This window comes from Cupressus sempervirens, chromosome 10 (assembly GCF_028749045.1).
Source record: "Cupressus sempervirens isolate cs-2001-9-10 chromosome 10, ASM2874904v1, whole genome shotgun sequence".
Lineage (NCBI taxonomy): Eukaryota > Viridiplantae > Streptophyta > Pinopsida > Cupressales > Cupressaceae > Cupressus > Cupressus sempervirens.
In genome coordinates, this window is record NC_143127.1 from 362231078 (window position 1) to 362758338 (window position 527261).

At 35.4% G+C, this 527261-nt stretch overlaps 1 protein-coding gene, 1 long non-coding RNA gene and 1 pseudogene across 5 annotated transcripts; 2 read left to right on the forward strand and 1 right to left on the reverse strand.

Moving 5' to 3' along the window:
- The first annotated feature begins 19786 nt into the window (after positions 1-19786).
- LOC149534155 (small ribosomal subunit protein uS14 pseudogene) lies at positions 19787-21180 on the forward strand (annotated as a pseudogene). Of its 2 annotated transcripts, none has more exons than XR_016356848.1 (2): positions 19787-19929; positions 20766-21180. The product of XR_016356848.1 is annotated as a small ribosomal subunit protein uS14 pseudogene, transcript variant X2 (transcript). The 2 variants fall into 2 exon arrangements; XR_016356847.1 differs by having other exon boundaries at positions 19791-19929; positions 20762-21180.
- A 6009-nt stretch (positions 21181-27189) lies between these two features.
- Positions 27190-28546, forward strand: LOC149534156 (uncharacterized). The gene is made up of 2 exons (XR_016356849.1): positions 27190-27841; positions 27990-28546. It is a non-coding gene; the product is annotated as an uncharacterized LOC149534156 (long non-coding RNA).
- A 126443-nt stretch (positions 28547-154989) lies between these two features.
- On the reverse strand, positions 154990-484666 carry SCD1 (stomatal cytokinesis defective / SCD1 protein (SCD1)). 2 transcript variants are annotated; one of them, XM_089807297.1, is made up of 31 exons: positions 484261-484666; positions 483521-483614; positions 477496-477697; positions 474192-474333; positions 473902-474002; positions 456079-456142; positions 455783-455896; positions 433293-433513; positions 387145-387199; positions 386956-387039; positions 386331-386526; positions 385784-385913; positions 385451-385517; positions 385299-385343; positions 384811-384886; positions 384547-384620; positions 384417-384467; positions 366063-366220; positions 334187-334234; positions 305335-305392; positions 305114-305197; positions 259831-260086; positions 259446-259657; positions 243668-243732; positions 239379-239502; positions 213938-214119; positions 213756-213827; positions 213451-213611; positions 213286-213327; positions 169741-169949; positions 154990-155390 (listed from the first exon to the last, which is right to left on the reverse strand). In XM_089807297.1, exons 1-31 carry the CDS (start codon positions 484441-484443, stop codon positions 155295-155297), a joined length of 3666 nt encoding a protein of 1221 aa, XP_089663423.1. In that variant the 5' UTR covers positions 484444-484666; the 3' UTR covers positions 154990-155294. The 2 variants fall into 2 exon arrangements, with proteins under 2 accessions (XP_089663423.1, XP_089663424.1); XM_089807298.1 differs by lacking the exon at positions 169741-169949 and having other exon boundaries at positions 155170-155390.
- Between the last annotated feature and the right edge of the window lie 42595 nt (positions 484667-527261).

The window sequence follows — 527261 nt, forward strand, 5'->3', positions numbered from 1 at the left end:
GTATGCAATTATTCCTCTAAAAAAAATCAATGTGGAAGTACACTTTTCTTGTCATGACAACCATAGTCCAAATCTAAATCATTCTATGAAAGTTGAATTGTTTCATACTAGATACTTCTGAATAAATGAGAACTTCATTGATGACTGTTTAATATTGTGGTGGCAATGTGAAGAGGAAAGGTGAAAAAAGCATAAAGATAACATGGAGACATGACCAAAAAACAAGAGGAGTATCAATGTTTGTATTTGCTACTTCTTTTTTCTATTAGCATTTTTTTTTGTGAATATTTCATCAAAGAATTCTAATGATGCAACATGTTATGTGTATTTTAGTCTAGTATCATAATATATCTTTGTTTAATATGTGATAGTAGAAGAGATAAGAAGTACAAGTTTTTGTACTACCTACATGTCTTCAGGTTACATTTATCATTGTGAAATAGTGTATGCAATTATTCCTCTATAAAATATTAATGTGTACACTTTTCTTGTCATGACAACCATAGTCCAAATCTAAATCATTGTATGAAAGTTGAATTTTTCCATACTAGATACTTCTAAATAAATGAGACTAAATATTGCAATGTATAGTATAGTTTCTTACGGCAAGTGTGATTTTAAAGAATAGAAAATTCAAAGTAAACAATCCAAGATAACTAAAAATAGTATATTGAAAAGATGCATTTTGTCATGTAGGAAAGAAATATCTGCATGTAGAAAAGAAACATTGCACAAGTATACAAGTGACAAGAAAACCAAGGTGGTACTAGTCCTTCCTAAAACATAAAATGATACAAAATGAAATAGAAATTATAGACCTAGAGCATTACAAGCCAACAGGTCAAGATAGAACTTGCAGTATTGACATTGTACTAGAGAATGAAGGACTATGCAGAGTAGCAACATTCAAGCACAACATAGGAGACTGCTTATTTGGCTCCTTGGAATTCCTACTAAATTATAGATATAAATCACTTGAGCTAAGAAAAGAAACCATTGATTACTTTTTACAATGCAAACAAGAAGGTGAATCAGAAGCATTGCATTCATATAGTAGAAAACTTCATCCACAAACTCTATACGAACTGCACCGAGTACATGATTCAGAAACATATTTGCATAGAATGCGACTTTCTACAAAGCAAAACATACACAATGGAGAATTCAAACTATGGGGAGATATATTCTACATTCATTGGTTATTCAAGTGGTTAAAAATACAAATAAGCATTTGGTCAACGACAACAAGAAGAAATCCTACTGCTGGTCACTTTGAACCACTACTAAGATTACAGTCAGAAAGAGTCATTCATCGAGCACATATGCAATACAACAAACTGAAGAGATTTATAAAAGAGCATAATGCACAACACATTGTAGAAGCTGCAAACAAAAATAATATAGGACATGACAAGGTGCACATTAAAAATATCAAACTAGAAAGCCCAAATAAAAAGCATGTACTTCGACTATGTCACTTCAAGAGATTTATCAGAGATTCTCCGAGTAATATTATAAAAAATACAACAAATGCACTTCGATTATGTCATCTTAATAAATTTATTAGAGATACACAAAATAATACAATAAATGATGCAAATCAGAGCAAGAACACTCAAAATAAGTCAACATGCACATCTAGAATCCAAAAAACAAAAAAAAGAGGTAGGACAATGTCGTCTACTAAAAAACAAAAATTGGATTGTCACCAATAGAGATATTTGAAACAACAATCTAGGATACACCAAAACACACATGCTCAATTTGTCAACTATTGTGTTTCATGAAAGACATTAGACCAATGAAAAAAAAAGAAAAGAACAACTATTATACTCTGACGCAAATAAAATATGAAGCACCGAATAATTTCATCTGCCAAAGATGCTTGTTTGAATTGAAACATTTCAAGCTCCCAACATATCATACACCAAAAAAATTAGAATTAATGAACCAATACAAGATGTGTAAATCCTTTCACAACTAGAAGAATGACTAGTGTCAGTGAGAATTGCATTTGCTCCAATACGAGAACCGGGATACCAAAGATCACAAATGGGACTGATAGGTTCTATTATCAATGTTCCCGTGAACATGAACATCATAAAAAATGCACTACCACAAGAAACCAAGAGTACAATAACTATTGTTATTACTCTCAAAAGTCACCTAGAATACAAAAATGCATTTCAAATAGGAATGGTGTGACCAAATGTAGTGATGCAAGCACTCTCAAAACTCACAAGTACACCACTATACACAATGGAAAATGTTAAAATAAAAGATGATTAGAAAGAAGCTCTTGAGATTAATGTTGATAATGAAAGGACATATGCAAGTTCCAAAGATGAAACATCATCTTCATTCAATGAAAATGCAACACATTCAGACGATGACAAAGAACATAATGAGCCTTCAAAAACCTTGGTACATGGATTCACCAAATCTAGATCCATACATAAAATGCAAGACAAGATAATTGACATCACACTTGCACAAGAGCACCACCCAATTGGAATATTCAAAGACAAATATGTTGAGGAAATGAATTTTCCCACATTATTCTTTGGAAAACCATGTGATGAAGACATTATTTAAAGATTTTTTTTATCAAAAGATTGCACGATGGGAACTCCTGCAATCAAAAAGGTACTTTGCATACCACATGACAAATATCTTCTTCAAGACTATCAAGATATTGGTACAACAAGTACTCTCCACAATGTGGAGAAGAATATGAAAGTGACAATTGAAAGGTTGCAAATTGCAAGCGAAAGATGTTAAGCAAAAACTCAACTTGGAAAGAATTCTCAAATTAGACATTGGATAAGTTGACTTCAAAAGAATAAGAATATCTCTAGACTATGTACACCAACTTAAGAAGAATATTTTCACAATGATACACCAACTAGGGCCTCCAACTTTTTTAGTTACTTTTACTAATGCAGAACAAAATTGAGATCCACTATTAAGTGCACTCGAACAATTGCACAATGTGCATCAGCCAAAAATTGAACAACAATAAGAGTATGAAACAAAGGTGACAAATTCAATCTAATAAAGAAAGACCCAGCAACTTGTGCACGATACTGTAGGCAAATAATAGATGTAATGAAGAAATTAATTTTAATTGATGAATCATTCTTTGGAAATATTGTAGATTACTTCTCAGTAACTGAATTCTAGAATCAAGGAAATGAACATGACCATTTCCTACTTTGGGTAAAAAATGCACCAATAAATGGAACATATAGCAATACATCCATCACAGACTTTATTGACAAGTACATTACTTGTACAACTAAACATATAGTTACTAGTCTTCATACAATTCACAAGCATCACCACACAAAGTGATGTAGAAGAGTAAGAAAGATTTCATGCAGATACAATTTTCCTTTTCCACCCCTCCAAAGGACAATAATACTTGAACCGTTGTCAGAGAAGAATGAAGCAGTAAGTTCAAAAGCAACAAGTATCTTTGCAAAATTAGAAAAGGCAAACTATGACATGTCATACACATTTTAAATGTTCTTAGATGAAGTTGGAACCAGTGAAGAAGAATATATCTTGGCTCTAAGATCAACTCTACAATGATCAATGCTCTTCTTGCGACAAAAGCCATCAAAAATTTGGAACAATAGCTTTGCAAAGAGAATTCCACAACTATGGAGAGCCAATACTAATACACAATTTGTACTAAATGCATATGTTGCAACAATGTATTGTAGCTCATACATGACAAAAGTGGACAAAAAAATGACAAATACATTTAAAAGAATGCACAATGACCACCAACAAGATAGTATCGATGCAATACAAATGATAACAAAGCTAGGAAATGCACTACGAAATTTACAACAAATGTCATCACAACAAGCAACACACATAGTTCTATCACTACCACTAAATCATAGCTCAAGAAAGTGCATATTCATAGACACAAGAGATGATCACAATCGTACATTTATACTAAAAAGCAATAAAGTATTACTTAAAGAACCTAATGAGTCAAAAAATGTCCTCTCTAAATCCTTAGTGGACTACTATTTAACTCGACCTCTAATCCTTCGCAGCATATGCCTTGCACAATTTGTCTCCAAGTATAGCAAAAAGGGCACAAAATACACACAAAAAGAAAAATCAAGTATAATACAATTTATCAACTTCAACAAACACATGGACCTAGAAAACTATTGTAAAGGAACAACTAATACTCTATGTGCCATTTACAATCAATGAGAGCACATTGAAAAAAAGTTTTGCATCATGGGAACAAGCACATTTATACTATTAGCAAATAATCATAACAAATCAATCAAAGTTTAATCATAACACAGCTCCTGCATGGGGTGACATGGAAAAAGCAGTCAAGGATCTAGATAATGAAAATGATGGCATGGATAGCCAAACCCTCACAATCAACAAACACAAGTGAATTGAGCAATATGACATACAAAAAAACATCCAACACAAGGTACACAAGATACAAAGTGACATACATTATAACACATTTGAAATCAGCCACCATCCACAAATTATGGACAACAACGAGTACCACAAATTGAGGCAAATGCTAAATAGAGAACAACAAGAAATCATCAAAGATATTGTTAAAAAAAAAATTAAAAACAACAAGAACTCATTACATCTGTTCTTAACAAGCGGAGCTGGAACTGGAAAGACTTTCATTGCAAAAGTTATATACCAAGCTCTCCTTCAAATCTACAATAAGTACATCAATGATGATCCCAACAAACCAAAGGGCCTAATAACAACTTACATAGGAAAAGTAGCATGCAATGTAGGTGGAGTCATATTACATTCAACATTCCACATACCTTTTATCACATCTGACTTCTTGCCACTCAATAGTGACATACTAGATGCAAGGTCAAAGCATTATCATCAATTACATGTACTTCTCATTGATGAGATATCATTAGTTGGTGCCACATTCCTATGTTACATTGACAAACGATTGCGTGAGATAATGTAAATGCCCACTGTATACTTTGGAAACATTGATATAATTTTTTGTGGAGACTTGTACCAAGCACACCAGTACTTGACACAGCCATATTTGAAAATAAAGCAACTATGTCAAAATTGATGCCTTACAATTTCTGGATAGACAATGTTAAAGTCATTTGTTAACATGTACAATAAGGAAAAAGGATGAAAAATTCATTAATGTTCTCAAAAAAATATGAATAGGCATGCAAACAAATGAAGATTTGCACTATATCAACGAACAATGCATGAGAAAACCACCATTAGACCCAACATTGCCATTCCTTTTCTATAGAAGAATCAATGTCGATGCTCATAATACAAAAATGCTTGCAATAGTTCCTCGTGAAATGACTGTCCTCAATGCCATTGATAAACAGGATGAAAATAATAGTGCATTACGCCTATACACATGAACAATTTCACTCCCACATCAAATTCATCTCAAACCAAATATTTTGGTAGAACTATATACAAGAAACTTCAACACAAAAGATGGTCTAGTAAATGGATCAGATGGCATATTCAAAGCATACCTAAAATATAATGATTTTGACATAGTTTGGATAAGATTGAACGACAATACAATCAGACAACAACAACGCAAGAAACTCATACAATGCTATACAAAAAAAATTGAAAATGACTAGGTATCGATACTACGCATTATTTGACCTATCCAAAAGGCATAAATCAAAAATAAAATTATTGTACAAAAATAATTCCCTATACAGATAGCATGTGCAAGAACAATATACAGGTCACAAGGGCTTATAATGGAGGCAATGGTTTTTGATCCCACAGGCGTTAGACAACATGGATTAACATACACAACACTATCATGAACTAAAATAATTGACTCATTATTCCTTTTAAAACTTCTAACACCAAAAAATTTTAAAATCAAAGAGAGAATACATCTTGAAATGTCCCACCTATAATCAAGTGCAAAATGGCAATTCGAGAATGATGATACATGTTCTCATAACACACCATCCATACTATTATGCACACTAAACATGCATAGTTTAAAGCCTCACATAAATGACATAACTAATGACTATGATTTAATGTCATCTGACATCATTTGCATTCAAGAAGTACACATGCAAATCCCTAAAATAAATGATGAATTCCAACATTTCAACAACTTCAATGCCTGCCACATACATGGTATAATGACACTAGCCAACAAAACCCTAGTCATTTCAAAGATAAAGCAATACAACACAACAAATATAGTATCTATTACAATAACAACTTTGATCAAAAGCAATGAACTAAATATATGTAATCTTCATGCAAGACCTAACACACCCATTGAAGAATATGCCACTATTGTTCAACAAGTCACCGCATATGTCAAACCAATGACTAATCTATACATTGTAGGTGATTTCAATATTGATATGTCAACAAGAAATGCTAGGAAAGAAAATATTGGAAAGTATATGCAATACCACAACATGAATTACATCATAGAAAAAACACAAAATGTATACAACCCATCAATTTATCACATCTAGACAAACTCAAGTAATATTTGTTGTTACAAAGTGGAAGCATACTAGATTGATCACCTTGCTACATTCATAAGGTTTCATACTCCACTCTAGATTGTTAATACATAGACAACCAAACACAAAATTAAATAGAAGAACACATACAATAATGCAAATACATCTTACACCTAAGAGTTTTATGTATCAAAGACAATAACTCTAATTTAATAGTATATATTTCAATGTTCTACATTTTCGTGCAACACAATAATGGAAGGAAGCAAAAGAACGAGAAAGGGAACACATGTCAAGCAAAAATAAACAACAAAAAGGTACTGAGCTTTTCTCATCTCCAATAACATGAATCCCCACATGAAAAATGATCAATCAATACATGAATTTCTAGTATTTGAAGAAATGTTAAATATCAAACCACTACAATACTAGACTAACACCATAATACTTTGTGCAGGTCAAAACTAGGAAACTCCAATGTAATATCAATTAAGGACTTGAATGCAAGAAAAGCAGGAAACACTTTTGAAGGAGACATACTTGTTGTATATATAGCAACACTAGATAGAGAAAACAAAACATGAGAGGTGCTACATGCAGACTTGACAGACTTTAAAGGAGAAATGACAATAACTTTAACTGTGCTAGGGAACCTCGTATAAGAGTACAAAAACAAGATAGTTCTAGGAACATCCATTATAGTGTCAGGATTTCAAATAGGACACAAAACAATCTTTGAACATGGAGATTCAGATTGCATCTTGAAGCTCCAAGATTCAAGCACAATTGAAACTATACTGCAACTTTGCCAAGAATACAAATTCATACCAAGCACCATAATCAAACAGCTACTCACAAGCACAAGTACATGTGCCATTGGTAAAATAGGTGCATTAGTAGTTGCAGGATGATGGACAAGCTCCCAATAGTTGCAAGCTTTGGGTTTAACTATGGAGGAAACTCTGTAGTTAAGTCCGCTCAGGCTAGAGTAGTACTGGGATGGGTGACCTCCTGAGAAGGCCTGGTGCTTTACCCTTGTGAGCATCACCTAGATCCAATTAGTGCTAAGTGTTCCATTTATTCTCATGAGAGATGGATTCATGTTGAATCACTACTCATGAAACATGTATCAATGAGTTTGACTCAAAATCACACAGCTAGATCCTGATAGCAATATCACAATTTGACTTGCTGTGGAAATTATCTCCTACTTATCAATTGATGAGCTTAGAGGGCTTTCTAATGAATGGTTCATAAGGCACAACACTTGGTGAAGGTTTTGCAAATGGGGCTGCAGGCTTTGGGTTTAACCATGGAGGAAACTCTGTAGTTAAGCGCTCTTAGGTTGGAGTAGTACTAGGATGGGTGACCACTTGGGAAGTCCTAGTGCTTCACCCCTATAAGCATCACCTGGATCCAACGAGTGCTAAGTATTCCATTTATTCTCATGAGAGATGGATCCATGTTGAATTACTACTCATGAAACATGGGCCAATGATTTTGACTCAAAATCACACAGTTAGCTCCTGATAGTAATATCACAATTTGGCTTGCTATGGAAATTATCTCCTACTTATCAATTGATGAGCTTAAGGAGCTTTCTAATGAATGGTTCATAAGGCACAACACTTGGCGAAGGTTTTGCAAATGGGGTTGCAAGCTTTGGGTTTAACCATGGAGGAAACTTTGTAGTTAAGTGCGCTCAGGTTGGAGTAGTACTAGGATGGGTGACTTCCCGGGAAGTCTCAGTGCTTCGCCCCTGTGAGCATCACTTAGATCCAATGAGAGCTAAGTGTTCCATTTATTCTCATGAGAGATGAATTCATGTTGAATCACTACTCATGAAACATGGGTCAATGAGTTTGACTCAAAATCACACAGTTAGATCCTGATAGCAATATCACAACAAGGCTCCCAATATGTTGTTGACATAAAAGACAAAAACAATGATGATGACAACGTATAGGTAAAAAACACACTAAACACCCCTTCTTTCTATGCAACATGTACAATAGTCATGTTTCTATTGAGTACAGAGTTCTAAAAGTAGAAAATAAAAATCTCTTGTCAATAACTAGCTCCAAATCAACTCTGCATTCCAAGAAGAATCCATGCAAATAACAATCCAATTATAAAGAGGTGAGACTCCTGCAATGTTGTTTACAAACATTGTATGACGGAACGACATGGATAGAACATTTCACATAGGGGTTGCTACATACATATGTACACTAAAAGACAAGAGAAGATTGGATGCCTTGAATGCATTGCTACAAACAACACTACAGGTAAGCAAACTCAGATAATTCAACACTTCAACTATTAAATAATTCATATACAAGCTACATTAATATCAAAACATATCTTGCAGGTTGATGGGGTTCTCAAAGTAGCCAACTCATTCACAAATCCATTTCATGCATTTTGTTCCCAATGCAACTTAAAATTTGAGGATTATGGAATGCTAGAAGACAAAATAGCTCATTGCAATAGATGCACTCAAGAGGTTCCATATGTATATTCATTATACCCAAAGACTATCATCACAACTGAAAACAAACAAATCATCTAGTGTTCAATAGACAAGTCCATTGTTGAACAACTACTACCAAGCTTGAAAGACACAAAAGTTGAGGATTACACACAGGACAAATCAAAGTTCATCTTTATCCCTTGAGATTTCACCGTGAAAGGTCAATTTGCATTAAACTAGAACAATGTCATCAATCATGTTGTGACAAATGGAGATTGAACAATTTGTCACAACAAAAGGTAAATATGACTAGTCACAGATTAGCATTTATTGAAAATATGAAAAGCAAGTTATTATGAGACATAATTACAATATACTAACATTCACAAAATGGAATTTGCAGGTATCATGGATAGCTATAATGACATATCAAGCTATAATTAATGGTAGTTACAAAAGATACTAGTCAATATAAAGTAAGGTATGTAATCAAAGAATGTATATGCATGAGTCTCATATCCAAGTACACTCTCTGTGTCATATATGTATAATGAAATAATGTATATTCATTGATATGCTATGAGACATACTTTTGCTCTATGAAGTTGTATAACATGATTGAGTAGATGCTTTGCTAATGTAAACTATTATTGAAATACAATGAAAAATTGCACAATGTGCTTTATCCTATTGCATATCCAATGTATAAAACACTATCTAAATTGCTACTTGTCATATGCAAAAACTATACTTTGGCAGGAACTTTGATGCTTTGCATCCTTGTTGCAATTGTTTTTGGTAACAAGATATTTTTTCAATATATATTTTGCCTTTATATTTATTATTTTCCTCTTATCTTTATCTTTGTTATTTTTTCTCATATTATTTCATGTATTTCAAGTAACTATAATTTAATTATATTCACATGAATTTATATTTAAAGAATAATTTCATTATCATAAATATCTATCGGCTTATTGTTGCAAGCACAAAAGCATGCAACTACTAGTTTAGCCAATAGGCTATATGTGGGAACTTTGTTCCCATAAAATTACTTTTTTGTCTGGAAAATTGTCAACCTTTAACTAGTAAATTATTAGCCCTTGCCGTTAATAGTTTTCCGACCGATTTTCATTTCATTCCACTTTTAACTCTTGTTTTATCTATTTATTTAATTCAATTAGCTATCATCTACACTGTTAGCTATTGTTTCTTTCTTATTTATTTAACTTGATTAACTATTATCTCTATTGTTAACTATTATTTTTAAATTTATTTATTTAACTTAATTAGTTATTATTGGTTGTTTATTTTTAAAAAATAAAATTATTTTATTATAATTAAAAATTATTTATAATTTAATATATTGAGATGAGATTTTATTTAACTTATAATTTATAATTTATCTCTAATTTTAACTCTTTCTTTTTTCTTATTTGTTTAGAAACTTAATTATATTTAAGTCGACACACTAAATTTTAGTTTAGTTTTTAGTTTTTATAATTATTTTAGTTTAATTTTTACTATTCACTTTATGTTATGTTTTTAGATGATAATTTATTAGTATATGATAAATTAAATAAATAAATAATATTTATTTGATTTATTGAAAAAATAAAATAAAATAAATTTAAATTAAAAATTATTTTTACTTTGATTTATTTACATTAAATTATAGTTTAAAAAATATTAGTAAAAATCTATCAGCTGATTGTTGCAAACACAAAAACTTGGAACTGCTAATTATTTTTTATTACTTTTTTTTATTGGTAAATGACCATGGATTTATTATTATTTTTTATTGAAATTAATTAATGCCGATAGGCATTCTACAATGGCAAAATGGGTGGAGTGGGATGGTGTGAGCACGTTAATGTTAACTTTTATTCTTCTAGGTTAAATTTGACAACCATCTACATGTCAAAAGTTTAAATCTTATTATAAATAGAATATATTCTTAAAATTAATCTAATAAATACCACACAAGAGAATTTTTTTAATTATAATATTTGAAGATATAAATCATCCATTTTTTTAGAAATTAAAGTTAAAAGCTTAAGTTAGTAAAAATCTAAATAAATAGAGATAAAAGAAATATAAATAATTTTAGATGTAGTAAAATAAATTATAATTATTTTTTAGTGGATATCTATCAACATTTCTTTAGATAGATTTATTTAAGATATCTATACTAGTTATTATTACATATTAAGTGATGGTAGATTCGAACCTAAAGACCTCTGACATGAGGGACTCACAAGTTACCATTGTGTTGTACGCTTTTGCCTATTACATTTATTTTTTATAATAGTAATTTCATACTAATTTTAATACATTTGTGAAAAAAAAAATGTTTCTCACAAATTTAACAAGAATAACAAATTTGATGGCTTAAAAAATTGATATGTTTGTTCATTCACTAATTTATTACATTTATTTTTTATAATAGTAATTTCATACTAATTTTAATACATTTGTGAAAAAAAAAATGTTTCTCACAAATTTAACAAGAATAACAAATTTGATGGCTTAAAAAATTGATATGTTTGTTCATTCACTAATTTAAATAGATTTAAAGGTGTGTTTTCTTTTTCCTTTTGATATTTGAATTACAAAATTTATAAATGTTATAATATTATCAAATTTATAAATATAAAAAAATTGATTATTTTTAAAATCAAATTTAATATTAGGCAAGAGCCTACAACACAATAGTAACTTGTGAGCCTCTCATGTGGGAGGTCTTGGGTTTGAATTTGCTTAACACATAAAAATAATTAATTACAATAAATAACAATAATTAATCTAGGCTTCAACTGTTTACCAATTTAAAAAAATTTTAAAAATCAAATTTAAGAAATTATCGATTTATGTTTAAACATTATTATAATAAAATACTTTCAATAAAGATTTTTTTTGGCAAAAAGAGGGGTAAAAATTTATTAAGATAGAAAGGAATACAACAAGGAGAGCTCAACAAGGAGCTCGATCCTGAGCAACACGATCATCAAATTCTTGCACCATCTCAAAGGACAGTTGCCTCCTATCCCTAATATTCCAACCCGGATCATGACTAGATGCCCATTTGGCTAAACAATCATCAGTTCTATTCCATTCACGAGGAATATACGTGAACCTAATGAACTGAAAAGAGGAAGAGAAGAAAAGAATCTGCTTAACAACAGTGGCCAGCTGCCAACTAACATCCTCAAGCTCTTGCGAAGAAAGCATATTCACCACCACCTGGGAATCAAACTCACAGATAATCTTACTCCATCCTCGCAAGCAACACTATTCCACAGCATATAAAATAGCCTGAGCTTCCATGAGATTGTTAGTATAATCACCCTTATGAACTGAGAAGAAAAATTTAACATCCCCAGAACTACAACGAGCCACTCCGCCAATACCAGCCGGACCAGGATTCCCACGGGAAGAACCATCAGTGTTAATTTTTAGAACTCCATAGGGAGGAGGAGTTTAGTGCCCATCCCGGTTAACCCGACCCTTCCTCTGATGGTGAAGCTGCCTGGACATAGAAGGAAACCTATGAGCTGCAGCCCCATCCTGCAGATGAAAATTGAGGCGATTACAGATCGCAAGATCAACCGGATCCATACCCCCATCAAGCTCACACTTCACAAGAATAGTTTCCTGAAGAGAATGTGATATTTTCCACCAAAGATGCAAAACACCAAGCTGAACATCTTGGAATATGCGACGATTCCTCTCCAACCAGATATGCCAAAGCATGAAAGATGGGCCAACAATCCAAGCAGCATGGATAAAAGAAGACTTGGAGGGAGCAGTACCCAAGCGGGCCCAGAACTCAGGCAAAGAGGAAGCATGCCGACAAGAGCAACCCCAAGCGCGCCACCAAAGGTGCCATATCTAAGTAGAATAGGATCAATGGAAGAACAGATGGGAGACAGACTCCTCTCCATTACCACACAAAACACAATAAGAGGGGCCCTAAAATCCACGTTTACAAAGATTATCCCAGGTAAGACAACGGTTGTGAGCCACTAGCCACATGAAAAAATTGCACTTGGACCAAGAAACTTTATTCCAAACTTGCTTCCACCAAGGGACCTCAACATCCCCAAATAATTGTCTAGTTATCTCCTGATACCCAACAGAGACATGATATTTACCAGACAAGGTACCGCCCCAAGCCAAAACATCTAGACCAAGCAAAGAAGAACACTCTCTAGAGGCCAAAATTTGAGAAAGCTCCTGACGATCCATGTCTGTACCTCTAGGAGTCCAATCAGAAGAATGCTTCCATCTGTAACCAACAACAGGTCCCAATTGATAAGGAGTCTTGTAATGAGCCACTTTATCCCATCCAGCGGCAAGAAAAGAGTCACAAAGAGGCTGAAGATGAGGGTATATGGATAAAATGGAAGGGAATCCATCCCAAGCATCAGACCAAAACAAATCCTGAGAACCTCCTTTACATATCCAAAACAGACCCCTCTTTACCAACATCGCACCTATCTTCAAAGTATGCCAAACCATTGAGCCACGACCTTCAAGAGGAAGTGCAGAAACAGAGCAAGGATCAACACCATGAAAATATTTATGAGTGATAATACGAGCCCAAAGTTGATGTTGTCCAGAGCACCATCGCCAATAAAGTTTAGCAGCCAAAGCTTGACTACTCAATAGAGCAGATTGAAGACCAAGACCACCTTCCTTTTTAGGCCTACAAACAGTTGCCCGATTAACCAAGCTCCATTTAGTACTACGCAAATTACCACTCCAAAGGAATTGTCGAGAAAGAGCATCAAACTCCTTGAGAAAGTAAATAGGTGCAACATGAACCATGCTTCGATAAGTAGGAAGAGCTTGGATAACAGCTTGAAGAAGAGTAACCCGGGTAGTAGTAGAAAGCTATCTATGAGTCCAATGATTTACCTTATCCTGAAGCTTGGTAATCAAATTTTGTCAGAAGAGACGTGGCTGCCTAGAAACAGCAATAGGGATGCCAAGATAAGTCAAAGGAAGTGATCCTATTTGAAACCGTAGGATACCAACAATCATGTGCTGAATAGAATTAGGAGTGTTAAAAAAGTAAATGGAAGGTTTGTGCTCATTAACTTTCTGGCCTGAAGCTGCCAAATAAACGTCCAAAGCATGTCGAAAGGCTTCAGCTTCCTTGATCCTAGCAAGACCAACAAGAGCATAATCATCAACAAATTGAAGATGGGAAAGAGAAGGTAAGCCATTACCCCACCGCCAGCCTTGAATAGAATTCTGGGACACCTGATGCTTAATGAATCTGCCCAAGCCTTCAGCCATGATGATGAATAGATATGGGGAGAGAGGGTCACCCTGGCGGAGGCCTCTAGAAGCACCAAATAGTTGAGAAGGTTGACCATTAATAAGAACAGAAAAAGAGGTAGAAGTAACACAACTCATAATCCAACTCACCTAGTCAGAGCTAAATCCAAAAGAAAGAAGAATACTCCTTAGGAAGCTCCATTTAACTCTATCGTAGGCCTTAGCCATATCCAGCTTAACAAACATGGCTCTCTCCCTTGAAGTAGCCATAGAGTGAATAGCCTCAGTAGCAATAACTACCCCATCCAAAATTTGTCTGCCAGCAACAAAACCACCTTGTTCTTCTGAGATAATAATGGGAAGCCACTTTTTCAATCTCTCAGCAATCAACTTAGTAATAACTTTGTAAACCACATTACATAAGGCAATTGGTCTAAAAAACTCCAATAGATTAGCACCCTCTCTCTTAGGAATAAGAGTCAAGAATGTAGTGTTCAAAGGTCGAAGCATCTGCTTGCTAGCATAGGATTCTTTAACCACCTCCAACAAATCATGATTAATGATGTCCCAAAATTCTTGAAAGAATTCAACTGGAAAGCCATCAGGACCAGGAGCCTTCCCCTTAGGCATGCCAAAGACCACCTCCTCCAGCTCTTACAAAGAAGTAGGACGCATGAGATAATCATTCATTTCCTGAGTGATAAGGGAAGGAATACAGGACAAAACAAGATTTTCTTCATTATCAGCAGGAGGAGAGTCCTCAGAGAAGAGGGTAGAGAAGTACCAAATAGCCTCTTGGAACAAAGCTAGCAAGGAATTCAGTTGGATACCTTGAGAATTAACCAAAGAAGAGATAGTGCTCTGATTCCGACGAGATTGCACTGTTTTATGGAAAAAGGCAGTGTTACGATCCCCTTCCTGGAGCCAATCAACTCTAGCCTTTTGCTTCCAAAAAATTTCCTCTCGAAGTTCCCATTCTTCTAGAGCTCTAGAAGCAAGGGATTCAGCCTTGCCAAGATCCTCTGAGAAACCTCGATCTCTAATCTCCCTTGTGATGACATCAAGATCTTCTTGAGCAAGCCTCTTCATAAAGTGAAGGTTCCCAAAGCATTCCCTATTCCATATCTTGAGCTGCCTTTTAACATATTGAAGCCTTTTAGAAAATGAGAACATTGCAGTACCATATGCAGGAGCACCATCTTTCCACCAACAGAAAACACAATCATGAAGAGAGGAGTCTCGAAGCCACATCAACTGGAACTTGAAAGGAGGATGCTTTAGAACATAAGCCCCTATAGCGGAAAATTTGATTGGCCAATGATCTGAACCCCTCCAATCAAGGATTTCTGAAGAGATAGTAAGGGTGCCACTAACCCAGAAGCAAGAAACAAGAAATCTATCCAGACGTTCTGAGATAGCAGCAACACCAGTCCTGCGATTATTCCAGGTATAGAGACCATTAGAAGGCTTAACATCAGAGAGATGCAAAAGAGATATATGTTGCCAAAGAAGAGCAGAAGAAGGCCCTAATCTAGCCAAACCACCATGCTTCTCCTCCAGACTTAAAACTGAATTGAAGTCCCCTGCTAACACCCAAGGATGATAAGGATGACAATTTCTAACATATTGAATATGTTCCCAAAGTTCCTCCTTTCCCACAAGATCAACAGGTGCATACACATTATTAACCATGATTACCTCTCCTAAGTCTAGAGCAGAAGCTACCATAGAGAGAGCTGAGCGAGAAGACATCCAGCCAAGAGGAAAAAATTTTTGAGGATCCCAAAATATAGCTAAACCACCCGCATTGCCTGTTGCCCCAACACGCTGGCATTGGCCATGAGACCAAATACTAGAGGCATGTTGGACCATAGACTCCACAGAGAGCTTAGTCTCTTGGATACAAAAAACATCAGAGCTATGATCAACCACCAAGTTATGAATAGCCTTTTGTCTAGGGATGCTATTCAACCCCCTTACATTCCATGAGAGAATAATCATCATTGGGTAGAATTGGGAAAATGAGAATCCAAAGGTTTCACTGAACCAGACTCAATCAATATATCTCCTGTGAGTTTAATCTTCTCTTGGTCTGTTTTGCGCCCACTCTTTAGAGGAGGAGTAGAAGAAGCCCGCTTAAAGGGTGGAGACATCAACCCCAAGGGGAGAGGAGAACCCTTGCCCTTACCTGATGGTAGCACATCCTTAACCAAGTCAGCTAAAACAACATCATTATCCTCCAACACTGCAGGAGTCACTAGAGCCTCTGTCACAGGAGCTACAGGGACCTCACAGTTCTGATATACTACAACTTGGGATGCCCCACAAGCATCATTAGGAACGGATCTCTCATCTGGGCAAACTGGATCAAAAGAGATAGGAGGAGGAATACCCTCCTCTAGAACCATACTATCTAGCACCTCAAAGCGGTTAAAACCTGAATCAGATAATCTTTCTTTCAAAGGCCTCTTTTGACCACGACCCTTAGCACGAGGGCGAATAGGGGTAAATCCATCCTTATCCTACATTTGAGCCTTACCCTTACCTATAGCATCTTGCGGATTCATCCCCTTGGTAGTATTAGCCATTTGAGATTGTCCTTTCCGTGTAGTATCTACCAAACCACTAGTATTGCCAGCTGTAGAACCATCCACTCCTTTGAAACTTGAGTTACAGGGGCACTGACGCAGTAAATGACCATACTCATGACAAATCCGGCAACGGAAAGGGAGAGATTCATAATCTAACTGCTGCACCCAAGAAAAATCCCCCATACAAATTTCCAAAGAATCTGGTAATGGGTTATTCAAATTAATTTCAACACAAATTCTAGCATAAGAAATAACCTTTTTATCGAGGGATTGATGTGCGATCGCAGTCAGCTTCCCCAACAAAGCAACAATTTGTCGAAGGATGTCTTCACGCCAAAATTCCAAGGGAAGACGAGGCAAGCGAACCCAAACTGGCACTGTTGAAGGGAGATCCTCAACAACATTAAAGCCTGAATGCCAAGGTTTGACAAATAACCCCACATGGTTGTAGAAATAAGGGCCTCCTTCGAAAACACGATCTCGATCAGACATGCAAGAGAATACAACAAAAAAAAACTATTCCCCACCAACATAATCTCCATATCGCCTTCCACCTGCCATGAGCGGCGGATCCATGCCTCAAGAGCGGATAGGGAAATTTGGATTCCAAGAAATTTGCATATCAAAGCATGCTTGGTCCAATAATCAATGTCCTCCATTACAGCCGTTGGAGGAATAACTAGAACAGGGCGATCATGGCTACGCGAAAAACAACCATTAACTTTTTTTAGCTTGTAGCTCTCCCCTGAATAAAATGATTCAGATCGCATTGCATGCATAGTTGGAGAAGAACCATCTGTTCTCACCAACGGAGAAGAAATCCCAGGCCTTGCCATGCAAACAATAAAATCCCAATCCAAAATTGATTGCAGAAGATTTCCAAAAACACTGACGCAAATTATGTCCAATAGCTAGCAATCCAAATAGAACAGAAAAATAGTAAAAATCAAACACCAAGAACAGGCTAGGGGAAAAAGCCTAGCCCAGTCGGCAACCAACGCTTCTCCACATTCTCCACATTCCGAGGCAAAACCTCAGGTTAAAAGCTACCAAGTATGAATATAAAGAATTTTATTAAAAAAAATTTATCATATTTTATTTGTATAAACACACCAAAAATACTATTCAAACTTAAACTAATATTTTAATTTCAATCTATATCCAACAAAATCTTAATTTTTTAAATAAATAATTGACTTCACTAACTCAAAAAGAATGAATATGAGCTCTCCCAATAAGAAAGATGGACTATGTATATAAGTATAATAGAGAAACTAATATTCTATCTAAATAAATTTCTAGGTTTATTAAAAATCTCCATCCTTCACATCCACTAGTTGTCATTTTTATCACTGAACTCTTCCTACACTCTTTGAGCCCGAACACAAATATTTGCACTACTCAATAGTCTTGCACAAAAACACAAAATCTAAATATTGATGTCATATTCAAAATTCAAGAATGGAGAAACTCAAAAAACAGAGTTCTTCATTTTATTGGATTTGTCAAAACTCAATAAATTATTAATGATCAAACAAATTTTACTAGTTGATTGCCAAAATTTCTCATAATAAATATTTTGGTTGGATTTATTTGGTGTACCTCAGAGAGACATTGCCCATTATCACATACGGAATATGTAGCACTATCAATGGGACAATTCTTGAAATAATATTTTTCACTTTTGTCAAATACAAGGGTGGCAAGGTAAGATAATGGATTCCATTCTTGCATGTTTTTAATTCATTTCAATGTCAAATTTGTTATATCTTAACTATGAAAAATCTAGAAACTAAATTGAAAACCATTACCGTCATTGTTGCATGGTAACATGTGCCCTCTGTTGCTTGTTCTTCATCACTCCAAGTCTTCTACTATTGCCAAAAAACAATGAACAAGCATGCTAATAAAGAAAAGACAATCATAAAAGATCCTTAAAAAAATCATAGAAAATTCTCAAAAAATCTATTTTTTCCAAGATCAATAGGGATGAGGATGGAAACAAATCAAGCAAACGGTGAAAGAAAGAAGGAAAAATCTAGAGTTGTTTCATAATAAAAAATTATATTTGAGGCCCAACAATAAATTGTCAAATCGTATAAGCCTATTGGGTTAACTATCGACTTAAAAATATCTTAGTCAAAACATCTATACTTAACTATTGACTTAAAAATATCTTAGTCAAAAAAATCTATTATGAAAAATCAATATAAAATAATAAGATGAGAATTATAATTAAAAAAAAAAAAAAAAAAAAAACTAAAACTAATTAATAATTTTCCAAATAAATAGTCAAATCAATGAGTTATCACTGAATTGTTGAAAGAGAATGTGTTATAATTCAAAGTGTAACCTTCTAAATTTGTAATTATAGAAATTAAATACTATAATAATTAATAAATAAAAGATAAAAAATAGATGCATAATAAAATAATTTGTTTTCATATATGTATTATATTATATTTTACTATTATAAAATATTGTAAAGTAAAAAATTATATAACATAATTTAAGTTACTTTTTTTGAGATATAAAAATAAATATATATTTTATTTACCATGTACTATTTATAAGAAAATATTACAAATAAAATAAAATATGCATGTTATTAGACATATGGTAGTAGATAAAAATAATTCTAATGAATCTATAAATTATGATAACATATTAGAAAGTAAATACAATAAATATAATAATAATAATTTGTATAATATATAAAATTAAAAATAATTACTTACACTTCAAAATATTAAAAAACATTTACTGTGTCCGACAGAAAACAATTCACTAACAGTAATAATTATGATAAATACAATAATAATTAACACAAAAAGTAAACTCTCAGGAAAGTCGGGAAAAATAGATAGAGCACAAGAGGAGAGCGACCGATAATAAAAAGAGTTCCTACGCAAACCTAAACCTAGAATTGACTCCCAAACAACCTTATGAAACCCTAACCCTATTCTTCAAATTTATAAAACACTTTGTTCTGGGTCTGTGCGGCCCGTATTAAGAAAGGAGTTGAGCTCTCGTCTAAGCTGCAGGGTTTCAGGTAAGAATTCTTCGTTTCCTATCTAAATACTGAGTTATCTTCTGCTTAAAAGCATCTTACAGAATGTAGGCTTATGTCATATGGCGTCTACAGACTTGTTAATATTTTAAATAATAATTCCTTTGAAAGAATCCTTTAAGCTTTCTTTTGCTGTGGGAATTATTTCTTATTTTGGCTGTTAGGGTTTTAGATCTGTACACATCTACTGAATTCCAAACTCTGTAACTTTGCTTTTTCTCGACTTAGGGGTCCTCAGGATGCCAATATGTCTGCATAGCTTGTGCATGTGGTGATTGTTATGAAAAGTTAGATCTTTGCGTGCTTTTTGTTAAGTTGCGACATTAACGACATCGTTCTCATTTACATTCTGAAGCTATTATTTTTAAATTTGTTTTATCCCTTCTGCAAGACAGCTTCTTGGCTGAAGTGTTTATGCTATCGCTTCAGGCACTTTTATAAGCTTGCTATATCAATCCCAGTTACACTCACCAATGGTGACAAAATGATCTGTTGGCCCTTTATGACTGGAAACAATCCTATTTTCTTTAATTGTAAATTCAGTTAGATCTATAGGCTTCTCTTCTTTGGCATCCTACATATGTCCTTTCCGATCTACATGTTACAAAGGTCAGTAATTATTATTTTTAATATTCAACGAGGTTAACAATTAAACTTTGGCGAGAGATTGATGTACTTATAGAAGCATTATTTGGAATACTGGTTGTAAACTTCCTATTTGGTTTTTGTGAAATATAATTTACAAATGTGGCGTGCTTTTTAATTCACATTGTGTAGAATGGTTCTGTTCTGATGATTTAAGTGTTGAATATAGGTAGATCTGCGCAAGGGTGAACCTTAGGCGATTAAGTTGAGTTGAAGATGGGTCACACTGCAGTATGGAATTCCCATCCCAAGACTTATGGTTCATGCTCACGGGCCTGTCGTGTGTGTGGAAATCCACACGCCATTATCCGCAAATATGGTCTTATGTGCTGTCGTCAGTGCTTTCGCAGTTATGCGAAAGACATTGGCTTTGTTAAATATCGTTAAGATATCATGAAAAGACTTTAGCTGCTTAATATTTGTAGTAAACATGACATCATACACGGAGACGACTCAATTGAGTTTGGGGTTTTCCGAAAGTCCTCTTTTCAATTAAAATTTCTTGTTTTTAGATCTAATGATATTCATGTGTTGAACACAACTCAAAACTGTTTTTTGTAATGAGGAATATGTGCTAATTTGGAAGAAGCTTTTTTGGAATTGTTCCATGTGTTTTACACTTATAATGATCTAATTATTTAAAACTATGTCTTGTTGCTATATGAATGTTGAAATATGGTGATTTTCAAGTATATCCTTGTGAACTAGTATTGATATGCTGCTGAATAACCATTTTAGAAATTGATGCTGGTTTAGGAAACTAGTACACAAGTAGCTTGTATCATATAGTTGGTAATAGTTGGTAAGAAGCATGCATAAACATTTGTATTAAAATTGCCCGGTTGATTCTGCTGGTATTCTTGAACAAAATTGTACCATTTTTCTATGTAAATTGCTCAACAGTACTGATTTAATAATGTGAAAAATATCTAATGTAAGTGCTACTGGAAGTTTGATAATGGAAAACAGATAATTACTAGTTAATTTTTGGTGTTTTTTAGGGGAGTTATTTTTTGTGGTCCAAGCGGTTACGAGTTAATATCAGCAACCTGAAACAAATGTTATGCAATTTGAATTTATTTTGTCCTTTGTAGATGTTTATGCTTTTAAATATTCTTTTTATCTTATTCATAGAGGGTCATTTTGAACATTTGTGATTTGATTGTAGTAGGCAAAACTATTAACTGGTATGGTGATAACTAAATGCTTTTGTAGTCCATCTCTGTAAGTGTTTGTACTAGAAACATTTTACATTCCTACATCTCTTAATGCATATGATCACTTTAAATGACATTCTGAAGGTGTGGTTAATCTCAGCCTATATAATTTTGATGAGCGGGTTCTGGTCTGTCTAACATTTTTTTATCTACATCAGTTTGGTTGAGCAAAATCATGGCAAAACAGAAAATTATGAGTTGATTTTTAGTTTTTTAGGTGGTTTATTTTTCCCAAACCAAGCACTTCCTATGGTTTATGTTGTTGCTTTTAGCAACCTGAAAGCAATGGTGGTGCAATTTGAACTTACTTTGCCCTTCGTAGCTGTTTATGCTTTTAAACCTCCCTTGTTTATAGAGGTCCATTTTGGACATTTGTTGTTTAATTGTAGTAGTCGAAATGATTAACAGGTATATGGTCATAACTGAATGCTTTTGTAGTCCATCTCTGTGAGTGTTTGTAATAGGTACACTTCACATTTCTACTTTTCTTAATGCAAATGATCACATTATAAGGCATTCTGAGGGCGTGCTTAATCTCAGGCCATATAATTTAGATCAGCATTCTTTACAATCTGTCTAATATTTTTGATCTATCTTAAATCTTTGTTTGACATTCTTTCTTTTTTAATAGTGGTGATTGCCAAAGTCCAGTGATTGATAGGTCTTTGACAGTCATTTAAGTTTTTGATCTTTACCAATCATTGTTTGACCTCGCTCCCTTAAAAAAGTGGTGATTTCCAAAGTCCAATGAGTGAGTTGTTCTACATTCATAAGATTTGATCTATTATCAGTCTTTGTTTGATATCGTAGTTGTTCTACAGTCATAAGATTTTGATCTATTTTCAATCTTTGTTTGATATCATTCCCTTAATAATGGAGACTGCCAAAGTCCAATGACTGAGAGGTGTTCTACAGTTGCAAAATGTTGTAATTAATTTGTGTATATGGAAATTATGTTCTAAAAACTGATGTGCAGTTGGTTGATTAAATGTGATCTTGGTTGTAACTGGTAGTAGAGGAGTAGTCTCTATGTAGCAGCATAATTCAGTTTGTATGAAATGTTAATTTATAGTTGGTACAACTAAATTTGTCATGTGAACTATCCTGAGTTTGAACAGCTATAACCAGAAACAGAACCAAACAGGATTCTGGAGCTCAAATGAATGAGACATCGTCCTGTGGTTGAGGGTAGGTTTTAGGGTTTTCATAGCATTATTGCAATCTTTATATCTTGACATGTCTTACACTGTCGCTGAAAAGGTCATTTAATGAGTTGATTTGACACCTGATAGTGTGAAATGTAGGCTCACAATTTCTGTGGGCAGAGGTGTTTTTGTCTTTGTAAATAGAGAGGAAATTGTCTCTTTCTGGGTTTCTTCTATTACCATCTATAATATAATAATTATTTAAGGGCTTTGATGCACTGCATTTCTTAATTGCAAATGTATTTTTGTGTATTTCCCATTCGTTGAGATTTTGAAACTTTCAACCAAATGAATGAATACCTTAGGTCTTTGTTAGCATCATAGTGCCTCCAGCGTCAGGTAAGATCTTTGAATTCATGGATATTGATAACCTGTGCAAAAGTTCCCTTTTGAATGCAATTTCTCTGAGTAGGGCAGCAAGGGATTAACTACTGTTTCTTTTTTAAATTTTGAGAAGAGTGTCAAGGTATGAATCCCCACAGAGGGGCTGTCCTCTGTCATGATTTCCACCGAGAGGCTGTTCTCTATCTCATAGCATACCAGTGTTGGTGCGCTTCCCTTTGTGAATTAAAATTCTTTTCATTTAATTTTTTTAATTAATCTTGCCTTATTTTTTATTTGAAAATTTGAAGTCATAACTTTCTTGGTATGCAAAATGTGGAATGGAGATTACTGGAAATGCACATATGATTTTAATGTAATAATTATTTTTTTAGTATACTTGGACCAAATAATTTATTTATCTTAATTAACTGCAATTTTGTACTTGAAAACTTATTTTTCATGTTATTTAACAGAATAATGATATTTTCTCCAACGTTTTAGATTTACACTTTGTGCATATTTTTTATTTCAAGTGATTTCTGCATGCTCTCGAATAGTACATGTAGAACTTTTTAGAGGGTTGCATATTTAGCATGTAATTTCTTCAAACCTTATTCCACGAAATTTTTATCTATTTAGAGAGCCATCTGTTGGCCATATTTTGAAATTGGAAGTCTTATTGTACAATCCAATCACGGTTTGATATCTTTAGTGCTGCTCATATATTCTTAACATCTATAAACATTATGCTTTTACAACAATGATTGTGATTCTCTGCCTAATTTTGTCAAAGAACACCAGTTTCGGTATTTCTCTGTAACTATGTATCAATGTGACTGGAATCAAGGATAAGACCTGCAGTAAATCAAAATTATCTGTATTGTTTGAGAGATGAAATTATAGGAGATTAAGATGTATAGTAATTAACACCCTTAGAATAATAGATCCACATAAATTTAAAAAATAAGAGAACAATAGATCTCATATGACTACAATCTATATGACATAGATCCTTTGAGCACCTAGCACTCTTTACAGTAGGGTGCATTTATTCTATAAATGTGCAAAGTGGACGGTGTAGAAATGATTTATTGTCAAATTGAAACAGAGTTCTGGATGGACATTGGATCTTGAAACTAGGGACCACATGTTATTAGGTTATATTAAGAAACATTGAAGAGGGACAATACATCGTATCTGTTGTTGAAGCTAGCAATCTTTGAGTTGAAATTTTCAAAGCATTGCGTAAGCTCTAATCTGATTTAGAAGTGGATACACAAAAATTCTGCCCAATTAAAAAATAGGATTGTGTCTTGACAAGGTGAATCTAAATGCTTTTTGTTAGGTGTCCTACCAATGTATCTGTTCTTGAAGCTAGCAATTCTTATGTTGAAACTTGTAAAGTGTATTCAAGAGTTTATATGATTCATCGTTGAAGCTCTATATCTGTTTTCAACAGTAAAAGAGGCTGTGGATACACAAAAATTTCTACCCAATAGGACTGTTTCGATAAGGTCATTCTAAATACTTTTTGTTAGGCGTTCTACAATGTATCTGTTCTTGAAGCTAGCAATCCTTATGTTGAAACTTGTTAAGTGTATTCAAGAGTTCGTATGATTCATCATTGAAGCTCTATATCTGTTTTCGGTAGTAAAAGTGGTGGCAGACACAAAAAATTCTGTTTATAGTAAAGATTGGATACTGCACTTTGATAAGGTCCTTCTAAATATAACCTTTTAGAGAAATCCACAAACAAATTACTTTCTGCAGCTAGCAATCACCATTACATTTTGTCAAACAGATCATACAAAAGAGATTTAGTATTTACAGACAGACAAGATCAGAATCACGAACACAAAACATCATCATGTTTATAATTTACATCAATGTTTCAGAAGACGATCAGCAAGCCTTTTGGAGGATGGAATCTCAAAATTGAGTATCCAAAAAGTTACAATGACTAAATTCCTTTCTATTCTGCTGATGCTTGCTGTGTAAATATTCTGAAAACAAAGGCTTCAATAAATGAGCTTGTCAAGAAGATTTGCATCAATCCCATGTTTAATACAATTTAGCGTTGTATGGATGGGTTCGAGCACAAATTTGAATCACTGATACCTAATTCCATTTTTATGAAAGGTGTGCTATTTCCTCTAAAGAATAGGAAATGAGAATAAGGTTATACGAGGTTAGCAGAACCCCTTCAAATAGAGTTTATAGATGAACAAAAATTAAAAGCTAACCTCTAAACAAGAACTGGAGAATGACATCCAGCAAAGGGAGATGATGCAAATAATGCATCTTTGTTGGATATCTAGAAGGGCTATAGATTGCTCGACCTTTCCACATATATGCTCTTCATTAAGAGGAGTGTTTATTTTGATTAAATTCCCAATACATGCATCTCTAAAGCACCTCAAAGATGATGCATGCAATCATTCTGATTCTATTTTAGACTCATTTGCAACTCCACAACCAATTTCAAATTGGGCTTCTAGTGATGATTCGATCTCTCTTGGGAGTGAACAAAGAACAAGGAGCTTGGTTGGCATATTCAGCCACCTATCCGATCAAGCCAATGCATGCTTATGTGCTTTAAGAATACAATCCTCAAACTTATGCAACAGCTGTAGGAAATCCTCATTGGGAAGTAGCTATGGATGATAGTACAAATCTCTCATTGCAAATCAAACTTGGGACTTGGTCCCACTTCCAATCGCAAGCTTGTAAGGTGTAAGTGGATCTACGGAACAAAGAGATCAGTAGATGGTCAAGTGAGCAGATACAAAGGAAGGTTGGCAGCCAAAGGTTTTAATCAATAAGATGAAACTTTTGCTCCCATGGCAAAAGTGGACTCTATTTGATTGGCTCTTGCAATTGCAACAAGAAGGTGGGAGATTCATCACATGGATGTGAAAAATGCATTTCTTCAAGGAGATCTACATGGAGCAGCCACAAGGGCAGGTTCAAAATTCGTCATTGGTATGTAAATTTGAGAAGTCGCTCAATGGCCTCGAGCAGATGTGTAGAGCTCTGTATGCTAAAGGGCCTCCTCAACTTTTCTCTTGGTCTTGTAATCAGCTAGATTGAATTTGGTGTCCAAATTTCTCAATCCAATTATGCAAGGGATCTCTTGGCTCAATTTTACATGTAAGCCAACAACCACAACTTTCCTATTAGGGGTCAACCTTGAGGATGGAAAGGATACACAATTGGTTGATTGCACTCTACCACCATCTTGTGGGGAGTCTTCTCTATCTCACTCACTCTTGTCCAGATCTATAATATGGAGTGGTGTTGTTTCCAGATACATGCAAGAGCCTTGTGAGATGCATTGGAAAGCTGCCAAGTGTATACTTTGCCATGTTCAAGGAACCATCCGCTATGACATTCATTATTCAGGTAGATGTACATTGAATATCATTGGCTATACTGATTTTTATTGGGCTGGTGATAGCATTGATCACAAATCCACTTTTGGGTATGTTCTCAATTTGGGATCTGGCCCCATTGATATTCCATTGCTTTATGATCTCGAAGGCTGAATATAGAGGTGCAGTCAATGTCACCATTCAAGTTATTTGGCTGCACAACTTCTCAATTGGGCTCAGTATCCCTTTTCCTAGTCCAATTCTCATTTGGCGTGACAATCAGAGTACACCAACAGTTTGTAGAGATCCAGTACAACGACAGCGAACAAAATAACATTGAGAGCCACTTGCACTAAATTCGATATTTGATCCATGATGGTATCATAGATTTGCAGCATTGTCCCTCTTCTCACCAGATAGCCTACATCTTCATCAAGAAATTCACCGAGCATAATTTTCAATTTCTCCCACATCTTCTTGGGGTGCAAGGCACTGTAAAAATATACTTTTCTTGCTTTGTTGACATCTATTATAAGGGGTTTTTTAATTCCCACTGGGTCTTCCGTCATTCTTTCTTAGAATTTTGGGGGGCGGGGGGCTTGCTGTTTGTTAATTCCAACTTGCAAGTTAAGCTTATGTTTTGTAATTTGAGGATCACATTTCTCTTCATGCAAATCATCAGTTTGAGCAGAAAAAATTCTCTTTAGTCGTTATTGATTTGTTTTTCATTCAGTACTTGTATATTGTATTTCACACATTCTTTTTACTAAATCAATAGAATCTAAGTTTTATTTTCATTTATACCTCTTTGTTATTACTCTATTTTATCTGCAAATTTTGTTTATGTTTTTTTCCTGGTAAGGTCTGTGCAACTACAACTGCAATTTCTACAGACCTAGAATAAGGCTAATTAGGCTTGTGATTCTCGCGGAGCTTGAACTTAAGTCTGCTGAGCTATAAGTGGATTTGAATTGAAATAGGTTGGGCTACATTGGAACACATGACGATCAGCTATGTGGAGCCCTCTTTATCAGGGAGAAATAATATGTAGTCTTGGTCATTGCAAGTTTCGTGAGAATTCTATGTAAACCTTAAACATCAGATCCATCAATTCAATAGAAACATCAACGCGGTATGTAAGTTCCTTGCCTTTGAGTTGTCAGATGTAGCATTTCAACAATAATGTCTTGGTTCTGGCTATTATTTTAATATGCTTTTTTAAAACAAAACTCATCAAATTTTGGAACTACTCGAGTCTTGAACTGAGCGAATTTCTTCAGTCTTATTGAATCAGTTTCTGGATCGACAGATATTCATCAAATTCTGGAAGTTCTTAAGCTGCGACAGAGATTGTTTCAGCTCTGATGTTGATTGACAAATATTCATCAAATTGTGGAAGTGCTCGAGTCTTCAATGAGCCTTGTTGGTTTCTATATTTCAAGAGGCGTTTCCGTATTGAGTTTGTTTAAAAGTATCGACAAAGAATTTCAAACTTCTGTTTCTAATCGCAATTAAAATCCTTGGATTTAGGTAGAAGTCATGGTTGCTTTATAGTAGACAAGCAAAATGCATGCAAGATGTCTAAATATAGAACTATTGTTTGGGAGTTGAATGCAAGCAGATATATTAGATTAGAATTTATAAAAATTTGGCCTATGAGTTAAGGCTGAGGCACACATTTTTATTAGCATTGGAGATTCCGTGAGAGCGAATAATTAGGCAAAGAAAGAGGATAACGAGACTCAACTTATTTATATAATGTTTGTAACAATATTGTAATCTGCTGTACGAAATCTTTTTTTTGAGCTGGATAAATATGTACTTGTAGGTTTTGTCACACTAGAGTTTCCTGGGTGTATTTGTGTCATTTTGTTATTGGTTTCATATGTCTCCTTCCTACCAGTTTTTATTGTTATTAATTAATCTAGAGTGTTCGTTGTTACAAATAAGATAGATAAACATTATTCTAGTTTCTATTTTGGGATTATTTTTAGCAATTAATTGATAATTGAGTTATTAAAAATGTCATGGTTATGGAGCTATAAATTCTGAATACGAGGTAGATTTCAAGAAAAAAACCAGATCTCAGATTTTAATATTTTCAAGAGCTGAAAAATTCTTCAATGACCACCAATGTTGCTCCTCAAATTATTTGTAGTTAAACACTTAGATTAAATTAGTTCTCAAGGAGAACAGGTTGTAGGCCTATGCTAGGTGACATGTGTATGAGGTCAAGGAGCTTAATCCTTGATGGGGTAAGAGATTACTTGATTCTTCATATGTTGGTGAAAGACACTACCAAGGAGATGTGGGATATGCTTATGAAGCTATATTAGAATGATTATTAGAGTCACGAGATGTTCAAAGACAAATTACACAACAATAAGATGGCCAAGCATGTGTAACAATATACTTGTCCAAGTTGACTTTGGTCAAGGATGAATTGGCTGCCATTGCTGAGATAATTTTTTAAAGATGAGTTGGTGCATATAATCTTGAATGTTTTGAGGAAATAATGGGAGTGTTTTGATTAAGTAAAAACAGGTTTTAAAGGACCCGAAACTTTTTTACAAAATAAGGAGTCATAAGAGAAAGGCTTAAAGCTAGCAATAGAGTTTAAAGCACAGATAAAAATAAAACATACCTCCTAACAAAGAACAGAGAAACATAGATACAAGAGGCCAACTAGAAACAAAGCTGAAAAAAATAGCAAAAAGACAACAAAAGACCAGCACCCGAACATTTATATAGTCTTTATCAGGTCAGCAGCCTAGTCTGCCAGAATAAGCATATTCTCCGAAGTGGCCTTCACCTCTTCTAGTGCATATTCTCCATAGTGGAAATAATGGGAGTGTTGTTCAAGTGTATTGTTGCTTGATATCGCTTACCCAACTAGGCAAGACTTTGGGATGATTTTGTCTAGGAAGAGATTTGAAGCAAAAGGGTCTTCTTCCAAGAATGGGAAGAAAGATTTGAACAATGTGTTTAAATTGTTGTCATAAGCTAGATTACTATTCAAGTTAGTATTGAATAAGAAAACAAGGGCAAGTGAATGAAGTGAGTTGTGGTTGTACAATAGATGTGGATGAGTTTGCAATATGATTTATTGCCTATCTCTCAAGTTTAACTGCCAACTATGTGTGGTATATTGATGATGGGGCTTCACGCTACATGATATCAATCATAGAAGGTTTCACCGAGTTGGAGGAGTCAGTTTTCTACATAGAGCCTGAAGATCATATCAAGTACCATACATATGGTGTTAGCAAGGTCAAGTTTCAGAGGGAGTCTAACAAACCTTTATTGGTGGAGGATGTGTTATATATCCTAGGCATGACAAAGAATTTGATATCGGTCTTTATTTTGGAGGATTTGGGATTGATGCATTACTTTTGGAATTAGAGTTGTGGTAGAGAGAGATCTTTCTTGCATAAGGAAAGTATACATAAGATATCCTAAAGTGGTTCAAGATGAAGGAATGTAAGTCCATGTCCACAACACCACTGGCGCCCAACTAGAAAAAGATCCATGCTTCTATATTAGAGTTACTCGACTTGAATTTGTGTAAACAATTGATAAGCTCTCTTATGTAAACAATTGAGAGACCACATATGCTTTTTTGCACTGAACTTAGTTAGTTTATGGTAGATCCTAAGTGACTATACTAGGTGGTTACAAAACATGTTTTGAGGTATTTCTAGAATACAATTGAAAATGGGATGAGGTATATTGAATAAGATGGAGTGAATCACAATAGGCTTATTGATGTACATTGGGTAGGCAACACAATTGACAAGAAATTACACTCCAGGCTATAGTTTCTTAATATAACAAGAAACCAAAGGCAATTGCATTGAGTTCTGTAGAGGCCAAGCTAGCATGGTTGCATCTGAGGCTATCTTGCTTCGAAATCTTCTAGTAGGACTTTTTGATCAAGAGCTAGATCCAACCATCATTTACTATGATAATGAGATTTGTATCAAACGCCTCAAGAATCCAATGTATCATAACACATGATATTGAGATCAACTACCACTTCATCATAGATAGTGTGTAGAAGGGGACAATGGAGTTGCAATACATTATTTTTACAGATGGGAAGGTTGTAGACATATTGACCAAGGCTTGGATAAAGGACAAGTTTGATTCTTCAAGGATTAGTTAGGTGTTGTGCATAACACCTTCCTCATTAAGAGGGAATGTTGATTTTGGTAGCTCGAGGTGTTTACATGTTGTGTTTTTTTTCACTACAGACAAGGAAGTTCAAACTTAAATTTACTTTTTCTAGAAAATAAAAGATGCAGTTCTCTAGTTATACTCAAAACCTTGTGTAGGCACAATTGTGATTAGCATGAGTTGGAGATTTAGTGAGAGTGAGAATTTGAGTAGGGAAAGAGGGTTGTGAGGCTAGAATTATCTTTATAATTTCTGCTGCAATTTTAGAGTATGTTGTATGATTCTTCTCATGAAGTTGAATAAACCTGTACTTGCAAGTTTTAAGCACACTGAGGTTTCTCGTGTCTTTTCTTTCTTGGGTCTTTTGGTTTAGTATTAGTTGATGTTAATCAATCCAAATTATCGACTATTATAAATTAAATAGATAACCATTTTTTTCTTTCTATTCTATGAAATTTGTTGAGCAGTTAATCTATAACTAGATAGTACAAATTAACATAGCTTAGCTTAATAATATTATTATGATTCAAGTGGAGCTTAGTTATGTGAGTGTTAAAAGTTGAGTTTGGATAGAATTGAAACTAGTTAAACTAATATACAACATATCATATCTTCACGGATGAAAATTTAATGAGGATCAATATTGTGGACCTCTCAATTCATTGGAAAGATAATTTATATTAGTCCTTAAGATCATGGTTTGTTAGGTTCAAGATTCAATAAACAAAATCTTATCTTAGCTTTTTAGCTTTTTATTTCTTTCATTTATTTGAATTAACTTGCATTTGAAATGCATTGTAATGGATAATGATTTAGCTTTTAAATTTCTTTCCAAACTCAACTCTACAACCTACCACAAAAGATATCTTACTCTCTCTAAATTGGCTCGTAAACCAGATGCATGTTGTGGGTTTTGTTTTGATGTTCTTTCTCAGTTGAGTGAGTTGTTACAATGTAAATGACAAATAATGAAAATATAGAACCACACTTGGGCTATGGTTGATCAAATTAATTTTTATTATTATTGTGATGCTTGGGGCTAATGTGTTAGAATTTGTGAAAACAAATATAAATCCATAATCTATTGAAAGAGTTAGAACAAACAATATGAAATGAAATTGACATAATAATAATATGAACCAATTTCTGACGTAAATGCTTAGAGACATAATAGCATCAATATTTCTTAATGTGTTGTATGTATTTGATATATATTTGAGATATGAAATACGAAGACCTAGTCTGTTTATATAGGCATGAGCTGGGAGGAAACTTGGACAAGATTGCTACAAGTGTCTTAACTTGGAGGAAGTACAGTCTTGATGGAATCAACCACCTACCACTCGCCTACAATCTAGAAGGGTGGTATCCAAATTGGAAATAACCACATGTGACATTTTAGGAGTAGTTGGAGTCAAAATGATGACTCAACAATATCCTTCTAATAATATTATCCAAAATATATAATTCTTCCTAATTTATGAGTTCACCTAAGTAAATAGAAGAGTGAAATGGAAAAGAACCATTTACTCTAACATAATGGCCACTACACAAATGTTCATGTTTTTTCTTCTCTCTTTTATTTTTTGTTTTTGTGAAGGCCTCAATTTTTGTAAGGCTACTCCAGGGTTCCTAGAAAGAGGGGATATCAATAACCCTGTAACCTATTATTGATGTAATCAATCCATCTCAACGTGTTCTCGTGCATCCAAAACAAATCTCTTAACTTAGGATGCAATAACAAATGTTTACGAGCCCCACCTTATTGAGTAGAGTGGTGGGTGGTTTATGCAAGAAAAGAGGGTTGCATTAATTAGATCTCCCAAAATCTATGAAGTATCTCAAACACTCACTTAAGTAGAATATGAAGGATTTGATCAATACAAATCCACAAAGCCTTCGAATACCTGCATGCAAAAACCTATCACAGAAGAAAAAGACAAGAGAAGGCAAAGGGTTTTGCTCTGAAAAAAGTGCTAATGTATTTTCAGCAATGAAAGAGATGATCAAATACAAAGGAGATCAATCCTTATAAAAGGAGATCAAAACCCTAAAAAGGGTAACCTAAAAGGAAAAACTATTTATTAATTATTAAATAGAGATGCAAAAGGTGCATAAAGTAAAATCTTAAGAAGGGAGTAAAGCAAATTTAATAAATGAAATTAAATCAACGCTTTACTCTAACACCCCCCCTTAAGATGAGCAACAATGCAGCTACAAACAATGCAAAAAAAAGCAAGGAAACTACAATGCAAAGCCTAAAGCAAACTTGAGTCCCGACAACAAGGCCTGATGAGGTACCCAATAACAACTAAATCTCTATGAAACAGAGAAATAGAGAAAACCCAGTGGGAAAAACTCTACTCCAAAAAGAGATAGCAATAAAAAGAAGGAAGGAAGGACTCATCAATGAGACCCCCCAAGGACAACTTCCTTCACCCCAAGCATAGAACGCAGCTTAAGATACCGCGGGGATGCAAAAGGTTTAGTGAAGATGTCTGCAACCTGCTCAGCAGTAGGAATGTACTCCAAGCTCAAAGCACCATCCTGAATGAGATGCCTGATGAAGTGCATGTGAAGCTCAATGTGCTTGGTCCGCTGATGCTCAACAGGGTTGCATGAAATGTGTATAGCACTCTGACTATCACACCATAGAAAGGTGGGACTATCAGGAGGAGATCCAAACTCTGTCATCAACTGTTGAAGCCACAAAACCTCCTGACTAGCTAATACAACTGCCCTGTATTTTGCCTCTGTAGATGATAATGCGTGAGCATGCTGCTTTTTGCAAGACCATGTGATAGGACCAGAACCAAGACAAAAAACAAAACCAGAAGTAGACTTGCGATCATCAATGTCACCAGCCCAGTCTGAATCTGTGAAACCAACAATGTGAGGATCCCCTGATGTGTAGTGAATGCCATAACATGTTGTACCGCTAATATACCTTAAGATACGTTTGGATGCTTGCCAATGACTCTCATGAGGATTATGAGAGAATCGAGAGACAAGTCCAACTGCAAAAGAAATATCAGGACGTGTGTGTGTCAAGTACAACAAACTACCCACAAGCTGTCTATATAGAGTGGAATCCACTGTAGGAGTAGAGCAAGTGGTAGATAAAACAACACCTGACTGAAAAGGTGTGGGGGAAGGCTTGCAATCAAGCATGCCGAATCTCTGAAGCATATCATGAGCATACTTCTGCTGGAGTATGGCTATCCCATCTGAAGACTGAACAACCTGTAGGCCCAAAAAATAGTGCAGAAGGCCAAGATCTGTCATCTCAAACTGCTCTCTCAATGCTTGTTGAACATTCTGTATCATGGAGAGTGAGCTTCCTGTGATGATGAGGTCATCAACATAAAGCACAAGTATCAATAAGTCAGTCCCATGACGCTGAATGTAAACTGTAGGATCAGAATGACATCGTGTGAAGTGGGAAGCAAGCAAGAAGGAATCCATCTTCTCATACCAAGCCCTAGGGGCTTGTTTGAGACCATATAAAGACCTCTGAAGCCGACATACCAATGAAGAGTCCTGCACAAAACCATGAGGCTGCTCCATATAGATCTCCTCATGTAGGTCTCCATGCAAAAAGGCACTCTTCACATCCATCTGAAAAACTGTCCATTTCTGTGAAGCTGCTAGAGAGAGTACAAGGCGAATAGAGTTCATCTTGGCAACAGGGGCAAAGGTTTCAGAGTAATCAATACCCTCAACCTGTGTGAAACCCTTTGCAACAAGACGTGCCTTGTACCTATCAATAGAACCATCTGTAGCATACTTGGTACGGTACACCCAACGACACCGAACCAACTTTCTGCCTTTCGGAAGAGGACACAGATCCCATGTGTGGTTCTTCATCAAAGAAGAATACTCCTCAGCCATTGCCCTATCCCACTCTAAGTGTCCTGTCGCCTGTGAAAAATTCTGATGATCATCAGAAATGGCATGACTCAAAAGGCCACTACCTGCAGTCTGAGAACGAGTACGACGAACATCTGTAAGATCACCTGCCAGAGGTCCTGCTGCATCAACAGTATCACGAGCCCACTTGGGCACTCGCGAAACATCTGGTGGAGGAGGCAAAGGGGGATCAATCTCAAGATCTTCCTCAGAGGAGGCATAATCCTGTAGAGGAGTAGATGAAGTACTGGGTAGTGAAGAAGTAGCTGAAGATGGAGGATCCATAGAAGGATAACGCTCATCAAACTGAACATCTCGCCGAAACAAGACATCTCTGGAATCAGGATCAAACAACCTGTATGCTTTCACATCCTCACAGTAGCCAACAAAAATGAGTGGTCGACTCTTCTTCTCCATGGCTTTCCGCTGAGCATCTGGAATAAATGCCCAAGCCTCACTACCAAAAATGCGGAAAGTAGAAACATCAGGCTTGACATGAGTCCAAGCCTCTTCAGGAGTCATGTGTCGCAATGCCTTATGAGGCATCCGATTCTGAATATAGTTGGCACAATTGATAGCCTCAGCCCAAAATGAAGAACTCATAGCACAAGACTGTATCATACAATTGGCCATCTCCCGTAATGTCCTGTTTTTTCTCTCAGCAACCCCATTTTGCTGAGGTGTATGGGGAACAGAGAACTGATGCTGTAAACCATGCTCAGTGCAAAAATCTCTGAAAAACTGATTCACATATTCCCCCCCATTGTCAGTGCGGATACGCTTGATGAAAAGACCATACTGCTTCTCCACAAAGGTCTTAAAGATTCGAAATGAATCAAAGACATCAGACTTGTACTTCAAAAAGTACACCCATGTGCGTCTGGAGAAGTCATCAATGAAGGTGAGCACATATCGAGCACCTGAAAAAGATGGAGTGGGAAATGACATAAGATCACTATGTATCAACTCCAATGGTGCCTTAGCACGTGTGGATCGACCTACTGGAAAAGGATCTCTGTGATGTTTGCCAAGTGCACAACCGTGACACACACCGTCAGTACAAGAGATCTGAGGTAATCCAATCACTAGCTCCTTTGTACTCATCTGCTGTAAGTATCTGTAGTTGACATGGCCAAAACGCTCATGCCAAAGTTTGCTCACTGTGTCTGCATGAGCAATGAGAGAAACACCTGTAGAATCGGAGCTCTCAAAGCCATCGAACTGATATAAGTGAGAATGAAGATCAACACTCCCTGTAGCAATAACATAATCAGGATCATGGAGGTCTCGAATAACCACATCATGTGGTGAGAACTCAACTGTCTTTCCAGAGCCTGAATGACAAATCTGAAAGACAGACAAGAGGTTCGTAGAAATGGCTGGAACCAAGAGAACATCTTGTAGTGAACCACCCTCTAAAGAGATAGTTCCTGAACCTGTGACTGAAAGCTGAGAAGAATCACCAACTGCAATCTGTGTAGTAACACTCTGAGCAAGTGAGGTAACCAAATCAGGTGAGTGTGTCATGTGATGGGAAGCTCCGGAATCAAGAATCCAAGGAGCTAGAGAAGACAATGCACGTGCAGAAAGAGCATGTCCTTTCCCTGTAGGTGGAGGTGGAGGCTTTGGAGAAGCAATACTAGACTGTTGCATAGCCTCTTCTAATGCCTCAAGACGTTTCCAACACCTGGAAACTGGATGTCCATCCTTGCCACAAAAACTGCAAGGTTCACCTGTATACTTCTTAGTCTTGGAGGAAGACTCACCAGACTTAGAAGTATTACCCTTCTGAGAGGGTTTCCGAGCATCTGATTTGGGAGGAGGCTTGGAGGAACTCTCGCTGCCTGCTGAATCTGTCTTATGCTTCAGTTTCGGCTTCAACTTTCCTGTAGATGTCTGAGCTATCAAGAACTAGTCGTAGCATCCAATTGTGTGAGTTTTGACTGCTCTCTAGTCAAGCGATCACAAAAGACCTGAAAAGAAGGCATAACAAATCGATTCCCCAAAGCATCTTTGGTGGAATAGAATGTGGAAGCAAATATCTGAAAATTCCCTCGAAGCTTTGAGAGAATCAAATAGATGCACTCAGTATCAGTCTTCGTCTTTCCACAACTCTGCAACAAGGATCTCTGTTGAGTAAACTTCATCAAGAAGTCATCAATAGTAGGAAAAGAATCCGGTGCAAGTGTTGTAAGATCTGTCTCTATCTGAAGTGCTTTGAACTCATTCACTGTACCAAACAAGCCTTCAAGCTTGGTCCACATAGCCAAAGGAGTATTACACCCATCCAAATGAAACTGTAAACTATCTGATACCTGTAATGCAATCAATCCGATTGCCTCATCCATTTTGTTTCGATGTTGCATGATCTCAAAAGGCCTCTGAAGAATAGGCTGAATAGCATCTAAACATGACCACAACCCTTTTGACCGGAGAAGCCGAGTCATTGAGGTCTTCCAGGTGTGATAATTATGAGGGGTCAGAAGTTCTAGAGAAGAAGAGGTCTCGGCCATTGTTTTAGAAAGGGTTTTTTTTTTTTTGCATTTTCTGATATATTAAAATAATAACAGAAAATAATATAAAAACGCCCCCCACAATGCAATAAACCGAACCCCAACTTACAAATAGATTACGGAAATGAGATAAGAGCAAAAAAACTTCAAATACAAATCAAAAATACCTGGTACCAAATACTAGTGAAAAGACTGAGAATCTGGAAAGGGCTCAAAAAAATCTTTCCGGTGCTTTTTTCGGATCGAAAAACGGAGCTATAACGAAGAAGTTATGCCCCTCGGAAGATAGAAGTCATCAACGGACTTCAAACGCCAAAATAGATATCAATCTGAAAAAAAAATCAAAAATTCCTTCTCCATCATCTCCGTCTCGGAATCAGCTTTCCGACGCTTTTTTCGGAATTGAAAAAGACCCCCGTATGCGAGAGTTATCGCAAAAAAACTAACAGGGCCCCCATAAGCTTAAAAAATATTTATTTTAAAAAAAAAAAAATAATAAAAAAGTCACCGAGCGGCGCGCTGGCTGAGCCGCCGGCGGTGGTGACTGTCCGGAGCGGAGGAGGGCGGTGGAGGAGAAGCGCCACCTGATCGGAGGCGGGGCGGCGCTCTGGTTGAGCCGCCGGTGTTGGTGGCGACCGGAGCGCGGGCAGTGGCGACCGTCGGAAGTAAAAAATCGGTGCTCGAAAAAATCCCGCCGGTATCGTCGCTCGCCGAAAAAGTTGCCCCGCCGGCAAACGGGTCCGCGGGCCAGAAAACGGCCTGCGGCCCTTTTTTTTTTTTTTTTTTTAAAAAAAAAATGCCTCGATCTGCATGCAGAAGGCCGTACGGCCCTGCTGGGCAAAAAATTTTTGCCTCCCGGAGCAACGTTGTCCAAATTGGACAAACTTTATATGGAAACAGGGGTTTTGACACCTTCTGGATCCATCTGTGATGTCCGTTTGGCCTCAACCTGCTTCAAAAAATCAGTGACCCCCCTGTTTTCTCAAAAAATACCCAAAAATTTTCAGATCTGTTTTGTCAAACCCTCATTCTCCTTTTTCTCCAAATAACGAACAAGCTGCAGAAGATCTGGCTCTGATACCATGAAGGATTTGATCAATACAAATCCACAAAGCCTTCGAATACCTGCATGCAAAAACCTATCACAGAAGAAAAAGACAAGAGAAGGCAAAGGGTTTTGCTCTGAAAAAAGTGCTAATGTATTTTCAGCAATGAAAGAGATGATCAAATACAAAGGAGATCAATCCTTATAAAAGGAGATCAAAACCCTAAAAAGGGTAACCTAAAAGGAAAAGCTATTTAATAATTAATAATTAATTATTAAATAGAGATGCAAAAGGTGCATAAAGTAAAATCTTAAGAAGGGAGTAAAGCAAATTTAACAAATGAAATTAAATCAACGCTTTACTCTAACAGAATAATATGACAATATAGAGAATATCTAATTCTCAAAGGGTGTTAAACAATATAAATAAAAAATTCTGTTTAATGACCAACCATTTTTTATTCCAAAAGGCATAAAGACCACATTGTTGGGAACTACAATTGGAATAATTGTTAAATTGTCATTAATGTCAAATCTACTAGAGAGACCTTTACTAACAATGTAGAGTGCCATACCTGTTGATTAATGAAGAGGATTTGAAAATAAAGATAACTAGATGAACTAGTGATGTTGAGTGAAGAGGAGCATGTACGATGTAATTACAATGGGCACTTGATCAGTTAATGTTTGGCAAGATGATGTATTGTTTAATAGTGTATGAAGCATAGAAGTATTGACTTAAATATACACAAATCCTAGTGAGCAATGGTCGGTCAATGAAGGAGATGAATTAGAAGATTAAGGAACTTAAGAATAGATGTGTAAACAATATTAGCCGAGTGATAGTTATGGCCAAGTAGGATGAAGAAGAAAGTATAGTAGCTACCGAGAATAGTAAAGACCAAGTAATCTAATGGAAGCCAAGTGAGACATAACAGTAGAGATCGAGCTACACAATGATGAACAAGCAAAATAACATAGTGATGATTGAGTGTCACCAAAATTACAGTTTGTGAAAGAATCGAGTTTGAGGCCGGCATAGTTGAATTTTTTAGATTAATCAAAATGTGTGGATGATAAGGATTGATGAGTTGGTGTATTAAATGCACAAATTGAGTTTATTATGAGATTAGAGGTAAGGATTTAAAGAGAAGTTTGTAGAAATATCAAGAAAGAAGTAGAAGGACAAAAAGATGGATTGATTTGTTGAATCTGACCTAACCCTAAGATCTATGGTGATGTTTAAGTGACAAATGATCAAAGCTACCTATTGAAGGAGGCATAAGACATATTTTATAGGGTTGGTTTGTTGCTAATTGATGATTTTATGGAGAACCTGTGAATAACCGAGTAGTAGAAGAAAAATGAGAAGATTGGTGAAGTGTGATTGCTTGAAGGGTTTCCAAGAAGATCAATGATGGAGATGCTAATGAATTCTAGTCAATGAACCAACAAATGAGCCGAATGGAGATCTAATTTGCAAAGTGAGTTGTGTTTTATAGATCAAACCCATTGTTACTTTCTAACCATTGTGGCAACACAAATCCTTTAGTCAATGTTGACTTAACAATCATTTTGTAAATCCTTTAATCAAGGTGACATTCTAATGGAATGATCCAAATTCCTCTAACCAGGCCACTTCTAACAAGGTGATAAATCCTTTAATAGGGTCACATATAACAATGTGTTTTGTAACCTTTAACATGGTTGGCTCTTAACCGAGCTCACTTCAGAAGAGTGAAAAGTGGTAGCATGTTACTTGGTGGTTTTTTCCAAATTGTTTCCATGTCAAATCCTAGTGTTATATATGTGTGATGCATGCTATTTATTGTTGGTTGCCCTATATTAAACAAAGAGTTAAGTAATGAACACAATGTTAAATTGCTAATGATATGTTATATGGACCAAGTGGTCTTAAGTGTTTGAGTAAGTTGTTTGAAGTTATTAAAAGTTGAATTGGTACATCTGTACTTGAGGATAACTGATTCACCCCCCCTCTTATTTATTTTGAATATTCTAACAATTAGTATCAAAGCATAGGTGCTTGGAAGGAAAGTTTAAAGGAATTAAGACAAGGGTCAAGATGTACAAGAGAGAGGTACCTAAGTTGAACAAGGAGAACTTACCAACATGGAAATGATTGATGAAAATGCATCCATTTGGAGTTAGAGATTCTGCATTGTACTATTTGGAAAATGAATAAATTGAAGTTCCTAGATCAATGATTGTTGAGTAAATGAAGGAGAAGTTGGAGCATATGCAAATGATGATAGATTTGGCATCTTTTATGAGTTATGTCAAATTTGATGATGCGAAGAAATGTACTGCTGCAAAGTAAATGTGGGACAAGTTGGTACAAATCCATGGAGGAGACAAAAATTTGTTGAGAGTTAAAGCTGAAAGTTTGATAGGAAAATTTGATGATATGAGAATGAAAGAAGATGAAACTGTTGCACATTATTTTGGCCAAATCAAAGAGGTTGTGAATGCTATTAGAGGAGCTAGAGGCATCATATCTGACGAGACTATGATAAGTAAGGTGTTGAGGACTTTACTTCCTATCTATGTAATTAAAGTATCTGCAATTCAAGAACTGAGATGTACACCTGGTAATGATATGACCCTAGATAGTCTAATCGATAGACTCATTGCATTTGAGTTGTCAAATTTCGATAATTACTCTCTAGGTAGTGTTGAATATGCTTTCAATTCTCAACTAACCCTTGATGGATCTAAGAGAAAGAAGAAGAGAAGACATGTTGTTAGTGATAGTGAATTAGATGACAATCTTGAAGCATTATTGGCAAGAAGGCTACCAAGAGGAAAATGCAAATACAAAGGTAAACTCCCTATTATATGTTTTTGTTAGAGAAAAAAGTTAATTTAATTTCATTTATTAAATTACCTTTTCTCCTTTCTTAAGATTTCATTTTATGCACCTTTTGCATTCTCATTTAATAATTAATTAGTAATTACAAAATAACATTTATCTTTTAAGTTACCCTTTTCGAGTTTCGATCTCCTTCTATAAGGATAGATCATTTGTAAGTATCTTGTATCTTTTTCATTTCTGGGAATACAATTTGCATATTTTTAGAAAAAACCCTCGCCTCTTCTTGTCTTTTTATTCTTTGTGATAGTTTTTTACATGCAAGCATTCAAGGGCTTTGTGGATTTGTTTTTCGTATTGCTCAAATCCTTCATGGTATCAGAGCCAAATCTATTGTAGCTTGCTTGATATTTGGAGAAAAAAAGAGAACGAGGGTTTGACAGATCAGATCTAGATTTTTTTAAGTATTTCTTGTGAAAATAGGGGGTCACTAATTTTTAGAGTAGTTTGAGGCCAAACAAACTTCATGGATGGATTAATAAAGAATCAAAACCCCTATTTTCATATAGATTTTGTCAATTTTGGACAATGTTGATCCAGGAGGAAATTTTTTTATGTCCAACAGGGCCGTACAACCTTTACACACACTCCGAGGCATTATTTTGTTAAAAAATCACAAAAAAAGGTTTTTGGCCACCGTAGTTAGAAAAAACTATCAGTGATCATCGAAACCACTAGTGGTTGTGGTAACCGCTAGCTGTTATTGCTAGTGGTCACGTAGACCACTGTGGCTTAGTGACCACCAACCTCCTTCGTCACCTTCTGTGAGTGGCTCCACTGCCGTATGCTTGTGCTTCGCTTGGCTGCCACTCCACAATGCCACCGCATCATCTCTACCTACAACTCGACCTCTACCACCACTCTGCTCTGGTGGTTATGAATTTGTTTTAATTTTTATTTTTTAAAAAGATAAATTCTTTTTTATGTGCTTTCGAGGGCCCTATTAGCTTTCTCGAGATATCTTGAGCATATAGGGGTCTTTTTTCAATCCAAAAAAGTGCTAAAAAGCTGGTTCCAAAATGGAGACAGAGAATTTTTTTTGGGTTTTGATGCAGTTTGGTTGCCTATTTGGAAAGTCAAAGCTCATTTGGTTCTCTTTTCAAAAATGCTGGTTTGCCTTCCAGATTATGCTCCAAGCTCTTTCTATTATGGTTTTTGTTTTATTACACTATGGTGGATATCTTGGGTGTTTCAGGTTCAGGGATTATTTTCGTGGCATGGGATTTCTTCTTTCAGGCTGTACTATCTATTGTAACAACTCTTTTCCCTTTCTGATAATTTTTGATATCATTTGTGAGCACGTTTATGTAAACACACTGAAATAAAGTGCCACTTTTTGCATTTCAGGATCTTGCCCATCACTGTGACCTATTGTACTCGCACTGCATTATCAAGTGCTATGGGGGGATAGTTGTTTGACTTTTAGTGCCATCTTCCTTTGTCAAGTGAGTGTCCCTTCCACAACATTAGCCCCATGATGTGTCGATGACACATGCCTTTATAGGTGTCTATACCTCTTCCTCACTCTCAATGTTCTTGGTTCTTTCTTTCTTGTAGGAGTTATTGACCCACTTTCTTAATTGCCTATCACCTCAACCTTTTCAGCATTAGGGGGGTTCTTTTGTTGTTTCTCATGCTTCCTTGGTTTGATTGATCAGATCTCTAGGCTTTGATGTTTCATGCCATCTATATCTTTGAGTTTAGTTGTTTGCCTTTGTGTGCCTCTTGATTCAATGCAAATTATAGCCTTCTCTACTTGTCAGGTTCTATTTTAATGGAGTTTCTTTAGATCAACAGTTACTTTTGATAGAGCTTTATAAATTCTTCATGCTTCAATGATGTTTCTTCATGATTGCTCTTTGTTCCTATTTTCTAGAACAATCCTCTAGTTGGAGGCTTCTGTAGTCCTTCACTAGGTTTTCAGGTATCTCTTTTTGGAGTAGAGTTTTTTCCACTGGCTTTTCTCTATTTCTCCATTTCATAGAGATTTGGTTATGAGTGGGTACTTTATCAAGCCTTATTTTCGGGACCCAAGTTTTCTTTTTGCATTGCATTGTAGTTTCCTTGCTCTTTGTGCATTATTTGTAGCTACATTATTGCTCAAGGGGGGTGTTAGAGAAAAAGGTTAATTTAATTTAATTTATTAAATTACATTTTCTCCCTTCTTAAGATTTCATTTTATGCACCTTTTGCATTCTTATTTAATAATTAATTAGTAATTATTAAATAACATTTACCTTTTAGGTTACCTTTTGTACTTTTTAGGTTACCCTTTTCGGGTTTCAATCTCTTTCTACAAGGATAGATTGTTTATAAGTATCTTGTGTATCTTTTTCATTTTTGAGAATACAATTTGCATATTTTTAGATCAAACCCTTACCTCTTCTTGTCTTTTCCTTCTCTGTGATAGTTTTTTACATGTAGGTATTCAAGGGCTTTATGGATTTGTTTTGCGTATTGCTTAAATCCTTCAATTTTACATGTAACAAAGTTGGTCATTTTTCTACAAGATGTCTTGACAAAGATGAGAAGGAAGAAAGGAAAGAAAATAAATACAGAGGAACAAGAGACAACAGAGACAACTGAGGTAACAAAGAATACAAAGGAAAAGGTAAGAAATCCTATTACATTGCTGAAGAAGATGGTTTTGATAGTGATATTGATGACAATGATGAAGAAGTTGTTTACATTGCAATGAAAGATGAATCCGATGAAGATGATATACCTACATTGATTTCACACGTGAACAAGAATGACAGATGGATAATTGATAATGGTTGTTCACATCATATGATTGGTGATACAAGTAAGTTTGAAAAGTTAGAACAATATAATGGAAGTAGTTTGAAAAGTTAGAACATTATCATGTATTGTTTCTATTGGTATCTTTAATCATTGTTGTCTAGTAGTGTCAACCACTTAGTCATTTACAAGGAAGAGTCAGACGGTCATCACTGTGATTGAGCTATTCTACATAGGCCAAGACATGTACATAAGATAGTATGTACCAATAAAGTTCTATAGAAGCAGAGTAAGTGTATGGTCATAGAGTAATTTTCTATATATATCGAGCTCATCATAGACTAAACAAGTTATCAACGACCGAGTAAATTTCAAGTATATAAGCATCGAGGGATATAGTATGTGCCGAGTACAATATATGTCGAGCATCAAAAGGTTAACAAAGGGTGAGCAACAATAATGCTGAGCATTAGAAACAGTAAAGGCCGAGCAATGTAGAGTTTATACAAAAGTCAGGAATGAAAAAGAGTTTTAGGTAAAACGATTATCAGACTGACTTGTAAAGTTTATTTAAGTTTTGAAGAGGTTGTTACAAAACATTTACATGATGTGGATCAAATATCCCTATGTGTATGTTCATTGATTAGGATGAAGAGGCAAAACATGGAACCATCTAGAAGACTCTTCATGAAATCTTTAAATAGCGATGATCTTAACCTAGATCATAGATACGATAAACGAAAAGAGGGAGAAGAGTATATGTGCGAACATAAAGCATCATACTATGATGAATTGAGAAGATCAGAAGTCATTCAAGGGTTTTGTTATCATCTAATAGAGTAAGTGACCTATTCATAAGTAGTAAATGTGTAAGGGAAAGAAAAACATTATCATATCAAAAGTGAGGGTCAATTAATAAGGAGAAGACTTGAAATCAGCTTGCAAAGAAAATCAAGAGTTAGGTACCAAATCAGTTTTAATAGACTTGAATAAGGGTAAATCTCTTAACATAGTGGTCTTAACAAATCTTTGCAAATCTCCTAATAGAGTCCTTACTTAGTTGTAAGTGTCAAATCCTCTAAAAAGTTGAAACCTAATAGTTTCTTAAGTTTATAACATGATAGAATATTTATAAGATAGATCATATTTTATGATCAAACATTGTAACCTTAACTGGTTAACTTTATTACTGAAGTAGTGAAGATTTATGGGTGTCATCACCACCCTAGTTTTACCTTCACCTTGGAGGGTTTTTAGGTAAAAAATATTGTGTTATGTGCTATTACTTTCATGCATGTGATTGAACTAATTTACATGTTACAACAAGTTTACATTTATAGTTTTGCATGCACAAGTTATTGATAGATGTGGATGAATCTATTGTTCTAGATTCTGATTCACCCCCTTTCAGTATCTAGTTTACTCCTCCATAAATAAAAAAATTAATCAATGTATGAAGTATAGAGTTAAACACACACAAAGCCTAGTGAACACTAGTCAACCAATAAAGGAGCCAAAATAGAAGAGTAAGGAACTTAATAGATAGCTAAGAAAATAATATTAGCTGAGTGATAGTTATGGTTGAGAAAGATGAAGAAAAAAGTATAGTAGCTACGAATCATAGTGAAGATCAAGCCAGCTAGTGGAAGTCGAGTGAGATAGAATATCAGCGACTGAGTTGCACAGTGATGATTGAGCATAAGAATATAGTGATGACCGAGTGTCAACAAAATTATAGTTTGTGAAAGAATCATGTTTGAGGCCGACATAGTTGAATTTTTGGATTAGTCAAAATTATTGGATGATAAGGATTTATGAACAGGTGTATTAAATGCACAAATTAAGTTTTTTATGCGATCATGGGCAAGGATTTAAAGAGAAGTTTCTAGAAATGTCAAGAAAGGAGTAGGACACAAAGATGGATTGATTCATCAAATATGACCTAACCCTAAGATCTACGACAATGTTTAAGCGAAAAAAATCAAAGATACCTATTTAAGGAGGCATATGAGATGTACTTCAGGGTTGGTTCATTGTTGATTGATGATTTTATGGAGAACCTATGAAGAACAGAGTAGCAGAGGAAAAATGAGAAGATTCTAGTAAAGTGTGATTTCTTGAAGGCTTCTCAAGTAGATCAGTGATGGAGATGCTAATGAAGTCTAGTCAATGAACCAACAAATGAGTCGAATGGAGATCTAAATTTTCAAAGTGAGTTATGTTTTACAAATCAAACCTACTATAATTACTATCTAACCATTGTAGAAGTCAAAACCCTTTAATCAAGGTTGAGCTAACAATCATTTTGTAAATCCTTTAATCAAGGTGACATTATAATGGAATGATCTAAAGTCCTCTAACTAGGTCACTCCTAATAGGGTGATTAAATTCTTTTAATAGGGTCACACCTAAAAATGTGTTTTGTAACCTTTAACAAGGTTACTCTTAATTGAGCTCACTTTAGAAGAGTGAAAAGTGGTAGCATGTTACTTGGCAGTTTTTTCAAAATTGGGTTTTCACGTTAAATCTTGGTGTCATATATGTGTGAATGTTATATGTGTGATGCATACTATTTACTGTTGGTCAACATATATTGAATAGAGAGTTAAGTAATGAATATAATGTTAAATTGCTGATGTTGTGCTATATGGACTGAGTGATTTTAAGTGTTTGAATAAATTATTTGAAGTTATTAAAAGTTGAATCAGTACATCTAGACTTGAGGATAACTAATTAAACCCCCCTCTTAGTTATTCTAAATATTCTAACACGCATTTACTAAAAAATTGCCACATAAGCATAAAACATATATTGTAGAAAAGTCAAGGTCAAAGAACACATTCTATTCAACCAATATCTGCATTAACTAAATAAGAAAAACATAATTTATTCAACCTACACATCAAAAATTTAAAACAATTTAGGAAATTCAATAACTAAATGTCGACCAAAGGCTATGTTCATAATCTCATCACTTAAGTTATAATGAATATGATCAATTATAATAGGAAACCAACTTACATGTTGAGCTTCAAATTACATCATGATTACAAAAATGAGTACATTAAAATAATAAGGGATGTCAACCTGCATGTCAAACATCAAGATCATTACATATATCTAAGAGTACATGAAGGATACACAATGAAATGATATGCTATCAGACCTATGTTATCTATATGTCCCTGTCTCCTCAACCATTGGACTTGTGTCCATCCACTATCACAAGATGAGAGTGAGGTTTAGGTGCTTTTTCTTCCAAACTAAAAAATAGCTAGCTCTCTTGAAATTATTTTTGAAATAAAAATGTGCGAATCCTATTTGAGAATCCTAGCTTTCGAGAAACAATGGCTATGATAGAATATAACCAATCTAATATGTATTTGGAAAAGAAGGTTATCCAATCTCATTAGAATGATCTTTTGTTGCATTCTTTCATTAGTGTGACCCTTATTGCATGCAACACATTTTATCCATCTCTCAACCTTATAGAAGTTTGACAAGGATGACATTGGAGCTCAAGATTCTATATGTAATATTTATGCCCAAGCCAACCTATCTTTAATGTCACCTATATTTTGATGCCTGGGGGATCATGCTATGTATAGCATCATCTCTTACATCAAGAACACCCACCCCTAGCTACCATAAAACCTTAATGCTACACCCACTCTACATTTTGGTTGATTAGTGACAATGATGATCCTCTTTGTTTTCCTCCATGGCCAATTTTTTCATCCATACATAACATCCCACTCTTTCATTTGGAGCATGCAAGAAAGGCAATGGAACTGAGGGTGTTCCGAATGAAGGCTCTGTGGTCACCTTGTTGTGTGCTAGTGAGATGGGAATGCAAATTGTTTTGATCAATCATTACTGATAAGCTTTCAAGCTCATCTTCCAATACTTGTCAAGCGCTGGAGATAGACTGACGATGTCACTACTCAACCTATGATCACCTACGTTTTAGTACACCTTTATCTTTCAACTATGTTTGACTTAGACTTATGATCTTGACTGATGTTGAAATTTCTATGATTTATTTAATACTTTTAACCTAAGAATCAAGCCTTAGTGTGTGATGTTTAAGCATTCTGATTTCCATATGCCTAAATCATCTTGGATTAGTGCTTTAGATCAATGACTATTAATCTTCATAAAAGATCGACAATTTTCTTATAACACATAAACATGTAGCATATACACAAGGGATGTTTTTAATAATTTGATTCATGCTAATATATGTAGGTATGCTTTGATTCTGCTAGGAACATATGACTATCTTTTAGATTCATTTTTCAATAGTAAATGGTGAACTAGATTTGCATAGTTTGTGTGAAGATCAGAGTTAACATAGGTAGTTGTTTCATTTAGTCACGAATTTCAAACATGGTTGTGTAAACTGTAGTACATGTGAAGCCAAATATTAGATGCTCTTTTGGTCACTAGTTGTTTAGGAAAATATTGTAAATCTTTGAATACTATATATACACGCATAACGATTGACCTTCAACAAGCATTGTACATAGCACATAAACCATCATTTTTTTCTACCCATGTATATTAGTATTTTTTATTAAGCTTTGGATTTACATTACATTGGATTCTAACCAATGGGCCAACATTCACAAACTTTAAATTTGTAAATTTTCTTATGAGGTATTAGTTCATCATAATTTTCACTTCTTGTACATACATAAGGAACTTAAAAACAAAATCTTTGATATTGCAATTGCTTTATGCTTTAGAATTCTTTCTTTTTTCCCAAAGTACAGGTGCTTGTCTAATCATAGTGGTTTGAAAATGTTTTCTTGATTTGTGAGGAGTTGTTTTACTCTGAGAAATTGGTCATGTGAAAGTGAAGAACCAATAAATGCTTGCAAATATACTGTCTTGCTTTTATGATTGAAGTGTTTTCGGTTGCATGCAATTTGCTAAGGCCCCATTTGGTTGGGGAAAATGAATTTGGCTCAAAACCTTATTATCTCATAACCAGGTTTTTGGAAATCTAGTTTTGTATTTTGGGAAGATAGTTGGACCATTTGGGTGATACGAAAGATGAATATACAAATTCATAGTCTGTGTTTGGTTGCCAATTTAGAAATTGGAATTGAAACAAAATATGACTGGGAATATCCTTTTCTTGCATTTGGTTGCTCATTTTCAAATTGGACTTGGAATTTGATGTAGATTTTTTTAATCTTATTTTATTATGAAACACAAGTATTATAAACAAATACCAACTTCATCCTATATGATTTAATTGATGGAAATTCATCACACATGGATTGCATAATTTAGTTTTAAAAGACAATCCTTCTCTTATAATTATATTCTTATTAAAAAAATTCAATAACTATTATTTTATCTTATTATTATTTTCTCATTTTAAAATTATTTTATAATTAAAATGCACCACAGTTTTTGACCTATGAATGTCAAAAGAGAAAAAAGATATTCAATCGATATTTGACACATTTAATGTAGCTTCTTCAATGCACAAAACCATACAACATTGCGAGATCACAACAAGGAGTCCCTTTGCTTCAAATAGTCTTGCGATCCTGCGCAGACATGAAAATGCACCACAGTTTTTGACCTACGAATGTCAAATGAGTAGAAAGACATTCATTTGATATTTGACTCATTCAATGTATCTCCTTTGATGCACAAAACTGCACAATATCACAAGATTGCTGTCAGAAGTAATTTTTGGTCATTAGTCACCTGCTCCACAATAGATATATTCAAATAAATGATTGATGTAACTCCTAGTGAAAAACATGTACACACCATCGATCACTTTATCTCATTATTCGTAATAGTGATCTATTACATTTTTCACTTTTATCACTATAGAAACAATGATAACCCTAATGCTCATTGCCATATCCATTTTCTTATAAAAGAGATTCGTAATCAAAATTGCCTGTTGGTGTAAATAGGTATTTACTATTTACACTTTACTTAAGTTTACTTAGGTTAGTGTATTATTTTATTATTTTGCATTATGAGACACTTAGGAGTTTGCACACCTTTTTGAGTTGTCATGTTGACAACACAGAAGTAAACAACTCTAATTTAGCACATGGTGTCTACAACACTCGAGTTTGCATCATTCACTGAGTTGTCATGTAGACAACACAATTATTCGCACTCCTAATTTAGCACATGTTGTCTACAACACTGATTTTTGTGTTACACCATTGTAGGCTTATCCTCTCATCATTGCACTTACTTTCGTGCTTAATGGAGGATAACCCATATTTGGTGGACATGTGCCTAGTTGTATGACTTATCATGATGCTGATTCCGAGGCATTCTAGATGCATCTCAGAGGCCTTTATCTATAGGCACTCCTAGTGTACTTGTACATAGTATTGAATACTATACAATTATTCTGATCATACTCTGGTCTAATTTGTGCTTGTATTTTGAGTTCCTTGGTCTTGGGTGAATTCTACCCTAAGGAAGATTCTCACATGGTATTAGAGTTGAGGGAGATACTCATCACATAGCCATTGGAGACCTCGTTGCTTCATCTCTCAAAGGGACCCAATTCAAATTTGGAGCATCAACAACAATTGGGAGTGTCTAGAGTCAAAGTAGACATTGCCATTGCATCCAGAGTGACGATTCAGTGAAGATTGACTATAAATTTGCCTATTTTAGGCCATAGTCGACTGTGAGGCAATTTTTTTTTGCAAATTGAAACCCGAAGGCTCGATTTGCAAAGTTGGGTATGGTCTTTTATTGATATGTTAAATTCATTTTTTGGATCTGTTAATTCTGCAATTTTTCTCTATATTTTCAAAATTTTTTGAAATTATTTTCTACCCAGTCGGGTGTGCAGAGAAATTTTTTTGGTCCAGGTACTAAGAAATCACACCCTAGCCCTAAACTTATGCGAAATATTCCACAAGGAATATTCTACCAAAACAACTTCATACCAATTTTCGATGACAAACTGGTGGTTTTATTTCCATCGGTGGCCTTTTCCAACCAAGCACCAGTGACCATTTCTTATTTTTATTTTTGCGGCCCTTTGTTTATAAAGAGTTTCAGATTATCCCCACATTGCATGTGGGACTAAATCCACAAAACTCCGACATCGCATTCATAACATCTAGCATTGCATTCATAAAACTCGACATCACCAATAGAATTTTTCAGCATGTTTTGCAAAATTTAAGCCCGACACACATTTGAACACTAACACATGTGGCACCAAACAATGACTCCACATGTCTACCACACGTCCAAGATCTTATCCACACAGTATTCACCTAGACTCTATCAACACCACCTATACAGACCCGCAACCACATAACATGTGACACATGTCAAACAAAATATTGCCCACGTAGGAGGGCCGTAGCGACACATCACCAAACAGATGGTAGACACGTCAGCAAAATTGTACACCGAGTAAGCTGACACGTTAGCACAGACTCGTCATCTAATCACCCTACTGTACCTTGCTGTGTGGCCATCCGTACTTGTCCATATGATGTTGACATCATCCAAGGCATGTGTTTTTGCTGACATCAGCAATTTGCGAGCCTAAATTTAACAACCGTCTGATCGTCATTCTAGGGTAAATTTGAACTACTGCAATGACCATTTGATCATCAAATTTAACATAGTGTTTTCCCCTCTAGACCCCTCTTAAGATGCAGTTTTGATTTGGTAGCCCAACTTCAAATGACCATAACTCAGTCATCCAAACTCCAAATTAGGTGCAATTTTATTTTGATTTTGGGTAAAATTTCTTGAATTTTTCAATGGTGTAGCTATTTCTTGGTTTTGGTGCACGAATTTTTTAGAAAAAGTATTTTTTAGCGACTACACTGTCTATTCTTACATTTTGCAACTTCAAACGCATCGTATGGGCTCATTTGGACTCTTTTTTAGGTTCTTTTTTTTTTATAGTGTATATTTTTTCATCTACTTTTCAGATCTACAGTTAGATTGTAGTCTTGTGTGGACAAAAGTATCACTTTCAGAGATAGGTCATATTTTGCATTGTATTGCTTCATAATTGTTGTATTTTTGAGCTACATTGTAAAGGTCCAGATTTGTACTCTATACAAAGGTTGTAATCAGTAAAATCAAAAAGCCCACTTTGTCCATTTTGACAAGTGGTCTATTGTAAACACACTATATATAAAGTGCCAAAATCATTCCTTTGGGGGGGATTTTTTGATTGAGTGAAAAGGGGGGTGTGTACTATGTATTGTGTCTCCTTGATCTTGTGTTCTTGCATTATGGGTTATTTTTTAAAGTTAACTCCACATAATTATGCTACTTGGAAAGAAAACATTAAGGAACCATTGGTAGAAAAAGGTTTATTGCATTATGTAACTGGTGCAGCAAAGAAACCTCCCATTGATGTTGATGAAGCTCGAAAAGAAGTCTAGGAATCCAAAGAAGAGATGGCCCTAGGAACCTTGTTGAAAAATATCTCCGACCCTATCAAATTTCACATTAGGAAGCTTACCGATCCAATAGAGGTTTGGGCTAAACTTGAAGCTTTGTTGGGGACAATAGATGAAGACGTGGCTTACACTGTTGAGGATAAACTTCTCAAGTTGGATCCTAGAAATTTTGACACCATTAAAGACTATCTTACCCAAGTAGACATGTATAGGGCACAACTTAAGGATTGTGGTGAACCCATCAAGGATGGAAAGATGATCAACCATTAAAGACTATCTTACCCAAGTAGACATGTATAGGGCACAACTTAAGGATTGTGGTGAACCCATCAACGATGGAAAGATGATTAAACACATAATGACTCATCTTCCACCTAAATATTCTCTTTTTGTTTTTATCTTTAATGCACACAAATTAACAATGGGTAGTGCCTATGTTAAGCCTTCATTTGAGAAATGTTTAGAAAGGTTGATCTTAGAACATGACAATCTAGTGGGTATGGGAATTCTCAAGTCTTCCAAGAACAAAGCCTTGGTAGAAAATGAAGGTAATTCAAGTGGTAAAAACTCCAATAAAAAGCAGAAGAAGTGGAAGGCTAAGCCACAAGATGACACACAACAATCCTCCTCAAAACAACAATCTTCCTCAAGTCAATCTTCTTCCACTCAACAATCTTCTTCACAACAAGGAAAGTCTTCTTCCAAAAATAATCAAAAGGGGAATAATTCCAACAAAAAGGAGAAGAAAACTTGTTCCTATTGTAAGAGGAATGGTCATGATGAACATGAATGCAAGGATAAGCATATTGATGAATTGGTCAACATAATGAGGAAACACAAAATTGATGTACCAAATGCATATAAAGATAAGGGTTCATCATCCACTTCAAAGGGTAAGGGACAAGCTTTGGTTGCAAGTATAAATAATGCCAAGGAATGGGTTCTTGATTCAGGAGAAACACATCATATGGGTGCTTCAAGCGAGCAATTTTCCTCTTTCAAACCATCAAATGTACCTTACATCTATGTGCACAATAATACTCAAGTGGAAGTTGAAGGGAAAGGAAATGTTGAGTTGGAAAATGGCATCTTCAAGGATGTTCTTCATGTTCCTAACCTTAGCACCAAATTTCTCTCCATCTATCAGATAACTCACTATGGATGTGGCAAAAAAGTAAAGTTCCTCTTCGATACAATTGTGGTGAAAAATCTCCAAGATGATTCAATGATGGCGGTTGGAAAGGAAAATCATAAGATAAGACTTTATTCTTTCTCACATTTTGTGCCTAAGTCCACTTCTCTTGCCTTTTTGACATTCAAACACACAAAGTAAACTATATCATGAGAGATTTGGACATCTTAATTATCGCTACCTTCAGAAAGTCAACAACAAGGAAATGGTCATTGGTCTACCTCAAGTCAAGTATTCAGAGGGTGTATGTCCAAGTTGTGAAGCAAGCAAGCATCCCGAAGAGAAATATGACAAGGGGAAGTCTTGGAAGGCAACTGCTATTCTAGAATTTATTAGTGATGTAGCTGGCCCTTTTCCAGTACCATCCTTTGGTAAGGCCCACTACATTCTCACATTTATTGATGAATTTTCATGGTACACTTGGGTCTTTTTCCTAGCTCACAACTTCATCACATTCAAAGCTTAAGTTGAGAAAAAATCAGGGAAAGCCATCAAGATCCTATGAACAGATAATGGTAGGGAATATGTCAACTCTAGACATTAGACTTTTGCACACATGAGGGTATAGATCTTCAAAATTCAGTTGCATACACACCACAACGGAATGGTGTAGCTGAAAGAAAGAATAGAACCCTTAAGGAAATGACAACTTACATGCTTCAATACAAGTCTCTAGATCAAGTGTTTGGGCTAAAGCCATGTGTTGTGCCAAATACATCCAAAATAGAAGTCTGCATAAGGCCTTGGATGGAATAAAACCTTTTGAGGCTTGGTGTGGAAGAAAACCAAGTGTCAAACACTTCAAAGTTTTTGGTTGTCTAGCATGGGCAAGGATGCCTCCACAAAAGTGAAAGGCATTAGAACCTCAAAGAAAACCATATATATTTGTTGGATATCCTGACCATCTCAATGCATACAAACTAATGAATCTAGAGACGCATGAAATATTTTATGAGAGGAGTGTTCACTTTGAAGAAACATGTCCAAGTTTGGCTTCTTCAACTCCTCCTTCTTCCTCCTTCGTGAACAATGATCATAGTGATGAAAGTGACTCAAAAGATGAGATTCCTCCAAATTTGACTCACAAGACACCACTTTTGCAAGGTCAACAAAAAATTGAGGACATTCCTTCTTCTTCTTCCACTAAGCCTCATTGGGCACAACAAACCTTTGATGCAACAGGTTCATTGGTGGGAAATCCTTCAGACACTCAAAGGACTAGGTCACAACACAAGTCATTTCCACATGCATATATAGACATTTATTTAGATCCACAGTCATTTAAGGAAGCATTAGGGATTCTAGAATGGGACAAGGCTATGGAGGAAGAATATAACTCCTTGATGAAAAATAAAACTTGGGACTTAGTTCCCCTTCCTAAGGGAAGAAAGGTGGTTCAATGTAAGTGGATCTATCGAACCAAATTTGCAGTAGATGGAAGCGTGGATAAGTATAAGGCTAGACTAGTTGCCAAAGGTTTCTCGTAGGTTCTAGATATTGACTATATAAAGAATTTTGCACCAGTTGCCAAGGTGAACTCCATTTTCCTAACACTAGCTACTGTTACAGCTCATGGTTGGGTTGTACACCAAATGGATGTTAAATGTGCTTTTTTGAATGGTGATCTTCATAAGGAAATTTATATGGAGCCACCATAGGGGTTCCTATAGGATTCTACTATGGTTTTCAAATTGAAGAAGTCTATTTATGGTCTTAAGTAGGATCCTTGGGCTTGGTATGCCAAAATGGATTCCTTCCTCCTCTCAGTAGGTTTCACCAGGTGTCATTCTGATTTGAATGTCTACATTCTTCAGAAGGATGACTCTCACTTGATATTAGTGATTTATGTAGATGACTTGATCATTATAGGGAGCACTTCATCCATCATTGCTAGTGTCAAGACCTCTCTACAGGACATATTTTCTATGAAAGACTTAGGTTTGTTACATTATTTCATTGGCATTGAGATCACACAGTCTTCAGAAAGGATATCACTTTCACAACCCAAGTATGCTCTTGACTTGCTTTCTCGATTTCACATGAGTGACTACAAGCTTGATCCTACTCCCTTTCTATTGGGTGTCAAGTTAGAGTCTAAGTGTACCACTCCACTTGTTGATGCTACATTATACAAATAGTTAGTTGGGAGCCTTATCTACTTAACACATACACACTTTGATATTGCTTTTGTAGTTGGCATGGTTTCACGCTTTATGTAAGAACCACATGAGCTTCATCGGAAGGCTGCTAAGCACATTTTGCATTACATAAAGGGTACACATACACATGGGATACATTATGCAACAGGTACATGACTTTAGCTGATTAGATACATAGACTCAGACTATGCAGGAGACCTAGATTCTCGTAAGTCCACTCCAAGGTACATATTTTCCCTTGGTTTTGGCTCTATTTGTTGGCAAGGTAAAAAGCAAAATAATGTTTCTCTTTCTTCCACAGAGGCCGAGTATCAAGGAGCTATCAATGCAACTACAAAGGCTCTTTGGTTACAACACATCTTGGAGGAGTTTGGATTTGATCTACCTAAGCCTACTGTTATTCATTGTGACAATCAAAGTGCCATTGAGATCTCTAAGCATCCACTTGAGCATTAGCAAACTAAGCACATCAACGTTCATATGCACTACATCAAAGAGCTTATACATGAGTAGATCATTACACTATAGTATTGTCCTACAATAGAGTAGGTCATCGATATCCTCACCAAACCCTTCATTGAGGTCAAGTATACTCATTTGTGAGATCTCTTGGGGGTGCAGGATGTTGTAGAAAGGGGAGTCCCTTGACTTCTCTCTTCTTCTTCTTTTGGGAGGGATTTTTTCCTCTTCTAAGGTGTTCTTCTCTCTCATCTTCTTTATTGTACTTATCTCTCTTTTTGGAGGAAGGTTTTTCCCATGAGGTTTTTCCTCTTTCTCTGCTTTATGAGAGATTGCATTGCATCATTCTATAGCATTGATTTTGTACATGGGTACCTAACATGGCCTAGTAGTCGAGACCCATCATGCATTTGTGAGCTTAAGTGAATTTCCCTAAGTTGCACTTAAGAGGGGGTGTTGGTGTAAATAGGTATTTACTATTTACACTTTACTTAAGTTTACTTAGGTTAAAGCATTATTTTATTATTTTGCATTATTTTATTATTTATTTTTATGAGACACTTAGGAGTTTGCGCAACTTTTTGAGTTGTCATGTTGACATCACATTAGTACGCAACTCTAATTCAACACATGGTGTCTACAACACTAGAGTTTGTATCATTCATTAAGTTGTCATGTAGACAACACAATTATTGACACTCCTAATTTAGCACATGTTGTCTACAAGACTAATTTGCGTGTTACACCATTGTAGGCTTATCCTCTCATCATTGCCCTTACTTCCATGCTTAATGGAGGATAACCCATATTTGGTAGACATGTGGCTAGTTTTATGAATTATCATGATGCTGATTCTGAGGCATTCTAGATGCATCTCAGAGGCCTTTATATACTGGCACTCTTAGTGTACTTGTACAGTGTATTGAATACTATACAATTATTCTAATGATACTCTGATCTAATTTGTGCTTATTTTTTGAGGTCCTTGGTCTTGGGTGAATTTTTCCCTAAGGCAGATTCTCACATTGCCTTATCACTATAATCTATATATCACTATAATCTATAACGATCCTTGTTATAGCTAGACTACTTTTTCATCATAACACATAGCGATATATGTCTCTTCATCGCTTATCGCTATGTCATCTTTACACCAAACATGACACACAATCCTTTTGATCTATCACTATAATAAACAATGACCTATACTACGTTATCGTCATAATGCACAGTGATATACGTGTCTTCATCACTTATTGCTATGTCATGTTTACTCCAAACGTGATGCACCATCCTTTTAACCCATTGCTACAATATATAGCAACATTTACTACTTTGTCATCATAACACATAGTGATACACATGTTTTCATTGCTTATCGCTATGTTATGTTTACTCCAAATGCGACACATGATCCTTTTGACCCATCGCTATATTTATATAGTGACCTTTTGAGAGATCATACTGCCATCACCATAAGTTACGTTGATCATGTATTTTCTATCACTGATCACCACAACACAATCCTCCCCTTTTCGATCACCAAAAACACTTAACACTAAAACATATAGTGATATACTATCTTTATCGCTCATCACCAAGACGACTATATTTCATTTCTATTTTATGATAATCACTAGGTTTTATAGTGAATGTCGAATGAGAAGAAAGATATTCATTTGATATTTGAATCATTCGATGTATCTCCTTTGATGCACAAAACTGCACAACATTGTGAGATCACAACAAGGAGTCCTTTCGCTTCAAATAGTCATGCGATCTCACGTAGGCATGAAAATGCACCACATTGCAAGATCGCAACAAGGAGTCCTTTTGGTTCAAACAATCCTACGATCCTATGCAAGCACAAAAAGTTTTTGACATGCGAGTGTTGAATGAGTAGAAAGATATTCATTTAATATTTGACTCATTTGATGTATCTCCTTTGACACATTAAACTACACAACATCATGAGATTGCAACAAGGAGTCCTTTTGCTTCAAACAATCCAGTGATCCTGTGCAAGCACGAAAGTGCACCACAATTTTTGACCTGCGAATGTTGAACGAGAAGAAAGATATTCATTTGATATTTGACTCATTCAATGTAGCTCCTTCGATGCACAAAATTTCACAATGTTTTCATGCACCCAAGAATTCCTAAAACTGCACAACTGTATATGGCCAAAAATATGTCAGTTTTTTTTCAGATAAGTATTGTGATTTAAGGTATTTGTCATGCTAATATATTTTTACATGTATATAGAGAAAACCTTGATATATATTTATTTAAATAATTATTCTTTATGTATTAATATTATTTTAAACAAATAAACATTGAACATGTTCAATCATACACAAATTTGAAAGAATCTTATTTATTTTTCAAAATATAAAACAAAAAATTTGAAATTATTTGTAAAGAATAAGAGATAGACAAGTTCATAGTATCCATAAAAAAGAATATTGATTTAACATTATATTGAATTTGTTATTGACATCACATAAATTTTCACAAATACATTTTAAATAAATATAGTAAAATGTCAAAAATCTAATAAAGAATGCAAAGAACCTTGTAAAACATAGTTCCAATTTATTACTAAAATAAGATAGATAAAAATTGTGTTAAAATAATCTACAGTAGAAACATTTTTTCCCTCCAACCAAAAGAGTCACTTTAATTTTTTAAATATCCCTTTTAATTTAAAATCTTTATCATAAAAAACATCAAATAACTCTATTCATTAAAATTGAACCTTAATCATTTTGAACTCGATTAAAATGACATAAATTGGTTGAATCCATAACAAACTATAACAAATTCATCTTATAGGCTAATTTTGTTATCATTTGCATAAGTTGATTTAAATCCACACTCAATAATTTTGTTACAAGATCTTATGCTCTTTTTTTTTTGGCTTTCATAGAATTTTGTTCATTCCTTATAAGCTAAAGAGAAAAGCAATACACATAATTTTTGCCTTCACTTCTTTGAAACCTATAATAAAAGAAAAAATCTTCATAAATTCAATGAAAGATAAGATAGGTGAGATTTATTTATTTTTAAAAAGCTATCATAATATTATGTTAATAAAACATAGACAAGAAAAAGAGACAAAAACTCTTTATTTTTCAATCATCAATAACCTTTTTTCCTATAAACTCTCTAGTTTATGACCTCGTAAACTATTCATTGATCTAACATAATTGATATAGTTGTACATTTCGTTGCTATTTGTACATATAATTCAAAGTAACATATGTAGCATGAGATAGAAGACAGAAAAATAATATCCATGAACTGATGGGAAAGAATAATATCCATGATCTAAATGGTGGTGTAAAAACACACCATTAAATATGAAAACATAGGGAAATCCACACTCTACACAAGAAATATCCATGAACTAATGGGAAATAACAATATCCGTGATCTGAATGGTGGTGTGAAATCAAACTGTTAAATATAAAAATGTAGGGAAATCCATGATCTACACCCATATCCACACATTCGGTGAGCAACCCTCTCATATGCTGCTCAATCTTCCCATTAATATTTGTATTATTTGATGGTCAATCTTGCATATACAAACTAAATATGCTTGAAATTGTAAAAATTGATTTTTTTTAATGAAATGTACCAAGGAGTACCATCAAAAATATTGTCCATTTATAAACATAAATAGTAAACAATCATCAGATAACTCATTTTTTTATCAACATTTGTAGTCTTGCAATATCAACAAATCAAGATCAATAAGAAAGACATTTTTTCAATATCGATGACAATCCTGTTAGGAAACACATACATAGGAAACTAAATAGGGAAAAAAAGAGAGAGACAAGAAATGAAAAAATATCCAAGAAAATTAGGAATATACATATAACATGGGATAGAATCATGAGCTGTACAATCATATACCAAAACACATTTCTATCAGCATATGCTCTCAAGTTCTATAATTGAGCATTCATCATTTGCTACTCCTTGGTGTATTCCACATAAGTATAGTTCAACTATAGCTCTAAATAACAATGAAATGAACAACTATACCAAATTTTAATGAGGTCATAAAGTATGTATAGATCAAGTATGTATAGATCCATGCCAATCTTGGCTTTGATCTATACATAGTTCATCTACACATAATAGTTTATGACATCATAAACTATGTATTGATCAATGTTTTCATGTCATTACCTCTAATTACCTGTATATATCATAGTTAAAGCTTTGATTTATCTATACTAATAGTAATAAAATGTACAACTATATCAATAGTTTACACAGTCATAAACTATGTATAGAACAAGTATGTATGGATCCATGCAATACCATTAAACAGAGGCAACTCATCAACTGTAATTAGCTCAGATGCCAATCATGCCAATGCCAATGAAATGAACAACTAAACTATGTAATAATTTGTTTCCAGTCTGCTTACAAAAATAGTCAATATGTGCTCAACAATGAGTTCTAGTTTAGTGCTGTCAGAGATCAATGCAATACCATTAAACAAAGCCAACTCATAAACTAGAATTACTTCAAATGTCAATCATGTCAATGCCAATGAAATGAATAACTAAACTATGTATTGATTAATGCCAGTCATGCCAATGAAATGAATAACTAAACTATGGATAGATCAAGTATGTATAGATCCATGCAATACCATTAAACAAAGCCAACTCATAAACTAGAATTACTTTAGATGCAAATCATGCCAATGCCGATAGAATGAACAACTAAACTATGTAACAATTTGTTGCCAGTCTTCTTAGAAAAATAGTCAATATGTGCTCAGTATGTTTAGTGTTGTGAGAGATCAGTGCAATACCATTAAACATAGCCAACTCATAAACTAGAACTACTTCATATGCCAATCATGCCAATGCCACTAAAATGAATAATTAAGCTATGTATTGATCAATACCAATTAAATGAACAACTAAAATATGGATAGATCAAGTATGTATAAATCCATGCAATAATATTAAACAAAGCCAACTCATAAACTGGAATTACTTTAGATGTCAATCATGCCAATGCCAATGAAATGAACAACTAAATTATGTAATATTTTGTTGTTAGCCTTCTTAGCAAAATAGTCAATATGTGCTAAGTAACAAGTTCTAGTTTAGTGCTATGAGAGATCAATGCAATACCATTAAACAAAGCCAACTCATAAACTGGAATTACTTCAGATGCCAATCATGCCAATGCCAATAAAATGAACAACTAAACTGTGTATTGATCAATGCCAATCATGCCAATGAAATGAATAACTAAACTATGTAATAGTCAATGTATGAGATAAACTATGTATAGAAACAAAAAGTAAATGAAGTAACACTCAAAGTAATAGTCAATGGATAAGATCAAAGTAACAATCAAAGTAAATCAAGAAACTCTAAAAGTAGCAGTCACTAGCTTAAATAACTAAATTGCACCAAATGTCATTGAAATCTAGTCCACTCTCTCTGCTTCATCCATCATCTAGAACCCTTTGGCTCTTTCATGTTGAAGCATGTAGGTGTCATGTGATTTCAAGAAAACACCTCGATTCAGTTCAAGGATGACTTTGAGAGCTGTATACATGACACTTAAAACATTATCCTCTTCAGATTTATACATATTTACAATATGAGGCTTATCGAGGCCATGTTTGAGTTCCTTCATAGTTTCACATATCACATCCAATAATGTAGCCAGATTTGTCTTCTTCCTCTTTCCCCTCCTTGATGATAATGGTGAAGGAGTCCCTCTACCACTTACACTCGATTGATTGGAATGATATAACTCTTCATCCAAATCTGGTTGGCTGTCAAGGGGTGTACCACAATTGGTATCATCTTCATCAAGTGGGTGGAATGCATCTTTCATAGGGTGCCTTTCTTCAACATCAAGGGGCATTGTAGCTACATACCCTTCAACAATGTCATTGTTGACAACTACAACCAACTCATTGAAATATTGGAAGGGTGACCTCTTATACATTTTTGCATTTTTTAATTCTCTCCTCTATATGTAAGCATAAATAAATGGATTCAGTTGTTAGTCTTTCATTATTAAAATAAGAAGACACTATTTCTTCAACCAAAAGAGTACAAAGATCATCCTACCTTCAAAAGGTCATCCCACACAAAATCGTTAGCATCTATAGTTTGAGTTGCTTCATTCGAAGAAAACCCACTTGTATTTCTCAAGTCCTTCATTACTCTATATCCCGATTTCCATGATTTCATCTTATTCTTAAAATTATCTCATGATAGATTCAAATTCATCTCTGCATTGAATGTCCTCTCTATGGTAGTCCACACTTTTTTTTTAGAACCACCTTCACCTTTTCATCCAAGATGAACTTTTTTGAGGAGCAAGTCTATAAACTTGCATTCCATCTAATTTCTCCACATTATCTTCTTTGAAGAAGAAGAAGATATGTGGCTCGCATTGAGGGGTCCATCCATCTCGATCAAACTAATGGGAGAATCGATTTGGCTCACACTAACGGGTTCATCCATGCTCATCATGAGCTTAATATATGCCATACTCTACAATTTATATTCACAAAGTATATATTGTTGTCATTTCTTTAAACATATTACAATTTAAACTAATCATATGATTAAAATTGAAAGTTAATGCTCTTTAAATTCAAATAGAATGCAACAAGGTCTAACATCAGAAAAATAGAATTTTCAATGAATTCATCGTTCTCTTGTTAATAGTGGGCTTATAATCTTCATCATTTGGTACTCCTTTTTAATTTTTAATACATCCTAATGCAACAAGGCTAACATATTCAATAGGTATAAACATATTACAATTTAAACTAATAATAATTTTGAAATTGAAAGTTAATACTCTTTAAATTTAATTAGAATGCAACAAAGACTAACATCATAAAAAGGAAATCATCCATCATTGTATATGCATACATCACTTTAATCAAATAAAACACACTATCCCCTAAAAGTTCAATTATTCTTGAGATCTGTAATCTTCCCACATCCTACTTGCTATATCTTCTTGAAATTGTGCCCACTCATTTCTATCCTCCTAAGATAACTCATAAGTCTCAAGCACTAGTACATCTATCCTATCACAATCATCTTCCTCTTCAATAGCTACTTCTGATGGAAGGCCATCCCTTATCATAATAAAATTGTGAAGTATAGAACATGCTAAAACAATATAGGATCGTATCATGATACCATAAGACATTGCATGTCTCAAGATTGGAAAACACTACTTCAGAATACAAAATGTATGTTATACTACATATCGAAGAGATTGTTAGGATTAAACCATAGACAAAAATAACAATTACATGCAAATATAACCAACAACAAAAAATAATAGATCACATAGAAAAGAACACAAGACACCAAGATTTAATATGGTTCACCCAATCCCTGGGCTACGTCCACCAAATGGCAAGTCCAATATTTTACGATCCAATGATTACAACCTGATTACAATCTGTAATCCCTTATAGCTCAATACCATCACAAGAACCAATTTTTGCATCAGCACTATGAAAACAATCCCTAACGCTAAGCTCTTTTATACAAGTATTTTTACCGCTTTAGGGTTATAATTAATAATTTCATGTCAGCCCAAAATCTCAATAAAATAGGGCCCAATTTTTTTTGTTCCCAAATAATTTATGAAGTATGTATAGTACTTTCCTGATTAGTCACCAAAATCTAACAAAGATGAGTGTTAGTGGTTGAACAACTTATGTGCAGAGTTTATTGGGTTTTCTCTTGACCACTCTTTCAAGTGGTAGCATGTACACTGATAAGGAGCAAGAAATCCAAGTGCATTTGGATATCCAACATACACTAGAAAACATTTTCTTGCATAAATAAAGTATATTGTGAATACTTGAAACATTTAGCATACCCTTGAGTATATTAAAATGTGATTTGGCTTACCAGGGGGAACTATAAGTGGATCTTCTCTGGATAGAGCTGAAGCTAGAACATGACTATCCACAACAGAGCCTTCCCAACCAGCAAGGTAGTACTAAAACTTACAATCAAAGGAGCAAACACCCATAACATTTTTTGACATGTTCCCTCTTCTATCATGATATTTACCGTGCATGTCGACATCAAAAGTGATTGGAATATGGGTTCCATTGATAGCTCCAGTGTAATCCTATGAGATATGATACACCAATAAAATATATCCTCAAGCAATAATAAGATAAGGATAACAATCCTGATAATAAACTTGTAACAATGCACTATTTACCTTGAAGAATAGGTCAAAATGATCCTTCCCACTAATTTCAAAAGGAGTGCCCAGACCAAGTGGTATGAAGTAATCCATGTGAAGGGATATGACAACCATTAACACCTTGTGGAAGTATTGACTAACTATCTCTCCTGAGTGCCCAAAGTTATGGGCAATCTTGCAGTTCCTTAGATTGTGCCCAAGGGTGTGGAGAAACATCACTAGTTGTTCCTCTAACTTTAGGTGGATCGTATCTCTCAAGCTTCCTTTTAGCCTGAGAACACAAGCTAGATGAAAGAAGGCTTCTCTACTCATTTGAATCTGATCATCTAGCCCACTTAATTGGAATTAATAATGTCTCTACAAAAATAATTTCCTTTTCTTATTCATTTACCCATTTGACTGCCTTCTTAGGCTACCAAAATTTTGGCTACAACAAAAAAAGAGAAAAGAACTATGAGAATACTGGTGTATGTGATTTTCCTAACTATGCACTCTTGAACCTCTATACTATCCATAGGATCTATTAGTGGCCTAAATGTGGACATATTATATGCTATCAATTATGATATAAAAACTATCACCTATCAAGATACAACATGATTATTTGCCAGCCTCATTGCATTAAGAACTCAATTATTTATTCAAATACAACAAGGAGTGTACCAACTAGTGAGGATCATAAGCCCATACTAAACAGTACAACAATAACATGTCATTCTACTCCATGTAATATGTCTATAGCAATGAATGTATAATACTGATTCCATTTGTCTATATGTACACACAAACATGTATATATGAATACAAGTACACATGTATATGCATATAGAGACACATGTATATCTGTATACACACATATCACATGTATGTATGTACACAGACATGTACAAATTATAACCTAAATTTGGGTTTTTATGAATGCATTTTAATAAACTGTCAGGTCCGTTAAAACTGGTGTTCATATTTTAGAAGATGAAAAATAGAATTGTTGGAATTTGGGAATAGGCTTTCTCTCTACATTGATCTTTACATAGTTTATGACCTTATAAACTAGGTGTAGATGAACTATGCATAGATCAGAGCCAAGATTGGCATTCATATATACATACTTGATCTATACATAGTCTATGACCTCATAAAATATGTATAGTTTATGTATACATAGTTTAGTTGCTCATTTCAATGATATGATTGGCATTGATCTCATTACTAGGCACATATTGACTCTTTTGCTAAGCAGATTGGCGACAAAATGTTACAACACATATTGATTGTTTTGCTAAGCATATAGAAATAGATTTATGATAAAATAGTGTATAGGTCAACTATGTATAAATAAAAACTATGATTTCCATTGATCTATATGTAGTTGATCCATACATAGTTTATGAGTTGTCAATGTTTAATGAAATTGCATTGATCTATACATAGTTTATGACCTCATAAACTAAGTGTAGATGAAATATGTATAGATGAACTACGTATAGATTAGAGCTAACATTGGCATTGATCTATACATAGTTTACGACCTCATAAACTAGTATAGGGTCTGTAATTTGATATTAGGATCAAGTTTGAAGTCCTTCAGGGAATATCATTTTGAACTGATCTATGTCTTGAATGTAAAGAAAAATTCAATTGAATCTATGTTTCTATGGAATTATATGCATTCTTAGCCTTAGATTGAATAAAAGAGGCTTTTGGATTATGTAAAGTAAAATAGGGAACTAAAGGTACTAATAGTTAATTAATAACACCCAAGTAGGTGTGTGAAATCCACCAATTCACTATATTTTTTCTCGAACTCCAAATTGTCCCCTTTTTAGCACTTGTGTACTAATTTATGACTATTATCAAGCATGTAAAGGTATATATATGTTAGAATCTGAAAAGATTAATAACCCAGAAAACTAGTGCAAAGAGTAAATATCTAAACTATGAATGCAAATGATACAAAATCAAAATAGCATCATAGAGTTAGTCTCCAAGAGAGTAATGCAAATGCTGAAAGAAAAATAGCATTAAGAGGATGCAAAAACAAGAGATGTAAATACAAGCCAGGTAGCATGCTTATATAGGCAAGGAAGAGAGAGGAGGTGCAACACCAACCAATGAGGAGCAACCATCTATCAGACTAAAGATAGCAAAGTATCTTCCCAAGATAGCTAATGGATGCTCACATGTAGGAAGGTGACACCTCACAACCATTCACCTAACAAGACATGCTTTATTAACCTAAGCGAGATTATTAAAAGTGTAGGAAAAACCTAGCAAAATAGGAAAAAATAAAAAACTACACTAACACCCCCCATAAGCGAAGCTTAGGTGGATGTAGAAATGGGTCCCGACAATGAGGCCATGTTAGGTACCCAAGTACAATGCAAGAAGATGCAACCTCTGAAAGCAGGGAAAGAGAGAAAACCACAAGGGAAAAACCCTCCCCCAAAAAGAGGTAAGAACCTAGTGAAGAACTGAAGAAGTCTCCCGCTAGGGAAATTGTCCCCTAAAATAGGAACAAGGAGTGATCATGAAGAAGCAACATCACTGAAGCATGAAGAACTGCAAAACTCTGTCAAAATGATGATCTATAGAACCCCCATGGAAATAGAAGGCACAAACCATCAACCAAAGGAACCTCCATGGAAATAGAAGGCACGAACCATCAACCAAAGGAACCTCGATGGAAATAGAAGGCACGAACCATCAACCAAAGGAACCTCCATGGAAATAGAAGGCACGAACCATCAACCAAAGAAGCATAGAACAGAAATATAACCTCCCCTTAAGGTAGGTGAGGTGACAGGCAGCTAAAAAGATGGGCCAAAAATCTCCTACAACACAGGAGCCAAACTCATCGAGAGTGAGGTGCAAACACAAATAAAGGCATGTGTCATCGACACTGCATGAGGAATTAGAGAAAGAGAGCCTATAAGCAGAAAACAACTATCCCCCCCATGGCACTTTATATAATAGTGTGAGTACAACGAATCACAATGATGAAAAGGATCCCAAAATGCAAGAGTGGCACTTTATCTCAGTGCGTTGCATAAAGATGCTTGCAGTGAATATCAACAATGATCAGAAAAAACATAAGGCTGAAACAACAGAAGATAAAGCCCAAAATGAAGCAACTGAAGCAACAAAATCGATCTCCGGAGCTGAAACAAACAGAATATCCACCAGAATGCTAAAATGCAAAAGATAGAATAGGATGTTTCTGGAATAGAATCTGGAATAACAACTAGCATCACTAGAAAGAGCACAGAAAGAACTATCTAACGATATAAAGAATTCCAAAATTGGAGATCGGAAGCTCAAGATACGCCTCCCAGAGTGCAAAATAGAACATCCGGCTTTGACTTCCATAACAGGCAACCAAACTGAATCAAAACTCAAAAAAACCTATACCAGTATCTCTGTCTCGAAACTAGCTTTTCGGCACTTCTTTCGGATTGGAAAAATACCTCCGTATGCAAAAGTTATGGCCAAAAAACCACAAGTAGGTCCAAAACCAAATAGAAGGAGAGTGCAAGCAAGGATGATGACACACCGCTGACATCAGCATTTTAGGGGAAAAAATTTGATGGCCCGTTAGCCGTCGCAGCAAAAAAAGAAGCCACGTGGCAGTGCCACATGGATGCCACGTGGCGGGAAGATGATGTGGCACGGCCCACGTGGCAATGTGCCACGTGGCACGCCTGCCACGTGTCACGCTGGCAGTGGCGCTGACGCGGTAGAACGCTGCAGACTGTCGGAGTGGAGGCGGGCTGAGCGGAGGCAGTGGAACCAGGAGGAGCAATCGGCGAAGGAGGGCGAAAAGGTGGTGCCGGAGTGGCTTGCGGGCGGCGCCGAGCCGCAGCGGCCCAGCGGCGGCGCTGCCGGTGGCAGCGGCCGGTGAGCTGCGCGGCGATGACCGCTGGGTGGTGCGCCGGTGACCGCTGGGTGGCCGCCCGACGGAGCACCGAAAATAAATATTTTTTTTTAAAAAAAAATGCTGAGATCGTCCGTACGACCGTACGGAAGTGCCTACAACCAAAATTTTTTTGCCTCGCGGAGCTCTGTCTCCAAAAATGACAAGTTTTATATGAATCCTGACTGCAAACGGCCTTCCGGATCCAATGGTGATGTCCGTTTGGGTCCAAAGTGCTCCGATAATTTGTTGATCCCCTGATTTGAAGAAAAATTGCATTCAAATCTGTGACTGCCAACGGAGAGGGGTATGGCTGTAGCTTTGCATGCTTGATTCTGAAAAATATACAACTTGCATGCAAAATCTAAAAGATACCCAGATGGTTTTCGGGGTTGCAAACAAAACTCAAAAAGTGTTTTTTGTCAAAATTTTTCTGATTCTAAGGATCATCCAAAGATGCAAGAGAAGAGCATACTTCATTTTTCAAAAAACTACAATAAAATTTATTTGCCCCCCCCGAATCTCTCAAATAAGGAAACTAAAATCTACTCTTGCACATAGAAAAGCTCTGATACCATGTTAGAATCTAAAAAGATTAATAACCCAGAAAACTAGTGCAAAGAGTAAATATCTAAACTATGAATGCAAATGATACAAAATCAAAATAGCATCATAGAGTTAGTCTCCAAGAGAGTAATGCAAATGCTGGAAGCAAAATAGCATTAAGAGGATGCAAAAATAAGAGATTTAAATACAAGCCAGGTAGCATGCTTATATAGGCAAGGAAGAGAGAGGAGGTGGCAACACCAACCAATGAGGAGCAACCATCTATCGGACTAAAGATAGCAAAGTATCTTCCCAAGATAGCTAATGGATGCTCACATGTAGGAAGGTGACACCTCACAACCATTCACCTAATAAGACATGCTTTATTAACCTAAGCGAGATTATTAAAAGTGTAGGAAAAACCTAGCAAAATAGGAAAAAATAAAAAACTACACTAACAATATAAATTCCAAAATGCTATATATTTTCAAACTTTTAGACAATAATGGGAAGTGGAAAGATAATATTTTGTCCAGGCAGAGTGGAATGTCATAATATTTAGTCCAAACATACAAAATGCAAAGATTTGTGGGAGAAGAGAACTGTTCATGCAAAGACAAGTCCAAAGATGTCCTCATCATCCAAATCCACCTCGTTCAAAGAAGAGAGAAATAAAGATGCAGAAGAACCTTATTACCAAATGCACAACCATCATCAATGTAGAGAAACCCTATTCCAAATGCACAGTCATCATTGATGAAGAGAAATCCTATTCAACCATTGCCAGAGAACAATTCAAAGAACAATGTCGCCCAAGAAACCCTATTCCCAAATTCCTTTTTCATCTTCTAAAAACCTAACCATAGTTTTGGCAGACTGATGGTTTTATTAAAACACATTAATAAAAACCCAAATTCAGGTTATAATTTAGAATTCCACCTATTTCGTTGGAAGATGCATCTTCCAATTTTGGTAAAAAATGGAAGATGGAAGTGAAAATTGGGTTTTGAGTTTGATGAACCAAACACCCAATTTTAGCTCCAAATCCAGATTTTTGCCTTCATATCCCTATTGTGCCCCTCATCTTCCTACAACCAAATGGGGCCTAAATGTTTCTATATTAGATTGGAAAGATATTCTAGGCATTATCTTTTGGTGTTGTATATTCTTTAGAGAGAGTGTATTAAAAGCCATTTTTTCTTCTTTAGATCTTTGAAAATACAGTGATTTTTTTCAAATTTTTTGTTGTTTTCGATTATAAAACATGGATATCGTAAAGAAAAAATGTTGAAAATTTTAGATAAATTTGTTGTGTTTTTTAATTTTTTGAATTTTGGTCAAAGGTGCATTTTGTCTAGAGGATAGCTATGTCCTTATCTTTTAAAATTTATTTTATCATCGAGTGGTAAAAATAATTGGAGGGGTGCTGAAATGTGGGTCTATCCAAGAAGGGTAGCTATTAGGAAAGATACAAATTTCTTTTTTCCTTTATTGCCTATTAGATTGTTGCTTTTCATACTGGTTTTCTTGCTTGACCAAGTTGATAAAATGAATGCATATATTTGAAATTCATGGTTACATGTATTTTCTCCCTACTACATCTATTTTTAGTTTCTACTTATGCATGTGGCTGCATAGTAGATTAGTTACATGGCTGCATTGGATCCATCCGATCCAACCATCCTAAGTTGCTAGGTTTCTTAGGAAGGGTCGGGGAGTTCTTTCTGTCAAGAAGAAACCTAGGGGAGATAACCACTTTGTGGTTGGGTAGTAAAAGCGCCTAGGCCATACTTTCATCTCATGATAATGGATGGAAAATGTTTCAAGGGATTGGAGATAAAATTTCATGCAGATGGATACAGGTTTGATGACATGCTCTTTTACATATTAAATATTGAATCATGTTTTTATCCTTTTATAAGATGTACTCAAGGGCCTATGTTCATCATGCAAGACCACTTATTATGATGATCTCTCATGCTACTTATCATACATTGTAGTGTTATGACTTCTTATCTAGACAATTTGGTCAAATATTTGTATGTACCTAGATCATGCTTTTATGATGTACACATCCATGTTGCGACAATTAGTCAACATACCTTGTGTAATTGTATGATTTTAGTGACATTTGTGTACATCTTGATTTCTAACCAATGGTCAATATGTATGCTCTTATTTCTTTAAATGGAAATAATTTATTTTTGACATATGAAATATTTGAATTTGACTTTCCAAACTGACTCTTCTACTTTTTGTGAGAATTTTTCTTGTGGCTATTTAAAGGAATGCTAATCTTTATAGAAGGGAAAACAATTAGAAAATATGACCATGAAGAGCTACTATAAGCTTTGGTCTGGAAGGGAACGAATTGGTAGATCAGATGAATTTTATGAAACCATGTAACATACCTACAAGCACATATACCAGATAGCTATCATAAAAATAAAAATAAAAATAAACACATTTTGCTAACAATTAAATATAAATGTGAAAGACATCACTTTATTTCATTTTTAAAATAATGTCAAACCATTATTTCATTCTACATAAGTCCAAGTAAAAAATAGTAATATATATACACCAATGCTTTCTAATGCAACAACTGAATTGAAAAGTACATTACTTGTAATAAAGATAAGCATAAGATCAACCAAACCCACAATATACAATTATAAATATATTTATATAAATCCTACAAATTTAATAGAGTTGCACTTTCCATAGTAATAAATAAGAGTCACACTCTTTAAATTTTTTTTTCAACAATTTGTTTTAGCAATCAATACAAGAATAGAGTCCCATTTTGATTAAAGAATTGACTTTTGCCAAGTTTTCAATTTTTAGTCACTCTATGAAATTCAAGGTTTAGTTACATACACTAGATTTCTCCACTTAGCATAATTTGATCGTGTGTCTCTGAGTGTGGCATTTTTTATTCTATTATATGCTTTTATGCATAACTATCTATTTCCTCCAAAATTGGACTATTTTTAAATTTAATTGGTTATGAAAATTAAATTGCTCTCTTAAAAGGGAACATTTTTACTTATTTAAAACACAAATACATCTTATAGATTTTAGTATCATATGATTAATAAATCCACTTACATTCAAATTTGTTCTATCATTCACAACATATCAAATGACATTTTTAAAATTATGGAGTAAATAAACAATAAGTACCTTTTTATTTATTCTACTTCTTCATTTTGAATCTCCACATTGATAGAAAGTGAGAAACAAAACACTTAATATATTATAACATAGTGTTTCTAAGTGGTTAATGCAAGTTAGATTATTCGTATCCACCATCACCAAGGAGCTATCCTTTTCTATTTCACCTATACCCTTAACTTTACTGGAAACCATTTTAAAAAATCAATTTACACATAAACTATAATCAATCTGAATTAAATTATAAATTTTTTGATGAAGGGTTTAGACCTGCAAGGCAACCCAGTGAAGGCACAAGGCTTGCGAGATACCACCTAGCGAAGGCCACCACTAAAATGATTTAGGAACCTGATATGGGTCCACTTGTGCTTGAAACCTCTTTGACTTAGAACCAAGGACTGGGGGGCATCACGCCATCAAAATCACCTAGGTCATGATACTGAACTCCTCCCTTATGGTGTCAGAGCCTTGCATTCAACAAGACTTGATTCTTGGTGGCCTCTTTATGAGCCATTCAACTTCACCAATAGACCAAAGACCCATAGAAATTAAATTACATTTTAATTTTATTTAATCGTCAAATAATACATGAAAAAAATTCATATTTATTAACATGTGCATCATTAAAGTATCTTAAGCATATCATCATGTCTTAAAATCATCTGAAAGATAGGGGTTACAAAATATCATAATATGAATGTAAAAATGCTCTATATGAATGAAGGAAAAATTATTTAGAAATAAGATGTAGAAAGTGGGAAGTGAAGGGAATGGCTGTGGTTTGGAATTGATGAAAAATGCATTTAATAAAAAATGACTTCAAATTAGATGGGTCTGATATGGCTCTCTTCCATGCACCCCTATCATGAGCTATACATTGTAAGTATTCTTGATTTATGAGAGTTGACATAGAGCACCCATATTGACTAACATATAGTAAGCAGTGATCATTTGTGAGAAAAAATATTATTCCTTCACTAATTGGTGTGTACTTATTTCAAGTAAATATTCTTTTCATTGCTAGTCTTGATTATATGGTCTGTTTCTCGTTATCCACTCTTTGAACTAAATGAACCAATCCATTATAGTGCATTTTTGGCACAAGGATCATAAAAGAATCATGCAAATTGGAGAGCCTTTAATAATATGCATAGCTTGATATAATATCATTCTCTCTGGAAAAATTGAAACTAAAGACATAAGAAGAATGTGTTGGAATATTCATATAGGAATAATGCTTTTGAGAGGGGGGGGGGGGGGGGGGGGGGGTGGGGGGTGGTGAATCAGAAGTATTGTACTTTGACCATTAAAACTTTTAATTGAAAGTAGATTGCATTCATATAAACACATCAAACAATTATGAAAAACACATATATGCATCACCACTTAACACTAGAGATTTTGGTAACCTAGAAACCCTCCAAGAATAAGAAGGTAAAACTAGGGTGGGGATGATACCCACAAAAATTACTGCAGCAATAATGTTTAACCACTTCTGATGGTCTGCCCTATTAAAGGCCTACCCTGTTAAAGGCTACAACACACTTTTAAATGTGACCTTGTTAGAGGATTTACAAACACTTTACAAGAAGTGTTACCTTGTTAAAGGATTTAATCACCTATTTAAAGGATCTACAAAATAGCTGTTAAGCTAACCTATCACCATAGGGTTTCTTTTCTAACAAAATTGCTAGAGAGTATTAGGTATAATAAACCTGATAGCTTACAATCCTTCGATTGCTAAATACAGGCACTTATTCTGCTTTCTCTGATCTTGATCCTTTGTGATTTGATACTCTTCACTTTGAAAAATAGTTTTCCTTACACACCCTCATCCATCCACACATATACAATGAGATTTAGTCTTCCTTATAAAGACATTTGAAGACTTAGGGTTAGGTATGGATCTATGATCCATATTGAATCTCTGTTTCTCACTCATTCCTTTCACATTTACTATTGGTTGCATGCCTTCTCCATTTTTCTTATTGGCTGCATGTAGATTGCATAGAAAATACAAAAGATTCATTCTTATCTTTTTAATCCTTCGAGATTCATCATGTATCGGCCATGAAAATGGTTTACATCTGCATTTGTAAAGTTACGAACTCATATGTGCATTTTGTGTTGCTCAACACTTACTGATTCCTGATGCTCGACACTTATATTAAACTGGCTTACTCGACTCCTATTGTATTTCTATATTTCTTGGTATCGTCTATCACTCGACACTCAAATACCACTCAACACTTGTATCATGCTCGGCACCTAAAGTCATTCAACACTTGATCTTCACTTGGCACCTGAAGGTTGCTCGGCACCTAAAGATCACTCGGCACCTGAAGGCTTTCCTGACTCAACTCATGTTGTGGCTCGGCATACATGGTGTACTCAGCTCCAATGTAGAAAGTGGTTAAGTGTGTTGGCACTCAAGTGTCAAAAACCATTTAGAGGCTAACAGAAAGAGTGAACAAAACCAATCCCAATCCACACCTCTATATAACTTAAAACAATAAGATGGGTGATTCAAATGTACACAAATTCATGGTGGTTTACATAAATAATTTACAATGAGGGAACCAATTATCCTAATCTACACCTCTACTCTTATAATATTGCAAGATACAACTTGAGATAGCAAGAGGGATAAAATAGGGGGCTCACATGCATAAAAATCCTAATGGTCCATATAAAAATGGTTGTGTATCATAAATTGGTGACTAAGAAGAATGAAGCAACCGTGACCTAAACCAAAATCTCTCCCATAATGATGTTGTGAGTGTAATTAGGGACAAAAAAGGGATGAAATCAATGATTTTCATGTACAAAAATGTTTGATTGTTCACATTTAAAATATTACTAAATCTTCAACCATGGAAAAGATTGTCAAAATAAGTTTACAAAGAATCAATGATGCACAAATTTGAAGAATATATATCAAATAGTCAAACAACATTGAAAGTATTAGATTTATTAAAATTTTACTTGGTAGACCTAGTTTACCCCAATGAATATGCAACATTGCATCGTTAGAATATCTCAAAATTCACCCAAAGATATCTAAAATTTGAAAATAGTGTTAAAACATCATTACAATAGACTATGACTTACACTTCATCATGGGAAGTGGGGGAAAGGAAAGGGGATTAGTACTACAATATCATCTTATCTTTGTTGGTAGCTTGGTAGCTTTCATCACCATTTCTCTTCTTTGTTGTACACTTTCAATGACTTCAAGAGAAATTTAGTCTTTCTCAATTTACTATTACTAACTAAATTGTTTGATTATTGATTGCACATCTTGTTTCTACTTTATGATCTATATTGTTTATTTCAATAATTATGGTATCATTTGTATAAACATGTAATTAAACTCTTGTAAACTCAACCTGATGACCTTAAATATTCTATTTAATACCAACCAATATTATAAAAACACATAAGAAAAACTAGGACGAGTAAGAAATGTCACATAATAAATGAAATAATCAATTTACATGAATGAAAGACCAGGTATGAATAAATAGTATGTACTATATCATCTAACCCATGATAACTAATACTAGTACAAAGGTTACACCACAATTACAAAATCCATTAAAATGTCTACTTTAAAAAAAAATTGAACCAAGATTGAAGCTCAAGTTAAATTAAACATTTATTAAATGACTATATATCATAACACATGTCCAACATTAAATCTAGTATGTCACCCTCTCTCAATCATCCCTTGAAGAGGAGAAAGAACCAAATCTTAGTTAAACTAAAGTATTAGGAAAAGGATACATCTTTCTTAGAGAAGAGGATATAAGAGAATTAATCTGCAAAACTAAATTAATGAAAAATAATTTTAAAATCAGAGGAATAATTGCAAGACATTTTTTAGGCATTCAACTTAGGGTAAATACATTTTATTATAGAGTTGGTAGAATTAAAATACAATACATGCAAACACTTACTAGGGATCTACTTGGAACATTAATATACATATTAGGGGTATCCAAAAGAACATTCACCAACTAGATTTCAATCCATTACTTTTACAAGATACTCCTAACACCTATGCCATGTAATATTTTTTACAACATATTTTTTTTAATTTAAGTATCAAATTATGACTAAGGAAAACTCTTACATGAATTATAACACACCATCATGTCATTTGTAGGTGTTTTGAATGTATAAATAATTGTAAGTATATTTTTATTCCAATGAGAAGTATTTTTAAGAAGACTCTAAAGGATGCCATCTCACTAATAGCTCTTGAATAATAGGAGCATATGCAATAGACAAAAATGCTTTCAATCTTCATATAAAATAGTGCTATAATGTTTAATGCATTATTTTACCATAATATACTCATTTTATCTTCACATTCTAGCTATTAGACACTTAAAATAAGGCACTTAATGTGACATGCTCCCTTTTCCTTGTTTCTTTTTTATTCTCATTCTTAATGCAACCTTAAATTTAACATTGTACCTTTTACTATTGTAATCTAAAAAGTGGATTCATAATGCTATTTAGCGTGCTAGTTTAAAACTTTAAGTTAAAATACACCTCAATATTCAAAAATAGATGTAGGCTTTTTATTTCGTATACATTAAATTGGTTAAATAGAATATTCACAACCTTCTAACATAACACTTCAAAAATACATGACATATCACACAATCTAAAAGTCATAAGACAAGCATACCCTTCATTCTGACATTTTCACTTCTACTAAATATAATCAAACCTCATATATATTCATTGATTTCTTACATTAATTTTTTCCCCTCCAAGCTTCAACACTATTATTTCTTACCTCCAACCAGCCAGAAATAAACTTATACTCAATCTTATTCTCTTTTTTTCCAATTCTATTGGTTAAGATGTATACCATCTTTTTGAACTACTCCAATATATTAAATTACAAGCCTTGGTATAACCTATCCTCCATTATGGTTAACAACAAGCATCCTCTTAGGAAGATGCAATCATTTCTAAATTACTAAATGATGAAGATAAATTTGACTGTGATACATATTATGAGCAATTTGGATTACAACTTTGTTGTAACCATTGGCACTAATATCCAAATCCTTAATAATGACTTAGGATATCTCAAGGATACTAATACCTCTCCACTCATTAATACATTCCACATGATCTTGGTCTCCACTATATAGAATGAACATCAACAAGAACATTAACAACATTGGAAATTAATCTCACAATATTTCACATGAATATTCATCCAAGTTAACTTCATTTCCTTCCATTATGCTTCCCATCCTTCAATATGCTTAACAATTTTTTCTCCGCTCCATAATTCCTTTCAATACCTTATACTTAACTTTTTAATTCTATGCCATCTACTCATAATCCCTTATATTTCTACACTCTTTCAATGTTTCCTCATCACTTCTATAGCCACTATATTCTTTTTGTTTCCACCATGGTCCACAATTACCCTCACACCCCTTTGTTATTTTTATTTCCACTACAATTACGCTCACACTCCTTTATTACCTTCCCCAACCTTTACCTATCCGAATTCATCTCAACAATTATTTCAATTTTCTTCGTTCTACACCTCTGTTTGTTGGTTACAAACCTTCCACATAAACTCCTTTAACACTCATCTTAACCTACTTAAAAAATTTACACCTATAACCTTCTCCTTACCTAGCTCATGTTCACTATTCATAGTACCTTGAAATACATTCTATACAACACAAGTTCTCCTTAAGACCAAACTAGATATTTTCCCTTCTTTTACCTACAAATATATCATAATTGATCTTCATCATAACCCCTATCATATGAAATTATAAACAATATTTTTTCTTCTAGGTTTCAAAAGGTACAATAGAAACGATCCCATGACCCACATATCCTCATTTAATACCACCTATTTATATCTTATGTTGATAAACTTTTAGCCATATATTTCTCTAGATATTGAAAGACTATCTTTTTGATGTCTTTGTCAAACACTTTTTAGCCAATATTAGTTCTAAAGTTACTTTCTCCAATTTCACGCAAGAGGAAAATTTGGTCTAATTAAGTATGTTTCCTTTGATTTCAATCCATTTTATTTGAAATGCATAACCAACTTCCAAATAATGAGTGCCATTACATCTTCATTGAAAATATTTTATCAAAAATTAAAAATAGTCATGTTTAATAAATTTATACTATTTTTATTTGTACTTGTAGTATACAAATTGTAACCCTTTACAACTTCACATTCCTTTTTGTTCCCAGCTTCACTTCTCCCTCTTATAGGTCATTTCAAGCTTACTTTTGTCATTTTCACTACCAAACTATAGTTATGTACTCATTAGGTGACAATATCATATGTTATAGGACTACCTATTCCACACATGCCTTTATTTCAGCTATTTATGGGTAAAATATGGCTCCTAGCACCATATTTCTTCCAAAATGAGCCTGAATCCAAATGTGTCATAGTTTTAGTTCCCTTTTATTTAATGCCAATACTCAAATATGACAATTAATGTCAACTTAATTTATGTCGAATTATTTCTCTTCTTCATATCCAATCACATCAACCCCAAAAGAGAAAAATATATCATCTATGCCTAGCTCTCCCTAGGAATTGAAGTTGGGCCTAATTGGTTCCTCTCCAATGGAAATTTAGAGGGATTGAAAATAATTCCTAATTAGTAAGTTTAGATTAGCGATCACTCAATTCTAGCCCATTTCAACACTTATCTATGGGACTATAAAATAAAGCTCTTATACAATCATTATGAACTATAAGTCCTCTTATTTCTCTTTTTTAACCTTCATGTATTTCCTAGTCATCTAGTTTCTCTAAAATACCCTTCAAGAAATAACTAGGAAGTATTTCTATAATTTTTCAAATTCTAATATTTGTATTATGATTCAATTGCATATTTAATGTCTCAAAATCATTGAACCATTTTTATTAGTATTGGTTCATAATGACTTGTATTTCATGGGAATGAATGGACCACTTAACACTTAAATAGGCTAGGATCTTTCATGAGAAGAATGGTCCAATAAAAAATTTGGTAGCCTCTTATTACACTAAAACAAATATTGATGTTTCTTCTAGTTGGATTATCAATCTGGGTGTATAGTTTTAAAAGGTAAAAAATTTATTTGTCTCCTTTTTGAGATCGTTTTATCCCTTCTTAGTGTGGTTTCTTATGTTGCACTTAATTGCATGCATTATGTACATCAAGGTCCTTTTTTCTTCTTCAATCTTTGTCAAATATTTATGTTAGCTCTAATTTCTATGCATAATTTCCAGTTAATCCATTTATTTACCCACTTCACTTTTTATCTTGACCCCATTTTAGCCTTTCCACTTAATTTTCCCACTTACCTATTCATTGTTCCTCAAAATTTAAAATGCTCCTCGAACCCTTTGCCTTTCACCTAGAAATCAACACTTCTAGGTATAGGTTGGTCAACCTGGATGACCTATACCACATAGGTTTTCTTGGGGATGACTATACACTAAGGTTCTTATTTTGAAGGATTTTGGGGCCTAATGAAAATTATTTTTATTTTCCCACTTTGTGGAATCATCCTTTGCATAAATTAAATCCAAAATAATTATAAAATAAGGCCTCCTCCTCTCATTTAAACAATACAATATATACATGCATTAAATCCTTCTACAATTAAGATATTGTGCATCTAAGGAGTTCAAGCAAGAAAGCATTCATTCAACATTCATCATGTGTCAATGATTTCCTTCCTTTGATCTGTTGGTCCCAACTCTAGGTCAATATATTTGGGGGGGGGGGGGGGGGGGGGGGTGGTAAATCAATATACTTTACTAGTTATAACAATTTACTTTGAATCATACTTTACTTTAACTTTTAGGTTAGTATAGGTTATAGCTCAACTGGTTAGAGGCCAACAAAACATACCGCATGAAAACAACAACACATAACAATATTTATTTCATGGAAAGTAAGCTAGGGTAAAACCCATGGTGTGTGAGTCAATCCTCACAATTTTGCACTCTTTTGAAGTGTGCTTGGTTAATAACTTATCCCTAAAATAAGGATTACAATGAACTATAAAGTGCCACCCTATTAAGGGATTTAGATAAGAAATGTTAATATCTTTTCATACCAAGAGCAATTTGGTTAGAGGATTTGAGAAAAAAGTTAATGTGTCACCCTATTAGGGGAATTATACAAAGAACCTGCTAAGGTTCACCCTCATTGGGATTTACAACTACTAATTCAAGTAAACAAAAGGGAAATGATCTATCAATTTAGCTACTAAAATTATCTCCATGTAGATCTATGGTTGGGTCTCTTGATTAGTCTTTAACTGTGCTCTTCCTTGTCTTGACTCTGCAATCCTCATACTTTAATCACTGGAGTGCTTGGCTCTTCAGGATCTTGCACATGATGTCCTGGTGCTATTCTATCTTGGAGGCTTCTCCCAAGATCCTTCTTACAAGAACTCTTTGAAGATGACCTCTCTTGTCACTCTTCCTCTCCTCTTTGATATCCCTCTTAGCTTGGTTCTCTTTGGCTCTGTGGCTAATCACTTTGGCAATCCAACCTTTTATCTTTTCATTCTATCTTCTTTTATACTACTTTTTCATCTTCATTTAGAAGCCTCAGATTATGAATTCAAAATTTGAATTCTTACCCTACTACTAGCCTCACTTCCTATTGTAGTGGTGTTCCTTTCTTGTCAGATGTGACATGTTTTTACAAGAGTCACATGTGCCATGTGACTTCAATGGTTTTCTAAGGTTATGAAGAGTTCAAATTCAAATTCTTCTAGGTGTTCCTCGATCTCTACTCCCATCGCCATTGAATACAACATAAACTACACTCTTACCCTCTTCATGACTAGGTAATCACAAGTTTCTTGGTTCATGTTCATCAAGATGTCCAAGCTAGATCTACTTGCTAATATGTTCATTTGTTTCTACCACTTAGCTGCTTGTTGCACATGCAGATTTCACTTAGCATCCATTGTCTAAGTGGATCACCTTTGTCTTTTCCTTACTTGGGCTCCCATACCTTCTTTTCTTGTGTAAATTAGAGTTGCACATTGTAGTGCCTTACTGGTTGTGCCTTTCTACTAGTTCTATTTCCTACACAAGTGTTGCCAACAATGATAATATCTTTAATGTCCAAGTCTACTGGTCTACTTTACTAGTCATCCTTTAACACTTAGGCCAACAATCTCCACCTTTGATATTGATGGAAACACTTGGTCAATTGGATATACTTGTACTCTTCTTCCCTATTTTCAATGTCTCCCCTTGAGATAGTGCACTTTCATGCATTTTATCATCTATAGCTTTTCTCATGTCTTTCTACCTTGAAATATTTTCTTAACTTCTTCCCCTGTGACAAAAATGCCAAAGGTGACTATCTATTCATGCTTCTTGTGCTTGAATACTCCCCCTATGGAGTAGTCCCTTGTTCTCATCAATCCAATTTTAGATTTCTTGATTTCTTAAGTATGGAATAATGCCCACTTGATCAAGGATTTAGTTTAGTTTGGATAGGGGAAAGACCCCTAACCTTCCTTTCAGATACTCAAACATATCCTTTTGAAGAGGATTTGTCAAGATATCTGCTAGTTTTTCCTTGGTTGATATGTATTCCAACCTCACCTCTTTTTCTTGCACATATTTCCTCTGAAAGTGGTAGTTTATGGATATATGTTTGGGTTTTGAGTGCATAACTAGGTTTTTGGATATATTGATTGCACAATATTATCATAATTGATAACTATCAGTTCCTTAATTTTATTTTGAATTTGTTCAAGAAATTATTTGATCCAAACAACTTGAGTGCAATTCGTTGCTGCAACAACATATTCTACTTCAACTATTGACTGTGATATGCAGTTCTGCTTCTTTTTGGTCCATGCAACCAGTCTTCCTCCAAGAAAGAATGCACCACTGGTTTTTCTCTTTCTATCATCTATATTCTTTGCCCAATAAACATCAATGAAAATGTTAAGTTGGAAAGAACCTTTGCGAGGGCACCATAGGCCATATTCTTCAATAGCCTTTAGATATTTGAAGATCCTATTCAGATCTACCATGTGTGGTTCATTTTGGTTGGTCAAAAACCTAGCCACTATTTCATCTACTTGTGAAATGTCTAGTCTATTATGCACCATGTATTGCAATTTATCAATCATGGACTAGTAAAATGTCTCATTCACTTCAAGGCTTTCATCTTCTTTTGACAATTTGCAACCAGTCACCATTAGGGTACTTATTGATTTTCTTCCACCATGTCGAATGTTTTAAGTACTTCATTCACATACTTGGTCTATCTAATGAGGACTCTTTCTTTCAACTAGGGCACTTGTAGTCCAATGATTTTTTTAATCTCCCAGATCTTGGGCATCATGAACTCCATCTTATGGCTTTTGCAAAATCATCACTCAACTTATCATCTCCTCCAAAGATCATATCATCCACAAAGATTTCTATAATCAAAAGACCTGTTTCTTTTTCTTGTTTCATATACAAGTTATAGTTTTTGCTAGTTTTTGTGAACCCAATCTTTATCAAGTATGAGTCTAGTTTCTCACACCACACTCTAGGTGCATGTTTGAGTCCATACATTACTTTTCTTACTCTACATACCTAATTATTTTTGTGTTTATTTTTAAACCCCTTAGGTTGTTCTATGTAGACTTCTTCCTCCAAAATTTCATTTAAGAATGTTTACTTCACATCCATATGGTATACCTTGAAGTTGTTGTGTGCTGCAAATGCTAGGAGTATTCTAACTCCTTCTAGTATGGATACTAGAGAAAATACTTCTCCATAATCCATGCTTTCCTCTTGTGCATATCCTTTGCAAAAAAATTTAGCATAGTTTCAAACCACTTCTCCTTCTTTTTTCATCTAATTTATGAATGCCCACTTTGTTCTAATGATGTTATTGTCATTAGTTCTAACTACCAATGTCCATGTGTTTCTTCCACTATTTGATCTATTTCTTCCTCTATGGCATTTCTCAAATCTTCATACTTTAGAGCCTTGTCTATTGCTTTGGCTCTATGTGTGAGAGTAGGCATGCTACCTCTCTCACCTTTCTTCTGGTTATTACTCCTGCATCCTTGTCACCAATTATTTGATCTATTGAGTGACACATTCTTACATATATAGCCAATTCTAGTTATCCTCCATGTGCCTTATCCCCTTGTTCTTATTATCAAGATTCTTCTTCTTGAGCTGGTATAACCTCTTGCATAGGCTCCTCCTCTACCAATATTCTCTCCACATTATACTACTTAGTGTGATGTACTCAAACTTTTTGTAGTTTTGGGTTCTTTCTTACTTTCTTCCTCATTCTTTTATGATAATTCATCTACCTATAAGTTGGCATATTCCACAATATTGTTTGCCAAAGACTCAAACATCGACAAGATTTTCTCTTGGTTGAGTATCCTAAGAAGATACCATCTTTACTCTTAGGTTCAAACTTCCCTTAGTATTCATCCCTCTTGATGTAGCACTTTCTTCCAAATACCTTGAAGTAGATAATGAATGGTGTGTGACTAAACCATAGTTCATAGTGAGTCTTTTTTTGCTTTCTTTATTTGTGCCCTATTTAGGTGTACACAACCATGCTTACAAATTCTCTCAAGTAGATTTGTGCAATATTATTTTATATCATCAGTATTCTTGCACAGTCTATGATGGTTCTATTTATTCTCTCTATGACCTTGTTTTGCTTAGGTGTCTTAAGGGCTGGCATTTGTCTCCTAATTCCATGCTCCTCATAGTAACTTTAAAATTCTTGTGAAGTGAACTCAGCTCCTTAGTTTGATATCAAGCACTTCAATTCTCCACCTCTCTCTCTTTCCACTTTTTCCTTATAGACCTTGAACATAGAGGGCTTCTAACTTATCTTTTAAGTAGATAGTCCACATTATTCTAGAAAAATCATTAATAAACACATAAGGTATTTGTCTCTAGATATTCTTTTTTTCCCTCATGGGACCACACATTTCATTGGGAATCAAATCTAGTACATTTTTCTAAAAGTAAATGACTTGCTAGAGAAACTTGAGCTTGCCAACTTTCCTAGTTGAAAATCCTTACACAACATTGTCAAGTTTAGTAATGGGGGGTAGACCCCTTACATAGTTCTTCCTTCCTAATTTAAAAATACTTTCAAAATTTATATAAAAGTCTTCTATTCCATAGCCAACTATTATCATTTCTAGCTAACATACAAATTTTGTGAAAAATGTTGACGTAGAAAAGGTTACCTCTTCTTTGTTCTCCTATGACAAGTAGCTTTCCTGTCTTGTCAAATATCTTGAAACATCCTTTGTTGAATTTAAACTTATAACCTTTATCCATTAGTTGAGCCACACTCAAAAAGTCCTAATTTAATCCTTCTATTAAATATACATCTTTATAGGTAGTGGATTCATTCAAGGCTATAATACCCTTACCAATCACTATGCATGGTGAGTTATTGCCAAACTTCACCATTCCTCCATCATAAGCTTTGACCTCATGGAGTTTTCTTGCATCTCCTAACATTTTGTGGGAGAAACCACTATCTATTATCTATTTCATGTGGATATTGGTATTGGTAATTAGGGCTTTCTCTACCCTTTCTTTTGTAATTGAAACAATGGATACCTCATCCTTGTCATCTTCCCCATCATTGGTTGACTCTTCATCAGTCACACCTTCTTCAACAATGTAGCACCATTTTTTTCTTTTTCTTTTGACCAGTTCTTGCTAGAGCCTTTCCAATTATTGTTATCTCTCTAATCACTTATCTCCTTTCTGATAGGTTTAGGACATCTAGTGGCATAATGTCCTACAACTTTGTAGTTGAAGCATTTAAAAGTGAGCTTAAATTTTTACTTCCCTTTTCCTTTGGCCATTATTTTTGCAAATAGATCCTCCATCTCTTCTTTTTCTTCTTCTTCTACATATGAAATTTCTAGCCCCTTCTTGTGTCTACACATACTTGGTTCTCCTTTCTCCTGTAGTGCAATAGCTAGAGAAACAAAAGACTTGAATGTTGTCTCAACCCTTGGCAGTTGACGATTGTCAAAGTTGCTAAGTTGAAACATAGTGAACTTTCCTATTAGTAAATCAAGTGATACATCCATCTTGTCTATTGTTTGTAGCTCTTGAATGGCTAATACTCTTATGGCATATTCAGGAAATAGGGTTCTCAACATCTTTCTCATGCATTCATCTTCTAATATTACTCCACCAAATGTTCTGATGGATAACATGATATATATTACTTGCTTTCCATATGCTTAAATATATTTTCCTTCTTGCATTCCCATGGCATCAAAATTTCCTTGTAGGATTTCAACTTTATCTTCCATGACATGCTTGTTTCCTCCATGGATGACCTTCAATTTATACCACATTTCATAGGTTGTCTCTAACTCCTCCACATCTTTGTATTTAGAGTATGATAAGGTGATTTCCAGGGAATCCATTGTGGCCATGTGTATCTCCTTTTCCTTAAACTCTTCTAGAGTAAGCTAACCTTGTGGTCAACATATTTGACCTCTATGTGCATCTAGTAAGCATCTCCAAGAGTCCTTAGATGCAAACACATCTTTCTACACTATTAGCTAGAGTTTTCATTAGAAACATTTGGTAGCTCTCTTTTAAACATCGTGATCTTTTCCTTGAGCTACTAAAATATTTTCTCTTGAGGAATGGGGCTTTAATACCAATTTTTGGTTCCAACTTTAGGTCAATATACTAAGAGGGGGAGAGAGTAGGGGTGGATCAATATACTTGACTAGTTATAGCTTTTTACTTTGAATCACACTTTTCTTTAACTTTCAAGTTAGTATAGGTTATAGATCAACTAATCAAAGGCCAAGAAAAATATACCACATGAAAATAACAACACTTAACATAGTATTTATCTTGTGGAAATTGGACTAGGATAAAAAACCACAGTGCGTGAGTCAATCCTCACAAATTTGTACTCTTCTGAAATGCACATGGTCAGGAGTTTATCCCTAATAAAAGATTACAATGACACTATAAGGTGCCACCTTATTAAGGTATTTACATAAGATCTATTAAGATCTTTCCTTGTTAAGAGCTACTTGGTTAGATGAATTTAGAACACAAGTTAATGTCTCACCCTATTAGGGAGTTTATACAAAGAGCTTGCTAAGGTAAACCCTCGTCGAGATTTACTAGTTTCTAAGGCAAGTAAACAATAGGGAAATGATCTATCAATTTAGCTACTAAACTTAGCTTGACCTAGATCTCTGGTTGACTCTCTTGACTAGTTTGCAACTATACTTTGCCTTGTCTTAGCTCTGCAATCCTTAGACTTTAATCATTGTTGTACTTGGATCTTTAGGCTCTTGCATGAAACACCCTAGTTCTATTCTATCTTGTATGCATCTCCCAAGATCCTTCTTACTATATCTCTCCAAAGATGACCGCTCTTATCACTCTTCTTCTCCTCTTTGAAATTCCTCTTAGCTCAGGTCTCTCTATCTCTCTGGTTAATCACTTTGGTAATCTAACCTTTTATCCTTTCATTTAATATTATTTTATACTATCTTTTCATCTTCACTTAGAATCCTTAGATTACAAATTTGAATTCTTTCCCTATTGTTAACCTCACTTCCTGTTGTAGTGGTGCTCCACTCCTTTTAGACTGAGTGTGTTCATACAAAATTCATGGGTGTCACATGCCTTTAATGGTATTCTATGGTCAGGAAGAATCTTAATTCAAATTCAAATTCTTCTATTTGTTCCTTGATCTCTACTCCCATCACCATTAAATGTGATGTAGAATACACTCTTAACCTCTTCATGAATACCTAGTCATGGGTTTCTTTCTTGATGTTCATCATGATGTCTAGGATGGATCTTCTTGCTGATTTTTTCATTTGTTTCTACCACTTGACTATTTTCTACATATGTGGACTTCACTTAACATCCTTTGTCTAAGAGGATCACCTTTGTCTTTTACTTAGTTGGGCTCCCATATCTTCTTTGCTTGTGTAAATTAGAGTTGCACATTATAGTGCCTTACTGGTTGTGCCTTTTTACTAGTTCTATTTCCTATGTATGTGTTGCTAAAAATGACAACATCTTTAATGACTAAGTCTACTGGTCTACTTTATTGACTAGTCTTTAACACTTAGGTCAAAAAGATCTAGCTTATTTATTCATTGGAGATAAATGAGTTGGTCATCAAAGGAGGAGATCTTCATCCATTCAATTTTCCCTCTTCCTTGTATTATAAATATTGAGACAAATTGCAGGAATATTCTACTACACGAGGTTTTGTCTTACTTGATTTGTTTTTGGCTCTTGTGTTTAGTCAAGGCTATTGCATCAACATACTTAATCACGCACTAAGAATAATTATATATACATAGTATGATATAATTTTTGATATTAGAATAGATTAAGAACTGAATACACTAGGTTCATATTGAACTATTATTCATCATAAAATAATTGATCAAAAAATAATTAAGGACTATAAAATCATTACTAAGCATGACTAACAAGGTAGTTAGTCCATATGTATCACATGACAACTAATCAAAATAGTATCAAAGATATTCTGAATAACCAAAACTATAGAAAAGTTGTTCCGATAATAACAAGCTAAATAAAATTTCCAAATATCAAAGAAATACTATTGATTAAAATTCAAATCCCATCCATCATTAGAAACTAGAGATTGAAGAAAATAAACATTAGACAACTCATCATTCCATCCTGCTAGAACAAAATCACTAGCCACCTGAACCTATTCACCAATAGAAACTTTTGCAGTAGATTGTTGGGTGCTAGGAGAAATGTGTAGATCCTCCATAATTTTAATAGTATGATATAATTTTAAAACAATTCTACATGAGAATATTATTGAAAAATATTGACACAAGTATGAAAATGTGTTTCGATCATTATTTTGTCACTGACATCAAACCTACCACTAGCTGGTAAGACAATTGCTTATATGATTTGAGTACTATCATTTGTTTGATTGATGAAGAGGATTTGCTCAAATGAGGTAACAATAGAACCTAGAGGAAAGGTTGAGTTATGATATGGAAAAGGAGTACAAGGATCAACTAAGATAGTGATATTATAGTGCATTGATAATCTACTTAAGGTTGCAAAGGATGGGCACACTGATTAAGTTTAGAAGAACAAGTTAAATGAACTATGTCTACCAAGCTTAAGAAACTGCATAGTAGGTGTTGAGAAAAGTTAGTGTAAGCCAAGCAAAAAATTAGTTGGAGCTGAGAAAAGTCAATTTCAGTGTAAGCTGAGTAATACAGTATAAGCCAAGTAAAGTTTAGTTGATGTTGAGCACCAGTAAAATTTAGTTCATGCTAAGTGATTTGATAGTGGATGTCGAGAAATGTAGTATGTGCCAAGCATTAGAAGCAAGTTAATTCTAAGTGTTAGAATTATGAGAAAGATCAAGAATTCAATGAATCTGAGCTAACAAGTTTTATTTCTTGAATTTTGTGAACTGTGTGGAGGATAAGCTTGATGAGTTGGTAACACAGGATTCATGTTGAACCATTTTGAGATGAATTCAAAGAAGATTAAAGGAGAAATTTCTATAAGGGAATAAAATGAAATGATGGGTAGACTCATTGAATCCTACCTAATCTAACCGAACCCTAGTATAGATGAAGGAGGATGAATGACAAAAGATCTTAATTATCTACTTATAGAGATGGTTGGTTAGAAGAAAAGGTTTTCATGTGTGAGAACCTAGGGAAGACAAGAAGTCTAGGGTATTGCTTCATTTAGTGACCTAAGAGAAGAGACTGCATTGGTAAGAAAAGCAATAAGACTTAAGGGCATGGATGCTTGAAGGGTGAACAAGCTATTAGAGCTGAAGTGTGTGAAAGCCAAGTAGAATGGAGGACTATAAATAGAGATTTGTAATATGTAAGTGTGTTGTAAGTTGTTATCAAATCAATCCTTACTATTAGCTTATATCATTGTAGCAATCTAGGGTAAATCCTTTAGATTAAGGTTGACCTAATAGTCATTTGTAAATCCTCTAACTAGGTAACATTTTATTTGAATGATCTAAAGTCCTCTAACAAGGCTCACTCCTAATAGGGTGATTAAAATCCTTTAACCAAGTCACATTTAATAGTGTGCATTGTAACCTTTAACAGGGTTGCCCTTTCACATGACATCACTGCAGAAGAGTGAGAATGAGTAGCATGTTACTGGTGGTTTTTCACAAATTGGATTTCTATGTTAAATCATTGTGTCAAATGTGTTATTTAATTTTCTATGTTTCATGTTTACATCTATGCAAAGTTGATTTAACAGTAACCTACAAGTTTAAGTGATTGTATGACCTAATGGTTGCATGCATGATGAAAATATTTTATAGATATTGGTTCACTAAGTTGTGAAAAGTATTAATTGTACATCTAGCCCTTGGATAACTAATTCACTCCCCCTCTTAATTATTCTAAAGAATTTCAACAATTGGTATCAAAGCCATCTGCTTAAGAGGACTAGTTTGAAGGTACTAGAAGCAAAAAGATCAAGATGTCAAAAAGAGAGGTACCCAAGCTTAATAGAGATAACTTTCCTACATGGAAAAGTTTGATGAAGATACACCTAGGAGGTCTTGGAAATCATGCACAATCTACCACCACCACAAAGCATGTTGATCCTACTGGAGCCCTAACTGCCAAAGATTTGAAAAAGAAGAAAGAGCACAACCATGCAATGTTTGAGATTGCCTCCACCTTAAGTTATGCTAAGTTTGGTGATATCAAGGGTTATGACACTGTAAAGAAAATGTGGGATTCTCTACACACCATCTATGGAGGTGAAAAAAATGTTCTAGGAGCCAAATCTGAAATTCTTAGAGACAAGTTTGATGATATGAGAATGTAAGAAGATGAGAATATTGCTTAATATTGCTCTGGGGTAAAATATGTTGTTAATGCAATAAGAGGAGCTACTGGTAAGATAGATGATGAGACTATACTAAGAAAAGTTTTGAGAACATTGTTGCCTATTTATGCTATAAGAGTTTCTACAATACAAGAACTGAGATGTATACCAAGGACTAATCTGACTCTTGAAGGTTTGGTAGGTAGGCTCACTACTTTTAAGATATCTAATTTTGATAATTAAAAATCTAACAATGTTGAATCTACTTTCAAAGTCAAGCTGTAATTGAAGGAACCTAATGAGAAGAAGAAGAAAAAGGTTAAATATGTGTCCAGTGATAGTGATATAGATGAGGAAGATGTAGATCAATTTGAATCACTACAAGCGAGGAGATTTCATAGAGGTAAGGGCAAGTTCAAAGGTAAGTTACCTATCATGTGTTTCAATTGCAATGAGGTTGGTCACATTGATGCTAGATGTTTAGAGAAGAAGAATTACAGAGGTGGAGACAAATAGAGAAGTAGAAGAGATGAGGAAAACAAAGATTACAAAGACAAAGGCAAGAAGTCTTACTACATTGATGAAGAGGAAACAAAGGATGGATTTAATGATCATGATGATGAAGTGGTGTATTTTGCAATAAAGAATGAATCTGATGAGGATGAGACAATGACACTAGTGTCTTGTATGAACAAGAATGACAAATGGATTATTGAGAGTGGGTGTTCACATCACATGACTAGAGATAAAAGTAAGTTCATTACCTTGAATTATTATGATGGAAATAGTGTAAGGTTTGGTAATGATGCACCTTGTCTGATAAAAGGAAAAGGTTCTATCAAACTCACAAAAAATATTTTATGTGACAATGCTTATTATGTTGAAGGACTTAACTATAAATTGTTGAGTGTGTCACAACTAAATAATTTAGCTTGTAAGGTTAAGTTTAAAAATAATATTGCTAGGATATATGATACTGATGGAAAGCTAATTGGAAAAGGTGATCAAACTAGAGGTAATATATTCTACCTTGATATAGAGGATGTTACTTGTTTGATTGTAGAACTTGATGATGTGTCGCTATGACACAAGAGGTTATGTCATGTTAATTTTGATAACTTGGTTAGTATCAGTAACATGAGAAGAGTTAGAGGTTTGCCTAAGTTGAAAAAAATTGACAATATAATTTGCAAATAATGTTAGGCAAAATTATAAAGTCAAGTTTTAAGAGTAAGACTATACCTCTAAAGGAAAACTAGAGATTGTTCATACTAACTTGTGTAGACCAATTAAAGTGCAAAGCTACAAGGGAGATAAGTACATTATGCCATTTGTTGATGATTATTAGAATGATGATAATTATGTTTTTGAAATAGAAATATGATGCTTTCCAAATGTTTAAGTGTTACTTAGCAAGAGTTGAGAAGGAAACAGGTAAAAGTCTAAAATGTTTGAGATCTAACAGAGGAGGAGAATTTACATCAAATGAGCTTGAGATGTTTTGTAATGGCATAGGAATCAAAAGATAGACATCTGCTCCTGGAACCCCTCCACAAAATGGAATTACTGAAAGGAGGAACATGTTTGTAATGGACTACGCTAGGACACTCATGATGGAGAAAAATGTTTCTTTGAAATACTAGAGAGAAGCTACAAGTATAATTGTCTATACCTTGAACCATGTGCAAGTAAAGAAAGGTACTCATTCAAAACCTTTTGAACTATAGTATGGATACTCACCCAATGTAAAATATTTTAAGGTATTTGGAAACAAGCATTATATTCTCAAAGATTCCAGGAATGGTAAATTAGATGCAAAAAGTGAAGAAAGTATATTCCTTGGTTATTCCACAAGAAGTAAAGCTTATAAGTGTTTAAATACTAACACTAACAAAGTTCTACAAAGTGAAAATGTGAAATTTGATGAACATACAAAAGTACATGAGGCTAAACCTATGAAGGAACCAAAAGAATATAAATCAATTGTATACTTTTGTGAAGGTATGCCTACTGATGAAGATGTTGTAAATAAGGTTGTAAACCAACAACAAGTTTTAGTGACCACCAAATCACATACTATGAATGCCAAGTTGCATTCAAGAACTAAGTTAAATTCAGGTGTCAAGTTATAGAATGAATTTGAGGCACATTCTAATTCTGAGATTAGTGCATGTGAAAGAGATGTTGAACTACTTGATAGAGATGTACATATTGATTCAAAAGTTGAGAGACCAAATGAAGAAAATAGAACAAAACCAAGATTGTCTAAGTATGTCAAGAGACATCACCCCACTACAAAAATCATTGGTGATAAAGATGTGAGACCAATGAAAAGGAACAAGTTGAGAAATGATACATGTTTACTAAACATGCAAGAACCTAAAACAATGAAAGATGCCTTAGAGGATGTGGAGTGGAGTAAAGCCATGGAAGAAGAGATTGAACAAATTGAGAAAAATAAGACATGGATTCTAGTTCCTAGACCAGAAGACAAAAATGTGATTGACACCAAGTGGGTATATATAAACAAGTTAGATGAAAATGGTGAAGTCACAAGGAATAAGGAAAAATTAGTTTGTAAATGATATGCACAAGAAGAAGGAATAGACTATGGAGAAACATTCACCCCTATTGCAAGACTAGGAGTAAGAACTCTACTTGCTTACTTTGCATACAAAGGTTTCAAAGTTTATCAAATGGATGTTAAATCTATATTTCTAAATGGTATATTGGAGGAAGAGGTTTATATAGAACAATTAGAAGGATTTGTTTTTGTTGATAAAAAAAACATGGTATGTAGAATACATAAAGCTTTATATGGTTTGAAGCAAGCACCAAGAACATGGTGTGAAAGGCTTCATAATTATCTTGTGAAGATTGGATTTGGGAGGACTGATGATAATAACAATCTATACTTGAAGACAAAGAAAGGCAAAGGTATTTGATATCATATTTGGAGGTCAAAATACTTAATGTAAGGCTTTTACAAATGAGATGAAGAAAGAATTTGAGATGTCTATGTTTGGAGAGATCAAGTTCTTTTTGGGTTTGCAAGTACATCAGATGAAATATGGTATATACATCACTTAGTCAAAGTATGTAAAAGATATATTGAAAATTTTGGATTGGAGGATTCAATGCTAGTAAGCACACCTATGGTGATATGATGTAAATTTTCAAAGAATGATGATTCAATTGAGGTGAATCAAACATTATATAGGTCTATGATTAGCAAATTACAATATGTATTACACAATAGACCTGATATTACATTATCTATTGGGATAGTGGCAAGATTCTCTACTAATCCCAAGGAGAATCATTTGATGGCAGTTAAGAGAATAATGATATATTTGAAAGGAAAATAAGACTTGTTGGATACAATTGTCTAATTATGTGTTGTCTTTAATGTCACACAAATATCATAACAATTGACAGTTAGTGCTTACCAAGCTCACTTGGTCAGCAAGATAGTTTTCCTTATCTACTAAGTGTTCTTGAAGTTTACTCTGAGAAGATAGTGTCTACCGAGCTCACTTGGGCGTTGAAAAAATTCAGGCATAAAACAGTGTTAATCGAGTTCACATGGTTAACAAAGGAAAGCTGGAAAGAGTTAGTGCTAACCAAGTTCACTCGATTGCCAAAGGATTTCTGCAAGTTTACATTGTTAACTGAGCTCTTGTTAGTTAACATAGGAAATTGTCTCAGAACTAGTGTTTATTGAGCAGGGTTGACTAATGAAGGATTTTGTTGTTTTCGCATGAGAAGCATAATTATTTTAATTATTGGTTCTAGCCGACTATGGTAATAATTAGTAGTCATTCTAATTTGTGTTGAGCCAACTTGACAATCTAGAAGTTATAAATGAAAGGTCAAGTTGAGATTTCTAGGGTGTGAAAGTGTGTTGACTGAATTGAGAAGAAAAGAGAGGGAGCAAACTTAAAGGATAAGTAGATATCCTTGTTGAGAAGAAAAGTGTTATTTGATCAGGAAGGATCAAGTATGAAGCATAATAGAGATTTGTAATTAGAAATTTAGTTGCATCAAAATTAGGTGTTTTCATTGTTACTCACTAACCTTTGTAGTAGTGATCTAAAATCTCTTAATAGAGTTGGTTTAACAACTAGTTGTAAATCCTCTAACAAGGTGACAGTTCCATTGAATTGTTTTAAGACCTCTTGTAATGCTACTCCTAATAGGGTAATTAAATCCTCTAACAAGTTCACACCTAAAGGTGTGTTTTCTAACCTTTAAAAGGGTTGGCTCCTAACAGGGCTCACTTTAGAAGAGTGAAAAATACTAATTAGTTATATTGGTGGTTTTTCCCATATTGGGTTTCCACGTTAAATCTTGGTTTCTCATGTGTTCATGTTCTTTCTCTTATGCTTGCAAATTAATTACTATTAATGTTTTAAAATCTACTAAAATTAATTCACACTCTACATTTACCGAGTTACAACATTTTTTGCGAGTTTACCGAGTAACAACAACAATCAATTTTCTTAGTAAAATTTATTATTGACATCCAAGGGATCTGGGATTTATTTTAGTAGTAATTAATTTACCCCCCTTAGTTACTCCTTGTATATTTCCAACAATTGGTATCAGAGCTTTTGGTGTTTGCAGGAAAGATTTCAAGGACCTAAGACAAAGATCAAGATGTCTTACAAGAGAGAGATTCCAAAGCTAAACAAAGATAACTTTTCAGCATGGCAAGGACTCATGAGACTTCATCTGGCCACTATTAGTGATTTAGGCTTGAAATACCTAGATAAAGAATACAAAACTCCTACTAGTACATTATCTGTTGGAGATCTTGCTAAGAAAACAAACCATAACATCATGATGATTGATATTGCATCTGCTCTCAGCTATGATGAATTTGATGAGATCAAAAACTACAAGACCACTTTTGATATGTGGAACAAGCTAAAGGACATCTATGGTGGTGATGAAAATGTAAGGAGAGCCAAAGAAAAAATCCTTAGAGGATAATTTGATCAGATAAGAATGAGAGAAGATGAAAATATTGCCAAATATATGGAAAGAATTAGAGCTAGTGTTAGTGCAATCAGAGCCTTTGGAGGAGAAATAAAAGAAGAAACCGTCGTAAGTAAAGTTCTTAGAAAATTTATTCCTATCTATGCAATTAGAGTATCCACTAATCAAGAAAGGAGGTGTGATCCAAATCACAAGTTAAGTTTGGATGCCTTAGTAAGAAGATTGACAACTTTTGAGCTAGACAACTTTGAGAATTATATTCCAGCTTTCAAAATTTTTTAGTTTGCATTTGAAGCCAAACTTTCACTTAAAGAGAAAGGCAAGAAAATAAAGGACATTTAGTTAGAAAGTGAAGAGGAAACAGAGGAAAGTTTTGATAGTGATCTTGAAATTTTTGAAGCTTTACTTGCAAAGAAATATACTAGAGGAAGAGGAAAATACAAAGGTAAGGTTCCTTTAATCTACTTTTCATGTGAAGAAATTGATCATATTGCTGCCAGGTGCCCAAACAAGAAGAGTAAGGATGAGAAGAAGAGTCACAAGTACAAAAGCAAAAATTATTTCAAAAATTACAAATCACACAAGGACAAAGGTAAGAAGACTTGTTTTATGGCTAAAGATTCTGATAACAGTGAAGATAAGATAGTATACATTGTTGTAAAAAATGAATCTGATGAAGAAGAAGATAAGATGCCACTTATTTCTCATGTTAGTAAAAATGATACATGGATCATATATAGTGGATGTTAACATCATATGACTAGAGACAAAATAAAATTTGAACACTTTGAACACTATGATGGAGGTAGTGTAAGGTTTGGAAATAATGAACCCTGTTGCATAAAAGGGAAAGGCTGAATCTCATTAACCAAAGAACTTATATGTGACAATGCCTATTGGGTTGAAGGATTAAAACATAATCTACTAAGTGTGGAACAACTAATCAACATTGGATACAAGGTAGAATTCATGCATGGCAAGGCAAGATTGTTGGATGATAGAGGGAATCTGATTGGATTAGGCAAACAAACAAGAGGTAACCTATTTTATCTTGATCTTGGTGATTGCTCAAATGTATGAAATTTGGTTATGGCACAAAAGAATTTGTCATGTAAACTTTGATAATATGGTCAAGATAAGAAAATTCAAAAAAGTAAGAGGTATCCCTAGTTTGAAGAAACCAGATGTTGGCTTATGCAAAAATTGTTAGATTGGAAAAATAGGAAAGAGTAGTTTTAAGAGTAAAAACTATCAATCTAAAGATGTCTTCAAAATTGTGCATATTGACCTATGTGGACCCATTGGAATAGAAGGCTATAGTGAAGAAAAATTCTTTATTCTTTTTTTTGATGACTACTCTAGAATGATGATTGTTATGTATCTAAGAGAAAAGTCAGAAGCATTTGAAAAATTCAAATGGTATTTGGCAAGAGTAGAGAAGGAAATAGGGAAAGATTTGAAATGCTTAAGATCATATAGAGGTGGTGAATTATTCTCCAATGAATTCAATAACTTTTACATTGAAAGAGGAATAAAAAAGAAAGTATTAGCCCCTAGTACTCCCAAGCAAAATGAAATAGCTGAAAAAAGAAATAGATCCATCATGGATTGTGCAAGGACTTTGATGATTGAAAAGAATGTTACTATCAAATACTGGAAGGAAGCCATTAGCACTGCAATTCATACTTTGAACCAAATTCAGTTGAAGAAGGACTCACATACAACTCCCTATGAATTATGGTAAGGCTACAAACCCAATGTAAGTTACTTCAAAGTATTTGGCAGTAAATGTTATATCTTGAAAGAGTCTAGAAAAGGCAAGTTTGATGTGAAAGGTGATGAAGGCATATTCTTAGGATATTCTTGCAGAAGTAAGGCATATAGGTGTTTGAATTTGTTTACTCATAAAATTATAGAAAGTGCACATGTGAGAATTGATGAGTTTGTAGAAAAGACTAAAGAAGAAAGCAAAAGGGAACCAAAAGATTACAAAATATTTGTTTACTTCAAACTTGATACATTGCTAGACACATCTAACAATAAGGAGACTTCACCTCCCGAGTCTTCCTTAGCTATTGAGTTGCAAGAAGTACAAACCAAGTCATAGGGACTCGAGTCACATTTTGAAGCTATCGAGCCAATTCTTATCGAGTCTGAACTACTTGAGCCAAAAGTTGAGATTCAAAATGAAGATAGTGCAATTCATTTAGAAAGAAAAGAACCTGTATTGGCCAAGTATGTCAGAAGACATTATGCACCTAATCATATTATTGAAGATAAATTAGAAGGTACTATGACAAGAAGTAAGCTAAACATTACATGTTTACTTGCTGATTTTGAACCTAAAAGTGTTAAAGATGCATTGGAAAATGAAAGTTGGATTGAGGCTATGAATGAAGAAATAAAAAAAATAGAGAACAAAACTTGGACCCTTATTCTTAGGCCTAAAGATAAAAATGTGATTGGAACAAAATGGGTATTCATAAATAAGCTAAATGAAGATGGAAAAGTATCAAGAAACAAAGCTAGACTAGTGTGCAAATGCTATTCTCAAGAAGAAGGAATTGATTATGGTGAGACTTTTGCTCCTATTGCAAGATTAGAAGGTGTTAGGACCCTACTTGCATATGCTACTCATAGAGGATTCAAAGTATATCAGATAGATGTTAAATCTGCATTTCTCAATGGTATTCTTGATGAAGAAGTCTACATTGAACAACCAGAAGGTTTTTTTGATCCAGACAAAAGGGACATGCTCTACAAATTACACAAAGCACTGTATGGTTTGAAACAAGCTCCTAGAGCATGGCATGAAAGGTTATACAACTACCTTATATAGATTTGTTTTCAAAGAACAAATGATAACACTAGTTTGTATATCAAGGAAGGACTAGATAACAAGATTGTATTGGCAGAGATATTTGTGGATGATACTCTATTACAGGAAATGATGATCAATGCAAAGAATTTTCTAGACAAATAAACAAAGAATTGGAGATGTCCATGCTTGGTGAGATAAAATTCTTTGTTGGATTATAGATACAATAGAACAAGAATGGTATCTACATCATCTAATCCAAATATGTAAAAGAGATACTCAAGAAGTTTGGTATGGAAGATTCAAAACCAGTTGGAACCCCTATGTGTACTAGACTCAAGCTTACTAAAGATAATGATTCCAAAGAGGTAGATCAGACCTTATACAGATCAATGATTGGAAAATTATAGTATGTAATTCACACAAGACCTGACATTGCCTTAGCAATTGGAATAATGGTAAGATTCTTAGAAACACCTAGAGAAAATCACATGATGGCAATCAAAAGAATCTTGAGATATTTGGAAGGCATTAAAGACTATGGTTTATCATATAAACTTGGAAGAAAATTAGATCTAAAGGTATTCAATGATGTTGATTGGGCAGGAAATCTTGACGATAGAAAAAGTTCAAGTGGTGGAGCATTCTTTCTTGGTAAAAGGTTAGTATCTTGGACAAGCAAGAAGCAACACTGCACATCCCAATCTACAGTAGAAGTAGAATATGTTGCAACAATAGTGAATTTTCCTAACATTGTTTGGTTTAAACAATTGTTGGAAGACATGAAGGTTGAGATCAAAGAACTAGTTGTCATGTTTTGTGATAATACTGGCACAATTAACATATCAAAGAACCCAATAATGCATTCCAAAACTAAGCACATTGCTATAAAATATCATTTTCTCAGAGAACTAGTGTAGGACAAAGAAATTAGATTGGAATATGTTCATACAAAAGAATAGATTGCAGACATATTCACCAAGCCATTACCTAAGGATGCATTCTTGTATCTAAGAGGTAAGTTAGGGGTCATTCCCCTATTTGAAGCTCACTAAATGAAGTTTTAGTAATGCATCAATAGGAACCAAGTTGAAGATTAATCAGTTGATGCAACATAGTCAAGAGAATATTGCATATGAATCAGTACTCAAGATGCATTGATACTAATTTGGTACATGTTGTCTTTGGCATGTGTTGTCAAAGAGGGAGAAGATTACTGTCAAATCTTTCTGAAATTTGTTTATATCTTTCTGATGGAGAAGTATACTATCATAGAAGTTATGTAATTCCTTCATAGAGGGAGAACTACATGAAAGAAGAAGTTTTTGGTGAAAAACATAAGAGGGAGAAACTTTCTATCAGAGAAATGTTAGATTGTGGTGACTGATTAGGAAAGTATTGTACATACTTCATAAATTCTTTGGGGTTGGGAGATTATAACCCTAAAGCAGTTAAAATACTTGTATAAAAGGGCTTAGGGTTAGAGATTGTTTCATAAGGTGTGATGTGAAATTGGTTCTTGCAGCAGTATTGAGCTGTAAGGGATTACGGATTGTAATCACGTTGTAATCACTAGATCATAAAAATATTGGACTTGCTATTTGGTGGACGTAACCCAGGGATTGGGTGAACCACATTAAATCTTGGTTCCTTGTGTTCTTTTCTGTGTGATCTATTATTTTTCTGTTATTGGTTATATTTGCATGTAATTGTTATTTCTGTTTGTGGTTTAACCCTAACAAGAAAGTCTTATTCTCAAATTTCATTGTTCTATGACATGTGTTGCCATCAATGCCAAAGAGGGAGATTGTTGGATACAATTGTCTAATTATGTATTGTCTTTGATGTCACAAAAATATCATAAAATTTTTTAATTAGTGCTTACCAAGCTCACTTGGTTAGCAAGATAGTTTTCCTTGTCTGTTAAGCATTCTTGAAGTTTACTTTGCGAAGACAGTGTCTACCGAGCTCACTTAGGTGTCGAAGGAATTCAGGCAGAAAACAATGTTAACCAAGTTCACATGGTTAACAAAGGAAAGTTGGAAAAAGTTAGTGCTAACTGAGTTCACTCGATTGCCAAAGGATTTTTGCAAGTTTTTTAGTTTTAACCGAGCTTCTATTAGTTAACACAGGAAATCGTCTCAAACTAGTGTTTACCGAGCAGGGTCGGCTAATGGAGGATTTTGCTATTTTGACATGAGAAGCTTAATTATTTTAAGTATTTGTTCTAGCTGACTATGGTAATAATTAGGAGTCAGTCTAATTTGTATTGAGCCAACTTGACAATCTAGAATGTATAAATGAAAGGTCAAGTTGAGATTTCTAGGGTGTGAAAGTGTGTTAATTGAATTGAGAAGAAAAGAGAGGGAGCAAACTTGAAGGATAAGCAGATATCCTTGTGGAGCAGAAAAGTGTTATTTGATCAAGAAGGATCAAGTATGAAGTAGAATAGAAATTTGTAATCAGTAATTTAGTTATATCACAATTAGGTCATTTCATTGTTGCTCACTAACCTTTGTAGTAGTGATCTAAAATCTCTTAACATAGTTGGTTTAATAGCCATTTGTAAATCCTCTAACAAGGTGATAGTTCCATTGAATTGTTTTAAGACCTCTTGCAAGGCCACTCCTAACAGGTGATTAAATCCTCTAACAAAGTCACACCTAATAGTGTGTTTTGTAACCTTTAATAGGGTTGGCTCCTAATAGGGCTCACTTCAAAAGAGTGAAAAATAGTAACTAGTTACATTGGTGGTTTTTTCCATATTGAGTTTCCACGTTAAATCTTGGTGTCTCATGTGTTCATATTATTTCTCTCATGCTTGCAAATTAATTACTGTTAATGTTTTAAAATTTGCTAAAAGTAATTCACACTCTGCATTTACCGAGTTACAACATTTTCTATGAGTTTACAAAGTAACAACAACAATTAGTTTTCTCAGTAAAATTTATTGTTGACATCTAAGGAATTTGGGATTTATTTTAGTAGTAACTGATTCACCCCCCCTCTTAGTTACTCCTTCTATATTTCCAATAAGACTATGGTCTATACTATAAGAAAAATGAGAAATTTGAATTGAGAGTTTACACTAGTGTTGATTGGGCTAAAAATATTGATGACAAAAAGAGTACTAGTTGAGGAGCATTTGTCTTAGGCAAAAGGCTAGTTACATGAACTAGCAAGAAACAAAATTGCATCTCTTAATCTACTGATGAAGATGAATATGCTGTTGTTGTAGTAAATAGTACAAACATTGTATGGATCAAAAAACTACTCAAAGGTATGAAGGAAGAAATCACTGAATCTATGATACCTTATTATGATAATACAAGTGCTATAAATATATCAAAGAATCCCATGATGCATACAAAGACTAATCGCATTGCAATCAAGTATCATTACTTGACAGAGTTAGTTCAAGTTAAGGAGGTGAAGATAGAATATGTTAATAAAAAAGAGTAAATAACTGATATCTTCACAAAAGTATTACCTAAGGATGGTCATGAGTATCTAAGAGGTAAACTAGGGGTGATGCCCTTATCAAAGGCTATCTAAGAAGCATGAGAGGTGCCCTACATCAAACAAGTTAATTAACATATGTTACACATTGATGTAGTGGATCTTACTTTAGGAACTACCTAAAGTAATCAAAGAGCTAGAGTTGCCAATCAGTCACAAGCTAGGTGACCGAGGGAGAAACTAAAAATGTTCATATCTACATATTAAGATGACAAGTCTCTAGAATTATTGTCAAAGAGGGAGAACGATAAAGAAAGGGAGAAATAGAGAGGGAGAAATCCTATTGAAGTGTTGAAGGGAGAAATCCTGATCCTGCCAAGGAAGAAATATTGACTGCAGAGGGAGATGAAATAAAACACAGAAGGAACATGGAATACCTAGTAAGAGGGAGTTAATATCAAAGGTGATATAAGAAATGATCTAAAGGGATTCATAAGGATGAGTTGATTGATTTTTTATTGATCAGAACTTAATTTTGTAACCTATTCAGAAGATGCACTTTGCTGATAGAGGGATATATTTCAATACAAGGAATTATTATTATTTTTTGGTATTTTTTTGGTTGAACTGATTAAGTTTGGTTAGTTTGGTTCACCATCAATGCCAAAGAGGGAGATTGTTGAAAATAGATTGACACAAGTATGAAAATGTGTTTCAATCATTATGTTATCATTGATGTCAAACCTGCCACTTGCTAGTAAGACAATTGCTTATATGATTTGAGTACCATCATTTATTTGATTGATGAAGATGAGTTGATCAAATGAGGTAACAATAGAACCTAGAAGAAAGGTTGAGTTATGATATTGAAAAGGAGTACAAGGATCAGCTAAGACAATGATATTATAGTGCATTGATAATATACTTAAGGTTGCAAAGCATAGACACATTGATTAAGTTCAGAAGAACAAGTTAAACAAAGTATGCCTGCCAAGCTTAATAATCTATATAGTAGGTGCCAAGAAAAGTTAGTGTAAGCCAAGTAGAAAATCAGTTGGAGCTAAGAAAAGTCAATTTTAGTGTAAGCCAAGTGATATAGTATAAGTCAAGTAAAGTTTAGTTGATGTTGAGCACCAATAAACTTTAGTTCATGCTGAGTGATTTGGCAGTGGATGTTGAGCAATGCATTATGTGCCAAACATCAGAAGCAAGTTAATGCCAAGTGTTAGCATTATGAGAAAGATTGAGAATTTGATGAATTTGAGTTGATAAGTTTGATTTCTTGGACTGTGTGAACCATGTGGAGGATAATCTTGATGAGCTAGTAGCATAGAATTCATGGTGAACCATTTTGAGATGAATTCAAAGAAGATTAAAGGAGAAGTTTCTAGGAGGGAATGAAATGAAATGATGGGTAGATTCATTGAATCCTACCTAATCTAACCTAAACCTAAAATGAACAAAGTAGGATGAATGAAAAAATATCTTAACTCTCTATTTATAGGATGGTTGGTCAGAAGCAAAGGTTGTCATGTGCGAGAACCTAAGGAAGACACAAAGTCTGGGGTATTTCTTTATTCAATGACTTAAGAGAAGAGACTACATTGGAAAGCAAAGCAAGAAGGCTTAAGGGTATGGCTTCTTGAAGGGTGAACAAGCTATCAAAGATGAAGTGTATGAAAGTAAAGCAGAATGGAGGACTAAAAATAGAGATTTGTAATTTGCAAGTGTGTTGTAAGTTGTTATTAGATCAAGCCTTACTATTACTTTCTAGTTATTGCACCAGTCTAGGGTAAATACTTTGGATTAAGGTTGACCTAACAGTCATTTGTAAATCCTTAAAATGAGTGACATTCCAAGTGAATGATCTAAATTCCTCTAACAAGGCTCACTCCTAAAATGGTGTTGAAATCCTTTAACCAGGTCACATTTAATAGTGTTCATTGTAACCTTTACAAGGTTGACCTTTCACAAGGCATCACTTTAGAAGAGTGAGACTGAGTAGCATGTTATTGGTGGTTTTTTCCAAATTGGGTTTCCATGTTAAATCATTGTGTCATATGTCTTATTGAATCTACTATGTTTCATGTTTACATTTTTGAAAAGTTGATTTGACAACAACCTACAAGTTTAAGTGATTGTATGATCTAATGGATGCATGCATGATGAAATTTTTTTATGAATATGGGTTCACTAAGTTGTCAAAAGTTTTAATCGTACATCTAGACCTTGGATAACTAATTCACTCCCCCTCTTAGTTATTCTAAAGAATTCCAACAAATACTTCCTTTATTTCAATTTGAGGTTAATTCCTAAATAGGGGCTTGACTAAGGCAAGCCTCTCCCCCCAATAAATTCCCCCTTCTCTTATGTGGAAGTGCAGATTCATAGAGTTTCAGATATCAAATTTCATATATGAAGATATAGTATTGGTCATAGTCTTGAGATATAAGGATTCATACCTCTAAGGTACAGGTCACCCCAAGTTGACCTATACTAGTTATGTCATAGCAAGAAAACATATTCCTTGAGTTAGATCAAAGAGTTACCCATCTCAAATTTGCAGATCATAGATTGACTTATTCAAAAATTAAACTCTTCCAAGACTTTGTTACACATAAAATCACTATTCAAGTGTCTCATTTCCTATCTACTTTAAGGTGCACACATTCCTATATCTATTCCTTGCATCTACTTTGAAATATTATATTACATCTATTATTTTATCTTGATAGTTATCTTCTCTTTAGTTATTATCCTAGATCACTTACAACCTTATTTTTCATCTACATATGGGATAAACTAAGTCCTTCCTTTATTAGGATATTTTATTTAATATCCCTTTATTCTCTTGGATTATACAACTCAGATTTGGCCCAAGGATTAGATTTTAGGTCTTCCAATGTACATATAATTTGACAGTCTACCACTAATAACCATTTTATATATTAGAATAGGTGCGAAGGCTAATGTGTTGGGGACAAGTCAATAATCATGTGAATTTATTTATAGTAATAGGCATCACGTTCTTCCTCTAAAACAAAAGCTACAACCTCTACTTGTGCACAAAATTCCCATGTGAATAGTATTTGTAAGATGTGTTTCATGGGAAAGGTGTTCTAGAGGATCAAATTTTTATTGTGTAAAAGAGTGTTTTGTAGATATAAAATTTTATGGCATCTCATCACCTATTTAAAAAATTGGATATTGGATTCATTGAGGCTTGTAACTTAGGAAATATTAAGCTCTATCTTTATTTACATCAATTTTTTTCATTTCATATTTTAACTCTTAAAAGAATAGGGATTTGGTGCTTGAAGTTAAGCTATGGATGTGGAGAGAAAACTCTTTCAACCCCAATTTATAATTTCTTAAATCTCTAGACTTCTTTGGGTTTTCCTTTTGAATCTTCTGCTCTAGTTGTGAGAATATTATTATTTAGAGAAAACAAAAAAATGTATGAATTCTTTTTATAAGCTTGACTGTATCACTTTCTAAATGGGTCATTCAATGTTTGATTAATTTTTTGACTTAGATATTAATATTTTGAAGGCTCTTCATGTGAATAATTTTTTTGATGGTGGGGGACAAGTCTTAGATTTAACCACTTCATTATGAGGGTCTTTCCTTTATATGCAGATAATGCATTACCATTGACCAATTGAACTACATTATGGAAGATTTATCTCTATGATCACTTAACCATTCAATATTTTGAATCTTTTACTAATGTCTCCTCTTAACATGTTGGACCTTACACGATCGGTGCAACTTTAGCAAAACTCTCTCCCTCCATATCATTGGTTTGTATGCATGAATCCTAACCTCCTATTTCTTTGGTAATGTATATTTGAAATTCTACTAGATTTATATTTTCTTTAACCAAGTCTCAAATTACTCATTCAATATTTGTATACTCCATGTCAACATTCCTTTTCTCCTACTATATACATAGATGGACCATCTATGGAGGGATCCCCAAAAGTCTCCTTGTTATGAGAGTTCAGAGGATAATATTTCCTTAATAGATGTATAAATAAAGATTAAATTTCATCACAATTATGTCTCCCTATATCATATTAGAGTAAAGGATGTGACATTAAATAGGGTTGGGTCTAACAAGTTATCTAATTTGGATCCTTTGGTTCCTTATTATGTTTTACTAGTTGTGGTTGTACTTGGTAGTGTTGGTTGACAATTTTTCCCTCCTAGATTTGGCTTATTCCTTGACTCTTGAAATTCCCAATGTGTGGAGGAACAAAATGATTTTACCAATAGAGGGGTCAATGTATGTGTTATATCACTACCCTTTGAATTGGAAGGTATAACTCCCTTGGGTGTTAATACTTGCAATAAGCACTATCTTTAGTAGATCAGGGGTTTGGGAGTATGCTCTTGACCAAAGAGAAATAGAGGCAATATCCATAATACTTATAGACACAAGAAATCTAGGTAGGGAGAAAGATTTGGACAACCCACAACACCCATAGATATGGCTGCTACAAGCTATCTTTCAGCTCTTCTATACTACTTCTAACTTCTATTGTACCTCTACTCCTACTGATATAACTACTAGATGCAAGGAGTGCACAATGAGGACATATCATACATGAACCCAAGTGGCTCTCTAGCTAGTTAAGATAACCCAACAACAAACTTCTAGTTCACTCACTTTCAAATCCCAAAGTACAAAATGAAAAACACTACTATCTAGGGGATACAACAACAAGAAAATGGAGAAGGATTAAATAGTATGGTGATACAAATCCCACATTGTCAAATTATAAAAACTCACAGTTTACTCTTAACCCAATCAATTTTTCACTAAGACAATCCACTTTCAGCCACTAAAATGAACATGTAATTTACTATGAAATACAATGAAACTAAGGAAAAGAAATAGAATGGAATATGAGAGGCAAAACACAATTTTATTGTACTATCAACGCTATACTAATACTTAGATCAAAAAGAAATTAACAACATCACATACAATTATCTTTCAATTCTGAGGGGCATTAATCTAAAAATAAGATGAATGAAAAACATTAACAATAATTTAGGTAGACACAACTACATAGCCAATTCACACCAATTTTTTTTTGATTTTCTATTCATCTTTGAAAGTTACATTTATAGGCCCTCATAGAGATTTGGCTACTTACATTTCATCATTACATACCAGAGCATTCATGGAGGCATAGCCAAAATTAGGATTGATTGACAATAAACCATTACAAAAATATAATTATGAGGAGAATTGCCAAAAATGACTACAATAGATTGAGTGAGCGAGAGAGAGTGACACTTGTCAAAATTCAGACTAAAAAAGAATTATCAGAAGAATAAAATGCTTCTATTTATGTCAATTTTTCTTCTTCTAAGTAAACAATATGACTTTATGTGATATCAATGCATCAAGACCATTTTTATTTCTTTGATGTCTTAGATGTAGACATTGTCTACTCTAACCACCCAGTAATTATGATCTTCTATTAATTCTTCCACTGTAGTGATCTTTGACTGGAGTTTGTCAGATGCCCTCTTTAAAGTTTTGTCAATAAAAATGAGCTCTAGGATCTTAGAATCTTGAAATTTTTAAAAGCTGGTAGATTCTTGTATGTATTCCAAGATATTTTCTTTCATTTTCCCATTGTCTACAAATTTCTTATTCATAGTCACATATGGCTCAGTGTGCAAATCCTTGAGGTACACAAAGACTATTTTGATCACCTTCTTCACATCTTCATATACACTTTTCAACTCTTGCTTAGACTTTACCAAGCTATCCTTCTTTAACTCCATCAATTTCTTCTAATGAAGCAATGATTCTTTACTATTAAGTCTTCATGTTTATCACCTCTTGGATCAATGCCAATTCTTCTATTAACTTTACTTACTTTGTTTCCATCAAGAATTGTTGAATAGATATAACCTCTCTCAACTTATCCACATCCAAAATAAAATTACCCAAGTTCTCTATTAGAGGAGGACCTCAAGTCTTCAAATCCTTTATCCATATGTGACCAATTTGACCAAAATGCCTCTCATGTTGTAGCTTGATCAATGTGTTCTTATTCTCTTTAGAAGTAGGATAAAATGTTTTTGGAGTAGCACTATATGCTATTAGAATAGATAAAGGCACAAACATTTCTCTAATATAGTCATTAAGCTCCTTGTTTGAGCCCTTCAAAGTTGCCTTTATTTGTATTAGCTCCTCCAATCTATCCTCAATATTCACATTGGAGTACTTCCACACATTGATCATGGTGTCATGCAATGGATGTCCCATGTCACATGTCCTTACTTGGAAGTTTCCCAGGGTTGTCTCTTCTATTTTCCCTTCCTTATGACGTTCAATAATTTCCATCACTATGTGTCCAGTATTGGCATCAGTGGCCAAAGCTACCATTTTCTTTTTCTTTTTAGCAATATGAGATGAGGGCTATGATTACATAGCTTGGAATATAAAATTCTTAGGAGGTGCACTATCCTCCATCCTCCTCTTTTTCCTCTCAGTGATATCCTTCAACCAAGAATCAGTTGTGAGGACATTAAGCATTGTTTGGAGAGCTGAGTGGTCAACTAGCTTCATTTCCACAAGAGACATCTCTATCTTCCTTCTAGAGAAAGGAAAATTAATAGTTTTTAGTAAAATAATATGTAGGTGGATTACCTTGGTCACCATGGCCTTGTTGCTGTGGAGTAATTTGGGCTTGACTATCTCCATTCGGGTTGTCATCAGGTGGATCATCCTTAGACTAGTTACTATCCCCATCAAGATTAATTGCTAACACCATGGAAGAATTCTTGGCCAATAAGTGCTCTTTTTCCTTCTCCTTTTCTTTCTCTACCTTTGTATCACCCACTTTACCCGTGTCAAATAGAGAACCTCCTCCACAAGTAGGAGTGAGTTGTACATTCTTGTCATTTGGTGGATGATCATGAGATGATCCCATAGATGCAGAAGTGGTTGCTTCAATGGTAGAAGTGGGAACATATGCTATTTGAGCTCCTTTAGATACACATGTAAATGAACCAAAAACTCCAGGTCTCTTCGTTTAGGCTCTTATCCACTCTACCCACTTATCAATCATTTTTTTTAATTCCATCCATTAGAATCTCCATTTTTTCAATTTTTGGGCCCTCTAGTGGGGTAGACAAAATTGGTTTGCCTTTGATCTCTCTTTTATAGGTAGAGGACTACAAATGTGATCCATCATCCTCTATATCAACCACATTGACTCACTTTGTATAGTTTGACTTGCTCCACTGTGAAATGTGACCAAAACTTCTCCTAGATTTGAATTTTAGTGTAGCAATCTATCCAATGATCTTTAATATCAAGTCCATGCTTGTGGGTGGAACCAAGCTAAAGATTATCCTCTATAAAATTCACAAGGTCAAATTGTGGTCTTATGACTTCATAATCTTTCAACTTATACTTTCTCTCAAAGGAATTTAGCAAGTTCTTAGCATCAGATCTAGATGCACATGAGTAGGCTCCTATAACAAGTGGGAAAGAAATTATGATTTCTTCACAACCGAGCCCAGGGTGTTGACTTCCAACACTTCTCTACATAATTCAATTAGTCTAATCTTATCCTCTAGATACCTCAATATTCTCCATGGGAAACCATCAAATCCACCAATTCTTATGTAGGAGAACACCAAGAATTGGATGAAATAACATTTGAATTGGGTCACCATTGAAATGGCTTCAGGTAAAAATCTTCTCTCTAAACACCCTTGAAGCTCCATACACAATCTTAGAGTAAAGGCATCATTCACCTTTGCATACTCCTTATAGATCTTCTCCAATTGCAAGGAGGGGTATAAGCCATACACCTTTATGATCTCATCAAAGTCTTCAATACATGCAAGCCTGGCTAGAGATGATTTTTTCCCAAGACATATATGAGATAGGAAGACATATAAAATTTCTTAAATGTCTTAGTTTAGTCCATCCAACTAGTAAATTCATCACAGATAATTTGGGCCCAATCGATGTATTGGTCATCTGCACAAATAACTTGCACCAAGAAGAAATGGTGCTCCATGAAATTCATAACTTTTTCATGTCCTTTTAACCTTAGAAGTAGGGACAAGATATCCATAATTTCTCACTCAAGACTGGTTCCAAACAACATCTTTGGAAGCTTACTTTTTCTTCTCTTAGGTGGCTAGAACCATGTTGTTAAAATTTCTCCTAACCTCAGAGGTTTCTTCTCATCAAACATTGATGTAGATGAGCCAAAGTCAATATAATAGTATTTGGTTCTTTCTAGAATCCCAAAAGCACTTTGCATCAATCCTCTATCAAATGTGAGTAGGATAGAGTTGTCCAGCATCATACATTTTCTTTTTCTTTGGGTTATATATGCTTATGCACTCTTTGACAAGCTCTAGCACCTAGATGACCCTTAAAAAAATAACATCCTCCATAAGTCCAATCTCTTTAAGATTTAGAGTGATAGGATGCATAAGATTTGATAATGAAAAAATCCACAGATACCTAGATATCCCGCATGAAAATAACCTATTACAAGGAAGTAAAAAAGAAAGAGAGAGACAAGGGTTTTCTCAATAAACAAGAAGATTTTATTTACTTATGCAAAAATAGATTGAATAAATTTACAATCGATCAATTCTTATGAAGGAGATCAAAAATATAAAAGAGAAATCCTAAGAGGTAAAAGAGATTTAATAATTTAATAATAGTTATTAAATCCATATGCATAAGCATGAAAGAGAATCTTAAGAATATAGTAAAGATTAATTTAATCAATGTAATTAAACTAATTCTTTACTCTAACAACCCCCTTAAGATGAGCAACAATGCAACAACAAACTAAGGAAACTACATTGCTGAAATGAAAGCTTGGGTCCCAACAAAAAGGCCTGATCAAGTACCTAATCATAATCAAATCTCTATGAAATAGAGAAATAGAGAAAATCTAGTGGGAGAAACCCTACTCCAAAAATAGATAGAAAAGGATACTAAAATAAAATAAGGAATGACTCATCACTAAGACCCCACAAGGACAACTTCCTTCACCCAAAGCATAGAACACAACTGAGGATACCATGAGGATGCAAAAGGTTTAGTGAAGATGCGTACAACCTAATCAACAATAGGAATATACTCCAAGCTAAGAGAGCCATCTTGAATCAAATGCGTGATGAAGTACTTATGAGGCTCAATGTGCTTGGTCCTTTGATGCTCAATTGGGTTGTGAGAAATGTGTATAGCACTCTAATTTTCATACCAAAGAAAGGTGGAGCTATCAAGAGGAAATCCAAACTCTGTCATTAACTACCAAAGCCATAAAACCTCTTGAATAGCTAGCACAACTACCCTATACTATACCTTTGTAGATGATATTGCTTGAGCATTCTAATTCTTGCAAGACCATGTGATAGGACTAGAACCAAGACAAAAATAAATCAATATCACTAACCTAATTTGTATTTGTATAATTAACAATGTGAGGATCCCCTAATGTGTAGTGAATGCCATAACATGTAGTAACTTGTGTGTACCTAAAGATACATTTGGAAGCTTACTAAGGAATCTCATGTGGATCATGTGAAAATCTAGAGACAAGTCCAACTACAAAGAAAATATCAAGATGTGTATATGCCAGGTATAAAAACTACCCACAAGCTATTTGTATAGAGTGAAATCCACTATAGGAGTAGCGCAAGTGGTAGATTAAAAAAAACTTCACTAAAAAGGTGTGGGAGGATGCTTGAAATAAAGAATGTTGAATCTTTGAAGCATATCAAGAGCACACTTTTGATGGAGTATGGATATCCCATCCAAAGACTGAACAACTTGTAGGCCTAAAAAATAATGCAAAAGTCCAAGGTCTATAATCTCAAACTACTCTCTCAAAGCTCACTGGATACTCTGAATCATAGACGATGAGCTACCTATAATAATGAGATCATCAAAATATAATACAAGTATCAATAAATATGCTCCACGCCACTGAATGTACATAATAGGATCATAATGATATTGAGTGAACTATGAAGCAATCAAGAAGGAATCAATCTTCTCATACCAAGCCCGAGGGGCTTGTTTGAGACCATATAAAGACCTCCAAAGTTTTCACACCATAAAAGAGTCCTACACAAAACCATATGAGGCTACTCCATATATATCTCCTCATTTAGGTCTCCATGCAAAAAGACACTCTTCATGTCCATCTAAAAAATTGTTCATCCTCGTGAAGCTACAAGTGCAAGTACAAGGAAAATAGAATTAATCTTGGCAAAAGGAGAAAAGGCCTTGGCCAAGTAATCAATACCCTCAACTTGTGAAAAGCCCTTTGTAGTAAGACATGCATTGTACCAATAAATAGAACCATAAAAAAATACTTGATATGGTATACCAACCTACACCAAATCAACTTTCTTCCTTTTAGAAGAGGATAGAGATCCCAAGTATGATTCTTCATCAAAGAAGAGTAGTCCTCATCCATAGCCTTATCCCACTCTGAGTGTCCTGTCAGCTATGAAAAACTCTATGGATCATCTAAATGACATGAATCAATAGGCCAATACCAGATGTTTGAACACAAGTGTAACAAGAATTAGAAGGATTTCTTGCCATATGTCTAGCTGCATCAATAGTATCACAAGCCCATTTAGGTACTCTTTGAACATATGGTGGAGGTGGGGAAGGTGGATCATCATCTAGATCTTTCTCAAAGAATAAAAGATCCTATAGAGGAGAAGAGGAAGTACTAGGAAGTGAGGGAGAAGCTGATGATGGAGGCTCCATCTGAGTATAGCACTCATCAAACTGGACATATCATTAAAACAAGACCTCTTTAGAATCATGATCAAACAATTTGTATGCCTTCACATCCTCACAGTAGCCAACAAATATGAGTGGTCAGATCTTCCTCTCCATGTATTTCCTTTGAGCATTTGGAATAAATTCCCAAGCCTCACTCCCAAAAACTCAAAATATAGAAACATCAGGCTTGACATGACTCCAAGCCTCTTTAGGAGTCATATGTCACAATGCCTTGTGAGGCATTTGATTTTGAATATAATTGGCACAATTGACTACATTTTCCCAAAATTAGGAACTCATAGGGAAAATAATAAATTATAAAATTTTCTATCTCCCGTAATGTTATATTATTTCTCTCTACAACCTCATTCTGCTCAAGGTTATGGGGCACTGTGAACTGATGTTGTAAACCATGTTCTATGCAAAATTCTTTGAAAGACTAATTCACATATTCCCTGCTATTGTCAGCATGAATGTGCTTGATTGAAAGACCAAACTTCTCTTTTGTAAATGTCTTAAAGATTTAGAATAAATCAAAGACATCAAACTTGTACTTCAAAAAGTACACCCATGTGCATCTAGAGAAGTCATCAATGAAGGTGAGTACATATCTAGCACCTAAAAAAGATGGAGTAGGAAATGACTTAAGATCACTATGTATCAACTCCAATGGTGCCTTAGCATTAGAGGATCTACTTGTTGGAAATAGATCCCTGTGATGTTTTCCAAGAGCACAACCTCGGCAAACACTAATAGTACAAGAGATGTGTGATAGCCCAGTCACTAGCTCCTTTGTACTCATCTACTGAAGATATCTATAGTTGACATGGCCAAAATGCTCATGCCAAAGATTTCTCACTGTGTTTGCGTGAGAAATAAGAGAAATACCTATATAATTAGAGCTCTCAAAGCTATCAAACTAATATAAGTGAGACTAAAGATCAACACTCCCTATAGAAATAATCATATTAGGATCATGGAGGTCTCAAATAACCACATCATGTGGTGAGAACTCAACTATCTCACCCGATCCAAAATGACAAATGTGACAGAAATATGAAAGGTTCATATAAATGGCCAAAACCAAAAGAACATCCTATAGGGAACCACCCTCCAAAGAGATAGTGCTAGAACCTAAAACTAAAAGTTGTGTTGAATTACCAACTACAACATGTGAGTGTGTCATATGGTACAAAGAACCTAAATAAGAAATTCATTTAAGTGTAGAGGATACTGTTCATGCAGAAAGAGCATGACTTTTCCCTCTAGGAGTAGATGTAGGCTTTAGAGGAGTAATATTATGCTCCTACATAGCTTCCTGTAGAGCCTCAAAATATTTCCAACATTGAGAAATTAGATGCCCTTCCTTTCCATTAAAACTGCAAGGATTACCTATAAACTTCTTAGTCTCAAAGGAAGACTCACCACAATTAGAATTTTCAGACTTAGGAGAAGTTTTCTTAGTATCTGAGTTTGGAGGTGGTTTGGAGGAATTCTCACTACCAGTTGAATCAGTCTTAGGCTTTTGTTTCTACTTTCATTTCCCTTTGGAAGATTGGGCAACCAATGCTTGCTTTTGCGATCCTGTCAGAGAATCCAGCTATGTAAGCTTGGATTGCTTCCCAATCAAATGATTATATAACACCTCAAAAGTGGGCATGAAAAATCTAGTTCCCAAAGCATCCATGGTGGAATGGAAGGTAGAGGAGAAAATGTGAAAGTTTCCTCAAAGCTTTGATAGAATCAAGTAGATACACTTTGTGTCATTCTTAGTCTTTCCACATCCTTGTAGCAAAGATCTTTGCAATTTAAACTTTATCAAGAAGCCCTCAATGGTAGGAAAATAATATAGTACAAGAGAGTTTAACTCTTCCTAAATCTAAAGTACCTTGAACTCATTCACTATACCAAACAAGTCATTAAGCTTGGTCTATATAGCAAGAGGGGTGTTGTACCCATTGAGATAAAAGTTTACATTGTCAGATACCTATAAATCAATCAACCCCATAGCCTCATCCATCTTGTTCCTATGTTGCATGACCTTGAAAGACCTCTCTAATACTAGTTGTACTGCATCTAAACAAGACCACAACCCTTTTGACCAAAGAAGCCGAGTCATTAGGGACTTCCATGTGTGATAATTATGAGGGATCAAAAGTTCTAGACAAGAAGAGGTCTCAACCATGTTTTTTAGAAGGGGTTTTAGTTTTGAGATAATTTCAAGTTTTACTGAGATAAATTACAAAAAAACAAGAAATAAAGCATCCCCCACAATGCAAGAACCAAACCCCAACAACTAGAATGAAGTCTTACACAATGAAAGAGCAAGAAGATTCAAATGAGTACTATGTATCTTTGAATTTTTCTAATGAAAAAGAAAAAATCGTAGGTAAAAAATCTTGCAAGTACAAATATGATGCCCATAGGGGGTTTGAAGTTTTTCCATTTTAGATCTGCCAACTTAGATGTTAGTTCATCCATGATAGTTAGAGGAATAAGGTGTAGGTTTGGTAAATAACACCAAAAAAGACACCACTGTAAATGACATCAGGAAGGGCACCTAAAAAAATGACCTTTCACATACATTCACCTATAAAAAAGTGCTAATTTTTTTTGTATGCAAAAAAGAAACAAAAAACAATGTTCTGCAAATAATACTAGATCTAAAAACTACAACTCAAACCTCTTAAATAAGTTGAAAAATCCCAAATTTCTTCTGTCAAACCCTTGCTCCTCTTTTCTCTTCAAACATGAACAAGAAGCCACAAGCAAAGCTTTGATACCATGTAGGATTTGATAATGAATAAATCCACATATCCTCAGATATCTTGGATGCAAATAATCTATTATAAGGAGGTTAAAAAGGCAGAGAGAGACTAGGGTTTTCTTAATAAATAAGATTGTATTTACTTGTGCAAAAACAAAATAATTTTTTTTACAATTGATCAATCCTTATGAAGCAGATCAAAAACCTAAAAGGGAAACCTTAAGAGGTAAAAGACATTTAATAATTAAATATTAACTATTAAATGGAGATGCATAAGCATGAAAGAGAATCTTAAGAAGGTAGTAAATATTACTTTAATCAATGTAATTAAATTATTTCTTTACTCTAATAGGATGAATGGGCTGATTGGTGAATCTTCTATGCAAGTCTTTGAGATAATAAAATTTGAAAGATGTGTCTGTATAACTCTTAAGCCCACTCACTAATCCAAGCAAGTGATCAGTTCCACCAATCCTTCTAGCCATTCGCTATATAACATCACATAGAGAAAGAAAACTTGCACTGATCATGAAATTGTGTCGGTTGCAATATGTAAAAGTGAACTTACCAACAATTTGATCTTATTAAATTCTAATTTGAATGCTGGGCATTGAATTTCCTGCATCACATGAGTGAATAATGCCCCCTTAACTTAGTTTTCTCCTTTAATGGTGCAATGATCAAATTTTAATTTAATCCAATTGGTTAACAAATCCATTTCATATCAAATCCATTAACAAAAAGTCATACAATAGTTTTAGTCTCTAACCCTTGGCGCAATAGAGAATGGAATTTTTTGATTCTCAAGCTTTTGGAGAAGTGACTCTCGATGGGAGAATTTGAAAACAATGCTAATTAGCCTAATCTAGAAAGAAGCCTTACCTTTTATTTTCCATAACACTCCCTTTAGTTATTTCAAAGGAGTGTGCCTTCCAGTGCTTTCCTTAAAAAATTAAAAGCTTGACAGTTTGCTTCTATCAAAATCATGACACTTTATGTATGCTCCTAAGTGCAAAGAACTTCATTATTGATTTTCTCAAAAAAAATTATACTTGGCCATTTTTCTCTCTTGGGCATATTTAGGAAGCATAATGTTGGCATTTGTGACCAAATGTTCTATTTCATAGCTAGGCTGCTACCAAAAATTGCACTTTAACATAGCCCATTGGAGAAATAACCTTTAAGGTGTTTTTCCAAATCTAGAGGCATCTATTTTCATTCTTTCCAAAAGGGCATTATAACTAAGCACATTTACTAGGATAAGCGAGATATGAGCATTTCTAAAAGAATATTTTCTCCCACTATGAAGAGATATGTTCCAAATATGCTTTGTTAGAGAAGTGGTTTGAAAGGTGCTCCACTATTCAGAGAAGAAGCTGAAACTTAGAAACTCTAACATGACTCAGATTTAACTGAAACTTAATCATCTAAATGATTGTTTGACTTAAGGCTCTTTAAATAACTCCAAAAATCAAAATAGTCATGCACATGCCTTAAGCACTCAATATAATGTGCTTTAGAAAACTAATATCATTGGTACACCAACACACTAAATGGCCAAATTTTGACATGACAATTTATGCCTTTGAGACAATCCAAAATGGGTCTTTCATACTCAAAATGACTCAATCATTTCTAGAATTAAAAACTCCATGTCCACAACTCATATAATGGATAAATTTACACTTTTAGAAAAGTACCCTTTGGGGTACTTCATTGTTCAAAATCGTAGTTGCAAGGGTGATTTTCTGACAAGGGGAGAATCATCTCACTTTAGCTTTGAGGTGACTTCTAGATAGCTCATTTTCATTTAGAATCCCTCTAGGAACCTTAAAAATATAAAAATCCAACATCATGCTTCATGGAATGAGCTAGGTCCATGTTTTTAGAAAATAGAATATCTAGCTTTGCTGCGCATCCAAAATGAGGTTTTTTTAAAGACGTCCATCACTTTACATTTATTTACCTTAGGACACATGATGTTGTTTGAGAAAATTAATATAGACTCGCTGTGTATATATTCATCATTTCAATCACAAAAAATGGAGATAAATTCCCTTGTTGGAAAACTAGGTTCCAAGCTATTCCTCCCACGGGGGCATAGTCACTGAGCTCCATCTTTGATTCTTCATAAAATTGAGTCATTTCTTCTTTTCTAGGGTAATTTAGGGAGTCATTTGTCTTATATACATTGCTTTGAATGTCTGCACCTTGTATTCCTTTAATAGTTTGTATCTAAAGAGTGTTACTTATCCCATGTCAGAGACTCACTTCATGAGCTTTGCTTCTGGTGGAGTAGATAAATAAATGAAACTCTAAAAAGAGTGTACTTCTACACTTTTTATGATCAAATTTGAGAGTTTTGATTTCTTCTCATCAGGGTAAAATGTTCAATAACCATCCCTCCCAATCCTAGGACATCTAAGACCTTGAAGCACTTGATTTTCTTGAAACTTGCAATAGAAGGTCAAGGGAGAACTCAAAGTAGGGAATTCCCAAAATCCCACATAGGAAAGCTTAAAGATAAATGATGAGAAGAAAAAGCCACTTATTTAAACTTGGAATAAGACACTTAGACACAATTGCATTAATTTGACTCCAAACTAGAAGTTTAAAAGGGGGAGATTGAAAGTCTGACAATAGGTAGATTATACTGCCCACCCCTAGTTTACTTTTTAGTTATTATTGCCAAAATCTTTTAGGCCAATTTATGTTTATTCTTGATGATTGGTAACATTATTTTCTAGATTATTGGATATTGTTTTCATACTTGGTTGATTATATGATGAGACTACTTTAGTACTAGTTACTTCATGTATGTATGATTATATGTTGCGATGATTATTTACAATGATCCCAGTTATTTAATGATGTTAGTTGGATGGATTAATTATACATGTTTTCTATGGATACTTACACCATACTACATGTGTGTGGTGTGCGTGTATGTTTTCTTTATGTGTGACATTTTTGATGTGGTTAAGGAAGGGAGTCGTAGTCACCTGCTATTCAGGATCTACACGAAGCACCACTTTCTGCCATTGCCTATTTAGTTTAGAATAGACGTGTTTGTACATGCATGGATTTTATGCAAATTGTAGGTATTGGGTATAAACCTCCTTGAATTGCTAGGATGAGTATACTTTATTGCAGTATCTCAATGATAAGTGAGGGGAGATAAATTCTTGAGTCCAAATCCTAACGTTAAAACCAACTGTCCTAGAAATTAGGACAAGTATTTGAGATTATTACCCTTTTGAATTTGTCATATGATGTAAATTCATGATTATAACCCTTGAGTTTGATCTTGTATGTGGTATTTTATTATGAGTTTTCATATTTCATCTTGTAGATCTTTGGTGATTTTTCTATTAATTAAGTCAAATTAAAAGAATATTTAATGATTTAATTTAATAAAAAAAATTAAGATAATATTAGTATTTAATTATATTTAATTTATTGAGAAATTAATTAAATAGAAGAATTAAATTTAAAAATAAAATTATAGTTTTAATTTTAGCGCGTAATAATATTTATTTAGGAGATCATTTTTAAATAAATGCTAAATATTATTATTACTTAAGTTAATAAATATTTTATCAAAAAAAGCTTCAAAAATTAATTAAAGATAGAAAGAGAAATTAATTTAATAAAGATATTTTAAATTGCAAAAAGTGTGCATGAATATCCAAAAAGTAATAAAATATTAAAAAGATTGTGATCAACAAATTCCCTCACGTGATTGCACAATCAGTGCCCCAAATTTAGGGGAGAACTCTATATCAGAGATTGAGAGTTCATTTTGCAAGGACTAGGATTTTTGGAGAAGGAATTTTCAGAGATAAGGTTTTGAGAGAAAAGAAAATTCTCTCACAATCTTCAGGTGGTTGCATATTAGCATCAGATTTAGGTAGAGTCTTGTGTTTTATTCACATAATGAATTATGTTCTTTAAAATTCCCATCTACATCGTGTTTGTTAAATTTGTTTTCCTAATTTCATTTGTGATGAATAATTCAATCTTTCATTGTGATATTAGATTGATTAACTTAATAAAATTATAATTATTTTATTAGATAATCAATAATTATATTTTAATAATTTAATAAATAATTATTTTAGGATATTTAATTGTGATCCTTGTAATCTCATAAGTTAAGGGTAATTGTGCAATATGTTTTAACAAGAGAAATGGGTTAAGTTGTAAGGGTAAAATGTAAATCTTATCTGCTAAAAAATTTACATTGAAATGAAAACTTAAACCTTACTATTAAGTTAGACTATGTGTCTTCAAAATCAAACAAAACTATGAAGCTACACTGTTATTTGTATGTTGTCTTATGTTTTGGAGTTTGGGTTGACTAGAGCATTGACTAGTCCTAGGATGTTTACCAAAGGTTTGGGAGTTCTATTTTTGTAATATTATGATGATTCTTTGATCTTGATCTTTTAAACTCAACTATGTTAATGTGTCTAATATGCTTTATGATGAGTTTGGATCTATTGTTCATTATTGCTTTTAGTGTTCTTGCATGAAAATGAGATGATTGGTATGACCTATTTGACTTAAACTTTGAGTCTTTGATCAGTTATTAATGGATGCTTTCCAGTTGCTTGTTAAGGACTGAGGTGTTTTTTTGAGTTGTCTTTTGATGCTTTCCAGTCACTTGTATAGGGCTAAGGTGAAAACTATGATTCTTTGATTTGTACTTTTATGAGCTTAGGGTAGGTTATTTGTATGTAATGTCAAGACATGGCTTACAATGGAGACCAAAGCCCAAAGTGGCTGCCTAGATAACCTTTTGTAGGTTATTTTAATAAGTGAAAACACTACATTAAATAAGAGTAAAATGAACCTAATAAGAGTCTTTTTCTTTCATTGCCTATGCCTCAAGTGCTAGTACAGACTAGGATGGGAGTAGACAGAATGCTTGGTTGTGACCATGCATCATTAGTATACCTTGTCAGTATGAAAGGATACTAGTGTTGCATAGAGTCACTAGGGGGTTGGGGTCAAGTTAGATTGTCAGGGTAGCTCTAGAGTTGACTCATGCGATGACACTTACCTGCTTGCACTAGATTCCCTACATGTCTTTGTTTGCCTCTAGGTTTAGATGTCATTTTCTCTTCGAACCTTTGAGTTAGATTACTTTTAGGGTTTTCCTTGACCTATATATTACTTTGATTTTTGGGATTGTTATCCTATTTGGGACTTGAGACTATCTCCTTAGTGCGGTCAGTGTGGACCTTTTTAGGTTACCATAAGGTCGAGTGGTAGTGCTTTTTACTTTTACCATTGATGCCATGGCTAGAGTTCTTTGTTCTGCATTTTTTTTCATTCTATCTTTGTGTATTATGATGGATGGTTATATCTATATGATAGATGATTTTGTATCATGGTGTATCATGGATCCTAAAAGGATGATGTAATCTATTTTATAAATGTATATTCTTTCAGCCTTTCATACCCTATGACATGTGCAGTCGATGATTGTGCATTTCAATTATTGCCAAGTGGCATTCAGAATAAATGTATATTATTTAAATGGATTTGAACTTGTAGTTATTCTTTTATGTGGATGTGTTATTTATTGGACAATATTATTTAAATTTAAATATGATTCAATGCCTTGGGATCCTTAAGGAATGTAATATATTATGTGTTGCTTTTGTACGATTGTATGTTATTGCTTCCACTATTTTATAATTGTTGTTATATGTTATCTTAAAATTTTTTTTTTGATAAAATTAGTAAAATTCTAGGTTAGTTCTTTTGGATCCCTTGGCAGGGCGTTACATAGATATGTTGAAACTATCTCTATTTTTATTTGATCTTATTTTTGGGGAAGCCTTTCATGATTTTTCATTTCCCATGCCATTTATTGCCCTTTATTATAGTTTTTATGGTGCCCAAGCCCAACTTTCCTGTATTATCATTAACAGTTTCTCTTTGGACAAAAAACTACATGATGAATACCATGGATCTCTCTCTCTCTCTCTCTCTCTCTCTCTCTCTCTATATATATATATATATATATATATATATATATATATCATTAAACCTGATTGACTACACAATATTTGTGTTTAATTTCTCTTAAATAATCATTTCCTATATGATTCATATGAAACCTTAAGCATAGTCCTTGAATTATAAATGCCTAAGTTGTATCATTCATTAGATTTGAATTTATTTAAAGGAGTCAATTACATTGTTCCATATAATTGCCAATTCACATTACTTCAATATTCTCATTAAATGTCCTTGGGCAGTGTTACAAAAATCCATTCCTTATTTCTCTATTGATATACCAAATTTATCCATGGTTAAAATGTTGCGATCATCTCATAATCTATATAATAAAATATCTTTGAGCTTGTCTATTTCACTTTTGAACTACATATTTTAAACCTACATAGTTTCCATATGAGTGTCATTATACATACTTTGGAATCTATAAATCAAAACATGCCCTCCTCACCCTCTTCACCTAACCAAAAGCAATGTAAAACCTACCTCTTCTAATGACAAAAATATTTTTAGCCATTCCCATTGAAACTTCCACCACTTCCTTCCACTACAATATTTTCTCTATTTTTTTTGTTGAGCTATTGAAAGCTTCTAAATCACTACCTCATAAAAATAAATAATTATCCTAAATATGCATCCATATAGTTCTTTACTTATAATATCTTCCAAGACCAATCCCTAAATCCAGTACACTTAGAGACCTCGCAATAATTTTATATTGTTTCAAATTACCTATGAAAAAGTCAGAATCCAAACATAATAAGTTTGAGTCATTAGTTTCAAATCAGACATTAGCCCTCATTCATGTATATTCGCTACGAGTTCCCTATTCTTGTTTTAACCTTTTGAAGTTAAATCCTATTGTTTTATTTTAATTTATTCCATGTAAATACTTTTGAGAATGATTCTTATCTCAATGATGAGACATAAATTGCATCCATTTTTATTTCTTATATGTTAAGCTCTATTCCTAAACTTCAGTGGATGATGCAATGTTGTATTACTAGAAGCATGTTGACACATAATATTATGGACAAAATATATCTATATGTTCTCCCATTTTTAAATGTGTTTCCTCTATATATTATATTCCTATTATTTTGGAATAATGTGAAATTATATGCATGAATTGTTGAAAATCACACAACCTTTTGATTTCACACTACTTTATATCCTCTTTTTTAAATACTTAATTAAAAAATAATATTATCAACAAAATCTCACATTTCTATATAATCTATGATGTGTTTCCTAAGTTATATATTTTAAAAAAGGTATGATATAATCATACATCCATGCAATGTACTATCATCCTGTAAAAAAATCATAGTTCTAGTGACCATTAGAATGTCACCCTCCACCATCCACTAAATATTTCAAAATCAATGCTCATACATATAGTTGTCTTGAACAAAGCACACTCACTTACCTTTTGAAGAGGGTAGGTGATTATTTTTTCTTAAGAACTATATATATAATTCAAAAGACCTAGCAATCATAGAGGTCAAAAGACCAAAATGATCTAGTTTGACTGAGGTAAGTCCCTAAAACAACTTGTAGACACCTAAAAATGACAAGTGCCCACAACCCCCCTTTTAGTCAATTTTAGTCATTTTGAATAAATTTTGAGTATTTTTTATTTTTTTATTTATTTTTTATTGGTGTCTTGTCATTTATATTTGGTCATTTCTTCATATTTCATCTTTTGATGCATGTTTAATTAAATAGTTTTGACAATCATTTAATTAATGTCCTAACTTTGGTCCTAGAGAATTAATTATTTCAACAATTCCCCCTAAGCCCTAATGTCCCCTTTAGAATAGATAAATCTTGCTTATTTATCCTCCTTTTCTTTTATTTCACATTTGAATATAATGACATTTGAATTTTTTTTTTGAGTTTTGGAGGGAATTAGAAAATTACTCTTATTATTTGGATTTTATTATTGATTGTTAGCTCTTCTTTTCCTTATATCATTTTGTCTTCTATTGCTTGACACTATCTATTTTTTAATTGATTTCTATATATGAAACCTTCTTCTTTTGTTTTTGATGATTCATGAATATAGTGTCCAAATGTCGTTATTATGTTGAACTCCACCCTTTCTTTTTTATCACATTAATATACTTTTCATACAAAGAGAAACAATAAATTGGAGGAGAAATAAAAATGTTGAAGCATAATGAAGAGTTTGCATGATTTTTATTTTATGTTATTTTGTACAATTTTTTTCTCATAGCTTCATTGAGTGATTAAGATAGTTTTAAATATGATGTTTATTTCTTTTTATGGTTGAGATTAATAATATTTTGACACTAACGCTTTTCTTAATCTACAAAATTAACCACAAATACTTTTCATTTTCATTTTCACATGTGCATATTTCATAATGTTGTGAAAGTGTCATTATGTATTTTAACAATATTTTTTATAACTATTTTTTTAAATAGCTAGTTTTATTATTATTTTATCACCTTGACTATTTTATATTTGCCAAATTAATTTTTTTACTTTGTGCACATATGACTCCATTTTAGGCTTATTCATGCCTTTTCTTATGCATTTGAGTGGGATGACAATGTGATGCAAGTATTCTCACATGTACCGAATAAAAAGGCTCCTAGAAAGATATTTAGAGTTTTTTGAGATTTACATTTTTTATTTCTATAAGAATTAGGTTGTATTTCTTATCCTTTAAAGAGAGAATGTTTTATCAACTTTTATATTGGTACAACATTTCACATTGTAAACTTATTATTTTCTATTTAATTATTTACTTTCTTCATATAATAATAAGGATAATAAAAATATTTTAGAATAAAATACTTATTCTAATGTAGTGTGACAAATTTGTTATCAAATAAACCTTAAATTGTTTTGTAATGATGAATTTTGTATCCTACATTTTTGCTGAACTTGATGTTCATACCCATAAACCTATGTCCACATAAAATACACAACAAACTACAAAATCTTATACAAGTTTTTTTTTGTCTCACTATCTAAGTGTTTGTTTAGACTTTTATAAAATGTTTAATGATTTTACATCCTATTCTTTGCATTTAGGTAATGGAATCAAAAGAAGCATTTTCTCATTTAGCATGACTAGTGACTGATTTAAGATAACTTTGCAAATATGAATATATATTAAATCTTAAAAAATCTTCCATATTTTTCTATAAATATATTAATTTCTAGTTGTATATATTCCATTTTCTAAATAAATATTATTGTTATATTTTATTTCTTTGGCATTGCTAAAACTTTGTAGAAAATATTGGCGAATCTTTTTAACTAATAAGGAAATGCACTAAATACCATATTGAATTCTTCATTTTAATAAAATGATTTCCTATGTAAAAGTAAGAGCATGAAGGTGAAAATGATTAGACGTTTGTGGATATACTTTATCATATTTACTTACCACATTTATTTAAAAAATCAATTTAATGACCCTCGTTGAATTCCAAGAGCTAAAATATACTTGCTCATACTTTTATTAAATTATTCTATTATTGCTCCATAAGTTTCTGTGATTTTGTTTGAAATATTTTTGTCTACATCACTCTGTAATTATAAATATTTCTCTATGATTTGGACAATATGTTTTGAGTACTAAATGGCTCTATATTAAGGTTTGTACATTATTTGGATATTTAAATAGAAATATACATGGTTTAGAAGTTTGGGTTATTAGTTTCTTTGTTCTTATGGAACAAAAAATTCATCAAATCACCTCTTTAACATTGTTTTTGTTAGAAGTCTATTGAGAAAGTAGGATAGTGAGAGAGGGGGGAGAGGTTGGTGGGGGGGGGGGGGGGGGGGGGGGGGGCGCCGTGCGGAGGGGTGGTGAATCATGATCTACAAAAACTTTATAACTTCTTGAAATAAATATCACATCAAATGTATTCACCTTTAACCCATCTCATATCTAGATCATAAACCATATAATCATAATCTGTAATGTTGAAATAGATCTAAGTATGCATTATATCCACAAACATGAAAGTAAATGTAAACACATAACACACAAGATTTGGTTGCCCAAAAACTCTCCAAGGTGAAGGTGAAACTGGGGTGGGGATGACACCCACACATCTTCACTGCTGTAGCAATAAAGTGTGCATGTTAAGGCTACAATGTTTGATCACTTCTGGTGATCTACTATGTGAGGGGTCTACCTTGCTAAGAGCTTACAAGACTTATTCAGTCCATCTTGACTAAAGGATTTAAAAATTACAACTAAGTAAGAATTTTGTTAGGAGATTTCAATAGGCCTATTATGACCACTCTATTAAGAGATTAGAATGTATCTGTACCTGATCCTTCGGTTAGCACTTTGATGCTATATCACAAATCTCCTCTATACAATTCTGGTTTGATATCCTTTTAAATATACTATGTTATGTCCTTCATTGCTCTACTTGGCTACTCTGTCTAATCTCTTTGCTTCTAAAACACAATCTCCTTCACTATCACTTTGTCTCTCTTCATATCATCATTGATTTAAGGTTTATGCCCTCCTTAAATAACTAATTGATGAATCTTTTAGATCAAGATCAATGATCTAGATTCATCCCTTTTGCCACTTAGTCCTTCCATTTTTCTGATTGGCTGATCACCTAACATAGGGATCAATGATCTCTGATAAAACATTCAAGTAACTCCTTAAATTACTCCTTGATTAGCTAAACATGTGTACAAGTCAGCCAAAATGGTTTACCTTAATGTTTGTGCCATTCCAAACATAAATACCAAAACTAGTTCACTCAACACTTATATACCCTAATGCTCAATCAAAATTGATGTTCATATTGTCCCTTGAATTCTGTATGCTCAGCACATACTATGTAGCTTGACATGAAATATCTCATGTTTTCTTGACATCCATTGATTTCTGTCTTACTCGACACACGTTGTCACTTAGTTCATACTAAAGTACTCAGCAACCAAAGACCTTCTCATCTCAAATTAAAACTTGAACAAGTCTACTATACATCACTTGACCTTTACCGTATGGCTTGGTTAAAGTGATGACCAACCAAGACTACCTCAGAAATGACTAAGTGTTTGACACTTTTTTTTGCAACTCTTGCTCTCTTATCCTGATGATGAATCACATAGTGTAATTTGAAACGTTGATGGTAAAAATTTCAACACAATCTAATCTAGAAGTAATTGCCAAAAACATGGCTTAGAGATTAAAAGTCTCCCCCTTTGATATTAGTGGAAAAAATACTTTGTCATGACTTATCATTACATCCAAAATTAAAAAATAAGAACTACCCCTATGACCGTGAATCAGTCTTCATATAGACTTAACTTTATATAGCACATATACAACATTCTGTCAAAATTTTGATGTCATACCTTGCTCTGGATGTGTTCTATCTAAGTTCATTGGTTCTAACTTCAATTCATGTCCCTCTTTATTAGTACTTGACATTTCCCCCTTATTTTTGGCACTTATGTCTACTAGGGTGCTAGGGTCAGATTATATCTATCCAAAAATGGTTTATGAACCTGTAGGATTATAGATAGAGCATTGTCCCAACTAGATGCAATAGACTCCAAAACATTAATTTTTATTTCTAGCTCGACAACTAGAGCAATCAGAATATCTGCAATGGAGAGATGAGGATCTCTCTACACTAAATCTTTGGTAGTCTCTATTTCCCTTTGCATGACCTCCATATGAGGTATGAGAATTGATTGAATATAGATCAAATTCTCTCTTATGTGACCATCTTTAGCCATCAATTTAGCTAACCTCCCTTAGGTGTAAGTCAATTTTTAAAAATGAGTAGAGGCAGAACTGGTATCCTTAATGAATATCCTGATAACTTCAAGCCTACTTGAAGTTTGTCAATCAATTGTTGATTATCTTGTATAAATAATTCTACATCACATAGCTTCCTATATAAAGAGTAAACATTTTGTAAAAATCCTTCCAAATTATGTACACGAGTAGAAAGTTCAACCTATTTTATTGCTATCTCTATTGAAACTTTCTCCAAAGCTTTGGTTTCAAACTTCTTTTCAAACCATTTCATCAATTTCTCATTGGCCTCTATATTGTCACTATTGACTTTTTCAACAATATGAATTAACTAATTTATTATTGATACATCCTCCTGAATATCTTGAATATCAAAGGAATGAACAAAAATATCCTTAATTTCATGTAGTACCTACCTTTGCTAATGTTCCCTTCTCATCTCTTCTTTATTTGAATTCCTCTTCAATAGCTCATGCAAGATTTGTATTTTCTCAAAAGTAATGTTTTCAGGATCAGACTTAGGAAGCACTATCACTTAATCTAAGTGTGAAAATTTTACTGGATGACTTTGCTTTCTTCTTTAATGACTTCTTCTTAGGAGTGTTACAACTCCACAAGGTTGTAGATGTGGTCTTTCTTCACAATATTATATCCCAAGTCCACTACTATGCAGGACCAACTATTCAGTCATCTCAATCGGTGGGATTTGTGAGTATGACTTGAACTAAAAATTCAATGACAGTGTTGGTGATGCCATCAATAGACATTCCTCAACCATTCCACTTGGGCTTAGTATGTTCTTCGATAATGTTTTTAGCTTGGCATCACATGGTCTTCATCCAATCTAGGGTAAGATACCATGTGACTCAATGGATGGTCTCCTTATTAATCTTTACTAATCTATTCTCCAACCATACTTTCATAACATGAATTTCGCTCAAAACTATCTTTATCCATTCAATTTTGAAATCATGAGGAGAATTTAGGGCACATACTAACCGTTTGTTATCAATCATTTTTTTCTCATCCTTCAATGCTCCATTTTCACAAAACTTGTTGTAAGCTTTCCTCAACTCATAATCTCCAATTTCACTAATTTTGCATGTAAAACATGATATTACATCATGAATTATAAGTACCTTTGGTGGAGTCGATGATAGGGTGCCTGGGGGATCTCCCTTCAATGCAGCCTCTGTTATAGCTTGGAATTTTTGGGGTGGGCATGCTTTGTTACTCACCAATTGAACATTCTTTATCTCCTCGCCTACCTTCTTCTTCTCAATGGATGTGCTCGCTGCCAGGGCTTCACATTAGGGTTAGAAAGACAAAATTTGAGTATCTCAACAACAATAATATCTTTGATTTTTTATTGAATTACTCAATGACACATTGGTAGATCTTCACACTTCTTCACATAATTGCTGTAGTTAATCTCTTGAATTGCATGTAAGTTCTCTGATCACTTAGTAAATGAAAATGTTCTTTAAAATTTGATATATACATTCAAATGGTTGAATTAGGTTTACAATAAATGCTTCAAACTCCAATAGGTGTGATATAGCTATCTCAAACATAAAACTTTTTTCACAATTCCTTCTTGTCATCGCTTGATCATAACCACCACTCAATCTCCATTACCATTTCCATGCTTAGCTTGGTCAACATATCAACTTGGTCGGTGTAGGATCTCAAATCATAAAGTGATACTTGGTTACTATAGTCATTATTATTGATGCTTGACATCTATTACATGCATATGATTTCTTTACTTGATTATTTGCCTCAAGGTTGTCTCATTGCATCTTGATTAATGCAAATATGGACCTTAGCACATCTCATGTTGGGAACTAGTGTATGATATAACATTCAAATATATGGTTCCTTACATACCTTATTAGCCTAGTTTGAGGTAGTGTGATCACCTAATCCATTAGATTGGGTGATCTCAACTTCACTATTTTCACTGCTTCCAACTTCTACCTTCTTCCTCCAAGTTTGATTCATCTCATTCCTTGTCTTCTCTACATCAAATTTCTATTTTCCTTTTTTGTGTTCATTACTTGGTTTTGGTGCTTGAGTCTTGCAATTATTTCTTACATGTCCAATCTTGTGACAACTAAAACAAACCAGATTTCCACTCAACCAACTCTTATATTTTCCTCTAAAATGTGTCTCAATGTAATTTTCTACAACATATCCATATTCACCATTATAATGACAACTATACCATGTTTTATAATCCCAATTATGAGAATTACCTTGTTTGGATGCCTTAGGTTGTTTCTTGATTGTCCAATTAGGTTTTGCCTTGGATTTGCATTTTTGAGCTCTATGTCCATACTTTTGACAATTATAGAAATGACCTTCAAATATAGGTGCAATAGGTGTATTGCTTTCCTTTGACCTACATTCATGTGCTTGGTGTCCTTGCTTCTTGCAATTAAAACAATATCCATTGAATTTTGGGTTAGGGTTTTGCTTACCATTCTTGTTTCTGCAAGTGTTTGTTGTGTGTCCTAGCTTGCCACAATGATAATATGTAGGTATTTTCTTTGGCTTAGCATTTCTTTTCTCTCCATTCTTTGATGATTCCCCTTCTTCAGTGCATGAAGAGTTCTTGGTATATCCCAATTTAGAGGTATCACTAGGTGTTCTTCGTGATCTCATCAGTTATTCAAAGTACCTTATAGCTTCATTTTTTTTGTTCATCCTTTTAGTAAGTTCCTTTTTAGATCTTAACTCATTCCTTAGTTGATCACTTTGTGATCTCAAATTTTCAATCTCTATGTTCTTCCTCTTCAGTTATTGATTTGCAAGTAGCAGTTGATTCATTATGTCTAGCTAATTATTTGTGAGCTTCTATACATTAGATATCCTCTCATCAAGTTTGATAGCCATTTGTCTTTTGTCTTCCTCTACCATGATTCTATCTTTTTCAACTTTCTTTTTCTATTCAATTACTTCACATAGCCTTACTGATTGGATTTCATGTTCACTTTTCAATTCTCTAGCTTCTTTACTCAAAATGTTGTTCTTCTCTAGTAGGTCTGCTATGACTGCATCACTTTCAATGGAATTCCCATTATCAAGTACTCCTTCAATGTATTCTTCATTAGAGTATCATTTTGTTGGATAGCCAAGTCCCTTCTTCTCTTTAAGGATTTCTTCAACACCTCTCTTTCTATTTCAACCTATTGCAGTATGCTATGTATATCAAACTTCTAATTCACAATAATCTTTCCCAACTTATAAACCTCCATCTCCAAGATCTCAACTCTCAAGCTGTTAGACTTATTCTAAGAGAACAAAGATCTGATACCAATTGTTGGAAGTCTATGAGAAAGTAGGATATTGGGGGGGGGGGGGGGGGGGGGGGGGGGGCAGGGTGGGTGAATTAGGATCTACAAAAACTTTTAACTTCTTGAAACAAATATCACATCAAATGTATTTACCTTTAACCCATCTCATATCTAGATCATAAACCATATAATCATAAATTGTAATGCTGAAATAGATCTAAGTATGCATCATGTCTACAAAAATGAAAGTAAATGTAAAGAGATAACACACAAGATTTGGTTACCTAGAAACTCTCCAAGGTGAAGGTAAAACTGGGGTGGGGATGACACCCACAAATCTTCATTATTGCAACAATAAAGTGTGCCTATTAAGGCTACAATGTTTGATCACTTTTGGTGATCTACCCTATAAGGGTGTTCCTTGCTAAGAGCTTACAAGATTTACTCAGTCTACCTTGATTAAAGGATTTTAAAATTGCAACCAAGTAAGCACTCTATTAGGAGATTTGAATAGGCCCATTAGGCTCACTTTGTTAAGAGATTTACCTTGATTCACTTGTTAGAATGTCTTAGTACCTAATCCTTTGGTTAGCACTTTGATGCTAGATCATGGATCTCCTCTATGCAATTCTCTTTTGATCTCCTTATCAGATATACTCGATTATGTCCTTCACTTCTCTACTTGGCTACTCTATTAGATCTCTTTGCTTCTAATACACAAACATATCCTCCTTCGCTATCACTTTGTCTCTCTTTGAATCATCATTAATTTAGGGTTTGGGCCCTCCTTAAATAACCAATTGATGAACCTTCTAGATCAAAATCAATGATCTAGATTTATCCCGTTTACCACTTAGTCCTTCCATTTTTCTGATTGGTTGATCACCTAACATAGGGATCAATGATTTGACAAAGCACACAATTAGCTCCTTAAATTACTCCTTGATCATCTAAACATGTGTAGAATTCATCCAAAATAGTTTGCTTTAATGTTTGTGCCATTCCAAACATATATATCAAAAATGATTCGCTTGACACTTATATACCCTGATGCTCGGTCATAATTGATGTTCATATTGTCCCTCAACTTATGTATGCTCAAAACATACTATGTAGCTCAACATGAACTATCTCTCATTTTCTCGGTGTCCATTGACTCCTATCTTACTTGACACATGTTGTCACTTGGTCCATACTGAAGTTCTTGGCAACCAAAAACCTGCTCGACTCAAATTAAAACTTGAGAAAGTCTGTTATACATCACTCAACCTTTATTGTATGGCTTAGTTGCAGTGATGATTGACTAATACTTCCTAGGAAATGACTAAGTATTTGACACTAATTGGCAACATGGATTAGAGATCAAAAACTTTTACACAAAGTAATAGTTATAAATATGCAGCTCAAATTCCCTTCTTGGAAGAGTAATGAAATTAATCCCAAGGTTCTTTATGGCCATAGTTAGTAGCTTGGATAGCTCAATCAAAGATAAATGTAAAGGCTCACAAGGAGGCCTTTGCTGGTACATTCAAACCTAGGTGGAAAAATAAGATATTTATAACTCTTTTTTATATTTATGCACACAAATTTTAATAATGCAATTTTAATTCCATAACTAGTATGAATTCTACACTTAACCAAAATTTTCATGAAATTCAAAAGATTGGGCAACAAGAAGTTTAAGAAAACCACTTGAATTAAAACCTACTAAATATCAACGATCATAGATTCATTCGTGCAAGTTAAATTATGAACAAAATGAAAAACCCATAAAATACAAATCATAATTAGTCACAATCCATATTATATAAATATAGTCATCAATGAAAACCAACAAGATGCAAGATCTCTCAAAATTCATCAGATCGCAAAGCTTCTCATACACAAATTGAAGACAAATTCATCCTTTGGAACAAATAGAAGTAATTTACCCAATAATTCATCACAAAAATAAGATTTAATTATAATTGATACCAAAGTAACAACCTGTAGAAGCATTAAATAAAAAATGTAGTTGACTCTTTGAAATTAATGAAAATAAATTTATAAACTTTGCATAGATGATATATTTCACACCATGAATGAAAAAATAAATGAGTATTATTATATTTCCCAATGATCCAACCCTAATTACATATTTTTAAAGAGTTTTTATAAATTTTTGCATTTGTACTATAAGTTTTTACATTTGTAAATGCAAACCTATATGGGCATGAAAAAAAACTATAACTAAATTTTAACTATGGTAAACTACTCCTAAATTTATTAACATTAAGATGACATGGATTTATATCTATTATTACATCAAAAACATGCAAAAAGTGAGATAGAATCAACTATGAGTTTGTAGGAAAACCAATTGCAATTTTACTGTTTTGCACAAAAATACTCACATATGGACTTTCATTTTGTTCTTCAAGCCAAAAATGCATGCAATCAGTTGGTGAACTAATTGGTAATTTCTTGATAATAATATGACAAGACAAAACCATAACATGTATCTAACATCAACAAAAATGTGTATTTCTTAAAGAATGTAAGTTTATGCAATTTCAGGGTTGCAGGTACCTCCAAATATTACATGCTTCATTGAAATTAAAAAAATGGCTAAGTACTGGTGCTATCTTCAATTGTTATGTCAAATATTTTCATACCACCACATACACCATCAGATAGAACAATGTATATGAATGTTAGAAGTTAAACATATGCATGAAAGATGTTCAGGCTAACTTTGCAAAATGATTTGGAATCACTAAAATGTCAAAAGTATGAACCAAAGGAATTCATCAATACACCATCACATTCTCCATTGCAATCATGACACTTTAACTAAACTAAACTTAATATAAATGATGGAATTTAACAAGCAAGCACCAAGACACAGTATTCACTAAGCTTCAATGAAAAATCTATTACCTCAGTAGCTCATAGCAACAATGTCAGAAAATCCCCCCTTTACAAATGAGGAGTGAGGCTTTTATATAGGTCCTCAATTACAATAGGTGGCTTAGATGATCACAATAACCGATGGCGTAGATTGTGCCACATCAACCCTAATTAGGGTTAGGGAAAAGAAAAAGAATCTACATTAATGTAATAAGGAATCTACTACTATAGTAGATAATAAACACCCACTATGCATGCTTGCATAGAAAAAGAGTAGGGTGCAATAAATGTCCACTATGCATTTCCATTACTCAATAAATGCTCAGTCTTTCTTGAATAGATTATTCTTGATTCCATCCTCTAAATGCATAGAAGTTTGACTTGGAGAACTTAAATCTTCATCAAAGATAATTGGATGCCATGAAATCATGATGGAGGCCATGTAAGCTCAAGTCCTTTCCAATTACATCATTTTGTAACTAAGATCCAACTTTGAATAACTTTTCTGAAAATCTCCCCTCAAACATTCTCATCTTCCATGTACTTTCTTGGAAATTTATCTCCATGATATGGATTGAAATCCCTTGCTAATGATTATGTCACATTACAAATTCCTCATATTGAACTTCTTTTTCCATGTTCTTGGATTTTTGGATTTGAACTTTGATCCTTTAACTTTGAATGCTTGGGATTGAATCACTTGGTACTTGAATGTCTTTGATGTCAGGACTAGAATTTGGGACTTGAGCATCCTTCTTGAATTTCTAAAACTAGAGCTCTCTCCTCCTACAAAATAGAAATAAGAAATATAAGAATTGTGCAATAAATTCAAAATAAAACATATAGAGTTATTACTCTCTCTCTCTCTCTCTCTCTCTTCTTCAAAAAATTCTCTCTATCTCTCTCCTCACACATTTCTCTTCCAATGCTTTAAATTCTATTTGTTACACCATTTCTTAATTTTTTTAAAGAATTCCCCCTTTTTTTTTTATCATTCAATCATTTCTCCAGCCATGGGTGCACATTTGAAGAGGGTAAAATTTGAGATCTAGATGAGAATAATTTCAACACTTGGCCATTTTTTCTTCCACAAGGGATAAATTTCCATACTTAGCCATCTTTTCTTCCATGAACAAGAAATTTACAACACTTTGCCAAATTTCATACTTAACCAAATATTATCTATCCCTTGAAATTCTTTTGATGGAGAAGAAAGTTTCCAACACTTAATCATTTTCCATTTTTTGCACAAAGGAGAAATTTCAAACACTTAGCCATTTTTCTTAAATGAAGGAGTCATTTTTATCTTCCATGAAGGTAAAAAATTTTGAGACTTGGCCATTTTTTCTTCCATGGAGGAAATTTTTTCCAAGACTTAGCCATTTTTTCTTCCATGAAGGAGAAATTTCCAACACGTGGAGGGTGAAATTTGAGTTATGGAAGAGACATTTCCCAACAATTAGACATTTCTTCTTCAATGAAGGAGAAAATTTCCAACAATTAGCCATTTTTTCTTCCATGAAGGAATTCTTTTCCAACAGTTAGCCATTTTCTTTTCTAAGAAGGAGAAAATTTCCAATACTTCTAGCTATGTTTTCTTCCATGAAGGAGAAAATTTCCAATACTTAGCCATTTTTTATTCCATGAAGGAGAAAATTTCCAACACTTGCCATTTTTTATAAGATTTCTAGTTTTCTTGTTGGAGGAAATTTTGAGTGGTCATGGATTTTGTCCATGATGGAAGAATTTCACAAAACCCATCTTTCTCTAAGGCGAGTTTTTGAGTGGTGATAAATTTTGTTCATGATGGAAGAATTCCGCAACAACCATTTTTCTGTAAGGCAATATTTTTGAGTGATCATAGATTTTGTCCATGATGGAAGAATTTTGCAAAAACCATTTTTCTCCAAGGCAGGATTTTTTGAGTGGTCATGGATTTTGTCCATGATGGAAGAATTCTGCAACAACCATTTTTCCCTAAGGCTGGATTTTTTGAGTGGTCATGGATTTTGACCATGATGGAAGAATTCACAACGACCATGTTTCTCCAAGGAAGGATTTTTTGAGTGGTCATGGATTTTATCTATGATCCAAAAGAATTCTACAACAACCATTTTTCTCCAAGGTCAAATTTTTTGAGTGGTCATGGATTTTGTCCATGATGGAAGAATTCTGCAAAAACCATTTTTCTCCAAGGCAAGATTTTTTGAGTGATCATGGATTTAGTCCATGATGGAAGAATTCTATGACAACCATTTGACCTAATGTTTTCATGCCCTTCCACTTTTGGATATTTCAAGGGTGATTCCAAACTTAACCATTTTCTGATTAACTTTCTTGCTTTCTCATTCTTTTGGATACATAAACAAATACCCTTTTGGCTCTTTATAGACTAGAGCTCACTTGTTGCTAAAATAGACCTGCCAAAAAGAGACTTTCTAAAAATAGTAAGTTGTCCAAAGTCAAAATATGGTCAATTTGAGAGGTAGTGAAATATACTAAAAATAGACTTTCTAAAAATAGTACGTTTTTCCAAAGTCAAAATTAGGTCAATCTAGGAGGCAGTGAAATTTACTATAAATAGACTTACTAAAAGAAGACAAGCTAAAAACAATTTCCATTTTGGGAGCCTCATGGACAACACTTTCCAAACTTGACCCATTTTACCAATGCTCATTTGAAAGAGGGGGCCTTAGAAGACCGAGCCCAAGAATACCAAGAACTAAAGCCAAAAGGACAAGAACAAGAGAAAAAAATGGGGTCTCCATTTGCAATGGGGCAATGGCGTGAAAACCCAACAACATTTAACACCCACCCAAAGAAATGTTCTTGAACATTTCAAGAATAAAAGCTAGTATACAAAACCAAGAATATTTGACTTATTCCGCTTCAACTTGTCCAACAACTAGGAAATGCAATCAAAATGGAAGAAACCAAAAATTGGGCAAAACACCTTTATCCTCAATAACACATGTGTGTGTAAGTGTATTCATTCTCTTCTTGACAAGGACCTAGAAATCCTCTTGGATCCATTGGACTTAGCTATTTTGATATCCTTACTCCAATAACATCCTTGATAGAGCCTCACTTCCAGTTAAGCATCCATAGCCCCAGTGAAGTTATTGTTGTAGTCAAACACGAACATTGCTCTACCTTTAGTGATTATTTTTATAGATATTCGTACACCTAGAGCCAAACAATTTCATTTTTCATTTTTCATTTTCTTCATTTTCTTTCTTTTCTCCCCTTTTAAACCCTTTTTTTGGCTTATGAGTAGTGGAGCTCATAGAGGGCTTGGAAAACCATCATGGAACTAAAGTAGATTTATGATTTTCACTAATTCCAATTTCACCTTGAGAGCTCTAAAAGCACTTAGAGAAATTGAGCATGAGTAAAATGTTGTAATAGAACGACTTGGATGCCTCAGACCCAACAAATAAATTCAATCCAAATTTAGTATGCCGAATCCTTTTTGCAAGATAGGGTTATTAGGAATCCAATCTCCAATTCAAGAAACCAAATAAAGAGATATCTAGTAAATATACAAAACAAATCCACTTGGATAAATACCATAGTGTGTTGTCTAACACCCCATCTTTCTCACAAATTTGGATTCCCCTCACTAAAATAACCAAGAAGGGAACTGAACTAAAGGAGGCTAGATAACTAAAGGAAACAAAGACCAAACCATTCAAAGAAATCTAACTTCAAGTCAAATGACTTGAGGAAAATTAACTTCCTAGCTCAACAAGATAACAACTCTTCTAACCAACATAAAGGGAACCTATTCTAACCAAAACCTACTCTACCTATGTACATGAATCTCAAAGGGATGACACAAATCAAAAATATATATACACTTGATCTAACATGGTTTCTCAAGATGTTCAAGAGTAGCAAGGCTTGGGCACAACTCTTCTAACCAACATAAAGGGAACCTATTCTAACCAAAATCTACTCTACCTATGTACATGAATCTCGAAGGGATGACACAAATCAAATATATATATATACACTTGATCTAAGATGGTTTCTCAAGATGTTCAAGAGTAGCAAGGCTTGGGCAAGGGTTCTCCATTTGGAATTTTTATCCTTCTACTCCAAAAAAATATTTATTACCCTATTTTTAAACTCAGGAAAATTATCTTCCAAGACCAACAATTAAGGCAATTCATGTGGTCCATGGTTAATCCAAATGCAAGTTTTCTTTCCTAAACCTCCATAATAATAAAAATAACTATCAAAATTTTCAACTTAGAAGCAAGGAAAGAAACAAACCGACATGTCTCAAGTGATAATTAATGCTGAAATCCTTGTTCATTATTCACAGCTTTAGGAGGATGCAGTTGGTGGTGGATTCCCCCTCTGGTGGCAACAACAAACTCATGTGTGTTCAAGATAGGTGGGCAACAACAAACTAATGTGTGTTCAAGGTAGGATAACTCTTGTGATCAAGCCCTTGGAATATTCCTTTATGCAGCTTGTTTGTATATAACACAAACCATGCATCCTTGTGTGTATTCCGAAGTGCATTCTCAAAAATCAAGGATTGACAAGGTCTCCTTCAAATATCTTCCCAAGTTGTTCAAATGCAATATATAATTGTAACATCAACCAAAATTGTTTTTCATCATCCTCACCCATAGCATTGCATGCAGATTTCTCTTTAGGAACATCTTCCAATTCTCTATGTAGAATCCCATCAAGCATATCATCCTCGTGACTGAAGGGAAGATCATGCAACATCTTCATGAATTAATCATCACATTCAATATCAAGTGGTAGTTTTTTTGGTGATTGAAGTTGATGGTGAACCATGTCACTTGTAGTAGCTTGATCATCTTGAAATGCATTTGGCAATGAATCAAATTCTTTCATGATATTATTTAGCACCCCCATGAAAAGTTGCCATACCTTTGATGTTTTTGCAACCTTATTCCCTATACCTTGGCTCATTGTGAAAACTTGAAATTCCTCATTCAACCTTTCCACCTAATGACCTTCCTTTTGAAGAGCACATGAAAATTCTTGTGAGTCATCCTCAAGAATTCAACTTTGTATCATGGGGGAAAGTTCACTGAGGATCGCCTCCTCAAACATGTGGCAATTTTCTTATAGCTCTTCATTATGTTTATCTTTGTCTTCTATGTCTTCTCTTTCTTTAGTGAAATTCATTCTATTCTTAATTTTATTTTAAACAACTTCTTGTGGAGTGATGTGTGAAAATTCTTCCTCTTGATATTCATTGTCATTATACTTAATCATGCTTCCTTGATGCAATTTATTCCTCTCTTTAACCTTTAGTTCCCAACTTGAGTGATGACTACCACCTCCCTTTGATATCCAACTTGGGATTTGGAAAACATCATTACCACCCCTCACAAATATATCCTCATACAAACCCATTTGGAACTTCATCAAGTCAATGGTTTCTTGATAAGATGTACAAGTAAATTTTGAATGTGAAAGGCTGTGGACATTGCACCAAGTATTTTCTCCATATCCACTTCTTAATTTCTTATCAATATCTTCTTTGAACTCAAGGAAGTTTTCTTTTGAATTCAAAAGAACCACAGTCTCGTACAAATGTGAAATATAAATATTTCCTCATAATGCATAGTCTACCCTCAAAAGGAACACCAAATAATGCATCTCCTCATGCTTTGTGGTACTATGTATCCTACATTGTCCCGATGCTACAAGCTGAGATAAATCCCATGGATGAAATCATTTGTTCAAATCAAACCAAATTGGGAGAATATCAATCTGTCTATCCATTGAGAAATTTTTTCTCTTCTTTTTAAGTTTTCTTATTTTTCATTTTTTCATTTTTTCATTTTTCCTTTAAAGAGATCTCCTATCTCGGATATACTTCAAAGCTCACTCCTCCTGATAATTCCATGAATGCACTTTGTTCACCCCTCCCTCTAGTGCTGATTTATGTTGATGGTGTGATTCTACCTTCGATGACTTTTGTTGTTCTTAATCACTTGAGATGGTTTACAGTTCAAAGTCATGCCCTCCTTCTAGTGCTAGTCTTTGTTGATGGCACGACAATGGAGGGTTTGTGTGCCACTAATAATCTAATCTTGTAAACTTCTTCAATAATTAATTTAAATTCTTGTCATGCCCAGAATTTGGGGCAAAACACACCAATTTTTTTATTTTTTATTTTTAAATTAATCTACTAAGTTGATACAAGCTACACTGATCAGGTCCTGGGAAGATGACAAAGGTTTAAAGTGAGTTTCAAATATAAATCATTAAGATGTAGAGTTGACATCTTCCACATGATGTATGGGTTCGAACCCCTAAAGTCCTTACGATACGGGAAGACTTAGTTTTGGTTGAAAGAGTCGATTGATTAGCATCTATGTTCAATTTCCAAAAATACGACTTTCAAAATTCAAAATACATTTTTGGCTTATTCTCTCAATCTATATAGACAACTCTGAATCCATTACACATTTAGCTCCTGATATAGCCAATTTACTAATTAAATCATTCCTATTCATTTTTTCATAAATTTACAACATTCACATCTTTTTAGGACATAACCTAATTCCCTATACAAGATATCTAGTTAACCTTAATCTATAACACTCTCAAAACCCTAGCATCTTCTGTTTTCAATTTATAACTCAAATCTCACATTTTTTATTATTTCTATTTGTTAAAGTTTGTCCAAATATCTTTAGAATGTCTAACCTCAAGACATCAAATAATGATTCATCACTAAACAAAATTAAAACCATAATCATAATGACGTACATGTTTAAAATCCAAGACTCTACTAGCAAATTAAAACTAAAACTAATAGCACTAAAATGATAATGTTTAAATCTAACGATTATAAAATTATGTACACTAAAATTAAAACCTATGCACATACTAACCAATCAACTAAACATAGACTAAACTCCCCACAAAATAAAATGTTAACAACTATTCTTTCTCTAACTTTACTCTAAACTAATTATATTTATATCTACAATAAAAAATTTCTAATAATAAACATATAATTAAAAATTAAATAAAACTAAATGAGAATTCCTTAACCCAACTAATTATCTTAACTTTGAGCCTACTAACTTAACATTACATTACAAATTCTAACTTAAAATTTTACTAACACATTCAAACAAACAACATACTTTCTAAATTCTATTTTTTACCATATTCTAAAATTAAAATATAACAATAACTTTAGCTAACACATTAATAATACTAATCCTAATTTAATAAAACTAACTAAATTTTAAAAAACTTTATTTAATACTAAAATCTAAGGTTATCAAATACTAACTACAACTTGCTAAAACAAAATACTAATAATTAAAAAAAATACTAATTACACTAAATTAAACAAACTAATATTTAAACATTTAAATTAAATTATCTAACATAACAATCTAACATTTTAAAACTTTATTTGAAATATAAACTAACCAAAAGAAACAAAACTTCTAACTTAACAATCCTAACTTTATTAATAACCCACCCAAAAATTACTAACCACTAACTTAACTACAACTAACCTTAACTAACCCTCTTCTAACACCCAATCCTAAAACTAACCCAACACCCCAATCCTCCCTTTTTCAAAAACATGGCAACCCAAGCAGCCCACATGGACACATGCCCCAAAAATCTCCTCCCTTCAGGCTGACCAAAGGATGCAATATGCAAAGAAAGGATTGGGTGACCAAGGATGAAGTGAAGGCAAGGAAGGTAAGGAATAAAGTTTAAAACATTAACAAAATCTGCTCACTCTCCAATAGTCCCTTCAAACCCAAACACAAGTCATGTCACGTGTGGCAAGAATTCCCATGGGGAGACATAGGAATTTAATACCCATGTCAAAAAAAATAGATTTTAAATTAAGACACCCCCCTTTCAAATGAGAAACAAGCACATTTAATGTAAAAACAAGTCAAAAAAGTTTGCACCCATTTTTGGGAAAGAGTTAAGTTTAAAAAGTTAGTTAGGTGATTTGATTTTGCAAGGATAGCTTAGGATATATATATACTAAATCTCTTTTTTTATTAAACCACCTGATTCAAAGGTTCCGTCGAGAAAGAACCAGTAAGAAAACCTGACATTGTTGCCACTTCAACAATGAGTTTAAATACATGTTACACATGATTTCAATCCCGAGGAGAAATCTCCCAACATAACTGAAATTCATTAACCATTTTGAATTTCCTTCTTAGCCCTTAACAAGGTATCCATTACGAATTTTGCAATACATCACGATGATCATGGAGAGAACGAAAACTGATAGAGAGACGACCAAACATAACATGAAGGAAAAATCAAGCATTCACTCCCATCCCGAGTTTTCACAATAAGTTCAACATTTAACCAAACTAGAGAGAAGGTAGATTTTTCCAATAGGAGACATTAGACACAACACCAAAACAGGTGCCTTATCGGGGCTATAAACTCAAGAACTTCCCTTCTTCCATTCTTACATTCCAAAACTCATGCGTGGTTTGTGCTGACAAGTAGGGGCCCATAACACCCTACCCTCTCTCTCTCTTCTTATCCCGAGAAGAGACTCTATACTATTGGAGTCCAACTGAAGACCTTTCCTTGTACATGGCCACTTCTACCCTATCCGAGGTTGAGTAATGCTAATACACCTATACAATCCCTTTGAAAAATTCAAAACAAAACACACAAGAAATACATTTAAGAAAACCTATTTCAATCCCTCCCAACATACTCAACACACACACAAACAAACATAAGCAATAAAACTGAAACATGAAACTCAACATGAACAAAAGGAGGTGAAGTAGGAATACCTTCAAAATTTGGGTTATGGTAAATATACAAATTTGAGATGAGCTTGCTTCCCTCTCCTTCTCCTTCAATTCTGAATTCCCCTCTAAATCTAAAGGTTGGGTGAACAACTCAAAACCCTCTCAAAATTGCCTCTAAATAAGATCCTAAACTCAACCACCTCTAAGATGTAATAACTCCCCCACTTTCCCAAAAGTTCTAGAGGCTTCTAACTCAACTATACCTAAGGCTAACCTCAAGGTGGAGTTAAAGTCATTCAACTCATGATGAAAACTATCAATTTTCGCAATAAAGAAAAAATGAGGTTTTTGAGTGACCATGAAAGTCAACAAAAGGGGCTAGGGGGGTGGAAATTGCCCCCAACCCATACCCATACCCCTTGGGTACTTAGATTTCATGATTTTAGGCCTTAAGGGTTAATTAAGGACCTATCAAAAGTTAGGAATTTATAGGACTTTCTAACAACCTTCAAAAAGTAGATTACTCACTAATCTTGATTAGGGTATTTAACCTCGATTACCAACTGATTAGCAAAAAGGTCACTAACCTAGTCCGACTTAGATCTTTAGGTTACTCAGTTAATCCTAACTATCATGTTGGAATGCATATAGAATTCATGAGTGTCAAGTGACACTATAAAATCACTGTTACAAACATTAACATTTACTGATTACAAAAAGATACATTCATCCAATCCATGATACAAATAAAATACAAACAACGACGTTTGTGCCATTTGTTAGACTCAACCCTAGTTTCCACAATTGATATATAGGGCTCAGTTTCGTTTCTCTGTTTAGATTCTCGCAACTAATAAATATCCCGCACACTCATTGCACACATCAGTAGCTCAAGATAATCACATACATATATTCAAAACCTATCTGGATAGTTACATAAATCAGAACATGAATCTTTCATATAATCAACTATTTAATTCATTTCTACTCCCATTTAATCATTAGTAATCACAAAATCAATATAACATAACTTATTCATTAATTCAGATTAAAATACTAGAATAATCATCATTAGGCATGTCTATACCTAAAATCATAAACATCACCATTTAAGGAATACTGAACTATCTGAAACATAAAACTTAATCATCGAGGTATCAAAATCAACACCCTTATCATTAGGTGAAAATGCCTCGTATCATCGTTAGTGAACTTTTAATGTTTAAATAGTCGAGATAATGTAGTTTGTTCTCAAATCAATGAATATTTAAAACATGAATGTATTAGGATCTCAGTTCTTATTAGGACATCTAAACCATAAAACATTATTTCAAATCCATTCTAATCTCCTACAACAATTTTTTAATAGAGAGATACATATTTAATAAGTACAGGTGAGGAGGGACCTCACAATTCTTTCCTCCTTGCACCAGTTTCTGTTGATGTACGATTTATGACCCATCAATTAGTAGAACAAAATACTGAGATATCCTATCCTCTCTTGAACAAAGTCTTGTGTATGCTAAGTATGCAAGAAGATCATACAATGACTCCAAGGTTATTTCAATGTCAAGTCTATGCCAATTTTTGTTGATGTGAGATTTATGACCCATCAAATAGTATAACAAAATACCAAGATATCCTATCCTTTCTTGAACAAAGTCTTGTGTATGCTAAGTATGCAAGAAGATCATACGATGACTCCAAGGTTCTTTCAACGTCAAGTCTTCGCCAATTTCTATTGATGCGCAATTTATGACCCATCAAATAGTAGAACAAAATACTGAGATATCCTATCCTCTCTTGAACAAAGTCTCGTGTATGCTAAGTATGCAAGAAGATCATACAATGACTCCAAGGTTCTTTCAACGTCAAGTCTTGATTGTGGATAAGCTCAATGGTTGATGTTGGGGTAATATTTACTACGTAGTCCATAAGGGCCAAGAGCATCAACCAAGACTATATTCATCTCTTCGAGCAATCAATGACTCGTTAAGATGACTAATTTCTTTAATCATTAATATTTCCATATAACTTTAATTGAAGATTATAGGAAGATTTAGAACATTAATGGAGTTGACTACCTTAACACATATTTAATGGTCAAATTTGAGGAAGCATTATCATTGATAAAAAATTATGTTAAATATATACATATATAATATTCTTGAGAATACCATAATACTTCAATAATAAGGGGATCAAACAATATTAATTATAGTGAGTAGAGAGCATTTAAGGTAATTTCTTGAGATCCAGAAGAAAACCATAGAGAGGACTCTACATCACCATTATGCTGCTATCTAGGCCACCAATCACCACAATTCCTCATATTGTCTCTATGTTGTGCACAATACTAATGCCTAAGAAAACGTATCTATTATACTTTTGAAGGTGTGCCCACTCCTCACTAGTTGAGATAGCATCTTGAAACTCAACGCCTCAAGCGAGCCTATTAGTGGTGGCTATTCTCTAGGTAGAAAATAAGGTTGCATGGGCCTATATATTTGTTCATGTATTTCTCCTACCATGTAGAGCAGAGTCAAATGCATTGTCCAATAAAGATGGAGTTTTACTAACCCCCATGACTTTGTAACTGACATTACCCTACCCTACCTTTCACACTTGTCACACCCATCTCTAAGGTGATTCAAATCCAACCTATCCAATGTTCCATGAATGTTTTCTAATGCCTCTATGATCAATGGCTGAGTATTAGGAAGAATTCTCACCCACTCATGCCCATCAAGTTCATCTAGAAAATTTTGTCCATCCCATAGGCAAAAACTCTTCTTGTCATCACAAATGTCACCATTAACTACACCTATTGTTGAGATCATTGCTCTAATACCATTGAAAGATCTCCTCCAAGGCCTGATCTAATTCTTTTGATATTTTTTTCCCTTTTGGTTTTATTTGAAAAGGTTTTGTTAGAATTTTCAACACCAAGCGATTGTTTGGAGTTTAACCATGAAACATATGCAAGGTAACAATCCTTTTGGATCTGAAATGCAAAAATGCTAAGTTACTGGTTTGGGTTTGGATTCGATATGAAGTTTGAAGTTGAAGAATTGGCTCACAAGTTCACCAAAAAATTGGAAAGGGTTTGGGTTCATTAGTACAAGCACATGCACACACGCACGCGCACACGCACACACACACACACATGATGGTATGATCACTATGATCACAAGTTTATGGTGTTTATATGAAGCATGAGTTAACATTGTAGCATAGTAGCATAAACACATTTAAACAAAAAAAAACACCATAAACTTGTGATCATAGTGATCATACCATCATATAGTGCAATCATCTTCCACATCAAATATTGAAAACATTAAAAATATCAAGTTCAAGTATCATTGTTTCATGTTCATTGTTCAACGAATGGAATACAAATCTATTAATATTTTAAGTTCTTCAATCTTCTTCTTCTTCTTCTTCTTCACATTCATCTTCATCATCATCATCATCAACAACATCATCATCATCTTCTTGTTCTTCTTCTTTTTCTTCTTCTATATTAGTTGAGATAAGGCCAATGGGATCACCAACAAAAGAAACAATGGTACAGGGTTCAAAGTCATCAAAATCATCCACTATAAGCCAAGCAGTGGAAGCATCCAAGTCCACAATCTCTACACCTATAGCCCACTTATTTGTCTCCACTTCTTTGTAATCTTTACTTTTGTGCGAAAGAAGGCACAAGTAATGCACAAATACCAGGTTCTTTGCTTCTTTTTTATTGTGATTCACCAAGTGGATGAAAGAATAGGTGCTCTAATTTCTTTTTGATGTAGAAGAACTAACAATCTATGAAGACAACACCCGATAAGAAATTAAAAAAGAGTTAATTCAATCTTATAAAAAATCTAAAATTACTTTCTAGTCATGATTCTTTTGAAGATAAAGTAAGCTATTTTTTATAAATACAACTTACTTGTGATATAACTTTGATTGCAAGGGGCTACAATGTTTGAAATCTTTGGTCGTGGAGGTACCACCAACTATGAGCATCCTTCTTGAACCGATGATGAAGAGCATCGTTACTTGCATTCACAAACTCTATGAACTCATCCTTAATTACATCTCTCATATCATCATTAGGAAATAGTCTTTTAAATGTTGCTTGGTACTCGTTGAACACTTCCATATCTCTATATGGTGGCAACCCTTGGTAGACTACAATATTGAGAGCTATAGTATTTGGCTGTCAAGGCATAGGAAAAAAAATGTAGTGGAGCGGTCATTTTGTTCCATCTTTTAACAATAATTGCTTGCATTTTCTTGAAGGTCTCTTGTGGATCTTGCTCCTCCTCATTTGTAATTTACTTGATCTTATCAAGCATTATATCTATGCCAGCATAGATCTCTCCAAGGCAAGGCCTTTCCATGTCAGTGTACCTAAGCATGTTCATAATGAGCTTGGTGATCTTAAGGAGATATTCCACACATTCCCACCATGAGTTAGCCAATACCCTACCCTTTATTTTTGTTTTCCCTATCAGTGTTCTTTTGCTTTCATACACCTAAATTGTGGTTGATTACCATACCTTGAAGTGCATCTTTCACTTGCATAAATCATCTCAAGATGATTATATGTGATGCAAAATGGGTCTCAACAACATGTTGCATAAAATAGAGCAAAAAACCAACTATTAAATACATATTTTAGAATAGCACATACATTGTACAAGCCAATGTGAAAAATCAGAAATTGTCAAATATTAAAAATTAAATTACTAACTTGAGTTCAAGTTCATTTACCTTTAGTAGCTCCAATTTCAAGTGGTTTCTTGTTAAGGTTTTCTAGATCTGCTGCGAATGTAATAGTAGTGCCATAATGTTTGGTATGTGTTTTCCAAATGGCAGCCATCTCTCTAATATAGGATGAAGTATGAGTAGACATGTCTCTTCACGGGACATGTCTCTTCATTAGAATGTAATTAATATAATGACAACTAAATATCTCATATATTTAATATATTAATATATATTTTCCCTATAGTTTATCCAACTAAAGCTATCAAATATTAACACCACCTCTTAGCTTAGAGAGGATAAACAAGATTCATACACAATATGAATAATGTATTACCTCAACATAAATAATGGTTTATAGAATGACAACTCATATAACATATAATCGATGCTACAAACATCAACACTCCTTCTTAGCTAGGGAAGATGAACAAGATTCATACACAATATGAATAACATATTACCTCAATGTAAATAATGGTTTCTAGAATGTCAACTCATATGACATCTAATCGATGCTACAAACATCAACACTCCCTCTTAGCTAGGGAAGATAAGCGATATAATCATATTATGTATCTTGTGATCACATAACACATGATATGAAGTGTCATATAACATATAATAACTAATTTTACATATCACCTAACTATTGATATGAGGAATCACTTAATACGTGATACCTAATTCTACATATCACCTAACTCGTGATATGAGGAATCACTTAACATGTGATACCTAGTTTTACATATCGCCAAACTCATGATATGAGGAATCACCTATCATGTGATACCCAATTTTAGATATCATCTCAATACGATATTAGAGATATGGTTTGACCAAGAATATCAAGTCTCATGATATTCACCATAATTCAAATTTGTTCAAAGGTAATGTGCACTTACCATAGGAACATTCATAATCTATAGTGATTAGTTTTAGCCATCACATAATGTCTATCACAATCTAGAAGGTCATGGTCTGTTTAGGGAACTGGATCCCCCATGAAAGAAATCATGTGATAGAAGATTAAGTTATTGTAAGATTGACATCTTCCAATAACATCAACAAATACAAGTGACAATCATTTTGAGGTCATCACTTCCTCACGATTTACACAAGGCCCATAAGGTATTAAAATGAGATCATTAGTATAATAATCAATTAAATCAAGTTTACATCATAAGTGTCTCACCTTCAATAGTAAAACTCCCTCTCAAGCACTATGATTGAGATGTCACAAGATGACTAAACCCATCTACTCTCTTATTCAAAGTTGCCTCTAATGAAATGCCAATCTCCCTCTTTTTCCTACAAGAACATTCTTGGAAAGGATCAAGGTAAATAACTCTTTATAGTAATTATAGAAATACAAAATAAGAGAGAATACAAAATAAGAGAGACTACAATGAGTAGGTACATGCAATACCCAAGGATAATAAATACTTATTCGTACATCAACAACTTGCTCCAATGAAGGTCCATATGCATCAAATTAGGAAATACCTCCATATAAGAATTTGTTAAACAATTTGAGTATATCTTTGGTGCTCCATATAAGGATAGTTCAAATGTGAATATAACATTGGTTATCATTCCCTCGTACAATGTTAAATTCCCACTCTTATATTATTGAACATAGAGGTATGCCTATAGTGTTGCATATATTCAGACATACAACCTATCTCCTTGTAGCTCAAGCCTCATTGGTATGGCTTTCGCAATGTGTCCCATGCCCATGTATCAACTAATGCTTGTTTACCATCATTTCTACAAATAGTTACAATGTATCTTTGAGCAATGTATAAGTCAGTAGAATGTCCAACAAGATCATCATTTAACTGAAATATAGTATTTCTTTGCCCATAAGCTGCCCACAAATGCACAACTATACATTTGTTGATTAATAAAACTAAAATCTTCCTTGCTTTCAAGTCAACATCATCCAAGCTTTCATCATATTATCTCCACCTTCAAATGTCATAAATTTGGACTCCAAACTCTGCTATTTAGTTGGTATGAATAGTCACATTCAAAATAATACAAAATTCTTCCTTACAATACACATTCCTTCAAAATCTATGATAATATCAGATTCTTAACAAGTTTGACCTCAAAAAATATGCTGGGTAAATCTCATGTAATTGTTTTAGCTTTTAGCAAGTATAGAATAAGTCATCAGACCTTAAAAAACATGCCAAATACAAACATTCATCCTTGTTGTTGGTGTGTAGGAATATGAAAAGGCTCCATTGGAACATTCGTTCATTAATGAAACTAAGAAAGGGATGGCTCCCTCAATACTGCTCCAACAAATCCAACAATAATTCAAACCAATTCACCAAGAAATAAATATTTCACATTCACTATAATGTGAGCAAATATTTATTTTCTTCCCATACAATTAAAATATTTAACTTTATCATCTCATCATTAGCAATGATATTAGGAGGGCCCACTAATCTACAATTTTACAAATAGACATAAAATATATTGGATTCAGAAAAAATTCACAAACACGTTCAACATAAGCATTACCATTTTCGAAGTAGCACTCAATCCGTGTCTCCTGCTTATTATGATCATTTAATAAGAAGTTGACTATAGGTGATTAACTCTTGACCAATGATGAAGCCACCACCATTCGACACATCTTCTGCATTATATATTATTATGAGGGCTTGTGACTGCCAATTATCGATTCTTCCTGTCATTTAAATTTGCACTGAATAGTCTTTAAAATATTCTTTCTTCATGTCTGAGTATTCTTCCCAACCTGTCTTAGAGAATCCACGTGATCAAACTTCGTTCCTTCGATCACTGTCCGTCCCACGCAATGGGAGTAAATTCGAGATTCATCTTCTGCGTGGCCACCAATGAACCGTGCCAAGACCTTTTAATCTTTCTTATGCACCCTCTGTGCAAAGTATGGTTGCATGGGATCCAAGGTATGCATCGCTTTGAACATGTGAAGTCTACTCGAAAGTGAAGAGCAGTGAGAAGACCCCATTGTAAGCCCACCAAACAATGTAACAAGATCGTGGAGAGAGATTCTAATTTTCTCAGTCTGGTGACCTTCTGACTAGGGTTGCAAGTCCTGTCCAAATCATTTCAAGCTAAGTCAACTCTAAAGAAATATTCAAGCCATAAATAGGATGTATCAACAATATTCAAGCCAAATATTTATCTGCGGCGATGATGTATTGTTTGATCCCCTAGCCTCTTTGTGAGCAAGATTTCTTCTACTATGTGTATTAGCAGGCACACTCATGTGTAGGAAATTATGATATATGTATCGACTTTCATTCCAAAATTAAGGAATCAATGACATTTATGACATTGTCTTAATTTGTTTAGGGCTTTCTTGAGCCATGATTCTTTATTAGATTTAGTCCCCTGATGTTATTCCTCTATGCCCTCCAATCAACATGGCAAAGGATCCTTTTACACGTAGGCAAGAACCTCCCATGCGAGCCTCTCTCCAATAACAATGCAGGCATCTCAACTTGGCACAACAACATTTTTGAGCATCCAATCGGGCCAAGGAGATAAATAAAAAAGAATAGAGATTGACATCCAAGATTCATCCACAACAGTAGACATCTCGAGCATGTGGGCCAAGTAATTTGAAGGAATGGTCCCCTCTCTAATTTACTCAAACTCATATAGACTAGACAAACTGTACTTACATATCCCTGATTCAACTTGCGTATATTGATCTAGGAAAATCTTCACCCGACATCGACCATCTTTCCCGTAGGTGCCTTTTTATGAACGCTTCTGTACATGTGCCTTTCAATCACATCAGAACATTATATATCATTGCCATCTTTTGTTTAATTGCTTTTATATATCGAATATCTCCTCATTCTCTCTTACATTTGCAACCATGCTCTGATACCATGTTAAGGTTTTCCAGATCTACTACAAATGTAATAGCACTGTCATAATGTGTTGGTCCATGTTTTTCAAATGACAACCATCTCTCTACTATAGGATAAAGTATGAATAGACATGTCTCTTCATGGGACATGTCTATTCATTAGAATGTAATTAATATAATGACAAATAAATATATCACACACACACACACACACACACACACACACACACACACACACGTGTGTGTAGTTTTATAGTTTATCCAACTAAAGCTATCAAATATTAACATTTCTGAAAAGAGATTGAGTCATGTGGTGGTTTGTGACAAACATTTGGATGTCCTCAGCCTCTTCCTACACTATTTTGATCCACTCAATTTAGTCCTTGCTCTTTTGTAGCATAAGAATGAGTGAATGGACCGCACAAGGTGTCCAAAAGATATGGTGATATCGATCTTCAACCAACAAACCGACAACTCTACAATTCTTTGCGTTGTTCTTTATGAATTGGACAATGTTTCTTGCACCCACTTGTTCAATGGCCTCAATAAGAATATTAGCAATAAATGGCCCATCCTTTACTTGCTCCTCACAATCCACTGCTTTCAAAAATATTGCCCCTTTAGAGGACACCGCAAGGACATTGATCAAGAGACAGTTCTTGGAATCCGTCCACAAATTTGAAACAATTGTCACCCCTATCTCAACCCATGAGTCCCTTATCCAACAAGGTCATGCACACTTTATCAAACCTAGGGCCACAATACCCTCTTGGAGCTTCATTGGCACCCCTCAACATGTCCTTCCAAAATGGAGAGTGAACAACATTAAAGGACCCATTTGTATATAGGTATCTTCCCATGTTAATGTCAACAATTTTTCCCGACTCTCGAAAAACAATTTCTAGTTGTCCCTTTCATTTGTGTGAGGGGGAGCAGATTCACTCTTAGTGTTCGCTGCACTACTTAAAAAGGTGTGGTCTTGTGTTATAACATCTAGGGAGGGGGTTGCATTCCCTTTTCTTTTTTCTGATTTTTATTGCTACTTAGTTTTGTTGCCCTACATCCTCTCTCTTCTGTTGCCTCATGTTCTTCAATATATTTTAACATGATTTCATTTGGTATAGGGGCACCTATTTTGCCAGGCCATTTCTTGACTCCTCTTCTAATGTATCCACACAAATGACCTACCACACAATAATAAGAACTAATTCCACAAACTCCACATCTCCAATAGAATGCACCACCTCTTGGAAGGGGTTTTATAATGCCTACATACTTCCATAGAAGAGAACCAGAGTTGGATTCTATTCTTTGTTTGGTATTGCCTACTAATGAAGAGGTAGATGTCATTCTTTTTCCTATAGCAAAAAATTAGATACATGTTCATTTTATAATTTATATGCAAGAAAATGAAAAATTCTAAAAAAATGGAAAAAGATATATGAAGAATGAAAGAGAAAAGGAAAAAATTAAAAACTAGAACAAAAACAAAAACAAATGGAACAAAGAGTTACCTTTTCAAGCCATTGCAAGCTCGGAAATGTGTATGAATGATGCACAAACACTTGAAGGACACCTGCAAAACAATCTTCAAACTCCTTGCACAACCACCTATGTGATCTTCTTTAAGACAACGTAACCTGTTTGGAAGCATAAAATGACAATGAGAGGCCACCAAAAGCAATTCATAACAACCTTTTAGGGCTATGGACAACAAACAACTATTTGCATTTGTGTCCACAAGACCTAGGTTTTTGTTTAGAATTTTTCAGAGTGGCTCACCTAAGTATAGACTAGTTTCCAACCTAGTTCTACTAGGAGTCAAAAAAAGGGACCTTGCTCGAACCAGACCTAAACTGTGGACCATTTCAATCTTCTTCTTGTCCCAAGGTTGGAGGCGAAGGGGAAGGGGGGAGGGGGAAGTACCATGGCAACTTAGCAAATATGTAAAGGATTGGTATAAGATTTAAGCCATCATTTATTTATAACAACAATTAATCTTTAGAATCACAATTCCATACAACAAGAGATCCATAACTGAAAATCAGAATTTAATTACTTGATGAAGCTTATCGATGAATTGAGGAAACACAAAAATATGGGTGTCCAACTTGCTAAGGCAATGCCAATCGCCTTTAGTTTCATCTTCAATAATCACTGAATACAATTAATGAAAGAACCAATGAAAAAGCTAAACACTACCCCTAGCCTTCAAGCAAGGTTGACAACTTTAGGTTGACAATCCTCAATGGCATGAGAGATCTGATATACATATTATTCTCAATCTTTGATGAACTCACATATGTTGCTAATAAAAACAGATTAAGAATTTTGTTCAAACCCCAATATTAGATCCAAATGATACGATCCGCTGGAAGAATGGTATGGGTGCAATTAGGGAACTTCAACCATTCAATTTTGCTCAAATATGACAATTTGTAACTACTACTCCCAATTCTTATAAAAGTCTCCCAAGAAAATTCATCAAACAATGCCCAAACCCTTTACAAATTTCATTATCAAAGGACACTTGACATGAGCTGCTTTGTAAAAAAATTATGAAATTTATCCAACATAATGAGCAAATATGACAATTTTTTTTATTAAATCCCCTTTACCATGAAACTCAATGCCTCACTATTATTATTATTCTTTTAAATACAAGGTAGCATCCAAGACTAGGGTACGCCCAAGCTAGGTGAAATTAAATAATTTCAATGAACTTCATAAAGTGCTCTTACCTTTATAAAGTTACTTTATGACTTTAATAGTACAAAAGTTACTCTATAATTTAACTCGATATAAACTCACTTCAATGAAATTTGTTCATTATAATAAAATTACATCATTTGCTCATTAAATAAGCCATCTAAATGCTAATCTATAGCATGTAAAGTCCTTCCATGCCAAAAATAACATCTCCTATCCATTGGATTTGCCTAGAGAGATTAATAATAGACAAATTTCAATATATCATCTAGTATATAGGGGATTTAACAATTTATGTGTCCAATAAAAATAAAAAGATGTACTTTTTTACTATTTATATTATATATTACTATATATAGCTTCATATTATTTGCAAGACAATGGTAAAACTATTTTTAAATAAAATTTCAGGTATAATGAAGCTAATTGTAAACAAAATATACATTTATAGATAAGCCAAAACAACATTGTCCTCTTCTTGTCAATTACAATTCACATATTATGCAAATGTATGCTCAAATTTATGAATTCATAATTCAAATTTAAATCATCATAATGAACCCATCAGTAAACTATCACTGCTTAAAAATCTTCCACAGCAAAACTCTTAGGTAGGCCTGTATAGAAATCCTTCAGACACACAAACATTTATAACCACAAAGCCTAACATATGCCCAGCCAATGGATAACATGTTGTGCATGTGCAACACATTAGACAGAACCCAGGGACTTTCTATTTGAAAGTCACAGAAAATATCCTTTCTAGTATTCATAATTGATGTAAATGAGTTGATTACTTGGTCTAGTTAAATACTGTGAGATTTTCCAACCTTGATTTTTAAGATGTAAAAAGGAATGGAGGGGGATGCAAATTTGAATTTTACTTCATCTTCATCCTCATAAGAAACATCCTTTAGTAGCATTGTCCAACTATTGTAAATCTTGATTGGCTTGATTACTATAACTAGATCCATGTAGTGTAACGCATGATTCTTTTTGGCACTAATTCAAAAAAATGTTATCAATGTGAACAAATCTTACCTTATTGGTCCATGTTCAACCATAGTGTTCCTTTCCCTACCACGACAATTTTCAAATTCGAAATAGCAAGACATCAAATATTCTATAAAATTTGTTGAACAGGTTGCAATAATTGCTTGTTTGAGTACATGAGTGGCATTTGCTTCATTGAGTGCCAACTGAATATAATAGCAGCAATAACTAGCGTGTAACTTTATTTTGGCAATGCCACCAAGTTAGTTGCAACATTACCATATGGTGAAACTTGATTAATAATTACACTTGCAATATAACAAAATATAGTAGTAGCATATACTCTTATGGTTACATTTGGGCAGGCAAAATTCCATAGGTTAAAAGTACAAACCTGTGTCACCTTTTATAAAGAAACATGATATCAGAATGTGACAGTTCAACATTAATGACAAAAAAAATGGTATTTGTGTTTAAAATATGAAGATGATGTAAATTGATGAAATATGTAGAATTGTATGAATTTTATGCTTATAACTTTTATAATTTTTTTGATTAAAAATTTATTTATTTTATTTTATTTTGAAGTCCCTTTTTTAATTGTAAAAAATATAGGATGTAGTTCCCGTCAAACAAGTATGTGCAAATCATCTTTTTTTGTTCTAATTTGAAAATATTTTATAGATGACATGTATAGCTAGTGAAAAAAAAAAGAAATAATTATTTTTGATGTATATTTTCTTTGTTATAAGTACTCAAGTTTGACCTTGTTAGAATCCAACAGATTTTTCCTCCCGTCAAAACTTCCCTATCAAATCTATACCTTCTTGAAAAAAAATTATATATCCATGAAGAGGATTCTCTCCTCTAGTGATAAATATAATTTTTTTATTTTTTTGATATGATTTACTATTTTTTTTCATTTTTTGAGAGAGCATCTTCTAAAATGTTGAAATATCGACTTGTAATATTTTGAGATTATAACATATAATAACTAATCAAAACACTCAAAATTTTATATAATGATAATATTGAATCCGAGATCTATAAAAGGGTATTTTTAGTTTTTGAAAAAAATTGAGTTTTGATAGAGAAATGAGATTTGACCAAAACAGGTTTTTGTATCACAAACGGTGACACGGATCTATGCTTTTACTCCAGAGTAGAAGCATTAAACAAGGTCAAAATAATAGTACAAATGCAATAGAGGCTTGCAAAATATCGCTTGAATATTACAGGAAGGAATAGCACTCCTTTTGCTTTCCTTGCAAGATAATCTTACACGACTCACAAATGTCATACTTGAACAGTTGGCTCCCAAAGCCGAAGAATTCCATTACGACCACCACTGCAGATTCTTCCACGGTCAATATCAGAAGCCACACATCGAACCTGCAAAGTTCAAGCCTTTAATTAGAATGGTAGACTATACTCTATTAAATTATGATCAATCATAGAATAGATGCAACTACAGATGCTAAAAAGTATGACATTATCTAGTTTCACAGGTCAGTCAACAGATCACCAAATACATACAAAACCATCTGTTTTAATTGAGGAAGTGGGAATTTTCTGCATATTCAAAGCAGCCTACCTGTTATTCATGACAATAGAACTATGATTCTGTTGGCTGCAAAGAATACAGAAGACTAACATTTTTATCACGGGTAAAAATGGGTTTCCAAAGGTTACAGACCTAGTATGACCTCTATAAAGCTGATGAACATATGCAAACCACGATTCACCTAAAATGTCTTCTTTCAATGCTTTCTTCAGACATCTCCTTAGTTATACATTTAATCATGAGGTACATGGAATCCTACTACTCCCAAACTACTGGTTAGAGATTTTTCTCATTTAAGGAGTGTGATTGGCTGAGTATTTCCAAGATTGGTGCCTAAGTTATGTGTACAGACTACATAGTCAGTTTACCAAGATGAACAGCAAACTAGAAAAAAAAAGAATGATCAGTTGTGTATATATATACACCATAGATATGACATCAAACACAGAGCATAGCTATTAAACCATCCACAGCAGGCGACCATACAAAGCTCACAATGAAATAAATATGACATCAAATGCTGTCACAAAGATCAGCAATTGTAGCAAGAGAAGCTCTTTACTGCTTCACGAATTTCCTGAAAATTGACATTCATGTAACTATTTCACATATAACATTACAAATACTATGAAAATCACTAACTGCTGCTCAAAATGGACTGGACTGACAAGAGTTGAATCCCTAGAAAGCTGACACCTGAAATGTCTGAAAACAAGTAGTGACCAGTCTCCAATAATGAACCAAATGACAAATATATAATGCCTAGCAAATCATATGCCCAAGCAGCTTCAAGAATAAAAGGACACCAAGTAGTTGAAGAATAAATGCAATAGACATTGAATATGAAACCTATGGCCTTAAATGAATACCACTTAAAATTAAAGCAATGAATGAGAATAATTGAGTGGATGAGGAACCAGCTTTCATTGTATCCTAGGGTAGATGGAGACTATTGGATGTTTTTAAACTTAATGTGATAGAATATTCTGATATTTCCTTTCCAACCCTGTTAGCATGTCCGATAAAATAAAGATACAAAGTAATAATAAAGATGACAATGCATACCAAATACAAGCATAAAATATATCTTCATTCACACTTGAAATTATTACAGAAGAAACCTGAGATGATCAGTGAGGATCAAAGTTGAATATATTTGAAGAACCCGACGGTTGCCAAAAGGGACACAACTGTGAACCAACTACCCGATGCTTACAGCTGATAACGGATATGGAAAATTAATACATAGTTGGATAACCAATACTATCAAACAATAGACATTGTACACTGACTACACAGCGCATTAAAACTTCATTAAAGGCTACGATTTGTTTCACTTTTTGGACTTTTATGCCTTCACCAACTATGTTGCACTTTCGACAATTTCCCAAACTCCTAAACTTGTCGTCATTCACAACTCAGCAATTTTCCACTTTTCCTTTCTCCCATTTTGGTGAACCATATCACACTTTCACATTTGTTTTGATCTTAAGAATGGCATCAACCTTTAGGCAAATTCACAAACACAATAAACTTATTTCTTCCCTTTGCTACAATTTTCCTGAGGTTGCAAACTTGTGAAAATTGCTAAATCTATAACCTTGTTGACATTTCACCAAGTTCATGAATCAGAAAACATTCATAACTTCTCAATTCAACTTGTTCTCTTTGTTGATGTTTTGAGATGTCATGTGAACTTCAAGACTTTTAACTTAAACAGAAAAGTAAAGCCTCTAATTTGACAGTTTAAGGGAATAGCCTAAATATAAAGAGAAAATAGAAATGACATAGAGAAAAATCAAACACAGGGCCCACTGAATATTTCTCCACTTGAGTATAAGTGATAGGACAAAGTAGCGAAAGGGCAACAAAGGGAATAGGACTCGAGCAAAATTTGGCTAACAAACCCCATAACCAAACTTCTACTCTCAAGAGACCAAGTGTTTGTCTCTTGTTATTGAATGATTAGCATGGCAAATGAAGCAACAATGGCACATTTGGAGATCTGTGGGAGAAACCTCAGAGACATGATTATTAATGGCAAGTTGGGGTAAACATTCTTTTGGAAGATAGTTCAAGAAGTCTAGGCAAACCAACCATATGGCCTCTAAGTTTTCAATTGGTGGATACCAGACACTAAGGATTCAAGGTACAAAAAGTGTCAATTGAATGTAGAGAATCAAGATGTATGGTCACTGATGTATATGATATGATTTTTGGTGTTTGGCCACGTAGTGATGCAGGCAAGCATAGACAAACATACGATTACAATATTTCCAACAATCTCCCTCTTTATCATTGATGCCTTTTTAAAGAGACGTCACTATTCAAAGAGATGTCTCTCTTCACAAGAGACACAAGGATATAAAAAAGAGAAGAAAATTGGAGAAAAGTGTGGAAAATTGAATGAGAGGTTGGTGCCTCCAATAGGCTAGTGCTCACAAATTGAATGAAAGGTTGGTGTCTCATATTGGTGAAGTTGGTATTTCATATTGGTAAGGTTGGTAACTCATGTTGGTGAGGTTGATGCTTCATATTGGCGAGGTTGGTGCTTCATGTACAGATCTGCAAATTCGTGAGCCTTAAAACAGACTCAGAGTTGCTGAGAATGATCTTTCCAGCAATATGTATATTCAGATTTGAGAGGCAGATATCCTTAAGTGCTTACTGCAGGTCCAGTCCTCTAAATTCGAACTTGTGTGATTGAACAACTTTGCTATGTATCCGTGGGAAGGAGAATGCTTGTAGATCAGACTGCTTGTATTTTTGTGTGTTCTCCAAACTACATTCTCAACCCTAGATATATCCCATCTAGAGGGTATGTTCCTCAAGGGACATGACCATTAGTTTTGGCAATAACACAAAATTATTCCTAAGTCGCCGATTTCAAGGAGTCTGAATATAATTAACAAACTAAGCATTAGTTAAGTTAAATGCTAAACAAGAACACCCTTTGGAAATCGCCGGCTTCTCTAGGAAAGATATAAATGTGTTAATTATCAATCATTGGATATATATTATCCATAAAAGAATGTACAGCCCGTACTAACAGACCTGTAGCATTATTCAGGTTATGTTCTCAACACTTCATATTGATATCCCCCTTCATCATTGATGGCAACATAATTATCTCTTTTTATAACTCTCCTCATTTCTATAACTCTCCCCCTTTCACATCGATGGAAAAGCGATGTTCATTAAGCTTCTATCTACAGATTAGTTATCATAAACATTAATTTATATATTGATACCCAATGCAATAGGAATATACTTCTCTTGTTGGAGATTTTTTTAATGCTCCCTCTTTCTTTGACACTCCTCTCTCTAATTGAAAAAATTCATATATATACCCACATCCAAAATCTGTAATGCAATTCTCTCATTTCATGCTTAAGATTCTTTTGAAGATTTCTGTCATATTTCCTCATCTTGACACCAATGTCATTGTTCTTGTTCCAATAACTCTTTCCATTTTACATTGATGGTAAAAGGATGTTCATTATTACATTAATAGGAAATCCTTTATATGTGAAGTTGAACACGACCATCCAACTTTCGTCTTTGAATTTCTTATTCTTTTGCCAACACATACTTGTCAAATGCAAATATACAAGCAGACTTCTTTGAATTGTTTTCATCTTCCCATCAAGTTTAGTCTTGCAAGCATTATTACTATCTTTTTTCTCCTTATGAAAGATAATGCCATCCTTTTGTCTCCCTCAAGTCGTGCTTCTCTTCAAATTTTTGCATGAGGTGGATAAAAGAAATCATAGATTCATCCTTTCTAATCTTTTCATTTCCTTGCTCTTGTTTCCTTCTCCATATTTAGTAGGATTTCCTTTTTGTTTGTTCATGGAATCTTTCATTTTGGACTCTCTAGGTTGTTTCACAAAACCATTTCTACAATGTCCTGCTATATAACCATAGTTACTATATTTGTAGCATGCAACATTACAATTCACTTTTTGGAGGATGCGAGTTATAATTTCTACTTTTCCACCATAATGATTTCTATATTGTGTTTTGTACTTTCTTGCCTTGTGACCAAATTATTGCATGTGAAACAATAGCCAATGAAGCAATGATGGAACCTGGTTGTATATGGCTATCTTTGACAAAATGGCCTTCTGAAGTGGTCCTTGTTTGCCTTTGATGGTGAATTGTTCTTTTGTGTGACTACGTTCTGCTGCTTCTTGATTTCGTCTTTTCTATCGTTGTCCATGGTGAATCCTTAAGATCTTGGGTGTCGCTCTTTGGTTTTTCTTCATCTTCCTTCTATGGTGGATTTGCAACCATAGAACTAGTAGCCTCTGTTGATTTTTTTTAATCTTCAACAAAACAAATTCCAATCTCAATAAATGATGATCTTTGCAAATTGATAACTTTATCTAATTTTTCAGTACTTTTATCAAACTTTAAGCTTTGATTCAGCTCCTCAACATATCTATTTACAACTATAATTCCAATTCCACATGAAATACAATGAATCTCAACAAGGCAACAACTGCAATAGATACTCAGCAGTTCGAATCTCAATATATATAAATGGCAGTTTCTGTTGTAAAAATATGGAATATTCCCATACCCTTTGAGCTGTCTCTGACAGACAAAGTAGTATGTGCTGCTATGACAGGATAATCAAATGGCAGATAGTGCCATCTCTGATATGCTTGATATGATTTATGCAATCTGCTATTCTGGAGCCGTCTCTGATATGCTTGATACGATTTATGCAATCTGCTATTCTGCAGCCATCTCTGGCATGCAAGTATGAAAAATGCTCTGTATATGGTGCTGTCTCTGATCTGCTATATTAATCCTTGCACCTAAATAAGGTTGCAATAGCAACTCAAATGCTCTATGACCGGAATCCACAAAGGGGCTAGTTTTATAAAATCAATACTCATGTAATGTCCCCTACTTCAGTAACTCAAAAAATCGGGCAAATACTTCAAGTCTCAGGCTCACTCTGTCAATTTTTACTTCCTACACTAAATAATATAAGTTATGCAAAAATCTCGGCTGCAACTTCAAATCAACAATATATGTATGCAATATGGTAAGGATATCATTGTGATTAACAGTGGCTTCTCATACACCGATATGATATATATGTTATGAAATAAGATCTGGCCATCAGTTAGAGTGATAGAGATTTCCTGATTCTACAAATTGTATACAATGATTCCTATTCAGATTTATAGACTACATACACACAATTATGTCTTGCTTGCAGAAAGTGGCTTTTTATTTTTATTTTTGATAATTGACATAATGATGTATATATGTAGATGGAGACATAATTTTACTCAGTATACTACTATTTCTGATCTGCAGTTATACCTAATCAACCTATGAGTCGCATATGCTTATTCTAGCAATTCTCAATATGAATTATAAATATATCAGGTTATGAACCACCCTCGATGTTAATTTTCAAGCTGAATCAAAATGAATGCATTTTTTCCCTCATATTCAATTCTGACATGCTTATATATCTCAAGGAAGGGTTGCTTTCCTCCTAGTCTCGACTCATAGTCACTAAATATTATATATGTTATGTTTTAGATTTAATATATAAATATTGTGATATTTCATAACAAGAAATTTTATTTTAATATGTTATCACGATAATATATGATAAATATTATGATAATAAGAAGTCACATTACCAAGTATATGTATATTGTATTAATTTTATACACACACACACACACACACACACACACACACACACACACACACATACATTTATTATCATTAGTTTATTTATTTACATTTGAATTATTATTATTAACTCATTTATTTTTATTATTATCTATTATTGAATTCTTATTCAAGAAAGCAACATCACAGTCCACCCTTCCCAAAATTGCTTGTCCTCAAGCAATTCAACCCTTCATAGTAACTCTGATATTCAATCTAACAACCCTGAAATGAGGATTTCAACTTGAGTTAGAACTGCAATATAATCACAAATATAAACTTATTATTACTGAAAACATTGTAATATTCAATTCAATATTTTAAGAAGTGTTGCTCGACTCTTATGAATAAGCCTTTTTGAGATATAGAATCTCAAGAATCCCCTCTGCCAAGAATGGTGATGCTCACCAAGAACACCCTCTTCTAAGAATGGCGATGCTCACCAAGAATGTCCTCTACCAAGAATGATGTTTCTCTCCAAAACATCCTCTGCCAAGAATGGCGACACTCTCCAAGAACGCCCTTTGCCAAGAATGAAGATGTTCACTAAAAATATCCTCTGCCAAGCATGGTGATGTTTACCAAGAACGCCCTCTGCCAAGAATGGTGACACTCACCAAGAACACCCTTTGCCAAGAATGGCGACACTAACCAAGAGCAAATTCTACCAAGCATGGCGACGTTCACGAAGAATGCCCTCTATAGCTGACATTCTTCAAGAATGCCCTTTGTGGACAACGTTCACCAAGAATGTGCTCAATGGTTGACATTCAAGAATGTCTTTTGTGGTTGGTATTCACCAAGAATGCCCTTTATGGCCAACATTAACCAAGAATGTTCTCTGTGGCCAACATTCAAGAATGCCCTCTACATAATCCTTGGGCAATTATTCAAATCAGGCTTCCCAACCCTCTACAAGGACCCTTTGTGTTCTGGAGAATAATCCTCGATTATTCCATCGTCTTGCATAGAAGTAACATCTAAGTCAACCTTCCTAACCCTCTAGGACCCTCTAGGTTTTGAAGAATGATCCTTGATTAGTTGGTTGCCTTCTTTGAAGGATGTCATTAAGGTTTATAGGATTTGTTTATCAAACCAGCTACATTCCCCTTGGATGAGATATCCCTATTCCAAGTCCCTGTCCATATGGACTGTTGTCTCTAGAGTGTAGATTATCTCTCAAGAGATAAATATTATTCATTCTCTAAAATGGTACCCACATATGCAGCGTTTAGTTTTATTGGTGCTAACTATTTGTCAAAATACTATTGCATTGTCCTTGCTACTAGGGTTAGCCTTGGACGAGTAATGCCTTGAGTTTACCATTTTATACTCCTCGTGTCTTCACTCTTTTCCTTTCAAATGGGAAGATACTTGACCTCTTATCCTTTTTAATGTTTAAAAAACTTAACTCTCCTGAGCATAGTTCAACTTCTCGTTGATATATTGGCAATAAATCAACTTCTTGCGAGAAGTTTCAGGCAGCGAGAAATGTTGAGATTTTATTGCCAATTTTGGGGGAAGAGAGTTTGAACTTCTCACGGTGAGAAGTTGGCGATAACTCGGTGATATATTGCCATCTCTTGCAATAACTTGTTGTCTTCTCACGAGTAGCATGCCAATAAATAACTACGCATGAAAACATCATTTTATTATTTTGTTTGCTGTGTTTAGCATCTTGGGTCGAGGAGAAGGCTTTTGGAGCAACATCTAAGTGTTTGGCATTGATTTGTAGTGATTTCCAGTTGTGAGCGTAATTGGAGCTTGTTTGAGTCTATTCACACAACGAAGAGGAACAAGTTGGCACAAAAATGCCTAAATGACCTTGTCTTTGTGCATTATAATTTATAACCTCAAGTTGTGCATAAGATAGGTAATGTCAGTAGCAACTGAACCACTTGATCTTGATGACATAGATCCTTTTGGCGATTGGACAGCACAAGAGCAACTTTCACTGTTCACTGTGAATGAAATATATGAGTTAGAGAGGGAGGTTATGGAGGAGGGTGGTTTTGTAGTAGGACTAGACGACATTCAGGAGGGCAGTGAGAGTGAGGACAGTGACAGTGAGCACAATGATAGTGAGAATGAGGAGGATGAAGAGTCATTGCTAGGGCCAACACCAGCACCACCACAGACGACTGCTATGGCTAGAGCTGCTAGACCCCCTCCCTCTCCCATAGTTTTTACTAGAACTACTGGGAAGGGAAGAGGAAGATGTAGACTAGTTTCATATTGAACTTGACATTCGTATTTGCTTACATTTTGACAAAGACAATTAGGCATTTGTAGTTTGCTTCAGAGTTCAGAGTCTCTAACTACAATGGCATTCCACATAAGGATGCAATTTTGTTACTTATTGCATTTATATATATCTAGATCAGCTTGTTTGGTTTGTTTACTTATTTACTGACTTAATACATGCATCTACTTATTGAATTTTGTGAAAAAAAATGCATTTTAAATTAAATTAAAGTCATTTTAAAAATTCCCAATATTTTTCCAAGAAGTTGCTGATTTGTCTCCGATATTTGCCGATAATTTTTTTTTGGCCTCACTGAGAAGTGGCAGAGAATGAGAAGTTGAACTATGCTCCTGAGTATGTACTGATGTCTTCTGATGTCTTCTTTTCCCTTTAGTAGAAATAGGGATGACTTAAAACTTATTAATCTCAACTTATCCTTATGTATCCAAGGTAAATGTATTGTATTTGGTCTAACCTTTAATCAATGTTTTAATCGATGCAAAGTTCGATGCTTTTGGTGCCCACAACTTTCTTTGACTTGATCAGTTTAAACGCGTCTATGAGTAAAATCATTTTCCTAGTCCAATCTCATCTTGGAATTATGATATTGTAATAGCTTCTAATCTTTCTTTGTCTCCAGTTTGAACATAGGGATTACACCTATGAAATCCTCCATTCCTCTAATCTGGCTAGATGTTTGCGATGCCATTTTAAAGCAAGCGAAATCACTTAGCAGAATTTCATATATATATTCACCAGGCTACATCCCTCTATTGCTTTCAATACATTTGTCTACTTATGAACTGTATTGGTTATGATCTCCTTAATTTTTGATCGTTGACTAAATAGAAATGCAGTATTGTTTTATTTTTCTTCTCTCTTCGCTTCTGATTGGAAATTCCACTTCAAATATGTATCCCCATCAAAGAATTATACAATTTCTTAAACTGATATAGTCTGAAGTTTACAGTATTCGAACCTTACACCAAATATTGAGACCGAAACTCCTAGCGGCAGTATTTGGCGAGCAACACATTATAATCCTTCACTTGTTGACTGGTCATTGTATGTTTTTCTGACTGTGCATCATTTTTAAGGTCTCCATTCCTTCTGCAGAATAAATAATTGCTTGTTTTATCTTTTACCGTACGGAAAGGCAGAATTATGCTCTGGTACCACTGTAATGTCCCCTACTTCGCTAACTCAAAAAATCAGACGAATACTTCAACTCTCAGGCTCACTCTGTCAATTTTCACTTCCTACACTAAATAGTTTAAGTCATACAAAAATCTCAGCAGCAACTTTAGATCCAATCAACAATATATGTATGCAATATGGTAAGGATATTTTTGTGACTAATAGCGGCTTTTGATACCCCGATATGATATATATGTTATGAAATAAGATCTGACCATCACTTAGAGTGATAGAGATTCCCCGATTCTAATAATCGTACAAAATGATTCCGTTTCAGATTTATAGACTACAATTACATACAATTATGTATTTCTTGCAGCAAATGGCTTTCTATTTTTATTTTTAATAATTGATATAATGACTCATCTATGTAGACCGAGAAAGATAATTTTAGTCAGTATGCTACTATTCGGATCTGCAGTTATACCTATTCAACCTATGAGTAGTATATGCTTATTCTAGCAATTCTCAATATGAATTATAAATATTTCAGGTTATGAACTGCCCTCGATGATAATCTGTTGAGGCTGAATCAAAATGAATGCATTTTCCCCCCTATATTCAATTCTGACGTGCTTATATATGTAGAGGAAGGGTTACTTTCCTCCTAGTCGCGACTCCTACTAACTAAATATTTTATACGTCATGTTTTAGGTTTAATATATAAATATTGTGATATTTCATATCAAGTAATTTTATTTTAATGTTATCACAATAATATATAATAAATATTTAATATTATATTATGTTAATAAGATGTCATATTACTATTATTTCTATATTTAGTATTAATTATTTACATATATGTATTATTTCATAATATATCATATAATAATAAATTTATTATCATCAATCTATGTATTTATATTTGAATTATTATTATTTACTCATTTATTTTTATTATTTATTAATGAATTCTTATTCAAGAAGGGGACATCACAACTCAATAAAAGCCTCTCTTAGCCAATGGGTTTTGATATTTATAAGGACCAAGAGACACGTTGAGAACCACTACCAACCTTCCTTAATATTTCCACCATAATTAATGGTACACAAATATGATTTGATCGACTATCATGAACTGCCACATGTTAAATAACAATAAATTTTTTGAGTAATTGTATCTTTTGTAATGAACATAACAGCCAAGTATCCATGGAAGATATGAATTCATCTTATTATGCATTTCCAAGGACCTCGATAGTCCCTGTTACTGTTTATGTTATTGATAACGAATTCTTCTTTAGCTGTATAAGCTATCGTACCTCCTCAAACTGAATCTACAGGATGGTGGTGCTCGTTTATTTTACTCTTGGCTTCCACAAATATATCTGTTGATGATTTCCAGCAATAAGTGATTTCTTTGATTTATCTTAGTCATCGATGAAATGAATTGGATGCCCAGTGAATTGTTACTGACGTGTCATTATATCCATAGTTTTAATTGCACTTAGAATATATTGTAGATGCCTTATAAATATTCAAGTTGACTTCAAAGAATGTTATCTTCCTTCTCATTTTGACCATTGGTTTTCCATGTGCTTATGGATTATATATATTTGTTGATATGCAAGACGATATGGATACAATATTTTACCCGGATGATTGTTCATATAGTCGCTGGTGCCTCTATTTATCATTGATCTTCTCTAAACTTTATCAACACTAATAATAATAAGTTTAAGTCTTTAATTTTAACTAATTAAATCATTTATTAATTAATATTATTCAGGTTTGTAATGGGGATATTGCATATTTTGATTTGGATATTTATATTGATAGACCACGAGTTTGATGTTTGAGGCTATTGTTGTAATGCTGTTATACTGATTTATTATTATACTGCTGCTATTATCATTTATATTGTAGCTCATGAATCGGTGATGATTTATTTGCTTATTGTCTTTGTTAATAATCAACATTGACATCTCTCTCTCTCTATCTATACTATCTTAATATAGTTAAAAAAATTCACACACCCCCACACACACATTAAAAATTTGTAAACTGTCTACCTGTCCCAAAAATGCTGTGGAACATAGTAAATAATAGGATTTGAGAATCCTATAAATATATGAAATGTATTGAGTGAAAATAAAAAAGAAAACTATTATATAGACTAAAACTATCCTGCTTCCTCTGTCCTTCATTTTCTCTCATGGTATTAGAGCCAGATTTTGCACACCATAACCAGGCGCTGAAGAAATTCAATTCTTATTAGGTTGCATCTGATAACCATCTGACCGACATTTGGATTAGTAACTGAGTCGGGCCTGTGTGTGGCGAACAAGCACCTTCATTTGCATATCGCTGCCTTGGAATTTAGATTAAACTGTTGTTGCACAAGAACCACCATTATTGCCACACTATGGCTTACCATTTGATTCACAAGCTTTGTATACTTGCAGACTATGGGACCATTCTTTTGTCTACAGTTATATTCATTTAGTTGATTCTCTTATCATGTAGTATTCTACTTGCATTTGCAGTTGGCTCTAATACCATGTTAAAGTTTCGGATGATCACTGCAAATGTAATTGCACTGGCATATTCAGTCCGTGTTCTCCAAAGCAACAATCTCTTCCATTGGAATGGAGAATCAGCCAAGAAAAGACATGTCCCTTTGAAGGGATATGTCTATTCATTATCACAAAATTAACACAATGACAACTATAACTGTGATAACTAATTAATTATTATAGTATAAGTTAAATTATTCCATATAATATTTGTCATAAATTATTTATATATCTCATATATAATTTATCCCACTGAATTATAACACTAACATGCATTTTGTGCGTCTGTGTTTTCCTACGCATGTTCTCTCTTTATGCATGTGCTCTTTGTTAGTGTTGGGTTCAGTTTGTTGTGCCTACAATTTTCTTGCTGGCTGTTGAACTACTCCCCTCCTCCAATGTTATTGACCTCTTTTTCTGCTGTGTCATATGCCTCTATGCTGTGGCACCTGTACTTTGGTTCTCTGCTTCTTGTTTGTGTCTGCACCATCATGGTTGTGGGCTACTTGGTTGGCTTTTGTTATTCAGTCTCCTTTGGTTGTGCAACAATGTTACATTCAAGACTCCTATATACATCTCCCACATTTAATCATTTATAGAAGTCGACAATTGGTTCCAATGAGCTCATTTGAGTGATGCTCTCACTTTTTATTTCAGACTTTTGGTTTGGGCTCCAAGAATCTTGGAGGGAGCATTTATTTATAGTAAGTCACCCTGTCTTGTTCATCGATCATCTTTCTCCATCAAGATCACTCTGGTGTTGTCAGATTTTGATTTTGATGCTTCTTCAATCATTCTCACAAGATGGATAAATTACTATTATTATTCATCTAAATATGTTGAGGTTATTATTTCTGTTGCTATTGTACTTTGGCTAACTTAGTGACATAGCTCATTGGAACCGGGTTGAAAAGTTTCAAATCTTTGGCACAAGAAATAGTGGCCTTGTGTGATAATATTATGATATGGTTAAAAAGGTCGTTTTTGGGAGCCAAAAGAAATTAATAAATTATTTATATGGCACATTATAAAATGATGTTGTGTTGAGGAAGCTTCTTAAGTGAAGTTGCACTTGGAAAACTGTGCCAATGGAGATTACAAATATGAGTTCATTTTGATGGAAAAGCATCCGACTATCATTTGCCTTTTTTTGCTTGTAAAGAGTTTTCTGAAGTTGTGAATTTCATCCCTTGCTGAGGTAGAAGGGTTTGATCTGAATATCTAATTCTGGTGCTTCCTCTTTCTGTTTCTACTGTGGGTGAGGAGCAATTGATCATTGGAGAACTCAGTGTCTTCTCATACTGTGAGTCCTGTAGCTGAGGAGACAAGTCTCTGCTGAAGAGGTTTGGTGATTTACTAATCTGAAAATTGTTATATCTTCCTGCCTGACGTGAATATTATTATATTATCATGTGAGAATTATCACTACATATTTGTATTCTTGACTGCCTAGGCACTGCAGTCCTGGGTGATTACATTAGTGGGGTGAATACTGGCGTCTAATATTATCACAAATCTGGTGCTTTGCTGCTGTGAATTGGAGACCTGGAGGTGGTCTTTCTAACCCAGGTGGCTGTAAGAAACAACGCTACTCATGGGCATTCATATCTGCATTTCCAGCGCTGCCTGTAACTGTCTAAGGGCTGATATTAAGCCAGCTTTGGAGACACACATAGCTGGAGAGATCGTTCACCTTGGGCAGATATCCATCTGTGGTATCATTTATCTTCAGGCAGTCCATGATATCATTGGGCATTATTATCTGCACTCACAAAGATTTGCAGCCTATATCAGACATCGTAAATCAAGTCTGCTGGTGAAGAGGGAATGTGCAACATAGCATCTGCTGCAACCATTTAATGAAAGATATTTGGGGCAGTTCATTTTTGTAATAATTTATATCATTGCAGCATTACTGTGATCAACTAAGAACTCAGTATTATTAGTTAAAGTAGACTTACAGGTCAGAATTTTGTATGCTAAATTCAAAGGGCAGAATTACATATTAGTGTTAGGTATTTATCAATGCAAAATCTTGAAGTCTGATTCATCTGATTATTGTGAGTAAAACATCACACTACTCGTCTTGTGTTCAAAATTTTTAAACGTTATATGTACAGTGGTAATAGAATTGCTTGCCAAGTGGTTGACGTAATGTCAAACCACTGATTAGCGTGGAAATTGGTGATTGTTTGAGCCATAACCGATTTGGATTATTACAACAGCTCCACCATAGATATGTAACAAGATTGAATGAGAATGAGGTGATCTTGATTCCCTTTTATTTTTTAATATAGTAATTGGTGCAATAAAGATAATGGAAAAAAGCAATTGTTATTGAATTCGAATAATTTGAGTGACAAAGCAAACATGATAAGAGATATGACAGCAAGAACAATAATTCTCATGTCTATATTTATATAAAAAAAAGCGAGGGGTAAACAGCTATTTTGGGTGAAGCTGTGGAAAAGAAAAACAAGGAAAAAGTACCAATGACAAAAAGCAGCATACCATAGCGGCAGTTCGTTGTGGAGTCCGATATAGTTGCCATCCTGCCATTTTGCTAGCCATGTTAGAGTGAACGCCTGGTCTCTGTTCAATTCGGTGGAACAAAGACATGGAATTATCTGCAGCGCCAATAGCTAACCACTGTTCTCCGACCTTGACTGATAATATGTCCGATGAATGAATGCTTACAGTTTTCACACATTGCAACAAGCCTGCAGAGAAAATATTATGGTAAAGCACCTAAGAATAATCCATTAGTTCATATAGAAATTAGGTATTTATGTCTCTCCTAATGATTATATAAATAACTATAACGTAAAAGGGAAGATTTCCATGTGATGATATTAATTAGTCTCAACATAGTGTACACTTACCAGAATTTATCGTGAAATAAACAAAAATAAAAAATGAACCAAAAAATGAATGCTACAGAAGAGCCCCACTCCAATAAGTTTCTAATAACAAGAAATAGACTTGAAATACACAACCAACTACAGATTAAGATAGTCTCAGACAATGGCAATAAGATGCATTTTCTCAATGAGACAGAGATTAGTATAATGACAGGGGGCCACTAAGCAAGAAAAGAAAGATAGCATTTTTGGGGGCGATGGCCTACTGCCAAGCTGTTACCACCAAACTAATATATTATTGAAATTAATTCATAAAATATACCCAAACTTTAAATTTGAAGCAATTGAAATTTTGCTAAATCATTGAACTATTTTGTTAACCCCACCATACTTCACTAATAGTGGGGACAGTGGCTACGTTTTGGGAAATATTTAGCTATTAAAAGCTGGATTATGTATTCTTGACATCGACAACCAAACAGCAGTGAAACAACAAAGAATACTTTTGTTTCAGATTATCTATATTGTGGAACTTACTGTAATGTTCCCATTTCAGGTCACCATGGTTGGTGATTTGGATTAGCCTCTTAATGGCCCTCATAAGCTAAAGCTGGGATCCCATGGAGGGGGCTTCCTAAAAAAAAGAGTAGTCACTGCTGAGATTTTTTGGAATGTTTAAAGCTGAATGGTCACATGAATCATAAATGTATTACAGCTTAAAATTTTGAGTTCCTAAACTTAAGAAAGTTTTGAAGGTTTTAAATTTAAAATATCAAAAAAAAATAAAAAAATAATCTTCTTTTGTTTCAAAATTCTATTTTATTTGTTGACATGTGGCACAAAAATTTCCTAAGTTGGTGGGGTTGTTTCCAGCCCCACCCCATTTTCACCCATTCAAATTAAGGGAGCTACAAAATAGGGGTTCTTTGGAGGAAAAGATTCGCACAAAAAATCTCATGGGACCTCTCTTACTAAAAAATAGAGCCCAAGCCCACCTCATGGGACCTCTGCCTAAGTCAGATAGTTAGGAGGTCTTAGTGGAACCGGAGGTCAATGCCCATTTCATAGGATAGGAGAGTTCACAATTGCTCTTCATTTGGTTCAGTTTGTCACACTTACTATAAATAGTAAGTTTCTTTCAAAAAAGTCATGATTTCTATCTTTACCAAGGCACTTGAATAGGATGGTGACAGTGCCGAGATTTTGTACTATTGATTAGAGTAGTTATTTAGGGACTTACTATTTATAGTAAGTCAATGTTGAGGAGTTGCTATATCTGGCAAGGCATTTGGACTCATGGTCTACTCAGTGGTTGACTCATTTGTCAGTTAGCTTAGTGGAATGGCTTTATTGAGTACATTGATATTATTTATCATTAATAAAGTCACTTTATTAATGATAAAGTCGCTTTTTTTTTTTTTGATCGGTAAGAGGCCGAAGCCAAGATTAATTATTACTATGTGTTGATTAATAATTATTAGTTATTAAGCTCAAGTAGATTTGAACCCAAGACCTCCCACATACGAGACTCACAATTTACCATTGTGTTGTAGGCTCTTGCCTATTGATAAAGTCGCTTTATTAATGATAAAGTCAGTATAAAGCTATATTGTGAAGTATTTTAATGAGGGGGAGCCAATTGACCTAAACCATACATTAAAATGATTATAATATTAAACAAGGCCAAATATTGAATGTTTCTCTAAGTCAACATGATCACATGAAAAAATAATATCATTTAATGATTTAAAACAAAAGCCAAGGAGTATCTCAAGTGAGGGGCATTTAATGAATTAATTATCAACGATGAAAGTCAACCTACATCAAAAGCAAATGCATTTATGTGAAAGTGAATATGAAGCTATTTGGTCGATTTGTGAAGGAGAAATATATAAGGCCCAAAAGCCAAAAATCAAACCATCTCATGTATTTGTTAAATGTCTTTCAATTGGGAAGATCTTGTGTGCAAGGGTTTGAGTATTTGCCAGCTAGGAAGAACAAAATTCTTCAAATGTTTTGCAATCACTGATAATGAGAGATCCCTTGATCCTTGCACATATCAATGGCTTCACCCTGGAATCATGATTGGATATAAATTAATTGTTTCAGAGGAGATTGAATTAGTTTTTGTAGAGACTAACAAACAGCGTGTCGTAGGCGGCTATATATTATAAATCGCAGCACTAAGACTCAGCATGTGGTGTTAATAAAACAGCTGTCCTAAGTAAGACAGCAGCAGGAGCTTTCTGGGTAGATGCTAAAAGCCCATGTTGGATCATATGGTAATTTCAGGCTCGACATTCATTCCAGACTTGAATGCATAGAGGTTATTTTGCATTGCATGAAAGTTGCCATCATTTTGAGTCAAATTACAGAGCTGTAACTTCATATCAGGTTCTCTTAATTGTTGTTAACAGCAGTTGAAAATAAAGATAGAAATCTGCAACTTTCATGTTCATTAAGATAACATCAATTTTGAATGCTACCATCATTTTTTAATCTGATATATTTGCCAATTTGATTATAAAATAAGATAAGAAAAGATAAGATAATAATATTAATGTCCAATGAAAGACCACCAAAAGGTCTATGGGACTGAAGGATCACGACAAGAAAGTTGACAACAACAGGAGCACCAAACAGTGTCCAAGAAAAGCATACAACAAAAACTAAGAAGAAGAAAAGAGACAGAGAAAGGTGCAGAGAGAGGCCAAGACAAAGAATAGGAGTCCTTTCCTGGCAAAAAGAAATCAGTCATAGAAGGATACGATTGCGAATAGATAGGAGCTCTGATTTGTCTCTATGAGCTCATAGAGAAGTGTCGCTAATACAAGAAGCCGGTACAAGGTCTGACAGACCTGGAATGACCAAAAGAACTGGTAGAACTAGACGGCCTTTTCACGGCACGCAAAGGAGATAAGGGTGTGGAAAAGGCAGTAATGAGTTGAGCAGATGTATGTCAGTGAAGAAGTAGTGACTGTAAAGTACTGTCACGGAGCAGGGTGGCCTCCTAAAGATGGAGTGCGAGACACCACTGGTCATAATAACTGAAGAAATCTAAAAGAGAAAAACAATCCCAGAACATATAGTAAAATCTCTCTCTGATCTCATAATCGATAGGGCAACGGAAAATAAAGTGAGTCTCCATCTCAACCTCAACTAAAGTACACAACTTACATATCCACTCTCCACTATCAATATGATGGTCGGTTTGAGCCTGAAGACATTGATAACCAACTTTGAAGGACCCTAGGAGATACACAGGGCATGAGACCACCGTCGAGATAGGTAACTAGGACGAACAATAATCCCACAGATCTCTAGAAAGTACTCCGCATAGAAGGTCATCCTCGGGCATAAGCCACCAGGCGGGTTAGTCCAGGTAGTGATAATGTATTGTTTGTAAATATCTAACCTGACATGCTCATTTAACTCTTATCATGAGGGGAGGAGATGAGTAGGGGCATTCAACAAGAAATGGTAAAGAGGGAGGTGGTCAATATCAATCCCAATTAATCTCAGCGGAGAAGATACCTGTGCATACCAACAACGAGCTCGAGAATAAGTATAAGAACTTGCAGTAGCAACAAAGGAACAATATGTCAAGTAGGAGTATCTATCATGTTCACCAATCGAACCTGCAAAGCCACGCAGACGATGAAAGAACCAAATTTGATCAAATATAGCCGCAAGACTGAAGGGATGAGCACCAAACTCAACAAGAATGATACTATGAGGAGTGAACCTGTGGCATCTCATGATGTGCCGTAAGAGCAAAGTCTAAACCTGTTCAATCGAGGCCTAATTAGAACCAAAGAGAAACGAACTCCAAACCACAGAGCTAGAAAGAACCGTTGGCTGAACAAGGGAGTCCAAGAGGGATAACTTGGACAAGGTATCCTAAAAGTGGTGTCTGAAACACGATTTCTCAAGCATAGCAAGAGAACCCATACCCTTATTAACTTTGGATTGAATCGTCGGTCTCATACTGAAGCAGGGTCCAAAAAACTTCACCCCCAGATACACATAAGAGGAAGTGATCTCAATCTCTTCTCCTTGAGAAAAGAAGTGAAGATGAGAAGTCTTTAAGCAATTAAATATCATAACCCAAGTCTTACCCAGGTTAACCACAAGCTGTCGTTGATCACAAAAGGAAGCCAAACTATTAAGAAGGCTCTGTAAACTCTTTGGAGAAGAAGCAAGAAGAACCACATCATCCGCGAAAAGAGTGGAGATTAAAACCTGGTGTAAGTAACAACTGTCACCTGAGAGTGATGACTTCAAGAGGAAGTCCTCAAGCTCATCAATATATAAATCAAACAAAGTAAGGGAGAGAGGACAACCCTGTTTGACCCCAATGTTGCTATGGATCAAAATTGAGAATCCCTTAGGGGTCTTGAATCTACCTACTAAAGTCTCGTATAATCTCATAATAGCAATAAGTCACATCTCAAAAATCCCAATCACCTGAAGCCTTTCAAAAAGAGCCATCCTAGGAACAAAATCAAAAGCCTTGCAAAAATCAACAAAGTAGCAGTGAACTTTTGCCAATTTGTATCTAGCCTCCTCAATCAAAGCCTGTAAAGTGAAAATGTGATCCAGGGTCGGATAGTCGGCCTAGAAACCAACCTGCCCTCTAGCTCTACAACCTTTCCTATCAAGCTCAATAGATAACATAACATTGAGGGCTATAGCATAAAGTTTGGCAAACGTGTGCCCAATCATAATGCTTCTATAATTCCTAGGATCAAAGATAGGATTGGTCTTGTGAATAGGGTAAATCAGACGCCTGGACCAAGAAATCAAGAACCCAATGCAAACCACTCTATCGAAGAGTATAGAGAGATAGGGGCCTAGAACCGAGGCACCAAACATGAAGAGTTCAGCCTAGAACCCCTCCTCATCCACTGCTCTACTACATCTCATGGCTTTGATGGCCTCGTAAATGTAAGAGGGGGTGAACAAGTGGCAGGAAGGAGGCAAGATGGGGTGGATAGAAGGCTACCCAAGGATGTCATCAAGAGTCGTGGTGTGAGAGGTAAGGGAGCAAAAGTCAAGGATGGAGGACGAAGGGGAGCAATGGGGAAAAAGGGTGCGCCAAAAAAGTTGGGGGTTGTGGATCAACTGTGGAGCAAAGGGATTTGCACTAGGAAGTGGTAAAGGATTGTTTCTTACAGTGAAGAAAACAAAGGTAAGACAACCGAAGGTGAGCAAAGTCGGGGGAGTGAGCCTCGAAAGCGGAATGCGCTAAGTGATGAAAAGCTTTGCAGTCAACATCAAAACATTTATTCATAGGGCATGTATTACGATGTTTGCTATGGAGGGGAAGTGAAGGACAGTGAGGTATGGAAAGGATGGCGGACTTCCAAATGGCCGTCGCAAGCAAGTCAAACATGGAGGTGTCACAAGAGTCAGTAAAACACGCATGATTGATAGTCTCGAAAGATGAGAGGAAAAAAGCTGACTGTCACCATTGAGGAAGCGGAAGTGAATGGGGGAACAATGAAATGTCCCTTTACTGATTTTATATGATATTTCACGCCTCTAACCAGATTTTCAAGATCAAACAACTAATATCACAAAGATCCACCAAATTTCTCAAGAAACCCCGAATCGGGTATGCCAGAAATAGTGCCAAAAGCTTCACAGCTTCACCTATTATTAATAAATCTGAAAGTGAACATTTTAACAGAAATTTGAGCAGCATAACAGCCTATAAAATGACATTTTCAGATCTGTATAACATGCACACAATAGCTCCCAAACGGAGGACAAAAAAAATGCTCATTGGGCTCCCGAAAATAGCACAAAATAGCCCAGAATCACCACAAAAACTTAATAATCTATCACAGAAGTATAATCATATCCAAATACATATATTCAGCTCTATTATAATATTTAAAAGTCTGATATACAGCAGCAACCCAAACTGATATGAAATACTCAACTGGAAACACCAAACTCTTACAAAATATACACCCAAAAACTCACAAATCTGCACTGTTCAGCACAAAGGCAAACTCTGCATGAGCATGCACATGGAATGGCTTCAAACTCCCGTCCTTAGCCTTCCTGGAAACCTGCAAACTCCAGTTTTTGGGTCTCCCTGGAAACCTACAAACTCCCGTTCTTGGGTCTCCTTCTCCACAGGTTTGGCAGCCTCTGAAGAATAACAAAGAAATGAGCAAAAATCAAGTTCTGGAATGAGCCCAGAAGGCCTCCAAACCCCTTAAAAGAGAGCATAACACTAATTCACGTCCAAGAGGGGTTAATAAAATATATTTTAATATTTATTAGTCCATTAGCTTCCAAATATTATCCCCTTTTTCCGAAACTTCACCTTTTTGGGCCTGCCTACCTTAGAAAAGATTATTATTTTTAATTATTTGAAAAGGGAGATGACAAGTCCTCCCCTCCCAAATATTGCTTGTCCTCAAGCAATGGCTGAACAATAAACCAATCAATCCACTTGGATCCCAAATGTAGTCATGAACTATACTACTATCAATTAACACAGGCTCTTGGAATATCCTCTGCAATATAACCAAGAGGAATCCATAACCAAACTGACAATTATAGCTCAAACAAACTCCAAAATCACCACTACCATAGTTAGAAACCCATGAGACACAAGCTCTTAGAACATCAGAGCCCAAGTAAAGTGGACAAATCAAACTGTCAACACAGTAAATACCATCAACGCATCCCACTGGCCTGTACGAAATGTACAATCCAACTTTGCAACAATGGTGAACGCTCCCGAATGAAACTGTACCAAGTATGGAGAATCCACACACTGTACAACTCCTACAGTCAACACAACTCTGCAGATCACCGACCACTGTCTCATAACCATAACTCCCATGCACCCCTAATGGTGAAAAGCCATCACAAGATAAAAAACAAGAAATGGAACCCAAACCAAGTTTGTCTGCCATCAACTCCTCAGCACAAGGATCAAATGCTAATTGATGTACATACCCTGCAATATAATGTTGATAAAAAAAACCAACCTCAGTCAACAGCTCACCATGAACAAGTGATACAACCCACTGTGACTGATCACCAGCTAAGTCAGGAGATGTCATAGCCAAAGGAGTAGAATCAGTAACAACTGCTGAAGCATCACTCCCAAACTCCTGCTCTAAGTCATGTATTATCAAGCTATCAACTGCAGAACCTATCACCATGTCATGCCCATCACAACTCTCATCCCGAGGCGTCAAACTGTCCCATAACTGATGACAAGCACTAGGAACCAAAGTACATCTTTGTATCATCATCTCATCAACATGGTCATCAAAGGTAAATTGATGAGCGTACCTCATAGTGTAATGCTGATAAAATGCGCCAATCTCGGTCGGTGGTTCAGACTGTAATCCAGATGAAACTAACTGCAATTGATCATTAACCATGTTAGAACTGACTACTACCTCCGAAGATATCACCAAGGGAGTAGTATTACTAGCAGGAACCATGCCAACTGCCGACTCACCAACATCACACATGATCTTTGATACATCTCTAGTCTCCGTGCCATCAGTACTAGAGGCCACCACCATGTCAGGCATACAACAATCTGCTACAACACCCAACTCAACTGAACCTGACTCTAGTGGGAATGAACCTGATATGCCAATGTTAGTATCAAGGATGGATGCATCCCCATCTCCACTGTCTCTGACAATCTCGGCCATGGACATCCTCGGATCACCAAACACCACAGCTTGTGACTGTATAGAATCAGGTAAAGATTGTAGTCACTCTAACTCCATGGTCACCTTAGCCAAATGAAACTGTGACTCCTTGAAAGCCAACTGTGCACTCTCAAGAATCTCAGAAGTCACCTCAAGCTGCTCAGTAAGCTCACTCACCTCATCTTCCTTAGCCAACAATGCATCATATGTTGTACTGCCCCACTCCATAAGATAATCTCTGTCGGCTACCAACTGCATATAATCCTGTCTCAGAATCTGGATAGCCTCCCATAAAGAGTGGAACTCTGTCAAGGAAAGATAACCGCCTCCCTGCTCATCACTAGTAGGAGAACCCCATCCATAAACTGCTAACAATTGACGAGCAGCATCGAAATGTTGGCAAGCGATAGCAATGTCTCGCTCACTAACTCTCAACTGATTAGGCACATGATGGCACTGGCTTGATTGTCTCCTACAAACCTCCTCTGATGCACTGTTTAAAGGAGTATCCTCAAAGTTACTAGTCTCTAGATTATTACCATCCATATCCTGTGAATCAACTCTAAAGCTCATATCAACAAATGGAGTATCAAAAATTGTAGCACTACTATCCAACTCCTCTATACCAAAAGAAACCGCCAAGGAAACTAAGTCTTCAAAACTGCCCACTACATCCTCTTGGATGTCATCAATGCCAATATGACCCTGGGACTCATCTGTACACACTACCAAATATGAAAGATCATCAACACATTCCAACAAAAATGGTCGATTGGATATATGAACAAAGCCCAACACCGGTGTATAAAAACTAATACCAACATTGGACAAGCTGCTATCACAAGAAAAGACAACACCGTGCAATCTGCTAATCAAATCCATGATAGCACCCAAACAATCACTACTACCAAAAAGTGTTAAAGATTTCCAGTCAATTGAATCCCAAACGCCAATATAACAATCTTGAGTCCATATCTGTAAACTAGAATCAGCTAGTAACTCAAGCAAACTCCTTACTTGAGTAATATAACCAATACCAACTAACTCCACATACTTGTCATGATGAGATAATGTAGTCACAATATTGTCTTCACTCACCTTCAGCTAGTGGGATAAATCATGTGAAGTACTACTAGCCTCAACCTCATGTGACGAAGCATCTAGCTGTGCCTGATTCTCTCTCTCAGAAAAGTCATGAATGCTCAATGTCTGCTCATCTCTACCAGGTATCTCACCATCATGCACAACAACATCCTCATAATCATCATCCTTGAGGTCAAATCTATCTATCACTCTTTGACTAAAATCATCAAATGTAGTTACCTAATCATGACCTTGAGTAGTCATTCCATGATACCACCAATCATAGGCTACATCTTCCAAGTGTAGACTTGCAATTTGAACATCATCACTCTCCTTCATGGGGTTAAGTGTGAAAAAGGTCTGTAATTTTTGTAGCCATGCTCTAGCTGAAATTTTATTTGTTTCATCAAAAGTAGGTGCTATAAACTTGCTTATTTTATTTTTGAGCTCTCTTCCACTTATGTCATGCTCCCTTTCGTACTCTTTCTTGGGCATCAAAGTGTTCATCATATCCACATATTCTCTAAAAGGAACTAAACTGCGAAAGTCATCATCTAAACCATTGTAAGTAGCTCTTAATGCAATCAAGTTACCTGTAACCTCTTCCATGGGATTAAGGGCTGGATTTGGCACTGGTGGCTCATCTGCATGCAGAAAAATAGTTTTTGTTGATTGAGAGGGTGTGAGTTTCAGATTTCTTGACTCCTCTAAAGTGCTCCCTTTCTCATTAATAGATGCAACTCCTTGCAATTTTTCTGTCAATATTCGCAAAGCCTCTCTAGTTTCTGCCAAACTATCCACTGTTTGCTTCAGAGTATTTTGGATGTCTTGGAAGAATTTCTTTGCCATCTCATCTAGATTAGCCATACTTTTTCCTTCCTTGGATTTTATACTTTTACTTTCAATTGGAGGTTTGATCAAAATTTCTTTATTCTTTTCTCGCTGTAAATATCTCTTTTCTCTTTCACTTAGTTGCATGCAACCATAAATTTTGACATGTAGCTGATTAGAAGCAACATGCAACCACCAAATTCACCAAGAACTAACATGCAAATGATTAGAAGTAGAATGCAACCATAAATTTTGACATCCAGCTGATTGGAAGCAACATGCAACTATAAATTATGACATGCAAGATTTGGGTAGTTATCAAAACTGACATGCAAGATCTGGGTAGTTGTCAAAACTGACATGCAAGCTTCTACAAACCCTCAGGCCGGCAAGATCATGGCTCTGATACCACTGAAATGTCCCTTTACTGATTTTATATGATATTTCACGCCTCTAATCAGATTTTCAAGATCAAACAACTAATATCACAAAGATCCACCAAATTTCTCAAGAAACCCCGAATCGAGTATGCCAGAAATAGTGCCAAAAGCTTCACAGCTTCACCTATTATTAATAAATCTGAAAGTGGACATTTTAACAGAAATTTGAGCAGCATAACAGCTTATAAAATGACATTTTCAGATCTGTATAACATGCACACAATAGCTCCCAAACAGAGGACAAAAACAATGCTCATCGGGCTCCCGAAAATAGCACAAAATAGCCCAGAATCACCACAAAAACTTAATAATCTATCACAGAAGTATAATCATATCTAAATACATATATTCAGCTCTATTATAATATTTAAAAGTCTGATATATAGCAACAACCCAAACTGATATGAAATACTCAACTGGAAACACCAAACTCTTACAAAATATACACCCAAAAACTCACAAATCTGCACTGTTCAGCACAAAGGCAAACTCTACATGAGCATGCACATGGAATGGCTTCAAACTCTCGTCCTTAGCCTTCCTGGAAACCTGCAAACTCCCGTTCTTGGGTCTCCCTGGAAACTTGCAAACTCCCGTTCTTGGGTCTCCTCCACAGGTTTGGCAGCCTCTGAAGAATAACAAAGAAATGAGCAAAAATCAAGTTCTGGAATGAGCCTAGAATGCCTCCAAACCCCTTAAAAGAGGGCATAACCCTAACTCACGTCCAAGAGGGGTTAATAAAATATATTTTAATATTTATTAGTCCATTAGCTTCCAAATATTATCCCCTTTTTCCGAAACTTCACCTTTTTGGGCCTGCCTACCTTAGAAAAGATTATTATTTTTAATTATTTGAAAAGGGACATGACAAACAAATAGTGGTAGGAGAGATGAGGTGACTGAAGGGGAGCTGAAATAAGAGCAAAAATGCAAGTACAAATACTAAGGAGAGCATGCTCCGCAAGAGAGAGGCGTAAGATTGTGACGCTATAGATGAAGCGGATGGAGGGAGAGGTGAGGGCATAATCAACAACGCTAGCACCTCCACAATGAGGCCTGCAAGTGAAGAGCTCAAATCCAAGAAAGCAAGAAAGACCGTTCAAGATCACAAGTTTACGACTCACAAAGTTGCAGAAGATGGTGACCATAACAAGAAATCGGTCCAAGAGCATCATCAAAAATACGCTGAAGCCCCAAGTAGTTGGATCAATCTCAATGGAGCAAATGGAATCAGAGCTTCGGTCATAAAGAAGAGTTTCGAGTTCTCTAGTCCTCGCATTGAAATCACCGAGAATAATGATGTCTCCTAAAACAACGAACTAAGAGACACTCTTGTTAAGGTCAACAAAAGGGTCTATGTCTTCCGTACCATGGATAGCATAATGGGAGGAAGCTGGCAGGAAATAAAAAACAACAATAAAGAAATCTCTCTGACACTAACCCTTACGATCAATGCAGACCCACAAAATTCTAGCAAACATATCAGAGTGGACAATAGAAGTACGTCTGAAAATATCATCTCTAATCAAACAAGCCTCGCCACTAGACCCACAAACCCCACCAGAAGCATTAAACTCCTCTCTACAAACAGATAACCACTAATAATCTGTAAACCCTAGAAGAGGATGCACAGGACTCTTGTGAGTCTCGATAATGACAAGTATATCTGCAGACCCCACAACATCATGCAAAAGATCAAGTAATGACCATAAAGAGCCATTACCATTCCAACAGTTAACAAGAAGGGAGCAAGTGGGGGTCTCCCTCTTGTCCGACAGCTAGCAAGACCTTTATTTTATCTTGGGAGCCTGTCTCACCACTTGGGGGGAATCCTAAATAACTGCTTTGAGATTTTTAATAACTGCCCATTTATGAGTTCGTCTAACCTCTGCCACAATACCACGAGCATGTTTTAGCTCTACAACCTGAGCCCTCGTGAGATCTTCATCTAGAAAAATCTTAGAAGGAAGAGAGAACAACTTCCTCTTAGCTCTGAGAGCACGGAGCCTATCTGTAAGTGTAAGAAACCGGAAAATCAGGACATCACCATGGCCAACCCAACATTTATCCAATATGATGTTAGAGAGACCAAGCTGATCACTGAGGAAAGAGCGTCGAACAAAGAGAGGATCAGATGTAGGAGAGAGTCCACGAACCCCTAGATCAAGCTCACGAACTCGCCTCACCTACTCATCTTCAATCTTCCCTTGAACCATCTTGTCAAAACTAGCTAGAGGTGTAGTAGTTGTGTTATTGCAGAGAGAGGTGCACGATTTAACTTTCTATTCAATTTCAAAGATTAGAGAAGAATGCTTTGCTGTGATTACTGATTGTTGCTCTTTGATGGTCTCTAGCCCCTCAAGTTGCTCGATAAAGGAATGGATATGGGTTTGTAAACTTGCAGTCTCGGAGGTGAAAGTATCAGAAAAACATTGGATTAGAGACGAATCGGAGCTTGTGGTAGTCTTGAGTTCTGAGATAGTATCAATTATATGGAAGTATGAAATCAAATAATTGTATGAAGACATGATATAAATAAGTGTTTGACAAATTGTCTCTGTAGTATAAGTGATTACTTCAGCATGTTATGACCGTACAAATGTTTGATGGAATTTCAATGCAAAACACTTGTGTGGTGTTTTGAGTGACAAGAGAACTCAGAAAATTAGAACAAACTTTACTTACCAACTTTTTGACGAAATTTCTCCAAGACATATTGAACATTTAAGGACAAATATTTGATAACCTATCGAGGTTATTACACTTTCATTCCAAGGATGTATTAGATATAGTCTGAGCATAACTTGATACATGTGGTGGAAACATAGGATCTTCACAAAGAAAATTGCTAATTTATCACACAATTAATCAATGATTATAATTTAGCAATAATGGTACTTCTTAAAAAAATACACCTAGTAGTCCCTAATGACCTAAATGGACTTCCAATTTGTCAACATTGACATACACCAATATTGCTCATATAGTCCCCATACAAAAATAACTGTCACATGTCTAGATTCAAGTTAGTCTTTGGTCCTTTCAGGAAAATCACTAATCATGTTCATAGCTTAGTTTTGTTGTCTATGTACTTTTTGTCTTTTCTTGAATTTATATGACTTTCAACGTTGTTTGGATGACTAGTAGACTCAAGGGCGCAAATGGATCGAAGAAGCATGAACGCCAAGGAGACCAACTCATAGATACTATCCTGTTGGATCAATATCCTCAACTATGTTTGGACAATTTTGAGGTTGATTTTTGCCAAGTCAATGATGCATTTGAATATAATCGTATAATAAGATTAACATCGGATGTAGGATATTGCCTATCTCAGCAAGCAATGACCCTAGTGGGTGCTGGTTTTTGCAAATTTGCACCCAGATGTACATAAGAGTTGTGGATTTTTGAAGAGTTATTATCTCCTCCCTCGCCATTGTAACGAGAGAGTTGTTTTTCTTGAGTTTTGTCAGCAAAGCTTAGAGACGCAAACATTGATGACAAAGAAGCATAAATGAAGGGTCGGATTCCCCTTCACTCGCACACAGTTCAAGTGATCCCTCACCATTGTTGAGGAGGTTGACTCATAGCTAGGCAGCCTTAACCTACAGAAGTTTGGGCAAGAGAAGCCATATTACGACACCTAGGGGAAGTTAAAGAAAATGCTCCCCAATGTATATGAAGATCACATACCTCACCTTGAGGATTTTTGGGTCGATCACCATTATGATTTTGATAGACACGAGTGCTAGTGCCACCAACTAACAATGAAGCAATTGGAAGATTTTAAGTTGTGGAAGTTCCCAAGGGGCTTCAAAGATACAAAATCCATCATGTATCTTGCAATCAATGAGAATAGATAGCAGATCAGTCGCTCCCAAAAATAAAGAGGGATGAACCCAAAGAATTGAGTTTCATGGCAGCCAACCGGGAGGTAAATTTGACTAGAGTAACATAGTTTTTGACTGCTTGATTCGTGAGGGAGCCAAGAGCAAAAGCAAAAAGCAAAAAGCAAAATAACTTAGCAATATAAAAGGTGAGATAAGAATAAACGAGGAACGTCTTCTTGAAATCCAGATTCGCTTGCGGGTGCCCCAACTAAAGTAGTTATTGAGGAGTTGGGAAAGAAAATGGATCAGTCTCAGAAGTTAGATTCAAACACAGAGCAAGGAGTCACATTCAGCTTGGCCGTGAAACCTCTAACATTTGTTGGACCCTCCCAAGCAACAAGTTCAACCACTCCCGCTCGCCACATCCCTCTAATAAATGAAGGCATAGAGGAGGATGTCTCCTTCGATGAAGACATGCCTTCACAGTACTCCCAGTTTAACATCTCTGTAGGAAGAAAGAAAAACAAATAAAAGGTAGATAATCCTACCTAAGACCTCCAAGGGGATGTAATAATTTCCCTTTTAATTCCATTTTTTGTTTACTTTTTCTGTATGTTGCCTGTTTTGGCAAATATGTAAATGTCATTTGAACATACAAAAACAATACTGATAGCAGCAAATATAAATGAAAGCAAATGTATTTTGCAACCATTAAACTGTAAACAACAATATGAGCATTCAACCCATATTCCGAGTCTTATATGTGTTGTCTTTAGTCATCAATAGATACAATGAAATAGCATATGATGCTCAACTTAAGAAATCTTGATTGTCATACGACTTTTTGCTGTCTAAAACTCAGTTCAGATCCGATATGGCGCTTTCCCAGGTATTTACAGCAGACGATTCTCTGAAGGCCCCACACAACACCCTTTCCATCACCTCCAAGCTTGTACAATACTTTGCTGCTGCTACTTAAACCTGTAAGGCACCCAGATTTCAGTCTTTGACCAGTTTGAAGCAACTACAGATGCTGCTGGGTATACGGCCCTGCCAAAGCTTATGTTTGAAGGCTGAAGCAACTACAGATGCTGCTGGGTATGCGACCTTGCTGAAGCTTAAACCTCCAGAAAATCTGACTTAGTACGGCCAGCAAGTGTAGAAGATTATCAACAATCTACACACTGACTTTTGCCCTCAAACTAGACTCCCAAATTGAACCCTTTTTCCAGACAAATTCAAACTCAGCAAGTAGAATAAATAACAATATGATTTTACCTTGAAATAAGAACACAAATCCTCCTGTTTATGTCTTCCAACAGCGAAGAGATTGATAGCAAAGTGGGTTTTCGCCCTCTAGGCCCATGAATATCCATCCTCCAAACAATTTCATAAATTTCATATATTTTCCAACATGTTGAAAGCGAGCTCTTCAATCTCTTTTGTAACACCTTCAAAGAGGTGTACCACTCACCTTGACAATGTGGGATAAAAAAAAAAAAATCACTTTGTTGCTCTTTCCTATAATTTCAGGATTTTTGCTTTTTCACCCCTACATTCTTGCAGCTTCTTGTTTTGGCCCCTATTCATCACAGTTGTTTTTCTTTAATATTTCCATGCATATAACATGATTTTCTTTCACTCAGTTCCTGACAACATTTATTCATGCATCTCATGTATTATAGAATAAAAGGAGGCTATTTACTTAAGTTAAATAAAGTTAAATAATCAAATTTAAGCTAATAAAACTTTAGTAATGCATCATAAATTATTTCTGTGATAAATAAATCATCATAAATTATTAACAATTCACCATCAACATGCCACTGCAAATAGAAGTCTAACATGCCCATAACAATTTACTATAAGTAGTTAGTATGCCTGAAACTGCCTCAGATCACCTTGGAATGAGTTGCAACAAAAGTTGTCTAGGCCAAATGGCCTCTAGGTCCCTTTTATGTCCTGGTTAGCCTATGGGACCATGGATAAATAGGCTAACGACAAGATCATATTGCAAACATCAGAAAGGGGACATCAAAATCCATCCTTCCCAAAACTGCTTGTCCTCAAGCAATGTCAAAGCCATTCTACAATCATCAAACTAATCATGAACATAGCCAAGAATGACCCCAATGTCCCAAGTGAACCTAGGAAATCTGTAGTACCATCTTCTAAAAACAATTGTAAGGTACCCAAACTAGTGGTCTCTTGAAAACCTCTTGAAATAAAATATTGCACCAACTCTATCAACTCCTCAAGAAATGCTCTCCAAAAGCACTAACCTAGAACACCAAAGGAAAAAACTCTAATAAGTCATCATTGGCTTCCTCATCCTCAATTGGCAAGTCGCAAACCAAGTTATCCCAAGGTTCCATATCAGTCTCATACAGGCACTGTCACTTGACGTTGCACCACATTGATCACAACTAGCAAACCACCATGCTCAAACTACACTCTCCTCCCATGTAACCATGAAAAATAATCATTGACTACAACCATACTAGAAAAACTGAAAGGGTTGAGCTCAATACAATGTAATATATCCTACCAAGGCATCTCCGTAAAAACTGCACCAACTAGTTTACCACCAATCACGATCTTGGGAAATAGAGCAAAGAATCGGCTTTGCCAAAAAGAATAAAATCCAAGATATCTCTTAATGACATCCCCAAAAATGAAGCGAATCAATCATCATCATAACTCTGCAATCTACCAACCAGGGAATCCCTTTGTTGCCTATTGAAATTATAACATTGAGACTTACCCTCCAAGTGTCGAAGGAAGAGTTTCGAGCAAAACAATACACCCACACTATTGCAATCAATGAGACACAATCCAAAGCAATGCGCATTATCTCCATGTAGTGTCTATAGTGGCCGCTTCTTCCAAAGAGGAAGAAACAAATAAATAAATTGTGTTCAGAAGTACACTTGTAGAAAACTGACCTATAGACTGCCAAGGCTTAACAATCATCCTCTTACGACAAGGTATCTCTACAACCTACATGAAAATATAAAGGCACCAATAACCAATCTGTAAATATAGGAGATATGAATATGGTTGTAACAATGATCAAATCTCATTAACAACTAGCCATAACCATAAAGTACTCAATTGCTTATCTCTTGAAGTCTTCCAATTCATATTCCTAGAGTCATCCATAGGCTGATCAAAAAGCGAATGGTAGTACTAACACCTGATTTTACCCAGAACTACAATCCTTAATATATCTCCTCAATGTGTCACATAGAGTCATACCAGAGAATGCAATTCCTCCTCTCCCTTTGCTAGAAGGAAAACAATCCTTTGCAAGAGTTCAACAAGCTCATTACCAAAGGACCTTAAAAATCTAACATGCCTCCATTTTACTAGTTTGATGCAATTATCAAGACTTGCAAAACCTCTTTCTATTCAAACTCCAAGGATATCTACAAGATGAACCAAAACATGCAGAAGTTCACTATTCCGAACGATCACAAAGAGTAGGTGTCATGTCCCCTTTTTGGGACATTAAGAAAATAAGGACATATTCATGTAAATATTAAAATTTATTCATGAGAACAAAATGTAACTTAATTAAAAGGGGTCAATTTAATATTATAAGGTGCACAAAAGTGACAGAGGAGGAATAAGACAAAAGGAGGCAGCTGAAGAATCACATTTTGAGCATTAAAGGAGGAAGTCCCATTCATTTTCAATATGCATAGTTATTGGATTTCATATCAGTTTCTCTCTTGGAGAGTTATTTTGAAAGCTTCAGCTTTTATCCAGCCCGAGGATGGAAAACCTTGTGCTGGTAGACAGTGGACGCAACTCCATTGTCCATGGAGACGTCACACAAGGTGTCTCACTTGTGCTTATAGGTTCTTTCTTAGTTTTCTAATCTGACTGTAATACTGTGTTTAAGATTGGATATTTTAATAGCTGGTTATTGTATTGTTGATGTATAATGCAATAACGTATTTTGAGGTATTTTAATGAGCATTTATTAGTTCATCTATTGGTTTATATTACTGTTTTGGCTTGCATAAATCATCTATTATGTTTTGAAATCTGTTTATGAGAAAAAAAAATTGGTATACATCCATTGGGGATATTACAGTAGGCCAGCAAAGTTCACAATACAAACCTTCATAAGATGAACTCTGTTAGTTTGGAAAATTTGAAATACAAAAAGAACTGCTGCTCAAAACTGAAATTAGCAATGTACAATCTGATTTTGTTGCTTCATACAAAGGACAACAACAGTACCAATGAATTTTCCAAGTGCAAGCACATGTGTTAAACATTGTATTGCACCAAATCAACTTAAAAGTGCTATTTAAAAGAACACTTCCAAGCAATCACCAACAAGAAATTCTCACTACCTTGGCAAGGAATTGTTTACCATACAGGGTAAATGGATACTTATCGCATTAATAGATTAGAATGTAAGATAGGATAGATACTTTATTCATATATGCACATATGCAACTCCAATTACAATGATGATCCATAAGTCCATTCTGACGATGTACATATACTTCTCGAAAGAAGGGGTGACTCAACTGTCACGCGACCTTTCGGATACCAATTCTGCGCATCGGCTACAATATGGATTTTACCGACAAACATCATCCCCCCAAAAAGTAAAGTCATATCCGGATGACAAAATGGAGACAACTTATACATCACAACTCAAAAAAATGACTCAACCAACTAATCCACTAATTACATCAAAGTTCACAACTAAGGACACATCCCTAGTGTGGTAGACGTCTGTGCTCTAAGCTCGTTCAGTTCTACTCACAACTTGCGCACTTGCTTGGTTGGAGTCTCCAAATTTGCTTCGGACTCCATTTGAATTTCAAAGGCTGATTGCATCATCGTGGCAATGTCTCTGGGCACTATCTCTTTTGCTGCTAACTCCTGCATTAGCGAACTCTTGTCTCACCTAGCCTCCTCTAGCTGAGCCATAAATTCTAGCCTCTCAGACCCCCAGGCTGATCTTTCTGACTCCCTAGCTGCTCTCTCTGTAGTTAGGTCAACCTTTACTGCTGCTAACCTAGTAGCTGACTCCTCTTGAGCCCTCTCTGCTGCTACCTAGTCTGCCTGGCTCCTTCGAAGGGCATAATAAGCATCTTGGTATATCTAGACTACCTCCAGAGTCAGTGTCTCTATGCGGCTCTCCATAACCGACTCTCTAGTAGTGGTCCAATCTTGGTGCATCTGTGAAGTCTCTACTCTAGGCCACCCACGCTCCTCAAAATAGATTGAAAAGGCAACTAAGCACCCTACTCTCATGAAGGATATGATGTGCTCCAGCTCCTTTACCATTGAATCCAACACACGTGTCTGTGCAGAGATCACCATTTGGCGAGCCCGAGTCACTACATCAGCGAGAAATGTCTCCACATCCTCTCCCATCGATGTGTCTAGCCCCACTATAGGCTGTTGGGTATCCATAGCCGTCTTCAATGCTTCTACCATCCACTTAGCAGTGCTATCCGTGGAGATGTGTGGTATCTCATCGATCTACAGTGGGTGACTCTCCTCCACCTGTGTTTGCATGCCTACAGGACCTCCTTCCAGGGCTACTTCCTGCCCAGGTGTGAGATTGCCTGATGCTCGTGGTGCTGGTGCACAGTTAAACCTCGCACTCAAGTACATCCTCAACTTCTAAGATATACTTGCTCAGCTCGGCTCCTCAACTACTAGTGTTGCTAACAACATTGCATCTACTGTGACCACTGCATCCGAGCCCTCTACATCTAGGTGAACACCGGATGTCCTCAAACCCTCACCTGTTTGTACCTGCATAGGTACCTCCATCACTTCCTCCTCTATCTCTACTACATCATTGGGTATAACTGTAGTTGTGCGTGTCTCTGCCCCTAACTTTGGTAGGATTCGTAAAGCCTCTCGATCAATTATAGGCTCGACACCCCTTGAAGTTGCTAATGTTGTTGGTCGGCCTGATTATCGAGGCGTTGGCCGTGTTGCTAGTCTGGCTGCTATGGTGATCAGAGTCATAACCACAGGCTGCCTAAACTATCCAAACTTAGGAATGTGAACACCTGTAGGGACTAAGTTTTTACCGTACAGGGTAAATGGATACGTATAGCATTAATACATTAGAATGTAACACAAAACAGATACTTTATTCAAATAAGCACATATGCAATCTCCAATTACAATGATGATCCATAAGTCCATTCTGACGATGTACATATACTTCTCGAAGGGGTGACTCAACCATCACATGACCTTTCAGATACCAATTCTACCCATTGCCTACAATATAGATTTTACCGACAACAAGGATGTTGTGCCAACTTCCTTGAATGAAAGCAACCCGTGAAATGATATGGCAGACTTACAACCAAACATCAAAATGATATGGCTAGAGACAAGGCATGGAAATATGCTTTTGAAGGACCTGGCATCAATAGCATGATATGCATATAATGTGAAAAAGTTATTAGTGGTGGCATATCTCTTTTGAAATTCAGCTTTGGAGGGATCACAAAGCATAACACAAGGGTTTGTGACAATGCCAAGCTGAATAAGAAAGGGATGAATGCCTTGCTACTTGACCAAGAGAAAGAGTTCCAAAGGTAAAGGACAAAATTGGCCATGAGGTCAGCCATTTTTGAATCACAATTTATCTTAAGATTCACACTATTTACTCTCTAAGAATCATTTGTTATTTTACAATCACCATCATTTGTTTAAAATCTAGAATTTGCTAAAACCATGATCATTGATTCATTTCATAATGAAATAATGTGGGTTACGACTAGGTATCCCATCAAAACTTGAGGAAGAAGCACTTGAGGTATAGTGGGCTCACAGCGTGGTCCACAGATCCGCAATTCTACCATTCCCATGGCTTCCACTTCTGCTGGTTCTAGTAGGCCACCACTACACACATCTTCTATAGATGGATTTTTTGTGCACATAAGGTTTTGTGTGGAACAATGGTGTGCATCGACAAATTGACATTTGACCCAATTTTAAGTTTTCTAACAACATCTCGTTCAATCTTGTAGCTAGTCCTTATTGGCTGAATTTTGTGAGTAATTACTGTGGCAGGAAGAGGGCTGCAAGGCACATACTCCTAAAGACTTGAGTAAGAGGTTAGTTCACTTGTTTTATTTCTTAAATGTTTTACACTTCACTTATTTTTGTTCAATATAAATTATTTTTAAAATCAAAGTTGTGTACTTAATGTAAACTTAATTTTGCGCTTCTAGGTTGGTCAAAGATGTCATTTCTAGGGCCAAAGATGTGGTTGATGATCAAAACTTACAATGGAAATTGTTTGGCTACAACATACTTTTAGATGGATGGACGAATGCAAGAAACTGTACTATCATCAATTTTTCCATTTCTTGCAAGGATCGTGTGGTCTTTTAGAAATCCTTGGATGCCTTGAACAAGATAAAAAGAGTTGAATCTTTGGCTTTGCTATTAGAGCAAGTTGTGATGGAGGTGGGGGTTGCTAATGTGGTGCAAATAATAACCGATAATGTACCAACATATCTGGCAATAGGTAGGATCCTCCAAGATAAGTATAACACACTTTATTGGTTTCCTTGTGCACCACATGTCCTTGACCTTCTTTTGGAGGACATAGGAAAATTGCATTGGGTGAGACCGGTTGTATAGGATGCAAGAGAGATAACAAAAAAATCTACAATCACCCTTTGGTTCTTCACTTGACGAGAGAATTCACCCATGGGAAAGAGTTGGTTAGACCTGCTGCTACAAGGTTTCCAACGGTTTTCCTAATGTTGCAAAGTATTATTAGTTCTTTGAGTCCTTTGAAGCAATTGTTTGTGAGTCCATAATGGCTAAACTAGAACTATTCAAAGAAGCCTAAAGGACAGAGTGTTGCATACATCGTCTTTGGCAAAAAAAATTCAATGGTGCTACAAAATTTCTAAAGGTAATTTGGAAGCTTCAAAAGTTGAATATTTAATTTTATTGTATTCCATAATCAAGTCTTTCATTATTAATTTCAAACTTTAGTCTCTAATTAATGGTAATCTTTGCCTACTTTTCAATTATAGGTGACAGAGTCCTTGCTTAAAGTTCTTTGCTTGGTAGATGGGGAGTGAGCCCCAATGGGGGTACCTTTATGAGGTCATGTATAGGACCAAGGAGTCTATAAGAAATTACTGCTAGGAGGACGGCCTCAAATTTGACCCCATACAGGAAATTATTGATAAGAGGTGGAACAATTAGCACTACCTCAATCCTTGTTTTTTCTTCTCTCCATCCTATGAGGATCCCAATGGAGAGGTCGTAGAGAGCTTCATTGATTGCATGCACAGGTTGGTACCTAATGTTGAGGTGAGAGACCTCATTGTGGCTGAGATGGAAGTATACCATAATGCAATGGGAAACTTATTCTCCTAAGACTTGGCAAGAAGAGGAAGGAACATTTAAACCCCAAGTACAACATTTGGACTTTTGGTGTCTTTTGCATGCATGAGTAGATAAAAACCAAGTTACTAAAATATGTTTCACCTTGTTTTCTAACTCTTCACTATTTATTTTGTGATGCTTGGTGGCAAAATTGGGGTGGAAATGTTCCGAATCTACAACTTGCCCTAAAAATCTTATGTCAGCCATCTAGCTCATCCACTTGTGAGCGTAACTGGAGCTTATTCGAAGCCATTCACACAAAAAAGAGGAACAACTTAGCACAAAGATGCCTTAATGAACTTGTTTATGTGCATTATAAACGAAAGTTGCACATATGAAAGGTAGAGTTAGCAATAGTTGGTCTACTTGATTAGGATGACATAGATCCGTACTAATGTCCAATTGTGACTGGACATCACAAGTGCAACATCATAAGTTGTCGATTACGATAAGTTGAACTGTGAAAAATAAAATTAAAATAAGCACTAGAATTAAGTATATTGATAATAAAGCACAAATTTGGAAATAATGGTAGAAGGGTTGTGACCAACCATAGAGATATTTATCCTACATAAGAAAAGGACACAAAAGCGTGGAAAAACATTAAGGAAATTGAATATTTTGCATTTGATTTTTTTCAAAGTCAATAAAAGAAAATCCCACAGAATAAAGGAAGTTACATTGCATTAAAGATAGGAATAAAGGTGAGACACATGAGTGGATATAAAAAGGTAAATTCAAGGTATAAAGGTATTTTATTATTTTATTACAATATAAAATTATGTTATTCCATTTCAATAAAAAATAAAACATTATATTATTATATTTCTATAAAATGAAAGATTATATATATATATATATATATATATATATATATATATATATATATATATATATATATACACATTTGTATATATGCATTTGGAAATCAATATTCATTCAAAAAAGATATTTAAAAGATATAATATCATATTCATTAATGTAAATTCACATTATATATATATACACACACACAAGCATTTGTATATATGCATTTGGAAATTAAAATTCATTCAAAAAATGATATTTAAAAGATATAATATCATATTCATTAATGTAAATTCACATTAATTTTAAAATGATGATATTTAATAATTATTTGATATTATGTTAACTAATTCAATATAAGAAGTAATGGATCAAATTTTCTATAAAGCTAGCATATGGATTGTGCTCATCTCTATACGAATGATTGAGAGCCAATGTAGGGATTGGGGTCATCTCTATAAGGGCTAAACTAGGATTGAAGACATCCCATTGAGCCAGAGTAGGGACTGTGCTCATCTCTATATGAATGGTTAAGTGCTAGTGTGGAGATTGGGATCATCTCTATATGAATGGCTAAACTGGGATTATTGGAACCTCATAGTGCTAATGCAGGAGCTTAGTACAACCTCTGTATGCATGGCTAATAGTACATGTGCAAGAGGTTAGTATAACCCCATATATTACTAGATGAGCTGAAAGAATAGTATAGTTAGACTTGTCATTGTTTAATTCTAACATCTCTTTTGTAGGTATTACTTATCAAAAGCTACCTCCAGTAGCGAGGACATTACATCTTCAATCTCTTTTATAACACCTAAGAACTATACCACTCACCTTGACAATGTGTGTTAAACAAAATCACTTCTCTGTTCTTTCCTATAATTTTGAGATTTTTTATTTTTACCCCTATTTTCTTGTGGCTACTTTTTCAACCCCTATTTTATTGCAATTCCCAACAAGATTTTCATTCACTTAATTCCCCAATTACTTTTATTTATGCTTCTTATGTATTATAGAGCCAAAGGGGGGCATTTAATTAAATATTTCAAACAAATTATAGACTATGTGTTAATAAAGTGTCAAATAAAACTTAGCTTTATAAAATAACTTAACTAATGCATTATTCAATAAATGATCTTGTTGAAGAAGCTCAAGTTCAAAAAATGGAAGAAGCCACACAGGAGTTGGTCCAAGACTTCTCTTAACTTGAACAATACCACACCTAAAGATCTTGATATAATGCAAACATGAATGGATAAAAAATTCCTCTTCAAAGAGGTCGTAGAAGAATAAAAAGCAAAAAAAGAGACGAAGATGGTAGGATCCATATAGAGCAAGAGGTGAAGGTGGAGGAAAGCATATGCAAAGAAGGAAAAGTGTGTTGAAGAAGAGGCCAAAAGGAAACAAGAGGCAATGTGTCCGCGAGGAAGAAGTGAGAACTAAGGTAGAAGAGGTCCAGAAATAAAATGACGTTGAAGAAGAGAAACGATGCCTTGTAGAAGAACAGAGGAAGGAAGCTCAACAAGCAACTAGAGTACAAGAACAATAGAAAGATCAATGAAAGGTCATTGAAGCTACAAAAAAGATAAAGAAAGAAGAAAATGCCCAAAGGAAAAAGGAAGATAAAAAACAGGCAGATGGGCAAGCTCTTTAGAAAACTGTACCTCCGACATCAAATACACTTCAACATGATCCTTACTGAGATCCTCAACAAGACCTATAATTGGAGAAAACGACAAATTTTAAGAATCCCCCTCCTATGTAATACAGTAGTAGAGAAGAGGTGAAGTGTTAGCCCCTCCAAACACAATAGATGTAAACATCAATGTCAAACATCCCTAGTACCAGAGGTCTTGGAAATTTTTGTCTATTTCACAAATTGAGTCTTTGGTTAGCGTTTAGCATCTTTGGAAGACTCTGCTCAATTCTGAATTTTTTTGTTTTCTTACTGGTTTTTCAATTGTTTTTGGATTTTTGAAGATATATGCAAATATAAAAGATAACTAACAAACAAATCTGAACTAGATATAATAAACAAAATTCATTATTGAAAATACTTGATAATCTGGAAATGCCTCAAACCATACTAGGCATAATAATCAGATTTCTGCATTCAAATAGAAAGAATGCCAATGTTGATTGTTGCTGCCCACAAATAGAGTTGACGCCAATTGAGAAAGGATTTTACAATTGCAAATGATGATACTTTTGTTTACCGCATAGGGTAAGAAGTTCAACACATGTATAACACGATTCAATTTAGAACAAGTACTTTATTCATGTATGCACTTGCAGATTACAATCCGATTACAATGACTACAATGATCAATCCATCTATCAATTATAACTGATGATTCCAAAGTCCATCTCAGACGTGTACATATACCTTTCCGAAGGGGTGACACAAGCGTCACATGCCCGTTCGGATACTACTCTACTCGTCGGCTACACTATACATTTTACCGCCAACATCATCCCCCCCAAAAGAAAGGTCGTCTTCGGACAACAATTACAAAATATCGGAGACAAATTAACAACAAAATACATTAATTGACTAACTACAACAAGATACATCTGTTTTTGTCCCATCACTTTCACATTCATCCCATGCCTACACCAAACTAGTCTCCAAACCACGTTGCATCTGTAGCCTTTGCTAACACAATACTATCTCCTTAGCTGACCTTGATAGCCACCCATGCTACTTTCTTTGTTTCCAACTCCTGGTTACACTGAACCAGGTGTTGCCATACTGCCTTCAATTGGATGATCAGCTCCTCCCGAGCTCTCTACGCATCCACCAAGACAGCCTCATGCCCAACACCTACTCCAAGTGCCTCCTCTGACACACAAACACTCATGCCTACAACAACTCTAGGTCTCATCAAGTGGTCACACTTCCCATGACTAATATCCGTAACGACTGGGGGTCTAGGGGGCAACGCCCCTAGCAAGGTCATGGGGGAGCGCCCCTCGCCGCCAGGACCAAATTAGCACTCCGAAACCCACACAAAATTGCATGGAACACACTATTTCTGTCATTTTCTTCCAATTCCACACTCTTTTTGGCAACTGGTTATGTCTACCCTTCCCTTTGGCATCATGCATTACTCATTCCGAACTGTTTCAATCTGTTGTCGTATTTATTTTTTTGCTCTTCCACTTCCTCTTTCCTACAGACTGCATAACTGTTACCCTTTTGTCGTTTTATGAATAAATGTCATACCGTTATGGCAATTACTATTCACAAATTTTGCTGGCTTCTGTATTGTACGGCTTCTACAAATCCTGTGAGCAATTTCTGTGGTACGGCTTTATTGGATTCAACCTCCCAGGTGATGATACGGCTTTAGCTATAACTTTCCCTGCTTAGTACGGCTTCCTATTTAGCTCTTATGTACGGCTTGCTCCTGCTTCTTGGCCACAATCCGTATGGCAAAATCTGCTTCTACTTGTTTGAGACCGTATAGTCATGTAAACTTCTTCTCAACTCTTCTTAAGGTCGTACGGCTTGTTTCCACTGCTCTCCAAGTCCGTACGGTCCTTTCTTCTACTTCATTATCAGTCCGTACGGGATATGGCTATACGGTCCTTTCTTCTACTTCATTATCATTTTTTCCCATCACATAAGTCTTGGGTCCGTACTGGCATCTAGGGCCGTATGGTCATGTTAAATTTTAAGCTTGCTTAATTATTATTTCTAACATAACTCCGTTTGAGGTCGTACAGTCGTTCAATGAGGCCGTATGGTCGTTCAATAAGGCCATACAGTCATCAAAACTCTAACTTTGTTCTTATTTCCTCACTTTGCTTGCTTAGCTTTTTATCATGTTTATTATTATTATTATTTTTAATAAATTAAACTATCCTAACTTCGTTTCAAAATATACACTTCCTACATATATACATTATTTACAAACATCTTTTCTTCCTTTAGCTGTTTGTCAACAGAGGATCCTTTCTTTCTCTATATATTTTCAACTTTGATCCATTTATGGCATCTGGTATTTCTTTTCCGTCCAGTGTCCACAATTTAATTGCTCCATTATACCCAACTTCCCGTATCTTGTACGGTCCAACCCATTTTACTTTAAATTTTCCAAGCCTTATTTCATTTCATCCATTATACTTTAGTACTAACTGACCAGGTTGAAATCTGTTTAATTTTAAACGTTTCTAACGCCATACCTTCCACCTATTTTGTGCAACTTCCACAACCCATGCTGCATAGTTCTTATTCCTTCAGTACGGCCGCTTCCGTACCGGTACTGCACCTTCAATTAATGGTATCCTGTGGACACATAGCTCTAGTGGTACTCCTTTTAAGTCCTTATACGTCCAAGCAAAAACATCCTTGTACTCCATAAATATTCTGAATGCTGCTGCCTTTAATACTGGGTTCCAATCGTCTCCTACAAAAATGTTCTTCGAATTTTCCTCATCACCCAAGTTCATTGGTTTCACTGTCGACTCTTCATACTTTATTAGTTTATCTTTACTGAACGTATGGGCAGGTGTTTCATCCACCTGCGCTTCTCCCTTCTTCAGTTCACTGTACTCCTTCGAAAACTCATAGCCTTCTTTTCCTTCCTCAATACTCAAAATATTGCAGCTCAGAAAGACCTCATCATCTTCCATTTGCCAATGTAGCAATCCGTTTACTAAATCTAGGTCATCATCAGTTGACCCTCCTTCTAATCTCAATACCCCTTCATCATCTGGTTTCATCCTTTTTTTCCCTTCGTCATTATTCTCGCCTTCGCCTTCTGAGTCAGACGACGCTGCTTCTTCTCCTACCATCTATGTATGCAAATCGATTATAAATGTCCTACCTCCTTTCTCCATTGACAGGGTATTCCTTTTCCAATCATGCTTTACCTTAGCTTGCACCAGCGACCCCCATCCCAAGATGGTGTCGTACCCTCTTTTCTTTAATGGAATGACTACAAAATCCAATAAAAATGGTTGTGTCCCAATTGTTACCGGCTACGCCATTAGAGTGCCCAAGGGTTTTATCCCATGTTGATCTACTGTAAGTAACTGAAAGGTGGGTGGCCACAGTGTTGGTTGTCCAAGTTTTTTCCAGATATCTTCTGGCATCACATTCACTCCCGATCCTCCATCTACTATTGTATCCGTTAGCACCGTACCCAGAATGCCCATCTCCACCACTGCTGGGTGTCTACTTGTCGTAAGTGCTAATAACATCGGGTCTGTTGCTGCTGCCGTGGTTGTTTCGTTACTATCATTTGCTTCCTCTGTCACTCTCGGAGACAGTGTCATATTTATGATAGCCGTACGCAACTGTGGCATGGTGAGAAGAAGATCATTTAATTTAATTGGCACTTCCATTTGCATTATCTGTTTCATCATGCTTTGTTCCGCCAAGTTTCTTTTCGGAGTTACAGTAGTGTCTTTTACTTGTGACTTCTGCGCTATCATCTGTTTCTCTATCTCTGCTCGAGCTTTATGTAACCTCTCCTTTTCTTCTTCTGCATTCGGATAATTTGCCTTCCTCGCCTACTCCCGTGTGATCGCCAACACGTTCTCATTACTTGTTTCAATACTTAATAAATTTATGCTTTGTTTTGGACATTTTGAATCTTCATGGTCCACTGGACCACACCATCTGCACAATAGTTGCGACGTCCCCTTCGTCGTACAGTCCCTCGCGAAGTGACCCCAAAGATTACATGCCCGACACTGTATCATCGGCCGTCAAGTCGCATCATATTGTATTCTACTCCAGCCTCCATTGTTATTGTTATTGTTTCCACCCCTTCCGCGTCTATTATTATTTCGATAGCCACCTGAAGTTGTATCATTGCTCGCATTATTGCTATTGTTCGGTGCTTCCTGCGTTAGTAACACCTGCTGGTGTCCTTTTGCTTTCAAGTTAAACGAGCACTCTTTCAGAGAATGCCCTGCCACCTGGCAGATGTCACAAAACTGCTTCTTCGAGCATGAACCCTTCGTATGGCCGTCCTCCTTGCACTCTGTGCACCACAATTCTCCTTTTACTGTATTCGGATTCTTTTTCAAAATTTTGAATTCTTTCATCATCCGCAACATGTCTTTCTGTAGCGCTTTCACCTTCTTGTTCGATTCCTCATCACTACTACTACTCTCCGAGGATGAATCATCCAAATTAGAGGACTTATGTTTCTTCTTCTTACTCGTCTTCTGTTCGCTTTCCAAATCCATGGCACAAGTATACGCATCGGTGTATGATGCCGGTGGTACAATCTTCAATCTTCATTTTCTTTTTAAGAGCCGGTCGTAGCCCCTCCACGAACCACCGCTTTCTCAACCCATCCACTGGTTGACTCTCCATCTTTCCAATCAATTCTTTCAGTCACCTGGCATAGGTTCGGACTGTCTCATTCTTTCCTTGATTGGTGCTGTAGATTTCTGCCACTATTTCATTATCATCTCGGAGTAATCTGAATTTTGCTATAAATTCTTTTTTAACATTCTCCCATGTATTAAGTTTCTGAGGACTAGTGTCAGAAAACCAATCTATCGCCTCATCTATCACACCCATTCATCCTCATCTATCACACCATTTTTTGTCCATATGGTTTCACACGTTTTACAATGTCTGATAGGGTCTGCTGAACCATCATCGTGAAACTTGGGTAACTTTTCTTTAGGGCCAGCCATCGTTACTTGTTTTTGATTTTGAGGTACTTGTCTACCCGCGCTGTTCTGGTCTTCCGTGCTGTTTTGGATAACAGTCTTGTTTCCAACAACTGCATTGTCTGGTGAAAAGTCTTCAAGTGATGTTCTATTCTTTGTCTATATCCGTTCGTCCGATGTATCAGGAATGAAGAGACCACTCCATGCTCGTGCTCCCTCGGCACTCCGAGCCATGCTAGTTGCTTCCCTTCCTTTGGGACACTCTCCCCTCGACGTATACAGGTTAAGGAATTCTTCCCTTGTTTCCTCCACCAAATTCAAGCGTTGTCGAGTTTCTTCCAGCAATTCCTCGGCACTCCTCAGCCTACTAGGTGAGTGCACTCCCTCCGTCTATGCCTCTTCACCCCTTCGGTGCCCCTGGGCAATCTGCTGAAGTCTCTGTCTGCGCTCTGCTTGCTGTGTTAAAATTAAAATTTCTTTTGTTGTACTTAGTTCATTCTTATCTTTCACCTTATTCTGATCTTTGTTTGGCAAATTTGGCATCAATCTTCATATCATTCCTTCATTCCAGGTTCGTCTGGCAACGGCCCCAAATGTTCTTGCAGATTACAATCCGATTACAATGACTACAATGATCAATCCATCTATCAATTATAATTGATGATTCCAAAGTCCATCTCGGACGTGTACATATATACCTTTCCGAAGGGGTGACTCAAGCGTCACGCACCCATTCGGATACTACTCTACCCATCGGCTACACTATACATTTTATCGACAACTTTGTAGTTGTCAAACCCTTGTATGCACTTCCAATCAATGACATGGCCTAATTAAGTAGAATGATGACCAAACACAAACCAACCTGCCTTAAATACAGATGCCTCCATTGGAAATAATGGTCGTCTAGCTAAAAATGGGTCTCCCAAAAATGCAAATTTGTCTAAGAAGAAATTGATTGCTCCTCTAGTCTCATTGTTCACAATATCTCAGAATTCAATCACCCAAGGACTTGTTAAGGTTTGCGTCCCAATAATCTAGACTTAAGTATTTCATCCCAAGCCACAAAATCGCTCTCCCAGAGCAATTAAATGTCAAAAGATGCTCCACAATTTATGCACTAATCTCCTTATATCTCCTCCCAAATGCAAATCGAACCCTAGAAGTGAAATATACTTTGCACTTTATAATAAAATAATATTTTCCCAAATAAAGGCGTCCAACTGTAGGAAAATAATTACTTTATTAAAATATCATAACTCAGGATGTCAAAAGGTCTCCGTATAGTTAAAATAGGTTATAATAATTGAGACCTTTCCAATGAGCTATAATACATATGCATACCTAACCAAATGAGGCAATTATCCCCTTATTACTTTGAAATGGCTATATAAATAGCCTTATTATAATTTATTTAATAGCTAACTTAGGAAATGTTTAAATATATTAAAAAATTTCCTATATAGCCTTTGATAGCCCAAAACAACTAACCAAGCATGAAACTGACCTTGGCACCCACCTGTGAGTAAAATGGGACAAGATTGGTCAACTAGTAGTATCATCCCTAAAATCTATGGGTGCTCGTAGAAAGTAGGGAACATGCCCTACCCTCTTGAAACTGAAACCAAGGAATGGTACCGTGGCCTCAAATCTGGAAACCATCAAAACATCGTAAAAGTTAGTGACTTCTCCTAAAATCAAGGAATTGCTCCCAACTAGCCTATAAACTGACTGAAACACCAAATCTGATCACTGAATATCCGATGTGTCTCTCTATCCACCACTGCTAACCTACAAGACCCCCATAATAGGCTAACTCATATGTCTCTACTAGATAGGCTAAAGAGGGGACATGATAGTCGTCCCCTCTCGGAGATGGTTGCCCTCAAGCAACTGCAAAGCTGGGTGTTGCAAAATGGAGTCTCCCTCCCAAGTGGCATCCTCTATAGGGAGACCCTTCCAGCGAACCAAATATTCTCGAATCACCCCGCTTCTCAACCGACATTCCCTCACCTCAAGAATCTCCTCAAGAACCAATGTCAGATTGCCTTCCTCATCCATGGGAGGTAGAGCGGGTGATGCTACAATATGTTGTCCCAATGCCTTTTTCAGGCATGATACGTGGAACACATTATGAATCCAACTGTCAGCTAGTAATTCAATCTCATAGGCGACCTCTCCAACTCGCTAGAGTACTCTATATAGCCCATGAAAACAAGGCTTGAGCTTCTCAGCTCCACCCTCTTTAAGGTTGCTATGTCAGTAAGGTTGTAAATACAAGAAAACCATCTCATCCACCTCAAATACCCTCTTAGTCCTATGCTAATCAGTGGAGATCTTTTGTTGATTTTGCACATGCTGTAAATTCTCCCTGAGAGACCTCATGATATCTTTATTTTCTTGTAACCAATCCTATGCCAAAGGAAACCTTCTATCACTCATAACCAAACCAACAAAAAATAATGCATTGTATCCATAAGAGCTCTGAAGGAAGTCATATTAATAGACATATCATGCATAGTGTTGTAGTAAGACTTGCCCAAACACAACCAGCGCACTCATGCCTTCTGCTGTCTTGACACACAGTTGCACAGATACCCCTCAATCCACTTATTGACTATCTCGGATTGACCATCCGTCTCAAGGTGGTAGCTAGTACTAAGTGTCAACTACGTGCTTGTGAGCCGGAAAAGTTCCCGCTAGAAAGAACTCATGAACCTGCTGTCCCTATCACTCACTACGGTCATAGGAACACCATGGAGTCTAAACACCTCCCTAAAAAATAGCTTAGCTACCTGAGATGCTGTGAAATCAACTACAATCGAAAAGAAGTGAACATATTTAGTCAAACTATCTACCACAATGTAGATACAATCATTCCCCTAAACTTGAGGAAGACCTGTAACGACATCCATAGAGATCCTTGTCCACTTCTATTCCGGTATAGGTAAGGGCTCCAACAAACCAGCAAGGAATGTATGCTCTGACTTGTTCTTTTGACAAGTCATACAATCATGGACATGACACAAGACATCATCTTTGAGACCTTTCCAAGAGAATCTCTCTTGAACCACCTTGTAAGTATTACCATACCCTGGGTGCCCTGTTGTAGGAGTATCATGGAAAATATGCAGAATTTGTTCCTTCAACTGTGAACCAAGAACAAGATAGACTCTACTTTTGTAGTAGACGACGTCATCAACCACCCTATACTTATTATTCAACACCAATCCATCCATGATCTCACAAGCATGCTGATTTTTGGAGTACTCAACTAAAAGTTGAGCCTTCCAATCTGCTGAAATCTCACTCAATGAACATAGGGCAGCAAATGATGGTTTTCTAGAAAGTGCGTCAGCATAATGTTCTTTTTCCCCTTAATAAATTCTATACTCAAAAACATAGGCTTGCACCTTTCTTACCCATTTTTGTTGACGATCATTGAGCTCTTTTTGCTCAAGGAAATATTTTAGACTATTGTGGTCTGTTCTCACTACAAATTTGTTGCTAACAAGATGCTATTTGAATTTGGCTAAGGCATGCATAATAGCCAACATTTCCTTATCATATGTAGAGTACAACCTCTCATTATCATGCAGCTTCCTACTCTCGTAGGCAATGAGATGTTTGTTCTGCATCAAAATTGCTCCAATGCCCTCACCCGAGGCATCACACTCAAGTACAAATGACTATGAAATCAGAAAGTGCCAAAATCAGACAAATGCTCATGACCCCCTTGAGCCTATCAAAAACTTTATGTGCCTGCTCTATCCATATGAAAGCCCCCTACTTCGTGAGATCTGTCAAAGGTGATGCTAACTGTGAAAAAAACCTCACGAACCTCCTGTAACAAGCACATAAACCTAGGAATCCACGTAACTCTGTGATATTCCAAGGAGAGGGCCAATCTCAGATTGCCCAAATCTTCTTCTCATGCACTTTCACCCTATCAGCATTGATCACATGTCCCAAATATAATACCTCTATAAGTCCAAATTCACATTTGGAAAAACATAGCAAATAGAGACTGACTCTCCATGATGCTAAGTACCTCCTCAAGGTGCTTGAGATGATCCTCCCATGTACGGTTGTAAATCAGTATATCATCAAAAAAAACTAGAACCAATTTCCTCAACTACTTGTTGAAGATATGGTTCATGCATGACTGAAAAGTGGCAGGTGCATTCGTGAGGCCGAAAGACATCACCAAGAACTCATAATGCCCATATTGACATTGGAACGTTGTCTTGTGCACATCCTCATCCCGCACCCAAATCTGCCGATAACCTGAACAGAGATCAATCTTACAAAAGTAGATAGCTCCATGAAGCTCATCCAACAACTCATCAATGCTTGGAATGGAATATTCGTTCTTGATTGTCTTTTTGTTCAATGCCCTGTGGTCAATACACATCCGCAAAGTCTCATCCTTCTTCTTGACCAACACCACAAAAGAGGCAAAAGGACTAGAACTAGGGCAAATAAATCCCATGTCCAATAACTCATGGATAGTCTTCTCAATCTCATCCTTGTATACTCTTGGATGATGATATGGAGTGGTGATCATTGGCTTAGCTCCATCGTCCAACTCTATCCCATGCTCAAATCCTCTATCCGGAGGGGTACACCAAAGGGCGTGTCACCAAAAATCTCAGCCACACCGGTCCATTAGTGACTGAAAATCAACATTAAATGCCCTGCCATCATGAGGTATATGTATCTTGGACTTCACATAACAATGTGTGCCCAAAATCACATTATTATGCCTGATGATAGACTCCATCCTGCGAGAAGACACCTCTCTAGGCCTACCATCTGAAGCTGCCTTCAAAATTGTCTTCTTCTCTCTGGACAGGAACTCTAACTAAATGCGGTGGTGATCAACACCACATCATAATCCTCCAATGGTAGCATATAAAAGAAATTTGTTAGTGTGTAATCCCCCATCTGAATGCTAACATGTGGAATCCGCTTAGTACAACCCAAAACTACACCATCTACAACCTTCACTCCAAAACCAACAAACACCTCATATTGTAACCCATGCCTGTCGACTAACTTCAATAGAGTTGTGTGTGGCACCTATATCTACCAAGCTCATGACTTGTTGGCCCTGAAGTGTACCTTTCAACCGAAAGACATGAAATCTAGGAGAACTGGAGAGGGTAGCCATAGTCACTTAGGCTATCGCCAAGGGCTCAGGAGTGTCTATGTCCAGCGACAGCTGCTCTGCTCAGCCTCCCCCAAACTATCCTCAATATCAGTGTTAGGTATCTCCTCATCCCCCAACTCGGATGTCACCTCAATCAAATGAACCTTTCCCTTACTCATAGAAAGATGCGCGAGCTCCCAATGCTCCTTGTAGGAGAAGCATAGCTTTCTCCTTCGCAAATCATTCCTCGTCTTCTAGTCCATCTTAGAAGGTCTAGTTGATGGTCCACCTCTATTCTGTGAGATATTAGCCTTCTGTGGAGGCTATGAGTCCCTGAATGGATTCTTATCTATTTGCTAAGTAGGATTGGTGTCCAATCTCAATGTCACATCAATGGTGTCCTTAAGAGGGGTTGGCTTGAAAGCATGTACCAATCCCTTAAGCCTATCCTGCAATACCTCAATAAAGAACATCATGCTATGCCTCTGAGGCATATTAGGTACCATAACTGCAATACGTTGGAACTCATTAAAGTACGCCTCCGCATGTCCAGTTTGTCTAAGATGCGCCAACTCCCTATAGTAGAGTTTTGTGTCCTTACGGTCAAACCAGGTAATGAGACGCTTAGTGAACTCTACACAAGAGTGAAACATGGCATGATTATGGGTGACCAATCCATGGTGCCACCAGTCATCGACAACCTCATCTAAATACAAGACCACAAACTAAATAGCATCACGCTTAGGCATGGGCCTTAAAGATAGATATATGTCCAGCTTGTGCACCCAAGCTCGTGCACTCGTACCACAAATACCATCATATGTAGCCAATGTGATCTTCCTAGTAGATCTACTGAGGTCATTATTCTATTGTGGCATATGGCCCCTGTCTCCTATGAACTTAGCAACATCTATTCGCTCTGCAAAATACTAGGAAAAAGGAAAAGCATCACTAACCTCCGGAAGTAGGGCTCTCCACTCATCGGTGGCTACCATAACTAAATCCTGGAATCCCACCTCAGGTGGCTCCACCTGTGTTGGCTGCTAACCTAGTACAAACTGCGCATGTAGGGTTCTATCCCTAACTGGTGTACAAGGGTGTGCCTACTTGGTGGAATGAAGGGAGCTCATAAGTGATGTGTGGGATCTATGATTATGCTGACTTCCTGTGACTGAAACTGATCTGCTCCGCCCTTGTCTCTCATGCCTACCTCCATACCCATTCAACTCCAGCCTTTCTAAGGTATCCTGTAACCTTTCCAAGGTTTGAACTATCCTAGGCTATGTAGTGATGAGAGTTCGCATCATCTCCCTCTCTTCCTCCTATTGGTTTTATCTAGCACCTCTTTGTTCATCTGCCATAATGCGTTCCTCTTCTGCACCAATTTCCAAATCGTATCAAGTTCTCCAACGAGCGTAATACCTATATAAGTTTGCTCTCCCCAGATGCATATAATACATATTAAATCCAACAACTAGTGACTAGCCAGCTACTAATATGAATTATCAAAACTTTTGATCTAGTACCCAGATGCCGAAATGAATTATCAAAACTTTCTAACTAGTACCCAGATGTTGAAATAAATTATCAAAATTTTTCATGAAATCTGTTGTGACAATTTCTCACAAACCCTACAAGTTGGTAGGATGTAAGCTATGATACCACTGAAAGATCCCCAGTAGCGAAGGTCTTGGAAATTGTTGTTTGTTTCACAAATTGAGTCTTTTGCTAGCGTTTAGCACGTCTGGAAGACTTTGATCAATTCTGATTTTTTTTGTTTTCATGCTGGTTTTTCAATTGTTTTTGGATTTTTGAAGATATATACAAAAATAAAAGATAACAAACAAACAAATTTGAACTACATATAATAAACAACATTCATTATAGAAAATACTTGACTAGCTGGAAATGCCTCAAACCACACTAGGCATAATAATCAGATTTCTGCATTCGAATAGAAAGATTGCCAATGTTGATTGCTGCTGTCCACAAATGGAGTTGATGCCAATTGAGGAAGGATTTAACAATTGCAAATGATGATACTTTGCAGTTGTCAAACCTTTGTATGCACTTTCCAATCAATGATGTGGCTTGATAAAGTAGAATAATGTCCAAACACAAACCGACCTGCCTCAGTTACAAATGCCTCAGCTGCAAATAATGGCCACCTAACTGAAAATGGGACTCCCACAAATGCAAAGCTTTCTAGGAAGAAATCGATTGCTCCTCTGATCTCATTGTTCCCAATATCTCACAATTCAATCACACAAGGACTTGTTGAGGTTTGTGTCCCAACAATCCAGACTTCAGGGTTTCGTCCCAAGCATGATAAAGTAGAATGATGTCCAAACACAAACCGACCTGCCTCAATTACAAACGCCTCAGCTGCAAATAATGGCCGCCTAGCTGAAAAGGGGACTCCCACAAATGCAAAGCTTTCTAGGAAGAAATCGATTGCCCCTCTTATCTCACTGTTCCCAATATCTCAAAATTCAATCACCCAAGGACTTGTTGAGGTTTGTGTCCCAACAATCCAGACTTGAGGGTTTCATCCCAAGCCACAAAATCGCTCTCCTAGAGCAATTGCAAATATCATAAGCTTCAAAATGTCAAAACATGCTCCACAATTAAGCTCTCATCTCCTTATATCTCCTCCCAAATGCAAATTGAACCCTAGAGGAGAAATATACTATGCACTTTATAATACAATAATATTTTCCCAAGTAAAGGCATCCAACTATAGGAAAAACATTACTTTATTTAAATATCATTACTGAAAGCACCAAAAGGTCTCCAGATAGTTAAAATAGGTTATAAAAATTCAAGACCTTTCCAACGAGCTATAACACATAGGCATACTTGACCAGATGAGGCAATCATACCCTTATTACTCTAAAATGGCTATATAAATAGCCTTATTATAATTTATTTAATAGCTAACTTAAGAAAATATATTAAAATATTTCCCATGTAGCCTCTGATAACCCAAAACAACTAACCAAGCATGAAATTGGCCCTACCACCTATCTATGACTGAAACTAGACTAGATGGGTCAACTGGCAGTCCCATCCCTAAAATCTAGGGGTGTTCCTAGAAAACAGGGAACACGCCCTACCCTCCTCAAAACTGAAACCAAGGAATGGTCCCGTGGAGCCTCAAATCTAGAAACCGTCACAACCTTGTAAATATTAGGGAATTCCCCTAGAGTCAAAGAATTGCTCCCAACTGGCCCACAAATTGCCTGAAACACCAAAACCAGTCACTAAATATCCGATGTGAGTCTCTATCCACCACTGGTAGCCTACAAGACCCCCATAATAGGCTAACTCACATGTCTCTTGTACACAAGCTAAAGAGGGGACATGACACAACGCCCCATCCCCACCACAATGGTTGGTGACAGGACTCAAAAGAAAGCATCCAAAAGAGTTAGTTGTACTGCCCTAACTGTGAAAGATCATATCAAACTCATTAACCCTCACCCTAAGAAAGTCAAGAAGGCTCAATGCATTTTGGCAACTAGAAGAAATAGTCAAGGAGAGACAACGATAGAAATTGTAGTGTCACCCCCAGATAGGGACGTAGTCTGAGGTCACTCGTGAAGATTACTAGATGCACGAGATTAATCTATGGAAGTGAGCTTAACAACCTCAATTATGCCATTGAAATAGTAAATGAGAGGATCATAATGGAATATAAAAATAAAAAAGAGTTAAATGCCACAATGAGCATGATGAAGGAGGTGATATGAGACTTAGTCACTCCCATCTCCAAAATGCCTGAAGCATCTACCCCTGTGGAGAGAGATGAATTCACTAATGACAATGAAGAAAGTGGTTACTACAGATGAATGGATCTACAAACAAGTGAGGGTGGTTTGCACCTTTCGTACTGAGTTCGTCCGAAAATATTTCAAAGCAATAAAAATTCACAATGATACCAAATGAGCAATTCATGTGTGGGAGGTCAAGATCATTAGACACACCAAATAGGGGAATATATTAAAGGAGATAGTTTGGGAAGTTAAAAGCTAAATGACATTGACATCCTCAAGGATGAGAGCTCGGAGTTCTCGAGTTTCAATCTCACGTATCGTAAGCTTGGTTTCAAGCTAGATCTCTTAGACACATCTGCAAGTCATTAATCCACTTCCCCTCATTAATACAGATGCATGTTGCAAAGTACACAAACTACGTAAAGGATGTCATAGGCCAAGATCCTAAAAATGTAGATGGGTCCCCACCCTTAGATTCTTTATTGATAGGTTTTAATGAGCAGATTGAAAAGAAGTTTGGCGCCTTTAGGGACTTTCAGAAGAAAGTGATGAATAAATAAACTGAGCTTATCATAGATACCCATGAGATCTAGAAGACCAAACCCTGGATGCTCGAACAAAAAAGAAAGGTTCGAGAGGTACTCAAGGAGGCCAAGATCAAAATTTAATGCTTGGGGAACCTTGACGAAAGCATCAATAATGACTGCATTGAAAGTTTCAAGAAGTATAAGGAAGGCCTAACTTTGGGGTAGTAGACTTTTGCATCCCTTTTATTCTTTATTCTTTATTTGTCGTTCACATAATTTTGGAACTCCAGACTCTAGAGGGTGTAAAATTTACTAGAATGAAGAACTTGTGACTTCTCTAGAGGGCATGGGTTCTCTTGCTTTGCTTGAGAAACAGTGCTTCAGACATCACTTTCAGGATACCTCGTCTAAGCTATCTCTCCTAGATGCTCTTGTTCAACCGACTATTCTTTATGGTTTTGTGGTTTGAGGTCCTTCTCTCCTTAGCTCTGATTGGGCCTCGATTGAGTGGGTCCAAACTTTGTTCTTGCGGCGCATTATCAGATGTCATAGATCTACTCCTCATGGTATCATTCTTGCTGAGTTCGGGGCTCATCCTTTAAGACTTGCGGCCATTTTTGACTTAGTTTGGTTTCTTCATCGCCTTCATCGGTTTGCTGATATGGTTTGAGACCGTGATCGTTACTCCTATTTAGCTTATTGCTCTTTGGTTTCCATGGCAGCTGCTGAGTCTGGTGCTCGTGTGCGATGTTGGTATGCACAAGTCTCATCTTTGCTGAGTTCGATTGGGATTGATATTGATCGTCTCCCCCCTTTTCAGTTTTCTTTGGATGCCCCTACTCATCTTCTCCTTTCTCGGCAGGAGTTGAATGAGCATGTTCGTCTTGATATTTATAGACATTACATTACTGCTACCTGGGTTAACCCTCCTGGTGGATTATGCACATGGATGTCGTTTTATGCGACACACTTTTTGGAGATCTCAGATGGAATTATTGCCCGACCTAGCTATCTTTCACGACGTTGGTCTCATGCCCTGCGGATCTCTTTAGGTTCTTTCAGAGTTGGTTCCCATCGTCTTCGGGCTCAATTGGATCATCATATTAACAGGGAGGAGCGGACTTGTTTGTTCTGTTCTTTAGGGGAGGTGGAGGATGAGGCTCACTTTCTTTTTCGATGCCCTATTTATTATGAGATCAGAGGGAGGTTCTTTTGTTTGTTCAGAGAGTGCTTCTCTCTCTATGATTTCTTCAGCTATTATGATCAGAGATGCCTTGCACTGTATCTGCGTGAGGCCACTATGCTCAGGGATAACATGATTCAGACTCTACTTCCACACCGGCACTCATCTACTCAACTCATTACTACCTTTTTTACACCTTTATCCCCCTTGGTGGTGTGAAAAGGCCCTCTAGCTCTATTCGGCCTAGTGATCTTTCTAGATGCGTCAGATCCCGTTCTGCTTATAGGCACCAACGACACTCTTCTAGGACAAGTCGGAGACAGTGTAGTACCTCTACGCATCGACATGTGTATCATTCTGTGACTGATTTCTTCTCACCCAAGAAAGACTCCTAGTGCTTTCTGTGGCTTGTTTTTGTTTGTTGTTGTTGCTTTTCTTCGGACACCTTTGTGTGCTCCTGCTGGCTTCAGCCCTGCTTTGCTGTAATCTTTTTGGTCTTTTGTTGGACATTAATATTATTATCTTATCTTATCTTATCTTATCTACTATTTTGAGAATTCATCTCGATTATTGGTAAAAGTTCTATCATCTATGTGCTATTATGTCCTTTTCTAAAGGTTGTCAGCAACTCGTGTTGAATGGAAGATGTGTGGTAAGTGGAAATGAGTCTCTCTTCTTTTCCATATATTGATAGCTGATCATATATGTTTTAGCACTTTACCATTCTCTTTAGTGAGGTTTGATGGTATAGCCATAAAGTGATTATAGGTAGATCCATGTCTCTCTAACCTTGTCTTGTCCTTTTCGGTTCACCTTAAGTTTGTCCTAATGTTTGCTCATAGGATACCTCATGTATGTCAGAACCCATCAAAAACCAACAAGCCCCTTGAACAAGCAGTCATGTGCCCAACTTAGCTTATCCAACACCGTCGTGACCCAATAACCAGGTCACTAGGAGGAAGGGGAACTCTTTCCCCCATCCCTCTTTCAGGCATAGTTGGTTGGTGTTCATATGCACCCGGTCCAATCTCATACACTATTGACAGCCCTATACAAGAGTTGCCTCAACAATAAGATATGCACTTACACATGATTTGGAACTAAGATACTAATATCATACTTGTAAGATCATTTGAGGCATAAGAGCATTGCATATGTCAAGTGAGTGCAAAACGCTGACAGATTGAGCTCTAGGACTTAATTGTTTATGGATTACAACTTCTTAATAACTGTTTGCCATTGCAAGATTATTTTATGACTTCTTCTTGGATAAACCTCGATCTTGAGATGTTTAGGTAGAATGATAATGCCATTTACTGATTTTCTTCGAGTTGGTAAAGTTGGGCTGATCAGATAGTTCTAGCACAATAAGCTGATTATAAGCCAAGTCCAACTTTGGCACTTACCATGGAAGGACTTTTTTGGTAAATTTATGAATCAACATTTATGTTGTTGCATATGTCAAGCAAGTATACATACGATGAATATTAGGAATAAGCTATTTCTTATTTAGATGCAAGAATACTATTACAGATAAGAGAAGAGTTTTTGAAATTGAGAAATCTCTAATTGGAATTTTCAGTTTACAGAAAATATTATGACCGTTGATTTGTATTCACCCATTTGGTCATGATAATATAATTAATTGCTTCCAACTTCTTTACTAAGACAACTGCACAATGTAACCTTAATAGTTGGCCTTGCTACAAAACAACACTAAGAGTTTGAAAAATTATATACAAATAAAACATAAAAAGGTTGTTTTTCATATTGTTGACAAGAAGATTCTCAAAAATAACATTACAATTGGATTATTATTTCAGTATGCATCTTGTTTGTGAACATGGGATTACCAATTTTGTAGCCTATAATTTGTGAAATTGTGTAAATATGGGTATTGGAAATGTGCACAGAACATAATTATCCAACTTCACTATGGAGTATTTTGATTAGAAACATAGTTTAGCTAAATCTATGGTTGTTTGGATATCCAAAAGGTATTTTGGATGTTTCTCATATTCATTAATATTTGTGACATGGATCAAATAAAAAACACAGAATATAAGCCAGCAAGGGTCTTGATTGTCACCAAGAAATCCACAATAAATAACTGGAAAGATTGGCACTCTACATGATCATCAATCCCTATGCAACAATAACTCAAAACCAAGTTCATCAAGTTCAATACTTTCACATCATATCATATGGAATAATTGGACTTCCTTTGTCTCATGGTAATAGTTTTATAATAAGATTTTCTATAGTGTAACACGAGTACTGGGATACGTTGGGATGAAGGATGCTGGGACGAGTTTCTGGAACAGGGGGAAAATGAGCCTCATTTTTGGAACGGCAGGGGGATGGCTAGGGGACGGCGGCAAGCGGTGGACAGGGCAGGGAGGGGTGTTGTATAGTATACACATAGAACTCGAAATGCTAGTTATGAAATAATGTTTCAGTAGAACATACCAAATTAAAATACTCGAATATAGAAAAATTGCAACATGAACTAGAATCATTGAACATTCAACAAAGTAACATATTACATACCCAATAGTAACATTCAAAAATCAAAATTCAAATAGAAATTCAAGTACCCATCCCAGCGGCGGCATGTTTGTAGAATAGCAGAGGTGGGGGTACTTGGGTACTCAAGTACCCAGGGTACTTTGATGTTTGGGAGGGAGGTATGAGTTGCCGTGTTACACTGATTTTCTAGCATACTGAACAATGCGAAGTATTTGAATTGCAATTTTTATACTCATACATAACACACAAATGGATAGGTCAACAAGAGGAAAATAAATGCTTGGCTCACCCTCTTGAGTTTCCCAAATTCGCACAATACCATCTGCTGAACCTGCAAAAGAGATGAAAGTATTTAACTGCAGATAAGTACTTTTAAATTGTCTGTAAAATAGAATAACTAATGCTGCTAAAATCTTAATTGAGCTTTCTTTAAGACAAGGTTTGTGAGGCACACCAGTTATTATCCCTTTGTCAAAATTTGAGTATTCAACACAAGTGATTGGACCAGCATGGCATGCTAGTACAGTATCACAAGTTCCACGAGAAACAGACCACAATCTGGCAGTCCAGTCATCACTTCCAGTAATTATAGTGTCTCCAACCATTCTCATTGATCTGTAACAGTCAAATTTAAAACAAACACAAAGACTCATTCAAAACAACCATTAATCATATTTAAAATAATCACAGCACTGTAGTGAGGGAGATTTCATTCAAAAATTACTAGGAAGTTTTTTGATGGATTATTTCTAATCTCACCGAATCCATTTTGTATGCCCTAACAGCTTGTGCATTTGTCTTCCAGCTCGTATATCCCATATATTGCCAACCCTAAAAGTAAAAAAGCCAAAAACCACATAAAGTTCACTCAGTCGATGCTGCACAATCTTCCAATCCATGACACCATAGAGTGGAGTCCCTAGAAGCTTAGATATACTCACCCATCTCTTCCAGCTGCAGCTAAAAGACCTGTGGAGTCATCATATTCCATGCATAAAATTGCACTTAAACAACGACCAACAGTTGCTACACAAGTATCAGTTCTAACATCCCACATCTTAACAGATCCATCATGAGAAGCAGTAAGCACACGCTCTCCAGAAAGCATCTTCACACAGCTAACCTGTCAAAATATAACAAAAAATCATCTCAATGAATCAATATGTTGCCACACTACTAATTTTTAAATACATTCATTATTAACTGTTTACCAATTATCAAAAACAGCACAAGGAAATGACTGGATGCTCACAGCATTAAACAGTATTATAAGCAAAAAATGCATTCACAATATTTTTGTTTTTCTATATGATCTGAGTTGCAGGTTCAGATTCCAGTATGGATTCAGGTCCAAGATTTGGGTTTGAAATTCATCCAAATTTTTTCGGGATTGGTTTCCGATTCATTTTGGGTTTTGCATGTACACTTTTAAAAATATATATAAATACACACATATATAACACGCATGCACGCACACGCGCACATGCACACACAAATGTACATGTATGTATATGTATATATGTAGCAGAAAATAGGTTCATACACAAATAAAGCAAGAAGTTTTTCTTTTCATTCACAAATGCACAAATGACATATAAAAGAGACCTTTTGGTCTTTTATTAGTGGCCACTTTTAGGGTTGGAGGGTCAAATAGAGCTAAGTTGGCAAAAAATCTTCATGAAAAAGTCGATAAAAATGATATATTTCAGCCAAACTCGCCCCAAATTCATTTTGGGTTCCTCTATCAGAACGAAAATCTTCCAAATTCATCTTAAATTCTTACAGGGTCCTTTTGAGAGAATTTTGAGCAAATTTACCTGACTCTAGCAGAATTCTGAGCGAATTCAAACTGAATCTGACTTTGCAGCGAACCAAATTTTGAATTACACCTTCTTGGAGCAAATCTGGCAACTTAGTATATATTCATTCCATCTCATTTTCAATTTCATATTTGTTTCATGATTACAACAAAATGTCCATCTTGTTTTCCCTCTTATTTTGTTTTACTGCGAATTATCCTTTTTGAAATAGGATTTGATAGTAAATTATAATAGAATTTAAAAAGAACATAGCTAAATTTAGTTAAGTTAATGGAAGGTCAACAGGCATGAATTGAAAAATTATGACACCCTTAAACATGAGGTACAAAAAGGAACAAGAGAACTTCATTTGATAGGGGGAGAGAAGAAGGAAGAGGAAAACGGTGTGAAGCAAGGAAGAAATAATGGAGAGAAAAAAGAAATGAGAAGAAAATAAGAAAGTGACTCCTTCAGTGGACAATTGTGAAGGGTCGACTCATCCAAAAGGTGGCAATTGTGGAAGGTGGTGAGCTGTGCAAAGGCAGCCATGATCAAGAGATTTGACTCTCTCCCACAGTGGAAGATATAAAGAAAAGAATGTTTCATTTAAGGAGGAGATCCAAGGCAGAGCAATTTGGGGAATAATTTATTACTCTCATAGGCAACAATGAAAAGTCGTGCTCGATGGAGATTGGTGACCCTTTCACCAATAAAGGAGATTTTATTCCAAGCGAAAAAGGAGTAACAATAAAAAATATTATTCAGATTTTGAGAGCAGACTGAACAGATCAATTCCATTTGATAAAGGAAATTGGTCTAAGAGATGAACCTGATATGAGAATCAGACTTCAGTTATTTATTCAACTTGTATCATCTTACTTGTATAAGCATTACATCTCTAACTACAGTTTTTCTCCTGCTCCATTGTGGATTGTGAGTTCAAGGCAAAGTATGAGGTGATCCTGAAAGGGGACACTACAGTGGTGTCAGAACAACTTTACTTCCAGCCAGAGAGACAGAGGCATTACAACTAGTGTTTGGAGGGTATAAAATTTAAATAACAAGTTATGGGAGATCATTTTATCATGACTTTGATTGATTCTCACCCCAATTAAAAATGAAAAGATCTTGTGAGCATATTTTTTAAGGTTCAATAATTAAATTATTTCAAATTATTTCAGAATTTCTAGGCAGATTTAGCAGACCTCATGCGTATTACACATTGAAGTTCATAAGTAGACTCTGAAACAATTTATTGCAGACATTTTACAGACATATTGGCAGACGTTTTCCAGACTTATGAACAGATTTAAATAGATTTGTGAGCAGATTGTACAAGACCCTCCTGACCAGAAATTTTTTAAGAACATGGGTGGATTTTGAAGGTGTTTTGTTGCACATCATAAGAACGAATATGTGCAGACAGACCTCCTTGAGCAGACTAAAAGAAGATTTAAGGAGTGACTTTTGTTTACAGCAAAATGATAACAAGTTTCAGAAGTAATAAAAACAGGAGATCAATCATTTATCCTTTTATCTTTTTAGAGGAGACATATCAATCATTACAGTGACTACAGACAATTTGGGACAATCCTAAATTCTTGGAACAATCCAAGACTTTGGTCTAAATGGAAATCTTCATGAACATAGTTGCAGACTTATATCAAGGGTAGAGTTGAATGATAAGATGACAGTCCATAAAATGTGACAGAGAAAAGCTAACCTTATGTTATATGGATGAAGGTATAACAGTCAAAAAAGAGATATTCACAACTTTCTAAACCAAATAGAGGACACAAGAGGCGCAACGGTTTTGAGAATCAACTCTACAAGGAAGGGTAGAGAGAAGTAATAGTCCTATGATAGATAAAAAGCGAGATAGATTGCCCCAAAGGATGGATCTAGTCCTGTTATGATGATCCTGACTCTTGGGGACTAAGTGATGAATTAGTATCCTAGGAGATGGACTTGGTCTTAGCTGGATGTTTGTAGGCTAAATGATGAATTGATTACCTCAAGGGATGGATCTAGTCCTGGTTGGAAGTTCCTGCCCCTTGTGGGCTAAGTGATGAATTGGTTATCCAAAAAATGGGTCCGGTCTTAGTTGTAAACTCCTGCCTCTTGTGGGATTAATGATAAATCAATTACCCCAAGGGATGGACCTAGTCCTAGTTGGAGGTTCTTGCCTCTTGAGGATTTCTTACTCAAAGAGATGGATCTGGTCCTTGTTGGACAAATTGGTTACACAAAGAGATGGATCCAATCCTGGTTTGATAACCCGCCTATTGTGGATTCGTTACTTCAACAGATGGATCTTGTAATGTCCCCATATTTAGAAGGGTCTTGCAATTGGCATGGTATGTTCACCATTGCGACCCTTGTGAGCTGATAGTGGGATTTGAGGGTCTCAATTGTGGGGTTATAGGCTTTTCAGCAGCCTATGGTGTGTTTTGGCTCCATTTGAAGGACTTGCTATTTATAGTAAGTCAAGTTGTTGGTTCCAATGAGGCTCAGTTGAGTTAGAAGAGTTGAGTGATGCTCTCAATTTTTATTTTGGGTTTCTGGTTTGGGCTCCAAGAATCTTGAGAAACTTGGAGGGAGCGTCTACTTATAGTAAGTCACCCCCTCAGGTTCATTCATTATCTTTCATTATCAGGATCACTTTGGTGTTGTTAGATTTCAATTTTGATGCTTCTTTAGTTGTTTTCGGAAAACAAGTGAATTATTATTATTCATCATCTAAATATGATGAGGTTGCTATATTTGTTAGTCTTGTTTGTTGGTCACCTTAGTATCATAGCTTGTTGGAACTAGAATGAAGAGTTTTAAATCATGGGAATAAGAAATAGTGGCCTTGTATGTCGAAATATTATGTTATAGAGGAAAATGTCATTTTTGCAGCCAAAAACAATTAATAAATTATATTATAATGGTGCTTTATTATATTTTAATGTTTTGTGAAGCAAGATTTTTAAGTGAATTTCATTTGAGAAACTTGTGCCATTTTGAAAATTATAAATATGAGGACATTTGATGGGAAAATCATCCGATTAAATATTATTTTTCTTTGTTGTCTTTGTGACACTTCTGAATTTTTGAATTTTGTGCCCTTGCTAAAATATAAAGGTTTCGGATCAACAGCTGAAGTATTGTAGATTCAATTCTGAAAATTAATATGAGATTGCTTGGCAAAATTGTGCTAGGGTATACAATTTGTCATTTCTCCTACTGTATTAACTATTGCTAATGAGAAGTTTAATTTTTTCTTGCTGTTGGAGCTTGTTCTAGAATTTGTTAAGGGATTCATTGGAATTGTTATATCAAATTGTGTGCTAGTTAATTTGGAGTTGGATGAGTGCGCATTCATATCTGCCGTTCGGCATTATTTTCTATCTGCACTTTGGGAGCAACGTTCTCCATATCTGCACCTGCATTTATTTGTTGAAGAATTCTTTCGATACTAACAATCTTCATTTCAGAGGGTTTTAAGGCAAGTTTTACGTGTCAGTTCATAGATTGTAACTTCTAATTTTTTTCGGTATTGTTGAATTGGATAGTAGGGAATATTTGTGAAAATACTAAGTATCTAAGTTGATATTAAAATCTGGAATTTTCAGCTATATATCCCCTACGTAATATCCAAATATTTGAGTTGAAATTATTATTGCAATATCTTTTATTTTGCTGCTATATTGTTGTAACAAAAATTGCAAAACCTCAAAAAACAAAAAATTAATTCTTCAACATAGATTATTTGAGAGCCAACAGGGCTTTTTACAGTGGTATTAGAGCAGTTTCTTGTCATCCTGTGGGGTAGGAAAATATTTATTAATTCAGATTTGTTGTTGTATTTGGAGTGATAAGTGCTCTACCATTTTCTAGACGTAGACAAACATAGGAGCACTAGTAGTTCTAAAAACCAATGGAGTAATGAGGAAGTTAGCAGGAAAATGAAGGTTTTGTAGGAGAGTATGGAGAAACTTAAGCTTCATCAGCACAAGATGGTAGAGAGCTTGTCGAACCCAAAGATGGTTGATAGGGCAGCGAGGTTTATGATTTCCACTTTTAGGAGACTGACACCGAGGATGCAAGGAATAAGTCTTGAGTTCTCTTCAGTTCGCATGCAAGAGGCAGATGCACTTGTGCTCAGTACAACACCACTAGTCCTATCTATAGTTCTAATGATGGACTTCCCACATAGAAACATATGGATGTGTCAATGCTATTGGTGGATAGCAGCACTAAGCTTCAATTGATTGATGATTTCGGAGTTGTTGCAGATAGTGCAATTGCTATTAAGGCAGTACTTACTGCTGATTGTTTTGGCTTACTCAAGGAGGGGACTATTATTGGAGATTTATATGTCAGCTGTTGTAGTGTTGTTGTGATGTTGGGGATTTGTGTGTTCTAGCGGAGTCAATAGATGTTTGTTTATGCTCAAGCGTTATTAATTCATAGCCTAGCATAGGGTCATGTGTGCAAAATTAGGGGACAGCAGTTGAGGCTTTATCAAGTGATGGGGATACAGATAGTATGGACACCTCTGATGATCTGCTTAAGGATGCTATGAGCTACACCAAGTATGATATTCCTTGCCAGTTATTGGGTGATGACTTCGAGGAGGTTTTGGTTGGGTTCCAGGATCAAGATTTACAGGGACCTTTTGTTGAGGGGGAAGTAGAGTCAAGAGAGAAGTGCAATACATCATGGGCTTCTGCTTCTTCAAAGGAGGTGTCGGTTAATGTACCGAGTAGTTGTACCTCGATTGCACATATGTGATGACAGATCTTGTGGTGAGCAGTTCTAATTCATTTTCCTATCACAGAGTAGATAGTGAGGTAATGAGCTTGCTATGAGGCAAGGGTTACATAGGCAACATGTCACTAGTCAATTAGAGGCGAGTGATAGTGACGTCTCTTCATCTTTTGAGCATTAAGATGTGATTCACCAGATGTTAGCTGCATATGGTTGGGGTGCTCCTATGTCACTTGAGCACAATGATAGTAGTGTTTCCCTAGAAAAGATTCATGTGCTTCGAGAGGCTGTCAGGATATTGAAGCATAATTACTCATAGTTAGTTACTAGCAAGGATAATCTTCTGGAGTGTGGTAGCACCTGTTATGAGATATTGTTAGGGAAAGACGAGGAAGTGGTTGAGCTCATCTAGGAGCTTGAGGTGACTGTGGACTCTCTTCAGTGGACTTAGTTGGCTCTCCAAGAGTCACAGTCATGATTGGATGAGGTGATCATGGAGTTGGAGCATGTTCAGTCCACACTAGCCCCAGATCCAAATCAGCTACACATTGTGGTGGTTGGTGGTGAGTTTGCTTCTATGGTTGGGGATGAGGGACATGATGATGTGGTAGAAACATCCGTCCAGGATATGGGTGCAGTAAGTATGGAAGAGGTAAGAGTATCAGTGGAGTTGAGCACTAATGTTGATTGGCTTCCTTCTATTGGAAATGAATCTATTTCTTCATCTCATACACCTGATAGCATTGGACGGTTGACAGTGCTACATTTTGAGAAGGATCAGCTATGGGTCGCAAGGGAGCAAGTTGATGCTTCCACATATAATTTCTACTACACAGAGTCCTTCATGGAGTATCTATTAGAGAGTTCAGATGTGCAGGACAATTCATACAGAGTGTTTGAGGGTACTCTCATCTGAGGCCCTTGTGTTATTCAGAGGTTGGTGGGAAAGATTGTAGAGACTTTATCATCTATGCTTCCCCATAGGGATTTCATGGTTGGATTTGTTGAGAGGATTGACCAAGATCCCGCCCAACCAATAGTTTGAAGTCAAAGATTGGAGTAGTCTCTTGATTCCCAGTTTGATACTCATGAGCCCTTGACAAAGATTGGGAGCTTTATCGGCATTACACTGCGAGGAGTGGTCATCACTTTTCTTTTGACCCATAGGTAGAGGATTTGGTTTCACGTTGGTGTGGGTTGGCTCCAATTTCATACCATCCATTATGGGATGGGTTAGCACCATCTTTTGGAGATGGGATTCACAGCTGCAAGTTAGACCACCTACTATTCTATGGCAATTCTGGATAGTTTCATGAAGCTGGTTATCAATTAGACAATTCCGATTCACCTAGGCCGGCCAATGCAAAATAAAGGTAGGTACAAAGAAGGAGAAGATCTTTACGACCTGGGAAGGTTCAAAGGTCAATTTGTAATGCTGTAATGGATAGTTTTTAGTTCTCTCTGTAATGAATGAATGTAGTGAAGGTTGAAAGAAAGAGCAGATCTCCACGACCTAAAAGAAACGAAATGTTCTTTCTTTGGCATGATTGTCATAGTAGAAAGAAGGAGAAGGTCTTCATTACTTAAAAGAAAGGGAAGGTTTTTTCTTGGGACAGCAGTTACGGATTGGCTACAATCAAAGGATGAATTTAGATCATCAATGACGTTTAGACTCTAAAGGACAGTAGGGTTACAACAATGAATTACAAAGGAAAATTGGTAAGATGTCTATTCCTTATTTTGATGGGTTAGGAAAAAAAACTGCTAGAGCTTGGGTGCAAAAACTTGACACACAATTCCAATTAAACCCTATGATGGAAGATGAAGCAATCAAATATGCAGTCTTACATTTAAAAGGGGTGGCACATGAGTGGTCGAACCATGGGCAAATAACATTGGGTCACAATCAGATTTACACATATGCTACTTTCATTGAGAAACTCATAGAAAGGTTTGACTATAAGGATCCTGAACTTCATCTTAAAGATTTAACTCAGCTTAAACCAACAGGAACAATGGAAGAATATATTTCTGAATATGAGAAGATAGCAGTCCTCATAATTGAGATTATTGAGAGACAAAGAATTCTTATACTCATAGGTGGGTTATCTGATGTACTCAAAGGATGGGTCAAATCTCTAAATCCTCCTCTTTTGCAGACAGCCATTATAAAGACAAGAGAATTCATGCCTTCTCCTAGGGGTTAAACTTTTAATAGAGGAGCGAGATGAACTTAGGAGAAACACATTATGCTTCAGTTGTAAAAAAGCATGGGCACCGGGTCATAGATGTTTGGGAAAAGGGAAAATACATTATATTGAGGTAGTATCTAGTAGTGAAGATGAGGAAAATATAGACCCAAACCTAGAACATAGTTCAAAGGCCTCAAAACAGATTTAGGAAAATAAACAAGGAAAAGTTATAATAGCATCTATGACAGGAACTCCACACTACAACATTTTTGGAGTAAGAGGAGCAATACAGGGTCAACGAGTTATCATTATGTAGGATAGTGGATCTACACATAATTTCATTAATACTACACTTATTAAGAAACACAGTTTACACACAGTGAAACATGAAGGATTTGATGTTCATGTTGCAAGTCGTACTAATTTAGTAAGCACACATAAGGTTCCACAACTAAGTAATGATCTTGGTAACTATATAGTGACAAATGATTTTGACGTGGTTAATTTGGCTAATACTAATGTCATTTTGGCAATTCAATGCATGGAGACTTTGGATCGATATTTGCAGAATTTCACATGCATGGAGTTTTCTTTCAAGATTGATGGGCAAAAAGTGATTCTGAGGGGAATGTCAAATGGTGAACCTGCGATCGTTTATGCCAATAGGATGGAGACTATTTTCTGTCATAAAGTGATGTAACATTGTCAGCACAATGTTTGACTTAAACCAAGGTAACAAGTTTTAAATCTAAGAATTATACAAAGGATTTGTTGCAAATATTGGATTCACATAGCTTGGTTTTCAATGATATACTCCCAGGAGTACCCCCAAATAGAGGTTTTGAACATACTATTGAATTAGAAGAAGCAAAAGTTGTCATCACTACTCCATACAGGCATCCCAAGAAGTTCACAGATGAAATAGAAAAGACCATAAAGGAGTTGTTGGATATGAGACATATCAAGCCTAGTTCGAGCTTTTTACCTCGTCCATAGTGCTAGTTAAAAAGAAGGATGTGATTTTACGCATGTCTATAGATTACCATGCCCTCAACAGAAAGATAACTAAAAACAGGTATTTGATTCCCCGAATCGATGAATTGTTAGATGAATTACATGGTGTCGTATATTTTTTGAAAATTCATTTGAGGTTAGGATATCATCATATTAAGTTAAGGGAACAAGATATTCATAAAACTCCATTCCGTTGTCATTATGGTCCTTTTGAATTTCTAGTTATGCCTTTTGGGTTGCCAAATGCTCTAGCAACATTTCTATCATGCATGAATCACATTTTTAATAAATAGTTGAGGTAATTTTTGTTAGTCTTCTTTGATGATATACTAAGATGCAACAAGACTTGGGAGGAACACTTGAAACATATTGATGAAATTTTGGGTATAATGGAATGTCAGTCTCTTTATGCAAAAGCCTCTAAATATGATTGTTGTTAACGGTATGCAGGTACATTAGGAAAAGATCAGACCCAATTTGGATTGGCCACCTCCACAAAAAATTTCAGATCTTAGCGGTTTCTTTGGTTTACGCAGTTATTACAAGGGATTTGTTATAGGGTTTTCTCAACTTGGAGCTCCATTGACAAATCTTACCAAAAAGGGGGCATTTAGGTGGACTGAGGAAGCACAATAGGTATTTGATAAACCTAAGGAGGTACTGAGTTCTTGCCCCATGCTTGCACTTCCAAACTTTAATCAGCCTTTTATACTAGATTGTGATGCATCAAGTGAAGGAATAGAAGCAATTTTAACACAAAATAAGCACACTATAGCATTTGAGAGCAAGAAACTCAATAGTGTTGAAAGATTGTATTCAATATATGATAAAAAAAACATTAGCAATAATGCATGCATTGACTCAATTTCGATAGTATTTAGTTGGTGGTAGATTTGTGGTTAGAATTGATAATAACAATTTGCAATATTTCTTGGGCCAAAAGGATTTGAATGACAAGCAGTAAAATAGATTAGTAAGATCTAAGCTGATGATTTTGAAATTGAATACGTCAAAGGTAAAAACAATGTGGTTGCTAATGCAATATCCAGGAAACCTAGAATAAATGCTATGCAGGGGTAACCGCTGATTTAAAATCTGTATTATTAATGGAATATTCTAAGAATGTATTTGCTTGTGATTAACTGGATGGAAATGTTCAGGATGATAGATACAAGATTGTAAATGATGTTATTTACTTCAAGGATAGGATCTCTTTAGTACCTAGCTCTCAATTAAAATTGATAATTATGCAAGCGGTTCATGATTTACCCTTACCAAGACATCCAGGTTGGTTTAAAACTTATGGGCAAATCTGTAAACGATTTAAATGGAAAGGGTTCAAGGAAGATGTGTTGCAGTGTATCAAGAAATGCATTACATGTTAGTAGAATAAAACCAAGCATTCATATCCGACAGGGTTACTGCAGCCTTTACTTATTGCAGAATAGAAGTGGGAGAGTAGAGCCATGGATTTCATTACTGGATTACCTTGGGTACAAGGTAAAGATTATATTTTTGTAATGGTTGATAGATTTAAAAACAAGTGTGCATTTCTTTGGTATCACTACAGAGTTTACAGTTGTTCAAATCACATATCTGTTTTTCAAAGAGGTTTTATGTTTACATGGTTTACCAAAAACTATAATCAGTGATAGAGATAGTAGATTTCTGAGCATCTTTTGGGAGGAATTGTTCAGGTTAACAAGTACAGAGTTGAATCACAACACCAATTAACATCCTCAACAAATTGTTAAACGGAAATAGTGAACCAATGGGTTAAAGGATATCTTCGTAATTATGTTGTTGGGCATCAAAAGGCTTGGCTTCGATGGTTACATTTGGGAGAATATTGTTACAATACGACTTATCATATGTCTATTGGTATGACTCCATTTAACGCTTTTTAGGTGTATGATGCTTTATCGTTTGTTGATCTTATCTTTGACCACAGTAACCTGCCCATTCATAGAATTGGCTTCAGGAATGTTAGGATATTTTAAAGGCACTTAAGGAAAACTTGCAAACTGCACAAAATAAACAAAAAATCCATGCAGACAAGAAATGTACAAAGGCCAATTTTGAAGAAAGCAAGTTTTTGTATCTTAGATTGCAGCCATATCATCTATCGTCACTCAAATGCAATGGAGCTAAGAAATTCAAACACTGTTTCTATGGTTCTTATGAGATTATCAACAAAATTGTTTCAGTAACATATGAACCTAACTTACCAGAAGGCAGCCAAATGCATAATGTTTTTCATGTATCTTATCTCAAGAAGGCGTCAGGCGAATAGGTGACAATATTTGAAGATTTACCCCCATTAGAAGAAGGGAAGTTGAACTTGGTTCCTAAAAGGATCTTGGACACCTAAGGAAAGCAATTACGCAACAGGTCTATCAAAGAGTATTTGATTCAGTGGCAAAATTTACCAATAGAGGATGCTACATGGGAAGGTGAATAAGTGTTACAACATCCTAATTTACAATTGCTTCTGGGCAAGCAACTTCGCAAAGGGGAGATTTGTAATGATCCTACTAAGTTGTCTTTCTAAAGACAAAATTAAATATATAATAAAGAGTAATGATTTAATATTTGCTTCTGTTAAGCTTATATTAAATAAATACTAGTTATTTAAATAAGTTTCTTTACTAGCTTTTATTTGTGCACAGGTTTGTGTTGGTGCATGAGAACGAAATGGAGTTCTTTAAACTATTGATTGTGTTCGATGAGAAGGCAAATTGGACATTTATCAATTTCATTGGAACAATATTTAGATGGAATCATTTGAAATCATACTCCTTTTGTCAATTCTGGACGATTGACCTATTGGAGGATTACAAGCAAAAATTAATGGAATTTAACTTGCTGTGGCGGAGTCAATTGCAAAGCACGTAGCATTTCATCCTAGAGACAAGGTTACACGACATCTTGTTAGGAACCAAAATTCTCTTATATGGATGAGGATAGAAGAAGACAAGGAAGGTTGTCTTATTTGGAACCAAGATTGTATTATACGGCTAAGGATAGAAGTAGACAACATTCATATGTAAATATTTGAAGACAAGAAGTTGGTGAGATAGGCCATCGAGCAAATAAACAGTAAAGAGGTTGTCAAGGCAAAGAAGTACAAAAGAACGACAAGAAGTTTGTCGCGGCTAGAGAAATATATTGTGTACATAATAAATCATGCAATGCAAGAATCCAATCATTTCCTGGACAGAATTCCTTCATTCGAGTGGAAACTATTAAGCATTAGCAAAGGGTTCTACTCGTTGGAGATTTGAGGCTTTGATTTTTGAAGTCATTATATATTAACATGTTCAGGTGCTTTATTTACTCACCTATCTTAGTAATAATTTATATGGAAGAATTCAATCATGTACAAATGCTCTGTCCTGATATGTCTTGAATTCAGAGTATATTTTCCTGTGCAGAAATTCAAAATATATTTTCCTGTACAATAAATAATTTATTGTTACAACTTTTGAAAGTATTCAATATTCATATTTATAAGTGTTCAATTTTGATCAATCACTACTTTGTGTATTCCTTGGGATTTTATAGGAAACCTCCCCTATTGCTGAGAGTAGAGATTTATCTCACTATACCATTGCCTAAAGACACAATTTTGTAAGTTGTGATCTCAGTATTTACAAAATATTTAGCCAACATCTTTGGTCAGCAACTCTTCTTTATTTGGAGAACTATGTTCATTATAAATATTGACCCTTACTATGTGTTTTAAAGTTTGCCATCCCTAATCATAGATCCCTATTTCCCCTAGACATAGAGGGCTAAATGCGCACATTCTTGTTCTCCTCCCTATCTTTTGTCTTAAAATTGTTATCTTAGTTTAGACACTCCTCTCGAAGGTAGATGTCTTGCCAACAAGATCTCTTCATTTCAAGGGTCTCTTCTCATAAGTGATATATGCTTTCATAATTATCTATCTTCAACACTCTTTGCTCAGTTTGTGGCATATATTGTTTATTAAGAACATCTCGTGGTTGCTAGCAATAATTAGATTCTCTTCCTTATGATATCTAAGGCTACATACTCATAAGGAGGAGGGCATACAAATGCCCTTCGTGTACTAAATTTTACTTTTTATGCACTTTTACATTTTCACTGCAACATATCACTCCCTAATAGGTATAAGTGATCCTTGTCCATCCCTCAAAAATGCATTTACACAATTATTTGTACATATAATGGACCCTTGTCCATCCACAGAGAGCGCAAATATATCTGCACATCGTGATGGTACCAGGAAATTGATCCATCAGTGTACACATACATACATACACATGCATGCAAACGCTGTCAACTATAACACAAGATTGAGTACTAGGCACACAAACCTACAAGACTATTCAATACTAATTTTTTTTTCCTTTTTGTGATTCACAATAAGGCACACAAAACTTGTTGGGCAAGATAATCACGCCTCTCTCTCTCTCTCTCTCTCTCTCTCTCTCTCTCTCTCATGCTAGTAGCATAGAATCGTGGGGAATGTCATCTTTTGTGATGCCTTTTTGTTTCCTATGTGATACTTTATGCTTTTGTAATAGCCTTCCAATCATGATATAAGTGGATGAGACATTTCTTTAGTTCAGGTCTCTTTCGCTGGTTGATTTTGGTTTAAGTACTAACCCTCTTTTGAGTCCTTTGATCTTGTTGTTCTTTTGTCTATCTTTTCCTTTGTATCATTTTGCTTTGTTTTCAAGCTCTTGTGAATGGGAATAGAGCTAGGATCCTAGGTTTGGGCGCTTATGTCCTCGAGCTTGATGATGTTCTATCTCACTATAACTTGTTGTTTGTCTCTTCATCTCTCTTCCTTTTCCTTTATCAAGAGAATGACTCGCCTCATATTCCCACTAAAGTAGGGGCTAAAAGTACCGTCTTAAAATGGAAGCACTATTTTTGAGACCTTTTAGCCCTCCTTAATGTGACTTTTGGTCTTTCTTTTCTTCCAATTTTGCTCCAATCTCTAGGTCATCACACATGTTTATGCATGGCCCCCACAAGTGCTATTTTATCGCATTGTTGGCCATATCTTCTTGCCAATCATCATTTCCTTCTCCTTTCTGCACCATCCTCGAGACCCTAGGATTGTCTCTCCTCGGAATAATCCTAGAATAGGTCATACAATTCGACCAATATCCTAGCCTTTTTTAGTTTGGGGCCAAATTTACCTCTAGTGTTTAATTTGTTTCATTTGGTGCCCTGGTCAGATTGCTTTTTTCTAATCCTGAAAACTAATATATAAGAGAGCTTGGCATTTCATTTTGAGACCACACATAACAACACACATGCATGAGATATCAAGCAAGCATATTCTACACACTAGAGCAAGTTTCCAAGGCATACATCAAGCATTCATCAAGATATTTCCTTATTGCATCTAGTTTCTTTCATCTAGGTGGTCGAGCAGTTTGGCTACTAAGGACAAGACTTGCTTTCAGTTATTCAAGTTCTTTAATTCTTCATCAAGTCAAGTTACAAGCATTCCCATTCATGAGGATTTGACTTATATAGTTTCCATTTGGTTTTATGTTGAGTCAAGCATATTACTTCAACATACTTGATTACATCTACAAGGATAATTATATTTGTCATTGTCAGATTTAGTTCTACTACTTGCCAACAACTCTTTTATCATTATCATTTAAATTTCAAGGTTGATTCCTCGATCTAAGGCTTGACCAATGCAATCCATGCCTCCCCACCAACTAAAATCCATTTTTCTTGTGTGCAGGAATAGGTCATCGAAATCACAAATTTGGAATCAAAAACTTTTAGGAGTTAGAGGTCGATTGTACTTCCGCCTTCTAGGAAAACATCGACTTGGTGGAATATATATCGGTATAGGTCAACCAAGTCCACCTATACCTGGAGATCTGTATTTTTTGAGGTTTTTGGGTTTTCCTATCCCGATTCCACATCTGGTCTAAATTTGTGCACTGTTGTTTCTAGTCTTCTATTTTTTTGGCAAAAAGGTGTCTTTTACTACCCCCCTTCAAGGCTAGTCACTTTTTATCTCTTCACCTAGTGTCACGGATCTAATTTCTTGCTTTGTTAGTGTTTTATATATGTTTATTGCATTTAAATCAATTAAACCTAGGCAAGTTAATCAATCTAGTATTTAATCAATCAATTCAATCTAATCAAGTTGTGAACCTAAAAGTTCATGAACTTGACATGAAAGAGGACTTGCTTGTGTACTTCCTTGATATAATTTGTGTTTAGTATTGGTATCCCATCACCTCACTTGGAGTGCGTTGATCTAACTTGGTTTTATTGAGAGTTATGTTTGGATCCTCTTTCTCATGTATTGAAAGGCTTAGGGTGAAGATGTTTAGCTAATAAACTCATCTTATCCATTAACAATAACTTTGCTTCCATTTCCCCCTAAGCATATAAATACATATATACATACATACATATGTGTGTGTGTGTGTTCTATAGATATAAATGTATGCATGTATGTACGTATGTATGTCTATCATAGTTCCTAGACAAACTCGGCAAGGTTGACGTGACTTGTGACCCATGACCCGTGACTTGGCAAACTAAAAGAAACCTTGAAATTTAGAGATTTTTAAGGATTTAAAACTTGTTTATAGCATCTGTTATTGAATAGATCTTATAGACACAAAGACATCATCAAATAGAAGCTAATTTGATCAGATACATAATCATATATTGATCACATAAGAAAAAAAAACACAAATTAATACATTGATGCCAATTAATACACTGACAAAAAGCTAGTATAATCAAACACAACAATTGGCATTTTATAAATATACATCAGCAATATCCAAGAAAACTTTAGAAAAGACTGTAGATAATGACTTCTACTGCACAAGCTAAAAGTTGTATTGTACTTGAAAAATAAAATGGGATTCACTAGGGAGTGCCCCAACAAGGTCGACGGGCAGTGCCCCTACTTCCAAGACCAAAGTAGCACCTTTAGAACTACATAAAACTCCATAGCATGCTATCATTTTCTTGAAACATGCCAAAAACAATAATGATAATAGTAATGATAAAGCCCAAAAATGCAATTTCCAAATCTCTTCCTACCAAACTCCTATTTGTCAAACAAAGGACAAGTCAAGGAATTCCAGCTATTTGGGGAAGGGTGGTGTTCGTGTAATAGTATGACATACAACTCAATAAAAACAACTTAAAACATTCTTTGTTTTTGCTCTTCTTCCCTATTGGTTACAAACCTATTGACTTTTATTCTTCTTCATCACACTTCTCATCTCTTTTTCTCAATACAATGAAATAAGATACCTTTAAGGGATGAAAGGAAGAAATAAGACAAAAAAAGGGTAAAACAGAGTTAATGTTTTAAAGCTCTTTTAATGGCGAAGTTGCCATATTCGTTGACCGAGTCAAGTGGCTCGGATTGAGTGAGTCATGATGGGTTACATATCTAACTAATCCAAGTCTGAGTCGTCAATTTCAATCAGCAACCTTGGCTTGTCTCATGAATCACCATGACTCGACGAGTCATGGCTAGTTTGGGAACTTTGTATAATATAAGCATATGTACGTATAAATGTATGCACATAAGAATAGTTTTCATATTAAAATTATAAGATAATTTTGAGAATATAACCAATTGAAAATGTAATACCATACAACCCTAGGCTACTAATTCTCCAAGATCTACCTTTGAGGATTTTATTCATACTGCTAAAGCATTTTGGTTAGCAATCTTCTCTTTAAATTTTCCAAGATGATATAAGGGCTAGTCCCCAAGGCTAGAATTCGTCTAGCAAAAAATAAATAAAAATAATACAATATTAAATATTGATTGTTAAATAACTGGCAACAAGCTATTAGATTTCCACAGTCCATATGATTGCATTAAAGTTTTTGGATTTGATTGATGACAAAAAAATTCCCACAATCAAATCTAGAATTTTCATTACAATTGGCAACATATATAATATTTATTATTAAACATTTATGTTGATTGTTCACAAATTAAATTATAAAATAATAACTATTGATTATACTACTGCATGTATATTATTCATTTATTAAACAAATCTATTAAAAATCATTTTTTTGAATAAATAAACATTTATTCATAATAAAGAAAATATTTTAATAAACAAAACTTAATATACTTAAATAAATTAAGATTTGAGAATAAAACACATACAAGATAACAATAGCATTTTATTTCATTACAGATGTAACACTTTGTTGAGTGGAATGATATCATATACTACTAGTTAGAATGATGTCGTTTAGGTTGATTGATGTGTCTTCTTCCCTCATTGTTCCATTGATTATTTTCACCATCTAAAATTTCCCTACCTTGCACTATAATTTCTCTATAATTGAGCAAATGTTAGGCTAGAAGTGTTGAGAGACTACCAAAATCATGGAAAGAATGAATTAAGAGCTTGTTAGGAAGCAATTAAATTTGGCAACCCCCTATGCAATCATGTTGTCCTCAATTTTGTGATTGACATCACAAAATTGAGGCAACCCTACAGAATTCTCTCATGAATTCATAGGTGCATCCTCTTCTTTTTAACGCAATGATGAGGCATCATGAAAACAATTCATTATCTTTGAATTGTTCTTTGTGTAGTCTTGTCTATGTGTTCTTTTGAAGGTTTTCCATCGAGATTATCCCCAATTGTTTGTTGGTAAAACTTCTCGTCTTTTCGTTGCTTTTATCTGTGTTGTAAATAGTTTTTTCTTTTGCTTTTTCCGTAGGTATATAGCACTTGGAATTCTACTCAATTTGAGCTAACTTAGGTCCGAATTGGAGTTGTCTAGCTCAAGTTTTACAAGAAAAAGTGGAGTTTTTAGGTCAATTGCATATTTTTATTGAAAACCTCATAAAACTGAGCTTTTTGTTGGCAATTGCATTTACCATAGTTTTTTATGTTTTATTGAAATAGCCTATTTCTAGACTAATTTTCATGTTACTTTATTAAAAACTATAGTTAAATATTAAATATAAATACATGAGATGACTTAAGTGCATAAAGAGGTATTTTTTATTACAGATAGCATACATCAACATGCAAAATCATTATGTGAAAACCCACTACCAATAAAAAATAAGTCCCAACATTAATTTAAACGGACTTTTTGAAAGCAATAACACATTTTAATGTGTTAAGTGAGTTTTTCATATGTTTTTACATATTTTAATGTTATATAATTAATGTAAGTGGGAAAATCTAACTCATTTACATATGTTGTTGCATGTATAAGTTTAATTTTATTATATTACTGCATTTAAATGGGGTTTTTCTAACCCATTACATATGCATCTTTTAAAATTGTCACTAAATGGACTTTTAAAGTTAAAATACATGTTTTAATAACATGTAAATGCACTAGGTGGCGATTTTGGACCCAATGACATGTGTATGTAATATTTAAAAACCCATTTCACTTAGCCTAAGCCAAAGTGGCATTTTTTGGCCCAACTATATGCATTTTAAAATGTGTTTTCATCTTTTAAAACCCCACCAAGGTAAAATGGCAATTTTTTGCCCAATTGCATGTCTTTCAAAAACATGTAAATGGTCCCCAAAAGTGCATTTTGCACTAAGTTATTAACTACAAGCTTATGGTGGCAATTTTTTGAGCAATTGCATGATTTTTACAATGTGTATTTGCTTTCCAAAAGTGTGTTTAAGTGACTTATAAAACCTTATAAAAAAAAATGGTGATATTAGAGCACATTGCACACATTATAATATATGCATTTGCATAAAAAAATCATGTTTTTAACTTGTAGCCTGCATTTGGAGGGTTTTTGGGCACATTTTTCACATGCAAATGCAGCCAAAATGTGTTTTTTTGCTTCACAATATGAGACTTTTTGATCAAACACCCAAAAGAGGTGATTGTTAGCCCAAAAACTCAAGTTTTTGGCTCTCAAAACTTGACTTTGTGGGGCATTTTTCTCCAAAAATAGGTTTTCCTGCCTTCAAATGCTCATATCTTGAGCATTTCTCAATCATTTTTTATGATCTATGCGTCATTGTTTCACTAAAATCATCCAATGAACACATTGGGCTACTCAAAAAGGGAGTTTGTTAAGTGTTTTCTTCATTTCTCAACCCATCTAGGGCACATTGTTTCTCAAAAAAGCCCTCGTTTTGAGCAATTTGCACCATTAAAACAGGAATTGTTTGGATCAAGATAAGTTTGAAAGAATTTCCTATCCTTCCTAGCTTGCTTTCAAGTCTTCTAAATCACTTGATATGCTTTGGACGTCATTTTCCAAATTCTTTGCATGTTGCAATTGCTTGGTGAAAACGGTTGCTAAAATGATGCAATTTTTTGCTTTAACTTCGTACACTTGGCAAGCTATGTATTTTGACTCATCTCTTGCTAGGATTGAGTCAAGATTCTAAATCCATTTATATCTTCGTCTTGGAATCTTTCAATATGCAAGAAATCTCTTTGATTGCATTTTTAGGTTTTTCACAAGTGTTTAAAACAACTTCTTCTCTTGCCTCTTGATAAAAGGGTGTGATTCCTTGTTACTTTTCATAAGGTTTTTGTTGTATATATTTGTTGTGTTGTGTATGGAAGTCTCATTTCTATTTTCAGATTTGCATGCTTTTGTATAGATGTTGTCACTTCTTTTTCTTTCGTCTTCTTCTTCAAGTTGCATATGCAAGGTCTCATTCACTTGCATATGCAGTCGGGGACAAACTCTCATTCTATGATGGAAGGAAATCTCTCTTTTCTCCTCATGAGAATGCAAGTGCAAGTGCCACCAATATGCATTCCATGAACCTCCATATGGCTGCCCTATGGTTGAAGAAGAATTTCCCACATGCTTGCCAGATACATAGTATGACTTACACCTATTTAAGCATGTTGTGTTTTCATTTCATTACACTTCACTCCTCACTTGCATATTTTAAAGTTCATTGTTCACATATGTAATCGACTCCAAGAAAACCATTTTTGGCTATTATGCCATTTTTGAGCCATTATGAGCTTGACCAATTTGTTCCTTCATTGTCCTCAATCATTTCATCCATTCTCCCTATCCATACCTTGCCTAAAATCTGTGTTTTTACATCGAAAGCTTTCCATGGACCCCTCACATGATGTTCATACACTCTGAAACTTTCATGTGATAGTTGCACAAGCACACCATTTGGCAATGTCAAGAGAAGTTACACCAACAAAAGGGAAAGAGACAACTAAAAGATTGAGTGACATTCAAGTCACTCAATCATCAATGTAATGTCCCTGCTACAATCTGATCTCAAAGTACTGATACAGAACTCAAGGAATATCGTCAAACAATTCACTTGCAACCTCCCAGCTTGCTGGTTTGTGTGATCAGACTGATATGTTATTTGAGAATTGACTAATGAACGCTTCGAATGCTTGACAACAACTCTAGTATGCATAAACAATCACTTAGATGCATTTACAACTTCCTTTTTATTCACTTCAATGCTTTCTATATGCAAATTATTCATCTTCAGCCAGTTGACATTATGTCAAACAGTTGGCATTCAAGGGATCTATGACTGTTATAAATTTCAGTTTCCTCCAGCACTTGTGATTGCAAGTATTGCTTTAAGTTCGCTTCTAAATGATTCTATCAAACACCTAGGATGCTTATGCAAGTCTTTTATATACCTTCTATGCATAATAATGAATTCTAACATCAAACTAACCACCTACAGCCAAGTGACTTTTCGTCATACAATTGGCATACATCCTCATACAATATTCAAATGATCATTACAATAATATATAACTCTCAAAGGATGACACTTAATTTGAAATGCTATCTTTCCTATAATGATGACAATGAAAAGATGCCAAGACTCTTGGCTTACGTCCGCAAGAATATTGCTTAAATCTGATACAAACTTTCACCTACAGCCATACCTTCTAATATGCATCTAAATGATATGAAAAATGCATGAAATATCCAAAAGAACCTGTAGCTTGGTGGCGCCTTGAGTCCCCAATGAACAGGCAAGCAATACCTTGGGAGATGAAGACCTTATGATGCTCAAATAATTTTCTGAAACAGCCGCCCCTGTTCTGATAAGAATGGAGAGATAAAAGAATTCTCAATGTTTTTCAAGCCTCCAAAGCTCCAAACACAATCAGCAAGAACTAAGAAATGAAGTGCTCCAATCTCCAAGAGAAATCGATGTGTAGATGAGCTGCAATGAATTAAAATGTGTCTCCAATGGCATTCCTGTTTTACTTCAGATTTAGCTTCAGAATTCCTCAATTGAAATCAAACCTCTCCCTTTAAATAATCAATGCCAAAAAGATTGAGATGATCCTCCAAAGTCAGCGCTCCAATCCTATACCAAAATCGATGCAAAATGACGCTTCCCTATGCAAACCCATACCTCCCGTATGCTGATAACAATGTCTGAAGTAAGATATCAGACCTCAATATAAACTGATAAAAAATCAATGAAGACTTGGAGCACCAAAAATGCCTTCAACAATCCTTCAATTCAAATTATACAAAAACTTGGCCAAGGGCCACAAAGTTTTTACCATGAAGCTCAAATAGAAAGTCTGAAGTAACTTTCTCCCAGCTGCAATAATTCAAGTGATATTTCACACCCTCAAAATTGCGTACCAATTAAGAGTTTTCGTTCTCAATGGCCAATTGTGACTACTGCAGAAACCCTAGGCTCCACAATGCACATCAACAAACATCGACATCAACAACAACAAATCTGCATGATAGACAATGAGCCCTCGATGCCTATTTATTCTTTTTCCTCAATAGGTCGGCCTCCTCCTAAAACTTTCCCAAGTCACCTTCTAGAAGGAATATTATTTTATTATTTTATTGTTTTGCACTTTATAATAAAATAATTATTCATAACATAAAGTGCAAACATAACATTACTTTATAACATGAGGTTTCTAAAAATAGAAAAATATCAAGAATTCATTAGAACACCTCCATATGTAGACCGAATCATGAAACGAGCCAACCAATCAACTAGGTATCTACCAAACGACCCTCTAATCAAGCTCTATTAGCCTACGAGGATCAAGAAGAGGCTAATTCCTCTAAACTCCATCACTCATGAAAAAGGGGACATTACAATCAACTCGAGTTGCTGGATAGGAATCTTGGTGCCTGGAACAACATGATGGAGATTGATTTGGACATCTTATGTGAGTACGAAGTCATCACATCTATTGAAATGTACCATGATTACACACATGTCATGACCAACAAAGAGCAAGTTCTACAAGGACTTGTAAAAGATGCAAAGGCAGCAATAGCCAAGATAACTAACCAAGAAAGCATGATTAGAGAAGCATTCAGAGGCTTATCATGCAAAATCATCACTGAAGCTAATGAACTCAAGCATCAAGAAGATGTTCTCATAGAACTCACAGAGGCCACCTACTTACAACTTTAAGTGGATGACTTCAACATCAGTGTGTTGGATACATTTTCAGGCTAGAAGTATTCATTGAAGAATCTGCAAAATTAAATGGAGATTTGTAACAAAGAGATATTTGGAGCAGCAAGCATACTCAAAAAGGTTACAATGATCTTGCAATGCACCAATGAACTAGATGTTGCAGTTGTATGCAAGTCCTTGCAGAAGTTTAGAGAGCTAGTTGATACCATGTGAATACTTCAAATCAGATTCTCATATGCTTTAAGTAGAATAGCAGTAAGAAAGTTACATGTAAAGAGCATCTATGTTGTTAGTACAAGATAACATGCCCCTATACAACCAGCTCATATAGGCAAGTTGCAATTGCATTAGGCGTGCAACTTTGAATAAAGTCAAAATAATTAGTTAGAGATAAGCCAAGGTTGTTGAAGATTTCCTCTTTATCCTCCATCGTTCTCTCTCCTATTTTCCTACATAAAGGAGGGAGCTCATTGGAAATAATCAACTTTTCACAAGGCAAGAGAATTCTCCCTTTTTATTTGTGTACTCTAAGACTTTGTGCTTGGATGTAAATCTAAATTGCTATCAATACAAGAGGCAACTTGCTTTCAAACATTGTGTTCATTCAAGCTGTTATGTGACGAAATTTTGTAGATATTGATTATGAGTTTTGGAGCTTTGATTAAGAGGGATTTGAATTTAATAGTGCAGACTTTGAGCTGTCTATTGCATTGAAAGCCAATTCAAACTTTTGAAGACTTTGTGCTACAGACAACAAATTGTAATAGACAGTAGTGGGTGCAATTACTTAGAGCTGAATACTTTGGGCCTTAGTTGTAAGCATTTTTATTAAATTTGAGAGTATCCAACAAGAGACTTTGTGTCTTACTGTTTATTCTATTTGAATCCTTATTCAAGACAAATGCAGGAGACTTTGGGTTCCTATTTTTGTTTCACAAAATACAAAAAGTAAACTGTTGCCCTTGGTGTTGTTCTTATGTCAATTCCAAGGTTACCAATATTATCGTAGCAATAAGGCACTTTTTGTTAAGTTGGAAAGTTAGAGTTGTATGCAAATCAATCCTAAAGAAAGAGGAATTGATTAAGAGAACCATGTTTTTTGTAATTTCAGTTAAGTTCACGTTGAAGCCACCTACGATAATAAGGGAGCCTCTCCTATTGCTCAGAGGAGAGAAATCTCATGAAATGTTGCCTACAGTCACAATTTTGTAAGTTGTAGTCAGTGACATACAAAAATTTTAGCCAGCAAAACTCCATATGGGTGATGTGTGACTATATTTGTACCTTGAACAACTTATTCGAACAGTCAATCTCCTCCTTTTCCGACGCATAAGCAAGTTCTCTACACAAAAGTGATGAGGCCTAATGAATCCTCACAGTATTAGCTGAAGGAGGTATGTACACATTAAACTTTACATGTAAGCACCACAGGGCATCACCAAGATCATACTAAGCAAAGAAGAAACAACTTGATTTATAGTTTAGATTCATTTTACATTTTTCAAAATAAGTGCCATAAAAAATGATCGCATATTTCCATTTGAATTAAAATAACATTTAGGGATATATTGCCAATAATAAAGAATGTTATTTAGCATCTCCAAACATGATTCTATAGATGAGCTGTTTTTCCTACATATTTCACTAACTTCAACTGTTAATGATCCCAAATGACTTAGGTACAAAAATTCTGAACCTTGCCCAAGTCCATGCAAATTGTAATTCTGTAACGTTCCATGCTCAAAATCAAACTAGTTTCTGGGTGATTTGGTAATATTGAGAATATCACATCATGAAGGATGTGTAAGCATATCTTTGACAAAGCTTGTGGTGTAAGAGCTTGATGGTGGAGAAGTTACATTGTTGATTAGGAACCTTAACCAGCTTTTTGAAGTGTTACAATTCTATGGAGCTGAAATCTAGGGCCCACTTGATTGGATGTATTATAACATAATTATTGAGCAATTAATGTAAGAGCACCTTCTATTATCAACATGTTGGCATCATTGAGCAAAGTATGGAAATTTGGGCTACACATTTGGACACCATATTTGGGTTATTTAAGTTCTGACCCATGGTTTGTGGTTTACCACTAACAATTTCATGTATTGATCTTCTCTACTTTAAGTTATTGTATTGGAGCTAATTATAGATGGTATGATTGATTCACAAGTACTATATGCTCTAAAATTGTTAATTCTGAAAGTTGGTCATAATGATATAAAAGAATAATCTAAGACTTGTATTGTAACTTCTTAGTTCATAAATAATACAACAGGTGTTACTTTGGAGCATGAGATGTTTCTCTAGAAAGGATTTTCCCCAAGTAAATCCTCGTCGTGGCATCCTATCTTTGTGTATTCTTTTATATAAATGTATGATTAATTATGTTTGTGCATGCATTATTCCAAGTTTAGTGCAAAAAACATATTCAACACCGCTGCTTCCTCTTAGTTTCTAGGTCTGAATAGTTTCTGAACTTTTAGGTGGTTCTATTTGGTGCAACTGCAAGGACAAGGTCACCATTCACTTAACTCTTTGTCCTTCAATGCACCAAATTTGTCACCCTATAAAAGCAGAAAATCCCATTGTTGTCAATAACTTGCACTATCATTTGACAATTTTGTAATTTTTGCATCTAATTGAAAGGTTCACTTGCAAGAGGTAGTTTAATTCTGTTTAGTTCATCCTCCATATTATTTAAAGCTTTTTCAGGGAATATCTTAAATGTCTTCAACTGAATGCATAAACATTAAATGATTCTTAAGTGTATTATGTGGATAATGCAACTGATAATTTGCTTGTATCTATATCAACAAGTAGACTCCAGCCTGAACAGTTGTTAATAGTGGTAATTGCCTCAGGAGTATGCAGTAGTTGGAACATTTAAAGGGAAAATAGCTATACTAATGGCAAATTTGGTCACTAAGTCAATATTAAAGATTTCTCTTCTCAACAATCCTGACTTGACACAAACATACTGGTGATCCCAGGTGTACCTATTAATAAGATAATTTTGATTTTGTGATGTTTTTGTTCATACTAAGATCATAGAAATAACTACTCAAGAAAGCTTGAACACACTCTACGCATTTCTGCCTGAATTTCTGTAACATTCCTAAAATTGTTGTTTAGCTTTTCCACAGTAAAAGAAATCAAAATGAAACAGCTTGACACCTGAGCATCATGACCCTTGAGTTCCTCCAAGAGTCGTGAAGTATGTTTGTCCCACACAAACACATTCTGATCATCAGATCCTGAAACAACTCGGGTTTTGTCAGAGCTGATTGCTCGGATTGCTCTGCAATACACAAGAAAATTTAAGTCAACATTATTACTCTGATTGGCAGTTTGCAGGTTGCATTGATTGAAGCCTTAATTATAATCATTCCTAATTCATACAAACAAAAGTGTATCTGCAATAGAAAGAAAATGTGCCTCCAAAGATTGGAAATACATTCTCTTGCTAATATACTGCTTTTCTACATGATTTGAGCAGGTAATAATATCAGCAATATATAACAATCTAACTAGAAGTTAACAAAAACAAAATCATCTTTTATTGTTAGACTGTTCATAGTTCTAAAATTCATAGCTTGGAAACTCTTGTCAGGTCAAAATTTTAATCAGACTACGCAACTCAACAAATAAAAATAATACTAAAACTCAGCCAAAACCAGGGTGAGTAAGTGTCTTGGCAATGATATTTCATAATGGGTACTCAATGAGATAAGATATGGAAAATTTATTAATGCCCAACAAAAGACCAAAAAAAGGGTACATAGGATTGCTCAAACCAAGCAATAACACAATATACAACAGGACCAAATGGTGTCAAGGGTAAGAGATGGAACAAAACAACCAGAGCAGGAGTAAGAAGAAACCACCAAACCAATACAATCCAGCTAGTTGATCCAAGCAACTGGAAAAAAGTCCATAAAAAATGGACTAGAGAAAGAAATCCCAATACGCCTAAGTGGGCCCCTCGGGGCACTAGAAGAAGGCTGCTGCTGATTTAAGGATTTGCAAGGTCTCGCACCCATGGGAGACCAAAAGGAAGGACTAAGCAGCTACTTGGTATCCCGAGAGGGGGAACCACTATAAAGAATGAAGTGATGACCTTGTTGGACTGCAGTCTCAAGGGGAACAACCATTGCAAGGTGAGGTCTCAAAGCCTTTGTATCTCTTGAAGATAAGAGCGCAAGGCACCTTCGATCTGTATATCTGAAAAAAGGGAAGGAAGAGACTAAATCTCCCAAAACAAGTAGTAGAATCTCCCTCTAAACTTAAAGTAGATGGGCCAATGAAAAATGAAGTGTCTTTGTCTCAGCCAACCCCATGTCACATAGCTAGCAAATTATATCCTTCCTATCCAAAGGGCAGTTGATCTGAATGCAGGATGCATGAGATTGGCCATGAGACAAGTACAAGGTACGAACAATGATCTTGTCCTAAAACTTGATAAAGTGTTCTCCACAGTATGTCGTACTTGGGCAAAGCCCCCAAGGGAGACTTAACCTAGTGAGAATGTACAATTCGTAGATGTCCATCCTAATATTTATGTTCAGCTCTTGTCGAGGTGGAAAAGGATGAGAGCGTATCTAAGAAATATTGGAAAGTGGCAACACAATCAATATTGATCCCCATCGAACCAAGAAAAGTCGAGGCTTAGCGAAACAATAGCGAGCTCATTCAATAGAATGAGAGTGTGCAATAGATAGTAGGCCAGGTAAGAGTACTTTTGGCATCCCACAAAGGAATTCGTGAAGCATTGTAGCCTGTGTAAGATCCAAACCAAATTGAAGATAGAGACAAGTTTGAAAGGTTGGGCCCCAAACTTAGTGAGACCAATATCGTGTGAAGAAGATTGTTTGCATTTGACATTGCACCAAAGTCAAAGAATCTAGACCCGCTCCACTGGTGTCCGGTCTGACTCTAATACTAATGGTCGCTAAACAGCAAACACATAAAGCACAGTTGCTCCACTCAAAATGTCCAAAAGAGTCATCTTGGACGTGGTGTCCTACAAGGAACGTCTCAAATATTGTCTCTAAACAAGGGCCAAAGAGACATAACTCTTTTTTAAATAAGGTTGAATTGTCAGTCTCATGTTGAAGCATGGCCTAGAGAACTTGACTCCTAGATATGCACATGAAGAAGCAATGTCAATCTCTACACCCTAGAATAAGAAGTGGAAGTGAGAGTTCTTGAGACAAGATCATCACCTTAGTCTTAGTTAGATTCACTGTCAGCTAACATGAATCACAAAAAGAAGCGAGGCCATCAAGGAGTTTTTGCAACTCCTCTTGAGAGGAGGCTATGAATACCACACCATCCACAAAGAGCAAGATATAAATCATAACATGGTGTAAGGAGTAGTCATCCCTAGGGAGGGAATGTGCTTGAAGATACTCCTCCAACATGTATAGCCCAAACAATGTGGGAGACAAAGGGTAGCCGTACTTCACCCCAATGGTGCTATGAAAGAAATTTGACATACTCGAAGGGGTCCTGATCAACCAACCACCATCTCCTAAACTCTTATCATGACCATCAAGAGAATCTTTACAATACCAATAGCACGCAGCCTCTAAAAGAGGTCTAACCTAGGGACTGAGTCAAACACCTTGCGAAAGCCCACAAAGAAGCAAATACACCTTCCAGGAGTGATGATGTGTCTCCTCAACAATATACCTAAGAGTCAAAATGCAGTCCATGGTCTGAAAATCCGACCAAAAACCCGCCTACCCTCTAGCCTAAATATGTCTTTGATCAAGCTCCCATGAAAGAATATTGTGTAAGACTATAGGATATAGTTTAAAGATAGTGCACCCCACCATAATGGTCTTGTAGTTGTTGAGATCTGAAATATGCCCAAGCCTTATGAATCTGATGGATGATGTAATGTGACCAATAGGGAGAAAACCTAGTGCAAACCTCCTTGTTGAACTAATCTATGAGGAATGAGCCCAAAACCGTAATGTTATTCTTGAGGAGTTTTCTCTAGAACCCATCCTCATTCACTACCCTGCTACTATTCCTAGACGCAATTGCATTGTTGAAGTTGGGGAAGGTAAGAAGGCGGCAGTGGGGACGAGGGGTGACAATGACAAAAAGTTGACGAGGAATATCATAATAGGTGGAGTTGTGGTAGATCAGTGAGTTGTGACCCAAGGCATGGGAAAGAGATGACATTTGATGAAAAAGGGTGCACTAGAACAACTAGGGGGACTGAAGTTGTGAGGTCCAAATAGACCCATTGCAATGCAAAATGAAGGTGTGCTTCATGTAGCAGAGGAAGCGATGAGAAGAGTATACTAGCAGCTCAAAAGAAGATAGGTCGATGGTGGAGGTCGTGCGCAATTTACAATGCAAGGATTAACAATCATTGTAGTACTGCTGGTACAGAGGGCAAGGGTTATTACGAAAGCAGGAGGGGTCTAGCAGGTGGTGCAGTGGGGGAAAGATAGGAGGGTGACCTCCAAAATAGATGTAGAAAGGCAATCAAACCAAGAGGAGATACACTCAAGGGAGGAAAATCAATCCAAGGGAAGGAGTCGCATAAGGTGCATAATACAAAGGTCTTGGTCACCATTATCAAAACAAAGGGAGATGTGAGAAGGTGGAGAAGGGCAAAGGAAGGTGGGGTAGTAGGGATGGCTAGGGGCAGAGTGGGCAAAGGGGACGCCTAAATGGTGAGGCTGAAGACATGGTTCAAGGAGTGGAAGATGGATGATAGTGAAGCACATGGCACAGGGAATCAGAGGAACAGGATATGGTGTTGTCCAGCACACTCACACGGCCGCAATGAGGTCAACAAGTGAAAAAACTGGAAGAAGAGAGGTTGAGAAGGTCATTCAGGATCACCAAGTGTGAAGACTCGCACATTTGAAGCAAGTGGCAGTCATACCTTGTAAGATGAGCTAAAGAGTCATTCAAGGACCTCTGAAAGCCAAGTAGGACTAGATCTGACAAAGAGATACAAATTGGATCCAAAACCGGATCATGGAGGGGAGCCTGCAAAACCCTAGTGTGCACATTGGCATCGCCAACAACAATAATGTCCTCCAAAGCAAGAAAACTATTGATGTTATCGAACAGGCTCATGAAAGGACCCCCTCTGGCTCATTGACTATAGGGTAAAGACAGGAGGCTGATGAAAAGTAGCAAACGACCATGAAAACATCCCCAAGGCATGATACCACCTAACAAACATGGACCCACATAAATCTAGCATGATTGTTTGAGTGACCACAAAAATTGGACTCTAAAGCCGACTACTGATCAAGCAAGCCACCCACGAGAACCTCTAACCTCCCCAAAACACTAAAACTTGTTTCTACAAGCCGACAACCAATGAAATGTATGACCAGCCTGTATACTATTGCACAAGTACATATTTAATCTCTTTGTCCATCCCTTGAAAATAAAAAAAGTTTTTAATCATACAAAGCATAATCTAGAACCTGGTATGGCCTGTTAATGTTGCTCTAAGTTCTGATCCACGAAGATTAGGATCCCAAAGTTTAACCTGCAACGAAGATCAGAATGATCGTGTTACTATAACCATAAATCAGAAAATAAAAATCAAACAAAATAAAATATTCAAATGAAGAGTATTAAACAAAGTAATTGTTTGATAAATAGCATGAAATTCATCTTCGTATAAATAGTCTCACTATTTTATTCACATATGTAAAGAATTCATCATGGTAGAAAAACCAAGGAATAACCTAATATTTATTGTGGCCCATGCTTGAAGCTAAGCTGGTTTGAACCAGAAGGACACTATTTGCTCAGAATTGTGTTTATCAGTGGAAGAACCAGCAAAAGATTACATCTTATCCCAAAACAGAGTACATTGAACAAACCACATTTTTTACAAGTTTTTCCTTACAGAACTTGTCCTATTTCTTATAAATACTTGGTTTTAAATTTTTAGTTCATATTCTCAACTTCTCACTCTGGAAACAAACTTTTTAGAACTTTCTGAGCAGAGCTAAATCGGCAATTAACAAATTAGGGGAGACATCTGTGATGATTTTGCTTCTGGATTTGATTGTGTATTTTTTTTATCATCAACGTTTCAGATCACACTCTGTGATCCATCATCAGGATGAGCGAAGGATGTAAGATCACGGAGTGTGATCCGAAACGTTGATGATAAAAAAACATACACAATCAAATCTAGAAGCAAAATCATCTTACATCCTTCTCTCATCCTGATGATGGATCACAGAGTGTGATCGGAAAAGTTGATGATAAAAAAACATACACAATCAAATCCAGAAGCAAAATCATCATTAGTAATGGATTGTGGAAATCTGATATTATTAAGACATCTGTGCTCACTTAACTTACAGTTTTGAACACTTAAAGTTGTAATGGTAATGTGATTTAACATATGGTATTCATCAAAAATTTGAGTGAAATTGGCAACATTAAACGATTTCTTTATTTATATATTACGCTTTCTTCTCTTTCTAAATATGATAGTCGGCATAAAATAAAAACAGCAATTGCTTTTTTCTGTATTTTAGATTAATCTGTCAACCATAATAATGATGTGTGGATATACATGCATTCTTACTGAGCATCCTGCTAAATTTTGAGTGGATCATGGATATAAAAGGACCCTGGCAGTCCATTGCTTTAAATATACTACAATTCTCCACTTTAATGTTAAATGGCCTGCATATTTCATTATTTTAATAAAAGATTGAAAGATGCAATAAAAATATGTAGAACTTTTGTGATGAGAGAGTTCCTCTTAAATTTTTAGTGCCTAAAGCATTTTGAATCAACATGGCAAATCACATAATTCTTAACAAACGTTCATGTTTCCAAAACCTTAATTTGAGAAATCATTACACAGTTTTTCCCTATGGTCAGTCATTCTCTTATGTGAAAGCTTCAATATTCATCTTTTTGTGATATTCATGAAATAGGTTTGGTTGCAAACTGCACAATGATATCAAAGTTAAGGTCTGAAATGTCTCACAAGACCTATAAAACAAATATACAACTTGAAGAAAAGGCTCAAGCCCAGAAAATATTTGATGTTTGTGCTATCTGAAAAATAAAACCTTAGAATGCAAAATTGTGCCCAATCCAAAATGTAGCTTTTGGTTACTGTAACTTCAAGACTTTTGCCAGCATAAATATATAATATCAATATCATAGCTAATTCTCCTACTTGGGAGTAGAACGGGAAACTTAGTATTTACAGGACTGTGTTGTACACTTTACATGTCCTACTTAGTGACTTATGTTATGGTGTTATTATTATGTTAGGTCTCTAGGTTACACTATTGGTATTTTGCTTAGATATTGCAAGTTACATATTAGGACAAGTTTCATGGTTTTGAATACCTCTTAGTGATATTTCCCAAGCCCAGATACTACTTTTAAGATTCACGTTATTGCAAGTTTAAAGAGTGATTGGGCTACTTGCTTATTCTAGGCTTTAAGAGATCTCTCATTTTAGCTGTCAACTTGTTCTAAGATTGATATAGCAAGAGATTTACACATGTTGCTATTCTTTTTCTAGAAAGATGTGGCAGAGAACTATGTTGGCTTCTACATCATGTCTATTCTTCCTACAACAATGATGACTCTGGCTCACACTGCTACTCTGGTTTGCAAGTACTTCTTCCCGTCTTCAATTATCTGACCAATTCGTTGCCTACCTCCCTGATTCCTTAATTCCCACGATTATCTTATATGCATTTTTGTGACTGTGATGAGTCACGACTCTACCCGGCCAGACACTTTAGTTCTTTTAATATGTATCTGTTATTATTATTATTTTTATTATGCTATTATAATATTAATACTTTATCATATATGACCATGTATTTATTTATAGTTGTCTATAGAATATTTGATTAAATCTATTCAATCTTGAGCTTTATAGAATATAGCTTATTATATCTCAATAACTACTAGTTTAAAATATTTTAATTAATTATTAATTTATTCTATTTTTCCATTACAATTATAATATATAATAATAGATTATATCATAGTTTATTATTATTTATTCTATTATTTAATCTTATAGATATAGTGACATGACATAAATGGAGCCCGATCCCTGATCAGAGATAACAATGTTATAATATCAATAATGACAGTAACCTGATGTGAATTGGGAACCACAGTAACATATATATATATATATATATATATATATATATATATATATATCAGAGCTTAATAGATTCAGATACTCAGTATTAATTTGACTGATGCTAAACTTTCAACAGATGCTGCTTTCTATCAATAAAGTTGATGTACGGACTTGTTATTCCCTTCACTTGGCTGATGAAGATCATTCCTCTTAGGAATCTATCTATTTGTGTTTTCATCTTTCGTAGCTTATTACTTCAGTTTTTTATCAGTGTGAAGTTCAATTAAATTGATGAAAGCGTTTGCTACACAATCTGTTGTTTCATCTTTTCAGCATAATATTATTTGGTATTGGCTACAGGTAAAAAAATGTAAGTTTTGTTTCTGTTTATTAATTTACTGGGTCCCCATTTCATGTCTACTTGATGCGAATAACTTCCCAACCCGCACTCTCTATTTCTTTAAGCCAACTGCAATTCACTTTTTATGACATTTCCCATTTCAGAATAGCTCCATCATTTACTTGATATCAGCTCCTCTATCATGCAAATATCTCTTCATTTATTTTTACAATCTCCTTTGCTGATTTCTTTCTCATTGTTGTTTTGAATTTAATTGATCACTTTTCTGTTGGAGATAATGTAGCTGCTCTGAATCTCATCATCATGTTCACTTTATTTACCCCTTGCACTTTTTGATGGTATTCTCTTGTTCGTGTCTTCACAACCTTGCTGATCGGATTATGATTCTTCCAAAAACTTTGCTGCCTATTTGTTCATTCTGTGACTACAGCATATTTGTAGTAAAAGTAAAACGTTTCATAACTGAATATGTCCATTTTATACTTTTATTTTACTATTCTGATCAGCTTCTCAAGTAATCCTATCTTTTATAAGCACATCGAGCTCAATAACCCTCATGGGAGCCTACAATTACATCCGTGTACCTATAGAATATAGGATATTGCACAGGAAGCAAACATGTTAGTAATAAAACATATGATATGGCTGTTTGCCTCTCGTAATATTGATAGATATATATGTTCTGAAAGTGCATGATATGATAGTAGCATAGATGTTTATGTATGAGGTGAGACGTTCCGTCATTGCTTAGATCTGCTGGATCTAACACCTTTCCTTATGTCTATAGGATTTGAAGACTTGCAGAAGATATGATTCGAGGTAGCGAACAGGCAGGACCGGACAAATGCAAAACGACCAGTCATTACAAGCAATGACTGGTGCCCTATGACCCTCATTACTCTATGTTCTTTCTTTTATGTTATGTACTTTCATAGAGTGGGCCACTCTCACAGTCAATTGTGTGAGAGTATTCTACTTTCAGCATTCATTTCTTTTCAGTTTCATAAATATCAATTGTACCTATCATCATGAAAAAATACAAGGACATTTTTTCTCTATTCTTTCATTCTGAATGAAGTATAACTTAGAAGTTGAAACATGAGCTGAATGCAATAAAAAATGTGTACTTCACTTTCCTTTAATCATTATTTAGCACTAAATTTTAGCGTGTTAAAATTAAGTAACAATACCAACTATCCTTCTTGTTCCAGTACAGTTCTGCAAATTCTGAGTCTTGAATCGGACTTAAAGATCAGAACCGAGTTTGGCTGAGAATGATCTTCTTAATATTATCAATATTCAGTGTGTTGATTGAATGTATATCTTATCTTGAATATAGATCCACTGTTCTATTTCCAATCTGATAAATATATAATATTGCAGACTTATGGATTGCTGGAAGTGAGATGCATAGAAGAGCAGACTCTTGTGAATTGTGTGTCATCTAATTCTGCATCCACAACCAAATATATATCTTGCTGGAGGGTGTGTCCTTCAAAGAGCATAACCCTTCACTTGACATTAATAATACCTTTCCTAAGTCGGCGACTTCTAGAGACTTAGTTTAGGATTTAATTAACTAAACATTAGTTTAGCCAAACACAAACAAAGACACCTCTAAGAAAGTCACCTGCACCTATAGGATAAACAGGTATAAATATTAGATGTCCTTCTTGAGATATATTAACACTTAAGAGAGGTACGGTCTGTACTGTCAGACCTGTAGGATTATTTAGGTTAGAATTTAACAGTTCCAAGCATGTAGAGTTATCTGAACAAACAAGGATTCCACCTTTTCTTTTCTCTTCAAAACTTTCAATGGTTCTTTCTTCTTCAAAATATCTTCTTTCTCCATTTGACTTGTAGAATTAAAACTTGATCTAAAAAGATGAGCCATATGTCAAAGGTTGTTACATTTAGAACATTCAACATTAAGGTCCACTAGAGGAACAAAAAAGTTATGGTTTCTCTTGGAGAAATTAGGAACATTCTTTTCTATGCTTCTATAGCTTGATACTTTATAGTCAAAATTGTTACATGAAAAACAATATCCAATAAAGAAGAAAAATGTCTGCAAAGATTTTTCCTTTCAAAATGTGATCTTCTCTATCCATGAAGATCTTTACTATATCTTTTGCATTCTTTTGTCTTGTGCCAAAAATATTGCATTAGTATCAATAACCAAAGAAGTTCTATCGGGGTCTAGATGTGTTTGCCTTTTGTGGAACTTGATTCATTTCTAATAGGTTTTACCAAAACTTTAACATGTCATTCAAGTTCATATTTCTCATTCTTAGGTACCTCTTTTTCTCTATTACTTCCTTCATCGACGGAAACCTTGAATATACTATCACTGTGCTTTGACTTTCCTTCATAGACTAGCCTTGTTTTGCTGGAAGATTTTTTGGCAATCTATGATATCATTTAGGATTTCAGAGCTCTTTTCAAATATGAGACTATTAATCAATATGATGATGCTTTCGTCTAAATTCATTCTTCAAGCTTTTGATTTCTTGTTCTAATTTGGCACAATCCACTTACTTCCTTTGCATTTAGTTTTCTCTTAACTTCATTCTCAACTTGTTTGTTTAACACTAATTCAGTCCCTAGGTCTTCCATAATTTTGTTTGATGTATCTGGGGTCTCTAAGGTCTAATTTGCTTCTGACAGTACATAGCAACTTTTGTTTTCTTTCAAGTTTTCATTTTGCTTGTATGCATAATGAAACTCTTCTTCAAGGTCTACATTCTCTGCTTCATTGCATGAGACTTCTTCTTCCTTATGTTTGTTATTTGTATCCACTATGGTCATGAAAAGTATTTCATCTTCATCATCACTTGAGTATTCCTCACAACTTTCTTCTAATGAGCTGCTATCTTCCTTTGAATAAAAACTCTTTCTATGTTTTTTATATGTCTTCTTTTGATTGAACTTATTATTTTTCTTTCCCTTTTTTTGTATTGTTTTGGGGATATTTGGAAGCATAATGTCATACCTTTCTGCAATTGAAAAATTTTAAGGGGAATTTTCCCTTATACTTTCCATTCTCCTATTTTAACTTCCTCATAAAATAAGCCTCTGCCTCATCAGTTTCACTACGTGAACGCTTGCTTGAAACTTTTTTTTTTATCTTTGATGCTTTGGAGGAGATTTCCTTTTTAAGTGCTTTGCCTGCAATCCTCATTTCATAAGCAGTAAGAATTCCATGTAACTCATCCTTGTTAGTTGGTCTAGCTCTTTCATTTCTTCAGTTGCAAACACTTTAGAATCGAATTCCATTGGCAAGGATCTTAGTATCTTCTCAATGACTAGTCCATCAATGTCATCACCAAGGGCCTTCATTGAATTACAACATCATCAACTCAACGTAGGAATGTCGCCATGTCTTCATCATCTTTCATTTTAAGGGTTTTAAATATTCTTCAATGGGTTCGGAGTTTTGCTTTCTTCAATTTGTCGACCCCTTCAAAAAAGTTTCAATTTGTCCCATATTTCTTTTGCTCATTTGCAACACGTGACTTTTGTAAACTCAAAATCTGCTAGATTGCATAGAATAGTATGTTTGGCTTTTGCATTACTCTCACTTTATCTCTTTCGTGCCTGATTTGTTGGCGGTGTTGATGGAGGTGTATAATGATCTACAACTGATTCCCAAACATCAAATCCAATGGAATTTAAATATGCTTTAAAGCTCCACGGCAAATAATTGCTTTTATATATTTGATCTTTTTTTAAACTTTGTAGTCACCAACCCACTAGAAGCATAGACTCCTACTGAGAAATGTAAGCACCATCCTATGATTTCTGAAGCACCAACTTCCTTAGGATAAAGCATCCACTTCACCCAAATGAGGCATCAACCTGAACATAAAATTCTGATATATAACTGACAGAGATCTAATGCAAATCTCTGATTATAATATCTTCAATATCTGTACATCTATCTGGTAATGAATTTTTCAATAGATGCTCTTTATCTATTGGTATGTAAGATTTATTTCTCTTACACCACTACACCTTTTTTATGATTCTGATATGCATATGTATCAGATCAGTTTACCTGATTATATATATTCTCTTTACTCCACACTTAAAAATTCTGATATATATGGGTGTGTGTGTGTATTTTCTTTTCCTCATGGCACTCTCTTCTCTACTTACACATCATAAGTTTTACAATATTTCAAACTAACTTACAATATTTGATTTCCATATATAATCTTTATTTCCAGGTCACATCTATTTGAAATGAAATGCCACATCTTTCCACCATGGCCTTTTATTTTATATTTCTTCAAGAACTGCTTGGCAGTAAATTGTAACACTACACAAATTTATTAGTGCTGCATAAATAATTGTTGTGATGTGGCAAAACTTTGTCAATATATGAAACGCTTACTTGTCATCCCTTGTTTATATGACTCACAGTGCATTGCTTTATTTAAATCGCTGTATAAAATTCTGAATATGATCCGCTGCTTTTCCTTGAAGAGTTATGTGGCATAATTTCCTTGCTGACTAATTATGAATTAGACAATTTAAAACTTTGTCAGATTAATCCTCTGTCTTAATTACAGACGTGTCTTACATGAAAAGTCTACCTTATCATGTATTGGGCCAGTATTTCTGGCTTTTATTTTAATTGTTGATCTGTCATTAGAATAAGACAAGAGTTTGTGATCTATAAATTGTCTTATTCTATTTTCCCTATTGTGATTCTCTCTTTTCTTTATGAAATTTATCACTGCCATTGCTAAGGATTAACTCTTGCTTCAATTTGTCTTATCCCACTTTTGTCTTATCTGCTGCTTTCTGCTGTATTCTCTGGCATATAATCATTCTCTACTGCTGCTGTACTGTCAGTCATATAGTTGTTATCTACTACTTCTGTATATGTCTTCATGTTGCTTGACGCTGCTGTAATCTATGTCATATAATCATTCTCTACCATAAAAATATGTCATCAAAAAATCTCTCTGACACATAATATCTTAAAGCCATGCCTTTATCTTTCACATCAATTACAATATCTCAACATCATTTTTAAAGTTTCAAACAAATGATAAAATTCCTTGTCATTCACTATTACAAAGTATTTGAAACAATGCATATATAAAGCAAGTATTCTTCCTTAATTTTCCCCCATGTACTTGTACCAAATTTTAGAAACAGTGAGTTATTGAAGCAACTCATAAAAAATAACTAAATAAGCACCAATAAATTTCCCAAAACATTCTTGCTCTACTAAGATGCTTTGGTTGAATCAAAAGAACTGTGATAAAATAATTTGAGATATCTTAGCATACCTGACAATAAACTACTGAATGTACTCCTTTCAGTTAATAGAAATTTAAAAACTATCTTTGAAACAATGTCCTAAGTCAAATGAAGAGTATCAAAAATTTTAATATGTTACTTACGCTACCGTTGTAAAAGTCTTACGGAGTAATTTATCATAGAACAAATATTGCCCAAACAGAGGGAGTTTTGAGTAATATCATGTCTAATGCTGTCAAAAAATAACAAACGTACCTATATAAAACGGCGTTGGGATATTTGCATCGAACTTCTAATTATTCAGTATGAAACAACCAAACAAGTATTGCAGGCAATTTACTGGACATACAGGGTTTTGTTTATGTAGATTATGCTAGAAACTTGATTAGCAAAAGGTCTAAACGTCACTATGTATTCTCCCTAGCTAAGGGTATACAAGTTCATATTATTTTCCCTGGCTGAAGTAGTAGTAAGAAAAATGAGTAAAATGCAACAAGTTATTCCACTACTTAGGAAGAATATACAGCTGCCAGAAAAGCTTATCAAAAACAAATGTGGTTACAGAGATTGTGCTCAAATATTGGCTTTATAAACAAGGCAATGATGATTAATGTGCTAATAATTTGGCCAATGAGCCTACTCTCCAGACTTGTATAATGTATATTGATCTTCAATATGGTTTGCTTGAGAAATGGTTGATTGCAATAATGGCAACATATAGAATGTTAATGCCTTCATGAATACTATGTATTCTCTTAGTAACCTAATATGCACTAAAAAGTAGGTTTAATGCAAAGAAGTTATTAGGATCTCTCATCTTGCAACTTAGCCTCTCTACTTTATATTTACTTCTGCAATATTAACAAGTGAGAATGTTAGGACTACCTGTGTTCTACACTTTGCAAGTCTTAACGAAAAAGTTAACTCATCATTGTTGTTAAAACTATAACTCTGATCACATACTGGTCTGAATGTGCAGATCGCACAGAACTTAGCATTGATTAAATACCTTATGAAATGCCTAAAATATATATTGTTCTTCCTAGACATGATTGGCGCCCCTTGGAGTAAATTATTGTGTTAACCTTAACTAGTTTTAGTTAAGTTTGTTTAACATGTTCTTTACCTTGCTTGGGCGGCGATCTTGAGGAAACATTCTAGGCCGCACTAGATAGGGTCATATCCCCTCAAGGGTCATGCCCTTTTGGTAGGATATTTAGGTAGAGTCTAGTTGAAGGTTTAAGAACACACAAAACATAGAAGTCTAGTCCTTAATCAATACTGCCCTAAGACGACTTGCAGAAATTATAAGCATTTCCAGAATTATATTTCTCCATTCAAACAACATTCCATATTGAAGATTATCTACAGCAAGCATAAGAAAGGTACAATCTAAGTCTGATTCACTTCAGAATTTGCAGAAACTTTACATGTATTACAGCTCTGGTAGTCGAACCTAGGTTTTGCAAATAAAATAATCAGACTTCATATATATCTACCATCATTCTCCTATCTTCAATGGCATACACAATCAGACCCAAGGACAAGTTTGACGGGAAAGAACGCTATGATACTTGGGAATTCAGAATCATGATGATTCTTGACGAAAATGATGTAAAACAATTTGTTGATTCAGCATCCAGACAACCTATTGTTGAACCTCATAAAACTATCTAGACTAAAGAAAACAGGAAAGCCATACATGTTATATTATATTGGGTTAAAAATAATATAGTACCCATGCTAACAAACCATCAAACAACATTTGATATGATGAATGCATTACTAAATGCATATGAGGTTAACAATGCAACTAGAGTTCTAGCACTAAAGCGGCAACCAAATCATATACAAATAAACAAGGGACAATCGATGAATTCTTACTTCCTAAGGATTGTTAGTTTCAGAGATGAACTTGCAAGTATAGGAACCATCATTAATGACACGGAACTAACACTAATGGCTATAGATGGATTACCAGATTCATGGGAAACATTCGCACAAGGAGTAAGTGCCAGAAATAATTTTCCTGACTTCAATAGACTTAAGGAAGATTGTCTTCAGGAAGAATCTAGAAAACTTAAGAAAAGAGGAAAATTGAAAATGGAAGATGAAGAACTTCATCTTCTTAGTACAAATTCCTACAAAGGCAAGAAAAAGCACTTCAAGAAGAAAAAGGGTAATCAAAAGAATGACAAACCTAAGAAAGATCTATCCAAAATAAAATGCTTCAAATGTGAAAAGTTTGGACACTACAAATCTAATTGCCTTGAGAATTGTAAACAGCAAGTGAATTGTACAAGAATTACAAGGGAAGAAGATATGTATTATCCTGAGAATCGTGTATTGTATTTGGCACTATTAAATAAAGTCTCAAGTAAGGCATGGGTGATTGATAGTGGATCATCTCGACATATTACAAGATACAAAGAAGCACTAGACTCTATATCAGAAAAGGTTGATGGTGAAGTCACCATCGGTGATAATTCAACACATTCCGTCAAAGGAACTGGAAAACACCTTGAAACTAAAGTCATGTAGTTCTCTTCTTTTCAAAGGAGTACTCAATGTACCAGGAATAAAAAGGAATCCAGTCTCGGTTACAACACTTGAAGATGATGGACATAATGTTGCATTCATGGATGGTAAAGTCATAACCTGGGCTAAGAAATCGTCATTTAGGAAAGAAAAATTGAGTTGTCAAAGAAAAGGGTATTTGTATGAATTAAATTCAGAACCTAGTCAACCTATTCAAGCCTTAATTCATGAAGCCGTTGATATAAACGAAATATAGCACAGAAGGTTAGGGCATCTAAATTTCAAAACCTTATCAACTATGGAGAAGATGCTTACTAGTTTACCTAAACTAAATAAAGATCATTCAAGCATATGCAAAGGATGCACTCTGGGAAAGAACACCAAAAGTCCATTTCATGATAGCACTAGAAAAACTAATAATGTTTTGGAATTAATCCACTCATATTTATGTGGACCTATGTTTGTTCCCTCTCTTGGACGATTTTGGTACTATATACACTTTATAGATGACTTCTCTAGGAAAATTTGGATTTACTTCTTAAAATGCAAAGAATCAGAAGAAATCCCGAAGAGATATAAAGAATTTAAATCCTTAACTAAAAACTTATCAGGACATAAAATTAAAACTCTTAGGACTGATAATGGAGGGGAATATACCTCAAATTTGTTTCAAAGGTTTTGTAAAGAAATAGTAACCCGCAACAAAACGAGCTAGTAGAAAGGAAGTATAGAACAATTATAGATGTTGCAAGAGCTATGATATTTGATCAAAATCTACAATATTATCTTTGGGCAAAAGCCTCTTGTACTGCTGTCTATATTCAAAACAGAAGTCCTCCCTCCTACCTTAGAGATAAAACTCTTGAAGAAGTCTTGACTAAGGTTAAACACAATATATGTCATCTTAGGATTTTAGGGTGCCCAATATATATACATGTTTCAAAAGAAAAGAGAACTAAGTTAGAACCCTTCGAGAGGAAAGGTATTTTTGTAGGGTATAGTGAAACATCTAAAGCATATAGGATTTTCAAACCTAGTCAAAAAAATATTGAACTTAATACGAATGTAATTTTTGAAGAAGATTTAACATTCAAAAGAGCCCTAAGTTCTGAAGATCCCTCTCCCTTACCTAGTTCTTAAAGAAATACTAAATCCAAGTCTCAAAGGGAGAACGTTAAAGAAATTGAAGATGAAATTCAAAATCTCAATCTTGAGAAAACTCAAAATTATAAGAAAAGACCACTTTGGGCTATTAAGACAATAGAGGAAGCACAAGACTTTGCCGCACCATCTGGAACAATCACAGAAAGCAAAAGACCAAGAAGGTTTTCTAGTTATACAACAAACATGAATGATTTGTCTAAATCAGAACCAACCAATGTTTTAGATGCTATTAAACATCCATCTTGGAAGGGTGCTATGGTGGAAGAATACCATTCCATTATGAAGAATGATGTTTGGGAAATTGTTCCTAGACCTGAAGGAAAATCTATTGATTATTCCAAGTGGATATTTAAAATAAAGCATGTTGCTGATTGTAGTATTGAAAAATATAAAGCCAGATTTGTAGCCAAGGGGTTCTCTTAGAAAGAAGGGATTGATTATGAATAAACATTTGCTCTTATTGCCAGATACACCTCTATAGGAGCAATCCTAGCTATTGCAGCATCAAAGGGATGGAAAGTACATCGGATGGATGTAAAAACAACATTTTTGAATAGAAAGATTACAAAAGAGGTATATTTGGAGCAACCTAGAGGATTTGAGACTCACGATCCTAAAGTTTTTGTTTGCAAGCTCAGGAAAGCTCTCTATGGGCTTAAACAGGCTCCAAGGGCTTGGTTAAAAGAATTGATAAGTATCTCACCAGCGTAGGATTCTTCAAACATGAAGCTGATCCAAATCTATATTATAAAAGGTATAAAGATGATACGGTAATTTTGATACTATAAGTTGATGATTTATTAATAGAAGGTGATGATCATCTTGTAAATCAATGCAAGAAAGATCTAATCAAAGAATTCGAAATGAATGATTTGGGACTCCTCTATTACTTCCTAGAACTGGAAGTAAGGCAGAATTCTAACAGCATTATACTTAATCAAGGGAAGTATACATTAGATATCTTGAAAAGATTTGCAATGTGAAACTGCAAGAAGGTCTTCTCCAACGGAGACTAATCTACTTCTCCAATGCAAACTAATCTACATAAACTTAAACAAGTAGCAGCAAAATCACCTTCCAAAGATTCTACTCTCTACAGACAAATGGTTGGGTCCCTTGTGTACTTGGTAAATACAAGACCTAATAATTGATATGTTGTTAACGCCTTAGATCAGTTTATGTGTGAACCAAAGGAGATTCACCTAGTTGTAGTCAAACAAATTATGAGATACTTACAAGGCACTCTTAACCTTGGTCTCAAATATGAGAAAGTTGACTTGAATTTACATGGATTCACAAACTCAGATTGGGGTGGAAATGTTAAGAATAGAAAAAGTACTTCCGGATGTTGTTTCAGTTTAGGATCAGCAATGATATCATGGATATGCTAGAAAACAGTCTTCAATAGCACAAAGTACCATAGAATCATAATACATTGCAGCAATGATGACCTCTCAGGAAGCATTTTGGCTTAGGAAGTTACTTGTGGGACTATTTGGTCAAGCCATGAGTCCTACGATTATTCATTGTGATAATCAGAGTTCCATCAAGCTTTTGGTGAATCCAGTGTTTCATGACAGGTCCAAGCATATTGAAATTCCTTACCATTATGTACGAGATATGATAGACAAGAATACTATAAAATTATAATACATTTGTACTACAAATCAGACAGCAAATAGTCTTACCAAACCTCTCTCTCGAGTGAAGATAGATCACTTCAAGAAAAGACTTGGTATGATTGAATTATAAAATTTTCTATTCTTTATTTTTATTAATAAAATAATTTTATTGTCAGGCTAATGACTGTTATGGGCTCCACCATCTATATTCATTATTTAAGAGGTGACGATCTCTAAGATAATGAATACTTGTACAAAAGACATTATGAGAGATGACGATCTCTTAGATAATGTGTTGACCAATAGAGAACTACTGTTAGATCTAGATGAGTTCAAGATCATTTGTGACACAAACATTTCTATGCCTGTGAATCACAACTTGGATAAAGGAAGAATTTATTCTTCAGACTTTATTATGTGTTCTGGTATATCTTAACTCAAGACCATGTTGTGATATGGGATTACCAATACGTATGAGTCACAACCTGGATAATGAAGAATTTAATCATGCTTCAAATTTTATCCTGTATGGTGCATTCCACGCAATACTGTCATCACTAGTATAAGTGATAAGTCATATCACAAGATGGTTATATGACGTAGTATTATGTGTTCAATAATACCACATGCTAAGAAGAAGATTCAGATAGATATAGAGTATCATTCTATGCGAATTCATTGTAATTGATGATGCTATATATGTTATCTCTCAGTATGAGTATCAAGTTGAGAGGGAGTGTTAAAACTATAACTTTGATCACATACTGGTCTGAATGTGCAGATCGCACAGAACTTAGCATTGATTAAGTACCTTATGAAATGCCTAAATTATATATTGTTCTTCCAAGACATGATTGGCACTCCTTGAAGTAAATAATTGTGTTATCCTTAACTAGTTTTAGTTAAGTTTTTTTAACATGTCCTTTACCTTGATTGGGTGGCGATCTTGAGGAAACATTCTAAGCTGACCTAGATTGGGTCATGCTCTTTTGGTAGGGTATTTAGGTAGGGTGTGGTTGAAGGTATAAGGACACACAAAACATAGAAGTCTGCTCCTTAATCAATACTGCCCTAAGACGACTTGCAGAAATTATAAGCATTTCCAGAGTTATATTTCTCCATTCAAACAAGACTCTATATTGAAGATTATCTACAGCAAGCATAAGAAAGGACAATCTAAGTCTGATTCACTTCAGAATTTGCAGAAACTTTACAATTATAATGTTACGTTTCTAAGTTGTACTATTTGGGTTCTAATTAAAAATTGCAATTGCAATAATTAGATGTGTTGTATATGGTTCCCTTGAGGGCACAGTAGACTCTTCCAAATAATTGTATGAGCTGTAAACGCATCTAAAGTTCAAAATCTGTATAGGCATTTTTGGTATTGCACGGTGCCCCTGGTGTGGTAGGATCCTTGTGCACGTAACTCCTCTTTACATGTTGAGCACTAGGGGATGTGTCACTCAGATCCTTCAATGGTTTAGAATACCTCTTCATGGCTTTTCTCAGGCCTAAATTATATAAATTGAAGTCTTAGGAAAGAAATTTTATCACCACAAATCTAGAGTGTGGTTGTGCTGCATGTTTACTCAGTTATTTTTGCAACATCAAACTGGTGGATCCCTTCATTGCATTTGCAATCTTGTTCTAAAAATAATATAGTGAGAAACCTCAATCTAGTGTTATGCTTTTACCAAAAGGAATTTCTCAGGGTATATCCAATGTTAAATTGCTTGTAGATTATATTGTTACTGTTGTTAATCTCAATTTTGGTCTAAAGCCTCTGTATCTTTGATTTATATCAATCACTAAGATCAGTCTTAAGATAAGTTGGTGAGTATGATCAAGATTTTTAACCCCTTGACTGAAAAATATGAACAAATTGCATTGATGGTTGCCTCACTGGACTCTTGTAGATCAGAAGTATGACGTTCAAATATAAGTCCATAAATATCTTCATCTCCAATGACAAGTGTATATTAAATACAGTCTCTTCTTTAAAAGTAATTCCAGACAAGTATTAACGTTGATGTACAGCTTAATGCAGTTTATAAAGAAGCCCAAATGGCCCGTGCAATGTGAGTTTAAGTAAACTTGAACCAATTGAAGGATTTTAAAAAATGAATCGAAAGAAAAGTAAATCATACCGTGCAATCAACACTCCCACTAATGAAATATCCAGCATCCTCTTGATCACTTGTCAGGTCCCAAACTTCGCTTCTTGTAATTGCATGAAGAGCAGTAATAGACCCTTTATGTCCCCTGAGAATACGGACACCTGAATGACCCCTCTTTGGCACAATCACTGGGATATCTAACTTTCGTGATGCTGCATTATTTTTTGTGCTCTCATTTGGCACTGCCATAGAAAAGCCAAGGAAAAGCAAATTAATTATATTTCTCTGATTGTCACTAATTACACTGCTGACAAAAAATCTTAAAAAAGAAGAATCTGTACCGCCATAGCCAATGCTCAAAATAATCTGCTGTTAACTGTTAATGAAATATTCAATTCTTAACGGCAGAATATACCTAAGCTCCCACTGTTTGATGCCCCCCTTTGTCCTCCCCCTGCTGCATTTCCCCTTATAGATGGATCTCGACTAAACATGCTCTGTACCCAGCTCCGTCCTAAACCTGACGCTTCAGCTGGTTGTTGACTCTCGTCCACAGAATCCTGTGATTGAGTGTGCTTACCGGCTGATAACAACTGTGGATGTCCTGGCAGCACACCCCAGTAACCTTGTCGGACTTGTTGCATATATGATAACAAGCCCCTAAGCTTAATCTGTAAAACATTGAAACCAAATCAAAAAATCCATAAATATGATGAATTTCATCAAAACAAAAAGATTTCAAATATAATACTTTTTCATTTGGTCATTGCCTTAACTATACAAACTTTTGTATTTACATTAGAATGTATTCCAATGTGTCAGGATTAGAATTCTTAAACTGATCTTTGATATTCGTACTTTGCCTCTTCATCTCAGCAAGGCAGGATCAAAGATAAAAGATAAAATTATACAATCTTTTAATATTTTAATAACAAAAATATTCCAAATTTTGAAATCAAAACAGAAGGAGAATATGTAGTGAAAATATTTAAATGTACATCTTACAGAAGTACCATGGAATTCCATGCATAAAACTGGTTTTTTTGTAGTTTCATATGATCCCTTGAACACACAAACATGTGCACATGTTCACAAACACTGGAATAAAACTGCAGCTATCGTGTGTGTGTGTGTGTGTGTGTGTGTGAGTGAGAGAGAGAGAGAGAGAGAGAAGTTCCAAGTGAACCTGAAATATCTTTAGTCCAAAATAATTAAAATCAATTGTGCTGCATCAGATTGGCAGAGTCAGCCAAAATCTACTTAATTCCAAAATGTTAAACTGTATAAAAATAATTCAAAAAATGAAACTGCACATTATGGAACATAAAACATCCTTAAATTTTATGCTACAATGCTGGTTCGGCTTCAGGTTCAAGTTCAGATTCAATGAACCTGTTTGCCATTAGAACAAAATTTTGAAAAGGGGTTTGTGTGTAATGTCCCCATTTTTAGCAAGTTCCTGCAGTTCGCTTGGTCAGTTTATCATCACGACCCTCATGAGCTGACAACGGGATTTGAGGGTCTTAGTTGTGGGGTTATAGGCTTTCCAGTTTTCAGGAACTTACTATTTATAGTAAGTCAACAATTGTGTTTCCGATGAGCTCAATTGTGTTATAGGAGTTCAATGATGTTCTCAGTTTTATTTCGGGCTCCTAGTTTGGACTCCAAGAATCTTCGAGGGAGTGTCTATTTATAATTTTATGGTAAGTCACCCCGTTTGATTCATTGATATCTTTCTTCATCAAGATCACTCCAGTGTTGTCAGATTTGGATTCTAATGATTCTTCAATCATTTTGTAAGAAGGGTGAATTATTATTATTAATATATTATTCATCTAAATGTGTTGAGGTTGTTACTTTTGTTGCTTTTGTACTTTGGCTACGTTAGTGTCATAGCTCGTTGGAACCAGGTTGGAAAGTTTTAGATCTTGGGCACAAGAAACAGTGGCCTTGTATGTGATAATGTTCTGATGTGGTTGAAAAGGTCATTTTTGGAAGCCAAAAAGAAATTAATAAATTATACTATATGGCACATTATAAAATAATGTTGTGTTGAGGAAGCTTCTTAAGTGAAGTTGAACTTGGAAAACTTTGTGCAAGGGGTTACAAATATGAGCTCATTTTGATGGAAAAGCATCTGATTATCTTATTTGTTTTTGTTGTCTTGCTCACGTTTCCAAGGTTCTGATATTAATGCCCTTTCTGACATATAAGGATTGGAGTTTTGCGTTGTGCATTGATTCCACAGCTCAAGTATTGTGGAAAAATTTCTAATTATTGCATCTTCCATTTCTATGCTACTGTTGCTTTGGAAGAAGCCTAGGCTGAGAGTTCTAGTGAGTAAAATTCTGAGAATTGTAAGTCCGAAAATTATGGGGGTCTTCTTACTGTTTGTTCTGTAGCTGGAAGACATCATTGTCTGAGAACTTAATTGCTAAAGGACCAATAGATTCTGAAGGGTTCGATCCTACACTTGGCATTGAGAAAACTGAATTTTGGCGTTACGGGTGTCAATAGAATTAGCTGCCATCCTAACCTAGGACTGCTATAGGTTGTCGTTACTGCATTTGAATTTGTGGATGCCCTGAGAAGTAAGCATACTGATATGCATTTGACTTGGTGAGACTGATGCCCAGCCTGGCATCTACAGGTTGAAGTTTAGACAACAATAACAGCCCTGTTATTCTGCGAATCAGGCTTATAACGCAAGGAATGCAATGTTTGCAATTGGAGCATTAAGCGGCTGCCAAGGATACCTGATTTGAGTCTAGTTGAGCATGTCGAGGCCCCCACAAGGATTTTCCATTCAGACTGGCATTGGAATTATTGCTGCAATCAACTTGAAGCTTAAGATTTCACAGGTTCCTATATCCTGATTCTTAATTCATAAACTATGGTTATTTGGCCTGACAATTAAACTATGGTAAAATCAAATTAAGCTTGAAGTGATAGGTCTCATTCGATTATTAAACCATTTTTCATCATATTGGTGAATAATTTCAAAGTTGAGTGAATTGCTTGTTACTTCAGAATCATAAATCAGAAGCCGGTTTATTCTGAAATTTGTTGATGGTATAGTAAATAATTTGCAAAATCCTTTCTTGCAATTTGATTATCAAAATCATTCAAAAAGATTGTCTGACATTTAAATTATCCGAGTGTGGAAATTTGCAACTGACGTAGTTGAGTAACATAGATCGGTTTCTATAAATGTAATAATATTGCCATTGTAATAGATATGTTCCAAATGCAGATCCCAACCTTTTATAAATATAAGGGTGAGACACATGTCTCTTCATGAGACATGTCTCTATGATTAATCATTATTAGTTAATATAAATTAACAATATAAATCACAATATAACATATTTATTAAATATATATATATATATATATATATATATATATATATATATATATATATATATATATATATATATATATATATATATATATATATATGCATCGTATCTTAAGATCAAATCAATCCAACTGTAGCTATAATCTTAATACTCCCTCTTAGCTAGGGAGGATTTGTTTATGGAACACAATATACTCTCAAGCATATGAAGATATGTCATCTCAAAGTGATATTCCTAGAATGGCATCTTTAGGAATATCAAAATAAATCCATCAACACTCACATATAAATATTAACATATATTACATATGAGTTGTGCTTCAATACAACACTCCCTCTTTAACAAAGAGTAAATTAAATCAATTATAATACAAGATTTGAACACCACCTTAAGTGTGGTCTATGATAGATTTAAGTTATGGTGTCCAGCAAGATCCAGCCCGAAGAACCATAACAATTTGATTTTCATGGTGTCCGGCAAAATCCGGCCCAAAGAACCATGATGAGTTAATTATCAAGGTGTCCGGCGAAATCCGGCCTGAAGAACCATGATAAGTTGGTTATCAAGGTGTCCGGCAAAATCCAGCCTGAAGAACCATGATAACACTTGCTCCAACACATTTCGGCGTTAGGAGATGGATCAACTATTGATAAAGTCATCACCTTACAATAGTTACCTTCTGGTTGATATGTTCGTTATCATGATTTCGAGCACTCTGTGACAACAACTTAATGAAGTATGTCATGATAACAAGTCTACCATTTATAAGACCATCACCTTACAATGGTTACCTTCTTTTTATATATGTCAATAAAAGATCGTCATCTTTTATTACATATCATATGTGAAATAGTAACGACCATGAACCAAGTCAAAAGGTGGTACAAAGGCTTTCACCTAAATTCTATCTCATTGAGAAGAATACATTACAATAAATTTTACTTAGAATATATCATTTACAAAGGGTTGCACCACAAAATTCTCTCTCTGAACATTGATCCTGGGAAGTTAGATCCTCTAATTAATTCCTCAGAAGCTTTCTTCATCCAAGGATGCCTATCAAACTCACTCTGAATCTGATATCAGTCTTATGATTTTCTAGTAATAAGTCAATTCTTCCTCATGATGCTCTCAAGAGTAGGCCCATTCAAATGATGTAGTCATACGCATGTATTTCTAGACTCCCTCTAAGTATAAATCTTCTAACCTCCTCCGTTGCTTTAGAAGAAGTGTCATACTCCCTCTTAATGTAGAAGAATCTCATAATCTCAACCATCAAGGATGTTTGCTTCACAAACTTCATTTTATCCATCTTGATCATTAGGGCCTTTGGAGCTACTATCATTAGATTGAGTCTGCACAAAATTATGTAGCATATGTAAAGTACCAACCTTCTTTTCCTGTAAGAATATCCTCAACATAAAGGAAAAGATCAAGGCAAATAACTCTTTATGATACACACAAAAATTTAAGAGAATACAGTGAATAGATTAATGTGATACTAAAAAATAAGAAATACTTATTTGTACATTAGCATCCTTGATACAAGTTGCTCCAATGAGGATCCATACGTAAGAAATCAGAAAACGTCTACATATAAGCATTTTTCAACCATGGGAATGAAACATTGGTTATTATTCCCCCCACAATGTAAAATATTCACTTATTCCATTTTATGGAATTTTCAGTCACTATTTAATCCCATGACCACTCACATAAAGATCTTTCATTCTTGAATGCAATCTTATATACTTCTATGATAGATTATGAGGCCTTCACAAGCCATGTTATTGACCATCACTTAGACCATCACTTTTCAAAATGTAAAGATTGTCTCCCCTCTCCAAGCTACACAAGGAGGGATAGTTTGATACTAGTAAATTTTGGTTTTAACCCCAAGTTAAATAATTTGGAGTGTGTATCTTATTTCAAACCTTTTGTGTTATTCTAGCCAGCAGGATATGCAAAGGGAGAAGCTAGAACGGGATCGGTATTTTCTAACTCACCAAAGGATACTAAGCAGCAAGCCCCTAGTTATGCATTGGAAAGCAATAGAAAATATGAAGTCAATTTAGAGAAGCTAGGAGAAGAGTTGGCACTAATAGTTGACTCTCAATTGTATGATGATTAGCTGATCACGAAATGTTATTTTAGTCCTGCAATAGATAATATGAAACCATTAACATTGAAAAGGTGATCATTTAATGAAGTGGGTCAAAATGATAACGAAAGAGATAGATATAACATGTTATCGAATATTCTCATCTTCTTCAATTTGCTCCAAACCTTCCGGCTAGAAATTGGATTTGAATGCCCTCTATGGATTTTAATCATGAATCATTGTAGAAAGATGTATTCCCACACTTAAACATTCGTTGATCATTCTAATGTCTTAACTTATATTCCATTAATTCCTAAATGGATCGTTGCTTATATCATTTTTCTGCATCTTTGAATCTTTAATATTCAATGCGATCATGACTAAATGTTGTGGATGAAAATATATTGCTGTCATAGGCTTTTGAATTTGACTCTTTCTAGAAGTCAGAATAATAAACTTCCGGTAAAGCTTCACAGTGAAGATATATCGAGATTCACATTTCTAAAAATTTATAATATTCAAACAAGTAGTTGATGTTATTTTCCTTTCTTAAATGATCTTTATAATAATATCTTTCCCTAATGTCACTCTAATGCCCTTTATTTCCTTTTAACATTGAAACAAACTATAGCCAGCACATTGAATGAACCAATAGGCGAGGGAAATATGAGTTAGTGAGTAGAAGAATTGAACATATTATACATCTACCAAAATGGCAGAAAATGGACATTAATGATTGTGTCTTCAATTGTATACAAGTAAATATTACTCAAATTTATATCTCAATACCATTTGAAGGAAGTGATTATCACATTGGGAAAGGATTGGATCAAAGACACCACCCATTCAAATAAGTAAAAATGCATGATTGCTACGTGGAACAGTGAATGCATACCTTTACATATGCTAATAAAACTTACCTTTACTCCCGAAGCCTCTATCTTCCTATCTATCTTGTCATTCTTATTAAGATCTGTCCACGTGGCATGTATAAAGGTGATCTTAATCTTTTATGGCTTTATCATTTATTATTGCCAACCATCCTCCTTAGTATTTACGTCAGGGAAATAACATGCTCGATTCCTTTTTACTACCTTCTCATTCGGTTGTGTCCACACGTAAGATGGTCTTCCCCATTATATGGGATTTTCTTCGTGTTCAGTTTGACTATGACCATTTGAGGGTACTACCTGTACCTACTAACCCTTCTACGTGGCATGCCTTGTATGCTTACTAGATTCACATTGACAGGATGGTAGTACAAGCTCTCCTAAAATACTTGATATTGCTACCTATTTTATAATCCCCCGGTCCAATGCTAATTCAAATCATTTGATTGTATCCAAGATATCCTCTTCTTTTTTAATCATTTTCCTTGTATTGACACTCTCTCCTAGACCCTGCCGACTCCTTCTTAATAGGCCGACTAATGTATATTACTTGTATTTCCTTTCTTATAATTTTTTTCTATACTTTGGTTATTAAAATTCAGGTAAAATGTCTCCATATGGGTCTCAATGTTTGCCTGACATGTGCAATGAAAATCTTGTAAATTATTATTTGATAACAACCCCTAATCCAATCACTTTCACTTGGGCCCACAGTCTAGCGATAAAAATACTAAACTCTTGAGGTCACCTTAATGAATGCTGAAATGCTACAAGTAGGTTGATGCCACGATCATTTAAACAATAGTGGATAGTTTCCAATACAAATATATTTGTTCTTCAATCGTAAAGGTTTCGTTGCTAAAGTGAGATCAATAGATGTGCTCTAGTATTTTGTAATGCTTATTTGATCCAAGCAAACATACTTAGTTTCCCAGTGTCGCTTGTCACAAATAAGGTTATTGTTTGCATTGGGTATCACACACCAAGGAATTAATATTTTAATAACACTTCAGCGCATCTTCAAGGAGTTACACAATGAAAGTATATTCACCCCTACTAGGAACTCAATAAAACGTGTATGAAAATTGATTCATCTCCAAAGATTGTCATATCTCTCCAATATCATTTATATCTCAGTCTATCCCTGTGTCTCACCACTCGCTAGAATCTTCTTATGTATTTGATGCTCTCCTTATTTGTTTTCGTTCCATCTATATCTTTTACATCATTTTCTTATCTGATAAATTATCACTATGTATAATACCATGTCTTTGATTTCTTTATTACATTTGCAACTTGGCTTTGATAACATGCTGAGTGACATGGATCGGTTTCTACAAATGTAATTATATTGCCATTGTAATAGATATGTTCAAAATGCAGATCCTAATCTCTTATAAAAATAAGAGTAGGAAACATGTCTCATGAACAGACATGTCTCTATGATTAATCATTATTAGTTAATATGTATTAACAATATAAATAACAATATAAAATATGTATCATATATATATATATATATATATATATATATATATATATATATATCAGCATTGCATCTTATGATTAAATCAATCCGACTGTAGCTATAATCTTAACAGTAGTTGTGAATCAATAAACATTCAAAGTTATTAGTATTGCATGCCAAATGTTTTGACAAAACGTCAGATGTCATGATAACTAGTGTTCATTAGAGTTATGATCTGATACGGGTTCTTATAGTAGTATCAGAGTAGTTCCATGCCATCCTGTGGGGTAAGAAAATATTTGTTATTTCAAATCTATAGTTGTATTTGGAGTGACCAGCACTCTTGTGTTATCCAATTATGGACAAACATAGGAGAACCAATAATTCTGCGAGTTGGCAGAGTAGTGTTGAAGATAGTGGAAAAATAAATGCCTTGAGGGAGACTATGGAAAGACTGAAGCTTCATCAATAGAGATTGGCAACGAGATTGTTAGATCCAAAGATGCTTGATAGGGCAACGAGGTATATGATTTCGGCTTTTAGTAGATTAGCACTGAGGATGCAGGGAAGAAGGCTTGAGTTCTCTTTGGTTGGCATTTAGGAGGTGGGCATAGTTGTGTTCAATACGGCACCCACTTGTCCTATCCATAGTTCTAATGATGGACTTTCCACACAAGGACATGTGGATGTGTCAATGCTTTTGGTTGACATCAACACTTAGTTTCAGCAAGTTGAGGATTCTAAGTTGTTGCTGCAGTTAGTAGAGAGGCAGCTAATGCAATTGTTACCACTGATTGTTCATCTTATCTCAAGGAGGGGATTGTTAGTAGATATTTATATGTCAATTGTCATAGTGTTTCTCCTAAGTGGGGGGGAAACATCTTTCTCAGATGGGATAGACAAGAGCATGGAGCTATCCAGCTATGATATTAGTGATTTGGATTGTTGTGAAGTCAGCAGATGTTGGTTTCTGATCCAATGTTATTGATTCATAGCCTGACATAGAGTCGTGTGCAAAATTAGGTGACAACACTTGAGGCTCTGCCTGGTGATGGAGATACTAATAGTATTGACATATGTAATGATTCCTTTGGGGATGCTATGAGCTATTGTGGGTCTGCTTTACCTTGCCAAATGATAGGTTATGACTCCTAGGAGGTTTTCGATGGGTCCCAGGATAGGGATTTACGAGTGTATTTTATGTTGAGCAAGAAGTAGAGTGATGCAAGAAGATTGATATAGCTAGAGCTTCCACTTCTTCAATGAGGAGTTGGAAGAGGTACCAAATAGTTGTATCTCGATTGCAAATGTGCGAGGACCAAAGTGCACAAGAGGTGAGCAATCTTGTACTGCACAGTTCAGATTCAATTTCCTATCATAGTGCAATTAGTGAGGTTAAGAGCTTGCATATGAGGCAGGGGTTACAAAGGCATCATCTAGCTAGTCAGCTGAGGGTGAGTAATGGTGACATTTCTTCAACTCTTGTGCATTATCATGTTATTTGTCAGATGTTGGCCGCATGTAGTTGGGGTACTACTATGGTAGATGAGCACAGTGATAGTAGACTTCCCCTAGCAGAGGTTCATGCACTTCGAGAGGTTGTTAGGATCTTGAAGCATAATTATTCACAATCAATTGCTGACAGAGATTACCTTACGGAGTGAGGTGACACCTATTATAAGGCGTTGTTCTGAAAAGAGAAGGTGGTTGAGCTCACCCAGGAGCTTAATGCGACTATGGACTCTCTTGAGTGTACTCAATTGGCTCTTCAAAAATCACAATCATGGTTGGATGAGGTTACCATGGAGTTGGAGCGTGTTGTCGGTAAATGTATAATGTACCCGACGGGTAGAGTAGTATCCGAACGGGCACGTGATGCTTGAGTCACCCCTTCGGAAAGGTATATGTACACGTCCGAGATGGACTTTGGAATCATCAGTTATAAGGAGAGACCATTGTAGTCATTGTAATCGGATTGTAATCTGCAAGATAATACATGAATAAAGTACCTGTTCTAAATTGAATCGCATTATACATGTGTTGAACTTCTTACCCTATGCGGTAAACATTTGGCGTCGTTGCCAAACGAACCTGGAACAAAGGAATGATATGAAGATTGATGCCGAATTTGCCAAACAAAGATCGGAATAAGATGAAAGATAAGAATGAACTAAGTACAGCAAAAGAAATTTTAATTTTAACACAGCAAGCAGAACGCAGACAGAGACTTCAGCAGATTGCTGAGGGGCACCAAAGGGGTGAAGAGGCACAGACGGAGAGAGTGCACTCACCTAGTAAGCTTAGGAGTGTCGAGGAATTGCTCAAAGAAACTCGACAATGCTTGAATTTGGTGGAGGAAACAAGGGAAGAATTCCTTAACCTGTATACGCCGAGGGGAGAGTGTCCGAACGGAAGGGAAGCAACTTGCACGGCTCGGAGTGCCAAGGGAGCACGAGCATGGAGGGATCTCTTCGTTCCTGATATACTGGACGAACGGATACAGGCGGAGAATAGAACATCACTTGAAGACTTGTCACCAGACAACGCGGTTGTTGGGAACAAAACTGTTGTCCAGAACAGCGCGGAAGTCCAGAACAGCGCGGGAGCACAGAACAACGCGGGAGTCCAAAACAGCGTGGGAACTCAGAACAGCACGGGTACACAAGTACCTCAGAATCAAAGACAAGTAACAATGGCTGGCCCTAAAGAAAAGTTACCCAAGTTTCACGGTGATGGTTCAACAAACCCTACCAGACATTGTAAAATGTGTGAAACCATATGGACGGCAAATGGTGTGACGGATGAGGATGATTGGGTAAGACAATTTCCAGCGACCCTACGGGGTGTGGTGATAGACTGGTTTTCTGACACTGGTCCTCAAAAACTTAATACATGAAAGAATGTTAAAAAAGAATTTATAGCAGAATTCAGATTAGTCTGAGATGATAATGAAATAGTGGCAGAAATCTACAGCACCAAACAAGGAAAGAATGAGACAGTCCGAACCTATGCCAAGCGACTGAAGGAATTGATCGGAAAGATGGAGAGTCAACCAACGGATGGGTTGAACAAACGATGGTTCATGGAGGGGCTACGGTCAGCTCTTAAAAAGAAAATGAAGATTGTACAACCGTCATCGTACACCGATGCATACACTCGTGCCATGGATTTAGAAAGCGAATAGAAAACGAGTAAGAAGAAGAAACATAAGTCCTCTGATTCAAATGATTCATCCTCGGAGAGTAGTAGCAGTGATGAGGAATCAAACAAGAAGGTGAAAGCGCTACAGAAAGACATGCAGCAGATGATGAAAGAATTCAAAATTTTGAAAAAGAATCCAGATACAGTAAAAGGAGAACTGTGGTGTACAGATTGCAAGGAGGATGGACATACGAAGGGTTCATGCCCGAAGAAGCAGTTTTGTGACATCTGCCAGGTGGCGGGGCATTCCCTGAAAGAATGCCCGTTTAATTTGAAAGCAAAAGGACACCAGCAAGTGTTACTAACACAAGAAGCGTCGAACAATAGCAACAACGCGGGCAATGATGCAACTTCAGGTGGATATCGATATAATAATAGAGGCAGAAGGGGTGGAAACAATAACAACAACAATGGAGGCCGAAGTAGAATACAATATGATGCAAGTGGAAGGCCGATGATACAGTGCCGGGCATGTAATCTTTGGGGTCACTTTGCGAGGGACTGTACTACGAAGGAGGCACCGCAACTACTATGCAAATGGTGTGGTCCAGGGGACCATGAAGATTCAAAGTGTCCAAAGCAAAGCGTAAATTTATTAAGTATTGAAACAAGTAATGAGAACGTGTTGGCGATCATACGGGAACAGGAGAGGAAGGCAAAATATCCGAATGCGGAAGAAGAGAAGGCGAGGTTACAAAAAGCCGGAACAAAGATAGAGAAGCAGATGAGAGCGAGAAATCACAAGTAAAAGACATTGCGGAAACTCCGAAGAGAAGCTTGGCGGAACAAGACATGGTGAAATAGATAATGCAAACGGAAGTGCCAGTTAAATCAAATGATCATCTTATTACTATGCCAAAGCTGCGTACGGCCATTATAAATATGACACCATTCCCGAGAGCAATGGAGGAAGCACAGGATGGCCAAGAGGAAACAAAGAATATCGAGGAAAAAACCCCGGCGGCAACAACAGATCCGATGTTGCTAGCACTGAGAACGGGTAGACACCCAGCAGTAGTGGAGATGGGCATTCTAGGTACGGTGTTAACGGATACAATAGTCGATGGAGCATCGGGAGTAAACGTGCTACCGGAAGATATCTGGAAAAAACTGGGACAACCTACACTATGGCCACCCACCTTTTAGTTACTTACAGCAGATCAACATGGGATAAAACCCTTGGGCACTCTAATGGTGCAGCTGGTAACAACTGGAACACAACCATTTTTACTGGATTTTGTAGTTATTCCATTAAAGAGAAGAGGGTATGACGCCATCCTAGGACGGGGGTGGTTGCTGCAAGCTAAGGTATAGCATGATTGGAAAAGGAAGACCTTGTCAATGGACAAGGTAGGTAGGAGATTTATAATCAATTTGCATACACGGATGGTAGGAGAAGAACCTGTGTCGTCGGACTCAAAAGGCCATGGCGAGAGTGATGACGAAGGGAAAAAGAGGATGGAACCAGATGATGAAGGGGTACTGAGAATAGGAGGGTCAACTGATGACGACTTAGATTCCGTGAATGGACTGCTATATTGGCAAATGGAAGACTATGAGGTCTTTCCGAGCAGCAATATTTTGAGTATCGAGGAAGGAAAAGAAGGCCATGAGTTTCCGAAGGAGTACAGTGAACTGAAGGAGGGAGAAGCGCAGGTGGATGAAACACCTGCCCATACATTCAGTAAAGATAAACCAATAAAGTATGAAGAGTCGACAGTGAAAACAATGAACTCGGGTGATAAGGAAAATCCGAAGAACATTTGTGTAGGAGATGATTGGAACCCAGTATTGAAGGCAGCAGCTTGGACGTATAAAGACTTAAAAGAAGTACCACCAGAGCTATGTGTCCACCGGATACCATTAATCGAAGGTGCGTTATCTGTACGGAAGCGGCCGTACCGAAGGAATAAGAACTATGCAGCATGGGTCGTGGAAGTTGCACAAAACAGGTGGAAGGTATGGCGTCAGAAGCGTTTAAAATTAAACAGATTTCAACCTGGTCAGTTAGTACTGAAGTATAATGGACGAAATGAAATAAGGCCTGGAAAATTTAAAGTTAAATGGGTTGGACCGTACAAGATACGGGAAGTTGGGTATAACAGAGCAATTAAATTGTGGACACTGCACGGAAAAGAAATACCAGATGCCATAAATGGATCAAAGTTGAAAATATATAGAAAAAGAAAGGATCCTCCGTCGACAAACAACTAAGCGAAGAAAAGATGTCTGTAAATAATGTATATATATATGAAATGTATATTTTGAAGTGTATATAGGAAGTGTAATTATATGATAAAAGAGTAAAAGAAGAGATACATGATATCATCTTTAATCGAATTTATATAAACATACCATAGAGAGATAGAAAATATGAAGAAACAAAATAATATAATTAAGTAAATCTTTGGAGGAAAAGGCCGTACGGCCTGAGAAAGAAAAGAGGAGCAGTTTATATACCCGTACGGCCCTCCTAGATAGCCGTACGAAACTTTTGAGAGAAACAGAACAAAATAAGACTAAGGAGAAAGCAATAATAAGTGAGTTTATGAATTTGTAACTCGAGCCTGTAACCGGAGTGGGGGTGCAGAAGGTTGACAAACAGGAGAATTGTTTGGAGTTGTAAGGGGGGGGAGTTTCGCATGACCGTACAGCCAAACTAAGACCATACGGCCTTCTATTATGACGTACGGCCCTCCCTCCTGACTGTACGGCCCCCTTCATTAAATAAAATAAAAAATAATAAAAGCATAACAAGACACTGAGGTAAGAAATCAAATAAAGAAAAAGTTATGATTATCAAACAACTCGCAGAATCTGAAGATACATACTGTACGGCCTTCCATCTTGACCATACGACCCTCCATCTTGACCGTACAGCACCCCATGAAATAAATACAAAAACATAACGAGACGCGGAGCAAACTAAGGGAAGGAGGAACAAAGTAAGAGCCTCTCAGTCCGTACGGCCCTATTGAGAACAAGGAACAACATCACCGTACGACGTATGGACAGGAGCAAGAAACAAAAGACCGTACGGCCCTTGGGCAATGAAGACCATCTATTATCATCCAACAATAAAGAAGTTGTGCATACATACTTATTAAGAGATGATCAGCAGAGGGGCGAAAATTGTAGTTCAAGAAGGAATGCAGACCATTTTTTTGGGTACGAAGGAAAAAGAAAAGTGTTTTGATTATCGAAGTCTGGGTTTCTCAAAGTCAAGGATGGCGTAGTAGGAGAGGTTAATGGATCAGGGCAATTGTTGAGATTAGTTTTTATCAGTTTTCTAGCGGGTGTGAACAATGGATACAAGCTGGTGACACCATCTTTTTAGGAGAAGTCGTACCATTAACTGGAAGGCTGAATTCAAAAATCCGTGCAGTACGGAAGCTGGCAAAATTTGTGAACAGTAATTGCCATAATGGTGTGGCATTTATGCAGTCTGCAGGAAAGAGGAAGTGGAAGAGCTAAAAATAAAAAATAAAAAAAACGACGACAGATTGAAACAGTTCGAAATGAGTAATGCATAATGCCAAAGGGAAGGGTAGACATAAGCAGTTGCCAGAAAGAGTGTGGAATCGGAAAAAAATGACAGATATGGTGTGTTTCATGTAGTTTTGTGTGGGTTTTGGAGTGCTAATTTGGTCTTGGCGGCGAGGGGCGCTGCCCTAGGACCCCGTTGGGGGCGTTGCCCCCTAGACCCCCAGTCGTTGCGGATATCAGTCATGGGAAGTGTGACCAGTTGATGAGACCTAGAGCTGCTGCTGTAGGCATGAGTGTTGTGTGTCAGAGGAGGCACTTGGAGTAGGTGTTGGGCATGAGGCTGTCTTGGTGGATGTGTAGAGAGCTTAGGAGGAGCTGATCATCCAGTTGAAGGCAGTATCAAAACACTTGGCTCAGTGTAACCAGGAGTTGGAAACAGAGAAAGCAGCACAGGTGGCTATCAAGGTCAGCTAAGGAGATAGTATTGTGTTAACAAAGGCTACAGATACAACATGGGTTGGAGACCAGTTTGGTGCAGGCATAGGATGAATGTGAAAGTGATGCGACAGAAACAGATCTATCTTGTTGTAGTTAGTCAATTAATGTATTTTGTTATTAATTTGTCTCAGATATTTTGTAATTATCGTCCGGAGACGACCTTTCTTTTGGGGGGGGATGATGTTGTCGGTAAATGTATAATGTACCCGACGGGTAGAATAGTATCCGAACGGGCGCGTGACGCTTGAGTCACCCTTCTGAAAGGTATATGTACACGTCCGAGATGGACTTTGGAATCATCAGTTATAAGGAGAGACCATTGTAGTCACTGTAATCGGATTGTAATCTACAAGTGCATACATGAATAAAGTACCTGTTCTGAATTGAATCGCATTATACATGTGTTGAACTTCTTACCCTATGCGGTAAACAGAGCGGGTACAGTTGACACCAGCCCGAAACCCTATTCAACTCCATATTGTGGTTGGTGGTTAGTTTGCTTCTACGGTTGGGGATGAGGGACGTGATGATGTGGTTGTCAAATTGGTCCAGGATATGGGTGCAATAGGTATGGAAGAGGTGAGAGCATCAATCGAGGGTTGCAGTGTGGTTCTTGTTGGGCCATGTTTTCAAAGGGATCAAATGTGGATTGCAGGCGAGTGGGTTGATGCTTCCACATATAATTTCTACTGCACTGAGTCATTCATGGAGTATTTACTTGAGAATTCAGATTTATGTGAGGATTCATACAAAGTGTATACGTGTACTCTCATCCAGGGCTCTCATGCTATTCGGAGGATAGTGGGAGAGATTGTAGAGACTTTGTCTACAATGCTTCCCACAGGGATATTGTAGTCGGGTTTGTTGAGAGAGTTGCCCAAGATACTGCCCAAACAGTAGAGTGGAGTTAGAGAGTAAAGCCATCTCATGATTCCCACTTTAATATTGATAAGTCATTGACAGAGATTGGGGCTTTTTACAGGCATTACACAGTGAGGAGTGCTCATCATTTCACGTTTGAGCCACAGATAGAGGATTTGGTTTCACGTCGATGTGGATTGGTTCTAGTTTCATACCATCCATTATGCAATGGGTTAGCACTATCTCTTGCAAATGGGATCAGCATCTACAAGTTAGAACTCTAGTGAGTAATATTCTGAGAATTATAAGTCTGAAAATTATGAGAGCCTTCTTACTGTCCGTTCTGTACCTGGAAGGCATCATTTCCTGAGAAATCAATCACTAAAGGACCAATAGATTTCGAGGGGTTCAATCCTGCACTTGGCATTGAAAGGACTGAATTTTGGCACCATAGTTGTGGATAGAATTCACTGGCATCCTAACCTGGGACTGCAATACAGGTTGCCGTTTCAGCATTTGCGTTTGTGGATGCCCTGAGAAGTAAGCATACTGCTGTGTGTTTGCCTTAGTGAGACTAATGCCCAGCCTGGTGTCTACAAGTTGAAGTTTGGACACCCATAACAGTCCTGTTATTCTTCAAATCAGACTTATAATGCAGGAAATGCAGCATTTGAAATTGAAGCATTAAGTGGCTCCCACAGATACCTGATTTGAGTCTAATTGAGCACGTCCAGGCCAGCACAACGATTTTCCGTTCAGACTGGTGTTGGAACTATTGCTGCAATCAACTTGAAGGTAAAGATTTCACGAGTTCCTATATTCTGATTCTTAATTTGTAAACTATGGTTATTTGGCCTGACAATTGAAGTATGCCAAAATCCAATTAGGCTGGAAGTGATAGGCCTCATTCAATTATTACAAAATTTGTCATATTATTAGTGAATAATTTCAAAGTTCGAGTGAATTGCTTGTTACTTCAGAATTATAAATCAGAGGCCGGTTTATTCTGATTTTTGTTGATGGCATGGTGGATAATTTGCAAATCCTCCCTTGCAATTTCATTATCAAAATCATTCAGAAAGATTTCCTGACATAAGTTATCTGAGTCATGATAATTGTTATTCGTTAGCATTATGAGCTGACAAGTTCTTACAAACATGTGTGTGTGTGTCTATATATTTATGAAGCCTAGAAGCATGATTTATGATTAGAATGTCACATAGTATCATAAAAAAATTGAACACCATAAACTCGTAATTGTAGCATCATCAATCGTGATCATACCATCATAGCATCATATTGACTAATACTCAAGTTCAACATCAAAGATTCAAAACATCAACATCTCCAGTGATATATCATAGCATCAAGTTCCAATATCATAGTTTCAAGTTCTACTAATGGATTAAAAACTTATTAATATTCTTGTTCTTCATCGTCATCTTCTATTTCTACATTGGCATCAATTGACTTGGAAAGAGAGCTAAAGCCAATGGGATCAGCTGCACCACTAACATTACAGTGTCAAAATCTTCAAATTGATCAAATGCTAGTTGAGAAGTGGAAGCCAACATAAGCCTTTATTATCCATTTTTTAGGGTTGTGGATATTGTTATATGAAGCATAATCAGACTCAGAGATTAATTTCTCCCCAATTTTATCCATGCAACAAGATTTTTCAACAAGGGAATGGGGGTGCTAGATGAGGTCAAGGGACAAAGCCCGTTGGTGCTTCAATGATTTCTAGCCTGGTCTGCCTGGGTCCAACCTAGGCATGGTCTGGTTTGAACCACCCCCTGTGGGCTCCAACCTATCCAGGGCCATACGCAGACTGGAACAGAACCATGGACCAGTTCATATTGTGGCTAATACAGGGGCCCTTAGAGACAAACTGGACATCCTACTTCTAGGTATTAAAGAAAGCTAAAGATATTGGAATTTCGTCATAATTCAGAACAGAAGGCTGCAAAATGAAGTAGTGCAACAATGACTACTTTTTTAATAGAATATTGACAAGTAATGTAGAATTTGTTGATGACAAACTTTTAGGGCATCAAGGCATAATTGGATTGTCATGATTCTTGTAGCTACCATTTAGTTTTTTGCCTATTTTCATTCTTATCTCTCGCAGTGAGAGTTAATGTCATGGCCCCTCTTCTTTAGGTGGGACCTAATTGTGATTAAGCCTTATAGATCATGCAGTTTCTCACAAACTATTAAGTGAATGTGAGGGGGGACAATCTGTGGTGTGCTTCTGGCGCCACCCCTTGGCATGGACCTAATTTGGGTGCCATTCTATTTGAGCTGACATGGTTATTTGAGAGATGTTTTAACATAATATATAATCAGCAGTCTTGGAACACAATTAGCATAGATCAACTCATCTTACTCTTTCTTTTAGGCAATTCCAGATTAGAATTGGCTCCACAAGGTTTGTGGTTTAGGGGTTAAAAGTCCCTAGTCTGCACTGCCAATTTGGTGAAGTTTTCTTGGCAACCAAATTGGTAGATAAAGTCTACAATATTGAAAACACATCCTTTCAAACAAAGACAAATTGTATTCAACATATCCATTCATATGCATTTGGTGATTCCAATTACATAGCACTGATAATAATTTAAATTCCATATCAAAAACAGCAGATGGCATTAATACCAGCAACATGCAATGTCAATATTATTACCAGTGATTGGGCACATTCCTTGCATCTACAGATTCATGCTATCTGATACAAAAAAAATATCAAGCAAAATCCATAGCAGGAATAGCAGAAGATAAGCATTCAGCAGCAGTGACACATATATATGCCGTACATCAATGATAGCATCCATGAGCAGCGACAGACACATCAGCAGTACCATAACAGCAAGAGCATGCTCGAGGAACAATACATAAATATTGGAGGGAGAAGCGATGTATTTTGTGACACCATTCAGCCCATCATCAGCACTGACAGTGACAAAGACAGTGACCTCAATAAACAGACATATTGTCACAAGCACACCCAACATAAATACATCTGCATTTCGAGCATCTTGCCATCAAATATAGTAACATCATATCTCTGTGAGTCCCTATGTTGAATGATTGTTGGAAGGCTAAGGTGCAAGATTTCTTCCACCATCCTCATGATTGTAACAACATATCTACTTGTTTGACATTAATTAGACTCGCAAAGTTCTGGTCTATTTTTGCAGTTCTTGTCTATTCTGTTCTTTTGTATGTTTGGTGTATTCCAATCGTATTGAAGCCAACTTGCTGAGTTGAGAGCAATGAATGAGAGAAGATAGGACTACATAGTCTATCACAGGAGAAGATGCCACACCCTAAACACAATGGGAGATGCACAAGCAAATATGATGGTTATCTTGGACGATAGGATGGTAGAAGATTTGTGAGACTCCCAATTGCTTAGCTGGGATAAGTACTAATGGAGCTAATGGAGACAATAATGGTCAACGTGATAATCATGCACAATGATCCAATTCAAGGCTCATAATGCCTAACTTTCTCCCGAGGAATAGCACCAGGGGAATAACACTCCCTCATTGGTTGAGTTGCAAAAATAGTTCAAGCAAGATTGGCTTCATGGAGGTCTACAACTGGACATGTCTCTAAAGGACTACACAGAACTCAAGATGCGACATTTACCTAATAAGTGTAATAGAGACTGCAATAATGATATGAGGTGTAAGATCGGCGAGCTAAGCCTCTTCTTCAATGGATCCAGAAGACCATCAACACGAGCATGGGTCCAAATAGAGGATACATATTTTTGAGACTGCAATAATGATATGAGGTGTAAGATCGACGAGCCAAGTCTCCTCTTCTTCAATGGATCTAGACGACCATCGACACGAGCATGGGTCCAAATAGAGGATACATATTTTTAGCTCAATCCAATGCCTAAAGATGAAGCAATCAAGAATGCTACAATAAACCTTGATGGGATTGCTCACGAATGGTGGCAACATGGCATGGTAACATTATGGCATGATCAAACCAAATCCTATGCTGACCTTAGGGAGAGACTCATCAACAAATTTGAAGGGAAGGAAATGCAGCTCAACTTAAAGGAGTTGGCATAACTATGGCAAGGAGGACATGTGGGCATCTCTATTGCCGAATTCTTACTATTTTACTATTTATTTATATTATTACTATATTATTATTTATATTATTACTATTTTATTCATTTATTATTTGTCTGCATTTTAATTATATGATTCTTATTTTGACGTGGATATCACAATCCTTCCTTCTCAGACTTTGCTTGCCCTAAGGCAAAATAATCATTTATACATAACTTTTCTTGTAGAACTCTCATACAAGCATATAATTGGATGCAAGAAGATTTTTAGTATACATGGTAATGTATGAAAACACACCGCATACACAAAGTAGACATATGGATGCATGAAAACACCAAGCATACAAGTAAATGCATGCAATCGCGAAGCAGATGCAATGTAGACACATAACACATGCATTCTTCATTATTGTCTTATAGTTCACTAGAGTCAAGAAGATGATTTACAAATTTTACTTTTTCGATAGAATCTTGCAACCACACATGATCATTAGTACACATTGTCTAAGTTTGAGAGAAAATGTGAGTCATGATAGATTATTCCAATCCAATTCCATACTTACACACAAGGTGGCCTACTTAGAGGGATTCTTATTTTTTTTGCACTTAATACAATTCTTAGTCGAGGAGAACACTTAGAATGTAAACAAACTCCTTAGGCACCAAACTCAACAATCTTCCTCAATGTTTATGTGGATCCAAGCTCTTAATCCCATCTTAGAATAACCTCAAGGTAACTTGATCCCATATTGGTCAATCCTCAAGGAATCTTACAAGGACGTTGACCCTTACCCATCTCAGAATAACCAATTGGTTGGACTAGCTTGAATACACCTTTGTTCTCTCTCTGAGGCTACCTTTATAGGTAAGTAATAAACTACGTGTGAATTCAAAAGGTCATGATACAGAATTAGGAAGTATGTTGAGATACAATAGGGTGTTTATAACCAAGCACCAACAGCCTCCCCCAAGGTTTCTACAAAGCCAAGCCCTTAATCCCATTGTGGAGTAACCTCGAGGCAACTTGAACCCATCTTGGTTAATCCTCAAGGCATCTTACCGAGCTGATGATCGTTACCGATCTTGGAATGACCTATCAGTTGGATGAAACAGACCTACACTATATCTTGTTCTTCTAATTCAACATTATAATGAGTATGATGTTATGCACCAAATTAATATTAAAGTCAGAGGATGTGTAGGACACTTACCTCAATAAAGAATAATTATTGGTACCGAGATTTCCTTAAACTTGTTGATGGCTAACTCACCAAACAGATTATGCCTCAAATCTGCAGAATAGTTTTAGTTCCTCCTTTTATTGTGATTCCTCTTTGTTCCTTAATACTTTTATCAATTGCAAAATATATGAATTTGGCAATTAAGCCCGTAGTCTGCCATGCATACCACTCTTAAGTGTTCTTTGTAATAGCTGTAATGATTATTACTTCTAATCAATACTTTTGGAAGTTGTTGATATCAAATATCTAATTTCTATCGCTTGCTGCAATCCACTGTCTGTGTTGGCTACATAGTCTTTGATCATAAGTTTGGGCTTTTACTCAGGTTACTTGGCTTCCCTTTTTCTATCTTAACACACTTAGAATTCACCAAAGCCTGAACTATATTTAACCAACATCCATTCTTTTATTTTCTTTTTTGCAGACACGAAAATCAATCTCATTACTACTAGTGCAGGAACTCAAACATCATGATCATTGCCTTAAATTTTACACTGCTTCCACTGCAAAATATGGTTTCATTTTTATAACTAATCTGTGCTTTTCTTTGGTCACATGCCGATATGATTCAGTATTGTCCAAAACAGCGTTACTCTAGTTCAACGCACATGCACTATAAATGGAAAATAGCAAAGATTTGATGTCATGTGATTGTGAGCACACCAAAACTAATCAAACAGCCATTTTGGTATTCCAGGGACTCCCACGCATTCACCCTCAAAACTCACGGCAAGAAGTATTATTTTTACTAGTTCGGCCTTGAAAATAGACATCTTGACAAAACGTTGCACTCAGAAATAATTTGCACTATAATATTAAATTGTTGTTTCTCAATAATTGTATCCAGCTGACTATTCCATAACAGTAGGGGCGTGTATATTAAGTTCGATTATTTAGAGATGAAGGAATCATAACAACATATATCTTTTGTTAAACTGGAGGATGCTAGCAATCACGATATCCTGATCTTGGTATTATTTACTGAGCAACTACAAATATGCCTACATCTGCAGCTTGCATAGAGAATTCAAGTGTCGACCTCTGATAGTCAAAGGAATTTAACTCTAGTTTTCATTTTTGTCAATTCCTGTATATCAAAATTTTCTTTTCCTTCTGCTATCAAATTCTTCCTTTTGATCGCTGGAAGTGTGTTATCCCTAATTTTCTTCTTCCCATATCAAGTGTATCTTTTTTATTCTCCTTTCCTCCTTTGGTGAACCAATATCATCCCTATTTACTCAGATAGCCAAAGCAAGTACTGCTTCGTAATCAAATAAGGGTTGCACAAAACAAGGAGTTATGTATAGTTGATCCACTATCATGATTCAACATGACATCTACCAATGGTATGTGACTACAAGAAGATAGAGTTTGGTCAGTTTGCATCGATTGTCACCCTAATCGGCTTATACACTATGATGCCAATAGCTCCTGTACAGCAATGATTGTATATGCAATCTTGCAATTCACTATCCATCATGGCATGTCCACTGTGGATCTATGTATATTACCTATACGTGGTTTCCATGTTGTTCTCATTTGTTCCTTATAGTTGATTATATTAGCAGTTGGTTTTGTTGTGAATTTCTTTTAGGATGGAAGAATCATGGCTCTAATACCAATTGTAATGTCCCTTGCTAGGATTTTAATTAAATTAATGAATATTTCCTTATATAGCTTTTTGCAAACTTATTTACTTAATTTCCCATATTTTTGATTGATGATTTCTCAATGTTAATATTTCAATATATATGGTTTTTTATTCTTAGAGTCATGTCCTTTCATAAATAAATATTATATTTTATTAATAATTTTAAATATATTAGTTATATATATTATATTATAATAATATAAATTATATTTTCTATAATATATATATTTATTAATATTAATAATATTAATTTTTATACTATTACATAATATATTTACTTGATAATGCCAAAACTTCTCTTCTATGGTGGAGCACAAGGGTTTATGGTTTTACAGAGGATATGACGGCCATGCTGCTAGGTTTGGGCGCAGGGTTTTGCAGCAAGGCAAGAATGAGCCTTTTCGAAGACATGATGATTTCTCCTACACAACTCAATGGAAAAACCGATGGCCGTCTTCTAGTAGGAATGGGTGGCCTAATGCTCAATGCAAAGATCTTAGGTGTGGTGGTAGTGGTTCAAAACCGATGAAGAGAAATAGAATCCAGTTTGGGAATGGGAGGTTCAAAAATTTCTCTAGGTCTCCTCCTCATCTAGTGCAACACTTCATTTCTACAAATTTGGGTGGGAGAGTGGATTTTAGTTCAACTACTCAAAAGATGCAGAGACCTCAGGTGGTGAAAAATCAACAAAAGCAGAGCATTGTGGACCCAGCGGAAGAGAGATGCACAGTGGACAAGGTGAAGGTGGAGCTTCAATCTTGGCAGGAGTTGGTAAGCTTTTTGAAGAGTAATACATTCTTTTTGAAATGGGGTGGAAAATGGCCATCCATCAGCAAGCTTAAAGATTGGTGTAGTAAGAAATGGGGTCCAGTGAAAGACTATAAAACATTAGAGAATGGGTTTTGTATGATTACAATGGATAGTGCTCAGGATAGGGATTGGATTTTGACTGGAGGGCCATATTTTCTGGCTGGGATTGGTTTCTATGTGAAACCACGGGTTCCTATTTGACCCTATAAAAGAAGTTATTAAATCCTTTCCAATATGGATTGGACTAAGAAAACTTCCCCATGAATATTGGATTAATGAATGTTATCAACTGATAGGTAATAAGTTAGGAACATTTGTAACAACAATAGAAATGGTGGATAAGATAATTTTTCAGATGTTTCCCTGTACATGTGTAATCTAGAATGATAGTCACCTGGTACCAGAGATGGTGGAGTTGTACTCTGATGAAGGAGTCTGGAGATAGGCTCTATCCATAGAACATTTGTAGGTTTGTGAGTTTTGTCTTAGTGAGGACCATGATTCAGGTGATTGCTCAACGAATGAACGACTAAAGGAAGAGGAGGCAGATAGGCTTCTAAATAGAGCAATATTGTTATCCAACCTCTCTTCTAATCATCAGGAGAAGAAAGGCTTTGAGAAACTTGCAATATCAGCTGAAAGAGAAAGCAAAAAGGTCCTGACCATGAGGATGAACAATATGCAAGATGGGGGAATGAAATCTGATGCTTTCAAATTAGAAAGAGATAGGTGTATGCCTATGGGATCGCTTGACAATGTTGTTCTAAATGAGCAGTTTAGAGCGGACGGTGGTTTGGAGACTAACATTGTTAGGCATGGGATGGAAAGGGATGTAAATGCCTAGAGACTCAAGGCTAGTTTTGATGGAGAGAAAAGGACTGGGATTTATTTGGTTTCTAGCTCTCCTCATGCAGGACGAGAGAATGAATCCTCACAAGAATGGGAGGTGAGTTTGAAGAAAAGGATGGAGAAACCAGATAAGGAGGCATGGAGTTGCTTTGAAAAACTAGTCCTTAATTTGTTGCTAGAGGAAAATGGTACTGGGATGGAAGAACTCTCCCATTAGAAATTTGAAAGCCTCCTTTAATGAAGAAAGTTCTGGGGAGGATTATGATGATCATGAAAGGGATGGGGAAGGGATCCTAGGGCCAGACGATGATTTTTTTGGACTTTGACAATATTTTAATGTGTGAGAAGAGAACTCTATCTCAAACCGAAGGGAAAAACCAAAAAGTTAAGGTTGGGGAGAGTGAAAAGAGGGGACGGAGGACTATAAATGCTCTGATTCAGATCACATGTAGTGCAAAAGGACAAAGTAGTTGAAATCAGGAAGAGGGTCTACCTCTACTCGAAGGAGTCGAAGCTTCTTTTGTGGAATGTCAAGGGCTGCAGTGCCCCTGGAAAAATTTTGCTTTAAAAAGAGGGGCCTTGATCAAGTGAGACTAGATGTGGTGTTGTTTCAAGCAACAAAGATTAAAGTGGAAGATTTTGATGGGGTTAGAAAAAGGTTTTGTAGATGGAATAGAGAGTGGGTAGGGGCTCTGGGTACTTTTGAGGGATTAGGGGTGCTATGAAAGGCGGAGTCTAGTTCAGTATTGGTGATGCAACAAGGTTTGAACTGGCAATGAATCAAGGTAAACCCGAAGCAATTAGGCGCAAAGTTCAATGTGAACAATGTTTATGGACTAACACAAAACAGGGATAAGAAGTTCTTGTGGCAGACTATGACTGGAGTTTTTGAGGTTTTGCAGGTTTTGAGGTTTTGCAGGATGAAATGGTTCTGCTTGGAGGAGATTTTAACGCTATACTTTATCTAGAAGATAAAAAAGGGGGGAAGGAATGGAGCTCTGCAAGTCAAGAGGATTTTTCAACTTTTGTCACTAGAAAAGGGCTACTGGATATTCCCTTAAAAAATGGGGAGTTCACCTAGACAAATACGAGATCAGGGTTTGTCAATATTGCGGAAAGATTCCTTGTTGTTCATGATTGGACTAGTGTTAACTAGATGGCGGAAGCTGAAATCCTTCCAATTCATGGTTCTAATCACTTTCCTAAATGTCCTTTCAAATTTGAGCCAATGTGGCTTAGGGCAGAGAGATTCAAGGAGTTGGTGGAACACTAGTGGAATAATGCACTGCCCTATGAAGGGAATAAAGCTTTTGTCTTTTAAAAAAGTTGCAATTCTTGAAAGGGCAGATGAAAATATGGAATAGGGAGTCCATTCAAAATATATTTAAGAAGAAATCGGAATTGGAAGAGTCGTTAAAGAATTTAAATGATAGTGTCATTAGACAAGGTATGATGGATGAGGATTTTCAGGAGGAGAAATTGTTGAGTAAAGAATATGAAGAGGCTATGGCAAGGGAGGAGGTTTTCTCACACCAAAAGCCTAGGGAAACTTGGCTTAATGACGAGGATAGAAATACAAAATTCTCTCCTAATGTTGTCAAAGTGAGATGCGCTCGTAATAAGATCTTCTCTATTGAGAACAATGAGCGAGTTTTATTGAGTGAGGCGAGGCAGATTAATGCAGAGGCAATTTCCTTTTTTCAAAGGAAAGGATTGAAAGAGCAAGGTGACATTGTAGACGTGGACATTGTCTTAGCTTATATCCCAAAGAGTATCATAGTTGAACACAGCCAGAGGCTATTTGTAGAAGTTTTTGAGGAAGTGCTTCAAGCAATTAAGGGGCTTGGTAGGGACCAAAGCCCAGGTCCAAAGGGGTTTCGCACTAGGTTCTTTAGAAATTTCTGGGATTGTTTAGCAAAATGTATTTGGGAGGTGGTAGAGAAATCAAGGAAAGGCGGTTATGTTAAAGGACTTGAGTACCACCTTTACTGCATTAGTGCCTAAAAAGGATGCTAGTAAAAAATTTCAAGATTTTAGGCCTATTGCATTATGTAACACAATATATAAGATTATTTCTAAAGTTATTGCAAATAGATTAAAATGTGTTCTAAATGCGGTGATCTCTATGAAGCAAAGTGGCTTTTCTCCAAGAAGATCTATTTAAGGAGGAGTACTCATAGCTAATGAAATGATTCACTCCTTTAGGCTAAACAAGTTGGGTAAATGATGGTAAAACTTGATATTAAGAGTGCTTACAATGAAGTTGACAGAGATTTTTTGTTTAAGGTTGTTGATGCAAGTTTTGTATCACTTACATAACATATTAGCAATTGAACATTTGATACGGAGTATCAAACATATAATTCCTCTCTTGAAAAGTTATTGCTCATGGGATATGAGAATAACGCCAATGTTCCTTACTCTTGTGGATACTCGCTCAATTTTATCGATGTGATTTGCTAGTAATCACGTAGGTACGCTATTCATTCAAGGATGACTTGGACTTTGGTGGGATGAAGGTGATGGTGGTCCGGCTTGTGAAATGTGCAGAGGCAGATAATGTTGATGGTGATGATGATGTAGGATGAGTTTGCCAGTGATGATGTTGATGGGAAAGCGATGGTTGTGGAAGGTGAATAGATGCGTTCCGATGCGAGACTTACCTTTCTAACTTCTCTCTCTCTCTCTCTCTCTCTCTCTCTCTCTCTCTCTCTCTCTCTCTCTCTACTCTGACTACCCAGCTACTCACTATTCTACTCCTACTCCTATGAATGGAAGGTTAGCAAATGGACAGGGATCAAACCTAATGAGAGCTAACCAGCGGCCTCACTTCCACAAGAACAATGATTCAAAGGAATAATAAACTAATTTACCACACAAAGCTTCCCAACCAGCCGCTAGGATGCTAGTGGTCTAGTATTGATCCCTATCAAACATTTACCAATGCTACCATACAACTATCCATCTACTTCACTCCTACTTAGCAACTTGAAATGAAACCAACTTTAACAACTTGAAAGGAAATCTAACTAAGTGGAAGTAAAAAACATGCAATAACACCCAATGTTCTTAATCAACATGCAAATCACAACAATGAAAAAGAGAGCAATTTTGGTATTATCTTCGCAACAATTTCTCCAACACTTTACAAATGAGAGCAAATGGCCTTATATAGGGGTGAAAAATACAACAGACGATGGAGATCAAAAAAAGATCAACGATCCAGATTGGATCCTCAAAACCCTAATTAGGGTTGCCACCCCATCAGCCAATGAGAAGGTGCCACCTCATCAATGGACCAATGAAAAAAGTGCAAAAAGTGGCAACCAATGAGAAGGCACCAAAATGGTGGCCAATCAGAAATAGACATTTGTCCAATTCTAGAAAAAAGGGTAATTGCCACTTGGGCTTACATCAAATGATCTTATAATATAGATCTTCCCTTTTCTTTCATTTTCTTAGCTAAGGCAATGAACTTAGCTAGCCTTTCGTTAACTTCTTCCATAGGAGGACAAGGTGTGTGCTTCGCCCTGAGTTCCACTAACTTCACCACGTAGCTTGCTGCTTGAAGCATCTTTTCATAATCCTTCTCATATTCTTTCACAAATCCAATAAAAGCACTAAGAGAGGAAAGGGTGCCCAAATGCTTTTTCTTGATAGCAACCTTTCCCAACTCATCCAACCTCGATCCAAAATCTGTCTCGTTGACATCCTCTTCTCTAATGTCTTCAAAATCAAGGGCTGCTCCATTGTCGCTCATCATGGTCGTAATAGAAGTGTCGATGCTTGGGCTGTGATGTGCAACTGCCTTTTGTATATCCTTTTATTGTACCGCCATCGGTATCGGTTATTCGCCTCATTTTCAAGAAGAAGGGTGTTTTGGGCATCATATCCTCTGTCTTTCTTATTGTTTATCCACTTGGGACTCTTACTTGCACTAACATCCTCCATGCTCATCGCCCTATTACGAGATAGTAGAGTGGTGGACCAGAAGGCAAGTAGAACCAAGGAAGGCAATCCTTAGACTAGAACAAAAGAAGGAAATTCGCTTAAGGACCCCTTTCAACTCTAAATGATTTGAAATTACCTTTACCAATAGCCAAGGGGGATTGTCCTTCCTTTAATCTGTCCCTCATTCGTATCATGTCCACTATATCGATATTGGTGTGGGTTATTCTCTTCATTTTCGAGAAGAAGGGCGTTTTGGGCATCATATCCTCTTTGTCTTTCTTAGTCTTCTCCGCTTGGGATTCTTACTTGCACTAACATCCTCCATACTCGTCGCCCTATTACGAGATGGTAGAGTGTTGGACCAGAAGGCAAGTAGAACCAAGGGAAGCAATCCTTAGACTAGAACAAAAGAAGGATGTCAACTTAAGGACCCCTTGCAACTCTAAATGATGAAAATTCACCTTAACCAATAATAGTACAGCGACATTTCGGAATCAGAACTAGACCTCGAGAACTTCAAATCCACTTGCAAATCAGAAATTTATCATGTAATTCACCTCCAAATATAATTACCCAACATAGGGCAAAAATCACAGCCTCTCTTGAAAATCAAAATATTATCTTCCACAAATTTCAGCTCCCACAAAATTCGGCTCCCACAAATTTCGTCCTCCACAAAATTCGCCAAGCAAGAAGAGTGCAGATCTGCTCTTGCAAAACCGCCAACACCTTGAGAAGGAGAAGTGAGAAGTGAGGAGGAATTGGGAAAGAGGCCTCCTCTTATACCCAACTTTCTTACTCACTCCAAGCTAGCCAACTTGGACCCTGGGAGCAAGAAAAACAATAATTAATTCAAAAATGATTGCCTATAATTAAATATTTAGCTAAATATTAATTTTGTTGAAATGAAAATTGCCTTTTAAAATTGCCAATTAGTTCTAAATTGCAAAAGGAAATTAAATGGTGCCTTGGAGATGTTAAATATTTCCATTTAATGAGGATTTAGTAATTAATACATCATCAAAATTGGATTTTGGCGAACCAAAAGCCATTTTTCAATATTAAATTACCAATTTCATTAAAGGCAAAAAAATTTCAAGGCAATTTTAATCTATTAAAGCCAATTTTTTGCAATTTAATTCAAATCGATTTTGCTAAGCAATTTTAGCATTTTAACACAAATAAAATTATTTCTCTAGAGCCTAAAAATTGATTTTGCAATTTGACTTCACCATCACAAAAATTAATTTTCTTCACCAAAAAATAATTAAGATTTTCCAAAAGACCAAATTTAACAAAAATTTCATTTTTTGAAAATTATCCAAATTTATACAATTATATCCAAATTTTCAAAAAACAAAGTCTTAAGTACAAAATTCACAATTTTATCCTGCCAAGTTGGAATTAACTTTGAAATTTGTTCGGCCTAAGGATAGAATTGGTGGCTCTGGAAAATCAAGCGAAAAAAACCAAGTGAAAATAAGCTAAATCTCTCCCACATTTGTCCTTAAGGTGCCAAGGCGTGAAATTTTCAAAACTCAAAAATTTTGGACAACCCAAAAATTTGCCGAGGCGATCAAAAAAACGGGTCCCCAAAGAATTTGGGGCGATGGTGTGCAAACCTCACAACAAAGGTTTGGACAATTTTGGAATTGAACCTATATGGATTAAATGGGTCAATAGTTGCATCTCTTTTGCACGCTTCTCAATTTTAGTCAATGGAAGTCCTCAAGGTCTTTTGAATTAGGAAACGGTTTAAGACAATGGGATCCCCTCTCTCCTTTTCTCTTTATTATTCTTGTAGAGGTACTAATAATTGTGTTGAGTTTCAAGCAGCTTTACTAACAATTCAATGTGCAAACAAGGTTAGAGTGCAAAAGGTACATCTAGAGGGAGATTTATTAGTAGTGATCAAGGCATTTAGAAGGAATAATATATTAGCATGGCATATTGAATATTATGTGCTTGCCATTACAAAGGAGTTAGATAGCTTTACTGACTTTAAAGTAAGCCGCATTTTTAGGAAAGGAAATCGCGAGGCAGACATTCTATCTAAATGGGATGCAAACTTTAAAGAGGAAGATGATTGTCAGTTTGAATTTTGTAGCTGTTGGCGAGCAGATTTTTTAAACAATTTTGAAATATATGCTTCTTAGAGGTGTTTGAGTTTTGGTAACACTTTATGATGAGGAAAGGACGGCGGCGGTAATCATTGTTTGGAGCGGCTTCTTAATAAAGGCAAATTTTAGCTTGGGTCAAGAGTTGTCGCAATTGCGAGGTCGCATGCTTTTGTAAGGACGATTTAATGTGTCTTAATTGCTCAAGCATTTGGATTTGATGGAATGAGGTGGAAGCCAATGTTTTATAGAGGAAAGTTGTTGTAAATGCAATTTTTTGTTAGTAAGCCTTGAATTTGTAAAGGAGAGCGAAAAGAAAAGGGTAAGGATGGAGGCTACCTTCACTTTCAAAATGGAGAAAGAACAAAAAGCCCTTGATGCAGAATCAACGCCTCAAACTGCTACTTCTTTGTCCACCACAGCAAGTGATTAATGCTATAAAGGGAACTTTGGGGGAATTGTTCCAAAATTCCACTCACCATTGGAAGTTTAATGTGGATATTGCGGCAATGATAATGGCATGGGCGTTAGTGCTAGATTCAACGGAAGAAGAGGTGAAGTGGGTGATGGAATCTTTGTTTCCTAAGGATTTGATAGTGGGTGTGAACTCGATTCTGGAATGGCATGGCCAAGGGATGGTTTTGATTACAGTGAGTGTTATGAAGCTGAGGTGAAAGGAGAAAAGGTGGGAAAGTTTTTTTTTTCTCTCGTGGCCTTTGCGTGTGGATAAGGAAGCTTACAAAGAAAAGATAATAGTGGAATGGCAAAAGTTGGTTGATGGGAATCAGTCTTTCTAGGAAAGAAAGGGGAGAAGAATGTGGGGGTTTGTTGTAGTGCATCCTCGTCATCATCAGTCTACAATACTTCGTTGGCAAAGAATGATTGTAAGAGTAAATTTCCCCACTGCAGTGTGAGGCTTATACTAATTTTTTTATGAATTTTGTCTTATGGTAAGGGTGTTTGGGAAGTTGGCGAACATGAATGTTTTTGAGGTTTTGGAACCTATTTTGATGATCAATATATGGTAATATGTGCTGAAGTTGAAACACTGAAGCAGTTGATGGGTAGTTTTTAGCTCAATGGGATGGATGGACTCAAGTTGTGACAAATGAAAAGTCCAAGAAACAACCCAATGGAAGGTCGCTCTGTAGGGGGGAGGATCAAGCATGAAGATTTTTTGCATTTCAACAAATGGTGAAGTGGGAAGTTCGAGAAGCTGATGTAAGTATGAGCATAGGCTAAGGGCGGTAAAAGGAAGTCTTTTATATAATGTAAAATTTGGCAATTCTTTGTATAGCCTGTTTATAAGGCTTCTTTGTTAGTATAACTCGAATTTAGGTTTGAATGATGGGCCTATATTAGATGTAATTGGGCCTTTTTTGTATGTAATCCTTGTTCATTTGCTATCAATAAAATATATATCATTACCGACCAAAAAATATATATTTACTTTATATATTAATTATAATATAAATGAAATGCTTTGTGCACACATTCGCAGGGTTAACATTTGGGTTAACGAATTAAGTTACGATTACGCGATGGCTGGTAAGTCACGGTTTCACTTGTTCACAGCGGTTAGTGGAGGAAGCCTGTTGGCAATTCTGACGATGTGATCACAGTTAAGTTATGGTTTCGTGTGGTTGTAGGGGTCAAAACTGCAGTCAACATTGAAGTCACGACTATGTGAATGGAGGATGCCAGCAGTTAAATTCTTAATGATCACAAGATCGCAGGCATTGTATGCCAACCTCAATTTCAGGCTGCGAAGGGGCGACAATAGCAAGATAACTATTTCGCATCATCGCATGGTTAGAAGACTGATAAGTCTAAACCGCGGAAATGGTGCGAAGGACTAATCTCATATCGATCACAAGGTCACAATGGTTAAGGAGATAAAGTGGAGACAGGTTGTGAACCCGCAAATACAAAGCAGTCCCAAGGTCAACGAACAGATAGATGAATGTTGATGAGGTGGCAGAATGCTTCGATGATGTTGGGCCACGTGGCGAGTTTGACAAAAATAATTAATGATATATCTGATCTGGCACCGAAAACACTATCAGAGGCAACTCTTTAATGACAAACCACTTCCTTGATCATCTCCAACTACCTTTTTGATGATCTCCATGCTTGTTTGATGCAAAGGACATTCTATCGTCGCCCTAAGTTATCCATTCACTCAACCATGCAATTATGATTGTCGTTTCTGTCTTTTCGAGGTCAAAAAATATATGAAAGATATGATTTTCTACATCTAGGCACGCATCCGATCAAATCTACTATGAAACAGCAGTGATTGATCTTGCGAATTTAATGGCAGTAGTTAAACTTTGGCTTAAGGCAGAAGTCTTTTAGATATGCTTGAACTATAAAAGCAAGTTTTGTAACCTTTCCAGGGGTCGATCTTTTCTCTAATCATATGGCAGTCGCCTTCTATGCTCTACTACTGTAATTTCCCTTTACTTGTGAATGAATATGACTCTCAATTGTATCTCTTTCTTTTATTAACATATTGTGCAACATCTTCTTGCCTTATATTGATGTATTGCTTTCATTCTTCGGTTATATGTTGTATCCATTTATCTCTGAATGATATAGAGTGAATTTCTTTCCTTATATCATTTTATTGATTTATGATCTGCACATAATTACTGAGTCAAAACCAAGATAGAATCTCTGTATCTGAGGATTACATTGATGAACTGTGCTTTCCTTGGTAGGAATAAGATTGAACAATATTGTTTGGTGTATCACCCCCTCTTTACTAGAATAGGTAGTTTGCTTCTATGCATTCCTCCCCACTTTTCCTCTCAATAAATAGTTAAGTGCACCCTAATAGTAAGGGAGTCAGCCTTCTCCGGAGAATCAATCTCTGATTGCAAAGTTCCACACATTCCAGATTGTTTCCATGTTACACGAGGTTGCCTTTAGTTAAAAAGTTTAGGCAACGGTGCAAACTTTCGTGTCAACATTAACCATGAGAAAAACTATAGATCTCTAGCCTACCTAGACATTATGTCTAGTGGCCATTACAATCATTGCCAAAATATCATTCAAAATGACATTCAAATAGAAGCATGTAGACCTTAATGCCAATGTTGCATATATTTAAGTCAAAGTTGATAAGCATGAAAATGTTCTTTACCAAGTTGTTTCGTTTGCCAGTATGTTTAACTGTTGTACCTAGGAAGTTCTCCTAGGTCTTAAACACAAGTGTTACTCAAAGAACACAAAGAAACAATTCCACTTTAAAACTTCAATGCATTGTGGACATCACATTATCACTTTTCAACTTTATGTGGGAGATAAAGTTATCACTTTTACGTACCATATCATAAGATTAAGACACTAATCATAATCTCATGCTATCCTATGGCTCACCTTGGCCTACTTAAGGGATCTCCTTTGTACATAAATTCCATTCTATTGTGTTCTTGATGAGAGTTCAATTCATTCTTGTCATATTGATCTTTTCTTTTTCTCGCACTTTCCATTTAACCTCTAGATATTGGGTGGCTATTGTTGTTTTCTAAGATCACAGCAAATGTACTACCAATTGCCATTTTATTGATTGTGTTCCAAATGCAAATGAAAACTTAATAAATATGAGAGGAGGAGACATGTCTCATAAAGAAACATATCCCTACGTTTAATCATCACTAGTGTATATATTAATATAATATTAATATGTTAACCATATATGTAATATATTATTATATTATTATATAATAATACATAATGTATAATATATATTATATTACATATATAATATATATTATATCTATATAAGATATTTATTAAAGATGATTTACCATCAACAAGATATCTCATATTAAAAAGAATCCGACAGAAGCAACAACCTTAACACTCCCTCTTAGCTGAGGAGGATTTATAGAACACATTATGCTCTCAAGAATATGAAGAGATATCATTTTAGTATCATATTAATTTCACTATGAGGCTAAATTTCTCACCTTTCATAACATACAATTGAAGCAATTTCCATAACTTCAAATCACCAACTTAAGTGTGGTCTATATTAGTAGCTATGTCATGGTGTCCCACAAGATCAGGTGCAAAGAACCATGACAAATTGATTATCATGATGTCTAGCAAAATCCAGCCCAAAGAACCATGATAACAGGTCTACCATTTATAAGATCGCCACCTTATAATGGTTAAGTTTTGTCTATTTTTTATCATGATTTCCAGCACTCTGGGACAACAATTTAATGAACTTTGTCATGATAACAGGTCTACCATTTATAAGATCATCACCTTACAATGGTTAGCTTCAGATTATATATGTCAATGAAAGATCGTCACCTTTCATTACATATCATAACAACATCATGTACTAACTTACATGATATCCACCATGGACCACCATAGCTACTACTAGAGGGTGGAACAAGGATTTTCACCTCAGACTTCTCTCTCATAGAGGATAACACATTACAAGGAATTTCACTTACAACTTCTCCTCACAGAAAAGATATCCACAAAGGATTGCATCTCAAAATTTCTCCTTCTAAACAATGATCCTAGAAGTCAGGTCCTGTAGTTACTCCCTTTGAGACTCGCTTCACCCAAGGATGCCTCTCGGACTCTCTCTGAATCTATCATCAATCTTCCAACTTTCTACTGATAAGTCAATACTTCCTCATGATGCACTCAAAAGTAGACCCATCAAAGTCATGTTGTCATACACATGTATTTCTAGACTCCCACTGAGTATTAATCTTCTAATCTCCTTTTTTGTCTTAGAAGAAGTATCATACTCCCTCTTAATGTAGAAGGATACGCATAACCTCAATCATCAAAATAATTTGCTTCAAGAGACTCACGTCATGCAGTTTGATTACAACTTCTTTAAGACTACTGTCATAAGCTTCCTAATGTACCATTCTAATTTCATTAACATCCTTGATACAAGTTGTTTCAATGAAGGTCCATGTACATCAAATCACAAAAATGCCTCCAATGGGGAATGAAACATTGGTTAAGGTAATCATTCACCCCCCCACAATGTAGAATTCCCACATGCTTAATTTGAACCATCAAATAGTCTAGTTCAACAGCTTTGAAAAGAACACTTCCATTTATAGATGAATTACATTTCTATTTAGTCCTTTCGTGATGATCCTTGAGTTTCTACTCTGGTTCTATAACCATGTTCCAACACATTAATCTTCCCTAGTGACTTAAAATTTAGGCATCCTCACTTTCTGAATCAATCTGACTGAGATCACCGAGAGTTGACTAAATCACATCCTCTAATTGCTCCCAAACTTTCAAGGTTGCCTCTAATGAATTGCCAAGCTCCCTCTAGATCTCAATCTCCCTTTTTCTGCACTAACATTCTCAAAGGAAAAGATCAAACACATAGCTCTTATAGTTTATACAAAAACAATAAGAACACAAATCAAAGAGACTTCATTGATTAGTTAAATAAAATACTTGAGACTAATCTAATACTCAAGAATAAGATCTTTTCAACAAAATGTAGATAAATGTAAGCTGACTTCATCCCTACTTGTCTTAGTTTGAGAATTATCTCATTATTTCAATGTAGATAGATATTTAAATTAATATATACATTGAACATATATGCACATATATGTTCCATCTTCTATATATATATATATATATATATATATATATATATATATATATATATATATATCTTTAATCTATATTTTCAATATATTGTTTTCTTATTAATGTCACATGTAATAATCTATAGTGATCAATTTCACTTATCTTCATTACAAATTATTTAGAAAATATATCTGACTTCATGTATAATCACCATACATTTAATATCATATATATTAACATATTGATAGTGCAAAGAAATTAGAATATATAAATATCAAAGGAACATAGTATATTACCAATTTACCTTTATTGATATATTTACCATCCCAGGAAACTTATACCAATATAATAACAATAATATATATAAGTTGGTATGAAATATTTGAAATGACCCTTAACTCAGCCTACCTTGGTGGCGGGTCCCCTAATCCTTGGTGCAATGTGTCTTGTTTCCAATTATTAATCATTGCTAATGACTATCAACTCCAATAGTTTTCATGCTCATAGTTTGGAGAATATTATTGTTGCCTCTTTCAAGGACCATCATTGTGCTTCCAAACTAATATTTGGTTGCGAGACTATTCGGAAAAGGAAGTGTATAAATGGTGAAAAGTAAATGTGCCCACTACTGAGAGCCACTGGTCAATGCTTATCCATTTCTCACTATAACATTATTATTTTCTTCCCCACTTCATTGAATTGAATTGAATATTTTTGCTTATAGAATAGCCATTCATGCTGCTACAATGCTAGGGTTTGTCTATTTGAATTACATGACGTGGAATTATATCTCACGAATTTATGAATCCTTATCAATTTCTCATAACCAAAATAAATTTTCCTAACGAAACTCATTTTAGTAGACTATTCCTCCTTTGCGTGATGTTATTCAAAACCTAAAAATTAACTCTCGCTCCAAAAGTAATAATTGCCAACTTAATCCATTGGAACTATTATTCACGAAATGTATTATACTTGGCTGCTAACTATGTATGTAGTTCGCTACTCATTCCTCCATTTTTTTCTTCTGCCTTAGTCCTGATATGGTGTGAATGTTGCTTGTTCCATCATTTTATATTTTTGTTCTGTATTTTCCACAATGACTATGTATTCCTTCACATGAGGTATATATATGCCCTCCGCATAGATGGGTCTTTGAGCAATGGTCCCCTAAATATATTTATTGTAATGAATGTACATTATTTATTCATCTCTTTCCTACAAAATATGTTGTTAGTTCCCACTGCTCTTTTCTTCCTTCTTAGTCGATACCTGTCATGTCCCCACTCTAGCTCAGTCTAACAGAGACATGTGAGTCAGCTTATTATGGGGTCTTGTAGGCTGACAGGGTTGGATAGAGACCCAGTATGGTTATTCAGTGTTGGGGACTTCGTTTTCTAGTGGGTATTGATCAGTTGGGTGACGTTCCTTGTTTTTAGGAGGCAGTTCCTAAATTTATGGGGTTCATTCCTACTTTTTAGGAGGTATGATCATGCCCAGGGCTGGGTTTCCATGAGATGACCCTTTGGGTTCAGTTTCAGAGGGATAGGGCTTGTTTCCTAAATTTTAGGAGCATCCCTAGATTTTAGGGATGAGACTGCCAGTGGATCCTTGATTTACGACTTCAATCACAGACAGGTGACAAGATGATTTTATGGTTTGTGATGTCAGTTGGGCAGTTTGTGGCTATTTGGGTGATATTTTTAATATTTCCTAAGTTAGCGTTTAATATTTAAATAAGGCTGAGTTAGTAGCCATTTTGGAGTAATAAGGGAATTTTGGCCTCATCTAGATGCGTATCCCATGTTATGATAGCTCGTTGGAAAGGTCTTGAAATTCTCTAAATCTTCCTCTTTGGTCTCAGGGCAATTCGGTGAGCAGATTTATTACTATGGTGGAAAAGGTCATTTTCTAGTGACATGGTCACTTTAAAATAAGATTTAATTCATTTTTATAGCCAACGCCAATTGCGGGTCACTTTAGGGTTCGAATTGCTTTGCAAAGGGTTATAAGGAGATGGGCGCCATTTCTCATGATTATGCATATTTTTCAAACACTTCTTTTCAGATTTGCTCTGCTTGAGCGATTTGTATTCTGGGACGCAAACCCCAGGGTAATTGCTGGCTGGGACGTAACCCTCAGCAGCATTGGGTATTGGTTTGTCAATAGTTTCAACAGTATTCAGGAGGAAGGTAGACACCACTTCAGCTTGGGCCTACAATTTGTTTTGTTGGGCATGTTCTTTGGCGTATGGGAGGTGAATTCTACCAGTCGTACACTGCCATTTCTTGCAGCCGTACTTGCAGCCGTACTCTGTCATTTGCAGCACTTGGATACATAGAAAAATCGGTTACTCAGTAGCAGATTCTTGCATCTTATCAGTCGTTTTCATCAACCAGTTGTGGCGTCATTGTTAGAGGAAATGTACTAGATCTTTTATTTGGCTCTATAATTCAGAGATCTGCCTGGTACGATTTGTATCAACTCTGACTTTACTGCATATTGTTATTTATTTTTAGACTCTTTTCTTTCCATTTGCTACTTCTCATTTCTATGTGGAATAATCATCAAAAACACAAAAACAAACAAACTCTTCTGCATTTCCGTCTAGTTCTACAAGAAAACATTAATAAAAAGGAAAAAACAAAAAAATAAAATAAATCTACAGCAGATTTGCAGCAGAGATCCATCAAGGATCTTTCAGTGGTATCAGAGCTTACATCCTGCCAGCCTGTAAGGTTTGTGAGAAATTGTCACAACAAATTTTGGCATCTGGGTATTGCATAAAAGTTTTTGATAAATCATTTCAGCATCTGGGTAGTCACTAGTTGGTGGATTGAATACAAATCTATGCATCCTGGTGGAGAAATACACAGATTCTACGAGCGCAGGAGAAACCAGTGGCAAGCAGAGGCCGCCAGAGACGCACAGATACTAGCTATGGGTGAGGCACAAGGTGCTGCTGGCGACGGCATGCCTACAGAGGCAGAAGAAAGAGAGATGGTGCGGACCCTATTCACTACTCAGCCCAGGATCGCTCACACTCTAGACAGGTTACAGGATACCTTGGAGCGTTTGGAGATGGGTGGACACAAAGGCAGGCAAAGTAGATCAGTTTCAATGGCTGGTAGTCAGCGCAGCCATCAGTCCCATTCTTCAATTGGGAGCTCCCTTCATTCTAGTAGGAGGCATCGCCATCGTACACCTACTACGAATAGGCCATTGCTTCCCCAATTCATACCAGGTGAACGGCCAGTGCAAGTGGAACCACCAAAAGTGGGGTTTCAAGAGTCAGTTTTGACGGCCACAGCTGAGTGGAGAACTCTACCCCCTGAGGTTAGGGACGTCTTCCCTCTTCCCCAGTATTGTGCACAGCGTAGAGATACAACCAGGTTTAGGGGAGATCGTGGTAATAGACTACCACAACAGCAGCAGAATTATGACCTCAATAGAGCTACTAGGAAGATTACATTGGCCCCATATAATGGCTCAAGAGACACTAGTGCACGAGCTTGGGTCCACAAGCTGGACATATACCTTTCATTGAGGCCCATGCCTGAGCGTGAGGCTATTTAGTTTGCTGTGTTGCATTTAGGGGGATTTCCTATGATTGTTGGCACCATGAATTGGTCACCCAGGATCACGCCTTAGTTCACTCCTATGCTGAGTTCACCGAGCGACTCATTGCACGATTTGACCGTAAGGATACAGACTTTTATTACAGGGAGTTGGCTCACCTTAAAAAAACTGGTCATGCAGAAGCCTATATTAATGAGTTCCAGCATATTGCAGTTATGGTACCGGATATGACCCAGAAACGTATTGTGATGTTGTTCATTGAGGGTTTGCAGGATAGACTAAAAGGATTGGTACATGCTTTCCAACCAGCTACTCTTAAGGAGGCTATTGATGTGACATTGAGATTGGATACTGTTCCCACTTCTTATCAAGCAGATAAGAAACCTTTTAGAGATTCACGGCCTGCATAGAAGGCCAATACAACACAAAACAAAGGAGGGACCTCATCTAAAACTCCTTGGATGAATCAGGAGACAAGGAATGAATTGAGGAGGAAAAAGTTGTGTTTTTCCTGCAAAGAACCATGGGAACCAGGACACCGTTGCATGGGTAAAGGAAAGGTTCATTTCATTGAGGTGACTTCTGAGTTAGGAGATGAGGAGGTTCTTGATATTGATATTGAGGATAATACAAAGGATGTTGAGCATTTTCCGACGCAGTTGGAGTTAGACACCGCTAAGCCTGTGGCATCAGCTAAAGTAGCTATGGCTACCCTCTCCAGTTATCCTAAGTTTCATGCCTTTCGGTTGAAAGGTACACTTAAGGCTAAGCGGATGACCAATTTGGTAAACACAGGTGCTACACATAACTTTATTGATCAAAAATTAGTTGAGAGGCGTGGCTTACAGTACGAGGAGTTTGGTGGTTTTGGAGTGAAGGTGGCTGATGGTGCCATTTTGGGTTGTACCAAGCGGATGCCACAGCTTAGTATTCAGATGGGAGATTATACTTTGGTTGATGACTTTTATGTGCTTCCCATAGAAGATTATGATGTGGTTTTGGGCATGCAGTGGTTACAGGGTATTGGGCGTTACATTATTGATCACCATCGTATGCAGTTAGAATTTCTTTCTGGCGGGCAGAAGGTGTTATATTTGGGTCGTGTGATCAGTGCTGAGGGGGTGAAGGTGCATGAAGAGAAGATTCAGACGACTCAGAATTGGCCTATCCCTCGGAACATTACTGAGTTACGAGGGTTCCTTGGATTGTGTGCTTATTACAGAAGATTTGTGAAGGGTTTCTCACAGCTGGCAGCACCTTTGACAGATCTCACAAAGAAAGGATCGTTCAGATGGAAAGAACAAGCACAGGGGGTCTTTGATAGACTCAAGGAGGTTATGAGTACTTGCCCCGTTTTGGCACTACCTGATTTCTCGCAGCCATTTGTCCTAGAGTGTGATGCGTCAAGCTTGGGTATAGGAGCGGTGTTGATGCAGAATAGACACCCCATTGCCTATGAGAGCAGGAAGTTGCAAAACAATGAAAAGTTGTACTCTACCTATGATAAGGAAATGTTGGCTATTATGCATGCGTTAGCCAAGTTTAGACCTTGTTGGCAGTAAATTTGTGGTGAAAACAGACCATAACAGTCTGAAGTATTTCCTAAATCAAACAGAGCTCAATGATCGACAACAAAAATGGGTTAGCAAAATTCAAGCTTATGACTTTGATATCGAATTCATAAAGGGGAAGAATAATGCTATGGCTGATGCACTCTCTAGGAAACCTTCATTGGCTGCCCTATGTTCATTGAGCGAGATTTCAGTAGATTGGAAGGCTCAACTTTTAGTTGAATACTCCAAAGATCAGCATGCTTGTGAGATTATGGAGGGATTGATAGTGGATGACAGATACAGTGTGGTAGATGATATTATCTACTATAAAGACAGGGTTTACCTTGTTTCGGGTTCTCAGTTGAAGGAACAAATTTTGCATGCTCTCCATGATATTCCTACAGCCGGACACCCAAGATATGGTAAGACTTAGAGGACGGTACGTGAGAGATTCTCTTGGAAGGGTCTCAAAGATGATGTTTTACGCCATGTCCGTCAGTGTATGACTTGTCAGCAGAACAAGTCGGAGCATACCTACCCAGCGGGATTATTGCAGCCCTTGCCTATACTGGAACAGAAGTGGACAGGGATCTCCATGGATTTCATTACAGGTCTTCCTCGGGTTCAAGGGAAAGATTGCATCTATGTTGTTGTGGATAGGCTAACGAAGTATGCCCACTTCTTTACCATTGCATTAGATTTTACAGCATCGCAGGTGGCTGAGTTATTCTTCAGGGAGGTGTTTAGACTTCATGGTCTTCCCAAGACCATTGTGAGTGATAGGGACAGCAGATTCATGAGTTCCTTCTGGCAGGAACTTTTTACACTAGCTAGTTCTTTGTTAACACCTAGTACTAGTTACCACCCTCAAACGGATGGGCAGACAGAAATAGTTAACAAATGGGTTGAGGGATATTTGCGTAACTATGTGTCAGGGCAGCAAAAAGCATGGGTGCGTTGGCTGCATTTGGGCGAGTATTGTTATAATACTACGCATCATATGTCCATTGGCATGACGCCTTTCAAAGCTCTCTATGGATATGAGGCATTATCTTTCACTGATTTGGCATTTGGTGACAATAGAGTTCCCTTGGCTCAGGATTGGTTACAAGAGAACCAGGATGTCATGAGATCTCTTAGGGAGAATTTGTAGCAGGCTCAAAATCAGCAAAAGATGTACGCAGACAAGCACAGGATTGAGAGCGCATTTGAGGTGGATGATATGGTCTTTCTGCGTTTACAACCATATCGGCAGAGCACCCTAAAAAGGGGGGGAGCTGAGAAGCTCAAACCACATTTTTATGGTCCATACAGGATACTCAGGCGAGTGGGAGAGGTTGCATATGAGGCTGAGTTACCACATGGCAGCAAAGTTCATAATGTATTTCATGTATCTTGCCTGAAAAAGGCCCTTGGACAGCATATTATAGTTTCACCCGAATTACCTCCTATGCATGAGGAAGGTAAATTGATTTTGGTCCCTGATGAGATTCTTGAGGTGAGGGAATGGCGCCTGAGAAGCCGGGTGGATTCGAGAGTATTTGGTTCGATCGAGAGATCTTCCCATAGAGGATGCCACTTGGGAGGGTGAGAGCATTTTACAGCATCCTGCATTACAGTTGCTTGTGGGCAAGCATCTCCGAGAGGGGAGGACTGTCATGTCCCCACTCTAGCTCAGTCTAACAGAGACATGTGAGTCATCTTATTATGGGGTCTTGTAGGCTGACAGGGTTGGATAGAGACCCAGTATGGTTATTCAGTGTTGGGGACTTCGTTTTCTAGTGGGTATTGATCAGTTGGGTGGCGTTCCTTGTTTTTAGGAGGCAGTTCCTAAATTTATGGGGTTCATTCCTACTTTTTTAGGAGGTATGATGATGCCCAGGGCTGGGTTTCCATGAGATGACCCTTTGGGTTCAGTTTCAGAGGGATAGCGCTTGTTTCCTAAATTTTAGGAGCATCCCTAGATTTTAGGGATGAGACTGCCAATGGATCCTTGATTTCCGACTTCAGTCACAGACAGGTGAAAGGATGATTTTATGGTTTGTGATGTCAGTTGGGCAGTTTGTGGCTATTTGGGTTATTTTTTTAATATTTCCTAAGTTAGCGTTTAATATTTAAATAAGGCTAAGTTAATAGCCATTTTGGAGTAATAAGGGAATTTTGGCCTCATCTGGATGCGTATCCCATGTTATGATAGCTCGTTGGAAAGGTCTTGAAATTCTTTAAATCTTCCTCTTTGGTCTCAGGGCAATTCGGTGAGCGGATTTATTACTATGGTGGAAAAGGTCATTTTCTAGTGACATGGTCACTTTAAAATAAGATTTAATTCATTTTTATAGCCAACGCCAATTGGGGGTCACTTTAGGGTTCGAATTGCTTTGCAAGGGGTTATAAGAAGATGGGCGCCATTTCTCATGATTATGCATATTTTTCAAACACTTCTTTTCAGATTTGCTCTGCTTGAGCGATTTGCATTCTGGGACGCAAACCCCAGGGTAATTGCTGACTGGGACGTAACCCTCAGCACCATTGGGTATTGGTTTGTCAGTAGTTTCAACAGTATTCAGGAGGAAGGTAGACGCCACTTCAGCTTGGGCCTACAATTTGTTTTGTTGGGCATGTTTTTTGGTGTATGGGAGGTGAATTCTAGCAGCCGTACACTGCCATTTCTTGCAGCCGTACTTGCAGCTGTACTCTGTCATTTGCAGCACTTGGATACATAGAAAAATCGGTTACTCAGCAGCAGATTCTTACATCTTATCAGCCATTTTCATCAGCCAGTTGTGGCGTCACTGTTAGAGGAAATGTACTGGATCTTTTATTTGGCTCTATAATTCAAAGATCTGCTTGGTACGATTTGTATCAACTTTGACTTTACTGCATATTGCTATTTATTTTCAGACTCTTTTCTTGCCATTTGCTACTTCTCATTTCTATGTGGAATAATCATCAAAAACACAAAAACAAACAAACTCTTCTGCATTTCCGTCTAGTTCTACAAGAAAACATTAATAAACAGGAAAAAACAAAAAAATAAAATAAATCTACAGCAGATTTGCAGGAGAGATCCATCAAGGATCTTTCAATACCTAATGAAGATTTTATATCCATGTCAATATATTGCAAGTGTTGACTGAAGTGGATCTGCAAGTTGTCGTCGCATATCTATGTAAAGATAGTTTTGTCGTGGATGTATATTGAAAATGGATAATAGGTTATTCCGGTGCGGATTTTATCTTCTCTACCTTCCTTGCATATATTCCAACCTCCATCTTGTTCTCCATCTATGTTTGCTTTTGTTTTCCCCTCTATTGTTCACTGACTGTATATATAATTTTCCATTCTCCTCTTCCCTACTAACTAATGAGCTCTCTGTGATCCTCAAGGGTTGGATTTCTTGTGTTACAATGTTCTAATCGTGGCTCGATGGAGTCCCTGTCGTGTAATGCTTCACTTCTTGACTGTCTTACATATCCCCCTGTATGTTGAGCCACCATATAGAAACCAATATATATATTTAATCACGTACAACTCCAGAATTGGAATATTGTCTTGGGTGGCTTGCTTCCTATATTGATCCCTGTACTTAATCCCAAAGCATGTATTATTGGATTGCAGTTGTCTCTTCCCTGAATCTGTAGATGAATATATGGGTATCCCTCCCGATTGGTATAGAATTTGTTGTTTCCTTATGTTTTCATCTGTCATTACTTTTGTTCCTCTCTGATTATTAATCCTCTACGTCATTTGGTCACAAGGAGACAAGTGCTGATAATAAATTTTTGAATCTTATGTTTGAAGGTTATCCAAGCACTCATTCTTTCTTTCATTCGCAGTTTGGCTCTAATACAATGTTGTTTTCTAAGATCACTGCAAATGTACTGACGATTGCCATTGTATTGATTGTGTGCCAAATGCAAGTGAAGGCTTATAAATATGAGAGGAGGAAACATGTCTCATGAAGGGCCATGTCCCTACGTTTAATCATCACTAGTTAATATATTAATATAATATTAATATGTTATCCATATATGTAATATATTATTATATTATATAATAATAATATATAATGTATAATATATATTATATTACATATATAATATATTTTATATCTATATAAGATATTTATTAGAAATGATTTACCATCAACAAGGTATCTCATATTAAAATCAATCCGACAGAAGCTACAGCCTTAACAGCTATCTCCATAGCGAAATCTTACACTATCATGTGATCAAGTTCCTTGATCATTTTGTAAAATTAAAAAGACATTGTTGAAACTGTGACCTAGAACTATGTCTATTTTGCATTTATCATCATTAAACACAGATAAAAATGAGGTGATAACTAGAAAACAACAGCATGGAATTTGAATCAGTAGCATACAAGTTGCTTGTATCCAAGATTGTTCTTTCGAGCAATTGACTCCATGATAAACCAAGCATCTGCATCAGCTATCCCTAAACCAGCCTGTATCACCACACAAAAGGTTAAGTAGAAATAGAAAAGATAGTTGACAAATAACCATAATTTCAACTTTTAATATCAAAGGTATAAAAGGGTATCTTCTGAATAATACTATCTACCAAAAGAGACATAGGATGTACCATATGGGATGCAATTACAATGAGCTGTTCAGTGATTAGTGTTGCATAGTTGGCCAACCTAGAGAGTAAAAAAGACAAAAAAGAATAAGCACAGATCCACCTCTTCCAACATGTGGCAAAGCATTTAAAAGTCAACAAGTAAATCAATGTCAAGATAATGAAATTCTCAAGTCAATTTTATAACACATGAATAAAGTTTCATTCTGATATGCTATTGCATCTGAGCAATAAACTCCACAAAAACTGGGACTTGTCAATTTGTCTCTTTTTGAAATGCAGTGGATCAAAAGAATCTTATATTTTTTATCACATATCAAGCAATGTTTAATGATAATAATCAGTTATAGTAGTTTCACTTTCTATGTCACACAGAAAGAACATTAGCTAAACAAGTAATATTTGATCAAAGCATACACAACGTGATTGAGAAAAATATGGTTATGGGACAGACTAAAAAAATTATAGCTCCACTTAGTGTTTTGCCCTTATAACAGCATCACCCTCAATAACTGCAGATTTTTAAGTGATAGTAACTCTAACAGGATGCAATATCAACAACTCGCCAATATATAGCACTCATATTTATTCAGCTGCAAAATAAAGTTTTAACCTCGAAAATCAAATTTAGGGCTTGAGCATTAAAAAGATGCCAAGAACCTAAATTTGCATAAATAGGACCTTAATGCGCATGTATGTATGTGTATAGACACGTATATATGTCTCTGCATATCATTGTAACCAGACTCACTCATACGACTGTGGGAAAATATTAGAAAAAATAAAAAACTAAGAAACAGCAACTTCCTTTTTTTACTTAAACTTGCCTCCAGCCTAAAAGCAACTCCATTTCATTTTCAAGCCAATGGACAAGGAAAAATGTGAGTGTTGAGCAACAATTTGATCCTACTAGAGGGAAACCTACAATGATATTGAGCTAAAATTGGTGGTGAATCACATTTAGGAAAGTATGAAGCTTCTTTTCGCGCATCTAGAGACACCAGTTCCCCCAATTTGTAGGCACCAACACCCATTGCTAGGCACCCCTTAGTGAGAGAATAAAATCTTTTCAATACACGGCATCAACCTCTTCAACATTGGTTTCACTATTTTGGTCTCATTTCTGATAGTGCTCTTTAACAAAGTTGTACTGGTTTTCGTAACTGCTGGTCACCACACATCATCCATCCGATTCATAAGACTGAGTTGGTTTCAGACCCCGACAACTATAGGACTATCATGACCGGGCATATTTTGGCCAAACTCTATGCCACAGTGTTGAATATTATTTTATCGAAGGAGCTTGATTGTCGGCACTGTCAGCCAAAGGGAGGGCTAATTTTAGTACAACTTTCCAAACCACGGACCATATTCCGACTCTGCAGACTATCATCGTGGAGGCTTGACTTCATTGACTTTCGCAAAGATTTTATTTATGTTACTTGGATGGACTTCTTCCAACAACTTAAGGACATTGAGATGTTGGAGACTCTACTAACTATTATCATGAGACTGTATGAGAGTGTGGTTGGCAGATTTAAGATTCAACAGGGATTCTTGGATCGTATTTAGAGCACCAACTAAGTGAAGCAGGGTTGCCCTCTCTCCCACACTGTCCTCAATATTTACATTGATGGGCTCGAGATCTTCCTTCAGAACTTCTTGCTTCCCTGGGACACTACTTCTAATACTAAGTTTTGATATCCATCTTGCTTTTTGTCGACAACGTGTTTCTTTTGGCTTCTTCCCAGAGTGGCTCCAATAAATCCTTGATGGTTTGGCCTCCTCCTATGATGCAAGATAGTTAGTTGTGAACTTGGGTAAGACTCGAGTGATCATCTTCAGCTGTTTGAAAGCCTCTCATCTCCACTTCTATTTTCAAGGCAGTGAGATTGAGATCACTTTCTCCTAGACTTACTTGGGGGTTAAGTTTTTCAAACCCTTTTTCAACTTGAGACTTGCCATGCAGCCCTAGATTAACAAGGGGCTCGGCTCCCTATTTATGCCTTAGCAGTGCTTCAAACATCGCTTCCAAGACACATGACCAAGATGTCTCTCCTAGACTCCTTGGTCAAACAGACTATCATCTACGGTTCTACTATTTAGGGGCCCTCTCTCCTTGAGTCCAATTGCACTTCGATTAAGAGAGTCCAAACCCTTTTGCTTTGGTGTATCATCAAATGTCAATGGTTCACCACACATAGTATCATCTTGGCAAAGCTCGGTGCTCACCCCTTTAGGCTTGGGACCATCTTTGATCTAGTTTGGTTTATTCATCGACTTTGGGGCTTTGTAGACTCCTCTTGAGAGTCGCCACAGATATTCTTACCTGCCCTATTGCTCCTCCAAGGCGATTGTGGGGCCGGATCATGTTGGCAGAACCCACTGCTCATTCGCCTAAGCCTCTACTCTTCTTGGTTCAGTTGGGATCTCGATGGATCTCCTTTACACTTTTAGTTCTCCATGGATGGATCGGCTCACCTCCGTCTCTATCGGTAGGAGATGAACGGGTTTGTCAGGGCTGACATCTATAGACAATACATTATCACAACTTGGAGTGACCCTCCTAGGGGGCTCTGACTGAAGATGGCCTTCTACATTGGACGTCTGAGATGGGATCATCATTCACCCTTGGTACCTAACTCATCATTCGACTCATGCCCTTTGTGACTCTTTGGGGTCTTTTAGGGTGGCCTCACACTGGCTTTGTGTTTAGACAATCCACTAGGTTGACAAAGATGACAAGATTTGTCACCTCTTCTCTCTTGAGGAACTAGAATCAAAGACGCGTTTTCTTTTTCGTTACACTATTTATTAAGGGATTAGGGGGAAATTTTGCTACATGTTAAGGAGGTGAGAGGTCCTATCCTCTTTCTTCAGATATATTGATCACCAATGTCTTGCACTTTATCTCTAAGAAGCCATGTTGCTCCAAATTCAAACTCTCGAGTCTCAATGCCTACTGAGCTAGGATTCTGACTAGCTCATCAACTCCTTCTTCACTCCAAGCTCTCTTGCCCAAGGGACGAAGGGATTGCTCAATGTTTCCTCTGCTTCGTTGAGCCACACTAGATCTATAAGACATCACAATGGGTATACTCAGCAGTACCACCCTACCTCCAATGGTACCTCAAGACAGCATAGGACCATTATGTTCCTTTTCCTTAGACCATATCCCTCGGTCCTTGGCTACTTCTCACCCTTGGTAAGTACTTAGGCTCTTCTTGCTTCTTGCTCTATCTCTTTGCTTGCTACTTTTTGCTTTTTTTGGCTTTCCCACTTTGTTCTTTCCGCAGATAGAATTTGGTGCTCCCACTGTTGGTTGGTGCTCCCACTGTTGGTTGCAGCCCTGTTCTAATCTCTCTTGTCCCTTAGATTCGCTTGTGGTATCTTGCTGGACTTTAATAAATTTATCTATATCTTATCTAATTTTGTAAAGTCTTGTCTTTTTTAATTTTACAGTGAATGATGATCAATAAGTTTACATTTGTCAAAGATCTTGTAGATGTGATGCTTTTCAAAAGATTTGATACCATCATTTGCATATATCTAACTTTTATATCTGTATATTTTTCTTTCTCAAATCTTTCATAAAGTCGTCATTGAATTTTGAATAAACTTTTATATATCAATGTGAACTCTTTTCATTCTAACGCTTCATTTATTCTCCTTCACGTATCTGTATATAGATTATTCAACATTGTTCACACAAACACTCTCTTTTACAAATCTGATTGCTCATCCTTTACACATATATCTGCTGTTAAGTTTTGCTAAAACTGAATGATATTACATTCTATTCCATAGAAGCATTTTTTTCACAATTAACAAATACTACTTATATCTTCTTTCCCCTATGAAGAGAGAAATCTCTTTGCTTAGAGATGACCCTTTAAAAAGTCATTATTGTTTTATAGATTTTCAAATGCTATATCAAGATAATTTTTACCACGCTATATGAAATACAATAGGTTTTTTGCCCTAGTGTCCCAAATAACGGTGACCATTGGCAGGTGTTCAATGATGATATTCAGATCATAAATTTCCTTGAATGCAAGGAAAATATTGATGATCAATATTTTGAAGGTAGTGAAAGTCTGCTAAAGGACATCATCTCTAACGAAGATCCTGATTCTAGTGAGGAAGTTCTTCGGATTAAAGGAAATAAGATTCACAAAGGTTATGTTTCATTCAAAAAACTTTTTGATGAGCATGATAGATATGTCAAGGAGCAACACAAGATGAGGACAAGTTCTGAAATAGAAAACCTACGAGCATATCTGAATCAGCTGGATAGGCTTACTAAATCTGTTAAGCAATTTCAACATGCCCAAGCTAATGTTGTTGCCCCTTAACCTAAAATACACCAAATAACATAATCACCATACCATGCTCAGTTCCACGAAAGATTGAACCTTTCTACCTTTCCCTGTTGATCAATGTTTCAAGTGAAGTAATTGCGTCATAGAATCCGATGCTTTCAATAATGTCCTGTTGGCTAAGGTGGAAAATGCCAAGGTTAACCTTGACTAAATCTTTTTGGGAATTGTTATTCCATGGAGAATAAGCAAGTACCACTGAAAGGAATGAAAAGAAAATGCTCAATTTGCCTTTGTGTCCTTTCCGAACAAAAAGATCAAAATGATGGTCTTAGTTGCAGATGTACCCGTTTCCTTCGATATGTTGCTTGGTGTATGGTATCAAGGAGGCTTGTTAGTGTTTCTTGAGGGCTGCAAACAGTTGGCAAGTTGTCAAGCCAAGAGCAATTCAATATTGTGCAATCACAGGTCAATTATTTAATAAAAATAATTCCTAGTTCTTATTTAGTAAAATTAATTGCATAGTTGGCATTTGATCTCAATTATTTATGTTTAGTATTCAGCATTTACAATTGAATGTATTTAATTTGCGAGAATCATATATCAACAAACACAAAAGGAAAATATCCCATATACAGTGTGCGCCAAGCGTTTGACGAAATGCCAAGCAATTGAAAAACTGAAAAAATTGGTGTTGTTGAAGTAATCAACCTGTTGAGGTTATTACAATAGCTGAAATGACAATTATGTAGATTAGAATCCATTTAAAACACATTAATCATGATGGACCCAAAAAGGGGACATTACAAAATACTAAAACAACTAAAGCAAGCCGAAATCAAACTGGAAAAGAAAATTGAATTTGAAGATTTTCTTAGTTTATGTCAATTATGTATGCACCTAGATTCTCCCACATCAGCAATTGTGGATGAAGCAAGAGGTATAACAAAATATGTAGTCATGGTTCTTCAATTGATGTGTGATGACACCAACCGGAAATAGATTGTGCAATTACTTGCTACAACGTTTACAACTACTAATGTAGCAATGTATTACTAGTTTATTAAGTCCCTTGAAGCAAAAGTTAGTGAGTCAACCATGGGTGGACTTAACTTATCCAAAGAAGGCTAATGGAAAAGGGATTTTTATGGTGATTTTGCAATTAGAGCTATGGAGATTGTCAACACAACTCCAATATTATTTAATTCAATTGTATCCATTGTTTTAAACTTTGAAAGCTTTTTGTTTCATTGTTAGTTGTGATTCTACTTTGTCCTTCTCGGTAACGAAGGCATTGGTGACAATTTTGCACTTAGTGGATAGCAACAAAAATGCAATGTGATACATTTACAAGGTCGTCCAAAATGATCACATGCGGATGCAAATAGATTTACTTTTATTAAGATCATTGATTGGAGGTGAAACAATCAACTCCATTAACCCATTCATAAAGTAGGGTACCATCTCAACCCCAAGAAGTTCATTGATAGCTTCACAGATGCTAATGAGCATGAAGAGCACACAATTATACTGATAGTAGGGGGGTCTATCAGTATAATAATAACTTTGTCAATTTATAACTTTTTATCCAAACAATTGCTTTAATAACTTTTAATGCTAAAACAAACAATTATGCACATGAACACAATAACACAAGATTTTACGTGGAAACCCAATATAGGAGAAAACCACGGCTAAATAATTGTTTTTATATAGACTTGATATTTTACAACAATTTGTAGGCTACGACCTACTAGAGGCTACAACCTCTATGATTATGAGCACCGACACACTGGAAGCTCAAACTCCCACACTTTGCAAGCTCCAATCTACTGGAAGCACCAACTCCCCACTATCTTCTTTGTGAGCACCCAACCAGTGCACACAAACTTCCTTTCCACCTTGGCAATGTTGCTTACTCAATTGATGACAGATACTTGAACTGCATAATTTCTCTTCTTCAATATGATAATTATATCTGCATTAATTGTTTTCAAATCTTTGCCTGTACACACTTTTCTTCCCTTTTACTCTTAACTCTCTTTCCATTATAGATATATATATGTGTGTGTGTGTGTGTGTGTGTGTGTGTGTGTGTGTGTATATATATATGTGTGTGTGTGTATGTGTATATATATATCTATATATATATATCTATATGTGTATATATATATCTATATATATGTATATATATATATATATATCAGATTAAAAATCTGAATATATATTTCTTTTATTGTATTTACTTCTCCAACTTCTGACCTCTTTTCTTCTTCTTATTCTTATATTTTCTTCATTTCATTCATCACAACTGACTTCTCATTATATCTTCTACTTTTCACATACTATTATATTTTCTACTTCATACTTCATATATTTTCTCTTTCCACTATTCTGCTCTTACGCACTTCTTCTCAATTTCACCCACTGAAATTGATTTATCTTATATACTATCATATCTTCTATTAGTCATAACTTTTCAAGTAGAAAGGCACATCTTTCTAGATGTGATCTTACGTTCAAGCCTTATTACATAATACATTTTTAAGTTTAATCTCGTCTCCTTGTATATTTAGTTTCATATATTTGTTGTATAGACACCGCTGCTACCTTAGGAGTAATATGTAACAAAAGAAAACTTTAGATATCAATTTTTCCATTTATATCCCATTACATGGAAACCCATCTCACCATCAGATACAACTTCATTTCACAATAGTTTCAAAGACACGATGTCTCTTGGTTATATGCTCACTAGGAGTTATATGTGGGTCCCTTGGGCTTATGGCCTTGCGGACTTCATTAAAAATCTTTCATTCATTCATTCACGATGAATTCAGTGTAAAAAAGCAATTTCGTTTAAAAAAATTTATGTCTTTTTCAAATTATTGTCTGTCAATTTTTCTTTGACTAATACCATGACTTTATACATGTTTCCCATTCTCACTAAAGACTCTTGCCAAATGCATCGGATCTTATCTCCATCACCAATTCATACTCTATATGCGTATCTTTGATTTTAACGAGTCATCGTTCTTCCCATGCATTAGTTCAATACTTCTTAAAGACAATACTTGTGTTGTCAATAAATCCTATATTGTAGCCGACGGGTAGAAGAGTATCCGAACGAGCGCGTGACGGTTGAGTCACCCCTTCGGGAAAGTATATGTACACCGTCCAGAAGGGACTTTGGAATCATCAATTGAAATCATTGTAATGAGCATACTGCATATATAAATAAAGCATCTATTCTATGTTATATCTTGTTGTACTACATGCGATAAGTATCCTTTTACCCTATACGGTAAACATCTGGCACTGTTTCCAATCAAACCTAGAACGAAGGAAATATTATAAAGATTAGTGTCGAATTCACTTAACAAGGATAGAAATAAGATAAAAGATAAGGATGAAATATGCACAACACAGAAAGTTTTAATTTTAGCACAACAAGCGAAGCGTAGATAGAAGCTTCAGCAGATTGCCGACGGGCACCGAGGGGGTGGAGCATAGATAGAGGAAGTGCATTCACCTAGCAGACCAAGGAGTGTCGAGGAATTGCAAGATGAGACTTGACAGCAATTGAATTTGGTGGAAGAGAGAAGGGAGGAGTTCTTTAACTTGTATACGCCAAGGGTAGAGTGTCCGAACGGAAGGGAAACAACTGTCATGGCTTGAAGTGCCGAAGGAGCACGAGCGTGGAGTGAACTCTTCGTTCCCGACAGACCCGACGAACGAATATAGGCAGAGAATCGAACTTCTTCAGTCGAGGAAGATCTTCTTCCACTAGGTAACACAGTTGTCAGAAGCAGGGCAGTTGTCCGAAGCAACGTAGTTGCGTAGAACAACGCGGCTGCGCAAAACAACGTGGGTGCTCAGAACAGCACAGGTACACAACAAGTATCACATAATCAAAAGAAAACAATGGCAGGACCAGAGGAGAAATTGCCGAAGTTTAATGGTCACGAGACGGCAGATCCGATCAAACACTGCAAGACGTGTGAAACAATATGGACAGCAAATGGTGGAACGGATGAGGATGATTGCGTCCGGTGGTGTCTAGTGACCTCGCAGAGTGTAACAATTACTTGGTTTGCGAATGACGACCCTCAGAAATTGACTACATGGGCAGACGTCAGAAAAGAGTTCATAGCAGAGTTTCGATTGCTACAGGACGATAACGGAATTGTAACAGAAATATACAACACAAAGCAAGGAAAGAACAAAACGATCCATGCCTATGCAAGACGACTGAAAGAGCTGGTGGGGAAGATGAAGAGTCAACCAGCTAACAAATTGAAGAAATGATGGTTTGTCGAGGGGCTATGGTCGGCTCTAAAAAAGAAAATGAAGATTGTACCTCCAGCATCATACGCAGATGCGTATAATCGAGTGATGGATCTAGAGAGTGAACAGAAAACAACCAAGAAGAAGAAGAAGCATAAATCATTGGATTAAGACGATTCATCGTCTGAAAGTACCAACAACAATGAGGAATCAAGCAAGAAAGTTTGAGCGTTAAAGAAGGATATGCTACAGATGATGAAAGAATTTTAAAATTTGAAAAAGAATCCTGACTCGGTGAAGGGGGAATTGCAGTGTACGGACCGTAAAGAGGAAGGTCGCACAAAGGGTTCTTGCCTGAAAAAGCAATTCTATAATATCTACCAAGTTGTGAGACATTCCATAAAGGAATGCCCATTTAATATTAAGTCAAAAGAACACCAGCAAGTGTTATTGACATAGGATGCATCCACCAAAAATAACACGAACAGCAATGCAACTTCAGGAGGATATTGCAACAATAACGGGAACGGAAGGGGTGGTAATAATAATAACAGTGGAGGCCAAAGTCGGATACAGTACGACGCGAGTGGATAGCCGACGATCCAGTGTCGTGCATAGAACCTCTAGAGGCACTTCGTCAGAGATTGTACCATGAAGAAGACATCGCAGCTGTTATGCACATGGTGTGGTCTAGCAGACCATGAAGATTCAAAATGCCCGAAGCAAGGGGTGAATTTGTTAAGCATTGAAACATGTGAGGAGGAAGCACTAGCCATTACAAGTGAGCAAGCTAAGAAGGAAAATTACCTTGATGTTGAGGAAGAAAAGAAGAGGTTGCAGCAAGCACGAATGGAGTTGGAAAAATAGATGGAAACAGGGAAGTTGCAAGCAAAAGACACGATCAATACCTCGAAGAGGAACCTTGCTAAACAAAACATGATAAGTTAGGTAATGCAAAGATAAGTGCCTATAAAATTAAATGACCTTCTTACAATGCCTTAGTTGCGGACAACAATTATGAATATGACACCACTTCCGAAAGCAATGGAGGAAGCAGGAAAGGAGAGCAGCGTAGCGACTACAACAGACCCAATGCTATTGGCACTCACGACAGGAAGGCATCCGGCGATAAGCAAGATTGGGTGTTCTAGAAACTGTACTTATAGACACAATTGTGGACGGAGGGTCAGGCCTAAATGTGTTACTAGAAGATATGTGGAAAAAGTTGGGACAACCTACGTTGTGGCCACCTACATTCCAATTACTCACAGCAGATCACCATGGAATCAAACCGTTGGGAACCCTGATGACAAAGCCGGTAACTATCAGAACGCAACCATTTTTATTAGATTTTGTGGTCATTCCATTGGAAAGAAGGGGGTATGACACTATCCTTGGACGGGGTTGGTTGGTGCAAGAAAAAGTGAAACATGACTGGAAACGAAATACCCTATCCATGGAACGCGAAGGCAGAAGATTCATAATTGACCTGCACACAAATGGTAGGTAAAGAGGCAGCGTCATCAGACTTTGAACGTGAAGGTGAAAGTGACAATGAAGGAAAAAAGAGAATAGAACCGGACAAAGAAGTATTGAGATTAGGAGGGTCGAATGATGACGACCTAGACTCGGTCAACGGACTACTCCACTAGCAAATGAAGGATTGCGAGCTCTTCCCGAGCTATAACATGTTCGGTGTCGAGTTGGAAAAAGAAGAGAACGAGTTTCTAAAGGAGTATAGCAAAATAAAAGAGCAAGAAGCACAAGTGGATGAGACACTGGCCTGCACGTTTAATGAGGACAAACCTATAAAGTATGAAGAGTCTACTATGAAAACAATGAACTTGGGAGATGAGGCTAATCTGAAAAATATTCTTGTAGGAGATGATTGGAATCCAATTCTGAAGGCAGCAATGTTCATAATATTTATGGAGTAAAAGGACGTCTTTGCCTGGACGTATAAAGACTTGAAAGGAGTGCCACTGGAGTAATGTGTCCACCGGATACCATTGATAGAAGGTGCAGTATCCGTGCGGAAGCGGTCGTACCGAATGAACAAAAACCATGTAGTACGGGTTACAGAGGAGATCGATCGGATGCTGGAAACAGGAACTATTTTTAGAGTGCAAACGAGTGAGTGGGTATCCCCAATCCTGATATCTCTAAAAAAGGACACCACACAAATAAAAATATGCGTAGACTTCCAATGCCTAAACGCGATAACAATCAAAGATTCGTTTCCGATACCATTCACGGATTGCATTCTAAAGGAAGTTGCAGGGCATGAGATTTATTCATTCACGGATGGGTTCTCGAGGTACAACAAGATATCCATCGCCGAAGAGGACAAATTACAAACAATATTCATCATGGAAGATGGAGTATACGCCTACAACAGGATGTTGTTCGGACTGTGCAATGCTCTGACAATGTTCCAGAGAGTTATCCTATACATATTTGATATAATGTCTGTAGGAAGTTTTAAAGCATTTTTGAATGATTGGTCAATTTTTACGGCAGAGGATAAACACATAACGGCGCTCGGAGAATGCATGGAGAGGTGTAGACGAGCCAGATTAGCACTGAATCCAAAAAAGTGCAGATGCATGGTACCACAACGGAAGCTGCTAGGACACATAGTCTGCAAAACAGGGTTGAAGACGAATTTGGGCAAGGTTCGCATAATTTTGGATATACCACCATCAACGTATGTACCTGAAGTAAGGTCATTCCTCAGACACATTGGATATTACTGGAGATTTATTAAGAACTTTGCGAAGATTTCCTACCTGCTGGACAAACTCACCTGCAAGGGCGAACCTTATAAATGGTAAGTGGAATAGAATGAAGCTTTCAAGGGATTGAAAACGAGGTTGGCCACAACGATTCTAGCATATCCGAACTGCGATAAGGAATTTCATGTTCATGTAGATGCATCGAATTATGCCATTGCAGCAATACTAACGCAGACAGGTGACTACATATTGGACCCTCTGGTATATTTTGCAAGAAGACTATTATCTAGGGCAAAGAAAAACAACAGTACGATGGAGCCAGAGGCACTAGAGATGGTGTATGCAATACAAAAATTCAGACATTATTTGTTGTTGACGCCATTTGTATTCTATGTAGATCATCAAGCACTACTATATCTGGTAAATAAGTTGATCATTTAGGGAAGAATAAGTCGATGGTTATTATTATTGTAGGAGTTCACATTCAAGATTATGGTGCGGCTAGGGAAAAGTCATGTAAGCACAAAACACTTGTCGAGCATAAAATTTGGAAAGCCACCGGAGGGAGTCAATGATGATTTTCTCGATGCACAATTATTTCACGTTGCAGTACTACTATCCTGGTACACATGTATCGGGGAGTATCTATCGACGGGATAATTTCCTAGCTAGATGTCATTGAATGAGAAGGAAACTGGTGCTCAAGAACTAAACATTTCAGTTGATCAACGAGTTATTCTACAAAATGGGACCCAATCAAATTCTAAGGCAGTGTGTCTTGGAGGAAGAAATGTCAAAGGTATTGAAGAAAGCGCATGAGGGACCAGCAAGAGGACACATGGGGCGAGACACAACTGCACAGAAGATACTTCTGGCAGGGTTATGGTGGCAAACCGTACACGACGCCAGAGAGTGGGTTGTTGCATGCAACACATTTTGAATCCTACACAAGCACAGGAGCTTTTTGAAATAGCGGATTGGACTTTGTTGGACCACTAAAAGTAAGCAAAACTAGAGGATGCAAATATATCATGGTAGTGACAGAGTACTTGACCAAGTGGGTGGAGGCATGCACACTACCCGACAACTCTGCGGTGAGCATAGCGAGATTTATTTATGAGCAAATCATCACCAGGTACAGGATTCCACTGCAGTTGACAAGTGACCGGGAAGGGCACTTTGTTAATCATGTCATTCGACTACTCACTACCGAATTCAAAATTTATCATTCACTATCAAGCCCATACTACCCGAGAGCCAACAGACTGGCCTAAGCCATGAATAAGATCCTGGTCAGAGTGATTTATAAATCTTGTGCAGTTGAGGGAGAAGATTGGGAAGAAAAGCTACCATCAGCATTATGGGTGTATCATACTTCATATAAATTAACTTTCGGACACACTCTGTTCCAGCAAGTGTATGGACAGGAGGCAGTGGTACTGACAGAGTTCATGGTACCGAGTTTGAGGATAGCAATCAAGAACAAACTGGGCGACATGGAAAGCCTAAGGGAGAGATTGTACAACTTGAATAAACTAGATGAGGGACGACTACAAGCACAATGGGCCACAAAAGTTACTCAAAACAAGCAGAAGGCATGGCATGATAAGCATTTAAAATTAACAAGTTTCAACCGGGCCAGTTAGTTTTGAAGTATAATGGGCGGAATGAGATCAGGCCAGAAAAGTTCAAAGTTAAATGGGTCAAACCATACAAGATACGAGAAGTTGGCGATAATGGGGCAATCAAACTATGGATGCTAGACAAAAATGGGTCAAAGTTGAAAATCTATCATGAAAGAAGTAATGCGCCCTTGCGGACAAACATCTGAGAATAAATAATGAATATTAATGTATATATGTAAATTAAGTGTCAAATGAAACTTTTTTATTTGATAGATGCAATAAGGAAATATAAACAGGAGAACATTAATCAAAGGAATTATCTCCGTATAGTATGGCTAGAAAACCAAGGAATCCACCATTGTACGGTAGATACCGTATAGCCACCAAGAAAAAAAACGAGATTATAATAAATGTTGTTCAACAGAGAGATAACATTCAATTGGAAGAACAAAGAAAAGTAAACATCTAGAAGACACCGTAAAGCCGTATGGACACACTAAGAGGAAGAAGGTACCGTACAGAGCACTGAGGAGCATCAAAAAGTCATGAAAAACTATACCGTATGGTCCATAAGGAAGTCACTAGGAAGGAACACTAGCAGCTATTGGTAAAGATCGTAGTGCAATAGCAAAAGAGGGACAGGATCACCGTACAGCAGGTAGAAAAGAGAGTAACCATACGGCCTCGCATCATAACCTTGGTAAACCACCGTGTCTTTCATAAGGAGGGAAGTAGCAACCATACGGCTAGAAAAAGTGCTTATAAGAGAGAAGAACTTGTACGGCAAGGCAGAGGAAAAAGTATAGAGTACAACTACCCAAGAGCAGAGGAAAGATGTCGTACGGCACTAAGGAAGTGCATATAAAGCAAACACATAACCACATGGCCATTATGAAGAGACAGTGGTGCAAATACTGTACAAGCACCATACGGCCAGCCAATTAATTAGCACAACACAATCACAGAGCAAGGAAGAGTCGTACCATACGGGTGTTTGGCATAGGAGGAGCTAACACCGTACGGCCTGGAAATATTTAAGTAATAGCAACATTTGAGTACGGGGAAGTATATCAGTAGAACAAGTTAAGCAAAGCCATACGGAAGGAAAGAACATTGAGAGAGCATTGGGAAGTAGGGGTCATACTTGGCAAGGAAGCAAGAGTGGTATGGACGCAATTAACAGGAAAGGGAACAATATTGTACAGAGAGGTAACTGACCTAACGAATTTGTGCTCAACAAAACGACAAAAAGGGGCAGTTATGCATTCAGCTGGCAAGAGAGCTTGGAAAAAGAAATTGGAAGAAGATTCAGCCATGAAAAGGAATGTAAAAATTTTGCCATTTAGAGTCCAGATAGCAAGAAGATCCAGTAGAAGACCAAGCAAAAAAAAAGTGAAGCAACCAACACAATCGGCTGCAATGGATATTCCCACAGCGCAAAATGTTACACTTGAAGGATTGAATGGAGCAGAATGTCGGAAGTGGTCGAGCATTCAGAAGGCACAACTCGAATGAGTGATACAAATGCATGTGTTCTGTATTAGAGATTATGAAGGCTTTCTACGCATCATGATAGAAACGTATGATAGGTTATCAAACCAGTACATTTGCTTAACTTGGTTTCAACTTGGTCGCATCATTCAAACCAGTTGACTTCACATAGTTATTCGGGATACCTAGCCATGCACAGGGGGAAGGAAAATAGAGAGCGAACCTAAAAAGATGAGCCAAGAAGTAAAAATACAATTGATATAACTCGTGTGTGGGGACCTGACATAGGCGGAACAGGAAGCTCTCTTTGACACATCAAGGGGTAGATGGTTGAAGAAATCCAATGTGCAAGAAGGTCACTGGCGCTGTCTAATGCACATTGTGAAGAGTCACCTCACAAGCTCTAGCCGCACCTCAAATATTTCATTTCCACATGTGGCGATGATGAACGAGATTCTACACGATAGGGTGTATGACTGGGTTGCATTATTGGCCAAACAAATGTATGAATTCATGACATTACAGCACAAGACATTCTACATGTTGCATTATGCCATTAGCCTATTCTTGGACGCAACAACATGAATGATTCCCCAACAATGCACCGGAGGCCAAATCGGGACAACTCGCACTAGGTGAACAACCGATCATGCAGTGGATGCATGTTGATACACTTGGCACAAAGACCACAGTTGGACAGAAACGACTGAGACCAACTGGAGGAAATACTGAAAGTGGTCGGGAGGAGACTTCTTCGGAGGAGAGTGGGACCGATGCGGTGGAGGAAAAGGATGAAGAGGTAGAGGTAATTATAGCTACATCGTTGAGATTCCCACAGCTTGCACTTTCAATGATGGCACACTTGACTTCCATTGGTATACATGGCATTCTGGGTTTTGGTCAGCTCAGGGAGCCAGTAATGATGACGTCAACTTTAGTTTCGATTCAGCCTACCGCAAAAACAAGCAGAGACATGAGCCATCCTCGAGGCATTAGCAAAGGCACATCTATCACCAATGGAGATAGCTGCTCCGGAGGTAACGATGGAGCCTGCTCGTGAGGCGTTTCCAGAAGCTGAGGGACTTGCACCTGATACACAAATGGACATTGAGGTAGGAGCTATGGAGATACCGACAAGCGAGGGTTTGAGGGCACCAATTGTCCAATTGGACGTAGTAGGTTCAGATGCAGTGGTTACGGTGGATACATCATTGTTAGCATCACCTAAACGAGACAGAATGAGCAGAACCCAGAAGTTGAGCACATACCTAAGTACACAGTTCCACCGTACCCCAGCACCTCGGGTGGTGCACCAGCAAACACCTATGCGAGAAGTAATTCCGGAGGAAGACCCTACACAGGCACAAGTGGAGGAGGCGACACAGGATGAGGGACTACCGCATAGCACTGTTGAGGGAATGGCAAAAGCAATAAAGAGGGCTATGGGTGTGCAGCAGGAACATCTAGTAGTGTCGGAAGCCGTGATGAGAGAGACATCCTTCACTGATATAGCAGCTCTAGTGACTCGGGCTTGCCCGGTAGTGGCCTCTACAGTGATTCAAGATTTCGACTCAATAGTAAAGGAGCTGGAGGGAGTAGTATCCTTCATGAGTTTAGGATGTCCGACTGCCTTTACAGTCTGTTTCAAGGAACGGGAATGGCCAAGTGTGGAGACTACAAAGATGTGACACGATTGGGCCATAATGAGAGGTCCTGGTATGGAGAGCCGAGTAGAGGCTTCGACTCAAGAGATAGTGGAGATACACAGGGAGGCATATTACACCCTTCGGAGGAGCCAGGCAAATCAGGTAGCAGCTGAGAGGGCTCGGGAGGAGTCAGCTACCAGGTTAGCCACAGAGAGGGCAGCCTGGGATTCCGAGAGGGCAGCCTTGTTAGACATGTTGTCCTGCATTTTGTCATCACAAAATGTTAGTAACAGCACAAAACTTTTCCAAACTAGTTTCGTGTTTCTCTAAGCTTGAATTTGATATTTAATTGTTTAATGTTGATCGATTGATCCATTTCAATTCAAATATCAAATTGTTTTACTGAAGGCCTTTGTCAAGTCTTTTACATTTTGATTTCTTCGAGCCTTTGCTTGATTTTTGAAGCCTTCATCATCCATTCTTTGCTTTTGAGTTTGCGTTTGCTTGTTTTTAGTCCTTTGGTTTTGCTCATGTCATGCCTTTCGTTTTTCCCTTCGATTCGATCTAATCTAGAAGTCAATCGGAATTGTCAGTCAAGAGTTACGTCTATTTTAGTGCCTCAAAAGTGGACATTTTACGTGTAACAGCACGAATTAAAAATATGATGTTATATTTTCAATTTGATTTTCACTTTTTGAAAAAATTAACATTATATTCATTTTTTGTTATATTTTTAAGTTACTTTTACTTTAAATTTATAACTTAAAGTGACTATAGTGCACTTTATGTTCTAATTTTAAGTTGAGTTTCTTTTTAATTTTCACTTAAAGTAACTATATAACTATATAGTTTCACTTTAATTTTTTGGTTTTAAAAATCAAATGCTTATTTAAATGTTACTTTAAAATGTTGTTTATGTATTATATTTCATAATATGATAAATAAATATTGTTTATGATCCATTTTGTAACATTTTCATAATTTTAAGTGAATTAAATAACTTAAAGTCTTCATAAAGTGGACATTCTATATGCAATAACATGTAAAATCCATCAAAAGTGGACGTTTTACTTGTCACTGCATATAAAGTTTATTTTGGTGGAACTTTTTGATGTCATTACATCAGAAGTTCATTATAAGTGGACCTTTTTGATGCTACAACATGAAAAGTGAAGTTTTTATGTCTAAACATCTAAAAGGTGAGTTGCATTTTAAAATATGCATTCTCCTCCAATAGTGTGATTTTACTTGGATGCATATTTTAAAACATGCTATGCACCCAAAAAGGTTCGATTTTACATGGATGTATATTTTAAAACATGCTATGCACCCAAAAAGGTCCGATTTTGATCAAAAGCGTGTTTTAAAATATGTTATGCCCTCTAAATGGTCCGATTTTGAAAGAATGCATGCATTTGCTCTCTAGGAACCCGATTTTGCTCATTGTGAGAGATTTACTTGGTGGATTTGCATGAAATCTTCTACATTGAAGGCATTTTTACTTGGCAATGACTTTCCTTGCATCAAAAATGGATTTAACATGCTGAAAATCGTTTTTGGGAGCTCAATCCTAGGGCACGTTTTTGAAGAAAACTACAAATACCTCCATGCTTTCCATCTTGACCTTCATTCGCACATACATGTGACGTGTATCCTTCACCCGCATTTGCATCTCATTTCACCCTCCACCTCCCGTTATATGTTGCATTTACATGTACTCATTTTTCATATAATAATGCCTTGCAAATGCTAAGTCACTTTACAAATCAGCAATTTTCATTTGCATGCATTCTCATACATTTCACCTTCACACATTCTCATTTCATCTTCCATATTATCACTTTCATTTCATTCCATTTCGCTCTCTGTTCCATTGCATATGCATATGTTTTCTCTTTGAAGTCATTTTGACGGATTTGTTAAGTCTCCAATCCATTTTCGAATCTTCACTGCTGATCTGAAATTCACTTCTATGGAGATTCCTTCTGATGATGTATTTATGTTTTCGAATTTTTGTGTTGCAGCATAAGCACAAGATATGTCCTCGCCATCCAAATCCAAAGGCAAAATGAAATATCAATATGATAAAGAATTGGCTCATGCAGCTCCTTCTTCAGTCATATCTATTTTGGATAACGTATTGGACACGAAAATTGGTCATGTGGATGTAGCTGATTTTCTACAAAGAGTTGAAGCTTCGGCTAGTCATGAAATGAAGCACATTAGAAGAAGCAACATTCACTTAGTATCTGCATTTCCTATGTTAGCTATAGAACTTGACTTCATTTATGGATGTGCACAGCATTTAACTCCCAAGACAAAGACTATTAAAGATGCTAATGGCAAGACTATCATTAGCCTTGATTCTAAGGTTATAGAACAAATCTTCAAGGTTCCGGATAAATCAGAATGTGCTAATTTGACTAAAGGATCATCATTGGCCAGTTGGAGTGAGCACAAGAGTAATTATCAAAAGTATGTCAACTTTTTACTCATTAGACAATAAAAGAAGCAATTTCTCCAGATGGCCAAAGACAGTTCATCGGTCAAATTTAAAACAAGAGTATAAGGATCTCATCATCCTTCTCAGTCAGATTTGTGGCCTTAAAGATTCTACTGATTTTGAGCCATGGATGTATAAGTTCATGTTTCATATTATGGAAAATAAAAAACACATCTTTTGGGGAGAATTTATCAGTACTAAACTCTGCTAGCAGATATGTAATATGGGAACATCAGTACCTTTCTACATGAAATCTTATCTAGTTTACATCGCTGCTGCCATGGGATCTTTCTCTGGTCTTTCTACCAAAGGAGATCATCTTTAAGTTCCTATTTGGGATTAGTATGACCAAATCACTTTGGCAAATAGTAAATTCCACTACAGAAGAGTCCAAGATGTCTTCTTTGGACATTTATGCCGCTTGTTTGATAAGCAATTGTCTATTAAGAGAGTATCTGATGCAGCATGGCAGAATGTGAACCAATACGGATGTATTTTTTCTTCAGTTTCCCACATTCACATACTTGAGAGTTGGATATTTCAAGGGATAGTCGTACACCTTACCTAGGTATGCTACAAATCGGATCACCCTGATGGAGCTAGTGAGATAGCTTATGGACGTGCAGAGTAATCAGCATGCTTCACATAGGCTTGGTTTTGACATTACCTCAGCGAAGCCTTTGACTATTGGCAATTATTCAGTCATTTCTATGCCTAAAGCAAATAATACGGAAGCAGAGTTGCAGTTGATTACCTTAAAGAAGTTCAAGGCCAGATTTGATTTTGACCATCCAGAGATGAATTCTCAAATGAAAAGAGCATACACTCATGTTCATTGCATCGAAGACATCTAGATAAATACGAGGATAGAACTTGACATCATAAAGATGGATTATTGCAAATTAACCTTACAGCAGATAATTGATCTTAATATGTTGAAATTCCCTTCAAATTTTCAAGTTGAAGATGATGGCAACATCCTTGATCCGGAGTTTTATCAAACAGGCTTTGATAGGAGGTGCTCTTTTCCTATTCAATGGCAACAAAAGGAAGGTACATCTATCATGGACAGATTTCAATCCATTCTAGTAAACACCAACAAATGGTTGAAAAGTAAAGGCCTTAAAGGAGTAAATCCTAAGATGGGCTTGGATTGTGGAAGTTTTGGTCCTCCTAGCAGGAAATCACAATTGGGCATTACAGGGAAAGATGGTGCCTCATCTTCTGATGCCAAGGGTTCCCTCAAATTCAAATTTAAGGACAGAAAAGTGACTAAATCATCTCAAGTTCCTGAGCCAATTCAATAATCAGTAGCAGAATCAGAAGAAGAATTGGAAACAGAATTTGACAAAGGAGATTCAAATGAACAAGGGGAAATCATAATCATATCTCCTCCAAAGCCTGCACAAGCCTATATGTCTTCCATACGTGAACCCTTTTTGCATGAGGTTGATGATGATGTAGATTCATTTTCCACTATTTTCACTCCTTCCATTCCAGTCTCGGAGGTTAATACATGGCTCTTCCTATTTCTTCTACTGCTCCTCGCATCCCGGCACATGTAACAATATGATCACTTGGCAAATGTGTTTGAGGATTTTCTGACTCTTACCAGTGGTCAAGTTTCCCAACTTGATACATCTTTGACAAGATTTGAACTTTTCATGACGGAGTCTTATCAACATGATCCTATGGCTTCAGTGGACAGACTTAATCTTGCTCAGTCACTACGAATATACAATCTGGATCAACGCCAATAGTCTCCACTGTGCCTGTTTCTACAAATTAAAGTTTCAACATGCCTGCATGGTTGAAAAAAATAACAACAAAGAGAAGGAAAGTGGTTGTTCCTCCTAACAATCTTCTTGTTAAGAAGCTTAAATCCAAATTATTGAAAGATAAGATTGTTTCTAGAATTTTGGTTGATTCTAATAAAACCAAATTTGTTGAGGTCGTTGAGTCCTTGGTAGATAAACCTATTGAAAAACTTACTCGTTCAGACTACAAGTTTACTAAGGTTGAAGTTGGAACGCAATCACGTTTGTGTTGTTTGCAAGATGCTCAAGATGCATTGGTCAATGTATCAAAAAGCAATCATGAGCTTTGGGAAAAGAAGAATCGATTGAAATAGGAGATCCCTCGTTTGAATGAGGTTATCCAAAAACAATCTTCTCAAAATGTTGTTATATCTCAAATGTCTAAAGAGAGAAGGTTGATTGAAGCTGCCAAGTCTTGGATACAGAAAATCATTTCTATAGAAGTTCAAGCCATCACAGAGACATTTATTGTTCTTAGGCGTGTCAAAGAGATGAATGAAATGGAGCAAAACTTAATTTCTTCGACTCAAGAAGTAGATAACTTGAAAGAAATCCTTGACGATTGGGATGAAATGGTGAAATTCGATTTGGATGCCTTGGTTTCATGTGACATTCTTTTGTCATGTGAAATGTTTTTAGATTTAAAGGGCTTATAGGTTACAAGGAGACATTAAAGAAGCTGATCACACAGTTGCAGGTGGCTTTTGGAGATTGTAAAGCAGTTGAAACAAGAGTCACTTGTAATTTGGAACAAATGGGATGTCATGTTACTAATGAACCGGGTAATCTTATTGCAGCAGAGATAGTAAATTCAGAATATACCAACAGGATCAATGCTGATGTAAATTCTAAAGATCTTGGTTCACATACAATTAACAAGTTTGTTTTTGCATAAATCTTTGACAAAACACTTGTTAGATACTACGGCAACAAGTTCCAAAGTTGTGCAATCAGCATATGAAAATGCAATGAGAGTTGAAGCCATATCGAACACTATGGAAATTCTTGATCTTCCCACAGTGCGTGACACCATTGTCAAACTCAAAGCAGTGAGAAACAATCTCTAAGATTGTTGTTTTGCTTTTATTTCATGTTAGTAGTTGTAAAGAACACATTACATGAAGAAGCATAATTACATGTAATGAGAATAACATGTATGTAAAAAGACGTAATGCGAGTTACATATGCAGTTGCATGTAACCCTTTATTTTCTTCTATAGTTAGACTAGGTCAAAGTTGATTGGGTTGCTCCCACTTTTTTTTTCACCTTTTTCTCAACTCCTGTGCCTATATAAAGGAGTGCCCCCTCATTGTAAAATCATCATTATCTTTATGCAAGAGAGCTCTGGAGAAATTGTGCCAACAAAACTTTATTTGTGTAAGCACTATTTTGAGAGAAAATGAATACAAAGGAGCATTTGAGACTTAACTTTGATTAAGTGAGGTTGTTATTTGTGTGAATTGTAAGCTTTGTCTATAATTCATCCTAGTTGTCTTTAATTCATGTTATCTTGTGTCATTGGTAATTGTATCTCGTGAATTGAATAGAAAAGAGTTAAGAAGCAATTCAAGCCAGAGCTTTGACCAGGAGCCATTGTGGAAATATATAGCTAGAAGCTTTGTCTGTAGCTTATACTTCTTTCTTAATTTGCAAAATAGTTAAGACTTTCTTACTTTTAGGAGTCTTTGTGCCCTAATTGTAAAGTTTTACCATATAGAAGTATGATTGGACTTAGAGCCAAACCAATATATTTTCAGCTAACCTTTGAGGTAGTGAAGCTTTATCGGTATCACTGTTTCCAACTCTTGATAGAAGTGTAGTTAGAGATTCACCCTGCCCATTACTCGCTCCACAAGTAAGTGGATTTTTTCTTGAAAGATTAGAAAAAAGGATATTGGTAACACCCATTTTATAAAATCTCTCGACTTCTTGATTACCTTGAGTTGATCCAAAGAACGGTGAAAAGGGGGAGCCTTCCCTTTAGAGTAGGAGAGACTCTGTCTCACACACTATGGCTGGTTATCCAATTTTGCGACTGAATTTTTACCCAAAACTGTCAGTTGCAAAATATTCAACCAACAAAACAGACAGAGTCAGCTACAAAAATTGGCTGTGGAGAAGGAACAGATAGCAGCAGAGAAAGAGAAAGTAGCAGATGAGAAGAAGAAAGAGCTAAGAGAGATTGCTAGGATGATGCAGTCAGCTTTAGAGCTTCAGATAGAGGTGGAAGCGGAATTGATAGCTCGGAAGGAGCAAGTCTACAAGCTACGAGTGGAACTGAATGAACTGAGGGCATGGACAGCCACTACACCAAGGATGCATCCCTCTGTTTAGTATCTATACATTGATGTAATTAGTTGTTTATTTTAAGTTTTGTTGTATTGTCGTCCAAAGCTGACTTTACTTTTTGGGGGGGATGATGTTGTCGGTAAATCCTATATTGTAGCTGACGGGTAGAATAGTATCCAAACAGGCACGTGACAGTTGAGTCACCCCTTTAGGAAAGTATATCTACACCATCCGGAAGGGACTTTGGAATCATCAATTGGAATCATTGTAATGAGCATATTACATATATGAATAAAGTATCTTGTTACATCCCAATTTTTGACCTAGTTTGAAATATAGCCATTGAGGTTCGCATGAAGTCAGTTGACAGTTTAATTTGATATCTGGCAAAATGGTAAGTTACTTGGTCGTTATGATTTCAAATGCAGATGACATGTTAGTTGATCGTTAATCACGAATTCATGGAATTAAGATGAAAGGTTAACTAATATGATTATTTATAATTTATAATTTAATTACAGAGAAATTCCTTGCATGGAGCATGTCGAAGGGGTGGAAGCATTGTCAGAAAAGAATTAGGCAGGGCATCACCATCACTGGCAGACGGGTAAAGGACCTAGCAATTTGAAACACGATACACCCGTGGAATTGCATGAGTTATTTAAATAAATAATTTAAATAAAATAATTGAGTTAAAATATAAAAACGCATCTTAAAGGGTTTTAAACTATCTTTTGCCGTAGTATTTTTAATAATTGTTATAAATGTTCTTTTAAATATAAAATCATTTAGCACCATTACAATTTAATAATCAAATAAGTGATGTACATATTAGATTATAATGATTATAATAACCTTTAAACCTTTCATCTTCTTTCTTTCCTTCTTTTCCCTCCTTTCTTTCTTTATTTTTTTTTAAATCGATTTGAGAGTCTTTTCGAATAGCTTCTTGTAACTGATGGTAGCCGAAAAGCCAAGCATCTCTTTTAAATAGTCTCTTTGATTGTATTTTGATATAACTCTTACCTTTGTGTGCAACCCGTAACTTCTTCTTTTCATCCGTCTATATGTTATTGTTTATGCGTTTAATGTGGGGGAGTAATTCTGAGTTTTTAGGGAGCCAACTCTCTTAATTCCTCAGCCATTGCGATTCCTGTTTTTGGTTTTTGCGACTAAACCAGTTCGGCGGCTTATCTTGCATTGCCAAAATAATACCATCATCCACGGGTGACTGATTGAGACAGCGGTCTACATAAGTACAAGGTCAATTTCAAAATCGGGTGACAAGGAAGGAGTCAAGTAAAACTTCTAATCCGATTCATCAACCTGTTTATGCTTTCCTTCTTATTTTATTATTGCAGAACCAGCAAATTAGAATTTGGTCATTTTCATTATAAGTATGTGAAACCCGTACTGTAATTAGGTTCATCAATTTCTCAATTGCAAGTGCATCTACTTTCCTTGAGATTTAAGATAGCGAATTGAGCTTGAAGTCTACTGTTTTTCATTAGAATCTGTCATCTTTCTTTTTGTGATATGAGCATTCATAATAGATCATATTTCCCTTCAAGATTGTGGTGTACCTAGAAAAGACTTCCGACTATCCTAAGAATAGCAAAGTGTTAATTTATACCCAAGTCTATCATACTCCTTATTAAGTTTGTTGTCTTCCCTGAAAGGTCTGCCGACTGCTATTTATGTTATTTACTGCAATGATTTATATTCAGATCTGAGTTCTTTTTATATTGGAATGTGTAAAATTTCTCAGAAATATTTAAGAAAGTTATCATCTCAGATAAAATCAATCTCATCCTGATATGAAAATACATAACTGAGAGAGAGAGATATTGAACCCAGAACACCAAGGAAATGCAATGAAGTTTAGATTCTAAATTATTCCATTTTTACTCAATCTGTAGATGAATATGAAATCGTGAAAAATCCAACGTAATGGAACTAATATAAACAGACTGAAATATGGTGAACAATATTTGATTTCTAGTTATTGGAAATTGTTCTTATATCGTAGATGATTCTTAATTCATAAAAGTGTATCAATTATGCATATAAGAGATTGAAGTGCAATGTGAGCTGCGAGCAATTATATTTAGCTTAGGAAGTTATACATTCATTCATGCCATACAAAGATGAAAATATTATCAATAAATCCAAACACGATGAAAATTCACCAGGCATTATGGTGAATTAATTAGACATTCAATTTGAGATCTTTAAAGAACATAATTATGTAATCACAGTTAGCGAAATGCTGGAAGCATGTAAAACTGATAGAACCAGTTGTTTGAGGATTCCAAACACCTGGGACTCACTCCATTGTGTAGCTAAGAAAATGGGTGACGAGGTGAGAGAAAGGAAATCTACAACAACATGAAATAGTAATCAGTTATGACATTTCAATGTTATCATTTAAATATGAATTAATAGCTCATGCACATTCCTGTTACTGTGATCTCCTGCTGCCAAGTCGTATGGCGTGTTGTATACCATGATGCCTAGGGGATGGTAAGATGTACCCTGTCAATTCCGGGTAGGGAGGGCCTTTCTCGTTAGAGATCGTGTACGGATATGTTGTGGTCCAAGGTTGGGTGGTTAAGCCCTTGACAATGTTTCACCTCTCTCAAGATGTCAAATATTCATCAAATAAAGATAAGCCATGCATTCAATTGTTTATTGGAAATAGGTATTATCTTTTTTATTTATGAGGAGGTAAGATTAAATTGAAGTATTTCATTGTTATCATTACTTTACACCTGGATTGATTTGTGAATTGTTTTCATTTATATGAATATTGAATATAAGTATTTATCTAATCTTCAGAAACTGTCACAGATAAGTAATCGGAAGGAAAAGAAATCCGAAGCCCTAATTGATTGGGTGATAGCTGGAACCTAAAATTAATCTGTAATATTGGAAGCCCTAAGTGAGAGTAGTATCAAAAGCCCTAAATGAACCGAAGGTAGACAATGCCCTAATTGATACAGTGGTAAGTGATGCCCTAATTTAAAATAATAGAAGTATTAAATTTGATTTTAAGATAGCATTTTTTAGATGATAGTTGTCATATGAAATTGTTATAGTGCATTTGTGAACTAATCCAAGTGTTTGCAGAAGCATCCCTAGTTTGATTCGAACTCAGTTTTCCGAGGTATGTGGTTTTCAATTTCTGTAGTAATTTCTTTTGATGGTAATTCAAGTTTATAATTAAGAAATTTTGTTTAACTGATTTTTAACGGTAAAATTTTCTTCCCATGAACATGAATGATGTAACTGTCTTCCTATGAAACGAAGAAGTAATTGTATTCCTTGAGTATTGTTGAATGTTAAATTAGACCCAGGAAAACCGGATGTTACATATCTGTTCTATCTTGCTGTACTACATGCGATAAGTATCCTTTTACCCTGTACAGTAAACAACTCGTAGCCTCACTTGTTAGAGTCTCTTCTTATCACCATCTTTGACTCATTTAAATTCCACTTCATTTTGTCGCTGCTAAGAAATCATCATTCAGCATGTCTTCCAAAAACTCAGTGTTTACCATTTGCCATTGCACATAGTTTAAGACTTCCATCTGGGTGCATGAGTTTGTCCTACATAGTCAACCTTATTTTAAACTGCATCCGAGTCTTTCATATTTTAGTCTCCTCTCATTGGACGCTAGAATCTAATATGTATTTGCTTGATAAAAGCTAATATCATTTCTCTTGATATGCTGACATCTTCTATAGTTGAATCTCATACACATCCTAGTATATAGTCTTCCAAGTATTTGTATCATGGCTTTAGTCTTCAAACAAATTACTTCTTCCTATATATCGCTGCATGCATTCATACTGAAAGACGTGGACTCCTCATTCAATATCTGGCATGACTTTTTACCTTTCCATCTCATCATTTTTGGTCTTCTTGTCATTGCTTATCGGGCCTGTACCATTATTATTTATCTTGCACCCTCGATGGCTCCTATTGTGCTTATGATGACAGAGTAAACTATTTCATTATCATCTTCCAGCATTGATGCTTTATTCCAATCAGTTGGTTTTTAAAAAATAGATCTCTGACTTATAGATTATTGGGTTTCGCCAATTCATCGGGCTTTATTGTTTCATGAACTTGGGTAACGCGCATATTATGGGACTTGAGTATCATACGCAACTTCCTTTATTCCCTTATTATTTACAATGACTGCTCCTTAATTTGACAACTGCATTTCTCCAAGTCTATACCTTGCGTTAGAAGCTTTCTTGAATATATTCAATCATATTCGATGCAATCTTTGTTTAAATTCTGAATACATAACATGCCTGTATGTATTGACTAGTGTGAATTACAACTATTTATTTCTTTGAATGGTTCATTCAGTATGACTGAAACCACTAGTTAAATCAACATTAATCAATGACTTTTCACATTGCTGTTGTAGCTTGATAGTTCTTCGCTCACTGCATAGAGGTCATATGTCTTTTTAGTCAATTCTCTTATACTTTTATAACTAAGATATGCTGCATCATTATTTTATTTTTATCTTTCTCAAAACATAAATGTTGTTGTTATAATTATTATTAATAATGTTGTATGTGTGTTCAATCACACGTGTATCCATTCAAACTCTCTTATCCACGTTTATATTATCTGCCGTACTTTTCCTTCAATCAAACTCGAATCTTCTTTGATATTGACATCAATGACAATATTCCATTAGGGCAGGTTATAGAACGTCTATCCACATTATTGAGAGGATGACACATATAGATGTAGTGAGAAACCATTTTAGAGTTCATTTCTTCACAATTAGCTAACAAGAGGAGGGAGACACACACAAAGTAAGAGAAAGTAAAGCATTATATCTTGCAAGTTATGAATTAAGGTTAGCGTTTGTTTAGTTAGAAAAACTTGAATATCGTAATTGTTAGTTCTTGGTGGGAAGATTGGGGTAAAAATACCTCAAATTTACAAAGACTAGCCATCAAAATTTTGTCACAACCTTGCATTGCTTTTGGTTTTGTGTGTAATAATTGTTAGTTTGATGCCATTCAAATGAAGAAGTGTAATACGTTGACTCAAACCTCAACGATCTTTTTGTGCAAACAACTTTCGACTTTGCATAAGAAAGGTACAAAACCTACCAAAGGAAGTTATTGATCTGGATAAGATTGACCCTATAGCGATTGGACTTGTACAAGATCATGAGGCATCCTTATTTATAGCAGATGAGATTGCTTAGTTGGAGAGGCAAGCTATGGAGGATGTGGGTGTTGCATAAGTAGTTTAAATTGGAATGGATGATATTCATATAGTACAGAAGTCACTATCATCTAGCAGCAAATGGAGCCATGGAGGCGATCTTCTATAATAAGCAGTTAAGCACTAAGCCAAAAGTCAGTCTTAGGACCATACCCTCTACTCCCTAGTTTTTTATTAGGGCACCAAAGAGAAAAATTGTAAAATGATGCAATTTTTTAGTTGCCTAGAAACGAAATTTATGATGATGATTTTCAAAGAGATTCCTCATAAATTGATAATAGATATTAGTTAGTAATTTAGTAGCTAGCTGTTGTATCCAATTCCACTATCAAGTTTTGCATGATGAGGCGATTTTGTAATCCATATGTAATCAGGAATCGGATTTAATAAAAAATACTTGTGGCTTTTTAGACTCATTTGGTACAGTTTGTAACTGAGTTTTAGAAAAAACAAATGTTTGTTTAGGAAATTTCAGTACTTTTTAAGTTGTGATTCAAAAAATTTGGGGTTGTTGAGTGCACTTTAAGTTGATGCCTACAGACTATGTGTATATATATGTATGTATATATGTACATATATACAAATAAGTACATAAGTATATAAATACATGCACATACATACATCCATACATTCATACATTACACACATACACATATACAAAAACATATATATAAATAGAGATATGTAAATGAATATCTATATACATACAGACATGTACATACAAACATGAAAAACAAAGAAATAGACACTAGCAAAATTTATTACAATTTAGGTACATGATTGAAAGAATCATGTGTATAACTATTTCAGAACAAAGATGAATACTTCAGAAATGAGATTCTTTTAAAAATGAGCACAATAATACTAAATTATGCATACTTGTCTGCAGATTTCTCCATTATGGTCTCAAAATATACTTCCCAAAACCTGCAAAAGTAAAAAGCATTGTTAGAGAGATGGATATCTATATCCATAGAAGATCATAAAAGACCTTCTTAGAGAGATCAATATCTATATCCATGGAACACCATAAAAGTCATAAAAGAAAGCTCCATGGTAAATAAATGCCTACAGTTGACGAGTATTGTATATGGAATAAAACATGCAAATTTTAAAAGAGCAGCACCAGCAGCATAAAATTATTGAGAAAACAATGAACTAAAATAGCTGTTTACAACAGCTAAAATTTTAATAAAAACAAAAAACATGTTCAAAAGCGAGCATGCTCAGAGAGTTGAATAAAAATTAGCAATTTATAGCCAAGTTATATGAGGAAGGAGAAAATGTGGCTAAACAGAGCATTTCAAATTGACTACTAGCATAGAAAGCTGAAAGGAATCAATAAATATAATCTTTTGAAGTATTGTATCACTATACTTGTTCGATTCATTGTTGGACTGCTACGAACATAGCAAAGCTGCACGGATATGGATACGGATACAAATACGGAAATGGTATTGGGTATGGATACGGCCATTTATTAAGACACCCAATATGGATACGGCTGGACAAAAGATTAATAAATAATACATATACATATATTTAACATAGTTTTCTAAGTTATTGTAGGAGATTTTCATTACTTCAAAAGTAATATTGACAAATAAATGCTACATAAATATTTATAAGTTAATTTAATGCTTTACAATTTGTAAACACAGTAGAGTTGCATTAGAAGATAACCCAAAAATGGGTTGCTGAAATAGAAAAACATTTTATTTGTCTTTCTCATCTAGTGGAGGTTTTTTTTAATACTAATTATTTAAAAATTGCTTTAATATATATTTTTTTAACATTAAAGGGAAGATCTACATCAAATCTTTAAAAAAAAACAAATCCCATAGTATTTGGTACGGTTCGAAAATCAAGTATATTAGGCAGACATGGATACAATATTCAATGTGTATCTGAGCAGTATTGGATACGTTTGCAAATTGGATACAGGGATACACGCGCCCAAAGAGGGACATAGGAGTTTCCGGCAACTCTGGAACATAGCAATTGGTATACAAATTATGGCAAAAGCATTCTTCAGGGACTTTTGTTTAGAGTGATAAGGTAACGCATCTCTAAATTTGTCATATATGATTAGAGTTATCCTTTGCAGATTTAGCTTTGAAGTAACTCTATATCGCCTCTCTCTACAAGGGCTTGTCGGGAAACATATATCTCAAGAAGCGATGATAGATACTTTGAATGTTATAACAGCCTAAAGATTTTAGGAATAAATAATCCCCTCTCTCTGTTTGCTTCCATGGCACAAGCTCTGCAAAATCAATAGCACCTTGGAATGAGACAATCTCAACTGATACTAATGACAAACGAACTTATAGAATAGCCCAATTAAGCAAAGAAAATATATATACATATATATCTTGAGGTATGATCCCAATTCACATTTTGTTATTACAAATTCAGTTCTTTTGGGGACAGCATTTCACATAGCACTTCAAGTCAAAATATGATAAATTGACAGGTACCCCTATATCTAGATATTAAACAAATGCCAAACCAAAAGCTTCGACATAATTATTGTAACTTGAAACTTGGATTGCAAACTCATATGAACATAAACAATGAAGCCTAATAAAAACTAATGCTCATATGAAAGCTGACAAAAGTCAGAATAAGAATAATAAATATTAAATAGCATAATGATCAATGTTTTAGGGCATTGATAAATCCCAGCGGATTTAGAAACTTTGTTCATCTTAAAGTATGCTATGTCCCATTTTTATTCCAAATATAATTAAGTGATACTAAGCCTGTTATTTTATTATTTATAACCTTGGATGAGGAAACTACTATTTAAATAGTAATTTAATTTTATTCTGAGTCACTATATGTTATAACATTTTAAAAGGAGGGCAAATTATATGTTGTTTTTAGAAAAGGACCAATTCTGCATCTTTAGGGAAGTGAACCTGTGGATAACCATATATTTAGATCACATTGTAAATCCAGCACTGTGTGATTTAATTTTTCTCAATCGTTTAAACACTCAGGAATGAAACTCCCTCAAACTCCTGCAATCAACCTTACATGTATATGACTAGTTACAAAGCAGGTGTATGAAGTTTCATACTCTAAAACTGATGTGCATATTTTATTACACAATGCAGTTGTTCTTTATCAATTCTCAGCTACAGAAAATTACAAAATATTTTTCTTTAGAATAATCCCCCTACTAACAATTGACAATTAAGTGCAAAATCACATGATCAACATAAACAAAATTCCACACAAGCAAAGTTCAGCAAAATAAATGCCAGGATAGTCATCATTTAGGGCATCCAAAGCTCAAGAATTAGAATACTTAAAAAGCATAAAGAACAGAATAATAATGTCATGTATTGTTTAGGTGGGCAAGCCTTCGCATTTATAAATCTAAACTTAAAATGACATAGCCTACATACCATGAGAAATTACCTAGAGGTATACAACAAAATTGGCTACTTAAGTGGACCTTAAAAGTTAGTTCTTGTTACTTGGAATAATAAACCAAAACACACCATGGACGACCCAATAGAAGGTAACATCTACCCTCCATCTCCCCTACTAATGACAACTTCAGCAAGTGCAACAAGATCTCAAAACTTGAGAATTTTAACCTTAACAACAAGCTGCCAAAGGCTGTTATCTTAATGGCATCTACAATATCAACTTGAAGCATCCTATTGTAATATCCCACCTCTAATATCAAAATTGTTATTAAATTATAATAGTCAATTAACTAAAAATTATGATATCCCTAACTATAATAAGCATTTTAATAATTGATTAAAGCATGTAAAGAAAATGACTAAATAATTATTAAATAACTAACATGTATGAATTAGATATTAATAGCTAATAATGACTAAGCAAATAAATTAAACTAGTAAATACATAAATAAAGTAATATAAAAGAAATTGATTTCGGTCACGATACTCACATCCCTAAGCAATGTGACTTTTCAAGGAAGGAACTCCCACTCTATTTAAGGGGAGGTCGTGCAAATGGAAAAGACATGGAGCGATAAGGAGAAAACAAAAAATCAAGAAGATGATGCATAACTCTGGTACAACCCATTATTACCTTGCATGAAAATACATCCTAATTGGTGAGACCAATATTCGAACATATAAATCGCAAACTCCACACAACGTGCATAAAACCCACACTTTCATATGCCACATTCAAAGTCAAATCATATTTCATGTGGGCCCGCTAGTGGCTTTTTAACACCAAGTTTAATAACACGAAAGGACAACACTTAAAGGCAAATCCCACTATTCATAAAGGGGAGTAATTAATATATAATTTGGGAGTGAGCAAATGTGTTCACACTCTTAAATATATAGTGCATCAACCAATAAAGGTATATGGGAATCTTATAAGCACTTACATTATAACGAGAACCATTGTAGGGTCAATATTAAATATTGAAGAGTATTAAGTATATTCTTATACTTGGACAATGGTAGTTTAAGAATAAGACTTAAACTTTTGAATATCAAAATATAATTATCTTTTTAATATTATCATTCTTCAATTTATGATCAAAACGATAAAATGTTACTAAGGAGGGGTTGGTATAAATCTATGTTACCCCAAGTTTCCGGGACGAGGGGACGGGGACACAGGGAAACGGGTTTCCAGGACGGGTTTTTTTTTTGTAGGAACAGGGGACAGTATATATATATATATATATATATATATATATATATATATATATATATATATATATATATATATATATATATATACATATCTGAATTTTCAAATATATTCATCAATTCTACATTCATCACATCAACATAGTTTAAAATTATCAATTCCATTCATCAATGATCATAAGGCATAGCAATCAGCATCTAATTGAGTCATCATAGAAAATTCTAAATAGTATCATTTTCAATCATCTAAGAAAATTCAAATATATCACTTTCAATCATCATCTAAGTACTCACAATACCATTAGTAAGTCATGAAATGAATCAAATGAGACAATGAAAAACATCAACTTTCAACAAAATGAAAACATTGAAAAGTTAAGACTTAAACAACTAAACTTTTAAAGTATCAAGTTATCAGCCATGTCTATCAATGATCATATTGATTGTCTGTAGGACAAAAACATAAAATAACTATGCAATTTATTTTATCCGTGTCCGTGTTGGGGAAGATGAAAAATGAAAAATATTTCCTCACTAAAGTTTTAAACTTTTAAACATTAACAAACTTAAAAGCTTAGACACATAAAAAACATTAAAAGTTTTTTTTTTTTAATATATTTAAAGTTCGACTCCCAAAATGCGAGGTCCGCAGGTGGCCAATATGATTTATTTAATTTTTGTGGTAAAATTAAAAATCAGAAACTTTTTTAGAAGTCCCGGAAACCTCTAGGAAACGAAAATGCAATCCCTGGGACAGTCAACAAGTTTCGGAAACTTGTTGACCGTTTCTTGTGTTTCAGGGACGCATTTCCGATTTTCCTATCCAGGTGTTGACGGCTTGGAAACGTTTCCTGCGGTCCCCGAAACTGTTCCCGTTTCCGAAACTTGAGGCTTAGAGGTGGAAACACGTCCCCGAGTAACATAGGTATAAATCGAATCTAGTTAGGCAACTTGGATAACATTTGTATCTTTTGATTGCAAATGCAAATAATTAAACATCATTTGATAACCAAAATGAATATTACGAATATTAGAAATGATTTAAAGATAATAATTATGATGGACCCAGAAAGGGAGCATTACACCTATCCAACATGTACCATCAAATACTCTACTGATGAATCTCAATATGCTTGGTCATGTCATTTAAAACCCAATCACCCTTGTCACAAAATAGAATCACTAACTACTTAGAGGTTCGAGTGTATTCAATAAACTACAAACCTAAGTGCCCCATGCACTACTTCAATGTCCCTATATACTCCAACTAGGTAGTGGATAAAACAATAACCTATTGTTTCTTTGGTCTGACCACTAAACTAGATTGAATTCAACGGGAAACACCAAATATGCTAATTTGCCAATCGGTATTCAGTGATAGGTTCGGGTATGAAAATCCGGTTCATGGATTCCTGATTTTTTTCCCAATTATGATTTGTATGGGTTTGTGTCTGTGTGTGTGTGTGTATACATTGTATATAGAAAAAATAAGAGAAATATACATATTTATAACACTTTATCATTACATCGTGTGAATCTATGTTGCTTGATCATTGATCAATGCCAAATGTCAAAGGTAAACATTCTTATTAGAAATTTAAATACTTGATCATTGGTCTATGTACATGATTCAAAATAAAATCATCACATTGAATTACTGAATCACAAAATGGAAATTCAAATAATCTGGATTGTTGGGGCCTTGAGCAGTTGAAAGTGGTAGGCCATCATCATTATTGGAACACAAACCAGTTCCACTAGCACTGGAGGGTGTTGTGGTATCCTCGTCATCATCCAAATCAAGTAAAGTGACTCTAGCAAGATCCTGAACGGTCATATCCAAGTCAAAACTCGAGTACTACATCCCAATGCTTCTCTACTCCCTTGTATTTTGGATCCTTACGTGCTAGGAGGCACAAGTTGTTGTGAACACCCACCAAGTCTTTTTCTTTTTTTGAACCCAATTGGTTGCGCTTCACTAAGTGGATAAAGGAATATGTACTCAAACTCCACTCAACGGCAAAAGAGATTTCAACCTAGATAGAAACCAACAAAAATTAATAACCAACATTGATTAACATAGACATGTCTCTTCATGAGAAATGTCTCTTCTACTCCTATATATATGAATTCAGGACTGCACTTGGAAAACACATATATAACATATATCAGAGCAGGCTGTAAATGTAAGACAAGGAATAAAGAAAAGAACAAAAATTTATTTTCTTAAGCGCTCCTATTAGCTATGTGATTCACCAGCTCAGATATTATAATTTGAAGTTCGATATGGATATGTGGAACTGCCCTGGAAGCTATAAATTAATATTTGTTATTAAGTTCAAAGAATTGCAGACCATGCAATAGTGCGGATATAATTTAATCGTGGATGAGAAATGACAATGTTTCAATCAACTGATGCATAGTATTATTTCATTATTTATCATATTAGCCAAAGTTGTCATTGATGTCACAAAAAGAAAGTTGCAGGGTGATATTAGACACAGTCTAGTTCTGTTTGTTCTCAGACATGATTATAAGATGACAGTGTGTTAATGAGAAATACTTCAACTTGAGAAAGTGTTATAGAGTATCAATGATCACAACTGTATAGAAACCTGTGTTTTTGCTCATACGCCTCTTGTTATTCATGGCTCATTTATCAGATATCAATATTTGTGGCAATAAAGTATATTTCTGCCCACATGAGGAGTTGAACTTGGCACATATATCTTCTAAACATTTTGTTTGAACTTTTATTTATCGGGCTCAAGAGTTGAAGCAGTCATATGCCAAAATCAAGTTTTGTAATGTCAATGTGTCAATCTCCAAAAACAAATACAATGTTGAATATGAAATGCCAGTCAAATGCATAAAATCTGGGCTCTTCTTCTTATAGCCATTGTCACATCAATTAGTTTTCCAAAGTCAGGGTTTCATGTGCAGTATTGGTGGCTTCAGGCCGACACTTGGAGCAACAGGGGTCTTCTAGTGGTATCTTGATGAATGCAGATGGAAACTCTATGAATATCAATTGTCTCGCTGACAAGGATCTGTGAACTCAGAAATAATATCTAGTGTATTGTATTCAAGACAATCCAAATATTTCAGTATGCTCTGCTCCTTATCGATGTCATGTGTTGCAGCTATGATAGAGAGTTAGCTACTTGTGATTGCAATCATTGATCTGGTAACTAATCAATTTTGACAATGTATATCAAGAATATATCTGCCTTGACTGGTTCGATGCTGAGAGCTGAAATGCCAATGGATGTAGCATCAATTGATTTCCAATGGATGTCATTGTTTAATGTCGAAGTGTAGGAAGATGTCTAAAGCCTACAACTGAAAATGCATCTTCCTTAATAGATTGTCATCTAGAGTGATGACTTTTTTCACTGCCAATGGATCCGATCACCATAGTTGTGAACTGCTAGCTTGATGCAAATGTGATCTGGAGGGGCTGTTTCTCACCATATGCAAATTCATTGGTGCCAAGCTTCTATGAGGTAAATTGAGATGATGCTCTCCTTCTTTTTTAGTTACTGCACAGCATATATGGAATGTCAAGAATGAACATTTATAGAATATATTTTTATTTTTTTTTGCTGGAAGATAACTTTCTGAATCTGGAGAATTTTATTGAATAATTTCTGAATGCCCCCTTTACAAGTACTGTGAATTTTGTAGGCTGTATTATATTCTGACTGCAATTTGAGCAGAATAATCCACGTTGGGCACCTTTGGACTATGCGAGTTACAAGACCAAGAACTATCACCCAACTCCCAATCTAAGCCACAATGGCAGATAGATAGCAAGCGCATCTAGAGGATAAATAAGAAGCTGTCTATATACATAACAGATTGTACAATCTCATTTATATCAGATTTCAACAGTTGGGGTCAGCATTGCATAAGGAACATAATAACGAAAATATATTCAATTTGCACAAGGTGTTTTATTTGTAAAGGAGAAAACACTCAGTATATGGTATATTTAAGCAGACCTTAATACATATCTAAAGATTCCTGATATAAAGAATAGTGTTGGAAGAGTCTTACACAGATCTCGTGAGAAAGAGTTAACTAGCAGTCATGGTCTTCTGTGTAGATGAGAAGATATGACTCAGCTACAGGGTCAACTCTATGGGTACCAAAAATAAAAAGGACGGATCAAGAGGCATAAGAGATTGCATTCAAGGAAGGAAGAACATGATAATTCTTGCCTTGAGCTTTTTCTTCAAGAATGTTATTGCACAAAAAAGGAGATTGATATTAGATTCAAAGGGAGTCTGACATTTCATTAGAAGGCAACCTTGAAGAGAGGGAACAAATAGAGGATATGGTTCAGTTAACCTTCGGTGATCTCAATCGTATTGATTCAAAGGGAGTAGACCATGTTGAGATGGATTCTCTGGTGATCAATAAATTGTAACAGTCAAGAGGACTATGATTCATGAATATACTTCATGGCTATTTGGGCCTAACCCCTATGTACATCATAAGGAAGTGACAACTTCCAAATGATTATTATTTGTATTTGCAGAAGTTATTAATCACTTGTACATCATTAGCTGACTGTCGAAACAAGCCTCCATCAAACTCTTGACATATCAAACCATTGAAGAATTTGATATATTAAAATATTACATCGGTTTCTATTATTGTTGAGGATTATAACATGATCACTAAATAGTTACAGATGTTCACTATGTATTACTAAATATTGATTTTATATTCAACATCCTCCCCTAAATATATATTGGTGACTCATCCTTGTATTGGCAATTCCTTGAAAGCAATTGTTTCTGCCAATGGCAATTTGTTAAGTGTACAGTGACAAGAAAATTTGGTGTGTGAATTTGAAGGAAGGTTTTTCTGATGCTTCTATAGCTAGAGATTAAGCAATTAGATTTGAACTTTTTGCTGTTGCGTAAACTCTATGTTGATAAGGATTCAAATTTTTGCATAGCTGTATGAGGTGAATTGTAAATTAACCTGAGATCAAGATGATATATTCATTGGTGGCAGCTCGAGTAGATAATTTGCATGAAGACTTTCCTTTTCTATTTTCCATAATTGATGCAAAATTGTCCAATGATATAACAGTGAGAATTTTACATTGAGGGGGGGAAATAATAACCAATGTTCCATTCCCACTTAGTCATTCAAATGATCTTATGATAGTAGTTCAAGAGTGAGTAAATAGAGGATCTACTTCAATTGACATCAGAGGATCTTGGAAATTTTGTTTCAAAGGGAGTTCAACAAGCAACCTTGGACGTAAAAGTCACAAGTTTGAGATCTTAATAAGGAAGAAGTTCGAGGTGAAATTCCCTGTAATGCATTCTTCTCTATGAGAGATAAGTTTGAGATGAAAGCCTTTGTTCTGCCCTATAGGAGCAGCTATGGTGGATCCACCCTTTGACATGGTTCATGGTGGATATCATGTGAGTTACTATTTTGCATATGTGGATAATGTCATGAAAGGTGACGATCTTTCATTAATGTGTTTGTGAGGTTATTATTGTAAGGTGACGATCTTAACAATTGCTTGACCTATTATCATGATGGGATACATTAAGTTGTAGTCCTGGAATACATCAAAGATCATGATACTTATCATGATGGACTACATTAAGCTGTTGTCCTTGAGATCATGACTGTTATCTGATAGACTACATTCAGTTGCTGTCCCAGAGTGTGTCGGAGATCAAATAACCCATATCCTTCTAGGATATGACATATTCTCTTGGTAGGTATAATGAACATGATGTCATGTGCCCAAATTTTAATGTAGTAATTAAATTTAATTAATTAATTAATTGGTCCCACAATTTAAATAATATAATAAAAGGACCTTTAATTAGTTACCTTGATTAATTAACATGTGGCTAAAGTTAATAATATTTGTATTTGTGGTTCCGATTGATTTAGATTTATCTAGGACCCATTTTTATTTTAATTGTTTCTGTAGGTGTTGCTATCGGCTATCTTTGTAAACCCTCAGGAGTTACTCCGAGGGATATTTAAACATGGCATGTAGGTAGTAGTTGTCATGCGATTTGGATTATTTCTTTGTTTTGCGAATTCCAATTTGAGTTCAGTATTGTTCACCATTTCGAAAGTCAAAGATCTTCTTTACATGGCTTTCTCCGATTTTTGTGGGATTCAAACCTCACTCTATTTCATCGGAATATTACTTTGCTTCAGATCTTTAATTAGTTACTTTGATTAATTAATATGGGGCCCAAGTGAACAATGTTTGTGTTTGTGGTTTTGATTGATTTAGTATATCTCAAACCCATTTTATTTTAATTGTTTACGTAAGTGTTGCCGTCGGCTATCGTTGTAAACCCTCAAGAGTTCCTTTGAAGGTTATTTAAGCATGGCATTCAAGCAGTTGTCATGTGATTTGGATTATAATTTCTTTTACAGTGGATTCCAATTGGGATTCTCTATTGTTTGCCATTTCGAAAGTGAAAGATCTTCCCTACTTAGCTATTTCAATTTTTGTAGGATTCAACCCTCACCCTATTCTGTCTTTGTATTACCTTCTCAAATCTAGCAAATTCGTGCACCATCTTTGTTTGCAAATAGATATATCTATATATCTAGGATTGGATTGCAATGCTTGTACTGGCATTAATTAGGGTTTCTGGCAAATATATTCACATTGTTCTGGCATCTCAGATTGTAGCTCAATCTATGGCAAAGCAACCCTCAATCTTCCTCCTCCCTCCTACCAAGACCCAAATCACCTCGATAACACTCACTCCTGGCAAACTACGACTTCCATAACCCATCCGTACAACTCCCAAACTCCATTGTATAGACTGCAACTCTTAGACCATATGGCCCTGTAACTCTCGGACTGTACGATCAATACAACAATCCAAGACCGTATGGTTCCCTGTACTTCAAACAGATCGTATGGCCTAACACATACAGTACAGCCTATTTACGCATGCCCTACCATACAGTTACCTCCAACTATCTCTGTCGTACAGATATCACTCTCAAGCCGTACGGCCAACTTGCTCTTCCTCATCCTAAAAATTTTGTGCTCTGAGTTTGGGCATTAAACAAGTGACGTCAAGAACGGAACATTATAGTGGTATTAAAGCGATTGCCTTCGAGTCAAGATTCCCTTCAGGAAGTCATTGCCTTCGGGTTGAGATCCCTTCGGGTCGAGATCCCCTTCGGACCAAGATTGCCTTCGGATCAAGATTGCCTCTAGACAAAGATTCTCTTCGGGTCGAGATTGCCTCCAAACAAAAATCTTCCTTGGGCCAATATTTCCTTTGGATCGAGACTGCCTCCAAGCCAAGCTCACCTTCAAAACATTACTATCGTATCAAATCTGGTGATCTTGCTAGCCTCCTAGGATGATTGACAAATTTTGGTATTTGGATCACACTATGGCGTCAAACAATGATGGAGAGTGGTGGTGGAAGGCACTACAAAAGATTGGCAAAGAGCTCAACGAGGGTGTTGATCTTCCATTAGATATATTGCAAGTATGTTTGTGTAAGGTGAAACAATTACCTTCAATATTTATACAGAGAATCCTCTCGCCGATTAAGGATGCCTTAATTCAACCCAGGCTTTTAGGACACCATGATAAGGAAAAAAGGTTGGTAGTTGCAGCATGTCCCACTGAGGTCTTGAGAATTTCAGCTCCTAAAGCATCGTATGATGATGACACCATGATAGAGATGCTGCATTTAATAGTTGACAGCTTTAAGAGTCTTGATGACTTCAGTAGTGACGCTTTTAGTAGGAGATCTACAATATTGGAGAATTGTGCAAATGTCAAAGTAAGTAACCTCCTCTTAGATCTCGAATTGCAAAATTTGGTCCATGATATGTTTCATCACTACTTGGTCACCATCAAGGAGGATCATGATACAAAGATTTCAGCTACTATGGAGAGTCTTATGATTTTGTGCATTGAAGAAATGGATGAAATACCCCAACACATCACATCTATGTTATGGGTTGTTTGTAATCTAGAATATATCCCCTCTATAGTGGCATATAGATTGGTCAATAATGTTTTCAAACATTGTAAAGAAAAACTAATATCTCATCTACACGAGTGGGAGAAAATGGATGACAAAGATAAGGGTGATGCATTACGTGAGGAGAATGAAGGCATGATTACAGCTCTGCTCCAAGAGGATTTGCTAAATCTTTCTACTACACCAAAATGGGGAGAACACCTAAAAATGATGATGTTACTTGCATGGATCTTATGAAGACATAGACGGATCAAGTTGTGCCCATCACCGAAGTTGTGCCTGAGGTTGTGCCCGTCGTCGAGGCACTATCCGTCATGGAGGTTCTATCAGTTATCGAGGTTGTCTACATCATAGAAGTTGCGTCTCTTGTTGAGGCTCAATTTGACATCGAGGTTGTGTTTATCCCTGAGGCTGTGTCAGTCACCAAGGTCATCTTTGTTACCAAGGTTGTGTCTGTCACCAAAGCTATGTCCATCATCATGGTCACGTTCATCACCAAGGTGTATGTTTGTCACTGTGGTTGTATCTGTTACCATAGTTGTGTGTGTCATTGCCACCATCATTGTGTCTATCACCGTAGTTGTCTTTTTTCGTCGTTGCAGCTGTCATCATCATTGTATCTGTGGTTGTCATCGTTGCCATCTCCGTCTTTGTCATTGTGCTCGTTGTCGTCACCGTCGTGTCCGTCATAATGTCTGTCATCGTCATTGTGTCTGTCACCGTCGTTGTGTACGTCACCAACACTAAGTCTAGGTTTGTTGTTGAGATTGTGTCTGTCATCGTAGTTGTGCTCGTTGACGTCGTCGCAGTTATCTTTGTCATCATTGTGTTTGTCATTGTGGTTGCATCCGTCGCAATAGCTACGTCTGTTGTCATTGAGACATCACTCATTGTCGAGGCTCTGTCCATCGTCGAGGCTTCGACCAAGGTTCTATGTGCCACCAAGGTTTTATCTGCAACTAAAATTTTGCTTGTCGCTAAGGTACTCTTCATCGAGGCTTTCTTTGTCAAGGCTCCCATTGCCGAGGTATTCATGATCAAGGTTCCCTTCGTTGAGTTTCTCTCCGTCGAAGTTCCCTTCACTTAGGTATTCTTCGCTAAGCCTCTCGTCGTCACGGCACCATTCGCCTACTCTCCTATCACTGAGGTACTCACGGTCGAGCTCCCCTTCGCCAACATTCTCACCATTGAGGCTCTCTTCGTCAAGGTTTCATCCATCAGGAATGTAATAGTGGTTGTTGTGATTGTGTCAGTGGGTAAGTTTGTGCCAGCATCAATGTCTGTGTGTATGACCATACCCAAAGAGATTTTTGAACATAATCACATTAAAGATTTCCTCTGTTTGCATCATTGGGATCCTATTCATAGGCATGACAATGTTTATATCAGAGGGGCATAGTGGACGCCTAATGACAATGTGGTACAGGGGATGTTTGATGACAATTCAGTCATCTCGCTTGTGTGCTTGGTTTGGGATCCTAGTGCAGACAACAAAACCAATGTTGAAGTGAACCCCCATAATGCTCTCAATGTGTGGGATGACAATAAGGCTAGTAATGTTGTTAATTAGGGCTGCGCCTATAGCAAGATGCAGAATCTAGCCATCCTGTTGAAACATGGAAATTCTCTTGGGTGATGGGTTGTCCTAAAACGAGAGATGAATCTCCAGAAGCTACGTCGATTCCTAAATAGTGATCACCTAAAACCTAAATTATATGCGGCAAAAGGAACAAAAAGTGAATGACAAATAATGAATACTAAACTAAATGAGGTGATACACCGATGATTTTGAATGTAACTTTAACCAAATCAACAACAATTATGCAAGACACAATTGCTTCACAATACTCAGACAAACACGCAACTATAAAAGTGATTCTATGCAAGGACCCAGAATCTTCTGCTTTGAAAGGAAAACCTAGGTCCTACCAATTTTCTGCACAAACAAAGACTTGTAATCACACGTATCAAGATTCAAACCTGCAATAAGGAATATAAATTAAATGAAGGGTGAACACGACATAAAAGTAAAGCATCCACAATATCACATGAGAATCAAAGAGAAGGAACCGCTGAATCTATATAACCAATGCTAAAAATCCTCTACTACAAATCGCTCTTACAATCAACTCAAAATTTGCAATGTGCAAAAATCTAAATCCAAAAGAAGATCCCTCATATTGAGATGAATGTACAATAAATAGAGCTTATAACCCTAATTCGGATTTCAAGATCATGCATAGATAAAATAAGTCAAAATTGATCCAAATAATGAAGAAGCCCCTGAAAACTGCTCTGAGCCACCTATCCAATTGATAGATAACTGAAAAATTGCCTCTAACTCCTCAAAATCATGCATAAAACCCTAGCTCAGATTTCAAAATCAACCCAGAAATATAACATGTAAAACTCATCAAAAATATGCAAAGTATGCATAAAACAAGCTCCCATAACGAACTGCATGCAAAACTGGCCTTAACTGCCCCATATATCGCCAAAAATAGCACTAAAGTGCTCCATCACTACATGGAAAACTCGAACTGCCCATAGCCACCAAAAATAGCTCCATATTGGACTCCACAATCTAGAGTTTGACTTGTGAGTTTGAAAATAGCCACTGAACTTCATACCCTTGTATTTAGGCATTAAAAAAAAATTGAAACTCACCTTAACTCCCCTTTTTAATTATTATTGCATTTAATTTAACATTAACAATTTGATTTATAAATATCAACTTATTAACGTTAATTACATGATTGATGCAAATAAAAATTATTATTTTATTTTTGTTTAAAGCATAAACTATTATTAACTAATTGATATATCAATTAATTTAATAATAATTCCTATTTCTATTTTTATAACAAAAATAAAACGAAAAACTATTTATTAACATAAAACTTTCAACAAGTAATGTTTTAACATGTTAATATATATTAACATAAATAGTTTAATAAATTTTTAACATGTTAATATGTTTAATAAATAGTTTTTAAATTCCCCATCTATGGGTGGACCCGAAAATACATTAAAATTGGTTGAGGGGCTATTAAAAAAGAGGAAACTTAAAACTATTTCCTTCATTTCGAATACTCTGATTTTGGAAGGGCAAAATAGAGGGTTGAAACCCTAGCCGCCAATAGAGAAGTTTTTGGCTTTTTTTGCGATTCTCTCCTTGCTTTGGACACCATTCTTGCTGTTCCTTGCGATTTTCTGTTGTTTTGCTGGATGTCATTCTTGTTGTTGGACTTTTTTGCTATGTTTGGATGGCTGAGCTTTCTCCATGTGGATTTGTTGAGGTTTAGACGCCATGCTTGCTCGGTGTCGTGCTGTGACTTCTTTCTTCTTCTTGCGGGTTTTATTGGACGTCATTCTTGCTGTTGATATCATGAATGTTGGATTATTCTTGTGAATTTAATTTCTTCCTTACATGCTGTGAGACTCTATCTTCATTTCATGAGTTTATTTTATGGCTGTTAGACACCTAAATAGCTGCTGATGTCAATTTAGTTTGTGGCTCCATTTATATTAGCTATGAGCTGGAATATTGCAAGAATTTGTAGCGTAACCTGCTGTTGCTTTTGTGATTTCATGCTATATTGTTAACGGCATAAGCTATGATGGAAGTTATTTGTTGTACATGACTGCTTTAAGACCTCATTTTCATGGTATTCCCTGCCATAAGTTATGAAGTTTTACTCGGTTTGTTGTGAGATGTTTTTTCCTCCATTTACTGGTTTAGAACACATGCTTATTCTGCATTTGACAAAGAAATCTGGAAGTTCTCATGCTCTATGGTTTTCTACTGTACAAATATATATATATATATATCGAGAAAATAAATAAATTTTGAAACCTCTTAATATGTGCTACCATTATGACTGATCTGCCCTGATGCAGCTGATTGCACCCTACATTCTCCATTTCTTTTGCTGTTAATGACATGATTTTTTGGTATTTTCCTCCATTTTGTGATTACTCCTGTCATGAAATTCGTAACGGTTGTATTCTGTCTTTAATAAACATGGTAGAGGCGTCTCTGTTCTTGAGTAACTGCAAGTAATTTGATTTTATCTTTCATCAGATCTTTTGATTTTATCTTTTATCAATTCTGTCATTAGCATATGGGATGGTACTATAGTTAGAATCCTCTTTTCTCCTTTGATATATTTTGCTTCTGAATATTGTGTTGAAAATATTCTTGCTGTTACCATAAAATCTGCAATTTACTTTGCTGAATTCTGTCTCATTCACATGTATGCTCATGCGCTGAATATCTGATTTCGAATGACCGCAAGCATCTTTCTGTTTATGTTGTAGCTTGCTGCCTATTTTGTTATTTCTGAATGTTATCTTCCCTGTTGTTCATGCTTGAAAACTTTATCTCTAACTGTATACTTGTAATGATCCAATTTCTTCAGCTCGTAGACTAAGAATTCCATATGTCCTCCATGATTTGACTGAAAGGGTTCATACCTGTAACATATCTATGTCCCTTTGACAATCTCCTCGTGTCTACAACCTTCTGCTATGGTTCAACTAGAAGGTCCCATACTTGTAATTTATGCATGCCCCTCAACAGTCTCCCCATGTCATTAGTCTTCGCCTCTGCATGATTTCACCAAAAGGTTTCACACTTGTAATTTATGTCTGTCCCTTCGATAGCCTCCTCAATCCTTCGGTCTTGGCCTCTATTTGATTCAGTCGAAAGGCTTCATGCATGTAATTTATGCAAGATCCTTAACAACCTCAAACTTCATACTTGTATCTGCACATGAAACAAACTCATTAGCATAAAACCTATTTTTCTTTCAAATATCTCTCTTGCCTTCATATCTTTTAATGTAGTTATTTGAATAACCATGTTGTAGGAACGTTAACTAGTGTAGAGATAACTGGAACAGTTTCCATTGCTCAGTTCGTATGAAATAACCCGCCTCTTTTTTCATTTTTGCAGGTCTATTCCCAGATGGAGATGCGCATTCAAACCTTCAACATTCAGAACAACGATCCTTTCATTCAGGCAATGGAGGCCTTTCCCTTTATCTTATCAGTACTTTACTATTTATACAATGTGTTTATTCAGATATTACGTTAGGAGCTGAGAATGCTTGTGTGGTATCTGAATGCATTGTATTAATTACTGTTTAAAATTTGAATACTTTGTACTTTATCAAAACAGTTTTGAATATTTCAATAAAATGTAGTATTTTGGTACTTGTATCTTGAATAAAAATGATCAATTTTTCTTGTTTATTGATTTATGTACTTTACTTTCTGCATCCATTTCATTCTGTAATATGTATGCTCAGCAACTTAAAACTCCTAGCTCGGTATAAAGGCAAGCATAACATAGCAATTTTAGGATGTACGTTAAATTGGTAACAGGTACTATTGAGGAGAGAGAGCGTGGATAATAATCTGGAGTCACATAAATGGAATCATGAACCTAGAGAATGGAGTGAAGGTTGTTTGTAGGAACAATTGCTAGAGTTGATTGATGATGGAATCTATCCTCCAACCGTGCTCGAGGCATGTATAACTGCAAGCTTTCCATGTGAGGGACTTTCGCGCAAGAGCAACAAGGTTTGCCTTAGTAATGAGTTTCCTGAAGAGGTTGATGAACATGATGACATCGATGTATTTTATGATTGGCATCTTTAGGATCCTGGTGACTCGGGACACAACAATATTTATATCAAAAGGGGGGCAGCAAAAGTTTGATGGCAATGTAATGTTGCAAAGGATTGATGTCATTTCACTCATCTCGCCTACGCATTTGATTTGGGACCCTGGCGTTGTTGGCCTTTCGTCTGATAATGGATTGCATGAGGACAAGCAATCTTTGGCCAGCAAGGATTTGTCATGTCCCCAAATTTTAATGTAATAATTAAATTTAATTAATTAATTAATTTGTCCCAGAATTTAAATAATATAATAAAAGGACTTTTGATTAGTGACTTTAATTAATTAATATGAGGCCCAAGTTAATAATATTTGTATTTGTGCTTCCAATTGATTTGGTATATCTCCATTTTTATTTTTATTGTTTCCGAAGGGTATCCAAGCAAGACATGTAGGTAGTAGTTGTCATGTGATTTCGACTATATTTTCTTATACTGCAGATTCCAGTTGGGATTCTCTGTTGTTCACCATTTCGGAAGTGAAAGATCTTCCCTACTTGGCTATTCCGGTTTCCATGGGATTCAACCCTCACCCTATTCTGTCTCTGTATTAATTGCTCGAATGTGGCAAATCCGCACACCATCTTTGTTTGCAAATACATATATCTATATATTTCGGATTGGATTGCAATATTTATTATGGCATTAATTGGTATTTCTGGCAAATATATTCACATTGTGGTGCAAGGGCACTTAGGAATGACAAGCAAGCACATGGAGGCAACAAGCAAACTATGAAGACTATGAAGGAATGGAAGACACTTAATGACAATCAGAGGTCCAAGGAGATCAAAGGAATCCTAAATGATGCAAATCATATCAACTATGATGTATTGGCTCCTATAATAGTTTAAATACCATGAAATGACTTTGAATGAATTAATATCCTTGAAAAGATTAAATAAATGTAATTTGGACCATTAGTGTCCCAATGTGTCTAGGAGGTTGTAAGAGGTAGGTTGCTTTTAAATAAGTTTAAATAAGTCTCCTAAGTGTTGGAAACACCTCAGTGAGAATACTTAATGAGTTTTAATTCATTTTCATAGTTAAAATGTTTAAATTCTCGATGCATAACAGTTAGTAGTCATTTAGGAGGGAAATGGAGTTTTTATAGTTTAAACACTTAACTACTCCCTAAAACTGATTGGAAGAGGTTGAGAAAGTTAATAGTGATTTTTTTTTGTATTTGAAACTCCATTGTATGGCAAGAAAAGCCTGGAGTGTACGAACAGCCCAAAGAGTTAATGAAATTCATGTTTTGGATCAGCAATTCTATTGTTTTGCATTGTTACTTCTTGTTTTGATTGGAGATCTTATGTAGAACAGTCTTGGAAGGTTTCAATAGGTTATTTTCAGGCTTTGTCACACGTTTTAGAGGGTTTGAGAGTCATTTTACATGACTGTACTTTCACGTTCAGCAGATTAGTTTGGTTTTTCTAAGTTTCTTTCTTTGTTTTGAAGCTTATTTGGTGATCAAATAACCATCCCATGGACTCAAAGGCCTAGAATCCATGGAATGATGTATACTAACCTTGTATCATAGAATCTAACCTGATACATGCAGCAAATTGATTGAGAGTGTGATCACAGGGCTGTAGCTGGGTATTTTCCCATTGAAAATGATGGCACAAGTGTAGCAGCAGTAGTTTGGGCTGAATAGCATGGTCTTTTTATGATTGGAATAGTTTTATATGGTAGATTTAATGGTGAATCAATCACCAATTAATCTTGGAAAGGTTTGGAAGAATGAGATTGGAGAAAACCTCAAAATAAGGGTTTGAAGCAACCAAATTGGGGCTTTCGGTGTTCTACATGTTTTGGGTCTAATTCCTTTTATATTTAGAGGTTTTGGAACATTTCTTGATACTGTCCAAGGTTTGAGAACTTGGAGATATTTCTAAGTGGTAGTTGCTTTGTTAAATCACCATATTTTGGTGAATTTTGGGGTCACATAGTGAGGAAAGTCATACATGGTCCAAAAGAGACCAATCTTGTAGTATGTTGTAGTAGAGCCAAAATGGTATCCAAATATACCATTTATCTGTTCCATCCTTTGGAAAAAAATTGTGTTAGAGGGCAGAAAGGGCAAAATGCTGATTTTTAGGCCTCATTAGGCTAGTTTGGAGTCTTTTTACCATTTTGAGAAAGAGATAGGCCAAGAAACCTTGAAACCACTTTAATCCATCTTTATACATCCCAAATACATCAAAACTATCATGGGTTTGCACTTTGAGTAACCTTGGATGAATTAAGCCTACTAAAGCCATTTGAGTATTTTAGAAAAGTGTGGGTTTCCAAGCCAAATTTGAATAACCTATCTTGTGTAAAAGGTCCATCACCCTTTCTTCTGTATCACATTGTTCTGGCATCAAAAATTATAGCTCAATCGGTGTCGTAGCAACCCTCAATCATCCTCCTCCCTCCTACCAAGACCCGAATCACCTCAACAACACTCGCTCCTAGCAAACTACGCCTTTCATAACCCATTCGTACAACTCCCAAACTCCATCATACGGGCTGCAACTCTTAGATCGTACGACCCTGTAACTCTCAGACCATACAGCCTAACACATACCATACGGCCGATCTGCATATGCCCTGACATATGGTTACCTCCAACTATCTCTGTCGTACGAACATCACTCTCAGGTCGTACGGCCAACTTGCTCTTCTTGATCCTACCAATTTTGTACTCCGAGTTTGGGTGTTAAGCAAGTGACATCGGGAACAAAACATTACAATGGTATCAGAGCGATTGCCTTCGGGTCGAGATTCCCCTCGAGAAGTCATTGCCTTTGGATTGAGATCCCCTTCGAGTCGAGATCACCTTCAAAGAGTCATTGCCTTCAAGTCGAGATCCCCTTTGGGAACTCATTGCCTTTGGATTGAGATCCCCTTTGGTTCTAGATCCCCTTTGGACCGAGATTGCCTTCGGATCAAGATTGCCTCCGGACAGAGATTCCCTTCGGGTCAACATTGTCTTCGAACATAGATCCTCTTTGGGACGAAATCCCCTTTGGATCAAGATTGCCTTCAGAACATTACACATGATGCCAGTGCAAATACCAAGAGAACATAAGCATGATGAGTATGATATGGTTAATTCTCCTTATTGAATCATACTTTGGATGATATCAAAAGATAACATCTATTTTGATGGATATATGTTGATCGCATTGAGATAATATCTCTCTATATCCTTAAGAGAATAATATGTTCTATAACAATCCTCCCTAGCTAAGAGGGAGTGTTAATGTTGTAGCTTTAGTTGGATTGAATTGATCTAGAGTTAGTCCCCTATGATTATTGGTTAAAAACTATTGCATTTGATTAATCATCAATTTTATATATAATTTTATATATATATATATATATATATAGTCTTTTTAATAATGTCTAATCAAAATTAACTTACAATAACCAATATTGATTAACATAGACATGTCTCTACTACTCCTATATTTATGCATTTGGGATTGCTCTTGGAAAATAAATATATAACATATACAATGTCCTTACAATTGCAATGATCCTAAAAACTCAATACCTATCTCCCTACAAATAAGCAGTGTCGCTCGTGCAATTAAGCAACAATCTATTCTCTAATGCAATTCTTCATCCAAGAATGGTTATTTTGTCTATTGTGGTTCTTGTCTGAAATTCTCTCAATATTATTTTCCTAGAAGTCTCTAGATTTCTGTAGTTTGTCTTAATTACTACTCTGTGATCTTTATTTGAGATTGTAGCTGCGATAGAAATCTGTATCTCTAGGCGCCAATACCATTATGGTTACCTTCAGCAAAAGATGATATTTATAATCATAATTGTAATACTAAATATAAAGACTTATGTCATACAACATGTATTGAGGCATGGATTTTCATAGTGTCGTATACTTGAAAATAAAGGGTCGTGTTTTGGGAAACTCAAGAGACCTTCAGTTGTAACATTACAAATTTATCTTGTGTTATATATATTGCTTCAAGCGAAAGCCATTGTACACTTAAATTTTTATTATCAATAAAGTGATCTTTTGTTGTGTGGTTGGGCTTTTGCCTTCAGTTTGGAAGGGTTTTCCCAAGGCCATTTCTGGTGTATGTTATAGCTATTTTGTTAACCTTATTGTTGTTTATCTTTATTTTTTGGGCTTAAAGCTTAACACGGTATAAGAGCAAGGTTAGAAATAGCAAATTAGAAAATGTTGAACTTTGTAATCTAGGTGTTGTGTATGTGCATGAGATTCATAGACATTGTAGAGCTAATGAGAATTTGGCCAAAGGTCTTTGAATGTTCGATTAGATCTCTTGCAGAATTATGCAACCTCCACAGTTGAACTAAGAGATATTGCCTTAGGTCCCAGGTCATCCTTAGTCATGTCTTTATAATTTCTTGTGGCATGGACGACTCTTCCTTCTCTATGTGAAACGGCATCAAACACCAAAAGATCTTTCCACTTGCCAATTAGTGTTGTCCTTGAGAGCCTTCTCTTTCATTTATTTAGCAATAAGAGGCTGGGGCCCACCAGTTTTGGGTATTCCATTGCTTATGTCCAATTGCTCTTTTCTTCTTCTAACTTGAGGGTCAAGACTCGGAGTTTAGAAATGTTACAAACTTCCTTCTCATTGACGTTCATCTTTTCTTAGAGCTGTTCATTCTTGCAAATCATGGAAAATTGTAAAGTGTCATGGGTTCGATGTCTACATTCGATTTCTTGTCTTCAAGTATTTTAGTCAACTCGATAATGACTTCTATCTTGTTTTGGATGTGTCACGGTGATTACTGTGAGTAGTTTTGTACAGTAGTCAACAGTTTTCAAATTGGCATTTTTTTCCTTTGGAAGATGGCAATTTCATATTTATGAGTTTCAGTTTATCATTTTTATTGTCACTACGGTGTCTTATCTCCTGCCCATTATATCCACAGAATCTATCTCTGATATTGTAGGTTGTTTCATTATTATTGTTGAGAATCTTTATGAGCTCGTTTGAGATGAGACCATAACTTGTGGCTTTAATTTCATGGCGGCTTAATTATTTTGTTGTTCTCCCTCATTTTCCCCATTGATATTCTGGTAGTCTATAATTTCATCAACCTCAAAACAATGGGCCTCTAGTTAAAATTTGGAGATCTCGTGTGATGCAATCTTCAAGTTTTCAATCTTTTTGTTGCTTTTCATCTAGTATCTCATTTCCTTTCGGATTCCTAGTCTTCATGGTAATCAAATTGGTGTTTAATTAATGTCAACATAAGGAGATTTGTCTGAATTGGGATTTTCCTGTAGAGCACCCAAACCTTTTCCTGAAGATCGATAAATTCCAAATGCTCTATATTAAGTTGCCCACAACATGCAGAGCATGAATTGGGGGTGAATTTTTGGGAAATCCCATTTTTTACTTTGTAATGCATACGTTGGCAAACTTGTGTAGTTGCACAGTTTAGGATTTTAATGAAATGTTGCAATTTTCTATCAGTATTTTATTTTTCTGTTGTATTTCCAATGTTCTCGGCATCCTTTGCCATGTATTCAACACACAACAAGGCAACTTTCCTGACTTTGTAGATAAGGCCTATAATAGGCTTCAAATAGGAAATTTTCATTTGACAGCACAAACAAATTCTTTTCTTCTCCGACATGCATGTCTAGCAACAGGAAAGAGCTCTTGCAGTTTGTATTTTGGTGTACAAAGGAAAATTCTAAGGAGCAATTCATCTCAAATTAACATTTTTTTTCATATGTTATTTCTCGAGAGGACTATTCATAACTCCTCTTAATTAAGTCGCAAGCTACATCAGAAGATGATAAGGCTTACCAAGCTAAGTATTTATTTATTGCTAAGAAGCCTACCTATAATATTTAGTTAGAATTATTATTTTTTATTTTCAGTTAGAGCCTATGTGTAATGACTACATACATTACATCTAGTACATAATTTTTGGGTCATATTTGTATGCATGATCAACAAGATTATACTTCAATCAGATATATTTGGGATGATTGTTTAATTCTATGAAGAATCTTGGTTGCAGGATGCAACAAGATAAGGATTTAATATTCAGAGGGAGATGTTCAAATTTGAGGGAGCTTGTGACTTAGACGGAGGTTATATCACTATCTTTTATGTCGATTAAAGTCATCCCTGCTGAGAGGGAGTCTTTGTATAGAGGGTATTTCAATCATTATATGCATGTTGTTAAATGAGTTTCCTGTATTTTCCTTGTTAATTATGGATTATAATTTATGTGAAATAAATTGAAGTTATAAGGTCAACCTCATAACTATTTCACCTATGAGAGATTCATATTAAGCATCATGTAGAGAGAGTCCATAATATCATCATGTTAAGAGATTTTGTGATGGGAGTTGGAAGTCATGTTAAGAGATTTCATGATTGTATCACATTGAGAGAATCTATGAACCTTACGAACTTGTCATGTTGAGAGATTCCATGGCAGCATCATGTTTGAGTAAATCCGTGATGAAAGATGATTGTGTTTTTTGCAGGTTTCTCATGTTGAGAGATTCCATGACAGGATCACATTGGGTGAGTCCGTGATAAAATTTAAATGTGATTTTTGCAGGTTTTTCATGTTGAGTCATTCCATGATTATTAGTTATGAATAAATATTTCCATCTATCATGTTGAGTGATTCCATGATTATGAGTAATTGTTACAGGTCTATAATATTGAGTAATTCCATGATTATTAACAATGAGAAAATTCTTCTCTTAGTGTTGTGTTGAGAGATTCCATGACAACATCACGTTGAGAGAGTCTATGATGAAAGTTGGTTGTGTTTCTTGCAGGGTTTTCAAGTTGAGTGATTTTATGAATTTTATGGTAGTTATGTCATTACATTTTATCATTGACATTTTGGATGTAGTCTTGTGTGACTATTCAGCTAAGGATCTCTCTCTCGCTAAGAGGGAGTGTTGGAGATTGTAGCTGCAATAGAGATCTTTATCTCTGGGTGTTAATACTGTTATGGTCACCATTAGCTGAAGATGACATTTATGATAATAATTTTAATAATACTAAATATAAAGACTTGTCTCATATGGCATGCATTGAGGCATGGATATTTGTAGTGTTGTATATTTCAAAATGAAGAGTCGTGTTTTGGGAAACTCAAGAGACCTTTGGTTGTAATGTGAAGGGTCTCTCTTGTGCTATAGATATCGCTTCAAGCAAAAGGCATTGTACACTTGAATTTTTATAATCAATAAAGTGATCTTTTTGTTGTGTGACTGTGTTTTTCCCTTCATTTTGGAAGGGTTTTCCCAAAGTAATTTCTAGTGTATGTTGTAGCTGTTATGTCTCCCTTAGTGTTGTTTATCTTTATTTTCTAGGGTCAAAACTTAACAATCTTTGTCTGGAATCTACCTCAAGTTGTTTAGGCTTTATAGAAGGAACTAGGTTTTGATACCATGTTAGTTTTGGGAGGATTTCTACAAATATGTATGATATGGAAATTCAATATTGATAAATACTAAATATTGATTTGTAATTCTGAATCTGGTAATTATAGTCACCGAACTCCAAAGGGCAGAACATATATTGATTTCGATGACTTTCCTTGGGATCAGATCTGCATTATAAAGGATATGAATAAACATATCCATGAGCGGACGTGTCTCCTCAAGGTGGAGAGATGCCTGTTCATGGGTATGTCTCATGAAATGGTGCATATTCATGCCCGATCTCTAATCAAGTTTCAACCCTTAACAGCTACAAATGATCTACTTAATAATAGCATTTTATATATATATATATATATATATATATATATATATATAATAAATATTATATCTCACATAATATTAAAAATTATATATACACACACATACATATATCTCTTCAATATAGAATTTATTCGACTAAAGCTAGAAAAGATCAACACTACTAAATGCCCTCTTAAACTCACTAGCAACCTCAGAATCTCTATATAGTGTCACTCTACCCAGAATAACAAGTACCTTTGGGCTATAATACCTAGGAGATAGAGTATATACCAGGAGATGCAAAGGTGTAGTCATCTTGTTTGTGGTGAAGAACAATTGCTTCCACTTTTTGTATAAGATGTCCTCAAGATCATTCTCTCTCCTTCGTATGATCTATGACATCAAATGATGTTCATGTAAGTTATCTTAATGTAAGCTATGTTAATTAAAATTTAGATCTCTCAATAAAAAAGGATAGGGAATTGTACTATAACTTAAGAGTCTTACTTTCTCCAACATGGAGTCCATGCCATCAAGGATGTCCCCCAAGCATGGTTTATCAGTGTCGGCAAACCGAGGCATAGACATGATTTGCTTGGTGAGTTACAATACATAGTTCACATGAGCCCACCAATCATTATCCAATATCATTGCATTCACCTTTTGGTCCCTTGTTGCTTTGGATTGCTTCCAAATGCCCCATTGGTTACTAATAATCATTTGTGGCAATGCCTCTTTCACCTTCACAAATCGTCTAAGAATAATTGTGTGTGATGCAAAGTGGGGTCTCGGCCACCTTAGAACATGTTAGCAGTAAGTTAATAACACATTTAATATATGTAAACGCAAAATATTTTATTCAATTATGTAAAACATGACATAAAATGATAAACAATAAATGAAACTAAATAAATTAAATTTTAAAATTTACCTTCAATAATTCCAATTTGAGTAAAGTTTTGTGTAATGTCCCTAGGTTGTCTCCTTCGAAGAAATGATTCCAATTACCAAAAATTCTCTTACCTTACAACTTTATATCACTAGACTTATGCTACTAATATTATTTGTAGACGTCCTTGCAATAGTATGACCTTTGCATTGCTTTAATACTTTCTGATATTGGATATATATTTTGAACGTCTTGGCTCTATGATAGTCTCAAAATAATAAATATCTTGTTTGTGCTTATAGTGTCTACGTTTCAAATCGATTTCGTCTTTTCAAGCTTGTAGCTTCTAGATTTTTGCCAGCTTGGAAAAATGCTACTTCCCTCTAAAAATTGCTATATATTTATCTGTTTAATACGTCTACATATATGCAGCTTATTATTTTTAAAAAATGCAGTCAATTCGTTTGGAATATGTTAGATGTCGTACAATGGCTCTTTCAGTAGCTCTTCCTCAACATTCACGATTCCTTTATTTGGTTATACGCTGAGTGTTATTTTTGTCCTTGGACTGTACACAATGTTTTACACGCGTGTTCTTTTATTTTTAGTTTTGCAGATGAGAACGTAGGAAGCATGAGATAGAAATTCTGTATAATGCTCTCTTTTTAGTGCACAAACTTAATCGGTCTTCTTTCAATCCTCTTTGTGTTTGTTCACTGCCAATTATATGTTATTGCTTGATATTTTCTCGGGATAATTATCCAATTATTACTGTCAGATCTCCACTTTCTGCTTTGTCTGATCCTTCTCAATTCTGAATTTAAATCCTTATACACTGGTTCCTTCTATTTTCCAGCTTCTATCGTTATCTCTCTACCTTCTATATTCTGCTGAATCTACCCCTGTATGCTGACTCTGCTATGGCTCAGTCATTGTCGATGCTCGAATTGGATGTCTTCTACAGTCTCAATTGAAATGAATTGATATAACTGTCGTCAGACTTAGTAACCCACATATTCAGCTCATTCTCCCCCTCTTAACATTTGGTGCTTCTCCGTTTTTCTTTGTTGCTGTGTGTACAATCTGAGCAGACCCAAATGGCTAACGTAAGGAAAGATATCTCATTTGTTTTTTGTGTTCCTCCACCCACCCCCCGAGCAGACATGACTATTCTTAGAGTCACATTAAAAATCATTTAATTATTAACATATAATTGTATTATAAATATTTAATATTTTGATTATTGATTACCATATTCAAGCATAATCATATATTTGAATATATTATATTATAATAATATAGTACATTAATATATTAATAAGGACATAAGTAATAATATTAGTATGCTCATTATTTAATATAATTTTATATCTTATCATTCTCTTATTATTCTTAATTATATAATTTATTGTCACTAATATTATTTTATCAACTTATTTATTAAATTCTATTGTAAGAAAGTAGGGGACATGACATTTTGACAATTGCTTGTGACATGTGGTGGTTTCACAAACATTTGAATCTCCTCACCCTCGTATATTTTCTTCACCCTTTCTATTTGGTGCCAATTGCTTGCATCACCAAATTGAGCGAGTGGACGGTGCACAATTTCCAAAAGATGTGATCATATCTAGCCTCTGCCAAAGCACATGCAGCATTGTAAACTTTTGCATTGTCCATAATTACTTGGACAACACTATCACTACCCACCGTCTCTATGGAATCAATGAGAATTCAGAAAAAAAAAAACTCTGCATCTCTTTCTTTTCCCTCACTATCATCCACCTTCAAAAATATTGCCCCCTTGGGAGACACAGCAATAACATTGATCAAGGGAGGATTTTTGCAATCTTTTATTGGTTTTAGTTGGGTCTCTTCATTTTTTCTTCCATTATGCAATAAGATGGCACGCACCTTTTCATATCTAGGGGCCTTGGTAACCTAACGGTGCATTATTTATTGCTTGCACCATCTCTCTCAAATATGGTGATCTCACTAAGTTGAATGAAACGCTATTCGCATAGAGGCAACGTCCAATTTTTTCATCAGCAATATCTCTCAACTCGTCATCATCTCTAGAAGGCATAGTCAAGAAGGGATGTCTAGAGGCTTGTTGAGTGGGTGGTGTCATTGTTTTTTGTTCCCCAGTATAACGACCTTGTTTCCCTCTTGCAACTAATTTGTCAACATATTCTTGTTCTTTTATGAATGTTGTTATTTGCCAAGATGACAACCCCTTATTATTTGGCCCCTCACACATATTAATCCCTTTACCCCTAAGGTCAAAAAAATTCAAGTCTGACTTTGGAGTAGGAGATTCTACATCGTGTGTTGCAAAAATTACATTTCCAAATAAACACCCAACCTCCAACACATTGATAAATTCTTATAGTGTATCTCCATAAAGGATACTCTTTATAAGTTTTAAATTGTTAAACCTAGCTCAACAACTACAGTTACTACGAACTAAAACATCATCCAATGTGACAACCAATAACATCACATTATGTAAAGAAATGTCATTTGTATTAATCTATAACGAACTTGTAAAATTATCCCAACAACTGCACTTTTGCACTTGTATCATCTGATCAAACACCAAATCCCTCCAAAAGATAACCTTGCTTAGTTAAGCCTTACAAAATCAAAGTAGCCCACATTGATAAATATGTGAGTTAAAACAATTGCTAAGTCTTCTCAATTTAGGAACATAGAGTTTACACGCACTTATGCTTCTACCATGCCATGTTTATTGATATAAGGATTGGGATGAAGACATGGAGATGGACCATACATGGGACAAACATGTTAAATTGAGGAAGCAAAAAAAATCTGTTGAACGAAGGTATGATTCTAAAAAGTCTATTGTGGTTATCTAGTTTACAATATGAGGTTGATGAGTTTCCTTTTCTAGAGAGCTCACCAAAGGCTCAAATCATAGATGAAGATGGGATAGTTGAGCACACACTTGGTGGATCAGCCACTACTGTTACACATACACACATGTAGAGGGATACATAAGTGATATGGTCTTCGTGGAGCCTTTGGACTTTTGTAGAGAGTTTGAGGAGTCATCCATTTGAATGGTAAAGCTTACATCTTTGGGAGCAGCCTATGACGAAGTGCACATTGGTGGGGCTTGGTGGTGGCACTGCTGGTTCTATTTTGTTTAATCATGTTGATATTATTGATACTCCTTCCTCATGGTGCATTGCTAGGATCTGGAGTCATTCATTTTAGAGGGTATGAGGTATGCATGATCAATGTCCTATATGTTGAGCGGCACAACTTTCGGTTGAAATTTGAGATTTCAATTCAACTTTTGGCGAAAGCAGCTGATGGGAGGCATTGGAGTCGTTTATATAACCCCTTCCTTTTGGGAGGATGGCATAGTGATGAGCTCTCACATTCTCTGGCAATGGAGATAACCGTTGAGTCATTTGGAGTGAAGTTCTCAATCACATAGATAATGTTCTGATTTATAACAGTGGCCTATGGTGAATAATTATGACTAATTATGCACTCAGCGTCACAAATTTGAATAAAAGACATGGTAAAAGACATCCATCCCTCCACTTTTGTTGGTGTGACTGCATGATGATTTGAGACCCTGGCATTGACATGTTTAGTGCATTACTTGTGGGATCATCATGAGTTACATCACAATTCTGGGCATAGTGACACTTATATTAGAGAGAAGTGGGAGAAGCTTGATGGAGATTCCAGTGAAGTCAATTGCATCAGAGTGGAGCAGCAGAGTGACACGGTACTTTTCATTCAGCTGGTTTGGGATCTTAGTGATGTAGCAATGAAATGCTTTACGGCAAACAACATTTGGCCTGGAGGACTATAATATCTCCAAATTTGTATAATGTGACTTAATTTAATTAATTAATTCCAATGTCCAAAAATTTAATTTTAATTCTTGAGAATGACTTTAGTTAATTAATTTAATAGTAAGAAAAAATGAAGCTAGTAAAATAAAGTTCTCCAGTCGGCCTAATCTTCTAGATATTTTCTGGAGATCTTTATAAGGGACTTGGGCTGTAGCAAGTGCAATCCTACGAATGTTTGTGAATTTTACTATTTCATTTGCTGGAGGCTTGCAAGATGAAGAAGTGTTGCAGCTTTGTTGGTGAAACTATCCACCCTATTATGTTGTTGGAGAGGTCTGATCCATCCATGCACTTATTCTATGCAACCCATAGCTATCATATCATTCCATATAAATTTATCAAAGTGATAAACATTAAGGCATTGACTTGGAATTTGCACCTTCATCGTATCACTTGTTGCCAGATCCTTTGTGATGAAGGCCTTAATAGCATCTATATTGCATGATAATAATATATTGAGTTTTTGAGGGACTAAGGCCAACATACCAGATTACTCTATGAAACACCTGAGGAAGACCAGGCAACCTGTCTAGTAGAAGAGTTGGATTTCCTTCTCACCATGATAGAAGATTTTATTGAAGCAACATAGCGCATGAAGATTCTATAGATGCAAGCCAATAAATATAATGAGTTTGTTTATGCAAAAGGGAATGAAATTCACTTATTGCATACAGTTCATTGGTTTAAGGGTATAGCTTGACATCTGCAACAAGAGAATGCAATAAGAGTGCAGCATCCCTGAGAATAACTGGGTTGGTTTGATCATCCATTGTCCGTTCTTTGGCAATATGTCAACTGCGTGTGAGAAAAATCTGCTATTTGATTTGAAGATAATTGTCTATTGGTTCGATAGCAACTGTCAAGAACCTTTGTGGTTGTATCCAATATTAATTATTCTAAATACATAGATTCCGAACACATGCAATATAATCTTTAATCACACAGTTTCTGCTCCCATTATTCTTAGTGCTGTGCAAACACTATACAGGCACTATTGGACAGAGTCGCTAAGCCAGGAGACTATAAGTTTCAGTCTGAAAGAAGATCAATAAATATTAAATTATTCTCTCCTGTTGTTCATTCCACTGGCATCAAATTACAATTTGTGCCTTGTTTCTGTCAACTATCTGTAACTCCATTTTATATGGTAGCATTCAACTTGTAAATTTGGGTGAAAAGCATATTTGAATCTGATCATTTAAACAATACTGGAATATAAATCAGCAGCAGAGCTGTAGTTGGATGAAAAGATAAGATTTGATTGAACACGGATATTACAATTTATGCAAAACAAAATGTTTACAAAAATGATAAAGAAGATAATGTTTAGGTGTTCCTACTATCATTAAAATTATTTGAAGGAACATATTAGCTATCCAAAATTTAGTTAAGAAATCAAAAGCTGCATCCATTCTATGAAGAACACATCGGCACTCAAAAGTGTGGCATCTATTTCAACATCAGAGTAGGAATAATGGCATCCACTCAAACTTCATAGCAAAATCTTCTCTCATATAAACAGTTACTACTACAGATACTATTCATCTACTAAGATAAATAGTGAAAGTAAAAACCAAGAAGATCAAAATTGAGAAGTGAGTTCAAGAAGATTTAAAATCCTTTCATTGTGTATAAGATGCCACATGTCCTCGCTGAGTTTTGGAGAAACTAAAAAGCATCAGTCTTAAATATGTTTTATAAAGCTAAGAATGTAACATCTCACTGTTGTCAATCAAGATTTCAAAACTAAATATTTCTTAACCCTTAATAATATTCTTTGTTAATTCTAAAAACAAAAATCTTTGAAAACAGCAAAAAAGAAACACAAAATTCATTATATAACTTTTGGTTTGAATAAACAAAGATATAAGATTCCTTGAACATACCGTAGTTCATCCCAAGCAGGAAGCATGCCAAGATGACGTTGAACATAATCAGGTACATTATTATCATCTTTTTTATATATATCAGCAGAAATTTCCAGAGCATCCATTACAGTAATCATGTCATTTCTTGATGTCGCGCGACTGATTGCCGTTTTAAGCTGTCATGTCATAGAATGCAGATGCCACCAAATTACAAAATTCTTAGACAACTGAACACAAGATAAGAGCCAAAAAAGCTATCAAGTTTAAGAATTCTTCATTATGCCAAAACAATAACAAAACATTAAAGCAATGCATCAACATGAACAACAAAAAATTTATCCACGTAATTTAAGAAATCTAGCCATGGCCTCTTCACAAAATGAAATGTGTATATTAGATGGAGGCAAATAATTAAAATAACAAACAAGAGAAGTGTGATAAGATAAAAGAATGGTAGTAGAAAGTTTAAAATATAAGTATATAAAAACAGTAGGAGAGTTATAATTAATGTCGACTTATGGTAAAGATTGTCAAACTCAAAGAGCTCAAAAAGACTTGCATTCTTGTTGTGAAGACTCCGTTCTAATCCCCATGGTGACATGTCTAGGAATAGCGTACCCCTTAGATGAGGCCAAGCACAAGACAAAAGGCATACACCTTGGTTGTGATATTTAACCCAAAGTTCTCATTATAAGTTTTATCAATAAAAAATATTACTGATAGTGAAAGATATTCAATGAAATAATGAAGTTAAGAACATCCACCAGTTTGAACCCTAATTCAACCTGTTTCTTACATATGTCAATATTTGCTCTCTTATATATTGGAATATAGGCAAAAAATGATCAATTCCATCTCATGTTTATCACATTTTACAGAATTATATTTTTTAATTTGCATTGAAATGAATAGTGGGAGAAATAGAATAATGGACAAAACAAAGCTAACAGATGACAAGTAAGTGAGAAAAATGGCAGATTTACTTCAGAATCGATTCCACCCAAGAATAATTGATTCATAGATTATTTTCTCAATTGATTTTTGACAATGAACTTCGTAGTGACCTCCTACATATCTTAAAAGTTGCTGCAAGAACAGATCAATACTTCATAATATCAATAAAATTCTCACCTTTTTATCATTTTCCTCTTGTGTTACACCTTTACCTTTGCAAATGTATTCGATTGGATTTTGCACAGTTGGTGCATTGTTCACAAGGATGCACACCTTTCTATTTCATTGAGAATATCTCCTCAATCTTTGATGTGTGAAACTATGATTGACCACAAGTGACAGGATATATAAATGCATTTGCACTAAGATACATTGGTGTAAACTACTCGTGTACTTCAAGAAGAGAGATTCATTGGCTCTCTGGGGTTTCCTTTACAAAATTGCCAACTTCAAAACCTCTGAAGGACTTCTACTTAGTTACCACGATTATTAACCTCAGTTACCTATGCAGAGATTGAGTTATCATGATTGCAAAAATATTTCTTTTCTTCTTTTAATAGCAAGTAAATCTTTCATGTCAATTCAATGATAAACTCATGTAGATTCACCATGGTCAATAAGGAAAAATGATAAAGAAACTGCAAACTTAATTAAACGTATACTTTAAGTTGGTGTTCAAATAAGATGACTTGTGTAAATTTCAATATTCAATTACAAATAAAAAATCAAGTTAATAGATTTAAAATGTTCTTCATTTCGTGATGGTGCTCATTTAATTTTTTGAATGATATTTTTTTGTTTTTAAATATTTCAAAAGGCAAATTCTGTGAGAAGAAATAAATGAAAATTCTTTGAAAGTTTCATCCACCAAACAGAGTTGCTAATATAATTAAAGAATCTGATCAGAATCAACAAAGGCTGTGGCAAAGAAGATTAAAAAGAAGAAAAGGAAAGGCTATGAGAATCCACGGAGGGAAGGACCAAGGGAAAGGCTATGAGCAATCTTCTTCCATGCGGGCAGGAGCTGAAGGACATGGTAGATGGATGGGGTTATATCTCTTAATGCCCACCTTCTGTTTCTTTTAAGTTTTAGCTTACATCTCTGTGTTTAATGTTTATAATTTTATGTAAACTCACTGTAAACTGTTAGTAGCTTGGTGGGTTTGATCTTCAGGCCCTAGTTTAATTTGTTGATGGATGGTTTTTTATTTGGATGTGTAACAGTTTGGAACCTTTCCCCTCTTAGCTTAATCAAAAACATTATTAATGAACAGGGGAAAAGCTGTCGCAACATGTGCAGCCACCCCTTACAAAATGATTTGAGTCTTCAACACATTTTCGCGACAGTATCAATGACGAGGCATACACAAGACTTCCATTCAAAAGAAGATAATTAAAAGAACATTTTCATTGTGGCTCTTCATTCTCAACCCAACCAAGAGGTATCCCCTGGAATATTGAGTGCATGCCCCCGCCCAACAGAATTGTTTTTTTGATTAGTAAATTGACTCAATCCTTTGGCAAATCAGTCCAACTAAGTTTATATTCAACAAATGGTTATTGATTATTTGCCACTACATATAGAACAAAATGACAGAATTTCTGTTTTTCTTTGTTTTCTAATTAATTGCAAGTTCATTAATATATACAATAATGACTTGAAATATTTCATTTGAAAGGTCTTCTTAAGTCTCTTTTAGGCTTTTAAACAAAGCATATATAAATTGACCATGCATAATTTCAATTTTTTATCTCGAATTTTGTTTTGTTTTAATCATTAATAGCGCCATACTAATTTAACACCAAAGCAAGGAATCCCTCAAACATTGGTTACCAAAGCTTACAAAAAGTCAAAGGAGGAATATCTTGAACAAGTAAAAAGACACCTGACCATGCTCTTTAAGAGAAATAGGTAGGAAAACAAATAATGGGTACAAAGGAAAAAACACTGATGATCCATTGAGCCCTATACCAAGCATTTTTCCTGTACTTTTCCTCCATATTTTTAAACTTACAAGAAAACTAGATTTAGTTTTATTTTTATTAAATCATTTTGAGTGACGAAGTTCTATACTAAACCTTGAGTTTCTAATCTCAACTAGATTTAGTTTTATTTTTATTAAATCTTTTTGAGTGACAAAGTTCTATACTAAACATTGACTTTCTAATCTCCCCTATTCCAAACTAAATTGAACGAGAGCACCCAACACCTATTTTTATTCCCCATAGGCTGAAGTAGAGATTTGCGAGAAAAAAAAATTATTATTATTATTTATTGTGTCCAAAAAGCACCTGAATTATAACACTGGAAAAAGATAATTTATTACTATTAAATAGGGCCATAAAGAAAATGAACATCCTAAAGTGAGAAATGGTCAATATTCAAATAAAAGAAATAATAAATATTTACAAAGGGAAAATGAGGAATATTCAAAATAAAATAAAAAGAACATTTTCATACTTTTTGTGGTTGGTTAAAAAAATCATACAAGAAAATGTTGCAAAAAGAAAATCTTTCTATTATTGCAAATTTCCAAAAACTGTTGTGAAGAGTTGTGGATCACTAATTTTTCTTGCAAACAAAAAACATCTCAAATCATCAAGAATCGGAGGAAAGAAATCTTTTGGTTTCTAGTGTTAGCTTCACCCAAAAGTCAATTTTTGTGCTTTGCAATTTGTAGTAGGTAATGCATTTCAAAACTCAAAAAATAGTAATATATTTATATTCCTTTGAGAGCCTTAATAATTTGGAATAAATGATAAAATCAGTTCACAAATGTAGTAAAAGCTAGTCATACACTTTTGGAGCTGACCGTACCAATAAGGGATGCAATCGGATTCTTATCAAAATCGGATATGTCAACAATGGAATTCTTTTAGTATTTTGGAGGGGTCACATTCGGGAGAGGAAGTGGAAGATATTGGAGGAAATACTTATTGTTCTTTTTAGCCACCGAGTTTTGACTCAACCCAGTCATGGGACCTTCATCCAACAACAACCACCATTTATTTTGATAGGATTCAACAAATCTTACGTCAAAGGAATTTTGAAAATAGACAAGGATAAAGACAACAGGTCAAAGGAATCAACCTGCCCAACACTTATACTTGGTGTTGGTTTCTAGGATCATTACAAATGTACTAACAATTGTCATTGTATTGATTCTGTTCCAAATGCAAATGAAGGCTTATAAATATGAGAGGAGACATCTCTCTACGGTTAAACATCACTAGTTAACATATATATATAATAGTAATACAAATAACCATATATGTAACTCATCTTAAACATATATGTAATATTAATATATTAACCATATATGTAATAAATTAGTATATTATTATATTATTATATAGTAATATATAATGTATAATATATATTATATATATCATATTACATATATAATATATATTATATATATCATATTACATATATAATATATATTATATATGTAAGATATTTATCTTAAAGATGATTTACCATCAACAAGGTATCTCACGATAAAATCAATCTGACATAAGCTACAACCTTAACACTCCCTCTTAGCTAGTGAGGATTTATAGAACACAATATGCTCTCAAGAATATGAAGAGATATCATCTCAGAGTGATATTCAATTCACTATAGGGCTGAATTTCTCACCTTTCATAACATACAATTGAAGCAATTTCCATAACTTTAAAACACCACCTTAAGTGTGGTCTATAGTAGTAACTGTCATGGTGTATGGCAAGATACAGCCCAAAGAACCATAACAAGTTGGTTATCATGGTGTCCAGCAAAATCCAGCTCAAAGAACCATGATAACAGGTCTACCATTTATAAGATCGACACCTTACAATGGTTACCTCCTGTCTGTTTGTTATCATGATTTCCAGCAATGGACAACAATTTAATGAAGTTTGTCATGATAACATGTCTACCATTTATAAGATCGCCATCTTATAATGGTTACCTTTTGTTTATAGATGTCAATGAAAGATCGTCACCTTTCATTACTTATCATATTTGATATAGTAATCAACATGAACCCAGTAGAGGGTGGTACAAAGGCTTTCACCTTAATTTTCTCTCACACTTAGAACTTCTCCTCATAAAGAAGATATCATTCACAAAGGATTGCACCTCAAAAATTCTCCCTCTGAACAATGATCCTGAGAAATCAGGTCGAGTAGTTACTCCCTTAGAGACTCTCTTCCCCAAGGATTCTTGTCAAACTCACTCTGAATCTGATATCTAATTTTATGGTGATAAGTCATCACTTCCTCATGGTAAACATATGAGTGGGCCCATCAAAAGCATGCAATTACACACATGTATTTCTAGACTCCCTCTGAGTATCAATCTTCTAAGCTCTTGCGTTGCCTTAGAAGAAGTGTCATAGTCCCTCTTAATGTAGAAGAATCTCATAATCTCAATCACCAAAGATGTTTGCTTTAAGGCCTCACTTTATCCATCTTGATCATCAGGGTCTTTCGAGCTACTATCATTAGACAAAGTCTACACAATATTTGATATGTAAAGTACCAACCTTCTTTTCCTGTAAGAATATCTTCAAACATAAAGGAAAAGATCAAGGCAAATAACCCTTACACTATGTATAGAATTACAAATAAAAGAGAGACTACAAAGAGTAGATAAATGTAAAAGATAAAAATACTTATCTACACATGAAGATTCAGAAATTGTCTTTTTAGAGTATTTGAGAATGGAACACCTCCCCTCTAAATAAGATTCAAGTGGGAATGGAACATTGACTATTATTCCCCCCACAATGTAAAATTTCCACTCATTCTTATATTGTTGAACAATTTTGTATCAAATATGACAACTTCTTTCTAAGTTCCAACTTTCTCTTTACGTCGATTGAAGGTTCAAACATTCATTTAGTTTAACAATAGAAACGAACATGTCCTTCCATTTTATCAAACTTGTCCACAATATGCCAGTATCTTGATTAAGTATGATTGTGCCACTTGAATGACTCTACAACTCATATGTCAAGTTTCATTCATCAAAGAGAGACTCATAGATGGTTCAAATGAATTCTTAAAAACTTCATTAACGTCTCACAACTCAAATTTCTTTACAGTAACTTCAGTAAATACAAGTGACATCATTTAGAAGTCATCATTTCCTCACGTTGTACACATGGGGTAGGCACATTAAAATCACATGGTCATGATGTATGAATCACAATCCTCTTGACAGCGGCAATTTATTGATCACTAGAGAAATCCATCTCAACATTCTTACTCCCTCTTAATCAATAAAACCAAGATCACTGAAGGTTAACTAAATAACATCCTTAGTCTTCTCCCTTTCTTTCAAGGTTGCCTAAAATATCAACCTCCCTTTTGAGTCTCAATCACCCTCTTTTTTCAGCAATAACATTCTCCAATGAAAAGATCAAGGCAAATGCTCTTATAGAATTACAATGATTAGATAAATACAATACTCAAGGATAATAAATTCTCATTTGTACATCATTAATTCTTTGATTTGATATTTCATTCCATTAGACATTAATATAAGAATGATCCCCATAATTTTAATATAATAAATATCTAATTTAAGTAAAGACATTAACCATATATACATATATTCCATTTTCTATAGATATTCATTAATCAATGTTTTCAACATATTATTATTTTCCTATGGAATCAATATAATCTTTTCCTAGCTATAACTTGGGATGAATATTTTTGTCCATATATATTATACCCTTATAACTTTCATGATTGATGTCATTATTCATAATGACTAATACTATAATCACATGTTAAATAACAAGTCATTCACTCTAAATATGAAATAATAATAAAATCATACCTTATATAATCTACAAACCTTATTTGCATGTCTTAGGAATATGTTGATCAAGAATATGAGTAGTAATCGATTTCCAAAACTTAAGTTCCCTTTTCCTTTGCGCCCAACATATCTAATATGTCAAAGTTAGTTAGGACCACTGTATTGTCCCCGTATTAAGGTTAGTTAGGGATCAATTATACCTGTAAAATTAATGTCAATACTTAAACAATAATAATTCTAACTATACTATTCTACCCTCTATCTTAATCCTCAATCTTAAGGACATCTCCAGATCGGGTTTCCTAGCTCATAGCTACATCGCCGTCTTCCCAGGAGCACACCCCTTATGATTTTTCTTAAACGGGCATCCTCTATCCAAGGCCAATCACATATGCATATGTTGACAACATCAGAATATTCTAGGACATTGATTCTTGGCCATGGTGGACAATGGAGATCTCAATATCTCACATGCTCCATGCTTCAAGTCTCATCAATATTCATGGTGCTAACCCCATAGGTTAACACAATATTATCCAATTTCTAACATTTCTCATATAAGGAATTGATTATCACAAATATGTTGATTTTATTTCAATAAATAACTAAGTTGCCGATTCGGGTTCTAGTTCAAGTACGGATACGGGGTTCGGATTCGTGGGTATGACATTTTTTTCCCCCTTGCAGGTTCGGGTTCATTTGCATATGTATGTATGTATGTTAAAAAATTAACTTCAAAAATATAGAAAGAAGAGTGATACTCATAAATCCATAATGGCCAATAAAATTATAAATTAATTAATTGCATTACTAATATTGTTTCAAATTACATGAATTATAAATTGGCATCAATCCAATTATGATTAACAAACATAGCTACGGCGTGGCTTTTACAAATCTATCAACAGTAATGTACTCAGATCTACAAAAAAAAAAAATCTATCTCTGATCTTCAAATAAATTAAAGTAGACTGTTGTTTAACTTCTGTCATAAACTAAGTGCATTACATAGACCAATTTTGACTTGAATAATATTACCAAGCTGTTGCAAGACAATATCTAAAGCTTATACAAAGAGCACGTTGATAAAAAAATCAAAAATACATACATAGATTGACCAGTCACCCTGGGGTACTTCCTAGGTGCCCCTGTTCATTGTGTGTCCTTCATAGAAGGACCCACAAAGAACCCATGAAGTACCCCAAAGGAACCAATACCAAAACTGTACCAATACCAGGACCCGGGCCTAAATAGCAGAATCTGGTAACTAAGATAAATAATATCATTTATATTTGTATTCAACTTGATAATAAAATATCATTAAATGGATATTGATGATACACATAATATAACATTACCTTAAAATAATACCAAACAATAATCCATAACTTTGAATAATATACACATTCTAATCTATATTATTCCCATTTATATTTGTATTCAACTTGATAATAAAATATCATTAAATGGATATTGATGATACACATAATATAACATTATCTTAAAATAATACCAAACAATAATCCATAACTTTGAATAATATACACATTCTAATCTATATTATTCCCTTGTATATTTGTATTCAACTTGATAATAAAATATCATTAAATGGATATCGATGATACACATGATATAACATTACCTTAAAATAATACCAAACAATAATCGATAACTTTGAATAATATACACATTCTAATCTATATTATTCCCATATCACTACTATATACATATTTAATAATCTTAAGTGACATAATACTTACCTCTTACTTCCACCCACATTTAATGTGTCAGTACTCGATGCCTCCAATACCTTTTCTTTGTAATTGTCAACGATCTATGGTGAGCAGCTTTTCTGGATATCATGCGTAATTTTCAATTATGCCTAGTGATGATGATAGATCCAGACAAAACCAATGCTATCGAACTTTCGAAGATAACGTGTGTTTGATCTCTGACAGGTGGCAAGCAACATAGACCAGAAGCCACTAATTCATTCTACTCATATTTTCATCATGCCCAATTTTGACTATGAGTGCTGCAACTTCAAAAAATTAAAACACATCCAAATTAACTGTTGTTTGATTTCTATCATTATCAGTTTGGACATGCGGGCAAACCAAATCTGGTTTGTCAATCTCAACAAGCTTACGTTATCATATTATTACTTGTCTACAGTTTAACCATCTTCTTAAATATGCAGCAATACATAGATAATGTGAGAAAAACTTAGTATATGATAAACCATCCCAACTGTTCCCTTGGTGTAAGATTCATCAAGTGCAATATTTCCACACAAAAATCTCAAACCCTACAAATCTTTTGAAAGCCTTGACAATCTTGGCCCATGTTTTTATTTTAAATTTACAAAACTGGTTTTGGTGTGGCTTGCTTCTTCTTGATTCGTGGGCATTGATTTATAACGTTCAAGTGACATGTCTATTCCGTGCTGGCATTATTATATGATCAATACCTTAATATTGCTAAGGACTCAACAATTTCTTCAGTTCATAATAATACAAACTCCATCAACCCTTATATAATTTTTATTAATGGTAACTGATTCTAGGACAGGTCCAAGTTTGTCAAAGCTGATAGGCTGCCTACAAACTCAGGAATCTTACCCATTAGACAATTGTTGGGCAACCATAAAAAGTTTGCCAAGTTCAACTCTACAAGGTTGCTCATATTCATCAGAAAGCTCAAAACAGTTCCCTCCAGAAAATTACAACACAGGTCCAGAGTCTCAAGCCTTTGAAGCTTGGGAATGCTTGTAAGAGTCAAATCGGTAAAGTTAGAGAACAGGACCAAATATTTCAATTCACAGATCTTATATAAAATCGTAGAGATCTCATGCAAAGCGATTATGTGATAAATCCAGATGTTCAAGCCTCCTGCACATGAAATGGTTAGAAGACTTTCCCCCATTGTTATTGTACACCAAAGATAAACTCCTAAGATGGGGCAGCCAATAAACTACCGGGAAATGACCCAAATAAATTATGACTACTAAGATCAACAGCCACAACAAGTTTTGACCTTTGGTTCCATGAAATCCTTTACATCAGATTAAGTTTTCTATAGTGTGCTAGGAGGGATAAGATAATTTGTATTATCTAATTTCAGTTTCTATATTCCTCATATTCAATCATTTTTTTTTATGTTTTCATGCAAGTATTGCTTTCTTCCTTACATTTGCATCCTAGCTCTGATACCATGTTGGTTTCTAGGATCACTGCAAATGTACTAACAATTGACATTGTATTGATTGTGTTCCAAATGCAAATGAAGGCTTATAAATATGAGAGGAGGAGACATGTCTCATGAAGAGACATGTCTCTACAGTTAAACATCGCTAGTTAACATATTAATATAATAGTAATATAAATAACCATATATGTAACTCATCTTAGGCATATATGTAATATTAATATGTTAACCATATATGTAAACAGTAATATATTATCATATTATATAATAATATATATAATATATTATTATATTATTATATAATAATATATAATGTATAATATATATTATATATATTATTACATATATAATGTACATTATATATATAAGATATTTATCTTAAAGATGATTTATCATCAACAAGGTATCTCATGTTAAAACCAATCCGACATAAGCTACAACCTTAACACCTAACACCATTAAAAAAAATCAAAAGGAAGCTTATTGTAGGAAGGGAGCCATAAGGAGATTGAAGAGATCAAATTCACAAGTTCTTATTGTATTATGCCAGTAATCTATAGCTCTAAGAGCTCTGTGTGTGTATCTTGTTAAACATTATATTGGCCATTGATGTCAAACTAGACAGTAATATACAATTGCACATTAATTGTTAACAGCATCAAATACATATATACATTTGTCTTACCAGTTTCCGGTTGTTGAACAGAGACCTAGAAGAGAACAGTTGCCAGACAAATATCTTAATGAACTTAAGTCAAGAGAATGGTTCAGCATACAGTTTTACTTTCCAAGACAGCATTCAAATGTCAATCATGTCTGAAGAAAATGAAAACTGAATTGATTCAAGGTAGCAAAACTGGTTTGATATGATCTATTTTGTCTACAACATATCAGGTTTGATAAAACTTGTACAGAGACAAAAATTATTATTGGCGGCACTGGACGGAATTACAATGGAAATACTTTGAATTCCTTACATGCCATGTCAAACTTGAGTGCCAGGTTACTGATAAAAAATGATCAGAAATGGCAGTAGAGAAAGGCATCGAGTAATGTAATTAACAAAATGTTTGGCAGAAGTAAAAATTATCTGGTTCAACGACTTTCATAATTGACATGGTAGTCTTCAGCAGCAAATATTAAACTCATACGTTTCATTGCCAGTGACATCAATCGCAGCTACATCTATCCGTCAATACGTTTCACATATGCTATCTATGCAGAACGATCATGATGACTCAGAATCACCATTCAATCTTTATTGCAGAATCTTAGCACGCAAACGGTGTTGGAGTTTGTCGGGTTTCTAATGTGCTCAAAAACAAACACAAAATATATTTCTTTTGACAGCCACTAAGGAATTTCTCTTTTATCAGGGTTCTATATAATTAGACAAAACATAGGAAACACGTTAATTAGCAGGACATTATTTTATTAAATCTTTGTCTTTATGTTGGGCTTCTTACAATAGCATAAAGGTATTATATGTAAACAAAGAGATGATTTATTTAAAATTTTGGCAGTTCTGAGACACGCAGACAACAGTTCTGAATAAGTTGGAAGACAGTTTGAAAACAAACTACCACCAGTTAGACGGCACTCAGAGTTCTTATAAAATATCATTCATTTGATTGAGGTGACAGTTTTTCAATTGACTCTTATGTTGGACACAGAACATCATATGTGAATAAAGAGTTAAAAAAGGTAAGGCACAATTCAGAAGACATCTTCACAGTTCAGGAGGATATGAACTCTGTATAAAGATATGTCAAAAGAAGTCAACTTAATTTAGAAGTTTTTGATGGTATCTGCGATGAACTGAAATTAATGAACAGGTAAACAGTTAGTGTTTTTCTGTTAGTTCTATATTGATAAATGAAGTTCTTTCTAAATTTCATGGACAGTGCTCAAATCTGAAATTGAATTTATTTAGAATGCATACTTGATTAATGTTCTGTTAAACTGCAAAACAAAGATGTATCAGGTTGCTAGCAGGGTTGCTATGACAGTTCGATTTTGATTTACAGAGCGTTTTGTATCAAGCTTAAATTCAATGCACAGATCAGTCTCAATTGCTCTTTCAGGTTTGATTATATGTAGAAGGAGAAGAACTTGTTGAGATTTTCATGGAGGATGTAAATGTACTAACACTGTTGTAATTTCTGTGTGTTCCAAATTACATTCTCGATGCATATGTATATGACATTTAAGAGGCGAGACATGTCTCTTCAAGTCTCATTAGTTATCAATAACATATGTTTATTATGATTAAGAATGTGATAATAAATCATATATATTCAATAAGTTTTATCCGATCGAAGCTACAAAACATTAACACTCCCACTTAACTACAGAGGATAAACACATGTTTTACCTCAAAGTAATATCAAGTTAGCAAGATTAAGGATATCTTTGATCATAAGACATCCATCATTTTGATATCAAAAGTATCGGTCTTCTAGAGTATATGATATTCACCAAGTACTTGATAAGGTTTGATATCAAATCTGATATCAAGAGTATTGGCCTTCCAAAATATCAATGATATTCACCAAATACTCAAGAATAAGATTTGATATCACATCTGATATCAAGAGTATTGGCCTTCCAGAATATCAACGATATTCACCAAGTACTCAAGAATAAGGTATGCTATCACATCTAATATCAAGAGTATTGGCCTTCCAAAATATCAACGATATTCACCAAGTACTCAAAAATAAGGTTTGATATCACATCTGATATCAAGAGTATTGGCCTCCCAAAATATCAATGATATTCACCAAGTATTCAAATTTGATAGCACATTTGATATCGAGAGTATTGGCCTCCCAAAATATCAATGATATTCACCAAGTACCAAAATAAGGTTTGATATCACATCTAATATCAATAGTATTGGTCTCCTAGAATACTGAGATGCAAGACATTCACCATATACTCAATTTGTTTAATATCATAATACAATTTATTGTAAGATCGTCATCTTACAGTAACTTCTATAAATACAAGTGACATCATTTGGAAGTCATCACTTCCTCATGATGTACACAAGGGGTAGGCCCATTAAAATCACATAGTCACGAAGTATATTCATGAATCACGGTACTCTTGATTGCTACAATTTATTGATCATTTAAGAATCCATCTCAACATGGTTTACTCCATCTGAATCAATATGATCAAGATCGTCGAAGGTTGACTGAATCATATCCTATTTTGCTGCCTCTCTTTCAAGGTTGCCTCTAATGAAATTTGAGGCTCCCTCTAAAAATCAATCTTCTGAGCTTCTTGCCTTTAACAAAGTATCAGACTCCCTCTAGATCTGATATCAATCCTTCATTTTCCTGCAATAACATTCTAGAAGGAAAAGATCAAGGCACATAGCTCTTGCTTGTATAAATAAGAATGTCATCGTTAATTTAACTTATGCCCATTACTAACAACAACAGAAATTAATATAACATCTCTCTTTATAGAATTAAGATAACACAATACTTAATTTCTATATATATATATGACTTTCATTTACATGACATATTCTCCTAAAAGTTCAATATTTATAAATATATTTAAATTTCATTTATATTTCAATAACAATAACACTAATAAATTATATTGTTTAACATATTAATATGAACAAAACATAATGTTAAGATATCATTCTTAAATTAAAAATATTCTCCTTATAGATTCTCATTTATATACATATCTATATAAGAAAGCTAAGTAATACATTACATGTACTTTTGTGTGTGTGTGTGTGTAACAACTATATAAGAATGAACAAATGCAATCATACCTTTTAGTTACCATAAACATAGCTTGCAACCTAGTGTATTCAATTAAATACATTACTTCAATAGGTAAGTGGATCCCTTTCGTACCTGTCGTCCTGTGTACTTAATGTCTTTTAATCATCATCGATATCCTTCATTATATCTAATCGTAGTTAGTTTTATCTACCAATAAGTTTTAACATCCTTGATTCAATCTTCGATGTTAGAACACGACTCTCAATAAACAATATCTTAATAAGCCTCCTTTCTATACTTGTCACCAACTTCTTATTGTATCTCTGTCCATTCATTAATTTCAACGGAATGAGATATCTTTGTATCTTATCGCTGATAATCACACGTCTCTGTCTTTAGTATAGATACGTATCATTGTTTATTTTATGTTCAAGTATATAAATATTGACTTATAACAATCATCTGGAGTCCATTATTATTATTATGGTTGTATTATTGTTTCACCACCGACTAATACTGTTATTTTAAATGTCCATATACACAACCCTCCTTCATTCCTTCTGTTCTTTGTTGTAGATGAACACAATTTTCAAGTTCCACATTACGTGTTTCTTCTTGTGACTATAAAGACAACTTCACCTTCTTCACATCCAATGTTTGAGCCCATTGTCATGTTTAGGTGGCCCCCACATCAGTTTTGTCATGAATCATTAACCACTTATATATCATATATAAGTAATTGGCCCGACATTTGCATTGTCATACTTATAAATGGCTGTTTTAGCTCATGTACATATTAGAGACATGTATCTACATTCTGGACAAACTCATTTGAATTCATAACTTTCAAATATAATCATCCAGTTTATCATTAGAAGCTTCTATTCATTACACCGCTGAACTCAATCTCTATACTCTGAGATAATAAAATTTTGTCCGTTGACTGCCAAAACAATCTTCAAAGATTTTGCGCCCATATAAGGCAAAGAGTGTGGCTCCCCAATCTGCACATGCATTACAAAGATCCTCATTGTAACCATTGTACATATGTGCAGTTTGACAGTCTCCAACTTGACAACTCCACATCACAATAGACATCATTGCCAGTGCAGTGACTAATCAGTGTTTAGTTTCAATTTTCTTTAGCACACTTATTGAAAACCAGCAAGATCAATGTAGATTTCAAAGAACGGTGTTGCCAATATATGCGTAGACATGATGGAGATCAGGTTTCGCATTGACCATTCGCAGTTGTCAAACAACAGTAATGGTCCGTCCAAAATCACAAAAGTATTTGAATACAAGTTTCAAGCTCAATCAATCAACTTTGGGAGAGAGAATTATTTCCGGTATCTGTGAAACCTCACAGGCTAGAAAGGAACCTGCTCCAATACCATGTTGATATTTTCATTAAGGATGTAAATATACTAACACTTGTAATTTCTGTGTGTTCCAAATTAGATTCTCAATGCATATGTATATGACATTCAAGAAGCATGTCTCCATAGACACATGACTCTTCAACTCTCATTAGTTATAAATAACAAATGTTTATTATAATTAAGAATATGATAACTCTTATATGTGTGTGTGTGTGTGTACATATATATATATATATATATATATATATATATATATATATATATATATATATATATATATATATATATATATATATATATATATATATATATATATATATATAAGTTTTATCCAATAGAAGCTACAAAACATTAACAAAGCTTTACTATAACTGAGATATATGTTAACATGTTGATGATATTCAGCATAGAGAGAAATTTAATTTTAGAAAACAGAAATATACATATATGATCACAGATATCATAACCGAATTGAAATCTTAAAAATCTAAGAGTTGGTACTCATATAAGGTTATTGAGGTTTTTTGAGTTGGTGCTCATATAAGGTTGTATAAGTTGATGTTTAGGGTGTGGAAGAGTCAATGCTCTTAAGGAGAGAAGGGTTGTCGACTCCTTAGAGTTGAAGCCCTTTAAGTTGCAACTGGTTCTCAGAATTGAAAGGCTTGATTAAGACAGTAGATCCCAACAGCATTTCTCACCGCAGTTTTTTTCTTTGGTTTTTCATTGTTGAAGATGGTAGCTGCAATAGAGATCTTTATCTCTGTTTTATGAAATAGAAATATGATTGTTATGACCATTGTGGCCATCCTCAGCTAAAAAAGACATTTGTAATAATATTTTATAAAGTAATATGTGTCATGCATCATGCGAAGAGCCATGTGTATGGAAATATGAAGAGTTGTACATTTGGAAATTGAAGAGACCTTCAGTAGCGTAATGAAGAGTCCCTCCATTCTTTATATATTGTATCAAGTGAAAAGAACTGTACACACTTGAACATTTCATTATCAATAACAGTGATATTTGGTTGTGGCTGAGTTTTTCCCTTCAAGTGGAAGGGTTTTCCTAGGCTAAATGTTTTGCATATTTTGCTCTTATTTTTGTTCTTCTTTTTGTGTTTATCATTTATCTGGGCTAAAACTTAACATTCACATCCCATTCTTGTGTTTTGTCTCTTGGGCTTGTGGTGCTTGTCTTATATTCTTCATTCAATGTTTTAGTTTTACAATGTTATCTGAAGTAACTACATAAAGTTGTAATTTAGATGAAAATTTTAGGTTATATTTACCACTAATTCACCCACCATAGATCCTAGCATCATTTCTCACCGTGGATTTTCCCTGTTGGGTTTCCACATCACATTCTTGTTTTGTTTCTTGGACTCATGGTGCTTGTGATATTGCTATCAGGATTTAGCTGTGCGATTTTGAGTCAACCTCATTGACCCATGTTTCATGAGTAGTGATTCAACATGAATCCATCTCTGAGAATAAATGGAACACTTAGCACTCATTGGATCTAGGTGATGCTTACAGGGGTGAAGCACCAGGACCTCACACTTAGCACTCATTGGATCTAGGTGATGCTCATAGGGGTGAAGCACCAGGACCTCCCTATGAGCATCACCTAGATCCAATGAGTGCTAAGTGTTCCATTTATTCTCATGAGAGATGGATTCATGTTGAATCACTACTCATGAAACATGGATCAATGAGTTTGACTCAAAATCGGGAAGTCCTGGTGCTTCACCCCTGTGAGCATCACCTAGATCCAATGAGTGCTAAGTGTTCCATTTATTCTCATGAGAGATGGATTCATGTTGAATCACTACTCATGAAACATGGGTCAATGAGTTTGACTCAAAATCACCTCCCAGGAAGTCCCGGTGCTTCACCCCTATGAGCATCACCTAGATCCAATGAGTGCTAAGTGTTCCATTTATTCTCATGAGAGACGGATTCATGTTGAATCACTACTCATGAAACATGGGTCAATGAGTTTGACTCAAAATCACACAGCTAAATCCTGATAGCAATATCACAATTTGACTTGCTGTGGAAATTTCCTACTCATGGTGCTTGCCTTATATTCTTCATTCAATGTTTTAGTTTCACAACTTAATCTGCAGTAACTGCATTAAGTTGTAATTTGGAATAAAAGTTTGGGTTGTATTTACTACAAATTGCCCCTGCGCCCACAAGTAGTAAACATGTCTTCAACATGTGTAAGTGATATATATATATATATATAGAGAGAGAGAGAGAGGTTATTTGTTTTTAGTAATCTATAACTCTTAAGATTTGTGCGTGTGCATGGGCATGTGAGAAGGGTTATTTGTTTGTTGTTATATATTTCTGTGAGTTATTTGTCTTGACTTCATTGGACAAAGCAAGAACTAGAACATGTGTAACTGTTCCTTCCAAATTTCCCCATAACGTAGTTTCCAAGATAAAATACTTGTGTTATGTGCCTTTTATCTTTCTCTTTAGGTTGTTTATTAATAAGTAAGAAACATTTGCACACTATAAACACTCTCCTATTCTAAAATACATTCTAAATCATTGTCATTTTCATAAATTCATGCAGTTGCAGCATGCTAAAAGAAATCCTCACAAATAGTTTTTTAAGGAAATTAAACATCAGATATATCAACCAAATATGTTACATATATAATCTTTCTATTGGAATGAATATATCACTTGAATCCAGAAAATTGAGTCCTACATCGACTTACACCCATTTCTCAGCTCTGGCATTCCAAAGCCTTTTGCCATACCAGAAATTCCATCATACAAGAAGGGACAAAATTGCAAATGCCAAAACTAGTAGTACATGATTGCAAAGTCTTAATAATTTTCAGTCATCCTCCATTAAATCCCAGAAGTTTATAGGATCTAGATCCCACTTTCTAGAAGTTCCCAGACACTTCCAAAAAACATGTAAGTTCACAAGGTCCTTTGCAAAAAAAAATTGGATGTTTCTCTCATTTATGGTATCCTATTCTGCCAGTTTTTAAATTCCATTGTTTCCTCAAAATGTAAAACCTAAAGTTTCCACCGCTCCCTGACACGGCCTTCTGCATTTTCTGAACTTCACAATTTTTGGTTCACTATGCATAATATAATGCATTCTAAAATCATTGCGTTATACTTCATGAATAATTTTATCCATCGACAATTCACCACTTGGAGTCAGACACAGTATTATTTTATGACACATCAAAAAATCTAACAGTGGTTAGGAATTTAGATATTACCAATTCCTTAACTGCAATAAACTGTTCCTCTGTCAACCGGCACTGCCATCCCTGCATAAAACATAGATTCATTCATTAGCATGCGAATAGAAAATAAGCAATACCCTCAATTGTCCTGGTTCATACTTACTGTGTGGATATGCTCCCTAATGCATTCTACAAATCCACTTCCACCAATACCTTCTGCGTCTGACTCAATTAGAGCTGAAATAAATAAGAAATATGAGATCTCCAGTGTGTGCATAAATGTCAAGAATTTGCAAAGCAACGTTGATCATACACTCATTGTTCATCAACGTAGAACTTGAAGCTTCAGAATAAATCAATGTGAAATATAAAATCAATTTTTAAAAAGAAACTATAAAATATAATAAAGATATCATATCAAACATACCCAGGATTGTCCCATATTCAAAAGAAGAAAGAGGATCATCAGTTGCGCCCAGCTTAAGGAGACGCATCCAGAGTCCCTATTAATATCATGAAGAAAATTGCATCCACTGTAACTTAGATGAAATTTGATTGTGAAATTCCATTTCAAATCCACTTCAAAGAGATATATTTTGCAAGAGCAAAACAATTCTAGAACCTCTTAAAAATCAGACAGGCATGGCAATCTGCAATACCCACAAGCTGATGGCATGTTCTCAAAATAATATCAAGAATTAATTGTGTTCCTTTGTCATGGTTACCATAGAAAAAAAATTTAAAAAGCACAAATTGATTTAAAGGTTGGTAATTGGCCTATATTGAAGTATACAAAAGAAAATGAAATACCAAACATTCTGAATCAAATCAAATGCTTAAGTTGCCAAACATGGTCAAATACAAGCCAACTGAAACTACGCATTATAGAGGATGCGGATGGATGTGTAACTGTACCTGTAGCTTGACTTTTATGTCGAGAACCATACGCTCTCTCTCTGCCTGCAAAGAATCTTATTAATTAATATACCATACACAGAAAAATAATCACTAAATACGGAAATATTCAAACCAAAATTGTAGACCAAAATTTATAGGTACAGCCTTACAGCTCTTTCCCTTGGGCTGAGACTCTCCGCTTTGGGGAAATCTCGTCTGGTTAGTGATGGTGTTGGACTGGAAAAGATGGAAAGGAAAAACAATTATTCCAAAATTTTCTTACATTGATGAATAATTAGAATGCAACTGACAGAGATATGCAAGAAAGAGAGAAAACAAATTAAGTATCCCCGTGGCCAAAGAGTGGTGATGACTTGTCAGCTATAAAAGAGAAGACCTGCCATCTACCATGAAAATTGATGACTTGCCAAACATCATTTGTGAACTTAGCTCACACAAACATGAGTAATATATTGTACACTTGACAAGATATGAATACATACGATAGCAAGTGCCTTGCTGGATGTTCCAATGTAGCACTTGCAACAGCTAGAATTGTTTTACGCTTTTCTTCCTGTTCTTGAGTCCTAGTATTAATTGGAAAACGGTCATAACAATATGGAGCCTTTGAATCTGCACACAAAAAGATTGAGGACAACTATTTTACATTTGATGGTAACTATCTCCAGCATTTTTGTTCAAATTCATTCTGCCCTACAATAGTATGAAGCATGTTCCTATGAAACCTCAAGATAGCAAACCAGGCATTATCAAGTCTTCTCATACGTTCAGAGAAGCAGCTTAAAATCAGTAAATGAAATGTAAGCAGCAATTAAAGTGATTTCCTACATTATGTTTATAACTTAAATTGTACTATGCGAGACAGTCTAGGATACTTCCCAATTCATGATAGACTATCTAGTACTCTACTTGTGGCATGGATTATTCTTAAGAAGGCCATACTATGCATAAAAATAGGTACAATGATCACATCCTTAACATCATTTCTGGTGGAATGGCATGCAAAAGTAATGCAGAATCCATGCCCACCTGCATTTCCACTAGGTAATTCCTCTATAGTTAAAATCTCCAGTTCACTTGTGGCCACCGGAAGCACAGAGTAAGGGTTTTGGCCTCTAGCTAATGCATCTTGCAGCTTGTCCAGAAGATTGAGCCCATGCTCTTCTGATCCATGGCCTCTCTCCAGGAATTCGAAGAAACCCTGGGTATCTAGAAATTGTGCTACCTGCCAGCAAAATCAAGGTATGGCATCAAATTAAACTAAAATGTTTAAATGATGATAGTGTGAAATCCATGAACAACAAAAGTACACCAAATACATGTCACCTTATGGATTAATGAAGGGAAACAGAAACTAAGTAGTTTGGCTTTATCCTTTCAACTAGGTTTGGGAGAACAATTAGAAGCCATTGAAGTCCAGCATAAATACAATGTTTAAAATGTAAGGCCTCAAGAACCAACATCTTGAAAGAATGAATGCAATGCATATTGCTAATCACATGCTACTTATTAAAAAGCATCCTTCAAACAATTCCCCTTGTAAACATTGAGAAGCCAAACATGAAATGTGCACAGCTATCAGTATCACCTCATAACCCTCCAATAATTTCACTCTTATGCAAACAAAGCTTCGTATTTAACTTTCAATATTCACCATGGGTTCAGAAGGTTTATTGGTCATTCGAGATCTCTTCTTCAGAAAAGCCTGTGTGTTGAACACTCGTGCTGCTGTATTTTCCTACAAAAAAATGTCTAAATACACCATTAAATGAACAAAATATGCCTTCACATTGTATACCATATCCACTTTTAAGTTTTGGGTTGATTATTTAAAATAACTCACCACAAAGTTTCTATAACCACCAAGAATTGAAGCAAAACACTTTAAAAATATAAGCCTGCAATCAGCACCATGCCAGTTCAGTTTTAAATTTTAATCGGTTCATAAAACAAATTGGAAAAAGCAAAACAGCAACATTGAAGACAGTAGTTAAACAACAAATATCTTAGCTATTACAATGAAATGCTTCTTCCACATTGACTAAAAGATTATTGTAAAATATTTCTTTCAACGGATCAAAATTTAAATAAGTGCATAAAGGGACTTATCACTGATGCTAGGGATTCTTATCAGAAATGCAACTATTGTACTTTTTTTAATGGCATGCATAACAGCATAAAAACATCCTAGCAAAAGCTGAACTCTGCATGAACTCAGAAAATGAAAATAAGCAGGCATCAAGAATAAGAGCGGGCAAGAAATGTATAGCCGGCCTGAAATTTCACAAACGAATGAAATTTTAAATCCGTATATCTTTCATTGTAAGAAAAAAAATTAATTCCAAGTTTGGCACCTCCAATTGGGAAAAATGCTTAAAATAGGCTTCATAGAGAGGCAAAATTTTGAATGAGAAATAGACTGCTAATATGGAATTAAAATACAAAATCTGAGTTCGGAAGCATGAAAGCTGCCTCAATTCAGTAGAGTTATCTCAGACAGTAACTCAACCTTCACTGTATAGCTATATAAAATGAAAATGAGGACAATAGATGGAAAACTCGGCGAGTTCTAAACACTCCCCGTGTTTTTTCACGACTCAGCAAGCATAAAACTCAGAGTTTTTGCAGAAAACTCGCCAAGTAATTGAAGAGTTTTCTACACAAACTCAGAGAGTCTGTAAAAAAACTGGCCCATGGCAGACTGGCAGCAGAAAAAGGAGAAAATGCCATTTTTAATGTCAGTTTTCTTTAGCCGCAGTTTGAGGTCTGAGTAGAGGAGAAAAAAGGCTTTGAAGCCCTTGTTAGCTGCTTGCAAGCTATTGAAGGTGAATTCGAGTGGATTTCAAGCGGATTTCAGCTGGTTGGGAAGAAAAATCTCATTCCCAGGGAGGTTTGATAAGTTCAGTTTTATACCTTTAAAAAACATTTTATTGCTTTTTTCTTGCATGTAAACGAATTCAAATTCATTCTTAAGTAGTTAGAAATGAATTTAAATCATTTGAAGACATTTCAACACTATTTTTGACATTTTTTTTTAATCTATCGCTATTTTTTTGAAGAATGTGTAGGTTTTTTTTTTTAAACAAACCCTAGCAGTTTATGTAGTTAATGTTTAACTTTGAATGATGTCTACAAATAAGCAAACTAATTTACATAGTTTTATTTCTAAGTTCCAATTTTGTTTTAATTATTTTTCTAAAAAATTAATGTGTTTTAAATTTCTACATGTAGAGCAGCAATTAAGCATTAAATAAGCATGGCAATTAGAGGAAATGTGACCACTAACACCATGCCCATCTGGATATATAGGCACCCGGCTTAGAAATGCATGAGATACGACATGGAGGTATGCCTATGAAGCTCCAGATGAGCCTGGGAAGGTGATATGCATTCAATGTGAAAAAGAAATTTTTGGAGACATAAACAGCCTCAAATGCCACCTTGCAAGCATAAAGGGACATGATTCAAATCCTCGTGACAAAGCTACTGTAGAAATAAAAAGATTTAATGGCCTACTTGCAGCTGGTGAAGAGAAAAAATTGAATCCGAAGGGAAAGATAAGATGTGAGCGCAGATATAGCTGAAACTCAAGGTGGTCTTATTGACGTTGAAGAAGAAGAAATAGCACTTGAAAACATAGTGGGCCCCTCGTGGTCTGTGGATCTGCAAATAGAGTGCCTCTTTTACTACTTCTGCTTCCTCTCCCTCTATTAAAGTACCTTGTTCTTCACCACCATCAGCATCACGGATAGGCAGTTAGTTTGTGCCCGAGAACACACCTGGAGCACAACCATCATCAGAGACCACAGGATTGAACAAGGAGGTGCATGAGAAAACTGATATTGCATGTGCAGATTTTTGGTTTTTCAAATAATCCCAATGAATGTGGCTGATAGTCCCTATCGGCTGAATTTGGTTGCCACAATGACAATTTCGGGAAAAGGCTACAAGGTCCCTTCCCGCAAGGATTTGAGTGAAAGGTTGGTAAATAATTGAAATCCGCTTGAGTTCATTGTTAAAGTGCTCAATCAGTATTGAAAAATATTGATTATAAATTCACAAGTCTAAATCACAATTATACATATTGATCCCCAAAAGGCAAAACATTTATTGATTTCGATGGTCATATCTCTTGTTTGGATCTTTATCTTATATTTGCTCCAAAGGACACAATCATAGGCAATCAAGTCTATTCACCATATGTCTCTTCATAAAGAGACACATTTGGATATTAAAGAGCATTTATTAAGGGACCCAATCCTAATCGGGTGTGATTAGGTTAAACTAATCATCTACAAACTTCGATCTAGAATAAACAATCATAACCACGATTTGTTTGCTTGAGCAAAGATAATCCAAGAGAATGAATGCTTCAGAATTTATACCTAGTTTGATGATGATAATTTGGTAATTTAAAGAGCTATTTCGTTGATGGCAATAATAGTTCTGCTTATGTATGTATGTGTATGCATCAATACCAGTTCATATGATGAACTGGTGCACGTACCTATACAAATTTATCAGATCGATCCTTGAATTCTGACCGACACTACCATATCTTTAACACTCCCTCTTAGCTAGGGAAGATGACTAGGTATGAATTGGTTTAGACATCACCTAACACGTGATATCAAGGAGTATACAAAATCTCAAGTCACATGATATTTGCATAACCTAGTTATGGTATGTGCACTGACATCGCGTCATATGATGTCTACCATAACTTATCATGGCATGTCCACAGATTTTACCTCACATAATATCCACCATGATTATCTCGCAAAGAGCATATTGATATACAATTGATATCAAGTCAACATGATATATATATATATATATATATCAGTAGGTCTAAGAGATATTAACTATCAAGACATTTCCATGAATATCAAGTCAACATCATATTCGTCATGATAATGAACATTGTACAGCCATCACCTTACAATGTTGTATACAAGTGTATATTATCAGAAAGATCGTCACCTTTCAGTAATGTACACGAGGGCCATAAAGTCATAGAGTCACACATATGACAACGGAGTTTACACAGAGTCGCCACGGATTCTCTCACATGGTGTTGTCATGGCATTACACACATGACATCCACCATGAACCATATCAGAGGGTGGATCTATCACAACTACTCCCAAAGAGTGGAACACAAGTTCTACATTAAGTCTCTCTTATAGAGAAGAATCCAATAAATGATATTTAAAGAAATCACTAAGGCTAAGTCTCCCTCTCAACAATGGCTTCATTCTTTACAACTCCAAATGCACAAACTTTATTTCGGTATGAGACTTGGTGAGAATATCAGCCGTATGTTCTTCAGTGATAATGTACCTCAACTGAAAGTTCAAGAGAACGTCTCGACATGGTCTACTCCCTCTAAATCAATATCATTGGATGTTAAAAAATGTAGATCCATGGGTTGCTCCCTCTTTCATAGAGGCATATCCTATTCATATACTCCAATCATGGAAAATATCGTGTTCCAAGGGACTCATCATTCATTACATGATTTATTATTTATATTAGCAATTTCCCAAAACACACATGTACTTGTCTGATTCCATATTAACCTAAGCGAATGTAATAAATTGTGGATTTATCCTCAAATTTAACTGCAACAAGCATTCATGCTAATTTGATTTCCTACTAAAGCTCCAAGTACATTCATCAACTTCTTGACCTCCTCGTCCAAAGTTGCTTTACTGTAATGCTATCATCTTAGTCCCATGACTGTAAGCCTTTGAGTATCCATCTCTCCTCAAAGATCAATTGAATTAGATCCTCTAGTTGCTCCCTCTTGTCATAGAATGATAAATTTCTTTAATTGACTCACATCTTCTAGCATGATCAACATATGACTAAGATCCAAAAAACACCTTGGAGCTACAGTCCTAAGATTGAGTCCTCTACAATGCCTCGGTAGCATACCTAATGCACCATTCTTCTTTTCCTATAAGAACATCCTTGGAGACAAAGAAAAAGATCAAGGCAAATAGTTCTTTATAGAACATGTAGAAATACAAAGAGTGACTACAATAAATAAATAAACATAATATTCACGGATAATAAATACTTATTTGCACATCAATATCTTTGATACAAGTTGCTCCAATGAAGGTCCATCTAAACAGAAAATGACTCCATTTAAGTATTTATGAAACAATTTAAGTACGTCATTCTCAAATAATTTGAGAGACATCTCAGCTTCAAGGATGGTTCAAATGGGAATGTAACATTGATTATTATTTCCCCCCACAATGTAAAATCCCCACTTTCAGAGCTTTCTTGACATCCTTGAGACCATAATATGCCCATTACAATTTCATCCATTAGGTGTGTAAATTCAAACAAGTCTCCAATCATGGCATTCTCTATAATCACACAACTCTAACTTGAAAGTATATTTTCTCTTTTTGATGAGAATGAATTCCTTCTACTTATGAAGGTAATGGACTCCAAATTCAATCCAGAATTTGCTCCATTGGTCAGAAATGACAAAGGTATTGTACTTTGTGATATCTCAACCCTTCTACGTGTTCAAAAGCCACTTACAATTGTCAAGAATGCAAAGTTCTAACAAAATACTTTGTTATAGCTCCATAGAGTAGAGTCAAGGATCTGCGGTGCTTTTGGATTGGTATGTTTGGATAGGACATTAAAACTTTGCATAACCAGCACACAACCAAGTTACGATAGATGGGGAGGCCATTTCGTTCAAGTAGTCGATACCCAAGAACAAAATACACAAAGTGACATAGATTTAAAAACGGTCCAAATTGTCCATGGTAATATTTATATAGAGGAAGCAATCTATGCCTCGACCAAATTTTTCGTTAAATAATCTTCAAGTCTCCAAGATTTGCGGAAGCATGATTGCTTTAGTCAATGGGGTTTCTTGATTTATAGAAAATGTTCATGCAATCACAAGCACAACATGCTACATCCTCCCTAGGTAAGACTGGAATATAATCCAGGCTCCAATCGTCTTGCATTCAACTCGGATATTAATAACTTTTATCCTTATTACAAAGTGTGATGAGTCGATGATACCAAGTATGACATTTGGAAGACACTAGTAATTTAATCCGTCTTCAGCAATATCTTTCACTTGGAGCGATCATCAAAGTACTAACCTGGGTATTCTTACCAACAATATGCAGGTCATCAATTGTAGCAATTGTTTGATCTATATGCTAGGGTAAACAAATAAATTGCTCTGAATAATCATATAAGTGTGACATACTTTCACATTGTTCATCTTTGGCAACATGATCGACAAATATATTCCATATAACCTTTAAAAGATGGATGCATGAAGAGTTATGTTTGGTGCATGCTTTGACTGACAGGGAATTTTCCGACCTTGTTTGAAGTATGTAACAACACAGATGGAAATAAGCAACAATTTGACTGCGATTCCATCTCAACAAACATAGCTACGCAAATTTGCAGAAAAGTTGTCGTTAATCCAGCATCCGAGATCTACTAAAATTTCTGAATTGTCCTTATCGACCACAATATGGCTAAGAAACGTATTGCACTTATCGTTGTCAAGGTCCTTCCACTTATATAAATGATATGTTCCATTTCTGAGGAGACAACTACAGTTGGAAGAATTTCAGCTATGTTTTTCTTCATCAGAAAGACAATTGGCCAATAAGCTAAGATTGAAAGGGCAATCATATAAGGAACCTAGCTTTGGGCAATCCTTAACTAGCAAAATATTTCAAGTCATGAGAGCATAATGGCCTTGGAACTCACGAAGATTGGTCATGGTACTGAAATCCATGGCTGATACGTAATCCATAGCTTGTAATATTTTCCACTTGGAATCCTTTAACGGCATTACTACTGTCACCAGGACAATTGGTAATGTTAGGGCATTTGCCTCCAAAACTGAAAGGATACGACACCATTTTCAAACTGCATTGTTGGTTGCAAGCCTCTTGAACCCTCTGATATGAGAATATGAAAGCTTGCCATGACCAGAGATATCATGAAACCTTTACTAATTAATATGCATTTGGATACATATGTGATGATTCACCTGATATGATATTGATCTATCTCTGAAAATGTTCAACCCAATAAGTATATATTGATCTATTATGAAACCTAATTATCTTTTATTATAAAGATCTTTATATATCTATACATTTTGATCTGTTACAGGACTCTTTCTGTACATACATATCTCTGCATATGTATCGAACTTTACTCTTACACTATATACATGAATTGATCTGTCCTTGAATATATGTATATCACTCTACCTATATTAATCTACTTGTATCCTTGTTTGTATCAGTTGATCTAACTTTGGTTATCTCTCTGACTTCAGTCGCATGTCACTTCATATATGTCGATCTGCTATTTTATTGATTTGATTGTAATTTTTGAGAAAAATATGCACAAGACCAAATCTCCATCTAGTGGACCATTTAACATTCACACCGATAATCCCAATCACAACATGCTTTGTTACCAGATCACTATATCGAACTGATAAGTCGCATGACCTGCTCTGATACCATGTTAAAATGCTCAATCGATATAGAAAAATACTTATTATAAATTCACAGGTCTAAATCAGAATTGCAGGTATTTGATCCACAAGAGGTAGGACATTTATTGATTTCAATTGTCATATCTCTTGTTTGGATCCTTATCTTGTATTTGCTCCAAGGGACACAATCATAAATGGTCAAGTCTATTCACCATATTTCTCTTCATGAAGAGATGTGGTTTGATAGTTAAGAGCAATTACCAAGGGACCCAATCCTAATCGGGTGTGATTAGGTTAAACTAATCATTTGCAAACTTCGATCTGGAATAAATAATCATAACCACGATTTGTTTGCTTGATCAAACATGATCAAAAACAATGAATTCTTCAAAACTCGTACTTAATTTGATGATGATAATTTGGTCAATTTCAAGAGCTATTTCGTAGATGGCAATAACTGTTCTGATTATGTCAATAACAGTACTGATTGTATATGTGTATGCATGTATACCAGTTCATATGATGAACTGGTGCACATATGTATACAGATTTATCAAATCAGTCCTTGAATTTTGACCTACGCTACCATAACTTTAACATACATTTTTATGTTTTAATTGTTTTTTCCTATTTGTTAAATCAAAATTGTCTACTAAGACTTGATTTCACTTTGATTTCGTTGGTTGCTTGTGAATGTGGATGATAGGGCAAGAGCACTAGTGAAAGAACAAAAAAAAAAAGTGGAAGTAATATGTCTGCAACATTCTATCTGATGGGTGGACAGATGGAAAGAATAGAAGCATTATTAATTTTTTGGTTGCTTGCAAAGATGATGTAGTATTTTGGAATCTGTTGATGCCTCCAATAAGGTCAAAAATGCACACACATTGGGTAGGAGAATGTTGTCATGGCGGTGGGAGTAGAGAATGTGGTGCAAATCATCACAAATAATGCGGCAACATGTAATCTAAATTTTTTATGTTGCGTATGAATAATGAATCTAATTGTATCGTATTATTTAATTTAGTTTGACATAAAATACGGAAAGTTAGAAACTAATTATTGAATACTAATATGCCAAGTAGAATCCTCCAAAAGAGGCACTCCACTCTTTTTTGGTCACCTTGTACAGCACATGTCCTTGACCTTCTTTTGGAGGACAGGGAAACTTGATTGGGTGACTCCAACTGTGGAAGATGCAAGGTAAATCACCAAGTTTATCTATAATCACCCTTGGGTTCTAAATTTGGTGAGATTCTACACTGAATAGAAAGATTTCAGGAGACCCATTGTCACAAGGTTTGCAACGGTTGTCTTTACGTTGCAATATATTATCAAAACAATATTGTCTTTGAAACAAATGTTTGTGAGCCTAGATTAGCTTCAATCACCTTACTCAAAGAAGTTTGAAGGAGAGTTTGTGGCACGCATAGTGTCATGTCCCCACCCAAATAGAATTTTAATAATAATTAAATAATTAAATATTAGTTTTAATAGACAAATAAATACACAGTACATTTATAATTAAATATTAACATAATAGTTAACATTAAAATGTATTATCATATAAAAGTAAAATATTGGAACTAATAAATAAAATAAATAATAATTAGATATAATTTTAATATAAACAAACAATGATATTAAATGAATTCAGAATAAATAATAATTGATAATAGTTATTATAAATACGTAAAATTTATAAATGCATTTAAGAAAGACATATCTCTTACATTTAAAGTTGCAACCCTCCACGAGCCAATGTCTATAATGTATATAAAATCATTTCGATAGAGTAGGGAATGAAACAGGAAGAAATAACTTTTGAGAGAGGACAAGTGCCATACACAAACAATGAAGGATTGACAGCAAAATAAGTGTACAAGAATAATCGAAAACAATATGAATTGAGCTCAAGATTAAACTTCAAAAGAATGAAGATTGCATGATATATCTAGAGCAATCCATGATTCCCTCAAGAAATCAGCAAAGAGCATTTGACTCACAAAAAGGAAATACAGAGAGGCGAAGGGAAGGAAGTCTCAGTGACTAGAGAGTATCCATCTAAAGTAACTTGCATGATAGACGAAGGGACATACAAAAGGAACTATTTCCAATCCATATTTGAGAAAGATAAAGACAAGCAATGTATAAGAAAATGACAAAGAAGATTATATTTTAGACAACGAACAAAATAGGCATCATCATCAACGATAGTTGTGCGATCATTTAAAAAGGCCAAACATACATGTGGGATGGAAATAAGAATAAGGCTTTTGTTCCATCTGTTGGATGGATATTTTGCAACCGACAGTTTGGGTAAAATTTAGTTGCAAAATAGGTAGACCGGTAATAGCATGCGAGACAGTCACTCCTCCCTTAAACGGGGCTTTGCCTTCTCACCATTCCTTGGATCAACTCAAGGTAAGGAAGAAGTTGAGAGATTTGAAAGAATATTACCAATATTCATTCCTCTTTAGCTTTTAGAAAAGAATCCACTTACCCGCGGAGTGAGTTATGGGCAAGATGAAGCCTCTAACTACACTTTAATCTAAAGTTGTAAACGAGGATACCAATAAACCAACACTAACTCAAAGGCTAGTTGAAAGCGTACCAATTTGGCTCTAGACCCTGTTTTAATCTATTCTATAAGAAAAGCCTCTACAATTAGCGCTTAAAGACTTCTAGAAGTAGGGGAATATTAAAAAAAAAATTCTTGAACTTGAGATGGTAACACAAGCTACAGTCAAATCTTGTAGTCTATGTATTACCACAACCGCTCCAAGTCAAAGCTTCGGCTCCAATTGCTCCTTAACTCACTATGCTTTATTATTGAAAACATAATAATAACATGAATCAAAGTCAATAGGCACAAACTACAGTCAAAGTTTCTAATTTGCTCTATCACAATTGCTTCCAATAAAAGCTTTGAATCCAATTGCCTCTTTTATTCACTTTTCTCCCAAATTCGTACTACACAATCAAAGTTATGCTTGCACAAGTTTGGCAGAGCTTTCTTGCATACAACAAAAGATGATTTTTACAATGAGAGGGCACTCCTTTCTACAGGCAAAGGAGTTCAAAAAAAAGTTGCATAAAAAGTGGGAGCAATTCAACCAAATTTGACTTGGTCAAAATAGATGAGAAATTATTGGATTACATATCATAAGAATATGCAATTGAATTACATGTGATTACATGTATTTTAGTTACATGCGATGGGATTACATGCAATCCATCTTCTGCATCTACAAAGTTGGAAAACATTTGAAGAGAATGTTGAAACTATTTAATCCAAATGAATCAATCCTGTAGACTATTAGCACAAACCTTGCACTCCATGATGATCGTGGGATCAGGAATTCTTGTATTTTGCGCCACTGCATTCTATTTGATGAGTTTCTAGTTGTTATTTTGAAAACTTGATGTAATCAAGCTTTTCCTCGTTCAACAATTGTCATGACTTCTCTTTTGTAGATTGGCACATTATGGAGTCTCTGACACTTTGAAGACCTTCTCGACAATGTCCAAATGTAAACTCGAAACAACTTTCTACCAACACCTTTAACTTCTTTTTTTGAACCAAAGTGCTTGGCACATTACCACACAAACATAGGTTCTCTGACAACCATTGGGAAAATGGAGACCAAATGAATTACCGCTTGTTTACTAGATGTCTTCAATCTTTATAAAAATTCTGGCATATCTTGATTTGCTGCAACATGAAAGTTTCAATATTGAATCCATCATTGGAAGATATGCATTCTGACTCCATGGAAATATTGGCAAAATGGATCTCTGAGGAACAGTATATTCGGAGTATTGATTAGATACTCATGGAACATATGTAATGAATTGGATGTGATATGGAAAGTACATGCGGAGGGCTAAAATAGGGCTTAGGAAGATGGATGGCATGTAAATGCATATGGGAAAATTATGAGTTCTTATAAAGATGCCTTGAGAAATGAAGGCTACGCACATGGGAATGTGTGCAAATGATAACTTGACTTTAAAAGTGTGACCATTAGTCAAAAAACATGTTCTCTGGATGTCATTACACGTAAAGTGAATTACATGTAAAACGAACATGCATTTAGGTTTGGAAGATAGAAATGTCGTGTAAATGGGAACAAAGGATGAGATTGCATGTAAATGCGGATGGAGGGTGAGATTACATGTAATTGCATGTGGAGAATGAGAATCAATGTGCTATGGCATGTAATGATGGAGGTGGGATGAAACGATGCACTTGCATGAAAGGGTGAAGAGATGGAATGGGGGTAAAAACTCATAAGTTCTTGAGAAAGAACTTGCAATTTCTTCGACAAGAAGAAAAACGAAAAAAAAAAAAAACAACCAATGAAAACAAGCACAAAACAAACACATACCTTTGGTCTTAGATTCAAACATGCCAACAAGCAAGTCACTTTCCAGTGCAAATTCAAATTTCGAGTTTGGCGAAAATCCAAAAGTGTGAAAATGAGAATTTTCATCATATCTAAAGGCAAAATGCTCTTTTCATGGCACATCCATGAACAAGTGTGCAATAACAAGCCATAATATGCATGGAAATAGAAAGATAAGCATGAATTGATAAGCATGGTTTGAAAATGTCCACTTACGTGGAGATCAAAGAGCCAAAATAGAAGAAATCATAGACTTGAAGACCAATTCTCCTCCAAATCCAGATTTACAAACAACTATTTGACTTCTTCCACACTTGCAAGTAATGAGCATTCAATGATCATATTTGGCATGAGAATGTCAAAAATGTGATCTCCAAACGCAATAGCATGCATTAAAACTAAAAAACGACCTCTACTGATCCAAACATATGGGTTGGAAATGTCATTTTTTTTGTGTTTGTAACAAAAATGTGCCCTTTACATGCAAAAAACTAGGTCGTTTTTTCAAAAACGTGGCTAACAAAATGCATGTATTTGAGTCGTTTTTTATTTGGGAATGTGTCTTCCCCAAATGTATATACATGGACTCAAATGCGTATACATGGACACAAATGCAAAAACGTGACTCCAAAATGCAAAAGAATGGATAAAACCTCAAACCTCTAGGCGTTTTTAGCAAAAATGTGATTCATAGAAGGCATGAAATGAAGCATTTTTTGCATCTAAGGCAAAAATGTGTTCTTCAATAGCAAATATATGGATCAAACCTCGAAACGACTTCTATTTGAGCCCAAACGTCATCAAAATCGCCCCGAATTTGGGCATTTTTCACCAAAACATGGCTCAAAAATGCAAAAATCTGAGTCATTTTTGTCTTGGATATGCAAAATCATGACCCCCAAATGCATGTGTATGTATTAAAACTCAAAACGCCCCCCTTGTAATGGATTTCAAGCCATTATATGGGTAGATCTAAGCACTTTTGAAGGAAAATGTGTTCTTGGACAAAGATTGAATCTTCAAATTCAGGGTCACCTTTTGCAAATGCATGAAATGCAAGCAAAACACATTCCCTAGGAGAGATTACATGTTTTAAAATACATGTCTTTTTCCTTTCATGCCAAACACACTCTTGAGGAGTGTTTGCATGTTTTAAAATATGTATTTGGTCAAAAACAAACTCTTGGAGTGCTATTACACATTTTGAAAATATATCATATGGCTTACGCATGTAAAATGCACTCTTAGAGTGTCATTATATATTTTAAAAATATGTCATATGTCCTCAAGGTGCAAAATGCACTATCGGAGGAGACTTGCATATTTTAAAAATATGAAATTGATAAGCCACGTTGTGCAAAACACACTCTTGAAGAGTGATTGCATATTTTAAAAACTTGAATATGCATTGCTCACTCTAGAAGGCTCATTGCATATTTTTAGTTAAAGGCATTTACATGCCTTTTGTTCTAAAACGCATTCTCTACAAACATTTGCATATTTTACATGCAAATGGGTTAAAAGACAAGTTTGCACAACTTAAGTGATCAATTAAGCACATGTTTAATTGATTTTTCAAGAAATATCACTTAATTGGGTCAAAAATAATATTTACACAATATAATTTATTAAATATGTGCAAATATCATTCAAAAAGTAATATTTACTTAGATGTTTTAAATTAGAACATAAAGTAACCCCAAAATTAAATCAAACTATATAGTTAATAAAGTCACTTAAGTGAAAAATTTAAAAAGCAACAAAACATGAAAATATAACATTAAGTGCACTATAATCACTTAAGTGATAAATTTAAATGATAAGTAACTTTAAAACATTACATAAAGTGGATTTATGTTATATTTTTAAATCGTGCAATTGCACCTAGAGAGTCCACCTTTTGGGCACTAAAATGATCATATCTTTTGATTGCCAACTTCGGTTGAGCCCTAAGATAGATCGAATCAAAAGGAAAAACGAAAGCAATGATTTGAGCAAAACCCAAAGACCAAAAGCTAACAAACACACACTCAAAAACGATAAAAAGGACTTTGAAAGCTTCAAAAATAAAGCATAGGTTCAGCAAATAGAAAAACTAAAAAAACTTGACGAAAGCCTTCAATACGAGGACTTATTATATAATTGGGGTCGACTGATTGATCAAGATTCAATACTAACCAATTAAATAATGAACTAAACTCAGAGAAATGTGAAACTAAGTTGAAAAGTTTCGTACTGTTACCTACATTTTGTGGTGACAAAATGCAAGACAACACCATCTTTATGTAATTGAATTTACTCATCACAGACGCCAAAACAAAACACCAGCAACCAAAACGAATAAAATAAAGAATTAGACAGACCTACAATTAATAAGGGCAAAGAGAAGATTGGGGACAAATGTACATGGTGACAGGGAGCGTCGCATCGAATCATAATAAACAAGAGAAAAGTCAATGATGTAAGCTGGAGAAAAACCGAACTAGGTCTTCTGCAATTATTACTCCAAGGGTGGAAAAGTATGCACAGATCAAGGAAGTCGTCGAGACTAAGTACACAAAATTCTAGCTATCACATACATTGCATATTGAAAGGGATAGAATCAAGTAAAATATGAATATTTCAGAAAGAAAATGTGTATTTCATGAATATTAATATATATATATATATATATATATATATATATACCAAAATGAACAGTATTATATAATCTAATTGGCATATTTATATAGATAAAAATGAAGTGGTATTTTAACACAAGTATTTCAGAATGGAAGGCAAAAGAAATTTAAATAACAACAATAAAGAATTGGACAAAAAGAACAAATAACAATATAGTGGATAAGAAACATAAAACAACAAATAAAGGACAATGTTTCTACTAAGATACCAATTCATCCTGGCCCAAGGTGGATATGGAGGCTGGTGCGTGCAAATGCCTAGTGCGTCCAGAAGCTCAGTAGATGCGTGCAAGGTAGATATCATGATGTTTGCACATCAGCAAATATGCTTTTGAAGGTTCATCATATCAAGATATAAAACGATAGATCTGGTACTTATTTCTTTTTGTATTTAGTTTATCATTTGACATATGATTATGTAATCATGTAAAATAGTTCTGTTATTTCCTTATGCTATCGTTAGAAAGATTGATTCAGAAATGGAAATGAAATGGATATGATAGTTATAACTATATTTCATGTAAACTTAGATTAGTTCGTTATTGTTTCTCCTTTAACAATGAATTGCAATATCAGGATAAGTTCGTTAAATTTCTTTTTCAATGAACATATGAAGTAGCTGTTATAACTGTCATTATGTCATTCTGTTATGAATATAGATGTATCATATTTGAAATAATAGTTTAATTTGGCCATGGAAAAATAGCTTGTTACATGTGTGATGTTTTCAACTGACAATAGGTTTCCATGCACTGTCTCCAAGCTCGAGGGTTTTTGTCCTCAAACCTACTGAAAGCTGAAGCTTTCCAGAACTCTCCAAGAGAGAAATGTATTCCAAAACATAAACCAAGCATATGCAAGGAGCTTTCCTTTGTTCTTTTAAGGAGCAACCTTGTTACCCTTCAATTTCCTATTCATGTCTTTCTCATCTTCTTTCTCTTTTGTCAGTTTTCAAACCTCTTATCAATTTGCATTATGCTCCCATAAGTCATTTTTAGTATTTTACAAAGTTGGCACTTAAAATTCCAATGTTCCAAAAAGGGGAGATTATCGATGAAGGAAAATTGTTGCTAAGTGTTGATTTTCTAGGATCGTTTCTACAAATGTAGTAGCATTGCCAATTTTATTGATGTGTTCCAATTGCAGATTTTCTTCTCATATAAATATGAGAAAGAGGAGACATGTCTCATGAAGAGACATGTCTCTATAGTTAATCATCATTGGTTAGTATATTTAATATAACTAACCATATAATATATATATATATAATGTGTAATATATATATTATATATATAATAGTATGTATGTATAAAGAATATATATCTAATGATGACTTACCATTTATAATGAATCTCATGATCCTATCAATCTGACGGAACTACAGTTTAACACTCCCTCTTAGTTAGGAAGGATTGATATAGAACATACTATGTTCTTGAGTATAAGGAGATATCATCTCACTATGATATCCCTAGAATGGCATATCAATATGAATTCATTTACACACATATGTAAATTAACATATTGAATTTACTTCAATACACTATGAGGCTAGAATCCTCAACACTCCTTCTTTAGCAAAGGAAATTGAAACAAGTTTAACTTACACAATAAGGTGTAGTCATTATGTTTTAAACTAAGAGAGAGAAAGAAGAAAGAAAACATAATGGATTTTCATGGTGTCCGGCTATCGCCCAAAAGACCCATGAAGGTTATCAATGTGTCCGGCAAAATCTGGCCCAAAGAACAAAGATAACCCAAACTTTCAAAACAATAGGTTTTCATGGTGTCCGGCTATCGCCCAAAAGACCCATGAAGGTTATCAACGTGTCCGGCAAAATCCGGCCCAAAGAACAAAGATAACACCAAATTCAATCATTGTTTGAAGACTAGTCAACTAAACTAAAGTCGTCACTTTATAATAGGATCAAAACAAACAAAAGGTCGTCACCTTTCACAAGAAAAGTCATCAATTTTCACAATACAAGCTTGCAAGCAAAAAATTATTTTATATTCATGAATATATAGTTTAATAAATGCATTTACAACAAGGTCATATCAATTTTACCTCTAAAGTACACAATTTCAACTTTGCAAGAGGCTTGGTAAATTTAACTCATCTTTGTGATAAGTGCACTAGTATCACAAGGTCACATCACATTAAGTCATTGAGAATTTTCTACAAGAGTAGATTTATCACTGTATGCATATAGTCATTAACCATATGATGTTAGTCAATAAGTGCATAAGAACAATAAACATTAATCATATCAAGTTTACCTCTAAAGTGATATGGTCTACTCCCTCTAAATAAAAAAATGTTCACTTCCAGAGCCTGCATAATAATCTTGGTAGCAAACGTACCAACTTTCTTTTTTTGCAAGAACATCTTTAGATATAAAGGAAAGGATCAATGCAATTAACTCTTATAGTATGTATAAGTTTATAACTAAGAAGAGAGAGACTTTAGTAAGTAGATAACTGTAATACTCAAGAGTAAGAAGTACTTATCTTTCTATGACAATCCATAAACATCAAATCATTAACTCTCCTCTCTAAAGAAGGTTTCAAGTGGGAATTCGAACATTGTTTATTATAATTACCCTCCACAATGTGAAATTCCAACTCTTATATCATCGAACAATTTTACATACTCGGAATCTAGAGTATGATCATGCAAGTTATTTAAGGATCTTTTCATTTTCTTATGATGTTCACAAGGTGTAGGCCCATTAAAATCATTTTGCTACTCATAAAAACTTTTGAACTCCCTTTGAATATTTCAATCTTTTCAACCTTCAGGTGATAAGTCAATACTTTCTCATTATGTACATGGAGGTAAGCCCATCAAAAACACGAAGTTGCACCCATGTATTTCCAGACTTGCTCTAATTATAAATAATCCAAGCTCCAACATTGCCTAGAAGAAGTGTCAGACTCCCTCTTAATAAAGAAGAATACTCAAAACCTCGATCATCATTGATATTTGCTTCAAGGTCCTTACATTATTCAACTTGATCCTCATAAGACTAATGAATTCTAGATCACGACTTCTTTGGAGCTACTTCATAAGATTAAGTCTACACAATATTTGGTAGTATGTCTGCACATGAAGATTCAAAAATTGTCTTCTTAGAATATTTGGGAATAGAACATCTCTTCTAATGAAGGTTCAGGTGAGAATGACACATTGAATATTATTCCCCCCACAATGTAAAATTCCCACTCATTCTTATATTGTTTTGTATCAAATATGATAACTTATGTCTAAGTTTGAACTTTCTCTTTTTATCCAATGAAAATATAAACATTTATTTAGCTTAATAGTAGAAGCAAACACAAACTCTTCCACAATACGCCAATATCTTGATTGAGTATGATTGTGCCACTTGAATGACTCTACAACTCGTCTGTCAAGTTTCATTTATCAAAGAGAGACTTGTCAATAGTTTAATTAAAATCATAACTTTCTTATGATGTACTCAAGGGGTAAGCCTATTGCATGAATTTCAGTCCTCTTGACTGTTACAATTTTATTGATCACTAAAGTTTCCATCACAACATTGGTTTACTCCCTCTATCTCTTAATCTCCCTCTCCCTGCAAGAACATTCTCGGAGGAAAAGATCAAGGTATAACTTTTATACAAATGTAAAACTAACAAATTTATTATATTAAGAATTCAATACTTGAAAATTATACTCAAAATAGAATATTTATCTCATATAGTCAAAGAAAATGCCCTTTATATGACTTCCTTATTCATTTAAATTCATTGAATATATATATATATATATATATATATTACTACCAATCATACTTCAAGTCAACTAATACTATATATTATATAAAATATCAAATATCATTCATGAAATAATTTAAATTTCTAATTAATATTATCAAATATTAAATGCCATTCTTTATAACTTAATATAACTGTTATATTTAATAACATATTGCATGTCTATGTAAAGGAAGAACTTATGAAATAACTTACTTTACATATACCTTTAGTACGCAGGATTGGTGTGTTAGGCTCGGGACATTTAAAAACACTTAGATTGAATTCTCTCTTCTTACCACCATCTATAATATGAGGTCACTCATATATTTATATAAGTGTCAATGAATATTTATTGATTATATTTCTAATATGAATATAGATTAGTTTTCTTATTCCTATCATTTTTATCTTCATATTGATTTTCCATATACGAAACTTGTTCAATTGTAGACTATATCCACCATAGCTGGGACTCACTATTGCCATTTGTTGGATATTATTCTTTTGTTGCTAATCATCTGTGATATGATTATATGTGCACTTAATATGATCAATGCTAGGTTTTCTTTTCATTCGTATTTGATGCCTCATCCTTATCTCATCTCTTCTCTCCGTGAGCCAATCTTTGTATGGTTACAATGCAAACACTATTACATATCCCCTACATAGGTAATCTTTGTGTATGATGCATTTGTTCGTCCAACACCTCCACTTATATGTGGGTTTAATGTGAAGATATCTTTTCCATTGGATTTGTCTATTCTCGTATGCATATCCTTTGTTATTCCTTGCCTGGCACGGTGGTCATTTTATTGTTTTGCCTGATTCAGAATCAACAAATGCATGCTTTGACCTGTGTGAACTTCTTCCAGATATGTATGCCCAAAGCTGCAATAGCATTCTCCAGATGTGAAATGTCTAAATCTATTTAACGCTTTAGCCATAATATTTGGGCATCTTGCAACTATAATAGTCATGCACAACTCAGGAATATGCTTCCATACAGCAATCTACCCTCAGGAAATGGTTTGGCTCATCTTTGTAGCATTGAACGACAATTATAACTAGCACCAATAGCACCAAAGATTTTGTATATTCAGCGCCTGATTGTATCCATAGAAAACTCATGACAATGAAGAGTTTGTATTTATTTTTAATGTCTTCCACCAACTATTTGAATTATATCAAATCTAGTGTCAATCCTCCATATTGATTTTTACATTCACGGCATGATGCGATTGCTATTTCTGATATTTTATTGCTACTGCCGCTGAAGATTTCCTTCACTCCATTCACTTTCAATATGTGTTCCACTCTATTCTTTGCAAATGACATATACTTCTTTTATATTTATGCACATGAGAGACATAACTTTTCAATAAATGAGTGCACCCTTTCATTAATAATTCTTTAATTACTGTATAAGACATTGCTTCATAAATTGTTGTGTTATTTGAAGTTTGAACCTTTCTAACGTTGCTGCTTGATTTGATTTTATATTAATAATAAAAATTTATTATTCTTTTTGTCACCATGCACAGGTTCTTCTAACATTGTAATCTAATTTTTTTGAATGCCAAATTGACTTTTCATATGTTGACTGGGTATTATAATTGCAGAAAACTTTATCGCAGGTTAAAAAATATATCAACTGTATATATGTCGCTGTTACCTGTTGACTGCTCATAGCCACCGATATTCACTGTTGACTGGATATTCTTCAGTCACTAATATACACACTGCCTTCAATGATTAACAAATATTAATATCACTGCTAGATGTGAACTCAGCCTTCAAGACTTATCAACGACATACAGTTATCTGATGTTAGTATTCAATTCTGACTTTGACGACTCCCGACAGCATACAATCTTAAATTATCTGGCCTTTAATCACTGCATAGAAGGCTCCAAATATCATATCCAGAACTGACGGCATATGATTCATATTACTTACCATATTGCTACCCTGTCATTGCTTGTCATGCCTCCTCCTTGTAAATCAAGTTGTTTCCTTACATTCGCAGTTTGGCTCTAATACCATGTTGATTTTCTAGGATCGTTTCTGCAAATGTAGTAACATTGCCAATTTTATTGATGTGTTCCAATTGCAGATTTTCTTCTCATATAAATATGAGAAAGACGAGACATGTCTCTATAGTTAATCATCATTGGTTAGTATATTTAATATAACTAATCATATATATATATATATATATATAAAGAATATATATCTAATGATGACTTACCATTTATAAATTATAATGAATCTCATGATCATATCAATCTGACGGAACTACAGTTTAACACTAAGAATCATTAATATTGGATGCAAACTATAGTTTGGGTTTAATAATTCTTCATGAACTTGTAAATATAATTCTAGGTGGCACTCAGTGTAAGGAGCCGCCACTTGCTATACTGGAGGTGCTCCAATTTTACTATACATAAAATTCAATGTGCCATGAATGACCATGTCTGAAATGCTATGTTGTGTTTCTTCTCCATTGCCGAGAATGGTGTCAACTAATCACATGCAATTCATGGGTAAAGATTCTAGTGTTTCTTCATTAGGACAAGAATATTTGTGTCAGAGCCTTGCAGACATGAGTGCTCATAGAGGCAAAAATTCTGTAATGGTATTTTTGGGTACAGCCAGTGCAGAGTTCGCCAGTTGAGAGAATAGGGCCAGTAAAATATTCCAGTTTTGAAAGAATTTGAAATTGTTAAGTATGGAGAATTTTAGCCTTTTGTGCAGAACAGTTTCGGTACTTGTGGTTGCACAGATAACCATTTTCTGGAAACAAGCATCATTCATGATTTGTAATCAGATTCACAACACTAAAACACTGTTACTTCTTATTGAATGACACCACTGTCATTTGTTAATTGTGGAAAAGAGTATCTGTGGACTAACAGTTTTGACAAACTGAATTGGTGCCTTTTCTCAGCATTGAGCGTTACTACCTCCTTGTCCTTTATTGGAACTGTGTACCCATCACTGGTTTTTCGGAAGAGCAGAGTTATTGTTCCTATAGAATCTTCCCTGACAGTATCTTGTGTCATGTGAGTTCTTAATGTTCAGAGTCCAGACATCCATTGGCATTCATTATTAGTGCAGTTTAATATTTTGCTGGAGTCTTTACTTACACTGGTTTTCCACATTGTTAATTGAGGTTATACAGAGGAGAGATTAAGGTACCAGTTTCTACAAGAGACAATTTCCAATCAAATAATTACAGTTAACAGGATTGTTTGTGGAAGAGTTGAAGGGGACTTTTTTAAATTCTCAGAAATCATTGGATGCAAGTGCTGTATACGCATAATAATCTGCTGTTACAGGTACAGTATCTGAAGGTAAGAATCCTACCGTCTAAGTTGCAGACAGAAACTACAAGCAGAGTGTAGGTTAAACTCTTGTGCACACCTTGAGACATTGAAGAATGTAGTTTAATATGCTCTTGACACATTTGCTGATTGTTGACATTAATTGATGTTGTTCATCTTTCTAGAGCTTCAAGACCACTTTCAGACAATAATACATTTCCAAGTGTTGTACTGAGACTTCAGCACAGAGAAAGTTCATGAGGTCCGATATTCTGAAAACAGAAAGTTGTTAAGTTTTTCAGGGTTCGTGAAGAAAGTAATTTCTCTTTTGCTTGCAATTCTTTTCTGTGTTCAGCCTTTCAAGCAAATTGAAGTTTTATACAAAACACAACAAACACATACAATTCTAAACTCTTTTAGTAAGCTCTGTTCAAAGAATATCTGTAAACTATTTAGCAAAATGCTTGGAAGGGAAAGAGTGAAACAAGGTAGATTCGCAAAGAATTCTCAGTTTTAAAAAATAACATAAAATGACATACCAGAGTTGGCCAAAGTACTCTATGAGAGAGGTAGCAAACTTGGATTGAAATTACAAACAAGGGAAAAGATCCTCATCGCCTTGACCCAATTGGAAGGATGTTTGACCATTGTACAATAATCGCCCTCTGATTTGTTGCAAATTGTTCTTGTTCCTACAGTGATTGTGTTGAATCAACAAAAGTCGTTAAAGCATTTAGATAGCAAGATAAGACTGTTGGTTATTTATTGTTTGATGGAGTTCACAAGAATCTTAGCACCTCAAGAACCTTACGAAGTACTTCAGTTATTTGTTGATAGTTCCAATATCTTTGGAAAATAAAAAGTCGGCAATTCCCAACAAGCGTTGCTATACTAAGAACATTTGCACAAATCAGGTTGTGTAATCTTCTACTTGACTTGGGATTGCAAGATTTAATACATACCAGGTTTTAGCATTTCTTATGCACAATTGAGAGAGGACACAATGCAGATGTTATTGCAGCTATGGAAACTATTATAGTTGTGACAATGAACAAGCGTGATGCTCATTTTCAGCCTCTAATGCATATGTTAGCAATTTCAAGGCAAGATCAAAATGCTTCTAAATCTGCTTATAAGTTGGTCGACGAGGTGCTCAACCAATGTGAGCCAAAAACTGAGAAGTACAAACAACAGGCTGAAGAAGAATTAATTTCAATGGGGATTACAGGCTTCACGATCTCCCAAAAAGAGTAGGAACCGAGGGAAGAGCGGGTTTGTTTTACATTTCAAGTGACTTGAACACTTGAACATATTTGTGGAATATTCAGGAAAACGATATATTGCAGCCAAGTGGTGATGAAAGTAAAATTGCAGACGAAAGCAGTGACATGACTCATGAGAAGCAATTTAAAAATACAGCTTTGAATACATCTCTTACAGGGCATGATGAAGGCAAAAAGGAAAATAGTTTCCAACAAGCTAAGGAAGATATTTTGGAGAAAGAATCAGTTGCTACAGGTGAGAGGTATACTACTCTCTTAATTGGTAACTTGAAGATTACTATTGACAAAACTAGTGAAGAGAAGAACTCCTTTGACAAATCCATATATGATCATGATGCTATTCCATTATTACTTCATGAAGAGTGCATGACACCCACTATAGAAGCAATTAAGTGTGATGGTAGTATTGTTCCCATAGTTGAGAACAAACCAGAAAAATTAAGTGTGACACCCTCTGTTCCCTGGGTGAATTTGAACTAAAGCCCTTAGCATTGCAAGATTTGAAGGATAGATTTGTGGTTTCAGAAGAGAGGGTTGGACAAATACAGTAATACTAACGAGGGCAGATGATTCTCACAAGTACATTAAAAAAGGAAATTGAATTTGGTGTTACTAGTTCTCAATTACACACCATCAAGGAAGCATTTGAAAGAATGAAATCAGATTACTCGCAGTTGTTAATGGATAGGGATCATCCTATCAAATTTGGGGATGAAAAGGAATGAGAGGTGGATGAGCTTTGTTTGTAGTTAAGCATGACTCACTGTTCATTATATAATGTTGAAAATCAGATTTCTATGGCAGCCACTCACAAAGGACTTAATTCTAAAACCAAGAAGATCATACAAATTGTTGAAGGAATCAATACCGTTTATGAAAATTAAAGTAAACATAGTATTCCCACCATTCTCTATTACAATGAGGCATATTATGGTGAGGAAAATCAAAATGATCAACAACGAGTCAAACTCAAGAATTTTGATGAACAATGTATCTATGCTGCTCCAATTTGCAGCAATGACACAGTTCCTCTAACAGATTCCATGGGCAAATTTCAGAATAGGTTCAGCCAAAAGATAAAAACAATCATGGGTATTCCGAGGTTAGAAGAAGTTGTGCTTGTGAGGGATGAACATATGACACAAGGGTACCACAACAATTTTGATTTTTACAGCAGCAGTTACATGCCTTCACAATATCATGAGGTGACAATTTTTCCACATAAGGATGAGGATAAACCAAGTGATACTAATTTTGAAATTCCATTTGATTGTGATCATTTCATTGGTGAAAATTTTGGTTTGATTAATGACACTTGTAGTGAATCAGGAATTTCAAAGTTGTCTTTGATGATTTATGAAGGCTCCCACAGCTCATCTAAAGATTTGTCACAGAGTTCTTATGATATGGCAGTTGTTTACTTATTAGTTGACGTTTTGTCTTCATCCATACTTCACTTATTATTGGTTGTCTCGCTTGATCTTCCATTGCCTTTTCAGATTTGGCATTGCCTACAATAGTTATTGAGTTGCAGGCAGATTTGTGGAGACGTTACTTCTTGAGGTATATTGCTAATGAGGTGATTATCTTTAAGGTACAGAGGTATGGTAACACCCTCAATATCATTATTAATGCCAGTATATCTTATGTCAGTAACATTTGGTGGCCTAATGAGTTGATCTTCATGCATATTGGAGACGTTTTTGGCATTTTTTGGGTGGACTACTTATTCAGTGGGCTGATGCAAGAAGATGGTAGAATGATAGATATGTATTTCTACTCCCATGGTGGTACAGGTAAATTGGTTTGGGATCCAAGTGTTGATAGGATGAGAGTTTTGTTTCTTGTGGAACATGATGAGTTGCTTCCACACGTAGGGCATAGAGTTGTTACTATCAAAATTGCTGAGTGGATTGAAGTTGTCTTGGGATCCAAGGATATTATTGATGAATGAATTACATTTAAACACGTTGCTTCACAGTATGAAAGTATTTGATTTTAGTTGTTCCAAATTGGGCTATAGAGCTACTTGTAGATTTAAATGGGAATCCTGGTATTGGTTTATATATTCATAATTGTTTGAGGATAAGCAATCTCAAGCAAGGAGAACTGTAATGTCCCCTTTTTGGGACATTAGAATTTTAAATGCCATCTTTCTAAAATATTATAAAAAACTTATGAGAGCATAATGCAAATTGATAAAAAAGTCTTTAAATATTAAAAGAGGTTTAAAAAGTCACAAAAGAGAAAGAAGACAAAAAGACAGAAATGGGAAATTGAAGGGTCACAAGGTTGCTCCTTAAAGGAACAAAGGCACATTCTGTAAAAAAGAGAAATCCCACGGAAACCCACTCACCGAAAAGGAAAGTGATGCTAAAGAGGAAAAAATAATGTTGCACATGTCATGGTCCCTAGGAAAGGGGACAGATTTGTGAAAAAAGGGAAAGATTGAAAAGAAAATAACATGTTTGAAATGCAAAGAAGAATGGGATGTACGGTATAAATGTGAAAAGAGGGGAAGGACCCAAAATATTGAAGTTACATAGGATGATGAAGACAAAGAACACCTAAGCAAGAAATTAAAACGAAGAGAAAGAGTTTGAGGTGATATCCACCTTCACGTAATTAGCCAAGCACTGATTATTGAAAATTAAGAGCACTCTCCAAGTGCACAAAGTCATAGCTCTAATTGATAGTGGAGCCTCCCACAATTTTATTGATGAAAAGTTTGTTGCAAAAATGGGTCTGAAAACAAAGAGTTTTAAGAGGTTCACGGCAACTGAAGCCACAAGATCCCTAGTTAGATGCACAGAAATAATCCCACAACAAGAAATAGTCACAATGTTAAAATCTCAGGAAGGGCTTCTCGAACCCCATTCAGAGTATCATCTAGTTGAAGTAGGGCTGCCCACTTTCCCCAACTCTTCTCGACATCTACATTGACAAGCTTGAGGCTTTCCTTCAAGATCTCTTGTTTCTTGTCGATAATTGTTACTTGTACTAGGTGATGATCTCCATTCTTCTTTATGTTGATTATGTGGTTCTCTTGGCCTTCTCCCGTAAGGACCTCCAACATCTCTTGGATGGACTGACCTCCTTTTGTGACTCAAAACAGTTTATGGTCAACCTGGGCAAGACCTAGGTGAAGGTCTTCAACTATTGAAGACCTCCCATTTGGACTCCTACTTCCAGGGTGGGGAGATTCAGATCTCATCTACTTACCCCTATCTAGGTGTCGAACTCTTAGGACCACATTTAAATATGAGACCAGCAATGCAACCTCATGTTAATAAAGGCCTGGGTTCCCTTGCTCTACTTGAGAGACAGTGTTTCAGGCATCACTTCCAAGACACTACGTCCAAGATGGCTCGTATGGATTCCCTGATCAGATTGACCTTTATGTATGGCTCTATGGCCTGGGGCACTCCCTCCTGGTTTCGGATTGGGCTTTAGTCGAGCGCATTCAAACTCTTCTCCTTCGGCGCATTATCAAGTGTCACTAGGCTGCCCCTACTAGCATTATTTTGGTTGAGTTCAAGGCTCACCACTTGAAACTTAAGGCCATCATTGACCTGTCCTAGATTCTTCACTGGCTTCATGGTTTTGTCGTCTTCGTGAAGGGGTGCCACCAATACTCTTTCTTAGCTTATCGTTCCTCGAAGGTGATCGCGATGACCGATCGCACTAATTGGTTCTGATACTAAAGTACTCAGGTTTCTACTCTCCTTGGGTCAATGGGCATTGATATTGATAGACTCCACCCTTCCAATAATTGTTGGATGCTCTCGCTCATTTCCTCCCTACTCAGCAAGAGTTGAACAAACATATCAGGACCAACATCTATAGGGGTATATTCACATGACCTAGATCGGAGGGCTCCGTCTGAAGATGGCTTTTTATGTTGAGCACTTCACTGACATTCAAGATAGGGTCATTGGGTGTCCTCTTATATCGAGCAGCATTGGACTTATGCCCTATGTATTCCACTGTGTTCCTTCAAAGTCAGCTCCCATCAGCTTTGCATTAATACCAACAACCAAATCGATAGAGAGGATCGGATATGCAAGCTTTGTGACATGTCTCCTACTCTTATATTTATAAGAGATTGGGATCTGCATCTGGAACACACCAATAACAATGGCAGTGTAAATACATTTGCAGAAACAATCCTTACAACATTAACAAAGAAAGCAAATAATAAAATATAGATTGGTCAAGTTACATATGGCAGATCAGAAACAGCACAAAAATATCTATCACTTGCACTCGAGGAGAACCGCAGTTTGCCAGCAAGAATAGCATATGTCAACATACCATAACTATTGTTGCAGGTTAATATACAAATTAGAACCACTATTGTATCGTTGTTGGAAATAATACACATTGAGACATTGTCCAAGCAACAATCATTATTATATTACACCTGGTTGCATATATTCAAAAGTATTACATCAGAGCTAGCAATATAAAGAGATCATATTGAATAAGAAAGGATCCTAGTGATCATTCCACTAAATTTAAAGAATGTTGTTGAAAGAAGATTGGGAAGAAACTAAATTAGTAATACAACCTTCATAGCCAAGGAATAGAGATAGCAATACAAGGAGACCTATACTTGTTTAGGGAAAACAAAATTGTCCAATTATCGTGGGAGATAAATCTCTGCAAGACATGATGGGAAGACTCTTCATATCATCATCTACCATTCGGAGACTAGATGCTATGGTTATCAAGGCATTGTTAGAGTTCATATTATTGAATATTCCTTGTTTATAAGAATAGTTATCAGTTATATCAGGTTTAATGCTAAGGCAGAAAAAGAGGAGGATATCCTACTCAGTTGTTGAGTGCATTCTAGCTGAAGGAAATCACTCACCAGCTTAAAATAATAGTCCCACTGACTATTTTGAAGCAATAAAGGTTCAGTAATGGAGAGAATACTAAGATTAAAGCCTTGTTATATCACATACTATTTCAGATTTCCCTAAATTGATTAAAAGGTGAGAAGAAATGTGGGAGCAAGCATGGAGCACAGTTTGTTCGTATGTATCATGTGTACCAAGAATATCTAAGCTAGAAGGATCTAAGATGGATTAAGTGAAGAGTTCTCTTGCCTTCATTGTCTCCTTTAAAAAGATCAACTCTTTTTTAATAAATTTCGAATGAGATTCAACATGTACAGTGAAAGGTGTCCCTTACTATCAGCTATTGTAGATGCGTGCATGCCTCTCTCTATGAGCTGTAGTACAATTTGTATATTGCATTCCTTTGCTGCACAAAGAAGATGGACAAAGTAAGTGTAAGGGACATAAAGGTGGATAGAACTACATAGAGATGGATGGAACAATCAACTTCCATACTATTCAGAATGGACACAATTTTTGCAATGATCCCCCTTCCTATCAGTACTGAATACTATCATCATCGAAATACTATAGGGCCTGAAAATTTAATTTCTAAAGAAATCAAATGTGGCTTGAGTCAAAGATTTGCATTGAGAGATTAAAGAACTCATTTATTTGTGAGCATCTATTTGATTATGATGCCATATTGTGAAAATACAAAGTTGCGGGAGGAGCTAGTTCAATAATTGTAATGGTAAAGATATGGAGCCATATTGAATTAAGCTCTTCTAAAGTTGGACAATATCTGAATTCACATTGCTAACGTTGGTTCTTTTGACATCTCTTGCTATAAGAAGACTACCACATAATGACATAATTTATTTTGGAACATTCGAGGATGTTCTTCTTATGGGATTAATTCAATTGGTGGGAGTGGCAGCTTCTTATTTGTTGGCATTTAATAAGGGATTCACAGAAACATGCTGTAATTAAAGAGGATCAGTAAGATTGGCGCACTCATTTCTTTGGGGATTGAGTGGGAATTTCACATTATGGGAGGAAAAAATAAACAATGTTTCATTCCCACTTGAACCATCTTTAGAAAGGAGATGTTCCATTCTCAAATGTCTATGGACCCTCACGGGCTGATAAGTATTCTCATCTTTTACATTTATCTACTCATTGTATCTCTCTCCTATTTGTAATTCGAAACATACTATAAGAGTTATTTGCCTTGATCTTTATGTCTGAGGATGTTCTTGTAGGAAAAAAGGCTGGTACTTTGGCCAGGATAAAGTGAGGCTCATGAAGCAAATATATTTGAGGATTGAGATTATAAGTATCCTTTCATATCAAGAAGGGGAATGATACTTCATCAGAGACAACCTTATACAAGGAGCTCAGAAAATTGATACTTAGAGCGAGTCTAGAGATACACGTGCGTGAGTGCATGATTTTGATGGGCCTACTCTTGTGTACATAATGAGGAAGTAATGACTTATCACCGAAAAGTCAAGAAGATTGATATCAAATTCAAAGGGAGTTCAACAAGCATCCTTAGGCGAAGAGAGCTCTAAGGGAGTAACTAGAGGACTTGACTTCCCAGGATTTTTGTTCAAAGGGAGAAATTTGATGTGTGATCTCTTCTCTATAAGGGAAAAGTTCAAAGCGAAATTCCTTGTAATGCATTATTCTCTGTAAGAGAGAATTGAGGTGAAAGCCCTTATAACACCCTCTGACTTGGTTCATGGTGGTTACTATTTCACATATGATATGTAATGAAAGGTAACGATCTTTCATTGACATATATAAACAGAAGGTAATCATTGTAAGGTGACGATCTTATAAATGGTAGACCAGTTATCATGATAGCCTTCATTAAGTTGTTGTCCTAGAGTGTTGGAAGTCATGATGACGAACGTATCATGATCAGACTTTATTAAGTTGTTGTCCCAGAGTTCCGAAGACCATGATACTTGTCATCATAGAGACCATGACATTGTGATTTCTTGTTATCTGATAGACCATATTAAATTGTTGTCCCGAAGTACTAGAAATTAGATAACTCATATCCTTCTAACATATTCTTTTGGTAGGCATCAAGGATTTGATGCATGTGCACATATCGAAAGAATATACATATGATGAATATCATATGATTGATATTTCTTGTCGAATCATACTTCGGATTATATTGAAATATAATATATCTAAATTGATGGATATATGTTAATATCTTTAAATATCTCATTCCAGGGATATTATACTTAGATAATACCTCTTCATATACTTGACAGCAAAATGTGTTCTATGACAATCCTCCCTAGCTAAGAGGGAGTGTTAAGGTTGCAGCTTCGGTTGGATTGATTTTATCATGAGAGACTTTGTTGATGGTAAATCATCATTAAGATAAATATCTTATAAATGTAATATAATATATTATATATATTAAATTATATTATATATATGGCTATTTATATTACTAATATATTAATATGTTAACTAGTGATGATTACTCTCATATTTATAAGCCTTCATTAGCAGTAAGAATGCAATAAATACAATGGCATTGTTAGTACATTTGCAGCTATAATTCTTATAGATATTGTCTCATAATAATATTTTAATATTTAGTTAAAATATTTAATCAATAAAATTAAATATAGAATATTAATAATAAAGTGAAAACATAGAAATAAAAATTAAATATAAAAGAATTAAAACTAAAATTAAATTAATATAAATAATAAAATTAGAATATAACATGATAAAACTTAGTGAAGGATCAAAAGGCATGTATGAAAAAGTTGTGAGTCCCTTAAACATTAGATATAAAAAGGGAGAAGAGAACGTCATTTGGCAGGGGGAAAAAGGGAGAAAAAAAGCATATGAATTAAGGAATTAAGTGACCCTTTTAAGGGGTCATCATTCGAAAAGTTAGTGACTCTTTCGAAGGGTAGTAAGTCTAATAGGTTGTGACTATTCCAAAAGGGCAACAATGATGAAAGGTTGTGATTCTTCTAAACGGAAACCATGATGAAGGGTTGTGCCTCTTTTAAAAGGTGGTCATTCTGAAAGGTTGTGACTCTTCCTAAGGGTAGTATATCTGAAAGGTTGTAACTTCCAAAAGCACTACAATGATGAAAGGTTGTGACTCTTTTGAAGCATAACCATGATGAAGGGTTATGTCTCTTTTAAAACGTGGAAATTCTCAAAGGTTGTGACTCTTCCAAAGGGTAGTAAATTTGAAAGGTTGTGACTCTTCTAAAGGGGCAGTAATGATGAAATGTTGTGACTCTTTCAAAGGGAAACAATGATGAAGGGTTGCAACTCTTTTAAAGGGTGGCAATTATTAAAGGTTGTGACTTCCAAATGGGAACAATGATGAAGTTTTGTGACTCTTCAAAACACTCGTAATTAGAAAAAGGTTGTGACCATTGCAATGGGAAGACATGATGAATAGGTGTAAATATTCTCCAAACTATAAGATATAAAGGCGAGAAGTTTTATTTGTGGGACAAGGAAGGGAGAGAAATTTGGGGAATAATATTACTGTAAAAGGCAACAATATAAATGGTGACTCAATTCTCATGAAAGGTGGTGACATTTTCAATAAAGTATTAAGGAGATTAATTCACAAGCCAAAAATGAGGAGCAATAAGAGATTGGTATTCAAAATTTGAGAGAAAAGGCAAAAAAAGGTGATCCTGAAAGGGGACACTACACAACACCTATTAAAAATGTCATTTCTATGCTGATTTGCCAAAGCCTATCAAAAATGCCCTAACTGTTTTGATTTGAAATTGCCTTCGTGCATGCTTGGTCCTCTCACACTAGGCAACCATCTAGCTTCTTTCGCACTAGGCAATCTCTCTAAAAGATATATCATCATTAGTCGCATCACGGATTTAATGCATTCCACATTGGGTTTACAGTTTATTTATCGCCATAGTAATAAAAGGTAATAATAATATTATTTGATGTTAAATTTATTATTATTATCTTAAATCTTCGTCAATATTACAAAAGAAGAGAACTAGGGACTTAAATGATGGTAAACAGACAAATATGATGCTTTTAATATTGTTTAAAAATTAATAATTTAATATCTTCCTATTTTTGAGAATTTTAATTTGATAAGTGTAAAATATATCTATATATATATATATATATATATATATATATATATATATATATATATATATATATATATATTTATATATATATATATATAATATTATATTATTTAATAAATGCTTTCACTACATTATTTAATAATATAATTTTAAATCTAATAAAACAAGAAGAGGCAAATGGTTCATAACAACCAAATATGGCAGAGGGATGGAGAACAGGGTTCCCCAACAGGTTTGTAGAGGGTTACCGAAAACATGGAATAAATGGTCAGAACTCAGGAAGGTTTGAGTCGTTCAAGAGACATGAAGACTTGAACTATTGGTGAAATAGAAATGGGAGATGGCAGGAAGGGAGTAGAAACTTTCAAGAAAGTTTCCAGTGGAAAAAAGTAGGACAGAAAAATGGTGGAAAGTGGCAAAAAGAGAGAGAAAGACATAGTTTTAATGGGCAAAGGAGTCATCCGGTGCAGGGGTTCACATCTGTCAATCTAAGGGGAAAGGTGGTTTTTGAAAATATTGCTAAGAGACTAAGGAAACCACAGATTGTGGTAAATCAGGAGAAGCAAATGATAGAAGAACAGCAAATGACAAGATGCACAATAGAAAGGGTACTATTAGAAACGAGTCCTATGAAGGAGAAGAGAGATCTGTTAGAAAAGAATGCTTTCTTCATGAAATGGGGAGGGCCATAGCCTACAATAGGGAAGATAAAAACATGGTGTGATGAGAAGTGGGGAAAGGTGAAAGATTACAAAACTCTAGAGAATGGGTTTTGCATGGTTATGGTGGAGATGGCTCAAGATAGAGATTGGATTTTGAATGGTAGACCATATTTTCTTGAGGGTTTTGGGTTTTACATGAAAGCATGGGTCCCAAACTTTGACCCGACAAAGGAAATAATAAAACAATTTCCTCTCTGGGTGGGTCTGAGAAACCTGCCTCAAGAATATTGGCCAGGACATTGTTACAGAGCGATTGGAAATAAACTGGGAACATTTATTAAGGTTGTGGAAATGGTGGATAAGGAAACCCTACAAATGTTTCCAAGAATATGCAAATTGTGGAATGATTGTCACCCTTTACCAAAAATGGTTGAGATCTTTTGTGAGGGGGAGGTTTGGAGACAGCCTAAGTCGATGGAAGAAGGCCTGATGGTGTGTGAGCATTGTCTGTCTGAGGAACACGAATCAAAAAGTTGTAAGCAAGAAGGACAACACAAAGGAAAAGAGGAGGAAAAGGTATTAAATAAGGCGATTGAGACAACTCAAACAAAGGAAGGGAAGTAGGGAGAATGGGTGAAAAATTTAAAAGGGGTTGTGTCATGTCCCCTTTTTAGAGTGGACATCAGAGATGATAGAGTTAGCCTATCAGCGAGTCTCGTAGGCTAGCAGTGGTGTTTAGAGACTCAATCAGGGTATACTATGTTCAAATTTGGACTTTCAGACAGTAGGAGGGCAGTTGAGAGAAGTTCCTTAATTGTAGGAAGAGTTTCCTACATTTTAAGAGGTGGAGATGGGTTATAGTCATGAGTCTCTACGAGATCATTCTATGGTTTTAGTTTTGGGAGATTCGGAGACATTCCTATTTCTTAGAAGTATCCCTAATTTTGAGGGATGAGACTGTCAATTATTTCAGATTATCCAGCATCAATCACAGGAGGTGAAGAGTTCAGTTTCACCTTGTAGAGGCGTTTTCACTATCAATTCGCTATTTGGGAAATATTTTAATATATTTAAATATTCACCTAAGTTAGCATTTTAATAATTTAAATAAGGCTATGTTATAGTCATTTTGGAGTAATAAGAGGTTTTTTGGCCTCATCTGGGTGAATATCCCTTGGTGTAATAGCTCGTTGGAAAGGTCTTGAGCTTTTCTAAATATTTCTCTTTTGACTCAGAGCATTTCGGTGAACGGATTTCTTTCTATTGAGAAAAAGGTCATTTTCTGGATACTTGACCACTTTAAAAATGAGAAATATATTATTTTATAACCCAACGCCACATGGGGACACTTTTACAGTTCGAGCTAAGTTTGGTGGGTTATAAGGAGGTAAAGACAAAGTTCGAAGGGATTATCGACATATTACATCTTGGATTTGTGTTTTGGGCTCTGATTGAACTTTCAGCATTTGGGACGCCAAACCCACTTGCTTTGCCTGTTTGGGACGTAGCCCCTAAAACAATGATCTGGATTCTTGCAGTTAGAAGCATCTTGGAGATTGTGCATTGTTTCTTCTGGGGAACGCAGTACTCAGTCAAAGTTTTAGCTAGGGTTTGGGTATTTTACCCACGTGTGGGCACTTTGCAGTTGTACGGCCGCACTTGGCAGCCATCTATTTTTCCACGTACAGCATTTCAGAGCTGGATTCTGGCCGTAGCTTCCTTCTAGGCTCATATTTCATCTTCACGCCTTCAAGTTGGCTTTATTCTTGGTTGTAATCATTTGGATATTATTGTAAATCTTCATCTGGTTACATATTAAGTGTCTATTCAAAAAAATCTGCTTGAAGCGACTTTGCTTTAAATGTATTTGGAATACATTCTCAGAACTGGTTCATGTTATTGTACTTCTATTATTACTTGTTGAAAAATCATCAAAAATATAAAACAATCAAACCCTTCTACAACTTCTGTCTAGATCTGCAAGAAAATTTTAATAAACAGGGAAAACAAATTTAAAAATATAAAATTACAGCAGATCAGCGGAAGAGATCCATCAAGGATCTTTCAGGCTGCTGCAGAAGTGGAAAACACTATGATGTGGAAAACCAAAGAAAATAACTGTCAAGAGAGGGAAAAAGTGGTGGTTGAAATGATGGAGGTGGAACAAGGGGTGGAATTCGGGGAAGATGTGAGAAGTTTCTTACAACTGGAGGAGGATGAAGGTTATAGGTCAGTTTTAGAGGGGGAAGAAGATAGAGGTATAGGGGAGGTTTTTAAAGATATTGAAATCTCTCCAATTAGAAATCGTAAAGGAGGCTCTCGAGACTCAAGCTCGAAGGAGAGCTCGAATGAGGATGATCAGGAAAGGGAAGTTGAAGTGGGAGAAGATTACCTCAAGCTAGAGGAGAAAATGTCCCTCAAAGAAAAAAGAACTCTTGAAAAAGCGAAAAGTAAAAAGCATAAAGCTCAGATAGGGGAAAGCCAAAAAAGGGGGAGAAGAACACTAAATGCTTTGATACAAAGAGGCCAGAGTAAATCGAAGACAGGAAAGGAGAAAAACCCCTCCCGGAAGGGATGAAGATCTTATCATGGAATGTCAGGGGCTGTAATGCCCCTAACAAGATGCGCCTGATCAAGAGGGGCCTTGATCAAGTGAAACCAAATGTTGTTCTAGTTCAAGAAACAAAGATAAAAATAAATGATGTTGAAGGTGTGAAGAGGAAGTTCAGGAGATGGCAAAGTGATTAGGTTGTTGCAAAAGGAGCATCTGGAGGGATAAGTGTCTTATGGAAGGTGGATCCGATGGTTGGGATTGTAATGCAGAAGGAAAAAAATTGGCAATGGATTAAGGTGAGTTCAAAAAAATTAGGATATGAATTCAATGTTCTTAACGTGTACGAACCGGTTCAAAGTAGGGAGAAAAGAGAGTAATGGAAAACTTTAACAGAAGTTTTAAAAATTCTACAGGATGAAATCACAACCTGGGGGGGATTACAATGCTATTCATTACCCGAAGGAGAAAAAAGGGGGATGGGGGTGGAGATCGACCAAATAAGAGGACATTTCAGCCTTTTTGACTGATAATGGTTTAGTGAATATTCCCTTTAGGCAGGGGAATTCACCTAGAATAATAGAAGACCAAGCTTTGTAAATATAGCAACAATGTTGGATAGGTTTCTTTTAGGGGGAGATTGGACTAAGGTGAACTGGATTGTTGAAGCCAAAATTTTACCAATCTATGGATCTGACCACTTTCCAATTAGCTTGAGGATTGAGGAGTGTGCCCCTAATAGATGCTTGTTCAAATTGGAAGCAATGTGGATGAGAGCAAAAAGGAAGTTGAAGATCCGGACTAGGGATCTTTCCAAATATTTTCAAGAGAAAAGAAGAGCTGGAACTGTCTTTAAAAAATTTGAGTGAAGGAATTATTCAACAGGGAATGAATGAGGAGGTTTTCCAAAAAGAAAAGAAATTGAAAAAGGAATATGAAGAAATCCTGAGGAGAGAAGAAGTGTTTTGGACGCAAAAATTGAGAGAAACATGGCTAAAAGAAGGTGATAGGAACACAAAGTTAAAGTTAGATGAGCTCATAATAAGATATTCTCCATAAAAAATTCTGGAGGGAATAGTGGTAAACGACCCAAAGGTGATTAAGAAGGAGACAGTAGACTTTTTCAAAGCAAGAGGAAAGCTAGAGGATGAAGATGGGGCTTTAGAATAAGGTGTTTTGGGGTGTATTCCGAAGTGTGTTATAGAAATGCAGAATGTAATTCTGAGTGCTGAAGTAACAAAAGAATGTAGGAGTTAATGAAATCCAACTCCACAACTCAGCAAGATCACCTACATGCAAATAACTTGTCGAAGGGAAACCAAGAAGGAAGAGGTGGAGCTTGGAAAAACCCTAAACGGACATGAGAGAGAACATATTGCAAAACAAGAAAATATATTTACAATTAAAAAAAGATGTGTGATACAATGAAAGAGAGACCACTTATAAAGGCCTCAAGGAAGCTTGTAGAACAAGCTTGGAAGGTGGTAGAAGATAAGGTTGACAACTAAGCACACTTTCCACAAAAAGGTGAAACATGCTAGAAGCGAACAATCTCCCATGTTGTCAACAACTCATCACTACAACAACTAAATACTAAATATTAAATAAATGCATTAACATAAGTAAGCTGAAGTAAATAGAATAGATAATTAATTAATTATTTACTCTACATAGATAATTAATAATTAATTAATTATTTACTCTAACACCCCACCTTAAGTGCAACTTAGAGTAATGCCTTAAGCTCACAAAACTAAGATGAAAATGCAAGATGGGTCCTGGTAATGAGGCCATGTTAGGTACCCATGTACAATGCAAAGAGATGCAACCTCTAAAAACGGGGAAAGAGAGAAAACCACGTGGGAAAAACCCTCTCCCAAAAAGAGGTAAGAACCTAGTGAAGAATTGAAGAAGCCTCCAACTAGGAGAATGTCCCCTAAAACAGTAACAAATAGTGATCATGAAGAGCATCAATGAAGCACGAAGAAGCCGTAAAATCTGCCATCAAAAAGGAACTGTTGATCTGAAGAACTTCCATGGAAGAAGAATGCACGAACCAAGCATTTCTATATGGTAGATGATCCATCTCACCGAAATGCATAGGTAGCCAACCACTACAATCGCCTCGTATATAAGATCAACCACTGAATACATAGCTCACACTATCGAACCAAGGATGCATTAGAACAATAGCATAACCCCCCCTTAATGCAGACGAAGTGAGATGACAAGCAACTGAGAAGGTGGGCCAATATCCTCTGCAGACAGAACCAAGAACGACGAGAAAGGGAAAGAGGTACAAACACCTGTAAAAACATGGTCACATCGACGCTGCATGGGAAAACAAAAGGAAAGGCCTAAAACAGAAAACAACTATCCCCCCCATGGTGCTTTATAAAAATAGTGCAAGTACAACTATCTCAAAACAATGCTCACGAACCCGAAATGCAAGAGTGGCACTTTATCTCAGTGCTTATACATAAAAGTGCTTGCAAATGATGTCTACAATGATCAAAACAGGAAAAAAGCTGACACAAAAGATAGTACAACCCAAAACAAAAGAAACCATGCCAAGAAAACTATCCTCGGACCTGAAACACCCAAGATATCCAGCATAGAGAAAAAATGGCAAAAACATGATAGAAAGAGCATGGGTCAGAATCTAAGGAAAAAGACCACATTTCTGAAAAGATGACAAAACCAGCTTTCCAAAAATATAACATTTTCAAAAAACTGACATGGGACACAAAAGATATGCATGTCGGAGTCAAAAACAGAACTTTAGACTTCAACTAAAAAAACGAACAACAAAACAGCATCAAAACCTGAATATACCTGCACCAATGTCTCCGTCTCAAAACCAGATTTCTAGCGCTTCTTTCGGATCAGAAAAATACCTCTGTATGGTCAAGATATGGCCAAAAAATGCAAGTACGTCCAAAATGACCCTAGAGAGGTGCAAGAGGGCTAATGAGGCAGTGCTGACGTCAGCATTCACAGGAAAAAATTTGACAACCTGAGGGCTGTCGCAGCAAAAAAGCACCACTGCAACAAGTACGACTAACGTGGCAGGGTCCACGTGGCACCCATGCCACATGTCAATATCTGTGCGGCACTGACTGTGTAGAAATTGCCAATTCAGCGCTGACTGTACATAAAATCCTCCATGCGGCAGGTGCAGAAACTAACACGCAAACTAGCATTGCAACTCGAGCGAAGCGGCGTAGTGGAGAAAAGCACCGACAGAGCGGACGCAAAGGCAGCAGGAAGAAGTGTCACCGCCGGGCCAAGGCTGAAGGAAGGCGATGGTCGGGCCGCAATGGACCAGCGACAGCGCTGTCGGCTACAACCGCTACGTGCGGGTGGCGCATCGACGGCCCCGCGATGGCACGGTGGCGGTGGTGCCTTATTTTATTTTTTATTTTATTTTTTTTGCTTTGCGTGTCCGTACGATCCATACGAAAAGCCCTCCAACAAAAAAAAATTTGCCTCCCAGAGCCCTGTCTCCAAAATCGACAAATTTTATATGAATCCTAACTGCAAATGGCCTTCCGGATCCAATGGCAACGGCCGTTTGGACCCAAAATACTCAGAAAAAACACTCTTCCCTCAAATTGAAGAAAAAAGCACAAACAAACTAGGGTTTGTGTCTCCAAATCGCGGCTTCAAAAAACCTTCAACGAAGCAGCAGCAGGGAGGCTCTGATACCATGTAGGAGTTGATGAAATCCAACTCCACAGCTCAACAAAATCACCTACATGCAAATAACCTGTCAAAGGGTAACCAAGAAGGAAGAGGTGGAGCTTGGAAAAACCCTAAACGGACATGAGAGAGAACATATTGCAAAACAAGAAAATGTATTTACAATAAAAAAAAAGATGTGTGATATAATGAGAGAGAGACCACTTATAAAGGCCTCAAGGAAGCTTTTAGAACAAGCTTGGAAGGTGGTAGAAGATAAGGTTGACAACTAAGCACACTTTCCACAAAAAGGTGAAACATGCTAGAAGGGAACAAACTCCCGTGTTGTCAACAACTCATCACTACAACAACTAAATACTAAATATTAAATAAATGCATTAATCTAAGTAAGCTTAAGTAAATAGAATAAATAATAATTAATTAATTAATTATTTACTCTAACAAATAAAAGGTTAATATGGCTCTACGGGGATTAGGAAAAGATAAAAGCTTAGGGTGGGGTGGCTTTACAGGGAGTCTTTTAGATTCTTGTGGGAATGTATAAGGGATTTGGGCGGGTCGGGGGGAGGTGGGGTTGTTCTACAAGATATTAACAATACTTTCATTGCTTTAGTGCCAAAAAAAGAAGAATGTAGGACTTTTGAAAATTTCAGACCAATCTCTTTGTGCAATATTCTGTATAAAATCATTTCTAAGGTGATTGCAAATAGGTTAAAGTTGGTTCTAAACGATGTCATTTTAGAGGAACAGAGTGGATTTGCACCAAGTAGATCTCTTTTTGAAGGGGTGATAATAGCCCATGAAATGATCCATTCCAAAAGAGTTAAGAAACTCTACAAAATGATGGTGAAACTAGATATAAGGAGAGCCTATGATGAGGTAAATAGAGATTTTTTGTTCATAGTATTAAAAAAATTGGTTTAATGATGAGTGGATCAGGTGGGTAAAAGGATGTCTAAGTTCTGTCAGATTTTTTGTTCTGGTAAATGGTAGCCTCCAAGGATTCTTTGAGTTAGAAAAAGGCATAAGACAAGGGGACCTATTATCCCTTTTTCTTTTTATTATTCTAGTAGAAGTTTTGGGGAGACTAATCCGAGAACAAAGAATAAGAGGTCTATGGAAAGGTGTTAAAGTGGCAAGAGGAGTGAACCCTATATCTCATCTGCAGTTTGTAGACGACATCTTTCTAACAGGGGTAGCTTCAGAGCAGAAAGCAAGACTGATAAAAAAGACTTTAGAAATTTATGAAAAAGTTTTAGTACAAAAGATCAATCGGGCAAAATCAGAATTTTTTTTCTTCAACACCCCTATTAATAAAAGAATTGTAATAGGCAGAATTCTAAATATTAAGCAAGGTTCACTTCCAAGTAGGTATTTGGGGATCCCATTATTCCAAGGGAGAAACAAAAGTAATGTGTGGAAAAGGTTTGGCTGAAAAGCGTATTAGAAAAATCGAAGGATGGAACGGTAAATGGTTGTCGTCGGCAAGGAGAATCTTGATGCTAAATTCAGTAGTCTCAGCAATGTCTATTTTCTCAATGATGGGCTTAAAAATTCCTAAGAAGGTGGAAAATATAGAGGAAAAACAGATGCGAAGATTCTTCTAGAGTGGTGCAGGGAATTGTAAGAAATGGCCATTAGTAAAGTGGGAAAAAATTTGCAAACCAAAAAAAATTGGGGGTGTTGGAATTAGAGATTGGAATACTATGAATATTCTCCTAGGAGCAAAATTGGTATGGCAGGTAGCAAGTGATGCTAATCAAATGTGGACAAAAATTCTAAAGGCCAAATATTTGGATTCAAAGGAAGACATAAGGATTCTAACAATTCAAAACCCAATGAAGGGGTCAGTAATTTGGAACTTTATTTTATCTTGTAGACATGTCATAACATACCATATTTCGTGGGTAATAGGAGATTGTAATCGAGCAAAGTTTTGAGAGGATTCATGGAATGGCTATAAAACGTTAGATGAAGAATGTCAGGATAGAGAGTTGAAACAAAAAACTATGTGATTTATGGGGAAGGAATGTAAAGGACTATGCCTTGGAAAAGGAAGGAATCCTAGGTAAAGTGTGGGAATGGAAGGATTGGAGGGTTGAAAGCCTTTCAAAAGGACAACAACAATGTCTAAGGGAGATTTCCACCTGAAGGAAAGTGTGCATTATTGATCAGGGGACAAGATAAGTTCGTGTGCAGCAGCCTCAGGTAAGTTCTCAGTTAAACTTGGTTATGAATTATTAGAAAATAAAGAGGTCGTCTGTTTTGAGGGTGGGGTTTTATGCTGTAATAAGGAAATATTACCAAAGGCTAGAACTTTCTCATGGTTAGTTATTCAAGGCAGAATCCTGATAGGGGAAAGAAGAAAGAAATTTGGTTTTCAAGAACCTAGAAAATGTGTTATGTATAAAAGAGAGGAGAGTGTTGATCATCTATTGTTAAATTGTGGAGTTGCATCTAGATGTTGGAGTCATATTTAGGGAAAATTGGGATGGTCGGGACCATGGTGCCCCTCTCTTATGGCTTTCTTCATTTCATGGCCAAGGATGAGGAGGAGAAATATGCTTGAATGTGTGTGGAGGGTAAGTCCTTCAATTATTATATGGGAGGTGTAGAAGGAAAGGAATAGGAGGATCTTTCAAGAAGTGATAGAAACAATGGAACAGCTCTTGCAAAGGATTGATCATTCGATAGAAGAAGTTGTTAATGCTGCAGTGTTTAGGAAAAATTTGTTAAAATGTGTGTTCATGAGTTGCGATAGAGCTATTCAGAAAGAATGGCCTGGGATCAAAATTGGATAGGTTGGACCAAAGGGGAAGAGTTCTTCAAAGGTGAATCGGAGGGAAAATGCAAAATGGGAAGCTCTTGGTAAATGCTGGATTAAAGTGAATTTTGATAGGGTGGCTCGTTGCAATCGAGGCAAATCAGGAGCTGGATGCATCGTAAGGGATCATTTAGGTGAGACAGTTGCATTTGGAGCAAAAAGATTACCTAATGGCACAAAAAATGAAGCCGAATTTCAGGCTGCACTTTTGGCAATCAAATGTGCAAAGATAGTGGGAGGAGTTAAAAGTGATTTTGGAAGATGACTCTACGGTAGTGGGGCAAGCATTGAGAAATAATATGGTCTCGACTTGACACTTAGGAAATTTATTGTTCTGTGTAAGTGAAGAGCTAAAATCGTTGGAGGACTTCAAAATTTGTCATGTTTATAGAGAAGCAGACCAACTTTCAAAATGGGCGGTGGATTTTTTGATGGAGGGGATGTCAAGTTTTGAATGGTGTAGTCATTGGGAAGGAGTGTTTGATGAGTAAGGCAAAAGTAAAGTCAATTTAAATCATGAGGTCAGTATGTGAAAGGAAAATGACGTCAAAAAGGATTGTCGGCAAAAAGTGGGTAAGCAGATTTGTAATTAATGATCACATGATGGAAAGACACGCAAAAAGCAAAAGGAATGATTATTTTTAGTGGCGTTTGGAAAGAAATGCAAATAAAGGGAACTACTGACATGTTATAAATAAAGTAGTTGTAAAGGATTTTTTTTACAAGCTGAATAGTAAATTCTTACTTCGGTGAAAGTGACAAGAAAACAGTGGAATGGATGGAAGCTACCTTTACATTTAAAATGCCAAGACAGCAGAAAGCCTTGTTTGGTCCGGTTCAAAACTAGAGGTTGAAGCTGCTGCTGAAGTGTCCAACGCAAGGAGTTGTGGAAGCGATAAAGGAAATGGTGGGGGAATTGTTTCAAAACTCATCCCACCATTGGAAAATAAATGTTGACATACCGGCAATGGTGATGGCTTGGGATCTGGAATTGGCATTTTCAGTGGACAAGGTTGAATGGGTAATGAAAATGTTGTTCCCTGCGGATTTGATAGTAGGGATAGATTCTCTGCTAGAATGGGCATGGTCGAGATAGGGGTTTGATTATAGTGAATGTTTTGAAAACATAGAGGAAGGTAGAGCCCGAGGAAATTTTGGATTTGTCTAGTGGCCAAAGGGAATAGATAAAGAAGCCTATAAAGCAAAGATTAAAGTGGCATGGTTAAGATTGGTGGAGGAAATTGGCATCCTCAAGGAGAGGGAAGAATGGAAGGTGACGGGTTTCCACATTGCCCATCCAAAGCAGCGGAGAAGTGCAGGAATTAGGAGAAGGCATAGAGTGGTGAGAGTCAGAATCCCAGTAAGGGTGGAAGATTGAAGTGAGGAAGAGATGGTGTTAAGCTTTTGAAATTTTGCTTTTTCACAAAGAATCACAGTCAAAGGCAAGGTAATTCATCTACGGCAATTGGTTAACAAGAAAAACCCTGCAACAAAATTTTGGAAATCCCAAATTTGAGAAATGATTGGCTAAGCACAAAGAAAGGGTAATGGGGAAAAGCTGGAGTAAAGTTTTACAGAGGATGGATGTGCGAATGGAAAGCAGGATATTCGGAGGAGCCTCAAGGAAAGATGGTGTGAAGCAAGAAGGTTGTAGGTGTCGATTTAGATGATAAGAAAGGACAAATGGCGGCAAGGCTAAAAGGCCTTTTTGTAATGTAATTTGAAAAATGCTTTATGTAAAAGATGTAGCCTGTAAAAAGGGGCAATAGTTGTATAGGTTTTAAAAGGTAAATAGGTAGTAGTAATGTGATAGGAAGGGTAAGGCTAACCAAAATAGCCTATTTTTGTACTTATGTAAAAACCTTTATATTAACAAAATGAAAAATTATGACCAACCAAAAGAAAAATTTAAATCTATTGGGGACTATATATGTGTGTGTGTATAATATTTTATATGTTTTCGTACTAGCGAACTTAAATCCCATTTCAGAATTGTCATACAAGCAAACTGATTCCTTAAACCCATATCTGATCCTGAACCCGAATCAACTATTGAGAAAACATAATGCAGTTGATAAAAGTAGCAATTCAAATGGTTATTAAGTTTTTGAAATCCATTCACCTTGATCCTTCATCATTCTCTATGGAAGAGATTTCCTTGCTCCCACATTCAAAAAAGAACTAATAGTCAGTGCACTACTAAATATATATCGGTGTAGCACGGGGACTCGCACCCCCTTACCAAACCTCGAAGTCCCCGTCCCACAGATGTCCCCTCACCAAGTACTTGAGTACCCAAGTACCCCCTCCTCCATGATTCCGCAACAATGTCACCGCTAAGATGGGTACTTGAATTTCTATTTGATTTTTTATCTTCATGTTACTATTGGGTATGTAATATGTTACTATGTTAAATGTTGAATGGTTCTAGTTCATGTTGCAATTTTGCTATGTTCAAGTATTTTAATTTGGTATGTTCTACTAAGACATCATTTCATAACTAGCATTTGAAGTTCTATATCTATACTATACAACATCCCTCTCTGCCCCGTCCTCCCCTTGCCACTGTCCCAAAAATGAGGTCCATTTTACTCACGTCCCAGAAACTCGTCCCATCATTCCAACTTACCCGAGTACTAGTGTTACATGGATATGTATTAAATGATCTCCACAAAAGCATCAAACAAGCTCCAAAACACAGACTGTCAGTCTTGGATAAACAACATCAGTTTGAAGGCAATATAAATCAAGACAAACCACTCAAATTGCCAAACCTTTAGACTAGCTTCATATATTGCTACATTCGACATTAAACAACAAAAGATGAGCCTTGTTGGAGTTTGTAAATTGCCCATCACTTCATTTGTCCCAAAACCACAGACAGCCATGTTGAAAATACTCAGCATTTCTCAGACCCAAATAATTGGGGAGGTCACCTAACATGCTAAGCTTTTAGTGATCTGTTTCTAAAATAAGTTGGGCAGATCTCATGTCAAGTCAAGTGAGCTCAAATAGAGAAATAATGTATGAAACAATTCTTTTTAGCTGTTTTACAGCTTTTTAGCTTTAATTTTGGTGCAAGAATACCAAATTTGTTAGTTTGAAATTTCACACTTAAAGTAAAAATTATAAAGAGCGTGTCTTCAAGTGTCCATCTTGTATATTTTGAAATGCCATACAAGCTTAGGTACCCAACACCTGAACCAAATTCCTAGCAACCTTGACTTTAATCCATTTAAGATTTACACAGTGGTCCATTAGTATCAACAAAGTGGAAACATTGGTATAGCATAGCACCATCAACAATATACACAAAACAAAGGATTATTTCTTCCATTAGCTAGAATAATGAATGTAGAATGCAACCTTTCATAGAATTGATTCAATATTACCTATTAGCATTCTAATTTTGCAACTTCCAATGCAACACAAAATGAACAAATGTGCAGTAGTAGTGCTCTTCAAATTAGAATCAATTAAGTAAGAAGATAACAGAAGTGTGTACGGTGTATCTGATCCAAAGATTCAAAGTGAACATAGTATTGATCTATATCAACATAAGTTACTTTCTCAAAACATTGAATGTCCACGGTAAGAACATCATGTGAAGAAAAGGTAGCTCTTACATCTTACAGATGCAGCAGGCATGCAAACTCCAAATAATTACTAGTCAAAGGATGAAAATGTGCTTGTACAACAAAGAGATTTGGCTGCTAAATCAAGTAAGATTTTTGCATGCAGTATTAAGTACTACACAACATGAACTTCCTGTAAGATTAAAAATTATAAGGAAAAGCTCCCTGAAAGATAACAATAAACATAAATTGCGCAAAATGTACTTGCAATTTACAACAGGTACAATGTTTATTTAAGGATTTCATATTTGGGCTAAAAAAATGTCTCTTTTTGTGATTTTCCCTGTGTAAAGGCTAAGACACTCTTTGAATACAACCCAAAGGATTTTATGTTCTTCTAACTGAAAATCAACCATAACAATAGATAATTGTGATAATCAAATTAAGGACAGAAACTGAACAATGTAGGTACACAAGGATTGAAAAGGTTACCACATAAACATGAACATTGTGCTAAATTAAATGTAGATTTCTATGCAAATCCATGATCTACAACTTAATGATTACCTACAACACAAAGCTTGCTAAATTACCAAAACAATTTATTTTTATCTTGATGCTTTTTTATTGCTGTATACTTATTATTTATTGCCTTATTATTTTTTGGTTTTGTAAAAAAAATATTTTTGATTACGTTTCTCCTTTGTTATGATTATTGGTTTTGTTTTATTTAGTATCTGCTATATATCTTGTAAAAAAAATGTATATAGTTTTTAATCTTTGTTTTTGTTTTCTACGTTTGCCATTTTTTATTTTTTTTTGTACAATCTAGTTCATTGTTTCTTAGATACCTTAAAATTTTAACCCATTTTATTTGTTTTAGGTTATTTTTTAAGGTATTAATACTAAGACCCTCCTTTGTGCAAATTTTATCTCAGTCGTATAGTTCTATTTGTAGTTTATTTGGTTAGTTCTTTTCCTTGGGTAGCTTTGTTGACTCTCAGGCTTGATTTTTTGTTCTTTCTTTTATGGCTTGAGATTTATCTTATTTGTTTAGATCCTCTCTTTGCAAATTATTGAATATCTTTATGTCTTTTACAGCTCTTTTGACCCCTTAATCCACCCTTCCCTCTCTCTTTTAAGTCAAATTGATTTTGCAACATTGATCACTTCTTGCTTCCTTATGGCCTCCAAAATCCTAATGATGGATCACAGAGTGTCATCTGAAATGTTGAGGCTAAAAAATCTTGCACAACCAAATTCAGAAACAAATAGCATAATAACTGGAGCTCTAAAGTAGAACCTCCACATCAGTTCATGGATCACAGTAATGCAGATCCTGCTTACGTTCTGCAATATAAAGATAAAGACAAAGGTTTTCTCTAATATAATATTTACAGTAAAGATAATATAAAGGTTCACTCTAACATAGGATTACATTGTGCAGTAGGACTAAATTCATTACAGAAAGAATCCCCAAAACTAGACACATAATAATCATATAGAAACTGCCTTGACGATTTATTCCTCCATACCTTAGGATATCATACTCCATGAAATAAAATGAGCAAAGAAAGAAAAAAATCCATCAGACAATAAAACATGTACTTATGTCAACTAGCAAAATGAACAAGATAAATATATCAAAATTATTCATCATAGGAGCGAATGATATTTCTGAGCCCAGAGAACTTGACCTTAGTTCCAAGTCATGTTTTTCACCCCAAGGCTTATTATGACGTCTTTGGAAGACTCCAAATAGCCCTCCAGCCTTTGTTTGCATATGATCTAGCTCCATAAGATTTGGATACAACAATTGAACAATCTCTGTACGCAGGATGCCCCGTTCTGGCTCAGGTATTGAGGGGATATCCTCTGATGTTGTTATACGATTATTGTCAAGGTCCACAACCACAACCTGCAATATAATCCATATAAGATGTGTGTGTGTGTACATATATACAAGAAAATGTAATATAATAATTTTTGTTAAGAGAAGCAACAGCATTAGACCCTTAAAAACCTTAACAAAATATATCTACAAGCATTTACGTTTCCAAAGTTCATTTGCAGCATGTCAATTCAGGTATCTGTATATTCAGCATTGCCCCAATTAGATATTTTTTAGAAAATAAAACACATGAGAACCTCATGATCACAGAAAAATCCATATTTGTATGATTCTTTGATTTTATCATTTAAAACCAAAACATTACATGCACTGATCCTAGAAAATGAAATTCCCACCTAACTGCCAGCCTAGAAATCATGTTGTTGTTTAAAGTGGTTCACATTTATGTCACAGGTTTCACTGAATTCAATGCATTAAGTTTGAATAGCTGACAAATTTACAATTAGGCCCGAAAAATTCTTTTCAATTCCTCCTCAAATTGATACAGAAAAATAAGCTAGGAAATTTTTATCAAAATATACTTCAAAAACTTGTTTTCAAATAGATTTTTCAAAGTAAAAATGTATTCCTGAACTTCATTGAGGGTTACAGTTATTATTATGCAAATCTGCCATGTTAAGTGTGAAGCATAAATGTTTAGTGTTGAATCTTAATGCCGTCACCACTGTGATGGCTGTTAAGACTGAGTTTGACATTTTTTTGTATTGCTGACATCTGAGTTAGGGATTAAGAGCCGTTGTCCATAGGAATGTCACCAAGAAACACAAAAGCATGTAACATGTTAGAGATTTACAACCAACCCCGGCATAAATACGTTATTCCCTTGAGAAAAAGGGTAATCATCAATATCAAATTGTTTGTAGAAATCAAGCTTCAACCATTGTTCCTGAATTTGAGTCTGGCATAGGATAACGGTATAACCAATTATCAGTTTTTATTTTGTATGTATTGAAAGTTGTAGTGATGGAAGCCCTGAATTAAGATTTGCAAACTTAAAATCTGTAAATTAAAAGAGATACTGTGGGAGGATTTCATTTAATGTTTCATCCATTTCTTATTTTGGTTCTTTTTCTTGAATTTTATTTTAGGTTTTGTTTCTTTTCCTGCTTTTTTGTCTTTTTATTTTTATATAATTTAATAAAACAAGTGCATCAACATTGGTTTGACTTTTAGTATGGTCAAAGTAAATACTTTAAAGTATTTGATTTAAATTATTAATTATTGATATATTAAATTGAATATATTTAGTATTTACAATATTCAAAGTAAAAAAGTTAAAGCATATTTATTTTAATATTCTTAATTCTATATAAGTCAAGTTTAATTAAGAAATTTTTTAGTGAATTTGATCATGCTGAACATGATCCAAATTATATCATTGTTAAACACAAGACTTCTGACAATAGGCTCAAATTAATCAGCTCTTACAATCATAGGTCTATGCATGAACAGAGTGTTCTTTAGCCAGCAGCTTTAGCATATATCGGTTTATAGGTCATGTAATGTGGGTGTTATGCAGTTCACTGTTGAATAATTTAACAGAGCTAATGCATGTGACATTGAGAAATATATTTAGTTTAATATTGAGGAAATATTAATAATGTGAAAACTTAGAACCCAAATTAAATAAGAATCGATGGTTTCATAACTCATAATATTTTTCACATGGTTCAATAATGCCACTTGGTGATTTTGTGAGAGATTGTTTGTAGAATAGCAAACACAAGGATTATTGTCTACGGTTGGCAGGTTGGCCATTTTGGCTAAGAGGTTAAATTGGGGCACCTTTTACAGAACAACCAGTCACTATCAGAACCTAGGCACTTCTCCCTGTTAGCTTGGACTGTTATAATCAGGTTACAAACACAAGGGTTTGTACATCAGCACTCTTGTGAGGTCTCTTGTTAAATCCATAACATTCAATCATGCTGGTCTGAGTACAGATCATACTGATCTGATCTTGCATTAAATAGGTCTGAAGTTACTGTATTATACACTTAGGATATCGGCGCCTATCATGGAATACTAATTTGAAGACTTACTAATGACCCTTGGTTAGTTTAGATTCTAAACTAATGTCTCCATGAAAAGTTGTCAACTTCAAAAAGATGATTCAAAGGAGACTTTATAAAGACATGCCCCCTGATCTATATATTTAATAAGGGTGTGGTTGAAGTCTAAAGACACACAAGAAACAATAAAGTCTGCTCTTTAATCAATACAGCCCTAAGACGACTTGCAGAAGCAAAAAAACATTTCCAAATTTATATCTCTCAATTCATTCAAGACTGAACATTGAAGATTCTCTACAGCAAGCATTTAAAAGGTATAATCTAGGTTTGATTCAAATCAAAATTTTGCAGAAACTTTACATGGTATCAGAGCTCTGGTAGTTGAACCTAAGCTCCGCAAATTATTTAATCAGACTTGATATATATATATATATATATATATATATATAGCATCATTCTCCTATCTTCAATGGCATACACAATTAGACACGAGCACACGTTTGATGGGAAAGAACACTTTAATGCTTGGAAATTCAGAATCATGATGATTCTTGAAGAAAATGATGTAAAACAATTTGTTGATTCAGCATCCAGACAACCTACTGTTGAACCTCATAAAACCATCTGGAGTAAAAGAAATAGACAAGCCATTAAGATTATATTAGATGGAGTGAAAAATGATATTGTACCCATGCTAATGAAACATCAAACAGCATTTGATATGATGAATGCATTATTAAATGCATATGAGGTTAACAATGCAACTAGATTTCTTGCACTAAAAAGGAAACTAAATCACAATCAAATAAAGAAGGGAGAATCAATGAATTCTTACTTCCTAAGGGTTGCCAGCCTAAGAGATGAACTTGCAAGTATAGGAACCATCATTAATGACATGGAACTAACACTGGTGGCTATAGATGGATTACCAGATTCATGGAAAACATTCGCACAAGGAGTAAGTGCCAAAGATAATCTTCTTGACTTCAATAGACTTAAGGGAGATTGTCTTTAGGAAGAATCCAAAAAACTTAAGAAAGGAGGAAAATTGAAAACAGAAGATGAAGAACTTCATGTTCTTAATACAAATTCTTATAAAGGCAAGAAGAAGCATTTCAAGAAGAAAATGGGTAATCAAAAGAATGACAAACCTAAGAAAGATTTATCCAAAATAAAATGCTTCAGATGCAAAAAATTTGGACACTACAAATCTAATTGCCCTAAGAATTATAAACAGCAAGTGAACTATACAAACATTACTAGGGAAGAAGATAACTATGATCCTCAGAATCGTGTATTGTATTCGGCATTATCAAATGAACTCTCAAGTAAAGCATGGGTGATTGATAGTAGATCATCTCAACATATTACAGGATACAAAGAAGCACTAGATTCTATATTAGAAAAAGTTAATGGCGAAGTCACCATCAGTGATAATTCAGCAGATTCAGTCAAAGGAATTGGAAATTGCACCTTGAAACTAAATCAGGTAGTTCTCTTCTTCTCAAAGGGGTACTCTATGTACCAGGAAGAAAAAAGAATCTAATCTTGTTCAAAGCACTTGAAGACTTTGGACATAATGTTGCATTCAAAATTGATTGGTCAAAGAAAAGGGTATTTGTATGAATTAAATTGAGAACCTAGTCGACCTATTCAAGCCTTAATTCATGAAGCTACTAATATAAACAAAATATGGCACAGAAGGTTAGGACTTCTAAATTTCAAAACCTTATCAACTATGGAAAAGATGGTTGCTGGTTTACCTAAATTGATTAAAGATCACTCAAGCATATGCAAAGGATGCGTTTTGGATAGGAACACCAAAAGTCCATTTCATGATAACACTAGAAAAACTAACAATGTTTTGGAATTAATCCACTCAGATTTATGTGGACCTATGTTTGTTCCTTCTCTTGGAGGATTCTGGTACTATATACTTTTTATAGATGATTTCTCTAGGAAAACTTGGATTTACTTCTTAGAATGCAAAGAATCAGAAGAACTCCTGAAGAGATTTAAAGAATTTAAAATCTTAACTAAAAACTTATCAGAACATAAAATTAAAACTCTTAGGACTGATAATGGAGGGGAATACATCTCAAATTTGTTTAAAAGGTCTTGTAAAGAAACAGGAATTAAGAGGGAGTATACCGTTCGTTATAACCCACAACAAAACGAGGTAGCAAAACGTAAGAATAGAACAATTATAGAAGCTGTAAGAGCCATGATATTTGATCAAAATCTAGAATATTATCTTTGGGAAGAAGCCTCTTGTACTGTTCTCTATATTCAAAACAGAAGTCCTCACTCCTACCTTAGAGATTAAACTCCTCAAGAAGTCTTTACTAAGGTTAAACCCAATATAAGTCATCTTAGGATTTTTGGGTCCCCAGTATATATACATGTTCCAAAAGAAAAGAGAACTATGTTAGAACCCTCAGGGGAGAAAGGTATTTTTGTAGAGTATAGTGAAACATCTAAAGCATATAGGATTTTCATACCTGGTCAGAAAAATACTGAACTTAGTAGGGATGTAATTTTTGAAGAAAAGTTAGCATTCAAAAGATCCCTAAGTTTGAAGAACCCTCTCCTTTACCTAGTTTTGAAATAAATACTGAAACTGAGTCTCAGAGGCAGAACACTCAAGAAATTGAAGATGAAATTCAAAATCTTAATCTTTAAGAAACTCAAAATTCTAAGAAAAGACCACTTTGGGCCATTAACACAGTAGAGGAAGCAGAAGACTTCGCTACACCATCTGGAACAATCAGAGAAAGCAAAAGACCCAAAAGATTTTCTAGTTATACAACAAACATGAATGATTTGTCTAAATCAAAACCAACCAATGTTTCAGACACTATTAAACATACAGCATGGAAGAATGTTATGACGGAAGAATAGCAATCCATTATGAAGAATGATGTTTGGGAAATTGTTACTAGACCTGAAGGAAAATCTATTGTCTCTTCCAAGGGGATATTTAAAATAAAACATGCAACCGACGGTAGCATTGAAAAATATAAAGCTAGATTTGTAGCCAGGGGATTCTCTTAGAAAGAAGGGATTGATTATGAAGAAACCTTTGCTCCTATAAGAGCAGTCCTAGCTATTGCAGCATCAAAGGGATGGAAAGTACATCAAATGGATGAAAAACAGCATTCCTAAATGGAAAGATTATAGAAGAGCTATATTTGGAGCAACCTAAAGGATTTGAAACTCATGATCCTAACGTTTGTGTTTGCAGGCTCAAGAAAGCTCTCTATAGGCTTAAACAAGCTTCAAGGGCTTGGCATGAAAGAATTGATAAGTATCTAACTGGCTTAGGATTCTCCAAAAATGAAGCCAATCCAAATCTATATTATAAAAGGGATAAGAATGATATGGTAATTTTGATACTGTATGTTGATGATTTACTAATAACAAGTGATGATCATCTCATAGATCAATGCAAGAAAGCTCTAATTAGAGAATTCGAGATAAAAGACTTGGGACTCCTTCATTACTTCCTAGGACTGGAAGTACGGCAGAATTCTGACAGCATTATACTTAATCAAGGGAAGTATACATTAGATATTTTGAAGAGATTTGGAATGTGGCACTGCAAGAATATGTCTTCTCCAATGGAGACTAATCTACATAAACTTAAAGAAGCAGCAACAACAAAATCACGTTTCATAGATTCTACTCTCTATAGACAGATGATTGGGTCCCTTATGTACTTGGTAAATACAAGACCTGATATATGCTATGTTGTTAATGCCTTAAGTCAATTTCTGTATGAGCCAAAGGAGATTCACCTAGTTGCAGTCAAACACATTATGAGATACTTACAAGGCACACTTAACCTTGGGATCAAATATGAGAAAGTTGACTTGGATTTACATGGATATACTGACTCAGATTGGGGTGGAAGTGTTAAAGATAGAAAAAGTACTTCAGGATGTTGTTTCAGTTTAGGATCAGCAATGATATCATGGATATGCAGAAAACAATCTTCAGTAGCACAAAGTTTCACAGAAGCCGAATACATTGCAGCAGCGATGGCCTCTTGGGAAGCAGTTTGGCTTAGAAAGTTACTTGTGGGATTATTTGGTCAAGCCATGAATTCTACGATTATTCATTGTAATAATCAGAGTTCCATCAAACTTTCGGTGAATCTAATTTTCCAGGACAAGTCCTAGCATATAGAAATTCCTTACCATTATGTAAGAGATATGGTAGACAGGAATACAGTAAAGTTAGAATACATTTGCACTACGGATTAGACAGCAGATATTCTCACCAAACCCCTGTCTAGAGCGAAGATAGATCACTTCAGGAAAAGACTTGGTATAGTTGAATTGTAATTCATTTGTATTCTTTAGATTATTAATAAAATAATTTTATTTTCAGGCTATTGACTGTTATGGGCTCCACCATTTGTATTCATTATTTTAGAGGTGACAATCTCTGAGATAATGAACACTTGTATGAACGACATTATGAGAGATGACGATCTCTTAGATAATGTGTTAAACAGTAGAGTTCTACTATAAGATCTAGAGGAGTTCAAGATCATATTGTGAAGTGGACATTGCTATGTTCATAAATCACAATTTGGATAAATAGAGAATTTTATTATTCTCAGAAGTTTATCTTGTGTTCTTGTAGATCTTAAACTCAACATCATGTTGTGAAATAGGAATACCAATACCTATGAGTCACAACTTGGAATACCAGTACCTATGAGTCACTAGTATCAGCGATATGTCATATCAAAGGTTTAGTAATATGACATTGTATCATGTATTCAATGATACCACATGCTAAGAAGATTAAGATAGATATAGAGTATCAATCCTTGCTTGTTCATCTTAATTGATGTTGCTAGATATGACATCTCTCAATATGATTATCAAGTTAAGAGGGAGTGTTAAATCCATAACTTTCAATCATGTTGGTCTGATTACAGAGCATACTGATCTGATCTTGCATTAAATAGGTCTAAAGTTATTGTATTATCCTCTTAGGATATCGGCGCCTATCATGGAATACTAGTTTGAAGACTTACTAATCACCCTTGGTTAGTTTAGATTCTAAACTAATGTTTGCATGAAAAGTCGTTGACTTCAATAAGATGATTCAAAGGAGACTTTGGAAGGGACATGTCCTTTGTAAGGACATGCCCCTTGATCTATATATTTAATAAGGGTGTGGTTGAAGTCTAAGGACACACAAAAAACAATAAAGTCTGCTCCTTAATCAATACTGCCCTAAGACGACTTGCAGAAGTAAAAAACATTTCCAGATTTTTATCTCTCAATTTATTCAACACTGAACATTGAAGATTATCTACAGCAAGCATTTAGAAGGTATAATCTAAGTTTGATTCAAATCAGAATTTTGTATAAACTTTACATCTCTAAGCTGGTATTTTCAACAACAGTGTAAATCAAACTTCTTTCTACAGAGTTTACTGTGTTGTGCAGTTATACTGGAATTTCAAATCTAAACTATCGGAGATTCAACTCGGTTAACTTTGGTTTTCTGAAAATTTAATGGTGTGATGCAAATCTGATTCATACAAAGAATATTAACCCTAACCAGGCGTTTCTAACATTGGTTTACAAAAGCATTAACACTAGGGGTATTATAAATAGCTCACTTATGACAAGTTGCACATACAAATCTCATATATTGGAATAATAAAGCATTCTTTAAGAAACTGGAGCATCCTTTCCTGTCGTATGTCGTACGGCTTTCTTTTCCCTTCCACACAATCTCTAAATTCGTACGGTTCAACTTTGATAACTTGTTTGAAATCCTTCCCAACATATGGTCTTCTGAACTTTTAAGTATGGCAACCTCCTCCCAGCGTACGTTTGTCAAACCTTTGGATAAATAACCCACCTTACAGTCACATCTCGTGCGGCTGTCTTCCCATCTGTTTTAAGTACCTTCATCCATACGGGTTCCAACACCTACGAAATGCATTTCCACTTGCTACTTTTGCTAGCCATACGGCGCTACTATACAGGCTTTATATTTGCTACTGTCATCCGTACAGGGTGGTTTGTTCTTGGCCGTACAGTATCACCGTACGGTCTTTAATATTCATTGTGCAAGATGTAGTATGGTCTTCAACTTTGATATTTGTTGTGCAGAATGTAGTATGGTCTTTTATTCGTTCTTCTCATCAGCCTGGCCATATGGACTTCAATTCATCTCTCCTGTGCTCCTTTCCTAGCCGTACGCTCTTTAAGTACGATTTTGGATTTCTTTCAATTAATGAATTCTATTTGCATATTACCTCCTTTTTTGTATCTCAGGGAATCACTCCTTAATCTCAGTGATTACCTACATAAGTCTGTACTAAGTTTTTTAATCTCTCAGTGGTCATACGGTCTTCTTAGCTTGTGTATTTTATACTCCTTCAAGGCCGTACGGCATCCTTTTTATTACTTTTCTTCACTTTATTATTTTATTATTTAGCTCAGGCTTTTCTTCATACTTCTCCTTTGTGTTTTATTACTTTCTTACTTTATGTATACTTTTTATCACAGTCTTTGATTTTCAAACTATTCTCTTCTAAATACTTTTACTTTACTACTTCACATTTTAAAACTATGTTCAATTTCAATATTATACATTATTTACATATATACATTATTCACAGTCATTTTTCTTCCTCAGTTCTCTGTCGGCAGGGGATTATTTCTTTCATGGTAGATCTTTAACTTCGATCCATTTACTGCATATGGTATTTCTTTTCCATCCAGTGTCCATAGCTTAATTGCGCCATTATATCCAACTTCCCGTATCTTGTACAGTCCAACCCATTTCACTTTAAACTTCCCAAGCCTAATCTCATTTCATCCATTATACTTCAGTACTAACTGACCGGGTTGAAAGTTGTTTAATTTTAAGTGCTTGTCGTGCCATGCCTTCCTCCTGTTTTGTGTTACTTCGATGGCCCATTATGCCTGTTGTTGTCGCTCATCAAGCTTGTTCAAATTGTACAGTCTCTCCCGTAAGCTCTCCATGTCACCTAATTTGTTCTCGATTGCTATCCTTAAACTCGGTACCATGAACTATGTTGGTACCACTGCCTCCTCTCTGTACATCAGCTAGAACGAGGTATGTCCTATAGTTACTTTATATGAGGTACGGTACACCCATAGAACGGATGGTAACTTTTCTTCCCAGTTCTCTCCCTCAACTGCACAGGATTATAAATTACTCCAACCAGAATTTTGTTCTTTGCTTCGGCCTGTCCATTAGCCCTTGGATAGTACAAGCTCGACAATGAATGGAAAATCTTGAATTCAGTAGTGAGTACTCTGATAACATGGTTAACAAAGTGTCCTCCCCGATCACTTGTCAACTGGAGTGGGATCCCGTACCTTGTAATGATTTACTCATACAAAAATCTTGTTGTGCTTACTACCGAATTGTCTAGCAATGCATGTGCCTCCACCCATTTAGTCAAGTACTGCATTGCTACCACGATGTATCGGCACCTTGTTTTACTCACCTTCAATGGTCCAATGAAATCTAATCCCCGTCTCTCAAAAAGTTCCTGTGTGTGCGAGGGGTTCAGAGGCATAAAATCTCTCTTTAATGGTTTCCCAACCCGCTGGCATGTATCACATGCAACAACCCACTCCCTGGCATCATTGTATATGGTCGGCCACCATAGTCCTGCCAGAAGTATCTTCCACGCAGTAGTATCCGGCCCCATGTATCCTCCTATCGAGCCTTCGTGTGCTTCCTTTAGTACTTTCAGAATTTCCTCTTCGAGAACACACCGTCTCAGAATCTGATCCGGTCCCATCTTATACAATAGTCCATTGATTAACTGGAACGTTTGGATCCTTAGTACCAGTTTCCGTCTTTCATTTGGTGGCATGTCACTTGGAAACTGCCCCGTCAATAGGTATTCTTCGATCCCTGTGTACCAAGCTGGTAGTACTGTAACATGAAATAGCTGCACATCTAGAAAATCATCACTAACTCCCTCCCCTGGCTCCCCCGATTTTATTCTCGACAGGTGATCTATACTCACATGACTCTTCCCTAGCCATACCACAATCTTAAATGTAAACTCCTGTAATAATAACAACCATCGACTTATTCTTCCTTGAATAATCGGCTTATTCACCAAGTATAGTAGCGCTTGATGATCTACATAGAATACAAAGGGAGTGGCCAACAAGTAATGTCTAAACTTCTGTACTGCATATACCATCCCAACGCCTCTCGCTCCGTGGTACTATAATTTTTCTCTGCCTTCGACAATAATCTACTTACAAAGTACACTGGATGGTCCAACCCGTGGTCACCAGTCTACACTAGTGTTGCTCCGATCGCATAATTCGATGCATCTACATGGACATGAAATTCTTTATCCCAATTCGGATAGGCCAAAATCGGAGCCGTAGCCAACCTTGTCTTCAGTCCCTCAAAGCTTCATTTTGTTCAACCTCCCATCTGTAGGATTCACGCTTGCAGGTGAGTTTGTCCACCAGATAAGAAATTTTTGCAAAGTTTTTAATAAATCTCCAGTAATACTCAATGTGCCCTAAAAATGACTTTGCTTCCGATACATCCGTTGAGGGTGGCATCTCTAAGATCTCGTGAGCCTTGTCTAGATCCGTCTTCAATCCTTCTTTACAAAATATGTGTCCAAGCAGCTTTCCGTGTGGCACCATAAATCTACACTTCTTTGGATTCAACGCCAATCTTGCTCGTCTGCACCTCTCCATACATTCTCCTAACGCCATTATGTGTTTGTCCTCTGTGCTAAAAATTGACCAATCATCTAGAAATGCCTTAAAATTTCCAACTAACATCTTATCAAATATGTACAGGATAATCCTTTGGAACGTCGCCGAGGCATTACACAATCCGAATGTCATCCTGTTGTATGCATATACTCCATCCTCCACAATGAATGTTGTTTTTAACTTATCCTCCTCGACGATGGATATTTGATTATAGCCTGAGAATCCGTCCATGAATGAATAAATTTCATGCCTCACTACTTCCTCCAAGATGCTATCTGTAAAGGGTATTGGAAACGGGTCTTTAATTGTTACAGCATTTAGACATCGAAAATCCACACATTCTTATCTGTGTTGTGTCCTTTTTCAGGGATATCACAATCAGTGATAACCACTCACTTGTCTGTACTTTAAAATGATTCCTGCTTCTAGCATCCTGTCAATTTCCTCCGTGACCCATGCTGCATAATTCTTATTCATTCGGTACGGTCGCTTCCGCACAAGTACCACAGCTTCGGTTAATGGTATCCGATGGACACAGCTCTGGTGGTACTCCTTTTAAGTCCTTATACGTCCAAGCAAAAACATCTTTGTACTCCATGAATATTCTGAATGCTGCCGCCTTCAACATTGGGTTCCAATCATCTCCTATAAAAATGTTCTTCAAATTTTCCTCATCACCCAAGTTCATTGTTTTCACCGTCAGCTCTTCATACTTCATCGGTTTATCTTTACTAAATGTATGCGCTGGTGTTTCATCCACCTGCGCTTCTCCCTCCTTCAATTCATTGTACTCCTTCGGGAACTCATTGCCTGCTTTTTCTTCCTCGACGCTCAAAATGTTGCAACTTGGAAAAACCTCGTAATCTTCCATTTGCCAGTGTAGCAATCCATTCACCGAATCTAGGTCGTCATCAGTTGACCCTCCTAATCTCAACACCCCTTCTTCATCTGGTTCCATCCTCTTTTTCCCTTCGTCGTCACTCTCGCCTTCGCCTTCTAAGTCCGACAATGCTGCTTCTTCTCCTACCATTTGTGTATGCAAATCAATTGTGAATCTCCTCCCTCTTTTCTCCATGGACAAGGTGTTTCTTTTCCAATCATGTGTCCCAGGATGGTGTCGTACCCTCTTGTCTTCAGTGGGATGACCACAAAATCCAGTAAAAAGGGTTGTGTCCCCATTGTTACCGGTTGTGCCATCAAAGTTCCCAACAGCTTTATCCCATGCTAATCTGCTGTAACTGGAAGGTAGGTGGCCATAGTGTTGGTTGTCCAAGTATCTTCCGGCAACACATTCACCCCCGATCCTCCATCTACTATTGTATCTGTCAGCACAATACCTAGAATGCCCATCTCCACCATTGTCGGGTGTCTACCTGTTGTAAGTGCCAACAACATCAAGTTTGTTGCTGCCACCGTTGTTTCCTTACTATCCTTTGCTTCCTCCGTCATCCTCGAGGACGGCGTCATATTTATAATAGCCATACGCAACTGTGGCATCATGAGAAGATCGTTTAGCTCCGCCAAGTTTCTTTCTGATGTTTCAGCAGTGTCCCTCACTTGTAGCTTCTCTGCTTTCATCTGCTCTTCTATCTTCGTTCGGGCTTTTTGTAACCTCTCCTTCTCTTCTTCCGCATTCGGATATTTTGCTTTCCTCGCCTATTCCCATGTGATCGCCAGTACCTTCTCATCACACGTTTCAATACTTAATAGATTTACGCCTTGCTTTGGACATTTTGAATCTTCATGGTCCCCTGGACCACACCATCTGCACAGTAGCTGTGGCGTCTCCTTCGTAGGACAGTCCCTAGCAAAGTGACCCCAAAGATTGCATGCCTGGCACTATATCATCAACCATCTGCTTGCATCGTACTGTATTATACTTCAGCCTCCGTTATTGTTGTTATTGTTTCCACCCCTTCCACGTCTATTATTATTTCGATATCCACCCGAAGTTGTATCATTGCTCATGTTATTGCTGTTGTTGGATGCTTCCTGTGTTAGTAATACCTATTGGTATCCTTTTGCTTTCAAGTTAAACGGGCACTCCTTCAAAGAATGTCCTGCTACCTGGCATATGTCACAAAACTGCTTCTTCGAGCATGAACCCTTCGTATGGCCATCCTCTTTGCAATCTGTGCACCACAGTTCTCCCTTCACTGTCTCCGGGTTCTTTTCCAAATTCTTGAATTCTTTCATCATCCGAAGCATGTCTTTCTGTAATGCTTTCACCTTCTTGTTTGACTCCTCATCGCTATTGCTACTTTCCGAGGATGAATCATCTGAATCAGAGGTTTTATGTTTTTTCTTCTTACTCGTCTTTTGTTCACTTTCCAAATCCATGGCACAAGTATACGCGTCGATGTATGACGCCGATGGTACAATCTTCATCTTCTTTTTAAGAGTCGGTCGTAGCCCCTCCACAAACCACCGTTTTTTCAAACCGTTTGTTGGTTGACTCTCCATCTTTCCAATCAGTTCTTTCAATCGTCTAGCATAGGTCCGAACTGTTTCATTCTTTCCTTGCTTAGTACTATATATCTCTGCCACTATTTCATTATCATCTCAGAGCAATTTGAATTTTGCTATAAATTCTTTTTTAACATTCTCCCATGTATTGAGTTTCTAAGGACTGGTATTGGAAAACCAATCTATTGCCACCCCACAAGGTCGTTGGGAACTGTCTCACCCAATCGTCTTCATTTGTCACACCATTTGCCGTCTATATGGTTTCACACATTTTACAATGTCTGATAGGGTCTGCTAAACCATCACCATGAAACTTGGGTGATTTTTCTTTAGGACCTGCCATTGTTACTTTCCTTTGATTCTGAGGTACTTGTGTACACGTGTTGGTCTAAGCTTCCGCACTGTTCTGAACCCCCGCGTTGCTCTGCACTCCCACGCTGTTCTAAACTCCCGCGCTATTCTACACTCCCGCGTTGTTCTTTACACCCACACTATTCTGTATAACAATCTTGTTTCCAACAACCGCGTTGTCTGGTGAAAGGTCTTCAAGTGATGTTGTTCTATTCTCCGCCTATATCCATTCGTCCAGTGTATCAGGAACAAAGAGATCACTCCACGCTTGTGCTCCCTCGACACTCTGAGTCGTGCGAGTTGCTTTCCTTCCATTCAAACACTCTCCCCTCAGCGTATACAGGTTAAGGAACTCCTCCCTTGTTTCTTCCACCAAATTTAAGCGTTGTCGAGTCTCCTCCAACAATTCCTCAGCACTCCTCAACCTACTAGGTGAGTGCACTCCCTCCATCTGTTCCCCTTCACCCCTTCGGTGCCCCTCAGCAATCTGTTGAAGCCTCTGCCTGCACTCTACCTACTGTGCTAGAATTAAAATTTCTAGTGTTGTACGTAGTTTATCCTCATCTTTCACCTTGTTCCTATCCTTGTTAAGCAAATTCGGCATTAATCTTCATATCATTCCTTCGTTCCAGGTCCATTTGGCAATGGCGCCAAAAGTTTACCGTACAGGGTAAAGAAAGATCAACACATGTAGTATAACAGGATTCAACGCAAAACAGATACTTTATTCATATATGCACTTGCTGATTACGATCCGAATGCAATGACTACAATGATCACAGTGATGATTCCAAAGTCCATCTCGGACATGTACATATACCTTTCCAAAGGGGTGACTCAAGCGTCACACGCCCGTTCAGATACTACTCTACCCGATGGCTACACTATACATTTTACCGACAACACAAATCTCATATATTGGAATAATAAAGCATTCTTATGAAACTGGAGCATGTATAAGATCATATGCGTATGATGATTTAACTTGAAGATTGGCTTTTATGGTCATGTCAAAGCCAAATGCTAGATAGAACTACAAGATCCCACTTGTCTAGATTTTGTATACCTAGGTTTCTATCTCCTGTTTAACCTTGGGAGTAAACAGCATCTTGCTATTGCACCTTTAGAATAGAAGAAAAATATAAGTTGGACAAACTTATTCATGAGGAATTGAAAAGATCCCATGCTGGGGGCTTCAGGATATGTAATTATGAAGCAGCGGGTCCCATGCAATGAAAAGAAAACTGCTACACTATAAACTGGAATCCCTCCCTGGCCTCTACTTATTAGCTCTCCAAGTTTTCCACAGTTGCGTGCGAAGTAAGCCTGAAAATTTCCTCTGCCAGCTAGGTATTTTTAATCTGCATGCATCATAAGAAGGCACCATGTAGACTTTTGGTACAGTTTTGGAGGGGAATTTTTCTCTTTTATATTTACAATGCGGAGATTTAAAATTGCAATTTTAAAACAAAGCTATCAAACCATCAGCTTCCTGTTTATTTCAAGCTAAAAAAATTAGCAATAGATTCTTGTATGAAACTTGTTGGACCTCTTGACTGTAAAAAGCTCCAAAATTTTCTCAACAAAACCAGCGAAAAGAATTGAGTTATCCCATAACCTTATACAAAATCACTTAATGAGATTTATTTTTATATATTTAAGTTTATTTATCCTCCCATTTCGGGAATCAAACACAAGATCTTGCTATTACAAAGAGAAACAGCAAACACTGCATTGCAGGTGAATGCTTCTTAATGAGATTCTTTGAAATTGAAGCTACGTATATTAAATAATTGTTTTTCAAAAGATAAAAATAAATGCAACAAACATCTCATTCCACACTGTCATTCAAAAATGAATTACATTGTGTTACAACAAAGAGTGGTTATATTACATTAGGAAGCTGATGGTTTGATAAAAATGACATTCACGACAAATAGTGGTTTTATTACATTGTCTTAACTGCTCTACTGTTAATTAGCATGCAGTTGAAGGGTGCTGTTGTAAAACTGTAAACTGCACACTTCTCCTCTTGTATGGATATACTTACATATCATCAAATTAATCAAATTCTTAACCTTGGTCCCACATATGGTATCATAGCTCAAAGAGATCTGCAGCCTGTAATGGAAGAGACTTGAAGACAGTGTGAAAGAAAAGAATAGCAATAGAGGCATTGGAAACTGTGAAGGAAAATCGGTACAGACAAATTGATGAAGGAAAACCTGCAAATGAATAGATTAAAGCATAGATGCTTGAGCTGTGTTATAGCCTGAGAATAGAAAAGACTTGATGCTTATGCTTTTCTGCAAGCATGTTTCAAATAAAGAAATTGCAACTCAAAGAATTATGCAGTGAAATCACAGGGTAAATCCAGGGGTTGTTCACATGACAGTATGATGATTTTTACAAGAGTAATCAGCAATAAGAAATTCACGGTGGACAAAGAATGGAAAGCTGATTAGGGCAAGAGAATTTGATGCATCTATGAGTAGAAGAAAAAATATATTAAATCACCAATATTATCTCTTGTAGTCAATTTATTTATTCATTCATCCATTGTAATTTTATTATTATTTATTTTTATTTATTTTTAGCTCTTATATTATTGATAATAGATTATACTATTATTTATTTATTTTAAATATAATAATATTCTATTACTAGTTCTTATTTACTATAAATGAATACTAATTGTAATGTATGATTTTATTATCATTATTTATTTAATCATATTATCTGATTTAATTAGTATAATATATTAAAATTCTATCTTAAAATGGGGGCATGACAGAAGAGATCACAACCTAGAAAGAAAACCAACAAAATTAAAAATTAAAAAAATTATACAAGATAAATTCAAGTGTTAAGTGTTAAATTCTACAATGCTAGTGGCCAAAAAAAACAAAGAAAAAAGCTTTAAAACTTACTTGTGATAGGATCTTAATTAAAAATAGATTGGAGGTACAAATAATCCTGCCCATGAAGGTACCACCTTTAATAGCATCCATTCTGCCTTGGCCATTAATAGTAATAGGATCTAGAGCTTTTCCGTAGATGAATAATCCAAATTCTCTCCTAACATTATCCCCGACCTCTGGATCACTAAAGAGTCTACTAAATGCCCTCTTGTACCCACTAGCAACCTTGGCATCTCTATATTGTGGCACTCTACCCAAAATAGCAAGTACCTATGTGCTATAATACCTACGAGATAAAGCATATGCTAGGAGGTACAAAGGTGTAGTCACCTTGTTCCAGCTATCAAGAACAATTGCTTCCATTATTTTGTATAAGGTATCCTCAGGATCATTCTCTCTCCTTTGTATGACCTAGGATATCAAATGATGTTTGTGTAAGTTATCTTGATGTACGTTATGTTAATTAAAAAGGCTTGGTTGTTTGTGCGGTGTTGATCCAGCAAATCAGCTTGTCCTCATTAAAAGTTGTCAATTCCACATGAGTTCAACATGGGACTAGGATCTAGAGAGACTGCCAACATAACTCAAGAGTGGGAGCTATGTGACGACACTCTCTAGCATGTCTTCGGATTCCCTCAATCATCCTTGTGGTTCACCTCTGGTATAGTATGATATCTTGTAGTATCCCATGTGTATCTTTGTGAGCTTTTGTCATGCCTTGATTGGTCTTCTTGTGTTTTCCTCTAAAGTGTTTTTATGTGCTTTCTTGCATGGTGTGAGGCCTTATGTTATCTCCTCACAATTCCACATGGTTGGGTGGCAAATATTTTCCATTGAGACCCATTGTTGGTTCATTGTTTGATTTAAGGCTCTTTGGATAGACTTCATAGCAATCTAACATCTTTATTGTATCTTCATACCAGTAACTTGATTGAAGATCATTATAGTAATTTGTATCCTATGATGTAAAGTGGATTCTAGCATTGTAAACATAAACTCATCCTTTATGGTTGTAAATATGGTGTGCTCATGTAATGATGTAAAATTGAGATGTAATAATTAGAATTGAATAAATTGGTTATTGTAAATTATTCCTCTTCTTAGATCTGGTAAAAAACTAGGGGAGAGCTAGCGGGTCTAGCCCTAGGAGTTTGTTATTGTAGCACCTCCTCGCTCGACATGAGTGGTTGCGGCTCCACCTACATACTGGATGTAGATGTTGCTAGCACTGGCAATGACTAATCATCCTCATCCTCATCGACATCATCCAGTGGGAATCTGCCCCCTCTCTATACCCTGCCTCTCCAAATCATAGATCTCATCCTCTAAAAACAATGGAGGTTACTCCTTAATGTTCAATCAGGTTAAGGATCAATATCATCCAAACCAATTGCACAACCTAGTGTTTCCTCTACCCTCCTTGTGTGCAACAGAAGATTATATTGCATAAAGACAGAGGTCATTGAGGCATTGTAAGCTAACTTATTCCTCTCTTTTGTGTGAATGGCATCAAACAAACTACAATTGCACTAACAACTAGATAAGTCACAACATTGGCATTAGACTTGAGGGCAATTGTTTTTAGATTCAGGATATTTCCACCCAAATTTTGCCACCAAGCATCTGCAAAATAAATATTGAAGAGTGAGAAAGCAAGGTGAAAACATATTCTAATTTGAAAGCATATTCTAACTTGTCACGCATGTGAAAGACTCCAAAATTCCAAATATCATACCTAGGGTTTAAGTGGATCTTCCTCTGCTGGCCAACCCTTATGAGAATAGCTTACCACTTGCATTTTGGTAAATTTCCAATTTGAGCACAAAGAGAAGTATCACCTCAAACTCAGGTGTCATCCTTTGAATACATGCGATGAGCCCTTCATTGACCTCTCTAGTGGGATCCCAATAAGAATCTAACAGGAGAAAACAAGAGTTGAGAAAGTATCATGTTGCATGGATGGGTTGGAGTTGATCATTACACCTATCAATAATTTTCCATATGGGATCAAATTTGAAATTCTTCCCCTTATACTAGTTTTCGATATAATCAACGTTGGGGTTTGATCCCCATCTACCAAGCATTGAACTCAAACCAAAGGCTCCAACACCTGCAATTAAAAAACATAAAAAGATTATTCATTGTAGTGACAAATTATAATAAAAGACTTAAATACAAAAAAAATTCAATATTTGAGTTTTCAAGTTACTTTCGCAATCTATGTAGCTCTGTGCAAATAGGTTGTCAAAAGTAATGTATGCAATGCTCTATCCTTCAAGCTCCTTTGAATAAATTGAGTCTACTCATGCCTTAATCAAAAAAAAATTTCTTCACGGTCATCAATAAACTAAGAATACTTTCCAATGTTACGAAAATTGTTGCAAACCTTGTGAGAACCAATCTTACCACTTCTTTCCTGTGGGTGTGTTCTCTCTTCAAGTGAAGAAACCAAGGGTGATTGTAAATATATTTTGTGATTCCAATTACATCCTTTACAACTAGTGTCACCCAATCTAACTTATCTATGTCTTCCAAAAGAAGGTCAAGGACATGTGCTACACAAGGTGTCCAAAAAAGTGTCCTATGTTTCTCTTGGAGGATTATATCAACTCCAACATATGTTGTTGCATTATCGGTTATTTTTTGTACCACATTTTCCATTAAAACTTGCTCCAGCATTAGAGTCAAAGTTTCTGCAGTTTTCACCTTGTTAGAGGCAAATCCACTGATTTTAAGAACACCGTATTATTCTTGCCAAAAACCAAAAATTTAATGATGCAGTTTTTGTTACCCATCAGAAAGAATACTGCAGTCAAATTTTTCCATTCTTTCTTTGCTCTTCCACCACTTCATTTGCCCTATCGATTGCATTTGTGAGGAATCTACAAGTACAAAGTGACATTAATATTTTATACACAATTTTTTAAAAAAATATATAACTTGGATTCAACAAAATTAGTAATAACAAGGTCTAACACTTAGTGTGTAGCTTAAGCGATAGTGCTGTTGTCCCCACCACGTTCAAACCCTAGCTAGGCCATTGTGACCATGTGCATGTGGCTTTGCTGATCCAATGTGCTTGTGGATTTGGGTTTGAGGTCCCCATTTGTGGCCTCACTGGTTAATAGCTCTAGGTCAAAAGAGTATCAAGTGGACCCAGAAGGCGTGTTGTGTCAATGTCACCAATCACGTTAAATACTTTACCAGACGCTTTCCAATAAAAACAATAATTACTAATTGCTATAAATTTAAAAAATTCATAAATTTATTCTACACTCGAAAAATCAGAAAACATACGTTATCAAGATTCAAAACCAAAATTTAGAAATTTTAAAACTAAAACAATTAGACTAACCTTACACTCAAGTTTGCATGAGAAGGAAACTTGTAGCCTTTTCTTACCACAATCAATGCGTTAACCAAATTAAGACAATATGGATTGTCTACCACATTGGAAGGGATGCTGTTGAAGTACCAAAAATAAGCACAAAACTATGTTTGTTTGTTCATGCACCTCCATATTCCACCCAGTTCCTCCAATGAGAGTTGTGCTCCAAGTGTGTTTATGTGCACAAAATATTTGCCTATACGATGGTGGTGCTCTACTAGAAGTAGCAGAAGTGGTGTGCGAGGTGATGGTGGATTTGCAAATACGTGGGCCACAAAGAGAACCCACTAAGCCCTCAAGTGCTTCTTCTTTTTCAAGGTTGATTGTAACACTTTACAATTCAGCTATGTTTGCTTTCATGGTTAGTTTTGCCCTTTCCCTTTGAAGTTTTTTCTCTTCTTGGGTTGCAAGCAAGGCATTGAATTCTCTTTTTATTTCCTCTGCAGTCCCACCACAAACCCTTTTATCATGCTTTGTGATGCCTACAAGGTGGTAATTCAAGTGGTTTATGCCTCCATGAATTAGTTTTCTACACTTATGAAAACTAAACTATTAGGTTTTGATCTTTCAAAGGCATACTTCCAAGCCTTATCTCTACTACCTTTAGGAAGCATGACTACAATCTAGATGGGTATGCATCTACTAAGGCAGACCCTGAAGCTAAACTAGTTGTATATCCTTTTCTATTTGCCATTATTAATCAACCTACACATACAAATTGAAGCCACAAGTTAATATTTTAACAAACAAGTTAGCAACCAACTAAAATAGTTTAAATAATTTTAGACATAGTTGAAACATGAAAAAGAAAGTGTAAGGGTTTGAAATTTTTTCAAGTTACGATTCCTTATAAAATTGTGAAAAAATCTTTAAAAATTGTCAAAAAATGTTGTTAAATCTTGTTCATTAAGTTTTAAAGCAATTTAGAGTACTTAGGAATGGCATTATCGAGTTTATATAAACCTAGATGCAACAAAAAGGGGATGAAATGATTTTTTTTTAAGGCAGAAAACCTAATTGGGAATCCAATTTTTCTTCGAAATTCACTTCCAACTGACTAAAAAGTCTGCAAATGACCTTGCACAAGCTAGGGAGGTTTTTTTGTCTCTTGAGCAGCAACCATATCCAATAAAAAATTAAATGCTTTTACTTTTTGATGTCATTAGACGTCTTACTTGGTTGCAAACAAGTTTTTTGCTAAAAAATGAGATTTTTCAAAGCTTCTTGCAAGTTTTTGGGCCAGTAAAAGTTGTAAAAATTGGCCTAGCGAAAAAAACTCCCGAATTTTTGTTTGCTTGGCCATTTCTCAGAAAGTTTTGCATCTACAGCCAGTGGGATAAGGGATGGAGGAATTTCCATCATCTCAGGTCAGCCATCTCACTTTAAGATGGTGTTCAACTTAGAAGCATATTTGATAATTCTGGTTTGTGTTTTCTCTTTTGCTTTCTTTGATGCTGACAAATTTGAAGAGTGCATATATTGTGAAGGTTATGTTTTGAAGTCAAGATTTGAATTTTGTGTTGAGCTCAATATAAATTGAGCTCCAGCAAGCTTTAGAGTATATAATCAAGAATTATACCATTTTGTGGTCTTCAGATAATGATACAGATCTGTCATCTCTTAGGGATCACTGTTGAATAATACAAATTTCAAGATTGTGTGAATTGAGAGTTCGAGACTGAGAGCTCAAGCACATAGCTCGAAGCAACACTTTTCCATGGGTCGAGAGGCAGCTTGATAAAGCCCCACTTTTTCCAAAACTTGTTTCTTTGTGAGAAAAGTTTCTCTAAAATATGTATTCAAATTATATAGCCAGCATGTTTTGTTATGTAAGCATTAAGTGGGGGTCCCTGGGGCTAGGTGATTTTGATGTTTTCAGGGACAATGTACTATAGGAGAAATGCTAGCGCAACTATAAGCAATTATATTACATTGTCTTAACTGTTCTATTGTTAGTTAGCACGTAGTTGAAAGTTGTTGTATAACCATTAATTACACATGTTTCTTCCTATATAAATGTAGATACGTATCGTTGAATTAATCAAGTTCTTAACTTTGTCTCCCACTATTGGTTAGAAAGTTAGAAACAGAAGGTGCTTGCAGGAAAGGCATTTTCAATATGGTTAACCTTTCTTATAAATAATAAATCACAGAATGGAAGATCGAGTAAATTCCTTCAAGCTTTTATAATATGCTACGAAGTGTAATAAAGTTGTTGTTTTCTTTAAATAAACCAGCACAGCATGGTTATAGCATCTGCAAAAATAAGTCATGTGTATTCATGTCATAATTTATAAACTGAATTTTGCCACACATGTTGGAAACCAACTAAGATTGAAGGAAATGAGAACGACTTAGTATTGAAATCTTACACCATCCATGGCAAGTCCGGAAGTGTCAACTCCAGAGTGAAGACCCATCATATATGGAGTTGGAGCATCAATATAATCAACTCCACTGAAAAATAGCAATGGGATATAAACATGCTGCCAACAAAATACAAGGCATCATTTTAGCTTTAAAAAGTAATTACTGCAGAGAGCAAGGGCATAAGCACAAACACAAAACTGAACAGTTCAAACAGGATAACCTTGTCTGAAATAAAAAGAAGGATCAGTTTCTCTTTTTCAGAAGTAATTAAATTTACACATCTATCTATTCAACTTACCTGCCACTTAAATGGATAAATCAAGTGACAAATAGCTTCTGATACAAGAGTCAGTAATGAGTACCTGCGAGATATTTATATAGATCAGAAGATTCTTGAAAAAGAGCTCTTGAATATGGAAACAAAAACCCTTCACTAATGAAATTTATTTCAATACAGTTCAATAAAACACAGTAAAATTCCAATTAAGTGGCAAACAGCCTCATTTAAGAGTCCGTGATGAGCACCTGCAAGATACATACACAGATCAAAAGAATCTTAAAGAAGAGCTATAACATATGAAAATGCAACCATTCGTGATTAAACTTTAGCTTGATACAGTTCAACAAAATACGGCAATATCCACAATCACTAAGAGGTCCTCAATGCCAGCACAATTATTATTAGCAATGTTTAGACAACAACAAAAAAACGATGCCAGACACGTGACAGAAACTTAGTTATTCTGACAATTTGAGGGATAAAATTAAACTCGTAGACAAAATATTCATTGAAATGTGTTGTAAGGGGTATAATAAAAGAGAACTTTCCTTAAAAAGGGAAAAATACTACAGATCAATGCAGAAAAAAGCAACAAATAGATAATCAACACAATAACATACAGCATATCTTTAGAACCTTCTTATTAATAATTTAAAGCATTGCACTGACATATAATATGTAATGCCTTCTAGGGCACTCATGGATGATCAGTCCATCCACGTGACAGGAGGTAAAATGTTCACTTCAGAGAAAGGTTACTTCAATTGGATGAGTATTAAAGCTACATGCCATGTTTCACTTATATTTGCAAACTTCTGAAATCCTGTAATGTATTCATTAAAAAAGGTCATAGCCAGTGTATTTAATGTAATGGCCCCTCTATTGCTTTCCAAAAGCTCTTGTTAATGCAATCTCGTATATTCTGTAAACTTTTTCTTCATATTCTAATGCTACTATTATTGCTGTACTTATCTCATTACTCATCTATGTAGATATGCATCATACTCGATAGCTGTTGTTTTGAAACCTCTCTAATCTATACAACTCCCAATGTTTCTAAAAACAATTATGGTTCACAGGTACGAGTGGTTAGGTGGAGAGACACTAAACCCTACCTTTTTCTAGCTTTTATTTATAAAGTTTTTTGATTCGATTTGAATTCTAATTGGACATCCAATAGTTCTACTGATCAGTGTATTTTTGCTTCCAAAGCAAATAAAATTTCAATAACCAAATTTAACACTAGTGTCCTGGCATTCAAAAAATGATTATGTTTAAATTGAAATATGCCTCCAGGGTTCAAATAGTTAACTTCTAGACCCTGGTCAGAAGATCCTGCAGTCAGAAATTTTAATGCATAAACTTGATAGCTTAAAACTTGAAAACTTAAATCAGATGTCAATCTGCAAGCACATACTGCTGAAAATGTGAAACTAATTACACAACATCAAACTCTAAAACCTGAAACTGTCCTCTCGTTAAATTTGAAAACAAATAATTGGACTGGACTGAAATTTTGGAAAAGGAATCTATATGCACAAGGATTAAAATTAGAATATGTACCCTTTAAATAGACAAGCACACTATGAACTTAACTAAGAGAAATTAGATGGAGTGTCAAGTAAAGCTCCAAATTAAGCTTACAAAATCACTGGACTGATACTCAATTTTACTGAAAAATTCACTAACTTATCAATCAAAAATTCCTGATCAAAGTAGCTGAGACTAGATTATGCTCACAAATCATTTAAGTGACATTCAGATGGACTGAACAATCAACTGACTACTCAATCATTAATTCTTAATCAATGTAATTGAAATTGATTTACTTCCACAAATCAATTGAGCAATCAACTTACCACTAATCTCAAAGAAGGTTCCCTATATAGCAGAGCCTTATACTTCTATGTTGTGTCATGCTGTTTGCACACAAACCAAGATTGAGATGGGAGCATGTTTGTGCTGAGGATCAAACTGCAGTGCATTTAAGTGCTGCCAAAAGAAGAACATCTTCACAGAAACAGAAATAAAATTATAATATTCCCTCTTTACAAGGAAGGTGTTCTTCATCGTACAAATATATCATCACAACATGAACCTACCTTCTACGTGGAGCATTGTTGTCATGTTGGCCATCTATGAACATTGTTGCAGTAAATACGCATCTATCCTATTTACTCATGCTTGAATTTACTTAGCCATCATCATTTAACAATTGGATAGTTTGGTAAGTACTATTTAGTAGTGTTTGCCTTGCATTCATAATTGTCATGAGCCCCCACACCCCCCCCCACCCCCCCCCTTCCAAAAAAAAAAACAAAAGAAAAAACTATACCAATGTTTTCGGAGTGGGGATCCACCAGGGATGTGGGGAGAGCATTCTGACACCTCCAGCAAAGCCACCTTAATCTCAGCCCCCGGCCAGAAATGCAGGGACATCCCCGCATTCCAAGAATGTTGAGGGAGCAACAACATGTCCCTCAAGCATTTTTGGGATGCCCACGCATCCCCTGTCACCACAGCAGCATAAAGTGAGTTTTTTCAAAAAAACACACTGCCAAGAGTTATAGACAATTCACTTTATGAAGGCCTATTGTACATATTTTTCTATTTCGCATCATTTCATCTCTTTGGTGAAATATTTCTCTCTGTAATCATATTGCAGGTTGTACTTTTGGCAATGAGAAGTAATTGTGACGATATCTCATGGAGAATTATTAAAGAACAATGAAAGAGAAGATGAATTCATTCATGACTTGTGCATTTGCTTTTGCTCATGTGGAGAGGAAATTGAAACAAGGATTTCAAGTCTGAAGAATTGTAATGAGGGGTATTTGTGACGATATCTCATGGAGAATTACTAAAAACCAGCGAAAGAGAAAATGAATTCATTCATGACTTGTGCATTTGCTTTTGCTCGTGTGGAGAGGAAATTGAAACAAGGGTTTCAAGTCTGAAGAACTGTGAATTCTTCCAAGTTCTTTTCCACTTTGAACTAGTGAAACTATCCAGCGAATTGTGCTTGTGGTGGTCTTATTTAGAGACCGTAACTCAGCTATGAATTGTGATTGATTTGCAAGAGACGAAGGAAATATTCCAGGGCAGTGATCGTTATCAGAAGAGTCACAGCTATTAATTCAGAGCCTCTGTTTCACCTACAGGGCTCAATTTCATTCATATGGGGGCTACATTATTTTTCTCAGCATCCATGTCAACTTGGAGAAGCTTTTTGGTGTGCAGAGTTAATGTCTGGAGTATTTCAGCGATCTATTCAGTCACTTCAAGATTTTGAATAACTCTGAAACATAGTTTGTGTGCATATAGTATATAGTCCTTTCATTGTAATATTTGCATGTTAATTTGAGGGGAAATAAGATCCGAAAGGAGATTGTTGCATTGTAATTTGTTATTTTCTGGCTTTGTAATTTGAATTACATGCATTGGTATATATTTGGATTCAAAACCATTCAAATGCAAACAAAGATAACATAGAAACATTCAGAAATCAGAATTTAAAGATTTCCAAAGTTAGAACCTGCAGGGGTTCTTACACTATTTTCACTTAAATCTCCGTCTTAGAATTACGCATTTCCCCATTTCCATGGTGATAAAGAGGTTAGTGCAACGAGGTAGTTTCCCTCACTTTCTTGGCAACAAACCTTGGTTGCCACACTTTGATCTCCCTTTGGAGACCCTTTCTTCTATGACACGTCCTTGGATCAACCTCTTTGTGTCCACTCACTCTACTGAATCCTTACACTTGTGAGATTGCACCTTCCTTGGAAACTTACCCTGACCTAACCTACCAAATATACAAGATCATGTCACCACAACTTGCAAAGAGGGTTTGCAGATGCATATCCGTTCTCCCCTTGATGCATTTGAACCATTCCCAACACTTGACTCGGGTTAGAGGAATCCACTATGTCATTTGCTATGGTATAACCTAACAGAGACCTAGTAGCAATTATCTCGACCTATTGACTAGATTGCCTAAAACTTCCAAATCTCCTAATCAAGGGCCCCATCAGATTGCATGTTTGGCTACCCTTTTCGAGCCTTCATGAAATACTGCAGAATGGGATTTGGGATTGGCCTTTGACCCAATCAACCCGATGTACCCCAAACTAGGCCTAACTATCAATTAGGATTGGATTTCCTTCAAACTTCTCACAAAGTGATTCCTCCAACCCAATGGTTTTGGATTATTGTCTACCCATGTGTAAGGACTGTGAATCACCAATGCGAATGCAACCACACCCAATTTTGGCTTCTTTGCAACTCCTTTTCTAGCCTCACGGGCTTCTCCCATGTCCATCCCAAGCCTAGGGCATCACTCCAAAAATCAAGCATTAAAGTGAATTCTCTAAAACCTCTTGCATCTTAAAGTACATGTCTAAACCTAACATTTCCCAAGGATATGGCCAATTCCCATGATGGAATATCAAGTTTAAGCCATTTGTCTCCAAGACCCTAGGATTTGTAGGGTTTCTGGACAATGCTGACAAAATTTAATGGATCTTGCTTATTCCTCCACTGAATGCAATCAAACCAAGTACAAACAAAAGGTTACTCATTGCACCACATTATCATGCACAAAACTTTGATCTACCATTCACAATATGTAACATACAAAAGCAATAACCATGAAATTGTTGTTGTAATCAAAAATACTTCAATGTTTTTTCATTCCCATTCTCCAAGCTACATTATCCTTCCGCTCCAAAGGGCTTTCAACACCAGTCCCAACTGGTTCCAATTGATTTTCAAATAAGTTAGTCATTGGATACCAAATGGGCCAATTTGTTGTCAAAGTTGCGTAGTAGCTTTTTGACAACTTCTACAACATTTGGGCATTTTTTGCATTACCTTATCAAACCAACCAAGAAACTATACCAATAGGCCAAGCATGATCAACAATACAAGAAAATATGTTTGGTACCCCTTCTCCACATTTGAGCACTCATTGACCATCCTTTGATCAAGAAGGATTTGACAAGTTCCAAACAAGAAAATGGCACATTTGGCTCTTATATAATGCATGAAACAAGAATTAGTCCTCACAAGACCTTATTACAATTTAGAAATGTCAATAAATTGAATTCTTATGCTAATGTCCTAGGTCTCCTGCACCGTACTCTAAGGGCTAGAAAAACTCAAGCCCCTTAACAAGTTAAGTCAGCAATAGTTGTACCATGCTTTAGTATGTTTGCCCTGACATTCAAGTAGTTTAGCATCAGGCAATCCTTCCCATTTCACAAGGTGCTCCTTGTAGGTGCCTTTGGTGGTCCTCTTTATTGCCTAGGAGTCTAGAATGCATTCCAAATATAGGGCTTACTTGAGAATTAGTCTTTAAGCCAAACACTAAGCTCTTCAGCAGCATTGACACCTATAGCATCACCTACAACAACAAAACCCCTAAAAGGAATCAAATCATAAACATTAAATATGGGAGATATACTAATTCCTAGTGGTAACTCAATTTTATAAGCACTAGCTCCAAACTTGTGGACAACCCTACAAGCACCAATCTTCATGAGCAATTTAGTATGTTGACCCTTAGGTAGTCTTTCCTTCTTCAAACATGTCATTACCAAGTCACCAACTTTATACAACATATCCCTTCTCTTGACATCTACTTTGGCTTTGTATTTATCTGCACTTTGTTGAAAAGTGGCCTTGACCTTGTAATAAATGTCCTTCATTGTGATGACAAAGTCTTCAACTTGAGCATTCATGTCCATTCTATTGAGATCTCTAAGTTCTAAAATTCCTCTTGGGTGGATACCATAGACAATTTCAAAAGGATTTTTACCTGTACTCCTATTAATTGAATCATTATAAGCATATTCAGCCTAATTGAGTACCATGTCCCAAGCTTGACCATGTTGCTTCGAGACATCTTAATCGATTTGCCAAAGACCTATTTACAACCTCAGTTTAGCCATCAATGTGAAGGTGATAAGAAGATGTAAATAACAATTGAGTGCTTAATTCCTTCCAAAGGATTCCCCAAAAGTGACCAACAAATTTGGAATCCCTATCTGTGACAATGTGAAGAGGAAGTCATCTGTACTAACAACCTCTTTGACAAACAAACCTGCAATATAAAATGCATCATTGGTGCACTTACATGGAACAAAGTGAGCCATCTTACTAGATCTATCAACAATGACAAAAATACTAACAAATCCTCTTGGGGTTTTAGGAAGACTTAATATGAAGTCCATACTAATACTTTCCCAAGGTCTATTAGAGATCAAAAGAGGTTGATGCAACCTTGCATTAGAAGACACACCCTTGGCTCTCTGAAAAATAGGACAACCCTCTACAAACCTTCTTATATCAGTTTATACCTTAGGCCATAAATAAAACCTTGTGACTTGTTCTAGTGTTTTATCAAGTCCAAAGTGACCACCTAGGCTGCCATTATACTTTTCTCTAATGATATTCTCCCTCATAGAGCATTTGGGAACACTCAACAAGTTGCCTCGGCACAATAACCCTTCTTGCAACATATATTCAGAAAAATCAACATAAAAAGTGTTAGCAAAACTTGAACATACTTCATAGATCTCCTTAAAATCACTATCATCCTTATACATGTCCTTGAGTGAATTAATCCCCATGTTCTACAATTGGATTTCTTGCATTATGAGCACTCTTCACCTCAAGGCATCAGCTGCCTTATTAGACATCCCCTTCTTATGCTTGATTGTAAATGTATATGATTGCAACTACTCAACCCATTTGATGTGCCTTTGATATCAACTTTTCTTGCCCATTCAAGAAACTCAAATCATGATTGTCTGTATGCACTATAAACTCCTTGGGTAAGAAGTGTTGTCATAGGTACATAGGTAGAGTACTTCTTAGCCTCATTTAGTTTCTCTGAGAAGAATGTAACCGGCCTACCTTCTTGGCTAAGGTCTGCCAAAATGGATTGGTTGTTGGCATCACACTCTGTAGTAAAGAACTTGTTGAAGTCAGGATGCATCAAGCTAGGTAACTCTACCACTTTCTTCTTTAAATATTGAAAGTTTTGATCTACTTTCTCTGTCCAAGAAAATTTACACTTGACTCCACCTTTGACTCAATACCTTATTCACAAGGCGCATGATTTTGCTAGGTGCCTTCGAAAGCCCAAAGGGCACCATCCACTCATAAAGGCCCTCACTGATCTTGAATCTTGTCTTCTACGCATCCCCCTATTTGATCCGTATATAATGATAGCCAGACTTAGCATCAATTTTATATAAATAACAAGCCCCTCCTAGATAGTCCAACAAATCTTCTATGATAAGCGTTGGGAACCAGTATCTTATAGTAATTTTATTTGTGGCCCTTGAATCAATGCATAATCTCCATGTGTCATCTTTCTTAGGTGCAAGTACAATAGGTATTGCACATGGACTAAGACTTTTTCTTACCAACCTCTTGTCTAACAGTTCGTGGACTTGCCTGTTATTTCTTCATTCTAAAAATTTGTCATATCGTATGCAAGCTTGTTTGGTAAAGTAACACCAAGAATGAAGTCAACCTGATGACTAATATCCTTGATTGGTTGTAGGATGTTAGGCATCTCCTCCACCATTATACCCTTGTATTTCTCCAATAACCCTTCTATCTCCTTAGGGATGCTCTTCTCCTTATTGTCCTATAGTTCAGAGTTATCCTTTGGCTTCAATAATAAAGCATTCCCTTGCGAATCCTCTTCCCTCATGATGCTTAAGAATTCCTTACCATTCACTAGCATGACACTTGACCCTAATTGTTTCTTTGTTTCTTCATTCACTTTCTACCATTCTTGGTTATGAGGAAGGAATTATGTTTCCCATTGTGTTGAGCATCCACATCATATTGCCATGGATACCCGAACAAAAAGTAGCAAGCATCCATGGGGATTACATCACACAAAAATCCATCCTTATATTCTCCTATTTAAAAAGCAACCCACACTTGTTCATTAACCAAAACATTTTTCCCCTTATCCAACCAAAAAAAATTATAAGGGTTTGGATGTGGCAATCTTTTGTTTCAATTATCTACCATTTCTACTAAAACTACATTCACAATTGAACCGCAATCTCCTATGACCTTACATACCTTCTCATAGGCCTTACAAGTAGTCTTGAAAAGAATCTTCCTTTGAGGGGGTTTTGGCTTTTGGGGTACCTTCAACAAGGGCATCCTCACCATCAAACTTTTTCCATCTTGAACTAGTCTTGCACTTCCAACAAGGGAGTTGACACTTTGGCAATCTTCCTCAATCATCAATTGCTTCCTTCTCTCTCTTTCATGAGAACTTAAAGCCTTGTCAAGATACTTGCTCATCTGGCGCCCTACTTGATTACTATTGAAGCATCTTCCACTGAAGACACTAGGATCCCTTCCTCATCCTCCTACCCCTTGCCTTGGGTCTTCTACCTCTGAAACCTGTTCCTCATGAACTTGAATCTCCACTTGACTCTTGGTGGTTAAATTCATTGCTTTTGTTAAATCAACTCCTTCCTCCAAAGCTTTCTCTTCCTCTGAAATTCTTTCCTCCTCTTCCTCGACTATTATATTCACTCTTTCTCCTAGGCTTCTCCTTAACCCTTGATGCCAACTAAAAAGCACTCATCTATTGTCTTTGGTGCCACAAGACTTATCTCATCTTGAATGGAAAACCTAAGCCCATTCGTGTACCAAACCACCTTCTCCCTTTCATCTTCATGGCATTTTCCCTTCATGTGTAATTTGAGAAATTCCTTTGTATAGGAAGTCACATCTAAGACTTTCTGCTTCAAGTTGTGGAACTTCCTGATGTCTTGGATCTCATATTCTTTCCCATCTTTCCCTTTCACTCTAAATGCAATTCCACCATACTAAAGTAGATCCTCTCAGTCTTGTCTATGCAAATCTTTCATTTGTACTATCTATCACCTCCTTATACTCAAAGATCATTCTCTAGGACTTCAATACAATCAACAAGCTCATCTCCATCCAACTTCCCACTGAACGTAGGAACATCCATCTTAGCCTCAACACTTTCCCTATGTGCTTCTTTTATGGCATTCACAAAACCCTTATGCTCTACAGGCAAATCTTGGGTTGGAGGTCTTTCTTCTTCATCCTCTCTTGTCTCATCCTCAAAGACTTTAAGATCACTCTCCACTTGGTTCTCCTTTCCTTTCAGTTTCTTCACCATCTTCTTGGATCTGGCTTCAGACTTCTCTTCCATTCTTTGTTCCATCTCCTCAAGGTCTTGAGGTTTTACTCATTTAGGAGGTATAATAGTAGCCTCTTCTTAGTTCTCTCCCTCTGACATACACCAAACTCAACACGATAAAGTTGGCTCTGATACCAATACGATGCAAAGGATAGTGCAACTAGGTACTTCTCCTCCTTTTCTTGGCAACAAACCTTGGTTGTCACACTTAGATCTCCCTCTAGAGACCCTTTCTTCTACGACTCATCCTTGGAGCACCATCTACTCACTCAACTTTTCACACCAATTACACCTTCCTTCGAAGCTTACCCTTTGCACCTAACCTAGCACTACGAGATCATGTCACCACAAGTGGCTGAGAGGTCTTGTAAATGCATATTCATTCTCCCCTTGATATATTTGAACTATTCCCAATACTTGACTTAGGTTAGAGGAATCCATTATGTCATTTCCTATGGTAAGGCCTAATAAAAAACTAATAACAATTAGGTCGACCCATTGACTAAATTATTTGCAGCTTCGAAATCTCCTAAACAAGGGTCGAGTCAAATGGCACCTTTGGATACCCTTTTCGAGATACCCTCTTCAACCCTTCATGAAATACTAAAGAATGGGATCTAGGTTTATCCTTTGACCCAATCAACTCGATGTAGCCCAGACTAGTCCTAATTGCCAATTAGGCTTGGGTTCATTTCAATCTTCTCACAAACCAATTCCTCCAATCCAATGGCTTTGGATTATTGTTTGTCCATGCCTAGGGACCCTGAATCATCAATTGAAATGCACCCACACCCAATTTTGGCTTTATCTACAACTCCTTTTCTCCTCTCATAGCGTTGTCACATGTATGTACCAAGCCTAGGCCATCACTCCAAAATCGAGCATTAAAGAGACTACTTTGAAACCTTTTACATCTTAAAGTACATGTTTAAACCTAACATTGCCCAAGGATTTGGCTAATTCTCATGATGGAATGTCAGGTTTAAGCCATTTGTCTTCAAGACCCTAGGATATGTAGGGTTTCTAGACAGTTCTCACAAAAATTAATGGAACTGGCTTATTCCTCCACCATTACGCAATCAAACCAAATACCAATGAAAGGTTACTCATTACACCACACGACCAAGCACAAAAAACTGATATACCAATCATAATCTGTCCATACAAGTGCAGAAACCATAAAATTGTTGTTGTAATAAGAAACAACTTCAATGTTTTTTCATTCCCAATCATCAATTTCTCCAAGTTACACCATTGTTTGATCTTGAAGGGCTTTCAACACCATTCTCAACCGGATCCAACTGATTTTCAAATCAATTAGCCGTCGTATGCCAAATAGGGCAATTTGTTTTTAAATGTTTAGCAACCTTTTGACAACTCCTACAACATTTGGCCATTTTTTGGAAACTATGCCAATAGGCCAAATATGACCAAAAATACAAGAAAACATGTTTGGTACTGTTAAGATTCTAACCTATATAATCCTACAAGTCTGACAGTACAGACCGTACCTCTCTTAGTGTTGATATATCTTAAGATTGGCATCTAATATTTATACTTGCTTATCCTATAGGTGCCAGCGACTTTCTAGGGATGTCTTTGTTTGTGTTTGACTAAACTAATGTTTAGTTAGTTAAATCCTAAACTAAGTCTCCTGAAATTGCTGACTTAGGAAGAGGTATTATTAAATGTCAAGTGAAGGGTCATGTCTCTTAAGGAACACACCCTCTAGCAAGGTATATATTCAGTTGTGGATGCAGATTAGAGGACACACAATTCACAACAGTCTGCTCCTATAAGCATCTTAATTCCAGCAATCAATAAGTCTGCAATATTATATATTATCAATTTGGAAAAAGTACATTGAATCTACATTCAAGATAAACCTTCAACAACATACTTAATATTGATAATATTAAGAAGATCATTCTCAGCCAATCTCAGAACTGAATTATAAGTCTAATTCAAGACTCAAAATTTGCAGAACATTACATGGTATCAGAGCCAAGTTATCAGACCTAGGGCTCTGCACATTTTTTCAGTAATCAGACCTTTTATATATTCAGTAGTTGTCTTCCATTTCCAATGGCATATACAATCAGGCCTGAGGACAGATTCGATGGAAAGGAACACTTTGAAGCATGGAAATTCAGAATCTTGATGATTCTTGAAGAAAACAATGTTAGACAATTTGTTGATGGAGCATCTAAACAGCCACCAGTTGAACCTCACAAATCCATATGGACCAATGGAAATAGAAAAGCCATTCAAATCATCTTGGATGGAGTTAAGAATGATATCGTACTTATGCTTACGAAACACCAAACTGCCTACGATATGATGAATGCATTACGGAATGCATTTGAAGTAAACAATGCAACTAGGATCCTTGCATTAAAAAGACAACTGAATCACATCCAGATAAAGAAAAGAGAATCGATAAACTCTTATTTCCTAAGAGTTGTTGGCATTAGAGATGAATTATCAAGCATAGGAACCATCATTAATGACACCAAACTAACGCTCATGCCCATAGATGGATTGCTAGAATCATGGGAAACATTCGCACAAGGAATAAGTGCTAGAGATCAGCTTCCGGACTTTAACAAACTCAAGAATGATTGTCTTCAGGAAGAGTCAAGAAAACTAAAGAAAAAAGGAAAACCAAAAGTAGAAGATGAAGAACTTCACGTTCTTAATGACAACTCTTATAAAGGCAAAAAAAGCACTTCAAGAAGAAAAAGGGAAATCAAAAGAATGGAAAGCCGAAGAAAGACCTATATAAAATAAAGTGTTTCAAATGTGAAAAATTTGGACACTATAGGTCTAATTGTCCGAAAAATTCCAAACAACAAGCAAATTGTACAAATGTCATTAGAGAAGAAGAGACTTATGACCCTGAGAACCGTGTTTTGTATTCCTCTCTATCAAATGAAATCTCAAATAAGGCATGGGTAGTTGATAGTGGATCTTCAAGACATATAACGAGATACAAAGAAACTCTAGACTCCTTATCAAAGAAAGTTAACGATGAAGTTACTACTGGTGATAACTCTACACACTCAGTTGAAGGAATTGGTAGCTGCTCTTTGAAACTAAAGATAGGAAATACTCTTCTTCTTAAAGATGTACTCTATGTACTAGGGATTAAAAGAAACCTAATCTCAATTACAGCATAGGAAGATGATGGACACAATGTTGCATTCGTGGATGGAAAAGTATTAACTTGGGCTAAGAACTCTTCCATCAAGAAAGCTAGAGTAATTGGTCAAAGAAAGGGATATTTGTATGAACTGAATATAGAACCCAGTAGATCCATTCAAGCCCTAGTTCACAAAGTAGAAGATTCAAATGAAATATGGCACAGAATATTAGGGCATCTAAACTTTAAAACCTTATCAACTATGGAAAAGATGGTTACCGGATTACCTAAATTGAATAAAGATCACCCTAGTATCTGTAAAGGGTGTGCTCTAGGTAAAAGTACTAGAAGTCCCTTTCATGATAGTACTAGGAAAACAAATAATGTACTTGAGTTAATTCATTCAAATTTATGTGGACCTATGTCCGTTCCCTCTCTTGGAGGATTATGGTATTATATCTTGTTCATAGATGACTTCTCTAGGAAAACATGGATTTATTTTTTTAAATGCAAGGAATCAAAAGAAATCCTACAAAGATTTAAAAAATTCAAAGCATTAACTGAAAATTTTTCAGTACATAAAATTAAAACCCTTAGAACAGATAATGGAGGAGAATATACGTCAAACTTATTTAAAAGATTTTCTAAAGAATCAGGGATCAAGAGGGAGTACATTGTTCCTTATAACCCAAAACAAAACGGGGTAGCTGAAAGAAAGAATGGGACAATTATAGAAGCTGCTAGGTCTATGATTTTTGACAAAAATCTAGAATACTATCTTTGGCTAGAAGCCTCTTGTATTGCTGTATATATTCAAAACAGAAGCTCTCACTCTTATCTTAAAGATAAAACCCCTGAAGAAGTATTTACTAAAGTAAAACCTGTATAAGTCATCTCAAAAAAATTGGATGTCCTGTATACATTCATGCTCCAAAAGAAAAGAGAACCAAGTTAGAACTATCTGGGAGGAAAGGTATCTTTGTAGGGTATAGTGAAACTTCTAAAGCATGTAGAATTTTCATACCTGGACAGAAAACTATTGAACTTAGCAGAGATGTAATCTTTGAGGAAGATCTTGCATTCAAAAGAGCAATAAGCTCCAATGAACCCTCTCCTTTATCAAGTTCTGAAAGAATTAGTGAATCTGAATCCCAGAGGGAGAACTTAGAAGAGGTCGAAGATGAAAATACAAGCCTTGAGGAAAGTTCAAAGAAAAGACCACTTTGGGCCATAAAAACAATTGAAGCAGCTCAAGACTTTGCTGCACCTTCAGGATCAGTGAGAGAAAGTAAAAGACCTAAAAGATTCTCTAGTCATATAGCAAATATGATTGATTTATCCAAAACAAAGCCAACCAATCCTTCTGATGCTATTAAACATCCAACCTGGAAAGAAGATATGACAGAAGAATACCAGTCAATTATGAAAAATGATGTTTGGGAAATAGTTCCAAGACCAAAAAGAAAATCTGTTGTTTCTTCCAAATCGATATTCAAAATAAAGCATGCTGCTGATGGGAGTATTGAGAAATATAAAGCCAGACTTGTAGCCAAAGGTTTTTCTCAGAAAGAAAGGATTGATTATGAAGAAACCTTTGCTCAATACCAGTCAATCATGAAAAATGATGTTTGGGAAATAGTTCCAACACCAAAAATGAAAATCTATTGTTTCTTCCAAATGGATATTCAAAATAAAGCATGTTGCTGATGGGAGTATTGAGAAATATAAAGCCAGACTTGTAGCCAAAGGTTTTTCTCAAAAAGAAGAGATTGATTATGAAGAAACCTTTGCTCCTGTTGCCATATATACTACCGTTCGAGCTGTCTTAGCAATTGCGGCATCTAAAGGATGGAAGGTACATCAGATGGATGTAAAGACAACATTTCTCAATGGAAAGATTTCACAAGAAGTCTATCTGGAGCAACCAGAAGGATTTGAAACCCATGATCCTAATGCCTTTGTTTGCAGACTCAAGAAAGCTCTTTATAGGCTTAAACAAGCTCCTGGGGCCTGGTATGAGAGGATTGATAAATATCTCACCGGCTTAGGATTCTCTAAGAATGAAGCCGATCCAAACTTATATTATAAAAGAGATAAAGATGGTATGGTAACACTGATATTGTATGTTGATGATTTATTAATCACAGGTGATGATCATCTTATAGATCAATGCAAGAAAGATCTAACTAGAGAATTCGAGATGAAAGATTTCGGGCTTCTCCATTACTTCCTAGGATTGGAAGTACGACAGAATTCTGATAGTATCATATTGAATCAAGGAAAGTACACTTCAGATATCTTGAAGAAATTTGGAATGTGGAATTGCAAATCTATGTCTTCTCCAATGGAGACCAATTTGCATAAACTTAAAGAAGTAGCTGCAGAATCACCTCCAATAGATTCTACTCTCTACTGACAGATGATTGGGTCACTGATGTACCTAGTAAATACAAGACCTGATATTTGCTATGATGTTCATGCCTTAAGTCAATTTATGTGTTCACCTAGTTGCTATTAAACACATGATGAGATACTTACAAGGCACTCTTAATTATGGACTCAAATATGAGAAAGTTGCTTTAGATTTGCATGGATTCACCAATTCAGATTGGGGTGGAAGTGTTAAAGACAGGAAAAGCACTTCAAGATGTTGTTTCAGTTTAAGATCAGCAATGATTTCATGGATATGCAGAAAGCAGTCTTCAGTGGCTCAGACCTCCACAGAAGTAGAATACATTGCAGCAGCAATGGCCTCTAGAGAAGCGGTATGGCTGAGAAAGTTACTTGTGGGATTATTTGGGCAAGCCATGAATCCTATGATTATTCATTGTGATAATCAGAGTTCCATCAAGCTCTCAGTGAATCCAGTTTTCCATGACAGATCCAAGCATATTGAAATTCCTTACCATTATGTGAGAGATATGGTAGATAGGAATTCTGTAAAATTGGAATACATTTGTACTGCAGATCAGACAGCAGACATATTCACCAAACCTCTATCTAGAGTAAAGATAGAACATTTCAAGAGGAGACTTGGTATGGTTGAGTTGTAATCCATTTGTACTCTTTTGATTATTAATAAAATAATTTTATTTTGTCAGGCTATTGACTATTATGGGCTCCACCATTTGTATTCACTTGTATTCATTATTTTAAGAGGTGACGATCTCAGAAAATAATAAATACTCGTATAAAACATTATGAGAGGTGACAATCTCTCAGATAATGTGCTAAACAGTAGAGATCTGCTGTAAGATCTAGATGAGTTCAAGATCATATTGTGATGTTGATATTGTTATGTTCATGGGTCACAAATTGGATAAAGGAAGAATCTTGGTATTCTTCGGGTTTATCCTATATTCTAGTAGATCTTAAAAACTCAGGATCATGTTATGATACCAGTTTCTATGAAATCATAACTTGGATAAATGAAGAGATTACCCTTCAAATTTATCCTGTATAATATCACTAGTATTAGTGATTTGTCATATCACAAGTTTAAGTAATATGACTTTGTATCATGTGTTCTATGATACCACATAAGAGACAGACACATATAGAGTATTAATACTTTGTATCTGTATTGACGATAGCTAGATATAAATCTCTCTGTAGACTTATCAGGTGAAGAGGGAGTGTTAAGATTCTAACCTATATAATCCTACAGGTCTGACAGCACAGACCATACCTCTCTTAGTGTTGATATATCTTAAGATTGGCATCTAATATTTATACTTGCTTATCCTATAGGTGCCAGTGACTTTCTAGGGATGTCTTTGTTTGTGTTTGACTAAACTAATGTTTAGTTAGTTAAATCCTAAACTAAGTCTCCTGAAATTGTTGACTTAGAAAGAGGTATTATTAAATGTCAAGTGAAGGGTTATGTCTCTTATGGAACACACCCTCTAGCAAGGTATATATTCGGTTGTGGATGCAGATTAGAGGACACACAATTCACAACAGTCTGCTCCTATAAGCATCTTACTTCCAGCAATCAATAAGTCTGCAATATTATATATTATCAGTTTGGAAATAGTACATTGAATCTACATTCAAGATAAACCTTCAACAACAATACTTAATATTGATAATATTAAGAAGATCATTCTCAGTCAATCTCAGAACTGAATTATAAGTCTGATTCAAGACTCAAAATTTGCAGAAATTATAGGTACCCCTTCTACACATTTGGGCACCCGTTGACCCTCCTTTGACCCAGGGTCTTGACAAGTTACAAACAAAAAAGCGGCACATTTGACCCTTATACAATGCATGAAGCAAGAATTGGTCTTCACGATACCTTATTACAATTTAGAAATGTCAAAACATCAAATTCCTATGCTAGTGTCCTAGGTGCTCCTGCACCACACCAGCATGGTTTGCGGAAGGTACAATAAAAAAAATGGCATTGATTATAAACATGGAAGTTCAGACTGAATGTTTCGGTCCATTATCAGCAACAGTGGAAGGTGCCTCAAATTAATTCAATAGCAAAGACTTTCTTAAGTGCATGCAACAACCCTATCATTTTTCTGCTTAGCCCATCCAATTGAACATGTTTGAATCATGCTTCAATTAAAATCTCACCAAGACAAAATTCAGACTTAAGGCACTACAAGAAAGAAACATTCTAGGCATAAGATACCTTACAGAAACATCAATGTAGCTGCACAGGAAGGGTTGCTTTAAAAACTAGACTTTGTGGCTTTCGTAAAGTCTATTCTAAAAAATCACGGATACAATGTATAGAGGTAGTGAAAGTATGATCCTCCAACTAAAGCCAAAAAGAAATCCCTAGAATCCAACCTGTTTTAGAGATTCACCTGGAAAGCAGCTGATTCAGATTATGTTTCCCATGGGGATTTCAGCTTTCCAAGGTTTAAGGTGATACTAAAGCATATAAACACAGAACTCGGATATAGAAGCAAGAAATTTAAACAAACATGAAATGGATCATCAATAAAAATCAACACAAAAAATTTTCTCTACTACAATTACAGATGGGATGCCTAGCTTTCCACAATATCCTCCCCTCCCTTTCCTCTCCCTGCTACAGGGAGAAAAATGTAAATATAACATCACCGTGAAACAAAACAGTCCAACAACAGGGGCACACTCAGAATATTTAAAAGTTAGAATAGGATGCTTTTATCTTGGACTGTTGAATTGCAAGACAGTGCAACAAACAATAATGGCCCATCATCAAGAATAAAACCATCAGACAATTATGATTAGTAAAATTATATAATACCTGATACTGATTAGTAGCAAATTATATTAACTTATATTAACTTAGCAAAAAAATTAATTATTTAGATAACAATCCCATTGATCAAACTAAAAGCTTGAAGACTTTAATTCATGCTTTAAATTTTAAGCACACATCATATCCATACTTCCAAATCGATATCCAGTATAAGAATATGTCGGTTACCAACGTAGCAAAAATATTGCATGGATAAGAGTAAAAAGCATGATCATTACATACTTGTTTGCCCGAAGTAGAATTCGCCTCTCAAGAAGAACAGCAGTGAAAAACTGGATGAGGTTGTCAACATCTAAGCTTTGAACCAATGGTTGAAAAGAGATCTGCATTCAAAATAGTCATTGAATAGAGCAGCAACATCTGAAAATAATTAAAAGATTGGCCAGACAAATTAATATAAACTCTAAAATAGAAACATACCAACTAAATCATCTATTAAAAAAGGACGATTCAACCAGACTGCTTCCTTAACATCAAATGGTAATAGAATGTGATAGAGGAGGGTATCATACATCTGCATAAGGTAGTCCATCCTTGTGGGGTGCCTCCACAGAGAGAAGACAATTCTCTATAGAAAATACAATCTGAGTCTTTCCCGGAATCGGCAACGGAACATTGAGGACCATATACATCAAAATCTCCCATAGTGGCTTGCTGAAACATGGCACATGTCAAAATTACAACTTACATCAAATACACTCCACTCTCACACCAGAGAAAGACATTCCTTATGAAGAAAATTCCTTAAAGCACTAAAGAGTGATGTTCCAATTAATTCAAATTAGAGAAATAACCAATAACAAGCAATCTAAAAAGGGGCCTAAGTGCACTACTATGTACGAAATAAATCAGATTATATTAGTTGAAGTACACGTCAAGAAACCCGGGTCCTACATATGCCATAATTGTAAGAAGATGAAAATAAGTTAACCGGGTCCTACATATGCCATAATTGTAAGAAGATGAAAATAAGTTAAGTGCTCTCTTGTAATTCTACAATAGCTTCATTATTGATAAATTATTAAGCATGAATCTCTAATTAATTGCAATGCTTTAATAAATCCATTTTTCACTCAGAACTAGCTTTTTAGCTAAGACATCAGTTCAAGTATGAGGTTGAGTACAAGTTCGGGGTTCTAATTTGCCATATTTTTCTTCCTGCTGGAAACTTATGTTACAAATAAATGAGAAAACTAACAAAAACAAATAACGCATCAAGAAGCTAGCTTCAGAAACATCCAACTAGAAAACTCTAGCCACCATTAATACTAAATTTGTCAGCTTCAATTAAGTAAGTTTCAAAAAATGTAGTTTTCTTTGTACTAGATAACCCTTTTGAATACTTTTCCAGTGAGAACCAAGAAGAAATACCATTCCCAGCCCATTTATATGGTGCATGAAATCTGAAGAATAAATGCGCAAAATCAATTCTGTGATTGTAAAATCCCACTGCTGAAATTCAATAAAAAAATGCCTATAAATTCTGTTGATTTCTCAGCCAAAACCTATTTCAAAAAAAATAACTTCATTTAGCAAGAGGCGAAAAACAAGCAACCACTCTAGGAGTTCCTTTTTATACTATATGTCTTATGGGAAGCTATATAAGTGTCTCATGGGGGGGAGGGGGATCGCTTTAATATATTTTATTTAATTATTATAAAGTGATGTTATGATTAATCACTTTATTTTATTAATTCAAGGCATTAAATTCAAGACTTCAACATTTTAATCCAATTCAATCCTCGGTACCTAGCCACCTTTACTGAAAACTAATGATGGATGTGTCATCCTGGTTATGTCTTAATATAGCCAGGGAACTCACTTTCCAACTAGAAAACTCTAGCCACCATAAATACTAAATTTGTCAGCTTCAATTAAGTAAAGTTTCAAAAAATGTAGTTTTCTTTGTACTAGATAACCCTTTTGAATACTTTTCCAGTGAAAACCAAGAAGAAATACCATTCCCAGCCCATTTATATGGTGCATGAAATCTGAAGAATAAATATGCAAAATCAATTCTGTGATTGTAAAATCCCACTGCTGAAATTCAATAAAAAAATGCCTATAAATTCTGTTGATTTCTCAGCCAAAACCTATTTCAAAAAAAATAACCTCATTTAGCAAGTGGCGAAAAACAAGCAACCACTCTAGGAGTTCCTTTTTATACTATATGTCTTATGGGAAGCTATATAGGTGTCTCATGGGGGGGAGGGGGATCACTTTAATATATTTTATTAAATTATTATAAAGTGATGTTATGATTAATCACTTTATTTTATTAATTCAAGGCATTAAATTCAAGACTTCAACATTTTAATCCAATTCAAACCTCGGTACCTAGCCACCTTTACTGAAAACTAATGATGGATGTGTCATCCTGGTTCTGTCTTAATATAGCCAGCGAACTCACTGTCCCCTCCTAAAAATTCGGGGTCCTCCCTAAAAAATACAAATTGTGAACCAAGCCTCTAGAATGACCCCTGAGGTATCCTAATGTTTTTTGGTCAACTCCCAGTTAATCCCTAAAAATTAGGAACCCTTCCTAAATAATAGGAGACTGTCGCAAACTGTCCAAAACGGCTTATAAAGCCCTTGTGTGGCTCCACAACCTCTTGATGCGTCCCCTATCTACTCTGCTGACCTACAGGAACCCTCATAGTTACCCAACCTCTGCTGACAACTGAGCTATCAAGGAAGTGAAATGATGGATGGTTACTAAAATAACTTAAATAGATTATTATAGATTATTACAGTTAAAAGTTTTTAGTGTGCAACATATCTGAAATGACAATCCTCCCATTTATAGTTTTTCAGGGATTTTTAGTTAGTGTATCTTTCCTTTAAAAGTTACCCTTTTTTACTTTTCAAATAGAACAGGTTACCATCTGAAAAGAGGGATATCTCATCCACGTCACCAAATCCACAAGCCATCATCCAGACCCCTAAAGATGCATCTGAAACATTGATTTTATAGTTTACATTTATTTATGATTTCATTGATTTGCTTATAGCCAATCAGATACAATAATGCAACGTATACCATGTATAGTCCTATTTTGGGGCAATGTAATAATATAGAGCCATCTCTGATCCTTTAAGATGTTTAAGACATTAGCAATGTGTTTGAATTAATTAATTCCTGGAAAATCCCTAAGCTCCATACACACATATATGATGGAAGAGTGTACACATATTTCCCATCATATCATGCTATCAATTTATTCTGTTTTGAAAACATATAATGTAGTTGTAAGAATAAACCTATATGGTTGTTGTACCAAAAAAATTGTTTCCACTAATCTAAATTGATTAACATTTGTATTTTTCTCATTCATATATTTTATCCTACTGTAAATCCTATTGTAATCCTCAAATAGCAATAACCCTGTATATGCATACATTAGTCTTCAAAATCCGACTGAAGCAAATCAAATTTACCATCTAAGTCAAGAAGACACAGTTAGATCTGACTCAATTTTCTGTTTCATATGAGTAAAAAATGTAGAACATCACAGTGTGCATCACAACCAAACAATTCAACATGACACAGAATTTTCACTGGAATGGTCCCTATTCCATATTGAGTTTTAACAAAATTTAGCGATTGCTTTTCGAATGAAGCTTTTGATTATTTTCCTAAGCAATAGCAACAAAAAACTTGACAAAACATTGATAACTTACTACCAGAAAATTGACCATATCAAAATATGGAAATTTGTACCACATAAGCACCATCAATCTAATCATTAACAAAGAAAAAGAAATTAAGTCATTGACTAAATTGCCCTGCTACGGCTCCTCGGAAAAGAATTTTACCTGCAGCCAGTTGCTGAGAAACATAAACGAAACAACTCCTCTGTTGCTTCTCGAAGAACTTGAAAACTAGGTGAATGTGAAATGAGACAGATACATTTGTCCACGAAAGAATTCAGAGGAATCCGATAGGCTTCAGCAATATCATCACTTACTGGGTCACGAAAAGCAACACAGCTCACATAGATTTTGGATCCATCTCCCTCTGCAAAAAACAAAAACATAAATAACTCACTTGTTAAAAATGTGGTTGCTGACAAAAAAGGTTTGAAACAGATTTTAAAAGATTTATAATTAAGTAGGCGTATTCCACTCAGAAACAACTTAAGATTTTATGAAGGTTGGCTCCTTGGCTGTCTGTATTTCATATATCTGTCCTTACCATGTCAGGGGCTGAAATTGACACTTTATTTTCTGTGCTTTATAAAAAGAGAAATAGATGTGCAAGAAGAGGATGAATCCACTTTATGTGGTAGGAATGTAAATCAAAAATGTGTTTAACATGGGATTGCTACACAGAGTTCACATGTTTAAGTGGAGAATGTAGAAGAGACATTGGATTGCTACGCAGAGCTCACATGTCTGAGTGGAGAATGTGGAAGAGGTGTAGAATTTATGTATTTGATAAGTCATTAAGATATGCTGAGAATAGATTACACAACCTGCTGAATTGTAATCATTGTCACAATGTAAGATAAATACAATCCATACAGGAATTCCAAAAAAACAGTAAAATCTATGTACAACTGAGAGGTCTTGACCAAATCCAGCTGGCCTGAGAAATTAGCATTTGAGTGAAATTGGTGACTGTAATTGTAAAGCATGCACCCAAACATGCATGTTCATTTATTATTTTTAATCTTCACCTGCCAAACCATGAGGAATTTGAATTCAAATTTCTAGGTCTCTCTAAGTCCCGTGAATGTGATTTACCGTCTTAGAAAAGGACAATGCTGAAAGAATGCTGCTCAACAACTATTTTGGCAAGCAGATCTGCTACTTCATTCTAAATATTTTGTTGTGTTCTATTATTATAGTGACAACCATAAGGCTTATCGGTTGATTGATGTAGACATTGATCATCTTATCTTTAGTTGCAATGTTGTCTTTGATGAAGAACAAGGACCATTTCTTTCTTCCTCGTCTAAGCAGAATTTTGAGGATCGGCCTCTAATTTGGGTGTCTGTCTTTAGTTAGGTTCTCCTGGTGCGAGGGATGTTGCAGAATCTAACTTTGATGATGCACTACTTGACTCTCCTCTGGACGATGCTAATCTTCCACTTGTTGCATATCTTGTTCCACCTCGAGTTATTCCAGCTTCAGTTATTCCTCCTCATGACGTTGGCACATCTACTCTCCAGCCTAAATGGTGGGCTAAGACTATTAGTGATCTTCATCCTAATGAGCTCATTGAGGGTAGAGCTGCCAGATAGCTAACTTTTCTCCGATGGCCAACCTTCATAGCACTTATGACCCTCAGACATTCAACAAGGCCAAAGGGAATCCACAGTAGGAACAGGCTATGGATGTGGAATACCAGTGTCTTTTGAGGAATCTCATCGGGGTTCTCTCTCATCTTCCTGCAGAGAAGAAACTCATGAGTTGCAAATGGGTCTATAAGGTCAAGTATCATGCAAATGGTACCTTAGATGAATATAAGGTCAGATTAGTTGCTTGAGAGTTCACACAGCAGGAAGGCATTGATTACGAGGAGACTTTTGGTCCTACTGCCAAGATGAGTACAATTTGTCTTCTTCTTGTCATTGCAGCTCAGCGTGGATGGAAAGTCCATCAAATGGATGTTACGAGTGCCTTCCTTAGTGGTGAGTCGTGGGAAGAAGCCTACATGACACAGCCTCCTAATTTCAAGGTTGTTGGCAAAGAACACCAAGTTTGTAGAATCAAGAAAGCATGCTATGGACTCAAACAGGCACCTCAAGCATGGTACATCAATACTGATCAGTGTTTTGTTGCTCATGGTCTTCAGCTTTGTCATTTTGACAATTATCTGTATATCAAACGCTTTGGTTACGATATTCTCTTTCTTGTTGTCTATGTGGATGATTTGATCATTACTGGCAGTTCAGTACATTTAATTGCAGAAATCAAACAAGATTTGTGCAAGGATTTTAATATGACAGATTTAGAGCTTCTCCATTATTTTTAATATGCTGAATTTTGGCAAACTGATGGTAGCATCTTTATTTCTCAGTCTAAGTATGCTAGGTACTTTCTTGACAAGTTTCATATGCAGGATTGTAAACCTGCTTTCACAACTATGGAGAAAGGATTGAAGTTGTCAGCCAAGTCTGATTCTCCTCTTATTAGAAATTAGAATTGAGTTCTAAGGAAGAGTTTCAGCAACAGGTCGGACTTCTAGGAACGAGACTCCTTGACATTGGAGGGTTGGACAAAAAACCAACATTTCTTGGAAGATAAATTCATTCACAATTCAAAAGTGTGTAGACTAATATCATTCTTTGGTATTATCGGTGAATCAATCATTTGTAGTGGGCAGATTTGTAACAACTGACTTCAGATCGGGTTCTTGGTGCATTTCACAGACATCTGTCAACCACCAGGCCTACCGAACCATCCTTGGGCCAATTGATTCATTCATTCAGTTAGGGTTTGGAAAGCATCAGCAGTGCAAATCAGATAATAGCATCTGATCAATGATTAGACAGTGATAAAATCAGTAATTTATACCATTGGTTGTCTCAGAGAAAACACGTACCTGTTCTAGGCATTGAACAAGAATGTTTTGAAGTACTTAAGTAAATAAAAATTAAAAAAATAATGTCTATTATTGCATTTAATTCCTGCACTCTTCATCCTAGTTTCTATCCACTATATGTTCTTAATTTCATTACTATTATCAAGAAAAAAAAACAGAAAAGTTCCAAAAATACAAAAAAACAGAACATACAGTCATCAGATGAGAGAGGATCTTTTCATAGTGCAGTTGGAGCTTTTAGCTCCAACTGCACTTATTAGCATATCTGGTTACCAAATGTGTCATCACGGTTTTTACCTTCAACAACACACTTCAATGCATTGAACCTTTAAGTAATCAGAGATTTTAGGTCCAATTACAACAACACATATGCTTGTCCATATGTTGTCCGAGTTTTTAACCCCAACAACACTTCTCATTAAACAAATCCTACCATGAGTAATTGGAACTTTTTGTTTTAATTACACATTTACTTGTATTTGCACTGCGTAATGTTAAGCGTCTCAATAAAGTGCTCATAGGATGGTGGTAGACTTTTCATAGTAATGACCACCATATCCGCTTCCTCCATTGTACGGCCAATGGCCTCAAGTTGATCTCTGATGTCCTTAATCTTTAGAAGATGTTCCTGTAAGGACATGTGCTCATCCATAATAATAGAGAATAATGATTCTTGAATAAGAAAGCGTTGCTTTTGTCTGATGTCTCGTGGAAATCCTTCAGTGTTTTCCAGATCTCTGCAGTTGTCTTTCCGGACGGTACTTGAGGTAAGTGATCATCAATAACTAACAGCTTAATGAGCATAACCGCTTCACAATACGCTCATCAAACATAGCGTCGATTGTGGTAGGACGAGTCTCGGCACCCAGAACAATCGCCTCAAGGCAACGGTACTCAAAGATCATCATCATTATGTGCTTCCAAGTGTTGTAGTTATTTTTGTTGAATCGTTGACTACCTTCCAAGAGAAGATTGGGGAGAGATGTCATGACACGTTATTTAATGCAAAAAAACACGAATATTGGAAGAAGCAGAGAACATGAACTTTGAGGCTGATTGACAGAAGACCCAGAAAAAAATGAAAGGACACCCAAAAGAGAGCTTGAAAAACTCAGAAAGAACCTAAAATTAGATTTTGAATCCATTGGCTCAAAAATTGAGGCACAGAAAACATTACACCCAAAAAAATAGAGACCGACCTAGTTCAGATCTGCAAAAACCCACCAAGAATCTGCAAGAAGTTTTTGAAAATGACACGGAAAAAAAGAGTTTTGAAAGAAACCCTAACCGTTTTCGAAAAACAAAAAAATGGCAAATTTGATTGAAAACATGGTGGAAAACAAAACTGTTCTGGCCAAAAAACAATGAAAAAGGGTTGTAAAAACCCTAGACGACGTAGAAGACTGTAGAAGGGTCGAAATGCCACAAAAAATGAAAAAACAAACATCATGATTTTGCAAAAAAAACAGCCATGAATTTGCAGAGGTCATTTGTAACAAAACATAGATAGAGAAAAACACTTCAACTCCCAAAGACAATGCCTAAGAATGACGTCACAAACCAGATAGAAGATGCTCGAAAAAACCAAATACAAAATGACGCTCGAAAACCCTACTCAAGTTTGAAGAAAAAAATGAATTTCTGCAAACAATTGAACACACCCAGGCAAAGATTTTCAAAAATCTTATGAGACTAAAAATTCCAAGAAGAAATTAAAGATTTTCAAAACCTAGTTCGAAAAATAACTCAAAAAATTTCAATAATGAAACTATTATTTTTCGAAAAAAAATAGCTCTGATACCATATTATGGTAAACTAATGAATGTGTTATTAAACAGATATCATAATGATCTATATATACAAGTATACACAAGAATATTTCTATAACGAACAAAGAGAGAAATAGAAAGATTCTAAAGAGGGATAGAATTTGGAGAGGAGTGACTATTAGACATAGAAGTAAATCTACGGAATAGAGAAATATAACTCTTATAGTGTTATTGTGCAACTTAGGTGTAAAACGCAAAGGTTTGATTATAGGTGATAGCTATGAATTTTGGAAGTATAATATTTTGGAGATGATTTGTGCTTTTATTACACTCTTACAATGGAGATAATGTGTGCTTTTATTACACTCTTATGATGTAAACACATTATTATTGATAACAATATATATTACTGAGCAAAAAAGAAAACGGTATTACAATTAAATGAAATATATACACAAAATTCATTGATAGATACTTCAAGGGTTCCAAAAGCCCATGGAATATACCTAAATCCCTTATTCTCTGAAACTCTACAAACTCTAGCTCCTCACCAGTTCAATCCAATGCAGTTCATTTGGTGTGGACAATGGACGATGATAGTTGCCATTTCCCCCACCTTATGGGCTTAGACTAAAATTATTTAGGTTTTAGTTGATAAGGCTCAAAGCTTAAACACACAACCTGTTGGTTGTCATTGCACCAAAAGCTATTTGTTAATGCTAGATACAATCACTAGATTTATAGAACACAAGAGGTGGTTAAGCCATATCATGAAACCAAGTGTCACGTCGCACATCATAAGCAAACCAAAGACCAAAGGCACACACCTTGCAACAAACCCCTCCCCCAACACAAGCATAGGTATCAAAGTTGTGACCTAGGTTCGAATATGTGATAAGGAGACCAAGGGCACACACCTTGCAACACACCCATGATTATTAGTCATGCAATTGAAATGCAAATACTAGCAAAGATGTCCATGAGTGAGTATGTGTTGGACACTTCAAATAGGTGATCCCAAAGGCCAAGGACTGCTCCTAATCACAAATGAATCAACCTAGTCCTCCAAAATGTAAAATGTTAAAACTCAATACTATAGACATAGAAAAAAGAATTTAACATGCCTAATCGCACATTGGATCAAAACTTGGAGCATGATTCAAAGGAAAATGGATTGGGTTTGGTTCACGATACAATTCTGTTATGTGTGTGCAATTATGTAATGATCAATGTCTTATAACTTTGTGAGAAAACTTGAAACCTGTTTTTGGGTGTCTCTAAAGCTAACTTGCTAACTGCATTAAGCTGTCTTACATTCTAAGATTTTCAGAACAACATATTTATCTTCAAATAAATTAACATTTGCATTGTCATTAACTTTATCGTTTGGCTTAATTCTGTGAATTTTAATGAAATATATTTCCGATCCTCCTTGAGAACTATAAAGAAGGAAAATATGTAGCATAATAGTGAGATTATGTTTTTGTCTGCTATTAAGATAAAACAGAGAAAAGAGGAATACCCGTCAATACTATGGGATAGCTATGTGGATGGCTGGTTTTATCACTGGCATTGAAGCCCGAGGTATACAACTCTACTCCTGCTGGCAAAACACACTGCATTCACAACAATAATAGGAGAGTGCTCAAGCTTCTGCAATTCATTATAATTGTTTGAAAGATTTCAGAATAGAAATTGCATAAGAAAATATTTAAATGTTGTTTCCTATTCAATTTATATATCTCGTAAAACACAGTACATTCACAACAATAATAGAAGAGCGTTCAAGCTTCTGCAATCCGTAATAATTGTTTGAAATAAATCGTAATGGAGATTCGAAAAAGACTTAAATGGTATCTCTAGTCACTATTTATAATCTGTCATCCGGAAGAGTAATGGATCGCGGTAATATTAGATCGGCATTGTAGAAAGCATCTTCGAATTGTCGAAAACACTCACGGATAGAAATTTCAAGCTTGCCGAATGCTACTTAAGGATCAAGAAAACTGATAGGGTCATAAAAAGGAGCCGAAACGCCAATTATTATTTTTCCTAACAGGTTCCTCCGATGAAATGTTTCAAACAATAGTAGAAGAATAATGCATCTTACATTAAAACAAGGAAACGTACAAATTTACAGTTTAATGTAATTTTATGAAAAAATGAATCCGTAATGAAAGGAAACGGAAATACAAATGATTTAACTGAAAAAGGGAGTGTAAAGTATCTAAAAACATCGTTAAAAGAAATAGTATAATGTACCGTGGAAAGTTGCGGGGGAGGAGGAGGGTAATCGGAATCCTTGGAAGAAGGGAACTGGTCAAGAAGGGAGGGCATGTATTTGACGAGGGTCCCGTGAAACCCTTTCACGCCGTCCAGTGTTCGAAGCTCCGGCCCAAGCCCGCATACTGCAAAATACTCGAACATCCTTCCGCGACCTGCCATTCCGATTAACTAGAAAATTGAAATGATCTGCGCAGCGGCTATACCAATAATGGCAATGACGATCAGCCCGCAGAAAGAGGCGAATGGAGGTTCCTTTCAGATCTTGTTCAAGGTTACCTCCAGTGCTAGCGCTCCAATTATGTATAGATTGGCAGTAAAACTTGAAATTGAATTTCTTGCAGGTGACTGTCGTATGAGCGGGATGTCCTGAAGAATTTTCATTGATTTTTATTCGGTAAAATTAATCTTTTTATTGTAAGTTTTGAAAGGTGAAGGATGGTTAATTGGACAGAAAATCTTGTAGTTTTTTGGCAACTTTATGAAGTGTTGAGCTGCTTTATTCATTTTTCATTTTGAATGAACTCTTACTCTTTCAACTTTCTCTTCTCTCGATAAATGTTGAAAAGGTATATTACATAAATTTCAATAAGTTTGAAAGAATAAAGTATGGTTAAAGATCAATTGTAAAAAGAATATAAAATTAACACAGGTAATCAAATTTGAATTATCAATTGATTTGTAAATATAGTGTCATTTGATTTGGGAATTTGTTTTGTAACAAAATCTTTCAAATTTGTTTGAGGTTTCACATACAAATGGTATCTTGATTAGTCACATGGAGTTAGGTCTTGTACATGTTGTCTCCCTTGTCAAGTTTGGCTTGGAGTGTAGATGCATAGAGGAGATGGCCCTTCAAACTCATCTTCTAACTCTTCTATAGACCAACTCATTCTTGGAGAAGTGAGTAAAAAATCATTCAAGGTTGTAGTGGCTAGAGAAAGCAATCTGTTTATTGACATTAGATTCATGGTTGCCCTTCATCACAAGTTGTGCCCTTAGATAGTGATGGTTGTAGAAGAGGTAAGGGTTCCCCTATTGTCTCCCTCATTGTTAGACCAAATGTTCAAATGTCCAATGTAATGGAAATGAAAAAGATAGATTAAAAAATGTTGCAATTTTTTTAGTGGCTTGAGAAATTTCTAAGATATCTTCTCAAAAATGTATGAATGGTTGGTTGTTCAATGTTTAGCTAAGTGGTTATGGTTTCACTATACATACTATAGAACGATTTAGAAGGTATTGTTTGTATAAAAGAATTCAAACACCCCCTCCCCCACCCCCCCTAACCCCAATCAAGAAGAAGTGGTTAGGAGGCAAATTTTGAATAATGGCTCCTATGTTTTAGGGTCATTTCTTGGTCCACAAAAACTAGTAAAGAAGAAGTGTGGGACCTATTGTGCCCTATACAGGTTGTAATCAAGGATGTCCATTTGTATCTATTGCCTAAAACATTGAAGTCCATGTTTGTAGGGTTGTTTGGATGGAAGATTCAAGTTATGTGCTGCCTCATATGGATGTGAGACTTCTCTTAGCCATTAACCCTAAGATTAACATCCTAAAGACTAAAAACTAAAATGAAGTTGAAATTGTTATTTACCATATAAAGTTTCCTGGGGGGCTAAATGTGTGTTTCCTTTATCATAGAGAAGGGCATCGAAGAAGGAATTGCCCCATGTTGAGAAGCAAGACTTGCTGGTAAGTGAATGATAGGTGAGTGATCATATGTTGTCATTGATGGCAACATCTCTTATTTGTGTGATTGCTTGTGTTGACAATAAATTTTAATGTGGTATAAAAGTGAAAAATACCCAAGTTGAAAAATGTAATACAAGATATATTTGGATAATTTTGGTCAGTAACAATAGAAGACTTTTCAGTTGAGGCTACAATTTTGGGAATATGATATATACAATGTGTATGAGCTATTGTTATTATTTCTTGCGTTAATATGAAGTCTAGTTTGTTTTGGTGATGTGAAGCACAACAGGTCTAATATGACCCGATTTTAGGGCAATTTATGTGATCAAGTATTTTGGCTTAGTGAATTGAATTGCCTCGTCAATTCAATTGCTTAGCAATAGTGCGATGACACCCAAGGACTTATCTCTTGGATAGTGTGGTCCAATTTTATATTTTGGTAATTGAATGGACATGTTTTGAAAGGGTTAGTAAAGCTAACTAGATTGATGAATTATAAGGGTATGAAAGAAATGTCTTTTAGCATGTGAAGCATGTGTTGATGTATTGTGATGATATGTTGATGTGATGTGTGAGCCTTGATGTTGAATTAGATATTAGATCATATGTGAGCTTCAGTGGAACTAATCAGGCATTGTAATGCTATGTAATAATTTATTATAATGTAATATTTTTATGATATTTGGATAGTGATTCCAAAAGGTGGCTATAACCTTCATTCTCGAGTAGTGAAACCTATTTTTGTTCTCACAACTCCTAATTGGGTTGCATAACTTTAAAAGGGTCAAGTCTCCTAAGAAGGACTAGTGTACTAAATGTTATGTAATGACTAACAGGGTCAAATCTCCTAATATAGATACTTTCATATTAGTGCATAATCTTGTGGGATCAATCCCCACCAGGGTTTTCCCTTGGCCAAGTTTTCCTCAAAGAACAAATCATGGTGTTGTGAATTCTTCTATGGTGTATACTTTACATCTATGCATTATAGTTTATGGTTACATTTTGTTAAGTTGTAAATTGTTAAATTGGTTTAAAAGTGTTGCAACACTTGTTCACCCCCCCCTCCCCCCCCCAGTGTTACTTGATCCTAAAAATTGGTATCAGAGTTTGGTGCCTCATAAAAATTCTCACAACATGAGGAGGATCCCAACATTCTCAAACTGGAGACTCTAGTGGATCTTCTCGGGCATCTATAAATGCCCAATCTTTTCAAACTGGAGACTCTAGTAGATCCCCCTTTTTTTGCAAATGTGGTAATGTTTAGGTGGTTAATCTAATTGTTGGCATCTTCGTAAGAGTGCATATGTCATCTTCATTATTTGTAGGTAAGAGTATATAACATTACATATAAGTATTATAAAAGTCAGCTAATTAAAGATAAAAGACTAATGCAATAATAAAATAATAGTTTCAGGGCAGACCAACTTTTGTCATTGTATAAAAACATTTGGTCTTGGGTACCAAATTTATTGTTTTTAATAACACTCTCTCTCCATCTCTATAAAATAATTCTTTATTTTCATCTAGTTAAATAGCCACCGCAAAATCTAGATGGTAGTGATATAAGACACATAAAGGTTAGTAATCTTGAGGGAATACATGCCCACTGAAAGTGGCACCAAAAAATTATGGAGAAGACTATCAAAGAATATGTTAAAATACATTTCATTGATGCAGCATAATTGATGGTCATGTTCTACATAGGACATCAGTTAGAACTATAGTTGCAAATTCAGCAAAGCCATATTTTTGAAATGCACTAATTTACAGTAAAGAATTGTAGCCCACAGGAGATATGGAATTAAATAAATTTAAGACAATATCATAAACTCCAAAGAATTCATTTCGCCATAAGAAATTTGAACAAGAAATCAATGTTGCTTTTGATTTAAAACCAACTTATCACAAGCAAGCTGAAAAGCTTGATGCATGGAGAAAACCAAACAACATTAAATATTTAGCCTTTGTCAATAAAGGAACTTGGGAATTGATTGGATCCTCTAGACCCATTGGTACAGGTGAGTCTTTCAAAACAAAAAGAAAGGATAGAAGATGAGGAGATTTTTTATTAAAAAACTTAATAGACCACTATTCAAGTTTTGTTAATTTTGGCAACACTAACTGAATGGAGATTAAAATTACTTTTCTCAAAAATGATCTCAAAGAAAGAATTAACATATCTTTGAGTCAATCCCTTTAAATAAGAAAGATAAGCAAGCTAATGGTGCCATGCTTCTTGGAAAGAAAATATGTCATTATTGTATTGATAAAAAGTTTTGGATGGTTTGATTGTCAAGTATAATACTATAAAGTTAAGAGACAACATTCTTATCAAACTAAATGTGGTATAGGTTTTTAAGTCATAAATCATGGAATGAGTGTCTAAAAGACATTAATGCACAATGAGTAGAATAGACCTTGAAGACCTTAGAAGGTAAAATACAAAACAATTAAAGGTTGTGAGACTGTCACAATGAGGATAGTCACATATTATCTTTTATTGTTGCCATCAAATATAGTGCTTTAAAATGATGGAACATTAATCAGTAACCCTAAAAGAAAGACATTGCTATTGAAATTAAGAGCAATGGACTGGGATATGCAAGACAAAGTAAAGGTATCCATCAAAGCAGTCATGGAGGACACCATTATGAGGACATGAAAAATAGAGAGGTCTATTATGTAATAGAAAAAAGATGCACTAAGATGACTGAGATCTCAAATCTTTCCAACAACACAATGTCCTAATGATGTAATCAAGTGTATAGAGTCTAAGTCAAAGACGTACGAAAGTTGTACTTGATTTACAAAGAGAACTTTAGAGATAGAGTATTGGGAAAGTAGTTCCTAATGATTGTTGGCTATCTTACATTTGGGATGTAATGAAGAGATGCACAATCAAGCAGTTTTAGAGGACAATCAGCTGATGATGTCAATGATTGCGTGAGTTGACTATACTATTGTAATTATAGTTAATTAATTATCTTATTTTAATTAGTTGGGAAAGCCTCAAGGTTGACTCGAGGAATTATTATGAAGATATGGTATAAAGGAAATATGCTTTCCTTGATTGTAACAAGTGTGAAGTGTATGATGTGTATTGAGATCATTGCTGAAGTGAAAAGTGTGAAAAGAAGTAGAGTGCTTACTGAATACATGTAAGAAATCCAAGGGATTATTGGATGCAAGATTTGAAATCCGGTTACAAGATTTGAAGGAGCAGAAGTTTGGTTGACAGGACTAAGACAAAGGAACAAAGTACATTTTAGTTCTATTATTTTGCAAGGAATAATACAAAGATCATTTAGATAGTGGGTTTATTGGTCTTTCCCTTGAAGCTATTTGGGCAGTGGGTTTAGTTGTCTTCCACAACTCCTAACAGGGTTGGCATAAATCCTAACAGGGTCGGAATCTCCTAACAAGGATTCAAAGTCTCCTAGTAGGGACTCATATGTATTGAATGTTGTAATAGACTCCTAATAGGGTCTATCCTCTAACAAGGAACATTTATATTAGTACATCATCTTATGGGTACCATCCCCACCAAGGTTTTCCCTCTAATCAGGGGTTTCCCTAGTTAACATATCTGGTGTTATTGTGTATGAGTAACTTGTTGTGGTTCTAGTTTATATTACTCATATGGATAAGATTTTTAAGGTTGTTAACTGTGATATTAGTTGGATAACTAACTCACCCCCCCCCCCCCCCCCCCCCAGTTATATCAATGGACTATATATTCGAACAAAACCAACTCTACACAAAAAATCATCAACTAGCTATCAAATAAAGGGAATACTATTTCACAAGCTCCATTATTAATGCCTTTGCATTAGCTTTATTGTTTGCATTTGAGTGTATTCATTCCAACCAAACATTTCTATGAGGATCACTCAAAAGAATACAAATCATAGACTATTTTTCACAATATCAATTAGGATTTACAAAGAACTTCTCTATTTCAAGTTACGAATTCATAGCCTCGCTGGAGTTTCTTGTGTGTCAATGTAACCTTGTTTCACTAGTAATTAGGCATCCAAAGCCCTATTTAGAGGTTTTTAGATTCACCCCTTTATTTTTTTGACTCATTGGTTGATTTTACTTTTTTTAGAGACCATTTGGGCCATTGTACTTTACCCACACACATTTCACAATGTAGTTGGAGAAGCTTAAAAATTCATATAGGGTTCTAAAATTTCATGGTTTTCCAAGATGACATGCTTATAATGACTTTTATGTATATCTAACCAAGAGACTACTCATTGCATGCCTTATTTGTTTAAAGTGTGTGTATTGTGATGTTGGACACCTAGTATCAAATTTTATCTAGACATTATAATTTAAAGGTACTTCCATATCCAATTAAAAAGTACTTGGTGAGATTGCATTCTCTTTCAAGTTTTGACAAAGAAATACCCCCACCTTCAATCAAGAACTAGTTGGGGTGCACTACTAGACAATAATAGTCCTAAAATAGCTCACTTAACCCAAGATAAACAAATAAAATAATGAAAACCACTCAAGAAACAAGGAACAAGGACAAAAATCCAATAAATTAAAAATGGAAACTAACTAAAACCTACCTAATTAAAGCTAAAAATAAAATTATATACAAAAAAACCTTAAACAATAACCATATGAGTTTTTGGTTAATTGATTTTTTATTATGTGTAGTAGAAATAACCAACTCCATTTAGTTCCAAGGAATAAAAACTCATCTTTGTACTTAGAGAAATAAACTATAAGCAAGCTTTGTTCAAACTTTGGGTATAAACTACACAAAATAAGAAGTTGCGGTAACTCTTCTTGGTTGTGATTAATCCACGAGAAAGTGTTTTACCCTTAAATCATATTCAAAATAAAAAAGTATTAAGATGCAAGGGATAATGGAAATATACAACCCAATTTAGTGAGTTCCCAACTATGGGTGTAATCTCATACACCATGATTTCTTATTCTGGAAGCCTTACTCATGGTACACTAACACTCATTCCTCCTCAAGTACCTAAAAACAAAAACAAAACATATTCATTAGTGATGTAGCATACCCATCATTAAAATAATGTTTAAAAGGTAAAACATCAAGTTTGTGATCCTTGTAATACTTATCATTAGTCCTAAATAATTAATTATCATGTTTAATCTCATTAGGTTGGTTTGTAAATATATTTTTCACTACAATAATTTTCTTAAATTTGACTCTATTTTTCCTATGGGTAGTGACAATTGTGATAATAATTGGAGAGATTTTGTGCACTTTTCGCCTGAATGTGCAAAAATATACATATCAAAGATAAATTGAAATATTAACATAAACCCCTATAGTATACTAGTTGATATTCGTTATGTATAACTTATTACAAGGAGATTTGTGTATATAACTGCAATGATAGAAAATTATGGATAATAAACATTGACATATGAAAAGATGGGCTATTCCAATATATTCACACCAAGATACCAATAAATAAATAAATTTTACCAAATCACTTACATATATTAGGATGACTATTGGATTGCAACATCACATAAGAGATCATCAAACTAACATATGAGAAGTAATGATAATTGGTGAACACATTGAAGACTTATGGCTAAATTCTTTCTTCATTATTTCGTTGAGAATGTACAAGTTCAAGAACACTATTATACATAGTGTAAACCTAAAATTGCCTTTAAAAAATCTTCCAACATTTCCCCTTCTTAAGAGTTCCCCCTTCTATATTATAAAATGCCTCATATTTAGAGGATGTGCAAGATGACTACTTAGTAACCACCTTAATTCCTCTTATAATAACCAATTTATTTTTGCATTATAACAAAATAATTAATCTTAAAGTTTTGCACGAAAATAGTTAACTTGTTAACTTTGGCCAAAAGTGACAATAGTCACCATTTACAAAAATACAACTTGAAACTTTTCTATTTAAGAAGTTTGATTAATTGATCTTGATGAATAGTTACTAAGTCTTCTCTTAGTCCCAAATAAAATTTTCATCAAAAACTCATCTTTGATAAATATGTCCATTAATTGTATTGGATTCAAATTGACATCCTTCATTGGAGCCTTGCATAACCATGTCATAATTTTTTCTATATGCTTCTTGTGCCTCTTTGAAATTGTGTTAGTAGAGTATGAAATTGGAGAAGTTAGACACTTAATTGTCCCATACTAATGTTACCTCAATTTAGGGATACACATTATGAAACAATATAGTAATCCATCAACCTATTATTCTTTTAATTCAACCTTTACACCTCTCTATTTTATTCTTCTTCTTACCACATCCGAATAGATTCCAAAAATTGGAAATTAAATAAAATGATACACTTTTAACACATTTATTAGACAACTTGAATTTGTTCTGTTTTCATTTTTCACTTTTTGCAAGTTTTCCTACCCTTATTATTTACTATAAGGTCTAAACAAAAGTTCCCAACCAATATGTTTTGATGAATGTTATTTCCATGTTGTATAATACCATGTTTGTAATCTGTAGTCATTTCAATTCTTCCTTTCAAAATATATCTCTTTGAAGACTTTTGTTAATCAATTCACAATTATGTATTTCAAGCATCTTATCAATTAGTTCTTATGCAAATCTATATGAGTCCACACTTGACATGCATGCTAACAACATCACACACTGAGGAAAATATTAAGCTTGACAAAAATAAGTCAACTTTGACTATTTCACACTTTTAGCCTAGGAATCAAGTATTAGCGTGTGATATTTAAGCCATATGCATGTTTATTAGTGTCCATTGTTGAAAATGTCATTTGTTATAGTTAAATTAATCCTTCTACTGATTCTAAAGCTCCCATTTTAAACATGCAACTTGCAACATATTAAAAGTTCTTTGAAGATCTTTAAATGAATTTCTTTTGCACATATGACACAATCATCACATTTCATGATATACCTTCTACCTACTTTGTTGATAAAATGATTATGCTTCAAGATATAAATTAAAACAATTCACTTAGATTCCCCATGTTCCTTCAAAGGTCATGTTCCATAGAGGAAACTAGGATGGGATTTGGCTTTGCACCCACCAATTGGATTTTATAAGAGTTTCAAGAATTTTTATTTTTATTTGCTTGGAAGTTTTAGCTTCAACATGAAATTTCATCTGTATCATGTAATAATTACCATCCATTATCATGACTATTACATGGTTATAAACACGATGATGAAAAAATTCATGTGATCTCATCAAATTGGTTATTCCAAAAATATCAACTTTAAGAATATTGAAATAGCATAGATTCCATCTTTTCACTAGAAATTTGATATAATACATTTTGTAATGGTTCAAACCTGAAGCTTGTTTCACATTATGTTGTATATTTTTTAGCATCGTGTCAAAAATTTAGCATGTTTTAATGTCCCAAATATCACAACCCAATTTTCCATTACTAAATAAATTAATTTTCCTTCCACCATATGTATATGGTTGACATCTTTTCTTTTGTAAAATTAATGAATATGAACACATATTATATAATTGTTGCAAATGGAAGAATTAATAATGTACATACTACCCTAACCATTTTATTCTTCATTCATTGGTCAACATATATCATGTGTTGTGTAAATTCTACAAGAATGAATGAACCATTATATTTGCATCTACATGTATATTGTTATATTGCCAGAAGAAGAGTCAGCGAAAGTAGAAAAGAGGGGGAAATGAACAACCTTGAACACTCTCTGTCTAGTCAAGGAAATTCATATCCTTTCCTAATGCTACCTATGAGGTCATTATGTGCTTTTATATTTTTGGCTTCAATGCAACTCACTCTTTTGTCATGCCCTAAAATTTACTAGATTAAAACATAACCCAATTTTTAGTTTTATTTTAAAAAAGAAACAAGTAAACTATAGGTTCTATGTATAGGCCTAGGTTAATAATGAACATTCTTATTGATTGGTGACTTACTCATCTCCACTAGTTTTGGATATAACACATCATTCCTTCGTAACCATCCGTGTGCATAAAATTTATATGTATACCTCCTGACTGCATACCTGCTAACCTTCTAATTTCGTTCAATAGGAAATACTTTTACTAGTTCCTATGTTTTATTTACTTGTTACTACTTATTAATTTATCTGGTTTGGATATAAATTTGATTGTTGATTATCTAATTATTCTCATTTCATTTAATACTTTATCTATTTATTTAGTTTAATTTTAAAATAATTATTAGACTTCTTTTCAATTATTTCCATTACCCTTAACTATAATTTTAACCATTATCACGAGACATTAATAATAACTCAGTTTATAAAAGAACTTACTCTCATAACATTAATCAACTCCAAATGGAATTAGACTATATAATGCTCTTAACATTTGAAAACATTCATATTGCATCTCTAACGATGATGGATACACCCCATACTCAAATATCTTATCGCCAAGTTATACCAATACCATTCGATTCTCGAGTCTATCTAGTACCCATATATCTACCCACTTACAAATTCCTTTATGCAAGTTAATTTCTTATGACTTCTATACTTTTCCTATGACTCGAAATTGACTCATTATAAATTATTTAATGTAAATACATATTCCAAACAATATAATATATTTCCATTAATTTCATGTAAATGACATACCATATTAGTTTATTTGATTTCTAAACACAATTTAAATCTTTTAACTTATTACCAATAATATTTAAATCATATTCTATGCTACATGGCCCACCCCATCCTATACCTAACAACAAATAAAATCATACTCTCCATTAAATAAAAGAACATGAACAAAGAAAGTAGAAAAGAGTATAATCAACTGATTAAAAAGAAGAAAGAAGAGTATGTGAACAAGAGAAGAATAGAGTTGGTTAATCTTGGTAAAAACAACCCCAGAAAATTTTGGAAAGAGCTTCAGCAGAGAAAAACTCAGATAGTGAATAACATAACAGGAACCAAATGGCTGGAATATGCCAAGACTCTCTACGAATGTGATCTAAGAGAACACAGTATCATGGAAACAGAGACTACGGGGGAGTTATTCAGTGAAAATGATATTATTCAAGGCATCAAAAGGTTAGCTGTTGGTAAAGCGCAAGATATAGATGGGCTACAAGCGGAATACTTAAAATGGGGTGCTGAAATCCTCACACCACACATCACTAAGATTTTCAACAGTGTCAATAGAGAGGGTTTCCCTGTAAAATGGACTACAAGTGTGGTGATCCCACTCCACAAAAGTGGAGATATAAACAATCCTTCTAATTACCGAACCATCATGATCAATCCACTATTTGGCAAGTTATTTGGTAGTTTGGTAGAACAAAAAATCAGCAACTGGGCTGAAACAGAAGGCAAACGTGCAAAAGGGCAAGCAGGCTTTAGACCAAAACACTCTACTATAGATCACGGCATCACTCTCAGGCATTTGATAGAGAAAGTTTGGGACACTCCGGGGAACGAGGCTTTTTGTTGTTTCGTGGACTTTAAAAAAGCTTTCGACACAGTGCCACGTAATAAATTATGGGATAGAATGGTAGAGCTGGATGTCCCTAAAGAACTTACGTCAGCGGTTTACAGATTATATGAGCAGGTCAAAGCTAAAATCAGAACGACAGAAGGGTTATCAGAAGATTTTGATAGCAACATCGGGGTTAAGCAAGGGTGTCCGCTTTCTCCCACACTATTCGGGCTTTATATTGACAAGTTAGAAGAGTGGATAAACAAGACCAATGGTGAGGGGGTGCAGCTGGCCCACTTCGTGATAAGATTGCTCTTATATGCAGATGATCTCATTATTCTTGCTAGAACAGCTACAGGTTTGAAAGAGCACTTGAAAGCACTAGAATTTTTTTGCCATGATGCAGGAATGCAAGTTAACACTAGCAAAACCAAAATTATGATCTTCTCACTAAAGAAGAATAGGGGCATACAAGACAAGTTTCTGTTTGAAAATAGTCCCCTTGAGATTGTGGAAGAGTACAAATACTTGGGCATCGATTTTCATAACAAACTCAACTGGGATACTTGTAGATCGAAAAGAATCCAAGGGGGCTGGAAGGCGTTGTACTCTTTACAAAACAAGTGCAGGAACGCAAAATTATGGGATTGGACGACCATGAAAACTCTGTTTGGTTTGCTGGTCACTCCGGTTATTCTATACGGATGTGAAGTGTGGGGCGGTAGTATGTCCAAACAGAAATGGCGGCAAGTAGAAAGAATTCAAAAACACTTTATCACATGCAATCTTAAAGTCAAGACCACAGTTCCGTATGAAATCCTTTTGGCGGAGGTGGGTTCCTTTCCATTAGAAGCCGTCGCATTGACCCGAATGCTAAGCTATTTAAAGAAAACTCAAGGTCTAGAAACACATCGTTGGCCCAAGTTGGTAATAGAGGAAAAACTTGTGAGGCGGAAAAGCACATGGATGAAACAAAATGACAAATGGATGCAAAAATGGGATATCAACATCCAAGCTTGCCCGGATAACATTAAAGAAATAAAAAAGTTTGTCAATGAAAAATTTCGCAATATTCTGTGGACAAGACACATAGGGAGGAAAAAATCTTATTACATTAAAGAATTTAATCCCACTTCTAGTCATGATGAAAAGGCCTATATAAGGGCACCTATTAACTGGAAAGCAAAAATGTTGATGGCACAAATTAGAACTAGTTCACATCAGCTGCGATGTGAAACTGGTAGATGGCAAGTTCCAAAGGAAGAGTGGGCAGACAGAACATGTTTATTTTGCAATATGGGAACAGTGGAGACAGAGCAACACTTTGTCATGGAATGCTTGGCTTACAACAACATCAGATCTGATTATACAAAAATTCTGCAGAACAAGGACTTCAACTATTTATTTGAGGAAGATCAAGTGAAGAGAACAGCGGAGTTGATTATCAAAATTTAGAGAAGAAGAAACAAGTTAACCAAAACTTTGCAACTGACTAGTTTGGCTCCTGACTCGGGAGGGCGATTGCATGGGTCCCATAGACTACTTTAGTCTCGTGGATGTCATTAAAATCTATCATATCATATCATGCAAATGTCCAACTGTCCTTGATTATAGCAATTCCCCCTTGATTTACCCTAGTGCCTACTCGACACCCATAATCCTGCACGTGTCATGTTTTAAACTTCCCTCCCAATGATGCGACTTGCTTTTCACAACCTCCTTCCTTGTTCCCATGTGTCCACCCCAAGGTTGGTGCACTTTTTGGTGGGACAAGCCACTTAAAAGTGTGCCTGATGTGACAGGGACAGGTCACCCAAAACCTGCGCCCATGTCCTTCACCAAGGCGTAGCATTTTTTTTTAATAAACTTTTTTTTTTTGAAATGTATGCCAACTTCCATGCGCATAGTATTATGTTAGGGTCCCTAGGTTTCTTATTTAAAGTTTTGTTATTATTATTATTATAAAGGCTTTACATCATATGTTTTTCTAATTTTCAAATCAGTCACGTACCCTCTATGCTCTCGTGACCCATTGTTGGGGAAGGCTTATTAAAGTCCTATCATCATTCAAAAGTTTCATAGGTTCTTAATAGGGATTCAACCATGTTCCCTATTATTATTATTTTTATTTTATTTAATTGCTTATTTAAGTTTGGTGTGATAGTGACCTACTAATATTTTATTACTCTATAACTTTGGGGGAGGAATTAATTTCTCCCCCGTACATTTTCCAGAGAGGTGAATACTTACCTACAACAAGGTTAACAAGTTTTGTTCTAAGTGTCTACTTTTCCAAACTAACTCTTTTGTGTTGGCTTATTCTATTCATGAAATTGCAAATGAATACATTTGTTTGATAGAGTAGTAATGTCTCCTAATAAAATACAAATAGTTGGAACTTGAAACCCAAATGACTAAATAAGTAATGATACATATGTAAAGGACTATCAAATATGCTGATTTTCCTTCAACTTATGAATGCACAATTTATAACCTTTTCAATAGAACATATAAATATCTATATGAAAATGACCATCCTTACTTATAACATCCTTCCTCATATCATTGATGAAATTTACATGTATCTCCCAATCATTTACAAATACCCAAAGAGAATGAAGATCATGCAAATTTCTTTCATAACACATCAAATTAAACATGGAAGATTTTGTTACAAATACAACAGATGTATACAACCTATCAACCCTTCTTCCACAATTTCAATGATAACAAAGATACAATCTCTTTTGCAACTCATTCTAAACTATTCCATAACACATAAATTTTCTAATAACCATTTCCTTACAAGTAAAACATAAATGTATATACAACCTCCTAATCTTTCCTTCAACAATTTTCAGGTGAAGAATAATGATACAATCTCCTTACATCACAATGAATATCAATAGAGATTTACAAATTTACAACCCTATGAAGGTGACAAGAACATAGATCTTTCTTCACATAATTGGATCTTTTTCACTAAATCAAGGGTGAGGCTCTAACACTTTCCAAAAGCTGCATCTTCTTATGACCTGCACATAACACACACACAAGGAACCATGGAGGCTCACCTCCCAACCTAGGCTTCTATGAAGCCACCCATTGAGCAAGGGAAACAAGATCTAAACCGGGTATCATTATAATCTTACAATGCATTATCATCACATTACAACACTTAACAATCCCATCCCAAGGTATTTCACAAAGGTTCACCAAAGGAACCTTGAACATAGGGTGAAGGTGTGCTTTTCCAAAGGAGGTTTGCCATATCATATCATATCTACCATAAACAACTTTCATGCCCTTTCGGGGCTTCACAAATCAACAAAATATCATGCCCTTTTGGGGCTTCATAAACATCCTCCACCACACACTACCAATAGCTTTAGCTTCCTTAAAACCCATACTTCATTTACTTCCTTTCTTTACCATTTTTTTGTTATCACCCCCAAAGTAGAATATGAACGAAATGGCATACAATGGAGCCCATACTCCAAGGTCCTCAACTATGCAAGCCCAACTACGCCCTTCACCCCAGACTTCTCTTCCCTTCCCACAAGGGTGAGTGAAGCCCTCACACCCATGATCACATTCACATTCCAATGCAAACAAGAAAACAAAACCAAGAAGAAAAAAATAAGAAATCTTCAAGAACACAACACTTTCTCACAATGCCACAACACAATATCAAAATCCATAATGCAAGACTTCTATTACAATGCATACTCCATTGATACATTCCTCATACTTGTAGATCTACTTTACAATACTCAAGAATGAGAGTGAAGCATAGTTTGAACACCAACCTTGGTCCAAGCTAGGGTAATGATAGTTGTTGTAGAGCTCCCTTTTTTTCTTCCAAAATCAAACTGTCTCTAAACTTAGTGAGTAGGTGAAAAACCCACTAGTTTGTCATACCTCCACTAAAAAGACTCTCCACTAACCCATTTTTAGTAGAAACATCAAGCCTCCCCTTCCTTACATTGTTGCTCCTCTAAAATAAGAAAGTTGGCCAAGTGGGATTATGAGGGTACTCTCATGGGGAAACTCAAAATTTCGAATTGGTTCAAGAGGGCTTGGTTTAAGGGGTCCCCTAAGTTAGGTAATCATTAAAGTAGTTGAATTTAGGCCCCTAACATGCTATACTACCATTAGGGTGGCTTTTTATCCATAAAATGACACTCTAGGACCCCATTTAGGCCCCCTAAAATCACTAACAAGTTTGAATTCGAAAATCAACATGATGGTGACCCATCCTAACACTCTCTCCCAAGTGGGTGTACTTAAACATTAATTGGAGAAAAGGAAAGGACTAAGATCAAGTGACCTTGTGACCAACACTCTAGGTGACATGTCATCAACACATAGAAAAATACAAGTGTCAAGTGACACATTAAATACATTCCACATCACCATGATATGTCCTTAATGCATCTAAATTATGATCAAGCATTCCTTCATACAAACAAACTTACATTACGAAACAAAATATTTTCACAATGAGGCTTTTGAATCTTCCAAAGATTTGTGTTGGTTAAACTATGTTTACATAGGTTTGGAACTTGTTTCCCCCAATAATTTCCATGGTTCCACTTCCTACACATTAAAATCAAGCATCAGTAGTCCAAGGAGGTCATATAAAACATATATCATAAATGCATAATTTGAATTTTATGAAATCCATATTAACATAATTCAAATAAATTTTCCTTTCCTAGTCATTTCAATTATCCCATTCGAAATGTTAAAATATCAAAATCTGCATGTCATAAGTCATCATTATCAAATTAACGTTTATCTACGTATCATAATAATTCATCTCATAAAGCATCATAATCAAATTAACATTTGTTTACAAATCATAAATCATAAATCATAATAATCAAATTAACATTTTGCATTGCATCAAAATCTAATAGTATCATGTCCTAAAACTGCATCCATATGTGTTTGATCATTTCATACAATAACAAGTTCTTAGTGCATACCATAATGTAAAATGCTATTGCAGTATCAAACTCTATAGATAAAACATTGACTACCCATCTAAGTCTCAAATAGTTGTCAAAATATCAAAGTCTCAAATGTCAAAATGTAATAATAAGTTTATGCTATGATGGGTCGGGGTGAGGTCTCACATCCTCTTATTGTCAACTTTCCTCTACGTGCATAGGGGTGCTCTGTCAAAGGGGTAACTAAGCATGCTCATGTTCACTTTGATTATCTCACTTCCTTTGATCAATTATTAAAGTATGAGAGTGTTGGTCCTAACTGGTACCAAGAGGGGGAATGAATCAATACTGACTCAAAAAATGGTTATTCTCTTAACCATTCCAAATATACTAAACAATATCCACTTAACTAACAATAGTTTGATAAATGTAGTGAAGTGGAATTATGCAAACTCACACACCAAATAATTCATCAATGTACACATAGATTTGTACATGGAAGCCCTCAATGAGAGGATGAAAACCACAATGGGGATAATATACCCACTATCCTTTTACCATAGATAAAAGGTTTCCTAGTTAAGAGCTACAACTTATTCCTTTTGGGAACACATTGTTAAGATTGTATGTAACTTGTTAGGATTACAATTAGCCTATTAAGGCTACATTGTTACAATATTTTAGCACTCCTTCTGAGAGGCACCTTATTAGAGGATTTAGCTTATGCTTTCTACTAAAGCATGCTTGGTTAAGAGCTTAAAAATGATTACAATGATTAGAAAGAAATTAAATATGATATATATTATATGGCATATATTTCTTAATAGATCTCTAGTATGTGCTTAGAAGATACCTTGACCTTCTCTTTCCACTTGAGTGATCCCTATGATATCTTACGTATAGATGATCTCTTTCTCTACTTGTCCCTTTTCTATAGTGTACAACACAATATTGAGTTGATATTTCTCTTCCTTCTCTATCTATGTTCAACATTACGTGTTCTTCTTCATTTTCTCATTATCTTTTTCTTTCAATATAATTCCTCACATTACACTTATGCCACACACCATTTTTCAAGTGTATGTTACCTTATATCTTTGAGTGTCAAAACCTTAGAAAAATATCCCACCCAAAATAGTGAATTCAATTTTTGAATTGTGCTATTAAGAAACTCATGATCAACTTGTGACACTTATGTCATATGGTCTAGACTGTAACCTTGCTAGTTTGTGCTAGGTCTAGCCTCAACTTTTCTATCATTCCTTCTTTCCTCCATTTTTTCAGAATGATAATCTCATATCAATTATTTCTATTTTTTCTTTTGCCCTTTCATAGTATTGACTCATCATGTTTATTGTATCTATCTTTCTCTTGTCTTTATCTCCAATGTGGATCGATGTAGATGTTTACTGGTAGCCATGAGATGGTATACTTCACTTGAACAATTTCCAATTAATGAAAATACTTTTGTCTATAGATTATTTACAACACCACTTATCCTTTGTAATGCCAATGAGACATGTATGTTAAACAATCTAGCCCTTTGGCATTGATGAAAAAACTTATGACCCTTCTTGATATGACCACCTTTGTGCTTTAGCTTTCTTGGATTGAGTACCAGTAGAATCTTCATTGATAAGTGGACTTAGCAAAAATTATTCACTTTTCTTCGCCACTTATCTTTATCACTCCCCCTTTCTTTGTTCATCTCTTCCCATGTGCATCTTGTAGAAGCTGATAAAAGCCAACTTCATAGTGCACCAAGATCACCTGCATGCAAATAACAAAGAGGGAAGGGTGGAGCTTGGAGAAACTAAACGGATTGAGAGAGAAAATAGTGCAACAATGAAAAAATAATTTTTTGTACAATATGATATGCAAAAGATGATATGAGATTAGAATATGAGAGCCTATTTATAAAGGCCTCAAGGAGACTTCTAGAACAAGCTAGAAGGTGCTAGGAGATAAGGTTGACAACTAAGCATACATCCACAAAAGGTGGATTATCCTCCATGTAGGTGAGAAGATAAGTATGACTAGGTAGGAACAAACTCTCGTGTTGTCAACAACTCATAGATGACAACTAATAAATAAATGCATTTATCCTAAGTAAACTTAAGTAAAGTGTAAATAATAATAATTTACACTAACACCCCCACTTAAGTGCAACTTAGGGGAATGCACTTAAGCTCACAAAAGATATGATGAAATGCATAATGGGTCCCAACAATTAGGCCATGTTAGGTACCCATGTACAAATGCAAAAGAATGCAACCTCTAAAAATGGGGAAAGAGAGAAAACCACATGGGAAAAACCCTCCCCCAAAAAGAGGTAACTGAAAACCTAGTGAAGGAATGAAGAAGCCTCCAACTAGAGGAATGTCCCAAAAAATAGGAACAAAGAGAAGATCATGAAGAGCATCACTGAAGCATGAAGAAGCTACAAACTTTGTCAAAAAGAAACTGTCGATCTGAAGATCCTCTACGAAAATAGAAGGCTGCGAACCAAGAGTGTCTATATGGTAGATGATCCATCTCACTAAAATGCATAAGTAGCCAACCACTGCAGTCACCTAGTATATAGGATCAAATACTGAACACATAACTCACTCCATCGAACCATCAAACCAAAGAAGCATTAGAAACAATAGAATAACCCCCCTTAATGGAGACAGGGTGAGATGATAGGCAATTGAGAAAGTGGGCCAAAATCCTCTGTAGACAGAACCAAGTACAACGAGAGAATAAGAGGTATAAACATCTATAAAGGCACATGTCATTGACACATCATGGGGCTAATGTCATGGAAGGGACACTCACTTGACAAAGTAAGAGGGCACAAAAATGACAACAACTAACCCCCCCATGACACTTTATAAAATAGTGTGAGTATAAGTGTCTCAAAACAACATTCATGATCCTGAGATGCAAGAGTGGCAATTTATCTCAGTGCATTTGCATAAAGATGCTTACAAATGATATCAACAATGATCAAAAAGGGAAAAAAGTTGATACAACAAATAGTACAACCCAAAACAAAAGATCCCATGCCATGAATATGATCCTCGAACTTAGAACACCCAAGATATCCACCATAGAGAAAAAATACCAAAAATATGATAGAAAGAGCATGGGGTAGAATCTAAAGGAAATTACAACATTTATGAAAAGTAGATAGAACCAACTTTTTAAAAAAATGGAGATGGGACACACAAGATAAGCTCGTCGAAGTGAAAAATAGAACATCCAACTTTGACTACAAAAATAGGCAACTAAACTACATCAAAACCAAAAAATACCCACACTAATATCTCCATCTTGGAACCAGCTTTTTGGCACTTCTTTCATATTGGAAAAACACCTTTGTATGCTCAAGTTATGGCCAAAAAATTGAGAGTAGATAAAAAAGGACCTGAAGGAGAGGTAGGTGTGCTGATGCAGTGCTGATGTCAACATTCCTTAAGCTTAAAATTGATGGCTAGACAACCATTGTGGAAAAAAAAGACTGCCACATGGTAGTACAAAGCAAAAGATGTGACATGGCACTTGTGTCACGTGGCACTCATTGACTATGCCAAGTGTCCTATAGTGTTGGTAGGCCATTGGGTGGTTGCAAAGAGGTGCCACTGGCAGTGGTGGCCATAGGGGTGGTGAGCTCCGGCGTTGTCACTTGGTGGGCAATGGCGATGGAGTGGTGACCGCAGGTGGGTGGTGCCACGGTGGCTCTGCAAAGCTACTGCCAGCAATGGTGGTGCCTGAGCTGCACACTAGTGTGGCCATGGTGGTGATGTTCACTTTTTAAATTTTTTTCAAAAAATTGCAATAAATATGTTTGTATAGGTTGGTACGACCTCCCGGGTAAAATTTTATTGCCTTCCAAAGCTACAGTCACCAAAAACAAAATGTTTTATATGGATCTTGATTGTAATAGGCCTTATGAACTCAATGGAAGTGTTTGTTTAGGCCCAAAGTGCTCTGAAAAAATGCTCTTCCTCCCAATTGAAGATAACAATCACAAACAAACTAGGGTTTGTGTCTTTGAATTGCAGCTTCAAAAATCCTTCAAACTAAGAAGCAACAAGGAGGCTCTGATACCATGTAGAAGTTGATAAAATCCAACTTCACAATGTGCCAAGATCACCTACATGCAAATAACCTGTTGAAGAGAAACCAAAGAAGGAAGGGTGGAGCTTGGAGAAACTAAACGGACTAAGAGATAACATATTACAACAATGAAAAAATAAATTGTTGTACAATATGATATGCAAAAGATGATATGAAATTACAATAGGAGAGCCTATTTATAAAGGCCTCAAGGAGACTTCTAGAACAAGCTAGAAGGTTCTAGGAGATAAGGTTGACAACTAAGCATACGTCCACAAAAGGTGGATTATCCTCCACATAAGTGAGAAGATAAGTATGACTAGGTAGGAATAAATTCCCGTGTTGTCAACAACTCCTAGATGACAACTTATAAATAAATGCATTTATCCTAAGTAAACTTAAGTAAAGTGTAAATCATAATAATTTACACTAACACATCTTCTACTTTCTTTTGCTTGAATTTCTCTATATTGCCATATTTTTCTCCCGATGTACTCTTTTGGTGTCTACTCAATATACTCTTCCTTATTGAGTATGCTCTCGCTTTATTCTTTGCATTTACTCTTCCTTGTTTTGCATCTCCATTTATCTTTGATGTATTCCCCTTTATTTTTCTTTATATCCCCCCCTTGCATATCATCTCATAAAAGTATTCATCTTCATTTCTACCTTTTTTTCATCAATTAGAAAGGGCCATACAATGTTCAGGTATCTTGTCTTTGCGACATCCAAGTGAGTCCGCCATGAGGGATCGAGGTTTTTAAATGTGAGTGCAAGGATGGTGATTTTTGGTAGGAGACTCTCCATGTCTTCAATGGCATCCATTAGGTCAGAGGATAGAAGGTTTTCTACTTCTTGTACATAGTTTTGGATAATTCCTATCACTAGAGATAGAAAAAACATTGTATCTAAAAGGGTGTATAGGTTTACTTATGTTTCTCTATGGTGATCCAGTTGATAAGATGTAGCTTTTCTTGTATCTAACCTCTATAGTCAATAATTAAACTTTTTGTGATGTCAAATTATGTTTGAGTAACTTGTAATGCTTCATGAGTATTTTTCAAAGTATCATTCAAATCCATCATGTAATTCAATGAATCTGACATCTTTTGTAGAATGGTTGAAATATTCTTTAGAAAATATACTGTTGATTCTTCATCTCTTACATGTTCCTTTGTGTGGTGCTCAATGAGTTGCATGAGATTCTTATTTTTCTTTCTTGTGCTAATATCACCAGTTGATTCATTGATATCTATAGTCTTGAGTAGTTTCTTGAGTTGATCTATGAGATATGCATCAACATTATACTTGTCATCAATGACTAGTCCTTTGATAACCTCTTGTGATTTGATCAACATTCATGCTTTTTCATTATTTTGATGAGATTATTTGATTAACTTGAAGTTTCAAACCAGTTTATGATGGTAATCAAGCTCTTTATTTCTCATCTCCTTTACTCTTCATGGATTCCTATCCAATTCTTTTTGAATTTTTGCAGGATCTTCTACTACTTGAGAATCTTTCTCAAACAATGCTCCTTCATCTTCAAATATTAAAGATGATTATTATAGGGATGGAAACCTTTTCCTTTTCCTTCTCTTCTCTTTCCACTATTTTGGGTCATCCTTGTCTAGTTGGAGTTTCCTCTTTGTGGATTTGGGCTTTATTGACCTCCTAGACCTTTCAATGATGCCAACTATCCTTCTAGAACTTTCTAAACTAGCATGCTTGACTAGTAGACTAACTTCTTATTGTATGAGTCATTGTACATGTTTGTATTGGACTATTTTAGTCATGTCCCTTTATGGGTCCTTCTTATCTTTGAAAACATTCTATCCTTGTGATTTCAACACATCTATTTCCTCCTTGTCCATTTCTATTGTATCTTGTGTTGATGGGGATATCATTTCTTATTGATTTTCTACTTGTGTGCTTGGTTAAGTAGCACCTTTATCCTTACTTTCCTCTTATTGTGTTGTACACAATTTGTTTGGATCATCTTCTTGTGCTATGCCAGTTCACTTGGGGGTCTTAATTTGTTCCAATGTTCCTAAAGTATTTTGGAGATTAATCAACTCAGGTGATTTATCACTTTTTGGAACAACTCCACTATGAGTGGTTGTGTGTTCATCTCTTCTTGGTTATGTAAGAGGGTTGAAGTCAACAAGCATTTTTGGAAGTTCTTCAATATATCCTTCTTCTTCAATTGCTCCAGTACTAGATCCAATGGGATTGACCTTCTTCTTCTTTTCTTGTATTTGAATTCCCTCATCTTTTGGGTCTACCAAAGCTTGAGCTTTGGCTTTCTCACTTTACTTTTGTGCACATATTATTTCCATTTTCCTCTATTATAGTCTTCCAACACCTAACTCCACATTAAAATACTTCCTTTTCTCTTCTTGTGGTAATCAATGCAACATTTTCCTGAGTAACAAATTCTTCAAATTAGGTTTCCACATACATTTTCCTTTCTAGACATGACTTTAGTTAGTGCATCATTAAAAATTGCTTTGAGTTTTTCAACTCTTACTTTCCATTTTCCAAATGATTGGTGCTATTTATTTTGGTAGCTCATTTTTCACCATTGTTGGTGTCCTACTGTAAGTTCTCATAGTAAGTAGAATATCACCAATAACACTATTATGATATTTCTCACTCATAAATGGATATCTATAATTTATCATGTTGTAGTTTCTATTATGAATTATATAATTTTTATATCCTCAATTGAAAGTGGAGGGGTTGGATTAACACCTCTTCTTAGAGGTCTAGATGTCCTTGATGATGATTCTCATGTAGATGGATTTGATCTCTTGTGGACACGTGAGTGCATCTTCTTTACTTCACCTTTGTTTTTCTTCTCCTTGGTGGTATCCACTTCAATAATCTTAGGTTCAGGAGAGGATGACTCTCTTCCTCATTCAATTTTCATCTCTTCATCTTCCTATCCTCTTGGAATTAGTGTTTCTTCACCAGTAAACTTTGTCTTCTTTCTTGAACTAGCTTGGGATTTGAATCCACCTTTATTTTTTATTGCTTTCCTTGCTTCCTTTTTGGTACGGTCCTTGTATTTCTCAAGATTGATGATCACACTCCTCCTCATTACACTAGTGTTGCACATTAGCAACTTGAGGTCAACAGACATTGAAAATAGTAACTTATTTTAGTTCATACTGGAATATTGTAAGCCAGTGTATCATGGGCTTTATGTGTAAAAGCACAAACCTGTGTCACCCTTTTGTAAAGGGAAAGGCTAACAAAAGTATAACTATCCAAATTGAATGACATAAAAATGATATTATTAATTTGAATTTGAAAATGAAGTAAACTAATGAAATATGTTGAAATGGATGAAGTGTAGGATAATTGTTTGGAATAAGAATTGATATATTTACCTAATTTTTATAGATAATTTTTTAGCTTTTGAAAAATGCTGAAAATTAGGGGTCTAGTTTCCACCACAAAATTATATCGAAATAAAATTATTTCCCTTTGATTCCAAACTATGTTATAGATAACATATATAGCTAGAACAATAAAAAATAAGAATCATCTTTAGACCTATATTTTCTCTTTTATAATGATTCAAATTTCAACTGACCTAAAATCGATAATTTTCATCTCCCACCACATTTTCCAAAATAAATTTTTAAATTTTTAAATTTTTTTCATATGATTTAATATTTTTTTCTTTCTCAAAATCAACATTTTTTCCACTGTTAAAATACGTGGTGATAGAATTTTTTTATTATAATATACTATAACTAATTAAAACACTATAAACTCTATAGGAGAATAGTCTTGACTCTGAGCTCTACAAAATGGTGTTTATATGTTATTAAAAATATATCATAAAAAATAGTAAGAGTTATTGAAATGCCACTTTTCTGAAATAATTTTATTTCTTTAGTAATTGGATACAAACTAGTATAAAACATGCATTTAATAGACATTCCCAATTGGAAAAGTGTGATGCCATATATATCTTAGCTATAATGAATTTATCTAGATAATATGTTTGAACAAAATTGATTTTTACATAGAAATACTCAAATTCAATCGTTCTGATAAGTCAACCTAAAAGGTGACACAACTTTATACTTTTGCCCTTATAGCTTGTATCATGCATATGTCTATCTTGGATAGAAAACACAACTCATTCTTGTACTCTTCTACTAGGGTAAAGGGCACCCTTTCCTTTCTCTATATAACCTCTTTAAATCTATTAAAATATCTTTTGAAACATCATCTTTATTTTCTCCTAGAATTATATACATTTTGAAAATTTGTTCAGAGATGGGAATGTCTCTTAACTAGTTGACTAATCCTTGTCCAAGAAATTATTGCTTGAAATAGAATAACATACATACCAAAATGGCTCCATATTTGAATGGATGTACCTTGTGGTTCTTCGATCTTTGTTAGGTTGATCATCAATTATTCATGTAATTATCTTCTTAGGTTAAGTGGGATATTGTTATGCATAATATGGTATGTGCCATATATTTCTCCGCTAGGTACATTCTTCTTCTTATTGGAATAATAAATTTAATATGCAATTACCATGCCAACAAACCTCATTTCTAGGTCTAATATATTATCAATGGTAATCGATTTTCCTTCCCTTGTTTCATTGGTAACTCTGGAAGCTTTATCAAGTGAAACCTTTCCTATAATAAGTTTCATTCTCATGTTGTTGAAGCATGCTAACCTCTAGATTAATTTCTTTATGATTTTTTAAGGCCTGTCTAGCTATATGTATTCCCCATGTACTCAACTTAGGACAAGTCTTACCCAGTCCTCTTGAAAGAAGTTAGGAATATCTATTATGTGATGCAATTTTGTGTTCAACAAATGTCTCCATTCCTTCTTCAACCTTCTATTCTCAATGAATGTACAATTTTTTTTTATAGATTTTGTCTTCTCATAGTTCCATGATTTTTGTCTTAAAATGGACACTCACATCTTTATGAGTAGCACATTTGCAGGTAGTGAGGATAGTGCTACTATCTAGTTCCCTATGTCTCCCTTTAGTGAGGTAACCATATAGTTAGGCTCATTGAATTTCTTGTTGCTAAACATCTCAATCTTGTAACTAGCTTATGTCATGATGCCTTTTGTGCTTTATGTAACTGTTTGACTCTTCTCACTTATGTCACTGGATCTTTAGGTTAGAAATTCCTTCAGAAATAGGTTTTTGGAGAATTTTGCACAACTCAATAATTAAAGTTTGCAAAGTAGTTAATGAAACCTTTATAACCTATTATAACCTTCAATAAAAAATCATTAGGTTGTTAATATGCAATGGTGAATAAAACACTTACCTACTGATTATTTTGTAATTAATGTCAATGACATGTGTAGAATCGAACATAATCCTTACATACTCTTGGATTTTCATAGGTTCTTCATGCTTTGCTAGTCTATGGGTTGTGTTACCAATACATCCTTTTACTAATTGTGAAAAGGGATCAGTGTATGATTATTTTCTTTTGTCTACAATCCCTTCTAAGCTTAGATTATCTTAATTTTCCTTAGAAGTCTCACCTTCAACTATTGAGATTCCAACTTCTTCAAACTTTTCCACTTTTCCCTTGTTTTCCTTCTTCACCCATACTTTTTTGAAGTCCTTTATAAATTCCTTTTTTTCTACTATCTTACCCTTTCCTCTATTATCCAAGTTTTGCACTTGAACTCCTCTTCTAGATTGACAGTCTCTAGCATAATGGCCTATCTTGCCACAATAGTAATAGGTTATGCCCATTCCTCTCCACAATCTTGAATGATTCTTTGATTGATTCTTAGTTTGTAATATTTTTTTGTATGTCCTCTGTACTCATAGGTTGAACATATTGGTGCAATGAACTTGTTCTTCCAAATAGGACTAGAAGTTCTTCGAGGCTACATGATTGACCTTTCCTTGGATCTATAAACCTTAAGGTTCTGTATGTACTTGTTATAGAAGTAAAAATACTCATCAAATATTTTCTAATTTGAATGAGATATGCACTCTTAAGAAGAGTGACCGTGCCAATGGCATGTGTTGCAATACCCATAGAAGGTATTTTGCATTATGAGTGCAACCTTTCTATGCCAAAATACATTTGAAGTGTGACCTATTTTACCACAACAATGATAGTGTGGTTTCTTAGTCTTCTTACATTTAGGCAATGTTTTTCCTTGTCCTTTCTTAGTTTGGTCCTTGCTTCCAGATGGCTCACCTCTTTTAGTCTTCCTATCACCTTTATACCCAAGACAGAATGTACTATTGGTCTTTCTTAGAGCCTTGAATTACTCATCTATCTTTTCTGACTTGTCATTGAACCTTTTTAGCTTTACATTTATTTCATTAATGCTCTTTAGTTCCTTAATCATCCTTTTGTTTGGCATTCTCTTTAGCCATTTTCTTGGCTTACAGTGCTTCCCTTGGGGCATTTTAATTTTTCTCTAGTGTCTATGTAGTGTCACTTTTCTCTTTCTATGCTTCGCTTAGCTTTTCTAATATTTCTTCTAGTTCTTTCTACAATTGCGTGACATAATTGTTCATCTTCCCATTGTCAGTCACAAGGTTAGAGATTTATATATCTATGTTCTTCCATTTTCTCAATAATCTCATGACTCTTGTTGAGTTTCTTCATGAGTTTATTTCTCTTTGCTAATGATTCTCTCAACTTATCTTTCAAATCATCAATAATGTCAAGAGCATCCTCATATTGCTTCTTGTACTACATGGCTACTACCATATCTTCCCTCAAGCTGTTAGGCTTATTATTTATAAGGTTCAAGATGTGATACCAATTGTTGGTCCCAACTCATACAGGGTGGGGGTGTTGAGTTAGTATTGACTCCAAAATCAATTATTCTCTTAACTATTATCACAAACTAAAAAAAATTCACTTAACTGAAAACACTATGATAAATATTGTTGTGGTTTCACAATGCACACCCCATTCCCTTTGGTAATGGGGACACCCATATTTTTTTGTTGGACTTTTAGAGTCCTAGTCCAGGATCTGAGCCATTTTGTGTTCTTTCCTAGTCCCCTAGTTTGTGTTTGAGTCTCACCCAAGAGCTTGTCTATTCAAAAGTTAGATATTTTAATGTTTGAGGCCTTTTAGCAAGAAAAAGGCACACCTACACACCTCAATAGGTGTGTTGATGCACCAAATATGTGAGGGAATGTTTTTTAAAAGGCCACACTATCATAGCTATGGACCTCTGCATTAGACCAAAGGGTGGGGGAGGCTATAAAAACCTATCTCTCCTCCCTCACTTTTACCTTTACTTCTACCGAACCCATTTTGTTGCAACTCCAAGTTTGTTGATTCTATTTCTTTTCCACACCAGCTTCCAACCACACTTTTATACCTCCTCCTTGACCACAGCTCTGCAAGCACAAAGGTGCGACATTCCCCTTACTTTTCCTTCTACCATCGCACCTTCACAAAACACAACACACTAAGTTAGAAATGTTGGTGTGCATTAGCACACCTCTTTGGGTATCCATCGAAAAAACACACAAGTAAAACCTAACTAGGTGCACACTAGCGCACCTAACTAGGTGCACTCTTGTGCACCCAAATTCCTCTTAAAATCTTAAAACAAAGGCACGCAAAAAACAAAAATAGGTGCACATTAGCACACCTACTCGGGTGTGCTAATGCACACCTGAATTTTGTTTTAAAATCAAAAAAATAAAAAATAAACTAAGCTAAGGAGAATAATCTTTTTGCATGTTAGGCACACCTAAGGGTGTGCCTGGTGCAACAATTCAGTATTCTAAGGGTTTTAAATAGTTTTTTTTTGCAATTAGGTGTTTGGTTTTCTAGTCTGACTTAGTTTTAAGGTTTGCTTATTGTTTCCTTAATTTTGGACCAATGGACATACTTCTTTGTGGATATATAATGGTGTCCTCGTAATCTTCACTTGGCGAGAAAATGACATTAAAACCCCTCATATTTAAGTTTCAAGGCATTCCAACAAAGTCACAATTTTAGGATGATAATTCAGAGATCAAAGATACAGATTTGGGACATATAAATTTAGGAGAATTCTTGAAGATTTGTAACAAACCCACTGAGAGGTCACAAATGGTCTCCGCATTTACCAGATTAGGGCTTGTTAATGCAGCTTCACACCTGGTGTCAGTACAATTTTCAGAACTTGTTATGACACTTGCAGAACACTTTGTTCCCAAGGAAAGGGTGGTGAAGAGTGTAATAGGAGAAATTGTCCTTAATCTGCACCCAAAGAATATTGAGAAAGTATTTCATCTCCCACGGGCATATCAATTTATTAGGCTCACATATGAGCAAGCAGAAAGGTGGTATTTGAAACATATTGAGGAAGCCTCTAAGATCATTCAGTCGTCCTACCTCATAGAGAAGACTCCTTTGGGAAAGAAGTCTTGTAAGGTTGATATGACCAAAGGGTATATGATTGAAGACATCAGATACTCCATCATACTTCTGAGTAGAGTTATGGGTCTACTGGCAGTTGGGCACTAAACATCTTTTATGGTGTATTTTGTTGAAACAATCAAGAAAGTAGAAATGCCACTAGATTGGCTTCCACTTTGAGTCAAAATTTGTATGAGCAACTAGTAGCAGAAAAAATCCAAAGGAAGTTTTATATGACATCATACCTAGTATACTTGTTGGCCGCAAGAGTGACAGACCATCCAGGGCTATACAAGAGAGGCAACATGCAAGATCCTAATGCATCGCCTTATATTTTCTATCCTCAATTGGTAAAAAAGAGACTCTCAAAGTAGAGCAAAGAATATAGAAATGTTAATAATACCTTCATATTCGCTATAATTTGATTCATAGAACGAGATTATGTGAAGAGATTATCAGATGATGTTGTGGCACAAATAACAGTACTCATAGTGCACTATATCCAATTCCAAAATTTTACATATTTGAGGGTAGATGGTACCACAGTTAACCCAAAAAAGCTCCCGAGGTATCCTTGTGACAAACTTGTTCTCTTGGAGATTTCTTGACAAATCTTGTCTACCTATGACGGGGTTAGAAAGCAACATAAAAAATGTTGGACCTAACCGTTGATTATAGGACCTTTTTGGGTAGATCAAAGGCAAGATATTTCCTCTTTTGAGTGTGAATGGGATCAATATCCCTTGGAAGAGTACAATTCTCTACAGCCATGTTTTGATAACATCGAGAGAGTACACTATTTGGTGGGCAAAACATTACAGTGTGAAGAGGCTATTGAAGATCATTGGATGAATGCTACAAACAAATATAATGTTTGAGTAAGGGATTATTTTAGGATGACTTTGTACTTGGCAGAGAAGGCTCTGAAGATAAAGATTCCCTTGAAAATATTACAACAAGATTCTGAGGAGTTGTTTGATCCTCTATTCAACAAGGATAAGATATGTGATAGGTCTATTATGAATGCTAAGGTTGATAGGGAGGAGAATTCAAATATCAACCATAGGGCAAGGCACATCATTAAAATGATGTAGGATTGGATCAAGAAGCCATTCAAGCTTGATCCAATACCTGAAATAGTAATCTTTCATGCACAAGCTCGCCTAGCCAAAGGTAGAGGGAAGAAAGTCACCATTCCTACATTCACAGCTCAGTCATCAGTGAGGGTCAAGATGGTACATCAACTCGATAGGCCAGTTGGTTATTATCAAGCTTAGAAGGGTGGAGGCTAAGGTAGGAGGAAAAGGAGTTCTCCTCAGAGAGTTGAACCAAAAGAGGGTGAAATATTTACACCTCCACAACAAGCATAAGAGAATGTACAAGGGCTGGAAGATACTCGAGCTCCACAAGCCCAATTTGATCCTCAAGTGCCACTAGTTACATCTAGCCAAATGGAAACAGAGGTTGAAATTCAAGAAGTTTCCCCACCTCGACAAATAGAACAAATGCCCCCTTTTGTGGCAAAAAAGGGAAGAAAGATCAAAACTCCAATAAAAAAGAGACAAAGGGTGATTAGGAAAGTAGTTCCTATCCCATCAATCCCTGAACCTATTCCTAAAGAAGATGAAGAAGAGGATGATGAGGATGATGTACCTTTGAATAGGAGGACTTAGCTAGCTAGAGCCATAAAATAGGAAAGAAGGAGAAGTTCTTGTTGGATACAATTGATTAATTGTGTGTTGTCCTTGATGTTACACAAATGTCATATTATTTGATAGTCAATGAATGTCGAGCTCACTTGGTCAGTGAAGACAATTTTCTTAGTCTATCAAGAATTCTTGAGTTTACTCTATGCAGAAAGCAATTTCTACCAAGCTCACTTGGGCATCGAAGGAAGTTAAGCATAAAAGAGTGTTAACCAAGCTCACTTAATTAATGAAGGGAAAGTTGAACAGAGTCAGTGGTAACCGAGTTCACTTGGTTACCAAAGGAATTTTGTAACTTCATAGAGTTAACTGAGCTTCTGTTGGTTAACACAGGAAATTTCTTTAGAATTAGTTTCTACCGAGCAGAGTTAGCTACTAAAGGATTTTCTTATTTTGGCATGTAAAGCTTAATTATTTTACCTATTCATTCTAGCTAACTATGGTGATGAATATTGGTTATTCTAAGTTATATTTGAGCTTACTTGACAATTTGAAAGGTATAAGTAAAAGGTCAAGTTGTGATTTCAATGTATGTGATGCATGCAAGTTGAATGAATTGAAAAAGATAAGAAGAGAAAGCGAACTTGAAGGATAAGCATGTATCCTTGTGGAGCAGAAAAGTGCTATTCGATTAGGAAGGATCAAGTATGAACTAGAGCAATGATTTGTAATCGACAAGTCAGTTGCATCACAATCATGTAATTTTATTGTTACTTTCTAACCATTGTAGTAGTGATCTAAAATCTCTTAATAGAGTTGGTTTAACAACCATTTGTAAATCCTCTAACAAGGTGGCAATTCCATTGAATTGTTTCAAGACCTTTTGCAAGGCCATTCCTATCAGGGTGATTAAATCCTCTATTAGGGTCACACCTAATAGTGTATTTTGTAACCTTTAATAAGGTTGGCTCCTAATAGGGCTCACTTTAGAAGAGTGAAAAATAATTAGTTACATTGGTGGTTTTTCCCAAATTGGGTTTCCACGTTAAGTCCTGGTGTCTCATGTGTTCATGTTATTTCTTTCATGTTTGCAAATAATTACTGATAACATCTTAAGATCTGCTAAAGTAATTCACACTCTGCATTTATCGAGTTACAACAATTTCTATGTGTTTACTGAGTATCAATAGTAATCAATCTAAATTTTAATTGACATCTAAGAGATCTAGGATTTATTTTAGTAGTAACTGATTCACCCCTCCCCTCTCATTTAATCCTCTTATATTTCCAATGATTGGTATTAGAGCTTTTGGTGCTTGTAGTGAAGGTTTCAAGGACCTAAGCTAAAGATCAGGATGTCTTACAAGAGAGAGATTCCAAAGCTAAACAGAGACTACTGTACGACATGGCAAGGACTTATGAGGCTTTACTTGGCTACCATCAATGATTCAGGATGCAAATATCTTGATAAAGAATATAAAACTCCCACTAGAACATTATTAGTTGATGATATTGTTGAGAAGAAGAACCATAACATCATGATGATTGACATTGCATTTGCTCTCAGTTATGTTGAATTTGATGAGGTCAAAGATTGTAAAACTACTTTTGATATGTGGAACAAGCTTAAAGAAATCTATGGGGGTGATGAAAATGTAAGAAGAGCCAATGTAGAAAGCTTTAGAGGACAATTTGATCAAATGAGGATGAAAGAAGATGAAAATGTTGCAAAATATGTTAAAAGAATTAAGGCCAGTGTTAGTGCAATCATAGTATCTGGAGGAGAAATCAAAGAAGAAACTATTGCAAGTAAAGTTCTCAAAACTTTGCTTCCCATCTATGCAATTAGAGTATCTACTAGTCAAGAAAAGAGATGTGATCCAAATAACAAGTTAAGTTTGGATGCCCTAGTAGGAATATTGAAAGATTTTGAACTAGACGACTTTGACAACTATGTTCCTACTTCCAAGAATATTGAGTTTACATTTGAAGCTAAAATCTCACTCAAAGAAAAAGGCAAGAAAATAAAAGATAATCAATCAAAAAATGAGGAAGAAGCTGAAGAAAGTTCTGACAGTGATCTTGAAATTGTTGAAGCTCTACTTGCAAAGAAATATTCCAAGAGCAGAGGAAAGTTCAAAGGTAAAATCCCTCTAATATGTTTTTCTTATGAAGAAATTGGTCATATTGTTATTAGGTGTCCAAATAAAGAAGGCAAGGAAGAGAAGAAAAGCCACAAGTACAAAGGCAAGAAGGAATTCAAAGGTCACAAATCCTACAAAGACAAAGGTAAGAAAACTTATTTTATGGCTAACGATTCTGATAAAAGTGAAGATGAAATAGTGTATATTGTTGTAAAAGATGAATCTAATGATGAAGGAGATAAGATGGCACTTGTCTCTCATATTAGCAAGAATGACACATGGATCATAGATAGTGGATGTTCTCACCATATGACTAGAGACAAAACTAAGTTTGAACATTTTGAACACTATGATGGAGGTAGTGTAAGGTTTGGAAACAATGAACCTTGTTGCATAAAAGGGAAAGGTTGAATCTCATTAACCAATGAACTTGTATGTGACAATGCCTATTGGGTTGAAGGACTAAAACATAATTTACTGAGTGTGCCATAGCTGAACATTGGATTCAAGGTAGAATTCATGAATGGCAAGGAAAGACTACTATATAACCAAGGAAATCTGATTAGATCAGGTAGGCAAACAAAAAGTAATCTATTTTATCTTGATCTTGGTGATTGTTAATGTTTCATTGCTCAAGTAGAAGAAAGCTGGTTATGGCACAAAAGGCTATGTCATGTAAAATTTGATAATATGGTCAAGATTAGCAAACTCATAAGAGTAAGAGGTCTTCCTAATTTGAAGAAACCTGATGTTGGATTATGCAAGAATTGCCAAATTGGTAAAATGGGAAAGACTAGTTTTAAAAGTAAAAACTATCAGTTAGAAGATGTCTTGGAAATTATGCATGTTGATTTGTGTGGACCCATTGGAATGGAAACTTATAGTGGAGAAAAGTTTTTCATTCTTTTTGTTGATGGTTACTCTAGAATGATGACTGTTATGTATCTGAAAGAAAAATCAGAAGCTTTTGATAAATTCAAATGGTATCTTGCTAGAGTAGAAAAGGAAACTGGAAAAAGATTGAAATGCTTAAGATCAAATAGAGGTGGTGAATTCATTTCAAATGAATTCAACAATTTTTGCATTGAAAGAGGAATCAAAAGGCAAGTATCAGCCCTTGGTACTCCTAAGCAGAATGGAATAGCTGAAAGAAGAAATAGATATATCATGGATTGTGCAAGGACACTAATAATTGAAAAGAATGTTGCAATCAAATACTGAGAGGAAGCTATCAACACTGTAGTTCATACTTTGAACCGAGTTCAGTTGAAGAAGGACTCAAACAAAACTCCATATGAACTATGGTATGGCTACAAACCCAATGTAAGTTACTTGAAACTATTTGGCAGCAAATGTTATATCTTGAAAGAATTTAGAAAAGGAAAATTTGATGGAAAAGGTGATGAAGGTATATTTCTAAGATATTCCTACATAAGTAAAGCATAACAATTGTTTGAATTTGTCTACTCACAAAATCATAGAAAGTGCACATGTGAGAATTGATGAGTTTGTAGAAAAGACTAAAGAAGAAAGCAAAAAGGAACCATAAGACTACAAAAGATTTGTTTACTATGAACCTGATATATTGCCAAACACATTTGACAAAAAAGAGACTTCATCTCTTGAGCTCTTCAAATCTCCATTAGCTATCGAGTTGTAGGAAGTGCAAACTGAGTCACAGGGACCCGAGTCACATTTAGAGGCTACCAAGTTAGTGCATACCGAGTCTAAAGAACCCAAGCCATAGATAGAAGGACTTGAGGTAGAAGTTGAAATTCAAAATGAAGACAGTGCAATTCATTCAAAAGTCAAAGAACTTGTATTGGCTAAATATGTCAGAAGACATCATGCACTTGATCAAATCATTGGAGACAAGACATATGTAACAATGACAAGAAGCAAACTAAAAGGTACATGTTTACTTGCTAAATTTGAACCTAGAAGTGTTAAAGATGCATTGGAAAATGAAAGTTGGATTGAGGCTATGAATGAAGAAATAGAACAGATAAAAAAGAATAAAACTTGGACTCTTGTACCTAGGCCCAAAGATAAGAATGTCATTGGTACAAAATGGGTATTTAGAAATAAGCTAAATGAAGATGGAAAAATATCAAGAAAAAAAGCAAGATTGGTATGTAAAGGATATTCTCAAGAAGAAGGTATTGATTATGGTGAAACTTTTACCCCTGTTGCAAGATTAGAAGGTGTTAGAACTTTACTGGCTTATGAAACTCACAAAGGATTCAAAGTATATCAGATGGATGTCAAATCTACATTCTTGAATAGAATTCTTGATGAAGAAGCCTACATTGAATAGCCAAAAGGTTTTGTTGACCCAAAAAAAGGGACATGGTCTGCTAACTACATAAAGCCCTATATAGTTTCAAACAAGCTCTTAGAGCTTGGTATGAAAGACTACATAACTATTTGATATAGATTGGTTTTCAAAAAACAAATGATAACAACCTATACATCAAGGAAGGACCAGACAAGAAGATTGTGTTGGCAGAAATATTTGTGGATGATACTCTATTCATAGGAAATGATGACTTATGCAAAGTGTTTTCAAAGCAAATAAATAAAGAATTTGAAATGTCCATGTTTGGTGAAATAAAATTCTTTGTTGGATTGAAGATACAACAAAATAGAAATGGTATCTATATCACTCAGTCTAAGTATATCAAGAGATACTCAAGAAATTTGGAATGGATGAGTCAAAACTAGTTGGAACCCCCATGTGTACTGGACTTAAGCTTACAAAAGATGATGACTCCAAAGAAGTAGATCAGACCTTATACAGATCAATTATTGGGAAATTACAGTATGTGGTACATACAAGGCCTGATATTGCCTTAGTAGTTGGGATAGTGGAAAGATCCTTAGCTAAACCCAGAGAAAACCACATGATGGGAATAAAAAGAATCCTAAGATATCTGAAAGGTACTGAAGACTATGGCTTATGGTACAAACTTGGAGGCAACCTTGAATTTTTATTCCTTGATGCTGATTGGGTAGGAAATCTTGATGACAAAATGAGCATTAGTGGTGGAGCATTCTTTCTTGGTAAAAGAATGGTATCTTGGACAAGCAAGAAGCAAAATTGCACATCTCAATCCACATCAAAAGTAGAATATGTAGCAACAGTAGTGAATTGCTCTAACATTGTTTGGTTCAAATAACTGTTGGAAGGAATGAAGGTTGAAATCAAAGAGCCAATACTGATGTATTGTGATAACACCAGTGCAATCAACATATCCAAGAATCTAGTGATGCACTCCAAAACAAAGCACATTGCTATCAAATATCACTTTGTATGAGAATTAGTACAAGATAAAGAAATCAGATTGGAATATGTGCATACAAAAGAACAAATTGAAGATATATTCACAAAACCATTACCTAAGGATACATTTTTGTATCTAAGAGGTAAGCTAGGGGTCATTCCCCTATCTGAAGCTCACTAAATAAAGTTTAGTGATGCATCAACAAGAACCAAGTTGAAGATCAATTAGTTGATGTAGTATTGGTAAGGACATATTGCAGATGAATCTATACTCAAGGTACATTGATACTATTCAGAATTGTCTTTGGCATGTGTTGTCAAAGAGGGAGAAGTTTACTATCACATCTTTTTGAAATTTTGCAGAGGGAAAAGTTAAGCAGTTCCTTCACAGAGGGAGAACACTAAAAGAGAAGTTTTCTGTATAAAATTAAAGAGGGAGAAACTTTTTGACAGAGTATTGTTCTCAAAATTTCATTGTGTTATGACATGTCATGTTGCCATCAATGCCAAAGAGGGAGATTGATGGATATAATTGATTAATTATGTGTTGTCCCTGATGTTACAAAAATGTCATATTAGGTGATAGTCAGTGCATGTCGAGCTCACTTGGTTAGTGAAGATAGTTTTCCTAGTCTACCGAGAATTCTTGAGTTTACTCTATGCAGCAGGTAGTTTCTACCAAGCTCACTTGAGCATCAAAGGAAGTTAAGTAGAAAAGAGTGTTAATCGAGCTCACTCGGTTAATGAAGGGAAAGTTGAACAGAGTCAGTGTTAAGCGAGTTTACTTAGTTACCAAAGGAATTTTGTAAGTTCACATTGTTAATCAAGCTTTTGTTAGTTAACACAAGAAATAGCTTCAAAATCAATTTCTACCAAGCAAGGTAGGCTACCAAAGGATTTTCTTATTTTGGCATGTAAAGCTTAATTATTTTACCTATTGATTCTAGATGACTGAGGTGATGAATATTTGTTATTCTAAGTTGTATTTGAGCCAACTTGACAATTTGAAAGGTATAAGTAAAAGGTCAAGTTGTGATTTCAATGTATGTGATGCATGCAAGTTGAATGAGTTGAAAAAGATAAGAAGAGAGGAAGTGAACTTGAAGGATAAGTAGGGATCCTTGTGGAGTAGAAAAGTGTTATTCGATCAGGAAGGATCAAGTATGAACCAAAGTAGAGATCTATAATTAGCAATTCAGTTGCATCACAATCAGGTAATTTCATTGTTACTTTCTAACCATTGTAACAGTGATCTAAAATCTCTTAACAGAGTTGGTTTAACAACCATTTGTAAATCCTCTAACAAGGTGGCAATTCTAGTAAATTGTTTTAGACCTTTTGCAAGGCCATTCCTAATAGGGTGATTAAATCCTCTAACAGAGCCACACCTAACGGTGTGTTTTGTAATCCTTAATAGGGTTAGCTCCTAATAGGGCTCACTTCAGCAGAGTGAAAAATAGTTACTAGTTACATTGGCGATTTTTCCCAAATTGGGTTTCCACATTAAATCTTGGTGTCTCATGTGTTCATGTTTTTTTTTCATGTTTGCAAATAATTACTGATAACATATTAAGATCTACTAAAGTAATTCACACTCTACATTTATCGAGTAATAGGAATTTCTGTGTGTTTATAGAGTATCAGCAATAATTAGCTTTATTAGTCTAAATTTTAATTGACATCTAAGGGATCTAGGATTCATTTTAGTAGTAACTAATTCACCTCTCCCCTCTTAGTTACTCCTCTTATATTTCCAATAGTTCTACAACTACACCACCACCAATTCCAGACAAACCTCTACAAAGCACCACATCAGAGGATGAAATGCAACAATGGATTGATGAATAGGATGTTGAGGGGACTGATGACTTTAAGATGTTAGATTTTGATTTCATAGCTATAGGAACTGAATTAGTTAGGGATAAGATTCAAGATACACCAATGAATGAACCTTGACAGGAAGATTGGACTCAGGTGCCCCCAAAGTCTTAAGGACTCAAGATAGTTCTTGCATTCATATCCCAGTTACAAGTCACATTTTGTGTTGACAAGGGATCAATTACTCCTCCTCCTCCAGGGACAAAAATTGAACAAGTCTAGGTAGAACTTGAAAAAGAACCACAACAAGTGTCTACCGATGAAGTGTCTGAAGAGGGACAAATAGGTGAGTAGCCTCAACAAGCTTCCTAGGACACAGAGGTGAGAATTGTGGGCTCCACAAAAATAGAGACTACAAAAGGAGAGCCATCTTAGAAGGAAAAGACTCTGGAGATGAGCAATAAGGGAAAATGCATAGCTAAAATAACTCCTTCATCCTTGAAAGGCAGAACTTTGGTGGAACAGATCCCGAGATGGGGTAAAAGCACAAACTTGTGTCACCTTTTATAAAGAAAAGTGATATCAGAATGTGATAGTTCAACATTGATGACAAAAAAAAAAGGTATTTGCATTTAAAATATGAAGATGATGTAAACTGATGAAATGTGTAGAATTGTATGAATTTTATGCCTATAATTTTTATTATTTTTTTGACTAAGAATTTATTCATTTTATTTTATTTTGAAGTCCCTCTTTTAACTGTAAAAAATATAAGATGTAGTTCCCGTCAAACAAGTATGTGTAAATCATCTTTTTTTGTTATGATTTGAAAATATTTTATAGATGACATGTATAGCTAGTGCACAAAAAAAGAAATAATTATTTTTGATGTATATTTTCTTTGTTATAAGTACTCAAGTTCGACCTTGTCAGAATCCAATAGTTTTTTCCTCCCGTCAAAACTTCCCTATCAAATCTATACCTTCTTGAAAAAAAATTACATATTGATGAAGAGGATTCTCTCCTCTAGTGATAAATATATATTTTTTATTTTTTTGATATGATTTACTATTTTTTTTCATTTTTTGAGAGAGCATCTTCTGAAATGTTGAAATATAGACTTATAATATTTTTAGATTATAACATATTATAACTAATCAAAACACTCAAAAATTTATATAATGATGATATTGAATCTGAAATCTATAAATGGGTATTTTTAGTTTTTTTTTAAAAATTGAGTTTTGATAGAGAAATGAGATTTGACCAAAATAGGTTTTTGTATCACAAACGGTGACACAGATCTATGCTTTTAACCGATGGTTGTGGAAAGAAATGATAAGAAATAAGAAGCAACAATTCAATGCAGATGAGGAAGATATGATAGAATTAATTGAGGTTCTTCAGAAACCTGGGTCTCCATCAAAGGATGCAAGAGCATTAGATTTTATCAACAGTGACCAAAACTAGGATTTGTTCGCACAAGTGGCTATCCCTCCTCCTGATACAGAAATAGAAGATTTGGATCCACAAGACTATAAAATTAGAGAAGTTATGCTTAGAAAGCCTACATTGGACACAACTAAGCTAATGGTTACAATAGGAATCAAAGAAGTATTTAGAAGTTTAGAATAGGAAGGAGTGGAATCGATAATACTTCAAAGACAAAATGAAATCCTAAAGGGATATTTAATCCAAGTTGTTGGTCCCTTAGATCCTGAACACCCCGAAGAGACCTTAAATACAAAAATTGAAAGGAGAGATAGCGCATGGTACAATTAGATCCATTTTTTAATGCTTGTCAGCAATGGTAGGAAAGTTTTGAAGAAAAGGACATACTTATCATCTAGGGGAATCTTAAACTAATACATATCATGTAGGAGAATGTGGATAAAATGGTAGCAATTTTGAGTCAAGATTTCAGTCTTATGGATGAGGTACATACCTAGTGAAAGGACTTACAGGTGTTACAAGCAATAAAAAGCCAAGGTTACCAAATGCTTATGGATGTATATATAGTAGAATAAGAGATTTGATAGATGATTGGATAGAGAAAATAGTGGATAGTAATAAAGTAATGGAATCAACACATGCAGAGATCCATCGGTTCAAGGACCAAGCCTGAGAGCAAATTTTGGAAGCAAAGAAACATTATAGTGATGCTCAAAGATGATGCACATGAGAAATTGATACTGGTAGAGGTAATCGTGTAAAGATTTAGGAAGATTTTTGAAGATGTTTCTACTGATGAAGACATCTGATAGGCCTTTAGGATAGAAGAAACTTTGCTAGAACTTGATACTAAGCCCAGGGATTTTGTTGAGACTTGTATAGAGGTAGATAATTACATGAAAAAAGTCAAAGATAGATATAATGTCTTGGATTTACCAGATTTGGAAAAGGTCACTAAAATAGTAGAGAAATTCAAGGGCAAGCATCTAGACATAGCTCTGGTATGAAAGGGAACAAAACCCAAAAGCTAGAATTTCATTTTTGACACTGAGTGAAACTTTAAAATTTTTGATCCTTGAGGTATGATGTTGCACTGCTACGCCAGGTGCGCTGTTGCAATTTTTGCGACAAATTGTTGGAAGAATTTTGAAGAAGTCAGAGGTGCATAGGTGCACTAATGTGATTCTTCTGAGGTGCACTTTTCTAGAGGTGCACCGATAGTTAACTACCAGTTCCAAAAATAGAGCTTTCCATGCATCAAAAACACATTCTAACAACAATTTAACTCCAAAAGACACCCAGTAAAGGTTGAACTTCTATTTTTGACACTTCTAGACACTTCTACATCAATTAGAGGCTCTATTCTTCTTCTTTTCTCATTATTTCTTTGTTTTATGACATGTAAAGGCTCATACATCCAATTAATGATATAAAAATGGATGGAGTCCTACTAAGCACCGGTTAGATAGTTAGTTTGTATATAATTAGTTTGTTTTATTAATTTAGAAGCATATGATTACATGAAGATATCTCTCACTCTCAACACAAATTGAGGAGAGGATTTGTTACAAATACGAGATTGTAATATGTAATCAAGGTCGTCGTTATTATGCAATAATATATGCTTTTGGTGCTCGCATTTGGAGTGTAGTGATTGTTTCCTAACCGTGTCATATTTTGTGAATGTATTTTCATGGAATTGTGATTGAGCCAAAAGTTTATTGCATTATTTCTAGTTGTGCGACCTTTTAATTCTAGTGTTTGCTACGATTTTACAAATTCTGCTGACGTATCTAGTTTGAGGAGAGATCACCCATTTTGTTCTTACATAGCTTTTTGTCTTGCATGAGCACACTTTCCATGGCATTGTGATTTGATGAAAAGTTAAACATCTTACGGTTGCTAAGAAAATCCGATCGATGATTGCATCAGTGGAATTAAGGAAGTGTTGCTCCTATTTTCATTCGTTACCCACCAATTTCTTCAAAGGCTTAACTCGTAGACGTGTTATTTTTGTAGCTTATGTCCGTTAGGATTTCATTTTTTGTTATTTTCTTAATTTTCTAGTTACTTTATCTTCATTATTTGCTTTACTAACCCCTTGTTAAAATATGAATTCATATTAGTTGCATTGTTAGATTGCATCCATTTAAAAAACTAAAAATACAAAAACATAGTTTCCTTTTGTGTGTTTCATTCTTTTGAAGCGACAAACAGATTTCACATCTTATCTAAAGTTATCAAAACTAGCAAAGGCCTCCTTGTGAACATTCACATTTATCTTCAATTGAGTGGATTCTAGCAGGTCGCAAGATCACCCGGAATCTTGGATTTTATTTTTAGATTAACTTTTCTAGAGAGGAGTTTGAAAGAATTCCCGCCATTAAGTATCATGCAAAATAATAACTCAACAAATATAATAAAATAAAAGTATGCAAACTCGCACACAAAAGTAGTCATTAATGAACACATAGATTTTTACATGAAAAGACTTGATGAGAGGATGAAAACCATGATGGAGATAATATAACCACTATTCTTTGACCATGAATAAAAGGTTGCCCCATTAAGAGCTACAACTTGTTCCTTCGAGGAACATAGCCAACTAAGAATGTCTACAACTTGTTAGGATTATAATCAACCTATTAAGGCTACCTTGTCACAAGATTTAAGCATTTATATAGGAGCATCCATCGGCTATTAGAAATCTTGCATCCCTCAAAAATATATTCCCTATTTTCTATTTATAATTATTTGTCCAATGGTTTGTATTGGAAAACTCTTGTTTGTTATTTCTATATTCTGTAGGCTTGGCTTCATATTGGGGGTATATCATGGATCATCACTCTATGTGCACATAATCCTATTTGACATCTAGCAAAAGTTATTGTTATAAATTCTTAATATAACTGGGGGGAGGGGTTAAATTAGTTACTCTATAAGGCCCCTTCCTACTACCTTATTATAAATCTTAATAACATGAATATGGTTAGATCTGGGAGGAATAAACAAGATAAGATGTTATGTTCTATCTCTTATGAATTATATAATGTTACCATACACCTTATGATAGAATGATGGTAAGAAGGTTTTGGTATCTAGGTGAGTCATGATTAGCATTTTCCTTGTCAACAATGAACCTGCAATCTTATTGAGACTGATATATACATATATATTTTTAATTATTATTGTGCTAAGTATCCTATTCAAAATTGCTTTAGGTGGATCAATTAAGGCCCTATATAATAAGGGCTTGAGATGTCATAACTTAGAAACTATGTCGATAGGTTTCATGGCATTCTATGATCTACAAGGATAATTGATTTAGGTGGTTATTATGTAAAGTTGAATCAACAACCACCTTGTGAATACTACTAATAGTCATAGATGAAAATTGTTATCAAATTTGGATGAGGGTCTACAAGGTAGAACTCAGTATGATTTAATGTAATAAGTCAATTAGGTAGATATCTTGATATTCACGAGGATAGATTTTATGGCCCACTAAAACATAATGGATTTTTTCTATGATTGATTTTGAAAACTATATGACTATAAATATCCCAATTTACTAACATAATTGATACACATTATAATGTATTATCCCATAATAATAATGGGATACTATCGATATCAAATCAAACTATATTTAATAAAATCAAAGGATACTAGTTGTGATGTTTGCATTTAGGATATTTTGACATAAGATATGTATTCAGAACTAATTTTCATGTTGGCTGATTTAATAGTGTAGATTTAACATTTCATCATTATGATAGGATTTGGATTATGATGTGTTTCAAAATGTCAATTGGGTCATGTGATGGGATATTAATGTTGATGTGTAGATTCTGACATTTTAATGTTTTAAATGCTTTATATGAAAATGATTAAAAAATAAAAGTTTATTTTGACAATTGAGTATGTTAATGTGAATTATTGTCATGCACCTATATGCATGCATTTTATATGATATTTCATTGGGCTACTGATGTTTGAGTTTAGTGTGCAGGCAATTGAACCATGGA

Excerpts from the sequence above, each read along its gene's own strand:
- SCD1 (XM_089807297.1), bottom strand. The coding sequence starts at position 484,443 with ATGGCAGGTCGCGGAAGGATGTTCGAGTATTTTGCAGTATGCGGGCTT. Across the intron at positions 483,615-484,260 it reads CTCCCCCGCAACTTTCCACG|TGTGTTTTGCCAGCAGGAGT; the intron begins GTACATTATACT and ends TTGTGAATGCAG. Across the intron at positions 474,334-477,495 it reads TTCTCAGCAACTGGCTGCAG|CAAGCCACTATGGGAGATTT; the intron begins GTAAAATTCTTT and ends GCCATGTTTCAG.